The sequence below is a fragment of the Lepidothrix coronata genome, unplaced genomic scaffold, assembly GCF_001604755.1.
Source record: "Lepidothrix coronata isolate B3197 unplaced genomic scaffold, Lepidothrix_coronata-1.0 Scaffold95, whole genome shotgun sequence".
Taxonomy (NCBI): Eukaryota; Metazoa; Chordata; class Aves; order Passeriformes; family Pipridae; genus Lepidothrix; species Lepidothrix coronata.
The window spans coordinates 1,063,923-1,580,623 of record NW_016690275.1 but is presented as its reverse complement, the minus strand read 5'-3'; the positions used below and the strand labels follow the sequence as shown (position 1 = coordinate 1,580,623).

The 516,701-nt window shown below is 39.0% G+C and overlaps 5 protein-coding genes and 3 long non-coding RNA genes across 19 annotated transcripts; 3 read left to right on the top strand and 5 right to left on the bottom strand.

Moving 5' to 3' along the window:
* Positions 1–29,584: 29,584 nt before the first annotated feature.
* LLPH (LLP homolog, long-term synaptic facilitation) lies at positions 29,585–33,315 on the bottom strand. Its single transcript, XM_017822202.1, has 3 exons — positions 33,230–33,315; positions 32,971–33,154; positions 29,585–30,115 (listed from the first exon to the last, which is right to left on the bottom strand). The coding sequence occupies exons 2-3, from the start codon at positions 33,149–33,151 to the stop codon at positions 29,952–29,954; spliced, it is 345 nt and encodes a 114-aa protein (XP_017677691.1). The 5' UTR covers positions 33,152–33,154; positions 33,230–33,315; the 3' UTR covers positions 29,585–29,951.
* A 587-nt stretch (positions 33,316–33,902) lies between these two features.
* Positions 33,903–41,886, bottom strand: TMBIM4 (transmembrane BAX inhibitor motif containing 4). The gene is made up of 7 exons (XM_017822205.1): positions 41,767–41,886; positions 39,824–39,932; positions 38,467–38,572; positions 37,001–37,034; positions 35,905–36,022; positions 35,424–35,469; positions 33,903–34,759 (listed from the first exon to the last, which is right to left on the bottom strand). Exons 1-7 carry the CDS (start codon positions 41,858–41,860, stop codon positions 34,553–34,555), a joined length of 714 nt encoding a protein of 237 aa, XP_017677694.1. The 5' UTR covers positions 41,861–41,886; the 3' UTR covers positions 33,903–34,552.
* Positions 41,887–65,851: 23,965 nt separating this feature from the next.
* Positions 65,852–76,305, bottom strand: LOC108500816. Its single transcript, XR_001876012.1, has 3 exons — positions 76,235–76,305; positions 70,531–70,687; positions 65,852–65,954 (listed from the first exon to the last, which is right to left on the bottom strand). It is a non-coding gene; the product is annotated as an uncharacterized LOC108500816 (long non-coding RNA).
* Positions 76,306–76,362: 57 nt separating this feature from the next.
* HELB (DNA helicase B) lies at positions 76,363–91,631 on the top strand. Of its 2 annotated transcripts, XM_017822148.1 has the most exons (13): positions 76,363–76,544; positions 77,762–78,136; positions 79,922–80,148; positions 81,442–82,317; positions 83,375–83,546; positions 84,238–84,379; positions 85,336–85,466; positions 86,478–86,562; positions 88,019–88,078; positions 88,622–88,826; positions 89,387–89,521; positions 89,724–90,164; positions 90,655–91,631. In XM_017822148.1, the coding sequence occupies exons 1-13, from the start codon at positions 76,493–76,495 to the stop codon at positions 90,742–90,744; spliced, it is 2,991 nt and encodes a 996-aa protein (XP_017677637.1). In that variant the 5' UTR covers positions 76,363–76,492; the 3' UTR covers positions 90,745–91,631. The 2 variants fall into 2 exon arrangements, with proteins under 2 accessions (XP_017677637.1, XP_017677638.1); XM_017822149.1 differs by lacking the exon at positions 76,363–76,544 and having other exon boundaries at positions 77,850–77,934.
* Positions 91,632–91,661: 30 nt separating this feature from the next.
* Positions 91,662–415,554, bottom strand: GRIP1 (glutamate receptor interacting protein 1). Of its 11 annotated transcripts, none has more exons than XM_017822141.1 (25): positions 415,453–415,554; positions 204,918–204,998; positions 177,469–177,604; positions 176,390–176,535; positions 172,844–172,927; positions 171,904–171,979; positions 170,435–170,580; positions 140,601–140,748; positions 138,837–139,006; positions 133,456–133,611; positions 128,260–128,446; positions 126,862–127,007; positions 124,954–125,034; positions 117,346–117,415; positions 116,952–117,097; positions 112,643–112,787; positions 111,461–111,600; positions 111,100–111,288; positions 108,339–108,492; positions 106,072–106,272; positions 103,643–103,754; positions 103,454–103,498; positions 100,792–101,025; positions 94,532–94,678; positions 91,662–93,444 (listed from the first exon to the last, which is right to left on the bottom strand). In XM_017822141.1, exons 1-25 carry the CDS (start codon positions 415,505–415,507, stop codon positions 93,211–93,213), a joined length of 3,429 nt encoding a protein of 1,142 aa, XP_017677630.1. In that variant the 5' UTR covers positions 415,508–415,554; the 3' UTR covers positions 91,662–93,210. The 11 variants fall into 11 exon arrangements, with proteins under 11 accessions (XP_017677630.1, XP_017677625.1, XP_017677626.1 ...); XM_017822136.1 differs by lacking the exon at positions 415,453–415,554 and adding an exon at positions 316,482–316,982; XM_017822137.1 differs by lacking the exon at positions 415,453–415,554 and adding an exon at positions 316,482–316,982 and having other exon boundaries at positions 133,456–133,608.
* On the top strand, positions 415,088–417,974 carry LOC108500835. The gene is made up of 3 exons (XR_001876017.1): positions 415,088–415,155; positions 416,854–417,005; positions 417,453–417,974. It is a non-coding gene; the product is annotated as an uncharacterized LOC108500835 (long non-coding RNA).
* A 42,410-nt stretch (positions 417,975–460,384) lies between these two features.
* LOC108500841 lies at positions 460,385–466,877 on the bottom strand. The gene is made up of 3 exons (XR_001876018.1): positions 466,790–466,877; positions 463,782–463,898; positions 460,385–460,713 (listed from the first exon to the last, which is right to left on the bottom strand). It is a non-coding gene; the product is annotated as an uncharacterized LOC108500841 (long non-coding RNA).
* Positions 466,576–495,317, top strand: CAND1 (cullin associated and neddylation dissociated 1). The gene is made up of 15 exons (XM_017822163.1): positions 466,576–466,839; positions 471,322–471,465; positions 482,429–482,583; positions 484,344–484,467; positions 484,896–485,152; positions 485,236–485,341; positions 485,835–485,980; positions 487,017–487,309; positions 487,953–488,094; positions 488,717–490,210; positions 490,965–491,060; positions 492,747–492,916; positions 493,020–493,184; positions 493,415–493,522; positions 494,567–495,317. Exons 1-15 carry the CDS (start codon positions 466,772–466,774, stop codon positions 494,789–494,791), a joined length of 3,693 nt encoding a protein of 1,230 aa, XP_017677652.1. The 5' UTR covers positions 466,576–466,771; the 3' UTR covers positions 494,792–495,317.
* Positions 495,318–516,701: the final 21,384 nt, after the last annotated feature.

Below are 516,701 nucleotides of genomic sequence, written 5' to 3'. Positions count from 1 at the left end.
CCTGACATATTGGTTATTATATTGCCACATTTTTTCAATTCAAGAAATTGATCTCCTAGAGGATAAACATTGTAATAGGTAATAAAACCTAAGAGCTCAGTCAAGGTCCTTCTGTTAAAGGATCAGTCATCTTAGTGTGTAGTGATTTTCAGGAGGTTCTCTCCATTTGAGATATCAGTTACACACTGGCAAATGAGCAGTGGTGTGTGATGATGAATACGTTCTTTATACACACACCAAAAAAAAAAAAAAAAAGCTAAAGCAACTGGCCTCCTATCCTAAAAGAAATAAAATTAAAAATTGCTATGCAACAGCATTCTAAGCCACCACAACACAAAGCAAACTACAAGGAAAGGAAAGGTAACACTGCCTTTCAATCAACACACTCTCTCTGCCAAGTATTTCTAATTGTCACAGGAATGTAGTTCATGTGTTTCATGTGTTTCACAGACTGTGAGCTACTTTTCCCATTGCTTTGACCACTAAACATGGCAGCATCCAAACGCAACACAACAGTAATTCAAACAAGACTGCAGTTTCTATTACATTATAGGTATAACACTACAGTGGGAGAAAAAATAGATCTGTGACTCCTGTACAAGTCCAAAAAATGCCATAATTATTTCTACCATGCAGAAGAAAAGCTAGAGGAAAAAATGTGGTAAGATAAAGGGCTACGCAATTAGCATAGCTGAGACTCAAATCCCTTTGATGAATAATTGCTTATCTTCAGGATGAGCTCTGGATGTCTAGAGGATTACACAGTATGAAGGTTGTCTATAATTTCGATTACTTTGCAGATGACTGTGTCAAAACCTTGTACAAATTGCATCTATAGAAAGGATGCTTCCAGCTGAAGCTGGCTTTACAGCATGAACCTTGTGATAGGTCCTCTAAAAAAGTAAAGATGGAAGGAAGTAGGCTACACAGTTTTTCTGAAGACCTGAAGTACTCTGCTCCTCCAGCCTCTAGCCCCAATCCTGGCAGAATACATGCACAAAGTCTTACCTTATTATCACAGATAGTTCAAAGATGCTCTCTGATCACTCCAGTAATGCAGAAAATAATCTCATCCAGGATTATGGATGCAAACTTTAAATAGTCAAATTGTACCACACAGGCACACAGCTAACTAGTTATAGGAGAGAACATTCTTTACACAATAATGCTTAAGACCATTAACATTATTTTTCTTTCCACATTCTTAATCTGACTGTGAACCTTTCACTCCTAAATGTGAATTTCTTGCCTTTCTGTTCTCTATGAGCAGCACTTCCAATCAGACCTGGAACTGCAAATACACAAAACTGTTTTTGTCAGAAAGCACTTACCCAAATGTCTCTGGATTTATCATAAGCTTGCCTGCTTAACCTCTCAGAGGTCAAGATGTTTTGTAATAACTAGATTTCACCACAAAGAGGAGGTCAGGTGGTATAGTGAGGACCTTGGGATAAGATTTGGAGGAAGCTTGTGTAATGCTCAAGGGACTGGGAGAAAGAGTAGAAAAAAGAGCCTGAGTATTTCCAGGATGAATTCTGAATTTGGCAGAACAGTGACTCATGCAAGTCTATGTTCATAACAAAATGGCATCTACCAGGAAGCACTGGACAATATCCAAACGCCTAAAGAAAGCTAAATTAAAATCATGGAATGGAAAGCTCTTGTGGTCATTATTCGCAGGAAATAGCTCCCACTTCATTCTGTCTGAACTGCTGAGGTAACTGATAGGGTGCAGAAGGTGTACCTGCTGATACCTCAGGTGTTGCCCTTTGCTTACCCTGCACTGCACCACACACCCCCACCCCTGGTCACTAGCAGTTTCGCGCCAGAGCAATACCACTGAAGCCTCCAAGGGCTCCTCTTCTTCTTAATTTTTCTTTTTGTTCATGTATTCTTTTGTCTGCTTTTAACAGAGTTGGAAAGGTCTTTTCCTTCTGATTGTGCTGATTGTGTTTTTCTTACTGGGTACAACACTTACCCTATGAAGCAGAGCTGATGACACTTTCCACCTGTGACTACAAACCATGGATGAAGGTGTGAAATTAATCTCCATTTGAAGTCAATACCTACCCTTCCAGTGTGGCCCAGTTAATATTTGGCCATGATCTTAGCACACCTCATTGCTCTACCGCAGAGGTAAGGATCTACTCTCAGTTCCTAGGGAGACTGTAGCTGGGAAAATTTTTCCTGAAGTGTCCAAGGTAGTGCTGAGCCTACTGTGAAGGTATCTTTATCCTCACTGAGGCTGTCTCAGCCTCCTTTACCAATGGATCTTTTTTGATCAGTGTCCTGGGGCTAGTGCCAGGCTCAGGTGAGTGGATGGGGTGCAGTGGGAGAGGTGGGAGAAAGATGGCACATCCCAGGCACTGCTTCTGGTGTGGTTTTCATCTTTATCTACAGATTAAAATAAATTTATAAAGAGGCTTGGACGCAGGGACCAGACCAATGGTTTTCCTGCTTCCTGTCAAGGCCCTTCACCATACAATTAGAGAAATAGGCTCTCTTTAGCAGGATCTGTTCCAGATCCACAAGGTTTGTGTATCTCTGAGCAGTTTCAGTGGGGTGCTTTGTTCTAGAATAGCCTAAGCCTGGTGGCCAAAACACTCAGCTGGCTACAGAAGCTGAAGTTTCGGAGTCTTGAGCCACGGAGCACCTGGAGCACACATGTCCCTCCTTCCTGGGCAAGTCACCAAGCCGCTCTGTCACTGGGGACAAACAGCACCAGTCTTTTCGGAGAAAACCATGGTTATTATGGTGCTTATGTCTAAAAATTACTTTTACCTGCTGAATCTCACTTTTGCAGATGTGGTATTTCCCACATCCATGGTCAGCAGGTTCCTTGATGAAGATCTGGCCTGGACAACCACAACCTCCCTCTGTCCCCTGCCTTTGTGAATACTGTGGTGTTCACTTCGGCAGCCCCAGGGCTTCACTTACACTTCACATATACCACTGCACTGACTTTTCAGCATGATGCTAAACTGGCAGCATCTCCAGCCATGTGCTGGAAATCCCAAACTGGCACCTTGCCAGAAAAATTTGGGGTCTTCAGTGTTCAGTGGAGCTAAAGAGGAGGGAGAGGAACTTAAGTTGCTGTCACAGCTGTAATCTGCACTTCAGGTTCCAGATATCCCTTCTAACTTCAGGTGATTAACTAAGGTGCCCAAATTAAAAGACTGGTCACTTCAGAGCCACTTGACAGGCCCTGGAAAGAAACCAGGAGAAAGAGAATAGGGGCTTGAAGGTGTTTCCTCCTGTGAGATGATAAGGGAGCCACTCTGCTTCCAATTCTAGGAACTGCCACAGCCCCATTTAGGGAGGAGCATGACTCTGGCGCTGGGAACCCCTCTGAGCCTGGCATCGTTGCTCCCAAACTCCTGCAGCGCGTCAGGCCTGCAGACCCTTAACACAAAAATAACTTTTATTTCTTCAAGAGAGACCTTTCTTGGCATAACAGATATCTCAATATAAATAAAGTTGATCAAATTCTATTTCAGTGAGTAAGGATCTGCCCTTGCCGGAGGAGCATGGGGTCAGTGCTATTCCTGCCAATCTATAGGTGCACAAACAGGATTTCCTGCTACACCTTGTACTCTGCATAACCCCCACTGACGAGGACCGAAACTTCCATCACCCACAACATTCAGATAACTATTCAGGGTTTTCACCAAGGCTCTACAGGGTGGCAGCCCACCACAATTTCATTTTTTACCCCTGCACATTTCCTTTCCGGGAAGTCTCCACCCACCATTAACTTCACCTTAGATAATTCCAAAAAAACCAAAGTTGTCTTTTTATATATATATATATATAGGACATTCAAGCTTCCACCACAGAAACCACCTGATGGCTCAATTTTCACTCTTTAAAAATCCTGCAATTATTTTATGGTAAACGCAAAGGCAAAAAATACTGATTGCTATATGCAGGGGTTGCAGAACCTGCAACTTTGCCTTGAATCGACTGGTTTCTGTTGAAAAAGATGTTTTTCAAAGAAAACATCATGGCACAGAGTAAATAGTTTTAAACAAGGGAGGTTTTGAGGGTGATAGAAATGCCTAGTGGAGGATGACCCAGCCCCTCACTTCCTACCAGCTACTGGAAATAAGTGAAGCTTTCTCAGCTCTGGCATTGTGTGGGGAGTGGATGTAAGTGTCAAACTGAGGGGGAAAGAGTGTAATTACAGGGAATGTATTAGTAATATGTACTTAGAAACCATAGTAAGGCTGAATCACAAGTTACTCAGCACTTTCTCCGTTTATAATCTTGAAAGCTTGTTATGACTAATTCAGTAGGCACTGACCTGGCTCAAGCACATAGCTCTTTAAAAAAACACAGACACTGCAGAACCAAGTCACCACCTGCCAGGACTTGCACAACTTAATTTGACATGCCTGTTATGGATACAGGAGTCTAGACCTTTTCTCTGGATGCTGAGCTCCAGCAAGTGGGGGGAGTTAGTGGTCTTTGGAGATGCTTCAGAAAAACCCACACTGAGGAGAAAGATGGTTTAAGAGGTGCATGCCATGGTTCCTTCTCCTCTGAGCTCGGTGGCTAACCTCTCCCCTTCAAAAGCAGAGCCTTTTTTTGCCCTTAATAGCCAGCTGTCAGGGGCAGCTATGTTTCTTTATGCAGTAATGCAGCGGCTAAGTGGTTAAGGTGCAGGACTCTCACCGCTGCGACCCGGGTTCGATTCCCAGCCCCCCGGGCAGATGGAGCTCGTCAGCCCTGTGTGGCAATCCATCTAAGAGAAGGTCACTCTAAACAAACCTACGTTCTGAGGACCTCACTGCCACTGTCCGAGCTTGCTCGGCCCCGGCAGATGAACCTCAGGATTAAAGGGTGGGCTCAGTTCAGCGCACGCTGTGTCTCACCTAAAAAATCCACTGCGCAGGCTCGAAGGGTTAATGACCTTTCCCAAATCTTCGCTCGCGAAGACTGGCCATTATTATTAATGCAGCGTCAGGAGTGTTCATCCAGCACGTGGGAGATTCAAATTCAATTTCCCTGTTTGCCTGCAGCAGCCTAGGGTCCTGCCCTCCTTGAAGATGGAGATGAGATGTATAAGATGATGCTGGAGCAAATGCTTATATTCCTCCCTCCTGAGGAGCACAAAGATGTACCAGCTTATTCTTCCTGACCAAGTATTTTCTACTTTTTTTTAAGCAAAAGGGGTTGCCCCAGCAAGGGCACAGTACACAGAAAACTGGTCAGTGGATTAGTCCCACCTTGCATGCATGGGATAATCACAGGAGAGCCAGCACAGAGCAGCACATCGCTCACCCTCTCCTGCTTCTGCTGGGCATTAAAAGAGCTGTTGCTGGGTTAGGAAGCAACCTGGTTTTTTGGCACAATATGGTAAGGAGAAATATCTCCTACACAGGTCCCAGCAGACCTTCCGCCCAAGGCAGATGCCTGTGGGCCCAGGCCTCTCAGAGGCCACCTTTCCCGTGCTCAGGAGCTGAGCTACCCCTGCCCAGGGTTTGGAAACGGAAAACTAGAGAACTTCCAGAGTTTCATCCCCTGCAGCACCCGGCAGTGAAAGACTGGAAGATTTGAGACTCTCAGCCTTAGAATAGCTTCCTAAATTCTTCCCGATTCCTGCTGGAAGTGCTTGGATCCCTCATGAACTTGAGCTTTAACAATGTACTGTTGTTTACCCTTCTGCTCAGAAAGAGCAACCTGTTTGTGCCACTAAGGCTCTAACCTGCATCTCTTTTGAACTGCAAAGTTATTCCTACAAAAGTTATTACACTTTTTTTTTTCAAATTCAAGAGAAGGCAATACAATATAATTAAAAATAAAAAAAGCATACTTGTTTGCTTTCAGTTGATGCATTTTCTGGAGAAAGCTAGTAGTGCTGTATTCTAAACATACTCTTCTCATGGAAAAATAAGTAGGAATTCTTGTGTTTTGCCACACACGCACTTAGCAGTTCAGCAGACAAAACCTGAATCTCTTTCCACTTCATTAATTGCTGATACTTCAAACACAGTTTGTATTAGCAGAGTGACTGGCTCCAAAGGTATTCTCATGAGTAACCATTTGTAGTACACAACTTTAAAGAAGAAGGAAAGATGCCAAAATTAATCTAGTTGTCTAGGAATTTGCATTTTCTCCATCCCTGTGACACCTGAGCAGCTCACCACCAGAAATGCTTTTATTCCCATACGTAGTAGGTTGACCCTGGACGGATGCCAGGTACCCACTAAAGCCACTCACTCACTCTCCTCTGCAACTGGACAGAGGAGAGAGAGAAAAAGAACAGCTAAGGATTCATGAGCTGAGATGAGAGCTGGGAGAGGTCAGTGACTGATTACCTTCACGGGCAAAACAGACTCAAAGTTTTACTTTGAGTAAAACTAACTATTTATTACTAACAGGATAAGAGCCAAAGAGTGAGAAATAAAACAGTTTTAAAAACACCTTCTCCCACCCTCCTTCCATGTTCTCCCTCCTCCCCCCCCCAGCGGTGCAGGGGGTAATGGGGGCTATGGTCAGTCGTTGTTTCTGCCACTGCTCAGAGAGAGGAGTCCTTCCCCTGCTCCCCTGGGGTCCCTCCCATGGGAAACAGTCCTTGATGGACCTCTCCAGCATGAGTCCAACATCCCTCGGGCAACAGTTCTTCCCAAACTGCTGTCCTGTGGGTCACTCCTCCATGGGGTGCAGTCCTTCATGAATGAGCTGTACCAACATGGGTCCCCTGTAGGCGCCACAAGTCCTACCCGGGAAAAAACTGCTTCAGCATGGGTTTCCCTCTCTATGGGCTGCAGGCCTCCAGTAGGACCCTGCTCCATCCTGAGCCTCCTACGGGGTCACAGCCTCCTTCATGTATCCACCTGCTCCATCATGGGCTCCTCCATGGGCTGCAGGTGGGTCTCTGCACCCTGATGGTCCTCCATGGGCTGCAGGGGCACAGCTGCTCCACCATGGGCTGCACTATGGGCTGCAGGGGCCTCAGCTCCAGTGCCTGGAGCACCTCCTGCCCCTCCTTCTGCACTGACCTTGGTGTCTACCTTGTTATTCCCATGTTCTCACTCTGCTCTTCCCTGGCTGGAATTCCTTCTGTGCAACAGTCTTCTTTTCTTAAATATGTTATCACAGAGGCGTTACTATTATTCCTACTCCTAATTGGCTTGGCTTTAGCCAGCAGCAGGAAGTCCATCATGGAGCCAACTGGCATTGGCTCCACGGGACAGGGGAAGCTTCTAGCAGCTTCTAACAGAAGCCACCCCTGTAGCCTCACTGCTACCGAAACCCAGCCACAGAAACCCACTACACCACAGCATCCTCATATGGTAGGGAAGTGCCATTATCCACGTTTCTTAATCCAGTTTCCTTAGGAAACTAGGTTTATGCAACCACAGTGTCCATCTGTCTGCCAGTTTCCCCACAAACAATTTTTGGCCAGTTTCAACCAAATTTAACAGCATAATCCATGCCCAGCTGGTTAGGATCCCAAAACCTGATGAGCCAGGTGAGGACCGCAGCCGCCTCAGCCTGGGGTGCAGCCCATCCATGCCTTCCAGAAACATACACTTAAAGCCATAGGGACAGTTTGGCAACCTATAAATCCTGTTTGCTTCTGTGAAAAGTACCCGGGACACATTTGGAAAGTATTTTGCTTTTTGCGTTTGCAAATGGAGTAAACAAAGTTCAGCAATTGGTGAAAAATTATTATTGAAAATTGGCAAAATTATAATTCTATAATATAATATCCCCAGGTTTCTTAACAACGCAGAAGTTTACCATTATCTGACTTAAAAAAAAAAAATAAGAAAAGCGTGGCATTCTCAATGGGTTAGAAAGGGTCTTTAGTATTTTTTTGTCTGACTGATGAAGGCTAAGTATTTTTTAAAAGTGCAGTATTCTGACATTAGTACGACAACACTACACCTCTGAAGAGTACTTAAAATAAATCCTTTCTTCTTTCATTATTCGATCATGATAATGTGACTAATATGAACTACAAAAGCATTCTTCATGTTACAGGCCAGGTAGGAATGATGAAAATGAAGAGACTACATTTCAACCTCTATTAATTGGCCTGTCATTTTTTTTTACCTTACCTAAAATGCAACCAAAATAAACCAGACACGACGACTGAGCTGCATAGCACTGAAAAATTTGCTTTGTTGTAGTGAGCAGATCTTGCTTAAAGGACATTAGCTGTTCTGCTGCCCTGGTCAGCATAAAATATACCCTAGCATATGAATATAAAAATATGATCGTTTTGGATTCTCACAAAGCTCCATCCTCATGGTGTTGTTCTGCATTTTCTGCTAAAGATCAGCTGAAGATTAAGTGCTCTCTTTGGTTACTTGAATGCAGATTTACCCTCATAGAAGTGAGAGCAGAATCGGAGCCTTTGAAGAAGGATATTATAGGCTATAAACTGGGAAAATACTTCAGTGTCAATCTAATTTGTAAGTATGTGGGAAGATATATAAGCTCTAAAATTGCTAAGCATTTGCTTAAAGTAATTAAGGCTTAATTAGTGTTTATGGGAAAAAAGGAACTTCTTACAGTTTTTTATATCACAATATTATAAAATAGTGTAATTTTCATCTGGTTTAAAGCAATTAATTCATATTTACTCAGAAACTAATTCTCTTTTAGTTGGGGGTCTCAGAGAAAACATAAATTTTTAAATTTTACCTTGTATTTACTTAAGAGCTAAAATGCATTTAAATAGTCAAGAAAGGAAGTAGAGTCTGATCTTGTTAGAACATATTTCTATTTAGTGCAAACAAACAATATTTTAAAATATTCCATTTGTTTTCCAGTTGCAACTGACCCTATTTTGTGCAATGATTCAGTTATAGCTCAACAAAACACACTGGCAAATTCAGATTTTACTTTTAAATGGAATAGTCTCTGCTTCACTGTACTTGTAATGGCTTGCTTTTAAGGTTTTCCCCTTCTCTTTCTTTTGCAATTCACTTGGAGTTTCTTAAAATACCTATCTAAAATCTTCCCTGCACAAAAAGGAAGAACCCAAAAGAGGTGGTTATATCTTTAAGATCAGGAAATGCGTGCAGTAAGAACATAAGAAGTAATAAAATCAGTGTTGATAGTAAAATAAATATAGCACTCTTGCTTGGGTTAAATGTCAGATGTAAGGCAGTGCTGAGCATCCTAACTTCCTATAGAATCACTCATCCTTCTTCTACTAAGGCTGTATCCAAAAAGGCTGTTATGAAGTCTGGGAAAGGATGTGGCAACAAAAGATGGTAAAACATGTGAACACATGGGCACTGTAGACCTTTCTACCATGAGCAACATTTAATTCAAAAGAGAGCAAACACAATGTCCGACGAATAAAACGAACACACTGATTTCCATAACTGTAGCAGGGCTTAGGTAATGTACTATGCAGTATTTGATTTAAAATGTTAAAATATTAAAAGAAGTCTTCTATAGCAGAGTGTTCCTGTCAAAGCGGAATGACTCATAAGAATGCTAAATTCAAACCAGATGGGCATAAACATTCACTGAAAAAAGTCAGATATTTAGAGGTCAGTATGGGTCTTCATAAAAATGAAGACATTGTCTGAGTTACTAAAAAATGAACTTCAGTAATAATTAAAAAAACAAGAGAAAGTATTAGTGATTTTATTTTAATTATACAAGCCACTACCAATTAGAAGAACTAACATTTACAAAACTTTACATTGCCATTTTAATTTGAAAAAGATGGCTGTAGCAGCCTTTAGACTTCAGGCAAACAGCAGTGTAGTATCTCCCATGAAGGGAGGGAGTAAGGGATGGGGGAGTTCAGAAATGCCACGCTAATATTCTGAACAATCCCTGTGCTTCCCATTGAGGAGTAACCCTGATTACAGATTTGTATGGGACAGAAATCTTCTGACCCAGCTCAGAGGCATGATGCTAGCCTTCACTTTCCTGTGAATCAGATCACAGAAAGGGGGAGAAGAACCTCTTATTCCTGTTATCATATCAAAAAAGTTCATAGCCCCCAAAATTGCTGCTGCTCTGTTGTTAAATGTGCTTGTTGTTTTGTTTTTCTTTCCTTGTCTCATCTATTGCACTCTACCGTTTACAGATTGTCTGGAGGGTGTACTTATTTTAAACTTTTATACCCTACCAGAAGAAAAATATGTGGGCTCAAAATTAATATTGTTTTTGACTTATGGTGAAATTCCAGTAATGTTTAACTTGGATCACTAGACCTGCATATTTTACAGAGAGCAGAAAAGAATATTTTTTGAGTCAAAATGTGTAATGGGAGTTCCCTACTGTTTTGTTGCTGAGATCTTGGACAACAAGAGAAATGATGAGCATATAACATTACTTTTAAAACATACAGACTAACTAGGTGGAGAAAATAGGGGTTCTACACATGCCATAAGCTATGAAGACATATGTTTTTATCCCTGTTCCCTGATTAATTTGTAAACTGCTACCATTCAACCTCCTAATAAAAAATGATTGTTCAATATATATTACTGTCAATGATTTTACATTGCAAACCATAATCTCTTGGGGCACAAGTCAGCAAAAGATATTGTGGCTTCCATCATGCAGAAGCCCACACAATGCCACAGAAAATTATTTTTCTGAGTCCTCCTGCAAGAGGACCATAATTTTATTTTGCAGGAGAAATTACCTGTACTTTTGGCCTATGTGTTACTGCCATTAGCAGCATTCTAATGCTAAAGGTAAGGGGTAAAACTTGGCCCCCAGCAGTGTTCCTCAAAGATTTGCTGGTGGGGTTACAAAAGTAAGTGTTGTGTGCAGTGTGATGCTTTGCAGGATAAGCTCCAGATCTCTCATTACAATATCCTGAAGGCTGCATAATGCAAATATTAAGTGTCTTCCCTTTGGTGGCTCTTTATGATTGATCCTTTGTCTTGCTGTAACTAAAAACATTTCTTGGCAATCAGATGCCTTTACCAGACATTGCTGCACACATCTAATTAGGGAACTCAGCTTTGAAATGCTTTGTGTCCCAGCAGATCTCTTCAGATTGTACACGACTGTCACAAGTGGGATAATTGCAGCATTCATTCTTAAAAATGTTTTAAATTATTTCACTTTCTAAGACATTGAGTATTGTTTGCATTCTCTCACTGCAAAATTAAGGGAGATTATCCTTGTTCATCAATTTATACCACTACTATTACCCATTTATTTCCTAAGGCTTGCTTTATCTTCATGCTGCTTAGAGTTGAACACTATTATCCGTTGAGTATTAATATTATTTCTGTGGTTTAGAACAATTACTGGCAAATGGTTTTCTAGCCTCCAGTCCAAAATTTCCTCTTCACGTCCTCAGGTCCAAACCACCAAAACCTCTCTCTGCTAAAGGGTATAAACTCTCAAAAGGACAACAAAAAATGCCCCCACTCTGAGCAACTGTAGTGCTAAATGAAACCATAGGACACTTAGCACTTCCAAAAAATCAAGCAGTGCACGTATATTCACTGTACCCCATTGCTGGCACCCAGTCTAGCACAAGGAGTCCACATACACACATAAACACATGTATACGTATATGCATATGCACACATACATACGCACTCTTCTGCAATGAACAATTCTCCTTTGGCATCCTCATGGATGCCTCCTTGAAAGAGCCCAGAGGTTTTTTAAAAAAAACATAGGATAATCCAGGGCAGGCATCAACAAAAGTCTCTATATTCCAAAGCTCAGATGCCTAAAGTCACATGTGATGGTTTACAAAATTTGTACTTGCCTCTCTCTAAAGGGTAAGGAGGTAAGAGTTCAAGAGCAAGGAAGTAGCTGGGTGGGCAAAGGAGGGACTGAGATGATGGGGCGAGGACCCAGTGTGACGTTCAGGAAGAAAAGGCAACAACTGTGCTGGTTGGAGAAGAAATGCTGAAAACTTCAGAACAAAGGGAGAATCATGCCTGAGATGAACCTCAGAGTGAGTCTGCTCGCCAGGTGTGACAGGGAGTACGCACAGCACAGTGGAAGTTTTCAGTGCATACAGCTATGGGAAAGTTCGCTGTATCATGAAATCCCAAACTAGCCATGGGAAGAGGCTGGAAGAGTGCTCCCTGGTCACCAGGGACAATTTCCTCCATTTTTCTGTGGAAGGAGGACAGGGGAGTTTCCTGGAGAGCATTCAGACAAGCACTGTGAAATGGAAGTTCAGGAACATTTTGTAGGATTTGGCATACCTGAGCATTGCCAAGGATATAAAGTAATTGTTGCCCCTAATGAGAAACTGAGCACACAAGGCATCTTCTCTGAGGCACCCTATGAGCAAAGCTGATCACAATAACATTCAAAAGACTGCTGGTGAGGGCAGAGCATGATAAGGAAGAGCTGTTGCAGCCAGTCCACCACAGCCCACCCCAGCAGGACTGTCAGGAGAGGCCAAGCACAGGTTCTGACAGACTGAAAAACCAAAGCACAATCTTCAAGGAGGTAGACTTTTGTGTCCTCAAAATTATGGGCAGGTCATGCAAGCAGTTGGAAAGATGCGAAACTCAGCCGTCAGATACAGCAAAGGAGTAATGAGATCACTGCACATCGAGGACCTGCCAGGGCGCTGTCAGGGTGAGGTGGGAGCGGGGGACACACTCATCCTTTCTGCTCCCTGAAATGACACAACAAAATAAGTGCTGATGAAAGATGCAACAACCTGGCAGAAAAAAGAAGGTTGTGGGAGGGAGGAGACATCAGGAAATCAGTCTTGCAGGTCAGTTGTGCTGGCAGCATCTTCACAAATATTTTTCTTAATGCTGAAACAGTTCAGTTTTATAACCTCTCATCCTGCCCACCAGTGAAGGGGACCAAGGATGGGCAGCCTTGGGTCACAGAAATCCCACAGAAAGATGCTGTAGCTCAGCACTGCCCTATTTTATACCGTGCTTTCTTGAACATCCTGGGGTTGCACAGCCCCAGCAAGCACAGCAGAGGTGGAGGACCACTGGTCTCCTCCTGCCCACCAGTGAAGGGGACCAAGGATGGGCAGCCTTGGGTCACAGAAATCCACAGCCTGGCAGCTGAATATCAACACATTTTGTAAAACCTGACTTGGATAAGGTTCAATAAATGTCTTTGGGTAATTTCAGATTGCTTTTCCTCTGTTTTAGGAAAGCGATTTGCTTTCTGAAAAATGCCTGCACTGAAAAATGCCTGCACAAGTTTCACACCTTTTTTTTTTCCTGCATCATCTGCTGTTATTCATAGACTCTACAGATGGAAAAGACCCATTAAGTCACCCAGCACTCCCTGCCAGTGTAGGACTGTTCTCCAGCAAACATTTGTTATGGCCTTGTTTATACTAGTTTCACGTGCTCCAAACAATGACATTGCTGCCACTTCCCCAGGGAGAGCAGTCAGCAAGTTCATATTGCTGACATGCAGGAAGGCTTCTCGTTTTCTTCAGCCCCTGTCTTCTCTCTTCATATGTGTCTTTCAGTTTTACACTCTAATATCAATTTATCGTGGGGTTTTTCCCTTGATTTTGCCTATCATTTTAGTCCCCCTTGCTCTATGGTGCACAGAGCTTTTAAAATGGTGTATGCTCCCAGCATGGCCCCTAAACCACCCACTATGATGTACTCCCTCCCCCACTACATGAATGAGCATCCATTTCTCCCAAGCTGTTCCTGCTCTGGTGTTCTCTCCAGTTTGTACTATACTATCTCAGTTTGAGACAGTTTCGAGGGGCAGAGACCTCAGACAGAAGTCTCATCCCTCGGATTCAATACTCCTGGTTTCTCCAATAGAGAGACCAAATACACTCAGGTGTATGTTGAAAAATAACTCTTTACCAAGAAGAATGCTAATAACAATACTGATAAACCTGAGTTAAACCAACTGATGAGGAGAAACTTCCCAAGGCCCACTTACCAGACCAAATCAAGATGGCAGCTGGCCTCCCACACCCAGAAAAAACACAGGACAGAGACAAAATAGTCACCCTTCCCTGTGGTTCGCCTCCCCCATGTCTGGAAAGCATGTCAGGAATAGGATGGAGAGTCAGCACTGGCAGGAAACGACCAATAGCTGGGATTCGATACCGGCAGATGCTGGAAAGAGGCTGTGATGCTGGTACAAGCAGCCGGAGCAGGATTGCGGACCCCCCAGGTGACTGGAAGGACCTGCAAGACACCCGCTGGATCCAGCAACGAGACTTGGTTGTTGTAATTTCGATGTTCGTTGGTCGAAGGGGTGATTGTAGTCCTGTCAAAGTGGTGGTCATAGTCCAAATCCATTGAGGTGGTCATGGAAGCCCTGGGTGGTGGGAGAAGCCCCAAAACTCAGTTACATACGCTCATGTTTAGGTTGGAACACCTCCGGTACCTCCCCTTGAGCGGGGAGTTTTACGCTGTATGATGTAAGACTGTGAGTCACGGGATACTTCGGGAGTTTTTGACACCTTCTAAGATATTGCAGCTGTCTCTTATGTCTGTACAGCTGAGTCCATTATGGCCCGTTATGGCTCAACAACAAGAGATGAAAACCTTCAGGCAAAGTGTGAATGTTCCAGGGGAGTTATCATAGCTGAGTCATCTGTGTAAGGAAGAAGAAATACTACCTCACCTGGCAAGGCTTGTCTCTCTCCTTATCCTGTTTAACACCCAGCTTGTAGTCTGAGGTGTCGGATGTGCACACCTTCAGTCCCTGGCCTGGGTGGCCACTCAGCACATTGTTAGCAAAGCACACTGCTGACTGAGCCATGAGCACGAATAGTCCAGTCTCTTACAGCACCTGGGCGGTCACTTCAGGTCGTCAAATGTTTAAGCCATTAATCACTAGCAGTTTAGTTTCTTTAAAGAAGGCAAAACACCAAAAAGCCAAAAAGGCATATTTGGAGAAAAGAGAAAAGGTGGATACCAGAATTTTTGTGTAACCCAGGACAGATACTTTCTGTTAACCCCTAGCCTGCAGGACAAAAGTGACATAGCAATTCAATCGTTAAAGGAAGAATAACTTTCTGCACTCATCTGTGTGCTATCTCTTGAAACACAAGCCCAAATTGCAAAGGGAGCTTTGTCAGCAGAAGGTACAAGAGATTCACATCTTATTTACTGCCAGCTACCTCCACAAAATGTCCCATATACTTTCTAAGGGTTTTCCAACTCACTGCAGTTTATAACTTTTACATTTTAAAAATAAAAAGCAGGTTGCCTTGTAATCGTTTTCTCTATTCTTTGTAACAAACAGTGAACTGGGAAACAAATGTGCCTTATGCAGATAAAACGTGGTATAATATACATTTATATATAACCACAGGCATAACAGAGTAACTTCTTCTTTGGAAGAGTATTTTTGATTTGCCAACAGTAAACAAATCAGATTGTGTTAATAAAGTCATTCCAAGTCTCAAATTATAGAAGTTAGCCTTCTTCATTGATGTTACAGAAAGCACCATCAGCTGTTGCATGAGGTGTCAAGTGTTAAGCATTCCTCCATCAAACTAAAATAGCAGTACAGAGTCAGTGCTACACAATACATTAATTTGCATGAAACATATTGCATATGTTCATACAAAAAAACAAACAGAAGAAAAACTTAAAGAAAGTGTTTTCTTTCTGTTTCAAAGTAAAGTCTGTGGAGCTCCCCAGTTTGCTAGTACCACTTATAAAAGAAAATAACACAAAGCCATAGCCAGCAAATTGAAAATACAGGGAAATCAAGACAAAAGCTAGCCCAATAACCACAAATTGAAGGGATCATCTTGTCAACTGAGAAGAAACATGAGGAATATGAATACCAGTTTTCTCCCTAAACCCTGAATGCTGATGGCTCCATCATGCTTTAATTTTCTACCCCTACACATGTCCTGCTCTGCAAACTTCCCACATACTTTCACTCAGTTTCAAAGTGGAGTCCCTCTCTGAAATGGCACTGTAAACATTTCATTGTGGGGTCCCATGTTTGACGTCTGTCAGTGATTTTCAAATCAAAACTGCTCAGCTAACAAGTAAAAACCAGATTTCTGTTTATTTCTCAGCATTGTAGTCCACGCTATGAAAAGCAAATTCAGTGCTTTCCAATTCACGTATTAACCACAAGAAAAAATAGCATTTGAGGGAGAACACACCAATGGAGGAAGAGCTGGATTAGGATTGAGCTGGTTTGCCCTCCTGTTGCAGAATTGCTATGGCTGAGAAGGCTAAAATACTGCCAGGGCAATCTCAGACAGTTGTTTGCAGTCCTTTTAATTGAGGTTATCATCTATGGCGTTTTGCTGGCAAAGCGGTGGTTTCAGCCCTCGCTAATCCACTTTCCTGCAAAATCTACCACATTAGTGTAGATGGTTTAAATTGAATTACCCCTGCTGCTGTTGTCTAAAGTAGATTAGGAACTGTGTGACCCAGAAATTGTCACCCTGCAGTCTTAGCCTCTGGCATGTCAGAATGCAATACTCAGCCAGATGGCCCATCTCTACTTGTCTCCTTTTCTGTATAACATCACTGTTCTCCAACTGGCCATTTTCAGAGCTTTAGTGAATATTCCAGGCTTCAGAGACCAGAAGAGATTTGGTGAAGAATCAGGATACCAATTCTTGGAGAAAGAAGGGGCAATCTAATTAAGAGCTACGGAGCTGCAGAAGACCTATATGCAAATTAGTGACATTTTCCATCATAAAAATACCATTCTCCAATCTGGCTAGGTCACATACAGCCAATTTGCATTTTGACTTCTCTTCAAGGCAAACAATTATTCTGAATGGAGAGAGGAAAGGGAGAAGAGAATTCACAATGTGGAGAAAATGGGAGGTACTAGTACAGAAAGAAGGGGCTCAGAGAGCCCTTCTGCAAGGGTTTCATATTGGATTTTTGCTAAAGTTGTTTGCAAGGCAGAAAGACTCATGTTAGTCCCAGCTCAGCCACTAAAGCATTTGCCCCTGTGAGCTCAGTTTAAACACATACTTGTATCACCAAATGAAGTTCCAAACCTGCAAGTACTAGTTACTATAGAAAATAAAGTGCATTTCCAAACATTACAGGGTCAGGATGTAGGATGGACTTGGGCTTGTGCTGAGGTACTTTGCTGAACTAGGCAATAATAGCACTGCAATTAATAGCATCTAATAATGAGATATTTTGTAACGTGATGCAGAAATTAGAGATGAGATAGGAATAGAAAAACTTACCTAATAAGGAATTTTGCTACTGGTATTCAGGTAAATGCTTCCACCTAGTGACTTATAGCAGTAGCTTATAGATTTTTACTTCAGAAGGCTGGATGGCAGCTGCAGCAGAAAATGAAATTATAGAAAAACATCATTCATCATCTGTAGTCAAGAAGAGACACAGAAACTTACCTTCCAAAGGGGGTCTATACATTCAGGCATCAGCAATACTCAGAGTACCCCTTTCACAGACAATGCTGGCCCAGTGCATGCACTCTGATTCACCTCTGGATAAACAGCCACCCCACTGTATCTGGCTCTGCTACTGATAATCCTGGCCCTTCCAAGGCAACATATGGCAGACCAGGAAGGATAACTCCCGGTGAGAGGAGGTGTTTCTGACATCCTAGCAGTAGGGCGGTCACCAGAATGGTGACTTCATCAAAGATATTGCCAAACTTTTCCTTCAGTTTAAAAATGCAAGCACTGTAGTTTTTTGTGTTCCTTAGTAGTGCAAATGCACATGTGCTTGGTCTGGTCTGCCAGTACATTTTAGCAGCAGCCTCAGAGCCCAGTACTGTCATCCTTCTCCTCTATGCTACCTTCCTCCTCTCAAACTCCTGAGACTTTATACATACCTGCATGTGCAAAAGTTACTGACTTAAGCCCTTACAGCAACATTCAACAAAAGACATAAACTCCAAAAAAAAAGAGAAGGGCTCAATGTTAAGCTTCAAGATCACAGATTGAGCCAAGGCCCATAGGCTCGGATGCCTAGTGATTCTTTACAATAAATGGGGAGCAGTAAGTGCCTCTGCAAAAGACCTAGGAGTTTTGAACGGGCAACTGTCCAAAATCAATCTCATCCACTTCAAAGATGTATTTTGAATCTTGTCCCTCTCTGGAAGTGCCACACTCAGGCATAACAAGAAGATTTCTGCTCACAACAAATCCACAGAAAAGCTCTCTAGTGAGTTGGATGCTACTTATATCCTTCCTCCCAAAATCTAAACAGTTTTGTCTTCTCACATACTGGCAGAGGAGAAGCCCCGCTAATGCAACAGTTTCAAGGTTGATGCAAGGAACAAATTCTGCTTGCAAGGAGTCAAGCCCTTCCATCCTGTCATCCTCTAGCTTCAGCTATCAGGTTGTGGGTTCTATTGGTTGGGAAGGGAGTGTCGAAGGGAAAGAGGAAACTCTGGGAGAAAGCCACTGGGTATCCCTATGCTAAAGGTCTAATCTAAGTAACTAATCCAAAGCTTTCACTGTAGTGAGTGGACAGAAGAAGGCAGAGGAGAACAGATTAGTATATGCAGTAGTCAACAAAAAATAAGACTGAATATCCCCTTCAGCTGTCCCTTATTTCCTCCACTGATGGAAAATGTAGCTAAGGATAACCAGCTATGATTAAATTCTCTAATATAAAGAACCTAAAGCTGGAGTAAATGAATGCTGCTCTGATTTTCCAGCTGTGCTTAGGGATGTGCTACCAATCTGCAACAGTCTTGGAGATGAGCAGAGACACAATTATAGGCACCAAGTGAACACAAGTACCCAACAGAGAAGAGCAGAGAAAGCTTTGGAGTCAGCTAGTGGGCCTTTTTGCTTCACAGTTTTAAAGTTAGGACTCCCGTTTCTGTACATTTCCTCCTCTGTGTTCCTGGTTTCCATCAAACCTCACTTTTCTTTGTCTCTGGCTTTACTCCCTGTGGTCATTAAGGACTGCCCTGTAAGGCAGTAAGCTATCTACCATGAGCAGTTAAGTACCAACCTTTTCTTGAATTCATTGTTTACCCTTTTGAAGCAAATATCTGTGTATTTAGCTGACTTGGGGACTTAAGCCAGCAAATACATAGCATTGACAGTAGAAATCAATGACCTCAGCTTCCCTGGGCAAGAAATCAAGAGACAGTGGAAAGAAAAAACATTTGAACGTTGTTAAAAAATAATTAAAGCTCAAAACTAGTGGTGTGCCCAAAAGTATGACAGTTTTTAAGAAAAAGATTTACTTAACTTGGTAGATGCCGTGTAATTTGTACATAGCTTCACTTCTTATGAAATCACGTAACAAAGCTAATTCCCTTGTTAAAAGGCTTGGTGCACTCATGTCATTTTAATGTGTTCCTATTTTCTTATTGTATAGCTGTGGTCATTGCAATATTAATGATTTTGCTAGCATGTACTCTCTCATTTATTCTTTACTGAACTCACATATATACTTTAACCTTTCTCTAGTTAATGAATTTCAGCTAAGACATGGCTCTAGATCTAGCTGAGGTCAGAAAGGAGAAAAAGCACATTATTATCTGGCAACTTCTAACTATTTCATGTAAAAGAATTGTTAATTGTACTCCAATAATAGTGTCAAGGCATCCCAAAATCTAAAAAAAACCCAAACACATCACCATCAAGTATAGAGAACTTGTCAAAACGGTATATCATTAAAACTCTGGCTGATAATTTTAATTACAGCAGGGAAACATATGAAACAAACTTCTTCTATCAACCCTGTAGGTGAACAAGGGTTTTGGTCATCATGTCCTCATCACCTTTAATAATCACAACCCTCTGAGCTACTTGCCAGTTGCAAAATGAAGCAGGACTATGTTGTTCACCCCATTAAAAGTACTTCAAATAACTGAGTCAATGATTTCCTGAGGAAAACATAAGGCACTTCTTCAAAGCTCCTGTTCTAGATTCATATTGTATTCTAATTTTATCTACAGTCACTGAAATCTCTGTATTTTATTAAAGTAAAATATTTGGATTTAAAACACTTGAATGTTTAAGTTAATACTACCGTTGGGTGTACACACATACATGTACGCACACATATATAGGCATACATATGTTAAGTTTTAATTTTTATGCTATAATCTATAAAAACAGCTTATAATTTATTGAAGTGCAGAAGATCTATTTTCCCTTCCCTTCTTCTGACAGTTTCTCTCTCGCCCACATGGTTTATATGAATGATATTTATAACAGAGCTGTTTTGATCTGATAGAGCCTCAGTGAATTTACTGCTGTTTCTGTCCCACAGTAACTGAACCTGACAAGAACCAGAAGAATCCACAGTTTTATTCTGGGCTTTATAGGTTTTTCCTCACTCCCTTTTTTCATGCCTGGATCGAGTTGGCAGCTAAAGGTGACACACACATTCTGCAACAGATAGCTGTTAGGCTGCAGGAACTGCGGGATGAGATGAATTGCTCCTTTGATTGAAAACAGGGTCAATTTCCCCTGACTAATAATTGGGTTTTCAAGGGGGGGGAGGGGGAGGGGAGGAAGGAAAAAAAAAGCGCTGAACAACAGATTTTTTTTCTTTACAAAAGAAATGCAATCTTTCACCGCATGCAATTAATAGTTGTAGTGTTCACGAGTAACATAAGCTGCATACAAACATTGGTCTTACTATTTTAACGGTACTGCTGTCTTTTCCAAGAATTTATAGGATTTTGAAAACGGATGAGCATTTCCTCTTCGTTTGGACAAACATTTGTTTCTTTTCCTCTTCAGATTTTCTCCCTAACACTGCATATAAAAATGAAACAGTTTGCTTATTGCTCTGGATGGTGCATAAGAAGGATAAATATGACTTAGATTTCATCCTGCTATGGAGAGAAGCTGTTCAGGCACTCATTTAATAATTAAAGCTGTTATTTTAGGGAAAGCACTTGGTAGCTACAATCAAATAAAAAATTGCTTTTAATGAATGGGTTTGCTTTGGATTTTCTCATAAGTGTTTTTTCATAATAATACATTTTCACTAATCTCAAACACAATTCTATTGCAAAAATAATTGCTGTAGAACAACAACATAAAAAAATTAACTGGAGGCTTATGCCATGTTCTTTTTTGTCAAGTTTAAAGTACTCCAAACTCAGCTTCCCTGAAGTGCATGAATGGAACTTCAAGAAACTGAACTCCCAGTAATTCATACTAGAATCCAATACAAGTTCTTTTTTTCAGAATGTATCCACATTTATTAGCAATCACCAGATGGGATCCCAGTGTAACCTCAGGGAAGAAAACTAATGGCTTTCCCATCAAGTCATATTTGGATATGATCCAGTCATTGTTAACATATCCAAATTCATTAGGAACCACTGAAGGAATTCTGAATCCAAACACTATTTAATGCAAAAAGATATTTGGGAAAGATTATTTTGGAAATTATTTAATTTTCTTCCACAGCAAATCAATCTTTAAAAATATCAAGGCAGACCAGAAGCTGCATTCATTGGTTCACACTTTTGTATTAGTGAAGTTTCTGACAGAAATAAGATCCTAAAATGTAGAGAATGTGAATCAAAGATAATGTAAGAATAATAACAAGTTTTAAAAAATTGTTTCAGATGTATTTAGAACTGTAATTTACACTTGAAAAGGTTTTGCAAAAATCTATTTTGCATATTTTATTTTCATTTGTTGTTCTTCAAAGAAAGCTGGAATTTCAGCTTCTCTGGTTTTTTGTGGGTTTTTTTAAGCTTTAACCTTTGTTTCCAGACAAACGAGTAGCAAAATTCTCATTCACTGGAACCGACAGGTTTAGTTACAACATAAAATTAGTTTATTTGTATAGATTTATGTAAACTAAACTTATTTCTTACTATTTTTTTGAAGTATGACTTTATTTCTACAAATTAAGCAACATTTATTTTCTTGTAACTTAAAAAATATTTTTCAGTTTTAAATATTATTCCATAAATTTGCTCAGCTGTAGCAAATATGTCTGATTCTTAAATTCCTGTTTAAATAAAGACCCCTTGTTTTCTGTGTTTTTATTGCAGAGGGAATCTTGTATATAAAAAAAAAAAATTTCTAATTTTATATTATTTTACATTAACTTACTCTTGAAATGCTTAAGATTATTTTTCTCAGCTTCAATGACAGTTGCAGGAATGAATGCATTTGTTTTAACAGTGTTTGTTGGTATAAGAACAAATTCTTTTTCTATGCATTCCTAAAAATAAAAACACTTTTTGTTTTGTGAATACATAGAAAACAGTTTTTGTAGTTTCAAAACTAATTCTACCCTAACACAAACAGTTATCCTTTTTGATGTCGCTGAGGTTACTTTTAGAATATTATAAATCCAATTCATTTTTAACCATGTGAAACTGCTGGTTTAAATCATTGCACATCATTACATTTGGACAATGAAAACAACACAGGCATTTTTACTTGTCTCTGGTCAACTTCACTTCTGGATTTCCTCAACACAGAAACTTAGTTGAAATCACCACGTGGAGATTTTAAAATTCAAATAAAACAAGCAAATATAAAACAACTCTCTTTGCACTAAGTTTCTGAAATTTTCATTAAAACAGTTCAGGAGGCTTTTTAAGAATCTTCTTTTTAAAAACAGGAAAAGCAATGGATCCCTTTGTGTCCTTTTCTGGAAAAATAACATGTTTAAGGATAAAAAAATAGACTGGAGAAGCATTTGCACGAAGTAGGATTTTTAGTGTATTTTTAGAGAATAACTACAATCAGTTATAAACGTATCAGTAAAAACGTGAAGTGGTTTTACACATTTAAATGTCACTCCTTATTAGAACAAGATATCTGACAGTAATTCCAGCAGTTCTTCAGGCAGTTAGAAAAACGATGAATCCAAGAGCGTTGGGAATAGCCACAGCAAACCAACCTTGCCAGACTACGGCACTGTTCCGCAATGCACAGGGAATTGAGCGTTTTCCTGCAGTTAACACATGCCCGAGCGGAAACTAAGGATATTTCTTAAACGAAAAAATATTGTACAGGGTGTCGGCGATGCGATTTCCCGATTTCCCACATGGTCCGTGAGCCGGGGACACGTTCCAGGGCTGATCCGGCTCGCTCCCTCCCTCTGCCTGCCGCGCGGAGCGGGGCCGGCCCGGGCCAGGGGCTGCCGCGCCCCCGCCTGCCGGGAACCGGCTGCGCCAGCAAAGCCCAGCTCCCGCCCGCCGGGCAGGCTCCCGCCGGGATCGCTCCTTGGAGAGAGGCGCCTTCTTCTTTCTCAAAATATCTATCCAGAGATGGTCCTGTTAGTCATGCCAGTGACGAACTTAAGGGAAAACGGACCGAAGGCACCAATTTATGTCATCTGTGTCCCTGTTGAATTTGACTGGAAAAACGACATGTTAGGAGCTGATGCCATTGAGCACGACAACAGTCTCTCTTACTGGTCAGTTTGAATAACGCTGTTATGGACAGTGAAATGCTGAGGCAATACGATGCCTGGCACATTTTGTCCTTTGTCCTCCTCCCATCACTATTACAGGGCAAACACCGGATGTGAAAGTACAGATTCAGTTCCCACTGCCAAGGGTTTCTGTCAGGAGCTTATTAAGGAGTTCAACAAAAAGCTTTTCTTCCATAGGTAAAAAAAAAAAAAAAAAAAAAAAAGGAAGGAGAAAAAAAAGAAAAAAGACAACTTCCTCAAATTCCAATCTCTCTACAACTAGCAGGGGATGATATTCTGGAGATGAGTTTTGATAGCATGTGTTGGTCATTAGCATCTTGCTGGTTGCCTAAGGAAACAGAACTGTAATTTTTTAATTTTATAACAATCTTTCTAAAATACTGGACACATAGAATGGTTAGCAGACTAGTATTTATCTTAAACAGCGAGAAAAATAACAAGAAGTCCATATGCAATCTTCTCCTGCATGAGCAAACAAGGCGGCCTAGTGCTTGACATGCACTTTGTTATCTCTTTAAAAGGGATGGATAAAAACATAGGTGTCTGTATATAAAGACACTGTACCCTACACTGAAGCAATAGTTTCTAAATTTATTACATCAACAGACAAACCTGTAACCTTTCCCATGGATGATCTTATACCCTGGTCTCACACTCAAGGAATTAAACATTTTTTCTCTTCAACACAGTAGCAGCCAAGGCTATAACAAGCAGTCCCATCAACCACAAGTATATGTATCACACTACAGCTGCATTTGCTCTAGAGTAAGCGTGGCTAACTTTCTGTTGTTTTCACAAGAACTCAGGCAGCCTTAACAACATTTAGGAGAGAAAAAAACCCGTAGAAGTCTCTGAGGGAACACAGCTGGGGTTCGGATGGGTAGTTTGCAGCTCCACCATGGGCTTTGCACAGAACCTGGTGCACTTCAATCTCTGGCTTCTTTCCTTTATGTCCTCTAACAGTACCACATTCCAAGGAAGTGCAAGGACTTTAGAAAAAGCAGTGTATCTTATCTTTCTTAGTTCTCACAAACAATTTAGTTTTAAATATCCTTTTGTGCCTTTTTTTTTTATATTCAGGGAACTAACCTGGATTTTGGAATTGGGGTGAGGCTATTCAGTAGCAGTAGTGACCATGAGGTAAACCTGAGACTCCACGAGCAAGAAGCTGTTGTCACAAAGCCCACCCTCTAATCCTTCATAGAAATGTTTTGTACTCATTTGCAAGATAAACTGTAGCTCTGATCCGATCTGCACCAAGTTTTCACATTTTGCATAAGCAAGATGGACAGAAGTAGTCAATAGATCTAAAAAGTTCTTGTTTCATAAACAGACATCACAATCCACCAAAGTTTATTTTACAGAACATCTATTGCCAAAGTAATTTAAAGACTCAAGGTAGCAGGCTGCACCATGGAATAGCTGTTGCACCTATATGTTATGAATTTGTCAGCTTTCAAAAACGAGACATTATGCATGTTTCAAATAACATGAATGTATGAATAGATCAGCTTGGCTGAGTCGGATAAGCTGTCCTGAGACAACAAATGCACCTTTGTTTCCTGAAATACTATCCACAAACCCAATTTCTGGATAAAGGCAAAAGTTGAAAAATGTTATAAAATCTACCTTCAGACTTTAGAAGCCTCGCAAGAAAATGAACTGCAAATAGAGAGAAAAAATACTAAATAATAGTTTACCAAACAAGAATATAACTTGTAACTTTCACAGTCTCCTGAATAATTGACTAGATTGAAAACAGAGGAAAAGTCAATGATTGTTTGCTCTGAATATACAAGCCCTTCACAAAGAAGTTGTCATGCTACCTTGTGTTGGACTCTTGATACACAACCCCCTCTTGCCATACCATGTACTGTTCCTAATATTTCAGACCTTTTATATTGATACATGTGCATCAGAAAAATTAAGAGACCTAAGAGAGCAGTGCTTAAGTGACTGCGATGAGGGAGAGGGGGCAGTGCAAATATCATCCTCTTCCCATTTTGTCTCCTCTTTTCCTTTAAATGCTGTCACTATTGATAAGGTAAAGTTGAGATCAGAACACTGGAGCAGTGTAGGAAGAATAAAAGGACATGGAATGGTGGCCTTGTCACAATTGTGGAGTCTTTATTAACACAAGAAAGTTGTTAGTTCTTTCCCACTTTTAGCTCAGAAAAAAAAAAAAATATCAATGTCTGTTTCTACTGAAGTAGGAAATTGTGAACTGGACAATGCAACTGGAGAAGGGAAGAAGCTGAGAAGAGCCTCTTCCTACGGAAGCGAGTTGTCATATGGCTCAGTCAGTTCTCCCCTGAAACCTCACCCTTAGGTAAGTTAAAATGGATGGCAAAACACTGGCTGAAGAGAGTGATGCATAGCTCTGGCTTCAGACTGTCATTCTCCTGACAACCGCCATAGATGATTATGCCACCCTGAGGAGCAGATTGCTTTGTACCGCTTGGATTTCTAAGGTGTAATCTCTGATACCAGAATAGTTCACACTGCAAATCAGATGCAGATCAGATATCTGGTTTCCATCAAATTCAGAACCTATGCGATTGTTTAAGCAGCAGGTGGAAAAGGTAGCATAATAGAAACAGACATATACTATAAAGCCTTTGTAAAGGACTCCTTTTGTTGTCTAAAAAAACCAGTTATGACCACATATCAGGAGAGCACTTTGCAGCATGCAGCCATGACGTTCTTCCTTCAGAACTAGGCAGCCCCAAACTATATTTAGCCTCCTCTATAACCATAGTGTCATGTAGATAAAGCAGACTGAAAGAATCTATAAAAGCTCACAGCTGACTTTATGCACAGCAAACCTTAACAGGGACTGTAAGAAAAAACACAGATCTCAATTATTCTAATACCCTATCCTTTACTGAGAAACACTTTCCAAACCATCAGTCAATACATTTGCTTGACCTAGTCTCCAAAATTTTCTCCTCCTTAAAAACACTGTATCTGCATGGTGGCTGCACTGAGAGTTACCAATGCCACAGGAGGAGAGGTGGCTGATGAGATCACTTCAGCAACAGCACCATTTGACACAGCCTCGCCTTCATCAGCCACTTGTTCCTGGTCTTGTATTGCCTCCTACTGACGCTGCTTTTTGTAGAGTACAGCTGTAAAGCAATCCAGCTGAAAAAAATGGTGGAAATAGGAATATTTTCAGTGTATCTTAGCTAATTGGTCCCCCAACCCACTTGACTACACAGTGTAGAGAAGGTGTCCCAGAGCACCGAGTCACCAAAAAAGCCCAGGAACTGCACCACCACCACTGCCACTAGTTATTTTAGGCATCTGAAATAACGCACTTTAAAAACCAAGTCCCACATTCTGGATCAAAAAAGGGTAGACCTTGTCATCTTCTCAGGAAACTGCCGACAATCTGCAGGACGTTTAGCAATTTGCTAATGCAATTTTTATACTGTATATGTACACACATCTTATACACATAAACATTTCAGTAAAATGACAGTATTTAATTCTTTCAGTGCTGGCTTTTATGCTTGTACTTCTAAAGTGTCTGCATTATTTCCCCTACATTTTGTACACAGTTCCTTGAAATACAGCTACTACAGTACTTTGCAGGTAGGTGGCAGAGTTACAGTGGTGGGAAGTTTCAAGTAGGCAGTTTCATAATAGCACAATTACAGAATTTAAAAAAAACCAACCAAACCACAACTCTGACAGTGCCATTTAAGTTATACAGTTAGATTTCCTCCAGTTTCTTTAATCTACTGCAACCTTTTCTCACTCAATCACAACCTAAAGAAATTTTTTTTGACAAAGACCAGTGAAATATGGTATTATTAGAATGCTGTTTAGAAGATCAATTACCACTTTGAAAATCCCTCTAAGGACTTTTAAAATATGTATTTCAGCCAAAATCAAGTACGTTTAAAGTAATTTTCTATTGTAAAGAAACATGAATTACTTTTTCCATCAACTCAAACAGAAATGTGGTTTAGATTCAGCAGTATGAATCAAATATTCAGTGGCAACTAAAAGTTTCATATTTTCATTTAAAAACCAGAGTTGCTCAAAGCAGATCTAAAGCAAATTACAAATAAAAACTTGCAGTACCCATATATGTGTTCAAATCCCCCGAACGTAGAACTTCCCTGCTGTAACCATGAGGTTATATTTGTGTTGCATATTTAGCCAAGTTCCTGCTCTCTGTCTACAAGCAAGCTTTTAACCTGGATTACAGATCCCACCCAACCAGGTTCTCAAAAATCTTTGGTGGGGCATAGAGAGCTCTGCCCCACCTAAGTGAGTTGTGACATTGTACCCAATACACTGGTAATTGACTAAGAGCTACCTTCCAGTAAAGACTGGGGTTTATTCCTTCCTTATCCTCCATTTCATCTCAAAATCAAACAGGATGTCTTAAAATATCTGGAGTTTAAGTGAACGTTTGACTTTATCCTGGACACCGTTGAAGGAAATACCTCACACAGCCAGTACTATTTGAGGAAGGAAGGAACTGCTAAATAAAAGATCAGTGCAGCATCTGCCATCTTTCACTTGAGATTCAAATTTTTATCTGGTCACAAAAGCAACAGATTACTAAATCTGTAAAACAAAGATCAGGGCTAGGTCATAGAAGTACAAATAACAGACTATTTAGTTGTGAAAATCATATTCTCTTATGGAAGAAGGAGCAGAGGCAGAACTCACACAGAGTGAGGAGAGGGTATGGCAAGTGCAGCAATGGCAGGCTTGATGAATGAGGCAGAGTATGGCTGTGCACCTAAAGACTGAAAATAAATTGACTCTGAAGCCAGACCTTTAAATAGGAGTATTTTGCCAGTTTGATTATCTCCAGGAAAATCAGCCTGCTTTCCCACTGGCAGCTGCTTGGAAGTTATCTGATTTACAAACAAGCATGTTAAAAATAGCACTATGCTTCATGTACAGAAAAAAAATAAACAATTTTTTTTTCACATTTAAACCCAAGAAGCTCCCCTCCACAATTCCCCACAACATGTATTAAGCAAAATAAAGCCTACATCATTAAAATAGTAAAGAAATAAAACCTGACTGTTCATTTCATTCCATTCCTGGTTAAACACATCCATGAACACTTTCCTCTGCATGAATCAATTTTAAAGTAGCCCTATCTAAATGCTAACATTTAGATAAGTTTGATACCAAAATCTAGACCCATTTATCTAATAAAATAAAAAAAAATTGAGAGCAGTAGCTATTTTTTAGCAGGGCTATAACCAACTTAATGGAAATATTTTTAAAGTATAAGGATATTAATGGCATGTAATTTGGTAATACGTGATCTATACATCTTACCAAGTCTCATTAACTGTCAATGTATGTGAAAACAGAAGATGCACTGGTATTTCCTCCAACACCTGTGTAGCTCTTTACCTGAGCAACAGAGTACCTTTCCCGTAACAGTAAGAATAACAATAAATACACTGTATTTTTCCAGAAAATCTAAATTTTCTCTCACACTGAGTTGTTCTTATTTAATTTTAGCACACTACAACCTAGTGTAATTACTTTGAAAAGAACAGATCTCCTTTCTTATGCCCAAGTTATCACAACAGACACATATCACAATTTGTGGGCAATTACGCAACGTGGATCCCATCTTGGAGAAAGCTGGACAAAGGTTATGCCCTGTATTGATGACTGGTACTTGAAAAGGCAACATACTGCAGGACCAGTACTGTAACTATTTCCATCCTTGAAATGACAGATATTTTAAAAACACAAGCTTTCAGGGCAACAAACTCTTCCATCTGTCATCGCATGTTACTGCCAAGTAATATACACCTACCTGTAGCTAATCACATAAATGGCATTTGATATGCAATCATGCAGGATTTTAACCTATGCACACATCATAAAGCATGATAGATGAGTACCATTTTAACAGGCATAAAAGGCTACTGAAAGTACATATGAAAATGAAAATTCTTGTTTACTTTACTAAAACTTGGAAAAGGTGTTAAACAAAACTGTTTTATTTCCATTCTGTGCATGTGTGTTCTCTAATTTTAATAATAAAAGAATCAGTCTTACTTTCAATTATTTAGGTCCTATAATATTTCTGTTGCAGACGGCAGCAAAATATTTTTTTGTTCTCTTTGTGAATTAAAGTCAGATTGACACTCTTTTTACTTGCAGAAGTTTCATGAAGGCTTGGTGTTGATTTCAGCACATAAAATTTTTGAGGTTACATGTGCAAAGTCCATTTTCGCTAATTACCAGATGTTAAAAGCAAAATGAATCAGTGCAACAGAAGTAATTTTACAGAAGGATTTAAAGGATACAGCAAGTTTACAGAATCCTTTGGTTATATTTACTAAATGAGAAGTTACACTGACAAAGACCACAGTACACAAAACATATGGTTTAATTATTTTTAGGGTTTCCTTTAGTGTTTTCTGTGTTCACAATATAAAAGATGAAGACCCTCCCCTCCTCAAGAAAACAGATAACCAGAGACAATTAGTCTACTCAAAGGCACTCAGTTTGCTTTTTAAGTTAAGGAGACACCACGTTGATACTTTTTTCATCATCTGCTGGCCTAATAGTCTTTTCAAATTCCATTCAACACAATAAATTATACTCAGTGACCAAGCACAAAATATGTGGGAAATTTATTTTGTTGAGTAAAATATTCACGATCTTACAAAACTGATTCTACCAGACAAGGCCTTTGGCCAATTTTGATTTTTTTTTCCCTTTAACACGCTGTGCCTTAAGCTTCTTTCTTTGCCTGGAATTCATCCATATCGGGTACTGTCCGTGCTGATCTAGAAGAGTTTTTTTATTCCGTTTATTATCCAGGTCCATTTTGCCGTCATCTGAAAATGAAAGGTATTTATAGTGAGTAAAATACCTGAATCAGCTTCATAGATGTTCTTTTGTTATTAGATTCCCCAAAATATCCCCTAGACACAACAGTATTTATACATAGAAAGCTGAAGGGTTTATATACAGAAAGCGCTTTCCCAACCAACGCAACCACAGCCCAGGAACTTCAACAGTTGATAGTAAACGTGCAGAATTTTCCCTAAAGGCCCTTGTCTGGGCAAAGCATCTTATTCTTTAGTCTCCCATCTGTTCCAATACTGTGTCTAAAAATATTGTGTGTGGTCTCCACCACAGAGACACACAACCATACAGGAAGCCATGGGCTTACTGAAACGTGCACAATCACACACTTTTTATGATGTAATGTTTAAGATCTGTTCTAAAAAATCAAATTAATCTGAGTGGAAGATAAAGACAGGTAAAGAGAATAATAAAGAAAAAAGCTGAAATACGACAGTACAAACAATGAGCCAGGGATGCCACACTTGCCTCAAGGAGCAAGTATGACATCAAGTCTAACATATTTACAGGCAGAAAGAGAGGCTTAATCTCTAGGATCAGGAAGACTGCCCATGACCTGCTCACTCTCAAAAACAGCATCCCTAGCTAGCTAACACCCCATGAACATTGTGCCTTGGTGAAACAAGGCTGCAAGAGGAACACCTTGCTAAGTACTGATTGGAACTGTGCTCTGTAATTTCATTTCAACCTTGTTTCCAAGCTATCCGAATGCAACTCAAAGCTTTATCACGTTGTGCCTGTATGTTGTTAGGAGATAAAGCTCATGAGGAAAATGCTAATGTGCTGCTTCTATGGTTGAAGCATTGCTGACAGTCTACAGGAATGCACCACAGATGCTTAGGGAGCCCTAAGTTGGGAAACAAATACTTGTAGTCAGCAGAGAATCACCTCAGGGCCCTACTGCCTAGTTGCAGAACCAAAGGCTGATCCAGCATGGGACAGGCAGCAAAAACGTTCCAGCTCCAGAAACCTCACAGGGTATCAGAGAAACACGAGGCCTTCTTAACAAACGACAGAGGAGATACAGCCTCCAATAACACAACAAAAACCCAGCAGCACATACATAAGTTTCTTCTCAAATTCCTGTCCTATCACGACAGGTTAATCTGTTACACAGATTAAAAGCACGTTCACAATAAATGTCTGCTGCAACATAAACTAAATGAATACTCTTGGACAAAAAATACCAGTTGTTCACACAGCATAATGTTTTCATTGTATTTTGCAACCTCAAGGATTCTGCAGGAATCAGTAACAGGAAGAAACCCACTGAGCAGAAGCTGTCCAGGGACATAAAGAAAATCTATCAAAGGGGTTAAAGACAGAGAGAAGGACCAAGAAAAAAAAACTATAAAGGTTGGTTATTGAAGCGACTCAATAGATACGACTATCTTGAAAAATATGTACATCCCCACAAAGTTTTAAAAACGGCTACAAAACCACTATTGACCAAAGGCTAACCAGACCTTTCATTATTTTTTTCCTAACAACAAAGACTGAAAAAAAAAAAAATTGAAAAAGGAATTCACAGGGTGCTGTGAAAAATACCTTAGAGTAACACAGTAAAATGTCCCTAATATATACTTGTAACACTTGGTGATGCAAACTCCCTTATGTCCACACTTACTGCTGAAAAGTCCTTTCAAAGAAGACATCGTTATTTTCACAAAACTTGTAGTTGTTTGTGAAAGACATATATTCTTGGGTATTTCTGAGGCTGTTATCTCTCTGCAAAAGCCAAGTGACAATGGCCACTTGTAGAGAAGTTGCCAGCAGAGCTGGAAGGAGGTGTAGGAATGACAGACAGCCAGCCATTTGCTTCAGAAAGAAGGTTTAAAGCAATGATTTTTCCTCCAGATTCAGCATCAGAAGACTGACAACATTTAAAAAACAACTTTTACCTGGATTATAGAACAAACCAGAACCATAGATAAAAATTCATATTATAATTTAAGCTATCCTTAACTAGGAAGGTGATTTTATATAGCATTCTCTTTCCATTTTCAACATCATAACATCTTAAGTGCCATAAAATAGAGAAGTAAAAACGACTACGATTTAGTTTGGACTTCAGTTTTTGGAAGAGAAAGCGTCTTTCTGACTCCTGTCCAGTATGCAGCTATTTAAAACCCTTGTTTCCACTTGCTGGGTAACTGCCCACTTTCTTTACTGATTACTTTCTATTTAAGGCAGAAAGAGGAAGATGGCGTTATCTGTAGACGCCTAATACCACCTATTCCTGCGCCACGTGCAATACATCATTAATTAGTAAACCGAAACTAGCTCCGTACTTCCCCTACTTTGAGACAGTACATTTAAATAGCAAAACACCACTATATTCTTGATAAAAATTTCTATGAAATTACTAGATTTAGTTTATATGTTTAGTGTCCTTCTTAAATTAGGGCGCAAATTACATCCTACCTCTTGTTTAGCAGCAAATATAATGCTGTGATTGGAACAACTGCTAAGCGATGAATCTTCACTCACCTGATGTTTTCAGAGATGTCTCTCTATAAGGTACTACACAGTACATCTCCATAAAATACATTACATATTTTACATACTAAAAATCAGATGTTAATAACTTTGTTCCACAAGTGACCGCACGCAATATGGATGCCAACGTTGCGAAATGACCAGATTCAGTGCTTTAACAGCATCTTTTAGCTTTAAAAGACAAAAGTTTTCCAACTCACTATTCTCAGCCTGTAATACTCATACGTCTGATCCCCACAGCGTAAGTCACAGGAACAGTCACAACACTGCAGGACGTTCCTGCACCTGGGGGACTTCAGGAAAAACCACCCAGAGCCCAACTCACCCCTCTGTTCCAGCACTTTCTTGGGGGGCAGCACCGTCGCCACCTCCTTGACCTCCTCCATGACAACATCCGCGTTGGTTCCCAAGATCTTCTTCAGCCTCTCCAGCTCCCTGGGCGCGTTCTTCTTCCTCTTCTCCGCCCGCATCTTCCTCCTCCATTTGCTCCTGAGGCTCTTGGCCATGTCCTGCGCGGAGGGGAGCGGGCGCGGTGAGCGCGCGGGGCTGCACGCACACGCCGTCACCGCCCCTCCCCCACTCACCTGCCCGCGCACGAGGCCGCCGCCAACACCGGCGCCAGGCCGCGCCGCCCGCGCGCATGCGCAGGATGTCGCGTCAGTCCCGCCCCTGGGCGCGGCCCCGACATCCGGCCGGCCGGGGCAGGCGGGCCCTACCGTAACTCTCCGAGCGAGCGCGCAGTACCCCCATCGCGCCCCGCGCCGGCTGCGCTGCCGGATCTTATCCAACCACCGGGGCGTGCCGAGGGCGTGGGGACGGATGAACAAATAAACACGTGCTTCATCACGGGGAAAAAAAGCGAGCTTTTATTCTTCGCTACGGCCACACATTTCTAAATCGGGCAGAAGAGAGAAAGCATCACAGTTGCTCAAACCAATCCGCAGTTGCACTTCAATAGCATCAGTCCCGTTCCATCACGGAAAACACACCTTGTCACAGCTTGTGGCAGGACACGGATGATTTCCCAATTACTGCGTTGCCTTGTCACTGACTCTCACTGACAGGCCAGGAGAGCAGTAACAACACTGCATAGGAAGTAAGAAAGCCTTTCAGAATTGTTTTTACCCTGCCTGCCCTTCCAGGATCTCCACAGTTTGGGAAGTAGTGAGTCACGGCACCTCTCCCCGGCCAGCAAGGGTCTGCAAAGTTCATTCTTGGCACCCTGAAGTTCTCCAGTCTTGGCAGCAAGAACAGACAAAAGGTTTTCCAATTTTTATTGACACAATTAACCTTAACATACAGAAGTTGATAAAATCCCAGAATCTATCTCCAAATGATTTTTCAGGACACTGAAAGATAGGCCATAAATAATACTAAAATTAAGAACATTCTTAACACCCTCACAGCTCCATAGTGACAGCCCTTAACAAGAACAGAGTATCTGTCAGGGACAGATAACAAAAACTAAACAAAACAAATAACAAAACCAAAAACTAGAAAAATATTTAGCTTAGTAATATTGAGCTTAGCACAATGGTAAGCTCAGCCTACCCTTATGTGATACACACATTTATGATCAATCCCAAAGGAAACATTTCCAGCAGCTACAGAACAGCTGTAGCTTACTCTGGAGCAATAAGAAGTTGGCAAACTTTTTCATCATTAATTATGTCAAGTGCAAATTAAGAGATTAAAAAAGTGACTGTAATGATGACAGCATGTTAACTGCATAAAATACATGATCTAGAAAAGAACTGTAGCTACATAAAAAGACTTTTTTTTCCCCCCCAAGGAGGGATTAGTATTCATGGAATGAAAAAATAATATAGATTCAGTCTCTAGAAGACAGAACTACTGAGTGTGCAGATCATCCAAATTGCACTATAGTTAAACCACACCACTTTTGGCTATTTTTTATTAAATGTTTCCAGTAAACGCAGCAGGTGTAAGAACAGATTGATGATGTCCAAGTAGAGGTTGATTGCAGCCAGTATGTACTCTTCAGGGGACAATTTGTGCATCAGCAAGTGAGTGTCATAAATAATAAATCCACAGAACAGAAGAGCTCCAGCAGCAGCAAACACCAACTCTATTGTCTCACTATAGAAAAACAGCTGGAGGCAGACAAAATATGAAAAAAAATTGTAAATTTCATTTTCTTTTTAATATTAAAACTATGCATAATGATATGCCACACTTATAACATGGTCTTCCTACTGTTATGTACACGCAAACACGGTATTATGATGGCATTTCAGTGTCCTTATTCCATGTATTCCCCAGTCACTGTCTCTTTAACTGAGTAAAAGTGCCTCCACATCTAAGAGGGTGGAAACTCTGGTCTGCAGGGTATTAACAACAATTAGAAAAACAAAATACAGCTAAAAACCAAATGATCTCTTTCCCATTCTCTCAATCAAGTAGTGGATCTTGACTGACAAATTTTGTCAATCAACACAAATACTCCTTTAATATTGGCAAGAACAGCACCCAACAAAAATCCAAATTGGAAATGACTGGTTAAAAGATCACCAGTGCGATCTAGAATAGCCATGAATCTGGTTAGGAATTTTCCTTAAGTTACACTGAGCTGTCCAAAACCTTTTTGTTCTACCAGAAGTTAGTAAAAGCTCAGGCTCTGAGCAACCTGGTCTAGTGGAAGGTGTCCCTGCCCATGGCAAGTGGGGTTGGAACAAGATGATCTTTAAGGTCCCTTCCAACCCAAATCATTCTGTGATTCTATGAATATCTTGTAACCATGAACACAAGGTATCTTACCCTCAAGAAACCTGAGAGGATTAAAATCCACAAACAAGCAAAGAGTCTGAAAAAAAAATTATAAATTGTGAGCAACAATATACTTTCTTTTAAACTTAAAATATCCTCCCTTCTTACAAAACCTCTTCTTAGATGCTAACTGTTCATTGGTGTCAGCAGTAAGTTTTATAAGTTGTCAAAAGTTACTTTCTAACTTTAATTTTTTAAAAAATATTTGAAACGGCTGCCTTCTGTCTCAGTGAAAACTTCAGGTAAACTAGTTTTCTAGTGGTTTTAAGAATCATAATCACAGAAAAAAATTTACCAGAAAAGCAAAACTGTGTAAAATTAATAATTTAAGATAAATAAAACCCTCACCATTCCCTTGAAGCAGGTTCTTTTGACCTGTATTCCTTATTATAGCTGCAAAGCTTGCTTTAAGAAAGAAAAAACAACCTTAACAGAAAAGAATTTTCTAAAAATCATCAATATGACAACATACCCTGCTCCAAACTTGCTGAAGTCTCTCTTTGACTGCAAAGTATAAGCAGTCAACCCAAGAAATACAGCAGTAGTAAGAATAAAGGCTTGCAAGATGATGGAGACATCGTAGAAACTAACTATAAACAGAAAAAGTAATCTGTCAATTAAAGAACACTACATCATGTATTTGCTACATTATCTTTTGAGGAAACAGAAGTTTAAACTTTCACAGACAGGAAAAAAAATCTTAACTGTGAACAAAAAAAAGTAAACTATAGCTGAACTTGTCTTTGCACTACGAATTCATGATCATAGGATTCAGGGGCCTTGCACTGAGTTTGACAGTTACTTGATAGCTGTAGCTTCTTATATGGAAATAACAGGTCTTCCCTACTTACAACTAAAAAAACACTGCCAAAACAAAACAAAAATATTTTAAGCATAGGTGAGATCTTAAGGGAAAAGCTAACTGAATTTTTCATGATATTGAAGCAAGGGGAAAAAACAAAATTCTCTCCAAAGGCTCAAAGTTTTGGTTAGGGGATAGGAGGGGAAAGGTTACAGAAATGAGTGGAACCTTTTTCTTCCCTCCTTCCTCCTTAATCTTTCTTTTCCCCAAATGACTTTTTTTTTGCAGGTCATAAGCCACGATGAAGAGGTTTCAGCCTATGCTGGAAACTATAATGCAAAGTGATGCCACGATTTGTCCACACACCACCCCATTTCACAACCCTAACCATGAAGTACAGAACTCTCCAAACTCAAATTCCCTTAGAGGAAACTGAGGGGAAAGATAGGGATATTTCAACTTTAAGATCAGCTCTGCTAACAGCTGCCATATAGGAAAGAACATTGATAGCTATACTGAAAGAATTCATGGCACAATTCATTTCTCACTTCAGGCTTGTACAGTTTCAGTTCTTGATCAGAATCCAGTTTTCTCCCTTGATTCCCTGTTTTTTTGCTAAACTCATATCACTGTCATTAAAATTTTCAAACAGGATTCATGATCATTTTAGTCACATCTAAAAAACTCTAATGGCAATTCATACAACAGACTGTATTCCTTTTCCAAATTCTTTATGGAATCAGACAATAGGATGGCTACCATTTACCTGTAGTGGCAACTGTCAGTGCTTCCAGCAGCGTCTACAAAAAGTAAAATCAAAAAATTACATGGATTAAAAAAACCAGACCACAAAACACTTACTTGGAGACTTCACATGCAGTAAGTCCCATTCTGCTACATAATCCCAGCACATTACATTAGGTCTCCTGTTAAGTCTTTGTATATGAAAATATATCTAGTTTTCAACAAGAAAATGGCAATCACGCTGTCTTACTGTGTGATTCATAAAAAGTAACTTGTGTTACTTGTTTACATACAAACTGAAAATGAGTGAGAGACTGCCCCTATAGAAAAATGCCATTTACATTTTCTACTCAAAGCACACAGCATTCTTATTACATTTCTTACAAACTATTCAAGAAGCTATACAATTAATACACTCTTAATAACTTGTTAGACAGGTGTCTAACAGTAACATAAAGTCTCTGCATCAGCTTCCTTTTCCCACTAATCCTTGTTTTGAAACAGCTAATTTTAAAACACATTTTGAATGTCTGGGATGAAGGCTAGTATGGACCCTGAGTTTTTCTAAATGATAATTTCAAATTGAGTTTCAACATAATAGAACATGAGAAAACTCCCTATGTCATGAACCAAGGGCTCAGAAATAACAGAATATTTAACCCATATTTTGTTTAAACCAATTTATCACACAGACATTTGAATTCTTCCATTCCTATATAATGTAATACTTAAACTGTTATTTTACAAACTCCCACACCACATTTGGCCAAACTGTTACATCACTCCTTGTTACAGCTTCACTTGTTAAAAGTTTTTAAATGTTTTATTCACCTGCAAGAGTTCAAAAGTCAGGAAGCATATAACTGTGTCACCATTTCAGCAATCTATTACTTATACAGCAAAGCTGTCTTTCCGTTTTACACAAATACAATTTAGGCAACTTCTAAAGCATCAAATTCTAATTGAGCTACTGTGACTCTTCAGAAGATTGATTTCTACATTATCCAAAATATCCAAGAGAAATCATTAGCCCATATCTAAAAGCTCACAAAATCAGGCAGGAGACTGAAATTTAAGGACAGCTCTGACTCACCTGCCTGTGCTGGAAACATGCTCAGAATTTAGCATCAAAAAGACAACAATTGAAGAAATAAAAACATAGAGCTGCTTTGGGCCTCTGCTGGAGGCCATCCATTAAGCAAATAAGGTAACAGGAATGCCTCCTCCTTTCCTACTGAGCATTTTCATAGACAAATGCCTAACATCAACAGAACAACAAGAGCAGATACACAGATTTCTACACACATCTAGAAACCTGACCTAGAGCCTATCCAGGAACAACCTGTGGACAAAATCAGATCTTCATAAGCACATAGGATATCTTTCAAGGAATACAAGAAAAACTAATTACCTACCACTAGTTTCATGGAGTTCATCACAATGCAAAATATTCTAGGGACTATTAAAATTGAATTTATAAATACTTACAAATCCAAACAGCAGGTATAAATTAAGAGGGTGCTGGTGTCTGTAGAGGGTTAGTGCCACAATTATAGCCAAAGATCCAAATCCAGATATCAAAAGCAAGGCAGGCCTGTAAAGTTCCATACAAAAAAAAAAGTAGTCAAAATTAAACTCAAATATTTGGAAGACTAAAAACCAGTTTATATAAACCCAAGGTTTTTAAGTGATCACCTAGACACAGATATCCAAAATAAATGTAATGCAAGTCTATAATAAAGCTGTTCTAAAACATATCATTACAGATAATCAGTTAAAAATAGTCACAAAAAATGACATCTTTTTCATACTGAAGCTAAGGACTACCCAGGAATCCATTACCTGGAAATGAATCTATATAAAGAAGAAAATCCATCTGTATGAAACTAAAAGTATTAAAGTATATGTCATATTTTGCCTATTATGAGCTCCACACTCAGGGAAGTGTTTTTCATAAGCATCTGACTGCAACAAACACAGGCACTAACTGCACCAAGGAAAATCAGTACTGACCGGAAAGTATCATTAAATCATTCAGGCAGCCCTCCAAGAAAAAAACAGACCAACATCAAAGACAAAAATCACAACAATTCTAAGTGAGAAGGTCAATTTTAAATTATCAGATTTAAGTAGAAAACTGTAGTTTTACAACATCTGTTGCATGTACTATAGCTTATACAGAAATTGAAATTTTCATATAGTGTTTGAGCCTCCTTTTTTACTTGGGCTTTGAAGTGAAAGTAAAAGCCAAGTCCGCAAAAGCACTTGGTGAAAAACAGAAACTGGACTCCTTTCCCAGCTGTTCCTTTCCCTGGCCTGTTCACCACAGTTTGGATATTGAGATTTGGTTTTTTATCATGAAAATTGGAGATGCAAAAAGAAGCAAGCCCTCGGGAATTTTAGCAGACTAGTTTTCAGGGAAACAACCAACCAACACCACCCCTGAAAAAAAACAAAAGATGGGGGGAGGGAGGAAGAGGAACAAGATATGATTCTGCTTTTTGGGACAGGTACCTATAAGCAACAGCATTCCAAAGAGATTCTGAAAGTACTTAGACCATAAACCAAGAAATGTCAGTAACTGGGATGTTCTGCATTTGCATAGCTTAAATACTAAAATAAGCACTATTAATAAAGCATTGATTAAAATAAACTTTCACTATAATAAAATTTCCATAATAAACCAAAGACAAAAAATGTCAGAGAAGAAAGATTATTTCCTAATCAAGTTACAACATTTCTATTACAGAATCAAAACAAGGAAGACTGAAGTGTTCCAGAGCAACAAACTACATAAACTATACTTAACACATGCTAAACATCTCCATTTCATTTGAGTATTTACCTTTCATGAACAAATGCCTGCACTCCTGCAGAATACAGAAAAATTGCAGATGTGACTGTGGTCAATAGAACTTGAATGGAAAGAATGCTGTAGACTTTCCGTAGAAAAGCTAGAATAAGGAAAATAAAAATGAAATCACTTTTGAGTTACACTTAGAAAGTTCAACAGTAAATCAGATACAAGTTTTCATTTTCATAAGGAACCATTAGAAAGTCATAGTGAAAAAGCACAGAACAGTGTTGTAAAAAGCCATTTTTCCTTAAAAAAAACTGACACAATTTTTACATTACGTTTATTACATTTTTATTATCACAACATTAATTAACCAATAACAAGATAATAAAAAGAAATATAAAAAAATTTGCAAGGAATTTACTTTGGATATATTTAAAAACCTATGTACACCTATGTCTCACTATACTAACAACATACCTTCTCCATCATGTTACTGGTATATAATGGACCTAAATGCTGGAAGATTAACTTGGAAGTTCTGTGGAGGGCAGAAACTGCCATAAAGTTTAAAAAGGAAAACTTTTTATAGTAATATCTATTTGATTGCCCTTCTGCCATGGTAAATATTGTTTATCATCATTTGTGACTTGCACTGTACTGAATAAGTATCTACAGACACAGATTGCAGGAAAAAAAAAAAATCCCAGAACTAAGCTAACAGGCTTCTTAATTCTAGAGTTATGGAAAGCGGAGAGTAGTTCAGGACATACAGATATATCATACAGAGATTCTCGTTGGGAATGCGAGGAGATCAAACCCATTGGGCAAAATGCTGTGAAAGGAAGAATAAGCTTACAGGGGGAAATGATTCAGTCATTGATAGCACAGCCTAAACAAGTTTAAGAGTGCATACTACGAGGAGCTGAACTACCTGCTTGCAGCAGGAAGTTAAATACACTTGTAAGCCGTGACAGACTGGGGCCTACTTGATTGTGATAAACTGAACAAACCTAGGTAGCCTCCTAGCTAGCACAGCTTTCTCCCCACATTACTAGATGCATCAGCAATTTTGCTAATGGCATTATCTTTTTCATATCTCCTATTGCCCCCTTAATTTTTCAAACAAGGAAAAATTGTATTTTTATAGGAAAAGGCTTCCTGATTATCAGAAATATCTGATAAAAAATTTCACAACATGCAGCTGTTTTTATTCCAAAATGCATTCACTAACACTGTAAGTATTTCAGAAAAGAGTAATGATTAGACACATTCTACGAGATTATTCAATGCATTTGAGACCTGCACATGAAGAGTAAAGCAGTATTTCATGGGCTTGAGTCATATGACTCAAGGTATGCCAAGTGCTTCAGCAGAAGAGACAATATTTTATCACCTCATAGAAGAAATCCAAGTCCTTCAGTCTCATGGTTAAACTTCCATAACTACAGACACTGATTCTAGCACTGATACTGATTCTGTATGAGTCACAGAATCAATAAGGTTGGAAAAGACCTCTGAGATCATCGAGTTCAACCTATGACCGAACGCCACCATGTCCAACAGACCATGGCACCAAGTGCCACGTCCAGTCTTTCCCTAAACACCTCCAGGGACGTGCAGCTTTCCAGGGTCTATGCACCTCACGTATTATGTCTGGGCTTCAAAATCCGTCACTCTGGGCAAAGTCAAGTCTGAATCTACAGCGGATTAACCCCTTCTCATGAGAAGACCTACTCCCTTCACGCTTAGATGACAAAACCTTTCGCCGCCGCAGTCTCTCACCCTTGATGTTTAACCTGGACTAAGTAACGCCCTGGCTCCGCACTCACAACCTGTACCCAGGTTAAAACACCGCGCAGAACCTCCCTTCAGCCCAAGGCCAAAGGCGATGGGGTAACCCAGAGCCACTTGCTAGGAGCGCGGCACCCCCCGACTGCCCAGCCGGGGGGGCAGCGGGGGCTGTGGCGGGGGTCATGCGCAGCTCGTACCCATGCGGATGTGGAGGCTGGCCGCGGCCACGCTGTTGCCGTAGTTGAAGTCATCCTCGATGGAGCCCCGCGGATACCGCTGCTCCGCCGCCATCGCCGCCCGCGCCGCTTCCGGGAGGCGCGGCCGCGCGCCGCACCGCCGAGCAGGGCGCCCCGCCGAGGGCCGAGCGCGTCGATCGGCGCTGCCAGCCTTCGTCTCGGCCCCCGCGTCCTGCAGCTGTTTTAGGTCTGGAAAGGAAGTTCCAGGGACTGAAACAAACCCGCCCTTTGGCTGGTTTTCACCTTTGATTCGCATCTCTCTGCCATGCGGAAAGAGTGCTCCAGCGAGCTGGGGTTGCCCACAGCTACAAACAAGTACCCGCGATCAGCAGTGCCTGATGAAAAGGTGCTTCGGACGGCGATGCTCCCTGTCAGTGTGTACCCCACTAGAGAGGAGAGTCACTTCCATAAAACTTTAATGCGAAGCAGGCTTTTATCGCGGCTCTCTTCGAGTTCTGTGTCCCGTCCTTCAGACTCGGTGTAATTCAACAGAACCCAAAGGTGCACGTTTCTCAGGCGTCACGCAGCACTTTGTACAAGCGGACCTTGTATTTGTGGAATTGCCCCCCAAGAGCTGGCAAAGGTGGTAGCTCACGCTGAGGAATCCACAAAAGCTGGGGTTTTGGGATGTGGGGTGGGAAGCGCAGTATGTTATGTTTTTAACTTGTGAATATTATCTAAAGTGTGCCAAGACACTGAAGCGATATCAGAAATGTATTTATGAGATTAGACGGGAAGTGCTTTTAAAAATTGCAAAATAGAGGCCTCAACTGTACTCAGCTTCTCAAGGGAGAAGGAAATAAATTATATGATTGTATATGGTGAAATAATTTTTGAGCAGTTTTTCTACTGAGTTGACTTAAGATACTACATCTCATTTGCAGAGACAAGAAATATGAACATGACTTTATATTTGGGGAAGTATTTATGGTTTTCCTAACATAATTTTGCATTTTTAGTTGCTGCAGAGAAGGATCTTTCAACTTTAATCCTGAATTTAGAGACTGATGCATTCTTTGCATTGCTGAATAGTAACTGTTTTGAAATAATTTTGCTGTCTGCTTTGTTTTGCATGCCTCTGCAGAAGAACGACACTGATGTTCTCCCAGAAGAAGCATTCAGAGTTCTGGCCAAGCATCTGGTATTGCCTTCTCCTAATACATGCAGTGCAGTTTTCTTTAAAATGCCTCTTAGAGAGGGCCTCGCTTCTGTGTGAGAAACCAAAAATTTCAGAGCATTGCTGCAGAGTTGACTCCTGCAAATAGTTTAAGACTAGAGATGATTGAAGGACAAACATAATAGTAGTCTTCGAATACTTTATAAAAGGCTATTGCAGTTCTCTAGCTGTGGAGAAAGTATGGCTTAAACTGCAGTAGGGAAGAAACTTGTGAACTTTTAAGAGTTATCAGGGTAAAGCTGTGGAATAGTTAGCCGGGGTTTAGGCACAGGCTGGGAGATAGGAGATGGCAGGAAACAGGCATGTGAGCCTTTGCACTTTCACACAACAATCTCCTGTGTAGAAGATGTTAGTCTGATATAAGGCACCAAGAATCAGTAATGAGCTTATTCAGAAAGGCAGGAGACAAACCAGCAAAATAACTCAGCAACACCACTGAGAAGCACAGTCTGCCAAAGTTGCTGCAGATGGGAATGGAAAATTATTTACATCCGCGATACTGATAAAGCCTGTGGTTTTCATGCCCAAAGAGAGCATCATTCTTGTCTTGAGATCTTTTTTTGTTACTTGCACACGCATACAGAATGCACTGTGCTGTGAGCAGTTCTTTGGAGTGACTGTACTGAATGAAGGTTTAATAACACTGAGCCTGATGGAGTGCTTTCGATGTCTGCAATTTTCCATTCCTCACTTGGGAAGGTATAGTTTGTGAATTGCTAAATATGCCTTATAAAAAGCAAAGTATGTTTTACATTGCCTTTCTTTTCTGTATTTGATGTTTTCATAAACATACCTCCATCACACTATTTTTATTTGAAACCGCCGCAGTCCCGCAGTGACTGGCTTAGGACTGGCTAGACACTTCCGCTCTGAGTGCATGTGTTCAGGGGTGAAAGAGCTTTCTGTTTTCCCAGGTTCTGGTTTGGGCTCAAGTATGGGGAGCTCGCTCTCACTAGAGACCTGGTTAAGGACCATGAACTCCTCTGTGCCTTTTGTCTGCATTACACATAATCAGTGGCTTGGATGGAAAAAGTCCATGCTCAGAGGTACTTGGGAAAGGTACTTGGAGCATTGCCAGGATTCTGCTTCTTTCCAGAGGTTTGTTTTTAAATCATTGTGTCAGAGCCCCTTTGTTTGCTGCAGCTTTGAGCAGTGTTCCCAGAGTGACCCCTCTCAGCATTGCTTTGATATACACCTGTGTATCTTTACATCATCATGGCTGTGTTGAGGCAGGACTAAGTGGTCTCTTCCCAGACTGCAAAGTCCGTGACCTCTGCATGGCTCCATACAGATGCACAGGGCACAACCGCTGTAGTGTTGCTGGAATGCGAGGTGTTCAGGAGTGGACTGTCACACATGGGGCCCCGTGGCTGCCTGCCAGCCTTTCCACAAAGAGGTAACATCCAGGCAATTTGTGTTCAGGACAGCACAGCACACGTGGTTCAGATGCGAAGCAACATGGGAAAACAGAGAAGTTTGATTATATAGGTGCATCCACATGGCCATTAATGGTTAATTTATCCCCAGGTGAACTTTGTTCTTTCAATTTCAAAATAACTGGCTAGTTAAGTTAGAGGGATCATTTTATTGTGTGACCCTGAGGAATTTTAATTTGAAGAAATGTGAGTTATAGCAGCTTTCCAGTATCTACGGGGGGCCTACAAGAGAGCCAGAGAGAGACTTTTTACAGGGGCATGTAGTGATAGGACAAGGGGTGATGGCTTTGAACTGAGAGTAGGTTTAGATTAGATATTGGAGAGAAATTCTTTACTATGAGGATGTGAGGCACTGGAACAAGTTGCCCAGAGAAGCTATGGCTGCCCTATCCCTGGAAGTGTGTGTGCCAGGTTGGATGAGGCTCTGAGCAACCTGGTCTAGTGGAAAGTATTGCTGCCCAGGGCAGGGGAGTTGGAACTAGGTGATCTTTAAGGTCCTTCCAACCCAAGCCATTCCATGATTCCATGAGTTACTGTGAAATTATCCTCACACTCAAAATATGAAGTTTTCCATGGGAAGTGGAGACAATCTTGTAGTTGTAAAGTTATTCCAAATTATCTTTTAAAGTACATAGCTGCAAAACCATCATGAGGGCAGGAAAATAACAAAGAAACTCAGAGACAGATGCACGATCTGTTGCTGTAAAATCCCTGTTGGTGAATTTTCAAATCCACTGATCCAGGGAAGAGATTTTATCTTCCTTAGTACTTACAGTTTCATGAGAACAACTCTGCCCTTTAGAAAGCAGGTCACGAAGCCAAGCTATCATTATTCCAGAATGAAAAAATTCTTTCAATATTTCTTTGGTTTCCTCGAGCCCACATCTTTCATCTGCATTATATATTTTTTTCATTATACCTCACCATATTGTAGCTCAATTAGGCTCTTTTTTTTCCCCCTGTGCATTGTTGATGACACACACCAGGTTAGTTTTGGTTCTTGTACTCACTGGAGGTCTCATGCAATAAGAAATGGGTTGTGCCTAGGAACAGAGCTATCTGATGGTGATAGGTACTAGTCCATTGATGTGGATAGTACAAGCTTATCTGGCAGGGAGCACAATGTGGAAGTTAACTGCCCAGACCTTTATTTTAAGGATTATGAACAGCCCTTGAACAGACACATTGGTTTGATTCATGCGATTTGGTGAGATGTTTTGAATAGGGTCAGAGTGAGTATGTTTCTTTTTGGAGAAAGGAATTCAGGATAAATATATCTCTGCAGTTAATCGAGTATTGCTCATAGTTAATAAATTAATCCTAGTATTGAAAGTCTTCTTTCGAGATGTTTGTCCATTTATACAAGTCTCATATCTTTCAAAGGTGCAATCTTATTTTGACAAGCTGAGGTATTTTACATTTTAAGGTCAGGATCAGTCTGAAATCTGTCTTTGCTTATAATGACACCTTTGTTATTATAGTAGTTGTTATATATATTATATATATAACAAATATTATATTATTTGTTATTTCAGTAGAGTTTTAAAAAAGAGCATTACCATTTTATTCCATGCATAAGACTGAATCCTAGGAAAATGTGGAGTGCTACAATGACAGCCCAGATATAGGTAATTTTTCCTTTCTTTATATATGAAGGGGGTTTTTCTTCTTTTTTCATGCAGGTTACAAACTGAACCAATTTAATAGCTGCACTACCTTGTGAAATAGCAGATGGATCATTCTTGAATTTGTTTCTCTGAACAAAACATCAAAGCACACTCTGGTTTGAGTTTGCTATTATTTTGTTCTGACTCAATTTAGCAGTAAGAGCTGCTTGAATTTTTGGAGTGCCATATGGAGTCTTCTTATAAAACCTCTAACTACTCTTTCTGTACAAATTCCAGTGTGCTTTAATTGTCTTCAGTTGTCTTCACTGGACAGCCTATATCACCTATAATGGCTAGCCATTCTGTCATCTAAAACCTGAATGTACTTTTGTAAATTAGTTTATGTCAACATTTGAACTCATTTTGTTGTGACCACTTTTAATTCTGAACCTTTTATTTCCTGGCATTTTGAAAAGTTGAGGTCAGATTTGCTTATTTCTGTTAAAGTGTCTAGTTCAATCTGGTCCTGATAAGAACTCCAATGTATAACAACATTAATAGTCTGTATGCTGTTAGAGGAAAAAACCCCCTGCATTTAGAATAGAAATGGCTTTTCACCTCTTAGTTGGGTCTACTCAGCAGAGATTGAGGAGCAGGATTCGGCTCCAGATGAAAACAACTGCATTTAGGTGTATATAAATAGGTATCTACACGTGTACTAAGTACCTAAGTAACAATTACCGTCAATGGAAATTAGGGTGGCATGCAGATGCCTAAACGTAAGTGTTTGGTGCTAGTTTATGGCCCTTGGGGTATCAATCTCAATTCCATTTGATCCTCTGGGAAGGCACTAAGCTTCTTTAAATCCTTTGTTGTATCTACAAAGCCAAGCAGATGCCCTGGTTGCCTTGGAGCATCCTAAAGGAAGGAGTAAGTCTGTGTTGAGACATAACCTTTATATATTTTGCTTTTCAGGAAAGCTCAACCATATCAAATTGATAGGTCAGATGCACTGATTAAATTTAAAGGAAGCTGGTTTTGACAGGTTTTGGTTTTAAGCATGTTTCAGAAATAGCTGATACTGAGCACACAGAAAAGCTGCCGGAATTATGTAGGAGTGGTAGTTACACTAAGAAATGGAGTGATCCAGGTAAATTTCTACTGTAAATCCCTAAACTTGGCCTACTGTCATCTGCGTGAGATCTTATTGATCATTCTGCAGCATTCATCATTTGGAGCATATCTACATTGCATCCTGCTCCGGTTATTCAACACTGCTTTTGGTTTTTAGAGATCTTTACCTGAGAGAAATCGATTTTAAAATTATTTCTGTAGGTAGTTGTCTCTGTATCTTAATGAGTCAGCCATTACAGTGATCGATTCATTAAATCTAATACTTGGTGTTACACATCTAATTAGAAATCTAAAATCTCTGCTAAAATATTAAACACGTTCTGCCAATCTGTACCTGTACTAAACACGTACCTGCCAACAAAATCATTGGAATTGCAATTGAACCCTTTTAATGGTGGTTTCTCGATTCCTGGCCAAAAAACATAATTGTTCACGACTGTTGTGCAGTTCCTTTAAAACACTATGTTCAAAATTAGCAGCTGTGTTTTAGATGCTACCATTTTTCCTTTGGCTGACAGCTGGGGCAAGATTCTGCTTGATCATCTCTGTGAGGCCTCTGAAGGGATCAACAGATGTGACAGTTAAAAAATGAACATAATTGTAGTTATTAATGAGAATTCCAACTTTATGAGTTTTGGGGAACCTATCCCTTTACATTCAAACATTAATTTCACCTTTTTCAAAAATAACTGTAACAAGGAGAGAATAATCTATCAACTGGTTTCTGAAGCAGAACTTCCAAGGTATTTTCTAAGTACTCGATCTCAGTCTGAGGACTCCTTTGCTCTAGTATAAAACAGGACTGAGATATCTGATTCTACATGGCTGGGATGCAAGACATTTCAGGTAAAAAAATCCAAAAAGGTCCCGAATTCAGTGTAAGCTCCTCTTGCAAATTAAAAAAAAAAAAAAAAATTAGATTGAAATGCCCTCCACTATGCCTCAGGGTTTGTTCCTTCAATATGAGCAAACACACACTTTATGGACTTTAACTCCTAGGGCTGCCAAGGCAGACTCTGAATTTCCCAGGTCAGTGGAGAGTTCCTCTGCGGAAGTCTTCCTAGCATGAGTCCTGCCTGTGTTAGAGCAGGGGGATTGTAGCTCCCTTGTTAGGTCTGGGACCGCCCAATAGTCATACTGCTGATTTTCTGGAGTGCTTTGCAATACACGTGGCTACACCAATTATTTTGAAGATCTCTGTACTTTTTTGAGGGTGTGGAATAGGGATGTATTTGAGATTGCTTGAGCCAGAAGTTCTTCCTGGAAAGGTGGGGTTTAGAGTCACTCTTTAATCACCAACATTAAGTAGTAATTTTAGCAGAGTTTGCATGGACTTGGGACTGACTCGAGACTTTACTGTCTCCTAAACTGGTTCACTTGAGTTTTATACAAAGATTTATTTACTACTGCATATTAGCCTTCATTAGAAGGAATGTGGATGGAAGTGCGGCAGCTCATCCTGAAGAACTTCAAGAGTGAGCATTTCCAAACATAAACTTTCACAGGAAACCGCATTTTCTTATAACTTCATACTGAATAATAGATGATAGTCAGTACAAGCTGAACTGTGTGGTGGCTGCTGTTTGTGCGCACAAGAGGAAGGCAGTGGGCACGCAGGGATTGGTGGCAGGGAGAGGGTATTGCCTTTTTGGGTGGCAGCCTATGTTCCAGCAGCTTAAGCTAATTATGAAGTCACAGTTTTAGTTAACATTTGACCCAACTATTTCTTTTGCGGATATCACATTAAAATGTTACTCAGAGAACAAACTACTCCTTTGGTAGTGTTTAGGCTTGGGACAATATCAGTTAAAATAACTTTTCCTGTGCAGCGGGTTGGAGCTCTGGTACACACCAGATACCAGTGTAAAAGTGTATGGCTCCAGGTATGCGGCAGGACCTGCTGGTACTCAGCCATATTGTGGTGCTAACAGTTTGAATATTTCTTTGCCGGTCTCAGAAATACATGTTGTGGATGATATTTCATATTGGGCTTCTTAGGACTTTTGCCCAGAGATGGAAATGCACACACAATCTCAAAATACTTGGAAAATTGTCGTATCTGCATCTATGTCCCGAATGGAATAGATGTCAGAAGTAAGGTGTTATCTGGATAGTGAATTCTCCCTTAAACTTTCTCCAAAATCACGTTGCTTTCTCTTCACGTTTCTATGAAATTAACTTGATGCTGAGAGGTTGCACTGCTGTGGTTACGCTGTGGAAGCACTTAGGAGCCAGCTGAAGCTGTCAGTCCTGTCAGATATTATTTTGGGTGAAGAAATCCCAAGCAGAGCTCCTCCATTTAAAATGCACATCTGGAACATTTTTGAATGGATATGATTTTATTGAAGAGCTAAGGGGAACATAAGTTTCTGACATCAGGGTGATTTTGTCTTTCTAATACAAAAAATGCTGTAAATTTTGCAATGCTAGAAAATGTTACCTAAACATTCTTTGTATCCTATGTTCCCAGGAAGTAGAGGGTATCATTCATCTAATTTAAGTTTGTGTTAATGGCATTTTAGGGCAGTATTAGGGAACACTGTTCTGCCTACTAGGCACTCTAGAAATACGATAACTGCATAAAGGACCCCAAATATTCTGTACCTTTTCTTCAGAGAAATGTGTAGAAGCAGAACTTTGGGCGCATATGCATGCTGTTTCAGAGACTAGTTGTAGCAGTGACTATGATGACCTGGCTGCTTGTAGACAAGTTTTCCAGAGGCCAATTTGCAACATAAGCATTTATGAACTCATGTTTTTAATTGGCTATGCTGAATTTTGTAGAGAAATGAATACACTAAAGTAAGCAATGAAATTCTAACAATGTACTGATAAAAATATATAAAACTCAACAGGGTTTTGTTGTTGGTGGTGGTGGTTTTTTTTTTTACTTCTAGGAAACAATTAGTGTAGATGTATTCCTGAATCTCATCATTAAGGTAGAAAATACTGAAATATGCTTTGACTGACAGTTTGTAGAAGCACTAATGTGGGAAAAGATGCTTTTCATCAGCCCCACATATAATTGTAAGTCTCATTGAAATTCTTTCTGTAAATAGGTTGATGCTGGAAATATAGTTTGAGAAACTCACAGGCTTTCCTGAAAGTTATGATTCCCACGATGGCAATAAATTACAAAACTCATGTTAAGTGTCTTTGAGTTCTCAGAATACAAATGCAGATTTTTCCTTCAGATGTTTACTGACATTCTGCATCTGCAAAGTTTGTTACTTCTGCACAGAACAGAAAGCAAATGTAAAACTGCTTCATTTTTGTGATTTTATACTTGTTTTAATTCGTCAGCAATCTACCAATATGTAGAGACTATTTATGGTATCATTGCTGATATTTCTAAATAGAGATTAACTTTAGCACAGTTCTGTTTTGGTGTTAAACTGTAGTTCTGTCTCTTAGGTTACATCAGCCTAAGCACTCGGAGTGTACCTGACTGATGGGACACAGTTTCCACTATCCTAAAGTAACAAAGGATAAATCTTCTACTTTAATTAGTAAAAATTAACACAGAGACTGTGTTTTTCTGCGGCAGTAATGTCTTTTTATGTGAGAAGCTCTTGATTAATAAAACCCCAGTCAGGTTTCTGACAATAGAGAGAGTGGATTTATGTATCAAAATATGTATTGCTTTCAATATATAAAATATTCAAAATATTCAAATATAAAATATTTTAAAATTAATATTTAAAAATCACATCAATTTTAAATATCAAAAAAAGAAAATATTTCTTTCCTGATAAGTCTATTACCAACTCAGCAACATCGCTCTTGTGACACAGATGAAAAAGTAGGCTAATATAAAGCTTTAAGAAATATTATGGTTCCACACCCGAAGGACAACCATAAAAAAAATGAACAGCAATAATACTATGTTTTTACATTGCTTTATTACTTGGCATTTGGTTCTTTCTAAAAAATGCATTGCCACTTTATTCTTATTATTATTTATTTTTATTGCAAACCTTGTTTGGAGAGATTGAAGAGCTCCAAAATGTGGAGAATACAAAAGAGACTTAAAATTTCCCATGTGTCTCCAGCTGCGTTCCTGCCTTCAGCAGGTGTAGGTGGTGAGTGCCTAGCATCTGCCAGAAGTGTTGGTGCTCCATCATGGCATCACTGCTCTGAATTGTAGTATCTGGAAAGAGGAAAAATCCCATATGAGAGAGTCTCACTTTTCTCTCTGCTTCATAGTTCCAGAGCCCAGCTTCAGCATCCTCATACCACTCTCTTTTCATTTACTAATTTTAATTCTGTGGACACAGAAGTGAAAAAAGTGTGTAATAATGGTGACAAACAGGGAGAAAGAACCAGGAAGCTGTTATAGTTCTATAAGTGAATGATAAATAATGCTCAGCTTTCTGAGCATTTGCATGCCCATATCTATTTAAAGCTATCAGATGAACAGAAAACATAATTAAATACTTGCTGGTTGGAGAGAAGTTCTTTGAAGTCCACAAATCAGGTACTAAGAATCAAAAATATACTATAATGTTTTTGGAACAGGTGTAGGGTAGAAACAATGCTGCTTTATGAAAACAGGATTGCTACTTTCCTAAGATCTTGCCCAATATTTCCTTTTCAGCTGAAACAGCATTAAATTTCTTGGGCAATGACTGTTGCACATGGATAAGTGAGGGCTTCCAAAGAATGAGTTGGTGCTGAAGATTTTGAGATATTCTGTTATTTCTGGCAGTGGTTTTGATCTATACTATCTTTAGGATTATTGCCTGCGCAACTTCAAAGATTTCATATGGAAATGTTGGACTGGATCTAACAGTGGGTTATGGCAAAGTAGTCCAAAATGTGGGAAGGAATGCAAATAGAAATATCAGAAATTACTTCAAAATAAGGCTGAATTTTTGTTTAATATTGACAGTTGCATGTTTTAATAATGTGTACTCCTTTATGTCCAAAGCATTCATTTTTGGCACAATTCCATTTAGGAATTATATGTTTTGTATGGAGTTTTTTGTATGTAGTGTATGTTTTTTCTAGTTTTTCTTTATTTGTCAGTGCTTAAGAAACCCAGAGACCGACTTTGCTTATAATGCAAAGTATGTTCAGGAGCAGCTCGAACATCTTAGAAACAGTGCATATTTCAGTTCTACTGTTTCAAAATTCCTGGTCATGTTGATTTCCATATGCTTCAAGTAATAACAGTTTTCCTGCAGGTCTGACTGAAAAGAAACATCATAAACAGTACAACATTAAGGTTTTCTTGATATTTGGGAAGTTTATATTAGTGATAAATACAAATTAGTAAGTGGACTTTGAACCTACTCTGTACTGATGAAGGCAGAGATAATTAAGCAGGAATCAGTTGAGATACATCCTCATATTTTATTGTGTGTATGTCGAGCCTTTGGGGAGGGTAGTGGCCATTCCTTTGCGCTGGCAGGCTAGGCAGGTGGTGCAGTATGTAATCTGAGTCTTTTAAGCGTTAATTTTATTTATGGGTATTTTGGTGAGGTTTTTTGAAGAATGTGGGCTGGTTTTAATAGGAGGAAAATCTGAACTGAATGACTTGAAATTCCAATCCCTTGGATAAATGTTCAGAATAGAACAAAAGAAGGGAAAATTAACTTGCCTTTTGCTGTCAAGAATGTTACAAATAACTTATTGACTAGTGTTATTGAGACATAAGAGGTGATAGGAAGTATCTGCACATGATTTTATTTAATATATGTACATATGAAAGCACTGTAATGATTTTCTTGGGTTTTGTGATGCGGTGTTGTCTTGTAATTTTACAGCTATGACAAAATCCGAGCTCCCTTCCATTTCAGCTGAAGAGGCAGAGGCTTTTTTGTGTGCTTGTTTTGAGGAGACTTTCTATCAGTCTTTTTTCTGTTAAAGATTGTTTAATTAAAATACAATTGCAGAAGAAATGGTGCTAATTAGCATACATGTACTCCCACAAAGTGTAGCTTATTCCCATTCATTGTGGACAGAGTGTGAACTAGATCTCTTACAGCCGTCCTGGAAATGCTCCAAATGCGGGAGTGCTCCTGGGACCTTGTGCCCGTCTGCAAGCAGAGGAAAAGTCTTTGGTATCTTCCCTGGTATATGTTTGTTCTTACCTTTTATTCTGGCAAACACATACACTTCTTGCGTGTTCCCCCATGGCCTGAACATCGGATGTAAGCAAGGTAAATGACTTTGCATTTTCCTTTTATGGTAGAGGAGTTGCATTCCACATTAACAAGTCTTGCATCTGTGCACTGTAACTCACATACTGATTATATATGTTTCCTGGCTTATATATAGCCAAAACATATGAAGAAACAGTTGAAACTCTTTCAGAAATTCAGAAGTCCAAGCTTTGCAATTTTAAGTTGATTTTTTGTTTTAGTTTTTCCTTTTCACATTAAATTCTTGCCAAGCTGCATGTAAACCTCCTTTGTCTAGGAAATGCAACCTTTTCAAGAGTAAAATATTCCAGGGGCTAGCTGAAACCGCTCTTAACAGTGCTATTCTTCTGGCTTCATGCCTATGGAAGTGATTAATGATTGGAATTTATGTCACAGAACACATAATAATTTGTTAGAAGAAACTGGATTCTGTCACAGCACAGGCATTTTTCTCTTCCTGTCATTATATTTTGCGAGGACTTACTTATTTCCTGCAGTCTCAGCCCATGTGAAGAAGAGAATGATAAAATTTCTGCATAATTTTTCTGAGAATACATTTATACTCCAGATGACCTTTGGAGTAAATTTGAACTATTAGATTTTCCCACATATTTATAGCTCTGACTGTGCATCTTTGCCAGCAAATCTTACAGACTTTACCCACCAAATATTTGTTTATGGTTAAAAAACGATTTGCACTCGGAACACTATAGAAAAAGTTCAAAGCCATTACATTCAAAGTTAAGCTTTCATTTATGGTCTTATTTTTTCTGTATTATCATCACCCAATGCTACATTCAAACTCATAATACATTTACCTAAGATGACTCTTTACTTCATCTAATGCCATTGAGTGCTGATAACTATTATCTGTGAAAAGGATTTTCCTGAGTCCACACTGGCATATATAAAATACTGGTCCTTTTCTTCCTACTGAGTGATCAAGGATTCTAAAGCTACCCTATGCCTAGGTTTCTTCACCTAAGCTTACTTGAACTAGATATTATCATAGAATGGGCTGTTCCACTTTTTATTAAGAAAAACAATGGTCAAGTCTTAATTTACAAATAAATACTGGCACTTCCAGTTTGTGTCAGACTTTACAAAACTATTTGCTTATACTTTACAAGGTATCCTGATGTTGACTACATTAAAACATATTCCCAAAGGAAAAAATGTTTGCTGGAGAGCACTTTTGGTTTGAGAATTTTGTCTGGGTTTGTGTTTAGGATTTTCTGCTTTCATGTGTGGCTATATTGTGCTCTGGACATCTCTCCACACCATGGTATATTGAGGCTGTTATATTACTTCCACCCTGGAAAATATCTGTGTAAGCGGATTTCTACCTTTGAAACCTCAAAGGTAGAGAAAGGAGGAGCAGCTGTGTGTGATTGAGCAAAGCCCCCCATGGAGCAATACCTGGATGTAGAGAGTCCAGGGGCAGAGCATGCTGGGCAATACAGCTGTGTTACTGGCATGGAGCAAGGAAGAAGTGCCACTTTCCAAAGATTTACATTAACTCATGGTTTCCTTGTGCAATGGCCATGAAAGTCTGTTAAGGCCTCAGTTTACCAGTGCCATTAAGAACTGACTCTTTTTAAACATACCTTTAAATCTAGTCTCAAAATATACATTTAAGTGCTCTGCTGAACTTGAGATTAAGTGTAACACTTGTTTTATCTTACAGGTTGGGTTTATGCACCACAGGCATTGAAGAGGGTCAAATTGATGTTCATTTATCCTAATTACTCTGATATAAGAGGAGCAGCAGGGGGCAGACAGGCAAAAATATATTTAAACCTGCTATGTACGGAAGAAAAGCATTTTCAGCACCCTTTCAAGACATGTGATGACACATAAGCTCCCATTTCTCTGCCAATACTTTTATAATCACACTGAAAATGGATTTTCTCTGTCAACGTTAGTTGAAAAACCCTTGTTGCCAATAATTGAAACCTGCAATAACAATAAATTTTCCCTAAGATTAAATGGACTTTGAAAGCCTCAAGTACAACTTGATGTAAAACACTGTTACTGATGGTGTTTATACCAATCCAATCTCTTCAATGTGTATTTTAAGCATTTCTTTTATGTAAAGGTAAGAAAATAAGCCATTAAGGGTCTTGATATTGCAAATACTTTTGTACTTCTTTAGCAGTGCCTCATTATTTTGTACTGAAAAGGAGTAGTATGAACTTTAGCCCCTATGAAAATGTTGAAAAGTTATTTCTTAATTTTGATGACAAAAAATGTGGCATTTAATGAAGAAATTAGACCATTCGGATGGAGGGAATGCAGAGTAGACTGTGTATCAAAGTCCTTCAGTGAATATCCAGTCTACATTCAAAACCAGAAGGGTAGCAATTATTATATGGTGCTTTTTTTAAGATTGACATCTATTGTGCTTTTTGAAGTGGAATTTTTGTATTATACAGAGTACCTACTTACTTAGTGCCTCTGTTATTATAGTGACAGTTAATCTATATATTAGCAAACATGTTTGAATATGTTATAGGAACAAACAAAACTTTTCAGTATTTGCATACTATCCAGATTTGCACTGTGATTTGTGACAGAATTGCAAGGTATGTCATAGAAATGACATTTTCATACATGTTGTGTAGTATTCATACACAGACAGAGCAGTAGGAACCAGCATGGCATGATGTGTTTAGAAAGCAATGGCTCCAAAGAATATAACTGTTCAATTCTCTTAAAAATTTTTAATTTGTAAATGTTTGGATAATAAATCACTTACTTAGTGTTGTCCAGTTGCCTAGTTTTGTGAAGAGCTCTTAGCAGAATGAAAGGCATTAAAGTGGACCCCATTTCAGCTCAGCCAGGGGCCATCAGTCCGTCCCCAGCCAAGTTGAAGGTGACCTGTCTCCAGCCTTGTCCCATCCCTGCCTGGCTGTGGACCTTGTTCACCCAGACCCTGACTTGCAGACTGACTTCCCAGCTTGTCCGCAGAGCTGGTATGTCGCCACAAACATGTCTGGCAGTGGGGCTAGGGGGTGTCCCTGGCTGCCCCCCCAGCCTGCCTTCTCCCTTGCCGGGTTGGTGCGATGGGCCCTGGCCTGTTCACCTTCATGGGGATCACCCATGGGTCCTCCCCACAGCTCTTTCCCCCTGGCAGAGACTGTGGGTGTTCAGTCCTTCCCTAGACATCATACGGGTGAAACCTTGATCCTCCTCAAATTTTTGTTGAGTTCAGTGAACTTGTGAGTGTGAGACATGGTGCATCTGCAGAAGTAAAATGAGAGGCTGAATTTTGCAATTTTAAATATGCTTGAAACTTCATGGCTATTCTCAGTTATATGAATGAAAAAATTGAGCTCGAGTTCATGGTAATCACTTCTGTCTTACCCACATAATGTGAATTCAGATAGATGGATTTTACAGGAACCAATATACAAAGATTAGCTTTTTGCATGAGGCCAAGTATTTACAATTTAAGGTCTAAAAGGAATTTGGTTACAGAAGTTATGAACAGCTGAAGAGAGAATTTAGAATGGAAGTAACTCTTACATTAGCCACGCACCACTACTTATAAATACCAAGCAGTGCAGCTGGGCACTGACCCAGGGTATGCTTATTTCAAGTGTTTTCTCAACTTGAAAATATTTAAGCAATCTCACTGAAAGTGATAAACTTTTTAGTCTTCTTCTTCCACCACATCCATAAACGGGATTGCTTCAATGGAGCTAAAATGCACAATAAAATATTAATGTAAGAAACAGGAAGAATTTGATGGATAAGGAAAATATAAGCATTGAATTTCCTTTGCCTGACTTTTCACCCTCCATCCCTTCTCTCCCTTCCCACCTCTTCTTATATATAAGATATATATATATATATATACATATATATATATACACATCTGTATACAATTCCAGTACAAATATACTTTTGGATGACCATAGTCAATGAAAATTATTGGATTTTGCTGTGTCATGCCTAAAATCCCAAGTGGTGGTTCACATTTGCACTGAAAGTATTGATACAAATAAGTTCTGGAGATAAATGCCAGAAAAGTTATTAAAAAAAGAGAAAACTCTCTGTAAAATCATGTCTAAAGCTATGGAATTACAAGTATCAGCTTCTGTAAACTAATAAAATATTTTTTTTCCTAAATTATCTGACCGGGAGAGGGGATGATCTTAATTTTTTTAGCTTTATTTGATTTAATGTTAAATACTGTACAATGATTTTACCATTATAAGGAATCTAAGCAATAAATAATAACATAATTTAAAAATAATATTAAAATGTATTGGCTGTAGTTGGTTAATTATATTTTATTAACATTGTATTATATAAAAATAATGTTGCTTAATTTTATAATATTTTAGGATATAATGGAAGTTTTGACAGGCCTTGAAGCAGAGGTAAAGAGTCAAAAAGACTCTCTTAGTGACAGTCCCAATTAAAAAAGGCATGCTATGTTCCAAATTTTATTATTTTACAATGTAACTAGGTTACACTTTTTCCAGCCAGAAAGATGTGATGGTGAACATGATGAAGAAAACTAGCTTTGCAAATGCTTGGTCTAGTACACCGATGTACATCATGTGCAAAGACAAGGTCCACTGTGGAAGAAGTTTGTATGAGATGATAGCTTTTATGATCAAATAGAAGAAAGTCACAAACAGGATCAAAAGCTGGTCACAAGTGACAGCATGGTCTTTCCCAATGAAAATCAGATATCAATGATAGATGATGGGAAGATGATAAAATATATAGCATTAAATAGTTTTTTATATTTACTGGTCTTTTCAAAAACCCCATTCATGTTTCCTGTCGCACTCTATATCAGGATGTAGTGGGTTGACCCTGGCTGGACGCCAGGTACTCAATACAGCCGCTCTCTCACTCCCCTCTGCAATTGGACAGAGAGAAAAAAAAGCAGCGAAGGATGCGTGAGTTAAGAGCTGGAAGAGGTCACTTACTGATCACCATCACAGGCAAAACAGACTCAAAGTGGGGATATTAATTGAATTTATTACTAACAGGATCAGAGCAAAAGAGGGAGAAGTAAAATAATCTTTAAAACACCTTCCTCCCGCCCCTCCTTCCTTCCATGTTCTCCCTCCTCCCCTCCAGCGGTGCAGGGAGATGAGGAGTGGGTGTTACAGTCAGTTGTTGTTTCTGCCGCTGCTCAGGGAGAGGAGTCCTTCCCCTGCTCCCGTGGGGTCCCTCCCACGAGAGACAGTCCTCAATGGACCTCTCCAGTGTGAGTTCATCCCATAATGATGTCAGCACCATAATGCTAGAATGCCTTCACTCTTTCTGGTTACTTTGAAATCCTTAATTTAAGTTAGGTCAAGGTAGAATGAGATAAAAATATTTTGTCATGTGAAGTTGAAACATCACACAGCTACAAAGTTCTATGAAGACACAACTGGCTTAAGGACTGTAGGATCACAGGACAGATCAGCTGGCGGAGACCTCTGGAGGTCTCTAGTCCTACTGCCGGCTCAGCTGGAAGATCAGACCAGGTTGCTCAGGGCTTTGTCTAGACTGGCTTTGAAAACCTCCAAGGATGGCAACTGTGCAACCTTTTTGGACAATCTTACCCCTGCCTGACTGTCCCTCATTGTGAAAAATGTTTTCCATACAGCCAGTCTGAACCTGTTCTTTCAACTTACACCCCTTCTCTCTTGTCCTTTCACTGTAAGCTGCAGGGAAAAGCCTGCCTCTGTCTTCTTGATAACCTCTGCATAGGTACTGCACAGCTGCTATAAGCCATCTCTTTCTCAGGATGAAGCAGCCCTAGTCTCTCAGACTTCTCACAGGGCAAGGCTTGACCATTGTGATGGCCCTTTGCTAAGCTTACTCCAGTTCATTGGTACATTCTTCTCGTGTTGAGGAGCCGAAATCTGGGTGCAGTATTCTAGATGCAGTCCAAAAAATATTTGATTTTAGTTGCATTGCATCCCTGATTTGTCTTAGTGCAAAAGCACTGGTGCCAGCACAGAGCAAGGAGGGGACTCAGGCTGGCAAGAGCAGTGAGGAGTGCAGGCTGCCTGTGGTGGCAGCTGTGTGCACTCAGAACTGCTTATACAGCTCTTGGGCAGTGTTGGGAGAGGTGTCAGGTTGGGGCTGCCTATGAGGACTATCTCTTCTTCTTACGTTAGCGAGGCCGTCCTGGGACCAATGAGCTTCAGATTCTCTCTTCCACCTATGCTCCAATTTTTGTGCAACACATTCCACACAAGGATTGTATTTCCAGAAGAAAACCTCAGGTGGCAGCAGCACCATAGCTTTTGGAACCAGTACTGGTCTTCGTGCAGTTCTTCCTTCTGCTGTCAGTCATTAGGACTTGTTCACGCTTGTGTTTAACATCCTTAGCAAATCATTAGCCGATGGAAGACTGAAAGTGTTTTTTCCTGACTGATTTAGTGATGTGCAGATCTCATTTCAAAGTCCTGCATCCATGTTTTATATATTCAAGTAAACAATGCATATTTTCATATAATCGTGGAAGATGAATTTGGGTTACTCAGGGTTAATAATGTGTTTGATGTATTTGATTTGAGTTAAGCCTCTTAAAGCACTTTCTGAAAGATCTTCTGTCTCCTTTAAGCTAGATAGTCATCCACTTTCTGGTTTCTTGTATGTGACCATATATGACAAAAAAGGAGGGAGGAAGGTATTCAAAGATCACTAAAAGGATAGTAGGGAATACAGATATAAGAAATTTGGAAGTAGAACAAGCAACAAAAAGTTAAAAGGAAATACAGTGAGAAATGGAGGAAATCAGATGGGAAATGCAGGAGGGAGGAAAAGGCTTGACCCTGGTTGGAATAAGAGTTGTTTCTTAGAGCTCTGTTTTTGGACGTCTTGAACACCTGTAGTTCCCTTACAATGTTTCAAGACACGGTGTCACAGAGATTAACTGTGGGATTTCAGGCTATTCTCACTTGCAATGACTCTGTCTCTCCATCTAGTTGGGTTTTTTAGGCACCGGCCACTAGTAAATTGTCTCTATATGCTTAGTTTCACTGCCGGTCAGCCATGATCTTTGAAGGCTTCCACATTGTTTCATCTTTCAGGCTCCTGCTATTGAAGTATACCTGTAGAAAACAGTAAGCACCAGAACTTTTTGTTCTCTCCTCCCAGAACAGACAAGTGACCAAAGAACATTCCTCTTGAGCAGAGTGGATCTGATGTCACATTCCTGCAACTGGACAAAATAAGAAAATAGTTAAAGAATCAGCAGAGAAATTGCCACTAAAAGGAGACTGGTGATGGGCCATTTCTCCATCCTAGCCTGAAATGACTATGTTTCCTGATACCTTCAGGAGCTTGCAACTTTCTTTCACCTGGATGCAGCATTAGAACAAGAGTTTCATGGTATTATGGGAGTGAAAAATGAACACTGAATGACATTATCTCCTTCTGCACTAGAAAATAAAGAAAAGAGTAATTTTATTCAGTTTTAATGGACTCTAGTGTATTTCTGATGCATCCACTACATTTGATAGTGATTACAGCATGGACTTTGACACCACAGTGACTGTCTGTTTATGTCTCCTTGGCCTGGTTTTTGCACAGTTTAAGTCATTATTTGGAGAACTGCATGGGTATAACCTGACCAGAGGTCTGAGAAGGGGCAGCCCCATTCTCTGCTGCTACTTTAATTATGCCTCAATGCAGCACTAGAGAGTGAACTACAGCTCTGGCCGGATTTTCTCTGCCCAGGACTAGGATGAGAAACAGGGGAGTAGTTTGCATCCACATGTACCATCTCATGCTATATGGGATTCATGACAGGAAGGAACTTGTGGAAGGATGCACGCATGGCATTGCTATTTTATGAACTGCTGCCAAGTGGAGGTAATGCCACTACCCACAGTAGCTTGCAGAATGCCTCCAGGAAGCAGATAAATTAGAATGCTGTGTAATGTTAAAATCTGGTGGTAAATCAAAGCTGGTACTTTATTTCAGAGTGGTGGGTGATCTCAGTAGGCTAGTATTCCAGGTCAGCATCCTACAAATCTCGCATCTCATCATGCAGCAGGTGGGTAGGTGAGGAAGGCCACATGTCTAAGATGGTGCCTTGAAATGCAAAGGATGCCAGACTGAACACTGTGTTGTGCACTTTTGCTCACTCGGCAGAAGTACAGGAACGTTCTCACGCTTTGTCTAGATTGATGTCATACCTGATCAGATCCTCCTTGAGTCTGTGTTCCTCAGATCAGCCACACTCTGACCTGTGAGAGGTTCCACAGGTATCAGCAGGGCTACTCAACTTGTGGCGCAGCTGAGGACAGCCACAAAACTGGTCTCCTGGACCAGTGCTGCTGAATCTCAGTACTGAGCGGAGCAGGGATCTGCCTCCAGTGCCAGATGCTGAGCCCATCCTCCTCCAGCACCCCAGCGCTCACTTCAGAGCCCTCTTGCCTGAACCCCCAGTGGTAGTGTAGAATAGATAGTTTCTTTGGGCAAGGTGGTAGGCAATTTTGTATCACAGGTGAAGTATATAAGGCTCCAGTTGCTTCAATACTGGAAGGATTTGGAATGAAAAGTAGAAGAAACTCACAGTAGCACTTCCTCCCATGGTAACAGTTTTCTAAAATCTTCAGTTATTTCTAAGTAATATACATATAAATACACATTTTAAAATTAATTATTCAGTGGAGACCATTTAATGTCATTTTATAAATGCACAGCCAAATTAAAATACAATTGCCAGTCTATTAAATACCTGATTTGCCCATTTTTCTTTATGATCATTATGATGAAGCACCATATTTTAAATCATGAGTTGACTCCAGCATGGGGTTTATATTAATGTATAATTGATAGTTTTTACTTATATTTGTGTGGAAAATGGTGAGATTTCCCTGGACAACTTAATGAATATTTTGCATAAACTGATTGTATGCCATTTTAAGCTTGCATAACTTCTTCTAGTTTTGGAAGAAATAATTGCAAAGCTTCTAGAACTGCATGCATTCATTACATGTCAATGGGTACTTTTATTGAATTTGGGTCTTTTACAGGTGGCCTGTCCTCCCACACATTGTATCTTATTCTTTTATATTTTTGTATATTTTGAGGGAAGTTTCTATAAAGCATCAAGCACTGTAAAATGAGGCCATCTACACAGGTTTGAGGATAAGAAAGCTAAATTGATTAGAAAATTGAAAGGAGAAATATTTGGATTAATCTGGAGTGTACAAAGTAACTAAAATTGGGTTCTGGCATGTTTGGGGTTTTTTTCAGTTGCAGTGGGAGGACTACAGTCACAAACAGATGCAAAAATAGGAGCCCCAGGCAAAGTTTGTTTCCCTGCAATGTGTGATAGGGAAGATGGATGAGGAAGCCCAATGTCACCTCTATTCTCTGCAGTGGGAAGTTTTAGAGCTGTTTCATCAATGTGGAAATAGTGTTAGCGCTTAAAAAGGAGCAAACACTGCTGCAGACAGGCTTTGGGTACTTTTACAACTTGTTTAAAACAACAGCCACAGTGCAAATGCACCTTCAGGCTAGTATGCCCCAAGGAATCGTAGACAATTTCAGGTACATAATTAGTCTCCCCAACTTCAACAAGATTTCTCAAATGCTTGATATTTTGAACATGTTTTAGGTGTGAGCCAGTGTCACAAAGCTGTGACAGCTTGACATCTCATGCATGGTTTGTGACAGAGGTGGAAGAATGGCCAAGTGCTTTAAAAGGCTCTGTTTTTCTATCCCCTCTTCCCTGGAGGAAGGGGGAGCATCTCTCTCCAGAAAAACATGGGTTTATAGTGCGTATTTTACAAATTAATCAGTCCACACGTATATATGTGCACTTTTCTCTCTTTTTATGTCCATAATTATATTTACTTTTTATACATATACAGAGGAATAGGAAAGTCACAGAAATGCAGCACAGAGAAATAAATGAGTCACAAAAGTCAAGGAAGACTGTGGTCCAAAGCCTGCAATTAGAAGATGCAACCAGTGCTTCACTGATTTCATTCAGATGGCACATGCATTCTTTGCAAATCATGGTTTAAAATAGGGTAGGAGAGGATACAGTGAAAAAAAGACACAAGGAAAACACAAACCAGCACCAAATTAGTACAACACAGAGAGGAGGGAGCTAAGGGAGAGGAGAGCCACCATATGGAGAAGGCCCTACCCAAAGGATCTGGATTTCTACCAAAATTGTATGTGTTGATGTGTTGTTGACATCTTAGCTAATGACTCAGTCTAGTCATGTTCTGGTCACAGGTTGTGAGCACAGCACCCAGCTGTCACAAGGTACTGGCCCTCATTTTTGTTGTAAGTTTCCTGATTATGTTGGAAGCAGGTTAAAAATACCCTTAATTGTTATTTCCTTTGTAAGGTGTGTAGCATGGGAGTGGGTTTAGGTCCAGGTAGCTGGCTATGCTGGGATCTTGGATCTGGAAGCAAGCAGAGGCTTTTCAGGTAAAAAGCCTTTGGTGATGCATGTGAGGAAGTTATAGTGCTCATTACAGTGCTTCCCAGTGCAGATCCAGGAACACAAGAACATTCTTATGTAAAAGGCAAAGGATTTGAAGGAAAATGGTGAAGTGGCAGGATTCCTGAAGGTGACAGGGTCTTGGTCAATGGTTTTGAGTACAACTCATATGATACAGAGGACAGAGAAAGGCAAACAAGGATATGTGTGGTAAAAGGGGAGAGAAACGTGGAGGTTTTTTCCTTGAGTTTTTGTTTTGTTTGGGTTTTTTTTAGCAAAGGTTACTTGTCACACTGAAACAAGGGTTGACCTAAAATTTCTATCAAGGCAATGGACAAGGGTAGGGAATCATATCTGAACCATTAGCAATACAGAAGTTAGTCTAAGGATTTGGTAACACTTCCAAGACCAAAAATCAGACCTCTGTGAATGTACATTCCTTCTAAGAGTAATCCTATAGGTAGGATCCTGAGCTGGGATGTCAACACTGAACTGAGTATTACTGTGGGCAGCAGTGAGGGCCATAGAAGTACAGCAGATACCAGGATCTATGGTGCTGTGAGGTGCAGAATTTACCCAAACAACAAAATCTTCTCTCCAACAAAAATTCTCCATGAACATGGCAGTTGGGATACATCTGTCCTGACAGCCCCAAGGAAGGAGCTGGAACCATTTTCTTTCTTGTGGCATCTTACACAGAACAAGAGAAACAAGCATATATGTATTATTAAGAGACTGGAAGGCAGACACAGTGTTTACCACATTCCAGGGAGCTGATATCTTTGCCCAGTTGAGAGAGATTTCTGTGGCTTTGCTCCTTGCTCAGAATGGCGATTATGCTGGGAGGGATGGAGAAGTATTGTTTCTAGCTCTATTCCTCTGTGTATATAAATATTCCCTGGCTGTGGCTGGCTCATCACACAAGATATCAATCCATGCTCCCTTCCCCTTGCCTTCTCCCCTCCCTCCTCACATCTCTACCAGCACAGCAGATTCCAATAATAAACCCATCACTGTGAAAGCCAGGTGTCATCCAAATTAATTTGCTGCAGCATTTGATCTATCCTCTGCTTCAAGATACAGGTTTCAGAGTATTTTATGAGATGCACTTCACAGCTTTGTACCACACAAGCCATTCTGCAGCATTTTATGAGCTGCACTTTATAGAATTTTATCAAATATTATGTAGAATATTTTAGCAATAAGCCCTTTTTTAGGAAACCAATTCCAGTACAAGCTTGCACACGCATGAGAAAATGTGAACATCCTCAAAAGACTGTTAACACTTAACTTTCCGGAAGATCTTGCTGGGCTATTTATTTTGTAATGGAATTTTTACAGTTCACAAGGAAACTAAAATGGGATACAAGGCACAGCCACTGCTTTACTAGGGCTATTTAGCTTTACAAAGCAGAGATGCCTCAGTTCATCCAGTGTCCTCCACACTGTGGAGTAGCCCAGGAGGGATGATGGGCTGAATAGCATCACCTTATTCTTCACTGAGCTCCCCTCAGCTTTCTTGAACAAGCAACATCTTTGTTTCCAGGTCTCATCAACAATTGACACAGCCTCCGTTTGGTGGACTGACTGTACAGGTGCATCTGCAGCTCCGATGCTCCTCACTGCAATTATTTGTCTTCCCCGGTGACAGGCAGAGCACATCCTATGCTGCCAGCCTCCACATACCTGCATTCCACAGCCACCCCTCCACCTTCTAGATACCCCCAAATTACCACAAGATCTCATTACATCAGAGCTATGGGTATCAAACAGTCGATGTCACCCAATGCTGGGAAGGAATTAAGAAGTGGCACCTGAAAACTCTGGGAATCTTTTTTTGTCATGGAAATGGAACAAAAAACCTCAGTCAGTTGTTAATTTTCTCAGTTCATATCTAAACCCATGCACAGGTAAGATCCGTCTCAGCTTCTCCAAGGTCTAGGGAGGAAAGGGGAAGATATCTGAAGATCTCCTTGCATGAAAAGAAAGCCAGGTGCTGAGGAGCAGCAGCGCTTCTCCAGTCTTCTTATGATGGCAACCTTTTCCGAGGTCTGTGTTTCAGATCTTCAAGGTCACACTCCCCCAACTTGGCCAGCTGAGAAAAGCTTTGCCTGAGAAGTCCTGTGGTACAGGAGTCCCTGCACACCTGCAGATGGACACCTTGGACATGGCACGTCTCTGCCTGCCCCAAGAAGTCACTTTCTGTAGAGTTCTCTGGAAGAGAAAGACCAGTCCCATTTAGCAAAGTCGCTATGAAATATTCAACTTTGTGTTTAATTTTTTAAGTCTTTTCCCATTTGTTTAATGGAAGCTGAAACACTGCCATCACTGTCAGGTCCAGAAGTGGTGTTGCCTGGCCAGATCTTTTTGGGTTTACAGAAAATGGCAATATTCATACTTGCATTACAGCAGCAGAAAGCAAATTGAACATGGCATTTACATTTGCAGCATAAAAATTCAGATCACTGAACACAACATGAGAGTTATTTAAGGTCCTAATAATCTATACATGCACACTGCTGGTCTTGTGTCATGCCAGTTGTTTTGAAGGATGTGCACTCTTTAGAGTTTCTGCAAAGGAAAGGAAAAAAATGCTGACAAGTAAAATCAGTATACTCCAAAGGAAATCCAAACAAAAAGAAAGTTGAACAAGAAGAAATATACAATTTCCCTCCATTAATCAAGAGAATAAAAACAAACCCAAAAAAATCAGGGCTAGTTTTTGATAATTTATTCTTAAATTGCTTTCTGTCTGTTATTTTTAAAATCTCTGCAGTAGTAACCTTCCTATTCATTACTTGGTTATGTCAATGAAAACAAGAAAAACCTTGGGTAATAACTTTTTCTGTTGGAAGACAACAATGAGTTAGACTATCTTTATTAACACTGTAGCAGAGGATCATAAAATACATAAGAAGCACATTATAATAAACATTGCATCACATTAAATGTATAGTTTAGGTGGTGATCATGTTTCAGGCAGCTATCTGCTATGCTTACAGAGAATTGAGCCATTGTAAACTTTGTTCATCTTCACAAGCCCTGTAAATTTTGGGAGAAATTGTCTCTAAGCTGGCAGAAGTCTGAGAAAAGCATTTTGAAGAAAATGGTCTCTCATTTATTAATATAACAAAGTGAGTCTGATGGCTTAAATAAAAGAATAACCCTGGCAGCTGCTGAGCTCTTACAACTACTGTTTTAAATCAAAGAGGAAGGAAAAACCCTATATATAAGCTCAGTGACAAGCAGGAGTCAGTAAAGTCAAGAATGAGAATGGAGTAAAAGAGAGACATACAGCTATTGCAAAGGCAGGCAAGCAGAACATGCCAGTTTGGCTTCTGCTGTTGACACTGTTCTGTATTTTACATGAATATTTAATCCCAATTAGGCTTTTCGATTCTACTCCAGCAGTCACTGATGTAAAATGCAAGTACAGTATACTTCAGGAGCATACCCTGGTAGCTCTGCTGATTAGCTAAGGGGTTAAGAAGCAACGTGAGGGATGGTCATCAAAAAACTCAAACCCTTCAAAATTAACAAGGTAACAAATTCTGTTCTGGAGCTGGGAAATATTTGAAAGCTATGGGAAGTAAAAAATGTAACTCTTGTTTGGCAATTCAAAGATAAAAAGTACATTCTAATCTTTTAAAAATATGACATAAAATTGCTTTAGACAGCTCTTGGCACACTAGTACAGTTTCTGGCTTTCCAGACTTTGATTTCAGCTCAGGAGAAACTCAGTCACAGATGCAAGGCTTTATGAGCTCCAGACTCCTCTCCCACTCCAAGGACTAGACTGCTGAGAGCTGGAGCTGGAGCTAAGCTCTGACACTCCCTATTTTGGGCACTGAAACTGACCTCGGAGCCCTGTCCTTCTTTTAAGGCAGATGCTGCTGCCAGGAATCGCAGCAGGGCCATGTTTGAGAGCTCAAAGAGGTGGCCAGCAAGGAGCACCCAGCAGGGCACTTTGAGGTTAAAGTGCGATTCAAAATATTGCCCATCTTGGGAGATGGGCACATGCATCTGCTTGGAACCTGCAGCTCAAGAGAGAGGCTTGAGGAGCTGATCTGGCATGAAAGAGCCATTGGAGACGTCCCCTGACACCCCAGGATCTCGCTGCCCTGGACCAGCACTCAATATCAGGCTTTGATCTTGCTTCTTTTCTTTTATTTTCCACCTATGAATCTTTGACTTTCCTAAGGCATTAGGTATCTAGGAAAGCTGCTGAAGCAGACCCCATGAGGAAGCCGGGAGGAAAAACATCCCAGCTTTGGATCCTTATTGGGCATTGTGCTATTCAGATCAGGACCGCGTGCAGAGACATGGGAAGCCTTGAAGTAAATAAGCTGGGTACTCAGGGTGCTTCAATAATTCCAGAGTGAGGGAATTACAGAAGGAGTTTGAGTTGTAATTTTGCTTTTATGTGCCTAATCTTTGCTTAAATTCAGGTGCCTTCGAAGACTTTAAATCTGACTCTAATTTGAAATGCACTGCTACAGGCTCTTTTCCTGCTATCAGCTGAAAAGCAAGGGCTCTGGGAAGTTGTCTGGGGAAACGTAAATCTTCTCTATCACACTGAGCTACTGTGGATGCCATATAGAATGAGGCAGCTTTAAAGGATTTTCCCAACTCAGTTCAGAAAAAGTGATTATATAGAATTTATGAACCAGCTTCTCATAAATTTAATAATGACTCACCATTTTCTCCACTTGCTAGATTGCTTAGCACTGACTTGGATGCTCTGATAGAGCAGCGTTAATAAGAAACTGCATGATTTACCGTGAGGTATTCTCTGAAGATAGTTCACATCACCGATATCAGAAAGAAGAAAAATAATGCTTGCAGAACAGAAGATATATATATGGTATGTTCAAGAAATATTTTTAACTGCTGTTCTCAAAGCTGTTTCAAACAAATCTACATTTCTCCCCTTGCCCCTGGGACAACTCAAGAAGAGAGCCAAAATGCCCTGAGGTAACTAATCAGAGAGTCTCTTAAAGATGAAAGAATTTAGGAAGATAACACTTCTAAACTTTTCTGTCTGCCCACCTCATCACGTTTAGCATGAATGCCCTTCACCTTTGTCATTGTGAAAAATGGCCGTTTAGCTTAAACTGGTGATGCAAGCTGCTTAACTAAACTAAGTAATACTGTGCAAGAGCAGATGAATGCTGGGAGAGCTGGGTGTCTGCCTTCACTTGGGTGGAGGCTGACAGAAGAGGAGAAACAAATGGGCTGTGATAACATCTGGTCCATCTGACCACATCCTAAAGCTCCAACATTTACTTCCATGGCAACTGGCCAAAAGAGTGTTTCATCAAGAAGTGGAATAGCCAGATAAGCAATAAATCAATATATCAAGGTATTGATGGGAATAATTAAAAAACAGAATCATGATTACTAGGAGAGAAGAAAAAACTTGTTCTGTTCCTGACCAGTACTATGTTGGAAGGTAAATGTCCTGAATCTCATTGGGCTGGTCTTAAAACCACTAAAAAATCCTTTTCCATAAAGGAAATGAGCTGAAGTGAGACAGCACTGCTTATTAAGACTGTTAGGTTTCTTCCTTGAAAAACAGCTACGGAAATTCTGCCTTTCTTTTCTTTGTTTTACATTCATTTTCTATTTTTTCCTTCTGCATCCTCAGAAAGAAAGGACCTCTTTTTCTTTTCAGTGTTCACATCTTCCCCCATTCCTCCATAATTTAGCATCTTCTAAAATTTTTCAGCCTACGGTTCAAGGTAGCCCCCAGATTTGCCTGTGTGGCCCCTCAACCCTCCAGCTCTGTGTGCTCTGTCAGGGTTACACCAGAGCATAGCATGACTGGAGATGCTGGGAGGAGACTCCTACACATGTGGCTACCACTGCAAACTCTTCCATCACTTATGAGAGAATTCTTGGCAAATGTTAAAGCTCCACATTAAACTTGGCCTTCTACTTTCTCTCAGTCTGTTTGCCACGCATCATGTGAAATTTTATGCTTTAGAAAAAATAAAAAGTTCATTGCAAAAACTACACTAACCAAAAACTAGGAAACAGCCCTACAAAAACCGGAACATACAACTCACTACCTGCTAAAATTGTTGTGTATCAAAAAAAGCAGAGCAAACATGTCAGTGAAGAAAACCGGTTCTGGTTTCAGGGTCAAAAAGGAATTGGTACACATAATCAAGACCGAAAAATTTTTTAAGTTTTTTAAAATCATCCTATAATTTTATTTCTCAAATATGACAAAGTCCTGGCCTGCAGTGATCACTAAAGATCTAACACATTTCCAAAGGAAAAGGATATCAGCTGCAGCACTATATCAATCCCTAAATAGAGTGCATTTTTACAGTCTCTGGCATTTTGGTCTGGAAAACTTAATTTTCACTCTCTGGGAGGACCCAAAAGAGAGCTTTATTCTTTATTTTGCTCTCTCTGCTATGCTAAAAAAGCTACATGGTTTGGGCAATTTGGCTGTCATCGTGCATTCATTTTCCCTGAGTATTTTCTGATCCATACTAGATGCATGACCCAGCACAGTGTCATGTGAGCATTTGAACTTTTTATTAAGTTCAAAGCTGCTATATCCCTCCTGTCATAACTACTTCCATTCTCCAGGTGGTTTATTTAGCATGGAAGCCGTCTTAGAGAAAAGTGCATAGTGTCATTAAATCCCATTTAATTTAAACACCTCTATACCCATTGCCAATTGACAGTATCAATAAACAAGACGTCACCAGTCTTCTCGGTTTTTCTATTATCCATAAGCTCAGAGTGCCTTACACAAAAAACAATCTATCCCAACCTGGAAGTAGTTGGGATGAATGAGAGGGTTGTAAAGTTCTTTCCTGTAACGCTCAACTCTGTTAGTGTCTCTCATCTGCTCCTTCTCCGTCTCTTCTCTGTAAATCCTCCTTGGAACCCTGCTTTTTTTTTTCCAACAGGACACCTATTGGGAATGGCTGTTTGAGGAAAAAGAGAAGAATTAAAATTAGTCAGAAATTAATCTTTGTATTCATTGATTTTGTTACAAAAGAAGATGAACAGTTGCACTTAGGCTGTTTTTAACTGTAATCTGAGCACTTCCATCTGCTCATTAGGCTTGTAAGACCACATGAATAAAATTGCATTAAATTCGTTACCAGAAAAGTATAAAAAAATCGAGAGAACAGTAACAAAGAAGGGTTAGTGCACAACTGTGATTTATTTATGAAGAAAGATTAATAGCTAAACTCAGGAGCCCAGCTGAAGGCAAATAATTGGAAGGGCTCTCAAAGGACCCTCTGGAAACAGGCTCAAACCTCAGACTGTGAAAGTGCTTACTCATTTTTATTTAGCTTTTGTTCAAGAAAAGCTCCAGTTAAAAATTAAACAGGGGGGAAGTGGCTACAAATATTTTCCAGATCTGAGTATCAAGCAAGGCTTTATATAGCTAATGTGAGCAGTGGCCTTCAGTGGCAAACAGCTAGAAAGTAGAACTGTGTGCAGGTATATGACTTCTCTTGGGTAGAGTTAGTGGCTACCTCTGAACCAGAAAAGAACACAGGATCTGTTCTTTGGTCCTGCTGCTGAACTGCAAGAAGGGGGAGAAAAGCTTTCAGGGTCTGGGCATCTTCTGAGATGGTATTTGTTGACACAGGGCAAAATGTGCCACAGTGCCCACAGCTGCATACAGTGTGGATGGTAGCACACCTCCACTTCAGCTCCTCTTCTGGCTTGGGTTAGTTTGCAAATATAGATGCAAATTGGGCCCAGAATCACATCCTAACAGTCACATAGTATCATATTGCTGGCAGTAGGGTGACCTTCTGCTCGGGAAAATTAAAAAAAGCATACCATTAAGCACAGTACGTACTAAAGTCTTCAGTCAAATCCTGAGGGAAATGTACACACACACACACACACATACCCACCCCAATTTGTTTCTCCCTGTTATCAGACAAATATTCTCAAAAAGCAAAGATGAGCAAGTACAGAACAGTATTTAAAACATATTTACTAATATCCTTTTGTTTGACAGTCTCAAAAGACAGGCAAATTACTTTTTCTGAGATCCCTATTTAATTTTGAGTTTAGTAACTAGATCTTTGCTGTGGGGCTCACCAGGAATGTAAAAATTACACCATTACGGAACAATATAGCTCTGTAAGTTATAAATATAAATAACCAGTCTTGGATTCTCTTGGAAAAATGCAGACTTATGGAGTTCCTTTCTCCTCCAAACCATTAATTATGACAGGATCTGGGGGGGGGGAGGGAGGGCAGAATAAAGGCAAACCAAAATATTATCGCATGGTCATTAAAGTTACCCAAACTTTCATTTACAAATAGCACTAGGGGATTTCAGGAATTTCTTAGGAAGGCTGGTCTTTGATTTTCTGGGGCTTGTGTGTTTCTTTTCTGTTTTCCTCAGCTTTTTCATTAATGGAACACATTGGGATAACATAGTCTTTTTTTTTCCCTATAAGCCACTAAGACACAGACTGTTTTAGAAAAAGCACTTCCAAGCATTATCCGTTACGAAACACTGTTAAGGAAGGTTTTATGTGTTCCTGAAGAATTATATAACAGTACTGGATTTCTCTCCTGAGATATACAAACCTGTAAGTGTGACATGGAGCCTGGTGAATGAATGTAATACATTAAAGCAGAAATCTTTGTACAAATACATTTAATTATCGAATTAGTTATTTGGGTTTTTTTGTAGCAGCAGCCATTCTATCCAGAAAGTTTTTTGTGTTGGATTTGCTCTTTCCTCCCTCAGACATAGAAGGTTATTACTTGTAAAACCATTTTTTTAAATGGTCTGCAATGGTGTGATTAAGTTAAAGTGACCCTGATCCCACATCTAGATGAGGTCAACATTCTGTAAGGAGAAATATATGCCAGATGCTGCAAATATTTTGTGGGCTGGGAAGAAAGGAGAAGGAGACCTCTCCTCCTGCTACCATTTTTGGGAGGAGAAGTTAGCTTTGCAACAGCAAAGAAAGCATTTTTTAATTTGCTTTTAAAAATGAAACTATCACACCTTTGAATAGCAAATAAATGGCCATAAACAACACTGCCTGTAAGAAAGACAGGTATGGGCTTGTCAGAGCACTTTCAGTATCCATTTTCTTGACAACCCTGAAGCTGGAAATTCACTGATTTTTAAAAGTAAGCCTAACATTCCTATAATACCAAGTTTTCAAGATCGTATAAAAAAGAAGAAAGTTCTCAGCAATGTACCTAATCTCAGCACGCTTGCCCCAAAAATAACACCCTGATTAACAGCTTATAGGAGTAGCAGGCCTAATTAATATTCATAGGCTCTTGAATCAGGTTCATCTCTCTTGTGTCTGATCAATAGAGAACGCTATTGTCTGTCAAACACACTGTATTTAGCATTTTGATGCAGCACAAACTGAGGTCACTGTGACATACAGTGATATCTTTAAGAAATTTTAGATATCTTTAGGATATTTAGGATAGCTGCATTAATAAAAAAGAAGATAGGTGCCCTTACACTACACACTGCATTAGGTTCCTAAAGTGCTACTAGCCTAGGCACATGAAGAGCATAAATGTATACAATAAGGTTTGATTATACCCAGTAATAGTTGAGCATTTGCTATTTGACACGGCAATTCTGGCTTCTACATTAAATACCACATGCCCTGAGGGAACACTGAAACAACTTCCGTCTTATGTTTCTTACAGACAAAAGAATGACAGGATGATGAGACACTACACAATATGAAATAAGAATTAGCAGCCAAGGCACCAAGAAAGTAATTGCTGAACTTTTTTACAAAGGAATTCAATTGTAGAGTGCTACACAGAAGACTATATGGTCTACATAGAGGGTATATATGAAAGCCTCCATATGTTGACACCTGTTTATGGGATCCCTAGATCTCCAAAATCCCCATACTGTTAATATTAGCTCATGCTGGTAGTAGCTGACAACTTCTGGGCCTCATGTTGTGTTTCAGAAAGATCATTACTAGCAATAAGGATAGCTCACTGTTGTTTAGGTCCAGCATTTCAGTATAACATCTCTGTCTTGGTTTAAAGACAAATATGAGGGTGGGAACTGCAATAAATTAAACACTTCCCCTTTTATCCCCACCAGTATAGAGAGGCAAAATGTGAGGAGATATAAGTGAAAAAGAACAGTTTACTGACAGGGAAAAAAAAATCAGCAATCACAAAGATACAAAGGAAATGGCTTAAATTTTTTTGTAGCTCCACCCTCAAAACCCCTAGGACAAAGACAAGAAACAAAAGAGTGGCAGCAATGTCTTGCCACATCTCAGCAGTCCAGATGGGTTTTCCTCTGTACTGCCAGCTGGCCCTTCTCTATCTCTCTAGCGACCCCCACAGTGCATTTGCTACCATTCACAAGACAGTGTAGACCTAGAGTGTCGGTCACTTTTCTCGTTCTTCGATATCCAAAGCCACCTGGATGACTCTCAGCTCTGCAACCTGACTTGATCCATCTTGTCCATCAGTAGCTTCTGTGACTCGCCTCATGGGTCTCCATACAGCTGCTTTCCATTTTCAGTTTGTCTCTACAATATGACAGGAACTCTTCACGTGGGCAATCTTGTTTGATCTGCTTAAAGGCTTGCTGTCATTCGGAGCCCCACTTGAGGTTGTTTTTCTTCCATGTCACAAGATAGAGAGGCTCATAGTTTGACTATACTCAGGGATATGCATCCTCCAAAAACCTAGGCACCTAGGAAAGCTTGTGTTTCCTTCTTACTGGTCAGTGGAAACATAGCTGCTATTTTGTTAATCAACTCTGTTTGTAATCATCTCTGTTGGAACCTGGCAACGTCTGTCTTGGTACTTCACTCCTAGGAACTGTTCCTGGGCAGGTCCCTTGACCTTACTGCATTTAATGGCAAAACCAGCTTTCAGGAGAATCTGGATTATCTTTTCCCCTTTCTTAAAGACTTCTTCTGCTGTGTTCCCCCATATGATGATGTCATCAATATATTGCAGGTGTTCTGGAGCCTCACCCTTTTCCAGTGCAGTCTGGATCAGTCCATGGAAAACGGTGGGGCTGTGTTTCCACCCCTGGGGCAGTCAGTTCCAAGTGTACTGCACACCTCTCCTGGTAAAAGCTCTACAGCATAGGGAAAAAACTAAACCTTTCTATCTCAAGAGCAATGAAAGTTTATACCTTTGCTATCCCTGCCTCGTGCTGTGCTAGATACATCCCCTAATTTCTTCCTCTGAGGGCTTCCAGTTGATGCTCCTGGATGGCAAACTCAGACTTACTATTGGAATTCAGCAGATAAGAATGTCTTAAATCACAGCAGAGATCAGGGAACAATGAATACCCAAGCAAATTTGAGACTAGGGAGTGCCCCTGGTGCTAGTCAGATTCAAAGATGAACTGCTAGCCATCCCTTGAAAGGGGATGTCTGGTATGGGAAAAAACTAAAAAATATAGGAAGTCTTACTTAAATCTGGAGGCTGGCTTTATTATAACCCTGCAGTGTATAAATGGTACCTGTCAGAATGTTCTGAAATTGTTTTCAGAGTAGGATTTCATGTATCTATTTAAAGGTGTGAGATTTTTATGTGCATACTTTCTCTGAAATGAAAACCTGTCACTGTGTGTCAAGACACAAAGCAGTGAGAAACAGCAAATCATCTTTCCTTGTTCATTGTGACTTTGCTTTTTAGGGCCTTGCATTTTTTTTTCACTGAATGCACCAATATGGAGTTCAAATTTATAAACAGATTTTTTTCCCCGTGGACAGGAAGGTAATAACTTCTTCAGTGTCATGTGAGATTATACTTTAAGACTCATACTTAAGAATTATCATGGCAGTGCATTATCATGGTGTATTAGAAGGTAAAATCATAGGGTTGTCAAAGCATGTTGCCTTTTACCATACATTCTTGGGTTCTGGAGTGGAATTTGAAGTGAGGCATGATGGAGAAAAAGGTAGTTCAAAAAGCTGATCTAAAATTTCCAAATATTTTTCAAAGTATGATTTAAAACATTCATGACAGAGTAATTTTTGGCTGAATCTCCTGGCCTTGTGTTCACCTCATTTTTAATGCTTAACAATCTTCTCTTGCACATGTGTTGTGAATTTCTAAATCTATAAGCTGCTTATATATTTATATATATTTTACTCTTACAGCTTTCATGGATGCAATTAGAATTAACAGTTTTACCATTGACTTAAAACCCTCTTACTTTAGCTTCTATTCTCCAACTGTACTGGTAGCAGTATTGAGGGAGGAAAGAGAAATCGAGGAGACAGGAACCTTAAACTTGGCTACACTGTGAAGAAGAGCAAAACATTTAGTCCCAGATTTTCAAAAGGATCATCTAATCCCAGTGCTTGACCACCTAGCTCTAGAAAACCAACTTCACTCCACTTGAGCAGCAAATACCCACGTTTTTGAAAATCAAGTCTGACCTATTTGAAGCTGGGCACACACAAAGACACAGAATTATGTCTCGAGTTATTAAAAAAGTGCTCTCGATGCTCTTGACTGACCATCCCGACTGCCTCCCGGCATTCCTGACTCTTTTGACTACTGGACTCGCACGCCGTCCCGCTCGACGTGTCCTTCCGGGGAGGGGCGGAGGGATCCCGGGGCGGGAAGGCGCGGGAACGATGGCGGAGTCACGCAGGGAGCGGGGAGAGGTGGTGGATCTGCGGGGGGGGCTGCTGCCGCCGCGGTGGGCGGCAGACTCGGAGGAGGAGAGCGAGGAGGAATTCGAGAAGGAGCTGCACTTGGCGGAGGATGCGCTCATGGAGGCTGCCGGGCGGGAGCTGGCGGCTGCGCTGCCCCCGCGCCGCGCTGGTGAGGGGCTGCGAAGCGGAGCGGGGCCGGGCGGGAGGGCGGGCGGGTTTCGGTGCCCCTCTGCGCCCTTCTGTGCCCTCCCGGCCCGCGGGTCTGGGCTCGGCGCGGGGCGCGGCGTTGGAAAGGAGCGGGCTGGAGCCGGCTGTGCGGGAATGGCGGTGGGGCTGAGGGGAGGCGCGTTCGGCCCGGCGGCCCCCGCTCCGCACCTGGGCAAACACACCGTCCCTCCAGGGTAGGGCAGATCGCAGCTCGCTCCTTCCCCCGATCGCTGAATCGATTACAAGTAAAGGGACAGCGAACCGAAGTAGGTGGTAAACCTTACATGTGTAGTAGAAGAGGAGTGTAATCTCTGCTTTTCTACGGGCACAGTACTGCAACAGTGAGACAATATAAATTTTTTTCTATTTAAAGTAACTTCACACAAAAAAACCGCAATTTTTTTAATGGTATATGAGTGTTGATACTTGACGTTAATGATTTCTGACTTAGAAAAGCAGGTGAAGTTGGAGCAACTTCTTCCTAACAAGAATACTTTATCCTCAAAATTCTTTTTAAAATGGCTGAATTGAACTAGGTAAGAAGGGAGAAATAAATAAGTTGTTACAAACCTAAGAGCCACTCTGGTGTGGTGAGGAAGAGGTCGTGCTAAATGTAGGTGCCCACTTTGTTCTAGTCATAGCAGTTAGTCCCCAGTCGTGGATTGAGGAGTGGTGTGTTATTGTTTTTTGAGGAAAAGAGGAGACAAACCATGTCATACGAAATCTTAAGGGTTTATTATATTAATTGCTTATAATCTTGGTGGTTTCAGTTCCAGAAAGTATTTGTTATGCAATTGTATCCGAAGAACATGCAGGGATTGTGATGGAATATTTTGTGACAAAACTGTTTAAAATTGAATTGTAAACTTGTCTTGGCATAAATAGTAAACCGTAATATTAAACCATATGTGTTTAATTGGCTTAATAAATTCATACACAAGATTTATTTCTGATGCTTAGAGAAGCAATTTAGTGCTTGTTTCTGAGGTTGGTTTCACTTTTGTTTTTAAATACTAGTGGAGAGACTGACATCAGGAGTTTATGAAACTTTACTTTTACTACCGCAACTTATAGAAAAGACAAAAGTGAGCTTAGAACAAAACTCTTTTAATCAACCCAAACTTTTAATCTTTATGACTGTCAATTGACAATGGGCTTATTTTCTTTTTAATGATTCAGTTGTTATACAGGAAGATGGCACCAAGAAGGAGTATGAAGTAGTTGGACGTTTTCCATTAGTTGGCCCTTGGTGGAAGGTTAATGTTAAAGCTAAAAAAATTGGGTCTAAGTACTTCGTGCGAGGATATCCATCATATTTTCTGCGGACTGATATAGAAGAAAACAACCGACAAGTATTTTCACTCTTTCTTGAGGAATGTGGTGTTCCTGAGTGTTTTAAAGAAAAATTTTTTACTTGGCTTCCTACGGAGTCTATGCTGAATTTTAAAAATCTTGAAGAAAAGCTAAAACAGTTCCAAGTTTCACAGGTACCTCCAGGGAGGAGCCAAAGAGATACCAAGGATTATGACATCTTCTACTATGTTTCAAAATCAAGTAGGTATATCCTGTGCTAGTTTGATTGTTTTATAAGCTAAGGAGTTGTTTCAGATACTGTGTTCAAGCTAACATGTCTTCATATCAAATGTATATTCAACTGAATTTTGAACATGCAGTGATTCTTTTTTTTTAAAAATATTTCCTCACACTGGGACAGCTGACCGATTAAAGATAGGTATACAGAAGGACTTTCCTAAATTCTGTAGGCTTACTAAGTAGAATTGTCTGTGCTAGGGATGCTCCACCCCTGGAAGTGTTGAAAAATGGGTTTAGTGCTACCTACACATGGTGGTATGGCTTTTTAGGACAAATACGTGTTCAGAAATAGTATGCCTGCTTCTTTGTAGTACAGGGGAACAGTGAAGGAGTTCAGTGTAGTCTAAATCAATACTAAATAGTCTGTCTAAGTGTATTTGAATCCTGCCTGTCAGCAGATTGGTATGGCCATGAACAGAATGTGGAAACAGGAGTGTCCCCACATGGAGATAGTTCAGGACTGCTGAGGATCGTGTTGTGGGCTGCACTGGTGTGCCTACATGAGTTTTAGAGATTCGATCAGGAGTGTGCTTTTGAAGCAGACATCCCTCTTGTCCCCATTGTGATGCAGTCTCTGAGAGTACTGACTATATTCCTACTGGATGAAACCCAAACAATGTGTTCCAGTTGCATGCCTAAGGTACTCCAATCCCTAACATGCGTTCAGTCTGTGAAACCAGACTACAGCTGGTCTGAAGCAAAACTTTAAAATAGAGGGAAAGACAAGATGTCTGAGGTGTGCCTTCAGCATTAGCTCTCTTGTTTTGCTCCAATGATGTGTGTCTGTAACCTGCTCAGGCAGATTGGATCTATCTGCTGTTGCATGTAAGTGAATGAAGTCTTCCAGTACCTGGCTCACTGGACAGTGTCAGAGGTAACTCTTTTGGATGTCAAATCATGTATAACAGGAGAGTTGAGAGCCTCTGCTAGGCTTGAGCTGACTTTACTCCAAATCCCATGTGTAAGGAGAGGAAAATTTTCAGAGTTCTACAGACTTTTAGGCTTTTTGTTCTGTTTTTGTAATGGTGGCAAAGTTCTTAACTCTAGTTTATGGATTTCAAATCTTCATGACCACAAAGGGGTGGGAATCAGTAGTGGTAGAAACACAGATCTGGTTTGCTGTGAGAGTTTTAATGGGATATATGGATTGCTTTTCATTGAGGTTTGTCCAGTGTGTTCATGAATCATCAGGTGTAGAGACTGCACTCTGTTCACTGTTCTTGTAGCTGGGGATTTTTCCTAGTATCTAAGTTACTTTACTACATTTCAAATTTTCTTCTTTCTCTATCATTAGGCTATGTATGCCCCCCTCTCTCCCTCCTTGCTCCTTCTGCTATTGTGAATTTTTTTGGTTGCCATTAATTGTTATGGGCTTGAGCAGTTTGTTCTTCAAGCCTTCGTGGTATTTTTTTTGTGTGGAAATAGTGTATATTGATTCTCTATGTGTAAATTAAGTACTTGCTTAAAAGGGAAAAGGTTTTATCTTTACCTTTCTGCATAATACATATTTTCCAAGAGAGTACATTTAGAGGCATGTCATCTGTTTACATTGTTTTTTTCCCAAGGCAGTTCAGGGAAAACAAACTTTAAAATAATTTAAAAAGAATTGCAATGAGTAAGAAACTGGAAGAAATTTGAGATGTTTTGGATCTAGGGGAGGCAGAAGGATGAAAGCCATAGTAGGTTTACATTGCCTTTACAAATATGTGTGTATATTGCATGATACTTTGTTTATGATGAATGTAGTTGCAGGGAAGGCAGTATTGGTAGCTCTGGCTTTTCCGAGGATACTGGAGTTCTTGCCAGTTCTTCTGCCATGCCATTTTTGCTGTCTGTTGGATATGGTGGATTGGCAAAGAGAGACTGAAGAAAGCAATGATGCAAATGGTGAGAAGGTGGATTTTCAAGACAAGATGCTAACAAAATTGGAGGAGATATTAAAGAATGAGCCATGGAAACTTGGATTCAGCAGGGTAAGTAATTTTAGGTAGGGTAAAAATAGGGTTTTGTTACATTTGAGCTTCGTTAGACTACAGTGCTATTTTAGTTATGTTCAGTTTATCAAATGGGCATTTTTAGGGCCTAAGCATAGTTCATTTGGAAATGGATGATGTACTGGACTCAGTTTTAGCAAAGGGTTTTATTTTTCCAGTTGGTCTACAATAAATTAATCTCAGAAGATTTTTAGAAGTGGGTTTGTTACAACCACTTGTTTACTATTTTTTACAAGGAACAGAAAATTAAATACTTGAGGTAATTGGACCAAAAGTAAGAAAGCTAATTAAAAATCCTCGTTTGTCCCCTTCAGTTTTATACCAGTAAATGAGGTTTTCTGTTCCTAATATGTAGAACTGTATCTATGCTTTCATAGTAAGGTAGATAAATTTCTTGTTAAGAGGTTATCTGGTCCAGTGATTTGTTTTTTATAATGGAATTTGCAGTGGTTGTTTACCTTCATTCTCCTTTACTGGGCTTGCTGTGCAGCTTTGCTGTTGCACCTCACCTTAGCGCTCCCGTACTTTGGTTGGGAACTGCTGCTTAATAGTTCACAAATATGGTTGGTTATCCCTCTGCTTCTGATTTCAGAGATTCAGCAGTGTAGCCAATATATTCCAGTATTTCAAATCCTTTCCTTTAAGAGGATTTTCCTCATGTTCAGTTTGACTATTTCTTGATGCAGTATGGACTTGTTGCTCTCTTGCTTCTTGTACCAAGGACCTGCGTTCTGACTGCAATTTCTTTGTTGCTTGAAGACACTCTTTAGCTTTTTCTCTTAAGACTGAGCAAAAGCAATTAATTTTTCTTGCCCTCAATAGTTAATCTGTTTTGCACATCTCAGTTTTGCACTATTTTGTGCTAGTGTCTTTAAGATTGTGTATTTCTTGAAGAAGCATGTTCAGAATTGGTATTCTGGCTAATGCCTTTCCTGTGCTGTGTGTCTACAGTGTGTGTACCTTTACTTGAAATTGTGCAATGAGGTGGGCACGAGTTCTCCCTAATACCCAGTTTCTGTGTCAGGTCTTTATTTTTAAAGTTCCTGTTTCATACAGAAAGGTGACTGAGAGGAATTACATTCCAGCTTACTTTTAAATATCTTGCTTTCATGTAGTTTGAAAAGCGTAACCTCGTACGTTTTGACAAATACATACATTTTTGCAAACTCCACCCTCTGAATTGCAATTGGCATTTACTAGGAGGAATGTTATTTAGCAATAAGCTAATATATTCTGAAATAAATATGTGTTTGCTTTTACTCTTTCTGGGAGAAGATTATCTATAAGGAACTGAACCTTTCTTACTGTGAGGCAACGTGGGCCGCCTTCTGTCAATGTGAACATCTCCTCTGGAAGATTCCTGACTTACAGAAGAATGCATTAATTCTCTATGATCAACTCAAGAAACAGTGTAGAGAAATGGGACACACATATGAAGATCAAGATGAATTGGCTCGTTTTGTATCCAAAAATATGTCCACTGAGCATGTTTGGCAATCTCTTGAGTTTTTGAAAGCTCAGAAGGTAGTGATTAGGGAAAAAAAGCTAGTGTTTCTGCCTGATCTTTACAAATCTGAAAAAGACATTGCAATGTATATAGGTGACCTTCTGTCAAATGACACATGGAAACTGGATGCTGATGTGAGAAAGATACTTAACATTTCTGAGACATCAAGGGAGACGGTAGATAACAAAATGAATATTACCGGGGCACATGAAATGGAACATCTGAAGGAAAATGATCCAGACAATCATAATGGTGAAAATCACTTTCCTGAAAAGGAAGTGGAGTCTATGTCTGGTAACCAAAGTAAAGCAGAGGCAGACTTAGATCAGGTTATTGCTGTGGAAAAGATTTGTTCTAATCCTGTCACAATCATAAGTGGAAAAGGAGGCTGTGGGAAGACTACAATAGTTAGCTGCCTTTTTCGTCATTTAAAGCAAATGGAAAAAGAAGTGGAAGCTGCTTCTAAGGACTTTGAAGAAGACTTGGATGCATCTGAGGAATGGAATACATTTGATCATCACTGGGAGTCAGAGAATATGCATACAAAAAAATGTTTGAATGTACTGTTGACTGCACCTACAGGGAGGGCGACAAGTCTTTTGAGTGAAAAAACTCAGCTTCCTGCATATACACTGCATCAGGTAAGGTTTGGTTTTTTGTTTGTTTGTTTGGGGTTTTTTAGTTAGGTTCTGAATGACCTTTTGGCACTGTCCATTCTTGTTTTGAGAAAAAAAAAATCAAAAAGCTTGTTATTGAAGTTTTCTTATGAAATGTGTCACTTATTGTTTTTAATGATAATGCTTAGGTACAGCTTGTCAGCATTTGAAAGTAAGTGTTGCATTGTGGGGAATCATAAATCAGTCATTTGAAAACATTATTTGCTGTAACTTTGGGTTTTTTTGTAGTTATACACATCTCACACTTGTGCCTCTCTCGGGCATCTGGTCTTTTTAGCTTCTCACTTTTGTTTTTTATTTTCATTTTAATGAAGACAAAAATGCTTTCTAGGTGGTAGAGCTGTTTTCTAGTATCCTGTTGCCTGGCAGTCATACTGATACCAGCACATACATGGAAAGATCAGTAGCCTGGGATTGAATAATGAGATAAATTTCATTTGCACAGTGTTTTCTTAATTACTGTCAAGTATTGTGGAAATTTTTTTAGAAAAAAATAGAAAGCAAACTAAACTCTTTGTAAATAAACTTAAGTCTCTTTTGTCCTAGGTAGTGAAAGGTGCCAAAAAGACATTGGAGGTGGGGAATAATGCATATAAATAAAAATTATAAGATAAAATGTACTGTTGGCTTATTTTGTCTCTGGGGACTGGGTAGTTTCCTGTACCCCTTCCCCATGCAATGCTGGGCATTTATTAATGTCAGCAAGTTGTAGTAGGTGTTCTGTTACTGAGCAACCTAATGGCTCACCTTTTATCTTAAACGGTTCCTGCTGAACAAAAAAAGACTGCATTTCTGTGCTCTTGTGTAAGTCAGTGTCAATAATCTCAGCTAGAAATGTATTCACTGGGGAGGAAAGTAAGACTGAATGGTTGAGTCTTCTGGGTCTTTACAGGTTTAAGTTGAGAATTTCAGATAACAGCTCCACATACAACATTAGAAGATACTGCACTGTCTACTTTTATAAGACAGTTGTTTATAATTGATTAATGTCAGAGCTTGCTTTATTCTTATTTGTTTCTAGATTATCTATAGTTTTAAATCGTGGAGGCAGAGTGAACAGGCACAGCCGTGGAAGTTTTCTGCTGTTACGGTTCTGATTGTGGATGAAGGAAGTTTGGTGCCTGTACGCATTTTTAGTTTAGTTTTAAAACTCTTGTGTGAGCATGCTCAGCTCGCTAAACTTATTATTCTAGGTAAGTGAAACTGCAAATTTAGCATTATACAATATTTAATAACACACAATACACAGTGTAAGTATCAGAGCTTCCACTGGTCTCATTGAGTCTCTTAAAAACTCCATAATGTTACATTGTTCTGTTCTTGGATATTTCTGGTAATTGTAAAGGTCAGATGAGATAAGAAAGTTTTCCAACTGTCAGTATGAAATTATCAGTATCTCCATTCTCTGTTTAGCAGTTAGCATATTAATCATATGTTAGAAGGAAGATTTCATGCAATTCTTAATGGTAGGATCATCTTGCTTTAATTCAAAAAGGAAAGCAAAGAAATATAAAGTCAAATTTGTATGCTTTCTCAGAGGCTTGCTTTTTGACATGCCATTTAGGGCATTTTTTAAATATGTCACTTTCAAAATGTGTTTGAATAAGATGTGATCACTGTCAGGGTTCATCAAGCAAAGGGATTTGCACTTGCTAGTGAAGCATTACTGAGTGAGGAATATGAAAAACTTGAACTATGCTACAGCCTGATTCCCTAAGTGTCTCAGGTTCTTGAAAGTGTTATTTCATGTGAATTGTATTAAGGATGTATGTTATTATTTGAGAGTTGAGTATTTATTAATTCCAGGGATTTTTTTTTTCAAGACCGTTTGCAACACATGATCTGTTATTCCTTCTCACAAACACTAATTTGCATTCTGTTTAGGTGATACTAGACAGCTACCAAGCATAGACCCAGGAAACATGTTGGCTGATCTCTTTGAGGGTCTAAAATCAAGAGGCTTTTCTGTACAACTGCGAACAAACCACAGAGCTGAGTCACAGCTAATTGTAGATAATGCATCAAGGTAGGATATCCTTATGTATGTATGTAGCATTCTTGTAGTAGGCCTGGCCTTTTACCTGCAAAATAGCAGTGATCCAGATTTGCCTCCGTAGTATCGCTTCTGTTAACTTTTTTTGGTCCAAATCAGTAATGTTGGTTTAAAAAAAACAACCCCCCAAAACAACAGCAACAAAACCCTACAGATTTTTCCAGAAGTATGTATACTGGACAAAAAAAAAATACGTGTGCTGGAATACTCTTGAATTTCATAGGAGGTACTTCACTATCAGATACTCTCTGTTGTTTTCAAATGAGTTGTAATTGCACAAGTGACTTTTTACCTTTTGAAATGGCTTAAAATTGCTTCTCTCTAAAGGAAGTTTTAAAGACATTGCTAATAAGTGTGACAACAGCTAAAACAGACTATTGCTTTGAGAGGTTAGATGTCAAGGGCCATTGCAGCATAGTTTCTTTTTATATCTTTCTGTATTAATACCTAGAGACTCTAAATGTTTCCAACATTTGTATTACTTTTGTTCTGGAAATAGTTCTATTTCCTGTCAGTACATGATTTCTTTTTTAAAGCTCAGATAACAAAATCTAGGTTCAAGTGTCCAAGAGCTTTTGATGGTTTGAGAATATTCTGAACATTTGCAAGATGTTCAGAACTACTGAGTGTTTTACAAACATTTTCACTTATTTTTTTGGTAACACTTCTGTTTTACTCCATTCGGCTCCCATGGGAACTCTATGGGTAATACTAAATATCTGCTGCAGTGCTGGGGGATCTAGAGAATAAATCACCAACTTTTTTAACGTGAAATTAAGTTATGTTCAGAGGAATAAATTTTTGGTGCATGTAGTGTCGATGACAAAAAATTTATTAGTGGCGAACTTCAGGCTGATGCAGATGATGATACACTGGAATCCTTTAGCTGGAAATAACTTTTCTGTTTTCCCTCCACTGCTCTGGTCAAGAATCTCTCACCGGCAGCTGCCTGAATTTGATGAGGTGCTGCAAGTTTCTGCCTGGAATGAGGAAATGACAATTCTAAGCCCGGAGAAGAAATTTATTCTTATTGCTTTGCCTGCTGGTGGGAATTGTGACAGTATGTGTGTACAGTCAGTTTTTGATCTTGATTTTCCCTTTGGTAAAGCATAGACTGTTGTCCGGAACTAAAATTTTGGGAAGATTTTAGGCTGGGTTTTTTTATGGGATAAATTTAAATGCTACATTCATAGTTTTATCTTCTGCCTTCTGTAAGTGCACCCAGCAAAATCCATAAATGCAGAGAATAGGCTGTAGAGCTCCAGCTCACCAGTTACATTTTGAAGTGTAACTTCCACCAGTGTAATCAAATGGGATTGTCTTTTAGTCGTAGCTGGAGCTGTCAAACCTTAACATATCAAATGGTTCAGTGGTGAATCATTTGAGTAAACAGCAACTGTAACAGGTTGATATGCTGGACAGGAATATCCTCCCGGATACCAGTATTTCTTTTAAAATGTTTTGGGGTCAGGGCTAGGACCATTGTTTATTGGGTTTTTTTCGCACCTATTTGGTACAGGTGGATTGAGTGGCCTCTATTTTATTTGCATCAAAAAGCTTCAAGGGGGATGAGGAAAAAAACAGTGCAAACATTTATCGCCTTATCATACTGTCATAACATGTTCGTAGCAAACAGAATACCTAAAGTAGATTTCTTCTGTGAATCTAAGTGTATAGGTCTGTGGCTTGAAAATATTTGATCTTTACCTCTTTAATGTGCTATATCAAAACCTTATTTTGCATGAAATGTGTTCTATGCAGCCGTTGTTTAACATAGAAATAAGAATTTGTCTCCTTCCATATCACTCTTGTTTCTCAGATTTTAAAAGTGAGTTAACTGCATGATGCTTTTTTGGGAGAATATATATGTGGGTGTTTTATGGTGTGGTTTTGGTTTTTTGTGGAGTGTGTGGTTCTGTGTGGCTTTTTGTTTGCTTGTTTTTTGGTTTTTGTTGTTTTAAAGAACTTGAAATGTCATTGAAGCAAAGGCAATTTAATATTAAATTATATTTTTCTTTCTTAAATTGTTCTGCACGTTTTTATGCCTTACCTTTTATGTCTTTTAAAACAGATTTGCAAACTGCCATTAAGACTTTGCTTAAAAAAGGACCAGGATTGGAAGATGCCAAACAATCACAATTTATTGCTTTCAGAAGGTAATGGAGTATGCAAGCAGACATTGAACAAATCCTTGCTAGCAGCCACGCTCTAAAAAATAGCTGAGTGTGTTGAGTTGGAGAGACTAGTGGCAATATCATAAAATTACTAGAGAGAACAAACGGGCTCGATGTCTCTCCCCATACCTTCCGTTTGCCTGCTGTCTATCCACGAAGAATTGCTTCATTTTTCTCTCTTTTTAATGTTATTTTTCACCATAAATTCTGCCTTTGTGCTCACGTTCATCTGTATGGTTTATGTTAAAGCAGCAAAGGATGGACTTAAGTGGTCATTTTTTGTAGTAGATTGTGAGAGCCTGTGCTCTGGTGTTTGTGAAGAGTTCTGTGTTCTTCAGAAACAGAAGGCGAGAGCTTGACTGTAGGAGGAACCCACAAGATACAAAGAAATACGTGTATTCAAATGTATCCAAGTGTGGCAGATGTGAATTCCAGGCTGTGTGGTGGAGTGTATAACCCACTCTCTCTACAGCCTTCTGTCACAAGTGGGAATTGACCACGTAACAGAAGATACTGGCGTTTTGACCGTGTGTCAAGGGTCAGATTTAGTCATATAATCTGATGGGCATCAGTGCTTCTGCTCTGCAGTGACAGGCCTACAGTTTAGTTAATTTGGAAGCACAATACTCATCAATTAAAAAGGTGTGGGATGTAGGGCTCTAACACGCATTGAGGAAAGATTGGAAAGTTTAGTAATCACAGGAGCATGAATAGTATGGATGGCTTCACAGAAACACTGAAGGGATAAATATCATGTGCAGTAGTACCAATAGTCCATAAACTTGCAGTTCTGCACAGAAGGGTACTTAAGAAAAAACTCTTCCACTTTTATTTGTGAAGAACCTTTTCTCAGTAATTAAAAAACACCCACTATTTCCAGATTACCAGTGTGCAAATAAGCGATTTATAAATTTTAGCTAGTTCACCTGTTTGTTGTGGACGCTGAGTAACTCCAACATCAATTGTATTTCTCCAATCTGCATCCAGGTACAATATTGTTATTAGTGATTTTCATATAAGATTAATCTGGAATATATTTATAGGTACTTAATCTGCATTAAAAAGTTAAAATCCCAGGTCTTTAAAACGCTAATAAATCTTCTGGCTATTTTTAATATATTCATATGCAGAAAATAATCTGTCCAGGCCTTATTTTTTCTTTAGTTTTCTTCTTTATCTTAAAAACAAATCTAGCTAATCTAGGTATGCAGTGCAAACATCCTTGCCTCACTTTCTGTGGTATTTAGACAAAACTGTTTCTTTACTGCTCTGTCTTCTAAATTCCGAATCCGCAATTTTTTTAATTGTTAGTGGAAGATCATCAAAGCTAAAAAGGGCTTTTTCCATTATTTATATATCAATGCTAATGTGACATTGCCTGTAATTGTATGTTTTGTACATCATGACTTTGTTCATGTTCTTGTTTTTTATGATCTAGGCAAGATTGCAATCTAATAAATGAACTTTGTTGCCAACACTATTCAAATCATTTAACCAGGTAAGCCAGTATTTTGCGTTTTCCCTGTGAACAATCTCACTTTGTTTTTGAAAGTATTATAGCCAGATCAAAACCCTAAAATAAGATTATACAACTTTCAATGTTTCATCTAGATCTGATTATTATATAAACAATTTATAACATAAACTTTCTTCAGTCTCAGTCTGGACTGTCAACAGTGATAAATTGCCTTTCATTTAAATTGTCATTATGTGAATTCCAGGATTTTAAGTTACTGTTGAATGTTCAAAACTGACATAAAAGCAATGTGAAAAAACCTCTCAAGGTTAATTATTTTTTGCCCCTGTATGATTGCTAGATGGATTCTGAAATAGTTTTGGAAGCAAGATTTTTGAGCTACTCTATATTACTGTTTTTTACCAAAAGGTTTTACAAAAGTTCAAGAAATAAATGTGTGTTATCTTAACTGTTTTGAATATTATTAAGGTTTTTAATCTGGGCCAAGTGAAGAGGAAAAATACTGAGAGATGGTAAATGCATACTTTGTGAATACATTTCTTGCTTTTTCTTTCTCTGACCTAGAAACCATAAAAACCGACTTTTATTTCAAACTGGGGACAAGATTTCCTGCACACGGAATACGTATCTCAGGGATCTCTTGCCAGGCTGTGGTTTCAGAGATGGTTCTAATGGCCATGAATATAGAAATGGAGAAACCACCCTCACTACAGAGGCTGCTGAGGAGGGCAAACGACTGTGCAATGGAGATATATTTTTCATAACAGGGGTAAGTCTTTGCTGCAAGAACTTGCACAAAAAACCCCTGGTGGTAACTGATTCGGTCCTTGTTGAATCCCCAGAACCAAAAAATTCACTCTTTACAAGTTTAGTCTGTAGCACATACTTAGTTCTGCTAAACTATCACATGAAAGGCAAGAGGCAAGCTACAATAGAGAATTTAAAAAAACCCAACCCTGGGCTTTCTTGTAAAATGTGTTTCAGTTGGTCTGCTTGTGTTCAGTGTAAATACAGTCTGTAAATACTCAAACATATTGTAACTGAAAAGGATAATTTTGTATATAGGCAGAAACAGAGTCTTAAGTAAAGAATAAGGCTAATGTTACAGCTGGAGCTCTCCCTGGCAGAAAACTAAGCTAACCTAAACATACAGCAGTAAAAAACTGTATTTTTTGGTGGCTTCAGGGAGTAGAGCAGAGGGGCCACTGAAATTATCAGTAGTTAGGGTAGGCCCTGTACAATGAAACTATTTTCCTTGAAGATGGTCAGTAAAAGAATAGGGATGCACTCAGTACAAGCTCCCTGCTAAGTATTGTGTTATTTCTCTAGGATGTAGAAATTGATAAACAGCGCTTACTGACCATCAGCAGCACGTACGGCTCCATGTTCACTGTGAAGTATAAGGCACTGAAGAAGCTATGTCACATAAAACATGCATGGGCCAGAACTATTCACACATTTCAGGTAAGAACATAGCAGCTCTGAGCTGTATTTTCATGTGAGTCAGAAACTTTTCTGAAACCACAATTCCTTGAATGCAGGATAGAAAATATTCTTGAAAGAGTGTCCACAGTTGTCTCCAACTTCCTCGTTCTTCTGTCTTCTTTTTTTAAAAACTATTTACCGGAGATCTTGCTTTGAAATGGCATTCTTAAACATGTTTCAGGGTTCCGAGGAAAAAACTGTTGTGTACGTGGTTGGCAATCCTGGCCGTCAGCACTGGCAGCACGTGTACACTGCCGTGACCAGGGGACGCTGCCGTGTCTATGTTGTGGCTGAAGAGCTGCACCTCCGGAGAGCAGTCACTAACAAGAACGTGCCCAGAAAAACTCGCTTACAGAGATTTTTGAGAGAGGCAATTTCAGAAACAAGCAACTGTCCCAAACAAATGTCCTCTCCCCTCATGAAGTGCCGGCAACATCAGGAGCTCGCGACTTGCTCTGTTTCTGCAACTCAAGGTGCTCCTGACCCACCTGAACCTCAGAGTGACCTCATGAAACAGGAATGGTCATCGGTTCTCAATAAAGAGCAGACAGGCAGTTTGCAGCAAAGTCCTTATAAAAGACACCAAACCCTTGCAGCTGAAGATGCTACAAAAATACCCCCTGTAAGTATCTCCTTACTGAGGAAGTTTAGAACAAACTTTTGCACTCTTACCACCACAAGTCACCTGGTACTGGTATGATTGTTTTACCCTTATTTATTTAATAATTTTCAAGATGATCAGTAATTGGTGAAGCAGTCAAATTTGGCATATCTCTTCCCAGAGTAATATGACTAACATGGAAAAATAAGTTACAATGTCAATAGTGGTAAATTTATACATCTTTTTACTCACTTGAGTGATCCATTGGCCAGCTTAGTCTATATTAGCTTATTCTTTGTGCACAGATGTCAGTAGTTACGTGACCTGCTGTGAAAGATATATAAAAAATATAATCATTGAAGTTGATTTTTATACAATCAAACCTACTTAACAGATGCTTTTTTTTCATTACATCTAATTTCTGAGCTCTGTCATAGAGCTTTTTTTGCAGATGCTAATATATTTTAGGTCTGGTTCAAACTTGGATAACACTTTTGTTTTGTTCTGACAGACAACAGTAGCAGAATCTCCACTTGGATCTTCTAGACTTAGGAATCTAACTTTGGGACAACCAGCTCCTAGGAAGCTTTTCAAAAGCTAACAAACAATTATTAACTGTCCTCGTTATGAATCTTCATTGAACATGTTCTGTTCAAGATTTTTGGAACTGAGAAGCTGAATATGCTGCTACTTTTCAAAGGGTTTCCTGTTTTTGCATATTCTGTGAAGAACAGCTCATTTTACACTGCGTCTTTTACATTTTCAGTGATCCATTTTTAGTATATTCATTGGTGTACTGGTCATCAAAAAAATCACATAATTCTTCTGTTTTGGTGAAGAATGAACTTACAGGTCTTACAGGATTCAGATGTTCCCGTGAAAAATACATGAGGATGTATTTTGATTTAAAGACCCCAAGCTTTCCATAGCAAGATTTATCCATCTCCTAATGCTACAGCATTGATAAGACGCTCTTACTCATGTGCCAAAACTTGTAGTTTGCTCTTGAGTAAAAAAACCAGTTTACAAAGGGGACTTTAGGTTTTTCTAATGTGTTAGATTTATGGGCATGAAGCTTTGATGAATTATGGCTTTTAATCTTGTTATAAATAGAACAAGAAAGTTGCAGTCAGTGACAGAAAATTTTCCCCACTTTGTACTTGAAAGAGATGTAGAACTTGCTATTGCTGCTTTAGCTAATAGTTATATGCTGATGATGATCTGTAAGAGAAGAAAAATTCCAAGTCAGAGTCCAAATAACATTCCAATTTCAACTTTTTCTTGTGTACTGTGTGACCTGCTGCATTGTAATTTTGAGATTAGTAAGTTGAATGTTAAACCAAAACATCAGACACATTGTACTAAAATGTGTCTTACCTTTAACTTTTTTTTTTTTTTTTTCACATAGAGTAGGGAAAAGTATACTACATGGTGTAAGTAAGTATAAACATGGTATTTTTGCTAAAACTGTGAAAAAATAATGTGGAAAAAATATAAAGCAGAAAAATAATACCTCAGTTTTAATGTCTTTAAATCACTGTTTATTTCAATTTTTACAGTTTTTCCATACAAATATTTGCAACAGTTTGAATTTCAAAAAACATAACATAGACGATAAATATCATGCTATTAAAGTATTAAATTTGTACAAAAATACTTTACAGTTTAATACTTATTTGTTACAGATAAAAATACATATTTAAGTGACTCATGAACTTTGTTTTGTTTGTGGTTTTTTTACATGATTCAGCCTTAAATGTCATTCTGACCTTTTCTGGCAGTGCTGAAATAGAAATTGGAGATACTTGTGTGTGCAGGGCAGGTGAGCTTGTTCATGTATTGGAAATAGTAACAGGGATACAGTTAAACAGTTTAAATTGACCAGAAACAACTCTGTAAGGTGATTGCTTAGATATGGAGACTCTACAAATGTACAAATCCAGTATCTTTATATTCACCAATAACAATAATTACTAATAACAACTTGAATACCAGAATAAACCAAAGCAGCTGCTGGTGAGAATATAGAGCAACTGGCAGTATCTTATTGCTTGGGGGGAGAGGGGAGAGGAGAGAATTTGTGTGATGTGTTTGTAAAATATATTTACAATTTTAAATTCTAAAAATGCGTTGCAGAGGGTAATGTTTATCATAAAGAAGGCTGAAAACAAAGCATATTAAATAGGACCTTTGTCCCTTCAAGAAATTGTTTGACTTAAAAAGCTTACGCGTGACAGTACAAGTTTACAGGTTTATGGATCATTAAAGAGCTTTCATATCAATCTCCACGGACATTGTTTAAAAAACACCATTTTCTTTTAAAAACCTTTCTAATTTGTCTGAACTTATTTCAGTTTTACTCTTTTCAGTAATCCTCCTTCAGAGGTTTTATCCGACTAAAAAAGTCTCTGCTTAAAAATCCCCACGGGTTGCAAGACATACCATTAAATACTTCATTGCATAGGGAATAACATAGGTTCTAACAATGTTTACCGAAATGGGGGAGTAACGTTCACTGCAAACTGCAGCTTCCTGCAAGCATTTAGTTAAAACATCTAAGCCTTGCTTTGTCTGATAAGTGCACCCTTCTTGCCATTTCACAAGAAAACCCAGTGCAGTAAACCACTCTGTCTTGTCCATCATATAGCAGCACCTTTCTGATAAAATGTTTTTTAAAAACAATGTAACCTGGACACCACTGTTTGTTAGCAGAGGTTAACTCCATGCTCTTCCCTCAAACAGCTGCTGCTGCTGAAGGAAGAGGTACATTTAGATCATGTTTAAAACGTCTCCCCAGTTTCTTATTTGGGGGGAAAAAAAAGGCCCTTATGATTTTTCTTACTGTTACTAATGCTAGATTGTTTAGAATGGAATGACTTGACTTAATGAAGAATTAAACTATTTCAAAAGTAACCATGGATTAATAGAAGCTTTGAGACAGACAGACTGACCTCCTGTGCTTTTCAGTGCTATACAGCATCTAAGCCTCAATCTGAGAGAAATCTTAAATGGATTTAGCACCATAATTGTCTTTTGTTACCCAATGTCCCACTGCAATGGTTTTCTGCTATAATGTATTTGTAGGATCCCGTGTCTCTGTATTAACATGAGTGTGTCCGCTCTGCTGAAGGAAGGCGTTATTTGGGTCACCCCATTCCCCACTCGCTGAAGGATGTTCTGAGCTTCCTTTCTGAGATGCCAGTGGGTTTCTGCTAATAACCAGTTCCAGCTTGTTGCCAGATTCTGCGATGAGGGGCACAACTAGACAGCAGTCAAAGTCTCTGGTGCGAACATGGTTTACCTGAATGATGAGAAGATTGATTTTTGTTACCATTCTAGGAAAAAGAAAGAGATTACAAGAGAAACAGATTTATCCTTGAGACTATGGAGACTGATTTAATTATTCCAGGTAGAGAATCGCCCAGTACAAGGCTGTTTACCGTGATGTCTCGTCTGAAGACATCAGTTAAGTTTTCTACTCACTCTTTAAACAGAATGTAGCTGAAGTAGGGATATTTACACTGGTGCTAGCTGTTGGCAGCTGTCACAATGCCCACTCCATAAATGACATTTAACAGCCCATAGTTTTCTGTCCTTCATGGTGTTCATCAATTTAAATGCAATAGAGCATGTCTAAAATTTCAATTCAGTTCAGGTCTTCTCTGGTTTTACTTAATATATATAAATTTATATAAAATATTTTATTGGGCTAGTTGAGAAATAATTTAGTTTTTTCATCACAGTCCAACTTGGCACTGTGATAAGACTGGTGCTGAGTGAGTATTACGTTACTCCAACTATGTCATTCAACACTTGGATTAACACAGAAATAGTTCTCAGGTCTGTAGCAGGAACAGCAAAAAAGACAAATCTGTATGGAAATGCTTTGAGAAATTCCAGCTTCCTAGTAAGCATCTGTATGTCTCCTTTGGAGTTCTGAAATACCTAGTGTTCTGAAAGAATTTGTTTATATAAATATGACTACATATCACTTATACTAAATATGACTACCACACAGGAAAATCCAGTGTTAGTGCCACTGCATAAAAGCCCAAGCCTCTGTGAGTGCTGTCTTTTCTTACCAAGGCTCTAAGAAATCTACACAGCACAGCCTGTAGCAGAGCAATTATCATCATTTGCCCTTTTTCCTGCCCCCCATACACATCTTTTCCCTGTAGAAATACAAACAGTAATGCTCATTATTTAAATTACAATAAGCAATACAGATCACAGGGCTGTTCCAAATAAGTGATGAAAACACTTTGTGCCGTTTTCTACAATCACATCTGCAAAGAAAACACCGTCCAGTATGGTTACAAATCTTTTTACAAAGTAATCCGTATGTCATGTCCCTTCGTGCTAAACCTGTGTGGTGCCAGAAACATTACCTGTAAAAGTCTATCATATGGTTTTAAACCTCCCAGATCGCCAGGGCCAGCTGGTCGAATGTTTTTAACATATACTCCTTTTTCCAGTAAACCATCTGAGACACTGAACCCAAAGTCTTCTCCATCAGAGTCCTTGTACAAAGTTACCTGTGGAGGGGATGTGACATGATGAGAAAGAAAAAAAAGTCTGTCCCCAGTTCTACAAGCATTAGGCAGGCTTTCTTCCTAGGATGGTTTTGGTGTTTTATTGTGGGGTTTTTTTCCACATTAGAGAGATCACTTACCTACTATTTGGTACTTACAGTATTAAAATTGTCCCCATTCGGACATTATGTTAATATTCTGAAGTTGTGTTGGGAGGTTTACGTTGGATATTAGAAAAAGCTTCTTCACCCAGAGGGTGGTTGAGCACTGGAACAGGCTTCCCAGGGAAGTAGTCACAGCACCAAGCCTGACAGAGTTCAAGAAGCATTTGTACAATACTCTCAGGCACATGGTGTGACTCTTGGGGATGGTCCTGCACAGGGCTAAGAGTTGGGCTCCATTATCCTTGTGGGTCCCTCCCAACTTGGCAGAATCTCTTACTCTTCAGGAATAAACAGCCCTTTTCACTTCTGCTTGTCAGTGGGAAATCTGTGGTATTTAACCCACCTTTCTCTGGTGTAATTTTTTTGAGTCTTAGTTTTTTGTTTCACCATTCTCTAGCTGCCAGGATCTGAGTACAAGATAAGGTTTAATTTTGTTTCAGGTATGAAGACCTGGCCTCAATCAAACAAGTGGTTTTGTGTCTTCCAAAACTTCCAGAGGGAGTAAAGACCATTGGCACTGTAAGCCCTAGACAGCCTGGTTTTGGCCAGGCAGTGGTCCACCCTGTAAAGCCTAATCTCAAAAGCACTCAGTATAAGAGTTATAATGCAATCTTTTAGGAAAGTACAAATAAGGCTCCTTCTGAAAGAGCTTGCAGGCAGTCGTGTTCTTACATATAGCCATGAGGTGGTCATTCAAAAGCAGGAAACAAGTTAATGAAACTGTTAGGAGGAGGTTTTTCAAGTGTTCAGAAGACAAGTCCTCACAGGTAGTTCAGTGAATTTGTCTATTTGACAGAAAAAGATAGAGATTTCTTTGTAGGTAAGTGGCATGCTTAGGTTTTAATTTTTTCTTGGTTCTCCCTCACATCAGGAGTGCCAACCTATGCAAGTAAATTGTGTGAGTCAGTGGTGTACCATCTGACTGACACTGATGGTGTGTGCACAGATAGAGTTGCACAGTCAAACTCATGCTTTTTACTGCTATAGCACAAACAAACCTTGCATTCATCCCTTACTTTACATCAGCTCCTCCTCTGTCCTTGCTTTTCTCCCTTTGCACAGCACTGCAAAGCAGAAAGCCACACATAAAGTGCCCTTAATTAAGCCAAAGGCTTTCTTCCTGCCACTGACTTTTGGATATGAACTGTCATTCTAAACTTCCTAGGGGCTGCGGTGTTTAAGGTCTTTGCCTTCTTGTCCGCAGTCTTCCCCCAAAGTAAATTCTTGCTGAACCTGTCATACATCCTCAATCTCAGTGTGAATTTTAGGAGTCAATGGGCATTTCAGCTACTGAAAAATTTATCTGCAAATTCAAAATAATTTACCATAGAATGATTTTAATTTGTATCAACAGCTACTATAGCAGCAGGACTCTGGAGAAATTCTAATGATTTGTTATGAACAGAGCACATCTATCGTGATATCAGAGCACATCTAACATGGCTTTGATGTGAAGTATATTTGAAGCTGCTACCAAAGTACTGTAAGGCCACCATTCTGCGAGATTGAAAAAAAAAGATAAAGGAGGGAGATATATTTTACTGACAGATTTGTGTGCACTGCCTGGCAGAAATTAAAAATAATTAGCACTGGACCAAGACCCAAATTCTCTTCAAACAAAGTTTTTTTCCTCACCATCACAAAGGATAGGAGTGTTTCAAGTTAACGGCTTCTTAAGGAAGCCTTGAAAAGTACATGAGGAAATGGAAGACAGTGTCTAAGAGCAGAAGACTTAAAATGTTCTGTACTGTTCTAGCACAGATAAACAATTTTCAAAAGGGAAGAAACTTCCCCTTTTCACTTACTCCTTTTCTTTTCCCCTTCCCCTTTCTTCAGGCACCAGAGTCAAGTGGAGCTGGATCCAGCCCCAGATGAACTACAAAAGCATATGAGACAGACTGTGTTCTTGTCCTAAGGCAGGATCAACTGCACCTAAGCCATTTCTGAGAGAGATTTATCTGCCCTGCTTTTTAAAATCTCTAATGATGGAGACTCCACAGTCTATTAAAGTAATTCCTTTCACTACTTCAGATGTTTTTCTTGGGTCTAAACTGAATCACCCTTGTTGAGGCTTTATTCTCTCTTCAGTGATGTGAAATAAGGCTTGTTTTACTCTGGACTCTGTTCAGATGCTCAACATCTTTCTTTGATTTTCAGACCCCAAACTGGACACTATTCCAGTCAAAACCTTCTTAAGGCCAAGCTGGAGTGGAGAACAATTCACCACAAATGGTAGTTTCATTCATATGTTCATATGTTCTATGACAGTGTTGCTTTTTTTCCTGGTTTTTAGTGAGCGATCTAATAGCAAACAAAACACATAAATTCAGCTCTAGAGATCTATTAGGAAGAGCTATTCAACATCAGCTCACCTTAACTTGTGTCTTGTCTATAATAATGGACATGCTAGTTCATGTCCACCTTGTGAGACAAAAAATGTAGCATTTAAAATTATAAGGGGCATTAAAGTGGGAAGTTACTGCAATGGAGGGGGGAGGCAGGGGACAAGGAAGGGCACAGAACTTGAGAATGATCATCCAACGTCTTTTATTGCCCTCCACTTGTTCAGGTTGGACTTTCCTGATTTATAGGGACTGAGCACTCTGGAAGGGAATTACTCACTGCCCCACAATCACATCTTTTATATTTCAAAATACCTGATCCTAAATTTTTAAAAACTGTTTTCCTTATGGATATCTTCTCTTGACTTTGGTATATTTAACATGAGCTTAAAGAAACTGATCTTTATTCACTTAAGAGATGAGGTAGGAATTTAACTTTGTTGCATGTTTGACAGCTGTCACATTTTTTAGATGGAAGTCATCTGCAGAGAACTTTCTTTTGGATTACTGGTTATCTTTTTGGGGCTACTTCTTTTTAGGGTAGCATATATTCTTCAAAGGAAATCTCAGCTCTGCTATCTGAAGTACTCAATTTTTATTTAATAATGGGTATGGGCAAAGCCCTACCACACAGGTTTCTCATCTTCACTTGCAGCAGCCCTGTCTGAAGGGAATATGGCTGCACGCAACACCTAAATCATGCTAGTTTATCTGTACTGCTGATCATAACTCTTTGGAAGGTTTGATCTCAATAGCAAAATCTCCATTTGGATGATCTGTTAGACTTTTAAATTTACATCAGGAGCCTAAGGGAAAAAGAAAGCTGAAATGGAAATTTAATTCATGTTTCATAAGCAATTAAATAGTTACAAATTTAAAACAGAAGCTTACACATTTTGAGTCTGTGTTTGTACCTCTTCTCCCTCTCAAATCTATGGGAAAATGCTTAATTTAAATTCATACATCTTGCACAGATCAGCTATTGAGATATTTTAACTGCCTGTAATTTTAGGTTAATGACTACTTGTAATAATAATATTGAAAAATTATCTCATCCTAGTGCATATTTTTGTTCTCAGAGGAATGTGTGCTCTATGAAACTTAAAAAAAAATGGTCTGCTATGATTTTTAGAAAAATATTAATCTATATTATTACCTAAGTAGATAAAATCAATTAAATGCATTCATTAAATTTGGGTACTGATATGGCAATACACTATCCAACTAAATTACATGCTACTTATTACTTATTAAACCATCTAGCACAAATGTTTGAAGAGATTTGTACCACACTTATCTCAATCCTAGCTTCCTCAGGACAAAGACAGTTCAAATGCACAACTGGTGAAGGTAATGCAGTGAACTAAGAAAGAGCAAGTGAAGAACTCAGGTTAACTTGCTGCACACTGAACTCTGATCTATGGGGCACACAGGCCCTGACCCAATAGGGATGCAGAATCATTGGACCGAGAGAGAACAAAGGTACCTGCCCAAGAAACTGGGAAAGCTCAGCAGCATGTAGTCAAGTACATGACTGAAAAGCTTGCCAAGGTAAGTCTTAGGCAAGCTATGTCTTAGCTGGTATTTCAGAACTGTTTATACCCATCAGAGTTTTCCAGAACTTCCTATTTTTTTGTCAGTGGCCCAGCTAATTAAGACATTTGCCTGCAGAGGGCAAAGGACATTTGCCAGCAAGATGATACATAAAAAATACTTCAATCAAAGCATTTCCCTGATTGAAGTCATTCCTGTGGCATTGCAGCTCTTTTTGAAAACTATCATTGGACAAGCTGTCCATGAGAAGTAGCAACTGTACAGTTATTAAACTAGAGGTCTACAGGTCTAATACAAAAATGAAGGAGAGAGAAAGTAACAGGCTCACTGCTACACAAGAACCAGTAAGAAAACTAACAAGTAAGAACTTGCTAAGATGGGCATGAATACAAAAGCAGTCCATGCTAGCTGAGTTAACCTGCATGTGTGATCATAGGGGTAACAAGCCTACTTTGGGGAATCAGACCATAAGATCGAGTCACTAGTTTCTATTTTTCTTGAATGACTGTAAGGATTTGGAAAATCCTTGTTAGCAGTTCAACTTTTAGATTTTTAGAAAAGAAATTACTTTTTCCTGGGTGACAAAACAGACAGTAAAAGCAAACTTGACATGACTTCAACAGACAGAAGTGGGTATATTGTCTGAATGAAAACTGGGATTTACTAAAATGGAAGGTCAAAGCAATCTTAAAAATAGTGGCTTCAACTGAAGCCATAGAAAGCTCAAGGACAGGGTATTTTGTACTGCTCAGGACTCTTAAGAGCTAGCTACTATCACAGAATACCACTGACTCATTAACAGAAATCTGATGACTCCTTTCCAGAAAAGGATTTATTTTATCCTGAAAGGCTGGGTTTATAATCCATAGGAGAAAACTGTGCCTTTGCTGAATGTGAACACACTATGAAATGGCTACTGGCGTACTTTTGTTTTATATCTCACATTTATTCACCACTCAGGAAAACTGAGCACAGTAACTAACTCCATTAATCACTTCACATCAAGCTGGAAATATGAATAGCTTAAACCATTAAACACATCCTATTGGTTCTTTACATGGACCATGAATTCATTTACCATATACGAGATCAATTCTCTACTACCTTCTACAAACATTCATTTAGCCCATACTCAGTGAGTCCTTACCTTACTGAACTAAATTGAATGAACTACAAACTCAACTCAGTCAAATCTGCAGTGACTAGAAACCAAACCAAATCTCTTGAGAATGGCCACATGTGATGTCTTAATGAAATTTCTCCATGCTTCTGCCTCCTGGAAAGATCTCGGACTTTTAATGGGAAGATGAGTGCAGGAAATGAGATGCTCATTCCCATCAAGGAGAACAGCATTATAATGTCCCTCAAGGTTTTGGAAATTGGTTCTGTTATGGCCTCTCTGGACTTGAGACTTAAACTTGCAGGATATTTGCTGTGCACATCTAAAGATACTTTATCCAGTGCTTCCTTGGGGTACAGAGCCACTTCCATATCACCAGGTGATTCCAACAGACTTGAGCAGTGAAACGCTGCATACACTGAAGATTATTTATCCTTTTTAGAGCAAAGGAATTATAAAGAGAAAAGAAGCAATATCTAATTTGAAATAACATTCTATATTATGTACATCAACTCTCATGTATTTGATTCAAAATGAGTGTTAATTTGAAAAAAGACCAGTGGGAGCCCCAAACCCTCATGAGTAATTTCTATAGAAATGTATTTTCTAAAAATTAAACTTTGCTTTCTTAATGAACACATTTTGCAGAGAGGAGTTATTGGTCTTGTCAATTCAAATTACCACTGGATGTTCCTTTCAAAAGAGCAGTGCCTTTTGAGGATTTATTGTAAAATGAAACAGTAGACAAGGATGCATCTTATTTGTTTGTTTCCCCGCACAAGGGTCTATCATTAATGTGTTTGTAAGAACTAATATGCATGGCCCCCAAATTATATCTGTGGAGTCATTATAGAAAGTGCTTACTGTGTTGCCATATAATTAGATTCCCTGTACTGAATATATTATTTCAAAGTTGTCAGAAGAAAAATTACAGACCTTGTGTAACTCCACAGGAGTTGGTGACATGATTTCTTTCATTTCTTGCTTAAATTTTCTCAGAACCATGGACTTTCTCCCCACATCTGATGGCAATGTGTTGCTACGAGTAGCTTGACTGTAATGTGGCCTTACAGAACTTCTTTCCTGGAAGCTGGCTTGTCTTCCCAGCTGGTTACGAGGTTGTGGGTTTTCATGATTCAAACTCATTGTACTTCCTGACATAATTGTGGCCTAGAGCATTAATGAACAGGTTAATTTGTAACAGAGAATGTGGGTTAAGTAAGTGGTTAATTCACAGCAGTAGGAAAAATGTCTCTATTCTTTGTTAGAACACAAACACTCAGGGCACAGCAAAAGGCAAGAGGATAGATGTTTAATCTGCTTGCAAGTCACTATAAAATAGAGGACCACAACAAAACACAACAACAATATATGAACCCTATGGGCAAACGTTTTCAGATGGCATTTCAAACTAAAATACTGAGCACTAGAACAACTATGCTTGTAAGCTAGTCCCCTGGCAGACTGAAGAGTGTGTAGTGTAATTGCTTATTTTAAAAATATTTTACACATAAATAAAATCACATTTAAGTTGTGGCATAATTGCATTTGTTGGAACTGGAGCTATAGGAAGGCATTTACAATTCAGACTGTGTGTGCAAGGTCAGCAGAATATGCAGGCAGCTCTAGAGTCATCATGGGCAGAGAGCATGCCCAGATACCACCCCAAGCTGGGGAAAACTCAGTGCAGGTAAGCTCACTGCCTGAAAAGAAACTCTGCATGACATGCATATTATATTGCAAGAGTGACTGCCTTAGCTTAGTGCTAATACTGGCCCCTGTCTCAGTGCTGGTTTTAATCTCAGTAAAAGCTAGCCTTTTGTTTTAGATGCAAGAATATATGGAGGATGAAGTCTTGAAACACAATGATGGGAATCACCTCATCCACTGGGTGGAAGGGACTGACATGAAAAGCACCCATGCACAACAAGGGGCCTCCTCCTTTGTGAAAGATTTTCTGCTCCTGGGAATGGGAGGCAAATGCACTCCAGCACAGACACTGTACAGAGGTGCCACTGTAGGGTTAGGGTATGCGGAATTTCCTATTTATTATCTCTTCCAACAGACAAATGAAAAGGGAAATTTAAAGACGATAATCTGAACTCTCACTGGGACTGGATGCAGGCAGCCTGCTTGAAAATGAGAAGTAAAAAATAAGGGCAAAACAAGCAAGTAAATGTTTGCTTATGACTCTGGTGAGCATGTCCGTCACCCTTCTTTCTCCCAGCTCCAGTACTACTTTCAGTATGAGATAATAGACTGTAGCAACAACAGTCTCTCTTGTCCTCAGTAATGACTGATATTACTGCCTGATGGAGCAAAAGCATCCAGAGGACTTGGCAAACAACAGTCTTCTTTGCTCTTTGGCTGAAGACCTTGAAATGAAAAATGATAAGGAGTCCTTGACTTCGCAATGGCACTCCATAAAATAGAGGAATCGCCATTCTCAGCATCCTGTCATATTGAATGGGTCTGGTTTTCTTTTCAGAGCTGGGGGTTGTGCAATGAGGTGATGCTGTAAATGGTACGTCTACAGTTCTGAATTTCACTTTTGTGAAAGGCTGAGGAAAATTCAACGTGTTGAAGTAACTGAATTCTGGTCAGCATGAATGACATACTTCCCTTTTGGAATGATCTATTTCCATATCCTTTTATTATGTTCTGAGTACTGAAAACTGCAAGAGAAGCCTGCAGTATTGAACCATATCTAACTATGTAATTAAACCAGTATAACATTTTCTCCTACATTTCTCTAGTTTGCAATAACAAATAAATGAGAATCACATTTTGCTACCTACACATGCAATACAAAAGCTGTAAATCTGAAGAAGTAAATTAATCTGAACTGAAAAACTTTCACGCAGTTATGCCTTTCACATTCCTCCTGGCTGCTAAAGGACTTTATGTAACATAAAAATGAAAATGAGATTCTGCCAGTTTTGCAGCTCCGGGAATTTAAAAGAACATAAAAGAAAATATTTTAGGACCTTTTATTCCATAGCTCTAAGTGGCAGTATAATCTCAATTGTTCTGATTAGACAACTTAGAGAAAAGATAATTATAAAAATAAAGACTCAAAGTTACTCTGTTTCCTTCCTCCTCTGCCCCCATCACTATCTAACATAAAGCATGGTTAGATTTGCAATCAACTTCAAAACGAAATATAAAAATTTGTTACATAGTGAAGAAATTGCTGTATAATGAACATTTCTCACATTTGGCAGCTTCTCTTTTTTTCAGAGTGGTAAGATTATAGGTAAACATTTTGAAAAGCTGATTTTCTTTTATGTTCATCTTAATCAAATTAAGTTTCAATTTAAAAGACAACCTACAACATGCTAAGAAAAGCTGCATGAAGCGTCTGTCAGAAAACGGAATGCATAGCTGCAGGAAGGTTATGCTCACTTAAGAATGTCTGTGCCATTTGCTGCCTCTGCAGACAGCATCGATGATTATGCACAGCAGAAGCTGCAAGTCAAAAGCACTGGGGTGAACATGTTTATAGAATTTTGGCTGCATTGTACAAAAGAAAACAGCTCTGGTTAGGGGCAGGGGAGGCAGCTGCACAAGCAAAAATATAAAGGTAAAGGGTAGGTACCACGAGAGTCATGTTTCTCAAACACAGACGCCTGTCAGCCTTGTCCTGTGGAGACGGGTTAAAGCTTTTAAATGAATTGGTGTGATTAGTGCAACTTAAAAGAAAAAAGGAGAAAATAAAATGAATGTCAACCAAACCAAAACCATTATATTTCTCTATAATTGGAAAGAAAGGTTAAGATTTTTCTACCTCTAGTTCCCTCAGAATTCCTGACTGGCCACAGGTCTCTAAATCCTCCAGAGCCTGAGACCAGAAATTTTCCTCCTGGTCAGCCTCGGTGTTATCATGGGTACCTGTGAAGCTAGATTTACAATGAGAAGTTAAAATAATGTGGACTTTCTTTTCCCCTCTAAAAATATATATTATACACGTGCCTTGCCACAGATTGCAATTTGAATGACAGAACGTTATGCAGGAGAGTGGGGAAGAGTCGCTGATCAGGAGAGGCCGGATGGACATGCAGAGCACATGACAGACAAGCCTTCTCATAACCTGGCAGTCACTAGCAGCTGGCAGGATCTGAGCAGCGAGTTGTTCAGTAAGGAGATAAATGGATTCCAAGAACAATTCAATACACATTTTTACTGGATTGAAACTGGGACCTCCCTATGAAAATTAATGAATCAACCAGTAGCTGTGTGCAGAGCTGCTCCGTGCAACAAATATTTGCAATAAAACCTTTCAACTTCACAGACTTCTCCCAGGCAATATGGAAAGACTCCTCATTTTTTTTAAACAGTGTTTTGCCAAAGAGGGATGGTGGTGCTTTTTACCTGATTCCTTCAGCCTAAGCTGCATTTATCATTATCAGTTTAAGCCACCTGACTGCCATAATATAAATTGCTCCAATCATTTCATACATAAACACTGAGAAACTTTCAGGGATGCAACTGTCTTGCATGGAAACTTAGGTCTCTGGTGTTTCATAAATGCACCAAAGCCTTATTACAAGCACTCTTGAGCAGATGTTGGTGACAGTGATGTTGGGGAAGTTGCTCAGCAAGTGAGGTCTGATAAAAAATGCCAACTCTGGGCTGCAGCAACACAGCCCAAAGCAAAACCACTACAGTGTATGTGTGCATACAGGGGAAGAAGCAGGAGGATTTTTTGGCAAGGGGAAGCAGCTCAATAAAGGTTCACACAAACATCAGAGCTGCTGCATGGGAGAGGGCTGATTATGTGAAAGGCACAGGGGAAGAAGGATGAGGAAGGAAGGAATGACAATTCGCCCTTTTGGTGGCAGCAAGCTGTTACTTTGGAGCAGCTGCCCATGGATTGCAGCTAGTGGTGCTAAACAGCACATAAACAGAGCAAACACTATTATGGAAGCATCTGAGGCCTTGCTTGACAAACAATGTGTTACCGAGAACAGCATGAATGTAACTGTTTACAGAATAGCTTTTAAATAGAACAATTGCCCAGCACAAGGGACGACAGCTTGAATGCTTCACACAGATACTCTGCCTCAGAGATGCTTTCTTACAGCTGCAGTCAGTCAAGCAGACAATGGTCAGCCATTTCAATCTCTTGTTGCAATGATTCTCCACCTAGCATCAGTGTCTCTTCTAAGATATTGCAATACAGTAATGGTGAGAATACCTACTCAGATCACAGATGCAATTCCTCCCAGGCAAGATAAGAAAGTATTTAAAACATGATTTTAGAATGATCCTCAACTTCTGAAATGTGCTCTTTCAATAAATCTAAGTATTTCGTTCAATAGTGAATGTTGAATGTAGACTAATTTATCCATTACAATATCTCTTGTTACACTGCACACTATCAAATGGAACTTGAGCTAATGAATACGATAATTTGAGGCAACTGTCTGGGACAGCAAGTCTGGATTTCCTAGAACTGGAGGTCCGTTTCTTCTCTGACTTCTGTGAAATAGGAAATCATGATGCCTATACATCTGGACCTCTCAGCTGAAGCAATTTCTTCTTCTGCTCTCATCTCCTCTTTTGCCCTTTTTCTGAGGCTTGTCACCTGGTGTGTGAAATCTCAACTTTTGCATCTTTGTTACAGCCACACGAGTAATTTGTAGCTGAGCTACTGCACAAAAAGCCAAAAGAGGTACCAAAATAATTTCTCATCGAAACTGCTTTTTTACCTGAAACATGAGAGATTGATTTTAAGTCATATGATATATGACTTAAAGTTCGGATGCCTAAAGATGCTGAAGGAAATGTAGTAGGACAGATAATAAAGACATAGGTGTCTATGATTTGGTTCTTATTTCCATATGAGATACAAATTTTTTTTTTAAATCAGAAGGTGATAGGATGTCTTAGGATATGGTAGACTCATTCCTGTAAGTATTGTTTTAATGTGTAAAACATTATCTCTGGAGCAGGAACTGTAACAGACTTGTCCTATCTGCCAGTGATAGGTAGACACCAGGCTACAGAGCAGTTTAAGCTCTCCGTTTTCATTTGCTTGCCCACTGAAATTTCATTGTCCCTCAACGACATGTTAATGTGGTGTTTTCTGCTTTTACCCTGTTTTTCTCATTTCAACTGTTCTTCCTTTCTTTCTCTCTCCACTCAGGCCCCCCACCACCCACCTCTGCCTCAGCCCAGCTGGATCTCGCTTTTGTGCACTTTTTGTTTTCCTACCTGGATGTATTCCACTCTTCCAGCTGTCCCCCACCTTTCCTTTGCCCTCCAGAGGCACCTTTCCACATCTTGCCCTCTTTCTTCGTGCTCCTGGTGCTCTCTCCACCTGATCTTTCTACAGAAGTTTGCTTTAAATGGTTTTCTTGATTCTCTCCTGATGTCTCAGTCTCCTTTGGTTGCCACATATTCTTGGATGCTGTGCTACACAAAATAAAGGTAAGAAAAATTACTTTCTAGTGTTAGAGAAGAAAATAACTTGCCTAGCTAGAACTAGAAGAGGTGCTTTTCTAGGGATCCTTGTAACAGGCTGGAAGAACAGATGTGCTCTTCTCAAACAGTCCAGTACTTGGTATAGGAACATCATCAGATGTGGCACAATCCATTTTAGATACATTAATAACCATTATTTTAATTTGTAATTTACTCTCAAGAGTAAGTCAAACTGACAAGCAGAACAAGACTCTTTAATGTGCATACTTTCTGCTGAACAGTGCCTTAAAATGGTAATAGAATACATGCTTTTGATTTCCAAATTCTGTATTTTACAATCCAGCTTCCTGATTCACTGCTCCATCAGCTTTTTCAGCCCATTACTTACATAGCTGCAAAACAGTAGGTGTTCTGGAATCTTTGGCTGCATCTCATTTGCGAAACAAAATATGGACTTTAACTGCAGATAAAGATGCTGATATTAAAGACATTAGGTTACCAAGAATGGGCAGTATGAAGAAAGCTATCTTAATTTCCTTTAGTAAACACTGTCCACTACTAGCCTATGAAAACTTCTAGTGTGGTTCTGGCCAGAAGGAACCAAAGGAGCTGGATATGGACTGACAGTTCACGCTTGTCCAGATCTTAGCAATCATTCTTGCCAAGCTTGTCTCCAGAGAAAATGCCACTGAGCAATCAGTTGTATCAGATTTGTCATTCAGATTCTGAAAGCAGCATCTAAACTTTGCCTTGATTTGTATTTCAAAGGTTACAGACTGGACCTTATGGATTTACTTCTCCAGTCTGTTTCTATAGGCATCAGAAAGGTTTTCTTTAGTACTCAGCTTGAATTTTCGCAGATTTGGATTTCAGGCTCATTGTGCTGGTACACCAAGAAAGTGTTATTTCTCATGAAGGACATGCAAGCCTGCAGGTCCTGAGGATGGGTACAAAAAGTACAGAAATCTCTCTAACTGTGATGCGTGTCTTCCCACATCTGAGGAAGAACTGTTTTTTAGCTGGAATTACCCAAGCCTCTGCAGAGGTTCCACTAATGATCAACCTTAGAATAGGAAAATAAGAGACATTTGGGTCTTTCACTATCTCCAAGAATTGTCAAGTAAGAATTATTCCCTCAGGAAGTTCTCTTGTCCACAGAGAAATCAACTGAAAAGGAGATTTACTTCTCAGAACAGAAGGAATAAATGCATGGCAAACTACCATAGCTTTGGACAAGACATTTCTACCTGGATCACTTTTTTCTCCTACTGAATCACTGTGGATGTCTCAAGCATTTATGGAAGAAGAATTCTTGCTTCTTTGCCCAAACCAAAATGAATTTTTATGGAAGACATAAGATTAACATGCCAGTTGTCTTCAACCACATTATTTGTAGGTTTATTTCTGTGGAGTGGAAAACAGATCAGATTTTTTCTGAAGCTTGCCCAGGGAAATGCCCTAATTTTTTGGTTTGCTTATTTTTAAGAGATAAATGCTGTGTTTTTTCAGGTTGAAGTAACTCAAAATAAATATATGCCTTGGTTTTGGCATCATAATCCTCCATAAAGATCACTAATCTACCCTAATAAGTTTCATGAAGTATACTGTATCTCATATTTAAAGGAAGAGCTCTTATAGCTTCATTAGAAAAACATAATTTCATTCCAGCAGTTAAGTGTTAATTTGGGGCACTGATGCAGATGTGCACTTATATTCTATTTACATCTCTGATTCAAACTGACAGCTCTGGTACATGTCCATTCATTTCCCGAAGGTGATAAAGGCAGTACTGGTGAACGATGTATCAACGGGAATTGGACAAGGCTGTCCAGCAAATTTTACCATATACCACAACCTCCAGACACCACAGCATAACATCACAGAGCAATCTCAGTTGGAAGGGACCCACAAGGATCTTCAAAGTCCAACTCTTCAGTGAATAGCCCATACAGGGATTGAACCCACAACCTTGGCATTATTAGCACCATGCTCTAACCAGCTCAGCTAATCTCAGGGTTGATGCAAATCAGAAAACAGAAACTCATATGGGAACTTACCTGCTTGCTGTAGGTCGATCCCATTCCTCATCACCCAGTCCTGTATCATGAAATGGGTGGTTTCGTGGTTTGCTTGGAGGGGACAAACTAGTCTGTTTAGGACTCCTCCATTCATAGGCATTGAAGTTGTATCCTGAAGCCTGATAGGTGTGTCCTAAAAAGATGAATTCTATATTTACAGCACTGCGTATGTTGTAATGACAGACAAGCACATCTCTGAAGTGGGGTTCTCTAGAACTTGCGGATTCATCATTGTTACCTTTTTTGTTCTTGCAGTTGTAGTCAGATTATTTATGATCTGAATTATGTCTGGAATTAGGTGTGCTCTAGAGCTTCTCCTGTGAAAGTCCACTGAAAGCAGAACCTTAAATATATCTAACATTGTTCTACTGTTTATGTCTCAGCTGCTTCTATGTTTAGTTCTAGACATTGCCACAATTTATCAATTTCCATTTGACATCCTAGATTGAATACTAGTGAATATATCCCGTGTTATGGATGTGCTAAAATGTGTTAACATGGTCATACGCAACATGCCCGAAATTTAAATTATTACAAAAAATGTGCTTTAGATTTATTGAAAAAAAAAGAGTTTTCAAAGATGCATTAAAAAATCCCACGAACTTGACTTTTTACATACCCTTTTTACTAGGGCTCTGAGAGTTCAGAAAAGGCCTGTCTCACAATCGTCCTGGGTACACATTCCCAGGACCAATATACGGCCCTGGAAAGCTCACCTTGCAGAAAGCCATTTCTCTATCACCCATTTCCAAATATCTCAAGGCTGTGTAAGTGGCATTAGATAGCCTTTATACCTGAGGAGTTTATTTCTGGGTGCTTTTATCATATATGCAAAGCAGGTATTACTTCAATAGTGTTTCTTTAACGGAACTAGGTATACTTTGAATTCCAAGTAGGAACCAGCTTCCCACTGATGTTATCAAGAACACACAGATCAACTGGTCACAAGCTGATCCTGATCTGGTAAGTAAAATCCATTATGGTAGAGTTGAATATTACACATATATAATATCCTTCATATTGATGTATTCCTTTTTGAGCTCTGTAGTTGCTGTTTTTTGATATGCATATTGGATTAGAAAGTTCTGTTTTGTTGATGACTAACAACTATCACTGCTGCCACTCCTCTAAGGAGGGTAATTTGCTTCCATAAATCAGTCTAGACCTGTCTCCCTCAAATCCCATGTAACTACACAGTTGTGTGCATTTTCCAGCTAATTGGCAGACATTAACAAACTCCCAGATTCTAGGAAGGATTTTGGTTGCAAAGATGTGACTGCTGTGAGGGGTAGCCTCCAGATTAGTAATGCAGACACATAAGACAAAGGTACAAAATGGGGTATTAATTCAAGAAGAGAAAAGATAGCTCACCAGCATTAAATTGTTAACTAATAGGATAAAGCATTATCTGGTGCTCCAGAAACATCCCCCAAACTCCTCAATTTTCTCATCCTGTGCTTATTGCCAAGAAAAGTTTGGAGAAAAGCCAAACTCAGCTTAACAGGTCAAGACAGAATGAACTTTATTAGAAATGTGAGCCACCACCACAGCAAGGGATAAAGGCACAAATCTGTTTACTCTCAGGCTGTTTAGCAGAAGTACCATGTATCCAGCCAAGTCTGGGTTGATTTTTTCAAGGGAGTTAAAAAAAAATCTGCTTTGAGATACTGGTTTAGTTTTGGCATGGCACCTGAATCATCAGGACTTTGGAAAGCATTCTGGGCCTCAATCCTTTCCACAGTTGAACAATTTGCTCCAAATACCATCAATTCACCCAGGAAATGAGAATTAATGTTCTGGCACATTTTTCAGCAATATTTCTCCTTAGAATTTAAAAATATCAGAAGAAAATCTAACATGACTTATTTTGATAAATTGACCAGCACAGCTAAAAACAGAAAAGGGGGAAAATTCATCCAAACTCTAACTTCAGTGAAAAAATTATTTGAGGTAAGGATCTACCTGTTCAAATACCTGCCAGGTGGTGGGAATACATGCTTTACTAGGGAAGTAAAAATTTTAAAAAGAGTCAAATAAAACACTGAAGCTGTGTGTAAGTTATTTTTCTTGTTATCAAGAATATTACAAGATGTCTGTATCCCTCACTGCCTAAATAAACATGTGTTACAAACTGAGATTATTTGAAAAACTTATCTAAAACCATAGTCAAACAGAAGTAGAAAAAAATATCATTATGGAAAATCATGTTTTTAAATAGAATGATTGTTTTTAACAGCTGAAAGTTAGATGTCAATTCTGCAGGAATGAGGAAGAAGCAAAAGATTTACAAATCATAAGCAATGACTCATGTTCCCCTTCATCAGTTAATAATAAATCTGTTGGCACTTAAAAATTAACTGCATATGGGCATCAAATTCATGAACATCTCCAGAGTGTTCTGTGCCTTGCATTGATCTGTCTTTGAAGGATAAGCTCATTTAGTTGTGGATGAGCTATGGACCAGGCTATTCAGATGTCAGTAAAGCTAACAAAAGCCTGTTAATGTATTGATAAATGCTTTGTAACACATCACATCCTCATGAAAGAGTAAATCTGAGGTCAGCCAAGTGCAAGAAATCATGCTGCCTGGTGCGGTGTATGGTCATAATGAGACAGCAGCACATTACAAAGTACAGAGTTTAAAGTTAGTACAGATAGAAAGTTCTCTTTAGGGCAAAGGAAGGTCAACCATGAAGGCAATAATTCCTACTTTAAATGTCAACTGCATTCCTTATAGTACCTTGATTTCCAAAGCTGGTATCAATACCAGAGCCATCCCACGACTCTACTGCGCTGTCAACGCTTGGGACTGTAGTGGAATAGACGTCCGAGAGCATGCCAGATTTCTGTGCAGCAGAGGTTTCATCTTCAGCATCACTCAGTTCACTCATGTGACCCACAGGGACAGAAAATTTCTTGGGACTGGTAGCTGAATAGGATTAAAAAAAAAAAGGGCTGGTGGTGGTCATTGCTTTACTGCAGTTCCAAGAATCTGCTTTTTATTACTGACACAATACTTTTCCATAGATGGCTTAAATGCTTGTTAATCTGTAATAACACACGCATTAAGGACCACTGATGGTACCCTTGGCCACACTCACCATCTGTTTGCTTCTTGATTTTCAAGGTGACAGTTTCTCCTGCCATCTGTAATAAATGAATGGCTTCACTCAAAGGTTTTCCTTTCAGACTGCTACTATTTATGGCAAGGATTCTGTCTCCTATGTGAATTGCCCCAGTCCTAAAATAAGAGACAAGTAAAACACTGAGAGCATAAAAAGCAACAAAGGCAATTTCTTTGCATATTTGGAGCATGAAAGCTCTATCTCCCTTCCTTTCTTTCTTTTTGCTTTTATAGCTGTGTTAGAGAATAATTCTTTTGTTAGAAATGCTTGAAGCAAGTCACCTTTGTTGTAGTGACAATAGCAGAGCTGAGGCATGAAGATGGTGATTTCTGTTACTGAGACAGTTGAGTTAATCACCTGTAGATGATATTCATTGCAGCCCGCTTGTTTAAGAGCAACCTCAGACAGCTCACTAGGCTCTGAAAAGAGTCAAGTTTCTGAAAGTCTCACAACATAAAAGTGTTGTAAGCAAGTAACCAGCTATTTCAACAACGTGGCTTTCAGGATGGGTCAATCAAGAAAAGAAAACAAATTATTTTTGTGTAAACACACTGGGTTCTGGCTGTGCATAGTATCATGTGTGCTGTAAGTTCTCTGGGAAACCACCACCAAAGGTGCCAGTTTGAATGACTCAACCAATCTTAGAAATAACAGGTGATAGAAAACCTTACCATTTCATTATTCTCTATCACTTACCACAAGGAGCACTTTTGCTCCTCTGATAATGCTTGCTATGGTGTATGAAAGCACACATACAGATTGCAGTGGCAGATAAGTATATGACAAGCTCAGATAAACTTAGACACATGAAGTGCTTTCCTCACTTATTATACTGTACAAGGCTATTGGTTTTAAAAGGCTGCTAAAATGTTCCTGTGACTGAGCAGTTTGATTGATTAGTATTTCCTTGGTGATTTATAATAAGAACCACAATTCTCTGCTATGCCTTGTACAGTATATACACATACATCCTGTTAAGATATCGCTCATGCTCCTGAGCTTGGCAATGATCAAAAAACAACAGCAAAAAGATTATAAAGTCAGATTTAGATAATTATTTAAAAAACAAATTTCTAAGCTATAAAAATTAGCATCTTCAGGTAAACAAAACAAATCTTTATCTTGAAACATTTGAAAATAATTTGCTTTCCAATTTACCTTTCAGCTAATCCTCCTTTTGTAAGGCTGGAAATGATTATAGGGTCAAAGGGCTCTTCAGTACCAGAGATTGTAATTCCAAGAGGCCCACCATAGCGCTTGAGCTCAACAGTATAAATAATTGCTCCAGAGCTCTCCTGTTCATCTGTAATAAATGCCAAGGGGATGCAATTGGTTTCTTATGAAAGAGGGAATGAAAAAAATAGCACATTCAGTCTAGTGACTGGTAATCAAACAACATTTTCAAAGGATTACATTTCAGATACATTTCACAACCATATTCTATTATTTTGAAAAAAATTATCTATTGTCAATTTCTTTTTTATTGCCAAAACCTGGACACAAGCCACCAGAAAAACTTGCCTCATTCTATTAAGACTAAATTTTACTCTGTTTAAAATCTTTAGATCTTCTTTCCTATTAAAATATAGCTTCAGGCTATTTTGTTACAAAATCACAGAATGACTGAAGTTAAAAGGGACCTCTGGATGCCATCTTGGCCAACTCCCTGCACTAGCAGGGCCAACTACAGCTAGTTGCCCAGGATTGTGTCCAGACGGCTCTGGATGGCTCCAAGGGTAGAGACTCCACAACCTCTCTAGACAACCCGTGCCAATGTTTCGTTTCTCTCGAAGTAAAAAGTGTTTCCTGATGTTCAAACAGAACCTCATGTGTTTCAGTTTGTGTTCATTGCCCCTAGTCCTGTCACTGGGCACCACTGAGGAGAGCCTGGCTCTGTTTGCTTTACATCTTCCCTTCAGACATTCATACATTCTGATAAGATCCCCCTCAGCTTTCTCTTCTCCAGGCTGAGTGGTCTCATCTCCCCCAGTCTTTTCTCATAGGAGAGATGCTCTAGCCCTTTCATCATCGTTGTGACTCTTTGCTGCACCTCATCCACTATACGTCCATGTCTCTCTTATACTGGGGAGCCCAGGGACTAGCCCTAGCACTCCTGAAATCTCTCACTGATGCTGAGTAGAAGGGAAAGATCACCTCCCTCGACCTCCTGGCTGGGCTCTGCCTATCGCAGACCAGGAGGCTGTCGGCCTTCTTTGCTGCAAGGTCACATTATTTGGGAAAAAGCAAGTTACTACTATTGTATAAATACTGATACTCAGCTGTTTCTTGAACTGAATAGGAAGTATTTAGAATTAAAGGTAATTCAAAAGTTTTAAACCCAAACTTCCTTAAAAGAATTCTGGCAAGTCAAAAGTCATTATAAGATGGGCAGCTGTGTTAGTAAAAGAATTCATAGTTTTGATGGACATGTTTTAAGATTTTGAAACAATCAAAAATAGCTTCTGAATACTGAATTATCAACTAAATTGAATAATAACTCCATTAGATATTACTTCATTATATTGCATGAAGTTATTTGAATTCTTTTGAAATTTTAGTCTCACCAAACAATCATAAGAACTGGAAAAGAATACGTCACTGGGTAAGCTTAAATATAATGTATTTCCTTAAACCATACTCAAAAGGTGTTGCATCATCAAGAAAGGTGCCTGTATTTATATAGCGCATGCTCTTTACATATTATTAATAAAAATCACAGCAGGAGAGTAATCAACTGCAGCATCTTTGAGTTTTGAAGTAATATTTTAAAATTTAAAATGGCATATTCTCAGATCAAAATAACAAATGCTTTCTTGCTCATGTTATGATATTGGTATTCAGCCAGGATGACTGGTCTGGTGGGCAAATTTTCCTAGATCTGTGGGTAATGACATTTTGAGCAGTTCGGTGAATGCGGAAAATGTCTAGGATGCACATTCTGTAAATGTTACTAAAACTAACTGAGACAAGTTAGAAAATTCATATGTTCCCATTTCTGTTCCTGTAGATAGAAAAGCTTTAAAAGGAAGAAAGATACCTACATCACTAGCAAAGGTTCAAAGTTTCTTTCTTCTAATACTGAACACAGTACTGAAGCAGAGATGGACGAAGACTAACATCTTTGGAGCCACTTTGTTTCTTTGCAATTTTCAGAACATTTAGTTCTTTAACTTCCCCCCACCCCAACTCCGATCTATTTCTTCCTTGCTATTGACATAAAGAAAATGGTACACATAGAGAATCAAAGGAGAGGAGAACTAGTGGTGTTTATTCAGCAAAAAATACTGGGATTTTCATGCCTACTTGAGGCATTGTTATCAGTGTTTTGGCACAGTTTACACCAACAGCACTTTATCTGACATGCTCTTTCCAGAAGCATTCAACTCCCAAGACGGCACTGGAAGCCTCTGGCTGGCATATAGTGGGCTAGCATGCATGCTGCCACTGTACAGCAGAAGAATGGCAGCTCATCCTTGCTGCTAAAAGCATTTATGGAACAACCACAAATCCCTTGGGTTCTAATGCTGGTACTGTTTACGCAGGTGTGGCACTGACATGGTGCAAGACTTCAGCTGAAGGATGAAAAGTAACCCTCCACGATAATTGAAAAGGTAATAGCCATTATGTCTGTTTTCTGGTTAGCTGTAGGTCAGAAAATTAACGGCAGAATGCTACAGTGTTCTTTCAGTGCTCTCCAGGCAGTAGCAATGTGAGCTATCCAATGTGGCCTGAATCCACCATAAAGGCCAGTTTTGCAATGAAGGCAAAGAACACTGATATTCAAGAAAGGGTGGTAGCCATTAGGTTAACCAGGAGATAAAATTGTCCTGTTTGGGAAGCTGGCAATAAAAATAGAGAAGAGAAAAACTGCTGAAAACATATCTCCATCTGTGGAGGAAATATAATCAAACTACCATGGTTGTGGGTCTCATGGTTTTGAGATTTTCCACCTTTCCCTTCCTGTGATACAATGTCTCTGCTCTGTTCACTAGTCTCATGCTCTTCAGAGTTAACATCTGACCAATACAGTGAAAAGGGCAAAGAGCAGCACAGTCTGGGGAGCACATGACATGTACTACCCTGCTGCTGGCCTCACCTGCACAGTGGCTCTGAGGAACACAGCTCTGAGACACATACAACTGTCTGGAGAAGGGAGGAGGGGAGGAGTGGGAGAGATAGCAGAGGAAGGAAAAACAGAAGTGTGGGAGAAGTTACTACTTCTTCTACATGGCTCTAAATCATCCTCCTCTCTTATGGTCTTTGGTAATTTCTCTGCAGGCTGATAATGAGTCTCCCAATTGAGGGGAAGAATTTGAAGGAGGGATCCTATGTACCAGGAACAGTTGAAAAAATCCTCTTGTCCAGGAGAAAAAGCAAAACTTCCTTCCCGTCAATCTTCTGGCAAATGTAGTTGCAGTTTGCTCATCATAACATACCTGGTTCAGTTTTGCAAAGAAACTGTCAGTGAGGTATCCCTTGGGATGTATAGCCCATGGTCAGTTTGAACAACCTCTGTCCAAGATGGACCAACTATGTGTAGCCAATCCCACCTCATCATCTGCAGGGAGCTAAGCACAATATTCTGCCAAGCATTGGCAGTTCACTTTCCTTGATCAAAATTTACTTCTGAAAGCCAATTTGTACAAGGTACCAAATGCATCTGCCTTTGCTTTATACTGATCGTACAGAGAAGATACTTAGTTTGCTTTCAAAAGCAATTAAAGGGAAAAAAAGAGTTATAATGCAATTCTAAACACTGGTTCAACAGTTGCACTTGATTTCAAACAATAAAGTGTGGCAGGTTGTGCCTTTTTGTTGTAAATTGTATAGAGCTAAAGAGAAGTGAATCCACAGTTCATGCTTTTGTGTAACACTGTAATACAAATTACCAGTAGTAATAGTATTTATAACTAACTGTCTTACTTCCTTTGCCACCACAATGCATAACAGAACTCACTTTATTATCTCCAGGTGTGCAAAATTATGGCAGGTCCTTTACTTCCACTGGGCTGATCAGACATGGCTCCTCCATCAGCTATTCAGCACAGCGTTTAAAGTACTACTTACCTTTAAGCATGTGAACAGTCATACTGAAAACAAATTTGTAAGTTTATGGACAAAGCATGCTTTGATAACCATGATTCCAACGTTAAAAGCAGAGAAAATCTCAATACTCTGATAAGAAACAGATCAACTTTATATGGCTGCAGATGTGGGGAAACTCCCTTTCCAGAGAACTGAAGACCCCATTCTGCAGTGCAGTTCCTGCAAGTATAGCCAGTGAGAAAATTCAAAACTTTATATATCACTAAAATTCTTTTTAGGTGACATTTTATGATTATTATTAGCATAAACCAGACATATTTACAAAAAAACATTTTGCTAAAATTTAAATGTAAAAGAAAACTCCCATGTTCTAAAACTCCTGAAAATACACAAGACTCTGCAATAGGGTCATTGCTAATACCGGAATTATCTTCATCTTTGCGGATCTTTAACTTTACAAGGTCCTCACAGTGCTGAAGGATCTGGACAGCATCTTCCATTGAGCAATTGTCAAGTCGAATGTTATCTATTGCAAGCAACTTATCACCCAGTTCAAGTGTCCCAGTCCTGTGAACAAATGAACAAGCTTACATGAAATTCTAGTAATATTAAAAGAAAGGTATTTTAGAAGGTATGAACATTATTTTAGAAAGGAGATGGATTTTTAAAAACTATTATTTCTTAATACACTGGACTTTAAATTTTTACCTGTTTTTTACAAACAAACCAAAAAAAGCATCTCTCACAATCTCCCTCTGTTTAACTTGAATCTGGCTGGTTACACAACAGAAACAGATTTTTACTGATTGTCTTACCTGTGAGCAACGCTTCCTTTCTTGATATCAGAAATAACCAGAGGGTCCCCTGGTTTTCTGCTGGATGGAGCTGTAATAAAGAATACATACAAGCATTTGTTTTTATTTCTAGATATGCAGACGAGCTAATTATGTCCATAAGTCAACACTTCATACACGTTATTTACCTGTATTATATTCCTTCCCTTCCTCTAAATTATATAATAAAACATACATATAATAAAACAAACATCAGCAACATATTAGTAGGACTGCATTACTAAGACTCAAAAATTAGAAAATTCCAGAATTACAGTGACTGGTACAAAGTACACTTAGTCTGATGTGTCTGAATTCTGGGATAGACCAGGACTGAACCATGTGAAGATATCACAGTACAGCTCCAGTGATCTATCATAAAACGCTATGTAGCTATAACACATAAAGAAGATTTTCTGTTAGTAGAACTTTTCAGCACAAGCACTAATGATGATCCTTTGCCAGAACAGATCTTGTTTTATTATATCCCTGACCTCCAGAGCTGCTCTGGCAAAATATGTAGAGTGGGCCAACCCATGTTCTTCACATCCACTTCTGTCCCACCCAGTGCTTAAGGCAGAGGTACAAATTTGGTAATGATTCCTGGGTGAGAAGAGATATACTTCACAATAAATGAGATGCTGTGGATAGTGGTGACACATATCATCACATAACTCTGATGCAGAGTTATCATGTTTGCACAGATGTAGCTTACATCACACGGATGCTTGCTTCCTCAAAATAAACATGTGCCTCTTTTGTTGAGTAACCTTGTCCCCCTATACTGCTGCTGGGCCTTAAGCATTGTGGACTTTTCCCATCTTTGTACTGGGGATACCTACTATAAGCACTGGAATTCCAGCAATGGTCAATTTAGTAAAGCCCCCCCACACTCCTCTCTTTGCACAGCTAACTCATCTCTTTTTTGAAGTATCCGACATTAACTGTTAATCTTCTATCTGTTCCTCATGGTTAAAAGGATGCTCTGCTCTTCAATGCCAGTCATTGCAATTCTTTACTGACTTGTGAAAAAATATTTGACAAGTTTCCCTTGGCCAGGAAATTCACTCAGCAATTTTGCTTGACTTTTGATTGCATAGGAAGCAATTAACTATCCCAGAAGAAGACAACAACTACTGACTGCTTCCAGAGGACTGTTTCTTAGAGTGGCTTCACTGAATGCACTGTTTTGTGGGGTTCTTCCATTTGCTGACAGAAGACTGCACTGAAGGTCTGATATGGTAAGCAGTGGGCTTTGAACTTGTGGGTGATGAAAGACAACTGAGTGGCACATGCTGTCTACCACTGGGAAGTGTGCCACTACAGCTGCTCTGGCCAGGAGGTGGTCCATGCGGTGAACACAGCCTGACTTTTGGGACTGTTGTTAACGAAGAGCGTGCTAATATTAAAACATTTCCAGGTGGTATAAGGCTCTCAGTTCTCCTGGAAGTGCTAATGGGCTTTGCTCATTTAGGGTTCTTTGCCCCAAGTAATTTCTGCTCTGTGTATTGAGTCCCCTACATTCATTCACAGAGGGTACTTTTCCATTACGCTCCAATGCCTAACTGACAATCACCCAAAAAGCTGCCCATATTGGAGGATCACCTACAAAATCCTGATGTCAGTTACTTTAGCAGCTCATGAATCTTCTCTTTGATGGAAAATGACAATCTTCACCTACAGCAACCACAAGGTAAATTAACAGTGATGTGTCCAGCACAATATGCTAATAGATCTTGTTAACCTTAGCTGTCCTGGCCAAGAAAGACTTTGAATGTCCAAAGGACCTCTTCAGGAACTGCTAAATAGCTACGTTTCAAATGCAATGTCTTGAAAGTCCAGAAGACAGACATACAGGGACTTTTAAGAATTTTTAGAAACTTGTCTGAAACAGCATGCTTTCAGGAAATGCCTATGTTGCAATGTAGAGAACCGTAATTAACTTTTTGCAAGATGTGTAATTTTCACTGCTTATTTATCATACTTTCATGACATAGGTCAGCTATATCCTCTATAACAATTCCATGATTTTCCTGAATTCTTTGGATTTGTTTCACCAATTAGTATCTGTTTAAAATTTTAAAGTATCACTTTGGTGAATTTTTTTTTAAATTCTATGTTTTTACCCTCTGAGTTGCCTTACAAGTCTCTGAGGTTATGTGCTACCCACTCTACATTGTCTGCAGTGTAGGGTTTGAGTACTGAAATACTTCTATGAAATTGTCTTATCAAAATACTAGCACTTAAGAAAACAGTCCATTATTGTTGCAAAAAGAAGAGACAAGGAACCAAAATGGGGGGAAGAGCACAGCTCAAAGTGGAAAGCCACAGAGTATCTGTGGATGCAAAGGGTATGATATTGCACACAAAGTTATCATAGCTTCAAACTGAGTAAGTGTTTACCAGCAGTATTTTGTCAGACCCTGGGCTGTTATTAGGTCTGGTGGATGAAAGCCTTTTTGTAGGCACCAAACACATCTTTGTGTGGAATGAATTACCCCACGCTGACAAGCCCTTAATAAGAAGGTACACTTTGCTTTATTAGCATTCAATACTCATGACATAGTTACTACAAACTAGTCAAGTTGTGTTGCAGAGATAAAATCACTAATTATCTCCTGAACTTTTGTACTGCACATCACCACAGCCTAAGATTGCCTTCCAAATACTGGTGAACAGATGCTGTCCCCAGCAAGAAGATTGAGTACTATTATCGTGATTTTACAGATAAGGAAAGAAAACAGAGGAACATTTAGGTCAAAGTATGACACTTTTTGGTGAGCAATTTCAGACATCCACGCCTTTATATCTCACAGTCGTTTGTAGAATGTAACAGCTTCTATGTCCAAAGCACAACTACTGGCATTTTTAGCAACAGCTGCAGATGCTCAGCTTTTCTGCAAGTGCAACCCCAGGATCTCGACAGTTTCTGCAGAAAATCAAGCAGCCATCTCCGGAAAATCTCCACCCCCAAAAATTAGTTGTCTCAGCACAAGTCTATTGCAGAGAAAAGGAAAAACACCCTAATTTCTCCAGGGCAGCGTTAAACCATCTTGACCATGAGATCACATCCTTTGTCTTTCTGCAATCCTCAACCTCATTCATTATGCAGCCTCCATCCCCTTTGTTACACACCACTGCTTGAACTCTCCCCAGAGAGCAGAGAAGCAAGAGTTCCAGGGAGAAAGCATTATTTGACCACTTAATTAAGATACTCTTTTAATGCAGGTTTGAAGTGACACTGTACAGCTTCAAGTCTCTATTTTTATGTTTAATTTCAGAATTTTTTTTGTTTTTAAGAGGCTATTAAAAACAAAGCACCCTACCATCAGCCATGTCCAGCCTTCTTGTTCAAGTTTGCAGCCGCACCTACTCCTGATCACAGCTCAGTCTCTCTCCTCATCTGCTGTCTCCCTGCTATGGCTCTCCACTCATTTTCTCTCCTTATCCCCTTCTGCTTGTCCAACAAAAATCTCATCCTTTCTGCTCCCTGACCCAGCTGTTAGTCTACCTACTGTTCAGCTTTTGCGGAGACTTTACACAGTCTGTTTGAAGAACTACAAGTGGACCAAACAGTGCATAAGGTTGTACAGGTAACTAAATTTAGTGTTGCAACTAAAAGGCTGATTTAAGCAAGTTGTTTGTTCTCTCTCTTTAAATTACTGTATGATCCTAGGTCTCCATACCAGGTTTCTACCCTACTTCTACTACTACACTTCCCCTGCCACTTGAAAGAAAGTTCAGTGAAGTGTTGTCAGTTTTGTAGATCAGCTGTTCCATTAGGTTAAAAAACAACCCTCAAACAATGCTTCTTTCTTATTTCACTGCTAATTAAAAAAAAAAAACAAAACACACCAAACCACAAAGTGACTTAAACAGATTTTGGAGTGGACATCTCACCTACCACCTAGCCAAAACTCACTTACTAATCTCAGCCTGGCTTCAAGCTTTGGAATTTTATCAAACTGAACAAACTAAACAAGCAGAGGAAAATGCTCATGTGATGGAAAAATATTTTTTATACAAAGTCAATCCATTTGTCTACATTGCTGGTTAACAGCTATTAGACATTTTTAAAAATAGTGTGATTATCAAATAGGTGAAAGAGCTTTTTAAAATTAAGACTGATGCAGCTCTTTTATTCCTTAAGTATTGGTACATGTGGAGCAGCTGAGAAATCTGCTGATTTTTTTCTCTGTCTTGAAAATAATTACTTGTAACGTTGCAAAATAAAGTAGGGTTTGCCAGGTGAAATCCCAAAATATACAGAAACATGCTTTAAAAAGCAAATTCTCATAGTCAATGCTAAATATCCGTAGATACTTACAAAGCTTGTTTCTGATGAAATACAAAAATGATATAGGAGACTATAGTATAGCTGCTAGTGAAAATGACTTAGAAAAACTGATGATTGTTTCAGTGAGATTCTGATATTCTTACCAGCTTTGCAGCTTCTTATTCCTTGAGTAGTTCCATAAGCTTCAGAAAGATTATTTATGAAGCAAAGTGCTGCAGTTCATCACCAGTAAGGATATCAGAATCTTACTTAAGATAGAAAGCAAATGAAAAAAAAAAGCTGTTATCTACAATTACCAGAATCTACTAGTAAGTCACTTTATTGGATATCATTCAATGTATTTTAAAAAAAAAATTAGTCTATGACAAAAGTAGTCAGTTGCCTCAAAAATGTATCTTTAAAAAAAAAAATCTATATTCCATTACATGGTCTAAAATCAATGTCACTGGCAAATAAATTGAAACAGATTTGAACACTACTAGATCTACTTGAAAGCCATCCTTCTTTTAGGGAATGGTTCTGTTATAAAAGCAGGGACACTGCTTTATTTTTTTTATATACATATATAAATATATAAATCTATATTATCAGTATATATGATATTTATGTCATGCTTTATTTGGATTACATAATTTTAAGAATTGAGATATTTTAATGGCTCTAAACAGCTGTGCAAATAATGACATCTGAAGCATGAACTCTATAGTCACTTTTATTTGCAAACTATGAAATAAGGTCTTTATTGAGTGTATCTATTAATGGAAAAATTAGACAGATATTGCAGAGATAAGGGAAGGATGACAGGAGTCCAGCGTGTGTATGAAGGCAGCAGTGGGCAAGGCCTACTGTGAGGTAACCGACATGCACTCTCCCGAACTCAGAGCCCTGAATTAACGTTAACAATGGTGCTCGTGAAATTTTCTTCTCTTGCTTTCTGAGGGGTTTTGCTATCTATGGGGAGTTTTATTCTTTCTCTATTATTTTTCTCTTGCATTAATAAATCTGAAACTAAGAGAAGTCTCTTCCCCTATTACATGCCTTGTTTTGCAAGGGCCATGAATTAGCTTGTCTTTATGTTGCGTGTCACCTCAGATATGCCTTCAAATACCTGGCTGTAACTCCATGCAGGCACACTTGGTGTTTATTATGAAGCAAAACATCACAAAGAAAGAAAAATAAATTTTGCTTACAGGATGTCTGACTCGTAACAGCTGACTTAGAAGTCCTGGACTTAAAACAGATGTGTGTTCAGGTGCCAACACAAGGTAAGGTTACATTTCCCTTTTGACAAAAAATGTCTGTCTTGTCTCTCAGGTCAGGTAATTCCATGACTTTCTCATAAAAATCCCTAACTCCACTAACTTGAGAAGAGAGAGGATGCAACAGTTCTATAGCACTTAAACAGATCAAGCCCAAAATCTGATCATCTGATCTGATCACTCCCATCACCCCGGTTTAAGACTGGTCATACCAACTCTGTCAAGTTTCCCTTAGTATTCGTTTTTTAAAAGAAATCATATAGCTTTCTGACAATATCAGTAATAAATGGCATGCTAATGTGCTGAAGTGCCCTGACAGGAACTTGACAAAATGAATATATTCTTATATTCTTCAAATGAATATATGCTTATATTCTTCAAATCAGACTGCCTCATTTCGGAATTAATTAGGTAGAACAGAGTGAAGTACTGAAAAGCAAGCATGAAATGCAGCAATTCAAGACTTCTACCAAGCAAATTCACAAACTTCCAGTTATTAGTATAAACCCTTTAAAACCAAGTAAATAATTAATCCTCTATACATTTCATATGCATTAAATAGTATTAATAGGTGAGACTATTATACATAACAGAAAAATTAATTTAAATATTAAAGATACTGCAGTAGACAGAGAAGAGCAGAGAAAAGACCAATCATGTCACTGATTATATAAAGCACTAATTTTTGGAATTAAGATCCTAGTCAGTAAAGTATGCAAAGTTTGGAAGAGGAGTGCTAAATACTAAATTCCAAAAACATTAAAAGTTTATTCCTAAGACAAAAAAAAAAAGCACATTATGTCTGAATTCCAAAAAGCAACACAAATCAAATTACTAGGAAGACCCTATTTTTTCAATAATCTTACAAACCATTACTGATCCTAAGAATAACATTTAAATAGAACAGCCTCACTCCAGGTTTTCTCATTTCCCAATATTTTCATTTGCACAAATAAATACATGTAGACCTATGATTTTGCTTCAAGCATCACATCACATCTGACAGAGTCTAACAATTACTCACTCAAGTGTGCAATGCAAGCAAACAGGCCTGCAGTGTCTCTCATTTGTTCCTCAGATGTAATCCTCAGCACTGAGTACCCTGCAGTACTTTTGATTAACCTTATTCTATTGTGCTGGTAAAAGCTTTGAGAATACAAGTCACAGCACAGTCTTCCCCCAAGACACATGAATAATTCCGAAGAAAGACTAACAGTTTAAGAAAGGCTACAACCATAAAGGAATGCTAATTCTGATGACACCAGATTCTGCAGTGTCAGGCACAAGCCCATTAACTTTGATATGGATTGTTTTTCCTTCCATTAAGGGCTGAACTCAGTATGCCAGAGTTTACACGGTCAAAATCCAGTCCTAACACAGTGTTTACTATCTGCTAACAAAATAAGTATAAAAACACTTTGATTTCTAACAACAGTAACAAATATTTTTTGAGAAACAGAGTAATGCAGACCATTGCTACCTTCTTTAGCAATCTCTAAAATCCTCATTGAAATGGGATTTTGCTATGTGACCCACACATTCAGGACTGCCCACTAGTTCTACAGATTGAGACTCTGGGTTCTGAAGCAGAAAACAATCCCATGTATGTGAATCCTCATGCCTGTGGGAACTCTTGAGCTAAGTGGGGTTTCTGTTCAAGAACCTGTGAGAGACCATGGCAGACTCTGCTTTAAACTTCACAGCCATGGAAATACTTTTGCATGGACCTAATTCTGTTGACTTTTTTTTTTCTTTTTTTTTTTTTAATAAAAAATTTTTATGGGAGTTAAATATGTACTATGCATGAAGGAATAGGTCAAGCATTAGACCTGGCAAACTTCTGGCTTCATTAACTATTTGAAGGGAAGTATAAATATGTTACAGAATGGTATTTCATCAGAGAAAAAGCAGAAAAAGAAGCTAGAAAAAGGAAAAAGAAGTTTATACCAAAAGAAACATAAGTCTCTAGCCACAAAATCTAGTCTCTGCAGATTATCTCATAAACATGGTCTGAAAAATAAGCACTTTACTCACAACTTATGGTGATGCCAAGTTCCACATTATGCTTCTTTGGTAGTTTCACATGAAATGTTCCACTGCTTGGTATAACTGATTCTATAAAAATATATTTAAAATGTTAGATAATTTATAAGGCAGAGCAATTCCAAGTGCATGGAACTATACGTATAAATTGTACACGTATACACTACACATCAGAATCACATGGCACAGATGAAACACAGGTGCTGAAGTGAAGGAGGTAGGACACAGGAAGTATGATTTATAACTTGACTGTTAATTTCACAGTAACTCAATTTTTTTTAAGGTTTAACTGAATTTGTGAAGATTGCACGGGCTAGAAGCCAGCTGAGACTGCAGGTTTTTAGCTCATATGCAAGTTTTGAGAGCATATGTGAAAATTTTACTGCTGGCAGATAACTTTTAATTAAAAGGACAGGAGATTGAGTTGTAAGGATTTCAGGCCTTTGTTGCTGTAGGATTAACACTTTCTTAACTGTCCACTAAGGTAACTGCCATGGATTTTACATCTAGTGGGAAGAAAAGGAATCAAAACATCCGTAATGGAGAAATGCCTGGAGCTGACAGAGGAAAAAGCTCACTTGAACACACTGCACTGTATTTGAGCCCTGACTTTTGGCATCACTGCTACCAAAGGTTTGGCCCTTGACCTGAAAAAGAATAACTGAAATTTACAGCTGTGGAAACGTACAAACACACATGTGGCAGAGGACTCTAACCATGAGTATGAGTCTGCTATCATGGAGCAAATTGGAGAAGCACAAACAAGTGCAGGGAATAAAATACATGTGATTTCAAGTGTATTTAAGCGGCTTTCTCATTATTGGGTTTTCTTATTTTTTAATATTTTGTTTCCTATGTATATGAATGTACACACTGTAGTTGACCTTTTTTTTAACATTATACTAGATGGATGTCTGTACACCTAAAGAATATACAGAATTACAGTAGGAACCTTTAGCCTACTTTTGACATAATGTTTTATAGAATCATAGAATCATAGAATCAATTGGGTTGGAAAAGACCTCCGAGATCATCGAGTCCAACCCTTGGTCCAAATCCAGTCCATTTACTAGATCATGGCACTCAGTGCCACGTCCAATCTGCGTTTAAAAATCTCCAAGGATGGTGAATCAACCACCTCTCTGGGCAGCCCATTCCAATGCCTGAAATAATACCAAAACCAATAATCACACTACACAAAATACAGCACATCTGACATTGTCATGACTAAAAAGGAGCTACTGTCAGATTTAAGACAAGTCTTAATAGTTTTTAATATTCACATAGTTTGGTAGTGCACACATAATGTGTGCTTGTTTAATACACACAATTTGTGATTTTATAGATGTATTCTGTATGCTTAAACACATTACAGAATAAAGGAAAGTCATTAGTGATAATAAAGACTCACTAGCAACATTAACAATGACTCTTTCTGGCCTTTATTAATTCAGTTTCTATTATTTTATTTAGATTGTTGGTTTGATATACTGTAAGTGAAATTCCTCAGAGTTTTCTGTTTATTCATCCTTTTATGATATTCTTCTGTCTAACAAAATATTTCAGTATTTGGCCTGTAGGTGATTTGTCTCTGCTCAGCAGAACATTTCTATATCAGGGCAGAAAAATGTCCGGAAATATCTCAGAGGAGAGGCAGTCAACAGATCTTACTACAGGACCCGTCATTTCTATTTTCATTCTGAAGTACACTGCAGGCCTATGTGAAATGAGAAAGCTGTCCAAGAAGACATACGTTTCAAATAAGTCACTTGAAAACTGAATGGTACAGATGTGAGAAGAAAGCCTCCACCTTCGATGCCTAATACTTGTATACTTGCAATGTACTTGGGATTTATTCCTTCATTTTTCTTACAAGACAGAATAACAGGCCATTCATACCTGCAACATCAAATTCTATTTCCAAGGTGACCTTGTTGGTGATAGAGGAGTCTCTGAGCAGTTGATTGGCCTCATCAAATGTGCTGTCTTCTGTTGGGACACCATTTATTGACACTACTCTGTCTCCTATTTGCAGCACCCCACACCTTGGTACACAACGATACAAAACAATAATCAGATGTACATGTAACCAGAACCAGCAATATCACAGAATCACAGAATCAATTAGTTGGAAAAGACCTTTAAGATCACTGAGTCCAGCCGTTAACCCAGCACTGGCAAGACCACCATTTCTGTGTGGAATTGCCACATCTACCTCCAGGGATCGTGACAACCACTTCCTGGGCAGCCTATTCCGCTGCTTGACAACCCTTTTCAGTGAAGAAATTTTTCCTAATATCCAATCTAAACCTCCCCTGTCACAACTTGAGGTTGTTTACTCTTGTACTGTCACTTGTTACCTGAGGAGAAGAGGCTGACCCCCACCTGGCTACAACCTCCTTTAGGAAGTTGTAGGAGCTATAAGGTCTCCCCTGAGCATCCTTTTCTCCAGGCTAAACAACCCCAGCTCCCTCAGACATTTCTCATAAGACTTGTGCTCCACACCCTTCACCAGCTCCATTGCTCTTCTCTGGACACGCTTCAGCACTTTAGTATGCTCCCAGAGAGGGGCCCAAAACTGAAGTCAGGATTCAAGGTGTGGCCTCACCAATACTGAGTACAGGGGGATGATCACTGCCCTGCTGGCCACACAGTTCCTGATACAAGCCATCTGATCAAACACGTTCAACAGCAACCTTGCAGGAGAACTGTGGCGTAGCAGCTCAACAGTCTACCCAGGCACAGAGGGGGACAGAAGCTGCTGCCCCTTTGCACTAAGACTGTATTGAGCACTCCCAGCATGGGCTGTGCTCTCTATGTGCTAGGACCCAGGAAGAGGGGTCTTCCTGCCTCCACCCCACCCATGGACATCAACTCTGACCCTGGGCTGCAGGTGAAATGACAGTTAGTATTTGCCTGTGCAACTACTGTTGTTCTCATTACATGATTAAATACACAGGTAAGCATAACAATGCAATTGAAATGCTGCAATGAAATAATCAATAAGTCAAAACTCTGGTATTCCCTAAAATTTGATTTTGTACTAAAACTGAACACAGCCTCCCCCCCCATGGCACAATTATCAGTATTTTGACATCAGTGATGCTTTTGCTTTTTTTTCCTTTTTGCATGAACACACCTTCCAGTTTGCTGGTGGAGGACTCTGGATGATAAGAACTTGCCCCACTTCCATTGAACAAGGCCCTGCAATTCGTCACAAATTGAAAGCAACCAGTCCAAAGTACCCCAAGAAACACTCAGCAAAACATACTTAGAAGTCAATTGAACGAACCTCACCTTTCCGCCGGACTGTCAGATTCAATATAGGAAATGAGAGGTGGAGAAGACAAGGTCTCGGTAGCAAACACACTACCCTGGAGCTGTATCCCAAACCCTACTATGGGGTCAGCTGTCAGCACTACTTCTGTGGTTTCTGTGTGGACGACCTGCCCAGCCAAACCAACAGTGCTAGAGGCTAAAGACACTATAAAACAGAGCAGACCAGGAGGAAAAACATTCATACACAGCAGAAATTTCATTGCCTTTTGAGAAAATTCATCTGTACAGTAAATAAATGAATTAATGAAACATCTCTTTTAAAGTCAGTTTAGGCTAAAGTTTATAAATAATGTATAAACAGTTATGACATATAAGAGAATAGAAAACATCTGGTTGTACGTTAGAATGCAGAAAGAAGATTCTTGTAATGAGTAAAATAAATGTGTTTGATACCCCCACTCCAAAGATCTCAAAACATCCTTGAATTTTGTTTACATCAGGTTTGAGGAGTGGATAAGCAGAATTTTCCCAGGAGCTAAGTGAATTAGAGGCACAAGCCCAGCTGTTATTCAGGCCAATTTGCATGAGCTCTTTTTAACATCTCAGAGCAATGCATTGTTATTAGCAACAAAGCACATGCATCAGGCTTGTTTGCAAGAAGTAAGGATGCCTTTTTCTTGTACATGTTTACTACGAGTCAGCAAGTTGTCAGGTTAACTGGATATTGTAAGGAAGGTGAATAAACCCTACTGTTTTATCAACCAGTATATCTCAAGATATTGTGTGAAAAAAAAAGTTCTTTGGGGTCTCTCAAAGCCACTGGGGGACCCTTCTGTGAGAAACACAGGCAGCTACTTCTGTTCTCCTGATTTACTCCCTCTCACTCTTTCTATGAAAGGCTGTAGTACAGAACAAATCAAGACAAAAAAAAGGTTGAGATTCAATGCAATTACCTATGAAAGGAGAAGATTGCACCTTTGCTTCCTTGATCTCTGTCTAAATATCTACTGTATCATTGTTTGAATTCCCCCTGTGACAAACTACTGCCTTTTATTATGTCCTGCACAGAAAGCTAGAGTTTTTCAATTCCCGTTCAGTAATGATAATCCTTCAGTGCCAAGGATTTGGAATGGTTTTGTGTTAATAACCTATGCCATTACCTTTGCACCTCTAATTTCTCTCAAGACCCATTTCTGCCTGCAATAGCTACTAAGAATTAGGTAAAAGTTCATGGTTTATCTGAAGGATAGTTTTCAAATGGATTTTTTTTCTCTCAGATGTGGGAAAAAATTAATTCTTGATTTGACATTATAGATACTATTAGCACAACTGTACAAAGATGTCAGAGGTTATATAAGTATTTTTGGGGCTGCAAGCATTAGACTTTTGCTCTGAAAGTTCATATAAAATCTTACTGATGTGGCACAGTTGGCAATGACAGTTCTTCGGAAAAGTTTCACCAGCCAAAAATCTCATGAATTTCTGTTTTCTTCAAGCAAAGCTTCTTTCCAGTCTGAAGCTGCCCAAATTACTGTGAATTTTCCCTCATATATTAATTTTCTTATGTAAGAATTGTATATTACTTTAGCTACTGAATAGCTTCCTTCTTACTGTTTCTTTTACCTGCACTCAGTAAGACATGCTTATACACAAACGCAAATACTAATAATCTGTTCTTAGAAACTGCCACCAGCTTTAATATTTACTGCACACGAGAAAGTTTCCTCCAGCTCTCACTGCTGCAGAGGCTAAAATACGACTAAACCAAATAAATTCAGAGTTAATATAATACCAGATTCCCTAACACATCTTCTAGAAATGCTGAAATTTAGGGCATCCAATCTCAGAAAAGTTCCATTTTCCCTTTCTTAAAGGTCACATAACAATTACTTGTTAGTTTCATCTTTGTTTCCCATCACTTATGTGTCTATTCCCCCCAAGCAGCAGGTATGGTATCTAGCTGACTCTGTAACTTTCTTACTCTTTTTATAATGCCCTACCAGGAATCTAAATGTCTCATAACATTTACTTCAACTTTTAGGACAGCTAAAGTTTTAATTCACATTGAGAAATTAAGTCACTAGCTATGGGATTTAAAACTCTGATAAACATTTTGATGATGTTGACACTTAAAAGTGACAATTAGAAAATCCTTCCACACTCAATGAAAATGAAAGAGAAACAGGAACAAAAAAAAGCAGAGATAAAAATATCTTCTCCAAATTATGTAACAATAGCTATCTGCTAAGCCTTTATAAAATGTAACAGGTACCCAAAACCATGACTTTGAGAATGTTGTGGTTTGTAACTCAACAATAACTGCAGCAAGAAACACTTCCATTTTTTAGCTGCTTGATAGATTAGAATTTTTACAGGCCAGGAAGCAGCCTCATTGATTTAAAAGTGACATGGATGTATATGTACTTCCAGTGAACCCTGGTTGCTACTGCTAGGGGTACATTTCAGCGTATTTGTATAGTTTTTGTCTAACTCTGAGCAACAGTCCTGGGGGCTGGTTTGCTGTATGCCCTGAAGTTATGTAAATAATGATCTTGAATTTGAAGATTATGTACTTGTTATTTTTATTCTTGTAGTTATATGAGAAGCAAAGCAAGATGTATTCAAAGGTACATACATGGATTATTACGCTTCCAGAAACTGCAAAATGTTCACTATTTCTCCTGGTAGCTGCTGAGAAAACAACACCCATGCATGTCTAACAGCCTCTCCAATTTCTACCAGATATGGAACCCTAGTAATGTAAACTGATATAAATTATGTCTTACTTTCAACTACTAATGTCGACCTTTTACAAAATACTTCACAATTTAAACTTTAACCCAAAAATAATCTAACTGTTTCCACAATGAATACCATACCTTAAAACAAACAAACAAAAGAGGTGGAAGAATAAAAATTGAAAACAAGTGGCATAAATAAAGCATGTGCCAGCAGGGCATGCCCTCAATTTTTACAACCACATGTTTGGAAAGATCTGTGTAACTAATGCAATGATTGTAAAATCATGGTCATAAAAGTCTTGTAACCCCCTCTGCCATCGCACTTCACCATCACATTACATTATGCAAGTTTTCTTAAATAATTGGCAATGCAAACTTTATAACACCCTACATACTTTTCTTCCCAAGTGACATCCTTATAGATTTATTATGTTACATTAATACAATCCTCAAATGATCCAATCAGATTAAAGAAAAAAAAATCCAACTAAAATTAAGAGAGTGTGCTATTCCTTTTCTATGAAAACGACAGCAGTCAATCTACCTGGTTGTCATGAGTCTCCCACAAAGGGAGAGGGGCAAGGTTTTCCAAGTCTTATCCATGGATAGTGGAAAGGTACAGGAGCAGACGTTCTCTATCATGGTCACTTGTAGCACACTCAGAGTAGTGTGGGTCTCTTAAGCTGATTTTTACTACTGTCATGAGTACGGGGTATAGATCTAACAACAGAGTAAAGAAGTCTGCATGAACTTATAAGCGAGCTCACAGAAAGAGGAGGCAAGCCTGGTTGGCCAGCCAATTCCTCCAAAGCCACTTCTGATTCAGGGTTGTTGATGTAGTCACTGCTTGTAGCAAAGCACAGACTTGCTCAGTGATGGGGCCAGTTCCACATATTTTGTAATGTTCTATATCCAGACCTCACAATGCAAATGCATAATAAACTAACCCACAACAAAGCCTCATTCTAGCTTCTCCTTGCTAGAGATTTGTTTAATCATAGCAGCCTTCAAGGCCTTCTGACTTGAAGAATCTTCCATGTAGGTTACAGTGCTTATGTGACTGTCCCACTTACATGCCGTGTCACTGGCCTTGTTATGAGCCTTTGCAAGATAACACACCATAGGGCAAGGCTTCCTTGAAGGAAAAATACCTGAAGAACTTGATAAGTAACAGCTGTCTCCAAGATCCATAAAAGGACTAGCTTTCAGGATTTTATCCTTTGTTGAACAGCTAAAATATAGCACTACAGAAGAACTATTTTTTGCATTAATTTTCAAACTGATGTTCAATCAATTACTACTAATGTAATACCACTACTGTTTCTCATGTGCATAAGAACATGTGAGACCTGGACCCCTACTGTTACCAAAGTATCTCCCCATAACCCAAAAGAATGCATTAGAAGCTAACATGTCAACAGATGAGCTGTGAAAAATGGCTGATTGGATTAAAAAGAAAAAATGCACTTACAGGCAAATGTTATGCAAAAATATTTGCTTTATGAAAGAAATAAGAACAAGCAAACAACAAAAACTGCAAGAAAGCAAAACCTCAGTTCCTCTCTAACGTGTTGTCACAGTTCCATAGTGACTGGCCTTAGAGGCTGCTGATTTGCTCTGATTTTGCTATGATGTGGGCAATCTTTAAAACAGGGCAGCAGCACTGTAATGTACAGCAGCTCAGTTCTTCCAGAACGGACCTCTGAGCATTATTAACCAGAGCGATGATTTACAGGGCAGTTCTCACCTCCCTGCTCTGGAGGAACTGAACTGCTGAGGATACACAGAGGGACAAGCCAAAAGGAGAGGCGGCACATACATGGAGTCTGGGAAACAAAATGCTGACACAGCCATACTCTCTCCTGCCCTGTGAATACTCAATAATATACAAAGTGGAACAGCCTGAAATGTATCAACCCTGTCTTGGGAAACTACTGACTCATAGGAAATCCATGCTTTGAAGTCCAGAGATTAGTCAAACAAGGCTATTTAGTCTTTACTGTTACTTGTTGCTCTTCCTCACAAAAATAACTGTACAGGTTATGGTGTAGTTGTAAACATCAGAACTACCTAGGAGGTGCTGCAGCAAGCTCTTTGTCTTCCATAATGTGATAGCTGGTTGAGTTTACCAGCAATATGTTTTTGACTATTCAGCTGTGAATTCTATTCCCTAACGGAAACTGGAAGAGTTGAAAAAGGAATCTGAAAATCACTTTGGTAACGGTACAACAAACTCTTCCAGAACTATCTGAAGAAAACATTCCTTCATATATTTCAGATGAGACAGTTATTGCTGCATGATATCTGCTCATCTCCTTTTAGCATTGGACAAATATTTTTACGCTGATGTTTCCCTACATCTAACAGAAACTCCAATTGTTCTCTCTCCTGTTTAGGAGTACCTTTTCTTCTGTATCTTCCCCCTCCTCCACCCATTCACTGCACATTTTGAGCAAATGTTGTTACCACCTACAGGAGCTTTTGAAGTCCTTCTTTTTCATCCTCCGCCTCATCATTGTCCCACGTGGGCTGGTGGAGTAGAGGCTGCGAGGTAAGGTCCCCATGTTCAGGGAACTCAGGCTGTATGCACTCATGGAGGTAGGAGAGAAGGATGAAGACACCAGAGCTGCTGTAAGAAATCAAACACTTGGCATACAGCACTCAGTCTTCTGGGAAGAGTGCAGCACATGCCTGTAACTCATCAATGAATCAAACATTGTATGTATATGCTGTGTATGATACACAGGAATGGTTTGTGCATTTCCAGTAACAAAGACATTAAACCACACAGGTGACCCTAAAAAAAATATAGCCAGCATCTCATGAAAATACTCACTGGAAGCTAACAAAGATAATGTAAATACAAAAAGTACATTCATAGTATACAACTCATTTTAAGTGAAGCATGTTAAATTAAATTTTTCAACACATATCCACAAACCAATGCAGATCAGTATGTCTAGATACATTGATTTTAGAAATGCCTTTTTGTGGTACGTAATTTCTGACTAAAGATTTGTAAGCAGTGCTTTGCATTCAAAAATCATGCTTTATATACACTACTCGAATCTAATGGTCTACTCATATATAACGGAAGAGCTGATTCATTCAGAATTTTCAAGCCTTTTCCTGTCTACAAAACCTGCTTTGTTACAGAAAGGAAAAGGTGCAAAATGTCGGAAATAACATTGGCATGGCTATGAAAAAGGATAGCATCCATAAAACTAAAAACATTTTAGAGCCTGAAATGGGAAAAGTATGAGTGAAAGAAGAGAGGAGGGAGGAGGAGGAAGAAGAAGAGGAGGAGAGAGTATGTCAGCAGGAAGAAGCGTGGAACATTACGAAGGCTTTTTTGAGGAGGCGCTTTCTGGAATTTCAAGGCTGGCATCCTGCAATGGTCAGGGTGGTAGGTGTTATAATGCTGGTAGGTGAGGAGGCTGCCGTGGCTGTTGGCACACAAATCCCAGGTAAGTTGCCTGTTGCTTCTTTGAACGTTCACTGCTCACATGAAGGGATGATGGAAAATCAGAAAACAAAAGGACCAGAGAAGAGGTAAAAGTAACTGAATTGCACAGACAAAAAAACAGAAGTAAAAGAACGAAAATAAATTGAAAATAAAATAAAATAAAATAAAATAAAATATAACCTGGTCTTGTCTTCTTACTGGGGCTCGATAACTCGAGGAGTAGAAATAATATTTATTCTCAGAAAAAATGCTTCTTATTGTTTGTGGGGTTTTGCCTTTTTGTATTTGTTTTAAAAAAGATGTCTACTGAATCAATTTCTAATCTCACTCTGGCATAGTAGCTAAGATTGCAAACTTTCTTAGAAAATGCTAAGTTACTATATATGACCACTAAATGAAGGTTAGTAAGTCTCTGCTTGCATTCATCTACTTTAAAAAGATCAACCAGGTACTATACATAGCACTGCCTAGAATGAAGGTGCTTACTTGCCATTTCAATTTACTGTATTGACATTTTAATTTTGCCACCATCTATTGTTCATATTATGCTATTCTGTGCAGTAAAGGACTTCCCCAGGCCAGCAGCTGGAAAACTCTATCCTGAAATCTGGTTAATAAAGAAAAAACGTCTTATTGGTTAGTTGGAAGTGCAATTTAATGTTGGGGTTTTTTTAACTTGATCTTCAAAACTTTGAAATGATCCTTCACTGGATGAAATTTGAGACTATATTTGACTGTTGATTCTGTGTATGTGGAATCTGGGATATGTCAAAAGCGAAGACCAGTATTTACCAAGAGAATGGGAAACATTTTAGTTGATTTGTCAAATCTTAAAGGAAAGTGACTGAAGTCACCCTAGATTAAATACAGTATGCCATCATTAAATTCAGCATGTCTCTATCCTTGCTGAACCATAAAGGAACAGTTCAAACTGGGAACTATTCACTGAATTTTTGTTTTAAAACACCAAGGGATTCACCCATACTACAGAATCATAGAACAGTTTGGGTTGTAAGGGACATTAAATATCATCTAGTTTCCAAACTCAGTGCTGTGGGCAGGGACACCTTTCACTAGACCATGTTGCTTCAAGTCCCATTCAACCTGGCCTTGAACACTACCAGGAATGGGGCATCCACAACTTCCATGGCCAACCCGTTTCAGTGCCTCACCATCCTTACAATAAAGAATTTCTTTTTGATATCTAATCTAAACCTGCCCTTTTTCAGTTTCTATGAAAGAGAAGCTGCCATCTTTGGCTCATGAGCTGTTTTACCTGTGTCTCTCTCCTATCTGCTCTACCTATAATGGCTGAAGACACATATGTTCACATGCTGGATTTTAATAGCAGCCCAAAACCTTGAGCATTTAAGCTGGACCCACACCTTGTGTTCACATCTTACTCCATGAGACAAAATAAGGGCAAAAAGGGTAGCCACCGCAGCAAGCACTGTGCTGTGCCAGAAGGAAAACATCATTTTGTTTCGCTTCATACTACATGAGTAATGGTCTGCTAATTGCCTGACTATACTAACCATCCTCTGACTCAAAAGCAATGCCTGTCACTACAGTGTGAAGTGCACACCAGGGAAGGGAGAGGAAAAGGGGAGCACAGGGGCCCACTGTGTCCCTGCAGCCTGGTGGGGTGGTGGGGACCCTGAGGCCCTGGAACTGCCAGGTCTGACCCTGTGCCTTTGGTTGGATTTCCCAGGAGCTGTGTCCCTCCCTGAGAGCACCCTGTTGTGCCCTAGCATGTGTTTCAATCAAAAGAACTACGTTTTTTCCCCCATAATAGGTATCAAAGGTGAGGGAGGGGTGCGACACCAGCACCAGGTCAGCCTGGGCCCTTGGGGACCGCTGGCACCACCACCCTCAGGAACTTCGGAAGATCTCACGTAAGCCAGAGAAGTCCCAGAAACAGCAGCAGCAGCAGCCTGATATGGCCATATGTATCTCACAGACTTATTATGTCTTCTCAGGTGAAACTATCTCTTTGATTACACACACAGACAGTGAAATTTCTGAACTATGGTGCAAAAATTAAAATCTGATAAGAACAATGTGGCCAGGTAGATTTTCATTATTTTGAAGCTGCTGTAAGCCTTGTTTAATTAAAAAGACTGCTTCCAGCAGGAAATTATCTGGTAGTCTTTGAGACCTTTTAAAAATGTTTTATTTTCATGCTGAGAGTAGAGATAAAAATGTCCTACAAAGTGGGAAGGTACACATATTCAGTTTGCTCAGCTTGTAGAAGGATAATCCCAGTTCAACAAAAGTTCTGTAAAAGAAAATCCTGTTGTGTGCAACCATAGTAATTTAGTGGTAATTTGAGCTATTTCAACCCAGCATTGTGTACAGCAAACATAAAACTAATGGGGCAGCAACAGAAATGAATGTCAGCAACACAGTATAAAGGAAAAAAAACATGAAAAAAATCAAATCTTTGATGGTGCTGTTCATTTTATTTTACAGCTAAAATTTCAATTTATTTTATATACTGACTTTCCGCGTCCATTTTAAATTCTTAACATGTTCCCACAAGACCAATAACTGAGTTCAACAGATACAGCCCTAATGACTCAGTTTATCCCAGACACATAAAGGGAGATTTTTACTCTCTGCAGCCTCTAGGTCATACCACACCTGATGAAAGGTTGTTTCCAGGAGAGTACTTGCTTCCATAAAGCATGTTATATCCTGAATTGGTCATCCTATTGGAGCAGCACCACCTGGTAAGGGCCTGGGTAGGGCTGTAAACATCCTATTTATTCTGCCTTGTTGAAAGCAACTGCTTAAGAAAGCAACTTTATTACCTTAGGGATACTTTTCCCCAAAAGATGCTCTTATATATCATTCGCAGATCACCTTGCCATGATTTTGTATCAGCCAGTTCTTAACTCTGGCATAGCAAGAGCATCACTTTTTCTAAGCATCTACACTGGGTCAAGGTGCCTAGAACATTAAAAGCATCAATCTGTTTTAAATGTTGGTTAACAAATGAACTGCTTCAAGTAATACAGTCATCTACACAAATCTTTGGCTCTGGCACTTGTCTTCCCAAAAGAAACACTCTTCAAAAGTTCTTTAACCAGCCAGAAATTATTTGTGTGGCACCTTTACTTCAAAAAAATGAAAGGTCTGTTTGCAACGTACTGTCATAACTGAACAGAATGGAAATATATTGCAAAATTTGGTCTCCATCTCATTTTGCCTATGCAGTATCACTCTCTGCTCCTTTGTCCTTCTAAGAGCTTTAAGTAGAAAAGGGAAAGAGTTGAATAATGGAAGAACAAGGGTTACTTTTTGTTCATCCTGGTCTGTGAGAAACTAGTGTCTCCTCAGTCACTAGTTCAATGTTCATCACTCTTGAGAAGCTGACTAGAGCATCACTTATCAAGGGACAGCCTGGATCTTAGATAGATGTCCAAGAACATCTACCATCACTGACATTTCTAGGCCTCAGGAATTTTGTCTTGGTCTAAAGGAGGCAGAAGTACAGTATTACAGGCTCAGAAAGTAATACCACTGCTTCATGTTCATGCTGCAACACAGTTATCTGTTATCTATGTATTTGATAACCCTTCTTCTGTGTGTTTGATAACCCTACTTCTTTGATGTCCGTCAAAATGCAGTATTTTAGACTGAATTTATGAATACTGTGAATTAGCCACTTTCTCAGGATGAGTCAGAAGACAAGACAGGCAGCCTCCATCTTCAAATACATAGACATTTTATATATATTTAATTTGAAAATGGAAAGCCATTCTATTCAAGAATGTTTGTTATGAAATAAATATCACAGTGTAAAAGGTCTGGGATCTAGGGAACTGTTTCCAAACAAACCATTTCCATAAGCACTGACAATGAACCCAAGAAGCAATCTCAGAAGTACTTTAAAAGATGATGGTAATAAATAATAATGTCATTAAAAAGAGAAAATATGGGGGGTAAGTATTTTAGGGGAGAACAGGTGTTATTAATGAAGTGATCATAACAGACTACCAAGTCAATATGCTGAAAATAAACTGGCTGTGGTTCTTCTTCCCCGTTCTAAATTTAAGAAGCAATTTTGAGATTCATTTACTGAAGTACCTTGTAGCCCCCCCAACGACTGCAACAGTAGAGTCAACAGGTGCTTTATGTACATTTACAAGAATGCAGACCATTTCTTAGCAAAACATTTCCCTCTCTAGCCATAGGAATCTCGGAGGATACATTAAGACTGAGAAAACACAAACCTGCTCAGATATTGCAGAAGCAAAATGTGGGGAGCTGAAACAACACTTAAAGACATAAATGCTGCGATAGCTTTCTTGGCCATTCAGCAAGGGCAGGCAAAGTAAAAGAAAGAAAGAGAAAGATGCATTTGGTGCTACAGATCCTCTTACCGTGCTCTGGGCCTTTCAGTGCTAGCCGTGTCTGGTGATGAGGAAGGATCTCAAGTTTGACGTTATCTGCTGCATTGGCCAAAAACTGTGTTGCTTCTGCCAGCGTACAGTACTCCATGCTGGTGCCATCAATGGACAGAATATGGTCTCCTACATGTAATGCACCACATCTATATAAAAGGGGAAAAACTCGGTATGATCAGGTATGCTCTTTGCTTGCAAAATGAGTTTTTCTGCCTTCAAACTGGTCATGACAACTATCAATGTGTTCTTTTTTTTCGAGAGACATTTGTGTTTTGTAGGCACTGTCACTGGTCAGACTTTATATCTATCAGTACAAACCTTAAAAACAATTCAGTTAATACAACATATGCCAAGACATCACTCACAGAACTGGAATGGGGTAGCTGACTTTAAAAATATGTGTGAATGGCAGCAGGATAAAATGAGAAGAGCTTAAGGAGACTTAAATAACTTGGTCACATATCCCTCACACAAGCACCCAGTTCATCATTTTTTGAGTTACAGTTCAAACATTTATTAGTACAAAAGCTGTAAATGATGATGAATTATGCAGTAATCAAACAAATAATGAAACCAGGGCTAGCATAGTGACTTGAGGAGTAGGGTGGGAAGGGGACTATCTGCTAAATCTCGCTGCACTCAAGAGACTGGCTACTGGATGAGTTGAGAAATGCAAACACAGCAGTCAGCATCCCGACGTACCAGTCAAGTGGACAGCTCCTTTAATTGGTTACCCCCTGCGAAATGGGAAAAAACAGAGGGAGAAAATTAAAGCATCCTGCACCATTGAACTGGAGAACACCCCTGGATCAATGGCCGTCACTCTCAAAGTTTCTACTGTAGGGAAAAGCCCACAGAGGAGCTGTAGACTCACTGCTACAAGTGGGTGCTACCAAAAGCACCATTGGCAAAGAGGAGTTACAAGGTAGGGTGACTGGGGACATGCAGGAGGAATTTGCTGCTGAAACGTAACATTTAAAAAATTTTTAGATAGAGATATGTATACAAGAATATACTGTATATGTATAAAGACACACACACACGCACGCACACACCCCAGAAAAGATCCTGTGGCTCTGTTACAGAGGTTCAGAGCACCGGGGAAAAATATCTATCTAAATTTTTAATGGTTTAAATGGTTTTAATTAAAGGTTAAAATGAAGTGGAAAAATTACAGCAAAAGAACTTAAAAACACATAAGCCAGCCTTCCTAATACGTCACTTGTATTCTAAAATATCAATAAAAAATTCAGACATAAGCAGTTCCGTTTCACTGTGCCACAAGAATGAGTGATACATTCTAAAAGAACACTTCAAGGTTGCAGAGCCTCAAAATTTACTTCTCTTGACAGCTGTTCCATATTGTGGGCTTACTTCAAGAATTCCAGTGGGTTATTTATTTTTTAAATACTAATCTCTGCCATGATATTACATTTAATAGCCAGAGCAGACCTCTAAACTCCTGTGTTGTACAGTGCAAGCTGCTGGTCACATATTGCATGAGGCTGGCTTATGTCACTAGATACTACATGAATCAGCTAAAGTAAATGGTGTCCTGGAAGCCTTAAACTTGTCAGTATGGAACAACGATCTGAGAAAGTGCTAATTTTAAGACATGCAACCTTGAGAGCATCTGGTTCAGTCATTTTATCAAAAAAGGAAAGGGTTCCTTTAAAACCAGACCAAACAGAAATAAAATGGATGTATGGACCTGCAGTGTCAGCCCTCTGTCACACTCACCTGTCTGCAATACTTGCAGATTTGATTTTGTCTATGACAATGACCTGTTTGTTGCAGCACATCGAGGTAGTTAGTGCAACCCCAAGAGCAGCACCAGGAGTTTTGGCAACTTCAACTAGCAGTGGTCCAGACGCTGTTGCTACGGAATCTGTTAAAATTAGACAACAGAAGATCAGTATTATACCAATGTGGTATTGATGCCATTTTCACATTTTCCCCACATAAAATAAAATCTCCGTGGCTATTCTATTTCTCTAACCAGACACCATGCCACTTCATGAAATTCTGGAATAGCATCAGTTAATCAGCTCTTAATGATGAAAATTATAAAAGCAAGAGGAAGTTTGTGACTCTGGGATTTCCAAAAGTATTTGAGTGTATCAGAATCAGACATGGACCAGATGAGGGAACCAAGATGTGTTAGAAAATCATTCTCTTGAACAACTGAAGCTAAAAATTACCTGGAATATAAAACAGGAATGCTGCAAAACAGTAATTAATAAAAAAATAGAAAATTATCTGAAAAAAAAGAAAGAGTAACTGATTAGGTTAGAGAAGAAAGCTGAATTAAATTTTACAAAAGAAGGTGAAGGGCTGTGGACAAAAGCTATAATAATCAAATGAAGAAGGTGAAGAAAAGGTCTTCGAGAAATCCCTCACAAAAAGAAAGGATAATTTAGGAGAAAATTGTGAAAGTGCAGGAGGCATGACAGCTAGAAGTAGTAGGAGTTAAAGCAAAATACATGTGAGGAGGTTCAGAAGATTCTTGTAACATCCTATCACTTGATAAACTACTGCCTTGCAACAGAGCTTAAGTAGTAAATGACCAAGGCTGAAAAAGAGAAAGCAGAAAAATAGGAGGGAGGAACAGTCATGATCGATGACTGTGATGAGGAAGCATACCCAAGAAAGACAAGTGCTAGACAGAACAAAGCAAAAAGACAGCAAGCTTCTTCCTAAATACCAAAACAAAGCAGGTAGTGATCAGGGTGAAGTACATTCTGGAGACTGGCTGAGATCTCCTACTAATCAATACCCACAGATCAACTCATCTCAGTGGAGTAATATACAGTAAGAGGAGGTGTCCTTTAAGGATATAAAAAGACTGAGACAAATAAAGTAGTATCAGAAGCCTTTGGAAGTCTTTACAATCAGAATAAGGAAAAACTGAATAAACAAAGACTTATGTTGGAACAAAGTTACCAAATGTCCTGCCAGCAAACAAGAGAGGTTCGTATTCACAGCGTACTGGAGCCAGCTGTGAGGATACGAAGACAACACTCAACTGTGACGTCTCAGAAGTCACTGAGATTGAAGATATAAAAGAACTGCAGCTGGGCTTCCAAGTATGGAGGAGAGGACAGATGTAAGATACTGCATTCAGTCTTAAATCTAAAAAAATAGTCCAAAAATGTAATACTGACACAGAAGAGACTGTGAAACAATACTAACATACAAAACTAGCATGCTATATAATGATACAAGAAATTGAATGAGTGATTAACACTCAGCTAAGGTGCTCTTCCTTGTTAGAGAGTAATGTAGGTAAACTGCATATAGAAATGAAGTGAAAAAAGGTGCATGGATGGAATCAACAGGCAATTTCAGAAAAGTATCAGTTAATTATCAGAGAATGACTCCGATATGACTCCTTTTTCCCCCACAACTTGAATTAATTTTTATATTCCTGGTGAGTTTTTTTTTTCAAGTTACAAACCTGAGGGTTTGAAGGGGCAATTCAGTACTTTTGAAAGTGCCCATTAAATCTGAGTGATTATTTTTTAAGCTCAACTAGGACTGACTTTTTAAAGGCTGAACTTTCACAGACACTACCAAAATAAGCTGCTCCAAAAACCTGAACTTATCTTTAAATTCTGAGCCCAAAGAAGAGCATTTCTGTCTGGAGCTTCAAGCACTAAGTAGCTTTAAAGCTGGGACAACTGCCCTCAGCAGCAACCTGTCTTTCTCTAGTAAATAAAGGAGTTTATCACAATCAAACTCATGTCTTAGATGTCTTGGTTAGGGGTCTAAATGTCTAAGTAAGGCAGGATGCATGCAGTGACTTGCATACAGTCAAATAAGCATGTGCAGTCAAGCAGAATTTAAGTATTCCCTATTCCCATTCCTGCACTGAGAAACAATTATTTTAGTCTTGAACATTCCAGTGGTTTTCTGGAACTACAAACAAGTTTTGCATTTACAAACATATGGCAAGAAGATTCAAACAATGTTTGTCATCAGTACATTGACAAAGGTTTTAACTCACATTGATCCAGAAAATGGCAAAGCCCAACTTGTTAATGGCCTATCCTAAGTTCCTTCTGCAATGGTTGCTTCAAGGAGAGGAAACTAAATGCAAATATCTGTTGAGAATGTGTAAACCTTTCAAGATTCTGGTCCTTTTTCCAGTTACTTGAGAAACACACAATCAGCTTATGCCCCAGTGTTATTTCCCAGGTGCCTGCTGAAATGCAGTGAGAAGGCAAACCAAGGCAGACAGGGCGAAAAAATAAGATAACTACATTAGAGGAACCAGAAGAGAAGAAATGGAGTGTGTCTAACTGTGGAAAATAAGCACAAGGAAGAGGAATCAGAAGGCAATAATCAAGTACACATTCCCTGACAGAGAAGGATTAGTTTTTCATGTTGAAGTAAAGCATGGATATGAAAAATGAATCATACTGGTATAAATTATTCATGTGTGAAGATGTTTCAGTCATTAAGATATTTACACCATGACTGAAGCACTTACACACTGTGTTGATTTATTGACTATGTAATCACATAAAATACACTGATGAACATTGGCGTGAAAGACACTCTAGATTTTTGATTTTGTTAATAATTTTTCTCACTTTAGAGCACTGCATCTCAATCAGTACGAGAGGCCTGATTAAAACCTCCCAGAGGAAGCAGCATTGCTTTCTGCATGCTAATACATTTCTTCTGCTAGAAAAAACCACACTTTTTTTATTTGACAGCTTAAATCATAGGCAACAAGGGTTTTTATTCTGAATATACTTTTGTGATGTATAAATATACTATACAATACAGAAAAAGTTTTAGATAAAATAAGCAGTGTTACCACTCCCCTCCTTACCTTAAAAGATTTCACAAATCATTGTTAAAGTTGAAAATCTGTATTTTTAACTTGATGAAGTGCTCACATTTTACATGTGTTTCTTTATTTCCTTCTAAATTTATGGATCTGTTAATCCTTAACCTGTTCTCATGGCATGTTAAATCCAGGTCAACAACTAGTGTATGGTAGAGGACAAAAAACCTCTTTAGAATTCCCACAGTGGGGAAGTCAAAAAGTGAGCTGCTTGTATTATGCAGCAGAGGATCTACATGTGAAACAGTACCTATAAATGCCCTAAAAAGGGAAAAGCCTCAGTCACAGCTTGCCATCAATAATGACAGTAAATCCACAAGAAACCAAACTTTTTTAGTCAATGATACTTTTTTTTCCTTCCCAAAGCTGCCTTCTACTTAAAGCTGGGAAGTACTGCTATTAAGCTTGTTCCTGTAGGAACATTGAGCTCTGTTGCTATCTCTGTGAAACTCTGTAGCTTCTCACTTCTTTAATGAGAAAATCTGGGGTGCTTTTTTATTTTTTCAAAGTCATGGCAACACAAGGTGCAAATCATGTTCTTGAGCAATTTTAAAGAACTAGACACAGAGGAAGGATGTCAAAACAGATTTTGACCCCAAAAAGCCAGCTGAACCAATTGAAACGCACAGCTTCAGAAGACTGCTATTGATCTGCCTGGATGCTGCTGTACCTTGTAACAGTGACACAACAAACAAGTGAATACCTTACTATCTCACACTAATTTTCCTTTCACCAAGCTTCTTCCCTATTAGGTGTTCACAGACTAACGAGTTTTTCACCTTAGAACTGTATATAGCAGGTCCATGCAGCCTTCTCTGTTGTGATTCTCTGATTGAAAGCAGGTAAAAAAACCCCAAACAGCAAGGTTCTGGTTCAGATCTTTAGTTCCTCAAACCCTGTAGTTCTTGCAATACAAAGTTTAATGCTTTTCTAGCAATGCCTTCACAGATTTACATGTGTCTGTTAAAACTAGAAGACAGTATTTCACAGAAATATTTTCTCTTGGCCAGAAAAGTGTGCTCTCCCACTCCTCACATCTTTTTTTTGTTCCCTTCATACAAAATCTTTGCACCCTACAGATGTCAAGGATGGTTGGACAGTTCAACTTGATGATCTTAGAGGTCTTTTCCTACTGTAATGATTCTATGATACTAAGCAGATCAATCTCCCTCTCAGGTAGGAGCTTCTTTTTCTTCATTCAGTTCTTGTCAGTACACCCGAATCTTTTATCTTCTTTCTCCTTTTCTGTAACCCGTATTTTTATACCCAGTACCTCTGTGCCTCATGCTCAGACCAGCGGATCACAGAACCATATTTTAGTGAAGTTAAGGAAGATTGTTGAGAACTGGAAAAAAAATCTGATATCTCTAACACTCTCTCCTTTAAAAGCAAAAAGTTGGAACATTTACAGCAAATCAGTTTGAAGAAATCAGTTTAAATTCCCCACTCACTCCCAAATGACCTAGACTATATTCTTGGTTTCCTCTGCTCTCTCTGCGCTCTTGTTTTAATTTACAAAAGTCAAAGATTCTTTTCCAGTACCCACTCAGCAATCATATATGTGACAGCTTCAATACACTGACTGTTCCCCAAGGAACCTGTTGAGCAAACTCCTTTAGAAGGAAACTCGCAAATCCTTAAATGTATACACACAAAAATACACTACCATCTTCTTGAACTTGTTTTCTTTAAAAAAAAGCCAACAGAATGTGGAGGGTATGTGTGTTTATGTATATGAGCCAGTGTGCATTACAAAAAGGGTCCAAAACAAAACACTCCAGTGCAGTTCTTACTGCAGAAATGTTAAGACAACCAACATGTCACTGTCAGCACTCAGTGCACAAGTGGAAAGTACTTAGAAACTGCAGTGGTGAGTCTGGTGTGTAAGGCACAGAGTAGGATGAAGCAGCAGCCTCAGCTTCTGTAGCCAAATCTCTGCCTTTATTTGGCATATCTCAGTCTCAGTTCACAATAACATATATGTTATTGTGACATGTTGGTTGTCCAGAGAACTTGCAGAGTGTTTTTAAGATATCAAAGTGCTTGGTTTTTTTCCCTGTCTTATTTGTAAGAAAAAATAAGTATAAGAAGTTCTTTTACACATATGTATCTATCTAGCAGGTTGCCCAAAGAAGTTGTGGATGCTCCATCCTTGGAAGCGTTCAAGACCAGGTTGGATGGGGCTCTGAGCTTAGTGGAAGGTCTAGTGGAAGGTGTCTGTGCCCATGGCAGGGGGACTGAAACTAGGTGATCTTTAAGATGCCTTTCAACCTAAACCATTCTATGATTTACAAAACAATTGATGGTGGGGAATGCACAGCAGGTGTGGTTACACCAATCCATTCAGAATCAGCGTGTTAGGGATTAGCACCCCTGTTTTCTGTATTAAGTAGCAAGAGTTGAAATGTTAAAAGCTTTTATCTTTTTATAACAGAAATGGATCAAAATTTCAGGTGTCAGGCATACCACAGGTTTATCCTCATGAGTTTGGAGTATTTGCCATTCCTTTGGGAAGCTAGATTGCTGAAATGCAAAAATAAGAGCTGATACATATCTTACAGGGCACTTGAAATCCACAGCCAGTTGTATAAACTTGAGACGAGGTAACCAACCCAAAGAACCGTCAGGATTTCTAACAGAGTTGATGAATTTTATACTTCTCAGCTGACAGTGGAGCAACATAAAAGCACTCAGGGACTCTGCATGCATTCACATCCACATTAACCCACAGACTTTTCATTACTGTCAATACTTAATGAATCTTGTCATCCTTTGTGTGGTTTGCTTATCGTATTCTTCAGGACTATTTCTTTTACATGAATACCAGCCCAGAAAGACCATTTTCTTTGGTGTCCATTAAAAGGCTCTCTCTGTAAGACTGATACACTTAAAGTTGTCCCAGCTGCTGTGATAGTGAGACTCATAATCCTCTATCATACCATGGCCCCACTATTTCCCTTCTCACATTTCCCTGAGACTGCCATAGAAATAGATAGGTCAACCTCTTTCAATTGTCTGCCTTTTCCATGATCTCTTAACAAAACAAGAGCCACAACCAGAAATGCATGTGCAAGAGAAAGATCTGCTGGGAGCGGAGAAGCTTTTCTCTACCTTTCTCCTTTCTTTGTCCTTCAATCCACTAACACCTTCCTTCTTTCTCCAGGTTTCATCAGCTCCCAGATGAAAAGAGATGAAAAAAACACACTTTTGGCCCTGTTCTTCAGCTATATTCTAAAACGCACAGGTTAACTTGCTAACATTTTAAATTCCCCTTATAGAGGCATTTTCATTCACTCATTTTTAACAGCAACTAGATGACTAGCCAAGTCTCTTACAGAGAGCTGACTGATGGTTATTTAACTACTAATTTTTCAGGGGGGTGGGGGGATGGGAGGTTGCATATTTATGTAATATCCTTTCCTTGTACTGCAAAGATAATTTGATCTCCATTTATCAAAGAAAGGATATAATTACGTATTTCTAAAGATGATCTAATTAAGAAATTGAGATTGGGATCATGGGTCAATGGTTTCAAGAAGAAAAGTAGCAGCAAGGAAGAGAGGCAGGAATAAGACTTCTGCAGTGTTTAAAAGGCACAGCAACAACATTCAAGATGCCCTACTGCTGGGTAGCACCATTATCACTCATTCAGAGTAATATTATTTGATTCCTCATACTTTTGTGACTGTAAAGGTCATAAATGAAACACACACAGGGCACTGATGCACAGTACTACCTTTGGTATTCTGTTCTACTAATATTCCATAATGTTTGCACCCTGGCTTTGTTCATGCTTCATTTAGCAGAGTAACCTTTTATTCATATCAGAACTTATGAGAAAAATAGAACTGATGACAGCTAGTAAGCTTTAAAAAGAATTTTTGAAAAGCTCCTGTTGGAGTGGGTCCAGTGGAGGGCCATGAAGATGCTCAGAGGGCTGGAGCACTTCTCCTGTGAGGACAGGCTGAGAGAATTGGAGTTGTTCAGCCTGAAGAAGAGCAGGCTCTGGGAAGACTTCATTGTGGCCTTTCAGTAGTTAAAGGAAGATTATAAAAAACATGGAGAGTGACTTTTTACACGGGCAGACAGTGTTAGGACAAGGGAAAACAGTTTTAAACTAAAAGAGAGGAGATTTAGTTTAGATGTTTGGAGGAAATTCTTTACCAGAGGCACAGGTAGAGGTCACTTAGAGAAGCTGTGGATGCCCCATCCCTTGAAGTGTTCAAAGCCAGGCTAGATGGAGCCCTAAGCAATATGATCTAGTGGGTGGCAACCCTGCCCATGGCAGAAGGGTTGGAACGAAATGATGTTTAAGGTCTGTTCCAACCCAAACCATTCTATGATTCTTTGGAATGGCGTAAGCTGGCAATATATTGCAAGCAATATTTGGGGAGAAAGATGGCATTTTCTTTAATAACAAAACAACTATTTAATAATTAAATATTGTTCTTGTTCAAAGAGTCAGTAGCAGTCTCCAAGGCCTGACTTATAAGCTACCATAAAATACATGTGCTCCTTGTGTTCCTCTGATTATGGAGTACTGTGTGTTTCAGGCAGGCTGTAGAGTGAGCAACAGTTGTTCTAATTTTACCCATTTGAACTAGAATTAGAGGGGTAAAAACAGTACTAAAAAAAAATAAAATACTGTATTTTCCCTTATTGCCAATAACAGCATAACACTGGAGCTGCTGGGCTACTAACTGAAAGAAAGATCACAGAGTTCACAGAAAAAAACCATAAAATTCCTGCTAAGGAAAAAAGCCACCAATGGCATTTTAAACCCTCTTACCTTTAGAATAATCAAATTTCAAAAATGATAAACAGGAATAATTCCAAGAGGATGATAGGACAGTGAGTGATAGTGAAATCAAAGGGACCTCTCAGCCTCAGAATGGAAAATAGCGATATTATTCTCTAAACGAATGTGCTGCCTCTCTCTTCTCCTATACACAAGCCATTTAATACTCTTGCCAACAGACTGACACAGTCTTTCCATTTTCCTCATGTAGCCTAATTTCTGAAGTTCATTTATATGCCTTTAATTCAGCCAAGTTCTTCCAATCAAAAGCTTAGGAGCTGCCTTTACCTAGTTTCATACTTTGCAACCTTAGCCCCACCATCCTTCTCAGCTAAGAAATGCTGCTAACCAGCTGAAGAACCACTCCTGCCTTCAAAATGCTCACATCAGTGTGGATAGACTCAAAATCGTCTTGGGACTTTCTCAGACTTTGTCTCAAGTTCAGACCACAAAAACCTACCTAAACCCCTTTTGTTCAAAAGACTTTCCCCAATTCTTGGGACGCTGCTTTCTCCTATCTCTGTTTCATGCTCAGACAACCTTTCCTTTTAAGTAGGCCCCTTCCTTGCTCAAAAGCTGTATTAAATCCCTATCTCTTCTTTTATCTATACGTTTCTTTTCATGTGCTCTGTTAATCTAAAATGCAATTTTGTCTATTCCACAATTTACAACAAAAAGGGGACATGGTAGATGAACCCTGTACAGAAGATCCTGGATCTGCCTCTTTGAAGGTAGTCTGAATGCATTTTAAATAAGACCAGGCTCTGCACTTTCCTTCGTTACCTTGAAAATTAATACCACACAGAAAATTCAGGTGGCACTTACAGAACTATGAAGAACTCGTATCTCTACCCCTGATGACAGCACATTGTTTCAGAGCTTGGGAGCCTGTAAGTACAACTTTATGAGCCTCAAACATCACCTTTCTATTGAAGGATAGCTCCTAATATAGCATTAGATGGATTCTGAAATGTTTGCATAGCTCAGCAGCAAGGGAATTCTGCCTGCATTTCATTCTAGGAATGGAACTCACAAATAATTACTTTTAAAAATCATCTTCCAAAATGAGACAGAAACCCCAAATGGTGCAAATAATATATAAAGTCCTCTGCTGAGACCCTGCAATACAAAACCCTACTTTCTCTAATGCAAAAAGAAAAGATAAAATCAAAGAATCATTGAATCATAGAATGGTTTGGGTTGCAAAGGAATTTAAAGACCATCTGGTTCCAAATCCCCCTGCCATGGGCAGAGACACTTTCCACCAGAGCGGATTGCTCAAAGCCCCATCCAACCTGGCCTTGAACACTTCCAGGAATGGGGCATCACACCTTCTCTGGGCAGCCTGATAGACAGATATATATGTACAAAACAACTTCTCATACTTATTTTTTCTTACAAGTAGGACAGGAAATAACATACATAAGAACTTCGATTTCTTCAAAATACTCCAACTCTTGCATGATTCTGTACCTGACTAATCTCAACGAACAGAAAAATTAGGATAACAAAATCTGCATCTCTGCCTGCAAACTAAGACACAGCTGGTGTGTCAAATTTTACATCTGCCAACCTTGAAAGCATGCCTGTAAGTATACAATGTAGATAATATAAAAAGCTGCAATACCCATCAATTATGTCTATTTGCCACAATGACCCCAAGTTTCCATTTAATGGGAGCAATAATAATTAGAGTGGGACTGGATTCTCTTCAAAAGCCTATAGAGCACAAAGCGCCTTGCTGCTGTCACTTCGCAGAAGGGAACAAACACTGCAAACATCCAAACTTTGCATTGAGATGACAGTTCCCATCTGTCCAGGGCTCTACCACGACAAGACATCTCAGATGTCAGAAGCCCAAAAGCTTCAGAGCAGAGGTGTACCATGGATAGCTTGGACACCTCAATAAGAGACCTAAAGGGTGTGGAACAGTTAAGGCAAATAAAGACATGTCAATGCTGTTAGTGAGATACCTGTCTCCTTGCCACAGCAGTAGGAGCTGAAGCCCTGGAAGCAGCAGAGCCACACAAGCGAGATGCTGGACCTGTGACAGCCACTCTTGCTTGTCAACAGAATGACTAACCCAAGTGCAGCCCCTTCCCATATGGCTAGGCTGCTTGGTGTACTTGAGGTGCATGACTAGACCTTGCTCAGGGGTTCTCTGTACTGAGACATATAATCTCATATGTTCATGGTTTATTTTCATGTGTTAGTGACCTCTGCATACAAGCTAACTGCAGTCTTTGCCTTGGAAACCACACCCAAAAACCTTGGGTGTACTTCTGCTATCACTGCCATCAACTGATTTTGTTTGGTTGAACAGGCAGGAGTTTCAGACTAGTCTAAAACACTGCTCTGCAAGGCCTATTAGGTGAGTATGAACCAGAAGAAAAGAATAATTAAACTTGACATTGTTGTCCATAACAGATAATATGAATTTCTGATCCTACAAATGTATACTATCAGTACCACTTTTTCCCCCCACAAACTTTAATCTCTTTTCAATAATCTGTGCTTTTTCACAGCTGTCTTATAAGTAATTGGTGCACTGGCACAGCCACAGTATAAAATGCTACCGTGCAGAAGGTCGAGGCTGAAATCTGACCTTGATGTTTATGCACTGAGGAGCAGAGTGAGAGTTTTGGAGCTCTCAAGGGTTGCACAGGATATTTTGCCATTCCATGTTAACCACTTATGAAACTTCAGTAGAATGAGTCAGCAAATGAGTTTATTAACTGCTTTCTCTTTCCTCTTTGGTATTGCCTGAGCAGCAGTTCAGCAAAAACATTTTGAATAAATAGAGAAAGTAACTTAGGTAAATTGCCATCAAATGCAAGCACAGAAGCCACAGTTCTAAACGTAAGTTTTTGATCCCTCATTGCAAAAATAATCCAGCATTGCTTACCTATTGCCTATATATTTCCAGTTTTTCCTTTCCCAGTGCTTCTTCCAAGCAATACAGAAACAGTACTACTGGGAGTATTCACACATTTAAAAGTCAAAGGAAATTTCATTTAAAGTAAAAGGAAGTTTCTATATCCCCTGTTCTCTGCAGCATACATTTCCAGCAAAACCAATTCCCCACATTTCTTCTCCCAAAATCCCAACTAAGCAATAACCTTTGGAGACCCAGATGGCCCATAACAGTTAGAGTCATGCAATGGGAAGGGCACTCTATCATCTGCTTCCTCAGCAGACAGCCTGCCAGCTTGCTGCCAGGGTCACCTTTGGCAAGGTTCCCATGCGGCTCCTCCTTTGCTGCAGGACAAGCCATTTACCTCCTGCCAGAGCAGCTCCCGCTGCCAGCTCGGAGGGACTGCAGGTCCTCTCATGGCTCTGTCTGATGACTTTTTTTCTTTTTGAAGATGTTCCAGTGCTCATACTTATAATTCAGTAATTACTGAATTTGTGTAAAGGAGAAACTGTGAAAAGCTGTTTTCATCTGTGTTTCTCTTTGGTCTGTTTTTTGTTGTTGTTGTTGTTTTGGTTGATTTTGTTTGTTTGTTTGTTCTTTTACAAGTGACATCCACCAAATCTAATTAAGCTGTAAAGATCTTGAAAAATTAGAGGTCACAGTGCTCAGAAGAAGGTTATTCTATACAACAGTGCTGAGCTGACCATAATGTAAAGATTGTGCCTATGCAAATTGTGAAAAACTCAAATGAGAAGTTGATTAAAATCTGCAGAGCATCAATATAAATCATCATAAAAGTACATGTACATCCATAAATCTCAGAAGTATCTGTTTATAAACAGAATGATATTAAAAGGAAAATATTACAGTTACCATGTGGGCACAAAGCACTTCAAATGTAACGATTCTCAGAATGAATATTGCCTGGATGTACTTATTTTTACCTCCCTTCTTTAATTAAATAAGCACATATTCTTCCTCCTTCAAGAGCCTATGCAGAAGGTAGAGAGTGAGTATTTAATGAGTAGCAACACTTTTCCCTCTTTTTTTCTGTGCTCATGCCTTAATTACTAAACAGTGTTCTCAGTCTTCTCTGAGCATATGTGGTGGGGGAGAGCTATTGCATGCTGCAGCCTCTGAATACTCCCTATAACACATGCTTATTAATGATTTTGTCTTATAACCACCCTTTAGAGCAAAAGCATGGCACTTTCCCCACTGTACAGATAAATGAGGACCAAAGAAATGAAGGTCAAAAGCACCCATTTGTCTGGAGAGGATGATTTGAGACAACTACACTAGGGTTCACTGCACCAAAATGCAGGCACATCTGTAGAGCAGTCCTGAAGTAGCTGCACCTGAGCCTAAAATCCCTTTACAACCATCCAAGAAAAGTGGCAGTTAAAAAATGTGTTTTACTTGCCCTAGTTTAGGCATCTACATTAAGATGAGATAAGCTTTTATTTAGAACATTTCTCTCACATGACTGTTTTTCAGATCACTTAGTACTATACAGCAGGTGACTGATGAAGGGAAAATGTATGCAATCATTCCAATTAAAATCTATATCATAACATATGCTCCAAGGCACTGGAGTAATACTGCATGGGCATCGTTAATTCTTGCATTTTCCATTGCTGAAGAGATGAACTGAAAGGAACTTCGTAAAGACAAGAAAAAATTTTACCTAGTATAGACAAAATCTTTTGGAAAAGTCAACACAAAACTGCTGCTTCTCCTGAGCACACTGAGCTGTATCCTTTCAAAGACTTCCAAATGTAGCTATCCAAATGGGTGGATTTTTACTGGGATAAGCAGAAGAGACATTCCCGAAAAAGGCTTTCTGTCCCCCAACCAGTACCTACTGAACTGCATGTCTGTTTTCCAGTGCTTCAAAAGGACACATCTTCACAACACAAAGTTTGTCCAACTTTCTCATCATAGGCAAAACAACTTTTTTAAATTCATTCCTGGAAATGGCAGAACAATTTTGACTGAAAGTGCTTTACAAAAAAATACAAAAAGCAGACTTAGATAGTTACCTCGGGGAAGGTGGAAGAGAACCGTAAGAAAAACCTTAGTGTCAAGTGTTTACGTTTTCACTGTTCTTAAAATGAATCAGTTTACAGAAGTCTCAAAAAAGCCATTCCTCCAGCAAGGGAGATTTTAAAGAAGCACAGAAAGGACACAACCTTTCTTGGTTGCTTTCTCTTTACAGCTGTTTTCTAGTTTAAACACAGCAGCTGATGCTTCTCCCCCATTCTATATCCAATTAGAGAATGGCAGGATGTACTGAGACAGACCAGCAGCACCAATGCCTTATCATGACTTATAACATCAAATGCTGACATTTGAAATCTGGTCTGTTATGTGAAAGCCAAAAAGTAAATAAAATGAAATGTATGGTGGCTGTTCATCTAACAGTTTCTCTGGTAGAGACTTTTGCTGTGACCTAGATCCAAAGTGAGATTACTTATAAAACGTATCACAAAACTGGTGATTTATATGCATACAGACCCTGTAGCCATGCTAGAGTACTGGAAGAGAAATATCTTAGCAAAGGGGTGAAGAGAAAATGGGCCTGGCATGTTCTCTTTTCATTAGTAGACAGGAGAGAACTGAGTGGTAACTGGGTACAATACAGTCTAAACAGCACAATTTTAAAGTAATCTGCACCAGTCAGGTCCTTGCAATGCAAGTCTTTACTACACTTAAGAACTGAGTTGACTGTAGAATCCCCAGCCATACGCTGGCAACGAAATAAGACATTGATTTAGTGGTGCAAAAAGTGCTTAAACTAGAAGACTTTTATGCTGGCAGAAGACATTTTTGTTGGTGTAAACTGCATGTCCATTTTGTGAGAACTGAGGAAGTGGCAAAGAAAGACAGCTCTTCTGTTTATTTCCCTTTATGCAAAGCACTTCAAATGTAGGACATAGAATCATAGAATATGCTGAGTTGGAAGGGACCACAAGGATCATCGAGTCCAACTCTTAACCCTGTACAGGACCATCCCCAAGAGTCACACCATGTGCCTGAGAGTATTGGCCAAATGTTTCTTGAACTCTGTCAGGCTTGGTGCTCTGACCACTTCCCTGGGGAGCCTGTGCCAGTGCCTGACCACCCTCTGGGTGAAGAACCTCTTTCTAATATCCAACCTAAACCTCCTTTGACACAACTTCAGGCCATTCCCTTGGGTCCTGTCACTGGTCACCACGAAGAAGAGATCAGTGCCTGCTCCTCTTCTTCCTCTCACAAGGAAGTTGTAGACTGCAATAAGGTCACCCCTCAGTCTCCTCTTCTCCAGGCTGAACAGACCAAGTGACCTCAGCCACTCCTCATAAGGCTTCCCCTCAAGGCCCTTCACAATCCTCCTTTGCCCTCATTTGGATGCTCTCTTATTAGCTTAATATCTCTCTTATATTGTGGTGCCCAAAACTGCACACAATATTCAAGATGAGGCCACACCAGTGCAGAGCAGAGCAGAACAATCACCCCCCTCAACTGGCTGGCGATGCTTTGCCTGATGACCCCATGACACAGTTGGCCCTCCAGGCTGCCAGGGCACTGCTGACTCATATTCAACTTGCAGTTGACCAGGTCCTTTTCCATGGCACTACTTTCCAGCATCTAATTCCCCAGTCTGTACGAATACCCAGGGTTGCCTCATCCCAGGTACAGAATCTGGCAGTTCTCGTTGTTGAACTGCATATGGTTGATGATTGCCCAGTCCTCTCATTTGTCAAGGTCTCTCTGCAGGGCCTCCCTGTCTTCGAGGGAGTCAACAGCTTCTCCCAGCTTCATCTGCAAACTTGCTGAGTATCCCTTCCAGTCCTGTGTCCAAGTCATTTATGAACATGTTTAAGAGCACAGGGCCCAAGACGGAGCCTTGTGGAAGCCTCCACTAGTGGCAGGTCAGCAGTCTGATGTTACCTCATTCACTATCACCCTCTGTGCTTGACTCATGAGCCAATTGCTCACCCCTCACATGAAGTGTTTATCCAGCTGTGTGCTGGACATTTTGTCCAGAAGGATCATGTGAGAGACAGTATTGAAAGCTTTACTGAAATCCAAAAAGACCACATCACCTGGCCTCCCCTGCTTAGCTAGGTGGGTTACCTTGTCAAAGAAGGAAATCAAGTTGGATAAGCAGGACTTTCCTCTCATGGAGCCATGCTGGCTGCAACCAATGACTGCATTGTCTTTCAGGTGTTTTTCAGTACCTCCCAGAATAATCTTCTCCATAACTTTACCAAACACTGAAGTGAGGCTGACAGGCCAGTAGTTTTCAAGGTCCTCCTTGCCCTTCTTGAAAATTGGGACAACGTTTGGCAGCTTTCAGTTGGCTGGGACCTCTCCAGATTCCCAAGACTGATCAAAAATCAAGAGAGGTTTGGCCATGACATCAGCCAGCTCTTTGAGGATTCTGGAATGAATCCCATCAGGCCCCATAGATTTGTAGGGATCCAGCTGGAGCAGCAGATCCTGCATAATTTCAGGGTCAACTGGGAGTTGATCATTCTCACAGTCATGGTCCTCCAGCTCAGGGCACTCTGACCCCCTTGGTCCATTATCCATGTCGAAAACGGAGGCAAAGAAAGCATTAAACACCTCTGCCTTGTCTCTGTCCCCATTTGTAAGATGACCACCCTCATCCTGTAACAGGCCAATGATATTTCTATACTGCCTATTGCCACTAATGTATTCAAAAAAACTCTCTTTATTGTCCCCCACATTTCTGGCCAGCTTCAACTCTAGTTGAGCTTTGGCTACAGCAGCAAGCAGCATATCCGAATTCTTCCCGTGTCACTTGACCTTGCTTCCACTGAGCATACACCTTCCTTTTTTGCCTTGCCTCCAAGAGAAGACCCCTGCTCAGTCAAGCTAGTCTTCTGCCTCACCTGCTTGACTTTGAACATTTGGGAATTGCCTGCTTCTGTGCCCTTAAGAGGTGATCTTTGAAAAGTCACCAGAACTGATGGACCCCAGCACATGCAAAGACATTTTCTCAGGGGACCTTACTCACTAATTCCCTGAACAGCCTGAAGTCTGCTCTCCTCATATCCAGCGCTGAGGTTTTGGTGGTACTTTTCTTCCTGTCAATAGAGATTTTAAACTTGATCCTTTTGTGGTCGCTGTGGCCAAGAGGGCCACCAATCTCCAATTCGCTCATGAGATCCCCTCTGTTGACAAACAGTAGATCAAGAAGGGCATCCTTCCAAGTTGGCTCCCTTAGGACCTGTTCCATAAAGTTGTCATCCATGTCATTAGGAACATTCTGGTCCAGGTTGTACCAGCGGTGTGATGCTGCCAGTTAATTTCTGGCAAGCTGAAATCCCCCATAAAGACAAGTCAACTTCCAGTTGACTTGGAACTGTCCCTTAGTTTCTCAAAGAATAATTCGTCAGCATCAGCATCCTGGCTGGGAGGTCTGTAGGAGACTCCCACAATGACATCCATGTTATTTGTTTGCCCCTTGATTCTTATCCAGAGGCTCTCAACTGTGCCGGTGCCAACTGTGAGCTCCATAGATTCTAACCCTTCTGTTACAGTGCCACCCCTCCACCTCTTCTGCCCTGCCTGTCTCTCCTGAAGGGCCTGTAACTATCTAACAGGGCACTCCAGTCACAAGTCTCACCCCATCAGGTTCCACTTATGCCAGGGATGTCAAATCTCTGGGACTGGGCCAAAGCTTTGAGCTCCTCTTGAACTAGATTTTTCGCCTTTGGGCCCTATTTTAAATCCCAGATGAAATCAATTAAAGAAAGTTCTGACTGAGCCAAACAGGCTTGGACCAGGCCTCAGGTAAGTTAATGAAAGGCACCTGACAGCTGACCTACAGACCAGTGTTTCTTGTTCTCCTCCTAGGCACTTATGACAGCACACTGCAGCACTGCTGTGGCGAGGGGTTAGGTGGAGCTTCATGTGCATGCAAAAACTAATAAATTCTAGGGAGAGGGTCAGCTAGCAGAGCATATTTAACAATCAAAATAAATGATTCCAGAATATTTAATACCTGAATTAAGCATTTATTTTCAAAGAAGGAAGTTAAATGGGAATAACAACTCCTAGCTGTAAGTTGCTGGTGGCCTCTCTGAGCCAAAAAATGGTAGGAATAATCACAGGGAGAGTTTGGTTTAGATTTTCTTTGCAGCTATGGGGGATGTTGTGCCAAAATTATATTAATGACAGAGAGGAAACCACAGGCTCTGTGTGTCTGCAGTTCAAATTCTTCACTCTCTCTTTTTTTTTTTTTGTTAATTTAAGCTGCTTGAAGCCTTTAGATTTCAATTAAGAAATCATGCAACATTACTTGAATCAGAAATAGCTTTAAGATATAAAATAAAGGATAAAAAAAACCATATGAGGAGTTTTTAAAGAAAGTGTTGAGGGACTTCCTAAGTAACATAAGACACATCTCAAAGCTCTGTCTCAAGGTGTACATACTACTATCTTTTCATATATATAACCTTTGGATTACCTGCCAGAAAAAAGGGAAACTGACCCTGTAATTCAGAGGCAATTTGGGTTAGAGATGCTTGCATGTAAATACAATAGCAAACCTTACCCTAAAAAGCCCTTTCTTTTTCATTAGTATCCCTATCTCTGTTCCCCTGTTGCCTGTGTCTTTTCTCTCCAGAGCCTCATTGCCTCTGATGCCCTACAGCCAATTTCATCCATTGGCAAAGCCCTACTCTGCTTCCAATTTCATGCAGGTAATCTGAGGATCTTGGTCACCACATGACTTGAGTCACTTCCACGAAAGAGTGCTTTTATACTGGTGTGGGTTCTGCACATAAAAATGCAATTTTATCAGCCAGGGAAGAAATGTCTGGAGGCACATAAGAAGAAGGAAGAAACCTCAGCTTGCCACAGCTTTACCTGTAACCTTGGGAAGCTGTCATATCCTTCATTACTTATATCTTCAGGAGGGCTTGGCACTCTTATTGGCTGCAGTGAGCCATCACTTTTCTGATAGTGTAAGAATTGCAATTAAAGATGAAACCGGTACATGGTCTAGATAAGTAGTCTTCATATAATCACTTTTACCCTCTTCTCCTCTTCCAAGAAGAAAACAGGTAAAATTTAAATGAAACATGCAGTCAGGTGCTTGCCTTTGTTTTAGTTTGAATGCAAGTTCAATTACCACAGAAACTTCATTTCATTATGGTCCTCCAGCATCTACACTGAAACATGACGTGACCAATCAATAACAGCTCTTAGAATACTCTGACCAGTTTACTTACAAATGAAAATCATGGGACTCACAGAAGATCAAACAGCACTAATGTAAGTCACCAATTAATTGATTAAAAACAGAAAAATCCAACGATTTTTTGGCTGAACATAAGGTAACACACAGAACAATTTTTGTCAGTACTGTTTCTCCAAACCATTCTGATAAATATTGAGTTTAAAGGCTATGAAATTATCTCTTTAAATGAACAAAGAGTGTAAACATGCATTTAGGAAAAAGATACAAAGACAGATACAAAGACAAGTGATCGAAATTACTGTAGGAGAATGTGGTTTAAACAGCCAATGCACAGAGAACAAAACATTTCGTTCATTGTACAGATGAGCAATACCATTGGAACTATAATTCTGTGTAATAAGATCATGCTGTAAGATGTAGCACTGGTGCAATTATTTTTGAGTAACCATGTTGAGTTCAAGATAAACCCATTCAGCTTACATGTTGATTTTCGGCCCTACCTACATTTACAGCTCACAGGCCTTAGTACCATCCTCTCTGAGCAGTACACATCTCCTACATATATGGTACAATCTCACAAGGATCTGCTTCAGATCTTATTCACACCAGTTTTGCACTAGAACACCATTAATCGAGATGGTTCATATTCACGAGCAAAATACCTAAAATATTCATACTTTAAAATCCATCCCTTTTCAGCATAAATGTTCTGTAAAATGATTAATGAGCCATTACCCTTAGAGTAAAGGGATAAAAATCTGCCCTAGTGCATCCCAATTTAACCTCTTAGTTTATGCCTGGTACAGGCATTCCAGGAAACGGCCTGAGGGATACTTAGATTTTCTCCCCTTGGCCAAACCCGTCAGGTGAGATCTGGGTGTCTTATATCTATGAAAAAAAATCAAGGTGATGGCGTAGTTCACTTCCAGATTTTTTAAAACACCTCCCTAAAGGAAAGTCTTGGTAGACGTTTAGTGTTCTCCTTTACCTGGAATGAAGGCAGGAATGGTGCTTTGCTGCTGTTATTTCCTTAGAGGTGGGCCCTTTTAGAGACAGGTTCTGGGTTACAGCATAAGTTCTCTCTAATATAAAGAAAATGAGATCCGTCCCTTATTCCTTAGTCTCTCAGATGACTGCAATAGTACTAAACCAAATCTGGAGATGTATTTTTTTAAGTGGATTTTTTCTGATTACAGTGCTTTTCTTGCATTGAATTGCATGGCATATGCAAAAGATCCTTTCATGTCCATGAAGCTTAATTATCACCATCTTTGTAAAACTTTCACTGCTGTACTCTGAATTTAAGTACTTCAGCTACTTGCTTAATTTTTTTTCAGACCAGCACAAGTCGGGATACTTCATTATCCTTGTTAGTCTGTGTTGATCAGCATGCTAAGTAAAAGGTAAGCCACATTTCCAGATAACCAGACGTATAAGCATGTAGTAGAGATGGCAATTCTCCTTCATACTGCATTTCATGGTGTATCTAGATAGCCTTCATGCAAAGTGGAAAGATTTGATGAATTCTTTTTTTCCTATCTTTTACTAATAATCTGTGAGGGTTATTTGCTCCTTCCCTCTGCTTGCTCGAAGCCTGGATGGTGGACAGGAGAGATTACTACAACAATCTCCTCCTTCCATCCTTTGTCTTTAATTACTTATAAAAAGAAGCACAATAGTGTATTTTAAATAGGGGCAGTCTTGAGGATCCAAGCCCTTGAATTACCATCTAAAAAACTGAGACCACACAAAGTGAAACTTGGAAGATAATACCTCCCTCCTCCTTTCTAGTTATTTATGACAATTAAATCGTACCTTTAGTTTTCTGTTTCAGGGACATCTCATTTCACCTTTACAGTTTTTTCTCCCATACAAAGTGATGTGTGCTAAGCTGCTTTTAATGAGGTCACAGTTTCAAAAGCACTTGAGAGAAGTATTAATTGGACCTGTTAGAGTAATTTGTAACTTAAATGGACAGAGTGGATGGAGAGCAGCCAGGAAGGAAGGTACCTGGGAGTTTGGATTGACAGGAAGCTGAACATGAGCCAGCAGTGTGCCCAGGTGGACAAGAAGGCCAGTGGCATCATGGCTTATATCAGGAACAGTGTGGCCAGCAGAACCAGGGAAGTGATTCTTCCCCTGTACTCAGCACTGGTGAGGCCTCACCTGGAGTACTGTGTCCAGTTCTGGGCCCCTCAGTTCAGGAAGGATATTGAGGTGCTGGAGCAGGTCCAGAGAAGAGCAACGAGGCTGGTGAAGAGACTTGAGCACAAGCCCTATGAGGAGTGACTGAGGGAGCTGGGATTGTTTAGTCTGGAGAAGAGGAGGCTCAGGGGAGACCTCATCACTCTCTACAACTCCCTGAAAGGAGGTTGTAGCCAGGTGGGGGTTGGTCTCTTCTCCCAGGCAACCAGCAGTAGGACAAGAGGGTCTTAAGCTGTGCCAGAGGAAGTTTAGGTTGGATATTAGGAAGAAATTTTTTACAGAGAGAGTAATCACACATTGGAATGGGCTACGCAGGGAAGTGGTGAATTCACCGTCCCTGGAGGTTTTTAAGATGAGACTGGAAGTGGCACTGAGTGCCATGGTCTAGTGTTGGATCAAGGGCTAGACTTGATGATCTCGGAGGTCTTTTCCAACCCAATTGATTCTGTGATCAGTTACACTCCATTTATTTTTCTTTAGGGATGATCAAGAAGTTTGTAAAGAAAGAAATACCTGTAAGATGTATGAAATCCTTGTAAAACACGACAACTCCTCCCTTCTGTAATTACCTACTAGCAACATGGCTATCAAACTGCAGCAGCAAATCACACACAGGCAGAGAAAAGAAAGTAAAAAAAATTCTGCAGGGCAAATACACTTGGGAATTGTGGAAATCATACTTTTCTTATTAAAACATCCTGGTTTTAATTGCTTGCAACTTACAACTTGTGCACAGTTCAAATATTTGGTGTGATTTGTTTTTTTAAGATGGTTACTGCTCTCAGGCCGTATTTCTTAAGTTATTTTAGCTGAAACAGGTCATCTGTGTCTGAGAGCATCATTAGGGAAAGCCATATTGTTTTGCCCCACCTCCCTGCCCTTCCCCCTGAAAATTTGCAGGCTTTATACTGAAAATTCATGTTCTCTATGCATCTTCAATATCTGACAGATCTGGCACACAGAATCAAGAGAAGAGCAAGAGGAGGGAAGAGAAGGACTTTTCGGCAAGAAGGGGAAGAACTAAGGTGAGAGGGTTACTGATCTGAAAAGCAGCTGCAGTACAAGAAACTTGGGAATGGTTTGCTAAGAAATAGAGACAGGAGAAAGGGTTAAAGGACACCATGAAAACTGCAAAAGGCCTTTAACAGAGGGAAATCAGCAGTGTGAGAGGAATGAGTTGGAAAATTACCTAAGCTTTACTTGGCAAAAAACAGAAGAAAAAACTGGGCTGTAAGGGGAGGGAATAGCATGTTGGGGATTTAGGACCTTCTAGAAAAGAAGACTCAAACTAGGTCAGTAAAGAAAGGGAAAATTAGAAACTACTGGGAAAAAGACAGTAATGAAGCTAAGAAACAGGGTAAGAACAAAGAATGGAGGAAAGAAGCATCATGTTTGCATGAAACAGACAGGAAAGAACATGGGATCCTGAAACTTTAGTTGTTCTCTGCTGTCAGCAAATGTCTCTGAAACCCTGTGGCCACATGTGTGTATCAAAAGTTTTCTGGTCCCCAAAAAGCACATGCGTACTGTGGAGAGCTGGTCTGATAACCCGGCTAATAGAGAGCAGACCGGTGGGCTTAGTGACTCTCACTCTTTTGAGGAACTATTTGGATACAGATGTCAGAAGTTTAAAGCTTTCCTGTAAAGAAACCTAGGTAATGGTACATAAAAATGTGCCAACACTGTTAAGGATGTAAGCTCACACAAATATTGGGAAATGACAAACTAAGAGTTGTTTATGCAACACAGAGATGGCATTCATTGGATAGAGAAGTCTATTTTCTTACAAGGCCCCATTCCACACCTCTTTCACTGCTCAGCAGTCCTCAGGATGAAACAAATGTTCAACCCATAGGAGAAAACACAGTAAGTTTTGAGGGAGCTAGCAGGGAATGAGTTGGGTAGCAGGTGTGTAAGGCACAAAGAGGGAACTGCAAGGAAAAGAAGGTGGTTGTGTAACATGAAGGGAACACCTGAGTGCTGCTTTGAAGTGCCGGATTCTCTTTCTGTCACAATTTCTGTAAGGGCTGAAAAGGACCAACTGCACTGGTCCCCAATTGCAAGCATGGTCTTATTTCACTAACAGCAGTCAGTAGCTATATCTCTTGATCACACAAAGAACTGATCAATGAAGAAATTGATTTTGAATTTGCCAGCCCAAAATGCTGGGATTTTTTAAACCATAATGCCTATTTACCTTAGGTATCTATGCTACCCATTTATCTCAAGAGATGCTAAAAAGGTATTTATTATTTCTTTTAAAGCAGAGAAATAGAGTAGATTAAAGCACGTAAGGAAGCAGGAACTGATGCCAAACTGATAGGTATCCATCATCTTACAGGCTCATGATGAGACTAAATGAAGTCAGCATGTCATATTTAGTAGCAGCATGAGAGACAATCAATTAAAAAGAATAACTCCCACTTGCTATTGTAAGAGAGCAGTCCTGAAAGCCAGAAAACTCGATATCTGAAAAAAATCACAAGCCTTGGGCTTCTCTAAAGGAAAAAGTATCTTCTTGTGCCAAGGGTAAGTCATATCCCAAAACACACTATCTCTTGCTAAATGAAATCATAGAATCATAGAATGGTTTGGGTTGGAAGGAACTTGAAAGATCATCTAGTTCCAACTCCCCTGCCATGGGCAGGGACAGCTTCCACTACACAAGGTTGCTCAGAGCCCCATCCAACCTGGTCTTGAACAGTTCCAGGGATGGGGCATTCACAACTTCCCTGGGCAACCTGTTCCAGTGCCTCACCACCCTAATAGATATTATTCCTAATATCTAATCTAAACCTATTCTCTTTCAGTTTGAAGCCATTCCCCCTTATCCTATCACTACATATTCTTGTAAAAAGTCTCTCTCCATCCTTTTTGTAGGCTCCCTTCAAGGGACTGGAAGGCTATAATTAGGTTACCCCAAAACCTTCTTTTTTCCAGGCTGAACTATCTCAATTCTCTCGGCTTTTCCTCACAGGAGAGGTGTTCCAATCCCTCTGATCAACCTGGTGGCCTCCTCTGGACTTGCTCCAACAGGTCAATGTCCTTCCTGTGATGGGGACCCCAGAGCTGGATGCAGCACTCCAGGTAGGGTCTCAGCAGGGTGGAGTAGAAGGGTAGAATCACCTCACTCAACCTGCTGGCCACCTGCTTTTGATGCAGCCCAGTATACAGTTGGCTTTCTGGGTTGCAAGTGAACATTGCTGGCTTTTTGTCCAGCCAATCATCCACCAGCATCCCCACATCCTTCTTGGCAGGGCTGCCCTCAATCTCTTCATCCTCCAGCCTGACCCAGGCGTAACACCTTGCACTTGGCCTTGTTAAACTGCATGAGATTCCCATGGGCCCACTCAAACTTGTCCAGGTCCCTCTGGATGGCATCTTGTCCTTCAGGTGTGTCAACAGCACCACTCAGCTTGGTGTCACCTGCAGATTTGCTGAGGGTGCACCCAATCTCTTCATCTAAACAAGATACTAAACAATAGGGGTCCCAATATAGACCCCTGAGGGACACCACTTGTCACTGATGTCCATCAGGACTCTGAGCCATTGACCACTACTCTCCAACCAATTCCTTATCCATCTAAGAACAGTTCACTCATGGAATCCATCTCTCTCCTATTTAGAGAGAAGGACGTTGTGAGGTACTATGTCGAAGGCTTTACAGAAGTCCAGATAAATGACACATGTAACCCCTCCCTGTCCACTGATGTAGTCACTCCATCATAGGAGGCCACTAGGTTGGTCAGACAGGACTTGCCCTTGGTGAGGTCATGCTGGCTGTCCCGAATCACCTCCCTGTTCTCCATGTGCCTTAGCACAGCTTGTTAGCACTCAACTTATTTATTGTATACATCCATGCCTGACTGTCAGTTCATACTAGTGTCAATGACGCAGGCATCTGGCACTGACAGCAGAACACACAGTGTGTTTGATAACCAAGGAAACTGCACAGTAAGATGAAACACTAATGTGCCATAGCATGTAGATTTAAATATCTGCTCACTGAATGTGAATCATGCATTGGCCTCCAGGAGAGACAAAAACCCCCACGTGTTTTAACTAGTGACACATCTTTGAGTGGATATTTCTGGAATTGCTAGAGATGTCTGTGTCATCTTCTGCCTTAAGAACAATCCAATACATTTGGAATGACCTTGGAATGCTGAGGTTTTATCCTTGAGATCTGCATATTGCCTGAAGCACTCAAATTGTAGCAGGATTATGGCCTCAGGAAAAAAAACACCAGGAAGGAAATTAATAACTTTGTATTTAGACAAGGATCTTGGGCAGTGCCTTCAATAAACCTGTGGTCACATACTGAAGACACAAAGAAAATTCATAATTATCTGCATAAAAAGGTTATTATCTGTCCTGTGGGTCTTGTCACTGTACTTCATGGACACCTACCTGTACAGCAGCTGAGCAGTCTGTGTTCTCAATTCACATTTCCCAACTGGCACTCTCAACGTTTTGATCCAAACATTGTATTATAACATAATTTGTGTATGTGTTTTGTAGCAGTATTTAAAGTAGCATAAGGTTTCAATTAATATAGCTATCAGTACCTTTGCATTGCACATGAATTTTCATTCAATCTGTCTCTGAAACAACATAAGACAAGAAATGTTCTTTAAAGGTTTAAGCAACTAATTCATATTTTGAATTTCAAGGGATCTAAGCCTGTTCCTCTGTGACAGCCAGGAGACCTGCAGCTGCAGACAAATGCTAGAGTACTCTACCTATCTGTTCTGTCAAAAACTTGTGAGAGACAAAGGAAATGTTAATTTTAAGTTTATAAAGAAACAGAAATAAAAAGGCAGTGTGCAATCCTACAGGCTTCCTGACTTTCCTTCAACTTTCAAGGTCTTGCAACATTTATAAGGCTTATGAGGATCTGGAATCTGTCCTTGGAGTCTCTGGAGCTCCTGTTCCTTTGGGCTTGTAAAACTCCATAGCTCTTAAGGGTCTCCACAGCTCTGGATACTCTTGAGTGATACTGCTTTATGAAACGTAAGCAGCAGCCCATAAGTTTTTTTTTCTTCTCTATTTTTTGTCCTGCAAAAATTACTTAAAGTCTACACTAGACCACAGATTACCTCACATGATCTTTAAATCATGCAAGTTATCTCTCTCTAGTGATCTTTTTGTCAGGCAGAATTATTGAAAGGAGAGTTAGATTTCTTTAAATGTCTTCTCAAAAGATTGTTACAGCATTAATGAATTTATGTAAGTATTTAAATGGGTGAACTTAAAGAAGCAAACAGCTTAGATGGGGTTTGTTAAAGATTTACTAGTAAATGACTGCATTAATAATCCCCTTTATAGAAAGTTCTATCAGTGTTAAACATTGAGTTCAGAAAATTGAGGGTGTTGCTCTAGTTAAAATCGACCAGTTCTATGCCAGAGTGACTCTGGTAGACCTGGACAAAAAAATAAGCTGACTGTATCCGTTTCGTGTAGAGCAATTACAGGGTGCCACGTTCCAGCAAATCTATTCTGGCTCAAGTAAGTGCAAGAACTGTTAAAGAAGCCAGAGAAACATATGGAATTTGAACATGCAATATGTTCCTTCATTCCTGAAGAGCACAGAGTGGTTTGAACTAACCCAGTAAATAGATGAGAGAGAAAGATGTTGTGTGTCACAGGTGCAGACAGCTAAAAAAAGCTTCCTTTTGTACCAAAGTCCTGGCAAAAGATATGAGTTTTGTTTAACTACAATATCCTTGATTCAAAGTTTACCCCAGCAGGAACATCCAAGAATTAAAAAGTAGGTTGCTCAAAAGCTCATCATCATCAACTTATGAAACCAGAGTTACATAAAAATGTTATGGGCCAGAATTTCAACCGAAGGTAGCCATTACCTTTGAACTTGTCTGAATGCTCCCTTTCAGAGTTATTATGGAATACTACCCAAGCAGGCGCAACCTCAATTATAGAGACAACACAGAGCCAAGTGGCATTATGGCAAATCTTGGAAAACCTGAAAGGAAACTGCATCTGCTCAGCTTCAATGTAGTGATAACTTTTATTTCTTGTTTTAGACAGGGGTATTGAGAACCTCTGTTTGTAGTTCATTATTAACGTTGCATTCTAATTTTCACTCTCACTCCAACTCTAGCAACTCATTAGGATACTTCATCCCGACTGCTGCCAAACAGTAAGAACTTCAAGTCTTCCCAAATTAAGTTTATAGCTGGGGATTAATATTGGCTATTTGGTTGCCACAAGAGAAGATTCAGGTTGCAAAATTATTTTGACAGTCATAGCAAGTCACTGCTAGCCACCACCTTGCCTCTATTCCTCCTCCCCAAAATGAGGGGCACAGGTGTAATCACAGAGCACAGAGAAGTTGTACTATTCAGACCTCTCCCACTACTAGATGAAAATAGATGATGCATATGACCAGAAAGGTTGGACAATTTAGGTGTAAGGATTACACAGAAAAGTGATAAAGCCCACACAGATATTGTTACTTCCACACAGCTGGGTGCAGAGCAAGTCACCATATCCATCTCCTCTGCAAACACTGAAGTGCAGGAGGTATTTTGGAAAAAAAAACATTTGAAAGACTGCAACCTCCACAACTTCAAATGTAATTTTTATCAGGCTACAAATTATTTTCTCAGAAATTATGTGCTCTTATTTTCTTTAGAGATTATCTTGGTATTTCCAAACTACTATTATTTCAAAGTCTCTTTGAAACTACACAGCAGTACACTGCCCACACCAACCTGGAAACATTTTCATCAGAGTTTAAAAAAAAAATCTCTTCCAAGAAGCTGAACTGACACGTTTATTTCCTAGGACTCAGCTGAGCAAGATTGTTCAGGAGGTACTTAAGCAAGCACAAGTGTAACCCCAGAGAGTTCAACCAGAATAGCCACATCTACATTATATACACACTTGATTACCCTGCACAGAACCCTTTGATGCCTTTTTTACTCCAGTTTGCCTAGGTTCCAGAAACAATAAAATGTACAAGCTTCCCAAGTGACCTCTTGAAGACTTAAGGCAAAGGAACTAAACTTTGAGAAATATAGCACCTCTGAAACAGCTTATGCTTACAGGAGTAAGAAAAGTCAGTTACACACTACAGGACTGTAGCTGAAAAACAGTTCAAGATTATTTTCTTCATCTAGTTTAACCTTTTCAACTCAAGTTCCAATTTCACGCTATCAGAATGTATTTTATGGCTCTTTCCAGTTCTGGCCACACACAGTGCTACTTTAGAGGATATAACCATCCACTAACAGAAGAGAGGATATTAAAGCAAATAATGCTATAATTATATCTCTGGGAGTAATATATTCTACCGCAAGTTTATACCAGGAGGATCCTACAGAATACACCAGACTTTTATGTAATTTTTGGATTACTGCCCCCAACCCAAGCAAGCTAACCTACTAATCTAGTTTCAAGCATCAGTTATTGATAAGTGACCTTACTCAATGACCTTTCTCTTCTTTTAGCCTATTATCAAATTCATGTCAACCCTTAGCATTACAAATAGTTTGTGGGTAACATAAGAGTTGAGGAACCTAGTAACATTTCTGCAATTCTTAAATTTTTCTTCATGGGTCATGTCCTTCTTCCCTTTTATGTTACTCATAACTGACTTCACTGCTCTTGAGCAGAACTAAGAGAAGAATCAAATCAGCAAAGTTTTCCTGGGCCAGGAATCAATGGATTAGGATGAATGATTTTCAGCCTTTGCACCACGGTCATAATGTAACTGCAAAAAGTGAAGAGAGCTTTCCAACAATTTTCTTGGTTCACACTACTGTTGGAAAACTATGCAGGATAGACAAATTGGAAAAAAAATCAAAATCTACTAGGACGAGGTAAAATCTAAAAAAATCATAATGCATTAGAAAGCCAGTCTACTGGATTCCTCCTTATTTCTTCTTGCAAACTCTGCTGGACTGCAATCCCATATATTTCCCAGTGTTTGATTCCCTTTTCCTTCCTTCCTTTTGACTCCACAAGTCTCAGATTCTTCTACCACCTTAAATTTCCATAGAATAACACATTCATTGCCAGGAAGGCAGGCATGATAAATCCAGATTTGTTGCTGAGAACAAAAGAGAGTTTATTCAGAGAGAAAATGACAGGGAGAGACCAACTGGTAGGTGTTACCTTTACATTTATAAACCTGAAACTTCAAACTAAGTTCTGCATGCTCATGCACTGAGCTCTATCCAGACAACACTGAAGAAAGGTTCCTGCCTTGAACAAGCTGCAATTTAGAACACAACAAAGCTTTTTATCATGTGGTCTTCTCACAAAAACCTGCAAAGATTTCTGAAAGATCCTTGGTGAAATGGAGGCTGACTCTCTCCTTTGGGTATACAAAAGAATGGGGATGGGAGTTTTCTCTGAAATGAAAGTTCACTGGGAACTTTGTCTAAAGCCAGGGCTTCATTTTTCAGTGAGATCTCACTTTTAGAGAAAGTAGAGTATAAAGAATCTTGTTTAACTGTGATGATAGACAGGGTTTGGTCATCCGTCATTTTCTAAAGAACAAACAAATGAAAACACCTAAATTCTAGTTCTTATCAGGAACCAGAGCTCGTCTGAGCTGTCTCCACCTTTCTGGACCTGTACAACTGTCCATTAGGCCTGCCAGACACCAGACAAACCTGCCACTTCAATTCTTCGTAGTTAAGTAAACAGAGATGTATATTGTAATAAAAAAAAAAATCTGTGTCTTAGAGAAGAATAGAGGGCTGTTTCAGAATAAACAAATACCTGACATTATTCTTTACAGCATTAATCTTTTCCAAGACTTTGAAGTTTGACAGTGCTATTTCGCAAATCCCTAGGACGCTGCTTTACTGCTAGGTTAGAAACCTGATGTGGAGATGAAGAGGAAAAAAAGAGAAGGATCCCAAAACAGAGAAGAAATATTTTAGTCTGACTGGTGAGTATTTCTATTTCTTGCTGCCATGAATTTTCTGTATCTTGTAAAAACGGAGGGGATATGACAACTTCCAAAACAAGTGGAAACAACTCAATCCCAAATCTCTCGTTAAAAATCACCTTCTCTACTTGACTTTCCAGAGAAATCTTCCACATTTTCAGTGAGTTCAATAAAAGTTTGTATAAAGTGTAAGCTCATTTTTCAAGCTGTGGTTTGTCACCTCTGCATTTCTTAACAAATTTTCTCTTCCTTATTCTTTTCTATGTGGCAGTCTTATGACTTTTTAATTATGTCTCGGCCATCTAGCAGCACTGGCAAAAGGCAAAAGAATTCTTGTTAGAGCAAGTATACTCCCTCTTTCATGTGACATAGAAATGCTTACACTTCATTAACCTTTATTATAAACTAGTCACTGGAAAAGTTACTTTGCTAGAATCCACACTATGGTTTCACTCTACAAACCACGAAATGTCAGAATGCTAAATTACAGTGAAATACCGCTCACCTCCTTCTGAACCCGAGATTAATGACACGATGCGGAAGGGAATAGCAGTGCTACTAGAAGCATAACAGGTCACAATCGCTTCTAAAATAGCTCATCAAGAACAGGCAGCAAAACATCACAGATGGCTTCCAGAATTAAAGCCCCACTTCTCAACTTACCCATCACTGAGACATCATATTCAACCAGCAGAGTCGCCTCCTGCCCGCATTGTTTGAGAATACTCATAGCTTCAGCATGTGTTGTTCCCAACAGTCGGATCCCATCAACACTCAGCAGCCTGTCCCCAGGTTTGATTGTGCCCTCTCTGATGGGACATTAAAGGAATGATCTTTGTTAATATAAGAAAAATTGATTTGGAGATAATACCATCTTTATGCAAAGCAATTCTCTAGAACCCTCCCTGACATCCATCCCTCGTGCCTTAACACTTAACATTTATTTTGACAGTGAGAATGTTCAGAGGGCGCAGTGGAAAGGAAATTGCTTTAATTGGAAAGTCAGTGACTGGAAAACAGCTTACTACATAGCGAAATAATCAAGTCACATTAAATTGCAACTAAGTATAGCGTCTGCTCCAACATATGTTTGCTTTCTGCCTTGTCCACACAACTCTTTTTTCATACGTACACAAACATCTCTTCCTCCAATATTTTCTTAATAACAAACATGAGGTGCAAACACGAGTGCAGAAACAGATTGCAAAACATGAATGTCCATTCATTTTCTTTTAAAATATCTCTTACTTGGATAATTCCATTTTTCTTTTCTTCCTACCCAAAAATAATTTGGCTCTAAAGTATTACATAATCTATTCAGAATTATAATAGAAAATGAAGTACTAACACTGTCAGCTTAAGAATCATGGAGAAAAACAAGGATGATGGAGAGAAGAAAGCCATGGAACAAAAGAGAGGCTCTCTTGAAACATTTTCTTCTCAATTAACATTTCCAATGTCAAAAATGTCAACACAGGCTACAGAACATCAGTCTGCTTTACAGAAACTGCCCTTTGAGTTTCTTGAGTGTTTTAAGGACATGAGTGCCATTTTTGAAAATATAGTTTGGACACAGAAATAAAGTGAGATAAATATAAAATGGTATTACATACAAATATGTCCAAAACATAAATCTGTACACAGAAGTTGCCCAGGCAACGTTATGTGTGAACTCACATGCAGATATGTACAAATATCTTAACAGAATAATGCAACAACACTCAAACACAAGACAGTGTAAGAGAAAAAGATGGTAGTGTTAGAGTATAAAAAGCATAATTAAGAGCTACACCATTTGTCTGAAGGATGCAAAAAAATGTGCTCTGATCTATTGCAGGCATTTGTTCTAATTATTTTGGGTTAATTTTTGAAAGCATTTAATGAGAAAGTCTGATGTGCAAGATTCTAAATTAAAGTTCATACATACCATGGCACGCTGAGCCTCTGTGGTTGCCCATTACTGTTCTTGTTATTATTATTATTATTATTACAACAATTAAAGGCTAAAACATGAATTTCAAAGGACTGAGTTTGAATACATCTATTTCACTCCAAATCTTAACTTGTGTCCCAAATAATTCACCTTTCTCCATTTCTCTTTCACATGTACTACAGAGAAAGATGAAGTGTACCTGTCAGCAGGCCCTCCAGGTCTAACGCATGTTATTACAACAGGACGAGATTTATTTCTGTCATCATGTGCTCCACCTAGAAAGGAAAAAGTGAGAGAACATACACCTTCATTTTATGGCTTTTATGAAAGCTCATTTCCAAGAGGCAAACCTAAATCTTGCAGCATGAACCTTTACAGATGGGCTAAAAAGATCAAAAAATGGCCAAACTATTAATATCACCCTCCTCTGAATTTAAACTTAAATAAAATCAACTTAATCTATGTAGAGATGAATCTTTAAAAAACATTTCTATGGAGTGATTCTTAATAAACATATATTTTTTTCTTAGAACTTTTACTCTGCAAATCTGATCTCAGTGTGAACACTTACTGTTCTGTACTGTTTACAGCACAGAGAAAAAGAACACCCTTATTTTACGTATACTCAGAATGAGTGGCCGCTAGGGAATTCACGTATAATTAAAAAAAGGTTTTCCCTGAAGAAACTGATAATGCGTCATTGGGGTACATTATTTAACAGTTCTATATTTTCTTCTGTTCTCTTAAGTCAGTGATAATATTTTAGTTGTACAATTCAGACTATCATCATGATTAATCAGATTTCCTGCCTAATTTATACAAATACTACATGTAAATCTTTTTTAAGAAATATGACCTTTCTGCTGATTTCAGGTAGCAGAAGGTATGTAGCAGAATCTGGTCTTATGTGAAATGAAGTTTATCATGTTTTCTTCAAATAGTTTATTAATTAATGTTCTTCCATAATCAAAAATTAGAGCAGTTCATAAAAGCAGTACATGAAGGTATGGAAAAGGTAATACTTTGACTTTAAGAAACTTTAAGCCATAAATCCTTACGTATTTCTGAGTATCATAAAAAATTATCACTTTTTTGCTTATTTAGATAATACAAAGGGTTCAAACTCAACAGTAACTCACCTCTTATTACAAATCCAAAAGTGTTCCCCTCTTTATGTAAAGTAACTTCCACAGTTCTAAAGATGAGACTGGATCCTTGTACAGCTAAAAGAAAAACCAATAAAACAAAAAGAATCCAAAACTTAATTATTAGTATTTTTCTAATTATACATGCAGACTTACACCTTTTACAATTTAAGATAGATATTGGGTCATTAAATTCGAAAGACTGAATTACAAAACAGTCAGATGGAAGACTTGTAATTCAACACAACTCATCCTCTTTTTGAGAGAATGTTGGACCAGATATTTTGCAAAGTGCCAATGGTCTGGGAAAAGAGACATAGATGCATGTAACGGGTGAGGAATTTGAGTCTTACTGTTTAAATTATGGCATAATTTTGCTTTTCTTGTAGTTACAGAAGAGTGCTAGAAAATATGGAAATGCACAGTGAGAAAAAAATGGCAAATGAAATTCTTAGAGCTACCTATTAAGCTTGTTATTCAGCTATGAAAACATTTATTTTTATTGCATAAAGCAAAGACAATTGACATTTTGGGGGTGTATCTCTAATATTTCTAATCTCAGATTACTAAATTAAGATGCAAAATGTGTTTTGTATAATAAGGATTTTTCTTCTCTTTTTCAAAATGTAGCTCCCTCATCACTGGTGAGTGTAAGAATTCTTTGACTTCTAGTCTACTCAGTGTTTTCTCTGTAAGCACTAGAAGAGTGGTGCACAGCTGGATTAGGGGGTGAGAAGCCTAATGCACAGACCAATGCATTTGGGTGTGATAACCCACTTTGTAGAATTTGAAATCACTGCTGTTAAGAGACCAGCAGACAGTTTACTATTAGCTTTTACAGGAAAAACTTTGGCATGGCCTACGAACTCTCCTTTCTGAAGGGAGAAAGACAGTGGGCAAAATTACAGGCACTCACACTTCCCACCTTCCAGTCAAATACTGCAAACAGCACAACACACGGAGTTAAAAAAACCACCAAACCAACCCATCTCTATAAAATACATGCTCTGTGAGTAGCAGAACTAATGAAAACTTATGTTATTTAATGTTTTTGCCTGCAATAACCAGAGTTTCCCCGTCAGGACACCCTGAAGGGAAAATGGACACCACAGGCTACCCTGCATGTGCTGCCAGCCATGAAAGGTGCCAGAAGAGTGGTGCCCCCTCGGCACTGTGTGCCTCTCTCTCTGAGGACTCCCCTACTCAGGGACTTGCTCAAGTGTCTATTTCCAGGACATGTACTGTAATGTACTTTTTTTAAAGTTTTTCAATCCCAGTAAAAAAGTTACTGCAGGGACCCAGGAGAACCACACAGTGAAATCACATAAATCTCATTTCCTTAAGAAAGCAGATGAAATATGGCCCTTCCAAGCGCTGCTCTGTGCTGCAGTAATTCCTGCTACAGATTGAAGATCAGGACTGTGTTACTGAGTCCATGTGGTTGTTTCCTTTTCAACTAGAAAAACTTTACTGACTGAAAAGGACTGAATTATGGGGAGGAGTAGACAACTCTTGCCTTCATTCCTATCAACAGGAAGCGGCCTCGCGTGTAGCTCAAGATGAATCCGTGTTTCTTGCTCTGTTTGCTGTGGCCTGTAACCTCCACTGAGGACAGACAAAACCTACAGTTCAGCAGCAAGGACTGGTATGTAGCATCCTTCCACTTGGGCAACAGCCACGCAGGTGGCTGTCCTTCCACCCCAGCCTCAGCCTGGTACTGGAAAGAAGTCCTTAACCCTTACCAACAGCAAAAGGCAGGTGTGAGACAGGTAATCCTGTTTTAAACACTGAGGTGGCTCGTGCTGAAACTAGCTGCTGTGACCATTTCCAGGCATGGAAAGAAGCACTAGGGAGAGGGAGATTACCAGTGCTAAACCAAATTTAATTCATCATTATTAAATGACTGACATTTCCCCATGCTGAAACCATGATAGTCCTTTCTCTGAGGAGGCAACCATAACAACAGTAGAATTTCATTACATATGGGGGCCAGGAAGGAGATGCCAGGACTTCACCACATGACTTACCAGAAACCTTCTGTGTGTAACGAAAGCATTGTGTCTAGCCTGTTCACTAGAAGTTAATGGAAACAACTAGATTGCTAATTATCTCCATTATCTACCCAAGGACTTTCCAAGGACTTGTGTATTCCAAGTCCTTGGAAATTCCAAGGACTTAAAAAAAAGTTACAATTTGTACTGTAATTTAGCATGTCAAAATCCTGTTTCAGTGGACAAGAGTGGCACATATGCTAAAAGGGGATGAAACAAAAGGAAGCCCACTTGAATAAATGCAAACCAATTAATGCTGGTAAAACAAATACATCTGCAGCAAAGTAACTCAGAACTCGGCTAACTTCATTAACTCAGATTCTGTGTTTTAGAACATGAAGTTCTGTTACCACAAGCAAACACTAAACAGAACATTCAAAACATATTAAGATGGTTGTCAGGAGGTCATACAAACCACCAAATATGTAATTAGACTAACCCTCCAGCTGCTAGAAAGTTGTGGGGAGGTCATCATCTTCTAAATACTGAAGAGAGTGATGGATTTTTTGGCTTCTATTACAATGAAACTCGTTACTTAAGGGAGCATGAACTTCCTAGTTGACTCCAGATTTTTCTGGCCAAACACCAGCAAACTGCATCTTCTCCCCTCTAGTGAGCAGCATGAAGGAGCACACACCCTTTTAAAGGTGTGACTGATGCAGCTCCTTGGTGCCAGGAAGCCACCTGACACTCACTCCTTCACTTTAGGTCCCAGGTTTCCAACTCTCTGTTTCTCTAGCTTTCACTTCATTCCTGATAGACTCGATTCGCACTGATTTTCTCCTATAGACACACTGTTTTAGACATAAGCACATAAGAAATAGCAAAGCAGAGGCAAGGAAAACATTCAGTAGCATTCTGTGACTTTAGCGTCAGCATAAATTTATATTTTGAAGAAAATCCTGCTCAGTGAAAGCTCTTGTTTCAGTCACACAATTCTTGCAAGTTTATGTATCCTCATGGCCTACCCCTCTCTGGGTCTTCTGCTCTAGAAATGAAATGTTGCCTGAAAGTGACATCAGAAAAGACTGAAAAGTCCCAAAGGATGTTGTTTATCTGGGAGAGAGGAAGGGTGCTGCAAGTGAAGAGACACAAGGAAAAGGCAGAGGCAGAACTAGCAGATATTCACTAGTCTCATGTTAGAAGATCTTACTGTAACAAGAAGGATTTTCTTGCCACAGAATCTACCCAAACTGATTTCCAGTATTCAAAATTGCAAACAAGCAAACAAAAAAAATAAAATAGTGGAGATTGACAACTCTGCTCTGTCATTGGTGGGATTCATGCTTTTAAAACATCTGAAAGCATCCCCCTGTACTGCCATTTCTTTTCTACTGCTTCAAGACACTGCAATAAGCCACAGAAAAAAATAAAAATAGAACATAAAAACCCAATCATTACCAAAATGGCTGTCATCAACCATGCCCATCTCACTGCTGACAACATCTGCTATTCTGCATAGGTTTCAGTTTGCTCTGCGATTACTTACAGACTGGAGGCAGCTCATACTCCACTTCTAACACAACCCTTTCACCAACATTCTTGAGCAGGCTGATGATCTCATCATGGCGAAATTTGGTCAGGTTGATTCCATTCACAGATTTAATGTAGTCGCCTACATCCAGCTGGTCACTCCTAGGGAAAAGTATATATTACTTTCGTTAAAGACAGATCTTCTGGACCAAACTAAATCCTTTAAAAGTACCGTTTAGTGACGGTAAGAAATACTTTTTCCATTAATCTGGATTAAAATAAATTGAACTTTCTAACAGAAAGTGGCATTTTAAGATCATAATCCAATCTGTCTTGTTAAATACTAAAAGAAGAACATTGTTGCATTATTAATTTCTGAGGTACAAAACCAGCTATACAATAAAGCAGTTGGATGATGGGACTGGTTTGGACACAGGATCTGGGAAGTCATCTTCTTCATGTCCCTATCTTTCTCTCTCTCTCTTTGGGAAGTGTCCAAAACAGTGGTTGCCTTTGCAGTTAACATCACAGCTACAGGACACAGGCCACAGCCCAAAAGCATATGTTCTGCTTGGTTACTTGGAGTGCTTCAGCTCAACCTTTATATTTCAACTTGTCTCACTCATGAATAACAGCTTTTTCTTTCCACTGTAGTAGTAGCCAAGGTAGCTATGAATTTAGAGTTTTTAATCTTAAAACCAGCTGATGAACAGTTAAAAAAAATAAATAAATTACAGTAGGACTACCCTTAGTTTTTCCATTTTATTTTTTCCCTGCAGTACGTTATGCTACTTCTCCCAAATTTTTGTTCAAGGACAAAAAAATAGAGAAATAAAACATATATAATTTAGAATAAATATCATTAGTCTCATGATGACTTCCAAATATCTCATTGGTATTTCTAGTTTTTATCAAAGTAGCCTAGAGTAAAGAGGAGGACCAGCTGTTGCCATTTCCCTACGAGGTTCTCCAGTGTGATGGGCTGCCATTATAGATGCATCCAGTCACATATTTTTTAGTGACCTTTCTGATGTGGTACATATTTTCGAAGCAATCACATCTTATAATGCATTTTGTGGCTTGAGATGTGGTTACCTAGCAGCGATTCCTCCTTGGCGAAGGTTAGATACTCTTGGTTTCCCATCCTTGTCAATACCCCCCGATACTGTAAGCCCTAGGGTGGTGCCTTCTTTTTTCATTAATTCAACTATTGTTGAGCCCTTGAATTCCTCTGTTGAAAGAAAATTATTGACATTATTAAGATTTAAGTAATAGCACAGATGTTGCCTTTCTAATATGTCATCTACTTCCCTAGAAAATCATTCTGCGTTAATAAGAAATAACATGTACATCTGGAGATTCTTTATGTTACAATTCACAAGTACTGTGCGCAAAGGTCTGCATACAGATAAATCTTGAGACATATGATCTGTAAAAGGTTATTAAAAACCATACCAATATGCTGGTATCCTATATAGAGCCAATAAATACAAAGCCTGGCAATGCTTATAACTAAGGTACTTGTTTCGCATTTTAAGAAGGCTATCTTTTCTCATTTTCTGCTCTCTCCCTCTGACCTCTGTGTTTTATAAAGTACTTCAACTGAATAAACAGAAGGGTAAAAGATGCAAAGATATAACAAAACTATAATTTTAGATTCAGACTCATTTTGAGGCCACTAGTAGGTGTCAGTGTTAATAAAAACGATTGAACATAGCAAGAATCCAGACAGAAATATATCAGATCTTAACGGATTTATTCCTTATTCTTACACATATATAGTTCCACTATAACTCTCTGCAATCTCTGCAGAACAGGTACAAAGTAGGTGAAGGGCTTTCATAGTGGTAAGTATATATAAAATTTCCCTCACATGCTGTCTGAGACACCCTCTTCTGCAGTTTCTCCATTTAGCATAATTGGAAAATGCTAAGTTAATCCCACAGACATCAACAAATGAAGGTCACCTGCAACAAAAAGCCTCAAACTTTCAAAAAGAGATGCCTTTATTGTACATGGATGGATAAGATAATCTACATATGCACAGTTCCTGCAGGACTGCAACTGTTTGGAAAGCCACGAGGCAATCATATCTCATATCCACTGTTTTCAGTCAGAGGAGACCCATTAAAACCACCAGCTGCTCAGGTATTCTGGAAAAATGCACAAAATCCTAAAGATCCATTAAAATTCTAGAAGGACCATTCATCTTTCTGGTCCTTTTGAGTATCAATATGCAGCTTTCAGGTGAATTGGTCAGTTAAAAATATCATATTTGCATTGTAAATAAACAGTATGCCTGCACCGCACTAGAAGTTTGCTGTGCTGGCTTAAGATTTAAAGACTAAAATCCACCCAAAAAACAAGCGAGTTCCTTGTATATATTCAAATGTTCTTCAGTAAGATCTAGAAGTAGCACTATACAAACACCAGCAAGGCTCTTCCAAGATCTTTTCACATGACTGACAAGATGACCTAATACATTTTCACCTTTATATGAAGAATGGCTGCTCAGAACAAGAATTGCCAAACCTACCACCATCGCCTCTGTATTTGAGGAAATGGTGGCAGACAGAGGAAAGCATTCAGAAGAGCCTCCAGTCCTGGTGGACAGTCCTGTAATCCTTGGTAGTACTTTTAATGGAGTTAACTACTGAATCTTTTTCCAATGTAGAATCATGCCATGCAATGTTCCTGCTCCTTTCCAGGTGGCTGTCAGGCCATCTCCATTCTAGCTGATGATGATCCCACTTCAGTTATTCACATTTTTATCATTATACAGCATGATTTAAGTGCTTGGGCAAGAATTCTTCTATGCTTATAAAGCTTCTATTAAGACAAAATTCTGCAGTGTATTCAGTCAGCAGCATGGGTTGTCAGAAGCAGACAGCAGCATAGTTACCTGCTGCATTCTTCAACTTGGCTGACACCAAACCACCATTTGGGTACCATTTGGAAGCTGTTGAGATTCCACAATGTTTACTCACATCTGGCCTTCTTAAGAGCTCAGAAAGAACAGATGTGATTACCTGCATCTGAACATGCAGATATGTTACATAGCTGTAGAGAGGCCAAAATGCTGCTTTCAGTTTTATAAAAACCTGTAAGTATTCATAAGGATCACAAGAGTTAGACATGGTACTTATTGAAACCAAAATTACTGTATATTTATATATATACTGTATACTGTATATGTTGCATCATGCACCCATGATGAAACCTGACGAGCTTTGCTACTGAGCGACACATTACAGAGTTTACTCAATTGTGAGATCTGGAGTCAAAAGGAGAATTCTCCTCTCACTCCATCTCCCACACGGAATCCTTCCTTTTTACTTCTCAGTAGTGCAATCTGGTTCTCAGGAACCATTTAAGATTTTATTTTTTTTAATGAATATTTTGCCAGAATGTGTATGTGGAACATCAACAATGCATTGCACATGCCTAATCTTTTGCCACAGCACAATACTGTCATGTGCTTTGATCTTTTATATAGGTTCTGAGTTTTCAATCCAATTCTGGGAAATACTCTGCTGCCTGAAGTGACATGTGGAACAGATGATCCATGCAGTATTTTAAGCTGGCTAACAGTTTTACAATTCCCTTCAACTACTGATATGGAAAGTGATGACCAGGCTCCTTCCTGCTCACCATTCTGACAAATTTCTGTATACCTCTGCCAACAGAACAGCGACTTCTAGACACTTTTCCTTGGTAGGCAGAAAGGAAAGATGCACCAACACTGCAAGGGAAGTGTGGTGTGAAAGGCTCATTGCTAACTGACAGATAAGGTCATCTAGGCATGCACAGTATTTTCATTAGGTTTGTTGCTCTGAAGGATTTTGTAGCTTTTGTTGTACATAATCATATCAGGAAGAAATCAAACTACCTAAGCTGGTTTTGCTTATAAGAGACTGTTATCCCTGGAAGGGCTCTGAACCAGGTCCATTTGATACCCCTCTCTCTCTGGTTTTCATCTTTGCTTTCTTAAATCGCACATGATTACTGTTCTTATAATACTATATATTACATGTTTACTCATCTGCATTGCTTTGGCATTATTATTACAGACTAATCCCACTGGAGTATTATTGAAATGCCCAATATCAGAACAACCCTGGGACTTCATTACCAATCCAACACGCAACTGCATCAAGGTCAGTCTCTATTCTCTAGTTAAGACAATCCTATGTTACTCTTTGTGGGTTAAAAATCAAACTACTTCATGTATCACCTCACTCACAATTCATTACTTACGCCAACCAGCAAACTCCTAATTAGTTAGAAGATTCTAGAGTGTGTTCTTTCCTACATGTACTCCCACATTGCTAATAATATTAGCATAGCTAGCATTAGAAAGGAAAGCAAAGAAGTTATTTCCAGATTTCTTATAATTTACAAGCTCACACTGGGACCTGCCTTCCCTTGGCTTGGGGAGGGTTTCAGGACTGCCCCAGGACTTGCACTGCTTCCTGCAGCTGCAGGGGCAATCCCAGGCACACAGCTGTCTATGCTGCACCAGCCACCCTACAGCTCTCCTGGCATCCACCCACCTTCAGCATGGGGTTCAGGAATCCCACTGAATACTGGAGATGGCTTGGTAAGGGGAGTGCAAAGATGCAGACTTGTACACACACACATACTTGCACACACAGGCAGGCATAAGATGAAAAAGAAAGGTTCTGCTCTAAAGAGCTTCCTTTAAATTTCCAGTTCTGAAAGGTGAAGCACACGCTGCAACTGAATTCTAAAGAAAACATTACACTGCTGCTGTTTTCTAAATTCTCGGTCCAGATGCTTCTCCTAGGCTTGCTGTTGCAGTATCATAACTGCATGTGCCTGACTTGCAGCCAGGTCAGCTGGTGTAGTAATACTATGACCTGCTCTGCAATCTGGCAGACTATAGGGATAGTCAACGTAGCACAAGAAAGCTTTAAAGATAAGCAGATGCTCAAATTCAAGCCTGGGTAAAACTTATTGTGAGAAGATGAATACATGGAACAACTTGCAGGTAAGTAAAATCCAAGAAACACCATGATTGATTTTTCTTCAAGAATAATAGTATAATAATAAAGCTTCTAGTATTTCATAAATCAGCAGACTTTTTGTCATTTTCTACTTTTTGATGTACATAAATAATATCTTTTAATGAATAAAAAGCGTGGAAAATTAATTCTAATGAGATTTATGAACCTGGAATATATTCACTTCTTCAAAAAGAAAATGAAATACTAGATGACAGAAGAGATTTTTTCACAGACAAATATTTGAAAGCTGAGAGAATTCTTAATCCAAAGTTTTATTATTTATTTTCTACATTACTACAATTTTATTTCTTAATTTACATATTAAAGTAAAACTGAAAAATATTTGCCTTCCTTCCGGATACTGAGTCCCTTCTGTGAAAATTTCATTTTAAAATCCAAGAAAATGCCTAAAATCTACACAGTCAGGTCAAGTGCTTACTTCTATTCTCCAGCTAGTGAATAAGACTGTTCAGTGCAGCTGGAACAGGCCATAAATGAAACCTAACCTAAAAGTAAAAAAATACTTGCTAGTATTGATATTTTCCTACCAAACCCATACTTAATCAATAAATAAGTAATTGGTAAGTCTCTTGAAAATACAGTCAATGCTCTCCTTGAATGAATTTTCCCCTGTATGTCAGCAGAAATTCTGCAGCGAAAACATTTTGCTTTTCATCCTAGTAGGCATCTCATGGTTTAATAAAAAAATCACATAAAGTCAATTCTTAAGAAAGAGATAGCAGTTTGTTATACTGGAGACATCACACCTACTCCATGCTTCAAATCCTGCGGGTTGCATATTTCTCTTAGTATGACAAGACGGATGTCAAGAGATGATGAATGCACCATTCCTTGTTGCCCTTTTCCTGACTGGCTGTCGCTAACTTCTAAAACACCTAAATTTCTATTAAAAACAGGCAACACCCCCCCCCATAGGTGAAGAGAGTCTGAAAACATGGAGCTGATCGCAGCCTATGCTGTGCTGTATTCTCCAGGCTGTGGAGGGACAATCCCCAAACCAGTCCTAGTTTGGAACCCAGCAATCCACAGTGGAAGACAAACGAGTCTGAAGAGCAGCAGAGCACATCTGAAAGGCACGATATACTGCAGTTACCAATGGGACCGTAAATTTAAAACACTGTCAATGCAGGTTGTCTTGGGTCGGCAGACAGGTTAACCTGTATAAATGTACAGGTGAAATGCTGTACCATTTTCAGTGAAAGCAGAGGAGGCTGGTAAGGCTCAGACACTTGCAGAAAACTGCCTCAAATAGACTTGGTTTATACCAACAGCTGTTCTGATTGTGTACAGGGCATGAGATGATCCTTTTTTTCTTTTTTTTTTCCCTATAAGCTCTAAGAGTATCTACAAGATGACTTTGCTACTGCAGAAATATTATCTGGAAAACAAATATCTTCCACTAGTGCTTATAAACTGGAAAAAATCTGCTGCCTGGCCTAGGTATGACACAGAAAAGCAAATAATGATATTTTATGATCCATCACAGGCTGTGATATACAGGACATGATCACATAACTCACTGAAAACACCAGGCCTGCAGGACAAAGAAGCACAGTTCACACCTGGGTTCATTGGTTTCCTGCCTAAAAAGAGCTTAGCTCTTGTGCTATTTGGTTTTGGGTACATTTTTCATATTTGAAGGCACAGAAATGGATACCTTGGCAGACAACTCTCTCTAAATCCCAACCAAGGCATTCAACAGGGGTGGTCTTCAATTTAACATCAAACATAAGGATTATATTTGAAATTCTGTTTCTAACTAAAATATCAGAAATTAATATAAATATCAGAAACCTGAAATCAAATAACCACTAACTGAAAGCCAGTTGCAGACAAAAAAAAGTCTCTTCATTCTTAATGACAAGAACCTCACCAATTTCTTAGCAGAAGAATATTGGAAAAAATACCTGATATATGACACAGTTATCAAAGCACACTATACTAACTCCAGTAACTACATTTCAGGAGTGAAACAGTGACTGGAGTTAAACCATTATTACCTTCTCAGGGCTTAACATTTCCATCTCACAGCCTACAGTGCAGTCCCAGTGCTTCTCCAGCAGCAGCACAGCCATGCTACCAATAGCACATATTCAAGATACAACATTCTGCTAGTGTCTGAATCCACTGCTCGCAGACAGGAATAACAGCAAACATTTGCCAGAAAATGAAAAAATGGATGGCATGGAATAATATGGCATGGTGTAAAATCAGTTTTCACATAGAAGCAGCTTCACACAGAAAAGATAAGAATGATCTCTGTACAGCCAACTTACAAAGGATAGCTTCATAGGAGGATGCAAAAAAACACTGCTTTGAACTTAGAGGGAAAAGTGGTCCATGGCAGCAGCTGTGTAAGAAACAGAGAGGTTTCTCCTGGCTAACTGTGGCAGACACGCAGACTAAAGTAGGAGCTGGATAGCCACTTGTCTAGACGTTTTTCCAAACCAAACAAGTGCTGGTGAGGGAACAACCTTTTTGGTCCTCTGGATATCCTGCTTGCAGAAATTCCATAATGAGAGATAGTTTTTGAGCATGGGGTTTTTTTTGTTTTGTTTGCTTTTATTTGCAACTGAGTTGCACAATAATGCCAGAAAACAAACCGGGAATACATGTTGATAATCAAAATCCTCCCACACATTCCAAGTACTAGCAGCCTAAAATTATTCATGCCATTACTTTGACACTCAAAGAGATCAATTTAAGATAGAGATGATGGCATCTGATTCTTCTAAGTGGGGCTATTAGGAATTTTTGCCAGTCAACGCTTCTGAATTCTTTTCTCTGTACTTTGTTTTTTTTCCCCTACATCAAGGACTAGAGGTGTCAGGCTAAACATAGTCATAACAGTAACAAGTCATTCCCTCTCTATATTTTCTTGAGATAGCTGGTGACAGGGCTTATGGAGGAACAAAATGAATACAACTACTAAGGAAATACATGAAAACCAATTTTTTTTCATTCCACCTAGTTTTGGACTGTGTGGGAGAGCCTAATGGTGGGGAAGGACAAAATCACAGCCACTAAGAAAATGTTTATAACTTCCACGCCATATGGAGATATTTTTAGTTTTAAGGTATATTTCTGCCATTTTTTTGCTCTTTTGCTTCCTGTTTTCTAAATTTATGTAGATGTCCATAGAGGTGGAATGTAATACACTGCATAACATCTGTGTAGGAGAAAACTGAAAACATACAAGTTTAACAATCCTTTATTAGAGCTTAAGAATCCAATTACAAATTTGGACTCTTGTAAATATATTGAAGAATAATAAAAAAACTTTAATTAAAATGGATTTAGAAAGTAAGATACATTTTAAGTGTCAAAACCCACAGAATTACTATTAATAATCCCTGAGCAAAGAAATTCAATTAGAGGTAAAAATTATTTTAATAATTATAAAATATTAAAACATCTGGCTTCAATAAATATGAATACTTTAATATATTACTGTAAAAAGATGCAATTTAGTGCAATCATAACAAAATCCTTTTTTTCTTGCATTATTACGTACAAAAAAGATACTTTTATCCCTGACATGTCACCTTGCAGTAGGGTTGGAAGAAAGATGCAATGCGAACTATAAACTTGCTCAATGATGTGCTAGTTAAAGCACATTTATTCCTTAAACTAGCTGGGAACTTCTAGTGTTTTCATTGATGGCTTTCTTTAGGAAAGTATCTATACCATCCACTTACCACTACCTGCGTGCTCGAAGATTTGCAACAATCAATTTCCTTATCTTCCAATGAGGACCTGCTCCACCTTGAAGCACTTCCTAGGTTTCAGAAAGTTCAAGCATTTTTCTGCTTCCACATTATCTGTGGTGGCAGTCAAATTCCTCAACATTTGCAAGATCCAGAGTAGCTTACTGTCAAGGTGGAGCTTTCTGAAGCAAGGACATTGGAGGGTAAAAACAAGCACAGTGATAATCTCAACCTTCACCTCTTCAACAGACATTACACAGCTTTCCAGAGCTCAAACCTCTTTGCTTACAAATTGTGGCATTTTTGGCTGGGGTGGGGAATGGGTAGTAGAAAGTACTTTTGAGCTGAGGCCTATGCCCATAGTTACCCCAATTTGTCTCTCCCATGTGAAACAAGTATTTCCTATTGAGAATTTTGCTTCATGCTATAAGCAATGAAGTCTTGAACTCAAGAATGGCTTGTGCATCAGCAATGCTACCCTGAACACCTCTGCATGTCTCTGTTAACACTACTGATGAAGAAAGGACAGAGCTCCATGACATTAGTCTTTTCTATATTTCTGTCTGAATGGGATAAAGGCTTCATTAACCCTCCTCCCTTGCTAGTAGAAATCCTGCTGTGCAGAACAGCACAGAGCTTTGACACTGATTTTGATTTATAAAACTTTTCCCCATAATTCTGATTAATTCACCTCCAACTTCCTCTCTGTTTTCTTTATCGAGAAATTAACACCAAGAGAACTCTTGCTAATTTGTGTTGCTTTGTACTGATGTGTCACTACTCACAAAAGCATAGCCTGACTGTTCCAGTTTTTCTCCTTTCTACAGTTACCAGAATGGATCAGACAGGATTGATTACAGGACTGATTGCATTTGTGAATCTCAAGGCAGGAAGGAATCACCGAGAACAATTCTCTCCCTGATCTCCTGAGTGACATAAGCAAAGAAACATGATTTAGTGGTGTCTCTGGCTAATATCTTTTAGAAAGATATCCAGTGTGGCTTTGCAAACGTCACATGATGGAAAATCTACATGTGAGATAATGTCTATCTGAATGGGGAGTGGAGAAGCCTTCAAGACCAAGATCTCATTATAGTACCACCATTACATTCAGGATGTCCCTGCAGATACAGAACTGTAACCTCTGATCAAATCACCTCTTAATCTTCTTTCCATTTTAGATTAAGAACTGTATGTACAGCTTAGGTTTTGCTATTTAAGACATGTTTTGCAGCTCCTTCCAATGTTTTAACATCCTGTGGCTACCAGGTAAATTTCAGCAATAGTGCCCATAAATCCCTTTTCTCCATTTGAGATGTCAATTATTTTGCTAAACATACTTTGCATTGCCTGTCATGATCTATAGCTGCTATATAACTGAACATTTTAGTTAATACAAGACATCACAATTCCTTTTTAGGACATGGAGTTACGATCACTATTATCATGACAAAACTGAAGCAGTAAGGATCAGAAAAAGATAAAGTAACGGTGTCACTGCTTTTTATATAAAGTATTGTTCATGTATTCAAATAATGGATGGTGAATTTTAAAATATTTGAACTTTGGAGGAATGGGCCAGTAGAACTTTTCCTAGTTAAGGAACAGATATTTAAGTTTTTAGGGGTCATATACCTCTGTGTAGAACATACAAAGTTGAATGATACACACACCGTTTCTTTCTACTTGGTAGTACTGAGGGAGATTCAGCATAACAAAAGGATTTATCAAAGGCTCTGTGTAGAAGATTAGACAATCCTTGGAAGAATAAGATATGCATGAAAAAAATGAGAAAAATGGAAAATGTGAGTGAATGCTTCCCACAGATTTTACCTTTTCTCCTTTGTGCTCAGTGATCACTGATACCGTTATGGTTTACTTACTCTCTATGTTTATGGAAAACCACAATGCAGAAATGCTGACTTCTGGAAGATGGTACTTCAAAATCAGACTGAAAGAATACATAGCTAGGAATGTTTTAAAAAGTGATCTATCAATGATTCATTCTTTTTGTATCCTTCAATCTGATACAAAACTAAAGTTACAAAGATGGCTTCGAGGGGCGTTTAATATGCAACACTGCCCGAGAAATAGGATGCAATGATTTTTTATCAGGTGTTTATAGTAGGGAAAAAATACCTGGGAAAAAACGATCATTAATTTACTCATTCAAGATGAAGAAAAAATATAGTTAAAGCCAATGGAAAAGCAGGGTTAGAGAACTACAAAATAAGCTACTGGTTTACATTAAAGTTTACCAAATCACAGAAACAGTGATGACTTTAGCTGTCAATAAGCATTTAAAATCCACAAGAATTTACTATTCCCATGAAATAAGTTTGCCAACAGGGGAAAAAAAAGGGGGAAAAAAAGGGGGGAAAAAAGAAAAGGAATAATTTAGGTATTTCTTGGCTGCTAACCTGTGCTCTCCAACTCTCTAATAAATCTCTGTACTTATTCCCTGAAGTTTAATGTATGCATAATGAACTAATGGCGAAGAGAAATGAAGACAGATGCCTTCTTTTGCATGGACTAGTTTATTAGATAGTCAAACTTGCAGAACAGATTACTGCAGTAAAACAGTAAAATGCACAGCTGCAAGAATGTACCTATGTGATTTCTTTTATCATCTAAATTGCCAGTATATCCCATTGGATTAGCACAAAAACTGGGACGGTACCGTATTAGCACCTAGTATTAGCCTGTGGGACAACAGGAATATTTTTCATCTTCAGGTCACTTCAAGAAGCTGTTTGCAGATCTTGGCAAAAATCTGAATTTGATATCAGCTTGAGAGGTTTATTCTATCCTGGAGCAGCCTCATTATTATATATCACAGGGAAAAAAAGCTTTCCTCTGTCAAACTCCAAAATATGATGCATGTTTCACAGGGAAATTTTTTGTCTTTTCTTTCAATGTTTCCCCTTATCCTCCAGAAACTTCAAGTGAAAAGGAACAAAGACTAGATCTACCTGTTTCTCCAAAATATTAAGACCTGCTAATGGTATATTCTGGTTCACCTCTATTTCAAAGACACATTTTGTCTGTTGTGCCTTTTACAAGGTCCTTCTCTTCTTTCCATGACCAAGAGACTAAGACAGACAGGCAAATGTTTCTGTGAATTGAAGAAATAGCTAAAATCTTCAAATAGACTGAAACAGATAAAGATTCAGCTAAACAGTACTAACTGGAAGCTTCAATGACATGTTTCAATCACAAGGCAGATTCTCAACAAGGATGCAAACAGGGGAAACTGCTAACACAACTTAAAGTATGGCTGTTGAAAATACGTATTTTAAAGTAAGACTGTCTGTGAAAAAGAGCTGTCATTTAATGAAGGCGGTTCTTAAACAAAAGGAAACTGAAACTTGCGAGCACTTCCTCAGGTTGCTGACTCCATGCAAACAACTCACAAGATGTGACTGTCCCTGTTTCTTTCTCCTCTGCTGCTAAAAGATATACTGCCACTATTTTAAAAGGAAATATTTAAATTTTAAAATATTGAAATACTGAAAAATTTCCAAATATTTAAATTTTAAGCTTATAAAAGTCATTTAAGGAACCTAACAGACCTCTCTCGGTAGAGAGGCCTCAGTGCAGAGATTTCTGTTATCGACTGTAAAATTTGCTAACCAGAACTGAAGGAAAAACTATGGAAAAACTGTGTTTTCACATTTCATATGGTTCCAGTTTGGTAGAAAACTGCGGCGAGTTATACAAACAAATGCATTCTGAAACATTTTTCCTCTCCAGATAAACCAATATGTGGGTGTTTTTAAAATGAAACAGACTTCCGCTTCCTGTGGCCCATATCTTTTTGCTTTGCTGCTGCTGCTGCTTATACCCATTTGCTACCAGCTGTGTGCTGTGCTGTGGGCCCAAAAGCCTGGAAAGGCTGGGGTCCCCACAGCAGAGTAATCCATGTATGGTTCACTTATCCTTCATCATTAGATTTATTAAGTACACTAGGTTTAATAAATCAATGTTTTTCAGCTGAGGTCTGCACCACTGGGAAATTTCTATCTGGATCAGTCACCAGGTATCTGCAATTGTCATTCATTTCACTTGAGAAAACTGATGGCCAAATCTTTTTCTTTGTATTACTATGCAGTTAAATTGCTTTGAAAAATTGTTATAGGTTTACTCACTTGCCTGTCCCAAGTATGGTATCAGCTGCACCAACTTGAACTAGTTGGATCCCTTAACTCCCATTTTCAGACACTTTAATGCAAAAAAAGCACCACAATCTAGATTTTAGATATATAAAAAGCTCATTCCCCCTTTTGTTTTTCTCTGTCAGATGAACACTGACAGAAAAAACAAACCAACTGATTTGCTTCCCTTTAAACCATTAATTCCTGGGAAATAAATTGAGCAGAGATATAATTGCAGTCTCGAATTTTGCAGCTGTAACTTCCAAAATCTTTGAGGATGTCACTCCAGTCCTCAAAGTGTATCAGATACTCAGATTTAATGGCTTGGTTTTTATCTAATTTACAGTCTGTTCTATAGCTTAGCATACATATAAAAGATACCATATGCCAACCACACAGACATGTTTAGCATTTCTGTCATTTTTGTAACACCACTTACCTTAGCACTGTTAATGGGAAGGTATCATACCAGTTTTAATGTACCTTACACAGCCAAGATTTACACCTATAAAGAATATCTGGCATGAGAGGATCTGTTTTTACTTGTAAGTATGCAACAAACAGTTCCTTAAAATGGCCAGAAAGATTAGCATAACGTCTAGGCAAAATGTAGGATTTCCTACAGAGAGCAGGAGATGTTGCTGACAGTATTTAATACAGCACAGAACTGTTTATCTAAACTGGAGAATTCAGAAGAAATACTAATGATAAATGTTTCTAGATATGGTCTACCTTAATTGCTCAAATATAGCTTATTCTGAATGTCACCTCGTCCATGATTTTTTTGACTGAAAATAGATGGGAAAGGTGATTTCTGCCTAAAGAAAACTATCCAATAAACACATTTGCCATAATTTTTTCTCGGCATTTGTAAAACAAGGTCAACTATTGTATGCTCTGCATAAATGTCTTGCATGTTCCGCCTCCAAAAACCTTTTCTACTTAGGGTAGATCTACATTTAAAAAAAGTCTCCGATGTTACAATATAACTGTGGATATAATGTCAAACCCTCTCAGCAGAGATGAAGTCATAATGGGTGAAAAAAGAAGCTGAAAAATTTTAGACCAATTTGTCAAGCAGAAGAGTGACAGCACTTAACGTGCTGATGTCACTTTACCTACCCTGAAACTTTGCTCATTTAGAAATACTGCAAAATTCATACTTCTGACAAACCCAGCTTCACCAGCAATATTTCCACAAAACACCTAGTTTATAAATTTTACAAAATGCCTGTAATAAGAGTATTTGCTCTGGATTTTCTTTCCCTTCTTGGTTTAACAAAGTCTGCAGCAAGTGACCTTCAGGCAGGTCAGACAGGTCTGCACATTCATCATGCTTTCCTCAGCGAAGACCCAGAGCTTACGATGGAGACAGAGATACCAGCCTAACGTTAGCTGCTATCATCTCATAAGAATATTTGGTATGGGTTTGAGTTTATAATGCTTATTTTTAAGCCACACATGCATTAAAATACAAGATGACCCCCCCCGGCATCTTGAGAAACCCATGTTTTGACTACTGGTCAATGATATTTTTATAGGGTAGTGGATATATTAAAATGTGCAGTGGATCAGCATAAAAAATTCTCTAATCTCTACTCCAACTTTGTACACAGAGAAAACTGGGACTATAAAATGTATTCATTGCTTGTCCAAAATGCTCTGAGACTCCCAATAGCCTTAACTCAGTCTATGAAAAGCATGTCTTACCATACATTATAATCCTGTCCAACTATCATCCTAGTTGGCTAGCACATATGCTAGACTGAGTTAAACAGCTTTACTACTGTTTTCTGTGGTGTGGCCTTAAGTAAGTCAAGCTCCATGACTGGCCTTAAGTAAGTCAAGCTCCATGACTGTACATATGTTCCCATCCACTATATGATGATCTCTATTGCACCATTATTTTTTGTTAGGGGCTAAGGAAAAAGCTCTTGGCTTTTAATGGTCTCATTAGAGTTAGGTATCATCCTCATCATAAAATTGCAGAAGTTCCTTACTAGGCATCTCTTTTTGTAGCTACAAGTTTGTAATGACTTCTAAATACACTTGCTAAACTTTCAATTCCAGGACTAAATCTGAAATCTTTTTGGAAGAGCACTTTTTTTTTACTCCCACATGAATATGTTCCACATAAGTTATGTAGAAATTATTAATCGTACTGAAGCATTTTCATTCTTTATAGATTTGGTCCATTTTGTTGCAGTCCTAGTATAATGGCAGGATTTCCCTATATGACCTTTATCAGGTTTTACTTCTCACTTTCACTTACAGAAGCAATATTTTGGGGATCAATAGTCACATTGTATTACTAGGTACGATCACTCATCATTCATCAGTGATATCTAAAATTCAGCTGCAGCATGTGTCTCATTTTTCTACGACAGTGGGTCTTAACAACCTCATAGGTCAATGCTCATTTTCTGTATCATTTATCCAACAAGTATTCAGGGTCACAATGTCATCTAATACGGGAAGAAGGTCTTGGCAGGATCTTATCTCACAGTTAACTATTAAGTTGGGCTCATTTTGCTTCATTGATAAAATCAATTAGCACTGAACATTGGCATTTGTTCCTGCCTGGATTGATATTCAGAGTGTCCTTCTACCAATGTCTTCTGTGAATAAGAGCAATGAAATCCCCTGATTTTGGCCTTGTTGCTATTTTCCCCAATATTCCCTGTTTTGCTTTCTGTACTCTTTTCAGTTTGTTAATAAATGAGACTTTACTTATTAGAAGGATCCTTCTTTATGTGTTTATTCGCACGACATTAGCAGATTCTCCAAATCATGCAGACATTAAGTGAGAATGATATCTGCAATTTAGACAAGGACCATAAATCAAAAGAGATGAGTACCTCCATTCTACTAGCCTGTATATCACCTACAAAGTTCAAAAAGTCCGTCACTTTATTGCTGTAAAAGATATGAATGGATGCATGCAACTATATATAAAAAAACCACAACAGGTGCCCAGTAAATTAATTATGAAATTAATTATGAAATTAATGTTGCCAGAAAATTATTTGGGAACCCTCCCTGGTGATCAAAACTCTCATTGGCCAGAAGAATTAATGCAAACTATGAAGATATAAACAGGAGAGTTTAACACAGCAGTACTTAGTCCACCTTTGTGTTTAGTGAAGTACTGACTGTCACTCAGATGCTTTGTCTCCTTCTTGTGACATGATTCACCAAGATTATTAGTAACAAAATACAGAACAGGAGAGTCACAAAAGAATTTTCAGAATAGTTTAAGAAAAATGCCTGAGAGCAAAGACCCCAGAAGCACAATTTGATTACTTTAACAAAGGGAAGATTAAACGGTGATTTCATAAAGAAGTGACTATAAAGAATGAAGTAAATTTTGATGAAAAACAACTTTTCATTACTAATGAAGTGAAGCTGAAGCTACACATACTCAAGCCAGAAATAAAAACAGTGGGGCTACTTAGCCACAAAAGGCTGTGATGAGCTTTGTATCACTAGCAACCATAAATAGATTGACTGTCCCTCTAAAATATAGTTCAAATACAAGCTGAGATATAAGTAAGTTCCAGGAAGTTGTAAGTTTAGTTTAGATGGTCACCAATGTCTCCTCAGGTCCACAGACGCCACATAAATTCAAAAGAAGTACATCAAAACCTCAATGGACAAGCTCTTTGTTCTGCATTTTTAAATAGAAAGGAAACAAAAGCTAGTTTGCAATGATGCTATGATTAACTTGAGGTCTTCAGGCTCCTACACAAAACAAACATACCTACCTCTTTTATTCTACACCATGAGGCACAACTTCATATCTCTGTCTACCCCATGTACCAAGGATGTGATGAGGAAGACACACAAGCACCAAAATCTCTTTTCCTCTTCTGATTCTATGCTATTAAATGCTATTAAAAGAAATGAAACAACCTTAAAGAACCCGAAAGAATTGAAACAATCTTTTCCCTATCCATATGAAACACTCTAAGCCACTTCATATTGGCAAAAAGGACACATAATTTTGCAAAAAAACATAACAATTAGATTTTTATGTAGAAGTCAAGGTTTAGAGTGAAAACAAGACCCACCGAAACGGTTGAAAAGAACAGACAAACTATTATCCACATGTAGGATAGCAAATTTTGGTGTGACAGAGCTGTTATCTTGGTGGGTTATATATTATTTCTTTAATATCTTCATGCCCTGAAATTATAATCACTGCAAAATCTGAAACGGAGATCAAAATAAAAAACCAGATGGAAATCATGCATTAAGTCCTTTAAAGAGGTATTAGAAAACACATTAGGAACATTAAAAACATGAAGTTAATTATCTATAACTGTAAGAGAGAAAGTGCAAAAAAGAAGTGCACTTTATGAAGTGCAAAAAGACTCAAGTAGGCAAATGATAAAAAAATTATCCTCAGCTTCACAGATCAGCAAACTCTCACACATTAAAGGAACACGCCTAGAATTCGTTTGCTAGTCATATGCTTTGAAAGACAGCAATGCCCTGCTAGGTCAGACTAACACTCCATCTAGTCCTGTTCCATTTTAGAAAGCAAGAAAATGAAGTCCTGTTTAGGGAAAGAATGAGAACCTGCCTACTTTCTCCAGTCCAGTCCTGCCACAGTTCCCTGACATCCAGTACTGTCACATTAGAGGGTACAATGCTTCTCAGCCTTTGTAATATTTACATATGAAGCTCTTGCCAATTAATTTATTCAGTCCCTTCTGAATCCACTCAGTCTGTATTCACAGACTTACTGTTTGCTCTTCCTCTCCAGTGATACTGGACCCATGAGGACTGGCGACTGAATGATGCAGAAATCATTTTTTCTGTTGAATACACATTTTTGTTCCAATACTGGACTGATAACAGTATACATAAGAATGTTTAAATAGATTTCCACTCAGAGAAAAAGATATTGCCTGAAATTTTTGAATACATTTAACTACTTCTGAACAGACTGGGGAACCTGAGCATTCCTTATGGATCATCTTCTCATGCAATATCCATTTTTCTGAAGATAACTCTCCTTTCCTCCCCCATGAAAACCCAGCTGTGCTATCCTGTGGAAACGCAGTTGTTTTCAAGAGGTCAATATTAAACTTTAGCTTCTCAGTTTCCTACTGTATTGGTTTGTGTGGCCAGACTTTGGTAGCCAGACTTTGGTAGCCAGGGGTGGCTTCTGTGAGAAGCTGCTGAAGCTTCCCCCGTGTCCAGTACAGTCAATGCCATCTGGTTGCAGGACGGACCCACCACTGGCGAGCCAATCAGGAATGATACTAACACCTCTGTGATGACATATATAAGAAGGAAAAAAGAGTTATTGGATAGATGAAATTGCAGCCAGAGAAGAGTGGAGTGAGAACATATGAACAACTCTGCAGACACCAAGGTCAGTGCAGAAGGAGGGGGAGGAGGTGCTCCAGGTGCTGGAGCTGAGGTTCCCCTGCAGCCCATGGTGAAGACCATGGTGGAGCAGTTGTGCCCCTGCAGCCCATGGAGGACCATGGGGATGCAGAAATCCACCTGCAGCCCATGGAGGACCATGGGGATGCAGAAATCCACCTGCAGCCCATGGAGGAGAGTGGAGCAGGTGGATATCTAAAGGAGGCTGTGACCCTGCGGGATGCCCATGCTGGAGCAGGGTCCTGGCAGGGACCTGCTGACCACTGGAGCAGGCTTTCTTGGAAAGACTTGTGATCCTGTGGAGACCCACACTGGAGCAGCCTGTGCCAGAAGGACTACACCTCATAGAAAGGCCACCCACGTTGCAGCAGTTTGTGAAGAGCTGTTGTCTGCGGGATTGACTTATGTTGGAGAACTTAATGGAGGACTGTCACCTGTGGAAGGGACCCCACACTGGAACAGAGGAAGGACTCCTCTCTCTGAGCAGTGGCAAAAACAACTTGTGAGGAACTCACCATAACCCCCATTCCCTGTCTCCCTGCACCACTGGGGGAGAGGAGGTAGAACTTGGGAAGGAGGGAAGAGAGGGGGGAAGGAGTTTTTAATATTTATTTTACGTCTCATTATCCCTCTCTGATTTTGTGAAATTTAATTAATATCCCCACTTCGAGATTGTTTTGCCTGTGATGATATTTGCTGAGTGATCTCTCCTCGTCCTTATCTCAATCCCCGAACCCTTCATTATATTTTGTCTCCTCTGAGCAGTTGCAGAGGGGAGTGAGAGAATGGCTTTGGTGGGTACCTGGCATCCAGTCAGGGTCAACCCACTATACCTACAACAATAAAGAACCTCTGTTAGTTGTAATGGGCTGCTCTATTCCAAAAGGGACAGTCAAAGTCCAGTTTCACAGCAGAAGAGTTTTACAACTTCTTGTGAAATGCAGTGATTATTGGGATTGATGAGTTTTACGTTCAGCCAGGAATAAATTGTGATCAGCTATATAATCCCAAGGTTACATATCTCTGTGGTTGTCATCTCTTGATACAACCTTTAATAAGTATATGGCTTTCCTCTCTCTTTCCAAGGGTTTTCCTCTCTCTTTCCAAGGGTTTTCCCTAGTTTCTCTCTCCTCACATGTCCTCTACAGCATTCTCCATCTTGTAACTGAAGGAGGAGAACAAATTTCTCAAGGAGAATACATTTTTCAACAGACATCACCAACTTTGATTAAAATGAATGAAATGTACAGTATTGCCTTTAATGCATTTTCTCCCTCTTTTGTGGTAAAAGAAATGAAATTAAATTGTTCTCTATTCTAATCCTTTTCAGTATTGTAAAACACTAGCACGTAGGAGACCTGTAAAGAAAATGTTTAAATAAATTGTCAGCAAATCAAACTTGGTGACCTTTGTTCATTTTCTACAAGAGACAAATTTATTTTGGGTTTATCTGTGTATTGATGGCAAAAAGGCACAAAAAAGAGTTAACAATGTTTCAGCTGGTATACCTTGTCCTGTTTGCTCTATTTGTTTTGCTAGAAGAACAGTTTAGGAGCACTGGTTAATATCATGTTCTGTTCTGCTCACTGGACCAAAGGCCTTATTATAGAAAGAATAAGAGTAGTACACACACAGTAATAAATTACGTAAACTAGACGTTTGAATAAGATCTAGAAGGCCCGAAGCCAGGATTTTGCAAGCTTGAATTCAGGTCATGTAACAAAGAAAACTGAAGAGGTCAAATCAAGGAAGATATCCGTGGCGACCACCAGAGGGATGAAGGCTTGAGGAGAAGACCCCCACAGTGGAAGATTGCGCATGCCTGGAAAGACTTGCCCAGAGACTAGCCTACTTATTAATATGTATGTTAAATGATGTAACCATGTATCTAAAGTGTATAAAATGACTTACTTTTGCACTTTCAGGTGGAACAAGTTTGTCCAGTGTGAGCTGGCTTGTTCCCAATGTTGAATAAACAAATACCTTGCTGCTTAAAGATACAAAAGTCTCCGAGCAGTTAATCATTCGGAGGTTTTTCAGCATCAGTATGGAACACGTTTACATGAATGACATATATGAAGTCATTCCAAAAAAGGTATTTTGGTGAGAAGGAGGAATGGCAAGAAAGAAATCTTACTTCTTTCAGTACTAAGTATGAGAAAGCAAATTCAGGAATTTCCAATGGCAATGGAGATGAAAAGACATATAGCTCTGTAGCTGCCTCACAGACCATTTGATAAACCTCCAGCAGGTTAAACAAACACACAGGGAAGCCTGTAAATGATACAGCAACTGCAGCCTCTCATCCGACACGAAAATCAGCAAATGACTTTGCAGATATAATAAACACCTCAAGTGCAGAAAAGCTTACTAGCCTGTAATCTGCATTTCACAGGTCAAAACGCTTGCTTCTGCTAGGAAATCACCCAAGATCATTACCATAACAACTGTGACTGCAGAGGTTGCTGCTAATGGATTTCTAAATGCTTAAAGTCTCTTCAGTGGCATTCCTTTTAAAAGTACACAGTAAAAGTAAGTGTCTATGAGATAAATGCAAATTGAGGAAAAAAGTGCTTTTGTAGACACATACTTAAATTTCCTAACTCAGCTTTTACTGACATACATTTTATTTTCACATTTTACTTTTGCAATGAATTTTTTTTTCTCACAATGCAAACTATGAAAAAGGTCGGGGATGATTTTAACATGTTTCCTCGGGCAAATCATGCTCTTAATCTGGAAAACCAGTTAGCCAGTGAAGCCTAATATTTTGGGGGAGGATGAAGCATTAGCTAAAACAGCACTGCATACATGACATCAGAGTGCTTACAAAATCTGAGGGAAGCTGAACTCAAAGGCAAGGCAGGTTTGCCTTTTGATGAGGATGGAAAAGGTCACTGAGGTCTGCACAAGTCAGGCAACACTGCTTGAGAAGGTGCCTGCCCTGTAGCATATGATGCAAAGGGGGCTGCTGACATTAGGAGCACTCTGCCAAAAAATAATGGGAGTGTTTAAATCTTCTGCTGTTATACTCAACACAGGAGTCTGAAGAAATTGGACCAAGTTAACTGCAAGCATGAGAACAGCTATTTTTGAACACCTACTGTCTTGCCAATGCCATATTAATCACAGAGGAAAATAAAACTGGTTCTGGAGGAGTGTTTGCACACAGGTAAACATCTACCCACTGGGGATGGACAATCCATTGTCACATCTGTCAGTCACTTAAATCTGGCTCAAGTGTTAAGAGTTGAGCTACAGGAATAACCTGGGAGCTGTCTTCCTTCCTAAGCAGTGTCATTTAATGGAACTTATATCTCAGGATTACTTCAGAAGTCTAGTTTCTTTTTTAATCAATGTGGACTTTTTTTAAACCATTCTATTTCTCTGTATTACTTTCTATATTTCTCCCTTATTTCTGAGTTTGTTTTGTAAAAAAAAAACAATTCACTCCATCTATTCCAGTGTTATGCTATGCAGTACAGAGCTCTTCCTTATTTAAATTGTGGCACAGCACACACAATATTAAATTCAGCTAATACAATTTTATATTGGCAACTCAAGGACATCAAAACTGGATCACATGTTTTGTCTCTAACTGTAATCCAGACCAGTTTCTGGAATTATATTTATTTTATATAAATATAAACTTCAATATTTTCTTATTTCTTCACAACCTTTGCTTGTTTTCTGATAGTAATATATTTTTATTTTCAGGATTAAACAGACATTTCTAGATGCTACAAAACCCCCAAAATCATAGTGAAGAAAGTAGAAGGGTCTTTAAAATTCTTCAGCTTCCAGCTAACCCACATTTGAGTTCATTAGTTGTGGACAGTAGACAAACCCCTCAGGACAGCCACATCTGGTGTAGCCTGAGTCAGAATATGAACATTCGCTGCACAGCAGGCTGTGGGTCAGGGAGAGGGAAAAAAGGTGTACCTCTGTATTTTTGTAAACAGAGCATGGCACCTGTATATGTTCAGAGCCAAGGATCAAAAGAAAACTGCCCTACTGCTTCCTAATGACATATGCATTGTGTATTTAAACATTTCTGAGTCAGAAAATCCCAGGCTGTTAATTACTGGTTTTATTACAATAATTTAGTATTTCATAACTTCTCCTAGGAATATTTTGTGTCCTAAGCAATTACTGAGGACACTACATCATACAGTAATTACTATTTTAGTATCAGCTCTGTAAATATTATCTTTGCATAGCATTTTAAACTTCTTTGATTTGCTCCCTTCTAGCTCAGTAGTTCAAAATTCAGCCTACCCTAAAATTTGTTTATGTTTGTTTAACATTTTATTTTTGCATTAAAATCCTGTTACCAAACTTCCCCCAAACAAGGCTGCAAAACTGCTACTAATAGCAATCTCAGAGCTTGAATCACTGTAGAGGATGAGCTGAGGGCTGTACATTCACGCTGTTTTCCACTGAGTTTCATGGCTAGCCCTGTTTTTGAGATCAAACACTGCGCTGAAATTGGAAACCTGTATTATAGTCTTCTTCAAAGAATCAGGTAGTACAGAAAGAAAGTGCAGTATTTACACATGTACAAAGGAACCGAAAAATCCAGTCATTTTAATTTCAGACTTCAAAGTCTTGACAATTTTCCTTCAGAGTACAGCGACCTATTTTAACAACTGACCTGTTAGCACATCCCTGCAGCTGCACATAAAACTTGCAAATGACAAATAATAATAATAATAATAATAATAATAATAATAATAATAATAATAATAATAATAAACCAGTTAGAGAGAAAAAGAGGCTCCTCATGGTGGAGAAAATGTCAAAAGAATGATTTATAACATCTGGGTTTGGTCTTTCCTGCTTGTCTCTGTAAGAGTGGGCAAGCACTTCCACCATAAATCCAGACAATTTGCCCGTTCAGCAGATCAATTATCAATGTGGAGTAGAATGTGGCTGAAATGAAACTTGGGAAAGCTCCTGTGGGTCCCAGAGGCAGGCACAGCTGGAGCACAAGGGTTATGTGGGAGGAGGAACATAACATGATGAGGACAAGACTTCGAGCGCCTTTTGCTAGGTGTATTGAGCAGGGCAGAAGGCAGGCAGCTGTGTTATTCTTCTGTCTCAGAGAAAAGGAAACTTCCTCAGTTTAAGGAAATATTTCCACAACATCTCTTTGTTATTTGGTGCCAAAAATTTACTTAGGAAAGAGACAGCTACACAACTGCAATCCTCCTAGCTAAACCAAATCTCTGAATTCACAGATGATTCAAATAACTCTCCTATTACATAGTTCACATAAATAGTTCTGAGCCCTTGACTACTTCAGGCAACAAGACTTTACATGTCTAGAAGTCTGCTGTAGTGCAGATGTTTAAGTCAGTAGATGCCAGAAGTAAAAAGTATGGATTTTTAAAATAGCTTAATTTAATATTAACTAGATTAGGCACAAATTCATTTCTTGTGAAAAATAATTTACTTTTGACCCATTTGCAAATTTAACTGAAACTTACTAATTAATTCAACCAACAAAAATCAAACATTGAGAAACTGAAACATTTAATCCTAAAAAATTGTGGTGTTTTTTACTATTTTTTTTAATAACAGTAACTTTTAAGACTCAATTAAAAACACGTCCAGAATTGGACTAAAAACAAAATTATACTTCTGTTGCAGATTTTATGAAATATTTTGCTTAGTCTGAAATTTATGGTGAGTTATTTTTGCTTCACAAAGGAATTATTTTTATTCTTGTGTGAGGTCATTTCTTTCCCCTCTATCCCCCTAAACAAATAGATGAATGAAGAGAACAACTTGCAGAGCATTAGTGTTGTCTGATTTATCCATGTTGTTAAAACAGATAAGAGGGCATTGGATTTTAGTTTGGAAAGCATGGGAGTAGCTATTCAGCCCGCCCCTATTCAGGATAGCACTGAGATCATGCTTATCTTAAAGCAAATGTTAAGGTCTCCTTGACTTCAAGGTGCCTCTTGAACACTGTCATCAGCTCTTGACATTGTATCAGTGCCATAGGAACATTTCATGTCCTTTTTAAAGCTGCTGCAGGAAAAAGCAATCCCAGGAGCAACACCTTTGACTCAAGTGCTATTTTCCTAATGCATGCCCTTGGCTGGGCACTGCTTGGACCCTTGGCAAACCAGGCAACCTCAGTCCAGGAAATCAGTGGGAACTACAGCCATCTACATCTAAAGTGACTATCAAATACTTTATTTTTAAATGACAGACTTTCTAATTGCATCTGTAATTCTGAGGGAAGGGTCTTACCGATGAATTCTGAAACACATTGTTTTCATTTATGTGCCTTAACACTAGTCCTGCAGTGATAAGTTTCTTGAATGGGGCACAATAACGTCCCCCTTGGTTTCTGTAAGGGCAGAGTAGTAGTAAGGTTTCATTATATACTGGTCAACAGTCTAAATTTAAATGTTTGGAGGAGAAAACCTGTTTCTGACTTTGCAGGCTGCTTGTCATGATGGCATTACCTTAAGGTTCACTTTTAAGTTAAGAAATTCTGACTGTGAAGCTAAGTAATGTTTCAAACAATCATATATATAACTGTAACTAAAGACCTACATATATGCAAAATTAAGTCCAAGTTTCAAACTCGTAATTTGAATTAAATGCACGTAATTTGAATTAAATATAATTTCAGCAATTCTATAAATCCCTTTGAAAGGATCTGTTGCTTGTTGATTTTGCACCATGTGAAGACATGCTAAATATGACATGTAGTCTCATCACACAAATAATCCATTCTGTATTTCGAATAAGCAAGTTCTGCTCCAGGGAGATGCTTAATCCATTCCTTCCTTCTGGGGATGAAAGGAATTAAACTCAGTGCACTGATCTCACAGTATGTGCTCATTTGATTTTAATTATAAAATTACTATTTCAACATTTTTTTCCTGTAAAATAAACTGAGCCTGAGCTCCATGAGCTCCATGAGCCTGAGCTACATTACTTCTCTGTGCACTCAGTCATTGCTCATCAATACTGCGCTTTCAATACAGTTTCACATGGAAAGATAAAAACCATATCTTGGGGTTTACAGTTGGTATAGCAGTTTCAGGTCTCACAGCAACAAAAGCTTCACTTTTTGATAGCTGGCCAAAAGGATGGAGCAGAGGAGTCCTTTAAAGTGAATTCAAATGTCACGAGAAGGAACTTTAACCAGACACAGGGAGATGCCATGATCCCATACCAAGCTGGAAGATTTACATCACACATCCTGTATATATATTTTCACTAGTGTTTTTTCCACAGATTGTTCAAACCTGTGCAAGCTCTGCATAAAATCAATCACCTTGCTAAAATCCAGAAGTTTTCTCTTGGCTGATTCAACAGGCAGAGCATTTCCTGGAAATAGGACATCTGCTGTCCACATCTAAGGAATGACAGAGCATCAAGTGGAATAGACAGCTATACTGTCAAAGATACTACCATGCTTCAAGCTTAAAAAACCAGCAGTTCAGGAACGTGATGTTTTATCAGGCATACCATCTGGGTGGAATAGAAATGAATACTTTCCACACAGGGTAAGCTCTCCATGGAAGGATTACTGACAGTAACTCCAGCTGACATGTTTCCATCCAGGTCCAGAAGAATTTATTAGGTTCATTGCATCATACCTTTCAATTCAAAAGCTATTTGGAGCTGACCTACATACTGTCAGAACTGTGATCCTGCTCCCAAGCAAAAGCAACTGTATTACTTCTGGCCTCATACTAGTTAATACAACTAGTACACCTCCTATTGCCAAACCAAGCCGGCTAGCTGGGATGCTTCTGCATCTGTGTCAAGACTAATCCATAATGTGGATAAAATGTCTGCAGACAAGCAAGAATAGAAGCTATTTACAAGGTGGTATCTTACATATAAAATGTAGAGTCAAATTTTCTCAGCATCCAAGTGATATAAATTTTTACAGGTTATTTTCAGAAACTTCAGTCAACTCCTAAATCTTCAAGTTAATTCTCAAAATACTACTTAGTTTTGCAAAGCCATTTATGTATTCAAACCCACAACATCCACTGTGTTACAATGAGAATTTGTCAGGACATGAAAAAGTTTTAATTTTTATTTCTTTAAATATCCAACCAGCTCAAGCTCATTTATCCTTTGGAGCTCCTAAGGTCTAGAGATGCAATAAGGCATTCAGATAAATGTCAACACCATATTAAAAGCTGAAGAACATACATAAGCTTAGATATTTTTTTCAGAACACCTGAAATACAGTAAAGCACATCTTAGCATTATCTCTCTGAATAAACTCTGACTAATAGTAAAAATTCATCTGCAATGCTCTCAGAAACTCCAGAATATACCAAAATATTGTAAAAAAAGCAAAATAAATGGTCATTAGCCATGAAGAATACTCAACACCTAAAATTCCTAATCTTACCAAATGCTCTAAAGAAAAATTGTACTGGTCCAGTTTTCATCAAACCTTCTCTTTAAAGAACAGTAGTGAAAATCATCAGTAGTTCTCAAAATGTCATGTGAAACCACAAACTTCTGTCTGTACTCATATATTAGCATATATGTTTTCCAAATACAGTAACTACACCTTAAAGAATAATTACTAAGTTTACAGCAAAAAATAAAAAAAAATCAAAAGATTGAACACTTCCAAGGTCATAAATATTATTGACCTATGAGCTAAAGCATTACTCAAAAAGGTACCAGGTTCTAATTCACTCTGAAGAACAATGAATATTGATTTGTATTGACTTGGGTTAGAAAAAAACTTGGTTGATGTTGTATAATTAAATATTTTCTCATAACAATAACTGGACACTGGAGACTGTAGTCACGTCATTTCACAGTGGTTATGATATGCGTGATTCTACTATAAAATAACAATCTTTAATTCACTAGGATGTTTTCAACAATGAACAAAAATGTTCATTATAACCAACAGTCAATCAGCCAGCTTGGTCCCTCTCACACATAGAGTATGGCCAGTCTTCGCGAGCGAAGATTTGGGAAAGGTCATTAACTCTTCGAGCCTGCGCAGTGGATTTTTTAGGTGAGACACAGCGTGCGCTGAACTGAGCCCACCCTTTAATCCTAAGGTTCTTCTGCCGGGGCCGAGTAAGCTTGGACAGTGGCAGTGAGGTCCTCAGAATGTAGGTTTGTTTAGAGTGACCTTCTCTTAGATGGATGGCCTCACAGGGCTGACGAGCTCCATCTGCCCGGGGGACTTTTTCCCTGACCGGGAATTGAACCCGGGGCCGCAGCGGTGAGAGTGCTGCATCCTAACCACTAGACCACCAGGGGTCCCCTCACACATAGAAACATGCAGACAAAGCATTCACAAAACGTATTTTGGCTGTTCACAATAGCTATTGGGATGAGATCTGAGCCGAGCAGTGATAAAGGTCTGAGCTCCTTCCCCCATCCACAGACACCCTGTAAGTTGTGTGTCTTTGTTCAACAATAAGGCCAAGGAGCGCAGGTAGTGTTAACATTAGTCATTAAGTCATGACCTTACAGTTTCTGATTTCTATTGCAACGCATCTGCCCTTCAAGTCAGAGGTTACTGTGTTTGAGGTGAGACTGGCAACATCAGTAATTCCACCTGTGTGCAATCCTTCTCAGTGTTCGTTTGTTTTCATTAAAAGTTCTGCAAAATATTACTTGAATTGAAAATCCCTTTAGATTTCTGCACAATATGCATATAAAGCTTGTTTTCCATGGGCATATTTTGCAGACTTGTTTGAAGTAAATAAAAGAGACAGAGGTTCAAAGATCACTTATTTTAACCATTTATCTAATGGTCCAGCTTTGTGCGATGTGACAACACAAAAGACAAGATGGGCATAGGTGTGGCAGAAAATTTCATGAAGACGAGAACCCTGGCAGAGTGTTGCCCTGTTAGATTTCTGAGCCTGGCCAATCAGTAGTAGAAAATATGGGCCAATCTCCCTACACAACTGAAACCAGATATCAAAGAACAGATTTCATAGGGCCTGAAAATACATAGGTCTCTGATGAAAAGGTTGTTGTGCTCAATGTCTCAAATCTGCTGCAAAAGACAGAGATACAGGGATGTTCTTCACAGCAAAAGCTTGAGGTAACCTAATTGTGGGAACATCTTACAGCTCCTATGGAACCTTCTTTATAAAGTTGCTTGGTAGCAACTGTAATTCATTTGCTTTTTATAACTAATTGAATTTTGATTAGTATCACCTTGTTGTTCAAAACAAGTTAGATGTTATAAAAAGCAAAGCAAGTCTTACCTGGAATACTCTGTCTCCTCACAGACAGTGCTCCATCAGGTGCCTTTGCCTGGTTTGCAGATTTTGTGTAAGGACTCTCATCTAAACAGAAACAAGCAACATTCCCAGTTACTATTAAATATAATGTTAAAAACAACATAATTTTTACCCAAATACTGTGTGAACTAGCAATGCAGATCACAAGAGCTGCTGTGAGCAGGATGGGTATTTTTGAATGCTGACTCAATGCTCAGTGCCATGTTTAGACTCAATGACAAAGGCTCTGAATAGGAGAGCTGAAAAAGATGTGCTAAAACTCAAATTGGAGATAATACATATTGATGATAGGCCTGATGTACATAGGCCTTTTCAGTTATAACATAATGATAGAAATTTCCCTTTTCTCATGTTAAGAAGGTTCACATGCCAAGGACTTGAGTGAGAGAGGTACTATCCCTGTTCAGGAGTGAAAGGCTTCCAGAAGCTTTTGAATATTCTGGCTGTAAAGATGCACTCCTTTTCCTTTGGGATCTGTTAGGTAGTGGTTCCTTTTCTGTTGTAATGATTGATTGGGGAAAATATCAGAAAGCTGTTGCCAAATAGGCCAGGCACATTTGTGCCTAAAGATCACCACTGTAACTGTTTGAGTCTAAATAGGAAGCTATGTGGAACACCTACTGATCAACTTCAGTGCATAAAAGACCACTAACGGTGGAATAAGCAGATGAGTCATCAATTAGAGACAGCATTAGGCAGAAAGTGAGTCACTTCTTCATCCCTCTTAAGAGCAGGATGACCACAGGGAAAAAAATTAACTGTATCATAGCTTTGAAAAGAACAAGCTATAAGTGCAAGACAGAAATGTGAATAAAAGAGAAGAAATAGTATTATGCATTTTAATATTTCAATCAAACAGAAGTAATCAGAAGAAATTAGGCTTCTGTCTTGCTTTCCCTTTAATTGAGTGCTCAAAGACTTTAAAGTGTCACCAAATCCTTCTGGTGGCATATTTTCCTTCAGCTTGCAAAGGACCGATGCGTTTACAGCATGTGCAAAAATACATGCTTAAATACTGATCAACGAGCAGGGGAATCAAAGACTACATTATCTAATATAGCATCCTCAGATCAAGTAGAACCATATAAACTTTCTGGAGAATCAGTTTTTCTTTTCAGATGACACTCTTGACATTATGATCCTTCTTTGACAGTTGTGCTCTTTACATCTTGCAAGGTCTCAAACTCCTTTAGAAACTTGCATCAAAGACAGCAGTCCATTTTTATACCAGTGAGATAAGGGTTTGGTCAGCATAATTTAATTTACATCCAGGTCTCAAAGAAGTGACTGGAAGAGCTGGTTAGCTTTTAAACCCAGAACTCTTGTAATGAACTCTGCTACTGTTAGGCAGATGCAACAATAAAAAAGCTTAAATAAATAACCAAAAACCCCCCAGGCCCCTAAAAAAGCAAACCAAAACAAAAACCACACACACATACACACACACACAAAAACCCCCAAACCAAACCAAAACAGGTTTGTAGTCATGAACCTTGGCGAAAATGCAGCAAGTATTGAGGAACATATATTGATAAAATACCTCAACAGCCAATATAATTGTTCTTTCTACAGTAAAATGAACTCCCATTGCTTTAGGATGCAGTGCTACAAGAGGAAAGGTAACAGGTTTGACTATACTGCAAGCTAGTACAAACTCCAAGAAAATAAGGCTGCCAGCTGCAGGAAATCTAGAGAAGCACTGGAAAAATATCAACACAGATCCAGGTACACAATTAAAGAAGAAGGTATGTAAAGCCCTAGTCTTCCATTTGAAGAAAGTGGAAAAGCTAATATCATTGAATATGCAGAATACACATCCCCTCATTAAAGAAAAAAAAATACAATAAGAATGAACTAAGGCTTCTGAAGGAAGTACCATTATTTTCTTTTTTTCACAGAAGAGGCACCACTGAACACAAACTCAAGACAACACTCAAGACAAAGAAATTGAGCTCATCAATAACATGTGGCTTATATGTCCCATCCATTATTACTTAGTTGCAGGTGCTGACTGTGATAGCAGATAGTGTGAGACACATTTTTCTATTAAAAAGTGGGCAGGAAACATAATATAATTTCTCAAGAATCGATTCATAGTGATGACTTCTGGGCCCTATTTGAATATATGCCCTATCTATGAAACATATGTCAATTTACAGAACAAAACGGTCCTATCCTAGTCAGACTTTTTACATACAAATTATTTTCATCACATTGAAGAGTTGGGAAAAAAGGAAAGAAGAAAAAAGGAAAGAAGAATTTTCACTGCTACATCTTTTTCATTGAAGCTTTGTCACTGAGCAAATGAGTACATCAGCTCCACTCTCATGCTGAAAGATGATTTTCCCAATATTGCACTGAACTGGGAGTACCCACAGTTATCTTGAGTTCAGAACACAGCACAAGCCTGCAAGTCTTTCTGGTCAACAACAACCAATGAGGGGAGAGGAGTGCACATTCAAATACTTACTAGGGAGCCTGAGCAAAAATTCTAGTGTTTTCTACACAACAACTGGCAGATATGAAAGTCAACTGAGACTGTATAGGTGAGTAAACTAGTATTTTAATTGAAGCCTATTAACATCAAAAATTCATCAGATGCTTATATGGGTTAGGTACTGTGGGCATGTAATTGTGTTACCATTCTTAGTCTGTCCACAAATTTTCATAGCAAAACAACAGGCCCAAAAAGTTGCTTCATAAACTTCTGAACCCCTGTTAGTCTAAAATGTGCCCAATTATTATTGGGAAAGAACAATGAGCCATTGTATCATCGGTAGCCTGGAAAGGGGTTCCCAGAACTGCAAAGAATTTTCTTCCAATGCCCGTTTAACAGTAAAACCACACTGCAACATAACTAGAAGTCAGTGTAAAGGATTCCTAGACGCAAAGAAAACAAATATAACCAACTGGAGAAAGAATGCTTATTGAGCCTTACTGAGATGCTTAATTGAGACAGGAAAGTAATATAAAGACCAGACAGATGCAAAACCAGACACAGTAACTAAAAACCGTGATAACCCTGGAATGTCATGATGTCATTCATGGTGCCCAAAAAGGGAGTCAGTTTGTACACATTAACAAAGCTGTGTGGCCACATGAATTTATTACCAAATCATGATTTCTTGATGCCCTCATCCACTCTATAGTTATCAGAGAGGGCCATAAAACATGCAAAAATGTCTCACGACAGCAGCGTCTAGGGGGAATTTGTATGAGTGTTTTGTTATTACCAGCTTCCCCTTCTACAGCACTGACAGACTTGGAGATGAAACCCAGTTGAGCAAGCCAACACACTGAAAAAGGAAAGGAGCAAATGGGTGTGAAGCATTCCCCCTGCAAACAGAAGATAATAACATCAGGCAAAATTGTGATGTATTTTAAGAAGCCACACATACAAAGCAGAGGGAGAAAGAGGCTAGCTTCAGAAGAATCAATCTCAGCTGGTTACATGCCTAGTACTAACATATCATGAGCACGGAGCAAGCCACAGCCCATAAAGAATTCATAGGCCAAACTGTGTCAACCTGGAGTACAAAAACACCTTCACCTGGAACACACAGCCACAAACCCTGCTGCTCGGAGCAGCTCTTGCCCACTTCTGAAGGAATCGCACCGCAGGTGACCACATTTCCTACAGTAGGACTATCTTAGCTAAGCCCATAAACTCATACAGCTGCATTTCTTACATCACTGCCTTTCTTTTCCCCTTGTAATTTCCTCTGGCTAAGAAATTAGACAACCCAGGGTAGACAATTTCTAGCAAGTTAGTAGGTCATATAAAGGTGACTGCTATGCCAGCAGGTCTCTTTATTCAGTGGCTACAGGAAACCAAACCAAATGACCCCTGTTAACTTGCAGGGGTCATTCCCCACCCCCAAATTCATACTTTGCATGTTTCTTAAAGTTGTAAATGTGCAATAGTGAACCAGATGTACATTGTGTTAATTCACTTCTTCCTGGCAGAAAACAATGATCATTTAAGAGGTGACACCTTGCAGATTACTGAGATTCTCAACCAGCAAAGTAAAATGACCTTCTTGACTTCTGCTTTTACTTGTCCTCATGGAACAGCCCCAAACACCAGTAACAGTAGCTTGCACATCATCCTTTCAATGCCCTGCAAACAATTCTTCTCATTAAAGACTGCAAAGATAATAATCAAGGGGACAAGCAAGTACTGCTACTGCTTACAGCTATTACTGTAGGCTTATTGCCTTTAGCTGTTGCTTCTGAGGTAGATAAAAAGCTTTTTGCACTTCCCTGACTATTTTTAACCTGGTGGCATCTCTATACTGTAACTGAATGATTTATTCTTTGAGTTAGAAACCATGTTGTGACCCATTTATATCATTCTGCATTGCTCTTACTATGGGGCAAGCCCCTGTCCAAAACTAAGGGGTCTGTAGACTGCAAAAAACAAACAGTAGTATAACCCTATAAAGATTATACACTGGATAATGTGTACAAATACATATGAAGTGCTTGTTACTGTATCAGCAAAATGACCATACGAAATCTTTAGATCCTTACTGTATTCAGTTTAATATCCTTTGAAGGATACCAACTGGGGGCACATAACAGGGAATAAAAGGAAAGCCTAAAGATGCTTCCTCAACAGCCAAGTCTAGACACTGAACATTTCAGGCAGCTTCTGGCCACTGAACCATTTCTATGTCTCTCTTGGGGGCTGTAAAAGCTATTGACATGAGGATGTTGTTTTCAGATGTGGTAAAGCCTAAGGGCACTCCCTCCTTCAGGTCTTAAGAATGAGTTCTTCTTCACTGCTGTTGCCACATGTCCATGCGATGGACTACTGAACCCAGTAAATGTGTCCAAATCCTGTGCAGCACCAGGTGGCCCCAGAAGATGACTAAGCACAGCTGCAATCCTGTTGGATAAGAAGGGGAAGCTTCTTCCCACCCCATTGGGAACAGCTGCTGAACAACTCAGAGGCTGCCACTTTGCTCTTCCTACGTGGAGAGGAAATGTGAAGATGCTTCACTGTCGTACCTTTGCCTCCCACACAATTGCTCATCCTCAGCTCTATATCACCACTTGTACCTGCTTCTTTGCTGCAAAACTTGCAATCCTCTGGGAACGCAGAAAATGACATGCCATCAAATTTGTAAGCAAGAAATTTCAAACACAGGGGAATTTTCTAATATTGAGGAGCTTGAAAGCAATATTAAATTTTTTCAACAGTAGATATGAAAGTATTAGGAGGGAGAACAGTTTCCATCTTTCAGTTTTTCATTCTCATTCTTCAACAGCTTTACTTAATGTTTCATGACAGGATAAGCTATTCTTTGGCCAAGAAAGAACTGAATTTAAACCATTTTAGAGTATAACCATGCAGGTCCTAAGCAGACTTCAGAACCCAAGTAAGTAAAATCTGAGGTGTTCCTCCAATGTTCCCCACTGTGAAGTATCTCCAACTAATATAAGTCCCAAGACTCCACAAGGAAGCACCTTACATCTTCAGCTGGCTAACCTCCAGCTGTCTCAGTGCATGGGAAGAGAAAGGTCGACTCTGTGTTGTTGCTTACACCATTTGGGATAGCGTGTACCTCAGATAAGTAGAGAATCACATATCTATACAGAGGCAGAGATTGACAACAAAACAAATTGTCAAGAGGATGATTACAACAGAGAGAACATCATCTCCAAGATTAGTTTCTCAAAAAAATAAAAGCACCAGAGTCACAGTTATTACTTGAGTTATTACTTCAGGCATTTGTAGATCTGTAATATCCCATTCACTGAAATTTGCTGCTGCTTAAATTTATGAAGAACATTTTTCACTAAAAGCAACAGATTTTTATGAATCCTGCCAGTGCACCACAAAATATCATAGCTTCTCATACTTCCTATATCTGAAACTTATCCTGATTTTTATCTTAAATGGCATAAGGCTCAGCATTATCTAAAAGCATATTTTTTTGCACAGTATCATACTAGTGACAGTTGGTAAATTCTAAGCTACAGCATTATTGGTTATCTCCACTGCTTGCAGCTGGAGGCTTTCACAGATAAAAATAAACACTTATCACTGATGCCTGTGGTTTACAGAAGCTCTGAAGTTGATGAAGGCTTATGAAGAGTCTTGGTAGGACCATACCTGCAGCAACTTACTCTCTTCTAAACTCATACCTTTCTGTTAAAAATCTTCTATTCTGTAAGGAAGCTGAAATCGTTATTGGAGCAGGGACTTGAACTCCACTCTCACATTCACAGGGAGTACCCAAACTCCCAGCTACACAATCATCGAGTCTTGCTTGCTTGCTCTGATCAATGTTTAGGTAAGTCATACAAAGTAAAATGCATTAAAATTATCTCCTCTACAATCAATTCCAAGCTCTGCACTGTATCAAACAGAAGAGGGAATTTCTATTCAAGATCACCTGTGCACTCCTGTGAGCAGTCCAGCCACTACAAAGTCACCAGGACCATGCTAGAAAAGTACTTCTGCATAAGCTCATCTTCTAAATTCCAGTTATTTGTTCTAGTAAAAATGCCTAAACATTTTCATTGAAGTGTTACAAATTCTGAAAAATATAATTTTCGGTTTGATGTACAGCAATGGGACGGAAAAAACACTGAGAAGGGAGTTGAAGTTTGGCTATGACACTGCCCCACAGCTTTCATCTGAGAGGACTCCTGTTTAAGCTGGTGGAAAAATCTTTCTCCCTGAACTTAAAGACTAAATAATTCTGAGTGAGAAATGACTAAATAACTCTGAATGTTTATGCAATACCCTGATCCGCGTGACCAATATTAGTCACAATCAGTAGATACCAACACAACTTAACTGAATCTGTAACAGTTGCAAATAAATTATAACAAGAATACTACTACCCAGACCTTTTTTTAAAAGCTTATAAAGGTAAATGGAAGTTCTAAAACTGCCAAGTTTTACAAATGAAATTATTGAATACACTTGAATTGATAAATGACATTGAAATTTGCTGGGAAGGAGTGCATTGTGGGAATTTTACTTTGGCTGTTGATGAGAGATTTGGCAGAAATGCTTTTAGTCTGGCCTAACTTTTATCCTTAGTAACTGTTATTGACAACAGTAATGAAAAAAATATATCAGAGAATGTATTTTTCCAGGGAAAGGAGAATTTTTTTAAATGAGATTTGCTTTTAAATAATGCAAAAGTCTAGAGAAAAATTAACATCCTGAAACATTCATGGTTACTACAATGTTACCACAGCTGTGTCAGCGTGTAACAGACTATAAATTGTTGAAAAAAAGATACAAAATTGTCCTAGGCTTTTTCACCAGATGTATAATGTACACATTATGAACATATATGCTTTATGAAACAACAAAATGTCAACAATTTGCTCTGCCCATATGCTAACCCCTTCAGACATGTTATGGGAGCTCCAGTCATGAAAGCAAGTATTATTTTCTCCTAATGTTGCAGAGGAATAACAATTTTTTGAGTTTGTTTAGAGCTACGGCTTCAGTACTGCCAATGAGACTTCATTTTTGAAATGGCAGTGCTGCTCTTCTAAGTAGTGCTTAGAAATATCTAAAATTTCCTAAGCTCTGCATGTAAAGTAGTCATTAATGAACTAGGTTCCAAGTAGGACAAATATGAATGTATTTAATCTTAATCCTTTCTTATCGAATTCCATGCTCAGTGCTCTCCAGCAGTCTTTATTAAGAAAACAGAGGGCTTCAAATGCTTCCATAAGTAACATTTGTTGGTGTGTGTGACATGGAAAAATTATGAGAAGGAAGAGTTAGAATAGCTCCTCTGGTAATTTGCTTTCCTACATTTAACAGACGTGTCCTCTGGTTTTCTTAGAAACTTAATTTTAACAGTTATAGCACCAATGAATAACTGTGTTGTCTCTCTAAAGTGGAAATTTATTCAATTTTATTATACTTTATGTAAATTTAATTCTCTTTTTTCCAAATTATATGGTTACTTATTACAGCAGCAGCTGAGTTTTAATCTAGAAGTAAGGGAAGTGGGGTACTGTAATTATGCATCTGTGAATCCATTTCCTATTGATATTTACAATACCTCAGCAAGCTTGACTGTTTGAAAAATGATCTGAATGTTCTCCAAGTTTGCTTGTCCAAAGTTAATTTCCTAACCCTGCACTCAGGCACCTGAATGGAAATGCCTGGTTTCCTAAATGGTTAAGTATGTTGATCTCCTCCCAAAGCTGCTTTGCTCATGAAAATGCAGAACTTTCCAAGACCATTTAAAACATGCAAGATCTGCAGAAAGCTCAAAAACATGTATCAAGAGATATTAGCATATGGTGAAATTCACTTCGGTGGATTATCTAATTTAGAAGTAATCCTATTTAAATAATACCCCAACCACAAACTACTTCAAATCTGATAAATATGTCTTTTTGTTTATACAGCATCAAGCATTAAGCATGAATTCCATAAACCAGAATTGTCACTCAATTGTTACATAATTTTAGAATTCAAAGTGAGTTTCACTCTGTCTTGAGCTTCTGTTTACTGTTTATGGAAATAACATAGGCATCACATAAGTGAAATGTGTGAGGCTTAACCAGAGCAGGTAGAAATTGAAGAAGCAGGGAGAGTGAAGAAGCTTGATGAAAATGGGAATGTAAACTATTTTCTTCTCTGAGACAGTTGGGGGTTGTTCTGTACCTACAACTTCTGCAGAAAACCTTATTCTAGAAGGTGGGGCTATAAGGCTTTTCATTTAAAAGGAAATTCCTAAGTGATATAGATATCATTGACAGGAAATATTTCCAGATATTCCAAGCCACACTTTTTGTTCTGAACACCCTGGTCCACAGGAAAGTTTTGTTGTCCTTCTTGCATGTGTCTTTAGGAACACCATACTGCTCTGAGGTACTGCTGCATGCTGGCATTGGATGAAAGTGCCATACATAAGCTTTTTGGGGAAAAAATATATAAACCCGTGTTTTCTTTATATTACATTTGTTTACATTAATTCAATTACCTCGTTTAACACTGGTAAACGCTAAATCAGCATCCCTCAAGAATGTTTGAGCCAATATTGACAGATGTACATCAATGTCAACATGATAAAACTTCCAACAAGGCTCCTGGAGAACGGAGTGGTGCAAAGAAACAAGACCTGAGCCAAGGCAGAGGCTGAGGGACAGAAAACTATATGACATTAATGTCACACCTCATAGAAAAATACCTTTATGAACAGATATTTACTTGAAAAATGCATCAATTACCTTAGTAGTACCTTTTAATCTCTACCCTTGATTCAGCTACCCCTTCCAGACAGGCTGGGAAGGCAGAGACAGCTGATCAGGGGAAACAGGGTCAAGCCATATCCTGTGGCTCTGGGACAATGACCTCAAGCTAAGCCATGCTCCTGACTGTAGTGGCTGCCCACCATTGTGCCCCCTTGAGACAGAAGGCAATTGGCTTCCTGGTGGACAGCATTTCACTGTATGTTAACGAAACATGATGTGTGGTATGATCTGCTATTATATTAGTGGTTAAAATGCAACAGGGGAAATACATGCTGGTCACCTGAGCTGTGCATATCCTGCATGGCACCTTCACTGTACCAGCAAATCTTAACTGTAATGTTTTTGTGCATCAAGTGTGTTTGTGCTTCTTCAGCCCAATCTCATGGGAGGTTTTCCCTACAGTCTGACACTTGAAAATTAGGGAGCAGAAGAGAGGAAGATACCTACTATCTTCCACCTGTGCAGACCACAACACAAAGGAGATCAGGAACATCCGCCCAGACTGCTGCCATTACCATTGGCAGGGACTCGGGGAAGAGAAGATGTCAACTAGGAACTTTTCTACTACATGCCAGGGAAAGCAGAACCTAGTTGCATGTGTGCTGGGGGAAGGCAATCATAAAGGTTAATAGCTGAGACAGTGAGACTGTCATTCAAGTTGCATAAAAAAATAAGTAAAATATGTTAAAATGTTTAGAAAACAGGTGTTCAGTTTGCTTCAGGAAAAATAAGAATAATCAGAGTCACAACATAATTTTCAAAGACAAGAAATTAGGAATGATAATTTTTTCATTAGGTTAGTTATCCTGCCTTGACTCCAGTGCTGTACCAATGTATTTGCAGTAAATTATATAATGTATTTTTCAGCTTACTTCTGTCTGTAAGTGTCTCTAGTGATGACATCTTCATTGCCTTCCTTTGGAAGCTGCTCCACAGAATGCATCAGATCTCACAGTTGACAAATAGTTCCCTCCATCAGTCTGCAATTTTCTTTCCTTCCATTAACTGTCATTCTATTACTCCTAATAACATTCTTCCCCTCTTCAGAAGATCTCAAAAAAAAATATATGTCATGTACATAGCTCATTCCAGAAATCACACAGATTACTGAGCCTACTGCTTTAGGCTAGGATCCTACCAGTTCTTCTTACTGGGCATGACTTAGCACAAACACCGGCTGATCTTGTCACTGAAACACAGTGTACACACTGACTAGGATATTCATTTGGTGGAGTATCCACTTGATTTTAAAGCACAAGTTTAACTCAAGTGTGGACAACACTAAGAGTAAAGCATACTTTTGCATCTTAGTAATGTATAAATTTACAGCATTATACTCATCCTTTTTAATCCCACTAACAAGCTTTATTTGATTCATAAAATGATTTTAACCTGCCACTAGGAGCTGCATAAACATTATAGCAGTATCAGTGTATTTTTACTGTCATGCCAGTGGGATTGCCCCTCTTATTTATAGTCCAAATGATGCACATTAATCTAAATTGGCACAGCCCAGGCCTAGTGAAAAACAGACCTTTCAGAATGCACATTTTTCAGGAGTCAGGCCATAAACCTGGCACCTTCCTCATGCCCTTGTGAAATACTGTCCTACTTAGAGCCCCTGCCCTGGAAGAGTTTACTCCATATATCCACAGAGACTACACAATAATTTTGACTAAGTTCACTTGTCAGCAAAGCATCATTGTTTCTGCAAGCTGTGACAAGTTTGAACACAGTGCAGAGTAACAATTTTTTTAAATAAAGTGCTGTGTGCTTTTAGGAGTGAGAACAAAGCATAGCAACGAAAGAGATGTTGAGTTGACAAAGCAATATGTACGTATTTGTCTTACTTAAAGATCACATAAAGCCTAGGCCACCTTCTGTGCTCCAGACAGCATCTATCCATGCAAGCAGTTTTTTACGGCAAGCCTTTTAACCTGTCAAATACTCTTTATTTGCCAGTGTCTCCCGAGTCCTATTTAATCTCAAAGCTTATTTAGGGCAAGCAGTTCACTGTCTGAAATATTCCTTAAATTCTGTGAAATGGTAATTATTAAAATGGCTTGCCCGCATCTTTGCCTACATGCAACTTAGTCCATGTCTAAATCAGCTTTTTGTAATCCTAAGGAAAATGTAACAATAAAGAAATAGATACAGATGAATGTGTGGTATACATGAAAAATTATACCCGATAACCTTCAAGAAGGTAGGCAAATAATTTGTCATCTTTCCATACACCAATCTCCCAAGCCTTTTAACCAGGACTCCTTCACTTTCAGGAATTCACAGCTGCACCTTTACAACACCTTTGGCTCTGAATCTCCTGGAAACAATGACAGCATCAACTTACTGCCTGCCACAGCTGCAGGAAGAATAAATACGGATCGAATTTTTTCATAGTGTGAAAATTCTACTTAAACTTTTTGTCCCAACACTTCAGTAATGGTGAGGTGATAATTAAATCTTTCTCTGTATTACTAGCATATTGCCAGCATTTTCAGATCTATCATAATATGTGTATGTGTGCGTACATGCACGTTTAATTTTAAACAATGGGTTTATTAGATTCATAAAATAATTTCAAAATAGGCATCAGAAAGCAATTAAAAAATAACAGGAAATATCGCACATTAAAAATAACTTGAACCAACCTGATGCAGCTAAAGGACTCAGCGGAAACACAGTTTTTAAAGCAGAAGCTCAAACCTTCTGGACTGTCCCTTTTCTGAAGCTCAAATAAGGCCCATTGTTGGCAGACCAACAGCATGATGAATGTCAGAGTCCAGAGCCCAGGCTACCATGGCTAGCCTGTGCCTTGTCCCGGTTTTTATAGTGAAAGACTGAGGGAAACCAAGCTGATTTTAAGAGCGAGTAGAACACAGAGTACTAATAGGATGTGGTGTATAAGACTTCAGACCCAATCAAGTGCTAAATATATTATCATCTGCACACTATGCAGGCTATGAAATACATCTGCACTAAGCTTCTGAAAAAGGAGTTAGACCAAAGAGGCCAAACCATTATTTCACCAAGACACTACGTCCTTCATAATCCTAAAAGGAGTCTGGTGCAGAATACAGTACACATTAATGTAAACTGCCATTGAGAAAGAAAGGAGAAACATTCCTAAGCATGGAAAGAGCAAGATGCTTTCAACTACTTGCTGTAGCTTTGAAATCGAGGCAACAACAATACCTTATTTACCATGTCAGGAAGCAGCCATATAACCAGCAACACGACCCCTATCAAGCAGAAGACAGAACTGCAGGCACAGCTGGAATTTTTATTGACCAAATCAACAAGAAAACACAAAGGACAGTACCTATATCAATAACCAGGGTATGATGTCTTACAGACGACAGCAGAAGTTTGATCTTTAAGGTATTTTGAGAAGTAACTTGCATTTTAAAAAAATGCCAACTATTCCAAGCTATCAGTCCCGCATTGCACAAAGCAAGTGCTTTGCTGCGGAGTCAAAGAGCTGAGTTGAACACACTCATTTAGATTGTAAGAAAGCAAAGCAAGCCACTGAGACCCCAAGAATTGCTGGTTAAGGCAGTGGCTTTTAATCTTTGTCCATCAAGCCCTGAAAGATCACAGACTACTGTGACACACCTCTTGAAAGGTCCCTAGGAAAAAGAGAGCCTTTACTGCAATCTAATTATCAAGGTGTGCAACATCACTAAGTATCTAAACGAAGACAAATAAAGCCATTAAGACTAATAGGCACCATCATCTGCCCCAACAGCTTGAAAAAAACCCCCAAGTTCCTGCCCTCTGTAGCCAACACATTCTGACTTCCAGCTCTTACAAAGGCTCAAAATGGCTGGCTAGAAATGTAAACACTTCTGAAAACATTTCCTAACAGGATTTAGGACAACTGTTGACTGCAGAAAAAGTACTGTTAAGTTCTCTGAAGGACAGTGCCAGTTCAGTGTGCTTTCAGCTTGCCTGGTGCATTCCTTGAGAACAGAGCATGGGGAAGAGGTGTTCAGTCCTCTGGAAGAAGGGCACCTTTCCAGAGGGAAAAGTGCATGAGCATGTAAGGAGATGGAATCATCAGCATGGCAGGGTGTAGAGGATGGAAGAGTGTAGAAAGTACTGGCTGATATGAAGAATCAGTGGTGAGCGTGCTGTATGAGCAATGAGTAGGAAGAACTCCTCTGGACCAAAGAAGTCCTCGCAGAGTGTGCAATAAACAAATAAATAGAACCTGTTAGTCCAAAAGTCTTGGGTGGAGGGAGAGGAAGACTTGCTTGCTGTAAGTTAAAGGTCTAGGCAGATTTACTTAAAAAATAACCTGGTTTCCCATCAATCACTTTGAAAAACAAACACATTAAAACCCACCCAAAGACGTCTACCAGCAGAAAAAAACTGCCTTTCGCTATGCATAATACAGGACTCAAATTACTCTTTGTGAGGCTTATAAAACATTTTGCTAACTCTTCTCCCTTGTCTCTGATACTCCACAGAAATTCCACTACTATTCCTGTCTTCTTACTTTAAGAGAATAAATAATAATAAACTCATTGTCTACGAGGTTTATGGGTGTTCAAAGCTGCCAGTCACCTGCCATTTCCATGCAAAGTACAAACCCAAGCAGACTTGTCCTTGAGGAAGTTGTAGGGCAGCTGAGCTGGTGGTATTGACTGTAAGCTTTCTGAACCCATTCTGTCTCAGAGCTTATCATAAAAATTTTGTTCTCTGCCAAAAGAACCTTTCACTGAACAGTTCCGTGAAAGCAGTTCCCATGCTTCATATTCCTGTGTAAGGTCAGACTAGAGGCGAGAGATGCTAACCAACAGACCTGTGCTTTTGCGTGTTCCACAGCAGCATTCCTTTTGTCTGCTTCTTTGAGTCCACACTTCTTCCCTTTGTAGGGTCAATACATTTTAAGAGCATATACAGACTAGAAGAATAAAAAGGAGATGAGGTCTGACATAAAATGTAAGAGAAAATAAATATATGCAATGCATAGGATGCTGTGTGTCAGGTAAGGAAGAAGAGAGAAGAGCAAAACAAAACTATATCAGGTTGCAGAGGAAAAAGAGAGGAAGTAGCAATATGTGGGGGATGAATGGAAAGAGACCAATCCCTCTTCTCAAGTCCTTCTCAATCCCCTCCCAAGCGCCTCTAACCAGTTATATTTCCTTTGCTATTTACACAGTACAACTGAAGCAGACTGATTTGAAATCACACAGAAGATGAAAGTCCTGAGCTTTGAGTTCCTGCTCCTAATAGCAAAAGGCCAATGGACAAACCACCAGAGAAGCAGATTTGGCAAGAGACACCAAGATACCAGTTTCAGGGCAGGAGCTAATACCTTGTTGCTTCCCTTCTCAAACTGTCTCCTCTGCTCAGGCCTAACACTTCCTGCTGTAAGATGCCAATGAACAAGGAAGCTAGTGAGAACTGTATTTATTTTCTGTCATTATCACCAGCTCAGAGAACCTGAGTGGGAAGTGAAAACAAGGTATGAAGTACAGGAAACAAAACTATTAGTACTTTTGCAACCATGCAGGAATTTTTGGTTCAGACACTTTCTTCAATATTCTGCTTAGTAGAGAAGTGCAGATAACAATGACAGTGCTACTGCTGGCATTATATGGATGAAATAAAAATATAAAAGTGTCAATGAAAACCTAAAGATGAAACAAAGTGAACATAAAGTCTCAGCACAGAAATTATTTCTTTAACCACCACTGTTTCGCACTTTTTTTTCCTCTCTGGCATGGTTTTTTAAGGGACTGGATTAGCCTCAGGATTGCTCCCGTTGCTTCCAGTATAAAATAAAAGTCTATTGAGACTTGCATGTAAAATGTTAATTAAAAGTTGAATAAAATGACAACAGAGATCAAAGTATGTCTATTCCCCAAGTTCATGATGAGATCTATATATATGTAATGTTTCATGCCAACAATATAGGTTATTTCAAGATGTTCTTTTCAATAAAGATTATGATGAAAACTAAAATGTTCCCATTATCCCTTCCTAATAGATTTATTCAAATTAAATCAGAAGTTAAAATAAGGAAGTTAAACACAAAATAATTACTCTATTCACCGACATTAGCAGGATATCTTAATTTCAGTCAGACTGGCTACTACACCAACAGTAAAAGCAATAATTTTTCTTAAGCCCTTGTTCTGAAAAAGTATGACAATTTAAGGCATCATTTGTTCCTAATAAAGCCCAATGAAAAGGCAGTGGGATTTTAAAGCTACCAGAATGCTTTAGATTCAAACATGGGGTGGATGCTCTCCCAGTTTGGGATGCTTTCCTGAAGTGGGATTACCTGCCCTGGTTTTGTAGATATTCAGGCACATACAGGGCTTTTCGTTCTCTAAGTGCACTGTGAAAGTAAAGATACGTACTCACCATTAATATATTTTTCTGTGGGGTGATACTGTATTATGATTTATAATATAAAGAAAAGTATGCAAAAATCCATCACAAATCATACCCCATAATTTCTAAATGCATTTCTAAAATGGGACACTTAATATCACATTCCAAAATGCAGCTATGACAAAACAGGCCACTACAGTAGCAGCATCCCACTAAATATCCTGGCAAACTGCAGTGAGCATGGCTGGCTGCAAATCTGATACACAGTTTCTATGTAAGAAGCCAAACCTAGATACTGGAAGTATTGAAGAACGGATACATTCATCATACATATCATTTTAGTCTCTCTTTTAAAAAAATACTGTGATATTTTTTCTCACAAAGCTCATAAAAATAAATGTTTCCAACACAGTGATTTACAATACAAGACAATACAAATTTCAGAACAACAGCACTTTGATATAAAAATGCTGTGAAAGATTGTCCAGCATTTTGTTATAAACACACAATCTATTTTGAAATTCCCAGATGTCTGGGCTACCAACCCTTTCTTCAAAGACTTTTTTGTGTGGTCGCACACACTTTAAAATAGACAGAAGTTTATTAAAGTGCATCAAAGTCATGAATGAGAAGAGGCTGCAATCCGTTCATGTGTACAGATACTGACCTTCAAATACCACCATTGTAGTGGCTTTCCATTAAAAAAAAAATCCAACTTTAGTCCCTTAACTTCGCTTCTATTCCCTAATTTATTCTAATATAAGACATAAGACATAAGACTTCCTAACCATTTATGCATTCTTTGCAACTTAACTCCAGTTTTACACAATTTTTAGTCTTTTCCAGTGTACTACGGAAAACATTGAATTTGTGAGCAGCTAAACAATAAAAGAGTAGTGCACATTTGCTAAGGTATGTGTGCTGATTTGACCGACCAAGTCCTTTTAGGAAAATTTGGCTAGACAAACAGAGAAAAGCCATCATGAATTACAACTATAATTACAGCTCCCCTGGACAATCTTAGTGAATCATTTCTTCATGTTGACATTTTAGCTTGCCAAAAAAACCTCTAACTCTGGTAGTTTGCTAGCTCCCCATACAACTTATCCCCAGTCCACTGTACTTTTTTTCTTCCCCTGCCAATTCAAGCCAGTACACTGAAAATCCTCAGGACAACCCATGGAGGATAATACTTTACACCTAACAGTGACACTGGCAAAGATCAAGGATGCAGAAAGAGATGTTAATTTAGTTGATCGGTTCAGCAGGCACATATTTGGCAGACATGACACATTATGCATATTTGTGCTCCTATTTCCCCACCTCCAGCCTTTTACCGATTAATTTAGGCCAATCATCCAAACCCATGAAGCACCATGGAGTAAGGCACAGCAGTCAACTCATCTACAAGATCGGCTGATTAGCACTTAGAATGCAACTCTGTGAACCTCTATCATTATTTTAATGACACTTTATGTGCTAATTTTAAATACAACAGCTGCTTGTCTTAAATTCTAGCTACAGGATTCTGCTGAAGATCACCTTTAACACTACAATCTAAATTCAGTGAGATCATACATAAACAGAAAACATTCATATTAGCGACTCAGTGAACAGTAAGATTTGTGAGTTAGGGGATCTAGCTTTTTTAAAACATTCTATATGAACTGGCTAAAATCAGGAAATAAATTGTGGTATCGACACTGGCATAAAAGCAAAAAAAACATGAAACCAAAGCATTCAAATACAAAAAAAGTCTATAGAGCTATGCTCACAGTTCAAGTACACATTTTTCCCTAGGAAAGGACTATACAGTTAATTCCAGTTATGAGACACTACACTTAGAAATGAAGACCCTAGGTAAACTACATCTTCACTTTAGCTGACCTCAGAATTGCTCCCAAATAGAGTATCACCTGACCTATCACTAAAGTTTTACAAAACAGCAATTATTCTCTTCTTTCCTCAACAACATTGTGCAAGGAAAATAAATTAATTTCCGTAAAATATAATTTAAATTTAACATTACCTACTATTTATCAAGTAATTTGAGTTTGTCAAGAACTTATCAAGGGAAAGCTACTGCTGGGTTCACATTTGGAGTCAAGGATCTTAGAAGTCCTTTACAACAGAATGGTTCTGTGATTCTGAAGTCACTGTTTCTGAGTACAGGGAAGTTGCCAGAGCTAATGTTAACTCAGTTCCAAGAGGAAACAGCATGATTGTGAAAAGCTACGGCTTGCTTTGCACTCAGCTGGACAGCTCCACACTCTGCAGTGCACGCTGTGCTCTCTCACTGTATTTGGGCCCTTGCAAGCTCAGAGCATGCCAAGCCCCGGAGCTGTCTCCCTGGATTACTACACAGTCAACGGCACTACAGGCAGCAACTTATGTTTCTTTGGTTCCCCCTTCCCCCATTTCAGTGTATCTATACACATTTCCCTCAGCTCTGCCAGCCAAGGGCTGTGTCTCTGTCAAAGCCCCTCTCTAGGCCATCCCTCCCCTTATCTCCCCTGCTTGGCCACGCTGCCCCTGTCTACAGCAGGACAGCACAAAGAATGGCTCCACAGCATATCCCTCTTGCCACAACATGTGAGCTTTCTTGAAATGGGAAATTATGATGGAAATGAATTATTTGGTTGAGAGGAAAGCCTGGCAGACATAAGATTTTTCTTGGTGAGTGTCCTCTTTAAGAGAGTAGACAAACCTCTCAATGGAACAGTGCAGCTGCAGAATTTGTAATGATCAGGGAATTTCAATAAAAACTCCCTGCAGCTGGGAATCACTATCCACTCACAAACAATGCAGCCCTCCATAGGAGTGCTTATCCCTGTCATGCAAAACATTGTGTTACAGAAGCAAAGATGTTTTATGCAAACCAAATCTTGAGAAGTTACAGCTCAGCTCCAGCCTGCCTGTTCTGGGTGCAGCATGTACAGAATGCAGCAGTAAGCCATTTTGAGTGCAGATTTGCGGCTAGGATGAAATCACTGAAGCTGTTGAAGTCCACAGGGCACTGGGCAAAGACAGGGAGCCTGCACCTGGTTGCTTTCCTCCACCACCACTCCCACAGGATGCCAGAGCATGCCTGGAGAGGTCTGGGCTGCAGTATCTCTGGTGTGGTGAGATATGTCACCTCTCATAGATGCCCAGCAGTTTTTCATCCCCTTCTTAGAGAAACGTCTGGCATCTGGATAAAAGCCAGCTGGTGTGGGTCCAACTCGGATAAACTGGAACTGTCAGCCAGCACAGGGATACACTGGGATGAATATCCAGATGCAACATCTGTTCCCTATTGCATATCTTCCCAAACTGCCACTGATTGTCAAACGCTAGGTTTCCCTTTGTTCCAAGATTAACCCAGAGAACAGATGTGTTAGCAACCCTCAATGGCAGAAGGGTTTGGCTGTATGGGACACTGCCCACCTTCTTAAGGAAAAAGGCTGACAACACAGACGCCCTCCAAATCAGTAGAAGGGGAGTCAACCTTGCAAGAAATAGGTCAATCGGGAGGATGAAACTAATACCAAAAAGGAGAATGGTTAAAGAGAACAAGTGAATATTCATGTAGCACAAAAAAAAATTAAAAAGAAATAAAGATTTGGGAAACTAATTTATTTGAAATTCTCAAAGATAGGAAGAGAAGATAATTGCGTCTGCAACAGAACTAGAAACCTGTGTGCTAAGCAGGAGATGTCAGAACAATTAACGTATAGGGAAAAATTTAAGCTGATTATAATAAAAGTATTGGGGAGAGAAGAAAAGCATAATTAGATAGTTAAAATGCATAATGAAGACTTCTGTTGAAAAAGGAACATGAATGAAAACAGGCTAGTGGATGATACACCATGTAGAAATGCTGTTCCTAGTTTATGAGTCACTGGTATTTCACTGATATGGGAAAAAGTGGAAGTAGATGGTGATGCATAGAAACCATAAATTATCAGCTACAGAGATCTATTATGAGAGTTTAAAGGATTCAGAAAAAGTCAGTGTTTGGCAAAATTAAAAACCAACAAAATCTCTATACAGTACTTTTAGGAAAAAGAATCACTGTCTCACTAAGTATAATACAAAAAAAAAAGAAATGGCGACTACAATATTTCTCTTCTATAGTTAAAAAAAACATAGATTACATAATATATCATGACAATAACAGTGTATTTCTAATTCAACAATAACTTAGAATGATGTTAAACAATGATAGCAAGATAAGCAGTCCAGTATCAGGTCTAGATGACTTTGATTCAACAGCTAAGTCAAAAAGCTCTCTGGATCATTAATACTAATTTTCAGTAACATTACTAATTTTTTTTTAAAGTTCAAGTTTAAATAGGTTAATGCCTTAATTTATGGAAATCAGAGGCTTGTGTTACAGAAGTCATACTACAGGATCACTGCAGACATTTTTTAAGTATTTGACTGGTATATTGAAGATAATCAGAGTAAACAGTGATAAACAGGAAGATTAAGTGGAATCAGGCAGCTCATTCCAGAGATACACACTGTGTATGACCTCTGAAAAGAAATTAAAAGGTACACAGAGGTAACTATCACTGCTGAACTGCACCACTGTCAAAGCCAGCAACACCTGATGGTGTTGTGCAGGAATTGCCCAAGGCCCCAGAACAAACACCGAAGAGCTGAGAAAGTCACTGAGGGTGAGGCAGGAGCCCCAATGCACTGGCCAGCAGACCAGCTGCACCATGGAGTGCTAGAGAGTGGCAGGGAGACACATCCAGCCCGTGCTGAAGGACAGATAGGCAGCAATGGGAGATGGTCAAAGGGAGGAGATGCCCCTTGCTGCGGCTGCTGAGGGTTCGGTTTTGGCTGTTTTGCCCCTGTCACTGCTAAACAGTAAGTCATTTGAGAGCACAATGAAGCACTCCTCTGACTTGGCAACACTAGGACTGCAGCCGCCCTCGGCAAGGCTGGAGATGGTGTCCCTGCCATAGCCCTGGCCCACAGCCCAGCCTAAAGGAGCTGGAGAGGCTTCGGTGTCTCTTCCTTAACCCCAGACCATAGGAACACCAGGAGCAGCACTTACACTTCCAGGCTGGAGAGAGGGGTCATTCTCCTACATGGTACTAGATGGCTGTACGTAAATTATAAGTTTTGGCCAAAACAACCATAAGCCTGCATGAAAGGAATAGGCACCTCAGTTTGGGAAAGCATGGACTGCATGGTCAGCCAGGAGCATCCAAATTAGATGGGATATTAGGAAAATGTTCTTCATGAAAAGGGTTGTAAAGCATTGGTACAGGCTGCCCAGGGAAGCAGTTGAGTCAGCAGTCCTGGAGGTACTTAAAAGACATGTACATGTGGCACTTTGGGACATGTTTTAGTGGTGGACTTGGCAATGCTAGGTTAACAGCTGGACTCAGTAATACTAAAGGTCTTTTCCAACGTAAATGATTCTACAATGCTATGATTCTATAAAGAAACTAATCAGCAGTAGGTGCAAAAAGTACCACAGATAAAATACTATAAAGCCCTTTCCCACCCTCCTTCCACCCACCCCCCACCAGAACCTCTATAAAATTTCAAATTAATTGTGGGAGAAAACCCATCCTAAAGCAGTTCACATTTGAGGACAGGACCTTTACAAACATAAAGGTCATTCCTGCACTGTCCTGGTAAGAAATCAGTGCTGTATTTTGCTATCTATGCCATGCTTACCCCTGTATAAGACACAGGGCTACGGTGGCCTGTTGTGGGGCATGATTGAGTGTGTGCAGAATCCTCATGCAATACTTGAATGAATTTCCAGTGTCTTTCCTCAAGAACCAGCAAACAGGGGAAGGAAAGCCACAACCACAGTCAAAACCCAAGAACAAAGCAGAGAGAGAAGCTGGAATAAGCAGTTCACCTCCGAAAACACGTGGGAAGGGATCTGTAAGAAGCCACTGCTGGGAACAGGCAGTGTCCCTGGGGAGGAGGGACAAACCACGGCCGTAGTTAATGGCAAACTGAGGCAAACACTTCCTTATACCTTGGGAAATACAGAACTATCCATTTCCCTCAGCCTGCTTTTAGCATAGAGGGAGATGACTGTCTCCTCCTGCAGCCTTCAGGAAAATGCAGGGCAAGGCAGCAGCTTCCTGGAAATGATTAACAGTTTATATGAAGAGGGTTGCACAACCCACTGCATGAGCTGGAATACGTTTATCTTCTACTACAAAATTCAAAAACTGCTGATACCACTGCTCTTGGAGAGGCCAATGCACAACAATTCCGTGTTTTTTCCACTGAATCTCTCAGCCATTTCAATATCTAGCAGAATTAAGTTGTCCGAAGTTGCCCAACTCCAGGCACGTACAGAAAGATACATGGAAAAGGCATGTGCAAAACCCCTTGTGCATTAAAGCCTGATGCACAACTATTTCTGTTCCAGGAAATTTATTTCTGCAGGTGGCAGGAGTTTCCTGGTGCTCGTAGTAACAGCATGAAGTATTTACTACAATTTTATTTCCCTTAACTGCAAAAAATAAACAATCCATGTCACCTCCCAAGGACTCACTACCTTCTTCTCATACCTTGAAGTCAATAATGAAGACCTGAAGTTTCAAACATGGAGTTTGCATCCTGGGACGTGAGGTGGCAGATGAAAAGCACAAATGGGCAAGAACACAAATAGCATTGCCCACAAGGTGACTCACCAGCTTTCCCCAAACACACATAGCTGCCACACTGTGTGTAGATACTCAGCTGATACACAATAGCACTTTGCTTTTTAAATTAAAGATTTTCATGTGTTCTCAGCTGCAGAATACCGGACCTGGCAAAAACATCCAGGCACAAAACACTACGTGAGACAACAGGAAAACATAACAGACAATAAAAGCAGGAACAGTGAAGAGGTTAAGCAAGGCAAGCCATCCCTGCCTTAGGCACAGAACCTCTGAGGTCCCCGGCACAACCCAGATGAGCTCCAATGAGGCCAGAGAAGGAAGCCCCACTTCCGCGCCTTTGCATCTAAAACCCACTGGACAATGACAGTGGGCCATCGCACAGACCTATATAAACCATCAGTCCCTCTTCTTTCAGAGGCTTTCTGATCAGAAGGGCTACAACGGAAACTGATATTCAATATGATCATTTTAATCTTCAGAATTACTACTCAACTGACTGAACATGGACTGATCTGCAGCACATCAGAGCAACTGCTTGGGCTTCCATTCCTGATGGATGTCGTCAGCTCTCATCTTGCATAAAATTGTAGAGACCAAGACACCTCTCTGAACCCCACAACTGCAGTCTTCCTGGCTCAGCTGCCTGTGACACAGCAGAAAAAGGGATTGAATACACCATCTCGTAAGACTGAGTCTACACCTTATGAAAATATAAGACTTCAATGGGGACCACCGATTCTTGGTTTGCAACTCCCTCCAGAAACTGGAGGAAGCAATAAATCTTCTCTCATGTCTGATTTTTATAGAATGTGTTTGTAAAGCTGCTAACATAAACCAGCTCTTTGGTAAAGTGTGATATTCCCACAACATATTCTGATGCAATTGTCTGGTTTAGGTGGAGATATTGTACATATTCTGAAACAGAAATTACATCCATTTTGCTGGAAGCTTTCAAGCCATTTTTCATATAAACTCTAGATTAGAGCTGGGCTGATGACAGATTTGAACAGTCAAAATAAACAAAAAATTAGTTTTAAAAGGAGGAAGAGTTTGAATTTAAAGAAAACAGATAATGCTGCAAAATAATACAATAATAATGCAACTAATAAATCTCTATTTAGGTCAACCTGAAATATTATTTTCAATACAAAATGAAATCCTTCCTTTTATTTTCAAGTTACTTAATCCTTTAAAAAATGCTTTCTTTAAGGAAAAAAAATGCAGTAAAAAGTTCCAAAATATTTTGAAAGGAAAGAGGACAGATCTATTTTTGGAAGTGCTGAAATAAGACACTGCAGCATCTGGGGAAATCATCTTTCTTTTTCAGTCAAAACTACTAGCAATAATCATCCTTGAAAATACACATACTTCTGATCCCTATCTAACTCTGCTTCTCAGCAAATTTATGATTTGTCAAAAAATACTTTTCCCGGCTTTATTTATTAAAGATGGAGGTAATTATCACTTTCTCAGCTTACATAAGAATGAATGTGTTGCTAATCAAGCCAGTGGGAATTAGCAGAGATATAAAGCAGTCTGCACAACTCTCACAATTATTCTAGTGAATTGTAAATTATATTAGAGCATCACTTGCAGTAGCAGCAATATAATCCCTCTCCAAAACTAAATGGAACAAGAAATCGCATGACACGTGAACTATCAGCGAAAAAGGAACAAAACACCTTTTTACACTAACAGACAAAAGGGCCACATCCTGCAATCCCATTACAAATCTGACAGCACAATGTCTTAACTGATGCTAACATGGTGACGTGGGGGGGTGAGTGGTGGCTTAGCTCTGTCATTTTATGTCTGTTTTCAAGCAATCCGACCTCATCCATTTAAATGTCATAGCTGGCTAAGTTGGTATTTTCAAATGTCTGTAGTTATGCCAGATGGCTAATTTGAAATGACTATTACTAATATGTGCACCAGAGGCACTGCTTTCTATAAATGCTGAGTATCAGTGATGCCCAATAAAACATGCAACAAGCACTCAATGCTGTGTAAAATAGGTTGATTAATACTCTCAGAGATGGAGAGAGTATTTTATACCCAACAAGGACATTTGTTAACTCTGAAAGGTGCAAAAGTTCCTTAAAAAACATAATTTCACTTCTGTTGATTTATGATTGCCACAACTGAACACTGATAGATAAAATTTTTCAACTAAAGGAAAATACACTATATTTAAATAAATATATGTATAAAGCATACATATATTTTCTCTTCTTTTCACTGGGTTTGAGCTTATTACAGTATTTTGACATTATTCTTATTAGGCATTAGTCATGTTCAGAAATGTGATGGTAGACACATGGCAGATGGTTTTGCATTAACGATGGAAAGCCCAGTGACACATTTACACACTGGATTCTGGGACTCCCATGTTGATCCAGGTACAGTGGGAAAAAGCATCCTGCTGCTGCTCAAATAATATTTAAGATTGTTCTAACGGTCTTTGACTGTTCCATCTGTTTGTGGACACTAAGATGCAGAACATTTGGGTTTGTCCTCTCTTGATATTATTGTGAACTAATAAAATATATCAGTCAAAAGTACAACTGCCTAATCATAACTAAACTGTCCAAGACTTAAAAGAACTTAGATAACAATGAGATTCAAAAAGTTTCTAGAAAGCTAAGTCCCCTTTTCCACTGAAATATCTCACAATCTACTAGAATCGTACAACTACATAGATAATATTTCCAAATAAACTAGTTGAGGAATTCAATAATTCAGCATAGTACTTAAACATACCAAGTCAATGAGATTTAAGTAAGCCTATAAAGTTAAGCTTTGTGTATTTAAATGCTATTCTGAGTTGGAGTGGGTGGCCTCAATTTAGTATCTAAATATTAGCTGTAATGTATTACAGCAAAAATCTTGCAAAAAAAAAAATACTTCTATGCTTCATTATGCAAATATATATATATAGTCAGGAAGGCCTTTCAAGGACTCTTAAATTGGCAAAGACACTATTTCCATAATACCTTATCCCAGACGGCTGAATGTTGGCAGATAAATTCCCACAGAACACTTAAGATGAAGAAAAACAACAGCAAAATTCAAACTTTTGAGAGATGCCACATTCTCTAAAGACAAATGCCAATGGAAACCACATTTGTTTTTTATTGTAAGACAGAATACAAAATATCAGCACTGAGATTCAAAACAGCCTGAAGGATAGATTCAATGTTGATGCTGGGTACCTACACGGACACTTCATAATGGCTTTTACATATCCAGATTCCCATAATGTGACCCTAAAAATCCTTGCTCAGCTCTACCAACTTCTGAAGGCATGACACCTTCCATAGAGAGAGCAAACCACAATTTCCATGTCAAGTGAGATCCTATAACACCTGAAACAAGTTTCTGCATCGTTTTTTTACAGGATAAAACAGATGGAAGCATCTGATCATAACTCAGAAATTTGAGGCACTCCTCTGCCTAAATAAGTCTATCATATCCTTGAGTTTATTCTGAGATTCATTTTTCTTCCTGCCTGGAAATTTAATTAAATCAGTCCTTAAAGGATTTTAAGAAGAACATTTGGTTTTGATAGGACAAACTGGATACTGTTCGGGTAGCATTTCAGGAGAAGGACACAAATTTGGTTTTACCTCCTATCTCTTTCATGTGGAAGAGTGAAATATTCCCAGAAGGAGAAGCCAAGAAGACCCTTCCCCAGGAAGGCAAGTTTCTGTAAAGCTGCAAAGGTACAACTTCTCTTCTGCTTTTTCTCATCTTTATCCAAAGCTTTGTCAGTACAAATTCCACCACTGTGTACCTTGACAAGTTATATACCTCTGCAACCATTGCAGTGGTGTGACTCAGGGACTTCTTTTGTGATGTTCAGGTGGAAGACATAGGCTTGAATCCTCTACAATTAAAGAGTGGAACCTAAGTCCCCACATACTGACAAAATTGACTATCATACAGGGGCACAGAGATTTTCAGAGAAAAGTGTGACTTCTTCCATTCCTTGTCCCACGTAAGTTTAAGGAAGGGTATGTCTGGGTATGCACCTCCAGAAGAGAAATGCACAGACTGCGGAGCTGCAGACCCAAGAGAACCCCCAGCTCAGCGCACTCTCAGAGTTACATACTGGCTAATTCAAGCTAAATGCAAGTGGTGTGCCAGCAACACATGAGCTCTTGCTGACTTCTTTGTCTGGCTCATATCTCACCTTGTGATGCTCAATTCTCTTTCTACACTGCACAGGGAACATGGGCATATAACATGAGGTCTCTGTTCGAGTTCAGGGTCAAACATACTAGAGAAGCATCTACTTTCTCAGCATCAAAGTGCAGATCTAGCCCAAAATGACAAAATATTTTCAAACCTAATATGGGTACTTATGCCTCTAAATCTCAGTGAAAAACCCTGTTATATTTCACCTGCCAGCTTACCCATACTTCTTGTTAAAAGAAGTATTTATTGTTTAAGCACTTTTCCCTAGTATTTGTCATACTTGAGTAGTTCCTTCAGACAGATTTTTTTAAAAACCTGAACCTTTTCTGTTCAGAAACTTTAGATGTAGAACTGCTAAAACAGTAGTAGCTGCATTTCTAAATCTTACACATGCTATAGATTTCTAATATTACATTTATTAGTCTGAATTATTTTATATGCAGGGGAAAGATGCCTCAAGTTATTCCCTCAAGTACGTACTTATTTTCAGAACTGGTAAATACCTAAAGGCTGTTAAAATGAATTTATTAATTAAATATACTATGGAATACAGAGAAAGTTTCATCACTGACATTTTATTTAGCACTGAAATTTCCAGAATGTTGAGCTAAAAACGACTTAGAGCATAGGCTCAAAGGCCTATTGCTCTTGCAAATAACCTTCCTCTCTGGAAGCCAACCTTTATAGAAGTCTGAATCACAGGAAAATTATGAAGATTCTTACACATGTACTTGAAAATATGATAGATAATGAAACCACAACAGTGTTAAAAAAGTAGACAGGCTAAAGCTTTTCTTTTTTTTTTTTAAATACTCTGAACTGTCAATCTCAAATGAAAGCAAAAAGAAATCTGAAGTGCAACATGTCCTGAAGTTCAGCAGAGGAAACATAAGTGTGAAATTTGAGCTCTTTTGAGACAGTTTCAAAAACCTGAATTCAGAAAACTTAAAGATCTTACTATTTGTTTCAAAAGGTCTTTGCTTCAAGAAAGTACGAAAAATTAAAAACACAGAATATTTGCAAGCTGAAGGATTACTTGCAGAAGCCCTTAACTGCAAACTAAATATTTTTGCCAAATCTTGCTGTGATGTATATGCATGAGAATGTTCTCTATTGTAAGAACCTGAAGATGTCTGAACTGTGGGAATGTGAATAGCACCTGAGCTATTGCAGTTGGACAGCTATTGCAGTTGAACTGGATATACAGACTTAGATGTGGGAAGGGGATTTGTCAGGGCTGAAAAATAAGGCGCTTGCCATATGTCAAACACGGGTCTAATGCTCAGCATGTGCTTCTGCAACAGCAACTCAAGAGTATAATGGGTGTCGCAAAATAAGTTTTTCAAGGTTCTTTCACTGTAGTTTAATTCTCTTGGGACTGATTTTGCTTTTAACAAGTTTCGTAACCCTCAGAATGTGCAGAAAAACAAAGCAGTATGTATATGTATGCCATATGTGTTTGTGTGTGTGTGTATAAGTGTATATCCATCCAAATGTCTCACCTACTAATACATGCTCGCTGTCTTAATACCTGCATAACTGTGGTACACATTTTTTTAACAAACAAAAAAGATGGTCATAGTAATGTGTAAGCATAATGCTGAAAAGTCACCAAAAAGACAAAAGTAGAATGCATAATGAAGTGCTGCTTTTTCCTGCCTCTAATTACATTTGTATGAAAGCAACTCCAACCACTACCATTTATCATTTCTAGGGATGGAAATCTACGGTTGCATGTTACATATTCTATCCAATTAAGAGTCCTAATGCAGCATTACAAATGTTTGTTTTAGCATATTACAATATACTTGAGAAGTCTTCAAGAAATATGAAAAACACACAGCTACATCTCTTGCAGTACTTCATAATTTGCCAAACACGGTAAGTTTGAAAGGCAATAACAATGCAACTGGCAGCCAGCCTAATCTCCCTAATGACCTGCATTTCACAGTTGTTAACATAGTTATCAGTGTTGCACTATCACCAAAATTCTGAGGAAATAAAGTGAGAATGATGGCAAAATGCTTCTGAATACTCATTTTAATGTGATTTTTTCCAATGAGTTCTACTATTTCTATTAAGATGCAAGCTGCAGCAGTATTTTCACTGGGATGTGTTTTTTCAAATACTTATGCAGATGCTTGGAGAATCAAACCCTACAAGACTAATTAATGTGCACAAAAATCAGATAAAATTATTCATATCTAAATAACTTTTGAAATAATTAACACACGCAAACATACTAGATGGCTCATGCTAATACACAGAAAATGATTAAAACATGTACTTAGGATGTAAAACTCATTAAGAACCAACTATAAAACAGAATGTGATCTTGTTTGAAATCTTTCATCTTAATCTTTGAAAATTTTCCTCATCCTGAGGAATTTAGCTTCTTTATAAGGCTGGGATTAGAATTTCACCTGGATGTCTTATATACAGCACTCCTCCATCCATGGTGTAGTAAAAATCCCTGTATTAAAAATTGTTAGCAAGTAAAATGTCACAATTTTGTACTTTATGGTTTAATAACTTCCTTCAAAATGAGTGTGATACTTAATCTGTGCTCAAGCACTACTTCTGCATGTACAGAAACAGTGAACATTTGTAATTTTTAAGTTCTTACAAATTTGTGAGTCACAGCAATACAAAAGGTCTTCCAGTGTCAACTCCTATGTTAAGCTCCAGGCTGGTTGAAAGACTCAGCCACCTAGTACTTCACCTACTACACTGTTCATTCAAAAGCTAAAGCTGAGAGAGGCATAAAATAAGTTTTTCAAGGTTCCTTCATGGCTCTTGGGACTCGTTTTGCCTTTAACAAGTTTTATAGCCCTCATGATGCTCAGAAACACACAACAGTTCCTTTCATAGAAACCTGTATCAAACTACACCTGCATCCATCTTAATATTTCTCCTTTACCCTTGGTACCTACACCAAGCAATTGTGGGAGGCCAAGAAAAACTCTCACAGACATGGTGTTTTCTGGGAAGTCTGACTTGCCAGTCACCTTTCAACCAAAATTATTCTATGATTCTTTCTCTACCTCACTACCTTTTTTTAAGGTAACAAAAGGAAGGTCACTGTAAACTCCAAATAAAATACACGACATGCTTCCTATTTTTCAGATTTTATAAAAATATGGTTGATGTCTGCCACTGTGTATTAATTCCTTGCAGAATCCTATTTTTCAACACTGAAACCCAAAATTATTTCAGTGAATAACTGGTGATTAATCATGATCAACTGTGACACCTAATTTAACTTTAATTAGTTAATAATGTGCAGCTGAAGAAAGTGCGATAGCATACCTAAATCCATAGGTTTTTTTCCACCGAGAAAGTAGTAGCTTTAAATACTAAATTACAGATTCTTTTTACAAAGTTATTTACAAAACTATATGAAATACTGATATATTTGGCATTATTTTTCAATGGCTTTCATTTACTGCTATTTCTTTGATATGAGTCCTAGCAGTTTACAGTACTACATTTAAGTGTTTCAACTGAGACGATGCATCTTTAGGAAGAACTCATATCTGTTTTCCCTCTCTGTATAATGGATCAGACTTTATAAAAAAGCTGGGCTTACTTCAAAACTGGAGGAAAAAAAGAGCTTTGTACCTCAAAGGAAGGAGCTTGCTGCACATTCTTAGTACATTTCAGAAAAAAAAGACAAATGGACAAACTGAGAGAAACCATCATTGCACAACAGCAAAGTGATAGGTACAAAAGGAAGAGAGAACCGCAGTGTAACACTGCTCTATTAAGCTGGTACAGCTTCTTAAGTATACTTAAAGCAATGGTAAAACTACTAATGTGGTGTAATTTAATGCAGTGTACCTTTCCTATCTTTCTAATTTCCAGGTATATCCCTTTTTGTATCTGTCCTTAACAAGATTATTAAAGCAATTTGTTGGTTGTCATCACTATTCTTTCAACTCCTGGCTTAAGTACACTACACAATTCACAAAGCTAGGATGTGGAAGGAACCATACACTGAGCAGAGAGTTATGAGCCAGCACATAAATAGAAAACACAGTTTAAAGTTTTGGAGTGACACAAGGAAAACTGGGAAAGTAAAGCTATTATCAATTATTTGATTGCTTAATAGAATTGTTGACTTATATCACAATTTGACCAAAAGCACTGGAAGTCCATAGCAGCACTTAAGGATGCATTTAGGAAAATAAAGTCACATTAATAGTTTGAAATGTTGAATGTTTGAATATAATTAAATGAGTTTGGGTCTATTCTCTGCCTGGGAAAAAAAGTAATTGGATATACCATTCCCTTGAAGTATATATGTCTCCACAGAACTTTGAAATTTCTGTATGTAGTATGAATTATTCAACATACGTGTGAAAATGACATTATTTTATACTGGGTGAAATACTGAACGGCTATTTTCAACTGGAACAAGACTTTAATTCCTGAAACATTTAATTTATCTTTCCCAAATATCTAGTGCAAAGCAACTAAGATATCTAGTTGTAGAGTATTTGCAGGAAAATGGACACATTATGAACAATCCATCTTTCTAAGAAGCACTAGGCCTTGTTCGACATAACTTTGGAAGCTGCAAGCTGTGTGGTGTTTATACTTGCAGACTGTGTGAAACTATGTGAGTTTATAGTTGTTAGCTGTGTGAATACTGTCTGTTTATAGTTGTAAGGTATGAGAAAATCATGTGTTTATAGTCAAAAAAGTTATGGGAAAACTGGAGATGAAGGGACACCTGGAAAATCTCGGAAAGCTCCTAAAGGCGGATCGATAGGAGGGACTTTGGGTGGCACGAATGATGTCAGGCCGCGTGGACAGAGCACCAGAACCAATGAACTGAAGGCATGAGACGCGTGCACAGACTGAGCTATCCAATCACCTTGTTGTGATCACGTACCCGGAAAAAACTAAACTGTATAAAAGTTAACTCATTTAAATAATAAATTGAACATCGCCTGATCATATTGATCATCTGAGTGTGTTCCGGAACTCCTGCCATCCATATCTAGTGAAAAAATGCAACTTCAAGGAAGTCAAAACCAAATTCAATGGCAAAGATGTATTTCTATAGAGACATGATTCCTAGTAGTTAAACCAAAAAATCACAAGTCTGGAGATACTGATGGCTTCTCAGCTAACATCTGTCACTCAAGAGTCCCTCTCCTTACAGCTTCTTCTGGAAAGTTCACTTGCTTTCTTATACTTCAATGGTAGGACCCAGAGTCAAGGTCATGGATTATGTACCTTTCCTCGGCTCCAAAAATCTTAAGCAAGAAGCGTGGCCAGGCAACATGAGGCTCTGCTCATTCCCATCAGATTCATCCTCAAAGTGATTGTGTCCTGTGATGGTGTAAATCCAGAATGCCCCACGGGCAGTAGAGGGGAATTAAAGCACAGAGGCCTCACATCCAAGTCCTGGTTCAAAAGCAAACTACCATAAAGCAGGACAACATTTCTACCCTAACCTTTTTAAGGCTCTAAGAAAAAAAATTATAAGGACAAACATCAAATTATTTTTGCCACATCCTGCCCTAGACTTGGGTTGTATCACTATCTTTGTCTAATCTCCCCAGAAAGAGGATGAAAAGAGACTGGAAACTCAGTCACAGCCCATGGAAACTCTTGAGTATGAAGAGGGGACCTGACTGCACCACAACTGTTAATCACGTTTTCCTTGTATTTTGTCCAAGAAACAAGGCTTCACAGTTTGTATATGCAAAGAGAATATTTTCTTCTGAGAAAGAAGAAAATAACTACTGATCCAGATCAAGACTTCTGTCAGTGCAAGTGGTGGGTGTTGGTCTGTTATCCCAAGAAACAAGAGAGAGAACAAGAGAAAATGGCCTCAACCTGCTCCAGGGGAGGTTTAGATGCGATATTAGGAAAAATTTCTTCATTGAAAGCGTTGGAACAGGCTGCCTAGGAAAATGCTTGAGTAACCATCTCAGGAGATATTTAAAAGATGTGTAAATGTGGCACTTTGGGACATAGCTTAGGGGTGGACGTGACAGTGCTAGGTTAATGGTTGAATTCGATGCTATTAAAGGGCTTTTCCCACCTAAATGATTCTATGAGTCTACCAGATAATCTTACAGAAACTGTCTCAAACACATTTGGTCCATGGTTTTCTTCACATTCCTGGACCTATCAACTTTCAGTCACCTACCGAGGCACATGTCTCAGGAAAACAGTTTTGCTTACACTCCTACCATTTGGCTTCTAGTATCAAACTAGCTCCCTGACATAGTTTTCTTCTGCTGATGAAGGAGCTCAAATATGTTTCTTTTTTGTGGTTTTATGTCATGCTAGAGAATGTCCTGAAGAGGACTAATACAAAAATATTACACCCACATCCTTAGCTATTTTTCCCAATGCTGCAAGGACTCTTTCTTCACTGTATTTTCCAGCTACTTCTGGTGCCCCTGCAGTTTAAGCAAAATTCCTTTTTACTCTTTCTGCACCAAGACTATCTCTTCCAACAGATACTTTATTCTCACAAATGGTGTGAGAATACACTTTATTCTCACAAATGTCTCATCACTTGGCCTGCCACTCCATCCCAAGCCTCCCACCATGATTATCAGTGAATATTCACACCAGCACATATACTTGCCAGTCACTTATGTCATCTCAAAAAAGTTTGGGCTTCCTTTTAGAAAAGAGCTTTCATCTCACCAAACTTTGCTTTCATCTGCCTTTCTCACAAGCCATCCCAACCCAAGTTTCCACACCCAGCTACAGGTTCCGGAGGCACAGTGGAGTGGCACAGTGGAGTGGCACAGTTGAGTGGCACAGTGCTCCTCGGCTTTCATTCTCCTCAGATCTACTTTTGAGCCTCACTGGTCAGGGTCAGCATTGGGGTGGCAAAGCAGGGCAGCTTTGGCAAAGAATTCTATGGACACAAAAGTGTTTAGAGTCACATAAGAGGCAGCTAAATTCAACAACCAAATGCAGGAAAACAAGTACTGACCATATAAGTATTGATTTGCTTTGGGCTTTATTGTCCTTTTCACATGTACTACTGTTTTTGCTTGAAAATCATGGGGATTTCTAGTGTAAGATACTATTCCACAGGCAACAGATAAATTTAACAGGGTTCTGATTTCATCAACAGGTCCCTTGCTAATAAAATCCCAGGAGAAAAATTGAAATCCTGAAACAAACCTAAGATTCTCCACCATGAAAACAAACAGCACCTGCAGTCAATAGGTACATCTGTCTAAGACAGCAAAGCAAACCTATCAGAGATGATCAGCCTATCTGGGCATGCTCCTATCTACATGAAACCATGGAGGACAGCCACCACAGCACAGGCACCACTTATGTTGGCAGACTGAGGAAAGTGAGGACGCTCCAGTGGCTTAGCAGGGGTCCTGCTCCATCTATGCAGAGGAGGCTTAGGCAGTGCAGAGAGCTCATTCCCACAGCCATGACTGCCACCTCATAACATTGTGCTCTATCATTTCCTCCCAAAAGCAGCGGTCCAGATTAGCCAGCAGCACCAATACTAGCACAGCCATCAAATAAAAAGCATCTTCGGCTATCTCATATATAATAAAACCATCACATATATATATAGCATTTGAAAAGCCTCACAATCAGGCCTTTGACAGTTTTTCTGCACTAAAAGGATTCAGCATATGATCTCTTTCTTCTTATCTGATACCTGGGGCTAGAGTGCAGCATGGATTCAGATTTCCAGCATTTGTACTTACAATTTTGGTTCTCCAAATTTTGTTGAAAAGCTACACAGAATCCTTTCAAAACCAAATCTGAATGAGTTAGATCAGAAACAGAGAAATAGATTTGGATGCACTCATTGGCACAGACACTACAAAAGGAACAGCTGCAGAGGAGGCCAAGAACAAAACTTTAATGTGGTTCACGATTCAAGGAGGTGGTATTAGACGAGCAAATGCTTCTGCAATATGCCGAATCCATTAGCAACTTCAAATCAGACAGACAGTCCCCATGGATTCATGTCACAAAACCTACATTTACAGGAAGACTATTCCCCCTTGCAGGAAAGGCTTACCAAGAATAAAACCCCTTGTAATGAAAACCAGCAGAGAGAATAAATTACCATAAATTCTTTGTATGTCAGCTGCTCGGATAATAACATATGAGCTTCGCACTCTCTGCACAAGAACATTCCTGGATATCCTGATGACACCCTGATTGCAAACAGGGATGAAGAAGCTTTAATGCAATCACGTTCTCTCTCTTTCACTTACACAAGCGAACACCATGGTTGCTGTTCTTCCTATTTAAGACAAAGTTGATCTTAAAATAGGTCTGATTTTGTTTATCTTCAGACTTAACTACAACCAAAAAACTGTAACAGTACATACATGTCTCCCCCTCCACATTTTTAGGAAAAGATGAGATCCACTTCATAAAATATGTAGCAGGTATGTTTTCCAGAAAATTCTCTTAAGGAAGGACGATTAGCTATCATTTTCCAAGTCTTTACAATGTTTACGAAGTTAAGACAATTTTATTCATCTTTTGCTACATGCCGTAAAGCTACTATGTTTTACTTATTTTATATTTATCATCCAAATTGGAAGAACAGTGGTTATCTCTTTGCTTTCATGACTTCAGCTCTCAAAGAATTATAAATTTGGGTCTGACTATTCAAATGTCCTACAACACACTTCCTCATATTACAGTATTTCTTTAAACTATGGATTACTCTATGTATTGAAAATTCACGTATACAGAGAGATCAATTTTCAATCTTTTTGCATATAAATACACAACAATACCAGTGTGACTGGTTGCAGAGAACACAACTGCTGTAGATTTATCTCACTCTTCTAAGGAAATTATAATTTAGAATTATTCCTTCCTACATTGTGCAAATCTTTTACTGTAATTATTTGGTATTTGAACTACTGTATTAGCTATAACCTCTGGTTTCAGCAGTAAGATAGCTTCTGGATGTATGTGTCCACATATGTATAAAAATATACACATGTATATTTACATAAACACATATATCCTCCATTTTTTTATGATTTTAAGATGCTTTAATATTTTCCACCACAGTGACAAATAAATACTGAACTTAAGTTTGCTTTTCTTTGTTTCATTCACAGACGTCTTGAAAGTAGTGCATGGATTGTGAATAGTCCATGGGGCACTTACTGAATTTTTCTGCTATCATTACCCATAACATCATTAAATTTTGTGAGATTATACACAGATTTTCCATCTGAGTTTTTAAATTGTTCATGATAACTTTGCAAGAGTCACTTGGTATGTAATCTTCAGCTTTGTAATCAACACTTAACAATCTTAAACTTTGTTTCTGAACAATAACTGCTTACTGTATTCTTTTGCTATTCACCATAATAGCAAAAGTATTCCTCTGCCTTCATGTGTTAGGGCACAGGCTTCAGATATCACTGCATCTGATGTCTCAAAAACAAGAAGTGTAGATATACAACACATTAGATAGAAAGGTATTTTGTTCTTGGATAAGAAATACCGTGATTTTAGTTCACATTACTCTTTTTCATCCTTTTTCACATTCAATCACAATGAAACTCAAGTGTTAACAGAGTAAAAGCAATAAAATTTAATCACATTCTGATTCTCATACTTGGGCTTATAGTGACATCTCAACCAAGAAAATATCTGAAAATATAGTTACTGATCAGCTTAAGAAAATAAGCAGAAAATGGTATCAGTAAAGAGAATCTGAAAATTCTTTCAGCTAACCACAAATCACTCAAATGTCTGAAAACACAAAGTTTCAAACAGGTTACCAAGCCTCGTCTCTTTTGGTATATATACACAAAAAGTCACTGTGGGACAGATTGGGGAACTTATGAGGAACGACCAAAAATACAAGGCAGCTTCGCTCTTTCCAACATCATCCCACTGCTATTTCCCTTTCATGGCAACATGGACAGTAGAATTTTCTGTGAAAAGATCACAGGAAATGTCACTTACTTCATTACTCTATGACTAATTATGAGGAAACAGAAGGAGGGGAGCTCATTTTTTGGCTCCTGAGTAATTCCTGAGCAATACTGAAAAGAGAGAAACCTCACATAGTGAATGAACATGCAAGTGGATGCATGGTGCTACTGAATGCTGCCTTCAGTGGGACAATACACTGGAAATGTTACCTTTGATCCTAATTTCTTTTAAGAGAGTTGTCCATAATATTACATCAGTATCAAGACCATAAAAGTTTAAAACTGCAACAAGCAGAAAACACACACAAATAAAACCTTTTGATTCTTAATGGGTATTTAGGTATCAGTCTCCAAACTTCACCAAACATAGAATCAGCAAAAACAAAAAAACTCCATGAGCTAATACATGCCTGTCTTTTATTAATTTATTTATTCTTAACATTATCAACTATAAAATTCCCTATTGAAGGTGCTGTCAAAGTAGCTTCGAAGTTTCCTATACACATTTGGTGTTTCACAGATTCATTTAAATAATCTTTTTTTTTTTTTTTTGCTACCCAGGGCATCACTTGGACCCTTGACAAACTGAACAATTGCCTCAGCACATTGACTTGGGAGTTCTCAAACTGCACTGCACGTACAGACGTAACATGCAAACCCCTTCAAAATGGCACGTAGTCAATGTGGCTAATGCCCATTCAAGAAGCTCCAACCTCCCCTAGTGTCCCATGGCAGAAATCAGGAAAAGGTTTTTCCCTATTCTGTTGTGGAATCATGAAAAAGAAATAGCCTGGATTCACTACTGCCTTTGTGATCTCCCCTACTCAGCTACCTATTTGCAAAAGCAGCAGCATTTCTTTTGACAGTCAGGTAAAATAAAAAACCCCAAATCACACTGTACACCATAACAACAAAGCAGGTCCAGAATATGCATTGAAAGTCAAACTGACTTGTCTAGGACTGTTAATGAACACTTGAATTACAGCTACATTGAGATCTGGAATCTTGAAGACAGTTGCAAAGCTCAGTAATGGGTAGGCACACCACATCCCAGCCCAACCACTCCAAGCTCTCAGTCTGGGTAAATTGTGAAGATGTGAATCCCATGAAAAATAAGGGCAGAGTCTACTCTTATATTTCTGTAGGGACCATGTGAAAACTGAATGAGGATTTTCTGTTATGTTGGACAAAGGACTCTCTACACTGTGCTACTGCCACAGATGCAACAAAAGAGAAGTCAGCCCTACTCCCTGGGGCTAAAGTTACCACCTCAGTGCAGCTGTCAACCAACACAGAGCAGCTGCTGTTCAATATTACATGGCATATGGACATAAGGAGTAGCTCTCAGACTGGCATTTGCAGGAAATGCAGCTGCTGCTGGTTTGGTGGCCTTGCCTGAACCATCCTGAAAAGGTCCATAACTGCAGTGTTGAAGAGGAAACTGCATCTTCTACAAAGGGAGCTCAAGCACTTCGAAAGGGATAACCTACCTTCCACTTGTTCCTGCTAGCATTTGGAAGGGTTCCTGCTGCCTTGGGAACTCCATAATATTGAGTAAAAGTAGCTGTTGGGCACGTTTATCACTGTGTTACACAGTTCCAGAGTGAAAACAGAGAGAGACAAGATGTAACTAGACAATCTTCTGGACTGATGAACTTCCCAAGGAACTCCCTAACCAACACTGCGCTCCTCTGCCTTTTTTTTTTTTTTAAGTATTAAAACAAAACCTAAAAAAGAATCTCTGTTTTCTCTGTTCCTTCTCATTCTTTGAGAAAACAGCTATTAATTAGAAAGTTTATGCCTGTTTCTTTTTGAAGAATGCAATTTCTTTTTACTTTCAAGTTTTGGGATTTTTTTTGTCCAACAAAAATTAACTGTTCATATTACATCTTTGCTCAGGCTGTCAGGTTTTCTCTCAATTACTAACTCTTTTTAGCTCAGTGAAACAACAATTGTGGTAAATTTATACTCAGGTTCAGGAAAATGGAGTCCTGACCCACAGGTGCTATAACAATTTATACAAAAATGTATGTACATAAGCATGTCACTAAAGGAAAAAAGACATAAACCCTGTCACTGGAAACTTTAAAATACTCAAACGTGCCCTCCTTTTGACCGCTGGGGAGAAGGCAATGATATATCAACTTAAGCCTCATAACATGGTAGGAAATTTCATCTTTGTTATTTATCACTGGCTTGTGATACAGTTGAGAACACCATGCCCACACTACCTTTGCAAAGTTGCACTGGTCTCTGAGAGGTCACAACACACTGGATGTCCAGAAAAAAACCAACAAAACTAAATTCCAGGCACAATTTCTTCTGCCAGACAGAGCTGTCAAATTCTAGTTCATTAAAAATAGAGATGTTTCCTTGAGAGCATTGTGGATTTAAACTGTATTTTACTGGTGACATTTACCAATGCACTGTGGTAATGCAGTCACTAGAATAGCTGGTATTTCTTTGCTTAACATCTTTCTCTATTCACTGTTGAGAAGCTAAGGCAGAATAAGCCTGTTAGATGCTATTTCCAGTAACATGTTTTCCCCCACAAAACTATGTCTCATGTTTGCTTTTTCATAATCAGTCCAATCTGGAGCAATTTTTCTGCCCCAATACACTTTCAGAGAAGTCTCCTTTTCTTGTAAAAATTTCACTCTCAACAGCATTAATAAAAACTTAGGATGAGCAGTTCAAGGGATAAAATAGAGAGGCTGCAGTAGAGACTTATATTACTTTCTCTTTTCTGTTACAAAAACTTTCTGGGCAGAAGCTTTCTTTCAGCCCAGGGCTGAATATGTTGAGATAGCAACTTAAAAGGTTCCTAAATATTAGAGGAGTGATACTTTAAATCAAACGCCCAAAAGAAGAATGGAGGCAAAAAGGACGAGCATCTTTAAAAGTTCATACACTTACAAGATGCCAACAGAACCCTGGCTTGTATCAGAAATTGTGTGGCCAGCAGGACTAGTACAGTGATCAACCCTCTGTACTCGGCGCTGTACTTGCTGAGGCTGCACCTCAAGCCCTGTGTTCAGTTTTGGGCCCCTCACAACAGGACAGACCTCGAGGTGCTGGAGGGTGTCGAGAGAAGAGCAAGGATGCTGGTGAAGGGTCTGGAACACAAATTTAATGAGGAGTGGCTCAAGGAGCTGGGGTTGTTTAGCCTGGACAAAAGAAGGCTCAGGGAAGACCTTATCACTTTCTACAATTACCTAAAAGTAGACAGGTGGGAGTTGGTCTCTTATCTCAAGTAACAAGTGATAAGACAAGGATCTGACAATCCTCAAATTGTGCCAGGGGAGGTTTAGACTGGGTATTAGGAAAACCTTCACAGGAAGGGTTGTCAAGCATTGGAACAGACTACCCAGGGAAGTGGTGGAGTTGCCATTCCTGGAGGTATTTAAAAGATGCATAGATGTGTCACTAAGGGACATGTTTTAGCGGTGGACTTGGCAGTGCTGAGTTAATGGTTGAACTCTATGATCTTAGAGTACTTTTCCAGTCTCAATGATCCTAAATGATTCCAAGAGTGAGGGAATGACACGGTGCTTGTGGTAACACTGTGGTAGATCAGTTTGATAACGCAGAAAGTTTCATTCATTTATATTACTAATAAATTTATGAATTTTTAATATAAAACTTTTTCCCTTCAAGAAAAAAACATGCTATGAACCAGTCTCCTTTTGCTTGCAACTTGCCAAAACTTGGTCCTTTGGGATAGTCTCCAACCAGGGCAGTCCTCCCTGCATGCCCCCCTTAGCACCCTCAGGCCAGCAAAACTCCTGTGGGGAATGCAGACAGAGAAGCAGAAATGAATTTACCTTTTGTTGATTTACTGACAGCTGTTTGGAGAGGTGGTGTAAGGAAGAGACTCGCCTGCTTAGGGATCATGTCTGCAGAAAGACTTTGCTCTGGCAGAAACACATCAGCAGCACCACAGTGGCAGAGAATGAAATACAGATGGGGTACTACTCACCAGAGTCATGCTAGGAGACAGATTAAGCTGCAAAAATGCAGAAATCTGCCTAAAAATGCAAGTATACTCTCACCCCTATTCCATAGTGTATTTCAGCTTTAGCAGATCCCCAGACTAAGTATGTATAAAGCACATGAGAGCATGACTCCATTCTTCACATGAGTAGTAACAGCCCATTTCCACCTGGAGCCTCACCTTGCAATACATTCCTAAAACATCTGTGTAAGTACTACTACATAATTGTAGACTTTAACTTCATATGGGATAAAACATTTTCATAAAATGACCAATTTTAACTCCTACTATTTAACTCTGAGCAGCTCGGGTCCCTGTTTCTCTCACATTGTGTGCCCTTCTCAGTGCAAGCCATATCTGCTTCACGTCCAGCTTCTCTCACATCCCCCTCATTTCTCTTTTCCCCATTGTCCTCTTTCCTATTTGCTCTGCAGAGCTCCCAGCAGTGCTGCATCTCTTGCTGTTGCTGCTCATTCCCCCAGTTGCAGCTCAGCTCTCCTCTGCCTGCTACCACAGCACCCCAGGGCACTGGGGACCATGGGCAGCACCAGCTGACTGCAAAGCAAAGGCCTGCAATGTGTACCATCTCTTCTCTTCCACCGCATGCCACCCTTCTCCTTTCCATGTTTCCTCAGGCTTCACCTCCATTCATGTAATTCTGTGGAATTAAGATACTTCAAACTGATCGAAGCTCCCATGGGCACCACATAGGCACAGGCAGAGAGTAAATTTGTTTTCGAAGAAAAATACAGTGCTCTCATGAGAAGGCAAAGGTGGGCATAGGTTTTTGCAGACTTGCAAAATTTGCAATGTCTGCCCCACTGTACGTGTCTAGTGCTTGGCTCCAGCCTGCTTCACACCTTCTGTGCCACTCTGGGATGCTCACCCAGACTGAATTTCTGGGATATTTTTGAATCTTGTCCTCTGATGTCTGTTATAACTATTTGAAACAGCAATGACACTGAAGATAAACTCATGAAACATTTGCAACGCACTTCTATCCTGCAGCAAAGCTGATAATTGGAAGGATGTTTGTCCAACACCCTACCCGTGAGCAAGTCTGGGGTTTCATTATTTACAGCTCAAATGTTTTGCCTACAGTCATATTAAAACTGGCACCATTTATCAATAAACTGTTTTCTTAAAATAGCTTCACCTTTAATATTCAGGGAGCCTACAAACTGACACATAATAATCTTTGTTTTATTATTTTCCTCAGAATACTTTTGAGAAGAGAGAAGTATAGCTATTCCCATTGGGCCACTAGGGACAAAGCACAAGGTCCCAAACACTTGCTGAACTGTTGTGCAAGAAGTTCAGCAGGAATCAGTCAAAGACGTCTGCAAATCTACATGTGCTGGGAAAAAAAATTCCTACATTTTACATGTGTAACTTATATCAGAGCTGCCATATCAGCTATCAGCTACTAATATCTGATAGATAAGGGATAGCTAATGGCCACTTACCATCTCTTTATAGGATTGCAGCTTTCTCTTCACACCTTACAGGCACCTGCATGCAACTATATCTGTTTATCTAAACCAGAGATAATTTCTGTGCAGAACTCCAGTCATACACACATTCTCAGACTGTGAGGGCTGCAGCAGTGCTCCTAGTTTAAGTAGTACGTGCTTGATTTGGAAAGTATTTTATGTCTTTCTTTTCTGTCAAAGCTTCACACAGATTGGTTAGAATGCTGCTGTACTTTAGATCATCCTGAATAATTAATAAAGAGCTTGCCAGTTCTTGAATATATTAGCAGTGAAGAAATATTGCTTGAACTTGTGAACTGTGATCAGCTTGCTGCAGAAGAGAAAATCCTTTCTCCTCCTTTCATTACTTCTTACAACATTAAGTTCAAAGAATTCTTTTGAACAAAAGGACAATATTACAAACTAATAATGCTCATTAAATAAGTCTGTCTCTTTTGTTCTAACATACTCAGTGCTGGAAAGCCTAAAGAGCAATTACAGAAGGAACATCTTAACAAAAATTCATCTCTCTCCCTCCCCTTCAGCAATAATAATACAGGCACTTACAGTTTCAAAGCAATCTTAAAACAATCCTGGCCAAAGCCATTCTTAAGTGCAAATAAAAAAGTCAGCACCGGTGAAAAATCTAGAAGGGAAAAAGTCATGCGGTGTCTTCTCTGCTCTCTCACAGTCTTTGGCAACTTCAGTAACTGTTCCTAACCAGTGATGAACAAACCAGAGTAAGGAGTCCAGGGCTGTCCCCCAGACTACCACGGACAAGCTAAATGACATAGGGCAGATCATGGTCACTCTTTGCCTTCATTTTCTTATTTGACAAACAGTCTCTCAATAAAATATTAAAAAAAAATAAAAAAAAATCCAAGCACCAAGGAATGTTTTTTGTGTTGTTTTGTTTGTGCTTTTTTTTAAATTATATTTACTACATTACAAGAACTAAGAGCAATGTCAAAACTTCTGCTGACAGACGTCCACAGCTCTCCCCTGAGGATTCTCTCCTGTCTTCTCATGAAGGGTACTCTAATGGCTGAAGTAGGGCTGCAATGCTGGAAGTGGCCCTGAAGGTCATACATGCTAGTGGAAAAGAAAGTTTTCAGATTTTGCTTCTACTCTTTATTCTTTCACTGCAGTTCATTTACTAAGTCAGAAAAAACCACAGAACTCACTTGCATAAAAATAATGCAAAAAATCTAACAGATGTGGACATCTTGGATAAACAGGTGTTGTATGAAAAACCTTAAAGCATATTTCCAAAACCCCAACTGAATGCACAAAGTCAACAAATTCATACTGACTGCCTATTTATAGAACTTAGCAGACACTTAAGAGTTTTCTGAATATTCAGAACTAATTTTAGAAAGACAGAGCCAACCTATGTTCAAAAGTCCTTACAGATATTGTTACTTGTGACTTTTTACTTCATTCAAAGCAAGCTGTTGCCTCAGTTCTAGTATTGTAAAGTTGTATTTTTATGAACAACTTATTGGTACAATTAGAATTACTATTAAAATAATATACCAGCTGGTTACTTGCTGTCACAACCTGGGATGATTCTCTGGAACACTGGCAAGTTTGTAATAAGATACTATACAGCCTTGGTGTCAAGTCCTAAGCATGACTTTAATTTCATGCTTTAAAAAAAATTCTAGGTTTGTTTATGTTTTATTTGCTTGTGCACAAAGAAAAGTATAACATACATCCAGCTACATTCAGAATTCATCCTTTGATGCTTTAGGAACCTAACCAATTTTTAGATAACTGATCATCTTGTAAAATGGAGTGCACCATCCTGTCTTTAAAGCTCGCTTTATCTCACTGTATTGGAAACATACTGGGAGCATAAAAATATATGTCTGCAGAAAGGATCTGTATGCACAGTAGGTGATAAATTATCCTGAGGATATGCTATAAAGCTTTGATGGTGAAAGGCATACCACTCAGGTCCTCATGCTATGCCCTGTGTAACTACAGTTGACATCTTTATCAGAGTGCTCCTATTCCTTTTCCATTATAATAAAATCCAGAATAACTTCTCTGATCTGTGTATGTTAAAATATGCAGTCCTATCTCTAACAAAGAGCCCCATTTCTGTAAGCAGCTTTACACTCCAGACACAGCTTCCTAAAAGTCCTGTTCTTCAGGTTAATAAAGGAAAAAAACCAAACATGTCTATACATAAATTAACCAGAGTCATGGCTTTGTAATGCACTGCTTGAAAGGCATTTTTTAAACTATAAAGTGTTTAATTGAGCTGTAAACCTGACTAGTTTACACATTTCAGCAACTTTTCACATACTATATATGTATATTGTTCACTGGTGTACTTAACACAATAATTGTAAATTGTACCATTTTTATTTAGCATGTATATGCAATGTGATTACCACAGGCTCTTTGGTATGCACAGCATACTGCTCAGTGCTCAAGGTCTTACAGGAATAAACTGGGGGGGGAAGCCCCCTAGTATTTCACCACTGCAAAACAAAATCACCCTACAATACAAGCAGCCATATAAAGAGCAGATTTGTGGTTGATCTTACAACTTCAAATGTGGCTTTTCCTTACATACAGTTGGTTCAAGTGTAAGTAACCATTCTCTCTAAGTCTAGTACTTCTCATAGTGATAACTGTAGAAACAGTTACTACTTCAGATTTTGACTTATATTGTTCTTTTGTGATAGAAAAGAGGTAAAAAATTAAAATTATATAAAAACTAACCCTTCCTCTTCTCAGTGCAAATTTTAGTAGCTAATATACCTTTTCTCTTTTAAGAACCACTTAACTACATTGCTTAAAATATATATAATACACATATATCCAAATACATATAGATAATCACAACTAAAAAGAGACTGAGCCAGCAATATTTCAGCTCAAAGGTAAAAGCATGAGAGATTTATTCATTAAAGAAATCAGGTCACTCCAGCACAAACTCCCATCCACCATAAACATTTTAACACCTATTAAAAAGATGTATAACTGTAGAATGTAGAAACAATGCACTGGTGTAGAAACAACACATTGGTGTAGAACTCAGGAATGGTTTTTTTGGTCCTCAGACGATCTAAATTCAAATCATGTCTCAGCACCTATGAGGAAGCAATCTCACACAGCATTGTTCTTGCAAATTGCATCACCAAATAACATAATACTTTTCTTCTATGGTTGGTTGTTAATGGACACAAATATGAAGCTCTGCCTGAGCTTGGTAACATGTGATTTCATTACTGAAAATGTACTGACCTCCAAAATAAAGATTCAAAAACCTGAAGTGTAATACACATTAAGGGAACTAATCTCATAGTCTTTTAAATTTCCTGCATGAATAATTATTGTGCACTTCTTGTTTGCCACATATTTTGCCTTAAAAGGGGGTGGCTGATACAGTGGAAATACAGAAGACTTGGTGTACTGCAGCCTCAGCAGATGCAGTGGCCCTTGCACCCAGAGAGGCAATACAGCACAGAAGGAGTGCATGGGCAGGGGCAGCAGTGAAGGAGGGCTAAGAGGCAGAGAGGTTAGACCAGTAGATATTTGAAGGTCCCTTCCAAACCAAATCATTCTGTGATTCTACGACTGTGCCTGTCTCCTACGAATGGCATAAGTTTGAGGGTAGAGGGCAGAGAAGAAGACCAATGTTCCCATCTGAAGACGACCCTGGAGGTTATCCACTGCAGGGTCTAACTCATAGCTATGGGAAGGAAGGGCAGCAGCAGGTCACTGACTGGGTTTTGGAGAGCGTGCCCACAACTGTTATTTCTGCCTTGAAACTAGCTCAGAACACTTGAAGATTCTCCTGCCAGAGATTTTTAAATTACAAACTAAGCACGCAAAGAGACATAGCTCTCCTTTTTGCTTTGAAAGGTTAAAATGAAGCAAAGGAAGAGGGGAGTGCAACTGTTGTAAAATACAGTATTGCCTGAACATCTCCCCGTTGGACAGAATTGCTTTTGGAGAGTGTCTAGTTGCCCAGAATGAGGCATTTCTGTTTACATCCTTATCTGAAAAAAATGAAGTTACAAGCTTACCTTGTCAAGATAGGTATGAAAAATGATGTAACATAAAGAAAGAAAACCACGTATTTCCACTTGCTGATGTACAGTTAACTCACATAATTTATTAAAAACACAAGACACTAATCAAGTGCACAGTATACCTATATCTTTTCACCACGGTAGGATCTGAAAAACAGTAAAGAAATTATTTTGGGGAACTGCACAAAGGTACAGGATTAGTGCAGAAGAGAAAGATCCTAGCAGAGACAGATTGGGGGCAAGTACTAAAGTAAGGAAAACTGCTTTTGGAGCAAAGAAATTCAATGAATGCACCAAACCACACGACTAGCAAGTTAGAAAGGAAGGAGATCTTACAGCTGATGCAGCAGCAGGAAATTGCCAGCTGTTGGCAAAAATCCTCTGCACACTAACAGTGTGAAGGTCCATCCCTGTCCTCAGCTAGCCTGACTGTGTTGAGCACTCTGTAACTGGTGTCTGAGATGCAAATGCCAAGGCCACAGAACCCAGAGAATTAGCTAAAAGAACAGAGGTTTTACTCAAAATGGTGAAAATTAAGGAACCTGTCAATTAGGACAGTTACTCCAGTCCAGCATGCATATGGCTTACAGGAGAATATATGGACACACCTCTAGACTGTCTTTTTTTTTTATTGATTGTTAATACTAGAGACAAGCATAAGGCACACTAACACAAAAGATCAGTAGTATCATGCTGGTTCCTATTGGGAGGGAGTGGGAGGAGCAAGGAGTCTCAAAGGAAGTTAAGATTATTTCAAAGGAGAAAAAAAAACCACTAGCCTGAGTTCTGTTGGCTGACGGAAGCGTGAAAGAATTAAGATGGCTATGATGTATAAGATTATTGATTATCCCAGGAAAACTGTGTTTAACTGTAGCAACAACTCTCATCAGTGAGAGACTAAATTAGTGCCCAGATCTGTTTTATAAAGACATCAGCAGACAAAAAGATTGCTCTACTCACAACAGAAGAAGAAAAAACACTGACTTTCAACCTGATAAATGTGTAATAGAGCTACCAGAATAGAAACATTTTACACATATGAGAAAAACAGGCATTACCCAGCACAGATTTGACAGAGAAGTAAATCTACAGAGGAGAGGATGATTAATAAATATTTAAGCTCACGTATTTTGAACAACGTGGTCCCACACAGCAATCTAAAGAACAGGAAAATGCATTACATAAGTTTGATTGCAGTATTCTTCTCTTTTTCCATTACTGACCTCATTGTATTAGCATGTTACCCTTTCATGCTTCTGCAAAATAAAACACTAATTGATTTTGAGCTATCCTGACTAATAATCAAAGAGTTCTGATTTTTCAAGCTAGGCTGATAAAAATAGTTTAGTTCACATATGGATGTATATCCAGCTGCACAGTAACGGCCATTAAATATTTCACAGTACCCAAGATAAAAAACAGAAGCTTCTTATTTGCAGACACACAATACTACTACAGTGTTGGAAGTTTCCAGTAAAAAATTGAGCCAAAATCCCAAATTAAACCCTTCTACATAGAGAAAGAAAAAATTATCAAATATCACAGATTTTTTTTAAAGTTATTTTTAGAAAATAAGGTGTGTTCATTCCTGAAGAGGGAAGGTGTCTTAGGCAGGTTTTCATATATCTGCTTTAATAATCACACAGAACTCAGAGTAGGATGTAAGTAGTATTTTAAAGTTCTGAGTGGTAAAACCAGAGACTAAAAAGATTTACAGTAACATAAAATGCACACTGCTCTAACAGGCAAATTAACTTCACAAGTGTGACATGAGAGTGCAGCCCTGAAAAAACACACACTACTATCTGTACTTCACCACATACAACAGCCTTTGGCATCTAAAGCACAGGCAAAGACAGCTCACAAAGGACAGGAAACAACAGAAACTCATCCTGGATATAGGTTCTGGATAGCACTGTCAGTTGTTTCCACTAAGGCAGACCATGCACTGACCCAGGAGGGACTCCTCTGAGCGGTCAGCAGAAATACAATGCAATTACAGCCCACAATAACTTTAGCACTTCATTTAGGAAAAAAAAAATCCTCCTTTTAGCAATTAAAAAAAAAAAAGAAAAGAAAAAGAAAAGAAAACAGGAACCTGTCTTCCTAGCAAGATCACAGCCTGGGACATGTAAGGACGTTAACTGAAAGAGCTCCTACACTCTTCTGTATCAGGAGTTCTTTGTTGCCTGACAGTAAATTGGAAAGACAGTCATATTTAAAAGTAAAAACAACAGGCTGTGTCTCTAGAAGGATGCAAAGGAGCCCCTGAATGAGTAAGAAGAAAAGCACGTTACCTTTAGCAAGTCTCCTCAGGATCTGACAGCGGCATTTGAAAGAGACAGCTATCATTCTGGCTGCCTGCCTCCCTGGCACAGCGCGCTCGGGGCTCTGCTCGGGTGAATGCAGCAGCAGCCTATGAATTCCTCCTTCCGCACATACCAGGCGAAAGGTAGCCCCGGTAGGGAGTGACAAGGCTTAATTCCTCTTGGCTGATGCAGAGATCAGCTCCATGTCAAACAGCAAAGCTGTGTCATTCACTACTAGCACCGTCACCACCACCTGCATGAGGAGATGAAGGGCTTACAAAGCCGTATTTCTTTAAAAGCTAGAAAGCATCCAAATGCGCGCACGGACGTGGATATTAGAGGGAGACGTTCCCCAGCCTCTCGCATTCCCTGACCCTGCAGGGAGCGATGGTTGCTGTGCCAGGCAAAGGGCCACATGTTTCAGCAAAACGTGGTGATTTTTCTCCTCTTTCCTCACATCTTTCCTTTCCCTTACTGTTCCCTCTAGATAAAAAGGGCAGAAACACCAGGAATCCTACTTCTGGGGGAGGAGGAGTCTATTTCAAATGGAAAATACTCTAATCAAAGTATAATAAATATTTACTCTTACAGATCTGTAAGAAAGAAGAAAAGAAAAAGCCTGATTTGATAACCTGGAAAGCTTTTTGACAATCGTAGACAAGTATATTACAGCCATTGAAGCACAGACCACAGGGGGAGGGAGAGAGCTGGAGGGAAGTGATGGATTGTTCTGTGTGGGCAGGACTGCCAAGCATTTGATCACACCAAAATAAAATGATGCTGCATAGAAAACAAACAGCAAATCAGGTTTTTTCCTCTCACTAGAGAGCAGATTTTAGTGCACCTGAAAAATATATTTGGCCAAACATTGCACCATTTATAAGATATCTTCAGCTCACCAGGAGTTTTATATCCTCTCATGCCTCTTCAGACAGCAAATTAACCTGCTTGTAGAATTCATTCAGAAAACTATGAAGTAGAGCACACCTCTTAAACAAGAGTTTCATCTCACCTTTACGGATCCAGAAAACTACCACAGGACAAAACTCAACACTCATCCTAAAAAACAAAGAATCAAATCAAAATAACCTATATAGAGCTTGTCATGTCAAATCTATGTGCAAACCCTAAGTCCTGCATCAGATACTCTCCTTCAGAACAACAGATAATTATTTCTTTCTCAAGATTTATCCTTGAGTAATATATTTAAAACTGTCTTCATATATTCTGTCCCATTCATGTGCTTTCATTACAAAATTCTGCCATATTTTATCTATCACTATATTTACTGTTATGGTCCAGTGTCATGGTGCACATCTTCTACTGTCATCTACTGAAAGCCTGGAGGAGGCACGGACAGCTTTCACATTTGGAGCCTTTTCTCTCTCCCTGCCCACTCCACACTGTATCAGCAGCCCTGTGCTTCCCATATTACAACTCCCTATTACAGTGATTGCTTTTCTTTTTTTTTTTGTTTTATTGGTTAGAGCAACAGCCATATTTCCAAGGTGAAACATTCCATCAGCACAACTGCAATTGCCCAGACAGATCTGGTGAAAATTGATTTTATTTCATTGTCATTAAAAACAGATAAGGGTAATCGAGTCATCTGTTCACCATCCTTGTTATCGCTTCTTATAGCTGCTGTTGTACCAGACAGCCATAAAACCCAACCAGTAGAAAAGCAGATGCACCTGAAGCCATGGACTGATGGCTCCAGCCCTGTAACCACAGACCTTCAGACAGGGATGGACAGGGTGTGCAAGGAGGGGTGAAACTAGGGGAAGAACATGAAGGTTTAAGTCAGTGTAATTCAATGGTCTGGAAGAAAAATGGAAAATCTTGGACCATCACGGAGGGGGAAGGGGAGAAGAGTTGTGTATTCGTGTTCTCCCATAAAGAGAAAACCAAGAGAAGGGTAAGTGGCTCTCTCTCTGACAATACACTTTTTGAGTTAAAAATTTGCCACTATTCTTCCAGGTCACCTTCTGCTCAAGTAACAGGACTTCACATCAATAATACCAATAAATACCACCCTATATATGCTTTCCTTTCTCTCTGATGCCCTGGAAAAGCTGTTCCAGAAACCATCTCAAGCCTATAGCCTCAGCACACAGCCTCTGCTCACAGCTCTTCCAGGTCTGAGATGCTGAAGCTGCCTGCACTTGCTGCTCTCCTTCTGCAGACTGGCATCCAGAATCCTTATTACTGTCACTGCATCTGCCAGATACCTGTCCTCGATGCCATAAACCTTGCTGTGCCCAGACAGACCCATTTAAACACTTCCCCTTAACTCAAGGGCAACCAGAAGATACCAAAAGACCATCATTTAGCTGCCCTAATATTTGTTCTTTGATTCTTCCCAGTCAGCTGTGGGGTCATCAGGCAGGCTGGTCTCTGCTCCCACCTCTTTGGACATGGACCTGCCAGCATCAGAGCCAGGTGAGCCTGCAGTGCTCCTCCTGCCCTTCAAAAGAAGGTGATTTTGGTGAGCAGCTCTTAACTCAGGAGTCCACTTTTGTGCAATTTTAACACCCTTGAGGACTCCCAATGTGTAAAGAATGGCAAGAGGCTGTATCTACACCACAAGGAAGAACTGATTGCTGCTTGCCTTTGTCATTTGTAGCCTCCTTTACCAAGGGGGCTGAACCAGTGTTAGTTGTGAAGTCAGATCACAGAGTTCAGACACAGGAGAAAAATCAAGCCTTTATGTAATGAAATGCTGCACCCCAATGAGACTAAAACTGTGCAACCCTGTAATAATTATACAGAAATTGTGACATATATGCAACACCGGTGGCATACTTGGTCAGAAAAGGTTTTACTAACAGCGAAAAGATATATTCCTTGATCCAAAAAGCTTATTGTATTGTTTACTACTTCTAGATTACTGGTGCATATGCTAAATAGCCTCTGAAGCACTGTAACAGTCACTTCCAACCAAGCCAAAAGGATTAGTTTTTGTTTATGTTTCTTCAGACAATTCTTCTGTCCTTGCCAAAGGTCATGTGCAGATTTGAATTCCTCAAAAAGATTTTGGATGACAAAGAATTCATACTTCAATTACAGCACAGAACGTAATGATATACTGTATGTACTGCACTTCTTTTTTTCTTCATTTTTGATAGGTCAAGAAAAGATGCAGTTACTGAAACAATTTCTAAAATAATTACTCATGACACACATGGTTTTATCACCTTCTTGCCTGACGATCACCAGGATTCACAGAACTGTTCTTGTCCAAAGTTCTACTTCTGAAATGAATTTAACTATATTTTTTTACCAAATTAAGGATTTTGTGATAATTAAATGTCTCAACATTCCAAAAGCCAGTCATCATTTTCTGAGGTGTCAGTCATTCAAGCTCGGTTCAGGAGGAAAAACTGGCTCTTCAGGAGGAAATACGGGGAAGGAGGTAAAAACAAAAAGGGGTAGGTAATGTAATATTAGGAGATCAAAAACCTTCAGACATAGTGAAAAATTATTTATACTCTATATAAGACAGGTTAAACTCTTTAGTAATTACATTTCTTCCTTAATAATCAACAGAGCTACACATTTTGTTACTATTTTCCCTGGGCTCATCTGTAAGAATCTTTTTTCATTGTGATCCATTTGGACAGCAGCATGAATTTATATCACTTTTATTGCTGCACTCATTTCTTTCTTCAGGAGCCTGAAAGGTTATTTATAAACTCTAGAATATATGTAACACAAATACTTTGTCAACTGAATTTGTATTCATAAGTACTCAGTAGAAGGTCATTAGATGAAAGAAGCTTATATTTCCATATGATAAGCCAGGCAGTATATTATATGTACCCTATTTAACATCATCTTCTGGTTAATCTTATCAGATCATATTAGCCGAAATAAATGAATCAAAAAAAAGTTACTATCTATTACACTTCTCTGTAGAACAAAAAAAAAATATGTAATGAAATTTCTCTAAAGTAAATTGAAGATTATAATCTTTATACAGTGTGACATTTAGATACAATCAGGAAATTTCTGTTAAGAAACAGTATTCAAGGAAGAATACAAATTCTACAAAATATCAAATTGTCTTTGAGGGGAAAAAAATAAGTTTGCAAAAAATGCATTTCTTTCCAGAAAGCATGACTCTAACATATGCATCCTTCTGTTTCATAGAAATACATATACCCAGAAGATGCTCTAGGTTAAATTCCACGCATGCTGTATCAAACATTTCCTTTCATGTACTGACTGAACAGCATCTAAAACCAGTTACTCCTCTCTCCCTTTTTCACTTTACAGGGGATTTGTCCATATGATCTGCTATAATTGTTTCTGGATGTCACATGCTCCTATTTTTCTTTACAGGCTAAGTTTGTGTGTAACCACCTTGAAGCAGATGCACCAGACTACTCACTCAGTCATAGTGATGTACAGCATAGACCCAGACCTTCAAAGAAAGCCAACCCGTGGGGTTCAGTGGAGACAGGGATGTGCTCAAACTACAGTCTCACCAAGACATTAAGGCAACCAGAAAGACATGCAGATATCAAATGTTTCATGTGCCAAGAAGACACAGTGATATCTACTGGATCTACCTGCATAAGAAAACTGAAATTAAATATTATGAAGTCTGAATGCATTAAGATTTTGTACAACTCAATATTTTGTTTCATCGTTTTACAAGCTACTGCTGACATCATCATTTTACAAGCTACCACATTATTCAAATGGAAAAGTCAGATTTTTAAGGGAAAAGAGAATTATTTTAGCTCTAGAAATAACAAATGATTTTAAGGATATTTCTGTTTCAAAAACTAAAACATTTCCACTATGGTATTTGATACATGCTTATATCAATCAAGAACTAGCAACAAAACCAGCAATCTCACTCCTAATAAATCAAAATTTTTCACCCCCAAGAGCCGTATTCCCATTCAGCAGCAGGCTCAGTCAGTCCACCATTTTGCAATGGATACTGCTCTATTATGAAGATTCCCCTTCACTACAGGGAGAGAGAATAAAAAGGCAAATGCAATAAAGACACCCTGTTACTCCCCAGTGCTCGGATTATGAAAACAGACAACTTGTCAGATTTGCATAATTTGGAGGATCTTGTAAATTTATGTTTTTATTAAATCAACTACAGCAGCTATTTTCTAGCTATATTAACCACATTTGCAACACTGTCAGGCAATTTCATGCAGACATTGTAGTGCAATGCTTTAAAGGCCATTAAGAGTCATAAAAGGTGCTCTGGCTTCAGAGGATCCTCACTGCAGCACATATGAAGGAGATACAGCATGTTGAAAAACAGGAATATGTATGTGCTGAAAGCAGTAAGACATGACAAGAACACATCTGTTAAAGATCTGAGTTGATGCCAAAACACCATTGCATGGCAACACAAGTATTTTAGCTTCACTGCCTAGGAAGAGATTAGTAAAAAATAATTCAGGGGCTTTCTAGGTAGAAAAAAACCAAAGTCTTCATTTATTGGCTCCAAGAAAAGTTAGCCTTTTTGAATTAGTGTGTATTAAACAAGTGGTGATAAAATCAATCAATATTACCACATTCCAGGATGGATTTCTGTTGAAGTGTTTTATAACACAGCAGATTCACATTTTAATTGATTTTTTAAAAGTCCAATTTAATGATAGATTTTATAAAATTTATAATGCAGTATTAAAGGAAACAGAATATATAATATATAATAATTAAAGGAAACCTTTTCTATATGAAAATAACTCTCTGGCACATGCTACCCTTCACCACAACACAAGGAACAGCATTCCCTACATTACCCTTTACAGTAATGCCACACCAGAGCTTCTCAAAAATAGCTTTATCTTACCAGTCTGTTTCAAATATTTGCAAAAATTACACCTGTCCTTTTCCATGAAACTGTGCTGATATATAAAGGTTGAGAGATGTTTTCTACCAGAGAAATATCTCAAAAAACCGTTGAGATACGTAGCACAACTCTGACTTTTCACTCCTAATTTCATTTCAGCTGCTGACAAACAGGCTGTTCACCTTTTTCCCTGGCTTTCGTAGCTCCAAATCTTTGTTTAAAATTAATTAGGGACTTAATAGATTTAGGAAATATGAAGATGCCACATGTATTACAAAACTTAGAAAATTCTAGTAGCACAAGTATGTTGCAATCTCTCAAAGGTAATATCAAGCATAGTCACAACTAATTGAGATTTAATTCAGAAAGAAGTCAACATCATCATCTTCAAATGGTTTGGGTTGGAACAAACCTTAAAGATCATCTAGTTTCAATCTCCCTGCCACCCACTAGACCAGGTTGCTCAAAGCCCCACTGAACCTGGCCTTGAACACTTCCAGGGATGGGGCATCCACAACTTCTCTGGTCATCCTGTTCCAGTGTCTCACTCCCCCACAGTAAAGAATTTCTTCCTAACATCTAACCTAAATTTCTCCTCTTTTAGCTTAAAACTGTCCCCCCTTGTCCTATTACTACTTGTTCATGTAAAAATGTGCTGTCTCTCTTTTTTTTAACTCCCTGTAAGTACTGGAAGGCTGCTCTACAGTCACCCCAGAGCCTTCTCTTCCCTAGGCTGAACAACTCCAGTTCTCTCAGCCTGTCTCCAATGTTCATGGCCCATGGACAATGTTAATGGCCCTCCCCTGGACTTGCTCCAACAAGTGCACGTTCTTCTTACGCTGGGGGACCCAGAGCTGGATGCAGTACTCCAGTTGAGCCTCACAAGAGCAGAGCAGAAGGGGCAGAATCACCTCCCTCAATCTGCTGACCACGACACTTTTGGTGTAGCCTAGGATGTTGTTGGCTTTCTGTGCTGCATGAACATGTTGCTGGGTCATGTTGAGCTTCTCATCAACCAACATCCTAAGGTTCTTCTCCTCGGGGCTGCTCTCAATTCATTCACTGCCCAGCCTCCTGTACTTGTGCTTGGAATTGCCCCAACCCACGAGCACCTTGCACCAAGTCTAGTATATACACCTACACGTACCTTTTCTTTGGTTTGGATTACAATGGCAGAAGAGAGTGCTCACTTTCTGGAGCGTTACTAATAATTTGTCCTTGCAACTTCTGAACTGACAATTAGTAAAGAACTTGAAATTTTTTAAAATATAATGAAATAAACCAAACCCAAGGCAGTCTGTCTGCCCTCTCAGCAGAAGCAGCAGTGAAAGTACCTTGAACAGCACTGTGCTTCCCAGGATGCTTGTAGATCTCATGGAGAGAAACAACAAATAATGACCTCGTTCAATGAACACAATCAGCCCAGCATGGGCTCCTGCCAGCAACATGCATATAATTACAGGCTTTGGGATTTAACCTAATCTCAAAACTAAAGGATGACTCTGTCTTACAAGTAGCTTCCCACATGCTGCACTACATGGTTAAAGACTCCTGTAATTACAACTTCTGTAAGGCTTTGTAGTTTATAGAGGTTTTTTTCAATTAATTAAAATTATGACCTTCCAATTGCTACATCAGTCTCTAACGAAATAAAGCTAAGCATTCCCTCAAAATTACCATACTGGAAGTGGGGACTCTCTCTTCCACTTAGCAGAAAACGACTGGTTTTACTCTCATTTAAAAACAAAAAAAGATTATGATTCTACTGAAACACTTGAACAAAAGTGGAATAATTATACCTCTCTCTAGCTGTATTACTTTAGTTCCATATTTTTATCAACCTATTTAGCAGCCATGAAATTGGAATATCACACTAGAAAATAAAATGTGTATTTGGAGGGATGAGTCTAGAATATAATATAAAGTCATTTAATCTACTACAAGAGATTTTTTAGGAATTAGCTCAGTAAGTTTTATGTGCAAGATACGGCAACGGAAGATTATAGCTCAAGAGATGCAGCACATAGAAGGGATGGCACAAGTAGCTTTAACCGGCAACAGCTCCAACCCTCTACAAGATGAAGGGAAATGCTGATTCACTGATACAGTTGTACTCCTACCTGTGTACAAGCTGTAGGAAGACATGGCGGCAGCTGCTTTTCCAGAACAAAATGGACTTCTATACTGAAATTGGGTACACATCGGATGTTTGCCTGCAGTATTAGCAGCAGCCAGCCAGCTGGCACCGACCACTGCACCCTTCCCAGACCACACAGACTATTCCATCCCAGAAGCAGAACTGGTACTAGCAGTAATAGGGAGTGTAGCCCAGAATATGATGACTCTAAATACGACTCAGCAAATGACCTGCAACTGTGACACGGGTTTCTTGATATCATTGCTCTTATATAAATAGGGGAAGACTAAGTACAAATATCAAAAAGATGACTACCTGCCTTGTGTAGGGAGAGCTGTACTAGAACTCGATATTCAGCTCCAGTATCTATAAGGGGGTTTGCTTGGTTTAGATTTGTTTGTTTTTAGAAGGCTGAAAAACTGGAGAGAGTGCAGAAAAGTGCACCAAAAGTGATTTGAGCAATAAAAAATGCCTCACGCAGTGCAAGACTCAGCAAGCATAGTATGATATTGGAAGTGTTAGGAAAGTGTCCTGATTACACAGCGCCTAAAAGCTGTCACAGGAAGGACACATTAAGCGCTCAAGAACTTCTATGTCACATGATGGAAAAGCAGTAAAATTCAAACTAATCACCATTTGCTGACTGGAAGATCTACTGACAGATAAAACTGCCAAAATGGTTCTCTGAAGAGCCACTGCTTTCCTGTCTTTCCAGAACATGCATTTTTGCAAAACATCAGTTACTGGACTTGCTGTAACAATAACAGGTCGGATGTCTGCTTACATGGGGAGTAACCAAACATCTACATGTCTTCTCTTGTCTTAAAAAGCATACAAAGCAAGAGATGAGATTGTGATGGCCTCCTGCTGTCTCTATCTTATGGATTGGACTGGAAGAGTCTTCAGACTATTTTCATCCTTAAAATACTAATCAGGCATGCACAACAGTGAAATCTATATAAATAAAATGTTATTAAAAGATAGAACTATGTAATTAACACTAATACAAAAATCTGTTTATAATCAGAATCCTTAATGTGTTAGAAAAACTGGCCCATTAGGCTCCACAATTGCTCCACATTCTCAAAATGCTGACACTTCAAGAGCAGGGAAACCCTTTTGTGCATCATCCTTAGATCCTCACATCCTTTCCCTTTTGCTGTAAAAGAAGGGGTAGGATGCACAGCAACAACCAGTAAACACACATGTGCAAAGTAGCACAAAGAACGTTATTTACATCAAGAAAAAAAGAACATATATAACATGCATGACTCAAAGGAAATTATCACCATGCTTTGCTCTCAGGAAATAGTCACCAAAACAAACAAAGGAAAGGTTCCTAGGCAAGGGGTTGAAGTATTCATAAGTCTCAAGAGTGAAAGGTTGATAGCTTCAAGCTTGTTTTAGCATTATTCCTCCATGGATCATTAGTGCTTTAGTGGTGTCCTACTCCTATTCATCACACTTTTAATAGCTCCTTCTAAAATAATCTTCCAAAAAGTTTGTAGCTTGGCCAGATAACATTAACACTTAAAAGTCTGTATACAATATTTATTAATTTTGTTTAACACCCCTCCTCTTTTTTTAAAATTATAGAAATCCTACAATCTCCTAAGGTAAACGAGGTCATATACAATAATGATCAATAACAAACCGGGACCAGCTAGATACAGGGGCAAAACAGTGCATTCAAGAACTCCCCAAAAGAAAACTAAAATACACCAATCAGCAAAACAAATGTTATTCTTGGAAAATTAAAGGGTAACAGAAATAAAAACAAAGCACTAGTCTTCCTGTATTACTGTGGATGTATGACTTCTAAACTATCAATTAGTAGTAATAAATCCCCACTTTAATAGTTTTCCAATACTTCAACATTCTTATACAAAAATTCACACATTTCTTTTGCAGTCTCAGGTATGAAATTATAGCTTAGCAACAGACATGAAACTTCAAGTTCTGTATCACATTTCCACTAATAAACTAGCAATTTTGCCTCAAACACACATATCTTTTTTAAAACCACAATCAACTCCATCTTGAATTCCTGATGAGTTCAAAGGTCTCAGGCTGGCTTTAGGGTCTTGAGAAGAGTTACAGTTTGGGTTGGTCTGAATGTCCCCGCCAGTCACCTGGACTCAGTAGGGAGATGGACAGGCTGCACCAGCCACAGCAGACCTCTGACATCCCCATGCTGATCTGGAAGCTGCCACCTTGCTTCTTCATGTCACACAGCCAAAAATCTTTTTTTTTGAAGAAGTTTCACATGATTCAACATACATCCATGAAAATTTCTTAATAACTCATTTTTTCACTTACTTTTCTGCAACTGTTGTAACCTTCCAAATTTTCCCTTAAAGTTTGTCTTCTCTCTCCCTGGATATCTGGGTTCCTCTAAGAATTATCCACTGGATACAAATATGCTATACACATAAATTTCTCATAAGTCAGGTCTGAAATCCATCTGTCGCTTATTACTGAACCCTTTCTGTTTGTTCCCGTGTTTTACCAGGGGAAGCAGCCATAATTTAATTTAACAGCCTAGGTGCAGTCCAACACCTATGTAAGTAAGGGGTAGTTCTTTTCCTGTGCCTCTGACATGACCTTTCTTAATATAACAGCAGTAACTCCTTTTTTCAAATATTGCTGCTATTAGTGTATAGAAAAATGAACTGCCATTTCTACACATGTGCTGGTTTCCCTATGCACCACCACTTTCCCAGCTTTTCACTCATGGTATATCATCATATCTTGGATTAGTTCCCATGGATGCATTAACTTGCAAAGTCATACAATATTCTTCTGCATATTACACATTTCTAGTTGTTTTAAAGACATCTCCATTCTTATTACTATGTAGGTCTCCTGATCTAATTTCATCTGCTAATTTTATCAACAGTTAATGACATTGTTAAGTCACTACTGCCTTCATTATCCTTGAATCAACTCCTGGGGGTGTTTCGCAACCAACTCTTTTTGAGGTATTTTCCCTTTTTAGCTCATGAGCATTTAAAATTCACCAAACACCTCAGAAGATGCATAAAGATCCTGAAAAATTGCATCAAGCACTAGTATTTCTTCCATTAATTTTGTATTATATTCCAAACTGTGACAGAGTTCATTATTTACAAATCTATACTGCTTATTAACTACAGTCACATTACCTTCAAAACCCAAAATCCCTCTCCCTCTTTAATGTTTAGTCAATATTTATTTCATTACTGAAATTTTATAGAAACCAGCACTACATCAAAGAGAAGACTGGCCAAAGGTACTTCAGTCTTTTTTTCTCTCCTGTTTTTAAGTGCACATATTAACATATTCCACGGCATGTCACTTACTTTCCATTCAAATGTAAGGGCAAACTCTACCTAGAGGAGCACAACCAGGCTCCATTTATAGATACCAAACATCAGTGTGTTCACAGACAGAAACAAAGTTGTCAGTATCATACACCTGAATTTCTTTGTATTTGTTCATGTGTCATGGGCATTATGAAAACCAGCTCATACAGCAATTGTAAAGCACTTACTTTTTCCCCCCCAGTGCACCCACTTTTTTTTCCCCATCATACATTTAGGTTTGCATCATGCCAGCTGCTGCACTTCAACAATTAAAAGAAACTTGGTACCCCCCAAAGAGATGGCTGTGTACAGATTCTCTCTGTGAACTTAGTTGGACAGAGCTACATAGACTTAATTGATCAAAAGGGACTCACAAAACAACAAAATATTTTGCAGAGGCATATGCTAATGGTACTGCACCAACTTCGAAGACCTGCTGCCTTACCGGAAAGGTTCATAAAACTGTTGAGGTGATGGAAATGCTCCCAAGCTGCTGCCTGGAATGCAGAAATGGGACGGTAACTATGCCATTTATTTATTTATTTTAAAAATAAGGCAGGAAGAAAGGGGCCCAGATGTTTTAACAGGAAATTAGAAAGCTAGCTGATATAAATTCACCACCCAGCAAAGCTTTAACAGCCCAAATTCCCCTCCCCCTGCTCCCCATTCCTGATCCCTCATCTGCATCTGAATGCTCACAGTGCTGCTAATGGATAAAAATGGAAACAAATGTATGCAACAAATCACAGCATGCTCCTGTGCCAGCTTCCCCTCTCTGATTCATTAGACCCAGATCTTCATACTGCTGCTACGTATTAAAATCAATGTTCTGCCTCTTCATTATTGTCATTATTTCTCTTTCACTTCAGAAGTTTCCTTTCTTTCAGATTGCTGCCTGACCAGCTTGTCAGGACATATTTAAATCAATATTTTGTGCATATGAGGGTGTGTGCCGTGCATCTGGATGCCACCTCATTACCATCTGAATTCCCATCATTTCTGCCACGACACAAAAACATAGGGGTAAATATCATGTCAAATGACAGAAGATTACAGCCATCTATCTCCATCGCTTAAAAATCTGAAGTAAGTGCAGATTTTGCCATCAGCCCATTTCATACCCGATAAGAAAACCTAAATAAAGACTGAATGCAGCACTTTCCGTGATGCATGAAAACGCAATGCAGCTCAAGCAGAAGGCATTAAAGATTCATCCTCTGCTTGGCCAGAACTGGAGTTTCAAGCTGCTTATGTCAGCTTTGCCTACTGCACCTGGGGCTTACCTTTCAGGTCATGGAGGAAAACCCCTAACGGTGCAGGTTGTTAACAGGGAAATCAGATATTCAGAGTCAGATGAATGGTGAAGTTCCTTTTTGGGAAGGAGAAGCCCTACAGAGAGCAAACACAACCAAGAGAGCCTATGTTTGCAGGGCAATTGCTATTGCTGATTGAGCTCCAGGGCAGAGAAACTCTAATGGTACTGTGGTCCTGCAAAAAGGATGCTGGCTTCTGTGGTACTGCCAAACACACACAGGAGGAAACAGGTGAGGCTGCAGGAAGTTGAGATGCACACTCTTACTGTAGTATAAAGAAACAGAGCATAAAAAATTCCTTTCATTTGGATCCAAAATGCCTTCAAAAGAGGAAGCATCTTATTTAAGTTGGTCAAAACAGAGGTACCCACTACACTCCCTCCTGTAATGACATTTCTATGCCTTGATTTTTGTCTTTTAATTAGAAACAGCATAGTGCAGAAAGAGGTGTTTCATTTATGCCAATTCACATCTTACTAACATAAAGATGAGCCTACAACTACTAATGTCATTTTCACATGAGGCTTCGGTGAGGATGCTCTGTTTTCTTCCAAACAAGTGTAACAAAAAAACCCACCTAAAAATAATAATCCATATTTACATACCTACCCACTCCCAGAGTCAGCACATTTTCCACTGACATGCTCATTTGAGGCTGTACATTTTAAGTCTGTAAATCTATGAAAAGGTGATGACCAAGGACTCTTCACTTGGGGGATCTCCAAGTGATGCACCTGTAACAGCCTTTTGCTGGGTGTGTGGTGCTGCACTTCCCATTGGCCGCTTCGTGGGCCCTTTAAATTGACAGATTTGAGATATGCTTGCAAATCTTTCCCTGCCTTTCACACAAAGTTGGGGCAGATATTAGAAACACCTTGGAATCCCAAAAATATTGAATTTACTACTACAAGATGTTATCACCAAAAGCAGCAAGAAAAAGTAAGTAGTTTTCATAAACTTTGAAGTACTTAATTTATATTAATTTTGTGTGTTCTTTCCTAGTCTGTTTTCTCTTTCTCTGATAAACACTCATAAACCTCAACTGCAAAATACAAACCTGTTGAAATAAAGTATCTGGGTGCCCTATCAACATTGTTTATTCATTTGGTTCCCCCCTCTGCGTCCTTCCCCCTGCCCCCCAATATAAAACCTGGAAACAAACTCTGTATTGATAGTATCCCTTTAGGGTATGAATAGAGGTAAACTTTAGTTCCTCTCTCCACTTGCTTTCATAGGAACTACTGTCCCTAATCTTTGATGCAACATTTGGAAGCCTGGATGAACAAACATATTCACTGGTATCTTCCCTTAAACGGTTGAGTTTCTAAACTAAATCTATAATGCAATAAGCTCCAGCTCTGAGATGATCAGAAGCACAACAGATGTCTCATCTAGAATTTTGTGGCTGTGAATCTAGTCCTTGGTGGGGTTCAGTCCCTAAAGGCCCTTGTTCTTTGTTTTAGCTCTTTAAACCAGAGAGGAGTGGGAAGAGGGATAGAACCATTTTGAAATGCCTACACTGCGTCTGGAGTTCAATTCCATGGAGAGCTGCAAACCAGGAGAAGACTATTCACTCTAAACAGAAAGAAAGATAGAAAATGGCAGAGAGAACTACACAGGTTTGTTTTCTTATCAGTCATTAATATTCCGTTTATTCCACCTGAAACACTGTTTTAAGGGACTGAATCACAGAGGGGATTGACTTTGATCTGGGGAGTCTTTCATTTGTAAGCTGTCAGTTTGTATCCAGTGGAGGGAGGTACTAACGGATGGTTTCTAATATGTAGGAGTTGCTTAGTGGCATATGACAAATGACAAAGCAGTTACAGAGTTATATGGTGAGTCAGCAGTCCTTTCCCAGAAGGTTCAATACTAATTAAGAGGTGACTTGACACCCTTTGCGTAAGGCTGCTTGGAAACTTATGCCCAGCTACCAGAAACAAATCGAAAGTAACTAAATGCCTTAAGCTTCAGCATGGAAATATAACAGTCCTACAGCTGTATCATATCTCAATACCCCCATTATGGTTTTATTCGAACAGTACATTTAGTATGGTCACATGACCCCTGACTAACAGAACACTATCCTTTGTTCACTCAAAAATAGTGCCAGCATTGAAATGTTTGCCTTTTATTTAAAACTACACTTTAGCGGACAGGTTTCTTCTCAAGTCCATCCCCAAATCCACTAAGCGCAGTCGTATGCTAAGCAGGACAAAGGATGAGGCCCTGCAGAAAGGCAGTGTGAGCTAATGCTGGTGTGTAGCTCAGCTCCGCCTGGCTCCCTGGATAACACAGTTCATGCTGGGAGCAAGCCCTGTCTTTGGCTCGGGAAGGAAACTCTGCCATTAGCAATGGATTTGAGTGATGGTTTGTATCACATCTCTTCCTCTTTTCAATGCTCTGCCATGACCAAGAAGCTCATTTCATCCACGTTTCACGAACAGAGAACGACAAAAAAGTTTCTCCCTCCCACTTTTCTTTCAAATTGCACTGGTTGTGGTAAGGGGTGAGTAGGAATGACTGACATTCAAAACCCATCCTCAAGTTTTTCACAGAGAATTTTCTCCTAGTTTTAATCCATGCCAGGTCTGCCTCAGCCACAGCGAACTTGCCACAGGTAAGCACTGCACTGCGAAATCCTCTCTTGGGGGCACCAGTTTCTGACCCTAATTTTTTATCGAACACAAAAGTTTCATGAAAGGAATCATGTAAAACTTGTGCTGAGCATTTACCAGCACAAAGAAAATTGCATTTCAGGGATGGGAAATTGTAAGGAAATGAGTTACAATGAAATGGTAGTACAAACCAGTGTATTAAAAGACAGCATCAATTAAAAGTTACAAGATCAATGCAAGGGAATTTACAATATGATGCACATTAGTAGCCTGCTCAAAATCTCAGCACAGAGCAGCAATGGACAGAGGAAGTCATCTTCTGAAAAAGTCAATGAATCATGTAGTTAACGAGGAAAGGTCGTGTCTTTGACCAGTGGGATCTAGAAATTACAATTAAGCAGAAGACCCATATCATATACACTTCACAAAAAACTACTGTATTTTAGAAATTCCTCTAGTTTGATTTTGTTTTATTGTTTGTCTGTGGTTTTAATACTACAAGAAGGTGTTTGGGGTTTGTTTTTTGTTTTAATTTTTACAGCCAGTGTTCTTTTTGTTCCATTCTTCATATAATATTTAAAACATTTCCTTGGCATGGCTGATTAAATCTACAGTTTTGTCTTTCCTTTCTTTCTCCAGCTGCTTGTAAACCATTTGGTGTTTCATTCATGAATGGAGAGAACATATGAGTTAAGTCAATAATGAACCAGCTCAGTAAGACCAAATAAGAAACTCAGTAAGACCCAATTAGAAACTTAAAAAAAAAAAAAACAAAACCAAAAACCTATGCAAAAGTAGTTCTTGTAAATTTTACTATACTAAAAATAAGTCTCACACCACTTTTTAAACTTGCCCACAAATACATTTTTTTTCTAAAATTGAAAGCAGTTTTTTTTGTGTTTTACACCATGTATCTGGTGGAGAGCTATAAGAGTTGACATGTTAGGAGAAAAAGCAATTCAGTAGATTGTTAAATTTGTCACCACATAAATTCTCTTCATAGCATTTTTACCAAGTTGATTTTCAAGGTTAAGAGCTGTTTCCCATACTTCTCTGCTATGTTAGATTATTATACAGGTGTCATAAAAGAAAGCTTTGATTTTGTAAGAGATCAAAAATAAGTTTTCCTTCATACCCTTTATGCTACAGAATATATATGCAACATCAGAGTACTGGTGAATTTGCTGCAAACAAAAATTCCTGACGATGCAGAAACTTCCTTTGCTCTATGCAGGATGCAAGAAACAAGCTTTCAGGGAAGGCAGCTGTATTTTATTTTGTGCTTTACAAACATCTTTTGGGGAACATCTATTCATTTCACATTTAGTCAGGTTCTTATAGTGCTCTTTTTTCAGCATCTTTTGGATGCTGCTCAAATGAAGCTTTCCCACTTCTCCTCCTCACTTTAAGCTTGTCGAAGCAACAAGGGAAGAAAATGCACCTGGACACTTCTGCACTGAGCATCTGCTGGGAAGAGACTGAAAACTCAAGATTGCTTCATGTTTGTAAAAGGAAACATAGAAGGCTGGAACTGTTTTAAATCCTCTCTTGAGTATGAACCAATTTTCAAAACAGCCTCGGAGGTGGCTCTGTCACTGTCACACGTTGCAGTCTCCTGCCTCAGACTGATTCAATACCTCCACAGGACAGATTCCTTACACTGGTTCAAATGTCTGAAATGAGATCGTGTTTTACCTCCCCCAAGCCTAGGACACAGTGTGCCCTGCAACAGCACCACAGGACTTGAGGTGACACATCCCATCAGATGCCAGAGCAGTAACTGGGAGATAAACCAAGTGACCAACACAAAAACCCCCATTGGTTTGGAATATGTAAAGATAAACAGGAATATTTTCTGATAAAACATAATGAAGACCAATTTGCTTATGCCACTTAAGCAGCACTTAGGAGTGTTTTTTTTTTAAATGACACAGTTTGTTTCCAAACACCTCAGGAAACCCCATCAACACCACGAAAAAAACCAACCCAGGAGACAAAGTCACTAAAGTGGAACAACTGCAACCTTTCAGCCGATAAGAGGACCGTGCTCCTTCTCAATTAGATGGCGGAATGGAGATGATGGTAACTGTGCATTTAAAGTGAGATCTGCTCAGCAGATGGGGAACAACAGTTTCCTGACACCACTCAATTCGAGAAAAATATTCCACTTTTGACGAGCAAGAGATGCTTAATCTAGGTATTAGGAATGAGTAAGATGTGATATAAGCTCCTGGGTGCCAGGAACTAGTCTTCTGCTTTGGTCAACACACCTCCTAATGCACTGAGCAGCCTAAATCTGTTCTTTCCTTACAGACAGTTCAGTCTGGGAGGCACGAAGGCGGCATCGCTGGATGCAGCAACTCTTCCTCTGCCAGGGAATGCCTTCCTATAATCAGTCCTTTGTAGCTGGCTTCCTTCCTCCTTGCCTTTTCCTCCTACCAGAGTTTCAGAACGAGGTGAATTGAGCTGCCTCCAGCCCTCTACTACTAAGGCAAGAGTGGTGACAGGAGAACAAGGAGCCTTCCACTCAGACTGGCCACCTCACTGCTACCCTCTTCCATCTTCCCACCGAAGTCCCTAGGGTGTATTAGTAAAAGCCAGCCACCCTGTGGGGTGCCCAACCCCTGCAGCCCGCTGCTGCCCTCCACTCCCACAGCTAAAACTCTGGATCCTCCTTCAAGTTGCAACACGCATCTCTCAGCTGCTCCATCAGACTTGGTGGCAAGAACTTTTTCCCCTAAACTCATTACCTGTCATTCTGCCTTACCTACTGCAGCACCAAGAGAGTTGCTAAATCCTGAGACAGTTATCTTGCCTGCAGTGTCTGCAACAAAGTGATAATTATTCTAACTCTCACCCTTTTGATTTAAAAGTGAAATGTGGTAACACTGATGTATTTATTCACCTTTTTTGATGCATAAGCACCAATCTCTACCAGGATTTTCTCAATAGAAAAAAATATTTCTGCAGCATACGGAAAAGTTCAGTATGTATGGACACATAGTGGAGCACACACCTCTCCAAGCACCTCTGTACACAGATGAGGAGTCCCAGATCAGTGTCAATCGACTCCCTCTGCTGGCAAGAGCTGCCACTTTCCTCTTCCAAAAATAACCTACCTTTTTGCTGGCAATCCACAACATGAACGCTGCAATACTCTTTGCCAAATCTTACTCAGTGCTGGTGGTCAGCTGCTTTGCAGTGCATGTCTGCAAGTAAGATAACCTGGATTCTAAGCAGCTTCCTAGCAAATGCCAGATAAGCACTGAATAAGTATCCAGTAATAATTTTAATTATAGTTTGCACAGTAATGTTCACAGATATGAAACTGGGTTCCATTTGCCTTTCACTCCATGCAAACTTTCAGATTTCCTTATTAAAGCAGGCTTAAAATAAATAATGCAAGATTCATGAAACAGTATATTGTGTTTCATTTAAAATATTTATGGAATTCTCTAAAAAAGAAAATCATTTCTTGCATTTTACTCTGAAATTTGAAATGCAAGAGGCAGGATATGCATGAGGGAGCCCAAAGGGCTGTGAGCTGCCCCAGCCGTATCATCCGCCTGCCTTTACTCTCCCCTGGATCTAAGGGACCTGCTGAAAGCAGCTGGGAAGGGTAACCAGCCTGCTACATTTTTGGCTAAATTAATTACAAAAGGCTGACCCAGACTTGGTGAATGCAAACTCCTGTGGCTGTCTGTCACCGCCACTAAACCACCACATCTAGAAGTGTTTGACTCCCTGTCAAGGGCACAAACCTCTGTCAGACAGATGTTGACATGGGACCATGACTACTACAAAACACTGCAATGCTGCTGTAACAGCAGCACCATCCCCAAAGGCTATTCTTCAATGTTAAGACAAAATTACAAGGCTCCTTTTCCCTTCTTCAGGACCTGCCTGGACTCATAAGATACACCAAGTAGCAGTCCTAGGTCTCTGCATACTTCTTTTGGGTTTTTGAAAGAGAATGGAAAATTGACATTTCTTTTTTAAGTAAAAACAGACTCTATGTAATTATAGGAGTCCAGGAGCTGGACCCACTTCCAAGATTCCTATGAGCCTCTACATAATAAAAATCAATTTTGAGGTAGCAACAGAGGTACACAGGAATATGTCATTAAGATGATGGAGAAATTGATTTTATGGCTTTATTTCAGTAAGTTGTTTCAAAGCTCTCTCTCTCTCTCTCTCTCTCTGTGCTTCCCAAAACATAATTCTAAAACATTTATTTTGTATGCTGAAGCAATCATAAGGTTGACACAACTCCACAAGCCTCTACTACACACAAAGGAACTTTGGTTTCACATTGCTTATATAGCATCCCTCATACCTAAACACACAAACACCTAGCTGTACACTTGGTGATTTGCACACATAGTAAAAATGGAATCCAGATATAAACATGATCAACTTCTTCAAATCATAAACAAGCCTGACACTACAACCACCATTTAAATAATCATAAAAAATTATCTTTTTTTGCTTGATTACTACTTTAGTACCAGAAATACACTTCATTTTTTATTTAAACCCCCTGAGCACCACATGCTTCTTCATAAAGGTCTTTATCAGAAAAATCAGAAAATAACTGGATTTTATAAAATTCCTCTTATCCCAGAAGGCTTTATACATAAATTAAAAAGTGGAAGTGCTGGCCTGATGATTATTTAGGCAAACATGCACCATCAATAATGACTTCTACAGGGATGAACTTAATGCCTTTTTTTTTTTTTTGAGAGAGAGAGAGAGAGAGAGAGAGAGAGAGAAAATGTGGGGGTATTGGCTACCATGCTGAGGTTATTTTCAAATTTCTTTGAGAAAGTACAAATGGTTCCTGCATTTCTACAGAGATGGATGCCACAAGTGGGTAAGGGGAATTTTCTCTTATCACAACCAAAAGACGATTCTCCTCAGAGAAAGCATGGTTGTAATATTTCATCACATTCTTAGCATTACAGTAACAGTACAGATAATCTTAAAAGCTGGGATGTTAAAACATGCTGCAAAGAAATTCTTATAATGGGAGGGAATTCCTAATATATCCCAAGGTAACTGCATGCTCGTTTTGCACTGATAGGTTAAATGCTGAAGATACAGAGGAGTAAAATACATTTCTTAAATTCTGTAGGCAGGGGGCAGCATGCTCCAGCCATCAGCGCTGTCTTGTGGCTTTCCACAGTTTAATTAACATTTCCCTCTCACCAAGAGAGCATCATCTTTGGTGAGTGAAACCTAGGGATACTTAAGTAATTTAAAAAGGAACCTGACTACGTACATGTTCACAATTTCAAAAACGTGCTTTTTATTACAGGTGGCATCTCTGTGTAGCATAAAAGAAATTAGGTGGTGGTCCTAGTAAATGTTAATCTCTTCAAGTCAATAAAAACTCTGCTCCAAAATGTGACTGCAGCTTTGCAAAAGGAACACATAGCAGTGATGAAAACCAAAATGTGGGGAAAACAGAACGTGCCTTATAAATTATAACCTGTCTCCTCAAGCTCAGCCATCTTTTAAATCCAACAAATATGAGTGCCAAAGTCATTCTTCTTTGTGGAATCAAAAAAGTTTGAAAAATTTAATCTTAAACAGATAATTTTTTAAATTAACTCTATAAGGCTGCCTGCAAGAATTCGACATTTGCATATAATGATAATGCATATTAGACAGTAATTACCATGAACTTTTCTTTAATTATAACTGATAACAAATAAATCCTGCATTCCCAACTGAAGAATGTAATTAAGTCTGAGTAGTTCAGGGAAGAAGAGACAAAAACATTGATTTTAAAATCAGGAGAATGACACACTAGAACTAAATTCCCTTCCTCTTTCCACTCACATCAAAGAGCATAAAAAAATCCATCTTCTCTGAAGAAAATGAAACTATCAACCCTGCTTTACCCTGTTTACTAATAATACAAAATGTTTTCTCACATAGCTTTATCCAGGATTTGCAAAGTCTTCTTCACAAAGAAGAGAAACTATTTTTATTTTGACACTTTAGCACAGTGAAATCGCTGAGGACTGTGAGCAACCCCAAGCAAAGGGAGGATTGTTAATGAATAGGGAAAAGAGACCTCCTGGGAAGGGAGAGAAGGGAGACTGAAGGTGGAGGTGAGAGCATCAGAGATCCAAAAAACATGCCTAATCTAAGTCTAAATCAAGGAGGTTATTTAATAAGTGAAAAGTATCCTAGATTATATTATTAGAACCCAATAATTTAAAAACACACAAGGAAAAAGCTACCACCTTTCACAGATATGCAAGTCTAGCCTTGAAAGCAATAACAATGACTCCCATCAAGTCAAAGTCCAAGAGCAAATTTAAGAGATGCTGACATGAAATGTTGGATTGGCAACACACCCCACAAATACCTCAAGGCAACCACAGGGATGTAGCCCTCTTGGCCACATGGACTTGAAAGAAGTTCACTTACCTTTTTCAAACAATCAGTTATGTGCAGCAAGAAACTCTGGCATTCAAATGAAAAAAAAAGAAAAGAAAAAAAGGTTGTGCAAAGGCAGTATGGAGCGAACTTTCAACATTTCAGGCCATGCCATTCCCTGTGGGACTGACTAAAGCTGACAGTCCATCAGCTTGACCTTCCCTGCACAAGCACTCCCTATGAATTGCAGTCAGAAAGTTCAAGCTTTACATTTTGTATCAGCTGGTACTGGAACAGCCCCAGCAGGAAAAGTTCAGCATCTCCACTGAGGCTCTCCTCAGCTGGGCTCACAGCCATGGCCTCTTCCAGGGTTGCCGAGAAAGCCAAATGTGATCACACCAAAGTCACTCACCTTCACAGCATACTAATACATCCTCTGGAGAAGCTGAGAGCAGCAGAGTGGCTGTCTTGTAGAAGGGAGAAAAAGGAGATTTCTAAGGGAAGGATTTGCACCAAAGTCTCAACTTTATGATTAAAAGACAGCAGTCCTAAACCTGCAATTCCTTCAGTAGGACCTCTGCCTGACGTGGCTCCTTCTGCGTCAAAGAATCATAAGAAATCCTGTAACACAAAATATTTTCTCTGCACAGTGGACAACTTTCATCTTCATCACCTTCGGTTCAGCTATGCCTGAGCTATGATGCTGAGGGACACAACCTTTTCAGTTAAGTATTTGAGATTGTCATGGTTTAACCCCAGCTGGCAACTTGTGCACCACACACCCATTTGTTCGCTTCCCCCTCCTCCTCCCCTCACCTCCACAGTGGGATGGGGGAAGAGAACTGAAAAAGTGAGAGAACTCCTGGTTTACAGTAAAGACAGTTTAATGGAACAGAACAGGAAAAAAATAATCATGATAATGACAGTAATAATAAAAGAGTTAAAATACACAAAACGAGTGATGCATAATGCAGGTGTTGACCACTTGCCAAGTGATATCCAGCCAGGCCCTGAGCAGCAGCCCTGACCAGCTTTGCCCCCAGCTGATATAAGGAGCATGATGTTGTACAGTCTGGAATCCCTTTGGACTGTTAGGGTCACCTGTTCTGGCTGTATCCCCTCAAAACTTCACGTGCCCCTCCAGCCTTCTTGCTGGCGGGGGATGATAAACTGACCTAATGTAAATACCACTTAGCAACAACTAAAACATCAGTGTGTTATCAACATTACACTCATACTAAATTCAAAACACAACACAGTTACTACAAAGAAAATTAACTCTGTCCCAGTCAAAACCACGAGATGGATAAAGGCATATTCAGGCAATTAGCTCATGAAAATGGGGTTGCAGCTCAGCACGTGATAATTCGAAGAAATCTGATCTACAAGTGAAAAAGAAAATTCTGCATAATGTTACAGTTGGGTTTTTTTTTGTAAAATGCTTGTTTATTGGGTTTTTGGTTGTTTGGTTTTTTTCCTTAGAAAAAACACCCACCTGCTTTAGCATTAGCTGTAATATAACTGCATACGTTAACTGTGAGCATCTCAAGGGCAGCTTAAGCAGCAGAATGTATTGGTCAAATGAGATTCAATATAAGCTTGTATTAATAAATGGATTATAAAATGGCACCACACAGAGACTTTAATCACTGTTTCTCCATTTTTGTCTCAAATATAATAATTTTCCTTTGTTTTCTAGGTGGGGGCATCAGCTTTCCCCCTTCTCTCCTATCCTATGCAGTTTGTAGCATGACTCTTAAGGGCAGGTGAAGTGACACTCAATCACTCTGCAGCTGGAGGTCTTGTACAGCTCTCCCTGGCTCTGATGGAGTGAAAAACACTGTCAGCATGTAGCACCGGAAAGTATTACACTGGTTTATCAACGTTTGCAAAAAGTTGAAAAGAAACCAACCTCTTTTCTAAGTGAAAACAAGGGGAACTACACAGCCTGGTGTGCAGAGCTGCTGCATAAGGAAAATAACCTGCTGCTTTCACTCTGTATGTGGCCAAATGCCACCTGCTTGAAAAGGCCAAGAAAGTACCTGCTTGAAAACCATTCACTGACCCCATGTCCCCCTCCTCACTAACTCTGCCAAGCTCCTGAAACAAACTGCAATTCACCGCCTGGAAAGCAGTGCCAAACAAGTTTCCCCCACAGACCACAAGCACTCCTGTGAGACTTCACTCACATCATTAACTTACACAACAACGCGCTGTACAGCTGCAGACACCACCAGCCTGCAGATTGAAAAAAAAAAAAAAGCTAACTAAGCCATGTGTTATGAAAGAAAAGGGTATGGTTAGAGCAAACAATAAAAAAAAGTCTCTCTCCTGTTTTTTCCTCCCCTCTCATATATGTTGCACACAGTTGAGAGTTCTGTGTTTCCACTCCCCTCAGGAGATTTTACTGCCCCGGGTTCTGTGTGCATCAGCAGGATCAAGTTTTGAACCAAACCCCAATGTAGTGGCAGGTGAAAGGAATACTTTCTTTTTTTTTTGGAAAGCACAATTCAAGTGACTTCAGTCGCAGCTGATTCCGAAACACTTTTTTTAGTCTGACAAACAGATATTTAAAATATTCACCCTTATGATCTGTTACGGAGTATAATTTTTTGCAACTAGTCTGTAGTCACCTCAGAACTACAAAATATGCCAGAGGTATTTCATACACAGCAAGGCACTGTTTGGAACAGAATGAGAAATTCTGCAGATACTGAAGGAGTAGACTTTATAGGAATACCCTGGGAAAATCTGCATAGATATTATATGGTACACAGATTCTAATTCTGTCTTTTTAAAACACTAGTCATTCCAGCTCTTTCTTGCTAGATGGATTTGTAGCTTTTTTTCCCCAGTACATTCTTCACGTTATTAATAACTACTGCAATGCATCATAATGCCATACAGAAGTTTCAACACGTGATCAACTATCGTTCCAGTCTCAGAAGGAAAGATCTTCTGAGACACGAGACCCAAGAGAATTAAAACCCTAAGAATTTACCATAATCCATAGCCAATTAGTCTCCTCAAAGGCTCAACAATTGGGCAGAAAGCTTCTGAGCTTGCAGTGTTGCTCTGCAAGGCAGGGACTTGCATATGGGACTGAAAGCAGACGTCAGGTGGACACTTCCCACCAGGCACCACAAGTCTCTACAACAAAAGAGGTGATGAGACAGGCTGACCAGCAGTAAGGCTGCCAGTTTGCTAACCTCACCTTCATAGCTGTTGCCCATTGCCCTAGAAGATGATGCCCGAGTCTTCCAGAGCAAATCACATATTGTAAAGAAGGAATGCTGTCATCCAAAAACATGCATCAGAGGCAACCTAAGAGCATGGAAAACTTCTCACTGACGAAGTTGTTCTAAAGAACAAGAACAAAACAGTAATTTGGGGAAATCTGAGTATGCCTTTTCCCTATGAAAAGGGAGGAAAATACCGAGAGGAGTTGGAATGAAGGAGGTGTCTGAAGGGAGTATAACTAGCAAGGCAATAGCTGGGACTGCCTCCTCTGTAAGAATGGCAGCATGGCAACAATTTGTGGGAGAATCTGAAAGGCAAGGTCTCACTGGCATCCTAATTAGGGGTTGTTTAAACAGTAAGGTTATGTGCAGTGCTATTAATTCCAGCAGGGGATAAGTAGTAGGAGTAGCAGGGTTGAATTAAGAATTCGAATTCTCTTTGCTAAGAAAACAGTCAAACCCCAAAGCAATTCAAAGTTTTTCCATGAATTGTACAGCTCTTTGAAGTATTTTCCATTTTGCTCAGTTTCATAGTCTGTAATTTCAGATGGTGCCAATTCCTGTTTCTTCTTGTATATAGTCCAGTGGAGCTAAAAATGCTGTATTATTTGAGTAATGGAAAGTTAGGTAAACTGACAAATGCAGAAAAGGAAGAATTCTTAAATTCCAGTAAAAAAATGTAATTCCTTCATCCCTGTCTCACATCACATTTTCAAAAACAATCCTCCCTCCCACTCCTGTATTCAGTTTGCCTCTTTCTTTCCTAGTGATATCCAAATACAGCAGACACCATCCACAATGGCTTCACCTGGGACACACAGTCTTTATAAAACTTAGCAAGACTCGTGCTCTTTGCAATGGCATCACACCGCTAAGCTGCTTAATTTGTCATCCACTAAAAATGAACACTGATTCTGCTCTGCAGCACAGCTGCTTAGCTTCTTATTTCCTGTTTTACATTTGATTTTTTCCTTCCCAGCTGTGGCTTCCACTGAATACCATCTTACTTATTTCAGACCCTTATCCTAATTTATCTACTGTATTTTAAATTCTGTCCTGTCTTCAAAACATTCAAAACCCCTTTCAGTTGAGTGTCATCCAAAGTTTCCATAGGTATTTTCAAATTCATTACACAAATCATAAAAGAAATGTTGAAGAGAAACAGGGCACATGACAAAGCCCTTGAGAAAACCAAATCCCACCGCTTGGACTATATCAAGTCATTGAAAGCCAAACTTTTGCTGCAGTCTTTCAACCACTGCAGAAGTCACTTTAGAGATACCTCATTTAAATTACTTCCCTGGTTTGCATAGTACAATGTCAAGTGAAATAGTGTCAAAAGCCTTACTAAAGTCAGAATGGATCACATCTAATACTTCTTTCTTAGACTTTCTGCCAGTTAGTCTGTCAACACCGGAATCGGACTAGCTCAATGTAATTTGTTCTTGACAAATCCATTTGGGTATTCCCTTGCTACTCGCTAAGTACTTGCAAATTAATTAATAATTTATTCCATTTTTTGTAACACCTGATTTATAGTTACCAATAACTTCCTCTCTTTCCCTGTTAGAGAAGGCATCCATCTCTGTCCCTCTCTAGCCCCCTCAGAGCCCCTCTCTCTTCCTCCATGGATTCTTAAGAAATACAGCTTCAATGATTCAAAGATTACTGTAGCTAATTCCTACGTTCTCTGAAGTAAATTCCAAGAGATATTCCTGATTTGAAACCACCTAAACCTTTAGCCTCCTCTTCTTCATTTTTCCCCACACTTTTGATTTTCTTCCTAGAAAGCCCTGCATAAGCTTCTCCCTTCCATTTCTCTCCTTTCCACACCAGTATGCCTTCTTCCTCAAGTAAAAAGCTTTTTAATGGAGATATGTCTTACGATAAACTCTGATTTTGTTTAAAAAAAAACCACCAACAAACATTATAGTTAGGCATGGCTGCTGATGCACTCTACCTGGCTCATTTTGAAGACATTTTGTGGCAATGCCACAAAGACACCTCAGTGGGTAGGAAGGCTTAGAGATACTCCTTTTTCATGCAGCTGGCTGGAGTCAGGCATTCCAGAAGGGGAGCAATTCCTCTCCAAGAAAGAGAAGTGATAGCAATGCTGCTGCCTTCCCATGGGGATCAGGGAGGGGATGAGCAGCCATAAGTTCCGAATCAGCACATCATCCACTTCCCTGACAAAGCACTTCTGCAGATGTCTGTGTGCTTCTGGAAAGGTCCCAAGGGCTGCATATGAGCCCTGGATGCACAAAACCAGCACAGAGACAGCAACAGAAACAATATTCATGTTTTAAAAGCAATATTACAGGTTGAGCGCAGTGTTATCTTTGCTTTCAAATCAGCATCAAGATCATGTAAAAACCAACTTGCGTTGCATTTTGGCAGATGCTAGTGAGAGTCAGGAAAAATGTGGTGAGTGGAGCTACAGCTGTGGGAAAATCGGTGTACAGGACTGAAGAACTGACCCAGCAGCCTTTTACACACAACTCCTGTGCTGCCAGCATCACACTACTGTGGTGAAGAAACCCTCATCCTGCAAATCCCTTCTAGCGGTAGAAAACAGATGTCAGCCTAACATTGCTGGCCAGTGATTTTCATAAAAGTCAGCTGAAATAAGAAATTGGTTATTGTTTCAGTTCATTCATTCAGGAGCACGATACATATGAATGCTCAGACTCCTGAATGAGGGAGAGATGCAGCTCCCTCTCAAGAGAGAGAGAATCAGATTGAAAAAAAAAGAAAAACATGTACATTCAATTATATACACCCCGATGCAGTCAAGCTCTAATGCCCAACATATATAAAGCGCTTTATCACTTGAACTAAGCAATGATTTTAACTCTTCGGCAGTTGCAGAAAGCTGTTTCACCAAGGCACATTTCTGAGGAGATTGGAAGAGATGCTGCCTATTGCCTGAACTGGATGTATGACAGGAGCAGAGCTAAACATGAAGAAGCTTTACGTACATAAAATATTCTTATAAAGGGACCACCTGCTATTTATGCCTGGCAAAGAGCAAAGAGCCGTGCTGCAGGTGCACAAGATGACACTGATTTGTGACAAACCTTCAAGGGCCACTGGAAAGCCACAGCGCAGCAATGTGTGCTTTAGCAGCTCTTTGGACACAAGACAAAGGAAACCATGAGGTGATGACCTACATGCCAGCTTGAGAGCAATTAGGCAGGGAACTGCAGCACTTTCACCATCATAGTAAGTGCACTGGAGGGTGCTCTTACAAAATAGAAGTCTGCAGTGCAGGTTAAGTACTCTCAGTCTGGGAGGAAGGGTGAGAAAAAAGAGAAAGACTAGAGAAGAACAAAACGTGTACGGATAGGAAATTATTATTCAACAAGCAAGCATGATATGCTAAGATCTAAAACATAATGCAATAAAAACTCTTATTTGTTTTTGAAGCATATTCTCATTACCACACTCTAGGCTATATCAGCATTTTCATTTTAATCTATTTCCAGGAGTTTATAACCAAACTCCACAAACATGTTTGTAGCGAAAACTGGCTCAAAAGCCTCAACCTGAAAGAAGCTTCTAATTTCCGTAAAATAATTTATTTGTCTGAACAAAATAGTAATAATAAAAAATTATAAAATTCAGAATTTCTAACCTGTATTCTCTCTGTTCAAGGCCTTAAATTTAAGTGTTACACCACTGTTACACTCAACAGTGACTGATTAATTTTTTTCTTTTTTTAATGGAAAAAGTTTTGTGCTTTACTATTTTCTTTCTATCTCCCCCCTGCACATTTCCTTTCTTTTCCTGCTACACCTTTTCCTGTGTGAATTCAGCAAGTACTTCACATTTTCTTTCTTTCCACTCCTCTCCATCATGTCCACTTATGTCCAAAACACACTCTCTTTCCATCTCATCCCACACTGCACAGACCTGTTCCCTAAATCTAGCCTATGCCTCTTTCATTCATCATGATAGCCAAACTAAATCCAACACACAGAGAGGCAAAACTGCCCTTATAGTATCAATGTCAAGAAGGAAATATCCTGTACTACAGCTATTGAAGAGGAACCGCTCCCCTCCATCTCTCTTGACACATGGAGATGATGGAGGAGAATAGCACTGCACAGGTTGCAGTAGCCCTGTTGCTGTGCCCAGCATGGTAAAAGGGCATTTCTCAATTTTTTTAAAAGATAAGATGGGAAAAGGAACAGTTAACAATTATCTCCGATTGGAGATTACATGACTGACTTGGTTAGAAAACATTATTCCAGCAAAACTGAAACACTACACCTTGGATGACTGCTTAACCAAATACAGAGTAGACTTTTGAAGCCATTAGACAGCAAAATGTCTTGAGTGTTTCTGCTATTTTTAAGACCCAGACACCTCCACCTATTCATGGTTTTAGACACTACTGCATTATAAACTACTGAAAAATCACTAATGCAAACATTGGACCTGTAAGTTGGCATTTCTTCCCTTTGCAGACGTTTCACTTTTAATATTCATTTGAAAAACTTGGCAGCGTTAGGGTCTGTGACTCGCAACTGGAAACACAACTATTACAGCATCCCTGTAAGAATGACACAAGAGATTGGTCAGAGGTCATTCTAGAAGCTCACCTGAAATACTATGTCTACCTTAAAACAAACCTAACAGTTGAGTATTTAATTTTTAAGCACTAAGAATTAGAGAAACAAATCTTCTGGTTAAACACAACAACAACAAAACCCAACGCAAACCAAACAAAAAAAAATTTTAAATAAAAAAAAGAAAACACAGTTCTTAGGAGTAATGTCCCAGAACACCTTAGCTATCTGTCATACTGCTGACAGTCAGAGTGCACAGTCTCCTTACTTTCTTGTAAGCTTGGTGGATAACTGACATGGCTCACAGTGTATCACATAGACTGAAACTACTGCCACACATCATAAACAAAATCTTATCCTACTGTAAGACTTCGGAATAAAATGCATTTCTCCTCCAGTCACACATTTGCTGAAATACATGGACTGTGGATATATTTCTAATTCTGAGAGAGCCTGTATTTATTGTTGTCATTCAGCTATGAATCTTGTGTGCACTAGCTTTCAGGCAACTCTGGAGATAGTACAGTGCAACCTCAAATGACAGTTCTCATTAATAGCACACACAATATGTGCTTATGTCTTCATTTACAATGATTTTACTAATTCACTGCCCCCCATGCAAAAGATGTTGAGCTTCTGAGATGCAATTCAAACGCTCCTGATGGCTCCACCCACTGCGGTCTCTCAGCTCTGTCACTTGGCCCATTCTGACTCCACAATGCTTGCCCCATCCTTGTCTCTCATTATTGCGTCTTTTACATCCTTTCTGCATTTCTCCTGTCTCTCAAGACATACTAATCCTCTAGCAACCACCTTACATTTACTTCATCCTCCTCTCTCCTATTCCTGAAACTTGTTTCAATTTTCTCTCACTTCTGCATGTTAAAGGCAAATGAATAGTATTCCCTAGCTGATACAGAACTGAGCTTCACTCCTGCATCCCCTACAGCTGTGTGACTCTTTGCAAACCACTTAGGTAGAGTTTCAAGACATAATGATAAAGTATATCTAGAAAAATCACGCACCCCATTCTAGACAGCTGTATTTCTGGTGGGCTCTGCCCACAATCACCTCACCAGCTAGTGAGAGAAGGTTCTGGTAGCATATACACAGCCTGACTCATACACTCCAGAGTACCTCGAGCACTGCCCAACCATTTCTCAGAAAAAAAGAGTTAAGATTCATAACATGGTCATTTCTGGGAAGCCACAAGTAAAGGTTGAGTATACCTAATAAAACTGTACTCCTACCACCATTTTAAGTCACTAATGATTGGTAACTTAAAGAGCTAAAAAGCCAAATTATCTTTCAAAACTTAATATAAAACATTAAGTATAGCACACAGTGTGTGTGTAAGCTCCAAATAGCCTACAGCGCTAGGCAAGAGAGGAGGCAGCACATGGGTACACAGAGATGGGCAGAAAGGACAAGAAACCTGTCAGACAACTCTGGTCCAAGCCTTCCACGTCCCAAACACGTCAGCAAGCTCACCAACAACTAAACCATCATATCATGTACTGAAATACAACAAAGTTTTATATCGTGTTTCTACTGTTCTTCTAACAAGACACAGATAAATAATTTAAGTATTTGTCAAGATAAATAATAAATACAATTAAAAAACTACTCCAGTGCTCTGGATAGGATACATTTCTATCTGCAAATTTTTCCAGCTTTCTACACCTCTGTAAAAGTGTATCTATTGTTGTCGTCTTATGTTTTCTAATGAATTTAACTGTGTATTGCTTATCAGACAACAAATACTTCTTAAAAAGGCATTTAAGTTTTTCATACTTCTATATTTGAGCATAACTAATTTACCGAATATCCATTTCTTTAAGCTCTGTTTTTCCTTCTCTGTGGCTTACCAAAGTTAAGATACAATATCAATGAAGGTTATTTTTGCAGAAAGAGGAGATGAAAACTCAATTAAAGCTTTATTAACAAAGATCATACTTTTTTACTCTGAAAAACTGAAGCTGCACTTAGACATTTGCAGTTACAATGAAAAAACCCCAGCCAGATGGCTTGAAAAAGGAACTGATTTAATTCCACTGTAAAATACAACACAGAGATACAGAAGATCTCCAGCAGTGTCTGCTATTAAAACCCTAATTCTTAAACTGTTGAAAAGCACCATAATATGCCTAGTTAGTTTTCCCAATCCAATAGAGAAATAAAACCCAGCAAAGTAATATTTTTTTTGAGCTGACTGACAGGATATTAAAAAAATCAATTTAATAATTTCATCAAGGTGGCGACCAGGATATCTGGAAAACAGCATGCGTTTTGAATAAAGCAAGTACACTATAAGGAACTGTGAGAGGGAGCTGGGCCTGTTCAGCCTCAAGAAGAGATGACTGAGAGGGGCCCTCATCAATCTCTGTAAGTATCTGAAGGAAGGCTCTTCTTGGTGGTGCCAGGCAATAGGAGAGGAGACAATGTGCACAAACTGGTGCACAGGAAGTTCTACCTGAATATGAGGAAGAACTTTACTGTGCAGGTGACCATGCACTGGAAGAGATTGCCCAGAGAGGTTGTGGAGTCTCCCTCACTGGAGATATTCCAGAACTGTCTGGATGCAATCCTGTGCCATGTGCTCTAGGATGACCCTGCTTGAGCGGGGAGATTGGACCAGAAGACTCACTGTGGTCCTTCCAACCTGACCCATTCTGTGATTCTGTGAAGAGAGCCATGGTATCTTCATTGTACTTTTGAAGCTTTAGTGAAACCATCAGTACAAAACTGTATACAATCAAAAATCCTAAATTATTGTCAATTTCGTAAGCTAAATTTCTGTTATGCCTTTCTGAAAGCTTTTTAAAATTAGTTTAACTGTTAAGTATGGTTATTCGTCAGTAAAATGAGGTTTTTAAATACTTTATCCTTTGTCTCAACATGTTGCTAAGCCTAAAATGATTTTCAGTTGCTTAGATTAAACGACTTTCTACTGTGCTGAAAAACAACAAAACAAAATGCCTTATCACCATGGGCTTTTTGCAACTGATTCAGGAAAATAAGCTTTGTCTTAAAGCCACGCTTAGCTTTGCTTTATGCACAACAGACCTCTGTGATGGCTCTTTGTCATGGTTTAACCTCAGTCAGCAGCCAAGCCCCACGCAGCCGCTCACTTACTCCCCCATCAGCTGGATCAGGGAGAGAAATGGAAGGGTAAAAGCCAGAAAACTCATGGGTTTAGACATTTTAATAGGGACAGTTTAATAGGGAAACCAAAAGCCGCACACTCAAGCAAAGAAAAGCAAGGAATTAATTCACTGCCTCCTATGGGCAGGCAGGTGTTCAGCTATCTCCAGGAAAGCAGAGCCCCATCATGTGTAATGGTTACTTGGGAAGACAAACGCCATCACTGCAAATGTCCCTCCCTTCCGCCTTCTCCCCCCCCACTTTATATACTCAGCAAGATGTCACATGGTATGGAATATCCCTTTGGTCAGTTTGGAATATCCCTTTGGTCACCTCTCCCAGCTGTGTCTCCTCCCAGTTTCCCATGTATCCCCAGTCTCCTCACCAGCACAGTCATACAATAAAGCAGAAAAGTCCTTGGCTCTGTGTAGGCACTGCTCAGCAATAACAAAAATATCTCTACATTATCATCACTGTGTTCAGCACAAATCCAAAACATAGCCCAACATTAGACATTGTGAAGAAAATTAACTCTACCCCAGCCAAAACCAGCACACTCGATTAAGACATAAAATTAGTTAGCCAAAATAGAGGCATTCCGTGCTCAGTACTTCCTTCTCCACCAATATCATCTTTCCTTTTAACTATTGCTCCCTGTGTCATCTTCAGAAACATCCAACCACTAGTGAATTTTGTTCTTAAAATTAATTGCACAGAAAAACATTGCCACATTATAAAAACTTAACAAAAGTCAGAAGATAGCATTAGATGCAACAACCGCACTACATCTTCATATCTTCTATAAAAATCAAGATTTTTACAGGTCCATAAGGGAAGCTGTAGAAACTGTGTCAGCTCTTTTTTGCCTGTAGCCAAACCAACATATTGAGATGTCTTTCTAATTGAAAGTAATGTAATGTCTTGAACAGTGGAAAGTTCTGTACAGTACAAGCCACTGAGAAGAAATACAGCACAGAAATGTTTGGCTGCGAAGTGCCAGCCTACATTCACAAGAATTATTTATTAGGTCTGGATCAGTGATGGATCAAAGCCATCTCTACACAATAAACTAAGAGAAAGGTTCACACTCTATATAAACCCTTCCTCACTTACTCAAAAACAACCAGCCCTCTTTCCCGAGAACGAAAACAGAAGAATAAGCAAACAGGAGGATATGCTTCACACAGTGGGCAGCAAAAACGAGGAACTCATGGCGAAAGGACACTGTAGTTGCTTAACATTTTTCAAGAGAAGAATGGATGATATCATGAAACAAAGACATGTTGACTGTTGTTAAATACAAAGTCACTTCTTCAAAGGTCCTAAACTTGAAACAATAATTGAGGTTCTGGAAGGAGTATTGTCTATGTTTGCACACTGATTTGGCTACTCCATAGGCATTTGCATACAAGTGGAAACAGGACAAGAAGACATTATGGCTATTCTTATGGACACACGGACACTCTTCCAAATACACCCTTAATTTTTCTGGAGGTCATGGTCCCTTCACTGCCTTGTATATTGTCTCCATGGGCAACAGTTCAGGCATACTGGAGCCACAGTGTCTCCTAACACAGGAGATATCTCTCTCACCCAGACTGCTGAAGAGTGATACTGACCCTCAACTCAGACACAGATCCAAACCATGACAGCCACATATCTCCAAGTCCTGATACAGCAACCAAAGTGCACTGCAAATGTCCACTAAAGTGGCACTGTCACCCCAGCCTACATCTCTTCACTTGAGCATGCAGTCCCAGCAGGGAAACTGCTGTCATATACATCTTCAAAGCTCTTCAGCTTTCTGCATAGTGCAAACCCAACCAAGGCCAAACTGAGCTCCCTGCCCAGGGCCCAGAACACTCTGCTCAAAGGAACTCCCTTGTTGATCCCGATCTTGCACACCCTCCTCCTATCCCATACAACCTGGATCATCAAACCAGGAACTTACCCAGAAAAGTGGGCAATATTGGATATTTCAAGAACCTGTTGGATCACCTCCCTGCCACTGCTCCTACTAACCAGTGGCTGGATTTGGCTTTGCCTCCTTGTATTACCCTAGCTTGATACTGCCTCATGAACCAGGTTCAGTCCACAGACCAACTCTGGCCACTAGACTGCACAACTGACAGCGTGCACATATAAAGAAATCATCAACCACATAAAGGTTTGTCTTATCAGCAACAACTCCTTTATTCTCTTCCAAGAGACAGCTGGGGAAAATGTGCCCTTCAGCAGAAGCAATTCACATGCGATTCAGCAGAGCCAACAACTTAGTCAGCAAAGACAGAGGGGCAGAGGCAGCCCATTCATTTTAAGCAACGGAAGAAATACAGTACAGGGGAATACTGTACAAAGGAGAGGTTTTTCTGTATTATCAGGTCATATCAAAATAATGTTATTATTCAAAAGTGGGTAGAGATTTGGGTGAAGAAATACTGTCTGGGTTGTAAGATTTGGGTAGCTAAACCTGGGGGGGTTAAATCTAATTGCCAAAACCCAAGTGACCTGAATTTCAAAGACACAAGAGACTGGGGTTTGAGGTAGGCTAGGGAGCTGAGCACCAGATTTTACAGGCACGAGAAATACCATTTTGGAGAAAATATTTAATAAAGAAGGACATATTTTCTACAACCATTATGAAGAGTTGATTCATAAGCGGCACCAGTTAGACTTCTGTCTTTCATCAAATCTCTTGGTTGTGGAAATCACAGGCTGCCTGAGTGGCTTTATCAGAATTTGCTCAACTGTTTTTCTAAAAAAAATGAAAGATTTTATAAAGATTGATAGTTGGTACAATTATAACTAATTATAGATAAGTTCACAGGCAGCCTTCAACAGCAGTTCTACAAGATATGCCCTCATGAAAGCATGCAGTGATAGTTGGAAATTCACCCCTCACCATAAAACCAGTCATCTATGCATCATACAAGTACAGCTGAAAACTTTAGACCATACAGCTCCATCAGAACAGTGGTTCTTTGTCATCTGCCTCTTTTTTTTTTTTACCCATTTGTGCCACAGGCTATATTAAGGATCTCTCTAGGGCAGGAATTGTCTTTTAATTACATACACAGGGCTTATCATTGTGGGTCCCTTGTTTTGCTGGGAGCTATGTGCTCCTCTATCACACACCAGAAACAGGAAAGACAACAGTGTCTGTCTGTATTTGTGATCAGGCTTTCTCACACAAATGCAACATCAGTCTAAGGTGATAGGTTGAGCACACCCAGGACTCCTACACTCCCAGCAAGCTGTGTGCAACACAGGCACCCAGTAACTCTCCAAGCAGTGGACCAACCGCATGGGACCTTTCTCTGAGGAATTTGCATACATTCTTTTTGGTTACTGAAAATTTACGTTGCAAGACCTTTCACCACCTTCTTCCTAAGAGGAGACTTTTTGACTTGTTTAGCCTGTTTCTTATTTACTACCCAATATGACTGTCTTATGTATTACTTTATTCACATTCACATGAGAGGGTACTACTGATATATTTTTCCTTTCAAGAGAAAAAACTCTCCGCATAATCTCTTACTTCTGACAATGTATTCAGAACCAGAATACTTGTACTCATTGAGAATGATGGCAAATAACTACGGTTTGCTATGATCTTTGGCAGCAGCAGCGTTTTTCCTTTTACAGCGTTTTGCCTGTAAAAGCGTATTTCTAAAAAATAGAAAAAAGACAGATGAATGATTCTGTGAGCCAGTCACCTTGTATGAAAACAACCAGTGGAATGATCTTTAAGGCAATTGCTTAAAATGGCATATAATACTGAAAACCATATTATTGTCTAGAGGATATAAAATTATTTTCTACCTTTTAGGTCATAATACACAATTCTCCATGCAGCACTTGTTCTTGGTTGCAGCTGGCCATCAAGGGTATTTTGCAGGGGAAGGTTTTGACGGAATCATTCTAGACAATGGCAATGGTATATTCTCTCACATATTACAAATCTATCGAGTAATTTTTTTTAGAAACTACTGCTGTTCCACTAAACATGAACTGCTTATGCCTCCAAGAAATCCAATTATTGTTCCAGTAAAGCAAAACACCAATGATAAAAGGTAAGTAAAAGTAGTAAGGATTGTAATGAATGTTGTCAAGCAAAGACACCGGTAACTGAGGTTATGCAGCAACATAAGGAGAAACCACTACTGGTGTGACAACTCTGAAGTCAATAGGGTTTTGCCAAAATGGATATAGCCCAGTGTCTCTACTCCTAAGCAGTTGCAGCAGAAAGAGGTGTTTATCACTATTTTAAAACAGTCACATAAATTCAGAACTGCAGACATAATTAAGAGTGCTGCATAGTTTAACAAACAGATGAACAAGTAATTAGACTTATTTGTTTGCAGATTAAATGCCTGTAAAAGAAAAGGCTTTTGTTTAGTCTGAGAAAAGAAAAAGGAAAAAACTGTCAACTATTTTCTCACATTTTCACTCTATGCTTCAGAAAAATATAGAACAATGAGATTATACTTTAATTTTCAGTACAGTCATGCCTGGAGGATTTGGGGAACATTGCTAGAGAACAACAAAGTGCAGTGTATCAAAACAAGAATTTTCAGGACTCTCTTAAACTCTGAGAAAACACAGACATCATTAAATTTTCGGTTTCTTCAGTGAAAAGAAAAATATATCACATTCTAACTGCAACATCTTCTCCTTGCCAGGTCATGTGAAAATACTAATGAATAGAGCAAGGGATACCTCAATTCCTAGGCTTCTTTTCTTAAAAGAGAGAAAAAGAAGATCTGAGACCATGTATGAACTAGATCCAACCCCCCACCACCATCACTTCATCCCTACCCACAGACTTTTAGCTATCGACACAAATGGAAAACATTCAGCCCTCAATGACAGTTCAGAGTCATGGACTCTCAGATCTCATTTTTTAAATTCAGTAAGCAATGGGTAACACTTTCAGCAACATCCCAAAGAGAGGGAAAAATCCTTTTTTTCCCATGAAATAAATATCCATGACACAAACTCTGTCAGTCAGATGCAAAGATGGAGACTTTATATGGTGGGGAATAAATTCCAAGTACTATAATGGAGGCAATAAGGGGAAAGGTAAGATACCAGGCAGGATAGAAATAAAGACAAAGCCCCTAATTTTAATCCTTCATTTTTTAATATTGAATCATTTATTTCATATGGCTACTGTGCATATATTTCAGTATCTTCCTCAAATACAGTATTTAATCAAAAAAAGAGGAGTATAAAGAACATGAGCAGAAAGAGAAGCAGAGATACTCAAGTGAAACCTCCACCCACCATTTACATTTCACATTGTAGATTTTGTTATATTAATATTACAGTCAGACGTGAAAGGTTGAATATTGTGTGTTCACAGAAATTCCCAAAATAGATTCCTGCTGGAGACAGAGGAAAGATCCTAATACACAAAGTATATAACACATAGAAAAATCAGAAAACTAAGATGACAATAGTTGAAAACAGTACACATACACCATTGAGCTAGCCAGGATGTGTCACAGCGCAGCGCACCCAAAGTTTCCTCAGCAGTCTGACAAGACCCATTAGCATCTCGTAATAAAGCAAAGAGTATCCCAAGGATCCAGAAAAACACCATTTGGATGATTTCAAATGAGTGAGTCATTTTATCAACTCATATTTTGAAAGTAACTAGGCTATTTCAGTCCAGCTAAAAGTGAATAAATCTTTAACTGCCCCCAACAATCTTTTGCATTTTTCGAATAAACTGCAAAAAGGATTGAAATGTTCCTATCAAGAATATAAAGCTTCTATAGCTGTACCCTTTATGAAGACATTTAATTAAGTATTTTTCAATTGCACAGCTGGAAACAGGAGTGGTTTTGCCTGCCTGCCCACCAGTGTGGAAAGCACATTCACAGCCTGGCAAGGAGGAGGCAGGCAAGATGACAGGAGCTGCTTCCCCCATGCTAAACATTACTTGTTTCTTCATGGATCCCTACACTATACTTTTCCTTTGTGTTATGAGGACAACTTCAGAAAGCCCAACAACATAATATAGCTAGGGAAAGACAACCCTGTTATTACTGCTGCAGAATATAAAACACAGATTAATGTCACTGAGGCACATGTCAGAAGAGATAATAATGATGCGCACAAATGAATCTTCTCATCAGGAGCAAGGAATATAAGCACCACTGAAAACTGAGTAATAATTACATACAAATCAAAAATGACATTGCCAGCTGCTAAGCACATATTATTACCCAGATTACCAAAGGGTTTGTTTTCCACTTTTTCCCTTAAAACTTGCTAAGTCTTCCTTTTCTATTCAAGTGACAGAAATTATAAAGCAGTGAAGCAGGCACTTACACTCCCTAGGAAGACAAGTGCTGGCACCATCGGATAGCTTGCTGCTTAGAGCTCTAACTACCCATTGTGCCATGATGAAGGTACAGATGTGCAGTGGAAGCTGGTAAGAGAAAATGGCTTTTCTGAGTCAAAACACAGAAATCGGTTATAAATTGTGATAAATGCTCAATTTCCATTTTCTGAAGCATTTATTAACAATGTGCCACATACTTTCAAGCCTCTCTCTTACTTCTTAAGATTTGCATTTATGCATGTTCTAATCACTGATGTTACACTAAGATTCAAACGCAGGGCAATCACATTCAATCAGTCATGCCCTCCTAACCTCAGCCAACAAGAGTCTGGCATGCAAAATCCTGCTTTGGTTGTATTCCTCTGATTGCATTCCTTGCCATTTTTATAATCATTATTTCATCTACCTTCCAAAGACAGAATACAAGATCAAGTACCACAGTTGCACACTTTTTTAACTAATAATTTCTTTTACTCTGATCCTTTTAACTGGAGTTCTATCCTGAAGATATAACTGAAGACAAGCACAAGATAGCTTCTAAGCAAGCTATTTACCAAAGACATGTAATTAAAAATCTCATATCAAGATGGCAAGACCTAACACAATATATAAAAATAAAGAATCAGGAAATGTTAACTTTTACTGATGTACACTTAATCCAGGAATTTATCATCTGCCTCCAATCTGTCAACTGAATGAGACAAGATTTTATTACTGAAATGACAAAGTGAGAGTTTGCGTTAAGGATTCAAGATGCTAGAAAGACAGACCATTTATGACCCAAAGAAGAGAATTGCTTTTTCCTGTAGAACTTGGCTGACAAATCGCTACAATTATTTTTGTAGTCTGTAGGTATGGAGCTACATTCATCTTTCTTCTTTACATTTTATTCCACGTGACCTGTGAATTATTTCCTCAGTCCCATAAAGACTACAACCTTTCTATCTATATTATTACATCATTACAATTTTAAAGTACATATGAGTTATTTAACAGAAAGAATTATATTAAACAAGAATTATTACCACAAATAAAAATAAGTAATAATTAGGGTAGCAATTAAATATGTGAAGTTTATTAGACAAGCTGACTAAAAATAACACTTGTGGTCAGATACTGGTATGCCCTTTCTGCTAGCAACACACAGAAGCACAAGATACTTTACTTTCCTCACAAGACTGCTGAATTTTAAACTCCTCCCAACAATACTTAGGATGTAATCATTTCTGGTTTGACAAACTGCTAAAATCATGACAGCATTCTTAGCAGAAATTGGCACAACAGCAAAATGAAAAAGAATCAACTTGCTTTCTGCTGAACATTTATTTTCAGTTGGTCTGTAAAACCAAGATCAATTTGCTACTTACAGTGATTGATAACTTCCTCGTCCTTGACGAGGCACTCTGTAAATTGTTACAGACAGAACAGTACATACAGTACTGTTAAGGTGTCTATTTACTGTATATTTGTTAATATTTTATTATAGCAATCTCTCCTTTTATACTTGTGAGACATTTTTCTGATTTTGAAGTGGAATTTCTCATATTTGTTCCCATCGCTCTTTGTCCTGTCATTGGGCACCACTGAGAAGAGCCATCCTCTTTACTCCCTCTCATCACACACATTGATAAAATCCCCTTGAGCTTTCTCTTCTCCAGGATGAACAATCCCAGCTCTCTTACCTTCACCCTCCATATGTCAGGTCCTCTATGCCCATAATCATCTTCCTGGCCTTCACTGGATCTGCTCCAGTATGTCCACGTCTCTCTTGCACTGGGAAGCTCAGGACTAGACCCAGCACTCCAGGTGCATCTCACCAGGTTGAGCAGAGAGGAAAGATCACTTCCCTTGACCAGCTTGGCCACAAGGGCACATTGCTGCCTCCTCGTCAACTTGGTATCCACCAGAATCTCCTGGCACTTTGTTACCAAGCTGTTTTCCAGCTGGTCAAACAAAATAACACTACATGGCATTACTCCTCCCCACATGCAGGACTTTGTGTTTCCCCTTGCTGAACTTCATGGGATTCCTGTTTGCTCATTTCTCCAGCCTGTCAAGATCCCTCTGAATAGAGCACAATCGTGTGGTGTGCCCATCACTCCTCACAGTTTTGTGCCACCAGCAAACATGCTGAAGGTGCACTCTGTCCCACCATACAGGACATTAAAGATGTTAAATAGTATTGGTCCCAATATCAAACCCTGGGGCACACAACTTTTGGCTGACCTCCAGCTGGACTTGGTGCTGCTGATTACAATCCTCTAAGCCTGACAGTTCAGCCAATTTTCAGTCCAGCTCACAGGCCATTTATCCAATCCGTACTTCAATGGTTTGCGAGGATGATACAGACAATAGTGTAAAAACTCAAGATAAGGAACATCCACTGTTCTGGCTGTCGAGTTTAACGTGTTTCTGAACCATGTTCTTGCTACAGTGTTTGTGAGAAGTCAGTGAGCCACCACTAAGATGCCTGGCAGAGTCCTGACAAGGGCCTTTCTCAACTTACAGCTTTTGGCTCAAATGTCCCAATAGAACAAGGCAGAAAATATCAATACACAGACATTTCCCTTTTCCAGAGAACACTTACAGAAACAGAAACACAAGATTTAGGCCCTTTCTCACCAAAAATATTCAAAACACTCTGACTCTCTCAACTGTTATGGACGATAGAAAATAGCATAAGTTGCTCATGCTTTTAGGACAGGCTGATACGATACTAGAAACACTATGGATTTCAGTGTAATCTGCCACATCCCATCATTTGGCTGCAGATTGCATATCTTCAGTATAAACTTCTACTGTGTTCAACGACTAGAAGAAGCACATATGCTGAACATTGCTACAGCAGAAGTCAAAGTGATGCTCCATCTTTGCAGGCAAGGCTCAGAACACATGAGCAAATAAGTATTTTGACTAAAAATGGTCCTGCTACAACTGCATGAAAGCTTACCTGCTTTTATACTTCAGCTCTCTCAGTCACAATAATAATTTCATGGTGTCTCTGGCAATCAAACTTAGATGTCACATTACACAAACTATCTCCTGCAGTTTACATATAATCTTACCTTTTTTTTTGCTTGGATTTAGCTAAGACAGTTCTACTGGGGATACCTTGAGAAATTTTTCTTCAGTAGATTAATTTAAAAGCTGAAATTCCACTGGGTTGCAAAAGCTTTGTCTTGAAATGTAATATGCATAGACAGCAAATCTACAGCAGTTTCTTTCAACAATAGCAGGCTTATTACTTGCACTGGATTTCAGAGCCTCAAACACGAAGATGATAGGGAAAGCACAGGCTCACATACTGCATCATGGAACATACAGCATTTATTAGACTCTCTTTTGGAAATCATGTATTTCAAAATCTCCTCATTTCAAGCACATACCAGTCCACCATTTGACTAACCAAGCACAAAAAACAACCTGAGTTCCACGTATAGCTAGAGTATGAAGGTCATTTCAACAGGGCAGATGAGTGCTCTGTTTAAAAAGCTCACCTATGCTAACAAAATGTGCAAACTTCAACCGGGCAAAGGATCCAGCCCTGTTTCTGGCCTGCAGCCACACTGGGAGCTATATGCATGGTGAGTTTCTTTCAAAAATATATCTTGAAAATCCTTTGACATTCATGTCTATTTCACAATAGCATTTGTTCTGACTCTAGGTGTCAACTCAAAACGTAAAAATTTCTTTTGATTTGGAGTCCACAGCTATTTTGAGTTTTTTCTCACAACACCCTGTCAAAGCACTGGCTTCCAATAAAAATAAAAGTTACAATGATTTCAGCTGATAATATCCTCACCTTCTCCCCTTACAAACAGACGTATCTTCAATACTAGCAGAGTTGAGTGTACAGCTTAGGGACAGTTCCTCTATCTGAACATAACTACAGTGATCTGCTTTATAGGTGCTGCTGTTAGAACCAACCTAGAGGAAATGACTGCTACTCATTAGGGAGTACTTTGCAGTCAACAAGAACTACTGGGATGTATTCCTGCAATATCCACCTATGCACTGTCTTGAAAGTGAGTGGTCATGGTCACTTAGCTCTTCCTCACAAGCTGGCACATTAGGGAGGATGTTTATTACTGATTGGGAAAGCACTGAAAAGTAGGTCAAGTACAACAAAACTGAGGGGAACAAAGATGTCCAAGAGGGAATCCAGTTCTTCTAAGCATGAGCAAATAGAGGCATTAGTAGCTGAGGCATCGGAAGACTACAGTGTGGGGGAAAGCAAACAAAATCCAACAAGTAAACCCCCCCATCGCAGCCACCGAGGAATTTATCTGTTAGTCTCTACTATCTACTACTCTGCATTTCCCTTTTACAAGCCATCACACAAACTTCAGTGCTACTATTCCTAATTTAATGATTAAAAGCATGTATATCTTATCAAGATTGGCTCTCCAAAACAGACTGCTCTCTACAACCTCCAAACCACTGATTGCTATGAGCCCAGCGCTACATTTGCACTGAGAGACAACTGAGGTAAAATATAGAGAGCAAAGACAGCAGCACAGTTTCTAACTTTTATGGGGAGTACTTGGAAAACAATTTTAACTGTCCAGAAAACTGAAAATCAGTTTCATATTTACATACCTACATTGTATGTATATAATTCATCTCACATCCACACTAATTACTTGGGGGGGATGGGGACAGGTTTCTCCCCCATAAAAGCAGTTTTGGGCAGCAGCAGCTATGCTTCCAGAAACACACAGCACAGGGGAATTGACACCTTCTGGAAGCATCTTTCCCATTTGGACTGTTTCCAAAACTGCAACTTAATAGAGCTAGAATGAAATCAGGTAAACATTTAAAAGATCTTTAAGGAGATGAGGGCAAAAAGGATGTCTGTCTGTTTTTTACACTCAGTAGAAAATGCGAGTGGGGTGAGAATTTATTTTTGTTTGTAGATTTACTGCACAGTTTGACCTGGCAAATGCAAAACATGACCCTGTGGAGCTGGGGCAGCTCCCATGTGCTGTGGGGAGGAAGCTCTTCCAAGCCCACTGATCAACAAAACACTCTCCTGTAGCTTAATCAGCTCTGGCGATTCATCTTCCCTCTCAGTTCCCATATCTGAAACGGGGGAAGCAGGGACGAAGATGACTGAAAGCAAAAACGCTCTGAGGAAATGAAATTAAACTCAGAGGATTTCCTGACAGAAGAGTCTTTCAAGCCACTCTGACATGTTCTCAGGGCAAACCTACTGTCATGCCTGGCAGTCAAGGCTCAAGCAATGCCTTCGTGATGCTTCACGCTTCAGTGGCACGCGTGGCTCTGCTTCTTGGGGCCCAGGGACGCAGCCGGCACTGCTTCAGCTCCGCCTGCTCCCTCTCCTCACAGGGAGAAAAGGGACACTCTACCTTTTTACATATTAATGCTTCTTAATATATTTTATATACGTGTGTGTAAATAATACCTAGATATATACAATAGATACAATTCTATATGTAAGAAGAAAAACTAACAAGAAAGGGACAGACTTTGAGGGAAACTCTGTGTACAGCTGCATGAATGAGAGCAAACAGACCCAAGCTCACCCTGCTCTATCTGCTGTATTAGATGGAACTTCCTCAATTTGTACAGTATTTTTAACTCTCTCCTAATTTTACAGCAAAGGTTGACAAGAACAACTAATGAAGTAGTTATAAAAGAAAACTATATAAAACAAATATTATTAATGAAAAATAGCAAAAAAACCCAATTATCTTCAATATTTCAATTCCTGCTTTACTTTTTACTACTCTGAAAATATTATACAAACATGAAGATGTGTACAAACATGCACAGTATCCCCAGATTTCAGAAGAGCAAAAAGAAAATATTTGGGGTGTCTTTGCACTATGGGAAATTCTGGTAGAGTAAAACTTGAAAAAGAAAAGTCACTGTAATTTCCCTTTTATGTTTGTTAGTCATACTGCAATACTTAATTGCATCCTCTTTTAATGTACTTTCTTGTTACATCCAGAGTTGAGGCATTTTCCAGCAAAAGCAGAAAAATACTTCCCATAGTCACAAAACACTTTCAAAGCCTACAGTGACAGCACAGTTTCAGTGATAAAACAATATGGTTTTATAGCACACAACTGCCGTTACTGCACTCTATTAACTCTTGCCCACTGACATTACAATCACCCTCTGCATGTTCGTATTTTAATAAACTTCTCCAGAGTTTGCTTTTAATTAGAGATATATACACATACACAAAACTACTGGTTCTTACTCTTTTATTGGATAACTTTATTTAAATTAGTGTTCAAGAAGCATTGAGAATTGGCATTCCAGCCAGCAAGATCTCCTCATTACCAATAAAAGCTTTGATTTCTGTAAATCTGCTTACAGTGTCCATCATTATGACTCAGAATATCTAAGAGCCAAACATTAAGACCACAGAAAATACGAGGGAAAGAACTGTTACTTCATTGCATCCAAATACAAATTCCAAACTTTTGGTTTGGAGGTAGGTCTTTTTAACTTAAAGAGTTGTTGATTCTCCTTATTTTTTGGGCCATAAAATATTTCTTCACAACAGGCATACTGTTGAAGTCCTGTCATATGTTCCAGTAGCACAATGATGCTGAATCTATGGCTCACCAGAAGTATACATCCAATCAGGTGCTGTGCCCCGCTGTCCCCTTACCCAGGGGCCTCCTGGGCAAAGGCCACTGGCTTGCCAGCAGCAGCCCAGTTGTGATCCATACATATCTACCAGCAGGTGATGAGCACACGTAGAATGGAAGAGCAATTACGAGCTCCATCAGAAAGAGGAAAGGCAGGAGCTCAGTTTTACAGCCAAAACAAAAAACACCTCTGTATTTGAATTATGTCCAGTAAAAAATACAAAGGAATCTCTAACTTTATTAGACTTAATTAGCAACTCCGTGAAGCCCTGGAATCACAACATTATGAACAAAACTCACGGGGCAACAGCAGACAGGCAGCGGTACAGTAAAAGGAATTCTTTAATTACTTAGTATGTTGACTACCTGGTTAGGGGCCTCTGGTGGTCTAGTGGTTAGGGTGCAGGACTCTCACCGCTGCGACCCGGGTTCGATTCCCGGCCCCCCGGGCAGATGGAGCTCGTCAGCCCTGTAAGGCAATCCATCTAAGAGAAGGTCACTCTAAACAAACCTACGTCCTGGGGACCTCACTGCCACTGTCCAAGCTTGCTCGGCCCCGGCAGATGAACCTCAGGATTAAAGGGTGGGCTCAGTTCAGCGCACGCTGTGTCTCACCTAAAAAATCCACTGCGCAGGCTCGAAGGGTTAATGACCTTTCCCAAATCTTCGCTCACGAAGACTGGCCATTATTATGACTACCTGGATTAACTATGCTCTTTGCAGAAGCCAATGCAGTATCTTTTACCTACTTCAAAGGCCTCTTATTCAGGCCATGTTTCCACTAAGTTGAATCCATGTTTATGTTGTGAACATTTTTGTACACTACTAATATAAGGTTATGGGCAATGGTGTTTCTAAAGAAGAATATAGCTTCTGAGAGATCAAAATGTAGCTCTGAAAACAATCATAGCCTCCACAGATCCTACTGCCTTATAATTTGCCTTTTCAAGGTTACTGTCCCCTTTTATGCTGGACTTCTGGTAATTTCAATCATTTAGAACTACTGTCTCGCCTTTTTCCCCCCAGACTTTTCAAACTGTGCGATGCAACCGCCATCTCTCACACGAGAAGCTATGGGAAATAATAAATGAATACAACCTGGCAGCTTACGTTGAGTGACTTGAGTCCTCCAGGAAACAATGCTGTCTACTGACAGAGAGCTCTACTAGCCCTCTTTAGCCCATTACAACAGAGATCCTCTCAACAAGGCACCCCTGCTGCCCAGAGCATCTTCTGCTCAAGCATCTGTGGCTCAAGCACCAGGTAGCCACGGGTTTGCAGAAAGCCCACTACCAAATCTTATGTTCTGGAATCCTTTCTGACCTGCTTACCCCATGACTACAAGGCAACTACATTACACAAATATTCACCACTAACGTGACATGCATCAAGCATGTTCCTCTCTCAAAAACAGATTTATTATAAAGAAACTGGAATAAGTGTTCAGTGATTCAATGCAGCTCTAGAGAGCACTGCAAACCACTCTAGACAGCACACTGTTCTGCATGTAAGTGGATTTTTAGGAACTGAGTGATCTCTTTCTTCCCAGAAGGCCAAAAGGCTTTTCTTAAAATATCTCAAGTGTGTGCTTGTTTACACCCACACACAGTAGTGCACTGCAGTACAGGCCTATCACCAACAGCTCACAACTACAGAGACCTCTTCTAGTGCAAAAGATTTGCTGCTTTTCCGTGACCAGGACCATGGAAAAACATGCCACAAGTTGCAATTTCAGTTTATTTGTATCACATGTAGCTATTGCAAATTTCTTGCACTACCCTGGGCTGACGCCTTGAATAATCCATGCATACTTTCATACGTGTAAAATGAGACATTGTATCATTTTAACACCCTTTCACAGCACAAGCACACCTTGAAGCACTGCATGAATACTTAAATTTGCAACTAATGCCCAAGAAATAGACAGAAACCACCAAGTCAAATTCTATCAGCCAACCTCACTATGCTAAATGCAGCTCTCCCCAACCCTGGTATCTTCCTTGCAACACCTGCTATCCCATTAAGCAGCATAGGGAAGCCAGAGGGGAGTGACAGCAGGAGCTGAAGTTCCTGCCCTATATGTTTGGGTTCAATTCTGAAAAAAAGAAAAGCAATCTGCAAGCCAAGATGTGAATGTGGGTTGACCCCTCTAAAGCACTCCTTATAACCACTGCTTGTAACAAAGTCCAAGTTGAACAATTTGCTGTAAGAATGTTCAAGAGGTACTCTGCCTTCCTTCCAGTGCACCAGCACTACTATTACATTACAGATCTCACTGTGTTAATCATGAAAAGCCTGGAAACTCATGTTGAGAGAGAGGTATGGCAGCAACACATGGATATACTCACTGACATTTAATGTAGTCACTCTGATTAATTATTAAATCTCTAAAACAGATTTGGTGCTTGAAATGGCTTTTCAAAGGGTCCAGTATTCCCATTAGCAAATTAACTTTACTCTCAACAGTTGGCATTAGTTGCTTGGAAACAATTATTTAAGACATCTAAACCTACTTCATCTAACCCACACACCCCCAATCTGGTTTTCCCAATACTGATGGAGTCATTTCCTGCTCAATGGATTTACATATTTTTGGTATTCCCTACATAGCCTGACATTAAATTTTCAAAAATAGCATCTCTGTAGTCATTGAGCCTACACTTCATTTCTTCAGTATGTCCATTTTCAAAGTCAAAAGCATGAAGACTGTTCAGAAAGACAAATCAAATTTTATATATTTTACATACATATAAATATATAAATAAATATTTCTCTCTCACACAGATGAAATTTCTACCCAGGGACAAATACATGCAGAGGAAAATAAATTATTCAGGCTAGGCAATCAGTCAGTACAGGAAAAGATAGTGCATCAAAACACCAAATATATCTAAGCTAAAAATATTGCAAGCTATTTTTGTTTTCTTTAATTCAGTAGGTGGGTCTGAAAAAAATAAATCATATGAACAGCCAATATCTAACCAGTATTAATTAGACAAGAAAAAATTCACAGCTACGAGCACTTTATGACTGTAAACAAAGAGTAAATACATCTTGTTGACAAGAAGAATTAACTATTTTTTGTTTTCTTCTTTGAATTTTTAAGTCTTTAAGTTTTCAGCAAAACTTTATTTTTCCTACAAACATTTTAAATGCTTTGCAGTAAAGTATCAATTAGATGACTAAATGCAGGATAAGATTTGGCCCAAACAGGCTGAAAACAGGAACTGCTGCATCACTGGTGCCCACCTGCTAACAGGACTTTCATGAGAGGAGTCGAGAGAGAACTGGGGCTGGGATGCAACCTTCAGCTTTCACTTTGGGAGCAAAGTCAGGGAGCCCCACCAGCCAAAATAACCACATGACCTGAACCACAACAGATCAGCTTAACACCAATGCACGTGAACCTTGAGCTTCAAGCATTGAGTAAAGCTAGAAAAAAAACCCCAACAGGACTAATTCTTGGCCCCACATAGTCCCTCAATAGATCAAGATAGGATGTGCCTGAGACAGCAGAAGGAACTCTGGCCTTCTGCTGAAGACTGTTCCCATCTGCTACAGCAGTGCTTTAAACCTCGTATTTAATTTATACCATTCATCAGTCTCACTTTAGAGTGTATGTGGACCAATCAGTTTCATTTTGGTAGAAACAATCTCATTCCCTCACATTTTATAAGATGGGTTTCAAATTAAATAAAGTGAGGAAGTGAAAAAAAGTCTTCAGTTTTTTACAATAGTGGTGGCCCAACAGGTGGTTTAGTGAAAACAATGTTTCCAACACAAAAACACTGATGTACTATTTTTAGGCAGTTTTAGTCTTAGAATACATGAAAAACAAGTTGTAGACTGACTGATATTTAAAATAATTTTGTAACTCTCCATCTCTGAATGGCTCCTACAGTTAAAAGTTATCCAGAAGTCACAAACCCTTTCCCCAGAGTAGACACACAATCTTGATATTGACACAGGCTGTTCTGTACAGAAAACAATACACAGAGGGAGGGGAAAAAATCCCATATTTGCATCCATTTGCACATTTCATAAAATCCTACGTAGACAAAACTGTTCTTAGCCTTCAAATTCATTAGCATGTGAAGATAAACTGAAGCTCATATAGAAATCATAAGGTATTTTGTCTTCAGTAGGACTGTATCTGATTACCCAAGGAGAAGGTAGACTAAGGCCTGACTTGGTGCTAAGGCATGTTTAGAAAGAAAGTACTTTTGCCTGCTAATTGAGCAGAGATGGGCATGGGCTAGATTTAAATTGGATATTAGGAAATATTTCTTCATTGAAAGGGTAGTCAGGCATTGGAACAAGCTGCTCAGGGAAGTGGTGGAATCGCCATCCCTGGAAGTGTTCAAAAAACCATCTAGATGTGGCCCTTGGGGACGAGGTTTAGTGGTGAGTTTGTCAGTGCTAGGTTAACAATTGGACTCAATGATCTCAGAGGTCTTTTTCAACCTTAGTGATTCTATGAAATGGACATGGACACTGTCCTGTCTCTGGCACGTCCTCACCCAGTACCTCTGTTCCCACTGTAAACAGCAGAAGCATACAGACTACCAAAGAAGTAAAAAAAAAAAGACAACAAAAACAAAAACCCACAAATTTTCTCCTACATTTCAATCGTTCTTCAAGAAATGACAGGATAAGATTTGCTTTACAATTTATCAGCAACTAGTAAATATTAGTAAAAGAAATTGCTGGTCCCCACATGCTGTCCATCAGATCCTGAGCAGCACAGAAGTACTGACCCTCAGGGGATAGCCAGGCAGTCTGTGGACAGGCCTGGGAGGGAAATGTCCCCAGCACACCCAATACAGAAGAATGCCTTCATGTCCATTAAATATTTATTTTCTTATTCCCTACAGCAAAAATACAGAGCTGGGGAAATAATTTACAGATAGAAACCCAAAGATGTTTGAAGTGGTTTTGAAGATGTTTGAACCCTTGAGGATATAGGAACTTTGCCTGTTAGGGAAGTTAATAATTCTTCCCCTCCACAATTCAAACGGGCTCACTGCATGGAAACGCAGCTTATCTACACTTAAGGAGCAGCATAAGGGGATTTTCTACATGCTGTTCTTGAAATAAGTTCAGAACAGCAAAAAAGTCATTCAGAAATCAAAAGTCATGATTCTTGAAGCATATATATACACATAGATATATCTGAGTCAAAATTTCAACATCAAGTGTTTTTTCCCCTAATAGTTGCTCTCCCAGGAGAAGTTCAGAGGAAGAAGTGCCCATCCCTGTCCCCCCCTGCCCCACAAACACCACCAGGACCTTCACACAGCAAGGGCAGTCGCTCAGTTCTGAATTAGACTTAAGTCTAGCTGCAGACACAGAGACCAAAGTTTTGTACCTTTGATCTCCTGCTGCAACCCTAAGTTCAGACATAAATGATTTATTCTACAGTGACTGCACCTCTAGAAGTTTGCTGTGTTGCAAGCTCTTCAGGTCCTTCTTTTCACACATCTGAAGAAACAACACTGAGCTGATCTAAGCCAAGAGATCAATACAAACACACAGTTCATATTTTGCCACTTCCAATCTTTTACACCCTACTGGAAAACTTCAAGCTGTCACCCACCCACACATGCATTTTCTACGTGCACATACAAATGTCCTTAGCTACTGTACAAAATTCAGTCTACAACTACAGCATCCCTCCTGGTCTCCATACCAAAGGGAGCACACATTCATTTGCTTGCATTCTGTAACAGAAACTGGCTTTCATACAGTAAAGACCAGCAGTCAGGTCTTTTCTAAACTCCACTCCATTTTCCACTCCAAGTGAATAAAAATAAAATAAATTTAAAAATCACTGTACTTGACAGGCAATTTAATGCATTTAATATTTACTACAATGCATCTATCTACTTCAGTTTTTGCCTCAGTGGAACTGCATTTTAGGGTCAGTGTTAAATAGGTCTCACTTTTTGTCTTTCTTTTCCTTCCTTCCTTCCCCACCCCCTGCTCCCAAGCAAGCATTACAGTTTAAAATATTATTATTACAGGTTACAATTTAAAATTTTAAGTTAAGGCTCATGTGTAAAAGACATTAGTAAGAATAATTGGCTTTTCCAAAGGAAAGAAATCAGCAGTGAACTGTATTAATCAATTATTATTGAATTCTGTGCTCCAGGCTAGTGGTTCCTATCAACAGTGGTCACTCAGACCCAGGTTTTCCTCTTCAGCTTTAATGAACAAGGTTGAAATAACACACTGAAATGAAATAATGTAGAACTAATCAACTGTGTTTGGTTTTGAAGTCTGAACAATTTCCTTGAGAACCAACATGAAATAAAATCACCACGCTTACAAATTATCTTAGAAGAAACAATACAGGGGTGCTGATCTCTCAGTCAATATATATTTTATCTCTGCCAGAAATGGGTACAGCATACAGAAACACTATACAAACAAAAAACATTTGGAAAAAACTCTTAGAACTACTATTTGGTTCTACCCACGCATACCATTTTCCTTCGGGTTCACTACTACCGACTGCTATATCTAACCTCTGCCAACTAAGGGACTTGCATGCCTGGCACTTGCAGGACCAAATCTTCCATTGGCCTACAGCAAGGCACAGCTGAGACAATACAAAAATTCACAAAAAAACATTGTCAACTCTACAAATCTGCTTGATAAAATAAACACCAAGCAGAAAAAGTGCAATTACTCCCAACAGATTTCTGAGAGTTTTGTTTTCCATGCAGCAGCTATAAATAAACAAACAAATAAATCTCCCTATGCATTTTAAGATGCACAGAAAAACACATTAAAACCCCAGACCGCAATCTCTGACTAAAACAGCTGAATTTGCAGATGCAAAGGTTATCTGAACTTCACTTCCTCTGCCTCTTCCCCAGACAGCTTCCTATTCACATTTTTTTGACCTAGCCTTAAGTTAAGGCATCCCTAGTGGCCTTGGGTCAAGCCTAAAGGCAGGACACTCGTCTTGAGCTCTACACTGTGCTGTCACATTTAACAACCAACCATCCCCTTGCTTTCTGAGAAGCATATACTAGCCTGTTTAAATAAATAAGTAAGCAGAAAGAGCAGCTGGTAGCCAGAATACAAGTAACCTGTGCTTTTTAAAAGAAAGCCACGTATCGCAGAACATGAGCAGGTATTTTCTGCTTTGTATTAGTAAGACACAGACCTCTGAATCCATCCTTTCCAGTCTGAATACAACTAGAAAGCCCTTCCTCTCATGAGCTTTAAATGACTACAGATGGAATCAGTTGGCTTTCTCCCCTTTGCGATAATGATTTGATTTGATGACAAAACTGCAAGAAAAATCTTTATTAGACTGCACATTCAGGGTGTAATGTGTGCCATAATTGTATTCTCCAAATACTTTAAAGGACTTCAGGATACATGAAGAGAAAAGGGTAATTCAGAAAATATGTGAAATTTCCTCTTTGGGAACAAACCCCAAATCAATAAAACAGGGTCACTCAATAGCCCAAGGCCCAGCTGAAGAATTAAAGGATATATGCATCAGCAAAGGGGAAGGGGGATGGGGAAAGCATTTAAAAAAAAAAAAGCATTGCCATAGTAAACAGTGAACTGAATGCAATACCAAAATGTGCGTTCTCTCATCATCACCTAACCTCTCTCTCCACACCACTATGGTTATTGTATTAGACTGGAGTTCAAAAATGGACAAGTTTTCTAGATTCCACAAGCTGAATTTAGAAGCCTACAGACAGATAAACCATCCAGTGATCTCCTGGGAAGCTCTGATCATTTTCAATCAGTAGAGTAATCAAAAGAAAAACTCAGGAAAATTCAGCTATTAACCAATACAGATTTTTAAATATTGCTGGTTTTTCAGATTCTTTAAGTTTAATTTAGCTGTGCATTTAAAAAATGTAACTTGTGACCAAGAAAAGGCTACCAGTAACTACAAGAACAATTTTAACTGTTTAGAGAAGCAGTTAAAATGAGCAGAAGTGATCATAACAGTTTATTAATCACTTCTGTAGGTTACTCAAAATCATGTTAAATTTTTCTCCTTATTTGTACCTGTCCCTATATGAGTTGGTGTAGTTTACATAAAACTAAGGCCATAAAGCTGCTGCTATTTACCATCCATTAATTAATCACATGAGACATACCTACCAAGTCATCAGGACTTAAAAGATATTGTATCACAAAATAAGAGATCACTGACCAAAACTATATTTTCCTTACCTGAAAAATCCACTGACAATTTACCAGTGCATGGAACACAAACATACTGAAGCTGTGTAAGAACTCATTCCAAGCAATTGCTTTCACAGAATTTTAAAAATTGTCTTAATTACAATTTTTTGAGAAAGCTAGAGGATTTGAGCATTTTCCATGTATTAAAGCTGTTTTCATCCAATGGAGTGGTGTGTTGCCTTGGCCTGCTTCTCTACTCACACTGATGTAACCTCCTTAGTAATTATGCCACCAGCACTACATTTTTGTAAGAGACTTAAACCAACAGCTAATAAACTTCTGTCATTATCTAAAAGAAATAAAACAACCTATTGTGAATGGACATGTGGCTGTAAAAACCTCAATTATCTCTACAACACAAAGGACCACAAACTCCGGGCTGTAACTAGAATAGCCTTCAACAGTTTTGCTCAGTCTGTGGAAACAATTTGCATGACACAATCTGCCCTATAAAATCCACAGTCATTCAGATTCATTATAAGAGCCTGTGTTCAAAGAAGTAGTAAAGGGGGAAAAAAAAAAAAAGAAACTAGAAAGGAGCACTATTTTCTCTCCACCCAAGAAAAAACCACAAACACTGAACTGCAGCACACAAATCAAGTACCAGTTACAAAACAATAGTGTTCAGTGCATTCTCCATCCCTTGTGACAGGCTTGGGAGCAGCGGCATTTTAAAGGGATGGTCATACTCTTCCTAGCAGACAAACCTCTCCTTCCCCTCCCGTAGTGCAGGGCTGGGTATTCCCTGCCGGAAGAAGCCAGCAAAGACACACAACAATTGGGAGAGCAGATGAATGTTATCAAAACCCATCACACTCATAAGTACACTTTTATTTTTGTGAGATGTTTAGTGTATACCAAGAAAAACACAGGCAGAAGTGAACGGCAACAGATTTAGAAGTGCTGGGGATGCCTGCATAACTCCTCCACAAATCTGTGAAGCCCAGGTGAAATATGGGTCAAGTTACAGAGGGAGTATTTCAGAGATTACCAAAATGTCCTTAAATTCATAGGGATTTCAGAGAGGTCAGTTACATTGCACTCTATTTAATTATTGATGGGCAGCTATAACCAGCAGCCTGAACAGCTTTGGTTTCTCCATGTCAGAAGTCATTCCCTTCTCCTTTTAGCAATGAAAGGGAATGTAGCGTTTTCATGACAAGCCACATGAAATTCTACTACCATGCAATGGAAAATCCACATTCCTGCTTTCCAAACTGTAAACGCCAGCAGACGTATTTAGATTTACTAACAACTGACCTGAGCATTGCTGCTGCTGCTGGCAGTGCTCTGCCACAGGTCCAGGCTCTCTCCCAACTTTCCCTCATAGGTGTCTTCTTGTTTCCCCTAAACTAGGCTGTCAGATGCAACATCGCTATCAGACAGTGTGGCACACGTCCCTTTTGACTGCCAAGGATTTGGTGCTAATACAGCTGGCACCGCAGCCTGCAGCTCCTGCTGTGACTCATCTCTTGTTGACTACAGAACTTAACTGGGCTTCTGCAAATGGTTTTAAATTATTTCTTACTCCAACCTGCAGAAAGCAAGGGCAAAAAGCTAATATCTCTCTGTATTTAAAATACGTTTGCATACCATTCATTTTTTACTGCATTTATTTGTAATTCATTGTGAATTCTTTATTTTCTATTTTAACAGAGATGCTACCAGCATCTCTATTAAAGAATAGTGACAAGGTGTATTGTAGAGCGAGGAGTTTTACCCTTCTGGGAGAGGGACAGTATGATCAAAATAAAATAGACCTGGGCAGCCACAGAGCATGTTAAACACACTCAAAGGAAGCATTTGTGAACAGACCTGAAAACACAATTTACTGAGATAATACTTCCCATGATATCCGTGTACTTTTGATTTCACTTTCTTTTTTCGCAGTTTCATTCAAACGGTATTTCCCCCAGAACTATCTTAAATCTCTTTCTCCTTTCTGCCTTCCACACTTTTGCTCTTCCCTTGGTTATCTTTCCAAAGATCGTCCACCTAAAGTGTCTCTTGTCATCTGTTCAAAGTGCCCAGAGACAGACAAAAATAAAGCCGGTTCCTCCCTCCTCTGTCCCACAGCTGCCCACAGTGCTCCCTCAGTGTCAGCACAGGGACTGTACTACACAATGAAGTGCTACATGTGTCATCAGATCCTGTGGCCATTCACCAAAATTTACTTCTGCCACCTTAACTTCAAAGAGAATGTTGTTCCTTTACAGGAGGCATTACATCCATAACCCGGGGCCTCTGGTGGTCTAGTGGTTAGGGTGCAGGACTCTCACCGCTGCGACCCGGGTTCGATTCCCGGCCCCCCGGGTAGATGGAGCTCGTCAGCCCTGTGTGGCAATCCATCTAAGAGAAGGTCACTCTAAACAAACCTACGTCCTGAGACCCTCACTGCCACTGTCCAAGCTTGCTCGGCCCCGGCAGATGAACCTCAGGATTAAAGGGTGGGCTCAGTTCAGCGCACGCTGTGTCTCACCTAAAAAATCCACTGCGCAGGCTCGAAGGGTTAATGACCTTTCCCAAATCTTCGCTCGCGAAGACTGGCCATTACATCCATAACCCACTGTTACGGAATTTCCACGTTATGCTAAACCCCAAGGAACAGCTGGCTCCATGCTCTCTACTACATGCACATGCACACACACAAAACACTAAAAAAACAAACTTCAAGTTGCAACTGCCAGATTTAAGAATTCCTCACTTTGACCTCCTTTTACATATGCATTACAACACAATCTTTGAATTACCTGATCTTCTACTTTTTCCATGAGATCTTGTTTTATTTAATGCCCAAAAGAAATTATTTTAATTTCTACCTGATAAATTATTTAAGACCTGTTTTCCCCTCACAGCTCAAAGTGTAATTCCAAGCCTTAATTCCCACCCACTGTTCAAGTTTTTCTCTCTGGACAGACATTAATTTCTCCCTGAGTAGTTCTACGTTTATCACTACAGCATTTGATAGCTTACCAAACACTAATTTATTTTCATAGCATACCTATGAAAGAGAGGTACCATTAACCTCATTTATAGGTGAACAAAAGTACATGGAGATTATCATCAAAGGTATGCAACAATTGAAAAGTTGCAGCCTGAGATGCCTTATGGCTAGATTTTCAGACTAGTTAGGCTATGAAATTTTTGTATATACAAAACATACCTCCCCTGTCATACTACAGCAACTTGTGCTGGAAATCTGCAAATTCAAGCTTTCAAGTGAGGGAAAGGAGGGATAAGCCCTAACAGGAATGGTGATGGGAAGGCCAGGCACAACACTGCACCAGGATTTGGTACAGCCTCTGCCACATCAGCACCACACCAAAAGTGAGCATTCAAGTAACTCCAAAGCAATGCTTTACCATCCATGCTCTGTGCTGCTCTGAGGTTAAGGGCCACTTGCAGAAGAGCCACCAAGGGTCATTCAAAAAAGCAATCCTACTGGTAACAAACTTAAAACTGATTGTTGCACCACCATTTTATGAGGGAAAAAAGGAAAATTTCTGTGGCCTATTTCATGTATAATGAAAGTGTTTCACCAATACCAGCAGACACCCGCCTGGCAAGAAGAAATGCATTGCTCCAGTCCTGCAGGGAACCCCACAGCCTTGGGTTTAGGTTCCTCAGGCCCTGTGGCCGGATATCACACTACTGCAGCACAAGTAACAACACTGATTTAATTATCTTTGAATTTATATAAACAACATAATGCAGCTAAAGCCACTATTCAAATAGGTTAAGCATATAAAAACACAAACCTTATCCCAAGACTTATATGCTTTAACCAATATAAACCAGAAAAGGAGTAAAATAAGATTTTAATACATGCATATTTCTTATGGGCTTGGAAGACCAGAATAATTTCATGGGATGCTGAAGAGCTGCTAACTTTCTCCTTATTTTAACCTACTCCTACTAGGTTGCTTGCCTATAAAATGAGAATAATATGCAATTCTTCTCCCCCACTTGGGTTCCTCTAGAAATAATACGTTCACTAGTAACCATGATGAGTAAGATGGTAGACAAATGGGATCACCTCCAAAACACATACATATCTCATCAGAAATCAAAAAATTCTCTGCAAGAGGAGGATTGACATGAAATACCAAACTGCACTAGATGTTCTAAAAAAATCCACAATTTTCTAAAAGTTTCTAACATCTTCATGTGTTGAAGAAGATGAAAAAGCGAGAAAAACATCTTGAGGGTACAACACCTTTATCTAACGACTGCCTGAATTTTATCCAAAATGGAAAATACTGCAATTGGCACTTGCACACAGGAAGTCTTAGCAGTGGATACAGAGACAACATCACTTTCTGCCACTTTTGTTTCATTCAGAAAACCTGAATGGGAAAGTTGATATTGCCTGTTCCAGCAGTAAAGCTCAAATACTGTAGCTGCCTTTATCACTGTCCCTGGTTTGCAAACTGACACTGGACAGTAGCCCAGTGATGACAGTTTCTGTCTGGACATAGGAATGGCATCCAGTTCCTGCTGAACTCATGGTGTTGGGGCTATCCAGACCTCAGGAAAAAAGTAACTTATTGAAGACAGAAATATTCAAGAACTGTAATCTATTGAAAGTCACCAGAGTTCAACAATCACAAAACAGTCATTAAGGTGAGGGATATAAGAAGCTTTAATAAATTTTAGTTATTTTTTAAAATATTATTTTCCTTGTGCTTTCAAAGCCTGCCATATTCTTTACTCAGGTTATCAAGCCTTTTTTTTTCCTATGCTGCAACAAATATATTACCTTTAGTTTCAATGGAAGTTGAAATTTTACTGTACTGACATGACAAGATCTGTAATAGGTGGAGAACAACTCCCACAGACACATGTATCAAGTTAAACTGCAGATTAGCAACACACACTCTGTAAAATAAAAAGTGGTGATCCTGCATTCCTCACCCTTAAGATCAATTAACATCTCTGCAACCTGAACTAGAGATATTCAATGCCCTTGTCACCACATTACTCATAAAATCATTAGCTCTTCTGCAACTCCAATCAAATCTATGAGACTGCTGCAAACAAGAACTATTTGTACCAATTTACAAAATGGAGAAAATCTTGACAAGAGTGATGTTGCTACTGATCACAGTGTTAAGAAACCACAGGCGTATCACTTCCCTTGGTATTTTGTCTTATATATTTAACACAGCTTTAAAACCACCTAGGGGATGAAATGCAAAGGCATTTGTTACAAAGATTTTCACAGCTGTGGGAGTTTCTGCACCATAACATCAAGTCGTGTTGGAGAATAATGCCCAAGTGAAGTTTCTCTTCTGACAGCATCCCAACCAGCGTATCATATATTCAATATTAATTTTAACTAATCATTCCCAGATGTCAGTCAACAAAAAGGACATTTGCAACTCTGAGTTATATAAAAAACTTCATTGTTTTCCTTTTTAACCTTATTTGCTAGAGGCTAGGAGTCAAATACCTTAGCTTCACTTTCCAGGGATGACACAAGGAGGGAGAAGGGACAATTAATGGAAAGAAGGGACAGATCATCACATTTAGAGGGCAAATTCAAAGACATTGACTGTCCTAAAACTGAGGAACCAGATGATTCCCACACAAGAACTGTGGAATAATTAATAAATAGCATCACAGAAGAAAACAATAAATGAATTCACTGCAGATGCACTATGGCAGACTACTTTGTCTAACATATCAATGCTCTTGTTAAACAATATATACCAGGTCTTGACAAAGGGTAGAAGAAAGTTATTTATGGGACTCTGAGTGACTAAATGGAACATTTTAAGGTCAAAGTTAAACTCATGGGACCTTTCAGGTTAGTGGATGTTTGCTAGCAGAATTCTTTAAACACTACTTTTTGGGATCATTCTTTAATATTGTCATTGCATCAACACAGAAAATAAAATCTTTATGCCAACGAACTCTGCTGTGAATTATGTTGAGAGGAACAACAGAAGAAGAAGAACCACCAGTGAAAACAGAGGATCTTTCAGCAGATGGATGACAGACACAAGAAGTAACATAAATAAGACAAAATTTAACAAGAAACGTTCACAGCAATGCCCTCTAAACTTGCATGGGCAGATCGTGACAACCATGTTTCATGCAACCTGTGAGGTTCCAAAATCAGCTACAAGAAACTAAAATCCTTCCAAGTGTTTTGCAAAATAAAGACTCACTGCTGAAACCATTTTAGTGTGTGGGAAGAAGTGTTTGTTTTGGTCAGAGGTGACCAAATCAGGCTGGGTCCCAAAACTACACTCCCGCTCAAGACTAGGCTGAAACTCAAAGGTCTTGGCACAACACCCTAACTTCAATAAAAGGACATATGTCATTTTTGGGAGCATTCCAGGAAACTCTGCTACACAGCATTTCTGATGGTTAGCAAACAGTCATTGTAATAATACAGCAAGGGCCTTTTTCATACAAAGCATCGTTATAAGGAACAGGTTGAGTGGCAGTGCTGTAATGCTGCTCAGGTTAAATATGATGCTTTTTAAAGCGTTTTATGCAATAAGTACCAACTTGTCTGAGTGGGTTGGGTAGCAAATTCATCACCCATCATGTTCACACTGCAAAGTCTCACTGAAACGAGTACAATGCCTGGACTACTAATGTCAATATGTGCTTGTGTACCAAAATTATTACTTTAGTTATTCTAGCATTATATAGCACAGACTCTTCAGAAAGATGGGAGAGCTGGTGTCGCATGTCAAAACAAGGTTATGCATTTAACTGAACGCAAATGGATGAAACATCCAATAAAAAAATACATCTGATTTAAGAGCTTGGGTCTCTTTTTTTTACCCAGGGAGACTGAGACACAACTGTGCCTTCCCTTCATCCAGTTGTGTCCCAACAGCTAATGTGGTCTTCTATGACAAAGCTTCAGAGGAATAAGGACAGTATACCTAACAGCAGGAGCTACAATATCCAGGCACAGCTGGGCTGAGGACAAACTGAAGTCACCTTTTTCCTGTGATTCCCAGAGGCCTATTTTGTTTTTAACTTTGTTTTCTTTCTGTTTGATCTTAAGGTTATTCTAATGCAGTTTCTGCATTTTTCCATTAATTCTGCCTCTGTACAACGCTCTAAGCAATATTACGAATGGGGGAAGAGAAAAGAGTAACAAGCTCATAAAGTGATTGTCTCAGACAATCTTCAAATGTACTGGCTAATTGGATATATATCTCATAAATGATGACAGAGAAGGGATGCCTAACAATCTAGAGAGGAAACTAAATCTAAAAAAGCTCCAACTCCGTTCAGCTGAATGAACAATAGGTCTTTGATTTCATTAGCTCTGATATTCTCAAAATCATACCAATAAATGCAATCATTTTCTAAAGCACACATTCTTCTAAGTATACAACTGCAGAAGGAATGGCTATTAAAAGCTCTGCAATTACTCTAAATTTGCACTGTAAACAGTATAACACCAGACCATAATTAAATTAAATATGGACCATTTCATTGTCCCAATTACATGAAATTCAATTTGAAGACAGCATTTATAGTAGCACTAGCAGCATCTTTACAGATTTTGCACATTGCTTTAAGTAGCTACCACACCTATCCAACCAAAACACTGACACATAGAGCACATGGAAAGACCAGACAAAAGCACTTGAGGAACAATTGTGTTTGAGATGGTAACCCTATAAAGACTACGTGGCTCTAATCTCCTGGGACATGTTTGGTTTAAGGAACTGTGAGAAGTGGCGAACTTCTTGTGCATCCAACTCCATAGGACTGTGCACTATTTTGATCATTCAATCTGAGTACCTGAACACTGTTGTAAATACCACTTCAAAATCTGACACACATTTCATCCAGTCTGAAATACTTATGACCTCCACAGACTGAAGTGTATGCTATCCTTTTATTTTCTAAGTAGAGTAAAAGGAAAAACCTATTAGATATTTGGCTCAATCTTGGTGCCTTACATTAAGTTAAGAGTTAATAATTTATTAATCATCATTCAAGAAATCCTTACAACATTTGACAGTTTTTTGAGGGATTTTGCTTTCTTCTTTAAAAGATCTTCAAACAACAATCAGCTAGGGAAATATTTTGACATATGGGTTTGACGTGTACTTTTGATTTACATATTAAAGAAGACAAAGTTATGTGCTTTCACTAACATATTTAATTTTTACATTTTTCAGTGCTAAACAAATTAAAATTCTTAGTTCTTTTATGGCATATTTTATGTCACTATGTTACCTTTCGTGACTGCACTGCCCCCAAAAGAGGTCGTTTTCTTGCAAGAACTCCATCATGACAGCATAGATAATTTATATAATTTAAATACTATCAGCATGATAAATTTTCTTAAAAATGGAAAGAGAACAAAATTGTATTAAGGAGAAAACCAGTAAACAACCAAGCACCCTACATAAGTTCACTTTGGACATAAGCAAGCATGGTGCACTGAGAGAAAGCCAGTAAGAAAAACTCTTGCTTCCTAATTTTCCACAGGATAGCAGTTCTCTGGTGCTGTAAGGCACAATCACATCTATCGCTTTATCTTAAAACAAATGTAAGGTTCTTATGATTTATTTCAGCAAGGGGGAAATGAAGCAAAAAGATACTGACAGTCACTCACATGTACAGAACAACAAAAAGAGTGCATCAAACTTTAGCATCTCAACAAGGCACAGCTTCACTGCAAAGGTCCCAAACCGGCAGCCAGAACAGCAGAAACCTTTTAAAAAGGCAATTTCTGTGCATGACTGGCTCTACTGCCACCACCTCGTCCTCACAGCACTGTACAAGACCCCAGGCAGGGGTTGAGCATGGCTTCCCTCCCTCCCACCTGTCCCTGTGGGCACCTCTGGGCACATCCCTTCTTCCAGAAAACCGTGGCAGACCAGCAGCTCTGAAGCCTGACAAGCACAGGGGACAAACACTAAGAAGCTGCAAGGTTCAGTGCACAGTGCACAAATGGACTTCTGAGCAGGTTGTTTATTTTGGTTTTGGGTTGAGCTGCTGCTGCTGCCATCACGTGAGTGCCAGCAAACAACACCCCCCCATAATTCTCCACGAGCAGTCCTGGACCTGGATCGAGGAACCAGCCCACTTGAGTCACTCGCTACTGTAAAGACCAAGTCACAGCAGAGGCTCAGAAAACTGACTCTCCCTCAATACCAAACATTAATCATCAACTCCAACTTACAAATGAGTGCTTGCTGCCTCCGTAATGCTTTAAAAATATCCATGCAGCTTTCCAAAGGCACTCTACAAAGGCTACCACCACCCTACCCACTTCTCAACACACAGTGTTTTAACAAAAGGTTTCCAGCAGTCAGACTGCACCTGAAACCTCACCAGAGTCTGCAGACAGACCCCGTTCACTTTGAGAGCTTCTGTGCCACTTTAGCTGCTTTGTATTGTTCAGCGGCAGCACAGCCAGATAAAGCCCTCATGGGAACTGACTTCTAATACATAAATGGGGCTCAGGTTCTAGCAAGGGAGGGATATTGTTTGCATTTTTGGAGTTTAAACATCTTAAAAGCATAACATTTATCAACAGCCAAAGGAAAATGAGGTTATGTGAAATACTTACTTCGAAAATGTTCTGAGGCATAATAGTAGACATCCTCATAGCCCTCATGGTAATCCTCCTCTGGCCGGTACTTTTTGCCTTTTCTTCTTCTTGATCTTCTTATCTGCTTGACAAAGCCCAAGAAGCGCTCCATCTCCTTCCTCAGCAGCCCCAGCCAACAGCCCCCTTTGCCCTCTGTTTCACAAAGAGCTGTCCAGCATGAATTAACCACAAGCACCAAAGCAAAGCTGCAGCCTCCCACTAGCCGCTCCAGTACCATTAAACAACCCCTCCCTTATCTCAGCTCTGACTAGGAAGCATATTGTTTTCCCTTTAAAAGAGAAAGGGACAAACAGAGACACACTTTATCAAATCGACTGACTAGAATATTTCAACATGAAAATAAATAAAGGAGGAAAACATTGAAGAAAAAGGAGAATTTCAGGATTTCAAGACGTTATTAAACAGCAGAGGACAAAGTTGAAGAGACCTGCCTGCCAGCAAGGGGAAACCCAGCACTGAGAGCTCCCTATCCTGTGTCTCCATCATTTGAAGAGGGGCCGGGAGGCGGAGATAGATGTTAGTCAATGGACTGAACCATATCTCAAAGTAAAATAGATTTCTACTTGCCAGTTAAATACTGCCCTCATATTTACCCGGGCACAGGCTCAGCAGCCCATTTGATTTCATTTGTTTTAAGAAGAGAAAACATGCCAATTCATTTCTGGCATCACATACGCTGAATGAATAAATAGCAAAGTGGTTTAATCCGCGCACACAGCCCACTCACCGGCAAGTGTGTACTGAATGTGTTAATTGGAGCAGCAGGGAGAAAGCTCGGCAGCTGTTAAAAAATGACACATATACCCACTGGGCATTAGTGTATTCTAATCACTGCTAGATCTAAACATTAAAAGGCACTCCACAGACAGTTCTCCTATAGAGCTGGCCAGCTATATGGCAATAGGCAAACAAAGGAAGCAACATCACAAGCACACCACAACAATACTCGTTTAAAATCCCAGCAGAGTTCTAAACAACTTTAAAATTAACATACAGCAGACTATCCTTTGCACAGGATGAGACAAGCAAAAAATCTGAAAAGGTGCTGGCTCTCTTCTCTTGTTGCATGTCTGAATCCCACATGTATTCCCTAAGATAAGGTTGGATTTTAGTTCAAGCTGAAGTTTCCCTGTGCTTCTGATGAAGATTCCCTGCTGTACAAAAACAGTCCCTGCTCAAATCCTATCACGTTGACATCTGCCACGGGGATTTTATTGTACTCACGCTCCCACAAGCTAAGTGAGGTCTCTAGTCCAACAGGATCTCTCTTGTCTGCTGGCACAAGTCAGGAATCAATCAGTCACCTCAGTCAAACCACATGCTGAACATGGTCACCTGCACCCATGCTCCCAAGAGAAACCATTTTGCACCTATGGGCATGAGGAAGTAAGAAAGTCTTCCTGTAAAACAGATGTTACAGGTTCATCATCTGGAAAACGAAGAGCACGCAGAGGTGGGATTAGTTTCTGGTGATGCAGACATTTCAGTGAGTCATTATTTTGTAAAGAGTAAACCAGGTCAGTGTTTTTAAAAGCGTAAAAGAAGAAGTAAAGCAAAAGCTAGGATTGTAACTTACCAATTCTGTTCCAACAGAAGCATGCAGGGATTCATGAGTATTTAGCTGCAATTTTCTAGTTTTGAAATGTGAAAGTTATTGGTAGAGGTCAGCTGGACCTGCTATCTGAGGGTCCTAAAACAAGTGCACACTGAAAGCTAGCACTGGAACTCTTCTGGGCTTGTTCCAGCTTTCCAGGTATTTTAAACAATATTGTCACAAACCCACACCCATTTTATCCATAAAAGCTCAAAAAACCCTTAATGCTCCTACCAAACTCCCCACAGGAATACAGACTCATCCTCCTTGACCTCACCAGCCCTGCTTTCCCGCTGTGAAAACGCAGCCACTGTCGCTAGCTGATGAACACCCCCAGGGCACCACCAGAACTATTTTTAGTGCAACTTCTATAAGGAGGTTGTGTTTTATTACAAATCTGTTTTTATCACACAGCTTTCAACTTTCAAATGGTAAAGACCTTAGAGGAATATTACAGGCATATTACCAAAAATAAAAAAGCCAATAAAACCTCATCTATGGGCTTTAAGAAGGGATCACTGTATTTTTTGAAGGTTTCAATTTGAGTGTCCTTCTGTGCTCTGCCACCAAGCAGCAAAAACATTAGTGTCATGAAACATGAAAACCAGTTAGCCTACAGCAGAGGCAGCACTCTCTCTTTTCAAAGAGGGAAATGTTGGTTTGATGCTGTATTTGCCCCTGTTGAGGACCCTCCCTGACAGATGCAAAAAGGTATTTATGTAGGTGTCAGAAATATTAAAGACAGAAGTCTCGCAGCCATCACTGATCCCTGAAGTTAATTCAAAATGACAAAGCTACTCTTTAAAAAGGAGAAAACGTAAACTTTCTTGCTTTTAAAATGTCCTCTAAATGAGAGCTGAAAACTAGAATCAAGCAGACACACTTGGCTTTTATCAAGTAAATACGACCTTTTCCAGTGTCTCTATTGCTCAATATGCTGCTGTAGCAGAAGCTTCTGTGGGAGAGGTGGCTTCCGCAGTCCTCAGCATGCCCCAGGGAGACTTCGGTCCTTTTCATAACAAGACAAATACAGCAAATAAGCAGATTAGGGAGCAGCCAAATGATCTCAGTGAGCACGTTAGCAGCAGATGCAGCACACTGACTGCTGACCACTTTCCAGAGAGAATCGATCTAAATTTGGGCAAATTTTGAGCTTTGGAAAGCATGGCATTACCTTGTGCAATGGACTTCCCCTTCTCTCTTGTGCTCATGAGATGCATCACACAGATATATGGCTGATGTAGTAAAGCAGAAAAAAAATGCACTAAATGGTATTATTGGCCAGTGCTCATGGTAATAGCTCCCACCTATCCTGTGTGTAAAGTATGAAGGGGTTGAGGTGGAGCACCAGCTCTCCTTGGATAAGCAGAGCGGGTTTAAGCTCTGCTGCACTTCACTATATCACACCAACTACTACTCTCTACAAAGGCCCGGCTCTATCTTCTACAATGAAGATGCAGAAGCAGGCCTCCAGCTTCTAACACACAAACTGACAGTCTTGCCACCATGTAAATCACATACCCATTTCCTTTTCCATGAATGCAAACAGCAGAGACAAATAATTTCAAAATTTTTACTTTTTTTTTTTTAAACATAGAACAAGTTTTGCTTTTGATAGGATTTTCTCTGCCCTAAAATATTCTCATATTCAGGACAATTTAAAGAGAAGGAAATACCTTAACTGAGGACATTGTTTTTATACATTATATGAGTCAGACTATTAAGTGTTTCACTATACTAGAAAGATTTCTGAACAAAAGTTGTTTCATATGCATTACACACTACCTCTACAGCTTTGCTGAAAGTACTGGAGACATTCATTAGCTACTCCTCATGCCATACCTGTAAATATTTTATCACAGTCCTACTTTCAAAGGCATACACAGAGAACTCAGTTTCATAAACACAGTTTACTGTAGTTCGAAAAAAAAGAAAAAAAAAACAGCTAAACTACTGATTTCCCCATTGCTCATTGATTCACCCTTCTGCAGCTTCTTGTGATGAACAACTCATTCCTTCATGGAAATGAACATAGTTCTTGCTTGAAAAGGAATAAAAAAAAGCAGACACATATGGCAATTTCAGAAAGGTATATTGATTTCACAGGAGGAGTAGAGAAAGAAACAAACACTGGTTTTCAAATTTTTAAAATGCAAAACATCAGAGATGACAATGAGTTTCATCCCTAATGACAAACAGAATAAGATAATTATGTCCAGAGGGCAAAAAATTAGGGTTATATCAACTGTCGGTTGATATTCTGAAACTCTCTCCGAACTAAAATTTGGAGAATCAATTTTCTGGTGTTATAATGCCACAACAGAAAGTTGCAGTTAAATATGTCTCAAGCTCTTCGACTTGTCCTTTCTCCCCAGTCCAATCAAAGCAAGCGTTCTATTGCCATTTTCAAGGAGACTCCTTAGAAGATGTAAGGATTGTCATGCTGTCTCCAGCATGAGTTGCATCACAAAAATTTTGCCAAATGACACCAATTAGATAATACTTACATTCTCCATTTTGATAACTAATTCGTTTAAGTTAAGGAGAAGCTCCATCAAACTCAATCTGTCTCAGGACAGTGACTTACTGGAAAAGATTTCATAGCAGTAATAAAACACAAATAATTAAAGACACTGTCTTTTTCAAAAAGTTGAGGTGAAGCATAAATGCTTTTGCAGCCATGGATAATTTTCTAGAAGAGAGAGATCAGCATTTAAGCTTTAACTTGTCTTTATACCCATAGCAAAGATTAGGACTCTCACCATGCAAAATATCTGCATTTAACATTTTATTTGCACAAAATTAGCTATGCAGTTGTCAAGGTAAACTTTCACAAGCAACATACTTATTTTCTACAGCACTTTTTCCAGTATTTGGGGAAAGCAGTAGGAAAAATGATTTGGTATCCAAGGATAAGCCACTAAGGCAGTAAATATTTAACATGTATTTCCATTTGAGTGGGCTTGCAAAAATGATGCTTTGAAACTAAAGCCTGTGTCTGAAGCAAGCCTCCCTAATGTTTTGTATCATAAATACAGAATGGAACCTGCACCAAATATTAACAGTTCTGAGCAGGTATTCTGCATCCTGTTCATCAGCACGTTTCAGCATTTAAAAGAAAAACATTTTAGACAGACAAACCCTCCTATATCTGCCTCTGCTTTTCTGGGCAGCCCCTAAAAGTCTTCTTCCAGGGGAAGGAACACCCCTCGCTGGGAGGCAACCATATACGAGAGAACACAATGGCAGCCACAGAGATCTACCTGCATCACGTTACTCGCCTGGGAAAAAAACCCACAAAACTATACATGCACAATACAAAAATTAAGATTAATATGAATAGTTCTTGAAGGTTGGCCTAATAAAAGAAACAGTTCTTTACCCACCTTCCTCAGCCCCTAAGCATAAAGGTACAGCAAACCTCAAAAGGGAAGAACAGATGGTTTCTTCTCTGGTTCTCTTTCAACCAAGGGATGTCTTTGATAATCCACCGTCATTGTTTTTGTAAACCAGCAATAATTAACAAAGGAGCCGTTCCCCTTATTTGTCTTACAGTATCATCTTGCCTGACCTTCTAGTTTTTCAAGAGATGTTTGTTCACATGCCATAATTGCTCCTGTTAAGGCTGCAATTTTCCATTCAAAATTTGCCCTAAATATCTTGGTGTAAAATGTGAGCCTATCGATTTGAAAATTATCAAATGTCTGTAATTTACAATCTATTAAGCACTATAAGAACTTATGTTCTATACATGAAGAAGCAGTTCTGTGTACATAGTCAATATTGTGTGTGAGGTGTAACTAGCAGCAGCCTACCATCCCCCAGAGGTGCCCCACCCAAAACCCCTCTGTCAGGCCAGCTTCTGAACACGTTCTGTTCTCTTCCTAAATACAGCTGGGAAAACCATCGAAGGCATGGGACATACTAAATATTAGACTGCACATCTCTCCCATCTGACAATAGAAATAAATGCAGAATAATCAGCACACTATCTCTAGAATACTGCTGCATGAGAACTGGATGGTGATAAAATACTGGTTATCCACTACTGTTATTTTTAAACATCAGATACTCTGATTTTAATGCATTACTATTGGTGTCACAAGTCATACATTCTTGTTATTCATTGCTCACACAGAATCACAGACCATTGTTTTCTTCTGCTCTCAAATTAAAGAATGCAAGACTAGAGAGTTGGAGTTCAGCTTTTGTGTCACCTAGTTGTAAATTAAATTAACTGACAAATATTTCTTCTTTTTCCTTTTTTTCTTTTTACAAGTGAACACATATTTTTAATACTTTGAGTTTTTTGACTGTATTTTATCATATATGTTATTTTGTATTAACATTCCCAATGGTTTTCCTTTTTGCAACATTTTCTCACATAAAAATGTGCACGTAAATGTGAATGCCAACACAGGGGATGAGAACACAAAGGACAGAGGATGAGGCTACTTTCATTTAGAGAGAACTGGAGGGCTGCTTCTGTGTTCAATGTAAGAATGCTGCCTCTCTCATATATGGAGAATGCCGAGAAATCTTTGTAGCACTGCTCTGAAAGGGTCACTTGTCAAGTTGAATTTCATGCAGAATGTATGCTTCAGGGGAAAAGACACTTTTTTCCCTCTTCAATTCAGCTAAAGCCATTTGCATACATTCTATTTTTTTCTTGTCTCTTTAGCCTATTTGGCTTTAAGTGACTAATTAGAATATAAAAATATGCATTAACAAATGCTAACTTTACCACCACCAAGGAAATACAGCTCAAGTAAAATTATGCACAAAAGAAGTTTGAATTTGCTTAATGTTTTGTAGCATCAATAATAATTCTGCAAGGAAACCTAACCAGAGTACTACTCTAACCATATGTAAAACCCCTTCAGGGTTGAAGCAGTAGGCTGATATTTTAAAATACTAAAACTAGAACACAGTTCTTTGCGAAGTCTGAATTAAAGGTGTTTTCATCTTTCTAAAGAAATGTAGCAAATGGCTAGCGGGAACACTACCAAGATACTGCATACTGTGTCTGTTTTATGCACAAAGTATATCTCAAATCAACTACAAAATACACATAAAGAAGTAGTTTGGAATATGAATATGGTTTTTACTACTCACTGAATAAAAAACCATTATATTTCCCTAACTTTCAATTCTTCAACAACTGCTCGTTTCAATTCTAACCATTATTAAAGTGTACACAGAGTACTGGAGAGAATGAATAATTAATTAATGAAATTACAGCTCACCAGAACGAAAATACGTAGCAAATACATTAAATTAAGTTCTTACACAAAAGCATCAAAATATTTTCTCAGGCTGCAGATCATAGACCTCAAGAGCTATAGTGCACCATCAAACAAAGTTACAGTAGGTGGGATTTCACAGTTAATTGACAGTGGAAGACCTGAATACGATGTGTGAGATGTAAGGTAGATCACAGGAGAATCCATCACTAAACATCTCTTTCCATGTAAGAGTTCATGCAAGAAACTTTTTACTATGCGATGTTAAATGGATTTACTTTCTTTTACCTCATGAGATCAGCAAAAACAGTTGTGGATAAGGAGCCTGTTCATCCTCCCACAGATGCACCCTTATCCTTTCCCCATCCGTGGCCACAGACTCACTGAGCAGTGAGCTCTACACACATTGCTATAGACTATCTCATCCTACTTCCATGGGCTTAAAGAGGTTTCATCATAAAACACAAAGGTCCAACATGATACAGAACACAAGAACGGAGCAACCTCCACATGCCATTTTATATAAATCCTCCTTTCTATCTTCTGTCTAATACCAATTCTCTGTATCAGTGATACTATATGGAAGATTTAGATTTAGAAACCCTCTGGTGCAGAGGAACATCTGTACTTCCCAGCAGCACCATGGTGGGTGTTTTACCTCTTCTCTCACCAATATTTAGTTGTAAAGAGCAGTGAAAACCTTGTTACGTTTCATTATTGAAAACATCCATCAGTCATATATTCTGCATTTCTCTGGTGAACAAATTATTCTGTAATTTGTTTAATAAACTGAAGGAGCAGTTAGAAGTAAACAACGGGCAACAACGGGAAAGAAATCTGAAGAGAAAAATATAAAAAATCTGAAGGTAACTAGAAAAGCAGAGCAATGGAGAAGCCCCTCTGGGAAAAAAATACAGGCATTCAGAAAGTGATTCGTATCCTGACCCCTGTATATTTTTATCAGGGTCAAGTTATAATGGATAATTAGAAAGATTTTATTGCAGGTGAGTTCTGACAAGAAGAAAGTTCTGCTTAACCATCAAGAGAAGACAACTGCAGATAAATTCCTCATTATGATCACATGAATTTACAATAAAAGACTATGTAAATATATATGCAAATGAAACCATCCATCTGGGGTCCACTGCCCTAGAGGCACAGGCCAACATGATGGCAATGAAGAATCCAGTTTTTCAGATGCATTAACCCGTCTCTCTCTCAATACCCTCTACATCCCGTTTTAAGTAATTCCTGTTGTCCTTGCAGAATCTGAAACTGCAAAGCATACAAAGTAAAAAGAACACGGACTTGAAGGGCAAAAGGACAGCTTCACATGTAATCTCACAGTAATGAGACGCAAGTACATGTCCACAGAACTGAAGGATTAAGGTTTCCATCCACAAGCTGGATGGAAATGGTCCACTGAACATTAGTGTGGTACCTTATTTTTCTCTCACTCCAACAGCAGTCTGGGAAATGAGAGCTTCTCAGAGCTCTTTATGTATGAGGTTTGACTTATCTTCTGTCCCCCATTCCAAGGGCACAGAGCAGGTTCTGCCATTCAGTTTGTAATTTCTTTCCTAGTTCAAGCCCACCTTCTTCCATCCAGGGGGAAAAAAAATCCAAAAAAACCCAAAACAAAAAAATGAGAGAGAAGAGAAAATCTGCTTTATGCTACTGCTAAGAGGTTAACAAAGGAAATACAGACAAAGTAAATACACAGACTTCAAAACTGTCTGCTAGTCCTCCTCCTTGAGAGCAGTATTCCTGTATTTGAACGTTAAGAGGTAAACTAAACGGGAAAAAAAAAGCATTACATCCCAGGCTTCTGAAACTCATTCATTTCTGATATAAGGTTTGACATTTTCTGTTGTAAATTCATTCTTACAGTAACATTTTTGCCATATAAAATTGTGGGACTAAATATAAAGTAATCATTTGTTCAGTCTTGCACCCTTTATAAGGTAATAATACAGGGTACAACAAATAATTCTGGTTTTGTTTGTAAAGGCTATGAGATCCTTGACCTCAGCATACATTTCAGAAGCAACAGGATAATTGAGGTTTCTTCTCTTTGATAGCTGATGGTTCCCAAATGAAAGATTACTTGGAACTTACATTCTGTGGCACTTAGCAGAGACAAAATAGTCCTATTTTTCAGACTTCTCTTTGATGATGCTTTGTACTTCAGCATTTACTTCATTCCTCTCCTGTGGCCCTCTTCATCGATGGTAAATACAAATGCTTGTCAAGCTGTTCTCAGGAAGTCAACTTTAACGTGTCCACTTTAACACACTTTTTAACACATATTTTCATCCTCACACTCTCTGCCCTGTTCTCTTCAGTTGGATCCATATCCTCAGGCTTTGTTTCTTTCTTGATCTATAGGTTATGATGCAGGAATCTGCTACTGCAACTCTTGGAGTTTTTGCACCCTATGATGCATTTGGACACCTCAGGAAAAATGTGAATATCAAGAAATACATAGCATTCCTCTTCATTGATTATAAAAGCCACAGAAAATGAATATACTGCTCAAAGACCAAGTTCCTTATCCCCTAATGCATATGTGAAGTGGCAGAGTTCATAATTAGTCACTTCAAGATTCAAGAGACCAAGATATTCAGAGGACTCAGTTTTCATCAATACTAACCAAATGATAAAAGAAAACATTAAGGGAATTTTACACCATACCAGATAAATTATTATCAGTCAGTGTGCAAAACCGACACAGCCAACTTACTATCCTAAAGGGTTTTGTAACTATTGCAGATATCTCAGGTGAGAAATTTCTTCAGTCTTTTACATGCTCAGAATACATCTAGTTCTAAAAGGTGCAAATTCAGACAGATCTGTATTTTACAAACTAACTTGATAATTATTGGTATTTTGATTAGTCAACCATTAGTATTTTGCTCAGAAGCACTAAACCAACTCTGTAGACACACTCCTGCATTCTCCCTGATTTTATACCATATTGTGCAGAGTATCACATGGTATTGACTGACAATTAAAATTCTTTAATAAATTATTTTGGAATTTGCAATTTTTCTTTCTCCTTAAAAAAAAAAAAAAAACAACAAAAACCCCACACACCCAAAACCCAAAACAAAACAAAAAACAAACAAAACAAAACAAACCAACCAAACAAAAACAAACAAACAAACAAAAACAAAACAAAAAACAAACACACACAAAAAAAAACCCCAAACACCACCTTAGGTCTGAGTTTAACCCCTTAAAAAAAGGTGTCGCAAGTATTAACAACTGACCATCCTAATCTCTACTTTTGAAGTTGTTTGGCTGTAAATTACTCATGCCCTACCTATTCAGGTGGAGATGACATCCTTTTCATACTGCTATAATATAGGATCTCAATCTAGAAATCTTTTAAGAACTTAACCTCACACACTGTCCCCCTGAGCTGAACATGATGCCTGGTGGTAGCAAGCACTATGATAAGGAGCAGTTGCTGCATTAGACGCTCCCAGCTACGCTGGTATTGTCATATCCTAACTTCAGATGCAGGTGTGCCACAAGTTTTGTTTTACTCAAGAAATATATTTAAAAAAAAATTAATGTCACACTCATTTAAAGAAGAAAATTTTACAAAGTGAACTTTTCTGTTGGACCTAAAGATCACATTCTGGAAGCCAAAAGTGATAGCTTGGCATTTCATTTTCCAAGAAGTCTAAACAACCACAATAAATTTACAAATGTAGGCATGCTGCACTGTTAAATTTCATTTCACGCTAAGTAAGCAAACATTATCAAACTGTAAGTACTGTCATCCTCTGTCTTTTTAGTTAGAAATCTTGTAGCCAATAAAAATGTGACCTTGAAATATTTCACAGATGGATGAAGTCACTTAATTTGCTAGTCACTTTGTTACAAATTTTGCAGAACTGCTAAGTTAGGTCACATTTACTCTAATTTCACCTTGAAATAACTTTACAAACTGCATCATCAGTAAGAGTCACTAGAATTGCATTAATGAACCACGTGTCTGAATTGTCATGAAGAATTCAGTTTTGAAATTAAAAATGCTGAAATAATATAGAAGCTAAAGGTAATTTTCTTTATATGTACTAGTCCTAGAATTATTTTTAGTGCCAAAACACAAAAATTAAGCCCACACACTATTTTTGCGGCGATTCTAATACACTGTCCAAACCACAAGATGTTTTCTGTTTATGAAGCCGGGTAACATACGGCCTTGTGTGAAGGGATGATTAACTGTTACAGAACACAGATGTAAAATTCTGTTCATCAGATTTTTTCATGTGGGCTGAGTCTACTCTGATGTGTATTTTAAAGGGAAAACTAAAGAAAAAATTCCAGCGCTGTTTACTCAAGGGATAGCTATTGTTCTCTGATACTCCTATTGCATTTGATAATACACTAGAGTCACTAAACAAAACAACCAAATATATACAACTGTATACTTTTTTAATGATTTAGTTAACTAAAAAAACCCCCGTTAATTTACAAGACAAAATAACTCATTACGACTTTAAAAGTTATTGAATACATTAGAGCACTTCTTTTTTTTCAAAGAATAAAAATTCATTTCAGTCTAATTGCCACATAAGACTAACTGAATAAGAATCATAAAACTCTGAAAAGAACTTAAAATCTCTAGAGTTTTAAACTACTGTACTCAAACAAAGAAGTTGAAAAATAAGCATTTTGCATATTTCAAGAAAAAAGAAAATAAAAAGCAAACAAAAGTTAATTTAAAATACTGCTTAGTTGCTCCTAAGAATGTTCTGGTTTTTTGCCCCAAATTATTTCCTTCTAAAAGATCCACCATCTTCACCCCCAACACATATCCCAGTAACTGATACCCCACAGGGTATAGAGCTATTCTGAGATCAGAAAGACTGCAAAGAATAAAATCAAGCTCCTTACCACCCATGTCTGGAAACAGTCTCTCTCTCACACGTTCTTCGCTCCTGCCTCTATTCTCATGTAGAGAAGCCTATTCGAAAAGAGTGAAGCTGCTGCCCAGCACATTGACCCTACTGGCTTATATTCCCACAGTCATGGCTTCCTTCTAAGTTGACCATGGTTTGATTTCAGATATAAAATGCAAAATACTTGGACTAGACTCTCTCTTGGTCACTATGTTAATTTGGTTACTGTTACCTTTAAAAACAAGTTCTCTGAACACTGGCATCTACTGAGGCCAGTGGGAAAAACTTTAACCACCTTAAGTTGATGCCCCACCCTGGAAATGTTCAAGGCTAGGCTGGATGAGGCTCTGAGCGACCTGATCTAGTGGGTGATATCCCTACCCACGGTGGGGCAGTTGGATCTAGATGATCTTTAAGGTCTCTTTCAACCCAAAACATTCAGTGATTCCATGTCTTAGAAAAAGGTTTTTTTGTCGATTCTGATTTCAAGTTTTAGCGGTTACTTTATAACAACAGAAGGGAAATAGCAGGCAAGAAAGGGCAGGTGGGGGATGACCCTTTCTTTTGCAGGTTATGTTCTTGATGTCATCAACTAGTAGTCATAAACAAAGAGTCCAAAATCTGAGACCTGGTAGGTAACAGCAAAACCAAAGCAAGAGCTGGAGGAGAAAAAACAACTTGCACATCTGGCTTTAAAAGATGTCAGTCCTTTAATAAAATGTATCTTTGTTACAGAATTGAAGACTGTCACAGTGCCATTTTTTCTGCAAAAAGAACATAGCAATGGAAGAATTTCTGTTGCTAATTTTGGAAAAAGTCTGCTTGTCTGGTTTAGGAAGACTAGTCTATACTCCTTAATAGTGTGTACACTAGTTGGCCTAAAATCAAGTACTATACTGATGGGGACACATTAATGATTTATGAACATTTATGTCTTTTATTTTACCTAGTGTATTCAATAACCTCTTGAGCGAAAGATAAAAAATTATTAATCGCATTTAAGCTTATCAAGCAAGTATTTAAATTCAATTTAATGAGATGGGTCCTATCTGCCAATGCAATCAATCTTCCCAGGATCCTTTCTGATGCCACTTCCAAGAAGTGAAAGGGAAAATGTGATACTGAATATTAACTTGGCAGCAATGTTTCTGAAAACTGCATTGTTGAAGGCATTGTGTGCCTATTAATATTTCATAAGCTGCTTTAAAACTAGCTTCTGGACTAAAGTAAATGAGAATTTCAACTTCTAGTTCAAGTACAAGTTTAAAGCAGACAAAATTTAAGAGACAACCTTGAAAATGTAATTTAAAGACATTCTTCGAGTCAAAAGACAAAATGCTAAACAAGTCAAGCCCTTCCCTACTAACTCCTTGCATTTAGCCTCCCCCTTAGTTTTCCCACTTGTATCTACAATATTTTGAAATCCTATATTGGCAATATTGTTCAGCTTATCAAGTTCAGAATCTTTCCATCTTTCCGCAATGAGAAGCTAACCTATTAAGTGGGCTACCATTCCAAATAATCCTTTTTTCTAAACAGTGGGAGGAGAAAAACACAAGGAAAGCAAAATACACACCCATTCACAAAATACAAGGTGAGAAAACATTCCATATTTCTGTGACATATCATCTCAGGACTGAGATATTAGGAATATCTTTTCACAGTGGGCAGAGCAATGCTGACTTTGAGCCAACCATCTCTGGGAAGACCTTATTGCTGCCTTTCACTATTTAAAGGGAACCTATACGAAAGATGCAGATAGATTCCTTAGCAGAGCCTGCTGCAATAGGACAAGGGGTAATAGTTTTAAATTAAAAGAGGGTCGATTTAGATTAGATATAAGGAAGAAGTTTTTTACAATGAAGGTGGTAAAACATTGGCACAGATCGCTCAGAGCAGTGGTAGATGTCTCATCCCTGGAAACATTCAAAGTCAGGCTGGACAGGGCTCTGCGCAACCTGTTCTAGCTGAAGCTGTTCCTGCCCATGCCAGGACAGGGGGTGGACTAGATGGTCCCTTTCAACCCAAATTATTCTATGATCACAGCAATTCAGAGTCCCAATGGGTAACAGTACCTTGAAACCATGAAATAACGCATATGGCTTCACCACTGCCTCATCCTACCAAGCCTCTTTCCATTTCTCATTTATCCACACTCTTTTGCCCCTGAAAGGGCAGTCTGAGCTCAAAGGGCCAAATACCACAATATCACCAACTCCAGAAGTTATATATGGGTTGACAAATAATTATTCACCAAACAAAAACATTTTCAAGGGGTTTTTTTTACACTCGCACCAAATTAGTAGATAGTGAATGTTCCAGCAGATAAAGTCACAGTACTTGAAACAATATTAAATTGGCAGCACAGAGTTGCAGGGGGTAGTGTAGAAATGGGGCTATGCTAATGCCTGGATACATTTGCTTAAAAATTTATGCACAACAATGTTTAAATTATGCTAATGACCTGACCACAAGTGAAGAAATGCAATATTCAAGCCACATGCAGACCTTCTTCCAAACTCATGTGTATTTATTTTTAACGGGCATATCAATATCCATTAAGCACAAAGAGAATTAATTTCTTTTTCTCAGTCACTATTATGGCTAATATGAGTCAGACTCTTCCAGCAGTTTCAAACTGGATCTAAAATTAAGGACCAGTCATTTGTGATTACTTAATGAGTCCACGGCACTTTTATCTAAGACATGTGACTACTGAACAAAATCTCAGCAACTGCTGGCAGTTCCACTACATATGCATGAGGCAGACTTTCCTCAGTATTGCAACTGGAGACACTATGGCTTGGCTTGTGATAATTCTACAGTCTCAAAGTCACTAGTTATCATCTTTGAGAACTCATGGAGATACAAGACTAGAAAAAGCAAACTTCAATCTTAAAGCAGAGGGAGGGAGGGACAGGAAGATCTTTACATGGTTGGTATTAAACTTTCACTCAAGGAAATAATGGCATTAAAAAATTAAACAGAACAGTTAAACAATAAACCAAGAAATAACACCAGGGGAAAAAAAAAAAGCAAACAGCCAACCTGGATTTCTCACAATTAAATCATGTTCAATTAGCAGCAAGACAGCAAACCATGGAGACAACAAGAACATAACAGATATCATATGTGCTAACTAATTATTCTCTCATGTATGTAACATATATCACTCTTAAATAAAGTTTGCCTATCTCAGGGTGAATGCAAAACTGACTGAATCCAAACAGAAAAGCAAATAATTTGGAACTTTTTGGATCCACTGCTGTTCAGTATTTTACTTTCTATACATTATGCATATGCAATCCTTTATGTGCAATTTCCACTTTTATCTATCTAGGTCATGAATAAATCCCAAGACATCACCAATCTTAGATCGACTGCAAGCACTCTGGATGAGCAGATTAGAATAGAAAATAAACAGACAGAAGTAATCATCTGAAAGAAACAAGATGACTTTCAATAGGGAGAAATGCAAGATATTCCAATAAGCAGGAATATGCAACTATATAAACCGAGGATGAAGAACAAGTGATTAGGTAGGTATTAGCCTGAAAAGCATCTGGTGATCACAATCATTAGTTGAACCCAGCTCCATAACATTTACTATGGTAAACTATGCAAACATACAGATATCTCTAACAGCATTATAGCAGACACAAAGGTATTTCTTTGCTCTCTTCTACACTGGTAAGGTCTCAACAGGATGTTCCAAAAAAAGTGTGCATGGATTAAAGATCTGTAAAATTTAATCTGAATAAGAAACAAAAGAGAAGACTGAGGTGGAAACAGAATAAACAGTACAGAAACGTCAGTGACCATGAAAAAGAAAGAAAATCTATTTTCCATTTTCTACAGGGATAGCTGGAAGACTCAGGTGGAACATAAGATAAAACATTTGGCAATGTGGGCAGTGAAGTGTGGGATGGTCTGACAGAAATCCCAAGAAATTCAACTAAAACAAATACCAAAATCTACAACCCAGACACCAGCTGGAAAGGAAAGCAGCTCTACTGAAAAGGACTGAGGGGTCCTGTCTGACAACACGTTGTATATCAGCCTGCAGTGCATCCCTGTAGAAATGAAGACCAACTTCATACTGAGCTGAATCAGAAACAACATAGACAGCAGATAAAGTGATGTGATCCTTCTCCACAATTCAGCACTTGTGAGACCACTGCAGCATTTAGTCCCATCTGGAGCACTCCAGTAGAGAAAAGGATAGAGACATACTACACAGAGCCAGCCCAGTGGAGGGCCACAACAATGATCAAGGGGTGGAGCAGGCAGCGTATGGAAAGAGGCTGAGGGGCTCAAGTCTGTTTAGTTTCTAATCTTCAGAAAAAAAGATTAAGGGAAATCTAAGCGCTGTTTTCAAGATTATGGAGAAGAGCAAGTCAGGCTCTTCTCAGAGGTTCACTGTGGAAGGACAAAAGGCAACAGACACAAGCTGCAGAAAGCAAAACTCCACTTATTCCAACTAGATAGAAGGGAGAAAAAAATCATGGTAAAAGTAGTAGAACTTCGGAGCATGTTTCTCAGAGAAGACTTACCATCCTTGGAGTTATTCAAAATTCAGCTGAATAGGGGCCCTGAGCAACCTGACCCAACTTCAAAGGTGGCCCTGCCTTGAACAGCAGGCTGGAACAGACAACCTCCAGAACTTCCTTTCTACCTCAGTTATTCTATAGTTCTTCTACAGGGTCTGTGAGGAATAACAAAGAGAGTGCCTTGGGCTAGGAGAGCAGCTGTACAATCTCCAGAGGTTCATTCCAGCTATTTTTTTCTGCAATCCTCAAGACTGAAAGGCACTAATAAATATTCAGACAGAATATATGTTTTCTTCTCTTTATGTGAACAATGTCACATTCATTTTAGCTAACAGGTTACAAATATAAACAAATATACAATATTAAATACTTAGAAATTTGACACCAATAAAACTCAGAAATTAATTTTAGATACCAGACGACATGGAAAATTAGGGGAAAAATTATAGTGGAGTATGTTACAAAAGTCAGCATATAAAATAACATTTTCAAATACTTCCTTATCCCCTCTGCAATTCCCAGAGAGGCTCTCAGGCACTTTGCTGATAGCCAAAGTTGGAACCTCCACTGAGTGCTGGGCTGACAGTCTACAGTGAGAAAGGAATACGTGGTGCACAATCACTTTAAAATCTCTTTTTAACTTTCAAGGCCTTCAAAGCACAAAAGACAAAGCGAGATCAGTTATATTGCACAGGGAATTTACCTGTGGATCTTCCAAAAATATTCAAGGCAGGAACAAAGATCCCTCAGCTGATCACCTATAACTTTCTAAAACTAGTTTTACACTGGAAGTATGATCATACAACCCCATTTTCTGTATCTCACAGTTTAGTGACCACTGGTGATGTATGCAGTCCACAGAGGAGAACTAAACCTTAAGATGACACCTTTTAAGAAAAGAACTAAATTTATTATAAGGTCAAAATTCTGTAACATCCTCTCTCACCTGAATATAATTTTGAATGTTCAGATGCAAAATAACAATGCTTTTTTAAACTTTAGACCAACACAGATTTCCGTTAAGGTGCAGACATAATGCTTTGTCCTCACTATAAAAAAGCTGTTGATAAATGAAAGAGCTTGCTTGGAACTGCTTACATTAATCCACTAGTGGCAGGAGAAATCATGGTAATAGCAATTATTTAATGTGACTGATTTTGTCAGCTTAAAAGAATAAATACTGCTTGCATGTATTCTATAATTTTTGACATATTTTGTGTAAGAAAAAATCATGGCTAGCTGAAGTACTGGCCAGCAGTTTGTTTTTTCATAACTCTTTTAAAAGGTAGGATTGCCCTTCCTCCAACGAAACCTGTAAGTCTTTCAACATTATAGTTCAATGAATAGCCCAACACAGTTCTCAAACTCTGTGAAGAAAGTTCTTTAGATGCATCTCATAGGCAGGCAAAAAAAAAAAATCTTATATTCATATATAACAGTAGAAAACAATAGAATGCTCCCTTGCTGTGAAGCCTGAATTCTCAACCTGAATATAAACATCTATTTATATAAATGTATATATATGTTTCCTTTTACAGTAATTCTTATTATTTTTGGTGACTCAGTTATATAAAATAAGCATATATACATATTACCCAAAGAGAATAAAGACAGATTTTTAAACTTAGTGTTAGTAGGTTTAACATAAAATAAATTAACAATTCTGCTACAATTTAAAGTTAAGCAAGTATATACACCTATATACTCCAGAACCTATATACGTGTATGTAAAGACATGCACACACAGACCTTTTATTGAAATAAGAAATCTAGATTTTAAAAGCTTAAGATTTAGTAAGATTTTGATAGTACCATACTTATCTAAAATGGTTTTTCTTACTTCTACCATACTAAAAATTTGAGTTTGTAAAACACGTTGTTACCTAGGAAACAAGAGCGAATGCATGTGCAATATAAATAAAAATTCAAAAACCTAGGATGAAACTATATATACTAGAAGTGAGCAATTTTTCTTTCAATTCCCCATATCCAAGCCAAAGATATATAAACTATGTATACATGACCTCAGTAATAATTTAATGGTTAAAAAAAAAAAGGTTAACCATCCTATATAACGGAAGAAAAAATGTATTATTTTATACTTATTTACCTTTTTCAGCCATCATTACTGGAAGCTTTATTTTTCAAAACCAACTGGTATCCTGTTAGAAAAAACTTAAACCAATGGTACAAAAGAACAACGCAGCTCTCTGAGAGAAGCACTAAGTTGTTTGACAGAAGCTCTCTCTAGCATGAATAGAAAAGAAATTTCTGTTTCAACTTACAGGGGAAACCTACTGTTTGCAGGTGCAAAGTTTCAGGGGTAGCATTTTTTGTTATTATATATCTCCTGGGAAAAGCAGAAATTGTCACAACATTTTTATGCGCTATCTGAACACGACATTTAGATACTGACAGAACAAGGCACACAGTCAGTAGTCTTTGTAAATGCTGTTTGGTTGGGTGTGGTGCTTTTTGAGATTTTATACACTAATAAACTCATACATCTGACAAAAAGAAAAACTTCTTTTTTACACTGTTCATTCTAATTAAATCAGTTTGTTTACAAGCATGTTGAAAATGGGTAATACCAATAACTTGCTTAATTTTCAAAGTCTATTTCTTAGCAAACAAGAAACTCAAGATAATTGCTGCTGGGAAAAAATGTTGTAATCGTATCCCATGAAATACTGTATTTAAGAGAAATGCAAGAGAGGATTCTGATACACCAACTTAGGAAAGGGATTAGGTTAATACCACTTCTCTTCTAAACACTGCATTTAACACACTTCAATTATATATCTTTGTTAATTTATGAGTTCTCATGTCTGGGCTAAACTTGTTACTAGACCACAATAAATAAGAAAACAGTAGTGGGATTAAATTAGGAGCTGTAAAACTTTCGTGGATTACTTAGAGGTAGAAAATTTCAAGATGCTGCACAGACTACTAACTAGATATTCTAAGGGTAAAACCAGAAGTGTCATCAGGCAGAAGTGTTTGTGGCGAGCGCTGCATTGCAGAGGTAGGAAATACATCAGAAGGTTTGTTGTTCTCATTTCTCAGACATAAGATTCTTGATCCATCAGTTTTTATATTCTGCAGTGCTATTCTAATGACTTCAAACACTTGCAAGTTCAAAATCACTGAAAGGTATCTTTAAACAACCCAGAACATGTCGAATTCTTTTGCATGGAAAATAACAAAGGCTCTGAATAACATAAAAATAAATGCTTACCCATTTGGTGTATTCAAAAGGCAAGAAAAACTTAGAGAGGCTATAAAAAATAAAGCACTAAAAGTAATCCTACTAGATACAAAGACACTCAAGTACAAACAGCAACTGCATGTGCTGAAAAATGTGTTTTTATCATGGTTAGAAACAATTATTTGAATTATCATAGTCTCCAGTTGTCTTTCTAGTCGCCATTCCAATAACTTTGTATAACTTTTCATATATGAAGTCTGTCTGTCCTGCTTTGTGCTGTTCATCCCACTTGACTTTTGCGTGACTACAGAGGACTTCTCTTGCAGTCTTGCCTTTTTTCTTTCTTCCTTTCAACTCTCCAAACCTTCTCAGCCATCTTTATCTTTTCCTTATCCTCCAAAGATCTTTTTTCCCTTCCAACGCAGTTTTACTCCTGTAGGTGCACATACTGTTTTCAGTAACTGCTTTTCTTTCCCATGGAGAGGTTAAACATGCTAGCAGAAACACAGCAGGAACTGAGAAGAGCTGGTGAACATCTTATCTTGCCTCTGTAGAAGAAAGAAGGTTTTTCCAAACGGCGTTTCAGCAACCTCCTTCAGCACCTGCTCTTCCTCCCTGCTCACTTCACCCCCAGCTCCCCCATCTCTTTTCTTCGTATTATGTTGCTGCCTCCCTATACTCTCCACTGCCTCTGATTTCTGCTTTCTACCATGCCTCATGTATGGATTTTCCCCTAACCCTAATACTCAGATTTTTGTATATACACACACGCACACAACTCTGTACTGACATACACCTTCCTAAAAAGATAAAGCCTCTGCCTTTCCTTATTACCTTAATTTTATTTTTGCATCTATTTTTTTACTAAAGAAAACTCAAAGTAGAACACACGCAAGAAGTACAAGCTAAGATTCTTTTTCTTATGAGCTAGTTAAATTTACACAGCCCAATTCTAATATCTGTGTAAATATTCCAGACACGGCAACAACTGTAACCATTAGAAGAGAACATTGCTTCTAAAACAGCAATTACAGCTGCTTAGAGCCCAAGACAACTGCATCTCCAGCTCAGAGTCTTCTGATCCCTTCAGTGATGAGACTATCAAACTTTCAAAGCAGGCTAACAGGCAGCTGTGCTTTTTAAGTTAAAGGTTAAGCATGCTAACAAAAACCCAGCAGGGACTGGGAGATGCTGCTGAGCACCCCAAATTGCCTTGGCACAAGATGGCAGCTCCTGACTCCTGCTGAACCAGGTCTCCTGACTCCAGAGTGTCACAGTCAGGGAAAGCAGCCCCCAGCTCTTCCCTCTGTCTCCTCAAAAACTCTCTACAGCCCCTGTCCCAACCACCTCTGCACCGCTCCTTTTGCCGAGCTGGGAGAGCTGTCCAGGACATCACATTGTGAACGAAGTCAGGGACCAGATCCAGGTTAAAAATAAGCCTTCCGAGGAGGGTCTAGCATCCATGCTATAAGCAGCTGTCCCCTCTTCTTGTGTGTATTATAGAAATTCAAAAATGATGGCACAGCTGTAGCTTTAATGTGGCCATCTGCCACTCGAAAAGACATTCTCTATCATTAGACCGTACTTATTTTGGAAGGAACATTGAAACCTACAATATTAAATTAATTTTCTCTTATTTTTCTCTGTTGCTGCTGCAGCTGACATATGTGATTCAACCTACTCTTTGCAAGAAGGGCCCATTTCCATATCCTCTTGAGTAGATTTTTTTTCTTCCTAAAGCTCCATCAAGGCTGCCCAATGCAGATCTCTCGAGTTGTTTTTGCTGTCATCTTTGAAGCAGGTTAATTTTCTTTTCTTCCCCAGCTCTTGCTCTGTAAGAACAGCTCCAGATAAAAGCAGAAGGGCATTCACAGCATCATCGTGAGTGGTGTTCACTGCAATGAGCAAAGAAGGCAGGCTGCATCACCTGCACTGGGCTAGGCCATGGGTGGTGGGGCAGCACTGGTCCGTGCCAGACAGAGCCCCAGGTAAGGACTCTCATCTTATCACAAGAACAGAGAAGCCATTGCTAGGTCTGTCTGAGCTTCCTCAGTGGAGGATGAACTATTCAATAATCATCTTCAGGCATCTGTCATTTCTGGACACATCTCAGAGAAATAAAGAAGTGCTTAACTTTCCAACTCGATGCGTTGCTGAGACAGGTGCTTGGAACGTTTTTTAATTATTTGGCTTTGACAAAGATCTCAATGCTGAACACCTAAAAAGAATCTGAACACAGGTTCTCAATCAATGAGCCTGTTTCCTACCCTTTTTTCTTACATTTTTGTCCTGTTTTTCATGTCTAATGTACAGCAGGAGAATATTTCTATCCCCTGCTATCTCAGGAAAAGGACAATGATGCTCTGCTGCGCTATTACTACACCCGTTAATCAGCTACAGGACTTTTCAGAGGATGGCAGAGAATGGAGACAGTAGGAAGCTGGGGACTAGCATACTTGTGATGGTTTCTGCCTACCAGAAACATAGTGCTGTGCTGCTGGCACTGGAAAAAAAAAATCTGCACTTCCACCTTACACAAATTTTTGCTGTGCTTTCAGCTTTTTGCTGAGCACCCTCCCAGACCTCTCTAACAGTAAAAGGTACAAGGCAGAAGTGAACACAGGCAGAGGTCAGTGAAGGACCTTACCTCTTTCCATTTAAAACTTTCAGTCAAAAACCATATCCTGGTGAACAAAACTGCATGACAAAACAGTCCAAATAAATATCAACCAAGTAAATATATAATGAAATACATCATTTTTTTTCTATTAGGAATTTGAATATTTTACATATCTCTAAAGAAAAGAATCCAACTTTTTTTAAAAAATCATAAAATTGCAACGTGAGAGGTCAGAGTTTTGGAGTAAGGTTCTTGCCTAAGCATTCCCAAAGACAGAGAGCTCCCTTCCAGGGAGCCTAGGTCCTGCAAGCATTTCTTCAAGTGACAACAATGACAATGAGAAACAGTAACATAATAAAAAATATAAAAAAATAATCCTCAGTCACAGAAGTGTTAAACAAAGGTGTGAATACAGCTAAAAATACCAGTTGAGCAGAGCAACAATATCAGAGAAACTAACATGAATTCATGAAGCAGCTTCATTGTCTGCCTTGGAGACACTTGCTCACTTGCCAAGTCTGTCAGAAAGAATTAACTTGTCAGCAAAAAAAAGGGTATATATATGAAAAAATATTTTTTTGAAAGTTATACTGCAATTTTTCATCTTTCTGCAGACTATTTCAAGCTTTCAGGCATGATTTGCTGTTTTTCATCTTGTTAACTGTAATTCTATCACTTGGACACATCCATCCTGACCTCGATGCTTATGTAACAACACCTCCAAAAGAGATGGGATTAAAAAAAGGAATACTTTGCAACTTTCTTGATAGCTAAGAACAGGAAAAGGATTATATTGTAAGCATCTTGAATTTTGGGACAGAGATTTCAGATTAAGGATCTGTTAAGAATAAAGAAGTCTGTCTGAAGCAAAAGCTAAAGATGTGATGACCTGAACAACAGAATTAATGTCCAGGTTTCAGAGCCTGGGGTCTGAAACCTTACGATCATCCCCCAGCCCACAAGACCACATATGACCTCAAGCATCAAGTCAAAAGATTTGATTATGAGCTGTTCAGGAATAATTCAAGAAAAAGAATGTTCAGATGCAAAATGCTCACCTAAATTAAATGTTTAAAGTTGGCTTACACCAAATGAATTGGCTGATTGCATTATCTGGATAGCTTTTCAATCATGTGAGTGGTGTCCTGTGTACCAGGACTGGATAGAAGAGAATGACACCAAACATTTGCAGATTCAAGTAACTGCACAGAAGAGCCAATTGTGACTCTTCTGACCTCAAAAACTGACAGGGACACTGATAGAGAAAGAAAAGGAAAACAGGAGCATATGTCTTACTACAGAAATACCTTCAGCTATTAAACTAACTTGCAAAAGTATATTAAACTGTAATACAATGGATACAGAAGGTTCACCCTCAAAAGTCAAACACTCATCTTACCAAGAATTAAGAAGCAAATCCATCAGAACTTACACGATACACGTTTATATGCAGCTTTCAGTGGGAAAGGCCAAAGCCCTCTACGGTGAAGTGCAGCATGTGTACCAACAACAAGAGACTTCTGAGATGGAACATGCAAACCCACATTAGTTACCAACAGGCTGAAAACAAAATTTTACTCTTGTTGGTTAACCATCCTGTCCAGGAATACTTTGATCAATTTAACACAAAAGTAACTAATCTCCATTAAACATAGCTTCTGCCAGCAGCAACCAAGTCTGAAAAACACACAGCTCCCAATTTTCTTCCCTGCCCAGCACAATGAACAGGCCCTGTCAACTTACACATCAATACCCATGTAGACATCAGTATAATGGATCAAGCAGAAAACATCAGACAATGAAACTTTTACTGCTTATAAACTTCTTCTTCTCAGAGTATTAATTATGAAATTGAAGTAAAGTAGCTTTATGGAATCTCATCAGAACTACCACAGGAATAAAGCCAGAACAACATAAGAACATTTATTCATACTCCTGCAGAACTGCTGCTCCCAGGGGATAAGTCATCTCACACAAAGGTCTCACAGCCACCAAACCCACCTGAGGCAGTGAAGAAGCCAGCACAGTCCTGCTCCAAGGACATCACCTGCCAGCCAGAAGGTAGCCACATTTTTGTTGCTTTCTGAGATGTGTCCCACAGGCAGCCAGCTTCGTAAGGGTCTCAGGTCCTCTTTCTTCAAGGCTTGAATGATTTCCAGATATAATGTTCAACATTAAATTTAGAATATTAGACCTTAGATACTGATTCTTAGATACAGCTCTTTTTGGGAAAGAACATAAAAGAGAAAAATCAGGGCTGACCGAAAAAAAACCCAGAAAGGGTATCCAATAAATTTCATGTTAACATTTGAAATCAAGACTGCACATCAATATTTTTCCCAATCTGTGAGATTCGGGTGTTATTAACAAATAATAACTGTATTTAGCAGGAGTAACTTCAATTATTTAATGTCTTCTATGTAGACTCATAAAAGGGCTATGTAGACTCCACCACTGGGCTTAAACTTGTCTGCTCTGAACTGAGACCACTCTGCCTCCCTCCACTGACCACATGGTTGTCTTAGGTTCATCAGTCTTTATCTCATTCTCCAGACAATGAGTTTTCCTTCAGTTTGACTCAATACTGAAGAGCATCCACACAGACAGCCACAGACAGATCAGGAGTTGCAGTTTGGATGCTTCACATCCCATCACTCCTCTGACAGTATTTCACATGTTAACAGCAGGATCATGGGACTGGCTTGATATTACACTGAACACAAGACTGCACAATGCAAGGGAGTTATAGTCAAGCCAAGAGATAAAGAATTAGGTTACAAAGTTTTTGAATGAGAAGTCCCACCAGACACTGTATTAGTCCAGGCAGATTCTGTTCAAATTCACGAGGCCCCAAAATAAACATTTCTATAACAATAACTGATTTTCTCATTACCTCAGTGTAGGGTCCTCCCTATAAAACGTGCAAACAAACAAACCTCATGCAAAAAGAATGACAAATCTATTAAAAATACATGTACTAGGAGACACTTTCAAGTTTTGTAGAAATTCTAATGTTTCTGATTTGAAAACACAAAATGACAAAGTTCTGATAAATCCTTTGAGTTTAGACACGACACAAAGAAAAACTAGAACAGTTCAAGAAACAGAGGTAAAAGGACAAGATACACCTAACAGCATGAAACAATCTGCTCTAGCAAGATAACAGGAGCTTTGTCACTTAATATTATTGTCTTCCAAGATGATACCTAAACTAGTTAACGATCACATAGGCCCATAACATGTTTTTAATAATGTCAGCCTCATTCTTTCACAGATATCAAAGATGTAAGTGGTGATGATGACCTCTAAAACCAAATGAAAAACATCTGCAGCTGAAACTGATCCAAGAAACTTGTGGCTTAAGCCAAAAGAGGTGACTTACAGATAGAACTCTTAGATTTAAAAGACTAAGTGGGAATGTGCTATGGATTTACTAAAATGGGAAATTACAGCATTACTGGTTTCACCTAACTCCCAAATGTTCAATTATAATTCATTAAACATAAATTAACTTGAAAATCTGATGTTATTTCTTTTTGGTATGAGCACAACAGCTTTAAAGTCCATTTGTACACATATAAACACATGCTTTCCTGTAAATGTCCAGAAAAATTCCAGTGATGCCACAAAATAGCACCAACACAATTGAAGAAAAGGCTTCTCCACTGCTGGGTTAACATCTTGGTTCTTTACGCCACTTGCTCCCTGAGCCTTCTCTGGTTTGACAAAGGTGGTCTCCTACTTCACTTGGCTTCAGTGGTGTTCTTGCTAGGTATGCTTCACGTGCTTTGTTTGTCAGTTTGACTGGGAGACACTACTGCGGATCACACGAATTTTCAAGGCAGCAAGATGCCAACAGAAATGGAAGAAACAAGTCAGAGATGAAGTCAAAGCCAGGGTCAGAGTCCAGCAGAGATCTTCAGGAATGCAGAAAAAGTGGCAAACAATGCTGAGATGGTACACATGGATCTATAAACAGTATGGACTATGACTAAAGTTACAGCCTAGCCTGCTTCACATTGTGTTCTGTGTAAAACCATCATATGACAAAGATTTTCTCTCTATTCCTTCCACTCCATTCACCCCCTGAGTTCTAGCTGTGTGGTCTGGTGTGTCTCTTGAATGGTAAAATATACTGCTTGTAACAAACCTGATACAAATATCAGTAGCTGATTGCTAAGTCTCATTTAGACATTTTGTGATCTGTCAGCACTGAGAAATCACTTGTCCAGAAGCCTAAGGAGCCATGCAGTGCCACCATGCCCCCACCAGTGCAGACAGCAGGTGGATGAGGCAGAGGGTTGTGCAAGTTAATTTTTTCATTAGCTTCTCTGTGACAGGAGCACTTCTGGTGGGCTGACACTGCCTTGCACAATAGCATTCAGTAGTATGATCATACTCCCTTTGCCTCTGGTTTGCACTTGCCAAAAGCCCTTGGCCAGGATCACACAAAGGACTTTTAAGTGCAACATCAAGGAAAGTGACAGCATCTGGTTAAAATATAATAAATAGAAGCCCTGTCACTGCAAGCAGACAGGAGATTGTGTCTGGCTGGTCCCCAGTGGACTCAGGCACTTTCTTCACTTATCAGGAGAGCAGTGAAAGTAAAGAGGGAAAGTAACAGGGAAAGTAAAGAGGGAAGGGGAAGAATTATGCTTACATCCAGAGGCCAGCTACTACCCAGAATAAGAATGCACATCTGCTCAGGGACTGGGGGGAGCTACCCACGTGGTGAGGAAAGAAGGTGCACTTGGGAGACCATAAAAACTGGCCGAAGTATCTTAAAGGATGCAACCAATATAGGGGCAGAACACACAGAGGAGAAGGAAGAAGAGAGCAGCTCTGACATAACCATTTCCCCTGGAAACGTATGCCACACAGCACTTTAGTTTCTCAAAAAGGCTTTGCTAGACCATGTACACAGTGGATACCATCTATGTGAAGGAGATACAGGATACTGTGAAACAGGCCCTTCAAAATAACCCCAGGGAAGGGGAAAGCCTTGTGCATAGCAACAGAAACTTGTCTTCCAAATAAAAGCTGCATGAGGAAGTCAAATGCTGGGAAAGACGGGCTGAAAGTCTGTGTGAAAGGACTTCAAGCCATCAAATTAGCACCTAAACTTTCTTTTGCTCATCTCAAATTCTCACCCCAATTGTTTTGAGTGAGTTTCATCACAACTCACAAATCTTAAGCCTACTGTGCACTGCTGCAAAGCCATAAGAAACAATTGAGTTTGTTGAGTGGAAGAATACCAGTAATGCCTTATTTTTCACTCTCCAAACCTATTTATGTCATCTCCACTAAACTTCGTAGATAAGAAATAAGTAATCCCTCACTTCATTTTTAAGCTTCCCCCCCAAAAAAAAGAAAAAAAAAAGGGAAAAAAAGTATTGCTATTTTGTTCAAGGCTTTAAAGGAAATATTGTTGTGTGGGATGAAGAGAAAGAAAATATGACACAAATAAAATTGTGTTCCCTAGAAGAGACTTATCTACTCAGGTCTAAATTATTTACTTATTAGTGTATATTTCCAAGCCACCAAACCCAGAAAGCAACAGTTGCTTCTGTTGACCTCAAAAGGTTAAAAGCACATAGACATTGTCCAATTTCAATGACACCAGTCCTGCAACTACAGCTATAAGTCACACAGAAAATTTGCTCTTAAACTCCTTGATGCAGAGGACTGACTGATGGCTAAGATGCACTGGATATGTTTTTTGAGAACTCTGTGAGCGTCCCACTGGGGAAAGAGCTCTGTCCATCACATTTTGGTAAGTAGGGGAAAAATATTGATACCAAAGCAGTTTATTCACATCCATAGCTACCCAAAAATCTTCCAGGTAATACATTTCGGAGAGACATATAAAAGCCAAATTGCTAAGTGAACTGAGATGAAACTTATTCAAGAGAAAGAGACTTTGTGGCAGGGATACCACTAAACTCCTACTTTTCTAGGAAAAATGTGCAAATAAGTAACAGTAAGGCACCTGTGAAGTAACACCAAATACAGATGTAACTCCTCCTGAAAGCAAGGGAGAGCAGCAGCAGAACTGAGCCTCTGGAACATACCACCTTGCTATAAGGAAAGCAGAAATCATTATGCAGATTGGTTTGCAGGATTCTCAGCAGATCTGCAGCAGCCTTTTCCCTGCAGACATCAAGACTGCTGAAGCACCCCTGGACAATGCTTTTCCCTGTGCTATCCAGCAAAGCGCTACAGGACATCTGCTTAACAAACACTTAGACCTCTGGGATGGAGATCCAAGATGAAGGACATGACAAGAGGGAGCATGACATTAGGTGACAGACATTAGTCTGTCAAAAACCTGATTTTAGGTCTGTGTTCAGTCTCTGCAGAACTCCTCAAACAAGGAACCTCTCTGAAATGGACTGTGTGACCCTGGCTCCCTGAAGCATCTCTTTTCTTTGTTTCATGAGGGGACACAAAGACTACTTAAAAGAAAAGGCATATTGGTATTGGAAGTTGGGAAATTATTGCTGCAGGTGGTGATGTTATGAATTTTTAAGGAACCCAAATACATCACTTTAATTGCTCACTGCATGGCATAAAGGTCAAACACACATTTCTCTTTACAGGCTCTACCCTGCTGTTCTTTCACTTCTCTTCCCTCACACAGAACTGAAGTGAGGAATCAAAGGGCTTTTTCTCTATCCCTATGGCAATAATACCATGGCTGATGTCTTGCCCACCACCTTAAATATCTATTTAAAGGTTAGCTACAGCCATAAGACAAGTACTCAGAGCAAAGCAAACAAGACTATTTAAAACCAGTTTTTTACACTTTATGAGCCATTATTTGAGAAAACAGCTCAAATAAGAAAAGGATTAGTGCAGAAATAAGAGCAAGTCATAAAAAGAGACTCCAACGAAGATGTTCCTCCATGAGCTAGGTATCTCACTCTCAGTGGCAGTATCTGTAGTCAGTTTGTTCTTTCAGCAAGCATGAATTGATAAACACCAGTCATAAGCAATTCAGATCTGCTTTTACAATGAAGAGAAAGAAGATTTGGTTTTGTCAAGGAGATAGGTGATAACCTGCTTATAAGAGCCTGGGAAACAGGCAGCTGTGCTGTATCCTGTGTACGTGGGGCCCCTGGAAGTGGCGCTCAAGCCAGTCTTTAAGAGGACAAACTTTGCCTTATGTAACAAAAACAAATTCAATGCACCATGCAGTTTTCCTGTGGCTGACCCATGCCAGTGGTGCTGGCATCTGCACCTGATATGCTAGTTCAGTGGCTTTTGGAGACACCTCAAAAAAAAGAAGTCTTATTTGAACACCACTGAATTCTGCCAACAGAAGAAAAATGCAATGGTCGCATAAAGGCTTATGAATCTAACTTATTCTGAATAGCCAGATCTCCAGTAATAAGCAGGAACTCAAAGTCCTTAGGGTGTCTACAAAGGTACTCAATGCCTTTAGTCTGTCTGTTGAGTCTAATGGGTGCAAGTAGCAACAAAAGAGTCTGCTCGCAGATATGCGTTTGTAAAAGCACAGCTACAGTGACAGACCGTGCCAGGATCCCAGCTCACAGTCGATCAAGCGTCTGCTCTACCCTGATTCCAAATCCTCTTTTCCCCCAGACCAGCACCTGGGACAGACAACGATCCTCTACAGGAACCCTGCACCACGCATCCCTGTGCTATAAAGCCATGAGCACAAGGAGCAAAGAAGGTCAAAGGCTGACCACAGCTCAGAGTGTACAGTGCATATATATCACTGCAAACACTGCAGTCCTACAGTAGTGATGGAATCAAATGGTGTAACTCCAAAAACACATGTTATACAGGAAATCAAAGTGAATTATCCTAATGATTTTGCCTAGAGACATAAACAGCTGCTGCAAACTAGCATCAGCTGAAGCAAAATTGAGGTGTTTATTCTCAAAAGCTGCTTATTTCACATCCATTTACAATGAAAGACTGACTATTTCCATTCCAGGAAAAACTATATAATTTGAAATATATTTTTAAAGTACACCTTTGATAAGAGCACCCACGAACCTTTAAGGAAAACTTGGGTCCACTAGGCTAAGCAAACTTTATGGCCTTGGTCCTTAGGTCTTAGGTCTACAATGCATCAAAATGAAATGCTAAACAGCACAGTTTTCAGGGACTCAGATTGGGATTTTAACATTCTTGCCCCAAGCTATTTATAGCTTCAGGACACATTTTCTTTATACTGTATTCTCTTCTGCAAATACTTTGCATACCCTCGTTTCACTTTGCTTTTACGACCAACTGTGGAACTGATACAATTACGAAGATAATAAAATTATTATCTTATGGTACAATGATCTTTCAGAATAGTACTTTAATCTGTCTTGGTCTTGAGATTAAAAGCATTCAAAGGATGTGACTTATTGTTCTTAATTTAACCTTTGTTCATCAGCTAAATTCTTTTTTCCTCTAATCTTAAGAAATTGTTTCTAAATTTAGAATCAACGTCTAGTCCTGAAATTATGAGTGAAAATTCATATGACAGCTACAACTGCTAATAAAGCATAAAAGAAAATCAAAGGCTTACTTATTAAAGACCATGCTCTGGGGTTGGCAAGTTTTGCCTCCATTCTAAACAATGAGCATATTATAAAATACATATTTTTAAGTCTTATTAAACCTTGAGTTTTGTCATGTGTTATTTTCTCTTTCCTGCAAATTTACTACTTTTTGGAATTCTGAAAGATTTCACTCAAGGAGAAAAAACAAATGAAAACATGTTTTCCTGAAGAAATTAATCTCACAGAAACCTTTTTGAAAGACAACTAGATTTTGATAACTGATGTCTTTAACGGTCCTCTAGATGAACAGTTTCTTCAACTACAAGAATGGTCAAATGAAAATTCTACATTTGTGAAACACAGATGGCTGGGACTAGGCATGGCAATTTTGAAGACATAAAAGCAATTAATTTTCTAGTCATATTTTAAAAATAGTCCTTTTTGTAATTTTGGGGCTGATTAGAAATAAACTCTTTTCTGTCCAGTTGCGTTTCCAGGCAGAATATCACCCAGACTATGAAATCCCCACTTCCCACAAGGATAGTAGAGCAGAGCAAAAGGAGTTCTGGCTGTTCCTGAGATCTCAGAAGGTAAGTGAATATACCAAGAAGAGGCAGTAGCAAGACCAAATTATTAGGTGAAGCAGTAGGATTAAAGAAACTTAAGTCACAGAAAGGGATGCCATTCTAACTTAGGCTTAGCCTCACAACCACAGCGATTATCTTCACTTCAGGTAGGACCAATTTAGATACAATCTGTATTTATTTCTTTTCAACCTCATAGTAAGCAGGGGCTGAGGAGGAAAAAAAAAGCATAATTCTAGCTATGAATTGTTCCAAGCCTTTGTTCTGAGAAATGTCAGCCTCCAGAGGCATTCCTTATTAATGGACTGTGACTGACACTTTTTTTGTCATGAAAGAGAAGCAGTAAAATGAGTGGTTTATGGATTCAGATGTAGAACATTCCTGCTGTCCTAGTTTAAGGTGCCTATTACTTATCAAGTTATTTCATCACAAAACAAATGTTTTAAAGTCTTCCTCATTTTGTGGATATTGTTGATTTAAGGTATGGAAACAGTTTGTGGAATACATACTAAAAAAATCAGTTCATTAGATCCTTCAATCTAGTCTGAATAGGAGGTACTCCTCCATGTACTGAAAAGTCCTTTGCACTCTTTAATAAACCATGAATCATTCAAGGAGCTCCAATGATGTGATGGCTCTGCCTCAGAGGCCCCAAGCACTGCAGCCCAGCCACTGCGCAAAGCCCTCGATGCAAGATGGAAATGGAGACCTCTAGATTGGCAAGACCCCCAGACTGGCAAGATCCCATCTTATTCACTCAGTGCTGGGGACACAGTCAGACAGCAGCACCTGCTCACAGCCCACTTAGTGTGTCCACACCTTCACTGGGATCACAGATCAGCACCACACCAGCCCAAAGGCATGATCTGAATTAAAAAGGCTTAATTAGAAATTTAACCAACTGAACTGCAGTGGAGCTTAGCAGTTGCCCCATTAAACATCTAGGTAGCAATGATCCTTTGCCAGGCAGACACAAGAGTTCATCCAGGATCTCTTCTATGTGAAGTAAATACTCTGCAGGCTAGTGAACAGAGAAACCAAATCTTTAAGCATCTGTCTTGGACAGAAATTTGGACCCTGGTTGGCAAATTTTACCATCTAATTTATTTATTTATTTAAGAGTTTCATTCCTTTAGTTAATAACAATAACAGATGGACATGAGGAGTTTTTTGTTTTGTTGGGGGATTGGGAGCTAATTTTCTTCTGTGAAACACAGAAGGGCTTTTAGTCAAGAAAAGCAGCACTACGTGCACCACACACTCAGATCTGCCAGCATAGTGACCCTTTTAAGATACTTCATACATTACCTCTTACAAAAATGTTTTACCCCAGGGACATATACGCATCTTTGAGAAATTGTAGATTTTTGAGCATCTGCAGGGACAGCTGGCACGATGGTTACAGCAGCTGTCACACTTGAATTATGAAATTGTGCATTGCCCAAGGAAAGGATCAATGTCACGGAAATCTCACAAACCTGAATTCAAGTCACAAAGAAAATGAAGGTGGAAGAGATAACTGTTCTCATGATATAAGCCAGACTTGTTTGAATCACTCCATAATTTTAAATAATACATTACATACTATGTGCTATACACAGTGCATCTCTAAGGCTTCCATCTGAACAGTTGTTTTATTTTGAAGTGTCTACTAAAATTTTATTAAAATCTTTTGGGGGGAAAAAACCAGTACTGGGGAAGCAAAAAGACTATGGAGTTTTTAAATCAAACGTCAATAAAACATTTTTTTTTTTATTCAAACCAAGCAGAAGATGTCAGTCCTTCCGTGAGGATTTCCTGCTTGAGAAAATTATGCCTTGGTTCACAGTCTATTAGTTATGTGACTGACCTGATTTATTATGTATCACTGCTACTTCAAAAGAGGAACAGCCCTGAACAAAGAAGCAAAAGATACATCAGTATTAATGACTTGCCTCTCTTATGTGGTTAACAGAAATAATTACATTTACTATTTTTTAACTTGCTATTCAGTATTTACTGCTCTGTGTGAAGAAAAAAAGAAGAATTTTAATGAAATTCAGGTAATTAATAAAATAACAGCTGCAGTTGTCTGCTCACACACTGCACAAAGGAGTAGAGGGCTTGTAAGAAAGCCTTCTCCCCAAGACTCAGCTTTGCTTTTGAGAGATTCCCACAAACCCAGGGAGCCCTTGGAACCCATAAGAGGTCACAGTCAGGTGCTCAAAACACGGTAACATCCCACAGCTGGGTCTGGCCCCTTTGACAGCACAGTTACATCAGAATCCTGAGGAATTACAAAAATCACACCATTTAGTTCCTCAGGAAAACCTGTTGGGAGGTTTAGAAGAAAACAGCCCAAAGAGTAACAGTTGATAGGTACTTATTTTTGACATTCATTTTAATTCTCTCCCCTTCCCCCCGCCAAGTGATTTCCATAGACAAAAGATCTCATGCAGTGGTAAATTCTCCATGTCAGGAAGTTCCCCCAGCTCAGGAACTGCAGACCTTATTGAGGATAGGGTTTCTGGATACCAATTCATCAGTGGAAATGCACATCTTAAAAAAATGCTGAAAAATCCTCTATATTATTCATCTACATAAATGTACACTAAAGAACATCTACTTAAATAATCTAGGACGTTCAAAGACAAAATCAATACCACTTTACATCCCATGGATAAAAAATTTCAATACTATTATAGGACAGAAACATCATCCTGTAATTTACCCTATACAGTATGGACACTAATAATAAAGACAAAATAACTAGAAAATCATCACAGAACACAGATTTGATTTTCCTCAATCAGAATTTCCCTGGATTTAAATGACAAAAAGTGTCAATTAGGTACCTTATATCTGGATTTTTTAATGATTTTCCCTAAGTTTTCTCCCCTGTCCATCATGAAAAAGAATTGAAATAAATATTTCTGCAAAATTATTTACTTATTGCAAAATTCTTAGTGCTACAATCAAAATACATCCTACAAGACACCACCAATGAGTACAAAACCCATCTGATATCCTTTCATAACAGTTTGCATAATCATCAATAAAATGTGAAGTTTAGATGAACACATATTGTTACTTAAAAGTATTCATTAATTCATTATTTTAAACCTGAAGTCATTGTAAATGAAGACAAGTTCACTATTAAAATGCTGAAGACTGTTAGTGCTAGCAGTACATTCCCTTCTGAGGAGAATTATGTCCCCTCTGCAAAAGGGAATCACCTCCAATTATTTCAAAAAATCCAGTGTGGACAAGAACACTGAGCTAGCAAAATGTCATTGAACTACTGTCATGATGAATTGGCAAGCAGCAAAAATCAGAGAGACATATTCAGAGGAGCCCCCAGTAATCAATGCAATGAACGACAAACCAATAAAGCACTTTAGTGTCCTTTCTCAGGATCACGCAGTTGATTAATTTACTAATAGATTTCACATAAGAAGTTACTCATGTACATCTGTCAATTTTTAATGGAAGGTTCTCAGAAGTGCTTCATGATTAACATTACACTCCACTTTAGTTAAACAAGAAATCCCATTAAACCCACTGTAAATACAGCCTGATTTAATCTCTTAGCAGCACACTAACATGCACAAAAGAAAACATTCTTAAGCAGTACTTGCCCATGCTTAGAGGACTTTATGTGCACTGTACCATGATTACTGACAACAAAACTTCATTCCTTGCATTCACCTCATTCTCAGTCATATTCCCACTTCAAATTTCTCCTTCTGATAACAGCAAGGCAGCAAAGCGAATTGATGTTTAAGTACCATTTTTAACTCCTAAATAGTTAAATATATGAGAATCAAACACCTTCCACTGACTTAAAGCTCTGCTTACAATGCTAAGTAAGGATGCAAAGAAACACAAATATCTAAGAATTGTTACTTTAAAGAGAATTTAAGAACTACAGCCACCTTAGGACCTTATGAAGCATGCTAAGGTTTACAGTTCCCCACAGCAGATTATTCCTAAATTAGAGATATAACCATGAGGCATGTTCCTAACCAACCTAAAGGATGTGAACTGGTAAATTTACCTGCATGCAGACTGGCTGACTATTTCTGCTTGGGGTCCATCAGTTCTGAAAAGGCCAATGGCTCCTTCTCTCTTATTTCAATTTTACTCTCTAAGACTCAGATCAGTTCACGACTTGACCCCAAGACGAAGGAAGCAGAAGAACCAGGCTGCAGCTGAACCATACCACCAGTAAAAGTCACAAGAAGGGGGTCACTGGCTGTAGCTCAGCGTTTGGAGAGATGGTGTCTACTTTCTGAAGAGACCAAGAAGGCATCAAATTGAAATCATCCTAAGGTCTCTAAACCCTTTGATTTCCTCTTTTTCTATGGGATGCACATAATATTGATCCAAGTTTCCAAATTTTGAGGCACGAATGACAAAGAAAACTTGCATCCATGAAGCCTTTCAGATCCTTCACAAGTCATCTAGTGCCATGGAGCACCAAATGCTGGCAACTCAACTACCAGAGGTAGTTTGTTAAGGGGCTAATTCCAATGAGGTGACGGAATCAAAATGACACTGAGTAATTTCTCACTATCCCCACTGAAAAGCTATCCAGGTTTATCAAGCCTCTTTGATATGGACATGTAAGTGGTGAAAACACAAAAAACCTGTAAGGGTTACCATTCCTTACATGTGTCACCCCCTTTTGAATGGAGAATTGAGGTCAGTGTTCTTATATAGGCCAGCAGTGCAGGAAGAAAAGGATCAAAGGGGAGATGGAAGCACCTTCACAGAACACCCTCTTTCCTCGTACCTGAATTTGTTTCTCATTTGTTGATAAAATTCACAGGTTTGACACATTTCCCTGAGCCTCACTTGCCCCTGCATCTCCAAGTGACCCTTTGGCAAAACTTTTTATAGCATTTATCCAGTAACTCAAAAACATTTTGGTTTTTCCTTCTGGTGCTAGCTCCAACTTTCTGATACTAGATGGAGGTACTTCCATGCATAGCAAGTGCTGCTTCTGGAAACCACTGCCAACACACACAGCAGTGTCTTATTGACTTGACAGTGTTATCAGCAGAAATAACTTCAAAGTCTTTACAGGCTTCTTACTCCTTTCTGGATGAGACTCAAGACATTGAAGTTTTCATATTATTTGAAACATACAGAATAAGAAGACATTCATCTTTCACTTGTTGTTATGACAGTTCTTAGACCCAAAGGAATTAAACCGGGGGTGGAATTCTCAGCAGATAATGGTATTATTATTTTCCCATTACTGGTCTGGCACAGCCCATTCCATTATCTGAAAATTTGTCACACCTCATCTTATTCTTTTCTCTGCATGAAATTCATTCACTGAATACTTTTTTTTTCTTAAAAATACATGACAAATGTTTTTATGAGTCCCAAATACAGTGAAAATTACAGCACTTACAGCACCATCAGGTCTCTCACCCCAAGGAGAGGAAATAGTTTACATACTGGTTACTTAAAGTTTGACAAATTATTGGTGGGTATTTTGACAAGTAATACTAATACACAGATCTGCATACCATGGTTACCTGGGGATGCTACACAGCAATCTCTGTGGTTGTTTTCACCAGTTAAAGTGAAAGAAAAATAAAATTTAGAACTGCACATTAAAGTTAGTTCTAGCATAATTTTTAACCATTTAGAATAAGTTCTCCATATTTCATCCTGGCAATTCCTACCCAGTTGAAGAAGCTCCTGGGGAAATTCTCTTCTAAAAAACTTCTTCTCAACTTCTTGATCTGCTGTCATGCACTGGAAAAAAGCTGTGTTGCTTGACTTTAGTTTCAGTGTTTCTCAGTAACCTAAGCTCTTGGGTAATTAGCAGCAAAGCCTCATTGAAAGTGCAAAAACATCACTGGAAACAGCATGTGTGAATATCTTTACTAAAAAACTGTGAAAGCTTTACTTGACATGTATGCTAATAGAGTTCACACAATTCTGCTTTAAAACACGTGGGCCTTCTAATTTTTTATCACTGTTTACAAGAAAATATGAATTGCATACATAGGTACAAACTCTGAATGAACACATTTATTCTACCCACACCTCTCATTCTATGGTTACAGCATAGTGCCATCTGCTGTACATTTGTTTATGTACAATCCTTTCAACCACAAAATGACAAAGAAAACCTCATGATGGTTATTTAAAACCTTTGAGCATCAGCTGTCCTATTATATGCAATTTTGTCACTAGCATTTTAAACCAAACTAAGACTGAGCACTGCATATTCCATTCTGCAAGTATATAAAAGGCTACACAGATGTATTCTAACATAAGGGGTGGCTGCTGAATAAAGAAATCAAATGAGACTATAGGGAACCACTGCTTTTATTTCTCTCAGAAAAAAAAAGCCAATTTTTATGGTCACAGCTGGGGTTTACATGAATCTTCTTCAATTAAATATTAACATGCATTTTTAACTGCATTCCCTCATTAACAACAAATTACACCACAGACTGTAAAGAAAGATACCAATTTTGAGAGTTCACTTTGCTCCACCTTACAGTGTCTGTCATAAACACCTGATTTACTTTTTTTAAATATATTTTAGGGTAAAATAGGAAAGGAAAAAAGTGTGTCCCTGGAGACAGCCAAGGAAATGTTCACAGCAAATCTCTGGGATAATGTATCGGCATAATTACTTCATCCAAGTCTGCACTGAAATGAATATAGTGAGATGCACTTGCCTTATCTGTAGATATTCTTATTCCATCCTTCTCTTACCAATTGAATCACTCTCAAGGTTTCCCTTCCTTTTCCAATGAGAATTTTCTTTCCTTGAAGATCCTAAACAGACCTGCCTTTCAAGTGGTTAAAAAGTTTACTGTGGCCTAGAGAACAGATGTATTCATTCTGCCTTTGCCACTAAATGGCTGGCATGAGCTGTTAACACAGGACAAACCCCACACCACACTGTGCATAGCACTTAGTCGCACAAATGCACACTGACAATATCTGAGGCCTCAGAGTATTTCGAACCTTTCTCTCCATGACTTACTACTGTGCAAGAAAGGCAGTGCCTCATCACAGCCCCAGGGAGCTCCCCACAGTCATGGGGAGGGATGAATCCCCAGCACCAACAGGCACCCAGAGGCACAGGGCAGCCTCCAGGCAGGAAGCACTACTGCTGCGCTGCTACACCACTGAGACCTTTTTGGAAATATTGGTCCATACATCTCTTCCTCCAATGTGTTCTTATTCATGCAACTTAGTACTACAACAGTGTTCAGTGTTGGGTTGTATTTTAAATTAGACATATGAACCCATTCTCAGGAGCATCAGTTCTTCTGAAAACTAATTCCTACAAACATTACATCTTTCAATAAAGAATTTGAATAATCTACTGCATTACACATTTTCAGCTTCCTTATTACATGAACTAAAATGTGCTGCAGATACGGACACTTCATGGAGGTTATCTCAGAAGGATGTGTCTCGAATATTATTAATTTCATCATGACCAAACTTCTTATCAGATGAGGTGACCATCAAGTTTTCATTTTCACACTCACAAAAATGCTGGAGAACATAGCTATGCTAAGAAATGGGAAAGTAAACTTCAAATAGCAAAGAAATTAACTTTACATTGTGATTTTTCAAATGTTTAGGTTTGACAACACTGCAGGTGGTTAGTAACACCGTAGCTGAACTCTCTTGACTACCTCAATAATAGTAAGTGCATCTAGTCTCAGTTTGGAAGGAGGAGGAAGCTGGAGTTCTCCAGTCTCTACAGCAATAGCAGCAGGCATGGAAAAAAAAATAGATTTTGAGGTGATGAAAGATGCTGCTGTCATATTAAATGTATCTGATTTACCCACTATGATATTTCATCAATTACAAAATGAACATGCAGAGAACTAACTATAGAAGGGTACAAATGTTTCTCTGGAGTCACACCAGCCCTGCCAACCGTGAAATGTATGCTGCTAAATTACTGATGCTGCTTGCAAATTAATACTCTCTACTGAGAGAATTTTAGAGCAGCAAAACATTCTGAATAGCTAATTTGCAAGTTCAACAAGGAAAATGGATAAACCTACGTTATTCTGATAAAAAAATATCAGTTAAGTCTTGATATAAATTGCCTTTAAAAAAAGCAAAGGTTTCATGCCTCTTTCCAGCCAGTATCCACAAAATTTACACAGACAAATGCCAACCACAACAGGAAACTAAATTCTAAAGACAGCCAGAAATGACTAACACTCCAGAGAACGCACTACACCTCTTTAGCTCAAAAGAAAAAAAAAAAAAAAGTAAAGATACTCTTACAAAGTTGTGCCCTGATATCTCCTTTGGGTCTCAGAAGCATAAACTGAAAATTAAACTGATTTTTGTAAAATAAATTTATAAATCAATATGTTCATTTGAGAAGACAACTTTTCAAGTAATTTGTTGAGAAAGCATTGCTGTTTCCATCCAGAAGACAAAGTTTCTGTTAATTAAAGCCCTGTTCTAATTAAAATAATAATAATCATGATGTCATGTTTCTATTGTTCTTATTTGTGTAATACAGCTACAGATATATATCACAGGTGACTCTCCAAGCTCTGATCTCCCCCTACCTTTCCCTGACTGCAGCAGAGCCTGTGAGCATGAGACACAGATCCCCCCAAATGTTGTACATAACTTTGCTCAGCTCTATCTACCCCTAATTTCAGCCAAAGTCAGCTTCTAAGAGTTCCAAAGGTAAAGGTAATAAATACTAATTATTTAATACATGTATGTTCTCTATTAACTCTTCTGTGTTCCCACTCATTTTTGCAGGTAAACAGAACAAAGCATAGTTGGTCTTGCAAGATTATTTGAACACCAGTAGGGCTTGAGCACAAGCCAGTCATCCTGACTCCCAAGCTCTTGAAAAAAGTAGTTTATTTCAATCAATACCTTGACATGTCAAAATCTCTCTACCCTAAACCTGCGAAAATTTTATAGCATGGCAGTTGCAAAACCTGTAAAACAGATTCACCTCAAAGTAACACATTCCTTCAGCAATCTGAATTCATGGCTTGTACATAATAATTAACCATTGCTGTCCATAAATAATGTTACTTCTTCAATTCCAGCAATAGAGGAATCTGCTGGTGAATGCTGTTGGCAGTCTATTTAGGAAGTTCATTTCTCAGATCCTTTGCACAGTTAATCCTACATCTCCGTCATTCATCCAGTGAACAGACTGGATGAATACAAAACTTTTGAGAAGTTTCAGATGGTACCTTACGTGACAACTGTTTCCACTCAGGCACAACTGCAGAATGCCCACTAAAGGTCTTCAGTTTTCACAACGTAACAGCAGCTGCTTTATGATTTTTTTGAGGTTCTCATGTGAAGCTTCATTGATCCTTTTGGGGCAAAATAAAAAAGGATATTCACAGGATCGTGTTTTTATTCTATACTTTGAATTTTCCCCCTTATTCCCCATATGATCAGTTTCTCCCACTGAAATTAAGGGAGTCACCACAATGCAGCCATCTAATTCTCTTCAGATCATTAGCAACTGCAGCAGGAAAGATATGTTAAAAAAAATCCAAAAATTGGTGTCTGTATTGTGCAGAAAAAAAATCTGGGGGACAACACAGCATGTTCAGTGAAATTGTCTCAGTGTTAGCCAAGACGTTCCTCTGATTTTCTACTCTTAAAAACTTTGTGCTTAAGGATGTTTAACAATGCTCAAAAGTGGAAAATTTATGATTCTACACAGTATTATTTGCTGAAATATGTTAATTTGAAAGAGGACTGCTAGGGAAAAATAAACAAAAGGACAAATTCCCATGATCAAACACAGGGAAATCAGATCAAACACAGGGAAATCAAATCAAACAGAGGTTTGGTTGGTTTCGAGTTTGGCATTTTTCATTTGATTTGGAGATTTTTGTTGTGATTTTTGTTTAAGGTGTTTTTTTTTTAAAGAGAAAATTAGTCCAATTGCCAGAATAATTTCAGTCCACCAAGTTGATTTTATTCTTTTACCAATGTACTTGAATTTCAGCTGATTAGACAATTCCTCTTTTTTAAGGTCATAAACAGTATGAACTTTGGGGGAATTTTTCAGTTACATTTACAGAATGTAATTAATTATAACAACAGTCACTTTTCAGAGAAGCACAGGGAAACACGAATGGCATGAATTTAACAATCACTGTCTTTCAGGCTTAGCCTTCAGAAACAAATCCTCAAGACATAGGTGCTGCAGGCACCCCTGGGGATCAAGGCTGCCCATCCACCCTCAGAGGCAGGATAATAACCTGCAAAGGACAGTTCTGATGCAGCCCCAGGGCCTGGTAGGTGTGTGGGACTGTACTACAGGCTACCTGTAAGGTCTTCAAATAAAACTCATTCACTTAAACTTTCATTAAGAGAGAATAACATTCACTCTCAGCACCTATTCCCAGGAAAATCTGCTTAGTATTTGTGAAAACTATTTTGTCTCAAAAATGAAAAGTTTTTTCTTTTCCATAAAATTTACTGAACCAGAGTCTATGAAAAAATAGACCCGATTTAGATAAATCTATCAGTCATTCATCGGCAACAAAACTCTGCATGCTAAACAGTAATACGGTGTTGTTAATATGTATTTTTATTACAAGGTTGCCTAGGTTTAAATTTTATTGATGCATGAAAATAAAAAACAGCCATTTGTATTTAGAAGTAAGCAAAGTGTAACTTTAACATTTGAAATGGACATTGCAGACTGTTTTTATCTTTCATTTTGACTGTTGGAAAATTTTCACAAGTGGTATTTAAACAAACTTCATTTACTCTAGTTCACTTCCAAAAGGCTACTGTTTTTAATATGAAGGTACATTTCACAACAGCACATAAACCAATGAGAAGTAACAGTGTATCTTTTTTCTTAAGAAAACTTTGTTTCACATAGAAATGGAAAAATTTTAAGTCTAATGAAATACCAGGTTCATACACTAGAGAAATCAGTCACTCTAAACGGAGTACCCAAGAGCAAAAGCAAAGTTGCAATTTTACACATTAAGTACAAAATTATTCCTGACTGATAGCTTAGAGTTATAGAAAAAGTTAGCTGTTGTCTAGCTGTATATTAATACTGCATAGAGCAACGACCTGTAGGCTTCATAATTATTTCTCCATTTCGTTAGACCAGAATCAGGAGTCCCCAGTCCTCCAGGGTAACAACAGTGCCATGGATTTGTACCTGCCTATTTCTAACTGGATGAATTGCTTCTAATATATCCTTGGTATAGACAGACCAGAGCTAATCCACAAGCAAAATTCTCTTAGTAGGGGATACCCCAAGACATTTCTTTTAGTTTTTATTTGGCAACAGGCTGAAAATCTTCCTGCCTTGTAAATCACATCATTTTGCAAAAGGGGTCTATTTTTTTAATTAATAAGCATTCATTAAGTATTTTGATCAGCCTCAAAGATTACCACTGTAACCTGCAATAGCATCAAAAATATGAGTTTACGTTTGGAAGACTGATGGTATTTTTCCTGCTCAGTCTCCAAAGAACTAAGATCTAAAGCTGAAAGTCAATTTCCTTCCTTTATAAACCTTACAAAAATAACTCCAAGAAAAAATATATGCACATACCTAATCCTATCATACCTGTTTTGTTTTGAGTTTGCTGATGGTTCTACATAATCAGACAATCAAGAGGCTGACAGTCTCTATTTTCAGTCCTGTCAGACTTCAGTGTGAAAAAAGGCATTTGAAATACTGGTAACCCAGTAGTGTCTTCTGACAAGACAAGCTAAATCCTAGGTCCCTGAAGACCCTTCTTGTTTTTCCCAATACAGTTACTAGAAAACGTCATTGCTTTGAAATGTGATGGCAGCCTACCCTCTGCTACTGAGTGCAACAGAAACTGGAATGCATGAAATGACCTCCATAAGGTTGACTCAGAATGGCGCAAGCTGCACTGCATGAGCACGTTTTCATCCTTAAGAATGCACTGTAACAGGAATTATGAAAAGAGCTTTAGGAAGCAGAAAGAAGAGCTAGGCAGCAGTGCTGCACAGGGCACCCTGAGATTCCATGGTAAGGACAGCTTTGTCCTCCACTCATCCCAGCATGGGTAATCAATAGCTAGTTGTTCATAAAAAAAAATTAAAATCCTTGTTTCATCAGTTTTGCCCTCTTCCCAGTCAACTTTTATCTCCTATTCTCAACAACTGGAATGTTTTTACTATGATTAGTAGAGCAGCACTCTTTTTGAGCCAAAACTGGATGGATGTTGTTGTGATATATGTTATCCACACAAATTACTTAGTTGTAAGACTAATTAAATTCCACGTTAATTACTAGACCTAGTACAACATAAATGATGACGGTTAAGCATCACTATCGCACAAATGCAGAATTTAGCTTGCAATTACACTGTATCATCCAGACCTGATTACCCTGACTTCCACATTGCACTTTGCATTTGCCATGTGTGTCCCAAACCATGTAACTGGCCATGGAAGTCAATCCGGATAAGGCAATAAGGTGTCTAAAGCTGTAAGCCTCCAAGGACCTATGAGCTTATCCTATTATTTGCCTTCTTAATGTAGGAGAGCAGGGGAAAATAATTTTTTTTTAAATTTTTTTTAAAGTTCCTTTACATATAATGGGGAAAGGGTGAAGAGAAACTATCGAACTACTAAAGTCACCTTGATTACAGATGTCCATTTCATGCTAACTTTCTCAGACTGGCTGAGAGTTACATAGAGCCGAATAGTGAATAGCCTGAATGTCCAACTAAATTACACTTGGACAGTGACTGTTCCTACTCCCCACAGGTTATGGAGACTGGGTTGGCCCGTATTATTTTTCGTGGGTGTGTACAGTTTGCTCTCTGCTTTTCCATCATTGCTAAAGAAGTCTGTCTGACTTCCATTCTGCACCATTCTGTCTGAGACTTTTAAGGGCCTGGCTCCAAGAGAAGCAAATCTGCAACACTGCACTGTATTTCTAGGCTTCCTAAGCAGCACACAAGATGAGCTAGGAGCCTTGCCACATTAGTCACAGGATCAAACAGTGGCAGGAGAGCTGGGCACTCTCTCTGCACTCAGGACAGCAAGGCATCCAAAACTGCTCCCATCTTCGGGGTTAGGGTCCCTCTGCAGCCTTCAGTCCAATATCCACACATACCTGGGATACAGGACTCCACATCCTTCCCCATTTCAGGTGCTCTTTTGCAGGTTTGGGCTACTTTTTTTTTAGTCCGTTTCCTTGTATTTTTAAAAATAAATCTTAAAACTTTAAATACACTGTATTATACTTTATTATATTTTAAATATGTTTATTATACTTCATAAGACATGGATCAATCCCTGTTTCAGAAGCACAGCATTGCAGAATAGGGCCATCACCACAAAGAGAGAGAAGATGGGAGCTTTTAGCGAAGCAGAAGAGGCAAGAGGCACTTCAGTCTTTTAGATCCATTTTGAAGAACACTGGATTTACTGAGCCACAACGAGACAATATAAAGCAATTTGTAGCTTAGCGACAGGAGCACTCTGCTGAAAGAGGAGATACCTGAGAAAATTACCAATACTATTTAAACAATTTCACCTAACTGCCACTAAAATCAAATAAATGAAGCCCAGGCTACCAGAACTGGAGACCTTTCTCCAGTGGAGCTATGCTCTTCCACACATGTTTTCTCTGGCTCTATAAGTTTTTCCTTCTCAGCTTCACTATCAGGAGATAATAATGATCCTGTTACGATCAAGCCTTCCTTAGGGTAAAATCTCTTTTTTGAGTCCCTCAGGTTGACAAAGGCACTGAATCAAAGTCCTGTTTCAGAACAACATTCCAATCACTACACTGTATAAATAACTTACATAATCTAATCTACACAAAAATAAGGCCCTACCAACACCTAAGCTTTCAATGGAAAGAGCTGCAATAGCCATGTTTCATGCTGAGAGTGTCAGACACTAAGAAAATGAACCCACCACCTCAAGCCCCTCAAGAGGCCAGCACAGGGCCAGCCATCACATGGCTCAGCTTGGTCACATGGGTACTGGAAAGATTTTGATTAAACCTTGTTTAAACAAAGCAGGTGACAAATCAGATGAAGTTCTGCAACATTTTCACTGAATTTCATTTAGAGAAACAAGGTAATAGAAATATCAAGCAGCCAGTTGCCACTTGCATCCCTTTCCACTTCAGCATTTAACTTGCTACCTCAGAATTATCAGATTTTCAAGCCGGAAATAAAAAGCAAAATACATCCTAGAAATTATGATCATTAAAGAGTTAGAGAAAGCATCAATTATAGTAAGTCATTCCTTACCATTAGAGTTTCAGAAACCTGTAATTTTTGCTGATGTTTTTGAAAGACACTCAATCATGATCACCTATTTGCTGTCATGCATAAAATACCAACTGCAAGCTAAAAGTTAAGCATGAACCAGATGTCTGACATACATCAATTTTACAGTTTGTTTCACAAATCATTTCACTAAATTTATGTTCTTAAGAAAAAAACCTTTGAATTTATTACAAAAGAAACATCTGTCCTAACTTTTATTCTTATTCTGACACCAGGACTGGTGTTTGCACTTTTAAAGTGCATATCAGAAAAGACACAGCTTACCTTAAGAACTCTCACTGTTGGACTTTTTTCATTGGCTGCAGTAAAGTAATCACAACAGGTACATACCACATCATTCCCTCCCTTTCCTCAAAACCCAGAGAGGGCATATTTCATTTACTGTGGTTTATGATAGAAAAAGCCAACCAACCACCAATGAAACAACATTAACAACTATTTGAGTTATCCCCACAAATCCCAAAACTGTGTCTTGGGCTCTGTGTAACCTCATTGCTACAGCCTTGTTGTCTCCGTCACTATTTTACTGCTTTCAACACTGTCTCTCAGAACATCCTCACAGGCAAACTTGAGAAGCAGACAGTGAGGTGGACTGAGAACTGGCTGAACGGCAGATCCCAGAGGGTCATCATCAGTGGCACAGGGTCTTGTTGGAGGCCTGTCACTACTGGTGTCTCCACAACCATACTGGGCACAGTATCATTTAACTTATTCACCAACGACTTGGATGGAGGGGCAGATGCCTCCTCAGAAAGTTCACTGGCAACACAAAGCTGGGAGGAGTGACCAATACCCCAGAGCACTGTGCAGCCCTTCAGAAGGACCTCGACAGGTTGAAGAGATGGGCAGAGAAGAACTGAAATTCAACAAAGGTAAATGCAGGGTGCTGTTCCTGGGGAAGAATAACCCATGCACTACACAGGCTGGAAAGCATGAAATACAACAATTCAGGTTTGTCTGAGCTACTCAACCCCCCCCCCCCCCCGAAATATGCACATTTATCAAGTTGAAGTGTTCTGATTTAACACTTCCTAAAAGATATATCAATAAACACTGTCAGAAGTGACCTTCACGCTGGTTTCAACCCTACCACCAGCAACTGAGCTAATGCAACATAACAATATCCAAGCAGCCCCTTTACCAGTTGTACAAGGGAACAAGCATGGATATTGTACTTGGCAACCAGACGGTGGTTATCTTACAAGGAGGTGTGTGGCACTAAATGAAATTTTGTACCAGGCTAAGTAAACTTGGCAAGATCCCCTGATTACTGTGAAAATGTTGGTACTGGGCTGTCTTTTTGGGATGGGAGCAGGTTTTAAGGGAATTGCGACTTAAAACAAAAAAATAAAATAAAATAGTGATTTTATGAATGATCTCCAGCTGCTAGCATGTTTGTATCAATTTAAAAAGAAGGTAGAAAAAAATCAAAACAGTAAAAATAAAGCTTTTCTATTAAACTAAAAGTGAAAAACCACTCAAACTTTTCTTTTCATACTAAGAAAACTCTTGCATAACATAGGGAACTATGTTCATTCATTTCTTTAAACTACTTAACTTTCCAGAACATTGAAACAGTATGCAATTGGTATATGCGCTTATTTTCTTGAGTCATGATGAGACCTTAGTTTTCCTTGTTTGGTCTCTCTGGAAAATGTTCCTGTCTTCTCTTTTGAGGTGGATCTAATTGTAAAAAAATAAATTAATTAATTTTTTAAATCCAGAAATGTATTTATTGTCAGTTTACTCTTTTGACTCAGCACAATTCTCCCTGGAGTCACATAGACTGTATTGAATTTCAATAAAGAAAGGTTTCTATGAAGCACTTTGACAATTCTACCATATTTTTTAACAGAAATATTTCTCTTAATCTGGTTGCTACAATGCTGTGATATCCCCAAAATCTACAGGTTGTCAAATCACAAAACCATTGATTCTCTATGTGTGTCTGTTGGATCCCAAATTCATATATCTGCAGAAAGGAATTTGAGTGGTCTCAGCAAAAGGCTGTGGGCTACAAGAGCTGGGGAAAAAAACCTCAGTTTAAGAAGCAAATGGGACATCACCGTGTGGAGCGCCCTGCCCAAGCCAGAGAGACCACATCCTGATGTTACCAAGCATCTGCAGAAGACCTATTGTGTTTTATCGCTCCTTTTGTGTCACCTGTTCCCCCCACATAATTCCCCTAAGATAAAGTGGGTTTTCCCCTATGGTGTAAGTGTTAAGACCCCAAAATTTGTAAACCTGGGTTTTCCCCTTTACCTCACCTCTGTAAGACCCCCAGTTTTAACAGGTCGACCCCTCGATGAATATGTAAACTCCTCCATGAATATGTAGTATCCTAGAGCCATAAAATACCAGGTTTTTTATGAATAAACCATTCCAGTTTCTCACCTCCACTGGGATTGCTTAGTTCATTGACCTCCACATGTGTCACCTATGAAACAAGAACTGTAGTGCAATGTTGAAAGTCTCATTCTTCTAAAATTATGGTTTTTCTGCCTTATCTATTATGACAATGCACTGACACCAAATTTATTTCATTAGAAATATTTTTCACAGATGCACAGGGAGAAGAAAGGAACGGTACCGCCACTGGGGAGAGAGCTGACAGTAGCATGAGCAGGGATAAAAATTACAGATGACTGATGAAAATCTTGGTAATTCACTAGCTCTCCAAAACTGTATTATTGTTACTGTCTTTTAGTGAGACTACTCAAATATGAGGCACAAAACACATCACACATTAAAGCGAGCGTAAAAGACATTTGAGGGACAGAAATGGAATATGGTTGTTACTTGCTTCATGCCCGAATTCTAGCCACTTGTCACTGACATATTCAGTAGCGTATTTCAATAAAGGATTATTAAATTAGCTGTAAAAGAACATTATTTTCAGGGAAATATCAACAAACAGATCTTTCCATTAATCTATGAAAAATTTGCCTTCTGCTAAAGGCATTTTAAAATTTATACAGCTTCACAGCTGGGTCTTAAAAACCTGTTAACCTCTGCAGTCCTGCATTATGATACAGCCAGTTTTAGAACTAGCTGCTGATACATTATTGGTTTTGACGAAGTCATGAAAGCTTAGATTAAGCTTATATTAAAACTTACAGTTTATGACAGATTTGTCAGATTTAATTTATTTCTAGTTCAGTTGTATCAAATTATCCCAATTTAAGACTTTATGATATGATTTCTACCAAGGGAAAACATATTAGCTGGTAACAAATTATGTAAACTACTGTAGTACAGTTCAGAGAAAAAGTCTTCTAATAGAACTTGCTATCAGAGGCAAATATGTATAGGGTGGCTTTGATGGGCACCTGGTATCCAGCCAGGGTCAAATCACCATAGCCAGTAATTCTACATTTATCTTTAGAAGAAAATGTTCAGCACCACACAAATACTGTGTGAATTACCTTCTTTTAATTATATCACAGAATTAGTATTTACATTTAAATCTACAAAATTATCTTTTCTCCCCCTCCCTTCTTTTTTTGATTGGGAAGGCATTGGGGTTTTTTCTCTTTGACATCTCACCACTTCAAAGTGAAAGCAAAAGATGCATATGCCATATACTTGCTCTGGTGCATCACCTAAAGGCTCCCAACCACTTTCAGATACTTCTCTGGTAACAATGAACTACTGAGCCAACCACTGAAAGGACCATCTCTGATGGTACATGGATATTTTTGATCAAAGCATTCAAGATCTCCCTCTTCAATCCTCAGAGAGGGCTCTATAGTTCCTGCTTACCCAAGACAATGAGAATTTAAATGTATATTTACCTCTTGCACATGTGTATTGCAGTAAATTATTATATGCAAGGCTCGCTGCTTCTGAAATTCTGATTTGCTCAAATTAATTATATGGTCTTCCACCTACTTACTACTAACTGTTTACTTAACACACACTACCTCTGATTATGCAGTCTTCAGTAATGCAAGACCTAACAGGCCAGCACAGGCCTGCCTCAACAACACTGAAGTGTATGGGTTTTTCTGTAAAGTGTAGGTGATAACTGAAAAAGTGAAATTGAAAACTATGTACTATCCTGCAGGAGAAAGACCAATCAAGTTGGGTACACTTCCTATATGTGAAAATTCAACATAATAAATGGAAGAAGAATGTCACTGAGTTTAAAAAGGATCCAAGGAGATATAAGGGTAAAAGAAGCAAGGTTTTTGAAGCAAAGAGTAGCAAAAGGCCATAAAACAAAAGATCCTGGAAAACACTGTCTGGGTCACAAATATTTAGCCCTTTACAACTTCTCACTCCTTACTTTTATATGTACATATGTACAAGGCAGCACAGTTTACACACACACATACACACACACACACAAGTATTTGTGTGGATTAGATCTTAAGAAAGGGGAAAAAACCAAACGAAAAAACAAACCAGACAAAACCTACAATCAAACCAACAAACAAACACAGAAGGGGAAATGGTAAGCATAGGCAAATGCTTGGAAGATGACTAGACATCTGTTAGCTGTAAGAAGTTCCTAGGTACTCACCAAAGCATAGATAATGGCTTACCGTGCAGACTCAGAGGGTGTATAGCTACTTCTCCCACATTTCTAGTTTTTTCTTTTACAGTTTCAGTTATGGATGATAATGTTATCTTGGTAGGACCAAAGGAAAACTACTTTTTTTTTTATTTGTTTAAAGAAAGCTGATGAGCTGCAGTTCAGCAATGCAACTGATAGGGAGGAAGCACTCCCCAAGGGCGGCTGATTCACAGCTGCAGGGATCAGTGTGCCCATGGTGAAACATCATTAACTTTGGCAGCCACAGAAAGAGAAATGCCCGACTCTATGTGCGAGTCTGTGAAAGCAACAGTAAAACACAACAGAAGAGCAGGGAATATCAGTTGTCCCAGGATGTCATAACAACAAGCAACAACTTAGCAACATACATGTCTGATTTCCATCCATTTGGAATTTACAAGAAAGCAGTTTCTTTCAATTCAAAATAACTTTGAACTTAAAGTTCTGCCCAACGGAAAATCAGATTGTCTAACAAAAAACTAAGTTTTGCTTAAAATGAAAGAAAAATACTGAATAAAACATTATGTCTCTCCTACAAACACTAAATGGTGTCGCGTTCTCACGCTTGAGCAGAGACACAGTCTTAAAATACCTGAAAAAACTCAGACTCCACCATGTTGCAGTAGCTAATTAAGTTTTAGCCTCTTTTTCATTTCTGTTCAGCTTTATTAAAGGGAACACACAGAGGAAAGCCATTCTAAGAAAATCCTGAATATTTTGTTTCATTGTTGTCTACATTTTTTGTTACCTTTGATTCTGTGGCAATATCCCTAACTACTAGATCTGAAAGCAAATCAGCAAAATGGTAATATTACCTTCTTTCTTTTTTCCAAAGAGAACATCAGACAGGATATTAAAACACATTTCATCTCCAAATATGTAATTACCATACACTTAATATATGACACGCAGAAATAATACTAATAAAAAAGCATCAAAGCAGAATTTCATGGTAATATATGCCACCCTGCAGACTGCTCTCACACACCCCCACCCTTCTTCTCTGGGCATACATTACCCAGTGAGAAAAGGAGCATTGCTCATTACTCCCAGTGTATTGTGAATTCCTTTGAAAGCAATACAGAGGTGTCCACTTCTCCTTGAAATTATGTCACTTAGTAAAAGCTTTCTGAAGTGATTCTGCTACCAGGACATCAAAACAAACACTGAGATCTATGGACTCTATCTCTAGCCCAAGTGACCTGAAAGACAACACAGGGGTGGGCTTTTCCCTCATCACTAACTGTCCTTAAATTGCTTCAAATTTCCCAGCTTCGTTTATCAAAAGAAGTTACAGTTTTATGAAAACAATCAGAACTGTATTTTTGAGGTACAGGAGTCTACAAAAAAGAAGTTTTAAAAAAAGTTTCTTATGCTTCTATATATTTAAATTCATACGATCAACAATTTCAAAATCACGCATGGCTTAGTCTAAGACCATAGCTGGCAGAAACCACGAAAACAGGAGTTTTGCAGATAAACTACTCAAAACACCTGGCTTACTTTTCTCAGACAGCTTTGGCAATTCTGCAAGTGTTATCTCTAGGTACTAAATGCCCTACAGGAGAGGTGCAGGAGCCCACTCAAGCTTTCCAGGAACCAGTGTGGGCTTTGTAGGAAGCCAAAGAGCATATTGCCCCAGCAAGAGGTTACAGAATTCCACATGTAGTTGAGGGGGCAGGCAAACACAGAGCTTTGCACAGCCCCAAAGCCCAACCAAATGATAAACTACAGCTCTCTGCAACCCAAAGGGAAAATGTCTTAACCACAAATATGTGCATTAGATGACAACTGAGATAACGTGCACAAAAGTGTCATCCAAAGTTGACTGGCAAGAAATATTAAACAAAATCGCAAACCCACCAAGCCCACATCACATCTCAATATATTGCCTCTGGTAAGATTATGAAGAAAGTTATTCCTCCATAAAAGAGAAAGGAAATGCTCAAGGGACAGATATGGACAGAGAGAAAACAAGATCTGGGCAGTAACTTTACATCCTTCCTTTTGCTGACTTGAACTTTTGCAATGGAGGGCTTGTCCACTCAAGTAAGCAAAGCAGGTGTGAGCTGACCACACCCTGCTGCCCACCAGGCTCTGAGCCCCCATCCCAGCTGCGGGTGCAGCAGACAGCCACCCCTGTGCATGATGCACAGCACCCCTGCAGCTTGAGGCAGCCCCAGGAACAGAAGGCAGAGTACACTCTGCTTACAGAGATGCCAGGAGGTCGCTATTTCAGACAAGTGCCAACAGACCTGCTCAATGGCAAAGTAGCTTCCTCCCCACACTTACGGCATGGACAGAAGCAGTTTCACTGCTGCAGAGCCAACTGCTTTAAAAATACAGCAGTAGTTCCCAAATGACATAGGACATTGTCCTTAGGCAAACTAGGAACAGTTTTCTCATGTTCTCATTCAAGCACTGTCCTTTCAATAAGCAGCCTGGCTTTTTCCAAGGTTTAAAAAGTCATGGCCCAAATATCTGCATGCAGCTGCTACAGCATGAACTGTTTCAGCTCTGCCTCTCAAATGCTGCTGCCCTGAATAAGTATTGATAGCCTTCACTCAAAATAAAATGATGCACACACAAAAAACCCAGTGCAGCTACCTAGCACCATTATTACACCTTAGCTTTACCCTACATGTACCAGTATTGTTATAGGTCAATGAATGCTAAGCTTGATACCCCAATAACACTACGGTGACTTTATCCAACCAGAAGATAGGGGCACTTCCAGCTTAAAACGATTTTCCTTTGTATTTGTCCTCTGTAGTTCAAAAGCATATTATTTTGTTCCACTTCAACTACAGTTTGGATTTGGCTGTTAACATAAGTTTCCAGAAGCTGACTTCATGTCCCAAGAGATGAAAACTGCTTTACCCTCAAGGAAGAAAGCAATAACAAGTGAGGCTGACTTGCCCAATAGGCATATAAGGTTAAAACAGTGTGTCATATACTAACTGCAGTCTCTATGTAAAAAGTAAGGCTTCATATGGCAGCTTGTCCACACTATCAAAGCATCCACAGACCACAAGTATCTCAGCACACAGGCACTCCAAAATATATTAGTGCTACAGCTACAAAAGACAACATAGTATGAAGAAATTAGTGTGATTTGCAACCTATGATATATATATCACCACAACTACACCACTACCCTGCACTTACCAGATGGGCCAAATCTATTCATATATTCACTTACCATCCAATGGCCAACACACCATAAGGCTACAAGAAGCATCCACCAAGGGAAGTTCTTTGTGTAGCCATACCTTTACCAGAAAAGAAAGAATTAGCATAAGCTTGAAAAGTAAATCATGGGCTTGGAAATTAAATCATGATTTATATCAATCTGTATGCTGCAACTCTTACTCTATATCGCAAGAGGTTGGAACTAGGTGATCTTTAAGGTCCCTTCCAACCCATAACATTCTATAATTCTGTGATATGCAGATACTAACCACGAGGGTTGAGTTTCTTGGTTGGTTTGGGGTGAGTTGGGAGGTGTGAGTCTATGTTGTAGAATATAGGTAAGAAAACAGCTGAATGTAAAATAAGCAATATTTCATTCTAAGTACCAAAGCAGAAAGAATAATTCTTGTGATTATTGAACTGAGCAAATCAGGACACCAAGGATAGCGTAGACAATAAACATACATGAAAGCAAATTTTTTTTTGCCAGTCTGTTTTCACAAAACAACTCCCACTAGGGAAACACGTTCATTGTGTCTGACTACTTTTAGCTGATGAAAGGACGGTTATGTCATTTTCTATCAGTCCATCAAGGAGAGAATAGAAATGTTATAGGAAGACTTTCTCTCCTTCTGAAGCTTTAGTTACACAAATCTGCAAGGTTTCCACTCCAGGCCGCTTCTGAAGCCTTTGAAATTCTCATCAGATATGATGTTTGCATCCAGTGTTAAGATTTCCATGTAATGATGAAGTCTAGACAAAACTCTCAAATACGCACTAGCTACAGAAATATGTTTAAAGGATACCTATTTTTTTACCCCCCTATAATAGAGCATTCCCACTGGTAGTCAGGTAACTGAGTATTCTAGACTAGCAATGAAACCATTAAGGATGAAATCATACCTACTTTCACGTTAGGGACAATTTTTCACTACACCCATGAGTTAGGATCTCCAAGTACTGTAATATTTTCCTGTCACTGTGGCATGAATTGAATTACTCAATTTAAGAACAACATGTATTAAACTTTTTTAAAATTATCTCTATGGTTTCCTAAGGAAATTCAGCTTATTTTATCACATTATCTGCCCACTCACTCTGTAAGTCTGTTGGCTGATTCTAGGGATGAAAACCATTCAGAATAATTATGCTCCTACAAATTTAACAACAATCAGCTGCTGGGAATTGTCACTACCTGACACCTCCACAGAGCAATGAAGGAACTGCAGCATCACTTGCTAAGTGCTGGAAGCATCCGACTGCCAGGCTGTGTCACGGGCTGCTGCATCTGCCAGCTCTCATACAAGGGACAGGTTTTAGGAGGTAGCTGGGAGAAGAGGTTTTGCCCTGCTCTGGACAGGATTTTGGCAAGAGAACAAAGGGGCCAGCACAATTATCATCGTGGCCAGTCTTTGCGGATGAAGATTTGGGAAAGGTCATTACCCTTTGAGCCTGCACAGTGGATTTTTTAGGTGAGACACAGTGTGTGCTGAACTGAGCCCACCCTTTAATCCTAAGGTTCATCTGCCGGGGCCAAGCGAGCTTGGACAGCGAGGTCCTCAGGACGTAGGTTTGTTTAGAGTGACCTTCTCTTAGATGGATGGCCTTACGGGGCTGACGAGCTCCATCTGCCCAGGGAAGATCTGCCCATCTGTCCCCTGACCGGGAATCGAACCTGGGCTGCGGTGGTGAGAGTGCTGCATCCTAACCACTAGACCACCAGGGGGCCCCGCCAGCACAATTAATGCGCTGACAATTAATGAAGTCAGGCTTCATTGTTTTTATGCTCAGAGACCCAACTGTTACACCTTATGATTGTTATTTGCCTCTCAGAATCACAAAATGGGTCAGGTTAGAAGGGCCACAGTGAGTCTTCTGGTCCAATCTCCCCACTCAAGCAGGATCATCCTAGAGCACATGGCACAGGATTGTGTCCAGACAGTTCTGGAATATCTCCAACGAGTGAAACTTCACAACCTCTCTGGGCAACCTGTTCCAGTGCTTGGTCACTCGCACAGTAGAGAAGTTCTTCCTCATATTCAGGTTGAACTTCCTGTGCATCGGCTTGTGCCCACTGCCTCTTGTCCTATTACATGGCACCACTAAGAAGAGCCTGGATCCATGCTCTTGACACCCTGCCTTCACATACTTACAGACACGGATGTGGTCCCCTCTCAGTCATCTCCAGGCTGAATGGGCACAGCTCCCTCAGCCTTTCCTCATAAGACAGATGCTCTCATACATTTGCTTTTGCACTCAACACTCCATTAGCCATGACAAGACGGCATCACTGAAAGAGGAGGTCAGTAAGTCCTACCATATAGAATCTGACAGGCTTAAAATCTTGTCCTCTGCTGAATAATGGAGTGATGAGATTGACACAAGTTCTTTTTTCCCCCAGTGTTTCCAGTAGCTGACAGAATAGAGCACACTGGAAATCCGCCAGAAGCAAAGCCAGGATTTATTTGATGTACTCCTTTTGCTGGAAATAAAACATTTTTGCACAAAGTCTTTACTTGTGTAATTCAGAAACAGTTTCAGTGTGTCTATCAGTAAAAACTAAGTCTATTAAGTAAAAACAAAGTTGAAGGGCTCATATATTTGAAACTTTTGAAAATGATACAAGATGTTAACAATCATCACTACTCCTGGAGAGGAGTCTATGGCACCATGATTATTTGTCCTACACTCTTGAGGCAGTAAAGGGAGAAGCCTCGTGCTCAGGCACCAAGGAAAGAAAAGTTATTCAGTTTAATCTGAACCAGAAAAATTTTTCTAGTCTGAATTTCTGTACTGCAGCCTAATTCTCATCATCTTGCCCAGATATGTCGAGAGCCTTTCTGATCTCTTTTAGAACATGTCATTACTCTGAAACTCCCAGGATCCACTCGTGGTGGTCAGCAATTACTCAGGTGACAGCAGCAATGGTAGCTGGCACACACTGCCAACATGGCCATACCAGCCATGCCCAAAAGTTCCCTGAGTGCCACCGGTAAACTTCACAGTCAGCATCAGCCACATGCTTGGCTTCTTCCCCCAAGACGCTCTTTCCATGAAACCCCTTTGAAACTCAGTTTCTGAAACCATATTTGCAGTCTTAAATCTAAACAGCAATGCCATTAGCCTTCTCCGGTGACATCTGTCAGTGTAACACATCCCTAAACAGCACTTTACAGAAGCAAATATGCACTTTAATGACCAGAACATTTCATTCATCATCTGTCCCATAGCCCACTGCAAGTGCAAAGAGTAGTACCATCTCAGGGCCTGATTTCAGGAACCCAGCCTTCTTGTTGTCTCCAGATAAGCTGAGAGGAAAGGAGCAATACACAGGCTGCTTTCCATCAGTGCCCTTATGTTGGCCATGAATAGAGCACAAGAGGCCACCCACACCTCTGTCTTGGCACTATCAGCTCAAGGTGTTCAAACAACTCCATGCTGCAAGACACTCCATGAAATGGAAGGATGTCTCACTCTTTCCGTATTTTATTTTACTGTCTGTGTTTTCATTAATGAAGCATTTAATAAGAGGCTGATGATAGCTCATAATATAGTTACTGAAAAGGGTCATGGAGAGTTGAGAAGAAAATGGATTCCTGTAGAATTTATATTAAAAAAAACTGCTGAGGGATTTCCTTTTTTGGTTTAATACAATATCTAAACAGATGAAGGAAAAGTCTCATTCTTAAAGGTGCATTTTGACACTCTCAGTGGACTAACTGCCTCAAAGCATACACTGCACTGGGATGCAAGGCAATAAGAAAGGTCAAAAGTGTTGTTTTGACAAGTATCATGTGAACTTCAGTTTATTTTTCTTCTTAACTCCAAAATGTTATGCCAAAAGGAAAACTTTGTGAGGGAGATAAAGAAAGATAAGGTACAGTTCAAACAGCAGGAAGGATCTGTAAGAAAACAAAGGCACTCCAGCACCTGAAGAACAGTATCCGCTCTTCATGGACCAGCAAAATCTACTCCTCAAAGGCACACATCGAGGATGAAAGAAATCAGACAAAAAGCTGCCAGACTCAGTAGTAGAAATAGAGTGATTTATCAGAAGCTGAGAAGCAGAGAAATTAAAATAACATAAGACAGCAAGCATCTTCTGAGAGCCAAAACTGATCATACCACTAAGGTCTGCAAGAAATTCAAAAGTTTTGAAGAAAATATGGCAACACAGATTCAACTATTCATTTTTCTCAACCTATTATTTCTTTACTGTGCACACTCTGAGCTCTGAAAGGAGATAAATTTATTTTTTTAAGAGTAATAGTATAAGTTTGCCTAAAACACATGCTCCATAAGAAAAAAAGAATGTAAGTACCAAACCCTGCTGAGTCAGCCAGAATAACGGCACTAGAGGACCAAGCACAAGGCTTCCCCAATCTGTTAGAACCACACAGATACATCAGAACTGTGGTGAAAGCCATCAGGTTTTCCACTGGAGGGCCTGGTAGGGGAGCAGTGGAAAGGGACAGGTGCCTTTCCTTCTCCCTGAGCCCAGGCCAGAGCACCAGGATCTATAATTCACTCTCCTCTAGTGGTGATTTATGGCATTCTGGTAACAGCCTCCACAAAATCACCACTTCACTTCAACCTAATTGCAAAATCAAGACCAAAGAACTCCATGGGCTCTTGAAACTGCACTGTAAAATCACTGCTAGAAAAACCATTTCCAGAAAAACTGCTTTTCTTTCTTTTTTAAGCAAAGGTTTGTGATCAAATGCACATTAGACTAGTAGCACATTGTTCAATAAAGAATAAAACTTATACACACGGTAGTACTGCAATTGGGCAAAAATATGGGGAGGTTCTTCTAATAAATATTTTTCATTAAAAACATTCAGGAGATATCCAGATCTGTTACAGGACATAAGTTTAACCAAATAATAAACTTGCAAGATAATCACTTCATTTTCAATTTTCTTTACTGGAGTTTCCAATAAACAGAAGCATATATCGACTTATTTGCTAAAGAGGAAAATTTTACCAAAGAAAACTTTAAGAATACCAGTAGGTGGCACTTGGAAAAGAAAGAAAAAACCAAACCTGAAACACCAACTTATGCGCAAAATAAAGCTACATTTTAAATTTTTTCATCTAATAAGACATACGAAACAAATCTTTAAATGATATCATACTCATGTAAGAAAAATAAGCTTCTATTTTAGCATTTATTACAAAAGCAGGGAATGTAATTACTAATTCTAATTTTAAATGAGATTTGATTTAGCTAGGTTATGTAAATAGATACCCAAAGACAAATACTCCATCATCCAAAAGATGGAAACTATATAACAAGAAACAGTGAAATACGTACAAGAGATGTAATAATTATACTCAATCTCCTGTAAAAGACAGAGGAGAAAGTGTGTGATAGTGCCACTAAGAGGAGGCTGGGATGTGTGTGAAGAAGCTACTCTTGGTAGGTGCCCTCCATGAGGAATGAAAGGGGACTTAAGGCAGGCCTTTTACAAAGAGGGTACCAGAGACACCACCAGCAACTTCTCCTTGAGAAAGAAAGTTCTTGAATTCCACCTGTCTTTTAAGCAACATAGACACCATTGCACATCTTTCAGAATTTTCCATAATGTAAATTATAATATTTTTAAGAAATTAAGTCATTTTCCAGTCTATCATTTTTTCAGCAAAAACACCTAACTGAATCTTGGGGGGGTGGAAAGTTGGGTTTAATACAAGAAAAACTGGAGATGAAACACCTGTAAAGCAAACACATTACATTTTAGATTTGCAGTACTCTGCAAAAAGCAGAAGCTACTTCACAAGTAAATCAAACACGAAGTCAAAAGAGAGAGGGTCTATTACAAATAGTGAAACGTTATATTAAATTTAAACTGAGTTTGTTATTTCTAAGTGAACTATTAAGCAACAGTAACATTCAAAAAGCTGTTTTCACTAGTGCATTCAGGTGGAGCAGCACCGTAACTTTCCAGGTAACAACCTCTCTCTCAAGGAATTCTAAGTCATTTAATCAATAACTTCGTAAATAGCAAATTACAGCCATCAGCTACATTTTGATGGGGCAGTATAGACTCAAAAGTTTTTAAGAAAACTCATTATTACCACATTCAATTAAAAACAGCAACTCCATATACATAAATCACATGACAAATGTGCTGAAAAGCCTAGTCCTATAATTAAGCAAAGACTAATTATTTATAAAAAGCATTTGCTCATTTACTAGATACAATCTAAAGTTCATGGTCCATGAAGCATGACAGTATTCAATTGAATATGCAGGCAATAAAATTTCAGGTCCTGCTCAAATTCCAACTGACACAGGGCCACCTCAAAATTAAAAGAAAAAAAATTAGTATGTTAACAGATAATTCAAATGCATAGACAATAGTGAAAGATTTGTCATTCAAAGAAAAACATAAGGCTGACAAAGAAATCAGGAGACAGTCAAAACAATGTTACTGTGTTAAGTTACAAAAAGACTTCACTGTCAAATCATTCTTGGAGTATGACTAAATCCAGAACTTGAAATTTTGTTATCTTTTCTCTTGGCAATATGGGTCTCAGCCACATTCTTACATCTGACTCTATCTTAAAAGTGCAATAATTTACAGGATTAGACTGTGATTAAGTATACTTTCAATCCATTACATAAGGTAAAAACCAACTCACTGATAGACACCATACTCAGCAACTGCACATACCTTGCCCTCTTTGTCCTCCATACCTACTATGCTGGCTGGCTGCAGGTGACCTGCTCCCATGTAGCAAGTTGAAGAGCCAAGGTTTGAATTCCTGTGGCATTGCTGCATCCCTGCCAGAGAATCTCCACCACCTCCATCCTGGGGAGGAGGTTTGTAGCACAGCCAGGAGAGGGATGCATAGGACAAGGATTATAAATGCGACAGGCTTGGGGTAACAGCAGCATGGTGGCTGCAGTGCTTTTTTTTTTCATTTGGGACTCAGGATGAAACAGTGGGTACAAGGATGGGGGAGGGATGATGAGGAGAAAGATCAAATGGGTGTGACAGGATATGGAGGCAGTGGAAAACTAAGGGGGCTTTCCAGGATGCCAGAAGCCAGTTAAGCTGGCTCTCCCTAGGAAGGCTTCCTCCTTTTGGGACAATCAGATTTCCCCTTAATTTCACAGAAGAAACTTTGTTTTCATTAAAAAGTGATAGGATTGCATACCTCCAATTGGTGCTCAGAGCCAAAGCTCAGGAAAAGTTGTGTGACACCACAGGCAAACTGTTCTGCATCCCTTAGAGGATGCCCTGCACTGCAACCCATAACTAAGAGAATTAATGGCCTTTTTAGTGTCTCTACTTGGAAGGAGAGGCACTGAGCTGCAACAGGCCTGTAAGGTTGCAGCATATTGCCCTCCCAGCACAACCTAGAGCACGGTTGGGCAAAATGGAAGCCACAGCCTTTTGCAATGAAGATAATAAAGTCCCCCAAGCTCAATCCTAGGTTTCCACATTCTGAAATACAAAGCAAATCTGTTCATTTCTTCAAAACTTAAAGATTAAGGATATTCATTTTCAAAATTAAATTCATCTTTAAATTTCTGCAGCCATACAGACAACTTCTAAGTAGCAAAACTTCAGCTGGTTTTCAAATTCAAGTTTTAGAATGTCCTGTCCAAGTTATAATTTTAAACCTGAAAACTCTTTACATCACTAATTACAAGAATCTTTTACTTCAGGAAGCAGTTCTGACAAATTCAGGTCCCCCTAAAATTTTTGCATCCTATCAACTCAAGGTTTTAACATTTTAGAGATCAGCTTTTACTGTAAGTGGAAGCACCACACGACCACTGCCTGAGAACAGCCTCTCTCTGTGGCTTGGCAGCTTTCTGGCAAAGGCCCCCTTTAAAGTGACAATGCTTATGCAGCACACCTCAGCCAATACTGACTGCTGCAGCCATGTCTCACAGGACAGGGCTTCTCCTCCATGACAGCTCAGGAAAATCACAGGGGAAGGAAAAGAAGGAAGACATTTCTCTCTTCAAAAGAAAGGATTATTGTGCAAAGAAAAAAAGGTAAAAAATATTTCAAAGACTGTAGCACTTTTTTTCTAGTAAATTAACAATTAACAATTAACTAAAACACTGTCCCACTGCATGCAGAACACAGTACTCTCCATTTAGTTTTTAACTCCCATTGGCAGAGTCATGGAAGACAGTTTCGGGCTGAAAACAAGGTTGTTTCTGGTCCTGCAGTGTTGCCATGACTGCAAGAGGAGAAAAGCTGCAGGGGACCAAGGACGGAATTCCCTCTGAGGTCCTAAGAGCATGCTGCAGCCTCAAATTCCTTGTGTCCCACACCATATCCAATGCATCAAGCATTACTGACCCTGAAGGCAGCTTGGGAACAGATACAGGAGCGCTGGGATGATCCAAGATGCACCCAACCGACATGTTCTATAGTCACAACAGGTGCAGCAGGGAGGGAACTACTATAGTATTAACATGTGGGTTTGGACATTTCAGAGTCGAAACTATCATACAATTGTTACAGGCTACCTTTTATGGTAAATGGAAGTAGTATAAAAGTTTTCAGGACCTAATGTCATATAAAGTACTGATTTCACATTATGAATCGTTCTATACGACAGCACAGTAAGTGCCATAAACCAGGATTTAGTATTCATGATGAAATGTTCTCTTTTTATATAGATATACATAAGGCAAGGAAAAATATCTCAATGGAAATCTGCACCAAATCATAAACCAGAAGAGGGACATAGAGATTAAAATTCTGGAGGCATTGTGTATTAAACAAGCAGTATACTATTCAAAAAAAAAAATCAATTGAAGCAAATTCAGTACTTCTACAATTATTATGGCACAATAACTGTCACTTTGAAGGATGAAGGTTGGTTGTTTCAAAGGTTTCTATAAAGCACTTCTCTGCCTACATGAAATGTGGTATTTTTAAACTGCAGTATCAGCCAGCCAAATAAATGTATCAGACACCTTCGAGCAATGCACTTAAATGAGAGAATATTCATAGGATTTAGAAAGACATCTCAATTCACTGACCTAAATATTACAAAGCAAATCAACAGACTGCATTCTACGTGTAACTGTGTTGGAAATTTTCAATTACTTCTTATCTTATAATTAAACTACTGACTTAATACTTTGTATTTCTATGGTACCTTTCATCCAGGGAGCTTAATGTGCTTTACAAACATTATCAGCTTTTACAGTTTGCTGGCTTTTGTGATGAGACATTGTATTGCAGACTTCCAGTTTGAGGTTTTAATTACATACAAGCAAAAAAGGGATCTCAAGTCACACCAGGTAACAAAGTTCATCCAAATAAACTGAGTTACTGTGAATTCATGAATGAGATAGTCAACTCAGAAAAGCAAGAAGGAGGAGCACACCACAAAACATACCTTCTTTGGATATTTTGCTGCATCATTGCTGCCATTTTTTGGGGAATGATGGATTTGATGAGTGGACTATTAGATGGATTAGAAACAGGTTGGACAGTCACATCCAGAGGGTAATGGTCAACGACTCAGAGTCCTGATGGACATCAGTGACATGTGGTGTCCCTTGGGAGTCCATACTGGGACGTTACTTAATATCTTCATTAATGACAAAAGACGAAGAATTGAGTGCACCCTCAGCAAGTCTGCAGGTTACACCAAGCTGAGTGGTGCAGTTGACACTCCTGAAGGATGGGATGCCATCCAGAGGGACCTGGACAAGCTCTCTAGAAGTGGGCCCATGGGAATCTCATGAGATTTAACAAGGCAAAATGCTAGGTGCTGCACCTGGGTTGGGGCAATCCCCAGTATCAATACAGGCTGGGGGATGAACAGATCGAGAGCAGCCCTGCCAAGAAGGATGTGGGGGTGCTGGTGGATGATGGGCTGGACATGAGCCAGGAACGATCACTTGCAGCCCAGAAAGCCAACTGTACACTGGGCTGCATCAAAAGCAGGTGGCCAGCAGGTCAAGGGAGGGGATTCTACCCTTCTACTCCACCCTGGTGAGACCTCATCTAGAGTGCTGCATCCAGCTCTGGGGTCCCCAACACAGGAAGGACACTGACCTGTTGGAGCGAGTCCATCCAGAGGAGGCCACCACAATTGTATTGGAGGGATTGGAGCACCTCTCCTGTGAGGAAAGGTTGAGAGAACTGGGACTGTTCAGCCTGGTAAAGAGAAGACAGCTGGTGACCTAACTGTGGGCTTCCAGTACCTGAAGGGAGCCCAGATGAAAGATGGAGAAAGACCATTTACAAGAGCATGTAGTGATACGATAAGGGAGAATGAAAATATTTAGATTCTGTATTAGGAACAAATTCTTTATTGTGAGGGTGGTGAGGCACTGGAACAGGCTGCCCAGTGAAGTTGGGGATGCCCCATCCCTGGAAGTGTTTAAGGGCAGGCTGGATGGGGCTCTGACCTACCCAGTCTAGTGGAAGGTATCCCTGCCCATGGCAGGGGGGTTGGAACCAGGTAATCTTTAAGGTCCCTTCCAACCTAAATCACTCTACAATTCTATGATTTCAATGTTACACAACCAGTACTCCTTTACTGGGTATGCTGACTCAGCTTTTTAAGGTTTCATTGCTCCAGGAGCACTGTTAAAACCCATGTGCTCCAAGATGTAAATCACCCTCACTTTTCCTAAAAATGCTTAAAATGTTAGAAACCTTGCCATACTGCAGCAACACACGAAAGTCTGAAGTTCATCTAAAACAACTGCAGCAATAAGTACCACCACTTCCACTACCGGTGCTCAGGTCATGAAGAATAGAAGATAAGTGCAGAATTCAAAGTTCAGCATACTGCACTATTAAGAAAATAAAATATTTAAACAAACATTTTAAAGTAATGAATAATATATATGTACAACTCACTGCTGCAGAACGAAGCATCCTTACAGGACAAAATGAAAATATTTTATAAAATAGATTCAGAAGAAAAAAAAAGACAATGAACGCTGAAGTACCAAGTGTAGGCTTTTCTAAGATGGTACAACCTCAATGTTTACATGAGGTGTGCAGTTATCTCACCTGAGTCCTGATTAGAAGGGGAAAAAATCTTCAGTGTCCAGTAGGCCACATGTTCTACAAATACTACATACTTTTACTGAAAAACAACTTAAGTAACAATTTACAGAGCTTTCAATATTTTATCGGGACCATTTATTATCTCTTTCCACCTGAAAAGCACAGCACTTCATTGTGCTATATGTTCAACATTACAAGATTTATGAGAAAAGAAAAATTACAGCTAACACCTTTTTAAAACCTTTCAGAATATCCTAAGACAGCTTTTCTGAATATAAAAGCTGAGTTATTTTAAATTCAAGATTTAGACTCTTCCAAGTATAGCCAAATACTGCATCCCAGTAGAAAACAAATATTATCTTTCTTAAGATTAAAAAATTATATTTTTTTGCCATTTAAGATGACAAGATACAAGACCAACTCCCCCTCAGAAAAAAAACCAACCAAAAACCAGCCCAAAAAACCAAAAACCAAAAAGCCACAATCTGTAGGGGAAAACATTTCACTTTCAGGTTGATACTACAAAGGTACTACAAAATGATGAAAAGATAGAGAGACAAAAAATCCCACGAGCATTCAAAGCTGCATGACAAATAAGCATACAAGTCCACCACTCAGTGTGCAATTCTTCTAGTCAATATACAGATCTCTTTCTGCATCTCTTTCCTGTCTTTCCATTTCCATCTCACTGTCATTAAATTGCATCATGGCACTTTCCCTGTACCTCAGAAAGCACGTACACAATGATATTGAAGGGACAGTACTTATATGGTTTTGGACACATCCACAGTATTAAAGCTACTGCTCTAGAAGGCAATCAACCCTCAGCACACCACCACATCATTCATTCCCTCAATTTACAAGACCTTAATGAAAGACATGGTATTTACTCATATCAACAAAATATTTCATTTTTGTGTAATCCATTTATTTGAAGAATTAGTCTGTTTTAGCAATGAGGAGATCACTATTAAGATTTTGAATGACAGCAGGTAACAAAAGTTAGGTATTTGCGGTCTGCCTGAAACCTTGTGTGTTCACAAAAAATATATAAATGTATAGTCTTATAATCTAATGCAACCCAATTATCATGTGTGTATGCTGAGATAATTCAAGGGGAACTGTTGGAAAACACAGGTATGAAGGCAGGTAAGAGCAGCACTGGCTTTCACCAGCTCCTTCAAAGGAGTCCCACCTGGCATACGGGAACCGAAAAAGGACAGTAGATTTGACAGAGACTGTTGAGGAAAATAGGAAAAGAACAAGCATGATGGCAAACCCCTGCCTTCTAACTTTGACATGCTTTGTCCCTATGGCTAAAGGTTACACCACACTTCAAAAGACCAAAGCAAATTAGAGCAAGCTATTCTGCATCACCGTGCTCACTCCTGATGGTAAGTTCTCGGGGAGGGCAGCACAACCTTGCTGAGCCCCACAGGGCTGGCCAGGTGGGCAGAGAACCCAGACCCACACCCCCCCCCCCGGATCAGCCTCAGGGAAGATGCCACCAGGCAGGAGGGTGGGCAATGAGATGTGCTCAAAGCAAGAGAAGGGGCAGCTGTGTAGCACAGCAGGCAGATTGTGCCATTTTAAACTATTTCATATCTGCTGACTTCTGTTTCATATGTTACTATAACTAAAAGTTAGGCAAAATTTTTTTTCCCCTGTGGTTAGGTCAAACATATCATCAAAAAGCTTCAAGTAGTTTACATTAAATCCCTTAAATTGCACTGCTGCAAATGATAAAGTTATATGTGGCCTGAAGCAATCATTTAAAAGAAAAAATTCTCTTTCAGGTTCAGTGGAAATATATGATTTGTTAAGCCAGGATAAAATCAGTTATGGCCTGGAGATGAAACTTCCCTTCTGTCTGAATAAAACTGACATTTCTGTTCCACACTACAGGTTCAACAAACAAAAGTTAATTAATTTAGGACAGAAATTCTTTTAATGCTTTTGGCAATATCTTAAACCAGTGAATCCAAGTTTAAGTATTTATGATGTTCCAAAGTCTCAGAAGAGAGTGGCAACCGAAGAATTTAGAACAAAATAATGCAAAGAGCTGGGCCTTGGTCTGTACAGCATTCAGATTGCTAAAATGCCATTCATATGCCAAATGCCATTTGCATCTAGATACTTCTTCTTTTCCAGCTAAGTGATTCATACTGTTGCTTATTTCCTTAAATTCTTACTGCTGGAAGGATCAGTTCGATTTTAAAACTGATGCTCATTTGTTACTTGTGAAATATACCAATACCTTGCAGTATGTTAGAGACACAACTCACCATATGCATTTTATATGCACACATACAAAGAGACAGAGAGAAAGAATACATTAGAAAGACAATAATGCATCATAACGTTTACCAGTCATTTGCCAGAATCAATTCCTGATGAGTGGACTAATTTCCCCAGAGACAGATCATACTATATTCTGCGTGGCTGCAGGCTTACTGCCCTGAGAATAAAGCACAGCTCCTCTACCAAGCCTGGAGATGTGAAACAATATCTCAAGCTCTAAGATGGCCTGTAACAAGTGTTTATGTTTGGTAAACACGGTTAGCACTGCTGTAGCTAATTCTGTACAAAATATTTCTAAAATGAGATGCATGAAATTTAGTGTTTCATTGCCTTTTACATTCCATTAACAGATTTCACTTTCAGTTAAAGGGTATTCCGATTTTAGTTTAGCTTTTTAAATAATGGAGTCACATGAAAGTCTGGGCTTACAATTCTCATTCTACCGTGCCAAATACTTGGGCCTAATCCTCTGCCCTCCTCTAGGTTCCCAGTCTGAAGTTACACAGCCTTAAGTCACCTTTAGCTTCAATCATTTTTAAAAAGGGTAGAATAGTTTCCTCTTTCCTACTCTGACCTGTTCTGTACAACCAGTTCATAAGCACAGGTCCTTGTATGTGTGGCACACTTCTTAGCACAGAAAGAGCTTGGTCTTGCTCAAAGCTTCCAAGCAGTAACTGCCATGCTAGCATGTGTTTTTCACTAAATACGTCAGGAGACAGACCATTGGGACCACTCATCCCTGCATTCACAGGCTTCACACCACCTACAAAAACAGCTGCCCAGGCCCATGAAGTCACTTATGAGGAGAGCCTGTAGGAAATCTACTTCCAATTCTGCAAAACATTTTGGCTTACAAAATTCCATTTGATTCAAAAATCCTCCTTTATTCACAACCACAAACTTCCAACCATCTATGTTTTAGAATAGAGCTCCAGAGGAAATGCAGACAAGAACTTGGTATTTGAAAGATGTCAAGCTGAGGCAATCAAGTTTGGTCCTGAAGAAGAAAATTCAATGCTCCTTAATGGTAGAAAGAAATGTTGCTGCTTATGAAATCAAAAAAATAGCAATTCTGAGGGACTGGTGACCAGAGACGGAGACATCTTCGTGTCTGAACGCTTTTGCTTGCCATACACAGCACATGCAACATCAGGGCATCCTATTCTTTTTCAGCCTGACACATGCTCCAACTTCACTAACGAAACTAGAGGGGCTAGAAAGTTTATGTTAGCAAAACAAAATGACAGATACTCAGTCACCCTAGCAGAACCAGTATACCAAGTTTAATCAGCAATTATTTCCAAAGCCCCAGGCAAAATTTTATAGAATCCCTATATCAGAACATGTTAATGTCCCAGCTCAATTCTGGCAAAAAGCATGCATTTCCCACCCCATCTCCAATGACAAAAACTCCAGACAGGAACAAATCACTAGTAGCCTGGGGTTAGGAAAAAGAAAAATCTCCTATATGAATGTTTATTTGTCCAAAGGACTTTAACCCAGCCAAGCCTTTGCTGCCAGCCACTGCAGCAGAGCATCAGCCCATGAGGTAATTCATTGCCCTACTGCAGTTCACACAGCAGAGTTCGCAGGACTTCAGAAAGGACTGACTATATGCCGCAGATACACTACAGAAGCACAAAAATCCTGACAAACAATATTCTTAAAACCTGAGGAAAATCAAGTCAAATGACTAGAGATATGGATCTGATATGGAATGATCAAGAGAGGCACATTTAATTATAGATTCAACTGAAAACAACAGTTCTGCAAAGAATTCAGGAAAAATATCAGAACTGGGTATGCTCATAAAGGAGAAAGTGATAACGCAAAACAAAATTTTTTATTTGCCTTGCTCATGGCAGACACCTGTAGAAACTGCCAAAAATAAAAAATTTATAAAATTCACTACAATTAAGGTAAATAGGGTAGAATACATGAATTCTTTATTTGTATGGCTATTGCACTTATTATAACAATTTTCTAAAAAAAAGAAAGCAATGTCTTTTCATAATTATTGTACTATGCCTGTAGGTTTTGTCCCTAAGTAAAACAAGGGCAAATATTACTTTTTTAAAAAATTGCATACATACATATTTAACCAACATTCAACACAAACTTTATCAAATGGGGAACCTTAGATTTGCCCAAAATACAGTGTGAAGCATTGTATAATACTGCCCTGAGATGCATTTTGCAGATGGAACAAGATACTGAGTTCTGCTGGATCCTGGGGGGAAGTCTTTAAGACATGAAAAGTAAGGGAAGCACTGAATTTATAAGGAAAAGTCAGAAAAGCTGAATATATTTCATCTGCTTAACAGAGGTGCACAGGAACCTTCTTACAATGAAGAATGACAGGACTAATTCAGAAAATTACCAGGGCTGGGGAAATTATTATGACTGACAGAATGAAACTGTTGAGTACATAAATTCTAGCAATAAAAGGTATTAGATTATGAAATAATTTCCAAAAGAAAATGACAGAAGCATCATTGCCAATGACAAGCCATATACTATGCCAGACAAAACCTGAAAATAAAGACAACTTTTTTGTTTGCTAGACAGAAACAGTACCTAATTTACTCTTGCATAGATAGTTTTTAAAAATCAGGAAAGATGTGTGATGATCTGCTGTTAGAGGGAAGCCATCAGTAGTTTTGCAGATCTGCATTAAGATCCGTGCTGCTCAGTATATTGTTAATAAAACTAGGGAAAAAAGTAAATATTAAGGTGCAAGATTTGTTGACAATATTTAAATTAGCCAGGAAACTAAAATATGGGCTGATTGAAAAAAAAAAATTCAAAAGTTACATTTACAAAAGGCCATGCACTTGGAAAAAAAATCAATCTACGTGTCACAGATAAAATAATGGGCTCTGATCTGACTCCACTTGGAAGTATAATTCTGGAATTATAATTTTATTTCATCTACACAAATAATACACCTCCAGACTATTCCCAGGCCTATCCAAAGCCCATCTCAACAAATGTGGAGGAGCAGAGGAACAGCAGCAGGCAGGACCCCAACAGCAAGACTTCAGCTGAGTAACACCCTGTCTGACCCAGGAGAACCTCAGCCACAGTGCCCAGGCATGCAGCTCAGTAAGATGAGTTGTGGGGAGCAGTTACCACTCATCCCCTTTCAGATGAAGGAGGGTTTCTGCCTTGGAGCGTGGGACACATGCCAGGATGAAAGGCAAGGGCATTTTGGGATTGCACGGGGTTTATGAGCATGCGAGTGCTAGTGAGGACCAAGTTGGAGAGAAGGGCCAGCTGTGAGCTTGAGAGCACCAGAAAAGAGTGCTGGCTGTGAGATCAAGGAGCTTACATGTCCAGGTGTCAGCAACTGCAGAGACTGGGGCAGCCACTGGGCAGATCAAGCGTCTGAGCTCAGCTGCTGGAAGGATCCTCCTCCAACCAATGTATACACATATTCTGACTCACAGAAGTTCCTCCTGCTTAAACAGAACTGTCTGTATCTGAGTGCTCTATCTGCCTGCCTTATCCCTGCTGGTCGTACACACGCACAGTGGGTACCTCTGCCTGCTGGGGACACATTTCAGCCTCACCACTGGTTAGCCTGGGGGCATGGAGCAACAGCTGACTCACCTCTTTCAGGCTGTTTGACCTGGCATGTCATACACAAAATACACGCTTTCAGGCAACCATCAGTTAAATGTTTAGTAGCCACAACAAACCAGCAGGTTATTAGTAGTTATGCAGAGGAGAGAAAAAATAGAGACAAGCTTAATACTGCATTAAACCCGCTATTGGCCTCCACCTTGAATGCTGCCTATAGCTCTGCTCCTCCCCACATTATAAAAGGCTGAAAAACTCAAACCGCACTGCCTGGAAAGGGGATGAAGGAGCCAGGATATAACAAAGGCCAATAAAATTCACAGGTGGCACAGCCTGGATGGAGAGTTGTACCTGGTGTAGCCCAAGAGCTAGGGAACAAAGAGCAGTGTGCTGACAATGAACAAATGGAGGTAGTCTTCACACAGCTTGGATCTAAGTCATGGGACTCTGCCACAAGATACTGTGGACACTAAAACCCTATAACCTTAAGTAGAAGTCAAACAGATTCATGGAAGAGAAATGTAGTAATGTTTAATATGGTTGATAACCACACAAGATCATCCCTATCTCAGGAACCATACCACTGAAAGGTAGGAGAAGACAGATGGTGGGGTCTTCATCTTGTTGCTTAATCTTCTCAAGCTTTTCCCTTTTGGACACTGTCAGAAAGGATATGAGGTTAGACGGACTTTAGGTCTGACTCAATATGAATAATTCCTACCTTCTGTTCTTAATTTGATATTTTTAAAAATTAAAAAACAGTAATGACACAGAGGACATCTCCACAAACTGCTGATACTTTTCTTATAATGCAGACAGATCAGTCTGATGCTTTTTCCCCTTTTTCAGTCTGAAGTTCCTTTCTTAACCTGGATCATTTCATAAACCAAGGTTAGAGAAAGAACTGATACAGTAACTGCCATAACAAGGAAAACCAACATAATTCTTTAGGGAAATGGGAGGAGGCAGCTGGAGAAATGAAAAATGGGAAAATGATGCCAGTTTAGATAGATCTGCTACTGACAGAAGAGCAGCCAAAGCACCCCTTGCCTTGCTATACATATATAGGTGACAAGAGTGAAGAAAGGTTAAGGCACAAATGCATGGGAATCCTCCTGCACCCCCATTTACATAGCACAGGGTCCAGCTCCTGTAGTAGCAATCCCTCATATAACAGCCTAGATTTTTCCAGTGAGGGATTTGCAACCTCGGTGCTGCCTTTAGTCCTTGCAGTACAGATTCTACAGGACAACAAAAGTTAACTCTAAACCTTTGAATGAATACCAGCTGACTCTGACAGTGAAACCAAAAATCATGAGTCATTAACTCCACCAAAACACATGCCCTGTCTGAGGCACCTCCTGTGCGACAGAGGAGGTCCAGCCCACACCTCCTCACACTCACACTGTGGAAGACACGGCTCTTCTCCACTCAACACATCCACCTTAGACAAGCAAAATGACACAAACTGCATCTGTTCCAAGAAATATTTAAAACCCCAATCATGCACCATTATGTCACCAGCAAAGCAGAGAGTAGAAAGATGTGGTTTCATTCCACTCATTTTTAAGCAGTTCTTAGTTTAAGCAAAAAGCACAGTACAAACTGCAAACAATCATCTAAAATGTTAAAATTACACAGAGTCACCTCAGGCAAAGCTTTCAGAAACAGCAGAGACGATTCTCCCACGCTGGAGACAGTAACACAGTCATCGTGACAGCACTTTGTTACTGTTATTTAAAAGGACAGAGTCTAGACCAAAGACACAAAATCAGCAACTTCAAGCTCAAGTTCAGTGAAGTCAGACAATTCAAATGGCTGCAAGTAAATAAGCAATAAAGGAAAGGGGACAAAAAAGTATTTGAAACAGCGAACATGCACTCACAAAACTCTGCCAGTAATGGCAGTATTTCAAAGTGCAAATCTGCAAGACAATAGCCACTGATTGACAGCAGCCTTCAATGAACAGACATCCTGTCTGGTCAAGTAAGAGCTCTAGTGCACGAGAAGACAATAAACATACATAATAAGAGATCTCAATAAATGTAATCCATTCCCACTTTCAAAAATTAAAAGCAAAATATCATTAAAATAAAATTTAAGAAAGGATATTATTTATAAAACTTTGACTAAATCAGATTTATTTATTTAAAGAAAGCAGAAAAAAATGCTCTGCTGAAGAAATGCTCCCACTGAAGAAAAGCCCTCTGATATAAAGGAAGTTCACCATGCTTAGGGTCTGATGGACAACTGGGAGAAATTAATTTCCATAAGAGGCTCAGATCTTCCAGAGGTTCATACAAGTGGGATTATTGACACGTGCAAACTTTGAGTTTACCTCTGGGACAAATTATCTTCTGAAGTTCTCCAGGTAAACACAGGGAAACAGAATTGCTAAGAACCATTAGCAGAGAGACAAAAACCCAAGATGGGGTAAATAGTAACTCCTCTGCAATGACAGACGTGACTTTAGCATGATGGAGGAGCTCATAAGGATCTCAACATTGCTCCTGATTTGGACTCTCTACGCTACCCTCATCTGGAGTTGCACTTTATTGTCAGATAGTTAGTAATAGTAAGTCATCTGTAAAAGCAGGTGGTTGCAGACAATTAAGTATTTACTTCATCCAAACTAGCAGTGAAGATACTCATTGCTTTACAACATCTATGGGGACAGAAATGAGAAAAAAGACCATGTAGCACCTCAAGGCAGAGCACAGGAACCCCTGGAAATGCAACTAGTTAGTAGTGAGAGTCAGCTAATAAACCCCCATGAAAGCACTTGGCATAGTGTCTTAAAGAAATGACATGTCATGTTCACGTCATCCTAAAATGCAAACACAGCTTGCTAAAACTGAATTTCCAATTGAATTTTCTTTCCACTCTAAAAAAAAAAAAAAGGCAACTGGTAAGCAGTGAGGGGTTGCCAATAATTTCTATATGCGCTTACACATATTTCTGGGGGGGTGCTTATTTATTTATTAAAAATAAATAAATAAGAAATTAAAAACATACAGACACAAAATGACAAAGTATTGGCCAGAAGTGGGAAATGTACCTAGGGTGTTAAAACATTGAAACATTTCATTTGCAGTCTCTAGCATTAAGTGTGATGATAGAGAAAGCTAGGAATTAATGAACCATTCTAGCCTTGAAATTAGCTTAGTCCCCATAAATGGTAAGTAGTTGATTTCAGAATAAGTAAGAATAAATCTTATTAATGTGTAGCACTAGCTAGTGTTTTAGTAAGACTTTACTCTCAGATGGGACTCCTGAAGAATCCTTTGTGCAAAGCAGGAGAACGGCACCCCTTCTTGCAGGTATCACCCACACCTCCTCTTTCCCAGTATATATTGCACTCTCAAATGAAACAGAAAGAACGCAATAACAACACCACCATGATTTAAATGGCTACAACTAAAAGAAATTCAGCTTACCCAACCAGTATACAGATTAAAATACAAAGTAATTGTCTATTAGTTAGACATGTTTCTGCCTCTCATTTCCCCAAAATCTTCTGTGTGAATTTTTGCCACAATGCTAGCAATTGAAGCCAGTCAAGTAGAAGCATGACTGGAAACAAACCCACCCTAGCACAACTGTGTCTAAAAGCTTGAGATCTGTACTTTTCTTTTTAAGTGACATACAGATTATCTTTATTTGCTTAAAATGGAAGCTACCAGAAGAGCAACTTCATTAGTCTTTCCCTTACTGGAAGGGAAAAACTATAAAATGTGGGGAAGAACTTGTCACATTTACTGTAGAGTATTGTCTTTAACAGTAAGATGGAAATTATGGAAATTAAAGTTGGTTAAAAACATGAATTTCATTAAAGCTATTTTTCCTGAAGGAAAGGAGAAGAATCAAAACCATGAATTCTTGAAGCAGATCTAGTAGAAGCTGAGACCAGCTACAGTCTACCAGCTACCATGGTGGTAAATGCAAGCCCAGCAAGAGGTAAGAGGATTTGGAAGAGAATGATACAAGAAAGCCTGCCCAAAGGACAGATCTAAATGTTAGAAACAGAATCTATCTTTTAGCCCCTACAAAAATAAAACCTAATACAGCCAAGTGTGCTCTGTAAAGTTGCACGAGATGAACAGTTGGCTCCCAGTCCAAGAACACGGCAATCCAGCTGCAGTCTATAAATGCAAACTCAAGTCTAGCTGAGTTTGCAGCTTGTCTAGTCTCAAACTATCAGCAGTAAGCAAGGATGACAGCCAAAGATAAAGCCAGCAGCCAGCCATCATAAAAATACCTTGTATGGTCTAAATTAGCTGTGTTCCTGAAAAGAGCCCTCCCCCTGGATTGTAACAGTGCTCAATATCCACAGGTAGAAGAAAGCACTTAAAAATATTCAGAGAAAATTTAAGACAGACAAGGTCTACGATGCTTGCTACGTATGCAAATAATACATCCTGAAATTACTTAAAAAACATTAGAAAATTAAGACAATCTGTCCTAAGTCCTTAACTCACTATAACTGTTCATTAAAAAATTTATTAAATACAGCATATATCTGATTTCATCCAGCTCACTCAGCTCATGTTTTTCTAAATATTTATAACTAAACATGTCAGAAATGCTAAACCAGGTTGGTTGGTTGGTTTGTTTTTTATCGCAGAATAGCCTTTTTGTATTTTTATTTTTGTTCATCGTATAACTTAAAACTATAGTTTTTCCACAATCAGGTAGGAGTAACACAACAAGGTTTTTTTCTTATGTACCTTCCCCAATTTCTGAACGCTTGTTTTGAAAGAAATCTCTTCATCAAATAATACATTGCACAAAATAAAGCAATAACCAAGGAAAACAAATGGGCCACCACATACAGAGTTTAGAATCCAAAACACTACTTTAACAAGAGTTTTTCTGAAGACTCAGAGGCACTGTGCAATTTATTCTCCATGAGGTCAGACTGCCTAATCATCCTACATCACTATAGCACATGTAAAGGACACCTTGGGAAGTTACGCTTTGTAATATTATAAAACACTTTTAAATAATAGGTAGCATGAAAAAACTACAGAAAAACAAAATAGATGTTTTCATTACCCCAAGTTTCATTAATTACCAAAATTCTTCTTTGTTTCAATTTCCCAGCAGATCCTTGAGTTTCTAGAGAATCTGAAGGATCATTTCCCAAAAAAGCAGTCTGAAACAAATGCATCAGGACAATGTATACTAGCTTTAAATGTAATTCATACTATATATTGTCAAGCACACTACTAGAACCTATGCAATAAGCATTCTGCAAGTTCTATTAATGCTGCTGTAAAAAGAAATATCCTATTTGCTCATTTATTTTCTGAGAAATGACACACCAACTCCATCTCAACTCTCTCCCTCAGGGAACCAGGACTGATGTCATAAGTATCAGTCCTCCGGTAGCAGGAGAAGCCAATCCACTCTTAGTTGGAGACTAAAAGCTTTCCAATTTCAACACATATATATATATATATATATTTATTCTAGTCAATATCAGTGCCAATGATTAAAACTGACACAGCTTTTATGTGCCTCTTGCTTTGCTGGATTTTAACTGGTGAGTTGAAATTTCTCATGGTATGTTCAGACTTCAATGACAAATTCCTTCTATTCTTATTTTTAACAGACAGAGAGAAAATGAACCCTTTATATGACATTAACTTTTCAGGCAGCATTTTCTTTCAAAAATTTCAGACACACCCTTTTCAACTGAGGGCACTTGAAACCCAGCAGAGAGGGCTCTGTACTAGAGACTGAGTAGACTTTCCAGAGAGCTTAGAAACCCCACAGAATCAGAGAATGAGGCTGGAAGGTAAGGTTGGAAGGGACCACAGGGGGCTAATCTGGTCCAACCTCCCTGCTTAAGTAGGGTCATAGAGCACATTGCAGAGCAATGGCTGACAGACAGATACACCTCTCTTAGATCTTAATTTGTACACATCCATTAAAGTTCTCATAGAGTTTAAAAATCAGTATTTTTGCAGAGTGCATTCATTTTGTGGAGTCTGCCCATGGACCCACCATCCACAGGCAAATCTGTTGAGGAAACCCAAGCCTGGAATGGGCCACCAATTTCCATCAGCCTAGCACTATAGGAACAAGGACAGAAAATGTCTTCATCAGCAGTGGATAATGGATCAGGAGCTAAAAGGGACATGAGGAAACCTGTTCTGTCCATGAGACAAACAGTAAAGTAACAAAACCCAAAACACATAAAGTGCTCAGAAGCATTGCAGGAGCAGAAGCTCAGAATGGAAATCAAAAAACAAACAAATTAGGTGAGGGGGGAAAAAACTAAATTTTAAAAAAATCAAAAACAAAATATCAACCAACCAACCAACCAAAAACCTGCAAAACACCAAAATCTAGAGAACTACTTAGGACGTGCATTGAGAAGGCAGAAAATGAAGAGTATGCACTTGTCACACAGAAGGGGAACCACGGAAAGGGGAGCCTGTATAAACTGTGAACATCTAAAAGGAGTAGACTGAAGGCTAAAGGAGTCAGGACTCCAGAGCAAGTATTCACTCACTGGTCCTCCTGCAACCCAAGACTTCGAGGGAATCCTTCATTTTCCTCCCAAGAAATCCCTGCACCTCAGTTGCAAGACAGACTGACCCCGTCGTCGTATGCAGTCTGCATCTCTTCTTCCCAAAGACTGAAGACAGCTTCAGGGATTCCCTGTGCTCTGTCAAAGCTTGAGTGCAGCTGCAACTGAGGCAGGGGGAGCAATGAACAAAACCTTTACCTAATGCTGCTGTCAGATAAGACCAGTGAAGGGGCATGTTAGCAATGGCCACAAAATTAGCAGATAATTTTGATTTTAAGCCGTTGGTTCCTTGTTTTGCCATCAATACAATGGGAATGATCAGAGTTTTACAAGACATCAATAAGTAGTCAGATAACATGGCAATGAGGGCTACACAATTCTTTAGAAATGAGTAATTCGAATTTGAAGAAGAATATTTGAATAATGAGGCACTGGCCATGGTAAGGAAAAAAAAAAGACACTAAGTGAGTGCTCAGGAAGCAATCACTATTCATCTTTGCACTGAATACCAGTATGGGGGGTATATACAAGAATACATATCCCTAATGTATATTACATCTACAGTAATTAAGGAATATTTGTAACATATGCACTCAGTGCAGTCTGACTATTGCCTTTTTCTAGGCAATTCTGACTTTACTCCCTTTGTAAAATGTTGCATGCACAATAAATACAACATAATACTGTGAATTCATCCCTTGTTTCTAAAGAGCAGCTAAATTTAAAAACAGTTTAGAGAAGAAAAAAAAAAATCTAAATTGAAAAAAGAAAGACATTTTCCTTCCAGACACCTGTGATAAAGGCAGAAAGTACAACTGACATACCATGATGGCAGCTGTAGGACATAACACAGTCAGTTGTATCAGCAGCAGCAGAATCAGAGGAGTTTTCTTCCCCACTGGTGGACGTCCTCTCCTCAAATACCACACAATTCCCTCTGCCCCTTTCCCTACTACAGACACTTTTCCACTCTGTCACATGCGAAGCTGCTCTTCACATCCCTTTTAACATCCCTACCAGGGCAAGCTGCTGCATATTGTGCCCAGCTCAGAGCTACATACATGCTGACTGCTAGCCCACACATGCCAGCTGTCAGCCTATCAAATAAAACATGCAATTTTAATGACTACCATAAAGATGTATAAATTTGTACATCTCTGCTCTTCTCAGACTCCAATATGTATGAAATTTGATGGAGTTTCTCTATGAGATTTCCACCTCTCTCCCTATGCATGGCTGCTAGTGGACACTGTTACTTGTTGGGACCAAGCCATGAAATCCTGTCCTGCTCCATGGCACACCATCTGGACACATCTAAGAGTGCCCATGGAAGTGCACCTCCAAGAGCACATGCTTTTACAAAGCACCGATTTGTGAAGCTCACTTGAACAATACCAGTACCGCTGAGACCCGGCCATTAGTGTACACTGAGGCTGTGGTCTTCAGGCTCAGAGCCCTGAAAAACCTATGCAGAATCTACCTATGTCAGAAGCATAGCTGATATCCCATCATTTCTCCTGAGAAATTCCACTTATTTATCTTATTTCCCAGAACAAATCTCCCCCTCCATGCAGTTGGTACAACAGTATCTTTTGTGAGCAAAGCCTCTGCTCCATTACTTTGGGGAAATTAATATGAAACAGGTTTTTCTTATTTAAACCTCTAAGGTTTCACACACTGCCTGTTTTATTCAGAAGCTCCTATTTTATTTTAATTATAACCTTCCAAAGCAGAGTGTAGAGTAATGCCAGGTGCCTTTGTGGGTCCAATGGGGAAATATTTACTAAAAGGCTTCTTTATCAGCCCCTGCTCATTTTGAATGTCAAGAATTTTAATCACAGTTTTGGCCTTTATCAGAAAGTATTCTTTTGCATTAGATAACTCTTTCACCTTGTAAGGTTAAAAGCAAGAACACCTGGATTTGTTCATGGCCGTTTTCTAATATTGTTGAATTCTTCTTCTTCCTGGAAGAGAAAGGTTGAATTCTATTCCTTACCACATACGACGAAAAAGCAGAAAGTAGCATTTGTACCAGATGACCTCATTCTCTGATATCCCTTCAGTATAGTCAAAATCAGCTTCTGGCCACTTCACAGGAACTACTTTCTCCTGCAAATCTCTCATTATGAGTACTACCTGTTATTACTGGTGCTACTTGCTCACAACACAGGATTTCTGTAGGTATCTGTTTCTTTGCCAGATCTTAACTGAAATCTGTGCTAATTAATTGCCTCTGGGTGATTGTTGCTCCTACTGTTCTTGTTATAACCAAATAGGTCAGAGAGTTGGAAGGATTTTATCATACTTGAAACAACTGAATACACTTGAAACCTTATTTTCCAGAATAGCCAGTGCCTTTTCTTTAGAACATCCTGCCATTTACACACTTTAGAGCAAGAACTTCAAATTTGCATCATAAATGTGTCATGGAAAATTACCCAAATTTAGCTGCAAAACCAATCACAAAAGAGTTATTTAGACATGTTCACTAGAAAGAATTTTTCGTGGTCATTTCTCAGATTTCTGATGCATGTCCATAAGAAAGAATAAGCCCTAATCTCAAAAAGCATACTGTCTTCAAAGGCTACAAGGACAAAACTGGACTTTTCCTGTAAGGATTACTGCCAAAAGTTTTACAGTCAGATACAGAAGACAGGTGTTAGAACACACACAATACAGTGATCATTATGACCACTACTGGCAGCAAATACGAAGAACATAGGACAACAACTGACAGAGCAGGGTAGGGAAAAATGTATTAGCCAGGTATGTATGGCAATGAACCATAAGATCACAAATAAAACTTGTAAAACTTGAGATTATGGGACTAGGAGGTCTAAAACTATCCTATTAACAGACATGTGAGACATGGAAAGCAGCCTATAACTTGCTGCAGAAAGACATCTGGACTGCAAGCCAGAAACAGTTACTTTCTCAAGCAAGAAAGTGTGAGGTTTAACTAATGTATTGGCATGATGGGAAGTTAAGAACAGGGATATCTAATCTTTGGGTAAACCAACAGAACTTGGGTAAATTCAGAACTGGACAGCAATAAACATTTTAATGAGGCCTGGACAGCAGCTGGGAGCCAAGTGACTGCGCCTGCCCACATAGTTGGACACAATCCTGCTGAGTGTGTGGGAGCGTGTGTGCGCCTGGGGCATTTCGTAATTGTTTCAAGGACCATTACGTCATGGTTTATGGACCAGCAGTGATTCACGAACCACAGGCTGAATAACACTAGACAAAATTACCTTTACAACCCCTTTTTATCATTTTCCCTCTTGATTCTATGCAGCAGTTTGCCCATACAATCCATTACTATTGTACTGGTGGGTAGAAGTGTCATAAATTATGCCCAGATAACATGCATTCGTCTTACTTAGTATGTCTTCACTATTACTACAGTGCAACTTATTTATAATGTATGTCTAAAGAGATAACTTAGTAACAAGAAAGACCCAAAGAAATAAGGATAAAAGACGGAAAATGGGAAATAAAGGAAGATTAAGAGTGACAAAGAAAGAAAAAAGGAGAAGAATAGGTGAGATAGAAGAGGGGAAGCGGTTCAGAGACCCTCTGCTATTACAAGCAGGAAGGAGAAAGCAAGGGAGAAAGCAAGGAAAAAGACCCAGAATGACAGATCACACGCACAGAATCTCAAGGGGAAAAAGCTTTCCAAACCTCGAGTAAATCAACAGCTGAAACTGTTTGGGAAGCTTTGTCAGTATTCCTTGAAATTGCTGCTCTTGCTGGGTGCAGGCTACTACAGTGATCAGCGCCCATCAAGTTGCTAAAACAGAGCTCACTGCCCAGTACTGCCAGGCATGCTTGTTCATGCTACAAACCAGGCCAGAGACAAAGCTCGCTGCAGAGTAAAATCAAAATGTAGACAAGCTACTACATTGATTTATTATTTATTTTCATAAATAATTACTCACAAAAAAATCTTGAACTTTTAATACCATGGCTGCTACAGTACTCACACCCTGCTGCTCCAAAGCAATCAGCGAAGCAGGAATGCTGCCAGAGCAGCTCAGTTCTGTCCACTGTTGAACACACACATTCTTCAGAGCAGTTAACCACCAATTAAAGACAACACAAAAAAGAGGTTTTGCAAAAGCCATGCACACTTCTGCTTTCACCACTCACAACAGATGCACATGGGCTTACAGCACGTAACCAGATCAGTTTACAGTCTTCCTCCGGAAATCACTCCAAGGCACATCCAATCATCTATCCCATTTCTAGGAAAAGACAACCATAGACAATACCAAGCAGACAATTCCAACTGATACAGTCTTTGATGTGTGGTCATCTTCCTAGAAGTTACCTCTCTCGTCATTAAACATGTACACTTTTCAGTTATGATCAGATGGTAATTTTCTTTATTACATTCTCTCTGAAGTGCCACTGAACTTACACTTCTGAGTTCAAACAGTAAAGTCCACATATTGCCAGTGCTACTAACTTTATTTATTACTGATCCTTACAATTAGAATTAAAATTTTTCCAGTTACTGACTTCTTAAAATCTAAATGTTTCAAGGAAAAAAAAACACATAACCTTGATATACATAATGCATTATTAAAAAAACAGACATATTTGAGTTCTGATCATTCCCATGTTGAGCTGCTGGATACATGGCTTTAGAGTGCACGGATACATGCAGAGTGCCTAGTGACAGAGGGCTCCAGAACTCCTGCTTTACACTTCTAAATGATGGGCTTTCAGGGTTTCCCTATTCCCAGCTGCAGAGCTTAGAAACCCACAGCTCAAGTTGTAACATGAGTTGCAAGTTATTCCAACTGTTAAACAGCAGGGAATCTGGAACTGAGAGCCCTCAGTCTCAAAGGGTCCAGATTTTCCAAGCTTTCCTATTCATGGGCAAAAATATTTCCCTCTTCTCCCACTCATCTCCTAAATAGTGAAGGTAATGGACTGTGATATATAAATTAAAATATGTATATTCGTCACACAGAAAGTAAAATCAAACATTTAGCTCAAACAAGAAAAATCTTAAGTGAAACAAATAAGGTCCACACATAAAAAGGCATATGCAACCCAAGAGGAGAATAAAAAAAAAAAAGGAAAATATATGACCAGCCATATCAGTGGTTTAACTGAGTTCAAAGAAATGTTCATGGACAAGTTCTGATTTTTCTTAACTCTGTGACTCCAGCTGTTTTTTTCATCTGTTCATGTGAACCAGAAAGAACTAGGAATGTATTTTAACTAGGAAAAAGGGATCTTTGAAAAAAGAAAAAAAACAGAAAAACATTGAAGACTAACATGAGAGAGGGATGATTGATAGAATTAATAATTCTTGCATAATTAGCAAACAATTTAAAGGATAATGAAGAGAGAAGCAGACTATGAGTTATGTCAGGGTATCTGGGGAAAACGAATAGAAGGGTAACATAACGGTAAAGGACCAATGGACAATCCAGTGAGGAGCTCTTCTCAAAGAACAACAATAACTCTAAAAGCAGGGAGAAGGATGGATTTGTGGATTTTCAAGGTTATAATAAAGGTATGTCTGGATCTGGATCTTGGCCTTGGGCTCCAGTCTTCCAGCTTCAGAAAAGACACTGACCAATGACACAGGTGTGGAGGGACAAGCAACATGCACCCACATACAGCAGGTCTTTACCACAGAGATATGGACAGCAGTGACAAGGACAGATACAGGTGAGAGCACACCCCAGTGGGTAACTTCTATTTACCCATTCTCAAGAAAACCAGAACAATCATCAGAGGTATCAAGCAATAACAAAAGACTTTGCAAAATTAAACTGTGAATTCCATTTCCACACAAAACTATTCAGACAATTGATTACAGGATTAAATGAGGCATTTGTAGAGATGACAAGCATACTCACTTTATAACAGTAAGCAATAAAATATAAACAGACATTTCAAATGTAAAACAAATTTTCAAACTTCAGGACAATAATAAACTTCTAACCAATATCCCCAAAACGAAGGTTATCCTGCATTTCACTGCTAAGGATTTTATTGCCTAGAAGCAGGAAATACCAGAGACAGTTGCAGACAAAGTAGATGAGAAGACCTCTGCCTCAATGGTCACAGGAAACAGTGTTCCTGTTTGAACATTATTTTCTCATTCCTTTTCTCTCTATTAAAAGAAAAACCAGTTAAAACTGAAAAAAATTGCATTGCAAAAACTGAAGATTGTTAAAGGAAAAAAACAATGAAATGTTATGAAGCCATACAAAAATACTAATAACATGAAGACATCAAGGCTAGTATAGGAAATGAAAATCGAAAACATTAGATAAACTAGGGACTTAGGCAAAGTTACTTAGGTTACTGGAAAACAATTTCATGTAGTTTTTCCTTTCCTTAAGAAATTGCTCATTTTAATGTAACTAGAAATAACAAAACATAAAAACAGATTTTGCATATGTTTATTAAATGCTTCACCACAAAAACAATTAAAACATTTACAGAATGACGAGACGTAATTAAAACAATTTCAAACAATTTCACCCCGTGATTTTTTGCTTATTCCTTAGTTTGACTATCCTAAGCTGACTTTGAATGAATAAAAATTAGAAATGCTTTTTCAAACAAATCATGTTCTGAATTTCAAATTATGCTTACACACTCTATACTGTATGCAAAGAAGAAGATGAAGGAACCACTAGACCTTTAAGTTGTTCTTTAATAGAGGTGACATTATGTTAGTATTTCCTTGAATGGGCAAATACCAGCTCACATCTTTGAATACCACAGGACGACCTCTATTTACTGTGTAACATTTATTGAAAAGAAAAATCACTGAAACTTCTTATGAAGAAACATTAATCAATCTGGCATTCTCACCATTGCCAATTTAATAAGGTTTCACGGCAATATATTCTACCTGTTTGCCTATAGGTGTTTATAGGTGTTTTTTGCCTTGAAGATTCAAATTCTTACTATAACTGCCCTAATTCATTGCAACCTTGAAATACCACAAGAGGGATCAAGTATATAACACTGCATTCCAAACTCAGTTTCAGAAAAAAACAGAACATGATGCTGACAGCAGAATGCAGAACCTAATATAAAAACTATTTACTGCTCTTCACTATAGCAGATGATGTTTACAGCTTAAGGGAAGCCAAAGGGTGGTCATAGGGAAAGCAAGCAGTTCTTGCTGTGGTCAGACAGAAAATGAATGGCAATTGCTGTTACACATAATGGGGGAAGCAGCTGAGGTGTTTAAGTCCATCACCATTGAAAAGACAACCCTAGAAGCTCAGTAAAGCAGAAGCAAACCCTAAAGGTGTCTGAGACCAACCTCTGAAGCAATCTTCGGTGTAGTCCAAATTACTGAGACATCAGGAAGAACGGTGAAGATTAACAGTTAAATCATTCTCTTACAGATGAACTTGGAATCACAGCATCATTTAGGTTGGACAAGACCCTTAAGACCATCAAGTCCAAACATAAACCTAGCACTGCCAAGTCTAGCCTGGTACAATTCTTCTATACAGTCTTATGCACCTTAGTGTTCACATCTTAGTATTGGCAGAGTAGACTTTTTACAAGATTAAACGTAAACCCTTGGTTTTACATGCAACGGAAAAAATTGTCTCCTCTCTTCTGTGTAACTGGGCTCACAGATTATTATCTCCCAAATTCTGCAATGGCAGATCACAAACTTGCTCTTGAAAGATCAAATAAGCCAAAGTGCATTTATTCTTGTCTACTTTTATGCAGTACCTCAGTTGAAGGGGAAGGATGACATTTTCATTATGAAAATAATGCCCTTCTTTACCTGATTAAACATTTATGTTCGAAAGATGTTCCTTGAAGACTTTTTTGCAGGGAAATTCTCAATAAACACACTGAGATGCACTAGTAGAACAGGAAACTAGCATACACAAACAAATATTCATATGGTTTAATGACTCATACACCAATGTTCTTTTTACCATGGAAATACTGAAGTCTGTTTAAAGACATGAGTATTATTTGTTAACAGAGAATTTATTTATTTTTTTAACTGACTGGAAAGATATAGAGCACTAGAACAGTTTTATGGTAATGTCATATTGGAGAATAATATTGGGTTTATCCAGCTTTTTCATTATTATTCAGCTTACTCCATGGGTGATCCATTTGACATTGGTTTCCTGCTTTTGAGGATGAGCAGGTAGACTTGGAATCCTTTCAATGTGTTGTATTCACACAAGTAAGTGCAGTTCTTTTCCCAGGCGGGAAAAAAAAAAAAAACCTGCCTCTTTTTCTTCTAGTTGTATTTTCTAACCAGCTATTAAAGAGAAATCTTGTACAATTCTTGCAAAAAGGAAAGACTACAGACCACGGTGTTCCACTGACTGAAGAAGGAGACACGAGAGTTCAAACTGCAAAGCAGATGTCTACTGTAATCTTGCATCAAACCACACCTCTGTCCCAATTTTTTTTTTCACAGAGTAATACCTACCTTAAAGAAGAAAGGTTTAAAGTTTATAAACCACTGTTGAAGATGAAACAAGCTAACAAATTCAAAGTTCTCTCTTCTGATGGACAAAGCAGAAAACATGGACTTGACTGAGAGCATTAATAATTTCCTTTGGAAATGTTAATATTTCTACTATTACTTAGATTTCAGTAACAACTCCCAGGTGACAAAGTATTTTCAAACTACAGACATCAGCAGTCCACAGAAATAGAAAGACTGTGATGCCTCAGAGCTTTTTGGATTTTTTTAACTTCTATAGATTTTAATGTAGCTGTATTATATCCCTTACCCTGTAGCATAATGTTTACACATACCCAACCCTATTATCCCATTCCATATCAATCCCTCTAAATTCTGTTAGCGTGCTTAGTCTTCTTTTCAAGGTAGAATTGTAGAAAAACACCCTAAGGCCTGGACCAGAAGATATCACACAGACACAGTGATCTTCAAGCCCAGAATTTTGGAAGAACTCCAAGAACTGTGCGTGCTGCAAAGAAGACGAAGATGAGGAAGAAGGGGTCCCACAGACCCGAGACAATTCCCGAGGCAGTGTGTTGGGGGGCAGAACTGGGTATGGATAAATCTGGGATTGGATGGACTTTATTACAAAATCATAGAACCACTGTCAGAGGGCACGCGCATCATGTGTATTCCCTGGGCCTCAGGCCTGAGATTAAAGGACCTCTCTTTATCTTATCTTATACACTAAATTGGCCTGGAGTCTTTTTTCTCCACATTCTCTTAAGGCAACAACTGGAATACAAAATCAAAGTAGCAAGGATTATCTGAAAGTATACGTATTTTAAACTGCCTGGGAATTAAGGTACATGGCACAAAAACAGCATTACTATTTTTCCTCCAAACACCTTTCAATGCCAATTCACAGTAACAGCCCCGGAGTGTTAAATCCCTCTTTCTCAACAGGTGATACTCTCATTCCATCCAATGCCATACTCCAGTTTTCAAAAAACTAAGCCAAATTTGTAACTGTCCCAAATGACAACAGCACAGGTATCCTACTTTCAACAGATTCAACAGAAAATTCTTATTGATTTTAACCACAATGCTACCCTGTTTTTGTCCAGTGATAACTTCTGCTTCCAGCGCTGTTACAATCAAATATGCAGTGGGGAAAAGTTTGTGTTTCTTTAGGATCCACACGCACAACAAATTTGGAAGAAAAAAAAAAACACCCAAACAACCCTCTCAGTGTTTCCACTCTGACAAAGATTTTTTTCCTCCACTATGATATATAATAGCCTCTTCATGATAATGAATCAGGCAACTGAAAACACAGTGGGATCTCAGACCTGTTTGGGTAAATGGTATGTGTCACTTTTTGTGATAAAACTGCCATCTCTGAGTATATATTTTTTGCACATTACTTTCATTCACGATGTAACATTTTTCAGTGCGAAGAAAAGATATTTTTCCACCAGAAAAAAAAAAGAATATAAACCATCCTACAGTTAAACACATTTAACTTCTCTTCCAACAAAGAATATGAGAAATAAGCAAAGGAATACCACCTGAGAAAAATATGCTTTACATGTTCTCTGGGGAAAAAAACTGGTCTTTTAATAAAAAGAGAGGGAGAAAATTTACAGTATTTTAAATCCCTTTTACTGGTTTTTTCTTTCCCCTACAAAACAGGCATTAGCACATATCACAAGAATGGATCTTTATTAAAGAAAATAAACAATTGTTTCTTAGAACTACCCTTTGATCCACTTAGGCATATACATTATAAGACTAAATTTAAGCACACTGACTTCAAAAGGATTATTCATTCTCAAGTATCCAAATCAAAAGGAACATGGCCAGCAGGTCAGGGGAGGTGATCCTCCCCCTCTGCTCTTGTGAGATCCCACCTGTAGCACTGTGTACAGTTGTGGTGCCCCCAACATAAGAAGGACATGGAACTGTTGGAGCAAGTCCAGAGGAGAGCCACGAAGTTGGTAAGGGGACTAGAGTACCTCTCCTAGAGTACCTCTCCTACAAAGACAGGCTGAGAGAGTTGAGGCTGTTCAGCCTGGAGAAGGTTGCGTGAAGACCTCATAGCAACCTTCCAGTATGTGAAGAGAGCACAAGAGGAAGCTAAAGAGGAACTCTTCATCAGGAACTGCAGGGACAGGACAAGGGGGAATGGCTTCAAACTGAGAGCAGGTTTAGATTAGATGTTAGGAAGAAATTCTTTACTGTGCGGAGGGTGAGGCACTGGGACAGGCTGCCCACAGAAGTTGTAGATGCCCCTTTCCTGAAGATGTTCAAGGTCAGGTTGGATGGGGCTTTGAGCAACCCAGTGTAGTGGAAGGTGTCCCTGCCCATAGCAGGGGGTTGGAATAAGATGATCTTTAAGGTCCTTCTAACCCAAATCATTCTATAATTCTATCTGTACACATAAGCAGCAAAGGGTTCAGTAGCCTTGACTTAGAGAACTTTTTCAGATGAGCATCAAATGAACTGGGACCAGATGCATAATCCATTCATACAGCTAGAAGCTAACCAACACTACTGAGTGTTATGATCTGATCAGAAAAATACGAATATTTTTAAATACTTTGCTGGATTAGGGATTCCATGCAGGACAGTTTGCTGGTTCAAGCCTTTCACATGCACATTCTGCTGATAGACAGATCTCTTTTGGACATATTATGAATTCATGACAAGTTTTTTTTCTTTTAATCCTTAGCATGCTATCGATTGAGGCAAAATGCTTAATATTTGATTATGAGCTGGAATCCACATGCCAATACAGTAATTTACGTGTCTAAACTTGAATACACGGATTCATAACATTAGGCTAAAAATTGTTCTATTTAAAGAATACTGTCACAAACCATGGCTTTAAAACAACCCCAGGAACAGACCTTCACTTGTGCTCCCTGTGTACTGTACTTCAGTAGCACAGAAGGCCAAAAAGGGTATATTCTTAAATACCATGAAAATGCTTACCTTTAACCTTGCACACTCTTAAATGTGTGTAAACACAATTCTCAGTATCTTGTGTAGGAATAGCCTAATTCAGTATCAACCAAAAAATTACAGTGCATTCACATAACTGCATAAAACCCCAAATTTGTCAAGTAAGACATTTAGAGGTTTCACATAAACATAAACTGAATTTTCTTTTTAATGACTGAAAGTAAAACCACACAAATTACAAAAAGACACTTTATATAATTATTACAGGCAGTTAGCACTAAGGAAACAATAAGCAACACTTGAAACAAATCAATTAAAAGCTATTTTTCAATACTTTTCTTCAGAGTACCAGCCTAAACACCACAGAATTGTTTGGTTTCAATGAACAGGCCAATCATGGTACTTCTTCTTTGTGCTGACTTCCTTCTTTGCAGTTAAACAAAAATTAAATATGCTTAGTTACAAAAAGGGGTCAGAAGAAAATATCACCAACTCTGGTAAGAAGAGAAGAAAAGGAAGGAGTCATGGAAAAGGACAGAAATGTCCTAAAACTACCCTGATGTATATTATAAGCTGGGAAAGAAAAAAAACATTCAAGACTAGTTTTTAAGATGACAAGGGATTCCATAGCTCAGCTACAAGGATGCTTCTTATATTTAAACCCAAAGACGACATCATAAAAATCTCAGAGTTTGTGCTTTTTAAAATTACTTCAATCACTTCACAAAAAAGAAACACATGTACAGGAATATGGCTCAAGGCACTACTTACCTACTACCCTGATCTTTGACAAAAGCAGAAATTAGAATATAGAGCCAGCAGCTGAACCTTCCTCTTTTTCTTTGGTACAAAAAATATATCTTTAATGCCAGAGGTAAAGTTATCTGAAAATTAAAGTTCTTTTCATAGTAAAGTATTCTGAAAAGCAAGAATCAGTTTCCACTAAATATTTAAACAAATAGCAGTGAATATATCTAAAATGTCTCTAAGAAGAATGATGAACTACTGCAAAACACAGTATTCATAATTACTGTTTCTTAAACAAATACATAAATATAGGTATCAGTGCATGCCTAAATCTGTGCGCATGTTAAAGAAACGCCTTAAGCAGACAGGAAATTTCAAAAACTTCAGGGTTAGTGCACTCAAGACAGACACAGAAAATAAGACAGACCATAAGAAAAGCCTAAGCCAGTGCATCATTTTTGTCAGCAGATGTAGCAAGAGGAATACTAAAGCTTTACAATAGTCCAATCAAGATAATATGAAACTTAAGTTACAAGACATGTTTGTTCAGTGAGCAAACACAAATACACAAAAAACATCAGCCATGTTTTAACACCTCATGCTTGAGGTCAGGAGTTTTTGCTACTACTAACATTCCTGAATTAAGCCACTGACTCTCAAGAGCTGCAAGTATAAAGCTACCGAGTTATCCTTATACATTATCCATTTCATTCTTTCTCTCCCCTCTCCATAGAGCTGCCCACGACTCAGCTGAAAGCATTCGATCAACTGCTTCCCTCTTGACATGCAAATCCCGCAAGTTTATCTGGCTCCTGCACATTTTGTAAACAGTCCTAGCAAGAGGTGAACTTAAAAGCACTCCAAACTGTAATTTCAAAATACACTTCTGTAACAGAGGAGACATTTCATCAGTCCTGTCAAATCATGGTGCACATAGAATCTTTTACAACACAGTTTACCTAAAGGCAATGCCTTATATACCAGTTGGCTTGGGAAAGGTTAGTACTACCAAAAAAAGTCAAAGTAAATTACAGGTATATTCCTCACAAAATTGGAAACTTTGTCAAATACATCAGGTATTTTAAAAAGACTCAGGCTCAAAATGTCTCATTGCATTCAAAAACACTGAGATATTTACAAACATAATCCCAAAAATGTAAAAATATTGAAAGAATAAAACTGGTAGATATACGTGGAGGAGGCAACATATTTTTGGCAATAGTTTTCTCTAACTTTTCAGAAGAGACCTTGGACTAAGAAACAGCCTCCACTAACAGTTACAAGGGCTCAGTAAATTTACTGCCACAAGTGAATTAACCTTCAGAATCCAGAAGAGTTGCATCCTCTCACCAGGCAGTGAATTTCACTCCCCAGAGTATTTGCTGTGTGACTACCACTCCTCCTCCTGCCCAGCTGTTACGTAAATAATCCATTCCTAACACAAAAACAACTAAATACTTTACTGAAAATGCCGCTGAGATTAAGTTTTTGTCAGAGTAGTAAAAGTGTGTTTATTCCACAACAGTCTCATCTCAGACTCTGGTCCCAACTCTGTCATGAGGACCACGGGAAAAAGTGATGATACAATCCTGCCAGTTACCAATACTTTAAAATGATTTTGAGAAAGCAAAGTATAGCAGGGAGCTTGATGCAATTCATTTGTTGGAACCATCCTGGCTTTGGTCAGACGCCAAAAAAACTTCTCAGGTGAGAGGCAGCACCTGTGAGCACCAGCTCATTCCTGATCTTCAGTAAAGAGGAGTAATCATGGTGAAAGCAGAAAGGGAAGCTGCTCTTTGCGACAGCAGTACAAAGGACTCAGTATCTGGTTCACAGAGATGATAATCCAAATAAAATAGAATAATATAATTCAAATACTCCACAGGCGTGTTATTTCTATTTTGATAACAACTTGCTATAACCATGCAGAACACATTTATCACACAGATATTTTTGATCACTGGATTTGGTGTGATGGTAGCTGTTACTTCACCCCCAAAAAACTGCCAGCTATTGTTCTTAATTTGCTTGCCTGCAAAAAGTTGTTCTCATTAATACCATCCCACTGTAAAAGAAACTAAATTGACAAATAAGCGCTGGACTGCAGAACACCTGACTCCATCACAGACAACTGTAGAAAGCTGGCGCTACTTCTGTGGCTCTAACTGATATCCATATGAACAAAAAGCTTGAAACATGAGGAATCATCTCAGATGTGGTTCACTTAAACACACACTCCAGTCACCGATATCTTCTTCATTTTGTTGGTTAAATGTAAATGTGTTGGTTTTAATTCACACATTGCAGTGTGGGACAGAGAGACCATGTCTCACTGTACATTCACCCACTAGGAAATTGCTTCAGCAAGGAAGTGCTACACTATATAGCATGGTTCAGTAAACAAAAATAAGCATTTTAAATAGTGCCTGCCTTCCTAGGAAAGATGGTTACTGAGAGGACACATTCTGGCAATACTTTAAAACATACTGTCTGTTAATAAGGAAAAGTTTGTAGTCAGTCACACAACATTAAATTACTACCCCACAAAATGGTGACATTAAAACTTCAGTCTCATCCCACTAGTAAAAAACAAAATTCTGATAAGTTATTTTTAATTGTCATCATTACATTCCTATTTTTGTATTTCAGAGAATAATTTCTGTTATTTTGAGAGAAGGCAAACTTCAGTGAAAAAACTAATATTCCTAATATCTATGCAATCCCAGTATGTAAAGAACATGCTAAAACTATTAAAATATTCTCTGAAGTTTTCCCTTCAGAGTAGCAGAATCTTCTCAGTGCTGGTTTTCATTAATAACAAGAAATTAAATAAGGCACAAACAAGATTGAGTCAGTCATACCTGCCATTTTCAATTTCTGTGGTGATTTCCAAACACAGAAGACAACAAAATTTCTTGTGGAATATGTATTGGTATCAAAACTGTCTGTCCCTGCTTACCTGGTTTTTTTTTCTTCCTATGTTCCCTATAAACTATTTCAACAGTAAGCAAAGAACACTGCTTCTAAGTTGTGATGCAGAATCAGTGAAATGCAGAACTTGCACTGATAATGACTTTGAAAAAAACCCAAACATTAGATGATCAGCATCATTCAGAGCCATAAAATCTTACCACTTCATACCACAGAAAACACCAGAAGAGTTTGTGTTCCCCAGCCACCCAGCATAGTCAGTGCCAGCAGGAAGAGGAAAGCAAAAAACAAACAAACAAACAAAAAATCAAGCAAACAAGCAAACAAAAAAAACCACCAAAAAACCCCAGAACACTAGCAGAGTGATACAGCAATCAAGATTACTCGTATCCAACATAAATGTTATTATTTTACCCTGAATTTTACAGAGTGTCACAATCATCTTGCCTGAATGAAACACTGAGCAGGTGATCAATCTAACCCCATACACATAGGATGCTTTAGTCCATTTTTGCGTAAGTCAGGATGGATGGTACTCCTGACATTTCAACATGCATAAATTCAAACGGCCTAGGTAAAACATTCAAACACAATAGAATTTTACAGCCACGATCATAAGACTCTTACAGATAACTGATGACTCTGCATCTTTTTTTCCAAGAGCATCAGCATGACTAACTAAAGAGGGGTCAGATACAGGCAATAGGGAGAAAGTGCACATCAAGTCTTAGCTACTTTAATCACCAGAGTGCAACATGATCTTGACAGCTCTTCAGGGAAAGCCTTGAGCTATGGCAGCTCAGGTAATTTTGAATAATACTAAAGAAACAATCCATAGTAGGGATATAGGTATGTATTGAGATTCAAGGGAAGTTGTCTACATCTAAATTACTGAAGGATCTAACACTGAAGCTTCTGTGTTTCCAGTCATGTCACTCTCTAATGTTTCAGTGCACAAGAAGCTCTGATCAAAAACTTGTTTAGAGCTTATACCCTTCATAGCTCCCAGATAACCACAAAAGTAACTGTGCCTGTCAGTGGCAAACAGTGCTTCAAATTCAACATGTTGCTGTTCTTTGATGCAAGTTAGTGTTTGCTGCCACCATTCTCTGTTATCAAATATAACTGCATTTCTCATGAACATTAGCAAAAGCTGCTTCCCCTCTGATAAAAAAAATTATTTGTTTTCATCCAGTATCTCACATTTTCTTTCTATATGGGGAAAAAAACGTGGTTATGATTCAGATACAGTAGATTATCATCTCCCAACAATCAGTGAAGACTGTATCTTCATGAAGATTCTGCAAGATTTAACAAACTGTTTTAATGCTACGGCCATAAAATGCTGCTAACTTGGCCATGCAGATCGCAAGAGATGTAGATGCGTTTTGCCTATTCTCAGTTCCCTTCATGCTGAAAGGGCACAAGGGAGCAATTGTTGCCTCCTTTCCATCCCTGTGTTAGAGTCCTCCTGGTCCCAGCAGATTTTAAGAGAAAGAATGCAAAAACTGAGAGAGCGTGCCTGTGTCCTTTGCATGCTGACGAAAACCACCTCTAGAGTGTCATCTTATCCCACCTGGCAAAGGGTTTCAACAACATTCAGTTTAGCAAACAGAGAAAGACCAGCTGTCCAAGACAAAGTTCAGTCAAGACTGCAAGACTGAGGTGAAAAGAGGCAGAAGCTCTGACAAGGCAAGGACAGAATACATACAACTGGTAATTAGTATTTTGTTATTAATCTATCTTCTAGAATTAGTGTTTTCCAATTTGAGATTTAGTTGTAGTTTCAGATGCAGGAATGCAGCTAGTTAAGCCAGCTTCTTATGTCAGCAGCTGAGATATGATGACGTTTCCTTTCATTTTCGTCCTTCCTCACCTTTATTTTGTCCATCACTTCTTCACCTTAATTGTAACCAACTACAGTGCGCTTTGCATATCACAACTGACCAAATGTCCCAATTGTTCACGCACTAGGTATCTATCTGGACTCCACACTAAGTTTCGGCAATGCCTTCCAAGCATCTCTCTCCACATGTCCATCCCCAACACCCAGTCCTCACAAAAGGCTTTCTGCCATCCAGGTTATACTTTAACTTTTCACGAGGCATGTGACAGAAGTAAGAAAACAGATAAAGACAAACAGAAGGCCTCTGCACAAGGTTTCCAATCCTAGGTCTCCAGTTCTCACTTTCTTGAGTTTCTGAGGACCCATGTAAGAAGAAAGAGATTCCTCTTGCCTTACCAGGTGAGAGCCTGAAACACCCTCAGCCTTCTGTGTTCAAAATCTAGAAGCTAATTTTTAACATACACCTGGAAAGAGTACGAAGCATAACCTCTCTAAACTGGCCTCCTTTGATCAGATGCAAATTGCTAGCCCACAATAACATGATTAAATTCAGTAAGAGGCTCATATCTCTCCCTTATCTAAGAAACCGATTCTCTTCCAGCTTAAGATGAGCAGACAAGCTCACGCAGCAGTAACCTCAGGGATAGATGCTTGTTGTCAGCACATCTTCCATGAGAACACGCTGGTTTTGAATTTGAGGATTCACACAATACTTGCATATTTTTTATCCTTGAGTCCTGGGGTTTAAAACATTTCCTAATGTTTCCTTTAAAATGCTTCCTAAAGTTCACCTCATTTCCCTGACTTTCAAGAACTGTGAACATGGATGGAAGAACAGAAAATAAAAATACAATCTTTCCCTCTTCCTCAATGTAACTGGGCTAATGTGTTAAACGTAGAGGCAAAACAACTGTGGAACACATAATACTTTAAAAAAAGAGAAAATAAACAAGGCCAAAGCATACTTAGATGCATTCTTAAAATTAACAAGCATGTACATTAAGGGATCTCAAGCAGTCCCATAGTGAGCATACAAGATATACAAATACTGTTTTCTGTACTCAAGTCAAACTTAATCAGCTCTAAAGTTGAAACAGGAGTTCCATAAAACACCTTCATTTAACTCGATTGGAAGGGATACTGAACAAAATTCCAGTAATATTTTTCTTCTTAAAGTATTTACTCAGATATCACTTCAACGACAAGTATTTTAGGTGGTTTATAACAAGATCTGATTTAATGTCTCAGGCAGAAAACTGGGAAGGAGGGAAGTGTGCCCAGAATTTTACAGACACTGTCTTATACTGGTACATCTTCACGTGTCATTTTAGAAATGACAGGGCTTACTGCATCAGGTATATCTTACAGACCTTTTGCTCAACACAGAACACAATTCCCGTTCTCTAAAGGAAACAACTCTTTGTGATAATTGTGGTGGTGGAAGCCAGAAGCAGCATAATCACTGCAGAGTACTGTTCGATTATAGAGCAGGCAGCAGAACACCACTAACTGAGCTGCAGCATGCACAAAAAAGGAGCTACCACTTCATATTTTAAGTATGGTTTTAGCCTCTGAAAACTAGCACAATATGATTTTTTTGTTGATGTAAGTATCCTACATAATTTCCACAGTGAAGACATCTAAAAATACTTGTTGAAATACCACAGATTGCCACCTCTCAGAAGAGAATCTTCTCCACCACAAAGCACTCATAAATGCTAAACCCGACATGCATACACGTGCTCTGATGCTTGGAACATTAACCCAGGTTACTCTCCTTCACTCAGGGTATCAATTGTTGCCAAGGTGAGCCAACAGCATTGACCACGTCTCTGCTACTTCATTTCAGCAAGACCGGCCAATTTCCATCAGCAAAATTCTGATTTTGTCAAGTTTTTGGATAACCTCTATTTCAGCACATGACTTGTAGGAACAACAACAACAGGCTGCACGCTAAGGACTTTTTGAGGTAGGTATTCAATATGGATGGGGGGGCTCTGATGCAAAGAAGGGGCAAACAAGAATACCCATGCACTAAAATAACCCTACCTGGAACAAACCCAGTGTGTCTGCACAAGGTTATCACTGTTTGCAATATCCCAGCAGCTCCCCACATCAAAACAAAGCAGCTCCTTGGATAGTTTTTAAGTTGATCCCTCGCACCAGAACATTCTACTGCAGTAGCACTGCCATCCAGACGTACCAGATGAACTGAGCATCAGGGGTGAGGCAACAGCCTTGAAGTGCTCCCCAAAGCAGTGCTGCATTGGTTTGGACAAAGACCATCAGTACCCAGTGAAACTTTTATGCTGCAGCGCCTTGAGGACACAGCAAGATTTTCACGTCCACATCCTCTCTAACAAATCCACCCAACTCTCAAGTCTCACATCTTACTAGTGCCCAGAACTTCTCTCTCTTCCACAGTTGAGGACATGAGGGTCCAATCAGCTTCCTACAAGGTGCACGCAGAGGACCCAGGATCCATACTAGACAGAGCTCTCGAGAAGCTGCTAAAGGGAAGCCTATGAGGATTGAGGGGAAAAGATGCTCTGGTACTAACCATTTCTGGTTCACCAGAGGGAAATCTTTCCCTTCCCAGTTTTCCCAGCACGTCCAGTGCCAACGTTTTCCAGTTCAAATCTGCTGCTACAAATAGACTTGAAATTAAGGCTGCACAGTACCTGTTTATTATGACAGAGAAGGGGGGTATGAACTATGGATATAATAAAACCAGCAGGGGAGGCTTCCCTAAAAGGGAAAGACAGCAGGAAGCACATGGATAAACTGGCATTAGTTAGCTACTCACTTATCTTCTGAGGTTTTGTTTGGTTTGTGGTTGTGGAGTGTTTTTCTGGTTTGGATGGGTTGTTTTTTTCCTTTTCATTTTATAGTTGGTTTTACAAGTGATCACCACAGAGACACTTCAGTGCCAAATTAACTTAGCAGGTCTGTGTTGCTATACAGCAAAATCACAACTAGTGAGTCCTGTTGGTGTTCATGGGGTTGAATAAAGCCTAGCTCCTGTCACAGGAACAAAACAGTGGTTTAAACAATCAGATCACAGAAACATAAAATCAAAGACAATACATGTGCATTTAAATATTTCTTATTCTTATATTCTATAAGAGTATTATTATCCAACATGCACTTAGGATGGATAAATGGATATTCTACATCCTATATGTAAGCAGGCTTGTATATGTGACATAAAAGGAATTTATATTAGTAAATATTTCACACCCAGTATTACTCCATATCGAAAACACAGAAAGTTATCGGCTACAATGTGAGTTTAAAATAACACTATTTACATTCACGGAAGTCTTCTGATAGCACGATGTACACAAAATGTTCTGCAGAGTAACTGAATGGAAATATTTTCTAGAAACAGAAGAGGGAGATGTTAGCACAACTGGCTTTGAACCAGAATTTAACTGTATCTGTAATTGCCTTTTACTCAATTGCCACACTAAACTCCTACATTAGCTAAAGATGCACGTCCATTTCATCACTACACTGGCTGTTTTTCTGTCTAGTTTGAAAGCTTTATTTCATCTATTCTTCATACTCAAGAGCTATTAAATTCAACACTGATTAACTATTTTGACTATTTAATATTTTTCCGAGTCTGAATCAGAAAAGTTCCAGTGACTGGAATCCTGCTAAATTACTAACTAAACTTGAGCACTGTACAATGCAACATACTTCAGAAGGTAATAATTTACTTTAGGCACAGTTATTTACACAACCGAAATACAATAAAGGAAAGCACCAGTGATAAGACTATTAACATATAAATCTATTCAGCTCCATAATGAGGATGAAAGAGATTAAACAGAAATAGGAATAAACAAGAACTGTTAACAAATCAGTATTCTAACTGGCATTAAACCCATCAGAGCAAAACCACCACCATTGTTTACTCTGAATAACGACAAGTCCGCACGTTACAGCTCATGACACAACCTTAATGCAGAATATGAGAAAATCTTTCCAGTTTCTGACATAGCCAGACAAGACCCTTTCTGAAGTTCCCTCATCTGTAAAAGCATCTGATATATTTTGACAACTGTCATCCATCCTGTTTCTGTGATTCCTCAGCTACACAGATTCCTGACATAAAGAAATATGACCACAGATTTCAGTAATGATGTATTTACTAAGAGTAAAGACTAAAAATCTTGCTTTTCACAGCTGAAATGCCTGTTCCCATTTCAGTGACTATTTTCATGATGTCATATATTTCCCATTAGGAATAGGATTTACTAGTCAGAAGCAGGGCAGCAGTTCTGCAACAGACCTCCACCTCCAATGCAAGGGAACAAGATTTCTTCCACACAGCAAACAGAACCTCCTCCTTTTTAATACTTGGTGAATTGTTGTCCCTAGCAGGACAGCCAGCTACCCAACCTGGCGGCAACCAAACCCAAACGTCCTACTTCAGGACTCCATATGCTACCATAGAATTAAACTGTAAATCAAAGACGTAAGACGACGGACATACTTGAGTGTAAATGATGTACGAGCCTTTTTGCCTTTGACTTACAGGCAGAGCAAGTGACACAACACCTGCCGTGACAAAAGCCCTCTCTGAGGAAAGGGCAAAGTTACCTTTCTGTTAGAATAAATAGAGTGTTTATTTTGAAAAGCGACCAGAAATGATCTCGCTTCCGCCAGCACCGACCCGTACGACGGAGCTGGGGAACCTGAGGCCATCCCTGGGCCGCTGACAGGACTCGGGGCAGCTCCTGCGGTCGCTGCTGGGCACCGAGGCGCGATCGCTGTCAGTTCGCAGCGGGCGATCGCGGCCCCGCGGTGCCGGCGTCCCACGAGGAGCGACGAAACAGGTCCAGCAGCGGCCCGGGGCAGAGCCACACGCGGGGAAGTTTCCCGAAGTCACTCGGAGCACCCCCGCGCCCCCCGGCTCACGCCGCCCCCGGCTGCAGAAGCCCGGGCCGGGGCAGCGCAGGCGACAGCACCGCGGAGAAAAGTTAGTTGCTGCGAGAGCGGGAGCGGCGGGGCCCGGCCCAGTGTGTCCCCCCCGCCCCGCCGCGGGTGCCGGCCCCCGGCCGCCACCGCCCCGCACGCCCCCCGCTCCAGGACCGCGGCGGCGGAGCAAGATGGAAGGCGCGGGGCCGCCCGCCCGTCCCACCGCGGGGCGGGAGCCGCCGTGCCCTGGGGATGGGCTGGGGAGGGGGCGCCCGTCGGCGCCGCAGCCCCCCGCCCGCCAGCCTGCCTGCCTTCCCGCGCCGGCGGGCGGCTGGCGCCCCCGGTGCTCCGCGCTCACCTCGCTCCGGCTCGGCTTGCAGGCAGATGGGAATGTTCTTCTTCCAACCCGGCATGGCTCCGCGCTCCCCGCTCAGCGCTGCTGCGGCGGCGGGGGGCGGCTCATGGCAGGGAGAGGCGGCGGCGACCCGCGCGCAGCGGGAAGTCGGCGGCTCCGGCGGGCAAGGGCGGAGGGGCGGCGGCCGCGCCGTGGGAGGGAGGGAGGACGGGGGAGGGGAGGCGGCGGAGCTCCGCCAGCCTGGGGGACGGGAGGCAGGGAGGAAGGGAAGGCGAGGGCTCTCCCCGGTTCAGCCGGGGACCGGAGGGGTGGGCGGGGGGATTGTGGGAGGCAGAGGGAGGCGCGGAGCAGTGCCCGGCCCTGGCGCCGCCGGCAGGTGGCTGGAGCTGGTGGCTGCACAATGGAGAGCCCGGGGCGGCCTCGCTCGGCCCCGCTCGAGCACGGCGGGACCAGGTGGGGCGGGGCGGGGCGGGGCAGGGGTCGCCACCGCCTTTCGGCCGCCAGGTGCTGACGGGGCGCGGAGCTCCCGCGCGGCGCAGGGTCGGGGGCTCCGGGCGCGGCCGCGCCACGAGTGTTGGCGGCCGTGAGGACGGCAGCGGGGTGTGGAACTGCACCTCGTGCAAGGGTCTGAGTTTTGGCCCCTGCGGGCGCCCAAGGTACGGGGACGGCGTGTGCTGCCCGTCCCGCCGGCCCCTCGTCTCGCCTCGCGGCTCCCGCCTCAGGGAGGCACCACTGGAATGAGCTCGTCCCTTTTCCTCCGCAATTCCCGACTGGCCAGTTTGCCTGCACGTAGGTGTGCGAAAGCTGGGGAATAAGGAGTTAAAACAGAGGCAAACTACCGTGGAACGGCACCGACAGCCCCCTGATCAAATAAACAAGAATTTGCACCATAAAGAGCCCAGGACCCGATTGTGACAGGTCGGATTTCTGTTACTATTACAGCCAATTCCTTGCGACCATTTGACCAAAAGACCTCAAATCTCCCCACTAAAATTATTTCTGACACAACCATGTCCTAATAGGAGAGTAATGCTGCGGCAATTAAGTATTCCTTTTATTTTTTACAGGGAAAAATCAACCGCCATAAAAATTCAAAGTGGCAGGTTTGAATGTTACTTGAAAATAATGATAGTAGTACAGGTGACTTTTTTTTTAATCTTCCAAGGCACTTCTTGGCATGGACTGCAATAAGAGCTTCATCCTGCCTAAAAATTACGTTGTGATTATTTTTATATTGTCAGTGCTTTCCTCACATTTATAGAAATTGTGTCATTTTATGTGGTCAAACAACTACATGTGAACCCTTTATTCAGATGAAGATTTAAAGGGTTTCCTAGGTTTAATTTATACTGTAAATATGACAGTTTCCTGACACAGCATTCTTCTGTCTTGACTTTGTGCCAGCCCTTCAAGCAGAATGTGTGTCTTGCTACTTATGAAAACCCCTTGTTTAAAATCCCGTTGATGAAAGCTGCAGCTCCTGGCTTTTACTGCATCGAACTTGGGCCACAATCCCATCATCAGTAATGCTGCAGGATCAGTGATTCAAACAGAGAGTAGGTATATCCTGGATTTCTGTTGAATTAAGAGTATGAGATGAAGAGTTGCTTTTGTTGGCAACTCTCTTGCAGCCTATGAGAGGACAGGGGATACCTGATCTAGAACAAAACCCAGCAACATGGTGTTAACAAACCAAAATCGTTTTACCAGGTTAGAAGTGTCAGACTGGGTTTATGTCAGCTTTGAGTCATGTGACCATTGATATTTTTGTTTCATTATTGGTGGCACTAAATTTGGATTTCCTGCATATTTGAACGACAATCTTGTGTTCTTTATTGAAGAAGAGATATGTTTATGCTAATATTCACCTTACTTTCATAGTCCTTTTACTTAAATAATGTTGGGGGTTTTTTTACTGGTATTTCTAAAGAAAAATGTGAGTATGCATAGGAATTTGTAAGCACTATAAAATAAAGATTTCCAGCCAGATTCTTTGCTCACAGGGCAAAGCTTCCAGAAGATGCCTTTGGGGTGTTCAAGCAGGTTCAGAGAAGATGGAGAGGGACAAGATTCTGCAGTTGCTAAGCCCAACAGGCACCGACAAAAGGAGCAGGTGCTGAAAACTGTCCCAAGAGTTCCAGGAGAATACACAGCCAAGAATAGGTTTCAGGGCAATGAAGTGGTTTAGAAATCATATAACTACTTTAAAAAGAAAATTACTTTGGCATTTACCTCTGCTATTTCTTCTGTGAAAACTGGGCTTTCAAGTACTGTGGGATGAAATAAAACTTCAGATGATTGTGTCATCCGTGTCCTAAATCTTACATATTTTACAATCTTACAAATCTTACAATCTCTGATGTCCAGCTTTTACTTCTGGCATTTCCATTATGAATGAAAAACAAACATTAAGCCTTGAAATTGTAGTTCCGATCCTCCAGCCAATTTTTTGCCAGCACTGGAATTCTGCATAATTGCAGGTCAGAGGAATTAAGAAGTAGATTGCCCTACTCTTCAGTCCACAATAAGCCATTTTCTAGCTATTTTTTATAGTGTCATCATGTTGAATGTGAGTAACAATTCCTTAGGACTGAATGTGGGATTTTTCAGAACTCTGCAGGAGTCATAAAATTCCAGCTGCTGGTTTGGATTTGCTCCAGAAATGTGTTTCAAAATGAGGGATAAGTCTTTTTTTTTTTTCTAAATATCACTGATTTCTCAGAAATAAATATACTATATCTTAAATAGCTGACAATATTTGCATAATTGAATGGAATATGCATACTTCTCTCTGTCTTATGCAGGACTTTACAAATAAATCATTCTAGGCAATGGCACTCTATGATTCCCCATCTCTTTGCTACAGGAGAAGCTTTCATGGGTGCCTGGCTCAAGATAATTTAATTGCATTCTCTTACTCACATGAGCTGTTTTACACTGAACAACTGCTTCTTCATATCCCAATGCTAGTAATGGAAGAAAGCAGTCACCTGATTTAGATGTGCATTTTATGGTGAATATAGCACACTGGCAGCATATAAACTTCCTGCCAGCTCTTTTCTATCTACAGCTTTTTCCCTCAGAGAATTTTAAATTAATGGAATCTTCATTTTCAAGGAACTACCCTTTCTTCTTATTTGATGCTGTAGTATGGAGGTCATCTGAAGTGTGTAAGTAAGACCCTAGAATTAATCAAAAGCAAAAGAAGTATAATATTGCCAAGGAAAAGTTTTATTTCATGAGTATTCTGAAGAAGAGATTCATTTTTTTAATTTCCTGTTCTTATGCATTCCCTGAAAGCTAGGTAGGAGAAATATGAAGATGGTCAGACTGAGGGTTCAGTTTCTGGAGGATTGCAATATTTCTCAGTAACTGCAGACTTGCACCACCAGTTACCTTCAAGTTATGAGACATGCCTAAGTGACTGACATGTTTCCATACACATTTTTGATTAATTAGATCTTTAAAAGGTGGCAAGGAAAATCTCTCCTGCAAATAAAAATCAAAAATTACCTAAAATAACTTTGGTAATATTAAGATATTGCAACTTCTACACATTTCTGGATCCGAAAGGCCCCACATCTTCCATTCTGAATAGATGGAAAATGCTTGAGCCTACCACATTGCTCTTGGTGGTTCTGCCATCTGGGTAGAAGGGTAGGTTCTGATTATTTTAGATGGACCGGTCGCCAATGTGAGCCTGGGACTGTGGTATCGTATTCTTACTAAGAGTTACATACATCGGTACAAGTCACATTAAAATGTGATTTCATTAAAAAACTGATCCCAATCTTGCCAGAGCTGAGCACTGGGCAGACCAGAGATGCACTTTATACAGCAGTATCTTCCCTGCCCACTGTTCTTTTATTTTCTCTTTATTTTCCTTTAATTGAAAAGGAACCTTATCTTGAAAGTTGATTGTGACATCCCTGAACATCAGATCAAAAGGTCCATAGATGAAACACATGGAGTACACCAACAATTAATTTTTTTTTTTAGATACATTTAGATTCATTAACAAAAGTGAAGGAAAAAATAGTTGGACATCCTGACACAGAGTGGTAGCCAGTTATTGTCAGCCTCACTGGGGAATATTCACCTTAGGACAGTGCAGAAGGCGTGGTCCCTTTGGCTTGCTCTGTTTATGGCTCCATGAATCTCTCATGTTGGCACAGTGGGGGATTTCAGCAGAGGAGGAGGATGTCTGAGCCTGCCTGTGGAAATAGGCCCTTCAGGAAGTTAAGAGTCAGGTTACCTGGTCTGTCAGTCCCAAGCAGATTTAGGAATCAGACAAAACATGAGCACAATTAGTTTAGGCAAGTTGACAGCAATTCCATATATGCTCAGGATCAGAAAATTAGGTACCTAAATGGGAGTTTTATGGACTGTGTATGTTTACGAACCTGCAATCTATCTGTTGCCCTGTTATGTGTCTGTGTGCCCTTGGATTTAGCCATCTGATGTTTTGAGGAGGCAGGAAGATTTTCTCTATTTTCCTTAAAAGACAACATTTTTAATGTTTTATCTCAGATCCTTGAACTACAGCAAACAAGCAAACAAGCAGAAGATGGTATGTACATTCTTGCTCATGACATCATCCTTGTGCCGAACAGAGAGCGGACTTCCTAGTACTACCTACTTGCCTCTTCCTGTTTCTATAACCTACTCCAAGAGACAACATCTGCTGAAGTTTTAAGCTCTGAACTGATATAGGTACCCACGATCAAAATTTGGGGATTTTGTGTGCTGCTAAAATAAAGTGCTCTAATTAGTGCTTATAACTGTTTTGTTTGCACAAAAATGAGTTGTGTAAATCAGCTGCAAACTGCTACACAATTACCAGTGTAATGAAAAAAAGCAAATTATGCAAATATTAAATAGCCTGACTTATTACTGCCTTTTTGTGCTGATACTGAAGTATAAATAAAATGAAGCATTAACTAGAAAAGTATGGCCAGTCTTCGCGAGCGAAGATTTGAGAAAGGTCTTTACGCTTCGAGCCTGCACAATGGATTTTTTTTAGGTGAGACCCAGTGTGCGCTGAACTGAGCCCACCCTTTAATCCTGAGGTTCATCTGCCGGGGCCGAGCAAGCTTGGACAGTGGCAGCGAGGTCCTCAGGATGTAGGTTTGTTTAGAGTGACCTTCTCTTAGATGGATGGCCTTACGGGGCTGACGAGCTCCATCTGCCCGGGGGAGATTCCCTGACCGGGAATTGAACCCGGGGCCGCAGCGGTGAGAGTGCTGCATCCTAACCACTAGACCACCAGGGGGCCCCTAACTAGGAAAGACTTAAAAAAAAAAAAAAAAGAAGTAGTAGTTAAAATTTTCATCTTTGCAAAAAATACTTCAATAAGTAAGCAGGAAGAACAGATATAAGAAAACATTCAAAAATATCTGAAAGAACCTAATGATTTTTGATGTATCTGAAGCCCTAACCAATATATCCACAATGCCAATGTGCCGAAATTACTGAGAATACTAAAACTCCATGCATGACTCTCATATGTGCAGGCATTCCCATCTCTGATGGTGTTCTACTACCCTCACAGGAAAAAGATTATTCTAATGCTTCACCTAAACTGCCTGCATTTCAATATGTGCCCATTGTCTCTTGGTCTTTGACTAAATACCACTGAGAAGTTTGGCTCCATCTTGTGTACTTGCTCCAGTCAAGTATTTATACACATGGATGAGATCCCTCAGATAACTTTCTCCTCTCCAAGCTGACCAGCTCCAGCACTTACCTTCACTCTCCATATGTCGGGTGCTCCAAGGCCATAATCATCTTCAGGCCTTCACTGGATCAGCTCCAGTATGTCCGTGTCTGTCTTGCACTGGGGAGCTCAGGACTGGATGCAGCACTCCAGGTATCTCTCACCAGACTGAGCAGGGAGGAAGAATCGCCTCCCTGACCAGCTGGCAGGGCTCTGCCTAATGCAGCCCAGGAGGGGCCACAAGGGCACATTCCTGCCTCCTCATCAACTTGGTGTCCACCAGGATCTCCAGGCACTTTGTTACCAAGTTGCTTTCCGGCCGGCCAGGCCCCAGAATATAAGACTATGTGGGGTTACTCCTCCCCATGTGCAGGACATCGCATTTCCCCTTTCTGAACTTCATGAGACTTCTGTTTTTCCATTTCTCCAGCCTGTCGAGATGTGAATGGAGCACAACTATGTGGTGTGTCCATCATTCCTTCCAGTTTTGTGTCACCAGCAAACATGCTGAGGGTGCACTCTGTCCCATCATTCAGGTCATTAAAGATGTTAAACAGTATTGGTCCCAGTATCACCACTAGGGCCTGGCCTCCAGCTGGACTTGGTGTAACTGACCACAGCCCTCTGTACAGTCCCTCTCAGGTGCACTGACCTTCATGATACCCATCACTCAGGGCTCTCTGCCTGCCTGGAGGAAGGCTCTAGAATTCCACTTAATTTCCGTGGTCAGCATAGGAAAGGCTTTAATTTTAATGGATGGTTCTCGACATGGTTGAACAGAGTTTTACAGAAAGGACATAAAGCCGGCAGCAGAAAAGGAACGTAGCTTTGGGAACAACCCAGGGAGTTAAAAGCTCAGGATCAAACTGCAAAAAAGAATGGGCTGTGAGGCATCCTGGGATGAGAATGGCTTAGGGAACAGACTAAAGAAGACCTGGAGGAAACCAATCCAGACCATGGTAACTGCCATTCATGGTTTTTATTGCTGCAGACACTATGAGGAATGATTTCTAGTTTCATTGTGACCAATGAGATTATTATTGTCAAGGGTGCTGCATGTAGTGAAATGGGATTTTGATTCAGATCTGGGGACAGGCCACGTATTTCCTCTTTCTCCCTCGATCTTCCATGAACCAAGGCAGATTCCATGAAAGGACAAGGAAAAAAAGAGAAAAAGGCTGGACAAATAACTGACAGTCTTTCCCTAAAAAGATAAGGTTGGCAGGTAACCTGAGTGGTAAACTTCAGAAAGCATTTTTCCTATGTGGGGTGCTGGTTCTGTCTGTTCTCAGCATGCTGCCCGGGTGAAGGCACCGGAGTTTAGAGGATGCCAGTTGTGCTTTCAGTTCTACTGTGTTCCTTGTTCAGCAGCCTGTCAGGGTTCACCCAGATGTCTCCGAAGTCATAGTGCTAGAGAACAGCCCATGCAAAACAATCTCAATTTGCCCCCTGAAATTCTTCATGTGCCTTTCCTACATATTTCATTTTAATGCTTATCTATGTTGAATTCTGATGAATGTATTTACTTACTTTTACTGGCAAGCGACCTGCAGCCATGAATACTATTAATGACACTTAGTGCGCTTTGGGAAGCCCATTATCTGAAAGCCAGCTGCTATTTCAGGCACATTAGTTATACCCATTATCCACACACAAGCCCCATGATTGATTGTCTCATGCATCCTCACTAGCCCAGAAATAATGACAGGCCAGTACTGACCCAGTCATGAACTTACAGCTATGAGGGGTAACCACCTCTATGGTGGAACTGTTTCCACTGCAGGGCAGAAGTGTCTCATTTCTTGAGGCTTAGGGCAAGCTCATGAAATCGATCCGCCTTGAGGGATGGAAGATCTGGAGCCACTGCTTGTGACCTTAAGTCTCCACACTGATATGGTCCTACCCCTCCTGAATCCAGCTTAGACCTGATGAGCTAATCTGTGCAGGATCCAGCATCTCACAGAACATCTACCTCTTGCATGAATTCCTGGCAAGCATAGAGGGAAGCCAGAATGAACAGCAGCAGGATGGAGGGAAGGAAAACAACCAGTGTGCAGTCTCAGAAGTGCCTCAAGTAACAACTGAGTTAAAGCCATTGGCATTTTACAGGGACACAATAATCTTAGAAATATTTCCTAAAATGGATGCAAGTTTTGAGTCACTACATGCCCCACCATCCTTAACACTAAATCTTTGTAACTGTAGGGTGAGGGAGAAATAGTCCTTAAAAGCTATGAGCAGGCTCTGCACTGTGGGTGTGAAAGACTTGATGTTGTGCCAGAAACAGATGACTTGCAATGTGAAAGCACACGGCAAGTGTAGATGTCCTCCAAGTGCCTTTTGAGACCGGGACCTCAGCTACCAAGATGCATTTGCAATTTTCAAGTTTTACCCTAAATCTTAAAGAAAAGGTTTTTATTTTCTACCTACTTTAACAAACAGCCATAAAGCTGATGCTCAGCTAGTGTGCCTACCAGAAAAATATTGGTCACACTTTTTCATTTTTTGAAGAGTAGATTAAATTTACTCTTTTAAGGAAATTCAGTATCATTAATGCAAATGTATGTGAATTACTCTATTATCTGTATCTCCTACAATATACAGAACATTGAGCTGGTCAGAGCTCAATGTTTTTGAATGTTTAAGACATACAAAATCTGTTAAGATTAGAGAGGCATCATGAGTTTTCTACAAAGAAGACATATTGTTTAGTATCAATTACTACTACTATCTAATGCTAACAGCCCTGATCCAGAAGTGGATGTACATATGACAAACCATAACTTTAATGATATGGTTAGCTAATGGAGTGAAAGGAGCTTTCCTGGATCAAGCAATCCAGCAGGTTCTGTGAAAACCAGTACTCACAGTGACATTTAAAGATTTATACTCTCACTTTAAAAGAAATAGGGGAAGATGTGGTACAGAATAAACTGATATGAAATATCCATATGTCTATTATGTATGTTTCTCTGTTGGACCACAGTAAGGTGTAGTTTCTTGATGATAAGAACAATCCAGTTATAAATCTTTTTCTTTTCAATTAGATACTGGTACATATATTGCCTTAACTATCCTGCATGAAGCAGTACCACTTCAGAGCTAAAACTAGCAGCATGTTTCAACTTTATTGTAAAGTCTCAGTATCACTAGGTAGTACTGCTATTTTTTTCAGACTTAGAAAGTAAAAACAAGGTCACAAAAATATAGTTTTCCTTTTTAAAATTAATTCATTTAACCTTTTTATATATGTCCATTGCCCTGTTCCCATATAAGTATATGCAAGTTGAATAAAGATTTATAAGAATCAGTTGGTAATCAGAATTTGAGCAGAAGAGTATATTTTTTAATAAAAACCCCATTAAGATCCTGTGTATTGCTTAGATAGGCAAATGACTTGCACACATTATTTTCCTTAAATTTGTTTGATTGATTTACTTACTGATCAGACCACTCTAAAAAGGAATGTTGGATTTCTGCATCAGAATTAAGCCTCTTCTTATTTTGACCAAAGTAAGTAATCATCCAAATGCACTTGGGAAGTACCTATTTTTGAATCCACTGCATTTTACTTCCAGCACTCTTCAAATATAGTAGAAATAATAATAGTATGTGGGTTTGCACTCATGCAAACATAATAAAGTTAACTGGGTAGGAAAAAATTGGACCATTGATTACCCCTGTTTTGATATGATTATTTTTAGCTTACTTCTTGATTTTTAAATATGTACTGGGAATACTAATTCTGCTGCTTGCCTTCTAGTTGTGTCCCCCCCCTTCCAAATAGCCTACAATATGTTGTACATACTGTATATTTGCTTTTACCTTGAACATTTAGGTGCCTCTTCATAACTAATATGATCAATCACAATAGCAAACACCTTTTTAACAATCAATGTAGTAATTTTAATTTGCCTAGGAAATGCAAAGCATCTCACAAACCATTGGTATAACTGTTTATAGGTAATAAAAGTTAAAAATAGTGAATTTTAAATTTAAAGAGAATAAATTGAAACTGTCACTTTTTTTTAAATGAAGGATAGGAAAACAAATGTAGAACTAAAAGCAGATGTTGCCATGACACAGTCTAAATATTTAGGGGGAAAATACCACGAACACTAAAATAGCACTATGTTTTTGAGAATCTTGAGCTGTTGGGAAACTAACTTGATCATTTCTTAGTGGATACCAGGTCCTGGAAGGAGCTAAGTGGTCTCATTCCCTCTGAGAAAGAGCAGGATGAGGATTCCCAGCCTGCTGCTGAACAGGGCCTTTGATGCTGGAAACCTTATTAAGAGTTGATCCAGAAAATGAAGAAATGTGGGATAATGATAATCGAGTAACATATGTGTGTCAGAGAAAATGGCACCTCTATGGCAGACAATGCAAACATATTGCTTTTAACCTTCTCTTGTATAATATAATAAGCAAATTGACAGAAAATATTTTAATAAAACACTCTATCTAGTAATTTTCACTCTGATACAACTTGGTTAGTGTGATTTTATGCTATTTGGGAAAGAGCTTTTTATTCTTCAGCTTGTTATTGCTTTGTCTCCTACAAGTTTCCTGTATAAAAGTACCAAAAACTTTCTCAAAGCCTTTTGTAACAACAAAGACTGACTCAAAGAAAGAATATCCTTTGATGCCTCTTTGTGACCCACAGAACAGATTACAGACACCAAGATGGTATGGTGACAAGGTCTCAATAGCAAAGTAAAGCAGTTGAAACAACTCACAAACAAGGGTGTCTGCTGTCTTATAATGCAATAAAGCATCTCATTAAATAAAGTCTAATAGAACCAGCTCTGAAATTGCAGCTAACCTTTTGTATAGATCAATAAATTAGCTATTATAAGCAATTAAAAAGGCAATGTTTCAATCTACTCCAGTGGCTTATAATGGATATTTATACTGAATGTTTTCTGGGGGAAAATACCCCAGTTTAGCTTTACCAAAACAATAGCCTCTGAGGCCTCTGAAAGAAATCCAGTGTTACATTTCACCATACAAAGGTTCTGAAGGAAGGAAGGATCTAAGGGAGCATTTCTTCCAGCCTTTCACCCACTGTTGGCTTCCTTCTTACCCCCTGTCCAAAGGGCCATGCATCAAGCAGGCAGGTCCCAGCAGGCAGGGGTCCAGGCTAGGGCATGGCACTGCCACTCCTGACTCTTCTCCCAGAGCTGCTGTAGCCCATAGCTGATGGGATCATTTCTTTCATACTGAACTATTAGCTAAAGCTGGCCTGACAAGATGTAAAATATCTTCCAAGACATCTCACAATGCACACAGGTAGTGCATGCCACTTACTTGCATGGCAGTCTTTTAATTCAAATTGTGTGGAGTGCTTGCTACATCAGAAATATGGGTAACTTAGGCCTGCACTTGTGCTTATGTAAGCACTCATGTAAGCAATACCACTGCCATGCTTTTTGCTTTAAAATATGGAATTCACAGAGGCAGCGAGAAGGAGCCACCATGCAGAGGATCCTGCTCTTCTTACATGTCACCTTCTTGTTCCCCCAGTCCAGGAAGACTCTCAGATGCTTCTTCAGGGTCTGAAAAGGGAAGACCTAGAGCTCCCTCACACTCCTTAGAGGAAAAGAAAAAAAAGAATGAATCAGTGGAAGTTATTATTAACAGAGTGAGACAACAATAATGCTGCTACTGTAGAAGGTTAAGCACTTTCACACAATTGCTGGCTGTGTCTAGCCCCCACTGAACTGGGCAAGTGCTGAGTGTACCAAACCTAGCCAGGGCTGTGAGGTAAGTGACTGTTCCTTGGAGTAGCAGCTAGCACCAGGACTATATGACTGTGATTTGTAGCACAGATTGGTTTCACAGAGGATCAAAACCTACAGAAAAGTGTGCACTGCACACAAGGGAATTACTGTGTTCCCAGTGCTTCTCCCCAGTGAACCTCTGCCAGTGATATTTGGACATCAGTTTTCAAGTACACACGTCACAGTCCAACTCCTGCACAGCAGGTACTGTACGAAGACATTTATGGAGAATTTGTGGTCAGTGAGTAAATAATCACTGTCTACATTTAAATATAGAATGTTCCAAAGGATATTGCTGCTTGTGTTTAAAAACAGAGCACACAAGCTTACTATAAATTTTCAGAGGCTTTACCAAGCTGAAGTTCTCAGGTTTGCTTTAACCCAACTGAAACAATGAATCTTTAAGGTGCTGCTGTAAAAGCATAAATGACAATCACTGATTCACACAGGAACTGTAACTGCACGGAAGGAAAAAAGTAAAGGAAAAAAGTAAACAAGTGTACCATCATAAAGGAAGTTCAGTATGGTAAGAGTTCAGAGTACCTCCTACTCCATCTTTTTCTTTTCTACAAGCATCATATTGTCTTTGTGGTAGTTTATACTAGTTGTGGATTTTGGTTTTGAATAAAAGGCAGCTGGCAAAAGGTATATGCCTATTTAGAATATGTGTCATTCCGATTGCTCTCATACAACGTGCATACTATTGGACTTGTTTCAAGATGTGATGGACGACACTTGTTTTACTTCACTCACATGAGTGGCATCACCTTTTAATATAGTATGTCTGGGTGGCAAGGAAGGCTTCTGCTCACTATATCCTGCCAGCAGTGCACTGATTTCACTTCATTCGCAGGGAAATGAGTTTCTCTTTTCCTAAAGGCAACAAAGTACTCACAGGAGAGGAGGCTTCGAGCGTGCCTCAGTATGGACCATGTGGAGAAGCCAGCAAGGACTAAGCCTGCAGTCCCACCAAAACTTTGTGGGCTCAGGAAGCAGGTCCCTAGGGGATCCAGGCCTTGGAGGTTACTAAAGCAAAGACCTCTTCTAGGGTGCAGAATACATTTTATGGTATTTCTTACAGCCCAGGAGGTCTTTGTTGGACCAAGAGAAGGTCTGAAGGAAAAATTTCCCATTGTAAAAAGGCATTAGACAGGCAAGACAGGAAAACTGTTTACAACCCCCTGAACTGACATTAGGTCTTAGCCAACAGCTTGCTATTTGAAAAAAAGTTTACAGCTGCAGGTTCTGCTCAAACAAAATGCTACATTTAAAAGCTGAAAGTCATTTTGGTGCATTTGGATGTTCACTTTCAAGAGGAGATGAAGACAGATTCACATTGAAGTTCTGACCGCTTTGGAGTTTTATTAAACAGCAAAGAAAACACAAGTGCCCAGAAATACTGTAAAAAGTGGTTTAACTATTGAAAAACATAAGAAAATAAAATAAATTAGAAAATAATATGCAAAACATCTTGAAAAACTGTTGTTGCTGGAATTTTAGTTCTGAAGGTTTGATTTGCATACTCTAGCGCAGTTTCTTTCCTATGCCAAACTTGCAAAGTCTGGTCTCTGAGAAAGAAAAACAAGAACATCGTATTAAAGTTCTAACGAATGATGAATTATAAGCCCAAAGTGGTTACAATTTGTTTGTGGATAGGTATATAATGTCATTGAACAGCTGGAAGGCAATAAGAATAATAATTTTTCTCAGTCAGTGCATTAATATACAGGATGTTTCTCCATAGACTGCTGAAATACCATGAGTACATAATCACACCAGGGAAAATAAATTTTTTCTCACATGCTCTACATGAATTGTTGACATGATTTTCTCCCTGCCAAAAAATGTTAGGAAGACAGAGCAAATAAAGATCTTTCACTGGGAAATTATTTTGCATTTTACAAAATGGTAGAAAACATATTCCTTCTGCATTGCATGAACAACAGGAAACATCCACTAGAAAATCTTGGAAATGAATATTGACAATGCATTTCACATATGTCAAAACAAGCCCATTCTACATATTAGGCCTCTTGTACAAACACAATTTAAATATATGAAAGATAGATAAATTAATATATTCTCTGTAACTATGCACACATTAATTTTGCCTAAGAAAAGGAAAATTATTCCTTTTAGATATAAGTTCTTTAAAACATATGAAGCTTCTCCTTAATGAACAATAGGCTGATGCAGGAATACAGAGTTTAGAAGTTTCAGAGCCTGCTATGTTACTGTGCGAGCTTGTCCTGAAAAGCTTGAATATATAATCTAATCAAAATCGAGGTGATTCTACACGGAAAACAAATTCAATGTCTTTTATCAGAAAAGGCAAGAGAATGTGGGTTAATAAGAATTGCCTCTTAATAATTATGGAAAATAACTGTTAATAGAGTGCTAAAGAGTTCAAGAGTTCTTAGGAGTGTAATGTTCTAATTCTGTCCTTCCCCTTCATCTCCTCCTCCCTTGTCCCATCCTTCTCTCTAAGGACGTGCTCCCCCAGCCCTGTCCACCTCTGTCCCTTTCAGCCTCACCTGTCCCCAGTGTTCTTGCTCCAAACAGCCCTCAGCTGCCTAAGTGCTGGCAGAAGGCACCTCATGAGCCGAGAAGAGAGAAGGAGAAGGAGGCAGAGAAAGCTGGGAGAGATTACTTGAATCTTCCCTGTGCTATTACACAAAACTCTCCATTCTCCCTAGGCTTGGCTCTGACGCCAAGATCAGTGCTGGAGGGCTGGAGGCACTGGTGTTGAGTCCCCACGTAGCACAGGACATGGTAAAAGCTTTATGCAATGTGACTGGGTAAAGCAGGCAGCAAGCACACAGGTGTTCTCTGTGCCCAAGAGGTGTATTTTGTTCTCTTTATAATCCCTCGCAAGAAGGTGAAGGCCCCCCAAAAGCCTGCTAGTAGACCTCTATGACTGCAGTAGACAAGCAATGTAATCCATCACAAATTCCAATACATGAAAGCAATATTAGCACCATGACTCTGCATTTTTTCTTTGGAAAGAATTTGATTAGGCTTAGTATGGCCTGGATTTATCAAAGTCTGACCTCTGTTCCTTGCTCTTGTGCAGGTGTTTACATTAATATAAATTAAGAATAGTATAAATCAAACACAATGTAAATTAAATACAATGCTGCTGAATTAGAGTAAAGTTGGCAGATACGGAATTTGGCAATAGGGATTATAAAGAAAAATGAGCTTGTAAGGGAAAAAAAGTGTGGAATATTTATTTTCTTTTAAAACAGGAAGATTAAAAGCTGTTTAATTATTCTTAAAACATATATTGGTCTATGATAGGTTCAATTCCAGACAGCTTGATTGCATTTCTTTACTGACCTGTACTGAGACTAGGGGAATGCTTAACAACTCCATCAAGGCATTTGAATAGTGTCTTCATTACTGTATTAAGTACTGATTTTAGTACTCAGAATGGAAAAAAGGTGGCTGCAATTTGGGGTTAAAATATATCAAGGAGGACTTAATAAATACCGCTTAAAATTTTTATTTTAATACACTACTACATAATATTTTGAAAATGGAATCTGACTTGTTTTAGAGTTATTTATGGGTTCTTTTTTTTTTCTCAGTGACAATTTACAATTCCAGATACAATGATAACTTAGTAAGTAAGGCATGCCCTTAATTCATGTACACAGTCCGTGGATAGTTCTCTGAATAGCAAAGTATGAACTTGCCTCTGAGGTTTCTTCTTTCAGAAGCTATATTGCATCTGATACCAGCAACGTGATTTGCCACTCCTAAGGCAGAAAATGAATGCTCAGAATATACCAATCTCTCTTGGCGGAGAGCCACACTTTCAATTTATCAGGCATCCTTTTCAGTAATGGGTTAACCCTTATAGACAGCTAATGTTCACTCTGCTTCTGCTGGGACACATTTAAGATAAAATATTTATACCTCTCCATTGGAATAAGCATTAAAGCATCAAAATAATGGTCTAAAAGAGGAGTAAAAATGAGAACCCAAAATAGGCTAATAAAATCCTTCTAAAATATGCAGATATCCGAGGGAAAAAAAATTAGGATTTTTTTATATCTGACATTGATATGGAGGGAGATTTGTTATCACTGGTCACCAACAAGCTAGAACATGTTGACAAGTACAAAATGACTCATGAGAGTCTGCATGGGTTTAAAAGAGCAGATAGTGCTTAGTAAAATGGATTTCATAAGAAGGTGGCACAGAAGAAATTAATGAATGAATGCAGATAGTTTGCCTCTCATTATCTTCCCCGATCTCATATATATATATATATGTATGTGTGTATGTATGTATATATGTATGTATTTGTGTATGTATTTATATATGTATTTATATGTATGTATGCATAGAGCTTAGAAGATAATGTAACTTTTAGCCTAATTTTTCTGGTAAAGGTATCCAGAAGAACTCTTGACTTCTTATATAATCACTCAGAGGAACAGGGCATACTCTCAGGGTATGGGGCTGCACTTGGAATGCTCAGTGGTGAGTGACAGAAAAGTCTGAAGATAGATCCCAAATACTCACAATGGCTGTCTGGTCATGATCACCTGCCTTTAAAAGACAATTAGATCAAAATGTATGATGGTCTCCCTTAGCACCCAAGTGTGAAGTCAGCTAACACGGATTGCTCGTGTGCCCAGAGCTACTTCTTCAATGAACTTTAAGTAAGAACAGGAGTTTCTCTTGTAAGTAAAATTGGCAAAAGTCTTCAGTATGAGTAAAATGACTCTCCACTGTCTGTACACCTACCCTGGCTGTGTGATGGGCTCTACTTTCAATGAAGGGGCATCCACAATTACTCTGGGCAATCTGTTCCTGTGTCTCACCACTACAAATCAGAGTCTCAACAAATAATTTAGACTTAATGTACCTTCCCTTCCCATTCAGTCCCCAACCTGTAGGATAAATGCAAGGGGGAAAGGGGATGGTCTCACCCTGGACGAAGCTGGACCTTTCCTCACAAATTTACACTTGTAGAAAAGAGAAAGCCTACTCCCAATACATGGGTCATCATTGCAGATCACTGCTCCTGCAGTTCAGGGACTCATACCACTGCCCAGACTTTGACGTCGACTCCTGTCTTCAAGAGGTTCTAACCCCCATAATCAGGATATCCTGGTTGTACACTACAGTGCAAGTAAATAGCAGTGAACAGACTTGTTTTCAGTTCCTACATTCTCAATTTCTGCTATAAAATACAATCAAAATTTCTCTGGGCAACCCATTCTGGTGTCTCACCACCACAAATCAGGGTCTCCACATATAATTTAGGCTTAATGTGCCTTGCACTGTAAATGTTTTCCAATTTACCACATCTCGAGAATCAGAAAGCTCTTCTGACCTTTTCCCCCTTGAGTTTGTTAGTTCAAAAGAGAGAAGGCAGTAAAAGACCTGCCAAAGACAACACAAGGACTACACAGCAGATGGATAGGCAGACAAAACAGATAGTTGGATAGCTATACGTAGCTCAGGCAAGATCCACTCTTTTCAAACTTGATGACTTCTGCAAAACACATGTATTTATCTCCTAACTGAAGAGGTGCAACATTGTGATTAATGTAAAATCTTAACACAGAGAAATAAAGCTACACAATTGCCAGGACAATAGTTACACTAAGTGGAAACATTGAAAAAAGTTCCTCTAACCCTCTTCAGCAACACCATCAAAACAAAAGCATTAACCTACAGGGCAGCCGTATGTTAACCAACACTTCTGTGTCTCCTTAAAAAAAAAAGAAAAAAATAAAAGAAATCTGAAAGAATAAACAAGAGTGAGGGTTTCATAGGGGCCTTTCTTTTTAATCTTAGTTAGTTCTTGGATAATTTTGTCATCTAACTGGAAAGATAAGAATGGAACAGTGGGAGAGAGAACGATGGAAATGCAGTAGCACATTGAATATAAGGTAAAATAATTAAGTTGATAGCAATTATTGTGTAAGCCTCAAGCTGCGATCTAATCAACTATCACAACCTAAGCAGGATTGAGCTGCATTGGTACTTAAAGGGAAAATCCCATATGCTGTTGAAAACACTGTTGATGATTTGATAGGTGCTATGTTTCTCTTCTGATTCTCTTAGGGAAACAGATCACAGCCAGGGTTTAGAAGGAACTTGTAATTATTTATGACCAATTAGCATAACAGTATTATTATTAGAGAGGATATTTTTTTGCTTCTTATCTACTACACTGCTGCATTTTCATAGGAATATGGTATTTTTCTCACCTTGTCTTCAACTTTCTATAGCATTTTAGAGATATTGAATAGCAATTATATTTTATTTCAGAAGTGGTTCCTACTCTAGGGCTGAACAAAGTGATTGTCACATAAATGCCATGAGCTTTACATACTTAAGACACTTAAATAATGCTATTTAAAATTTATAAGACTCTTGTGAGACAGCAGCAAGGTTTTACCCAGAGTTCGTGCAACCAGAATGAAAATCTCCTAAGCAGACCCTGAAAAGCTGGGCCATGCATCAATAAATCACATGTAAAATCTGTATTCTTTTGGCTGGCAAATTAGCTTCATGGGAATGAGTTTCACCCTCTGATTGTAATGTCCTTTGTGAACTAATTCAATAAAGTTTACATTAACATATAATTTTAATACTATTAGAACAATACAAATAACCAGTTAGTGAAATAAGCATTATTAGAGACACCCAGACATCACGGAAGAAGATTTTGTGGGAACATAGACTACAAGTTCTGGGTCTTCTGTGGAGCATAATGTGTTACACTGTTACACTGGAGAAGACATAATAATTCATTTAACATACTAGAGATAATGTCCTGAAGGGGGAATAAATGGACCACATCAGTTAAGTCTGCTACACAAGGTAAGGAATTTTATAAACCACGTGTCTTTGCTGAGAGATAAAGCCCTTCTGGAATTAGTGCTACATCAGCTATCAACAGAAGAAGAAATATGGACGTAGCAAAGAAATTTTATTTAAAATACTAATGAAATACATTGTATAGTTCAGTGTGAATGTGATTTAATCAGTCTTTCATACCCAGACATTAGAGTGGCGGCAGACATCTGTGTCTAAGAATGACTTAAGCAACCACAGAGTATGTTAAAGTTTGTAGTTTGGCACTAGCCCAATGAAGTCTATCTTGAATATATGCATTATTAAAGAGTCCCACTCAGATGAATTGAAGAAGAGAGGGATGGCTCATACTTTAAATTCTTTTATCTGTTTATGCTTATACATGAAAGCCAAATTTCTGATGTGTAATGAAGCACCTGACTTAGAGCCAACCTGAGCCAGCAGGTCCCCATCCCATAGCCTGGCACTACACACAGGCAGCAATTCAAGGCTAGAGCAGTTTGAATGTGTTTGCAGAGTATATTAGCTCAGGGCAGTGCCATACCCATGCAGCTACACATTTCCAGATCTGAACAGCTTCTGTGTATTTCTGCACAATAGACTCTTTTATTCCCCATCAAGTTAACTCCAGAAAAGCCAGTCTGGTGTCAATATGACCAGAAATCTTAGTTTTGTCGCAAGATGAGCCTTGCTGCTATTTCTTACCAGTTTCTCTGACAGTGAGTTGTAAATATACTGTCAAATGTTATTTAATGTATTCAACATGTACTTTCCAATGCTTTTCAATTTAGGATACACACTTTTAAATATATTGGGTGACAGATTTTATTTTTATATTTGTTGGTTTTATAATCATCAGACAAGTTAGGGTGTTGTGCCTGCTCTTCTAACTTTCTCTGAAGAATAATAGTCCAGTCTTTGGATCCTGCAATCTGTACTTGGTGCAGGGTCTCAGGAGTGATACGGCAAAAAAAAAACCCAACAGTGAAAAGTGGCTAATCAGTCCCAATAAATACTTAGGACTGACTGTCTAAGGGATGGCTCTAACTTGCGTTAGCCAGTGCCCTGTCTGTGTACATTTGCCCATGCCTTATATATGCTCAGTTGCCTTAAGGCCTGACTGTATTCCAATGCATGGACTGAGGGTGCTCTAAATCTGCATATTTCACAACCAAACTCCTTGACTGCATATTCTAATTTTCCAGAATGCAGTGCCTTATTTTGACACCTGCTCCAGAAGCTCTCCAGAACCTGGTGGTGTAATCCCAGTGTGGTACAAAGTGGTAAAAGTGAGGGCCCAGTGATTAGTCTCATGGAGATATTCAACTCCTGATTACAAAACCTAAAGATAGATGCCTACTTGTGAGTCCCCACAGGCAAGCCATGTTTTTAAGCTGACATGATAAATCAGTGGAGTCAGAGACCTGTGAGAGGGAACTCCTTTCAGAGCAGAGGACTAGGTAGCTGCTACATACAGGGTGCCGGTGCTAAGACACACTAGCACCTCCCTCCTGACCTTCTGCTCTGCAAGGACGTGGACCTCCTGTAGGTGCTGCCTACAGATAGCTCAGGTGCTCAGATAGCACAGTGTGGGCATCTCATTTGAGCCTCCCTTCATGAGCCAGTTGAAATGATCTCCAGGCTCCTGCATTGACTACGTCTCCACTGCTGGTAACAAGCACTTCAAATCCACATGTCAACATCCATGTATAGACGCATACATTTAGGCTTCTTAATTAGGGAATAATATCTTCAGTCATTTCCACATGAAAAGGATTAAGTGCACAAATCCTGAAACACTTCTTTATGAAACACTTAAAGCCCCTGGTACAGGAAAGGTGCTTGGTGTTTCTGAGCTAAACCAATGTGGCAACTACGTCCCCAGAAGGGGTAGGCTGCTGAGTTGCTTTAAATGCAGAAGACATTGGCAAATAAATACTTATTTTTGTTTTGCTCTCTTCACCCAGAAGATGTGGTGCAGCCAGGTCCTTAAAATAGAGTTGGAACTGGAACGGATTTGAGGCAGCTGGAGAAAATGTCGGTGATGAGATGGCTGTACAAGCAAACGCCTCAGAGATGAAATAAGTATGAACTAAAGACTACGATAAGTGAAAGAGATTCACAAAAAGTACAGGCATTGTCAGCATGTTTCTTCCTCTTCCCCATCCTTTGAAGCCAGCCAATATTGTGGAAAGCAGCCAGAGCAGAAAAGGAAGCAGCCTGTATTTATAAGTCTAACAAGCAAGCATAAGACTTTGGGACTAATTTAAGAGAATGATGGGAAAAAAAATGTGCCAAATCCAGTTCTCAATGACTTCACAGCATAATTTTTTTTAGAAACTGGAAGATTCATCTTTCTGCTTGATGTGGAAATAAAGATATCAGCAACACACAGAGCTTTACAGGCATGTGGATATCATGGCCACCATCATCATTTCTCCCACTATTGGGAAGCAGCTATTTTATCCTGATAATATATTCACAGGCAATATTGCTTTTTCTCACATCAGTTTCTGAGCAGATAAGAGAGTTACTTTCCATTTGGTACAGAGAATTCCACAAAGGTCTAAAAATGATGAGTTGATATTTTTTTCCCTTTCAAGTACTAAAGTTCATAAAATAAACTGCCAGTCTTCTGAAGATTTGGGTGAGGATTTGCTGGAGCATAATCACACTAGAAGACTGAATGTAAGAAATGGGAATTTTTTTATTCAGCCTAAAGACAGAATAATGACTTCTGGTTTTATGCAGTAGTACATCTCCTTTAACTCCTAATAGTGCCATTTCATGGTTTCCTTTAAACTACTGGGAATTTCCTAATAAAAATGCATACAAGTAAACTGACCAGATAGGTAAAAAAGAGAAAAAAATAATATGTATGAGATTGTCGGGAGTATTACCTTTGGTAATTTTGAGATGCAATGTGGAAAAGCTACAGGTAACAATTCTGTCTTTGATAAATTTAATAGCACATAACAGTCATTCAGATTAGAAGTCACAGAGGACAAGGATGCAATATCTACTAAGGAAGAAGTTAAGAGGTTTTTTAAGTGGTAAGTAGTTCAAGGACCTTTACTTACCTAGAAATTCAGATTGTATAAACACATCTTTGATTTCCTGAAATTGATTCCTGTATGAAAAGACAAGCTGGTTTTATATAATGCCACACTTTCAGAAGACAGGAGAAGTGGAAATGACAGGTGATTATATCTAATTAAACTGTATTAGGATACGTACAGCCAATGGATTGAAAGCTATACTTGTTTTGATTCCTTCATTTTCAGTGAAGAGATTTAAAATCAATTATTATTTATTTTGCCACTAAAAATATCTTTATATTTAAAAAAACAAAAGAACTAATTCATTTTTCAATTTTTACAATTATTAGAATGCTTCAGAAAGTTTTATGTTTAATTTTAATATATTTGTAAAGGACAATATTTTTTGTTTTCAGAAGGGCCTGGGATCCAAAAGATTTGAGATATTCTGTAATAAAATGTGAAAAGTTAAGCAAAGGGTGAGTGTTGTTTGGACTTCTTGATCATTTACAAACTTTTTGAAGAAAAAAAAGAATAAACTAGGCAAGTGTGTTAAAAATATTCTCCAAAAGTCATGTCATGTAGAACACCTAATGAATTTAAAGCACAGTTTCAGTAGCATTTTCAGTAATTGAGAGTACATTCTATATTAAGGGAAAATAATTGGATATTAAGATGGAAGCCATTTTCCATTTGATTACCATTCAGTTCTGATGAGTTAAAGAGAACTTTGAAATTGTGTCATGTCCTTACTGTACCAGCAATAATTTTATGCAAGGATATATTTTATATTCAGCTTCCTTTCCACTCACTCGGTTTTTGGTTTTTTTTTTTTATTTGCTTCCTCCAAAAGTAATTTTCTTATTGTCTTCTTACTGATAAGGAATGACTTGATGCGGATGAAATAAAATTAATTTTAAAAGGAAAAAGTCAAAATGGAATTCCCGGGGTAGATCAATTCTACTGCACGTTTCTGTTACTAGTTCAGAGCGTTTCACTTGTTAGCCATTTGTAGGCCATCTCATGCAAAATTATTTACCAGTAAAACACACTGACTTAGTGGGTCACCACTACGAAATGCACTGCAGTCAGCTCATGGCTCCTGTGCACTTCACATGGCCATTTACACAACAGCAGAGTGAGTATAAATGCTGTCATTCTGATATGCAGTTATTTTTATTGGCTATTAATAACTGATAAAAATCAAGCTTTAGAGCTTAAGCTGCCTGCCAAAATAGATATCTAGTGATGCTGATGCTTTCCCTGGTTATCATAGGGTGAGAAAATACAGTATTCAGCTTCCATCACTTGATTGATCCACCACTGAAAATCTGAGTCAAGATTCACCTTATCAACTAAATGATCAGATAACAAATTGAGCCAACAGCTTGATCAGTCATTCTGCAATCTTAAGAGATTGCATTTGAGAATGGGCTTTGCATATTGCAACTGTAAGTAATATATAAACTATATCACTGAACCATGGAGGAAAACAGTTTTTCAAGATCTCTGGATGAGGTACCTTCAGAGATAAACACAGTCAGATATCAAATGGCCAACAGGAAGAGAGGGTAAAAACCCCATGAAATCTGCTCAAGGAGATATAAAACACAGTACTTGTGCAATCACCTTTTGTCATAAAAGGTGACAGTGACCCTTTTTTGTTTCTTTGAGATTATAATCTGACAGAAAAAAAAATAGAAGGTGTTGCTGCAAAGGAATCATAACTTGTTAAGGAAAAAGTATTGCATTAATAGCAGGAGTTACTGAAATATCCATTATCAATTTGCAGTCTCTATTTTTCTGTACTTTTGTGTTCTGAGAAAAGATGGGTAGCTTAGAGCCCGGGTAGTGGTATATGGACATTCTTCACCTTGAACTCTACTTACAACACCAGCCACTAGTCTCTAGTGACCAAGGACTGCTAGCCCCTGAAGACCACTCCTTGACCTGTACAGGATGAGTTGAGCGCTCTCAGATCAGCACCCATGCAAAAAATGATAGTACCATGTGTTTGATGCTAGTCATAAACCCCAGGAGTATTTTTGGCTACGAAGCCAAGAATTTGCCATGGTATGACAAAGTATTTTCTGCCTGCTTTCTACATTAGTTTTGAGATAAGGCAGCATATGGAATCTTACCTGGTTGCAGCAGCCTCTGCCTGCTCTGTGAATCTCTGCCAACTGACTGGTATTGCATGTCTATCACCAGATCTAAAATTCACATAACAACAAATGTATATTGCATATTTTGCCTACTGCAGAGCTGGAGCCTCCAACTTTCAGGAGAACAAATAGCAACCTTTCCTTTCCATGCAGAGTAAACTGCCTTTTATTTCTTACATAGCTTTCAAATGCCATGACTGCATCTTGCTGTTGCATTTCATTAAGGCATCATCTTTTGTGTATTACTAACACACCAATTCAATGAAATATTAAGATGAAATGATCTTATGTTGGCTAGAAGACGGCAGGCACAATGCAGAAGCAGTTATTGGAAGTGCTCAGACTCTTTGCAGTGACTCCTTCTGGAGATATGAAGCACTAGTTACATACCTCAAAATAAAAGTCTCTTCATTCAACCTCAGTTATAAAGATATAGCCCCTTAAGATACTGTTTAAAACAAGATCAAATATCAAAGAAGTGACAAAATGAGCAACTCTGAAAAGACAGATGTAGTCTCAACCTTTAATATTACCTTAAATGAAATAAGTTGAGCACTCTAGCTAGCGTGTTTTTGGGTTTTTTTAATTAATACGTGTGGTCCTTAATTTTCCCTCATTGCTTTTCAGAATACCTTAAGGATGAGCAACAGGAGTTCTCCTTACTTGTTACCATTTATTACTACCTGTCCTTCAGGACTGCCTAGAGATCCAGCATGAGATCAAGAACTGCTTCTCAAAGGCTGCTGTAAATATAATTCCCAAGGCAAAAACCTGCAATCAGGGAAAGACAGGGATGGCACAAAAGAAATAACCTNCTCCAGAAAAGCCAGTCTGGTGTCAATATGACCAGAAATCTTAGTTTTGTCGCAAGATGAGCCTTGCTGCTATTTCTTACCAGTTTCTCTGACAGAGAGATGTAAATATACTGTCAAATGTTATTTAATGTATTCAACATGTACTTTCCAATGCTTTTCAATTTAGGATACACACTTTTAAATATATTGGGTGACAGATTTTATTTTTATATGTGTTGTTTTTATAATCATCAGACAAGTTAGGGTGTTGTGCCTGCTCTTCTAACTTTCTCTGAAGAATAATAGTCCAGTCTTTGGATCCTGCAATCTGTACTTGGTGCAGGGTTTCAGGAGTGATACGGCAAAAAAAAAACCCAACAGTGAAAAGTGGCTAATCAGTCCCAATAAATACTTAGGACTGACTGTCTAAGGGATGGCTCTAACTTGCGTTAGCCAGTGCCCTGTCTGTGTACATTTGCCCATGCCTTATATATGCTCAGTTGCCTTAAGGCCTGACTGTATTCCAATGCATGGACTCAGGGTGCTCTAAATCTGCATATTTCACAACCAAACTCCTTGACTGCATATTCTAATTTTCCAGAATGCAGTGCCTTATTTTGACACCTGCTCCAGAAGCTCTCCAGAACCTGGTGGTGTAATCCCAGTGTGGTACAAAGTGGTAAAAGTGAGGGCCCAGTGATTAGTCTCATGGAGATATTCAACTCCTGATTACAAAACCTAAAGATAGATGCCTACTTGTGAGTCCCCACAGGCAAGCCATGTTTTTAAGCTGACATGATAAATCAGTGGAGTCAGAGACCTGTGAGAGGGAACTCCTTTCAGAGCAGAGGACTAGGTAGCTGCTACATACAGGGTGCCGGTGCTAAGACACACTAGCACCTCCCTCCTGACCTTCTGCTCTGCAAGGACGTGGACCTCCTGTAGGTGCTGCCTACAGATAGCTCAGGTGCTCAGATAGCACAGTGTGGGCATCTCATTTGAGCCTCCCTTCATGAGCCAGTTGAAATGATCTCCAGGCTCCTGCATTGACTACGTCTCCACTGCTGGTAACAAGCACTTCAAATCCACATGTCAACATCCATGTATAGACGCATACATTTAGGCTTCTTAATTAGGGAATAATATCTTCAGTCATTTCCACATGAAAAGGATTAAGTGCACAAATCCTGAAACACTTCTTTATGAAACACTTAAAGCCCCTGGTACAGGAAAGGTGCTTGGTGTTTCTGAGCTAAACCAATGTGGCAACTACGTCCCCAGAAGGGGTAGGCTGCTGAGTTGCTTTAAATGCAGAAGACATTGGCAAATAAATACTTATTTTTGTTTTGCTCTCTTCACCCAGAAGATGTGGTGCAGCCAGGTCCTTAAAATAGAGTTGGAACTGGAACGGATTTGAGGCAGCTGGAGAAAATGTCGGTGATGAGATGGCTGTACAAGCAAACGCCTCAGAGATGAAATAAGTATGAACTAAAGACTACGATAAGTGAAAGAGATTCACAAAAAGTACAGGCATTGTCAGCATGTTTCTTCCTCTTCCCCATCCTTTGAAGCCAGCCAATATTGTGGAAAGCAGCCAGAGCAGAAAAGGAAGCAGCCTGTATTTATAAGTCTAACAAGCAAGCATAAGACTTTGGGACTAATTTAAGAGAATGATGGGAAAAAAAATGTGCCAAATCCAGTTCTCAATGACTTCACAGCATAATTTTTTTTAGAAACTGGAAGATTCATCTTTCTGCTTGATGTGGAAATAAAGATATCAGCAACACACAGAGCTTTACAGGCATGTGGATATCATGGCCACCATCATCATTTCTCCCACTATTGGGAAGCAGCTATTTTATCCTGATAATATATTCACAGGCAATATTGCTTTTTCTCACATCAGTTTCTGAGCAGATAAGAGAGTTACTTTCCATTTGGTACAGAGAATTCCACAAAGGTCTAAAAATGATGAGTTGATATTTTTTTCCCTTTCAAGTACTAAAGTTCATAAAATAAACTGCCAGTCTTCTGAAGATTTGGGTGAGGATTTGCTGGAGCATAATCACACTAGAAGACTGAATGTAAGAAATGGGAATTTTTTTATTCAGCCTAAAGACAGAATAATGACTTCTGGTTTTATGCAGTAGTACATCTCCTTTAACTCCTAATAGTGCCATTTCATGGTTTCCTTTAAACTACTGGGAATTTCCTAATAAAAATGCATACAAGTAAACTGACCAGATAGGTAAAAAAGAGAAAAAAATAATATGTATGAGATTGTCGGGAGTATTACCTTTGGTAATTTTGAGATGCAATGTGGAAAAGCTACAGGTAACAATTCTGTCTTTGATAAATTTAATAGCACATAACAGTCATTCAGATTAGAAGTCACAGAGGACAAGGATGCAATATCTACTAAGGAAGAAGTTAAGAGGTTTTTTAAGTGGTAAGTAGTTCAAGGACCTTTACTTACCTAGAAATTCAGATTGTATAAACACATCTTTGATTTCCTGAAATTGATTCCTGTATGAAAAGACAAGCTGGTTTTATATAATGCCACACTTTCAGAAGACAGGAGAAGTGGAAATGACAGGTGATTATATCTAATTAAACTGTATTAGGATACGTACAGCCAATGGATTGAAAGCTATACTTGTTTTGATTCCTTCATTTTCAGTGAAGAGATTTAAAATCAATTATTATTTATTTTGCCACTAAAAATATCTTTATATTTAAAAAAACAAAAGAACTAATTCATTTTTCAATTTTTACAATTATTAGAATGCTTCAGAAAGTTTTATGTTTAATTTTAATATATTTGTAAAGGACAATATTTTTTGTTTTCAGAAGGGCCTGGGATCCAAAAGATTTGAGATATTCTGTAATAAAATGTGAAAAGTTAAGCAAAGGGTGAGTGTTGTTTGGACTTCTTGATCATTTACAAACTTTTTGAAGAAAGAAAAGAATAAACTAGGCAAGTGTGTTAAAAATATTCTCCAAAAGTCATGTCATGTAGAACACCTAATGAATTTAAAGCACAGTTTCAGTAGCATTTTCAGTAATTGAGAGTACATTCTATATTAAGGGAAAATAATTGGATATTAAGATGGAAGCCATTTTCCATTTGATTACCATTCAGTTCTGATGAGTTAAAGAGAACTTTGAAATTGTGTCATGTCCTTACTGTACCAGCAATAATTTTATGCAAGGATATATTTTATATTCAGCTTCCTTTCCACTCACTCGGTTTTTGGTTTTTTTTTTTTATTTGCTTCCTCCAAAAGTAATTTTCTTATTGTCTTCTTACTGATAAGGAATGACTTGATGCGGATGAAATAAAATTAATTTTAAAAGGAAAAAGTCAAAATGGAATTCCCGGGGTAGATCAATTCTACTGCACGTTTCTGTTACTAGTTCAGAGCGTTTCACTTGTTAGCCATTTGTAGGCCATCTCATGCAAAATTATTTACCAGTAAAACACACTGACTTAGTGGGTCACCACTACGAAATGCACTGCAGTCAGCTCATGGCTCCTGTGCACTTCACATGGCCATTTACACAACAGCAGAGTGAGTATAAATGCTGTCATTCTGATATGCAGTTATTTTTATTGGCTATTAATAGCTGATAAAAATCAAGCTTTAGAGCTTAAGCTGCCTGCCAAAATAGATATCTAGTGATGCTGATGCTTTCCCTGGTTATCATAGGGTGAGAAAATACAGTATTCAGCTTCCATCACTTGATTGATCCACCACTGAAAATCTGAGTCAAGATTCACCTTATCAACTAAATGATCAGATAACAAATTGAGCCAACAGCTTGATCAGTCATTCTGCAATCTTAAGAGATTGCATTTGAGAATGGGCTTTGCATATTGCAACTGTAAGTAATATATAAACTATATCACTGAACCATGGAGGAAAACAGTTTTTCAAGATCTCTGGATGAGGTACCTTCAGAGATAAACACAGTCAGATATCAAATGGCCAACAGGAAGAGAGGGTAAAAACCCCATGAAATCTGCTCAAGGAGATATAAAACACAGTACTTGTGCAATCACCTTTTGTCATAAAAGGTGACAGTGACCCTTTTTTGTTTCTTTGAGATTATAATCTGACAGAAAAAAAAATAGAAGGTGTTGCTGCAAAGGAATCATAACTTGTTAAGGAAAAAGTATTGCATTAATAGCAGGAGTTACTGAAATATCCATTATCAATTTGCAGTCTCTATTTTTCTGTACTTTTGTGTTCTGAGAAAAGATGGGTAGCTTAGAGCCCGGGTAGTGGTATATGGACATTCTTCACCTTGAACTCTACTTACAACACCAGCCACTAGTCTCTAGTGACCAAGGACTGCTAGCCCCTGAAGACCACTCCTTGACCTGTACAGGATGAGTTGAGCGCTCTCAGATCAGCACCCATGCAAAAAATGATAGTACCATGTGTTTGATGCTAGTCATAAACCCCAGGAGTATTTTTGGCTACGAAGCCAAGAATTTGCCATGGTATGACAAAGTATTTTCTGCCTGCTTTCTACATTAGTTTTGAGATAAGGCAGCATATGGAATCTTACCTGGTTGCAGCAGCCTCTGCCTGCTCTGTGAATCTCTGCCAACTGACTGGTATTGCATGTCTATCACCAGATCTAAAATTCACATAACAACAAATGTATATTGCATATTTTGCCTACTGCAGAGCTGGAGCCTCCAACTTTCAGGAGAACAAATAGCAGCCTTTCCTTTCCATGCAGAGTAAACTGCCTTTTATTTCTTACATAGCTTTCAAATGCCATGACTGCATCTTGCTGTTGCATTTCATTAAGGCATCATCTTTTGTGTATTACTAACACACCAATTCAATGAAATATTAAGATGAAATGATCTTATGTTGGCTAGAAGACGGCAGGCACAATGCAGAAGCAGTTATTGGAAGTGCTCAGACTCTTTGCAGTGACTCCTTCTGGAGATATGAAGCACTAGTTACATACCTCAAAATAAAAGTCTCTTCATTCAACCTCAGTTATAAAGATATAGCCCCTTAAGATACTGTTTAAAACAAGATCAAATATCAAAGAAGTGACAAAATGAGCAACTCTGAAAAGACAGATGTAGTCTCAACCTTTAATATTACCTTAAATGAAATAAGTTGAGCACTCTAGCTAGCGTGTTTTTGGGTTTTTTTAATTAATACGTGTGGTCCTTAATTTTCCCTCATTGCTTTTCAGAATACCTTAAGGATGAGCAACAGGAGTTCTCCTTACTTGTTACCATTTATTACTACCTGTCCTTCAGGACTGCCTAGAGATCCAGCATGAGATCAAGAACTGCTTCTCAAAGGCTGCTGTAAATATAATTCCCAAGGCAAAAACCTGCAATCAGGGAAAGACAGGGATGGCACAAAAGAAATAACCTTGTTATCTCCTTTTGATTGTACTGGTATTTTCAACGGAAATATGCTGGTATCACTTTTCTCCTTTTCTGTATTTACTTCTGTATAATAAAGAAGAAAAAATATAGTATTGCATTCCTTCACTGTTCTTGTGTATTGCCTTTTCACTCCAAGTATTCTCTTATCTCTGACTCAGGAAGAAATACCTCTTCAGGCCAGGTTTGGGGATAATGATTGCATGCTATGTGCAATCCTTAGAAAAACAGATATGTCTTTATGTGCATAAAGACCTTCTTGAACTGGGACCTTATGAGTTAATGGTTTCACTGGCAGGAGTGGTGAGCACAGGAATACTGCTCAAGGTCTTTGGTATAAGGAAAGACTTCCAGAATGGAGTGGCTTGCCAGACACTGCGATTCCTGATAGCACACTGCAAAGGGATGAGTGTCCTCGTAGGTAAAGACATCTGACAGCATAGACATTTTCCTGGCTTTGGAAAGAGAAAAAGCCAAGTAATTAATAGAGAAAAATATAGCAATGCCTAATCAGTCAGCACTACTGCAATGCTTCAGATTTCGTGGCTGACACAGCAAGTTCCCTCCCCTGTGTCCTCAGGCCTGGGTGCACTCAGGTATCACCCTGACTTGGCAGAAGTGGCTGTTCAGATGTGTTGCTAAACTACCGCTGCCCTAATTTCTTATTAAAATAGAAGAAAAAATAAAAATACACTGCAATATAACATGTAAAGAAAAAATCTTCCAGGGGAAGGGAGGGAGGTAGGGCTGCAGCAGGTGCACCCCAGCGCCCAGCTGCTTCTTGCGTCTTGCCCATCTGCCCCAGAAGATGCCACTATCCCAGTTTGAGAGGATAAATAAGCACTGATCTCTGGCTTCTCTGAACATGACCAAAAGCTTCTGTAAGTCTCAAACCGTACATGCTTTAGGAAGATATGTAGCATAGGATCTGAGCTTTAAAGCAGTTGGAAAATCCTTGTTAAATCTCAGCACAGGATTTTTTCGTTTCGGCCTGCAGGCATTCTAAGAGTGGAACACCACTTTCCTGCCAAGACAAATTCTACCTCTTGCTTTTATTTTCCCATGCCACTTCCTGTGCCAATCAGCCTTTTAATTCTCCTGCAAATCCTGTTAGAAAAGCACTTCTGCTTCTCTTTTCAGCACTGATTTCTCCTTGAGCACAGTACCTCTACTGTACGTAGATTATAGCCTTCCCCTTAAATTTTAATCTTGGCCTCCTGTTGATAAAGATGGTACACACTGCTAAATAATGGATGCTGCTTAAGAATGGCAGAGAAATATCTCCCCAAAGTATTACTGTTTCTGTGCATTGATATAATGTGGCTCATCACACGGAGAAGCTAATAGATTATTTCTTTGCACATTATACTACAATATATTGTACTTCCCTTTTTCTCCTTATTTTATAAGGAATGAGTACAGTGGAGGTTCAAATGCATATTTGAACAAGGTAATGCACAAAATGAGGGAGGTAACTATATCCATAAAGGATCTGGTTGTGGCTCCTTTAATTCTGTGACCATAAATGCTTCTTGCAATCAGCTCTCAGTGAGGGCTGCAGTGAAGAGCAGCTCACAGATATTTTTCCACCAGGAATGAGTACACCACCAGTATCATGTTTCAATAGAACAGCTGGTGTTTAAAAGGCTGGTAATTACAATTTTATTCAAAAAATCAGAACTGGTGGAGCTAAGAAGATCATTGATTCAGATGGATGACCTTGAAAAGCAGATTGCAATGAACTTGTTGAACTTTTTAAAAAGTAAAATAAATAAATAAATAAAAATAGATCTCTCTATAACATTTCTGGTACTTTCTGGTAACATGCTACAATCTTCAATTTTCCCCCAAATACTGTCATTATGAAAATTGACTGGAAAAAAATAGTCTGAAAACCCTCATTATTTTACTATTCCTTCCAAGGGTATGGATGTTGTTCTAAAAACTGCACTTCCCAGTAATTAAAGCTCTACAAAATTTTATGTTTGAAACAGTAGCTGACGCCGATGGTGTGTTTTATAGAAATAAGAAGACAAAAAGAGCTGTACTGGTATGGGAGATGGACAGCCAGTCCCCATCTCTGACAGCAACCATAAGCAGCTGCACAAGGAAGAATATGAGATGTAGCAAATCTACAGTAATATTTCTCAATATTTCCCAGCCTCCATGTGTTTGGAGTTCAGACTCAAAACATCAGTGCATTTCCCTTTGGTGATCCTGTCCAGTGCTTGAAACCTACATTGACCTACAGCATCTGCAGCATCCTGCAGTGGAGTTCTACAGCTTAGCTATGAGTTCTGTGAAACACAGAGTCACTGGATAATTCAGGCTGGAAGGGACCTCAAGAGGTCTGCAGTCCAACCTCCTACTCAAAGCAGGGTCAGCTACAAGGTCAGACTAGGTTGCTCAGGGCTTTATCCAGCTGGGTATTGAAAACCTCCATGGGCAGAGACTGCACAACATCCTTGCTCCAACATTTCTTTAGTCTCATCTGGAAAATATTTTCCTTTACACCCAGTCAGATCTGCCATTCAGCTCTGTATCATTTCATGGACATTGTCCTTTGTTTTTCTGATGTGCACTGCCAGGAAGGGCCTGGCTCCAGCTCCTCAGTAAGGCACAAGTACTGTTTGGTAGGTGCTATTTAGTACTACTTAGTAGGTACTGCAGTCAGGTTCTCCCAGAGCCATCTCTTTCCCAGGCTGAAGATGCCCTGGTGCCTCAGTATCTCCTTTAAGTGCGAATGCCCCAGATTTGACCATCATGGTGGGCCTTCACCAAACTCACTCCAGTTTATTGATGTCTTTCTTGTACTGTAGGGCCCAAAACTGGATGCAGCATTCCAGCTGTGCTCCAGTGAATGCTGAGTGAAGGGCAATAATCTCTTGGCCAGTTGTGCTCCCAGACACAGCTGGGCTTGCTTTCAGCTGTCCCCATTACACATGGCATGAAGTTGACTCCTTTAAGCCTGTTGTCAGCCGGGAGTCCAGGCCCCCAGGCCCATCCAGCTGTTAACCCAGGGCCCTCCCAGATCCACAATTTACACAGCAGCATCAGGCTACTCACTGTTTCATTCTCTGTTCTGAATAACTCCCTGTATTTTGTTGGCTTGTTTTGAGTATTTTAGTTAATAGTTGCCTAAAATCACATATATTATAGCAAAGTGTTTATTGGATTCATGCTGCTTATATTTCTAGAGCGAAAGCAGATAAATACCTTTGTAAGGCATTTGGTAGTAACCATAGCTGCCAGTTCTGAGTACATTTACAGAGATGGCACGCTGCTTTTTATCACAGTGATCAGCTTCATGATGCTGCTGAATTTATTCGGTGTTGCTTCTGCAATGTACCTACTCTTTACTTTCTGTTTGGATTGCAGATACATATATTGCTAATATAGACGACATGAAGCTCCTCCATGTTCTGGCATTTAAGTATTTGCAGTCTAGCAAGATGTCACTTGTCATATATTTGCTTAACATACAGCATCCCAAAGGCTGCCAAAATATTTACAAATATTGTAAAAAAGGAAATCCAGACAAAACATTATTTCAATTAAGGCAGTTTTTCGTGTTTGTGCTCCAAATAATTACAAAGGGGAAACTGACAACTGAAACTGAAAAAGAAATGAAACTAAAGGAGTCGGTCATGTCCCATAAAGTCTAACTACTTGTGAAACAGCCAATGGGCTACTGCTCATCCCATCACATTGTGTGGCTATAAACCTTTGAAACCATGAGCCATGTCCGCTAAGAGTAGTCCAGAAATAAACTTTTGTCTTGCATTTACTTTTCAGAAAAAAATGAATAACTATTACAAGGGAGAAGGAGCATGTTCTCATAAACTCTTGCCCTAAATGATCTGATTTGGAAGACTGTATGAGCGGTGCGATGTCATTTTGGTTTCAGCCCTTGGTGTACACGTTGACACTGTTACACAAGCCTTGAGACGCTGAGTTTTCTGCAGTCTTTCTGCTGCGTGCCACTTCCAGATGTCCCATCTCCAGCGATGCCCAGTGGCTTAACTAGCACCCATGTGGTGATGCTCTACATGATGAGTAATTATTGAGCTCTGCTGCAGTCCCACCTCCCGTCCCCTATTTAAATGCGTACACACTACTCAGACAAATTGTGGCAAATTGATGCAATTAGCTCGTGCATCAAGAAAATGCTGTTCCAACGGGGAATATAAATGAATGGACCTTGCCAGGTTTTATTGCTACCTCACTTATACCTGTATCTACTATGTGAATGCAAACACACATACATACATATCTACATCCATCCATTCATTTTAACAAGTTGTACAACTTTTCTTCCGAACTGTTGGTGCTGGAAGGCTAGACAACCATTCTGTGCTGGCCATCAAGCCACTACACGGTTATCATGCTAATCAAAGCCCGCTTTGAAATGCTATTTAGTTTCATTACCATCACAAAGGAACAGCTAAAGGACATCTAAAGGCGGGGGTGGTGGGGCTGGGGGTGGTGTGTGGAGGGGATGTGAACGGTCTGAGACACTATAATCTATTTGAACAGCCATGTTTATTGGAAACAGGAGGGGAAATTGTTTAGCGTAAGCTGGTATCAATCACTGAATGGTTTCTGTTCCTTGTTATTAATGCGCAGGCAGCCAGGCAGGGAAGAATGGGCTCTGTGGAAAGACAGACATCTCCCCACTAAAGGGGGAAAGGATTGGTACAGCCCCCACCCCCCGACCAGATGGACTCTGGCAATCTACCATAAAGATTAATTTTTTTCCCAGACGAGGACAGAGAAGTTATAACAACTCAATGCCTGAATGATCTTTTGTTATTTTGAAAAGTTTTGTGCGTTTTTTGTATATGCAGATTGAATTGGTTTTTAGGGGTAAGAATCTCCTCCAGAAAGGAGCCTCCATCCAGTAGAGAAGGAGGCTTAAGTAATTCATAATTAGTAATTAAATAATATTGCCTGACTAACTATCTAGCCTATGTGTAGGTGTAAATGTTTTGCTGCATGTTTTATTGCGTAGTTGTCACTATTTTATTAAAGAAACACACCCTTTCTCTTTAAAACAATATCATCTTAATAGTTTGCTGGATTTCTCTGTTTTGACTTAAGGTTAACAAATTAATAGTGAATATTGATTTCAGAGGAATTAAAACAAGTGTCTGCAGTTATCATTCTGCAATAGATCACAGGTGTGGAGGCTATAACCTCTTCTGGTGTAAAACTGCTTGTAAGAACAATGTAGGCAATGATCTCAAGGACTTTGATGCAATGAGTAAATCCATACAAAAGCTTTCCCAGGCTTCCTGATTTTGGCTTGAAAGACCATTATGGAGCCACAGTTGTGTATATTCATGACAGATGCTGAAGGATGCTTTTCATTACATTTACACTTAAACTTTAAAGCAAACAAGAGTTTCCTGTTATGTCAGTTAGATCGAAGAAGTATTTACACATGCAAATAAATTTACAAAATAACAGCCTCAAAACTGATCCTCCCTGCTTTCCTATTAAAAATATCATTTTGCTTGTTCATAATGAATCAAAATGCATGCTCAGGGTTGGATGTCTAAAAGAAAAGTGGACATGTTTTCTTCTGCCAAGTTCTGAAATATTCCAAGTCATACCTGCCAGGCTGCAGTCACATCAGATTTCATAAGCTAAATGAGTTTTGATTAGGTCAATACTTGGTTAGAAAGACATAGCAGGTGAATCAAAAAGTAAACATTCATCAGTAGATAGTAGACTTCATTTTGTGTTAGACTAGTATTTGAAAGGGAACTACGCCACTGCAAGTCTCCAGGTTGACACAGACAGCTAAGATCTTTGTGGCTGTATTGGGTTTGCGTGGTAATGTTTTGGTAGCTGGGGACTACAGAGGTGACTTCCATGAGAAGCTGCCAGAAGCTTCCCCCATATCTAAAAGAGCCAATGCCAGCTGACTCCAAGACTGATCCACTGCATGTCAAGGCTGAGTCCATCAGCGATGGTGGTAAATGCCTCTGGGATAATATATTTAAGAAGGGGGAGAAAAACCTTCACAACTGCAGCTGGAAGTGAGGAGTGAGAACATGTGGGAGCAACAACTCTACAGACACCAAGGTCAGTGGAGAAGGAGGGGGAGAAGGTGCTACAGGTACCAGAGCAGGGATTCTCCTGCAGCCCATGGTGCAGACCATGGTGAGGTCTGCATGCCATGGCAGGCTGTGCCCCTGCAGCCCATGGAGGTCCAGAGGTCCACGGCGGAGCAGAGATCCACCTGCAGCCCATGGAGGACCTCGTGCCAGAGCAGGTGGATGCCTGAAGGAGGCTGTGACCCGCATGGGAAGCCTACACTGGAGCAGGGCCTGTGGCCCCATGGAGAGAGGAGCCTATGCTGGTTTGCTGTCAGGACTTGTGACCCTGTTGGGGACCAATGCTGGAACACTGTTCTTGAAGGACTGCACTCTGTGGAAGGGATCCATGCTGGAACAGTTTGTGAAAAACTGCAGTCCATGGGAAGTACTCATGTTGGAGAAGCTCATGGAGTTCTGCCTCCCGTGGGAGGGACCCGTGCTGGAGATGGGAAAGGGTGTGAGGAGTCCTCCCCCTTTTGAGGAAGGAGGAGCAGAGATGAGGACATGTGACAAACTGATCACAGTCCCCTTTCCCCATCGCTTTGGGGGAGAAGGTAGAAAATGTGGGAGTCAAGTTGAGCCCGGGAAGAAGAGAGGAGCAGGGGGAAGGTGTTTTAAGATTAGGTTATGTTTCTCATTATCCTACTTGGATTTGATTGGTGATTTCTCCAAAGTTTAGTCTGTATTGCCATTAATGGTAATGGGTGAGTGATCTCTCCCTGTTCTTATCTTGACCAACCAGCCTTTCCCTACATTTTCTCTCCCCTGCCCAGCTGAGGAGAGGAGTGGTAGAGTGGCTTTGGTGGGCACCTGGCATCCAGCCGGGGTCAACCTACTGTAGTGGCTTTTTAGAGGAGCAAGGGCATTAAAACTGTCATGATTATACTCTGCTACCTGTCCATCTTAAAGGGATCTATGAACTTAGGTCTTTAACTCAGTTTTTTCTTTCCTAATTTTACTACATTAACTGGTACTGATTTCCTTTGAGACAACTAAGCATAAAGGTACTGTGTGTTCTATGCAGTTTTTAGTGGGATAGCTGACGACAAAAAGTGACAATCGATAGCAAGGTTTATATAGGAGAAGCAATCTTGGATAACTGCAGGTTAAACGGGAGTGCAGTGTAACTTCAGGAAAAAGAGCAAAAGTATCCAAATATTGGAAAGAAATCAAGACTTGAAATCTGAGGGGAGGGTTGCCTTCTCCTTCCAAGACATTCTCCTTCTTTTTTTGTTTTCCAGCCCTATTTTCAAATCTTTTCTCTAACGTGTCAGAAGAGGCAAAGAAAGTTGATAATTATTCTTATAAAACTGGTAATGCCTGTGTGTATTCCTGCCCATACATAAATGGACTGGAACACTTCAAACTCAAAGGGCTGTCAAAAATTGAGACATTCTGGTTCCTGCTGAGTTCGTGATCAGAGACGTGTTCAAATACTTGCCCTCAACATCTCATTCAGGATGAGCTCTTTTTATCAGTCATCAAATCTTTTCCTTCTTTCAGATATGAACTGATTGATAAGGGTTCTGCATTTGCTGGACTACTGACAGTGCTTGAAATGGTAGTATTATTTTTGGAACACAAAAACTACATTCCTGCAGACAGAAAAGTAAAATTTCTATTAAAGTGAGTATAGAAAACAAGCATAGAAACACTCCATAGGCCTCAGTCACTCAGCCAGGGTTTCTTTAACAAAGAAATATCATTTATGCTAAGTCATGACACGGGCTGCTTTCTAATAAAACAGGAGGCAACACATGGACAGGTCTCAAAACACACACAGTGCTGAGCAATGAAATTAGGTTTTGATTTTAGGAAATACCTGATGTACTGCATGACATTTTGGTAACTGTCTACTTACAGGTATGATTTTATTTTTAATACAAAGACAGGCTGAAGAAACAGAGAGCAACCCAGGTGGAAACTCCACTGGAACAATATCACTGATGAAGTTTCATTTGATGCAGTTGCCATCACTTTCAGTCATCTCTGAATGGTAAACAGTTTGAATTATAAATTCTTTGCCACTAAATTTTCTGCTGCTAATTGCTCTTTTGCATGTAATTATCAGTGAGGATTTAATAAGTATGGAAATACTATTACATGCCAAAAAGTAAAAATAAAATGAGAAACAGCAGACTTAAAGAATGTCTGGCAGACAAACTCTTTAATTAATCCTGGAACACCATATTGGCTGCTGTCTTTCTCAGTGAACATCTCTGGCAGAGAGATGGATTTTTTTAATCTTTCAAGCAAAACAAGTAATACATTTGCTTCTACAGCTAGGAAGGTTTTGGCCTTTGTCTCCAGGTTATGAATTTGAAAAGAACATCAATATGAGTGAGAACAAGACTGAACACATCAAAGGAAACATAGGAAATCTAAACATAACTTTAGAATAGTAACTTCTAATGAAGCACCAATTCAAATGAGAGAGGTGAAACCCATGAGGGGTCTTGAACTGTCAATAGGCTTTCAGGAGTAGCTCTAGCTTTTGCTTTTTAAACATGATTTGTGTCTTAAAAAGCCATGTGGTCTATGGTGCAGGTAAAATATGGGAAATGTGGATAAAAATTTAAATTATCTTCTCAAGGATTTTCCTCTTGTTTCTGACTAGAAGAAAAAGATCAAGTTGACCAAACAACTTTGCACTGATACTTTTTGCCTACTGTCAAACAGCAGTGGAAGTTGAAATATCCTTGAAGCATTCCACCTGTGGTCACATTCATTAGACAATATTGATCTGAGTATAATCAGACTGATCAGATAATAAGACTGTACACAGAGAGGGTTACAAATCTAGATTCCATTTAGTTAATAGCTAAATTACTGTTTGCCACTGTGAAAGAAAAATCTCAGTTCATGCAATCATGTACACTATCAAAGAAAATGAAATGGAAGAAAGATTTGGTATTTTCACTGTGTTTCTCTAAAGGGAAAACATCTAGATTTAGGGTTGTTAAGCAGGTTAATGACCTGTTGCACAAGACTAAGGAATAAATTATTACTGAGAGAGAATGAGTAGAATGCAAATCTGAAATGTATTTTCTTCAATGGAAAAAAAAAGATTTCTTGCTTGTTGCTGTTGGTTGTTTTTCTAGATGTCGCTTAGTGGTTCTATGTAGACCTGAAAATGCCTTTCAGGAAGAATCTTTAAACAAAATTGACCAAGTTTGGCTAAGCGCAAGGCTGGTACTAAAAGCTGTAGGTGGGAAGTGTTACAAGCTTTCGTTATTCCTGGCTCAATTCCTCAGTGTAAATCTGTTGCCCAAAGGGGAACAACCTACAGAACTAATGAGAATTTTGTTCTTCCTGCCTGCTCCACTCTATACTATTTCCTTGAGGATTAAGAGGGTGACAATTATGGTGAGACATTTTGTATGTTTACCAGGAGCTCTGTGACCAATTCACTGAGAATAGATGTGGTAACAGAATTTCATCACTGTTGTCTCCACTTACTTTGGATTTCAGTTTCCACTCTAGATACAAAAGAGGTCAATTGTGAGTACACTGAGCCTTCTAGATCTTCATCTTGGTTGTATTATTAGTTGCAGAAAGAGACATCACACTTCAGTACCTTTGCATTTGGCCAAATGAATTCTGAAGACATTCCGGTACACTCTATTTATGTTAGCAAAATTTTTTTGACAGTTCTTTAGGCGTAGGTTTGCTTATTATTGTTAGAGAGGACGATCTCAGTCTGGGAGCTGTTGTTATAACTCAAGTATGAAATAAAAGCGAATCTACCAGACCTCTTTCTTTTTTCAGGTTCATTATGAATTTCTCTGAATATCATTACTGAAGCTCTAAAAAACACCAGCAGGTTGGATTTGATGTCTATTTTCTCTGAAAGATTTTTGCATTCCATGTGTGACTGATTTTGTGATAAGGTAACTCTCTGGAGGGCATAGCTTCAGTTTTCAGATAATTTTTTTGCTTTCTAAACTAGAACAGGAAAAGAAGAAGCCCTGCCTGATTGGATCGCCTTAGCAGCGTATTTCTTCAGGACTTTTGCATCAGAGCAAATTAGATCATTCTGCACTGATGTGATATGTAATTCTCGTATCTTCTGTGCCATCAGCTCCTTGGGTTTGGTTTGAAGGGATAAGAACTAAGCTGCAGCATTTGAGGGGAACTGTTTTTATTATTGGAATCACAAGATTTTTTTATGGCCAAGAGAAAATCTACCACAACAGCCACACAATGTGACTCATTCTTAAATATCAGGAACCTTAATTCTGTCAGCATCGATTGGACATGAAGCACGTCCATTGCTTTGAGGCTTTATGGAGCCCTATGAGCAAAAAGAAACTATTTCCTATTTGCAATTCAGTGCACACTGGGTTTATTATTTCCTTTAATTCTTCCTCATGTTTAAATAACTGCTTATTAAATCATTTCCCAGTGTTTCCTTTTTAAGTGTGTTTTGGTGCATCAGTTGAGCACAGCTATGTTAAAGACTGGATCTGCTGCTTGAAAATATTCATTGATGGCAAGTAATGAAAAAGTAATGACAGCTGAAACAGATAAAAATCTGACTTCAGCTATTGTTGAACTTGTTGATCTTTAATGAAAAATGAAATATTAACTTTAATGGAATATCACTCTCACTGCATCTGCCATCATCACATTACAGGTTGTGATTGCTACATTTTTCTCCCTCTACTGTAAAATGAGTCTTTGGAACAAAAAGGGCTGATTGCTTCATCAGTTCATGATATCATTCAGCACTTAGGACAACATTCATTTCTTTTGCACTCCATTTGCATTCCCTAATCACTGGAAATACCCTGGAAAATCTTATACCATTTGATAACCCAGCCAGAGAATATTTTTTCACTGTAGTCCTGTTTTGTTCCCATTCCTAGAAGTATGGTCTTGTTCTTTAGTCACTTATATTGAGCATAAATTATGATGGCTCTTAAGATGAGTCATATGAATTATGGTAAATACATTTTGAACCTTTTGCATTAGTTTTTCATGAGAACTGTTGGTAACTGAAATAAATATGCATGAGATAGATAGCAAGTTTGGTGAGTTTCAGTTGGAAGTAACTATGAATTTATACCAAGATTACAGGTCTAACAACATATAAAATTGAATTACTAGCTTCCATTTTGGATCATCATCTGATTCTGTTTACATAGAAATTTTAATCCCTGTTGGGAAAAAGGATGAAAATCTGGGGCTTACTTGACACTATATGCCACCAACCATACGTGCCACAAGAGAGCCAGTTTGAGTAAATCTTGTCAAAAGAGAAAGTAGCACTAAGGAGGCAACACAGAGGGACTGAGCAGTCCATATCAGTTTTTTAAAAGCAGTGGTGTATTTTCAGCCATTACTCCTTTGCCTTTTTTGTCAATGACTCTGATTAGTCAGTTTTTTCATATTAAAAAAAGGTGAATGTAGATAACTAGTTCACTAATGTTGATTGCTACTGAGCTTGTGTCCATAAAGAAATTAGTCTAGAATAAGACCTGTACAAAGCTAAAGAATTATAGTTGTCATCAAACAACTCTTTTAGAAGAATATTATTTTACATGAATATAATTAATATAAGCTTTCTGCAAATATTCTAAAAGACACATGTTGGGAGCACCTCCATGTATAAAGCTTATTTTTCAGAAGTAGACACTGTTCTTACTTTCTTATTGCTCTTATACCATATTCTGCACACATCAGGAAGGGTGGGAATTGGTGCTTGACACAAAGATTACTTCAACAACATCATTCAAAGGTGTGAGGATGGCAGAGAGTAAAGTACCTACCAGACATGACAGTGAAAGAGTAAAGTATTTAACAATGAAAATCTACAACTTTTTGGGGTACCTAAGTGGTACTATGTGAATATAGAATTATTTACGCTACTGAAGTATTAATAATACAGATATATTATCACAGAGAAATTCAGGAAAACATTATGCCCTCTTCTTCCTTTTTTTCCTGCTATATAACTTCAAGCCTCAGTGTTTTCACTGTCTCAAAAAAAATACTTTATGATGAAGATCCACAGAAAAGCTCAAAATGAAGAGAAAGAATTCCTAATTCAGTAGCTCTAGCTGCACAAATAAATAAAAAATGTCATTTGATAACATATGTGACCCAAATGGCCATTTCTTTTCAACAGATGCAATTTAATCTTTGAGCTGCAGGTGCAAAAGTTACCTCAAGGGAGAAGCCTCAAACAGGGCAATTTTACAGATGTTTTACTTGGTGGGAAATGTAGGAATGATTGTGACATGGAGCTCTTTTTCCTTCTGCCATCCAACAGTGGATCATACATGACCCAGTACTTTTTCTTGAAAGATGTATATAGATAGATATATTTCTATCCCTTGCACCAGATTGGAACATGGTTCAGCATAATATTTGCTCCTTTGGTCAGTGTTTAGCAACTGATGTGAGAATGGATTTTCATTCCAGTTGTTTCTAAGCACTCAAAGGAACACATTTGTTCTGAATTATCTATCTGGACATCCAAGTGGTTCCTAAGAGAATCAAATGGATTTAATACTGCCTTTGATTAGTTCCCACAGTTCTGAAAATGTATTCACCATCCCAGACTTTGCTTGGTTTTGCAAATGTGTCAGGGGTTTATCCTGCTTGATGCTGAAAATGGCATTCCTGTCGTAAAATGCTAACTTGAGCAAAGAACTTTGAGAAACTGGGCACTCTTTAAGGAAAACAAAAAATGAATTTTTTTTCCTGACCTCTGAAGCGCTTTATTTTATTCAAGCCAGCCTTGAATCAACCAAGATGGCTCACAAAACCCAAACATGTTCCACAATTCACTGAAGTCTGAAATACTATGGACCACTGCCAACTTCTGACCGGCCTGCAGGGGCACTATTGCACCACCGGCTGAGTTACCTAAAGGAAATATTATTTTGGAGTTGGCTTCTTGAAAACAAAACCCCTTTGCATCAGTTTGTAGACAAAAAGTTCTGAACAGAAAAAAATTACTCTTGTAAGTATTTTAGTAATGTTTTGCTCCTGAAGATTGACTAAAATGGGATATTTCCATTGCAATAAAATAGCTATATTTCCAAGCTGACCTTGAAGCATGTACAAACTATTCCTTCAGGATGGTATCACAGTTTCTGAGCTAGATGCCTGAGACTATACACTGCTGAGAAGTAATGAAAGTTCTCTTTCAGCTGCTGATGCTGTTCTCAGCCTTTGATGGGTTCCTAGAACGACCCTGCTAATACCACATAGAAAAGCACGGTGGACTAGAGAGCAACGAATGAAAGCAACCCACAAGGACCTGAGAGCAATGAGCTTCTGTGGTTTATTCACAATGGCAAATGTGGAAAAGCAAAAACTTGGCCACACACAAGACTGGCAGACTACAGTAGGTGCTTCTCCATCTGGCTCTCTGGTCCTTGGCAGCACAGATTTTGAGAAAGAATAGAGAGACACTAGATCCTGCTCTCACAGTGTGCTGCTCTCTGGGCAGCACACTTTGATGACCTCGCAGTGGAGGATAGGGCTGCAAAACGGCACCTTCTTTCCATCCATGCCCATCACAGCCGCAGGAGTGCCACTATTCACAGCAGGACAAAGTGACTGCAAAATGCCATCAGAGCAGCTTTTTAACACTGAGTAGTGGTGTAAATGATGACATCAGGTACAAGAAAACAAAGAAACAAGTTTATTTATTTCTGTTGTTAGGGAAAGCACCGTTTCCAGAAATGTGTATGAATTAACTTCAAGGACATTCTTACAAATCACTGAGAGACAAAATCATCTTTATCTTGCAATATGTGAGCAGAAAATTGTCTCTCTGTATCTCTTACTTCCAAATGACATTGCTTCTACAATATATTTGTTCCAGTCTCTCTGAAGCACTGGTTGGTAATGCAAAAATCTTACAAAAATTACTAATTTTGGCCTCTACAAGATGATAACAGAACAAAGCCCAGATCTAGTACCATTATAGCTGAACACAGAGATAAAATTACATTCTTAGACTGTGTTATGGGTTGACCTTGGCCACCTCAATCCATGACATGGCAGTACCACAAAAGTGGTAAAAACATTAAAAATCATATACGTCATCTTGACTGTGACAGGCAGGAGATATTTCTAACATAAGTAATATGTCTCAATTTCCAATAAATGAAAAGACTAAGAGGTTTTGGAGAACTACTTTTGTTTTGGAAATGACATTCCTCTTCATCAGACTGTGGCACGTGGGTGACTTTCATGATAGAAGTTATTAAAAAATACCAGATCTCTCAGTGAGAACTACTGGCGTCGTTAACCCCCCGAGAGATAACAGAACAACAGGAGGCATTTCTTAAGATTATTTTGAAATTTAAACATATTGGTTTTGATATATGCTTTTCTTCCTGGCATGTAATGATTTCAGAAGTATTATAGCTAATTGCAGATGTTTCCTTTCAAGAGCCTCCTCCTGCTTGAATAATGCACATGAGATGCGTGAGATTCTTGGCTGATACTCTCACTTCTTTTAATACTTTGTTTTGTGTTTGCCACTCAGATACATACATTCACAATTAAGACACCAATACTTAGCAGTCCTACTCAAATTAATACGTATTCATTATGAAGAGAAGAGAAATTTTACAAACCCAGAGGGTTTAAAAATTCTAATGGTGGCTCTGACACGTTCAAACATATGCTGTCATATATATCTTCTAAACTTAGACTATACCTTGGTATTATAATACATGGCTACCAATCCTAGAACAATATGAATAGTAAGTATGGCCAGTCTTCGCGAGCGAAGATTTGGGAAAGGTCATTGACCCTTTGAGCCTGCGCAGTGGATTTTTTAGGTGAGACCCAGCGTGCGCTGGACTGAGCCCACCCTTTAATCCTGAGGTTCATCTGCCGGGGCCGAGCAAGCTTGGACAGTGGCAGTGAGGGTCTCAGGACGTAGGTTTGTTTAGAGTGACCTTCTCTTAGATGGATTGCCTTACAGGGCTGACGAGCTTCATCTGCCCGGGGGGCTGGGAATCGAACCTGGGTCGCAGTGGTGAAAGTGCTGCACCCTAACCACTAGACCACCAGGGGCCCCTAACAATATGAATAGCCTAATAATATATGCATTGAAACAACTCTCACACTTATGACACTGTGTTAACTAATTTTAGCACATAAACATGTGGTTAACAATTTATATCAAAGAGCAATATCATGTCGAAAGACTCTAAGCCCCAGGATTCAATCCTAATGGTGGGAATTTTTGCAATATAAATTAATTGGTGTTTCTGTTCAAATGGCTGTTGACATCCATGAAGATGTTCAGTGCTGAGCTGGAGACCAGTTGTTGGTAAGCCCTTCTTCAGTACCACCACCTGCATGCAGGACGGCCAGAAAATGGAAATACCCCGGAGACTGCCGCCGCTTCAGCAGCCTTGACTCCTGGGAAAAGCAGAAATGGTCATGGCACAAATGAGCCATGAGTTAGCTAAGTTTGGATAAAACTCTAATGAGGACAAGGAGGTATGGAGCTTTCTCATGTATTAGCAGATTCATAAGTTCTGGGGGTTGGATCTTTATTTCTGACCTTTTCAAGGCTTTGATTCAAAGCACTCAAAGATTTTGAAGGAAGTGGCAGTTCTGTCAGTGCAAACAGTGAAAGCAATTTTACCACAGTTTTCTAGTCTGTTCCCCTGCCTGCTACTGTTACCCTCGTTCTCTTTGCAAAAACAAGTAACCAGAAGAAACTACACAGACAGGCTCTAATCAGTACTTGAATTTAGTACTCCTCTAATAAGATTTTGTGCATAACACTTACTATGTGTTAAATATACTTCAGTTCACTAAAAAAAAAATCAAAGAAGTTTTGAGCTGATCAAACCTAGAACTTCTCAGTCCTACAAGAGTCTCTAATAAAAGACCAGCCAGTGTGTGTTCCTGCTCAGGAGGACCTGAACACCACAGGTATTACATGTCAGGTCTAAAAACTGCAGTCAACTATATAGGGACACCTGGAGAAGTCTTTCATGCAGAGTACATGGAAGTCAGAATATTTTTAGGTTCTGCTGTGAGAATGTAGATGACAGTCTGTGTTGAGTAACTACTATTAATTTATTTCTCAATTAGTAAATTTAAAAGAAAAGAATACATTGTATATTAAGAGCCATTCAGCTCCAACATGTGAGTTAAAGACTAATAAAGCCCTTCAGTAGAACATTCAGAGAGCACCGAAAAGATAAAAACGTGAGTCAGTTTGTGGCAGCCAGCAGAGACACATCTTGACAGGCAGTGGGCTATGTTTGTTGTTCAAGTGATGGTGGGATGGCAACAGGCATCATCTGCTCCAAGAGGAGAATCACTGAGTCACTTTACCTTGGACAATCCTGTGGATGAGTCAGTTTTGCCCCGAGAAATCAGACTCTGCAAGGTTACACTCCATTCCATCAATTCATTAATTGCAATTTAGCTTTAGCCCTCTCTGTTCACCTTGATTCATGGCACAATAATTGTACTTTTATTTTTTCAACTTTGCTGTTACTGAGAGTCTGATAAATGTGAGAGATAGCACTTTCTGTTGGCCTGAAGTGAAGCACTCTTAAGCAAGAATAGAGAGAACAGCAGCAGTGTTGTTATGTCAGGAAATGAAACAGATTAGCTCTTATGTCCACTTTAACAAACATTGACTTGTAATTAGCCAATGTACTAATGCTGAAATTTCTAAATTATCAGTATGGTCAAGGTTTTTCTGAAATGTGGGATCCAGAATAAACAAAATCCATAACACAGCTACCTTTTGTTCTAATAAGCCTCAATAGGGCAAACACTTAATTTGTATTTTTACAACTTCCGAGACACAAAGAATATTGTTCAGTAACATAAGTTCCAATTAAACAAGTGCTTTTAAGTTTACTGAAGAGAAGTGTCTTGAGTACAAGCATTGCTGAGATCATTATATGAAGATATAAAGGTGTGCTGACATAAAGGGAAACATAAAGGGCTCTGAGGGAATTATAAACCTAGAGTTGTGATAAGGAATGGAAATGCAAATGGTCAAGGAAAAACAACTTGGACTGATTTTTAGGAGAGATATCAAGGAAGAAACAAATCTTTTGTTCTGTAAACTGAGTTCATTTGGCATGAGAATAATACAATGATAAAAATCTTTCAGTCTAAATTTCTGGCTCATATTTCAAATCAGATTTAAATTGAAAGATTAATTTTCTTTTTTACTTTTGTATGGTTGTGGTATGCATCTGAAATTGACCAGAGATCCTCCAAAAATCTCTGCAGTCTTTAGTAATCAGAAGGGAAATTTCTTTTAGCATTATTGTGGGGAAGGTTTTTGGGGTCTTTTTTAACCTTTTAATTAAAAGCCTGTTACATTTTTTCCTTTAAGATATTATGTTTCCTGAAACCTAATCTTATGATGAGAGTGCTAGTGGAGCTCTGTTCTTTTAGAGAGACAATCCGAGCTTACGTGACAGTTGCTTCAGTCCATTACTTAACCAGATGAATATATTCTTTTCAGCACTGTTTTCCTATCTTTCTCTTTTAAAGCTGAGGAATCAGATACTCAAACACTTTGTTTTGGTTTTCTTTGCTTTACAGAAATGGATTGTCTGGGTTAGGAAGGCAATTCACGGCTGTAGCTATTATTTATTGTCTTTGGTAAGTGTGTAGAAATATCTGCTAAATGAGATCAACAGTATCTTCTGTTGTACAGAAATGAAACAATCTTAAGTGAGAATCAGCATAGTAGCACCCACTGCTTTTGGAAAGATGCTTTGAGATTCTTACTTAACTTGGATATGAGCAAGTTTTCAGCTTTAGGAAGAGAAAAAAACTTAACTTTGGTTTATGAGGTTGAAAGGCAGCTGACGATTTATTCAGTTCTAAATGTGCCCTTTGACATTGCTATCATTTGCTATGGACTGCCATGTAACTTGAAAAATAAGTAAAACAAAAAGAAGGGGGGGAAAAAAGACCCACCCTTAGCAGAGTATTATTATGGTTAAGATTCCAAAGCTAAGTTTTAAATTCCACAGCTAACTCATCTTCATGTCTTGGAACATAACAATTTATAACAATGCAAGACAATAATAACCTTAATACCTTGAAACACACATTTACCCATGTGACTGTGGCAGTGTAGGTCATGCTGCTTTTTCAATTTGTTTGCTTTAAGCTGCAGATTGCCATACCACTCCTTTTCCTTTCATATTTCAGTCTAGATTACTTCTTTGAAACCATCTCTGGTTTGTTAATATGATCAGTCAATAAATTTGTAAAGGCTTTCTTTATAGGCATCTTTGTGAAAAGTCAGGGTTCAGATGTTCAAAGTCAGTCACATATCTAAGTGATAAACCACAACTGTAAGTTCTCTGGCTCAAATATCTGCTTGCAGCAGTGAGCAGCTTTTGACTTAGAGCAGAAAATTTCCTTTTATTTCCCCAAAACCAGCTCTGTAAAAAATGATAACCAGTTTTTAACTTGTCATCTGAAAGGATTACCTTTAAGCTGAGTAAAGCTGCGTGGTATAGCTCTTTCTACACTGACAGATAAAGATGCAGCACATTCCCAATATCCTCTGTCCATCAGCAGGCTCACAGCTCCTGTGTGAACTGAAACTGCAAAATGAGGAGAGTTCAAATTCTAGAGCTGTGAATGCATCTCCAAACTAACTCTGCTCTTCTCTCTTCTTCAGCATGTGGGGAATATATTTGCAAGTGTAAAACAAGATAAATCCTTTCAAGTTCCAGCATTTAATTAAGCTTTCAGATATCTTTGTGAGTGAATAAAGACCATCTAATATGCCTGTCTACAGGGAACAGATCAGGAGTACCACTCCATCTGTGAAGTTGTTTGCTATCAGCTGGAAAAAAATCTCAACTCAATTAGTCTCTCTCTGTGTTAGTCTCCTCTGGAACATTGTATCTACTACAGCTGAATCCCAATTGTAATAAATGTACTTGAACAAAAAAATACTTTGACTTCCTTCATGATGGCCAGTGTTTCTGGCAGTAATGGGAAATTGGATTTAAGCAGTGGCAGGTAAGCTGCAGGTACAGAAACTAGCATGGGAAGGATGATGTTAAATGATTTTAAAAAAAATTTTAGAAGTGTTCAAGGTTGTCTAGCAGACTGGAGCAGAATTGTTCTGATTTTTTTTTCTTCTCACACATTCTCTTCTTAAAAGTAGATGTATGTAGGATTCCCAAAGTAGGAAATAAGTCTGGTTTAGTGTCTAATTGAAAACTGTAAGGATTTGAGAAGTAAATCCCAACAGCAGTTCACAGGGACCACTAGCAATTCTTTACTCCGCAACAGGAATCAACAACCTTACCTAGCATAGAGGATTTTCTTTTGTCTAGTTGGTCGTAACATGCTTCTCCAGTATAATGCATCATGGTAACCATGTGGGAAGAATGTTTTTGGAACAGATGATGTTTCACCACCACCCTGATCCCCACTTAGTACCAAAGTCATGAATATAAATAAAGACTGGGTTAGAAGTCTTTCCCCACAGTATGTGAGAACTGCGGGACACTGACATCCCAGAAACAAATTGTTCCTGGGAACTGTAAGACGCTCAAAAGTCACAGTCACTAAAATGATTTAGAATAGTGCTAACCTTCCCATGGCAAAATATGAATCAATGTGCCAAATGTCAAACATTTGTACTTCAATTTTTTATGCCTAAGTACTTCAAAGAGGAGCTATGCAATTTTCCTGTGTGTGTAAAATATCACTGCAATTCAAACATCATAAACCATTTTTCAGCCGTCATAACCAAGTCAAGATTGAGTCTATCTCCATTTGTATTGTTCCAGTTGGCTTCCTTAAGTATCCAACGCAAGCATTCAAGCAAAATGAAGTAAAGAATTTCTCTCTCTAAAGGTAACCTCTAAATTCAGTATTCCGAAATCAAAGGAATGAATGGCCTACTTGAAAATCAGTCATCGTTGGGCCAGCTCTCCTTTTGAGTGCTTCCCCTAACTACAGTTCCTCCATCCACACTGATGTTCCCCTCTTTCTCCTCCGGACACCCATCCTGCTCCTGACTACTTCCATTTTCCTTGTTCCATCCCTACATCACGCCTACTGCAATGCCACTAATCCAACATCATGCTGCCCCATCTCTTCCTATTACTGAGCTACTCTGGGGAAGGAGATCAGTACACATTAAGCTCTCTCCAACCCAGCTGCCAGACAATGAACAGCAGGAGTACCTTCCAAGACAGCTGTTTGTACACTATGGCTGGGGGTGATACACAACTTCACTCTATTGAGTAAAGTGTGTGTTTTCCATCAGCTGCTCTGCAAGGCTGCCTGCAAACCGCATGTAATAAACTCTTGAAGATATTTTCTTTATAGTTCAAGTCTTCGTTTTTAATCATGAGATCAAAAGGCATTTCTGTAGGTTTGCTGTATACACACATAACTGAGAAGGAGTAAGGATATTAGAATTCTTGGACATTAACACAAACCTCAAGGAACATGTAATGTGTGGAAATATTTCCTCGGTTCTACTACTGCTCCATATCATCTACCCATGCATAGACAGACCATGGGCTGTGCCCAGAAAAGTAATGAGACTGGCACGAACAGTAACGGGGTACGCAAAAAAAGGCCCACTCTCCAAAGGTGTCCTTTGGCTTCCGAGGGCTCTAAAAGCACTCACATCACATTTCCAAGCTGCTTTCTGCAAGCCACGGATGATTTTTCACATCACTTTTGGGATCCATCTGACATTTTTGAGACCGTGCTCAGCTACGACGGGAGACAGTGCACATCTATGAAGGGGCCTGGAACAGAAGCTGCCGGCTCTGTAACACCAGGATATTTTGCGGGCTTGTAGTGGCCGCAGTGCGAGCAACAGCGCTCCCGGTGCCCCACGGGGGGCACTAACAGGAACCTAGCACTGCTGAACCCTTTGGATGCGAACAGCACTCAACCTAAAGCAGCTAATTTCCAACCTCACCTCCACCGCCTCTCCCTCATTGTAACCGCCCCCACCCACCCACAACGAGGCTCCGCATCCCAGCGTGCCCTGCGCTCAGGGATACTCGCCGCGCTCCAAACTACACGTCCCGGCGTGCACCGCCAAGAGCCCCGGCCGCCGCGTGGGCGCGTTGCACGCCGGGACACGCAGGCCCCGCGGGCTTCCCCGCCTCTCTCCCGCGGCCGCCCGAGCTTCCCGCGCACGCTCCGCGCCACGTACGATCTGACGCCACGAGGTGTCACAGGGCCGCCCGCACCTCCCGCCCGCCCGCGCAGCCAATCAGCGGCGCCGGCCTTCGACCCCGGCGCCGAGCGCGAGCGGCCGCGCGCGCCTGCCCGCCCCTCCCGCCGCGCCCGCCGCAGCCGCCCCCCCACCCCGGCCCGGCCCGGCCCGGCCCGGCCCCTGCACCGCGGGCGGAGCGGAGCCGGCGAGGCCGGGAAGACGCCGCCGCCGTCTCCTCCTTCTCTCCCCCTTCCCGCCCCGGCCGCGTCCGTCAACATGGCGAGCGCCTCGTACCACATCTCCAACCTGCTGGAGAAAATGACATCCAGCGACAAGGACTTCAGGTGGGACCCGCCGCCGCCCCCTCCTCGCGCTCCCTCCGCCGGCCCCGCGGACACCCCGGCCCCGCGCACGCCCCCGCGCTGGCCCCGGGCCTGGTGGGTGTCGCGGCGGCCCGGACAGTGCCCGGCGGGGGCCAGTCCGCGGGCCCGGGCTGTGAACCCCGCGCCGCCACTGCGGGACTGGGCGCGAATCTGCGGCGGTTGCTGCCCCGGGGAGAGAGTTCCCGGGAGCGGGGCGTCCCTCCTCGCTGCCTGGGAAGGACGGGGCGCGGCGTTGCCCGCACGGCCGCGGCCTCCACGCGTCTGGGCAGGGATCCCCGGCAGCAGGGAAAGCCGAGCGGCCCGTCAGATTTGCTGAGCTGGCGGGGACAGGCAGGGATGAGGTTTGAATTCCTGGCCTCGCAGATGCTCGGAGGCCGAACGGACGAAGCCTTGAGCAACCGACTGTCACTGACCCTGCGTTGAGCAGCGGAGGCCGGGTGAGGTGACCTCCCAGATCCCCTTCCCAAGCTCAAAAAAATATGGAGCCTGTGATTCTACGAATAGGAGCAGGGAGGGCTAGCTAGCACGGCAGGCTTGAGAGGGTCCAGTGGAGGGCCACAAAGAAGATTAAGGGACTGGAGCATCTTTCATATCAGAAGAGACTGAAGGAGCTGGGCCTGCTTGTTCTAGAGAAGAGAAGACTGAGAGGGGGTCTCTTTAAGGCATATAAATACCTCAAAGAGAGATGCAAAGAGAATGGTGCCAGGCTCTTCAGTGGTGCCCAGTGACAGGACAAGGAGCAATGGCCATAAATTAAAAGACAAGAAGTTTCACTTCAACATGAGGAAGAACTTTATGTTGCTCAGTTGGTTAGAGTATGGTGCTAATAAAACCAAGATTGTGGGTTTGATCCCCATATGGGCCATTCACTTAAGAGTTGGACTTGATGATCGTTGGGTATCCCTTCCAACTCAGAATATTCTGTGAAATCTGTTTGTGGTGGCACTGGAACAGGCTGTCCAGGGAGGTCAGGGAGTCTCCCTCTCTGGAGACATTCAAAACCCACTTGGATGCATTCCTGTGTAACCTGGTCCAGGTGACCCTGCCTTGACAGGGGGATTGGACTAGATGATTTCCAGAGGTCCCTTCCAGTCCTAAAAATTCTGTGACTCTAAGCTTACATCCTTCCTGGATGCTGCATGTTGTAGACAGAGGATTCTTGTAGTCCTCATGTAGTTGTGTATTGCTTTTGTGCATCCAGAGAGGGAAGTCGAGTTAAGTCTTATGGCATTTAATTTTGAGCTTAGGATCTGTCACAAGAGCACTACTTTTTTTTGGATCATTTGTTTGCTTTTTAATAAATTAACAGTAGGTAATATATAAAGTACCAAAGTGAGATAATACAAGTAAGCTGTTACAAAACAGCAGAGAAAATACATTTACATGGTAGCTCTAGCAAAGCATTAGGTGAAAAATAATTACCTTTTTCTGTATTGTGTGCGACCAGAAATTCATGTTTGAAGCCTTTATTTGTCAAAGAGAGTACATGAATACAGACAGGGAAAAGACATAAAATGTACTTGTGTTTTGTTGTTTTGCTGCAGCATTACAGTGCTTAGTTTTGTGGTTAAAGTAGATGTTGACATCCAAACATTTCTCTTGTTAATATATTAAAATCTAAAGGAAAACAGAGGTGGTGATTAAATTAACATAGAGTTGGGTTTTGAATAATCTTAACTTTTGACAAACTGGACACAAATGTGATATATTTATGTTTTTTTTCATGACAATTTCTTTCAGATTGGAATTACCTGGAGAGTTCAGACTAGAAATTTTGGAATTACAGAAAAATAGTGATTAGTCTAAAAAGAGACAATCAAGAATCGCCTGATTTTTTTTTTAAAGTATTTCTTTAAATTATTCTAGATTCAAACATTTTTTTTCTCTAAATGTTACAGAAGATTTTTTACTTTTGCCATGCTAATTTATTTCTGTGATTAAGTGATATTTCCAATTTCTGCTTATGGGGAGGATGACTTAGAAAAAGTTCCAATGGATTTGTCACTAAATACTGGTTTTCATGACTTAGAAACTTCCTGCATAAAAGGGTTAGGTTATACCTGTCAAATGCAATTGTAGCAAGCACTTCTTTTCCTCCAGCTGCATGTAATTAAAACTGGTTTTTGGTTCCTTTAGTAGAGCACACTTAGGAATTATCTGTTCTAGGAGCTTTGAACGACTTTGGAATTCTCGAATATTAAAAAAAAAAATCTTAACGTAGATTAAAATCTAACTTTACAAACCATAAAAAATGCATGATGATAGACCTTTACAAACTGACTGTTATGCAATAACATATTATATGAAACTTTATCCATTATGCAAATACACGATACACATAAAATAGCATTTAGTTCTAGTAATTTTATGTGCTTTTATTATCAGATTATGTGTATTTGAAGAGGGACAGAGCAATTATCTTGTTGATATCAGGGAGCTGAATATAAACCACTGTTCAAGTAACCACTTTACTGTAAAATTTAATCCTCCTTTTTTTGGATAACTGTCTTGTTTGTCTTGCAAACTTGGAAGATGTATTTCTTTGGCCATACTTCTTGGAAGAGGCACATACTTGCAGATGCATTGTCTGCATGGAAACTCAGGCTTAAATTCTAAGCAGGGCAGTAATATAAGGTTGCGGGAGGAGGAGAATGACTTCTCTGAGTACTGGGTGTGAGGAGCTGCTGACACCCTGCCTGCTTTGCACCGGGGCAGGTTTGATGTGCCGGCGGAAGCAGCAGTTGTCACTAAAAGTCACATTGAAACTACTCAAAACTATGTTTCTAAATACCAGCTACTATAACCTAAAGTTGCTTGACCTCCCCATTGCATTTTGGAGTTTCAGTTGTAGTTGAGTGCAGAGGCTGCTGAAGCACTGAGGATGCACAAGCTCTGCCTAGTTTAGGAAGTGACAAGTAGGTGATGAGTGCACGTGCATTCCTAAGGCTAGGAAATAGGAGGTATTGACCAAGGAAGTGAGAGGAGGTTATTAAGTTTTGAAGAAAAGGAGATAAATACTGGCAGGAACTTGAAGACAGTTTTTGAGTGTTCTAGTACTGTGTGATTTTATGTATATCCTTAAATTCCATCCTATCTGTCCATTACCTTTGCTTACCTAGTATTTTTTTTCTTTGCTGTTCTTAAAACTAATGCTGTTAGCATTCACAGCCTGTTTATGTGCACATCTGGTTCCAATCAGACTGCAGGCTTCCTTCAGTTGGACTATTGGAGTGAATGAAAAACGAGTGGGGTCTTATCTTAGAAACACCTTGAGACTATTAAACTGGAATTACTCTATTAAAAGACAGGACAAGTTGAGGTCCATTATATGAGGGCGGGCATCTGACATTTGTGATGCATATTAAGATTGTGTAGAGTCTTGGCTTTAATTTTCAATGAAAAAGTAGTATCTGGCATGTCAGGCTGCAGAGATAACCTTCCGAGTAAGACCTGAGCTCAAGTGATGTCTGCCTGAGGCTGATGTGTCTAAAGTCCAGATGTCACTCTCAGCTGTTTAACTACGACCCCTTGTTATCAGGGGCTTGGAATGGGGGTCAGTATTGGTACCAAAGCCCATGGGATTTGTACTTGAGTAATACATCTGTATGACTGCTTCTGAGTAGAGAGGGTACTTACAAAGGAAGAATGGATTGGGAAGCAGTCATCAGAAGGAAAAGAAACAAAAAGCATAAAAGCAGTATTTTTGGAAAGTCATTTGTCAGTATATTCTTCTATTAGTGGATGTGACTGTTATTAAATAGTTAATTAATTGCCATGAAAGATGATTTTATTTGCTTGATTTCTCGAGAATTAATTTTGTTCTTTACCATGACACCCTGGATTGTGGGATGGGTAAATGTGATCAGCTGGTTTCTAGACTGTGAACAAACTAGTCTATACAGGGCAAGAAAATGAAAAACACATGAAACATAAGCTTAACTATTATTTCTCCATTAATGAATGTTTGGCTTTTGTGAATTTTCTGGGAGAATGTTGGGGAAACTGTATTTTTCTTCTTGATTAAAATTTGTTTTAAAATAGACTCAGAGCAGAGAATAATTCTTTTAACAAAGTTTTTTTAAAAAGCTTTTTTTTACAACATCAGCATAGCTAATTAAAGGACTATTTAAAATCAATGAAAGTGTCAGTTTTTCTTTGTGGAGATCATATGGAATATAATATAAATAAATGCTAGAAGTAAAATATATAGCTGTTTTATTAGACAAAGATGGTGACCTAACTCAAAGTTATTGTCCTTTTCAAATACAATTTTCCTCCTTTCTGTTCTATAAGTGCTACTTGCATCACAAACCAGACAGCAGGAATCCAATGTTAAAAGTGATTTATTTGATAATGGACGGTGGAAACTGAGAATCTTAAATCCTGAGCACTGTGAATAACCTGTGTCCTTTTAGCAATAATTATCTGACCATCTTTTGTCAGGTTTATGGCTACTAATGACTTGATGACGGAACTACAGAAAGATTCTATCAAGCTGGATGATGACAGTGAAAGAAAGGTGGTGAAGATGATTTTGAAATTACTGGAAGATAAGAATGGTGAAGTGCAAAACTTGGCTGTCAAATGGTAGGTGTTCTTTTTCTGTGATGTAAAGAATTGATGATGACTGAACAACGTAAAGTACTTTTGAAAAACTCAAAAACTACCACTGCTATACAAAATAATTGTGAAACTGATGTCCACAAAGGAACCCTTGCTCTTAGAGGTTACTTGCCTTAATTGTAGTTTCTTACAGAACTATCTTTTGTTGACACTGGGGATTAACACTTGAGATTTCAGACAGCAAATAGCCGTTGCAGCCCTTGCTGAAAGTATTTGAGTGACACACTTGTTCTTTGGTGATAATTCTTGAATGCTAAATAGATACAAATAGCTTATAATTCAGGGGTAGTTTCCACACTGGTATTTGACTGTGAGAAGTCAGATGATGTATAGGGGAAGAATTGTAGTATTGGAGTACTTCTCAAGCAGAGATGAAAACACAAAAAGGTAAAGATATGGTCTTGGTTATCAAATATGGAACTTCCCTTTTCGCTAACATTCAGAATACTGTGTTAATGGTTTTGCAGGCTTTACAGGAACTGTAAATGTTTTATGGGGTCAGGGTGCAGTTACTTTCATTTCAGAGACTTCTGTTGCTTCACTACCCTCTCATCCTCCCTTTATTTAGTTTTACATGTGGTGTGACTTTTCCAGAGCACCCTTTGAAGAGGTGCCATGTTTATTATGACTTTCTGTTCTTGGCCATTTTGACTTTTTGTGCCCATGAAAGAGGGCCTCTCTTAAGAAGTTCTGGTGTTTCTGAGAATGATTCTTGTTTGTGAGCTCAGGTTTTTTTATATTCCATTTACACTACCTGTATTCCATGAGGCATGGATTGAAGTAAATTTGCTACATAAGAGCTTGAGAAGCTTCACATTGTGACTAGCTGAGTTTGTTTCAGCTTATTATTCTTTACAGTTTGCCATGTCAGATTACCAAAGCAGAAAATGCCTGTGTGCACCTCTGCTTAGGTACTTAGAAGCAGTGCTCGCTTTAGCTTCTGAAATATTTTAAGTGATGGTAACCAAAACCTTGCACAGAGAAATTAGTGTAGGAAGGTCACATTTCAAGCCAAACTTTGATATTAGCAGTATTTAGCAATATAATTGTCACTGCTTTTTCACTACTCTCACCAGGGGTGCAGTGCTGTTAAAATGTGTCTTCTCCCCCTCCTTTTTTTAACAAACAACACAAAATGACATGTTTCGTTTTAATTCAAACTTCTCAAATGTCGAGTTCCTTGTGGTACAGCTTAAGTTCTATGACTTCGAAACAGATTGCTTGTACTCAATTAGAGAAGTATACTGTTGTGAAACTTGGCTCAGGCTTAGAATTGTCTTTGTGTGAAATAGCATTTTGTGGAAAAGTTATGTTATGGCATACATGCAGTACTCATTTTCAATGTACATCCTATAGTTTTCATGAAGGTTAGATTAATGCACATAGACAGTTTATACATCACAATCTTTAATGGTAGTGTTAGAATTTAGGATCTATAGTACAAGTAATGCTTATTGAAACATTAAAGAAAGATTGCAGAGGGGAGAGGATGAGAAAAAAGAGGGCTGTGTGTGTGTGCATGTCCAATTTTATTAACAGTTCTTCAATTTTTAAAGTTACTTTGATATACTGATAAAATTTTTTGATTTAATTAATATGACAGGATCTCTTTCAAATTTGGAGTGTTTTCGAGGAGTCCAAATAATGTTAAGGAACAGTGTTAAATTTACTTTACTGCGATAAGAAACATCATGGAAAAATTTTCAGGCGAATTGTTAACATTTGTGTTGAAGGTATACATTGCAGAACTTATCAAGTTTTGGGGTTTTTTTGGTTCTTGCATCCCAATCACTTGCAGATATGCTTTGGATAAAAAAAACCTCCACCACTCTTTTAGAGTATTCTTTTCTTATGGTGGCTTATACTCACAGTATTGTTCATGACAGTTGTAGGCCAGTCTGAGCTAATGCTGTTCTGCTGTTCTTGTCCTCCTTGTCCTTTTTCTTGCACTGCTTCTTATCTAGTTTTGTTATAGACTGGTTTGGGGAATTAGTTTTCTTCTGGCTTAGTGCTCTCCTACAATCAGATGAGCTTTAATAGAAACATTAGTGAGGGTGAAGGATGGGAGAGGCTGAACACTATTAAGCTGTAGTTATTTTGAAATAGTTCAAGCTAAAGTCTTCCATCTACTACAGCACTGAATGTAAGCCTGATTCACTGGGAAGTTAAATTCAGCCAGCATATTTTTCTTGACTTTTTTGATTTTAAATATTTTGTGTTCTTGTGTATTTCTGTTACTGATTTTCTGGCACTTTCAACTGAGGAGAGCATAAACTGTTTAGATCTCTCTTAATTTAAATTCTGTGACAAACTGTAGAGACTATCAGCACTAACTTTCATCAGACTGGTACTTGATGACCCTTTAAAGAATAGATTCCCTCTCTTATAGAAAAAGAATTTAAGGCAACCCTATGTACTTTTGAATCTGTATTTGAGACAGATTTTTCCTGAGGAAGGGAGAAAAGTTTTGCAGCTTGTTAGGGGAGCTTCCTCTACAGGTAGATGAATGTAAATGCTCTGAATGGCAGAGGAGGTAAGGATCACTTTTCCAAGGTTTGATTCTTGAGGTCACTGAACACAGCAGATTTAAAACAACTCAGAGCAACTGTAAAACTATTTATTTTTAGGCAAGTGTAGCAACAAGTAAGCAGTGTTCCTGCTTTTGTCTTTTCCACTGCTTGAGTAGGGAGGGCTCTATTGGTTAAAGTGCTGATGAACTTTTTTCTTATCTGTACAAAGCACGCTAGTGATTTTGTTCCTGATCTTTACAGTTATATTACGCTGGTTTTGGGCAGGATAAAACATGTTGTTCTTTAGCAGAAGTCAGTTTTTGAGTTTGTGGATATTTGGGTAGCTACCTTGCAAGATGACTGTCCAGTTCATTTCTGAATAAAATTGAAAATTAATGAGCTGCCTTAGTAGTCCTGAAGTAGAAATCAATCTAATCTAATCTTTGACCTTACAAAAGAGAAAGGAGTTTTATTTATCAAGCTTCTCTTGTAGGCCGTAGATACAACCTATGTCAGTAACTGCAGGTTGTTTACCTTGTTTTTGTTAATTTTATGTAAAATTTTAAATCTGTTCATGTTGTCTACATTTTTTTCTGCAGGAATGGTTTTTGCTTCATCTGATAGTCATAGGCTGTTTTACCGTTAGCCACCATAGAAAACGCTATTGCACATTCTTACAGCGTGGTATCGTGTACACCTTATGGGAATAGTAGTTACACTACCAGTAGCTTTTTTTAGGATTATGTGCATCTGGATTAGTCAAGCAGTGTAGTTTGTCTAAATATAGATATTATGTTGGGTGGACTTGTTCTTCATTGATGATAATGTTGGTAATGTTCTTTTGGCCTGAATTTCACATTAATTGTTTCCTGTGTTCAGTATTGCAGTTTAAGGATGAACTGCTTCACTTTTTGAGCAGTTTTCTATGGTTTGCTGTTCTGCCACTTAAACCTATGCATAGAAATCTTTATTGATTTACACTGTGAAACATTTCCTGTAACCTGTAAGAACCCAGATGCACTCACATATCTCTATCCATGGGGGAATTAAAGTACTTTCAGTGATTCCTCCCTTGTGATACTGTAATTTCTCTGCATTTACCAGTGTGACTCCTCTGAGCAGTGATTCAATACAACTAACTGCCTGACGCTGTGAGTCTTGAGTCATTAGTGTGAACAGGATGATGCATGTATTGGCTGTTGTGTGGCTGATCCAGTTGAGCAGCTTCAAAGCATTTTGGATGCTGTGGTAATACACTACTGCACATCGTGCAATACTGGTGGTTTGAATGATGTTTTGGTTTTCTTTTTTTTTTTTTTTTAAGTTGTGAATTTTAACTCTTCCCTGTAAATAAATGTGATTATTTGATAGCTATTAAAGTATGCCAGCTTGAGACTTTAATTGATTGAGTTGGTGTCCGTCTTCTTGATAAGGAGCTACACTATGAACACCTTTATTTTCAAATGTATGTAACTTAAAGGAGGTAGCGTGTTATTGTTTATTTCCATAGGTAGCTGAATGACCTTTTGACTCAGAGAAACTGGACACGAATTATTGGTTAGTGGAAAGGAAAAGATCAAAGAGCACTTAAAACAATATCCAAAACAGCCTTCGAGTGTGTAAAATACTTAAGTGCAAAAGCTTTGTAGTCAGAATTGATTTTATAAAAGAAGGTTATAGTTTATTTTCAACTTCTGATAAGCTTAGTTTGTAATCTAGGACTAATGTCCTAGTGATATCTATGTCCAGTGATATCTACTGATTTTGAAGGCCAGGAAAGCTTGAGGCAATCTGTTTTTAAAATTAACTTCACAATTGGCATGTCTGCTTGATTGAACTAATAGGTTGAATAAATAGGACTGAAGGTGCTGATTCAGGAAAAATATGGTTTAACACTTTCTAGAAACTGTAATGTATAGTGTTTGTCTGAATGTCATTAAAGTGGTTTGGTCATCTTTAAAACATTAGCAAAAAAGTGTTCCTATACTTAATTGAGATGAATCTAATTGACTGGCCTTGTCTGTGATTATTTTAGTTACTTACATTTGAAGAACAAAAATATTTAAATCCAAAGTATTTAGGAGCTGTTCAACAGTTCATGTTTAAAATAAATCCTTACCTATAACTTGAGATGCTTTCACTTATGAACCAAGAGTTTTTTAGTGGCGACCTTCTTCTGATGTGTCACAGTCAATGTATAAAAAGATGGTGTCAGCTGCCGGTCTCTAGGATGTGGAAGTTGTATTTTTGTAGGGTTGCACAAGCAATTGTAAACTGCAAAAAGCAGAAGACGTGACCTGTCTGGCTATTAGAGGAGGGATGATGTTGCCACCTGGAATTTCACCAACCAGATAGCAAACTCTCTCCATACTGATCAAAAGCAAACCTTTAGGATTGCTATTCTGCAGGTTTTGAATATTTTTGAAAGGATATTGTTACTCAGATTTGAATTTGCTTCCATAATTGTACATGTGCTTGTTTGTCTTTCCTAGTGCTTCTATTTGCAGTACTTCTATTGGAGCAGGCAGCGTTTCAGATGAGAAGTGGTTTATACAGATTCTAACCTTGTATACCATAGCCTGTTGACTGAAACGCCCAGGGAATTTCTCTGGCTGTGGACAGTCATTGTAGCTTGGAATTGTTTGGGTTTCTATTCTAGTTGATTTATGCTTGCAAAACAATTTACTATGCTCCAAGGGTAGACGAGTGTAACAGCACTGTGAGTAGCCACTGACTGACAGTGGAGTGCATTTGAAGAGAAGCTGTATATATAGATGTGTCAATGAATCACTGCGATGGGAGAGCTTGGCTGAAGAGTGAAATCGAGTTGTGGAGAAAGCTGTGAGCTTTTTGAGCAACTGGAGAAAACGTTTCAACTGCAGCCAGGGATGGCTTGTTGTATTTGTATCTCAGAGGTAATTCTTGGTAAGAATCCGTGTGTTCGCAAATGCTTGTGTACCGGTTTATCGGGAGTTTATCTGTTAAAAGGAAAAGGTCTTTATCAGTATCAGTGGTAAAAATTATTTTAATAACATTGCATTATTAATTTAACATTATCAAAGCAGTAAAATGACCAGATTGGATTGTGGATATGGTCCTCTAAACCCCTGCTCTCAGATGTTTAGTAACTGTGGAGATGGTTTAATGGAATCTGAAGAATCCAGTACAGTGCCCTTTTCCTAAATTAAAGGGCAGTGTCTGGTTAAGGCCTGAGGTTTGACTGCTTTTAATGAAGGATGCTCTGTCAGAACTGTTCATCTCTGCAGGTTCTGCTGAAGCAAGTGAGAAAACATTCCATTACGTCTTCATTTCTGTGCACTTAAAAGGCTTCTTTTTATGCCTTTGATCAGATACCAGTCAGTATCTCAATTAACAGTCCTCTTGAGATTACCCACATGCTGTATCTTCTAGAAATGTTGACTCGAAGTTGTTCTCGTGTTTTTATTTTAAAGCTATCTCTATATCTCCATAAAATACTCTGCAAAATGAGTAAATTGCAAACTTCCTGAATTTGTGGCATTGGTGTGATCATAATGTGTCCATTTCATATACCTGTGGCCTAGTTTGACTAATGTCAAATTAGTTCCAAGTTTTGTGCGTTAACAGAACTGAGTTAGTTGTAAGTGATGTTTCAGTGCATGGTTTTGGTAAATATGTTTTGCCTTTGCTGCTTTCTTCCCCTCTCCCCGGCCCCACACACACACTGCCAGTATTTTCAGCAGGTGTTGCCACACAAGTAGGGTGGGTGAGGAAAGAAAGAAACCAAGCAGGTTACAGTTTGTGAAGGAAGGCATGAACAGTGCAAGGTGTGATTGCTTTGGGGATTGCATATTCCTGGGTGTTAATCTACATGCTGTGCCTCAAGTGCAAACAGTGTTCTGAGTTCATGGGAGTAACGCATTATGAGCATGGCCATTGGAAGAGAAGCTCCTAAGTTTGCCTGACATGATGACAGACCATGCCAAAACTTTGAACCCTACTCTGGTTACTATCATACTGTGTGTGAATAGAGAGGCTTGCTTGTCCGTGTTCTCCTCTGTCTACGTGTCTTGCTTGTTACCTTTTGCTTCTGCTGGGCATTTTTAAATGAAAATTAGCCCTTGCCACTGTGAATTCTTGGACTTGTGAAAGAAGGGTAGCAGCAGCGGGGTACATACAACAGGTTTCTGAATGAAGGATGTGTTTTGGATTTGTCCTGCTGCATAGAGCCATGACTGCTAGCTATCCAAGAGTGAAGATCATAGATCTCAGCCCTTTAGAGTCCATCTGGAATTACTGATTTGAAGTCTTCTGAATCTGAGCCTAGTCCTCCAGTCTTGTTCCCTCCAACAGCTCTAACAGTTTAGTTTGAACTGTCAGAACACTGGTTTTTTTTCGAGTGGAGAAAATGGGTGATCAGATTGCGTGCAACAGTGTTTTTTGTGGGCCTACAGTTGTCCTGTGGTGTGAGCTGTATAGTGGTGAGGGATGGCTTTGAAATAACTCATGGGGAGTACAGTACTAAGCTCCCGAACTAACTTCACTGCCTTTATGCTGAATGCCAGAGCCTTGAGCCTTTTCTTCTGAATAGTGATCTGTGACCTATGTGTTCCCTCACAACTGCCTGGCTGACAGTTTTATTAGCTAGTAGTGAACCCGGGGCCCAGCTGTGTTCTTGGAGAGTTAGACTTAAAGCTCTGGAGACATTTCAAGTAAAACAAACCAACTAACCAAAAATGTTTCAGTATTGTCTTGGATTTTGTGCTTGTCTCTCATTACATATAAATTAAGAAAGGAACTCTCCATTTGATAAAGACTCAAGTGATTTTTCTGTCTTAATACACTTGTGTGTTTTTGTAATACAATATTGTGGGAATTAGATGATTTAAGTACTAAGCATAAAGTAAGTTTTAGACTGAGTGGCATAACTTAATTTGGATTTTGAACCATCTACTGTTAGAATAATAGCCTTCACTGAGACCTTAGTATCTTACTAGCTTGGGCAGAATTTCTGTTTGCCTATAGATCATTCCTCCCTCCTCTAGTTTTGTGCAGTTTACTTAATGCCTGCACTTTTTTTATTATGAAATTTGCTCTTAATTCAGACTAATTTTCAAAATCTTATGAAATAAAACCAAAACATTTTTTCCCTCCACTATAACCACTAGGGTCTGAAAAGAAGTACTTTGAATCCAGATAGTTTCTTTCCAGTAATCTGGTACAATTAGAATAAGATGTATTGAATTTATTAATTTTACTAGTGCTGCATACTGATATTTGTTAATCAGGGTTTAGTTCTGTACCATGACCTGTCAACTCCATTATTACATTGTACAATCAAATGTATGAAATTGGAAGTTCTCCTCCCACTTTTTTCCTAGTGTCTTGAGCTTGTTTTGTTTTTTAAAGTGCTTTGAAAGGCTGGTTTTGGGGAGGAGGGAAAAATATTTACCCTTGTGTATCACACTAGCTTGTAGCTGAACAGTTTTAAAAGTTTGATAATTGCTATTTATTTCAAATCAGTGAAAACTGTAGTGCAAATGAATATATTAAAACAAAGTATCACAGAATCACAGAATATGCTGAGTTGGAAGGGACGCGCAAAGATCATTGAGTCCAACTCCTGGCCCTGCACAGGACCATCCCCAAGAGTCACTCCATGTGCCTGAGAGTATTGTCCAAACACCTGTAGAACTCTGTCAGGCTTGGCACTGTGACCACTCCCCTGGGGAGCCTGTTCCAGTGCCCAACCACCCTCTGGGTGAAGAACCTCTTGCTAATATCTAACTTTCAAATTTTTTTTTTTTCCTAAGCATGGGAAAACAGTCTGTCTTCAGACTGGACAGCATACTCCCTTTGCACTTGACAAGGAGTTGAACTAGGGAACACTTCCAGTTGGAAGATGTATTATTGTTAATTATGTTCATCTATTTTACAAATAATTTCATCATCTGCTTGTAATACTTCCATGTGCTTCTATGTTTCAGTAAGGTTGTGACCATATGGTCCTAAATTGAAGTAGTCTCAGAAGTCTGACATATTGGTAGTGAATAGTGGCATATATTTGAAATTCTAAACTTTGCTTTCTTGATCTTAGTCTTGTTTTGTTAAATTCATTCATTTTTTCCCTAAGGCTTCAGTTTGACTGCAACTCTCCATTATTAGTATTTATTGATCCAATAGACATCATTTTAGTTTCAATTAGCTTTGATACAATAAACTTTAATGAGAAGCAGGTGTATACAGTATTAAAGTTCAGTTTGGAAAAAGCTAAAGGGTGTATGGAGGCAGTACATTCTAATGTAGTCTTAATCAGTTTGTAATTGTCTTTAAGATGCTCCTTTTTCTGCATTTGTTCATACAGTGATTTCCATATGTTACGGTTTTATAGTACTGATTTATAGAGAGGTTGACTGTGTACATTATGTACAAAGTTGAAGGCCAGATACAAAATTTGGACCCTGCCTTGTGTCATGAATGGGTGGTTAGGCTGCTTAAAGAATCACCATCAAAGGTACTGGCAAAACCCTCAGATTTTAATATGAGTTTGTGTGACTTTAGCAGAGTTCAATGGCAAGGTTCACTCTGTTACTCACTACGTAGATGAAGCATACATAGGAAATCTTACCCAGATTCTTTTGATACAAAGGGCTCATTTAAAATCTTCACACTTTACAGCTCTTCAGAATTCACACTGAGAGCATACATGTAAAATCCCTGAAAATCTTCTGTGATCTCTCACTATGGCTGAAGTTGAATTTGATGGTGAATTTAACTTGAAGTGTGTTTCATAGGAGGAAAAACATTGAGGTACTGAAAATCAGGCTGTAGGATTTCCTTGGTGGGACATCTGGAACAGCTGCAAAACAAGTAGGGGATGGTCTATGCACAAGACCAAGTCAGAATGCTACTCATTATCCCTTTGATGCAGGTGGAAGAGAAAATAAATAATAGTTTTGTGGAGGTACACTTATGTTTTTGTTAGTTCCGCTGATGGGCTACACTTCTAAGTCACAATTCCCACTTTTTCTGTAGATAGCCCTCGCTACTCCTGTCTCCGTTCTTGTGTCAGTACGTTGCTTTTCCTTCTGTGTGACTGTTGCTCACACCAACTTGTCCTCCTGTCCTCACTTCTGTCGGGGTCAGTACAGAACCTAAATGTATTAGAACTTCAGCTTCATGTCACATCTCACATCTAATGTTATTGTCTTATTAATAAGCATGCTTTCTTGAATTGGGTAGTGATACTATGGATGTCACCACAGAAAATTAAACAGAGAGTAGATGGCAAGATCAAGGTACAGAGAATGAAAGCTTTTGAAACAAAGAAGCTTTGTCTTTCAGGGTGGTTACTGTATGTGTAGGTTAACTGTACTGTTTTTTGATGGACAGCTTGTAACACTTTTTTTCAGAACTCAGGGTGTTAATTGTTAATGTATATTTGAGGGAGCTGAGTTAGATTAAAATATTTGGTAATTTAAAATATTTCCAAATAAATTTCCCATTTCTCAGATGCCTTGTCTAAAGGCAGGTGTTTTAAAATAGGGAGAAACTAAATAAGCAAATTGGCAGTGAGAAGTTGTTACAGAGGTTTTTAACAGATGAATGGGAAGACACAGGCAATAAAAGGCTTGGGGGTTTTTTGTAACTTCCCTTTTGGAACAGAACATTAAGAATGAAGAGATGCTGGAAGTTGGTGATAGGGCTAGAAAGGTGGTAAAGTATTTCTTAGCAATGGACTAGACTTTACTAGGACATCCGAAGTTTTAGTATTTTGAACAATTTGAGAGCATTTGACAAAGGAATACAGAATTGTTGCAATTCTCAAAATGGTTGGAATAACTAAAAATTGGCAGTTCAGAGGAAAGAGGAAGTGTAACTGTGCTGCCTGTATGTGGTGCTTGTAGTCTGTGTGAAGGAGGACACGCCATATCACTGTTTTTTATTTTAGCATTTGTATTCTAATAAGGAAGGCACTCTAAGATATAGAAGCAGTCTCAGTGTGTATCAGATTGAATCCAAGTGTTGTAGAGAATAAAGATGAAGTATTTAAGAATGTTGCTTACTTGCCTGTGGAGTAAGTAAGCACTGATGGTCAAGCAGGTGAACTGATGGCTCTGGCTAGGTAATTTTTGTTATAAATGTTGTCATTAAATGAGAAGTAAGAGGGACTCTGGTTTTGAGACTGAAGCAGTAAAGTCATGCAAAAGCCATTTCCAGCACCAGATAAAAACCAGGTACTAAATGAGCATTTTGTTACTAGGTTTATGGAGATGGGTTATCAACCCAACCAGCTAGAGGTTTTCAGATTTTAAAATTCTGCTTTGTGTTGCTACCAAACCCAACCTTAAGTTTGTGACTTGAATACAAAATACTGAAATAAAATGACATGTTTTATTTAGGGTTGCAGATTTAATACTTTTCTTCTCTTTATACAGCCTAGGACCTTTGGTGAGTAAAGTGAAGGAGTATCAAGTGGAGACCATTGTAGATACCCTCTGTACAAACATGCTCTCAGACAAAGAACAGTTACGTGACATTTCAAGCATTGGTCTTAAAACTGTGATTGGAGAACTCCCCCCAGCTTCCAGTGGTAAGGCATTTTGTACTCAAGGATTTATCTATTTGTGTAATTTACTAATTCAAAAAGATACAAAAGCCTGGTCTTTTAATGAAGAGGATTCAGTTCATTTAGCCTTGGAACTAATTTCTGTTAGGGGAAAAATGTATGGCACAAATATCCTTTTAGTTTCTCCTTCTCTGTATTGCTAGATTTTACTTCACAAGTTTAAAAACTTTTTTTGTTTTACTTAAGGTTTGCATTAATGTGGAAAACAGACTATATGAACTTTGGTATAACAAGTTGAGTGTGAAAGCTTCTATTTTAATAATTGCCTGGTGGAACTTCTCTGGGCTATTGTAATAGCTAAATCTCATCTTGCTGTTTGATTGATAGTATGCTTTAAAATTGATTACAACTTGGGTATTTCTCTCTAACCATTTGATTTCTTGTCTCAATTTCTGGGAAGTGTTTTAGAAAGTACCTTGTGAATTACTGAAATGCTTACCTGCAGATTTAAATGAAGGCAGTCTTTCCTCCAAAAGATATATTAATGTTGAACAGCTCATCACTTAATGGCATTACTTTTTATTCAAGTGCTTTTCAGATATCATAGCATAGGAATGAGAATAGAGAAGTGATTAAAAAGGCTTTGGAAATGACATTTTTAGAGACTGAGGTCTCTTAAAAAAAAGAACTCTGATTTTAATATCCCTTTTGAAAGTTGACATGTAAATCTTGCTGTTATCAAGCGGTAGTGAGATGCATAAACTTTACATAAGCAACTAATTTTAAGTAAATTGCTTTTACAATTTAAAAAGCTTTTACACTTTTGTTTGCCTACACAAAACGAAAGATTTATGGGTAGAGGTAAAGCTCAAACAAAAATGCAGGAAAATCTTTCAATATCATTAACATTCCTAATATAAAAATAAACATGATATTTCTTTCTCTCAACTCAAACATAGATTGTTGCCTTTTTTCTTAGCCTTTGTGATCAGACATTTGACTGTCCAATTGTTATGTTTTAGTTATAGTCCTACTTAAGAATTAGCCATAATATATATAAACCAGAGTTAGCATAGGTTGGAATGGTATTCATTTCACACTGACATTCCCAAAGTGTGACTAAAAAAATTTCATGCATGTGAAGGTGAATGCTAACTGTGTTGTTACCATGACATGAGTTCCTTCTCATAATTACTTGAAACAACATTAGGCAGTTTGAGGAAGGGGGAACTATAGAGTTGTTGTAAAGACATTTCTTCTTGTATTTTAAAATACTTTGGTTCTACCTTTTTTTCCCCCTTTCTCAAATGTTTCAGCAGTATTTCAGATACTTACTACTTAAGAAGCTTCTTGTGCAAAATAATTTTATTTTGCTTTTTCATTATACAGCCATTCTTTAGAGATGGCTCTTCTTCTGTGCTTCTCCCTACCATATAGTTTATTTCTCCATTTTTACCCATAGGCCTTTCATTTATTGCTCTAGACTTGTCTTGGCCTTCACTTTCCATTGCTTGCCCTACCAAAAGCAGTGTCCTTTCTGTTATATATACCTTCTGGGACAAGAAGCTCTCCTCAGTATGTTTGTACATAAATAGTCTTTTAGCTCTAATGCAGAGCATACATGACATTAGCAAACAAACTGACTGTTCAGGCTTGTTTTGTTGTGTGGGAAAAGCTTCTTTATGCTGAGATTAGGTTGCTTTCTGTAGTCGCAAACATGATCTCCAGTGTTAAAACTTGATTTAAAATATTATGAAAATGCTGAGGTTTTGTTGTCCTTTCAGGTTCTGCTTTAGCAGCTAATGTTTGCAAAAAGATCACAGGGCGTCTCACTAGTGCTATAGCCAAGCAGGAAGATGTATCTGTTCAACTGGAGGCACTGGATATCATGGCTGATATGCTGAGCAGGTAAACATCCATCTTTTAATATGCTGGTGAATGGTGATAAATACTCCTTAAAGCTTGAACTTTAGTTTTCCAAATGTAAAATTAAATTAGTTGAAGTTATGTGAAATAATATGATAAGGTATTAAGTACAGGTGAAACTTAATTTAGAAAAAAGTGAATATATTGAAGATAATTGATTTATAGAACAATTCCTTTGTTATGTAATCTTCGGAGAACTGTAATTTTAAGCTTATTTTAATGTTTATTTTTATATTTATTTATTTATGTTTTAAACTAATTTCTTCTTTTAAAAAGTTCCTAAAGCTTAAATTTAAATAATTAATTGGGATCTTTGTGATGTTTGGGAAATATTTAAAGATTGTTGTACAGTATATGAACAAAGTTATCTAGATTCAATTGGTTTGAGTTTGTGTTTTGTCTGTTTTAAGGCAAGGAGGACTGCTTGTTAGCTTCCATCCTTCAATTCTGACCTGTCTGCTCCCCCAGCTGACCAGCCCAAGACTTGCTGTGAGGAAAAGAACCATCATTGCTCTTGGTCACCTGGTTATGAGTTGTGGCAATATGGTTTTTGTTGACCTCATTGAACATCTGTTGACAGAGCTGTCTAAAAATGATTCCATGTCAACAACTAGGACCTATATACAGTGTATTGCTGCTATCAGTAGGCAAGCAGGTCACAGAATAGGTAAGAAAAATTTATAAATTATCTTTTACTTTAAAGTTTTTAGGTGAGAGTAATTACCTAGCTAATTTTTTTTCTCTTACCAGGTGAATATCTTGAGAAAATAATTCCTTTGGTTGTAAAGTTTTGTAATGTAGATGATGATGAACTACGAGAGTATTGCATTCAAGCCTTTGAATCTTTTGTTAGGAGGTAAGTCATGGGTACCTATTTCAGACTTTCAGATCTGGTAGTGTGCCACTGAATTGTAAGCTATCAAGAGACAATCTTCTTCATAGAAAATATTTTTGTAAGCTTTAAGCTGGAACTGTTTCTATAACTCTACCTTGTAACTTAACTGTTAAACAAGGTGTTATGTCTGTACTTTAGAAACTTCCTACTTGTGCCATTGCTACTTGTGCAAACAGGAGGTGGGAAGTCTATTTGTGTCCAGTAATAGTGACAAAAAAATTGGTATCCAGAGGTGTATCTTAGTCCTTTTCAAACTTCCGATCTAGCAGATCCTGTTACGCAGTAGCACTGCCCTTTCTGACCTTCCTTTTGGAATTTCTGTAATTCAGATGGGTGCATTGATATTAGTTGTGTTGGCTAATGTCTCCAAAGTACAGTATGTGGCATGAAGTCGTTTAGGAATATTTTAGTTCTTCAAAGTAATTTGACATTGATTGTACTTTTTATTGTGCAGGTGTCCTAAAGAAGTTTATCCCCATGTATCTACTATTATAAACATTTGTCTTAAATATCTTACGTATGATCCTAATTACAATTATGATGATGAGGATGAAGATGAAAATGCTATGGATGCCGATGGTGGTGATGATGATGATCAAGGTATGTTCTCTTGTTGCTTTGGGGGAGAGGGTGAGCTTGTGATCCTGTACTTGTCTGAGAAAATTGGTATAGGTGGTACTACTACCAAGTACCAGCATTTGAGTGACTTGTATACTTTCATATTCATATTTTGTACCTCTTTTAAACATACCTTATGAACTTACCTCTTGGAATAAAAGTGTAGGATATTGTTGCTGGAGATCAGTGATTCCAAGGGTGAACACAAAATACAAGACAAATACTTTAAAAGACTTGAAAGGTGGAAAAAGGCAGAAGCGTGTAGCATGATATAACTAAAGTGAGAAGAACATCAGTTCGTGAGTTGAAAATACATATACAGCATGGGGAAGGCTTCTCACTACTTTCCACTGTATTGTTACCTAATACATAAAATCAGAATAGATTGAAAATTGCCTAGTATTTTTCTGTAGGATAAAAAAGTGTTTTAGACTGAAAGGCGTAATGTATTTGTTGTTAATACAGTGGCAAAGCATTGCCATATGTAAGCTTTATGAAAACTTGGACACACAAGTAATCTGAACTGAGGGCATAACATTCCCATTACTTAAGAAAAGAATGAGCTGCATAGTTGTTGCTTTTGCACCTGAGAAGTCTGTATTATTTATTTTTTTGTTGTTGTTATTTTTGGGGGCAGTGTATGGTTTATTTACTCCTAGAAAGAAGCAGACAGAATAGTTGGCTGAATCTCGATCAGCTAATGTTCATTGTTGCATTGTTGTTTATGTCACAAATAAAGAGGAATGTGGTTTAATAGTCAGGCTGTAAATATGATGGGAACCTCGTTGTCCTATTTGCAGTTTAATGCGTGTGTAAGACTAGCGTGAAAAAATTGGCATAGAATTACAACTTAGGCCATTTAGAAGGCTTTTTATGTATGACTTTTAACATACTTCTGAACGTATTTCTTCATGTGTCTTACTCAAAGAACCCAACTGTCTTCTTTTTTAATTGTTTAAAATAAAACTTGGTGCTTTGCTGGTCTAGACTTGAACTTACGCATAATTTATTTTTTAAGGGAGCGATGATGAATATAGTGATGATGATGACATGAGCTGGAAAGTGAGGCGTGCAGCTGCCAAATGTCTGGATGCTGTGGTTAGCACACGACATGAAATGCTCCCAGAATTCTACAAAACTGTATCTCCTGCTTTAATAGCCAGATTCAAAGAACGTGAAGAGAATGTTAAAGCAGATGTTTTTCATGCATATCTTTCTCTTTTAAAACAAACTCGACCTGTGCAAAGTTGGCTTTGTGATCCTGATGCGATGGAACAAGGAGAGACACCTTTGACAATGCTTCAGAGTCAGGTTATTTGTCAAGATTTTTGTTATCTTTGAGAAGACATACTGAAGTTGCACCCTGTTCATAAGGATAGTTCATTAAATGTGCCTTATCATGCTTTCATCACGTGCAGGTTACAGTTTATTCCTGTAGTATTAACATAGAGAGCAAGCCAGGTAAACTGACCCAAAACAGTGCAGCAGTCTTGGAAACTGAAATTACTGACTCATGCAAATGTCCTGATTTGATTTCAGTTGTTTACCATCACCTGTGAAAGTTGCATTACCAAAGCAAAATAGTTACTTTGTGCATTCTGTATGAAGACAATAAGCTCTAATGATTAAGATAAAACTTGATTTGCTACAACATATTTTATTTGCAGAATAAAAAGGATAATGCTGAAAAACTTTTTCTAAGTGAATTATTTGGGTGGCTTTTCAGTTGTTACTCTCTACAGCTTTATTAATGCAAATCACCTTTTAAAGTTAAATTACTGGTTTTTTTAAAGCAATTATTTTGACTTTATTCCCCAGTGTTTCTGTAACTTATCTAGTTCTGTGGAGAAATCAGAGGGGTTGGATGCACGTATTTCTTTATATGCCCCCCAGTAATCAATAACGGAAGAAATGTGAGCTATTGAATCAATTAACAGATGTGTGATGATTACAGGTCCCCAACATAGTTAAAGCCTTGCACAAACAGATGAAGGAGAAAAGTGTGAAGACTCGTCAGTGTTGCTTTAACATGCTGACTGAACTAGTAAATGTGTTACCTGGAGCCCTAACACAACATGTTCCTGTGCTTGTACCAGGTATGAGAAACATGTTATTAACTTAAATATTTATTAAATTGGATGTGAAGTTTTGAAACATCAAAATATTCTAGTCCTGATGGCTTTTTGCAAAAGCCTTGAAATGGGGCTTCAATTTAAAGAAAATGGCAAAATAACTGTATGAATCCATATAAATATTTTAGTGACATATTTCCATTAATCTTAAAAACAAGGGTTGTCTCCAAGATTGAGGTTTTTTCCCTACTGTATCAAAACAAAGTTAATTTTCTTCTTAATTGCAAGATCAAGCTGCCTTCTTTTTCATCTCAACAGAGCAAAACATTGTCCATATTTTAGCTTTTGAAACTTAAAATATTGAAGTAACGATGAAAAGTAAGGTTGGAAATGTTAAAGGTTCAGAATTTCTTTATAATTAAGAAAATACATCACAAACCATCAAATTGCCCATATCCTCTGGTAGAGGAAGCTTAAAAACTAGTTGATTGAATTAAAGCACTGAAAGGGGCTTGGAAGCATTCAAGGAAGGTTGGGAGCTAGAAAACATAAATTCAGTATAGCTGCCTGCCTTTGGAAATTTTGAAGTGTTTTAGCAGACTATAAATTATCTACCCTAAAAATACATTTTTTGTTTTTCTTCCAGGAATAATTTTTTCACTGAATGACAAATCAAGTTCATCTAATCTGAAGATAGATGCTTTATCCTGTTTGTATGTGATCCTCTGCAATCATTCTCCCCAAGTCTTTCATCCTCATGTTCAAGCATTGGTACCTCCGGTTGTAGCTTGCGTTGGAGACCCGTTTTACAAGATAACATCAGAGGCACTTTTGGTTACCCAACAACTTGTGAAGGTTATTCGTCCATTAGATCAGCCTACTTCCTTTGATGCTACTCCTTACATCAAAGATTTGTTTACTTGTACAATCAAGAGATTAAAGGCTGCTGACATTGATCAGGAGGTCAAAGAAAGGGCAATATCTTGCATGGGTCAAATAATTTGTAGCCTTGGTGACAGCCTAGGCACAGACCTGCCTAGTACACTTCAGATCTTTCTAGAGAGACTGAAGAATGAGATCACTCGGTTAACTACAGTGAAGGCCATGACATTAATCGCTGGTTCTCCTTTGAAGATAGATTTGAGACCAATTCTTGGGGAAGGAGTTCCTATTCTTGCTTCTTTTTTGAGAAAGAACCAACGAGCTTTGAAACTGGGCACTCTTTCTGCTCTAGATATTTTAATTAAGAATTACAGTGACAGCTTGACAGCTGCCATGATTGATGCTGTCCTGGATGAGCTTCCACCTCTGATTAGTGAAAGTGATATGCACGTATCACAGATGGCCATCAGTTTTCTAACAACACTGGCTAAAGTATATCCTTCCTCCCTGTCAAAGATTAGTGGCTCCATTCTCAATGAACTTATTGGGCTGGTAAGATCACCTCTACTTCAGGGTGGAGCACTTAGTGCCATGCTAGAATTTTTCCAAGCTTTGGTTGTGACTGGTACAAATAGTTTAGGCTATATGGATTTACTGCGCATGTTAACGGGTCCAGTGTACTCACAGAGTACGGCACTTACTCATAAGCAGTCTTACTATTCCATTGCCAAATGTGTTGCTGCCCTTACTCGAGCCTGCCCTAAGGAAGGACCAGCTGTTGTAGGTCAGTTCATTCAAGATGTTAAGAACTCAAGGTCCACAGATTCCATTCGTCTTTTGGCTTTGCTTTCTCTTGGGGAAGTTGGGCATCACATTGACTTAAGTGGACAAATTGAGCTGAAGTCTGTGATATTAGAAGCATTCTCTTCTCCTAGTGAAGAGGTAAAATCGGCGGCATCTTATGCCTTAGGCAGCATTAGTGTTGGCAATCTTCCTGAGTATCTGCCATTTGTCCTACAAGAAATAACTAGTCAACCTAAGAGGCAATACCTTCTTCTTCATTCCCTGAAAGAAATAATTAGCTCTGCATCAGTGATTGGTCTCAAACCATATGTTGAGAACATCTGGGCCTTACTCCTGAAACACTGTGAATGTGCAGAAGAGGGCACAAGGAATGTTGTTGCTGAATGCTTGGGCAAGCTTACATTAATAGACCCAGAGACTCTGCTTCCGCGACTCAAGGGATACTTGGCATCAGGTGAGTAGTAGTAGTGCATGTACGTCTTGTGGCTTTAAGGCAAATGGCTTTGTGCTATCTATTAATAAATGGATCTGGTTTTGCAAATGATGTGCTTAAATTTTGTGGTAACTCTTGAAGTTTTGCTCCTCTCTACCCAACAATGGAATCTTAGGTGGTTCCATTTTTACTAGAAGTTGCTAGTCATACATAAAAAGAATTACTTCTGTGTTCTGCTTTCAACTATGGTAATTCAAAGGAGCATGAATGACAAAGGGACAAATTAAAAAGCCAGTTGCAACATGTTGACGTTTTGGTGTAAATTATTTGGTGTATTCCTATTTTTCAGATAAGGATTCTGAAATTTTTAAGGATTGGGATGGATCATTGTGCATAATTCATGAATCAGTTTTGTATCAAGAACTGTATTCACGTGTTTGCTTTACGTGCTTCTACTTTTAAGGAGAGAGGTGTTTTTTTCTAGGCTGACGTTTGATCAAACATAAACTGTTCTAACAGGCTTATTACTCAAATTTTCTGTAGCAGATAACATTACATGCTTATTGTGTCTTACAGTATTTTTCCCATGTTTGAAATGTTTTCTCCATAGATTTACTTGAGTTACATATTGCATTTCTAGTAATCAATAACCTTTCTTGTTTGGTGTTCTTAAGAGTATTAGAAGTCTAAAAAGAATGAATGGCACTGAGCATGATTTAGATTCTGTAGTTGTTCTGTTTTAATCTTGTGTATTCACACTTTTGTTTTGTATTAGGGTCCTCATACGCTCGAAGTTCAGTGGTTACTGCTGTTAAGTTCACTATTTCTGATCATCCACAACCCATAGACCCGCTCTTGAAGAACTGCATAGGTAAGTTCTTTACTTTTACTGACAGCTTTTTTGTTTCCAGGCAGTAGAATGACATTTAAAATTTGTTCTTTGTGTTATCAGAAGTAAGTATTTTGCAGATACTAGGATTAGCTGCTAATAATAACTGTTGGAAGAGTTCCAAGATGTTTCTGCAATAGCCAGTTATTTCTGTTAATACTAGTTTGTTTGAATTCTGAGCAGTAAAAAATGTTTGATTAAAAATTCTGTGTATTGAAGCTGTGATGAGCAATACAAAAAACTAGGACTTTTAGGAGAGGGAACCCAAGAACTGATTTCCTTTCTCATGTTTTTGACAAATCAGTTGGATGTAGTAAGGTGTACTATCTTTACCCAGAAGTGTGGTCTTGGAAGTATTTAACATTCAGTCACTTAAAATATGCATGCGTGAATTCAGAGTGTTACCAGGTTTTGAATTGTAAATATAGGTTGTTATGATTTTGTAATGCTTGTGATCTGAAAGCATTTGGAATTGTGAATATTTTTACAGGGATAAGGTAATCAGAGCTTTCAGTGTAACATGGGTATGATAAAGATCCTTGCAATGCTGTGGCTTTTTGAACTTTTTTCGTTTGTATTACGAAGATTTGTTTAATATGCTATGGTGAATGTTTTATACTTGAGTAATTACAGGTTTAAAGATAGGTAAAAAATTATCTATACTACTAAACCTAATGGGGAAAAAAGATTTAACTTCAAAAGCATAAAGTTTTGTGGGGAGCAAGGTTTCTATTTATGGGTGAATGAAGTCAATTCCTATGTGTTATATTAATCACTAAGCTTACTTTTTTTTTTTTTAATAATACATTCAAGAATTGCTTTAGGTATTTTCCCCTCCCACTGAAGCTGCCTTGCCCCTTTGGTTTCTGCAAATATTTATTGATTATTCAGTAAAAAAACTATTGTTATCTAGTACTTAAAAAATCTTAGTCATCTTGAGTTTTGTTACCCCAGTGTCTTTTGTGTGGATAGAAGTCACTTTGTTGGTTTTCTCATTTGAAAAATTTCACTCCTCACGGAGTTAGCTAGTAAAACTTCACAAACGTTGTGGGAAAAATAAGATATATTCATACAGCTATTTATTTTAACAAAGCTGTATTATAGAAGTATAGAAAATCTAATTTAAAAATACCTGAGGGTAGAGTTGGATGAGAAGGTGTTGCTATGTTAATATATACTGAGTAGCCTTATTTTATGGTAATTTAGGTATTCTCAGTATATGCCAATTTAGGGGTTAAAAATCAGAATCTCGATAGTTTCCTTGAGAGGTGTTCTCAATTTTGTGAACTGCAGAATTGATATTGGTTTTCTAATGCATATTCTGAGAGAATTTAATGAATAAAAGCAAAGGTTAAATATAATTTTCATTAATTTACATACTGTATCTTTAGAAAACAAGTTGAAATATCATTGTGATGGCCATTTATTTTGATGACCATATTGAAACTGCTGTTTTATTATACAAACTACTGTATATAATTAAATTAATACTTTTCATATGATTATGGTTTTATTTGTATAATCATGCTGAAATAGCAGGTGTCTGTTACATTAAAATGACTCCTGCACTAACTATGTCTTTTTGAAAGGTTAAAACTAAGCAAAGATATTTTTAAAGTTGCAGATTAAAAGGATTGTCATAGGTTATTTATTTCTGTATGATTGCAGGTGATTTTCTGAAAACATTGGAGGACCCAGATCTCAATGTCAGGAGAGTAGCTCTAGTGACGTTTAACTCAGCTGCCCACAATAAACCATCTTTGATAAGGGACCTCTTAGATACTGTGCTTCCTCATCTTTACAATGAAACAAAAGTCAGAAAGGAACTAATCAGAGAGGTATGTTAACTAAGAAAAACAGTGCTAAATATATGTAAGTAGATAGATTTTTTTTTTTTTAAAAAATGTGTTATTTAACTTTGGTGTTTCTGTTTGCTGACAGGTGGAAATGGGACCATTTAAGCATACAGTTGATGATGGCTTGGACATAAGGAAAGCGGCTTTCGAGTGCATGTATACTCTATTGGATAGCTGTTTGGATAGACTAGATATATTTGAATTCTTAAACCACGTTGAAGATGGCCTGAAGGATCACTATGATATTAAGGTTAGCTGTCATTTTTCTCTGTGAAAGCAGTGACTATGTCAAAATATTTTAAATGGTGAATAAACTGACATGGTAAAAATATTATTTCATATGCTTAAGTACTTCACTACGTTTGCCAGTTTCATTGAAGTGTGACTGTTTGAAAGGTTACACAGCATTGTAGGAAATATATCTCCATATATATGCTAGACATGACTAATAGTTGTATTGGGTTTTTTTCCTCAACCTAGATGCTAACCTTTTTAATGTTGGTGAGACTGTCTACCCTTTGTCCAAGTGCGGTGCTGCAGAGATTGGATAGGCTCGTGGAACCTTTGCGTGCTACATGTACAACTAAGGTACTTGAATTCATTTAAGTTAATTACTTTGTGTTGTCTTATAGAAATACAAATGAACTTGTGTTTAAAGAATACTTCAGTACTGCTGCAGCATTTTCTGAGTTATGATTGATAAGCTGGAGTAGACAGGATAATATAAATAAGTGTGCCTTTATACATGTGTTAAATTTATTTAAATTACAAATTGAGGGATAGCCTTGTTAGCTTCTTTTTAAAAATTCTCTGTTTCTTTACTGTCCTTTCTTTTGTTCCTTAAAAATTTAGCTGCCACTTGGGCAACATGTAAATCTCATGTTATTATAAATAGTGAAACTGGAAGACAGAGTTTTTCTGGCATCTGATGGTTACGTTGTTTCAGACAAGCATTTGGGTGATGAAGGCAGTGTAAAGTAGTCCTGGTTTCGTTGGGTTTTTATTGTTTATCCTGCCTCCTCATTTATATTACAAGATTATTGGATCTTGGCACAGTTAGTCTCCTTCCATTCCTGCTCATCTTGACCCACCTGTGTGCTGTGACAGTCATTTAATGCCATTTACCTTGCTTTTCCATTGTTGTAGTCTTCTGTATTTCACATCAAGAAAATTGACTGCCTTTAAAGATAATTTATGTTTGTATCACTGAAACATCTTTGAAAATGGGAACAGAAGGTTAAGCACTTACTCTAAGGTCAACTTTTTAATAAGTTCTATTCTCTGGAAGCTGGGAGTAGTGTGATAATAGCAGTTTAATGTCATTTACCGACCTTACTACGTAAAGGTTGGCTGCTGTAATTGCTTTGATTTGGTGATTGACTTGGTAGTTTACAGCCTTTTTCTACTTACCTTGCAGTATTGAAGCTTCAGTCTATTTGTAAACAGTTCTGCTAGAAAGATGTTTAGGGGTATTTTTTGTTTGGTTGGTTTTTTTTAAGAGCTTAGGTCATTTTGAAAGCTGTGCAAAGTGGTAGTATGGAAGGAAATAGGTTTCTGAAACATACATTTTTTTAAGGTGGGTATAGGTGGAAGTTTAGTAAAGTTTCAAACATATTTTCATTTTTTCCCTAGGTAAAGGCAAACTCGGTGAAACAGGAGTTTGAAAAGCAAGATGAACTAAAACGATCTGCTATGAGGGCTGTAGCAGCGCTTCTAACCATTCCAGAAGCAGAGAAGAGTCCATTAATGAGTGAATTTCAGTCACAGATAAGCTCTAACCCTGAGTTGGCAGCCATCTTTGAAAGTATCCAAAAAGATTCATCATCCACTAACTTGGAATCAATGGACACTAGTTAGATGTTTGTCCAAAATGGGGACCATTATGTTGAACCATATGATGCACTGAATTGACAGATTATGAGTAAGAAACAGAAAAAGCATATAATTACACATTGTTCCACTTTATTTACCTTTATGGAGACAGTTGGCTTTTCCCATAATTGCTTTTCTAGCATTATTCCAGAATTGTATTTCCATAATCCAGAATTTGTTAACCACTCTGTTTTAGTGGATTTGACCACATTTGGGAATTAAAAAGTTGACGCATGGTGTATGGAAATAGGTTCCAACATCCATTTGCCCTGTAATGTTTAGGATTAAAATGTCAAAATTTTGTGACCATGATTTTTTTTCTTTTGTTCACTCTTTCTACTTGTAAACAAAAAAGGGGGGGAGGTGGGAATCAAGTGTCCAGGTGCACCATGTTTTTTGTATAACTTTTTATTCTTTTTTGTTTCAGCTTCATAAATTGGTTTGGCTGACAGATGAATTATGTGTAAGATTTATTATATTAAAAAGATGGTTTGGGCACAGTTCAAAAAAATCAGACACTAATGTCATTTTTACAGATGTGGGGATTAGAAAACCAATATCCCTGTTGTGCACACTAATTTTGCATGAGCAAGTTTACAAATATATATTGTCTGTAAAACAGCATGTGCAGTTTATTCGTAATGCAAGTTAAAATAAGTTCTACTGTATCAGTGCAGTTTTCAGGTATTTTGACGTACAGGCCATTCATACCGGAAGGGATGAATTAAGGTTTGTTATCTTAACCTGGCTTTTTTAAATGCCAGTAGCATGACCCTGCAGATATTCTTACAGTAAACATGATGATTTCTGCAGTTTTCATGGGTTTTCATTCCCAAAGACTGGATCCACTGGAATTGAGGTGGACAAACTGTAAGATTGGAGGGAAATAGGATGAGGTGGAGGTAAAATGAGCAGAGAAAACAATAGCTGCTCAGTGGCTCCTGAACTCTGGATTCAACTTTGCTTTTGTTATAAAAGAATGAAGGAAGTTTCTGTACTGGATCCTATCTCCTGTTCTTTATCCAACAGCTTTTGTTAAGGCACTAGTATATGGTGCTACCTAGACAAGTATCGCCAGACCATCATTTAGTTCCTGTTGGAATGTTTTCTGGCACATGGGACCACCAGTGGGTTGCAATGCTGCAAGTGTCATACAGTATTCTGGTGAGACAGGAAGCAGAGAATGGTCAAAAGACTGGAGAGAGATAAAAAGCCAACAGAAGAAAAAGTTCTTCTGTGAATATGCTGAGGTAATTTAGAAGCGGACCAGAAGTGGATAACTGGCAGTCCTGCAATGAACTAGAATTGGGAATTCAATAACAAAAAAAGAGGGGAGCCACTGCCTCAAATTGAGACTTACCATTACTTGTTAAATGCAACTACTTAGTTGTTTTGGTTTCTTTCCCTCTAAATCGGATCTGAATTTGATTTTTCTTAACTGGTATTTTTTAGCTAGCTTGATATTTTGGAAACCTGTTATGTGGGTATGTGGCATAAGCTGCTACATGACTAAATAAGCATACATTCTTATGACCTCAGAGACAGTTTCCTGTGAGCATTGGGGCTTGGGGGCAAAATCTTCACCTTACGTGCTTGCAGCTTGGGAAAAGCAGAGGAGATATTGGTACATTTTACCTTAATAGAAGGACCTGAACAAAGAAGTCTGTGAACTCATTGAATAGTAACAATTCTAATGCTGTAGAAATTTTTGAAAATGTAGCTTTCTCTGTCTCCAAAGTCTTCATACTAATGTAACAATTGTCTTCTAGAAGTAGTAATAAATGAGATTAAACGTACCAACATATCTAAATGTCATGAAAAGGAGTGGGATGCCTAGACAGAAGCCATATGGTAGAAAAAGCACTGTGAATTAGGTGCATTTTATCTTACTGTATAATTCATCTACTTCAATTACAGCAATACACAGGCCTTCTAATTAAAAATCCATTGTGCTAATTAGTTGTCAACTAATCTTAGAACTTTTTATGTTAAGTTTTCAGAGTACATTAAAATGTTTTATAGACCTAAATCTAGATGTGAGAATGGTATGATAAACGTGAAATGTGAGGCTAAAATAGGAGAATGGAGTAGGTGACAATGGTAAGTGAACAGAATATTCGTAGCTGAGAGATTTGTGTGTGCGTTACTACCATAACATAACACAACACTTAATGTGGTGGATGCAAATCATCTTCACTTTGTTTTACAGTATGTTGCAGTGAAGCAAGCTTAAGGACAGAAGAGAAGGTTGAGCTATATTACATAGTGAATGCTTTCTTGCAAAAGAGTAATTTTCACTTTGACCACTGATGAAGAATGTGGGAACATAAGGATTAAGTCTTCCCTGTAAATTGCAGAAATTCCAACAGTGTGATTGTCTCCAAGTAGCAGTTGGTTATTTTGGTGATTCAGGAAGACAGACTCATAAAAGTTGTAATTGCATCATAATTACTGAATTTTTTTATTAGCGTAACAAAATGTAACCATGTTAGGTGTTGAATTCTGATGACTTTCATTGGATCACTTGATTGAAAAGTTTCTTTGGTTTTCCCCACTGTATGCTCAAGTATTTGTATAAATCTGGTGTATTTATGCTTTTAGAGCAATTAGGTTCAGGTAATTCTATTAAGGATGATGTCAGGAATATATGCAGCTGTTCTTTAAATGCTAAATATTTGAAACTGAAATACTACATTTCTCTAACTAAAACAAAACCAGAATTCTGAAAGGCTGCTCTTAAGATGTTTGGTATGATTAGAACTTTCTCTAGTATTTTTCATCGCTTTGCACATAGACAATTGAGACCAATTAATAAGGTTGCACATAACATAGAAATGGTTGGCCAGTCCTTGCATTGCAGATTCTAGGCTTTAAATATTTTTGTATCTCAAAACTTGCCATCCTTACAAGGGAGTTTTTTTTTCTAAAATTATAAATTGAAAACTACCAGTACTTCAAGAACGCTGCATTTCAAACATGTAAATTTATTTTTTATATGATTTTCCTTCAAAATATTGCATCTAATATAGCAGTCGACAAAATAAAAAGAGCTGAACTGCTTCCAGTTGTATTTTTGTGAGGTGAACAAAGCAGTACATATGCACGTAAGCAGCATTGCTTTTCTCAGGTGAAGGATTATTTTCACATTCCATCAACTCAAATTAAAAATATGAATTAAAAGTCCATATCTGCTCCTATTGTATTTACCTTAACAGATATTCTCAGTAATGAGGATAGGAACAAGTTCACCCTGATCTGGCAGACTGCTCAGTAGTAGGGATTTAGCAACTGTTCTCATATTTACTGGTACTTCCCCTTCCTCGCCTCTACTTTAGGTGACTTTAAAAGCAAAGTACATGTGACCTTGGAAGTGTGTGTGTGTGTGTGTGTGTTGTTTTTGTTTTGTGAATCCTCATAATTCTGACTGAAATGACACCTGTTTCTGCCAAATACCAAACAGTTAAGCCTGCAGCCTCTGGGTTTTATTTCCCTATTGCTCTAAACTTCAGATAAAGTGTACTTTTGTTGTGGTTGCTGTTCTTAAAATTAATTTTGGAGAAATGAAAAATACTAGTCAGTTTATTACTTTTTTTTTTTCCCTTGTTTCCTTCTTGTTGTGAGGTGGGAAGATTTGCTTGGTGTACTATTGAACATGAGGAGGCGGAGATTCTTGCAGCAGGCTTTGCTCCCTGCCCTGGAAGAGCTCTTCGGTATAGAGTTATAGCTCTTGCACTAAAACCGACCTTTTTGCATCCGTATCCATTTATAATTTTTCATTGTGTCTGAGTTCAGGGAAGGAGAAGGAAATCGGAATTCTTGAGAATAATGAAGTAAATTAATCTTCCACAGCCAGTGCTGGTGAAGCAGGGAAGCTTTCTGCAAATGGGGCTTTTGTGAGAATTAGGCAATTTTGTCTTGGTAGGGAGTTAGACTTCTTTAGATTTGTTTCCACTCCATGAGGCTTTAATATTTCCACATAACCTTTGATGAGGAGAAAACTTCATTCAGAAAGGTCATCAATCCCCCAAAACAAACAAAGAGTTTCAGCTGATGTTCATCTGTGTGTTGTGGTTTAGGACATAACCCTGAACCACAGAAGAAATAAGAGCTTTCTGAGAACAACACAAACACCATCTGGAAGACAGATGTTACCTAAAATATAGTGCTGAGAAAGAGAAAATGGAATCTTACAGCGAGAATATTTTAATTTAAAATAATTCTCTTTGTATTCTGTCTTTGATCATATTTTTGAAGAATGGGAAATACAGAAGGAAAAGAAAAAAGTAATTGGCAAGTGGTGACCTGTGATCCCGGAACTTAAGGGGTAATTTCTATTCCCTGCTGCCTCTTTAAGAAAAAGGATGTATTTTGATAAAAGCACATAGTAATTCTGAAAATACTTCTATTCTGAAGTAGTTAAAATTGTTTTTTATTATGTTGTCACTATTTTTTTTTTATTATGAAAAAATTATTTCTCTTCTTATGTGGATTTCTCTGACCTGACAGTTATGAGTCAGTTTAATACACCTGCTAAAACCTTTAGGAAATAAGCTGTGTCACTTGATTCAGTGCAGTAAAGATGTTCCTGTAGCAGATGTTTGGAAGTCACTCTTTCCCACCATTCTTTTAATAGATTAAAAATACCTGGTCCTATATGACTTTTTACATGTAGTTTCCATTCAACCTCCAGCCTTTTTTCTGTTTGACTGGACAAGTATTGGACTCCTGATCATCTGACTACTGTTACTTTAGATAACCCCCTTTCTGGAGATTCTTGATGTTGTAATCTCAAGTCTTCTAAAAGACTTTTTTCTTCAGTCCTTACTAAGGTTATTTGCTGGAAGGTTCAGTTTTGTCTCCCGACATTTCCATTGTGCAAGACAGTTCTTTCATTAATTCTATGTAGAATTAATTTTACAGAGGGATTTCATGCAGAGATGCCATGCTTACATGCAACTGAATGCTATTTTTGAGGAAGTTTGTAGTTCAAGCACTCCTCTCTGCAGTGAAAATACGTAACATATCTAAGGAGAAAATAGAACAATGTGTCACATGCACAGAATTCCATGGAATGTGGCTTCATGTACATTTTTCTCTTGCCCCTCGATTTCTTAATGCTCACAACTGCATCAAATGATCTAAAGGTCTAGACCAGCTTGCCAGTAAGGTGTTTCAAGTAGTAACAGTTGAGTTCTGCCTACTGATGGAATGTATGGGAAGAGCTACTTTGATTCTTTTCCCTCCACAGCTACTGATCTTCATGCAGATGGCAACTTTGAAATGTCAGCCACATGTGACAGAAGGGTAAAAATTGACCAATGTTTTAAAAAAAGAAATTGGATTTCCTGTCATCAATTCCTTTTCAAACAACTTTACCGTATTTTTTTTCCAATACAAAGATGATCAAATGAGTATTAGGAGGACACTATATCAAAGTGACTGAGTTCTTATTTTTCCTAACACCGTAGGTTGAAAACTCATGACTCTGGTTTGAATAGTGACTTGTTTACAAAAACCATCTCATCATCAAAGTTGAAGTGTGGAATGGAAGATGCACATGGACAGAGATGGTTGATTTTAGTACCTTGGCAGGGGCAGCCAAAGTGAAATACGAAACTCTATGCTGTTTCTCACATTTGTGTATATCAAATGGGTTGAATTCAGCTCTAATAAAATGGTAGAATATTTGTATCTCCGGGCAGCCTATATGAAAGATGAACAAGTTGTTTGACATGGCAGGTTATACAGTGTTCCAGCAGTGACTTTAGTTGCAGGTCATTTTCTAGGAGGATGACAATTTTTTTTTCCCAGTTCTTCCTCCAAATGTTTTAACATAAAAAACCCACAACTGTGTGATTTTGTAGTGGTGTTGGTATTTGATTTGTGAATATCAATTTGTTTGAGTGGCTTTCAGCCTTGTGCATTCAGTCATTCTGTGTAGAGTTTTACAAGAAAATTGAAGAGAGGTTATTTGTCCATGGAGAAAATACATTTTCAATGGTTTGAGTACACATATTCAAGTTGAAACAGTTGGATATCCTCAAGGGCTATGGAAGGACAAACAATTTTCTGAAATAGTAAAAATTTCCGGTTGTTTATGAATGACTTATTTCAGGTCTGTTGGGTGACTGAACATGGCTGGTTCAGGAAACTTAAAGCTAAAAGGACAACCAGGGCAGGCTATTGCATGCAAAGGTGAATCTGCATTCTAATGCTGTTTGGTGAATGGTTAATATTTGTTGGTCTGATTTTTCTTAATACTCTTGTCATTAGGCGTTTATTGATCCAAGACTGCATAGTTTAGCTTATCAACACAATATTCTACATGCTACCCAAGTTGTCTTTGATAAAGTGATTGGAAAGAGTGCAAAAACAATTTGGCAACCAGCTGTTTTTGGTTTGTTTTTTTCCCCCATATATCTTAAAATATGGAAGTGTGTGAAAAAAAAGGTCCATTGGCAGGCTTAGGTACTTCTATATACAGAGGTCAGGAAGAAAAGTGCAGAATATAACGAACATTCTTGGATCAAACTGTTTTTTGGTTTTTGTCCTGAAGTGCACACCAGGAACAAACCAATTTTGGTATGGCTGGCTGGATAGACCTGGTAAAATCCTGTATGTCTGTGGGATCAGACCTTCCAGCTGAGAGAACAAATGTCTCTTTGAAACACAGGAATTACTGAAGAGAATCTGACCTGTTTAAAAAAACCCAAAGGCTGCCATTGCGATATGGATGCGACTTTATATGCTTTTATCTACATCATGTAAGAAAGGTATATTCTGTACTACAGAAAGAACTTGGGAGCTATTCCGCAGTTGTGCTTCCTAACACGAGCAGTGAGGGCCCATAGTTGTGAGTATTGTGAATGCTGAGCAAAATACACTGTTTTGAAATGGAGGCAGAAAAAGTCTGGTCATGTCTACCCCATCATTCAGTTCACATTGGAAGAGGTGATAAAATTGATGTAGCTTTGTTTTGCTTGAGATCAGGTATTTATGCTCATTTGCAGATCTATCCAGTATGCTGTCAGGATGCAATATTCTTTATTTTTTATGTATATTTTTAATTGTAATTTTAGTAAGTGCACCATTACATTCCAAGAGAAGGTTCATCCTGAAAATTGGCTTGCTTTGTAGATCTCCTTTTGGAGAATTCATCTCAATACAACTTAAAAAAATTCCTCTGGCAGCAATTAATAGCTGAAACTAAGACTGCAGAAATTAATAACTGAAACTAAGAGTTAATATCTGTAATAATTCCAATAAATTAAATCTATTTCTGACAAAGGAACCTTTAAAATGCTGCTAGGTCATCTTATGAAGTAAAGCAAGTGACCATAATGCACGGTTCCCAGGATCAGCCAAAACATTCTGCAGGATTCGAATCAAGTCAGATGTTATTCCTACCTCCCACCTTCAGAAGTGGTAAAGAGAAGGTGGGAGAACATCTAGTTTATATTCATCTCCTTTATTTGAATTTTAACATGGTCTAATGAATAAACATGATTTGAAGTGAAGAATACTTATGTTTTTTTAAAAAATACATTTATTTGCAGAGTTACTTAGCAAACTGTTTCAGTCAGCTCTGAAGGAGACCACTTCTCTCTTTTCAGAAAGTGACCTGCCAGCGTCAACTACAGCTAATACTTGGAACCCATCAAGGAGCAATCTGTCTGGATAGTACTTTGAAAAGACAAAAAATATGATTTAAATATTTATTTGCAAAGTTACTCTTAATTGTCACTATGTTGTTTCTGTGCTTCTGTACTGTTTGTTTACAAGAGTAATGTTCCAACACATGCACTTCAGAATAGGAAACAGATGACATCTCTTATTGTCAATATTCGTTTGCTTTATGTCAGTACAAAAACCAGTCTTGGTTGCCTTGATTAAGTCTTGCATACTAAAACCAGATGTCATTTCTGACAAAGCTGATGTTAGAGAAACAGAGAAGCCACAGAGAATGTCTGAGGTCTACATGCAGAATAGTATGTTTGAATACAAAGATGTCATATTTAATGCACTCTATTTTGAAGACCAGCTATTTATTTGAGAAAGTAGTGGAAATAGGTTTATTAAAAGTACAGTATCTGAGAACATCAGAAGCATCTTTGATAAATCTGTTCTTACAGCTGCTTGATCGTGTGGCTGAAGAAGAGTATATTCGTGGTGAAGCCTGTCTGCATTGCTCATCAGTGGCCTTTGCTAAAGGAAAAATGCAACTGTTTCTGCCTGGCTGTACCAGTAAATACATTATTGTATGTTGGTAAATACAGCACAGTGCTGAAGGTTATTTTTGTGCTCAAAAGCAAGATGCTATGTTGTGTACAGGGTATTCCTGTAGCCCCAAGTTACCATTTGACAGGGGTTTATGAATAAAATATTAGTGATTGCAGGCAGTGTGATTTTTCTACAGGGAGCCGTGATACCCAAGACTTGTATTACATTGCTTAGATCATAAAAATAGCTATAATTTTTCCTTTTTACATTTTCATAAAGAGGCTTAAATATCAAACCCTGAAACCTTTTAATGAAAGAAAAGTGTTTCAAGTAACTGAAATATTTTTTGTTCAATCAGTTGTAGAGTTGGATGTGGTAACAAGCACATGGGGTACTATCCCACTCAATGGGATAATACACAAATAATGTTAATACTCCTGGAAACAACTATTATTTCTTCTTGATAATGCCAGTAGTAACCTCAAGATGATAGAATTTATGCTTTATGACACATAACAAAGTTTTCAGAGTACCTCATGAATATAGCAAAGTGCCTGAGAGTGTTAATATCATGTACAGGTGCAAGATTAAAATGCTTGCTAGTAATTTTTGATTAATGTGTTATGTTCTTTCAAGTAGCTAATTTAACACACTAAAATCTCCACTAAGTATCTGTGCATATGTATACATGTGTATCTAAGAATGGGTGAGTTTTTCAGGTTTTTCCATCTTTCAGTGTTTTAATTTTTTGAAGTTGCAGTTCCCCCCGGATGATCAGAATTGCATTTGTAGAAGTTATATCACCCATCTGAAAAAAAACGCAATTCTTTGATATTTTTCCAATGCTAAGTGTAAAATAAAACCATATAGTAATATTTTATTTTTTAAAAAAGCTAAAATTAATTCTGACAATGGCGTATTTTATGTAAAGGTAGTTTTATTACTATTAATTTTTCAGTGTTTTTGTAAAGCAGCGAAACAAAAATCTAAAATAGTCTGTTGATGGTGTTTTGATTTCATTGTAGTGTATTAGTCTTTTGGGCCCTCGGGTTTTATACTCTCTACCCAGAAGGTACATGTGCCTCTTGGACCAGAAACCCTTTCATTTCTATTTGAATCAAGGAATGGCCAGACTTGTTTGAGCAGGCCTATCCACTCCCAGTGCCGGTTCTATAGTTGTTAATCTCCTGTTGACTCTTACAAGTAGAACATAAGTGATTCCTCTAGAAAGGTTGGGGTATAGCTAAAATCAACCTCTCCATTCTTTCCCAGTGTTCATTATAACAGTTTGTAGTATGTCCACTGAGGAAGAGGAAAGGTTATCACATTTTTTTGCCATCCAGTTACTGCACCTTGCCGCACTGTCATGGCAGAATCTAATGTGTTAGTTGGTTCTATGAGCACAGTGAAATGAAAATTAAATTTCAGGAGCAGTTGCAACAAGTTGTTTTCTTCCAGGAGATGGCGCTGTAACCTCATTGACAAATGCCGACTAAATTTGGAGGGGAAAACCAGCAAGATTCCTTCACAGATAAGAAATTGCAGGTATTTGAAGAAAGGACTTGAAATGGATCTTGTAAATTTTATTTTTCTAGACAATATATGGAAGCTTTCTGTTAGGACTGGCTTGTTTCAAAGTTTTTTTTCAATCCTTTACAAGTAATTTCTGAACTTTTCTTCTCTACTGTAAAACTAGTCAAAATTTATGCAGGTGAGTGGTCATCAGGGCAATGCTCCTCCTGTAGCCAGGTGTTTGGTGGTGGTCTGGTCTGGATGACTGGGTGCTGCTGCAAGAAGTGGAGTAAACTCTGGGCCCCAACAGCTGAGTTATGTGGCTGAAGAAGCAGATTTCATAGCATAATTCCATATTTTCTTTCTACCTTGCTAATGATTTCCCTTCTCTCAGGCTTTCAGCAGGCAACTGTAATGGGAATGGTGGCTGTCAACCTGAGAGACTTCACAAAACTGGGTGTTGGATTCTGGTGAGCAGATGGATGTATCAGCAGTGATTACCTTCCTCTGAATGAGTGCATTGATTTCCTACTTAAGTTGTAAAATTAAGGTGTTTGGGCAACAACACACTGGCTTGCTTTTCAGGTCTAGAGTTTAAAGAAGAAAGGATGGGTACATTTTTAATTTATATTTCTATTCTGAGTCACCACATCAGGTACTGTTTTACAATTTGACCATAAAACTAACAAAATATCCAACAAGACCCCAATTCCAATGGTAATTCTCTGATGCTGCAGAACTGAGATTTCCATTCTGGAAAGACTGACCAAACGGAGGAAAATCAGTAATCTAGAATGAACTATTTGGAATAGGATTCTAAAAAAGTAAAACCATTGTATTATTTTATTTTAAATACATTTTGTTATACAGATGTGTGGAGAGAAAAAAAATAGTCCAAAAAATCTGATAGTTCCTGTAAATGTCTGTACTTGGTGTTAAAAGGAGGTGATTAGTGTTTTGGATGATCTGTACAACCATACTGCAGTAACTGAGCTGCAGTCACTGGAGATGGAGGCATGCTTTCTGTTCCAGGCAGCAGTAGAGGAAGAAAGAAAGCCTTCAGGTCCAGTGTGAGCATGAACACTGACTAAAACACATCCTTGCAAACTGCTGTTCTTTTCAGCAACTGCTGTGAAAGGTAACATCGCTTGGATGTCTGGCTGAAGCTTGTTTTATCCTGCTTTTAACCACTTTTACATTTTCCATCTTGCAGGGGGGGTAGTTTTGTTTGTTTGCTTTTAATTGCAGCCTTTATCCTTGTCCTCAAGCCGTCGGAACAGGGCTTTTTTCTAGCCCGACATCTTAATAACTTCACTGCACTGACTGTGGCACAATGCTTGCTTGAGGATCAAATGCTGCTGTTGCTTACTTACCAGATGCCAATGGCTTGCCCCAGCACCAGGCCAAAGAAAGTTCTTAAATGCCTTTACTGTTTCACGAGGAGCATGTGCTGTCCAAGGATAGTACAATGTATATCACATTGTATTGACAGTTGTAAAGGATGGTTGCTTAGGGTCTTGATAATGAAAAAAACCAAACAGAGCGGCAAGTATTGGACCCAGGTGTCAGGGGAAACAATGCAGAGACATGGCTGTGGACTGACTCCTCCTCACTGCCTGCTCCCAGCAATGGTCCTGAGCAGGTTTTGCCACTTCCCATACAGTTTTATCATTAGCTACCCAATTCTTGAAGGAGTTTGTTCCTTCTCAGTGAAGGAGATCTTGAGGGAGAAGGTCTCATCCCAAAAAGGACTGGTTTGGTGAGTTGAAGTAGATTGTGATTTTCTAGCTCATCCAGCCCTCCTTGCTATTTTGCATTGTTTTCTTAAGCTCAACAAGCCTGCGCTCCTCAGCGGTTTCATCCATGATGCTCAGAGCAGCCAGTATGCCCATCAGTCTCCTGTTTTTCCTTGGAGCCTCCTGTTCACTTCAGCACTGTTAGTTCACAGACAGTCAGCATTGCTGTGCCCCTGCAGAGGGATTCCTTTGCTCAGCAGGATCTGAATTTGTCGTTCTTATGCTGACTCAGCCTCTTTGAGCCCAGAACTGTTTGCTAAACCCTGGTATTCCTTTACAATGTTCTCAGCATAAGTACATGGTGTCTTGGCTTTCCTGGCAAATCAACAGAGTTTTCTCACCTGATAGGATGTGTCTTCAATCCACCTTTTCTGAATTTCACCTAAATCAAGAGTTTCATTCACTGAGTGATTTCTCCTGCCATTACAATGCAGGGAGCAATTTCTCTCTCTGAAAAACAGCTTCAGAATGAAACTGAAACAAAATCTACTCACTGAAAAAACTTTTGAAGATGATGCAGTTTAAGAGTGATTTTATTCTCATGTTTATGGAAACTGGGCTATGTGTGCTTGCTGGGAGTCTTAATGTAATAAAACTCAGTGCTAATCTGCCTAAACATTGTATCTGAAACACCACTGAAAGAAACTGCAGCTTAGGTACAAGTTTTAGGGTTAGATGTGTACCTAAGGAAAAAAAGGAAAGGAAAAATAGCTCTTGTATAAATTTCAGAATCAAAGTTACAAATACAGTCTTAAGTTGTCCTACCACCTGGGTATGCTAATGCTCCATCTGTTTAAACTGCCATCACAACTTGCTGGTTTTGCCAGAACCTGGTTTCAACTACAAGTTTTTCCTTGCAGAAACAGCCTGAACTTAAGGCATCAAAATTATAATGACTTTACTAATATGGTGACAAATTTTTTTTGTATGGACAGCTTGTCAAGGATGACTCTTACAGTGCTGAGTAAAATACCAACTGAAACTTTGTTTATCTTAGTTAAAACAAAAATAAAGTCAGTTTGACAACACTGTCTTTTTCTCAGTCATAGAGCGATGCTCTAAATATCATCCCTGTGTCCAGTTGATGAAGGTAATGGGTGCCTCCACAGTGCCCCTGACAAACCTTAATTGAAAGGACTGACTGGAACATCTTGAGGCTTGAGGAATTTCAAAAAGGAAAAGATACTTCTTTTTAAATATGCATTAGTTAGCTGCTTAGTACTTATTATGGACCAATTCTGTATTTGTTAGCATGTGTGGGCTGTTTCTAGGAGAACCAAAGCATATAAGGCTGCAGACAATGTCACAGAACTGACATGCTTGAATGCTCTCATCTATCAAGAACTGAACTGGTAATTTTGTATGTACAAGCAGGCAATGAGCTTTTTGAGGCTTCAAACATATCCTCTCTTTGTGGAGGTCCAATATGATATGACAAATACTGGAATATGGATAAACTGTCCTTTTAAAAACCCCTATTTCTAGCTAACAAAGCAAAAACTGTCTCACTAACTTCATGTAATTTTAAAAGTCGATGGGAAGAAAAGTCTTTGAGGTTTAATTTTTTTCTTATAACTGAAATTCATTTTGAAACAGTTTGGTGCTACTGGTTACACTGGTACAATAGAATGCAATTCAGCTACGAGCTGAGTGGAATAAACACAAGGGCTGGTTTGGTTACATATTTACAGGCTGTTGGCTTCTTTCAGTCAGGAACATCACCGTTGCTCTAATGGGTGGAAAAAGTGTTTGTTCAGTGGCTATCTTCCCTAGCAGGGCCTGCATCTCTAGCTTCAGAAATAAGTTTACTTCTTAAACAGCAAAGAGGTTACATTGCATTGTTCTGGCCAAAATGGACCTTTACTTGCAGTTTTTAGTGCTCTGCTGCCTGAATTGTAATTTCCTGGATGTGAGCACTCACTTTGCAATTTCAGATCCAGTTCCCTGCTGATATCTGTTACAGCGAGCAACCAAGAGCATAAGTCTGCTCTGAGCTACCTTGTGCGTAATCCTGTTAATTTCTCTAGGTGGAAAAAAATCATCAGTTTTTATAATTTTCTAAGTTTCAAGCATTAGTGTATCTATTTTGGTTTAACTTTGGTGTGTCTTTAAACAAATTACATCTCATTGTGGCCGCAGAGTCCATGAATACACAAGATGTGTATTACTGGGTAGCATCCTCTGTGACTGTCTTGAGTTACTTTTGAAAATAATATTTTCATGTTATCTCACACTTTCTAAATAATTTGCTTTAGCCTCAGAGTAGTGTTGCCACAGTAGTTATAGGAAATGCACAAGTTAAAGCAAGGGCTGCTTTATCAACTGTATAGCACTGACTTGACAATAAAGATTATCTTTCCAGAGCGAGGAAGCGTCCTGAATTTGGGAATGAGTTACTGTCAGAAGAGTGGCAGCTGAAGGAGAAACAGTAAGATTGTGTGAAGCTGCTGTGGGGCCTCAGGCTTTTAGGGCTTTAATAAATATAGGTGTATGGTCATGGTTAATAAATTCATATATATGTCTTGGGGGGAGCTGTGAGATGGGATATTCCCTGATCCATCCAGATTACAAACTAGCCATGAAACACCAGCTCCTTACCAGGAGTATAAAATCCTTTGGGAATGGAACATCAAGAGTAACTCTGTGAAGACCCCAAAAAGGACAATACAAGCTGAGCTTGGGCATAGCAGAGCATCAAGTCTTCAGAGCATTTCCTAACAAGTTCCTGGATCTATCAGGTGGTCTGGCCCCAGCTTTGGAGGTCTGTGTAATCTGTGATGTTAATGACAACTGTGTTCGTACAAGCCATTCTGGAAATGCTGATTGTTAATAAGGAAAGCTCATTTTGTCTTGGTTTGTTTGTTTTTTTTCATATTTTGCCTTTTTCTTTCTGTTTGTTACAAGTTTTCTGATGCAAAGCAAGGACTGTGGAAGGAAACCCCCTGCCCAAAGCACAGTCAGCTAGAACAGGTTGCTTAGGGCTGCATCTAGTAGAGTTTTGGAAATCACCAAAGGTAGGACCTCACAACATCTCTGGGCAACTTGTTTCAGTGCTTGACCACCCTCATTAAAAAGGCAAAAAACCAAAAAACCCCAAACCTTTTAACTTTATTTCAGATATACTTCAACTCATATCTATTGCCCTTGTCATTGTATATCACTGAGAAGAGCCAACCTTGTCTTCTTTGTTCACCCTCTTCCCCTTTCGGTATTTATGCACAGGGATGAGATCCCTCATAGGCTTCCTTTTCTCCATGTGGAACAACTGCAGCTCTCTTACCTTCAACTTCCATGTATTAGATGCTCCAAGACCATAATCATCCTCATTACCCTTCACTGGACCTACTCCAGTATGTCCACGTCTCTCTTGCACTGGGTGGCTCAGGACTAGACCCAGGACTCAAGGTGTGTCTCACCAGGATGAGCAGAAGCGAAGGATCATTCCCCCAAGCAGCTGGCAGGGCTTTGCCTAATGCAACCCAGGAGGCTGTTTGTCTTCTTGTCCACAAGGGCACATTGCTACCTCCTCTTCAACTTGGTGTCCACCAGTACACTCAGGCGCTTTTCTGACAATGTTTCCCTTTACATGATAAGGAGTGAAAATGGGCTGTCCTGTCCAGAATTCAATTAGGTACATGTAATGGCAAAACCAAAAGAATCACTTCCTATGAAAAAATAAAAGATGATAATTTTTTCTTTGGTGTAATGGAAATATTGATTAGTAGAGCTACTGCTGCAATTTTCTGTCTAGGTTTCTCTCTGCTATTGCAAAATCACTTCAGACTACTATTGTTTTAAAATCCAAAGAGCTGCTTGGTAGGAATTTATCAAAGTGCACACGTAAGTGAATAAAGACTGGTGGTCTCAGTCCCTCATTCAGACGTCACTGACAAGAGTTATCGTAGTATCTGCCAAGCTGGGATCCTCCTGCTGATTTAAGGTCATCCCTTAAAGAAAAAAGGACTGGGTTTTAGTTCCTTGTCAAAAAACCCCACCCACATGGAGATAAAAATTATTTTAAAATAGTTAATTAAGGTCGACATGTACAAGAGAAAATATGAGAAATGTAGCCCTTTTCTACCCATGCCCAAGTAAGCAAGGAGAATGTCTTCCAGCCGGGTGTAGGCACTAGTAAAAGAAAGGCCAAGTATTTCCTGGTATTGCCAATGGCTGACATATAACTGTCACAGTTGTTTTTTTTTTTGTAAATAGTAGCATATTTTCTGTTTCCTCTTATGTGAAAAAATGATCAATTGTACAAATGAAATGAAAATACATCCCATGTTTAATTGCACAAAGATGCTGTGAATACTAGAACAGATGTGACATCTTTCTGTATTAGTGTTTTTGCTGAAAAATGCAAACAATCCAAAGTACTAATTGAAAGTTCTAGACAGTGAGCGGGAGTGAAAATGAAATATAACTTTTAATTATTTTCTGTAGGTTCATATATTTGCATGCATTACACTAAAGCTTAATGTCTCCACAGCACTTCACATTTCTATTAATTTCTGAAAAAGAGATTGCAAGCAATAAGGAGAGAATCGCCTTCATCTTATAGAGCTTGAGTCTTGTTCTTTGTTTGATTCAGATCAGGAAATTAACTTTCAGTGGTCTAAAATGAGACTGTAGATTAGCCTAAGGTAAGTCTCCCTCAAGGTGCTTATTGGAACTTTTCTGTTTTGTTTAAATGCTCTTGTTTAGGTGATAAAGTGTACCTCCTCGAGGATGCTGAGGAGGGCTTTTCACACGTTGACAGTGCTTCTTACAGCCACCAGATGCTTCAATACCAAATCTTCATTAATTGTATTTTAAGTAATATTTAGCCTACAGGCTAATTTAAATACTCCATGAATACTGTAGTCACTCTTTGCAGAAAGAAGCTGTTGCATCATTTCTGACACCGTTCGTGTCCGTCTTAGGCTAGAATGATGTTCCTTCCATCCTGGCTTAACTTTGGGGACTCTGACACATTTTATTTGAAAGAATACCCCAGACTTTCTCCTTATCATCCAGGCCCAAAGTCCACATTGCTTGCATGCAGGACAATATTCAGATAAAGAAAAATTTAGGCTGATCCAAATCTGTATGACTTCTGCCACAAAATAGGACAGATTCTTGCAACAGTCACTCTTCTACCTATTAATGTGCATTTACACAGAAATTAGTTATGTTCCTTCAGCTGAGTTTAAGCCTGTTACAATTATTTCTACTCTGTGATTGGGATAAGGGTTTTATTACTTCACATTACTTCTCCAGTCCTTCATAATGGAACAATCAATTTTCAGATGTGCATTTTGAAGAAAGAATTATGCACCGATAGTATGAAAAATATCACCAGAGAATACAACTTTTATATCTGCTGAAGCATGGATACAAAAATGCTTTAAGTGGTACCAAACTTCTGTATCTGAATGAATGCTGAGCAATGGCATATAATTAACAACTTCTTGAGGTGCTGCAGCAAGTCAAAAGCTATTGGTAGTGTTAATTCACGTGTTGACAAAGCCATGGGGATTCTGCACTGCAGCAGACACAGCAGGATGCTGGAATATAATTGAAGATGTCTATTGTGGTATAAATAACAGCAGCGGTGCAAAAGCAATAGTCCACATTGCAACCCAGACCTTTAGAATAGCCGAGTCAAAATTTCTCCTGGATGTTTTATTGTGCAATTTTGATCAATAGCTTTGACAATTTAGGAATAGAGAGTAATAGATCTGATTCTACCATGAATGAAGAAAAACTCATTTAAGTATATTACTGCATTTATTGACAGTTACATCATGCTTTGTGTGAAAGAGCTTTTTTCAAAAGTGCAAATTCTGTTTTTATGACCAGTAGTTGAGTTATTTCAATTAACCTTAAAGGAATGAAATGTTGCAATGTATATCAACCCAGCTAGAGATGTGCTGGCTTGTAGAGTAAAACCAACATTTGAGTCAGAAAATCTGAACAAGCAAGACTTGAAGTTGCCAACCAATATCTCCGTATTTGATCAATGTAGAAATGAGAGTAAAGATTCCTCTGTCATTTTTAAAATAGAAACTTAGAATGTTTTGGCTAATATGAAAATACCAAAGGAGGGGAAAAAAAGTCAATTAAATCAATCATTTTAATTTTACTGCTCAAATGAAATGTGGTAGATGTTTAAAATATGTTTGTATGCCCCTTGCTGAAGAAGGAAGAGTGACTGTTGCTTCTCTCTACCTGCTCAACAACAGGCTGGTGAAAGATAACAAATAGACGATAAAGACTGTTAAAGGTGAGACACATCGGAGTCCTTCATCAGTGGGGCAGAGTTCAAACTCTGGGGAGAGCACCCACTCTTAATCCCTAACTCCCTGTCATTTCCCTCCTTCAGAGAAAGGAAGGGACAGAGTGAACCTTGTGACACTGAGATTCAGAATTGTACCCTCAAACATCAGCCAGCCAAAATAAGCTATTGAGAGGTATCTCTGTATCTACTTGACCAATACAATTTCCCTTGATTTTTGTATTCATCAAGGTTCCAGTATTCTGTGCACTGCTTGATTAAAGGGAGTGCAGTGTATAGACTGAGTGAAGAAAAAATTGCCCGTGCATACTTGTCATTAAAAAAAAAGCAGCAATTTTTGTGGCAAGCAGTGCAAAGTGCAGTGACATTTTAAAGTGGCAACGTGTTTGACTGTGAAGTTGGAATTTCAACTTTACCTGTTTACAACTTCTCAGTGCCTTAATATTGGCTTAATATTAGCTGCTTAATATCTAGGTGAGAATCACACTGAATTGGTTTGAATCCTGTAATTTTTTTCCTGGTTTTTCAAGAAACTGTACTTTTTCCATGTGCTCAGAACAAAAAACATTATTGGTGCTATCTAGCACAGGTAGCATCAGGTTACCAGCAAGGCAACAAGAACTGCCCTGTGATGTTTTTTAACTGTGAGAGGGATGAGGGAGCAGAAAATGCTTATTATTCATTTTCTTGGAGGGATTTCAAAGGAACAGAAAGGCCATCTCTGTCACTTTCCCAGAAATGCTTTTCTTTCTACCAGGCTGTTGGCTGTTTGCTATGGGAGCAAGTGGTCTCCGACCCTTCTGCAAGTGTTCCTGTGGCTCTCCCAGTTAACAAGATGCTGGGCTCTGGTGGAGCTGTTTGGGGCATAGGCTTCCATTACATCCTTCTGGTATCAGGGAGGAAGAGCAGGACCAAGGCTGTGGCTTAAAAGGAGTACAAGAAGGCACCAATGGAGACTTTCTCTTAAACCTCTGTCCCCATGAGTGTTTTGGTGCTACATAGTGTGTGAGTTTCTCTGATGTTGCCTCTTTAAAGCACACAATTTTAAGCTAGTTCTTTGACTTGGGACTTCACAGAACATGCAAGAAAACCATTTTCCAATTACTTTATCTTACCATAATTTTGAAGGATTATGAAGAGATTTTGATTGCTTATGTCACCACGTGTCCTCCAGCTGCTCTGGAGAACATCAACCTTGTCACCTGGATCTGCGAATGTATCTGTGTGTTGATTCTGAGCTCTCTTGCATTACATGACTGCTAGTTATCACTTTCTTTTGGCCTTTTTGAAGAAAGGTCAATTAGAATTGACATAAAATTTAGCGTTATAGTGTTTATTCTTCCATCTTCACTGCATGGCTGGGGATGAGTCTCCTGCACACCTGTGCTGCCTGCTGAACTGCTGTTATTCTAATGGATTCTCATTTATGGGCATTTCCAATCAGTTCGGTGTGCATCAGACCACCAGAGAGAAGCAGCATATAACACAGCCCACGTGCTTTCAGATATTTGGGCATTGAGCATGCTCCAAAGTGCTTCCTGAACAGTCAGCACCTGCCTCTAATATGGCACTTGCAAAGAGGAGCTGTAATGCCAACATCACCTTTCCATGGACTGGGGGTAGCAGCAGGAAGTAATGCATTGGAGGCAGCCTCAGACCTTCCTCTCACATTGAGCTCTATTTCATTTCCCAAGTTCATGCATGGAGCTGGAGAACCTATTTTTCAGTGTGGTCATCATGCAACACTCTTAACATGTAGCAGACTAGTGGATGGGATGTTTTCTAAAACAGCAATAACACAATCTACTTCTTAAGGCTTGGACACAGAGATCTGAAACTCTCGTCATTCTGAGGTTTTGAGAATAACCACATGGACAGAAATCCACTTGCCCATGGCCACTTGTGTTTGAACCCACTCCTAGCATTAAAAAGTCCAATCTTTTTTCCATTTTCCACGAAAAAGGGAGGATGCTTTCCGTGTTGATACAGGCATTTTTCTTGAATGACTACCCAAAATGTTTCTCCCTTCTAAACAGCATTTAGTCTTTAACAGTTTATATTTTAAAATGCTATATGAGTGCAAATATGCAAAACTTCCTTAAAAGCTGACTTGCAAATGTTAATACAAGGATAAATGAACAGTTGATCAATAAGTCCTTCAGAAGCAAGCTACTTCAGAAAGCCTCCATGAATTTTCCTCATTACTACATTTAAAAAAGATTAAAATAATTGTGGGAAGTCACTGAGTGCTTGTATCTCTGCTTTCTGAATGTGGACTAATGGAATAAAGTGATAATTATTTAGCTGCTGTTGCATTTTAATTGAATCATGCCATGGCTCTTACAGTACTGTGTGGCCTTTGAATTTTTATTTTCTATAGGCAGATAAAATTTGCCTGGTGGTCTCAGGTAATAGCCCTTACAGTACCCCGGTGAACTGGGGAAAGGAAGGAAGGAAGAAAGGAACAGTGCTGAAGACTATAGATGCTTCTGTCCTATTGGAACACCCATCAGTGCACTTTGGAGGAGTCTGGTTTCAGGTCCTGTCATAGTCAGAGAGATCAGAGCATGACTGTCACCAGGGACACTCATGCAGGGCTGGTGAGTGTGATGATGGACCTAAAGGAGTAGCAAAGGATAGCTTGCCTTTGACCATCTCAGAGCCTCTCAGGCCTCCTGCTGACCCCATGGCATGTTTGGTGTGAGCTGAGACACCTCAAGGCACCCAGAGCACCCCTTCCTGGACGTACATGGGCAACTTCTCTGGGCCTTTTCCTGCAAATCTGAGGTCATGGTTGCTTCCACCTCACAGCCTTTGCCAGAGAACTTTCTCTTTAGGTGGTGACAGGCTCATAAGGGCAATTTTAATGAATTTCAGTTTGCTTTTGTACTCTCTTTCTCTTCTTTTAAAAAGTTGAGCTACTATGAGGTAGCAGCATATCCCACTTAGAAGATGGATAAAGGCAATTGTGCCTACCTCTGAGGTGACAGAGAGCAAAGGTAAGATTGGTGCAGCCAAAACCATCATCCCAAATCTGCTTTCTGCAAAGCATCTCTCCAGTGACAGGTAACATGGACTCCAATAAAAAAAAACACACACAAAAAAAATGAAATAATGGCTGGTTGACTGCAGCCACATTAAACTTCATTTCAGCAATATGGTGAGAACTTGGTCTTTGGATTATTTAGTACGTACTGAACCTAAGAGCTTCTATTTGGCATATTCTCAGTCACTTTCTGAAGTGCTGTGATGTCACCAAGCAGAGTCACTTTGATGTGCCAGCTGCCATCCCAATTCAGGGACAGCAGAAATGTCCCTGGCAATTCTCAGTTCCAAAACTGGTTTGCTCATCTAACCCCATCTCACTACTCATGTAATTTTCTCATTTCCATGAGGTGGACTCAGACCTGGAGCAGACACAAAATCAACTGAGACTCTACATGAATTGTACTACAGAGTATATTGTAAGGAGAGGCTCATAGGCTCCATCTGCATAGTCTTGAATATCAAATAATGCATATCTGTTTAAAATGCTGAAATAATTCCATTAATCCGTATGAGCTCTGGAGTGATAATGAGAAGTATTAAAATGTCATTAAAATGCTAAAATCACAGCAGTCAAATGCAGCCTTTTTTGAAAGGAGGCTCACAGCATCTTATCCCATGTAGCAACATTACAAGTAACTGAAGAGTCATCCAGAGTTCCTCAAGACCTGAAGAAAGAAAGATACGACTGAAAACACAGGAGCTCGTAAGTGGGCTGGATGTACAGCTGAGTTGAGGCCATTGCGCCTCCAATGACCCGAAGCACTTTGTAAAATCATTCTGTTAGATCAGTCCCTGCATTTAGAAGAACAATTGTAAAGACCATTATATTTCAATGAAATTACTGCAGTGGTTGGCTAGTTCTGAATAACAGTGGTTCTTAGTGATATCGCAGCGATGTAAAGCATAATTTTCAGCATTTCCCTTTGTAGAGTTTTACATATTTCATGTCACGTACTGCTAGGATCTCTGCTGTACCCTGTAGTTTTGTTTAGAAGAATCATAGAATCACGGAAAAGACCTCTAAGATCTCCATTCCAACTGT

Excerpts from the sequence above, each read along its gene's own strand:
- TMBIM4 (XM_017822205.1), bottom strand. The coding sequence starts at position 41,860 with ATGGCGGCGGAGCAGCGGTATCCGCGGGGCTCCATCGAGGATGACTTC. Across the intron at positions 37,035-38,466 it reads TATACCTGCTGTTTGGATTT|ACGCTGCTGGAAGCACTGAC; the intron begins GTAAGTATTTAT and ends TACTTTTTGTAG. Across the intron at positions 34,760-35,423 it reads TCCTCTCAGGTTTCTTGAGG|CTGTTTTTCTATAGTGAGAC; the intron begins GTAAGATACCTT and ends GTCTGCCTCCAG.
- LLPH (XM_017822202.1), bottom strand. The coding sequence starts at position 33,151 with ATGGCCAAGAGCCTCAGGAGCAAATGGAGGAGGAAGATGCGGGCGGAG. Across the intron at positions 30,116-32,970 it reads GAAAGTGCTGGAACAGAGGG|ATGACGGCAAAATGGACCTG; the intron begins GTGAGTTGGGCT and ends TTTCATTTTCAG.
- CAND1 (XM_017822163.1), top strand. The coding sequence starts at position 466,772 with ATGGCGAGCGCCTCGTACCACATCTCCAACCTGCTGGAGAAAATGACA. Across the intron at positions 490,211-490,964 it reads CAAGGGATACTTGGCATCAG|GGTCCTCATACGCTCGAAGT; the intron begins GTGAGTAGTAGT and ends GTTTTGTATTAG. Across the intron at positions 493,523-494,566 it reads GTGCTACATGTACAACTAAG|GTAAAGGCAAACTCGGTGAA; the intron begins GTACTTGAATTC and ends TTTTTTCCCTAG.
- GRIP1 (XM_017822136.1), bottom strand. The coding sequence starts at position 316,740 with ATGGTACTGGAGCGGCTAGTGGGAGGCTGCAGCTTTGCTTTGGTGCTT. Across the intron at positions 170,581-171,903 it reads CCTGGAGGGCCTGCTGACAG|AGAGGGCACAATCAAACCTG; the intron begins GTACACTTCATC and ends ATGTCCCATCAG. Across the intron at positions 106,273-108,338 it reads GATCGACCTACAGCAAGCAG|CACAGCATCCAAGAATATGT; the intron begins GTAAGTTCCCAT and ends TATTTTGTGTAG.
- HELB (XM_017822148.1), top strand. The coding sequence starts at position 76,493 with ATGGAGGCTGCCGGGCGGGAGCTGGCGGCTGCGCTGCCCCCGCGCCGC. Across the intron at positions 82,318-83,374 it reads CTGCATATACACTGCATCAG|ATTATCTATAGTTTTAAATC; the intron begins GTAAGGTTTGGT and ends ATTTGTTTCTAG. Across the intron at positions 85,467-86,477 it reads TGCTGGTGGGAATTGTGACA|ATTTGCAAACTGCCATTAAG; the intron begins GTATGTGTGTAC and ends CTTTTAAAACAG.